Raw genomic sequence first — 555,145 nt, 5'->3', positions numbered from 1 at the left:
CAGAAAACAAACAAAACAAAACAAGAACATTGAATTAGTCTGGAGAAAAAAATGAAGCAGTGCTTTAAAATTCTGAAGAAAAATGATTTCCAATCTAAAATTCTATACCTAGGCATATTATCACTCTAATAAGAAGGGTAAAATAATGACACTTTTATTCAGGAACACTGAATGATGTGAAAAAGGAAGAAGCCAAGAAAGAGAAAGACACTGGATCCAGGAAACAGAAGATCTAACATATAAGCAAGGGGAAAAGAATTCCCAGGATTTTAGTGATGGGAAGTTTCAGGATGACAGCTGGGCAGTAGGCATAGTGAGTGACCAGTACAGTTAAGAGAATGAAGGCAGAGGGCTCCAAGAGGGATACTTCCAGGGAGAAAACTACTTCTAGATTATCTGATGTATTTTAATGTATTCAGGGGACTTCCCTGGTGGTCCAGTGGTTAACACTCTGTGCTTCCACTTCAGGGGGCATGGGTTCGATCCCTTGTCAGGGAATTAAGATCCCACAAGCCACACGGCCACAAATAAATAAATTAATGTATTCAGAAATGATTTTTAGTTCTATTGGATAGTTTGGAGTTGAATTAGTGATTTTGACTTGGGAAATAAGCAAACAAGTAACCAAAAGACCCTGAGGCAATTATCAATACCAGGAAGAACATAAAGTTGTTCAAGTATGAAATGTTATCATAGTATACACTATCACACAGCTGTGAATAATAGAAAGTAATCATAATAATATAAATAATAAACATTTATTTAAACAAAAATGCCAATGTAACTAATTTGGTAAATGGGAATGAGGAAGTATATGTGAGCAAATATATTTGAGGGAGATGACTTAAGAGAACTAAATCTTCATTTACCATAACAGCAAGTCAATAGGTAATAGCTAACATAAAAAAATAAAGAAATGGCAATGTAAGCACATAATTTATATAAATGGAGTTAAAACCAGAAGAAAGAGCCAAAAAAATTTAAAGAAATTGCTTAAGAGGAGTGGGAATTTGGGAATAAAGCTCAAAGGGGCAGACTTCTGCTATTGTCCACTGTAAACAAAGTTCTCTTTAATTTTTTTAAACAGATTCATGGGTTGGTCTCATAAAAATAAAAAATGAGAAGAAAAACAGGGGACTTCCCTGGTGGTACAGTGGTAAAGAATCCGCCTCACAATGTAGGGGATGCAGGTTCTATCCCTGGTCAGAGATCAAAGATCCCATATGCCGCGGGGCAGCTAAGCCCGTGTGCCACAACTACTGAGCTTGCATGTCTCAACGAGAGCCCACGTGCCTCAAACTACAAACCCCATGTGCCCTGGAGCCTGCGCACCACAACCAGAGAAGAGAAAAGCCTGCACGCCACAACTGGAGAGGAGCCTGAGCTCCACAATGAAGAGCTCTCGCACTGCAATGGAAGATCCCACATGCCTCAATGAAGATCCCATGTGCCACAACTAAGACCCAACGCAGACAAAAATAATAAATAAAAGAAAGAAAGAAAAGATAAACATATCACATAGGTCAGGGAACCCCAACCCCCAGGCCATGGACTGGTACCAGGCTGCAGCCTGTTAGGAACTGGGCCGCACAGCAGGAGGTGAGCGGCAGGTGAGCGAGGGAAGCTTCATCTGCCGCTCCCCATCACTCCCCATCGCTCGCATTACCACCTGAACCATCCCCTGCCCCCCCATCTCCCCCCCAGCCCATGCATGGAAAGATTGTCTTCCATGAAACCAGTCCCTGGTGCCAAGAAGGTTGGGGACTGCTGACATAGGTGGTCTGAGGAGCTGAATAATAGTCACATAGCAATATTTCTCTATCTCTTCTCCCCACCTCTGTTCCTTGTAAAGAGTTCTCGGAATCTATGTGGTATTTCACAAGTGTTCTGTGAATTTGTTCTCTTGGCTGCCTTGAAGTTTCTGTTCTTGCTGTCTTTTTTCAAAGGCCAACTAAAGGCCACACCCCTGCTGGCTGCTGACTCTTACTGATCTCTGTTCCCAGGCTGCCGATTCCCAGTGTCAAATTGTGGATGTTTGTGCCAGCAATACTTCTACTTGTCACTGCTGAAGCTGCTGGCTCCAAGGCTGTCAACATTTTACACCCTACTCACCCCACACACTTGTGTTTTCCTAAATGGGAGAAATTTCTCTCAATTTGCAAAATCAGGAATCAGTATTCTCTCTTGAGTATCTGCTTTTATCTCTTATGAATACTGTGGACATGCAACTGACTTTTCTTTTTGGGGGCTGGCTTCTAGGAAAGTTCTTAGCTAAATCTACTAGAGGGTGGAGAGGATCTTATGGTTTGTATGTTTGTTTATTACTTTTAAGTGACTTTTGGACTTTGTTTTAATCTTATGTTTTCACTTGTCTTTTATTCATTCATTCAATACTGTATTTATTTTGGTAAGGTGACTAATATCCTTTTTTTGGAAATGAGAATATATAAAAAATGGAATAAATAAGTGACAAAAATTTTTAGATTAAAAAAATTTCCTCATATTAAAATCTCTTTATCTTAGGAATCAGGACTGAATGCATGGTAGCGCTCTTGATTACTGTAGCTTTATAGCAAATCTTAAGATTGAATAGTGCATTTCCTTCAAATTCTTCTATTTCAACATTGGTTTCGTCATTTTAGTTCCTTTGTCTTTCCAATAAGTTTTAGAATTGGCTTGTCTATATTTATAAAAACTTCCGCTAGAATTTTTTAAATAACACCTTTACTGAGATATAATTCACACATTATAAAATTCAACCTTTTAAAGTGTACATTTCAGTGGCTTTTTATATAGTCACAGAATTGTGTAACCATCATCACTATCTAATTCCAGAATATTTTTATCACCTGAGAAAGAAAGCCCATACCCATTAGAAGTCACTCATTCAATCAGTTGAAGACCTTAGGAAAAAAAAGCTTGAGTCCCTGGAGGAAGAGAGAATTCTGCCTTGGACTCAAGCCTACAACATCAGCTCTTCTCTGAATGTCTAGCCTGCTGGCCAGTTTTGAACTTGCCAGGCCCCACAGTCCTGTGAGCCAGTTCCTACTCTGGAGAACCCTGACTAATACAGATTTTGAAATCATACAATATGTGCCTTTTCTGTCTGGCTTTTTCATTTAGCATAATATTTTCAAGGTTCATCCATGTTCTAGCATGAATCCATTCTTCGTTCCTTTTTATGGCTGAATAATATTCTATTGTATAGATATATCACATTTTGTTTATCCATTCACTAGTTGATGGGCATTTGGGTTGTTCCCACTTCTGTCGATTATGAATAATGATGCTGTGAACATTTGTGTACAAGTTTTTGTGGGGGTAGGTTTCAGTTCTCTTGGATTTCTCTTCAATATGTGGCCACACCATCTTACATTCCTCTCAGCATTGTATAAGTGTTCTAATTTCTCCACATCCTCGCCAAAAAGTGCCTCTCTTTTTTATTATTGCCATCAGAGGGGGTGTGAAGTGGTATCTCATTGTGATTTTTATTTGCATTTCCTTGATGGCTAGTGATGTTGAGAATTTTTCCTATTTATGTTTAGAGTCATCAGAGGACTGATTCATGCGTTCTGTCCATTTTATAGCTGCATTCAGTGGGAAAGATTGGAAATATGCTTACTTCATTTTACCTGAAAACAGAAACTTGTTAGTTTTCGATTCTTAGAACAAGAGTATCTTTACATTTTCTAATTATTATTGCTGGTGAATATAAATACAATTGATTTTTTGATGTTCACGTGATTTCCTGCAAACTTGCTAAACTCTCTTTAATTCTAGTGTTTTATCATCTACAGATAACGAAGTTTTGTTTCTGTCTTTCCAATCTTTATTTGTTTATTTATTTTACATGACTGTATTAGCTAAGAACTCCAGAACAAAAAGGTAAATTAGAAATGATGATATGACAACCCTATTTTCTTCCTGGCCAGCCCCCACCTTGAATCATCTTGTTAGCATAAACTACCTAGGGGCCCACCATGGGTCACCTTGTTAGCATAAATGTCAGGTGTAGTCCAAGGGACCCACCATGAATAACAGAGACACTTTTGCCACTTGGAAAATTCCAAGAGTGTAGAGGTTATCTCCCAGAGCTAGGACAAAGGCCAGACCTCTCTATGGAGGTCAAATTCTTTACTACACAGTGGTATGAGGATTAAATAAATAATTACATGTAAAGCTCTTAAAATATGACCTGGAACACAGTAAATTCTCAATAACTGTTAGTTACTACTATTACTATTGCTATTAATCCTTGCCTCTTTTATTTTTGGTCTTTGACTTCTAAGAGAGCCTTGTTACCTAACTTTTACTTTTGTCTATCCAACAGCCTTTGCTTTCCTAGTTTCCCTTCCTCTTACATCTCACATAAGGAGGACATTGCTTGACCGAGAGAGGGAAGGAAAGTGTAGAAATCAAGCTAATGTCTTTCTCCCTTCTCCCAACAATCCCTGCCTCTTCCATTCTAAACCAGCATCCTCCTTCCCTTCTTAACAGCTCTCTTTCCTTCACTCCTAAATTGGAAGATCTTGACACCGTGAACCCAAATTCTTGCATAACAATATGCTGGTACTGGTCCCCACTTTAAACAAGCTCCATCCTGTCTCCATAACTCCCAAGTATCTGCTTCATCTACCTGTTTAGACCCTCTAGGATCTGATTTTGCAATGAAAAGTTTAGAGATTATTACCAGTAGTCTCTCAACATCTTACCAATAAACAGAACACAGGAAACATTATTAACAAACTTAGCAAAATTTTCTTACTAAAGAATTCTCCTGCTAAAACTCAGGCATGCTAACTTATATATGAAGAGCAAAGCTTTAATGATGTAAGCTCATGTTAATTTTTTGAATAAACTGGTCTTACCCCTTGCCATTGCACCTGAGAAATGGTGTTTCCATATTTTTTTAACTTATGTTACTTAACAAAATGCCTTCATTAAAAAACTGAAGGTCCGGGGCTTCCCTGGTTGACGCAGTGGTTGAGAGTCCGCCTGCCGATGCAGGGGATGCGGGTTTGTGCCCCGGTCCGGGAAGATCCCACATGCCGCGGAGCAGCTGGGCCCGTGAACCATGGCCGCTGAGCCTGTGCGTCCGTCCGGAGCCTGTGCTCCGCAACGGGAGAGACCACAACAGTGAGAGGCCTGCATACTGCAAAAAGAAAAAAAAAAAAAAAAAAATGAAGGTCCTAGTAGAGAAATCCTGTGTGACACAAACCAGTTGCATGAGATTTACCTTATCGCTAGTTCACTTATCAAATGTTCTTTTCCAAGGGGCTGGAACTTCTAGTGCATAATTGGTTTTGGTTAAGAAAATCAGAATTCTGAATTAAAATGATTCCAAGTTGAAATAGAAAATAACTGTTTTTGGTTGTTTAAACAATCATTTCAAGGATTAAGTGACATTAGAGATCATTTAATCCAACTCCTGCCTTTTAAATATAAGGCAACTATCCAAGAATAAACAAAGTTCCATGCTGTGTTTTATGTTTTGAAGCTGTCAGAGCCTCTTAAAAAATTAACCACTGCAGGGGGGAGACAGCAGAGGATTTGCTTCTTCAAATGTTGGAAATCACACCATGATTTTCCTATTGTTTTGGGAACAACTACTTGGAAATATTTCAAGGAGTTCATTTTAAGTTCAATCACATCTAAAGTGATGGAATTTATTATAATTTATTAGTCACTGAATATCCATGTCCTCCCATGCATTTCCCAGCTCCCTTGTAGTTAAGTGGGTCTATGTGACTAGTTATGACAAATGAGATGTGAGTGGAAGTGACATGTGTCACTTCTGGGACAAAGTGTAGAGAAAAGAGCACTTGTTAGTTCTTGATGCCTCTCTCTTTTCCTGCCATTACAACAGTAGAAGCTAAATGTCGAGATGGTGTAACCAAAAGATGGGAATAGCCTGGATGTCAGGTGTGCTTAGAAGGGAGATGTCCAGAGGAGCCACGGTACTTGCAGCTAACTTCATGTAAGTGAAAAATAAACGTTAATGGGTTAAACCAACAAAAGTTTGGGATTATTTAATTCTGCAGCATAACTAATCTATCCTGGTTAACACATTAACAATACTATCTTACAGTAGCTATGTTTTAAACTTGCCATAATTATCTGAAACATAATTTATAATCTTTGACATTCATACAGATTTGAAACCTTAATATTTGTATGTATCTCTTATTTTTAAAAATGATGGCAAACGAATTCTTATTTTTTCATGTTGAATGAGAAGAGAGCACAATAGAAGTCTATATCACCTATGATTAATATAAAACATGGTCAAATTTAATATTATTTAACATCTTGATTAAATCTGAATAATTAGGTAACCAAACAAATTTTTATTTGGTTTATAAGGTTGCAATTTGCTATATATATCAGCACAGGCTAAGCCATTTTGGAGAACAGCACAAAAGTTCTTTTAGGACTACATGATATATTTTTCCTTTAATGTTTTCCTTTAATTTCCTTAAAGAGATGGACGGGTTAATTTTAATTTGTTTCCACAAAACTGAGAGCCAAAAGTTAGGTAATTTGCTCTAAGCCATACAAATGAATGGAGAAGGTAATACCAGAACCCAACTTTCATTGTTTCCAGTCAGTATATGCTTCCTCAGAAAGATACAGGATGGTAAGTAGGAAGAGATGAAAAAGTAGAGGGTACACTTCTACTTCCAGGAATGAGGAGTTAAGTAATTTAGACAAATCCTCCGTTGAAGACAGCTAGAATGCTGAACAAGATATAACATCATCTTTCTAGAAATAGCAAATTAACAAATAGTGAGAAATTCCTAGACTAAGGTCCTGGAGAAGAGGAAAATCCACAGAGATGTGCCTGGAAGTGGTGTCACTTTGTTCTGAGGATGTCTAGTAATACAGAACAGGGAGTTGAGAGACCTGACTGCCTTTGGGGCTAGGAAGACAAAAGTTGGAGTCCATGGCCCACCACAGTAAGGGCCCTGCACCTTGGGTTGAGACTAGAAGGATGGACACTAGAAATAAGGGTGAATTGTACTGCAGTCTGCTCTTGAGTCATCTGTGCAGCCCAGAAAATGTCAATCTGTGAAATTGGATTAGGGTAATCTTGGATTGTTTGTGCCTCCAACTGCCTGGCAGAAGCAATGAAAATTCTCTTTGGAGAAAGAGAACATCACTGCAGGCCTCAAATTATTTTTACAAATAATTAAAAATAAAATTGTCAGGACACAGTAAAAAAGAATCAGGTATACAAGATGAAAAATGCCATGAACAAGAAAAATAAAATATAACAGACTACTAAAACAGATCCTCAAGGATTCCAGATACAGATTGTAAAGCAGCTATGCTTATCAAAGTGAAGTAGATAAAAGGGAAGCTTGAATATTTTAGTAGAAAACTGTACAGAATTTTTAAAAAGTAACACATCAGAGTTGAAAAAGAACCAAATAGAATTTCTAATAGTAAAAAATAGAGTAACCTAAATGAAATCAGCGAATGCATTTAAGGACAAATTAGATACAGTTAAGAAAGAATTAGTGTACATGAAGACAAAAGAAACCACACAGAATGAAGCACAAAGAGAAAAAACAATGGAAGAAGAAAAGAGAGCAGAATGAAAATGTCTAACTTGTTTAATTGGAGTTTTAAAAGAAGTAAAAGACAATGGGACAGAAGCAACATTTAATGAGATAATGGCTGGGAATCTTTCAGCTCTAGACCTCAACCTACGAATTCAAGAAGCCTGGTGAATCACAAGAAGACTTGTAAAAGGAAAGCCACACATAGTCACATCATAGGGAAACCAAGAAAACCAAAGGCAAAGAGAAACTATTAAGAGCAGCTTAAGTTGCTGCTCTTAATAGCAGCACTGAAGCCAAAAGATTGAGTAATGATACCTTTAATGTGCTGAGCTAAAGAGCTGCCAACCCAGAATTTTATACCTAGTGAAAATATCCCTAAAATGCTGTGTGAAAATAACCTCAAGTCAGTAATTAAGTTTTCCCTTCTGGTACCTGCTGCAAGTACACACCTGTGTGTACTGCTCTTCTTATTCTTACTCACCTCCGACCTATAAGCTCTGTGCTCTTTGTAACTCTGCAAGGAGCTGTGAGAGAGGTGAGAACAGGAGTGAGGTAGGAAGGCAAGACGGGGAGTTAGAAAGTTCTTACTTGGCTAACATTTTTGTAAGATGGCTTCACATCCTCTAGGGCCAGTAAATGTTTGAAAACTGGCTCTCCCACAGGCAGTTTCCAGAATTCCTCATAAATATTGAGTTGTCCATATTTTTCTTACTGCTTTGTAAGTTTTTTATACATTCTGGATACAAGCCTCTTTTCAATAATATATGGTTCAAATATAATTCCCCATTCTGTGGCTTACCTTTCCATTCTCTTAATGGTGTCTTTTGGTAAGTAGAAGTTATTACTTTTAACAAAGCTTAATTTATCATTCTTTTCCTTCTGGTGAGTGGATATTTTCTTATTTGCAAAGAAGTTCCCCTTTGTCTCTTTTAATAGCAAGGCCAACCCTTTTTCCTCAGTAGCATAAAACCCAAATTTAACTGTGTGATGTTGAACAGAACTTGGTAGCCTAAGAACAGCCATTTCCCATTTCTTCCCTGCTTACAAAACAGAATTGGTGGGAGAAGAGATTAGGGGAAACGTGTACCCTAAAAACATAGGTTGTTTGGTCAAAGCACCCCACACCTGCCCCACTGAATCATAATTCTGGGACTGGAGTTTGGATGTGTGCAATTTTAAAAAGTTCCCCCAGATGTTTTGGTTGTATCTTAATAAAGATTACAAAGAAAAATAAAAACCCTCAAGTTTCAGGAATGTGATGGAAGGAAGGAGAGAATTTCATGCAGGGGTTGGAAAATAGACAGTCCAGGGAGGATAAAGATTAAGAAGGGCACAAACTTCCAGCTCTAAGATGAATAAGTTCTGAGGATCTAATGTACAGTGTGGTGACTATAATTAACGGTACAACTTGATTAATTGATTAACAACTTGAAAGTTGTTGAGAGTAGATCTTAAATGTTCTCACCACACACACAAAAAGATAATTATGTGAGGGAATGGTGGTGTTAACTAACCTTATTGTGGTAATCATTTTGCAATATATACATGTATTAAATCATCACGTTGTACACCTTAAATTTTCTTGTTATATGTCAATAGTATCTCAATATAAAGCTGGGGGAAAAAAATGCAAGGCATATGCAAAAACTGACAAGAAAGATATGGGCTACAAATATACCAATGGTACCAAGGAATTCAAATTTTAATTTTGTAGGCATTTATACAAGAATGAGGATTCTAAAAAATACATGGAGATTCTTTGCACGTTTGCAAAAATTATCTAATTTAAAAAAGATTAAGAAAAATGTGTTGGATTTAGTTTGAATCTTCACTCATTAGTAAACTAAGAACACTTTTAGTATAGAGGTGTGATATAGAATTTGGGTTACATGATGTTAAAGATAGGGAATAAGGAGTCAGAAAGCAAAGAATAGGTATATATTAAATATTTAAGCAGAGAAGATGGTAATAAAATGTTTTGCAGAGTCGTACACAAAACATTTTTCAGTTTTAAGATTTGAGATCCAGGGGAATTCCCTGGCGGTCTAGTGGTTAGGACCTGGGCCCTTTGGTTTGGGAACTAAGATTCTGCAGGATGTGTGACATGTGGCACAGCCAAAAAAAAAAAAGAAAAAAAAAAAAGGCTTGAGATCCAAGACCATTAAAATCCTTGAATCTTAGAGCTGAGAGGAACCTTAAAGGTCATCTAGTCGAATTCCGTTTGATACTTAAGTTTTCTTTACAAAGTCCTGTCATTCTGTCTATACTCAAGCTCTTTTGTCGGGGAGGTCTGCAGTATCTCCGCATGGCTTTGAGTGAGGGTTTTTCCTTGTCCACTTTCCTCCTCAAAGTTTACTGATTGTCATATTTGAAACAGGAGGACAGGTGTCAGCTGTGACGGAATGTCATCTCAGTAATTTATTTAATAGCTTTCCAAAGGAAATGATAAAAAAAAGGGTCTGGCTTGAATTTTATTTTCCAAGGGCGAACACTGGATCAAACTTAAATAAATAGGTCAGTGTAAGAAATAGTGGTTCGTCAAGAATGAAGTTTTGAAGGTCAGTCCTTTGTTTTATTTATTTATTTATTTAGTCCTTTGTTTTAGTCTTTGTGAGGAAAATTTAACTGTGTGGTATTTATTATGGCAATCCCGAGTCAGAAATTTGAGGAGGAGCCATATCATTTAGGAATGACTTTGGCTGAAAGAAACAGAATATCCGACTAAAACTGCTCAAAGCACATGACCCATAATATGCCACTTAAGAAAACGTGTGAAAGCAGGTGATGACTGGGGTGCTCAGCAGCTGGATGACGGTCGGGCACAAGGGCTGTTCCCTTGTCCTGCCCGTTCTGGCCACCAGATGGCGCAGCTGCTCTACACAGTGTATCCTCAGAGCGCCGAGTCCCAAGCAGGAAGGAAGGAGACAAGCAAAAGGGCTTTCTCTTTCTCTTAAGTCTCCCTAAGCAGGAAGAAACATTGAGGCTCCCAGCAAACGTCTTGGGCCTGAATTTGACCTCATGTCCATCGCTAGACTCACAAAAGGGAAGTGAGAGTGACATGATTTGCTTAGGCTCTGAAAATGGGCACATCATTGCCCAATCGAAATAGGGCTTTTATTTTATGCATGTAATTATTATTATTATTATTATTAAGCCAGAAAGAAGTGGGCAATAGCTGCTGGGTAGGCTACTAATAGCCTTGCCAGAGGAGCTCAGGAGAAATTATACACACTAAATCCACCTGGCCCTGTGCCAAGGCAGGATAATGCCTCTTCAGAAACTAGTAAAATGTTTTTCTTCCTCTGATAATTATTCATTCTCTTCAGTGACTTAGAAAAACTTTTTGGACTACATTTCTTGCCATTAAGTACTTGAAGAATATAGAAACGGACTGTAAAACTATTTTTAAAAGTCACTCTGCTTCTAACCCAAACTTCTTACTCTAGCTCTTAGCACTACACGAGTTGTACAAATCACCTCCAGTTTACATATTATAGAAGAGCCTTACATGGAAAAGAATAAATCATTTTCAAATTAGACATTCCATCTAGAACTGAGTAGCTGATTCCCAGCACTGTCTTTTATTTCTGACATGCTTTTACATGAGAGTAATCTTCTACTTGCAGTAATTCTCAGGATAAAATTTTCTTCTCAAAGCTCATTTTACGAAGTGTTTTTTGTTTTTTTTAGTTTTGAAGAATAAAGCAATTATTCTTGAGTCTTGAAATTGCACATCAAGTCCAGGAACATGAATTATTCTTTGTTTTTGAAATTGCATATCAAGTCCAGAAACACTGACTTTTTAATTTAAAATATTAATGTCAAGTGATGGCTGTAAACATCTCGTATTTTCACCCTCATTCTCTCGGTGTGCCTCTCTTTCTCGGTAGATCCTCATTCCTACTGGATTTCCATTGCACGCCAATTATCTAGGCTACTGCTGTTTACTGACAGCTGTTCTCTGCCCACCATGCAGCCACCCTTCTGCTGGTAACTGGACTCTCATTCCCACCTGTGGAAATCCCTGCCTCCCCAGTGTAGTTGCTTTGGCTGTGGCTTCACCCCTGGCTCAGGCACAGAGCTTGTGATCTAAATCAATCCAAATATTGCATTCCCCTGGCCAGACTGATTCAGAATCAATGAGAAGTAATGATACTTTTGCTGGGACTTCTGGGAGAGAGATTCATTCTCTGTCCTGCTAGATTTTTATGTTTAATGCAAGGCTCAGAGTTGCTGTAGCCATCTTGACATCTTAAGGGGGAACCCTGTGAGAACTGACCTGTGAAGAGAGAGAGAGCTGAGAGAGAGTGAGAGGCACCCTGGTGATACTTTTCAGCCTTCAATCCAAGACAGCAGCGTAGAAGCAAGCCCTATTCCTGGACTGTTCAGTTACATAATCAAGTAAGTTCCTGTTTTGTTTAAGCCAGTATTTGGATCAGATCTTTTCTCACTTGCTGTCAAAAGAGATCTAACCTGCTATCAAAAGCTATACAAATGTTCAGAATCTCTTATGACCAAGAAGTGTCCTCAGATACTGAACATGTCATAAAAATTAATATGGAAAATACTTGTTAGGGAATAAATGCACTTATAACTTGTTATGTCTAATATTTTTGCTGTCTTTTCTCCAAATAATAATGTTCACTCATCATACAATACAATATAGAAGAATTTGAATTAGTATTCTCCATTTTACATACTTAATATATTCTTTCTTTTTTTGTTGTTGTTTTCTATAAATTTATGTATTTGTTTAATTTTGGCTGCGTTAAGTCTTCTTTGCTTCATGCGGGCTTTCTCTAGTTGCGGTGAGCCGGGGATACTCTTCGTTGCAACGCGCAGGCTGCTCATTGCGGTGGCTTCTCTTGTTGCAGAGCACGGGCTCTAGAGTGCAGGCTCAGTAGTTGTGGCGCATGGGCTTAGTTGCTCTGTGGCATGTGGCATCTTCCCGGACCAGGGCTCGAGCCCGTGGTCCCAGCATTGGCAGGCAGATTCTTAACCACGGCGCCACGGGGGAAGTCCCTCATTCTCTTTAAAGGCAATATAGAATTTCTTGTGAGGCAACTGACATTAACTTTTTTCATTAAAAAAATTAAGGTATAACTTATGTACAGCAAATTTTACCCTTTTTAGTATACAGTTCTGCAAGTTTTGACTAACACATATCTTCCTTTGTCATTTTGATAGATACTGCCAAATAGCCCTTTTGAGAAAGTTGTGTAGATATGTGTACCTGCTTTTCTACAATCTTGTCAATTCAGATGTGTCATCAAACTTTTTGATCTTTATCCATCTGTAGGTGAAAGTGGTATTACATTATCATTTAAAATTTTATTTCTCTTATTATGATGAAGCTTTTCATTTGTATAAGATTCATTTAGATGTCCTTTCCTGGGAATGATCCAAACCTTTTCTTTTTCAGTCCATTTTTCTACTGTCGGTTGGTCTTCTTATTCATATCAAGTAAGCACTCTTGATATATTAAGAAATTAGTCCTTGTTTGGTATATAAGTTACAAAACTTTGGGGAACGATGTTCACAGAAACATCACATAAGAACTGCACCCCTCAACACACACACACACAACAAACACTTAAACCTTTGTCAACCACTGGGAGTGCACTGTATAAACAAAATTCTCCTCCAGGAGAACTAAACTTCCAAAATTAGGTTTTGGCTCAGGAGATTGTCATGCTTTGCAAAGGAATCAGAAATGTATTGTCTGGAAACAAAAATAAAATGCACGTGTCTGTGCAATTAACTGTATAGTCTTTGAACAATCTACAAGGATTAAGAGTAAATTTTTTAAAAAATATTTATTTATTTATTTGGCTGTGCCAAATAGTTGAGGCACTTGAGATCTTTGTTGCAGCACGCGTGCGGGATCTAGTTCCCTGACCAGGGATTGAACCCGGGCCCCTTGCATTGGGAGTGCGGAGGCTTAACCGCTGGACCACCAGGGAAGTCCCAAAAGTAAATGTTTTATTATCTATAATATAACTGACCTGGGTCTCTCTAATTAATATATGAGAATATCCATCAGTTAATTTCAAGCACATGGAAAAATATAAAGTCACTTCTGGGTGCTTCCTGCCTTATCTTTCCAAAACTATCACATCATACTAAAATGAAGAATACATTCACAGTTTCAGTGATCTAATCTCCAAACCGCACATGTAATATTCAGTAGAGATCTCTATATTTCAGGATGTAATGGAGAAGAGGTGGGATGTAAGAAAATTAAAAATTACTTTATTTTCACATGGCATGGAGAAATAAAATGTGTTATTTGGCCCCCAATACAGCAGAAGACAGCTTGTGAACTAAAAATGAGGGCACAGAAAACTTTACTTGATTTATTTGGATAAATAAATTTATAGAATGTTTAGGAGAGAACCTCCAGGAAGAGGGAGATGGAAATAGGGGGAGAAGAGTGACTCAATATGCCTTCTTACATATGGGACAATGGACATAAGGGTATAATGAAGTCATCCATTATGAGCTTGTACCAGGTGAGTACTGGTCACTGCCTTAGATTTTTTTTTTTTTTTTTTTTTTTAGAGCAGAGAAAGATTTATTGCAGGGCCATGCAAGGAGATGGGTGGCTCATGCCCCAAAATACCCTGAACTACCTGAAATGTTTCAGCAAAGAATTTTTTTTTAACATCTTTTTTAGAGTATAATTGCTTTACAATGGTGAGTTAGTTTCTGCTGTATAACAAAGTGAATCAGCTATACATACACATATATCCCCATGTCTCCTCCCTCTTGCGTCTCCCTCCCACCCTCCCTATCCCACCCCTCTAGGTGGTCACAAAGTACCGAGCTGATCTCTCTGTGCTATGCAGCTGCTTCCCACTAGCTATGTTTTACATTTGGTAGTGTATATATGTCCGTGCCACTCTCTCACTTCGTCCCAGCTTACCCTTCCCCCTCCCTGTGTCCTCAAGTCCATTCTCTATGTCTGCGTCTGTGTTTTTTTAGATTCCATATATATGTGTTACCATACGGTATTTGTTTTTCTCTTTCTGACTTACTTCACTCTGTATGACAGACTCTAGGTCCATCCACTGCCTTTGATTTTAATTTGCATATTGATATTAAACATTTTGTGTACTCTGTCATTATACATGACTTTTTCAAACATGGATAATTGGTAGAAGTCATACATATTGGCAGCCTTTTAATTCTTTCTCTTTCACACCAATCCTTTTGTGTAACCAGCTCACTGAACAAGCAGGACTTGTACTTTGTGACCATAGAAGCAACTTATTTTTATTTCCTACTCTCTTTTTAAAGCTCTCTGTGGGAGGGAAGCCCTTGCCTTCCCCTCTGGGTGGAGATTCCAGCACTTGCATCACATTCTGCTCACTTTCAGGTAATAAGAATCCTTATGGTGGCTTTAAGTCCCAAACACAACCTCAACCAAGTAATTAAAGCTTATCCCTTACTTCAGCTGCGGCCTGTTGCGGGTGAGAGTCTGTGATCCAGGAAAGGTGAGAGGGGGAAACAGCGTCTCTTGCTCACGTGCCTCTCCCCAGCTGGACACTGTCTGTGAGGAGCCAAGAGCAGGCATGGGAGCAAGGAGCGAAGTGAGCGGTAAGAAAGTGCCTTGCTTCCTGGTGGATGCTGGCTGGCTTCCCTTCTCCGGGCCTAGTGATGCCCACTCTCATGGGCAGTTTTCTATGTCCTTCATGCATTCTGCTCCTGGGCCTTCACTGACCCATCCTGTGACCTGAGAAGCGCCCTTTCTTTTTTTTTTTTTTTTTGCTGTACGCGGGCCTCTCACTGTTGTGGCCTCTCCCGTTGCGGAGCACAGGCTCCGGACGCGCAGGCTCAGCGGCCATGGCTCACAGGCCCAACCGCTCCGTGGCATGTGGGATCTTCCCGGACCAGGGCACGAACCCGTGTCCCCTGCATCGGCAGGCGGACTCTCAGCCACTGCGCCACCAGGGAAGCCCGTGCCCTTTCTTTTGATTGGTTGCATCTGCTCTCTTCTTGGCACCGCTCCTGCCAGTCTGCTTTCTACCTATGTCCCCTCACACCACAAAGCTGCCCTCGAGGGCAGGACCCACTGAAATGACGTCTGGACAGCAGGAGAGGTCCTGCTCATGCTGTGGGTGTGGGCAGCCCCTGTGTCACCTTTAGCTTTCTCAGTCACGGGCCCCTGTAAGCAACCCTACTTGGAGTGGGTCTCCAGGGCATCCTATGAAGCTCCCTTACCTTTGAGGGGAAGGTTTCAAAGCTCCCTTCAGAGGAACCCTCCTCCCAAAGTTCTTCCTCTCTCCTCTCTCAACACGGTAGGGCCTCAGTGTGGGTTCCTTGTCTAACCTGTTCTTGGCACCTGCTTTGAAGTTCCCACATGGCCTCACACCTCACTTTGGAATCTGAAATCTATCAAAACTAGGTGCATGAGTCAAACCTCCCATTTACACATCCTGTCATGTTGTTTTCTCTTTCTTCTGAAGGAAATTCCTTTTACTTGTAGAGTTATTGCTAGCAAAACTTTCTCCCTGCCAGAGGGCATCACTCAAATTGGTGAAATGGCCTTTATTATCTCATGTCCCTGGGAGGCCCCTCAGCTGTCTTTGTCTCTATTTAGGTCACCTGTTTTTGATTAGGCAACATATGCGCATGGTATAAAATTCAAAAGGCACAAAAGGGAGGAGCAAGAAAAGCAGGTTTCTCCTCAACCCTGATCACTTGGATTCCTTATCCCTCCCTCCAAAAGTAACAACTATTTTGAGATCTGGAGTATGTTTCCAGAAGTATCGATACAGGTACAAGTACATGTGTCTATGAAACCTTTTGCTTATAAAGGTAGCATGTAACACACTTTTCTGTACTCTGTTCTTTCCACTTAATATATATTGTAGATCATTACACACCAGCACATATAAAGCTATTTCTTTCCTTGTAATGTCTACATTAAATTTCAAGGGGTATAACTTAATTTGCTTCACCAGTTCCATAGTTATAAAGATTCAGATTTATCTTTGTTGACTGATTTAAATAACCCATTTACGTAATGGTTTGAGCATGGGCTCTGGAACCAGGCTGTCTGTATTTATGTTTCAGCTCAACCACTTACTTTCTGTGTGGCCCGAGGCATTCTACTTAACCTCTCTGTGCTTCAGTTGCTGCATCTCTAAAATGGGTGTAAAAATAATATTTACCTCTTAGAGTTGTGACGATTAAATGAGTGAATACATGTAAAGAGCTTATAACCATGCTTAGCACACTAAGCGCTTAATTAATATACGTTAGTGTTTATTCTTACTGGATAAAATTGCTCTGTGCCCTCCTGCTGTTCCTAAGCCTGGTTTCGATTTGTAGAGGGACAGAACTGTTGTTTCTCCCCTGTGGTGTTGCGGGGAGGGACTGATTCAGACATGCTATCTGGTACTTGCTGACCTCAGGGGTGCCTGGGTGCTCTTTGCTACTTTGTTCTCACAGATGAAGTCTGGGGTCTAGGACTTGTGGCCTGGTTCTCTCAGCCAGGTGAGGCCTTATGGTACTTCCTGGGCCATTCACCTTCCCTCCTGGCCCTAAAACCCATCTGAGGTCTGGCTGCTTCTCCAGTTTAGCCCAGTCCAGGCAGTTTGCTCTGTATTCTCTCAATTCAGAGCCATGGCTTTCGTACTTTGGTGATCCCCTCTGACAAGCTTCACTCTCAGCTTCTGTCAAGAGTCTTCAGTAAGTTTCTGGGCAGGAGCCTTCTTCTTTGTTTTTTGTGTTATGCTCTAATCTAATGAATGCACCTCTCCAAATTCTCCGTCGTCTCTTGGTTGGCTAAAGGTTGTCCTGTAGTACTTTCTTCCAGAAAGGAACAACAGTTCACCCTTGAACAACATGGGTTCAAATTGAGAGTTCACTCACACATGGATTTTTTTCAATAAATATGTTGGAAAATTTTTTGGAGATTTGTGACAAATGGTAAAAGCTCACAGATGAATTGTGGAGCCTAGAAATATCAAAAAACATTAAGAAAAAGTTAGGTATGTCATGAATGCATAAAGTATTATGTAGGTACTAGTCCATTTTATCACTTACTACCAAAAAAATAAACAAATCTATTATAAAAAGTTAAAATTTATCAAAACTTATGCAAATAAACACTGCGCCATTCGCAGCTGAGTGAAATGTAAACAAAAGTAAAGATCGGTATTAAGGCATAATTGCATACAACCAACTGTGGTACATACTGTACTGCTGTAGTAATTTCGTAGCCACCTCCTGTTGCTATCGTGCTGAGCTCACATAAAATGCCGGGTGACACATTTTCTCCGCATGAGCAGTTGGTGGCTCCAGTAAATTGCACGTCGTAGTAAAAAGTGATCTCCTGCGGGTCTCGCATATTTTTCTTCGTGTTTACTTCAATACTGCAACCTTGAATAACACATGGGAATCACACAAAGTGCCACTACCGATGCTGGAAGTGCTCCCAAGAAACAGAGAAAAGGCATGACGATACAAGAAAAAGTTAAATTGCTTGATATGTACCGTAGATGGAGGTCTGCAGCTGTGGTTGCAGCCATTTCAAGATAAATGAACCCAGCGTTAAGGGCCATTTAAACAAGAAAAGGAAACTCGTGAAGCCGCTGTTGCTGCAGCTACACCAGCAGGGGCGAAAACCTTGCACTTTTTTGCGAAATACCTTTTTACCTGGCCTTGAAGATGCAGTTTTATGTGGTGCACGATTGCTATAAGAAAGGCATACCTATAGACTCTAATATAATTCAAGGAAAAGCAAGGTCATGCTATGACAACTTAAAGCAAAAGGAAGGTGAAGCATCTAAAGCTGGAGAATTTAATGCCAGCAAAGGATGGTTTGATAATTTTAGAAAGAGGTTTGGCTTTCAAAACGTCAAGATAACAAGAGAAGCAGCTTCTGCTGACCAAGTGGCATCAGACAAGTTCCCAGACACCATTAAGAAAACCACCGATGAGAAAGGGTATCTGCCTGTACAGGTTTTTAATGCAGATGAAAGTTCCCTATTCTGGAAAAAAAAAAAAATGCCGTGAAGGGCATTTGTTAGTAAGGAAGAGAAGCAAGCACCAGGATTTAAGGCTGGAAGGGATAGGCTCACTCTGCTCTTCTGTGCAAATGCAGTCGGGTTTACAATCAGGACTGCCTGTATCTATAAATCTGCTAACCCCCAAGCCTTGAAGGGAAGCGATAAACACCAGCTGCCAATCTTTTGATTGTACAAGAAGGCCTGGACAATAAGAACCCTTTTTCTGGATTGGTTCCATCAAAGTCAGGAAGCACCTTTCCAGTAAGCCTTTTAAAGTTCTTTTGATATTGTACAATGTCCCTGGCCACCCAGAACCCCGTGAGTTCAACACCAAAGGTGAGCTGTTTGAGTGGTTTACTTGCCCCCAAACACAACGTCTCTAATTTAGCCTGTAGGTCGGGGATCATAAAGACCTTTAAGGCTCATTACACACAATACTCTTTGGAAAGGATCGTCAACCCTATGGAAGAGAACCCCAGTAGAGAGAACATCATGAATGTCTAGTAGGATTACACCATGAAGATGCCATCGTTGTTAGAGAAAAAGCTGTGAAAGCCATCAAGCCCCAAATAATAAATTCCTGCTGGAGAAAACTGTGTCCAGATGCCGTGTGTGACTTCACTGGATTTATGACAGAGCCAATCAACGGAGTCAAGAAAGAGATTGTGGATAGGGCAAAAAAGGTTGGGGGAGGGAGTGAAGGATTTCAGGACATAGATCTTGGAGAAATTTAAGATATAATAGACATCATACCGGACGAATTAACAGAAGATGACTTGATGGGTATGAGTTCTTTGGAACAAGTGCCAGACGATGAGGAAGAAGATGTAGAAGAAGCAGTGCCAGAAAACAAACGGACCTTAGACAATCTGGCAGAAGGATTTTGATTATTCAAGACTGGTTTTGACTTCTTTTATGACGTGGACCCTTCTATGATATGGGCACTGAAACTAAAGCAAATGCTGGAAGAATGACTGGTACCGTATAGAAACATTTTAAGAGAAATGAAGAAGGAATAAGTCAGGCAGAAATCATGATGTCTTTCTGTAAAGTTACACTGAATATGCCTGTCTCTCCTGCTGCCCCTTCCATCTTCTCCACCTCTTGCACCTCTGCCACCCCTGAGACAGCAAGTCCAACCCCTCCTCTTCCTCCTCTTCCTCAGGCTGCTCAACATGAAGATGGCAAGAATAAAGACGTTGGACTTCCCTGGTGGTGCAGTGGTTAAGAATCCGCCTGCCAATGCAGGGCACACGGGTTCAAGCCCTTGTCCGGGAAGATCCCACATGCCACGGAGCAACTAAGCCCGTGCACAACAACTACTGAGCCTGCACTCTAGAGCCTGCGAGCCACAACTACTGAGCCCTCGCGCCACAACTACTGAAGCCCATGCACCTAGAGCCCGTGCTCCGCAACAAGAGAAGCCACCACGATGAGAAGCCTGCGCACCACAACGAAGAGTAGCCCCCAATCACCACAACTAGAGAAAGCCCACATGCAGCAATGAAGAACACAGCCAAAATTAAATAAATAAATTAATTTTAAAAAAAGAAAAAAGAATGAAGACCTTTACGATGATCCACTTTCACTTAATGAATAGTAAACAGTCATCATGCTGTACCTTTAATAAACTTATCTGCTGTGTATGTATGTGAGTGTGTTTGTGTGAAAATCTAATACTTGTATGGCAAGAACTGTATGAGACATTTTTGTGTCATCATCATCATTATCATCACCTAAGTATTCATCGTGTAGAACATTGTGTGCAAGACTTGGATTGAAGTGGAGATTCTATCCCTACCTAGGCATAAGGTGAGTGATATTTAATATAAACTTAATAATGTGTTAGTTTTCTTACTGTTTTATAACTTTACCTTAAAAGAATTACGTTACAGTTTAGTGCGCCTCTCTTGTAATTGGAAGAACAGTATCAGCCGATCATCGTAGTGTTTTGTATCATGCAAAACAATATTGATGTAGGCACTGACAGACAATTCATCTTGTAAACATGATGTAAACTTACAGTATTGATAAATACAGTACAGTACTGTAGATATATGTTCTCTTTTTTTTTTTTTAAATCGGGGGATAGTTGCTTCACAATGTTGTGCTAGTTTCTGTTGTACAGCAAAGTGAATCAGCCATATGTATACGCATATCCCCTCCTTTCTGGATTTCCCTCCCATCAAGGTCACTGCAGAGCATCGAGTAGAGTTACCCATGCTATACAGAAGGCTCTTACTACTTATCTGTTCCATACATAGCAGTGTATACATGTCAGTCCCAATCTCCCAATTCATCCCACCTCCCTTCCCCCACTTGGGGTCCATACGTTTGTTCTCTATGTCAGTGTCTCTAGTTCTGCTTTGCAGATAGGCTCATCTGTACCATTTTTCTAGATTCCACATATATGCGTTAATATATGATATTTGTTTTTCTCTTTCTGACTTACTTCACTCTGTCTCTAGGTGCATCCACATCTCTACAAATGACCCAATTTCATTCCTTTTAATGGCTGAGTAATATTCCACTGTGTATATGTACCATATCTTCTTTACCTGTTCATCTTTCAGTGGACATTTAGGTTGCTTCCATGTCCTGGCTATTGTAAATAGTTTGTAATAAACATTGGGGTGCATGTGTCTTTTTGAATTATGGTTTTCTCAGGGTCTTCCTTATGTTTTTAGTAATAACATTTTCTTTTCTCTAACTTACTTTTTTGTAAGAATACAGCATATAATACATATAACATACAAAATATATGTTAAACAACTTTGTTATCAGTAAGGCTTCTGGTCAACAGTAGGCTATTTGTAGTTAAATTTGGGAGGATTTAAAAGTTATATGCAGATTTTTGACTGCACATGGGTCAGTGCCCCAAACCCCTGTGTTATTCAAGGGACAATTGTATATTCCCTGACTTTTGGCATGTTTGACAATATTTGTCTGTTGCGTTTATATTAAATATGCTGAGTATGAAAATCTTGGATCACACTCCTTTCTTTATAAGGATTGCCTCACTGTGTTCTGTTGTTGAATGTGACTATGGAGAAGTCTAAAGCTCATCTGAAACTTTTTCCCTTTATAGATTAGTTGATAATTTTGCATGAATGCTCAAAGTATTTTTTTTTCTTTATCATTAAAGACCAGTAACTTTATTGGTACATATTCTTTTGTTTGTTTGTTTTCGTTTTTTTTTTTTTTGCGGTACGCATGCCTCTCACTGTTGTGGCCTCTCCCATTATGGAGCACAGGCTCCAGGTGCGCAGGCTCAGCGGCCATGGCTCACGGGCCCAGCCGCTCCGCGGCATGTGTCATCTTCCCGGACCAGGGCACGAACCTGTGTCCCCTGCATCGGCAGGCGGACTCTCAACCACTGCGCCACCAGGGAAGCCCCCCTAGAGGTTATTTTTTCTTTAGTTCCTCGAGTTTATGGAGATTGGTTATGATTTTCACTGGCTTTGTGGCAAGATTTTTCTGCTGTTATTCTTTATCTGCTAGTCATTTTTCCCTCTTGATTTCCTTCTTTTTTCTTGTATTTTTGTAAAGCGCTGTGCTCTTCCCCTTTTGATTATTTCCCACCTTTAGTAAGGGCACTTTTTCCTGCAGGGCTGATACACTACCCATTTCCAAAGGACAACATCCATATTGTATTCTCTCCAGGGGGCGCCGTTCACACAGAATATGATATGAATAGTGTCTTCTGAGACACCTCTGCTGAGACGACCTATCTGCTGAAATTCTTGTGGCGAAGGGACCAGAGCAGAGTGCCAAACCTCTCCCCGAGCCCCCATGATATCAGCGGGGTTTGTATGTGTGCTTGTGTGAGCTGGTCTAGCTTTTCCTCCTCTTCAGAGAAGGTTAGCAACTGCAGGGCAGCTTATTACTGACAGCCATTCTTCTACCTGACATCACCATGGTGGGTCTGTTAACCTTCTTTCCTCACCTGCTGCCCCTGCCCTCTGTGGTCTCCAAAAGGATCAGAGGAAACTTCAACAGCTGACCTGCACCAATTCTTGTTCTAAGCAAGTATTGTTGGTTTTGCACCTCAGGAATCCACTTATGTTTGAGCTGAGTTCTGCCAGCTCTGCAATATGCAATTTCCCTGCCTGAATCTCCTTTCTCAGGTTGGATTATCACCATAGAAAACAGCCTTTCTTCATATATATTAAGGTTCATGGTGAAAGCGGCTTAGCCATTTCATCAAAGATGAAGTTGCTTATTCTCCTTACTGCTTTCAGGTGATTTAAAAAATTTTGCTGTCACAAACAGTGCTGCAATGTATATAATTCAGTTTGTATATATGCAAGTGTATCTGTAGAACAAAGCTCTAAGATTGGAATATGGGTTAAAAGGGTATGTGCATTTATCATTTGAACAATACCTAGAGGTTGTACCAATTCATACTCCCATCAGTAAGCATGCCCATTTCCCCAGATCGTTGTCAACACCATGGACTATCATACATTTTGGTCTATGCCATTCTAGGAGGTACAAAATGGAGTCTTAGTATATTTTGAAATAACATTTTCTCTTTTTGTATATCTAAGAATCACTTGTCTTAGTGTTACCTTTGTACTTCCTTTTCTACAAAATGTCTATCCATTTTATTAGCCCATTTGCCTATTGAGGGTTGGTCTTATTGATTTGGAACTCTTTATATTATATATATATTATATAATATATATATTATATTATATAATATAATATATATAATATATATAATATATATAATATATTATATTATATATTAAGGAAATAAGCCCTTTGTGATACGAGGTGCAAATATTCCCCCAGTTTGTCATTGGATTTTGCTTAGAGTAACTGTTGCTTTATTGATTTTTTTTTTTATTCACGAAGCTGCAGTTATGGATCTCTTCTGTGATGACTTATGGGGTTTTTACATCCTGAGAAATGATCTTCACTGTAATGTAAGGTGCGTCCTTTTGTGGTCACCACCCATGGTGAAACAGGGCTTAGAAACATGATGAAATAGGGTCAACATCATGCAGTATGGCTTAAAGATCAGATTTTATTGAAGAAACCTACACGCCAGGGGTCAGCAAGAAGAGATGAGGTGAGTAGTCCTCTATCTTCTCATCATCCTGTGGAGAGACATACCAGGGCCTGGGTAATCAGCTGGACACAGAGTAGGTTTGAGTTTCAGTGGAAGGATCCCTCATCCTCCCCCCAGTGCTCTTCCTTCCTACTGTGCTAGCATCTTGTTTGTGGGGCGGATAATGAGACTACCGGGCACAAAGAAGTCTAGATTTGGTATTTAGGATTATGACTATCCACAGGGATTATTTAGGAAAGCTAGCTGCCCCAAACTTGGAGACTTTGGGGCCAGCAGGAAGTTGTATAATAAACATTGAGAAGGATAATTATGCTGATATTTCCTAATCTTTTATAGCCAGGGGGGTCAAAAGATTTCATTTAAACTGATAAGTCAGATAAAGCAGTAGAACAGACTAAATAGCACAAAGGAAAACCCTAAGACTGATTCTAAAACTGGGCCGAGTTCTTGGTTTCAATGATAAAATCCATACTCACTAGTTTAGGCAGAAAGGGATTTATTAAGTAGCTCATCTAAGCATTGGAAAGGCTGGAAGAAACGGGCTTTAGGCTAACGTTGTAGTAACAACTCTTAGAACTACATTGCAGAACTAGCCTGGTGAGATAGCTGCTGCCACTTTTTGTCCTCAACCATACCCAGCAAGGCACTTCCTCGAAACCACGAGCTGCTGCCTCCAGCTGCAGAAATGTCCGCCCAAGCACAGAATGCTCTTCCCCCAGATAGCTGTGTGGTTCCCTCCCTCGGACAGCCCCCAGTTGGCTTCTACTCCTGGGTTTGAAGTTTGCGGATTAAATTTGGCCCCGGGCCCCGAGAGCCTTAATAATGGCCTTGGGCATGGAGACTCAGTATAAATCTGTTCGTGTCCTCAGCTTTCATCTTTCATTACCCATTGCTGCTCACATGCCCCAGGGATAAATCCCGGCTTCAGTACTCTTCTTCTTTTGAAGCAACTGGGTAGTTTCTTTCCCCAGGAACTAAGAGAACCATTTGCTGAAGGGAGAAGAGTGCCTTCCACCTAGTTGTGTACAGAGTAGACATGGATCAAGTGCAAATTCCATCTCAGAATCAAAAGGGAGATTTTAAGAGTATCTTGTGCTGGACTCTCTGTAATTGCCTTTAGGGAATTAATACATTTCAAGGCTAGTGTCCACAGTAAGCCTTTGAAATCATTTATTATTTAATAGATTCAAAATTTTTTTGACATGTGGGACAGGCTTTGGATACCAGTCAGGTCAAAAAGTGGGTCCCCAGTTCATTGGTGATGTCATTCCATTTCACACGGACTCGCTGGTGTGTTCTTTCTTTCCGAGTCTGCACACCACATTCATGCACTCTACGGGGAGATTATTTTTAGTCATCAAATTCCTTGACAAGCTGGTGATGAATTTCTGCTAGAAAAAAATTTTTTTGCATTAAAAATATCAAATCACAGCATGAATTTCATCTGGGAACCACATGTCTAGGAAAGTAATTATTTCAAACCCAAGGGCATAACCGACCACAGCTAAAATGGATCCAGTTTATGGCTCTGCCATACTTGCTCATGAAGCATCGTACTCCCAACAAAATCACAGTGCTCCACACTGCGTACTGGCCACTGGCCTTGTAACTTCCTTCTTTACTGACTTGGATATTTGAGACCTGAACTTCAAGGGAGTTTGTAGTCTCTGGAAATGGAGAACAGGGACCAGCTAAAATGATCAACTTTGAGGGATTCTGAGAGCATGACATGCATACGCAAGACAACAGTACTACAGAAAGTTCTCGAAAATCTGCTACCTGTATTAGGGTTGACTGTGGTTCTGAGAGGAAATTTGATTGTAAGTTCCTTCTAGGAAAGGAAGGAGTGTATCCCTAGCACATACCTGCTTGGTAGGTGCTTTGATGATGAACGGAAATAAAACCTTGACCTCATGAAGGAAAACAGCAGTGTCTCCTGTAGCTGCCATTCAATAAATAATCATTGAATGAGGGGCAATGAAGGGTAATTATACCCCTTAGGGAGTAATTCAGCTAAACTTTGCATCTGTGCTTGTGCACAACCAGTGGGTAAGGGCAAGCTTCCTCAGAAAGACATTTTCCCAGTGGAAAAAGACTTAGAACTGAATTAGAAGATTTGGATCTTAATCCTGAGACTTACTATCTATTTGACCTTGAGTACCTCACCATATGTCTCTGAGACTCACTGTGTTCTATATAAATCATTTATGAAAATATAATGGGCGTGTGGACTAGTGCATTCATTCGGGAGAACAATCTACCCTTACCATGAGAAGTTGGGTGAGAGTAATCCTTATGGCCCTGTAATCCCCCCGAGTGGCTCACCTCTGTGTATAAGGGCAGCTTTATGAGGATGTTCACTGCATATAGAGAGTGTGCAGCAACCTAGTATCCATCTCTAGGGGAATGGGTAAATAAAATATGAAGAATTTTTGTCACAAAATACTCTGCAGCAACTGGAAGTGATGAATTAGAGATACAGAGAGCAACATGGATAGATCTTTAAACATAGCCTTGAGTAAATGAATAAGACATAACAGTATCATAGAACGATTCCATGTTGGCTAATTAAAATCACATTCATGGAAAATAACCCATGTATTTATCAGAGATACATACCCATGGAGGACATATTTCAAACATGTCAGAAGGATACATATGGAGTAGGGATTGGGAAAAATAACAATATAAGAGAGGGGCCTTATCCAAAACCAATGATGAGAATGTGGCTTAATCATCTCCAGCCTAATTAGAAACATAGCAAAAAATGCCATTCTTTACCCCATAGTTGGAATTGTTCCACTCACCCTGCTTGCTATCATGGTGTCTCTTTTTTTTTTTAATTGTTCTTTAGGAGCCCATGGCTTTTCCTAAACTCTGTTCAGTGATATCATGGGTAATGCTTAGAGTTTAGGTATAGTTTGCAAATATCCTTTTGTTCCTTAGATTTTCCTAGTCAAATTAAGTATTAGATGTGAATATAAAGTAATGAGTTTTAAACTTGATCCAAATGAATGTTATTTCTTCCAAGTACTCATAGATTCCACCAGTTCTGCCAATGCTTGAAACATTTTTGGAACGTGTGTGTGTGTGTGTGTGTGTGTGTGTGTGTGTGCACGCATGCACAGTCATTTAAGGATCATCCGAACTTTATATTATTTAAAAGCCTGGCCTTAGTTATCTGGTCACTGTCCACCTCTCCAGCCTCATCTCCTTCCAGTCTCCCCACCTTGCCCACAGTGTTCCAGGGACATGTGCCTTCTCTTAGTCTCTGCTGCACGTGAAACTCATCCTTGCTTGGGGCTTTTGCAATAGCTGTTCCCCTTGTCTGAGATGCTTGTCCTTCTGATCTTCCTTTTCCGGGTGGGCTCCTTCTTGCCATTCAGGTCTTGCTTTAATATCATATCCTTATGGGCTTCCCTGGTGGCGCAGTGGTTGGGAGTCCGCCTGCCGAGGCAGGGGACACGGGTTCGTGTCCCGGTCCGGGAAGATCCCACATGCCGTGGAGCGGCTGGGCCCGTGAGCCGTGGCCGCTGAGCCTGCACGTCCGGAGCTTGTGCTCCGCAGTGGGAGAGGCCACAACAGTGAGAGGCCCGCGTACTACAAAAAAAAAAAAAAAAAAAATTAAAAAAAAAATCATATCCTTAGAGAAGCTCTTTCTGTCACCCAACTAAAGAGCCATCTAATGATGTGCTCTGCCACCACCCTGCTTTAATTCTTTCCATTGCCACAACTTGAATAAAAGTTGTGTATCCTCAGTACCTAGAAAGGTGCCTGCCACATAGTAGGTGCTCAAAGGATGTTTGCTGAATACGTTGAAGAGTATGATTAACTCAGATCTCTGTGCCTGAGGTCCAGAAAACAAGCAACATAAATATAAGGGGTTCGTATAGATTCTTTCTCCCTTGTTAATTTATTACAATTAATTGTTTATTCTTTTATTATGTCACTTCACACTTTACTTTGTACCACATATGTCTATTTATAAATGTATCTATTTCTCCTACTAAGTTGTGGGCTTCTGAAAAAAATGAACTGTGTTTCTAAAATTTATATCCCTTAGAGGACTTAGCACCAAATTTTGATATTCTGAGTACTAGATACATATTGCTATCAGATTGAACTGAATCTGAGTGGCGTGAACAAGTGTGCGTGTGTATATATGTGTGTTAAAGAGAGCGTGTGGGAGAGAACACAGTTGTATGGGCCTGTTTGGGTACTTTTTGTGCCAATGATTTTTAGACTGATTTTGAGTGTCTGCTTACATTTAGAAAGTGCGTATTTGGACAGAGGTCAAATTTCTGGACCATGTAGTCGTAATAGCCTAAATTCTGTAGGACAAAAAGCAAAATAGACAAATGGGCAAATGGAAGTAAGGTCATATACTTAAGGTGGCACATACCCATTTTACACAATACTCTACTCTTTTCTGTATAAAAACAATGACATTAGGGAGTTAAAGGGGGGTAAGACGACAAAACCCAGGGTTACCCCAATATTTAACTGGAGTGGGTGGAGCAGATAGATTGTGAGTGACTTGAGGACTGACCCTGTGTCCTGCAAATTTTTCTCTGCACTAGTTAGCACAGCGCATAATGCATAGGAAACGCTTAACAAAATTTGTTAAATGATGGATTAAATGAAAAGTGGATACATGAACAGTAATGAGATTGATTTTTTATATGACTCATAAATTGGCTCAGAGACCATTGGCTCAGGAGGAACTCAATTGAATAGTTCCAAAAATGTGGCATCGTTGACCTAAGTGTGAAGTCTCTCTAGAGTACATATTTATCTGTAGAAGTGGCATTACTCTCCATTGTCACCATCTTCCAGTCTCTCAGACTAGAAACGTTACAAGCTTATATGAGCCATCTACCTTACTTTTCTTCCACATCTAAGCAATCATTAATTCCTGCTAGATTTACCATTACCTTTTTGCCTAATTTCTAGACAACAGCCTCTTAATTGGGATCTGGCCACAAGTACCCTTCCCCTTTGCAATCAATCCTCTCTCAACTCACCGAAGTTATCCACCTGTATTTAGTATAATAAACAAGCTGGACTTGGGAGGACTTGAGCAAAAAGCAACTTTGTTCTATCTTATAACTGGCCCTTTAAAACTGCTCTCTCCAATCTTTCTTCCCTACCCAGGGGTATTGAAAAGTTCAGTCCAATCCAATATGAAAACTTCAACTTCTTATCCCAGTTAAAGTTCTCCCTTCCACTAGTGTGGGCCTCAACCAGACTTGCAAACATATGGTGAAGAGGCGGGGTTCACAGTCATTTCTTCTCTTTTTTCACCTCCTCTTGCACTAGCTGAGCCCAGGAGAGAAGAGGGATTAGAGAAAGAGGCATGGTCTTCAGTAGCTCTTGCAGTTGTAAGAACAGAGCCCTCTGTGAGTGGCAGATCTAACGGGTGTTTCTCTGGTGGGGTGATTTTGAGGATTCATTTAGAGACCCTTCTTCCCTGGGATATCCTACTATAGCATTGCCTAGACAATACCCACTTCAGGTAGGTTCTTAAAATTCCTCCCTTATCACCTGGATTCCAGCAGCCTCCCCCACCCCTGGCAGTGTCTCCGTTGTTGGAGTCGTCTAGAAGGGCCTTGTCGAGTCTATAGGATAACTCAAGTCCAGCTCTCTTCCACATATCCTCATGACACAGACTTCTATATTGTTTCTGTAGTGAAGCTTATTCCCTCTGGGACCCACTGGCTTTGCTCTGATGCCCCAGGTGCCACAGTCAGCCTTTTGCCAAAGACTTTTTTTCCAGTGGAATCACTCGGTCCCTTCTCTTAGCCTTCGCTTGCAAAGCCTGGAGGTGTGTGAAGATCTAAACGTGGTAGAGCCAGCTCTAGGCATCTCTTTGCAAGTCTTGCCTAGACAATCTTGTATCTCACTTAGGATGTCTATGAGTGGAGAGAGACATAAACCTACTGTTCTTAGCTTTGGAGCCTCAGCCAAAACCCTGAGAAAGGAAGAGCCCTATTTTAACATGCTGTTACATTCCTTTAGAAACATTAGATACCGTTTTGTTTTGTTTTAATTAACTGTTCTAAGCTTACAAGGCTTGATTTTAAAGTCCCAGAAAGACATTTTAGCAAGCTAAGTAATTCATCCCTGAAACCCCATTATTTTGCAAATGAGAAACTAAAGCACAGGAAAGTTGATTGATTTATGGACAATCACACAGATAGTCATGACTGACCAGGGCTTGAACCTAGATCTTCGGCCTCCAAATACTGTGCTCTTTCCACTACATTATCCTGTTTAACATGCTTCTCCTTAAAGAGGACCAGAGACATTTTCTCTTGAAATAAAGCTATCTATATGTGAAGGTCAAATGAAAATAATACATACTTTTAACAACTTTCAAAGTCTACAAACTGGATGCTGTGATTATGGAGGATTTTAATTTTTTTGGCTTACCTATATTTTCTAAATTTTCTATGATGATCATATATTTCTTTTACTATAAGGAAACAATACATACAAAATTATTCTTTTTAAGTATAGTTCTCTATTATAGGAAATAATTCTGTATAAATTAAAACAAAATTGCATCTATATACTTTTCGGTAAGTCTATTTGAGTAGAATAATAAGACCTGAGTTAGGGAATTCTCTGGCAGTCCAGTAGTTGAGACTTGGTGCTCTCACTGCCATGGGCCTGGGTTCAATCCCTGGTTGGGGAATTAAGATCCCAAAAGCTGTGTGGTGCGGCCAAAAGAAAAAAAAATAAAAAAGACCTGAGTTACAGTCCTGGAGCTACTTAACTACATGACCTTGAGTTAGTCATGTGACCTCTTGGGGAATCATTTCCTCAAATGTAATGTATGGAGCCTGGACTATATAAAATCTAAGATATTTTTCAATTCTGAAAATAAAAATTATTTCTTAAAAGCCTTATGAGGAGCAATTATGAACATTTATATGAAAAGTCTCAAAACATAAATCTCCATGTAAATTTATGGTAATAAAGGACCATGGTTTCTCATCCTTCTCTAAAATGGGCCTTCCAAGCGAATGACGTCAACCTTGTTAGTTTATCCAAGCAAGGCACCCTGCCCCTGTATTTACCCTGAAGGGCTCCGCTCGTCCTCAAGTCCCACCTCCTCCGTGAAGTCTCCCTGACTACTCTAGCCCTCCCTGCCACCCCTTCCAGTTCCTACAGACTCTGAGCCTGCACCACCCCGTCATTTGTTGCTCTTCTCTGTTGCACGCTGTGGTTCCTTGTGTGTTAGATTTTCTTCTCCAGCACGTTGCCTGCATTCAGCAGCTTCCTTTGTTGTCCCTGTTTCCCCCACTACTGCCCACAACAGGCTTGAGCACGCAGGGCCTCCTCCATGCACATTTGTTATTGAGAGGTGTCCCTTAGGAGGAAAACTATCTGAAAGGTCCAATTAGGGACTCAAGCGATGTGGGGTCCCTGGCTGTCTTTGGAACAGGGCGCCATCCTCAGCCAGTCTTGGTCTAGAAGCAAATGAAATTGATCCCTTTTCCTCCAACTCCCTTTGGGTCTTTCCCCTCTCCGGCTCTGGGCAAGGCTGACTCTGGGTTATTTTCTGCTGCTGTCACTTCCTGGAACTGGACCCACGGTTTGGACCTCTTCTGGAAAAGGGATCATGAGTCTCTCCTTACACTGCTGGCTCCAGGTGACCTTCCTTGGGCCAGGCCGAGGGAGTAGAGTTGTCCAGAGCTCTGAACTATCTGGCGTATGTTTTGGGCCTCTTGGCTGAGAAGGCCAAAACACTCATGGTGAGCTCTGCTGATTTTTACTGTCTCGCAGGACCTGGGGGAAAGGAGGTGGGGCCCCCTCTCTGCTGTCTCTAATTGGCCGTCTCTTTTACGTTCCTCTTCCACCCTTCGTGCCTCCTCTTCTCCCCTTTCTCCTTTCCCTAACCACTGCCCTCTGGCTGTCTTTCTAACTTTCTGCCTCACTTTACTTGCCTCTGTTATCTCCTCTTCTTTCCCACTGGGCCCAGCTCTTGCCCTCTCTATCTGTCAGCCTACCTTCCTGTTTCTGGTTATTTCCACTGTCTTCTCTGCCCACAGAGCAAAGAGGGGGAGACAAAGTGGTCACACTCGTGTGTGCCAGACTGGGAACTAGGGGATTTCGATACATTTTTCTCATTCTGAGAGCTAGACTTGTCATTTTAAGATGGGGAAACAGAATGATTGCATCAGCTGCACGTCAGAACCTGGTCAAGGGTCCCAACAGGAGTTGTCTTACAGCCTGTTGTGCTGCACCGGCCGGGAGGCAGTGGAGGCGCTGGTACTGGGGTGAGATGTCACAGGAGTGGTGGAAGTCCTCCGAAGTAGGCCACATATGCTCTGCTGTACAGTTCTGAGCTCTCTGATAAGCCCTTCCGAGCACAGTGCCTCAAGTCACACATCCAGAGTGAAATGTGGGTGTTCTAATCGCTGAAGAGAATACTTCATACTGCTCCTTCAGCACATAGCTGCCTCTCCCGCGCCAGGAACCGCAGGGAGCCTATTGCTTCCCATCCTGAACTGGTTCCAGAAGCGTTAGGTGATGCTCAGTACAATTTTCAGTTGTTATCATATGAGGCCCTTAGAGACGCTTCTCAGTTCTAGCAATTAGCCGCACCGGGGTCAACCAAGTGTTCTCAGCTCTAATTAACAGCTGTGTTGAATCTGGGACACATACGACTCCTTTGGGGATATGCTCTTCAAACAGAAACAAAACCGGAATATCAAGCTCTTTCCTCCTTATCAGAGGCTATGAAGTCTGAAAATTATTGCTGAGGGTATTCTTAATAAAAATTCCGGGAAGCTGAGTGGCTTCTGGGCTGAATTATGAATTTAAAGGTAAAAATATCATCTCGGCTGTACCATGAAATTATCCAGTGGGGCTCAGCAGGCTCCAGGGAGTGCGAGGGGGATTAGGTGCCTCCCAGATGCACGCCCAGAGCTCAGCTACACCCAGCAGGCTACATGATATCATTGCCACATGAATCAAAGGCTTGCTCTCTGGCTTCAGAAGGAAAAGGAAAAGGAACAGAATACTCTGTGTTGGGAGTCCTGCCCCAAGCGGGAACTATGCTGATGCCTGCTCAAGTTGTTCTCTGGGTTTGCTGGCTTCTTGCCCTGCCTGACAGCTGCAGGAGTTCTGTAAGAAATCTGAGGGAGAATTTCCTCTGCAGCCATGACTGAGACACCCAGGATCAAGAGCTTTGCAGACAGAAAAGACATTACCCTTCAAATATCCCGAGTCATCTATTAGGGTCAATAAGCAGCCGGCAAAAGAGGACAGCTGGCTGTCCAGCCCCGGATGGGGAAAACGTATTCCCCTGGGAACCAGCCAGTTGCATTTTTCTTTACTAACTGATGGCAAATGTACAGAGGCATTTAAAAATAAGTATATTTTAACACTAGAATGTTTCAAATGAATAGAAATGTACAGAACAATGCCGATTAACAAATACTAACTTTGTGCCATACTTACTACTTCACATATTTTTCTAAATAATTTACATATATGTTCGAATCTTCCCCCGCGTTCTCTGGCCTTACTCACCACTGGTGTCCGGAGGTTGATATGTATCTTCCTTTGTATCCACATCCAAGGGTATGTATTCTTACTACACATGGATGTATCCATAAGCAATAATGTCCTTCTCTCTGTTTTTGAAATGTATGTAAATGGTATCATTCTGTACCTCTCCTTTTGAAACATTTAAAAATGTCTCTCAACATGTTTCAGAATCATCCACATCAGTACATATAAATCTAGTTCATTCATTTTAATTTCAGAGAGAGATTTTATTATATGACTGTTTCAAAATGTGTGTATCCATTCCCTTATTGATAGACTTTAAGTAATTTAAAAAAATTTTAATCACAAACATGTCTGCAGTGAATAAGCTTGTACATGTCTCTTGGGGAACGTATGGGAGATAGTTTTCTTTAGGGCAGTGGTTCTCAAAGTTTTGCTCTCATAATTCTTTTACACTGTTAAAATTATTAAGAAACCCAAATAGCTTTTGTTTGTGTAGATATATCTATTGATGTGTATGGTGTTTAAAGTTAAAACTGAGAAATTAAAAAATATTTATTTAACAACAAATCCATTGTGTTTAACATAAGTAATGTGTTTTTAATGAAAAATAACTATATTTTACCAAAAAAGTTAGTGAGAAGGTCATTGTTTTGCATTTTGCAAATCTCTTTAATGCCTGGCTTGATGGAAATTATATCTCCTTCTGCATTCAGTCTGTTACAATATGTTGTCTTTGTTGAATTATATGAAGAAAAATAGGCCTCACATAGGTTGGACAAGGGAAGAGTATTTTAATAACCTTTAAAGATAACTTTGGATATTCTTCATCAAAGATACTAAATCAAAAGTCAATAAATAATAGTTTCATAAAGGTTGCAGTGTGGAATCTGAAATAGTGTCAATGAACTTCTCATACTCTGTTACACATAAAACCCATTGATCTTTCTTGGTCATTTGGAAAACATTGCTTCACTGAATTATATGTCTTACAAACATCGACAGATTTCATTATACAGTATCAAAAAAGCACATTTATTTATATTACCACTGACTTCATCATAGAAGTTTCTGAAAGCTGGGAAACTCTCAAGGTCATAGTAGTGGATGTAAGTTTTCCAAAATTCTAACTTTTTCTTGAAAGCTCAAAATTTATCATTGGCAACAGATGCAGTCAGTTTCTTCCCTTGAAGTGACAGGCCCACTTTGTTCATTTATGAGAAAATGCCTGCCAAAATCCCAAGTCTGAATAACCATAGTTTGTCAGTCTTTCTTTCAAGTAGAAATGGTGTTCCATGAAAAAAGCAGCTAGTTCAGCTCATAGCTCAAAAAAAGAATTAAAAAAAAAAAGCACAAGTGTTTTTCCATGAGAGGGAACCAACTACCCTCATGTACAGAAACATTTTATGCGTATTTTCCATTTCATTTCGCAGGATATTAATATTCAAAAGACATGTACTCCAGAGTTGAGCTTTATTTAAGAAAATTTATTAATTTTTACTGCTTCATCCGTAAAATTCATAAGTACAACTGGGTGATGTTGTTGGTGATGATGATGATGATGATGATGATGGTGGTGGTGATGATTTTATTTCAAGTGCCTGACAATAAAAAATACAACAACAACCAGAACAGTTTGGGACCACAGCCTTAATTTGTGCTAAATCACCAGCATTTTACCCACATTTGCTTTTGCATCATCCTTGCAAGCAACACCACATTGAAAAAGGCAAATGGTACCGAGTTTAGATCTAAGAGTGGAACCGCTGGGGTCTAGGATATACATGTATTCAATTCTACTGGATAGCATTGAATTGTTCTTCAGAGAAATTGTGCTCTCTTAGATATCTACCAGCAGTGTATGAGAGTTCCTATTTCTCCACAACCTTGCCAACATGGAACTTGTCTTTTAACTGTGGTTTTGGTGTCTTGGTACAGAGGTTTTAAACTCTGTTTTGAAGCATGCCCAGAGCATTTGTTCTTAACAAGGCCTGCCCTCAAGAGAAACTGTTTTACCAGAGCCTAACTGACTGGGGTTTTACCAGAGACCCACTAACCTGAAGGATGGGAAATACCTAACTCCAGCCCCTGCTAACCTTCCTGTCTCACTTAAGGGGGAAAAAGTAAAATAAAACCGAGAAGCACTGGTGAAGGTCACAGCCCAGGGGGCAAGGCTCACTAAAAATCTGGGACCTAATCATAGGCTATAGAATATTCCTATCTCCCTACCCTTGACCACCACATCAATAAGACCTTTGTATAATAACAGGAGAACACAGATGGAAGAATTGTGTGTCTCAGACGTTATTTAAGAAGAAGTCTCTAGAGAAACCTAAAGACAACAGGGCAGACAGAAACAGAGGAAATTTTAGCCTCTGACACCTAGAGTTACAGCAAATGGTAACCCCCAGCCAGATAAATATAAAACTGCACCCCAAAGGTCTATTTACCTCAGTTCCTTTTATTTGTATATCATGTCTGGCTTTCAACAAAAAATTACAAGGCATACTAAAAGACAAAAAAACACAGTCTGAAGAGACAGAGCAATCATCAGAACCAGACTCAGAGACAGCAGAGGTGTTGGAATTATCAGACCAGGAGTTTGAAACAGCTGTGATTAACATGCTATGATAGTTTTTTTCTTTGGTTCCAATTCTTTCACATTTTATTTGTTTCTTTCACAGGACCTCCAGGACGATGTTAAATAGAAGTGGTGATAATGGTCGTCCTTGTCTTTTTTTTCTGAATTAAAAAATGCTTCTAAATATTTCACTATTGACTATAACGTTTGCTTCAGGTTTTTGATAAATACTCTTTTTCAGGGTAGGAAGTCTCCTTCTATTTCTAGTTAGCTAAGCGTTTTGTGGTTTTTTAAAAAAATCATAAGTGGATGTTGAATTTTATTGAGTGCTTTTCCTGTATCCTCTGAGATGATCATGTGGTTTTCCTTCTTTAATTTATTAATGTGTTGAAATGAAATAATAGATTTTTTTTCTTATGGTAATTCATCATTGTATTTGTGTGATAAACCCAACTGGTCATAATCTTTTTAAAAACTACATTCCTGTGTTTGGATTGCTATTATTTTGTGTAGGAGTTTTTACATTTATGTTCATAACCAAGGTTGACCTATATTTTCCTTTCTTGTACAGTTATTGTCTGGTTTTGGTATCAAGGATACACTAGCCTCCTAAAATGAACTTTCCATTTTTCAGTTCATTTTCTGGAAATGAACTCTCCTGCAAAATAATATGAACCTCATGTATTCTTTGTGGTAGATTTAACTACTATTCCATTTCTTTCATAATTATAGAACTAGTAATATTTTCTATTCTTCTCAAGTTAAATTTAATAATTTATCTTAAAAATCCATGTCATTTGTTTTCAAATTTATTGGCACTAATTTGATTGGAGAATTTTATTATTGTAATTTTATCTTTATATCATTTCCAATATTGTTTATTTGTACCTTCTCTTTTTTTTTTTTTTTTTTTGCAGTACACGGGCCTCTCACTGTTGTGGCCTCTCCCGTTGTGGAGCACAGGCTCCTGACGCGCAGGCTCAGCGGCCATGGCTCACAGGCCCAGCCGCTCCGCGGCATGTGAGATCTTCCTGGGCCCGGGCACAAACCCGTGTCTCCTGCATCGGCAGGCGGACTCTCAACCACTGCGCCACCAGGGAAGCCCCTGTACTTTCTGTTTTTTCATTGATCAACCTTACCAGAAGTTTGTCTACCATATTTTATTAAATCTTAGATATTTTACTCCATTAGATATTTACTCCATTCATTTTCTAATATTAATTTTCATACTTCTTTTAAAAATATACCTATGAAGCAATAAATTTTCTTTTTGTGCTATTTGTACTACGAGTTTGATATGCAATGCTTTCATTGCCATTTATTTTCTATGTATTTCATATTCATAATTATACTTTGAAGACTAAATTAATAAAAGTGTTTAAAAATTTCCAAACATTAAATATATTTTTATTTATTTCTAACTTTATCATATTGTACTCAGAAAACATGGTCTATATATAAATTCTTTAGTGTTTGTGAAGACTTCCTTTGTGGTCCTATGCATAGTTAATATTTATAAATGTTTTCTATATAACTTTATAACTGATCTTAAAAAATTATGTATTCTATAATTGTTGGGTGTAGTGTCCTCTACATGCTCATTAGATTGAAGTTGTTAAGTCAGTTATAAAAATCATCTGTATCTTTAACTAAATTTGTGTTTGATCTTATTATTTCATGTGTGAGAAATGTTAAAAACCTCCCAGTGTTATAGATTTATCAGTTTTCTTCAGAATTTTGTCAAGCTCTGCTCTCTATATATTTTAAGGCTAAGATGTTAGGTCTGTATCATCCTCATGACCTAATAAATTCAACCATTCATTTACTGAGCACCTACTATGTGCTAGGCATTGTTAAAGACAGTGAAAAAACAGCATGGAACAAAACAGAGAATGATTCCTTTTATCATTGAGTAATGATACTCTTTATCACTAATAATTCTTTTGCTTTAACATTTACTCTGTATAATAATAATATTGGTGTGCCAGTTTTTAAAATATGCATAATTTCCTGGTATTTTATCATCCCTTTGTTTTCATCAGCATATGGCAGAACTTTGTTCTTTTTAAATCCAATTTGAGAATTGCTGACTTTTAATGGAGAGATAGAATCCCTCTTCTTTTGTTTTAATCACTAATATATTTGGTATTAATTTTAGCAAGTTATTTTATATTTTCTGTATACCCTGCTCTTTCTTTCTCTTTTTCTGTCATCTACTGTCTTGATTTTTTAAAGTCCTCTTCTTTCCTCTGTTGGTTGGGAAGTTATATAATTATATATCTACACTTTTAGAGACTTTTTTTTTTGGTTATTGTTAATATTTAACATGTACAGTTGTCTTAGCAATGTTTAAAGTTAACCAAGAGTTCTATCCTCTTCCCAAACAATGCATAGGCCTTAGAGTCTTTAAATTTGGTCACTCCACCTCCCATTGACATGTTATTCTTGAGTGGTATTTTATTTGTACTTTGTTTCTAACCCCAATCAGTCTTTAATGTTACCAATGTTGTTTTCACAAATGAATATTTGTATAGATTTAATCCACATGTTTACCAATTTACCTCTCTCTTTTTTTTTTTTTTTGCATCTCATTTCTTCGCTTTTGTTTCAACATCTTTCTTCTGATACTTCAGGAAGAAGTAACTATCATAGGTCTTCTGGTGATAGCCTGTGAGTAATAAACTTTCTGTTAGTCTGAAAATGTCTTAATGTTAGCCTTATTTTAAAAGATACTTTAGTTAAGTGTATAACTTTAAGTTAAATAATTATTTTCTTTTAGCTCTTTGAAGATATTAATCTAGTCTTTAAGATCCTATTGTTGATGATGAGAAGTCTGCTGTCAGTCTAATAGTTATTCTTCTGTGGTAATATGTCTTTTGCCTCTGGTTGCTTTTGAGACTTTCTCTTTATCTCTGGTATTCTGTAGATTCTTTCACCACCATTTGACTATGTGTGGATTTTTTTTTTTCCTTGCTTGGTCCTTCAATGTGATAACTTACATCTTTCTTTAAGTATGGAAAAATTCGATCTGTTTGCTCTGAGCATTGTCTCTCCCCCTATTTCCTTCTCCAGGGACTCCTATTAGAGGCATCATAGTATCTTCTCATTGTGTCTTCTCTCTCTTAGCTTCTGCCATGCATTTTCCATCTCTTTCATTTGTCTGTACTACATTCTGTGTGATTTATGAAAATCTATTTTCTAGGTAACAGATTCTTTCTCACCTATGTCTAATAAGCTGTTTAACATACCTTTTATGCTTTTTATTTCAGTGATAATAATTTTTACTTCTACAAGTTTTAAAAGAAAAATCTGCCAGATTTTCTTTTTTTTATTTTTAAAGATTTAATTTTATTTATTTTTGGCTGTGTTCAGTCTTCGTTGCTGTGCGCAGGCTTTCTCTAGTTGTGGCAAGTGGGGACTACTCTGCGTTGTGGTGCGCAGGCTTCTCCTTGCAGTGGCTTCTCTTGTTGTGGAGCAGTAGTTGTGGTGCATGGGCTTAGTTGCTCCGCGGCATGTGGGATCTTCCCAGACCAGGGATCAAACCTGTGTCCCCTGCATTGGCAGGTGGATTCTTACCCATTGCGCCACTGGGGAAGTCACGGGAAGTCCCCTGCCAGATTTTCTTCATTGTGGTTTCTTTCCTTTCTTGTATATCTTTAACTATTTGTTTAATTCAGATTTCACCAGTGTGTGTGTGTGTGTGTGTGTGCGTGTGCGTGTGTGTGTGTGTAGTTTTATGCAATCTTATCATATGTATAGCTTTGTGTAACAACCACCACAGTGAAGATACAGAATTGTTCATCACCCTGAGGTTCATGCTGCTCTTTAGAGCCATACCTACTTCCCTCACTCATCCACCCTGTTCTGAACCCCTGGCAACAACAAATCTGTTCTCTATAATTTCTATAATTTTGTTATTTCAAGATGCTGTATACATGGATTAATACAGTTTATAACCTTTGAGATTAGCTTGTTTCATTCAGCATAATTCCCTCATGATCCATCCAAGTTGTATGTGTGTTAATAGTTTACTCCTTTTTATTGCTCAGTAATATTCTATGGTATATACCATTGTTGTTTAACCATTCACTAGTTGAAGAATATCTGGGTTATTTCCAGTTTTAGGCTAATATGAATAAAGCTGTTATGAATATTTCTGTACAGGTTTTGTGCGAACATAGGTTTTTATTTCTCTGGAATAAATGCCCAAGGGTTCAATTGATGGGTCATATGTTAGCTGCATGTTTAGTTTAAAAAGAAATAGCCAAACTGTATTCCAGAGTGGCTATATCATTTAATATTCCTAGCACTGTATGAGTGATCCAGTTTCTTCACATCCTCCCCAGCATTCTAATAGGTGCCTAGTGATATCTCATTGTTGTTAGGCTTTGCATTTCCCTAGTGGCTAATGATGTTTAGCACTTTCTTGGTGCACGTGTCATCTGCATATCTTCTTTAGTGAAATGTCTGTTCATGTCTTTTGCCTATTTTCTAACTGGATTTTTTAAAATTAATTTTTATTGGAGTAGAGTTGCTTTACAATGTTGTGTTAGTTTCTGCTAATTGGATTTTTTTTTAACTGCTCAGTTTTGAGAGTTCCTATATATTCTAGATACAAGTCCTTCATTGGCTATGTGGTTTGCAAATATTTTCTGTAGCTTATCTTTTCATTCTCTTTATGGAGTCTATTGCAGAGCAGAAGTCCTACGTTTTGATGAGGTCCAATTTGTCCATTTTTCCTTTTAAGAATTATGTTTTTTGGTGTCAATTCCTTAATCATTTTAAACTTAAATATCTAGTCTCTTTCTGATTTGCTTTTATACCTGGTTGTTAGCACACAAATTCTACCCATTGTTGTGTGTATGAGCTCCACCTCATGCTGGTTCATTTCTTCATCTCTTTTGAATATTATGGGCTCATTCTGGGGGGGGGGAGGGATATAGAATGTTCATTTTTCCTCATCTTAGTGCCTCGACCTATGGGAGTCACTCTTATTTTGATGTTTTACATTTTCTCTTGCCAGGGTTTGAGAAATTTTGTGAGTCCTGGACCAGTTTGGGGATTTCTGTACCTTAGGGGTAGTAAATATATGGAGCCCATATTTTCATTTGGGTAGTCTAGAGTTTTATTCCCCCACTGGAGATTTAGTCCATCCAGTATTAGGTACAGAGCTTCTTTGCAACTTCTGTGGGCCATTTGGATAACGTTTTTCCTGTTCCTTTGTCATGGATTTAACAGACCATCTTGGCAAAGTCCCAGTTCCAGCACTCTGCCTTTTTCAAGTTGAGAGTCATGCATTTTTTCCCTGTATGGACGATCAATCCCAGTTTCCAGTCCTAAACCTTACACCCGGTTCCAGTATCCCACTTTTCCAGGTTACTACAGGGTAACTGGAGTTTACTGCTCTGATTTTTTAATTCACTTTTTGTTCTTGACCTCTGTGGTTTCCCTTTCTTTTTGTTCTTTCTATCTTGACTATGTAATTAGTTTTATATTATTTTATACAGCATTTTAATATACTTGTAGTAAGAGTTGGTCCACACTAGCTTAATATCCCATGTTGTCAGGACCAAGACCTTCCACATAACAATTTCAGTGTTGTATCTGTTAATCCCATACCCCTAATTTGTCCCTCCTCTCTTCCCTCTCCCCCTCAGTAACAATAAGTTTGTTTTCTGTATTTGTGAGTCTGTTTCTGTTTTGTATATACATTCATTTAAAAGTATTTTTTAGATTCCACATATAAGTGATATATATAGTATTTGTCTTTCTCTATCGGACTTATTTCACTAAGCATAATATTCTCTAGGTCTATCCACATTGCTGCAAATGGCAATTTTTTAAAAAAAGGAATTTCAATCTTGCAGAAAATTACACACAATTTGAGAGGTAGAGAATGAAAAATTAAGAATGTGAAAAAAATCCAAAGAAGAGATCAAATAAACACTGATATTAAAGTGACAAAATTTTGACAGGGAAACCTATTAATATTTCCCCACCCGCTAAGGTATAGTTTTGGGTGGAAATCATCGATTTTCAAAAACTTTTCTGATTGTTTCTTTCTCTGATCCCACTTCTACCCCCCCTTCCCTTTACTAGATTCATGTTTGATATTCCAGTGTATGCTGAATATAGAGAGTTCTAGACCATGTCCTGGGCTTTGTTTTCTGAATATTCCTCTTCATATCCTTTCATCCCCAGCCCTGAGTTGTAATTTTGGGTCTCATTCTACCTTGGCAACTGGTTTCTGATTACCCAGCTACTTCCCCTGCCTATCATATGACTGTGCTTTCCAGGCTTATCTTGACAATTGTAGTGCTAATTTCACACTCTTAGTCCCCAAATTGCTTGCTATTCTTGGTCCCCCAAAACGCCATGCCAAAAAGTTTGGTATGGTGGGAGAGGGGCAAATTTGGAATTTGTGATTAACAGATACAGACTATTATATATAAAATAGATAAACAACAAGGACCTACTGTATAGCACAGGAAACTATATTTAATATCGTGTAAAAGCCTATATTGGAAAAAAAATGTTGGTATAAAGTTAGTCTCTTTTGATAGATGGAAAGAAAAGGAGGTTCCATGTAAGGGAATATGAGGGAATTCCCACAACTACAGTGGAAGCAAGAAGGCCTTATGTTGTAAAGTAAAACCATTTCTTAATTCTCATATTTCATTTTTTTTTCAGGTCCACACACTTTTTTCTTTTTTTTCTTTGGCTCACGGGCCCAGCCGCTCCGCGGCACGTGGAATCTTCCCGAACCGGGGCACGAACCCGCGTCCCCTGCATCGGCAGGCAGACTCTCAACCACTGCGCCACCAGGGAAGCCCCACACACACATTTTTACTTCTCCATTTTGTGTAAGCAGTGGTGCTTCTGATTACAATCCTCCAAGGGATTCCTATTACACTTAGAACAAAATTTAAATTTCTTATAGTGGCCTACTATAAGGACGAACATGATTGGTTCTTGCCAACTCTCCAGTCTCAGCTCTGTATGTTCCTTTCAATATGTAGATTCAGATATTCTTTTACTTCTAGACATTTTTCTCAGATTATAATTTTAAATATTAAAAAAAAAATTTTTTTTATGCTTTGTGGACTCTCTATTGCCCACTTGTTGTATCTTCTATGCTTATCTCATGTATTTACCACTCTGAATCAACTTTAAATAAATGGCTGTCAATTCAACTCAAGCATGTACTTATTGCCTAGTATGCTAGTATGTACCTCAATCAGGAATACAAAAACCAAAATCAAGAAACGATCAAACATGTTGCGTTTTGCTTTTTATGAGCTGATTATATATGGAGGCGACTCACAGGGAGAAAATAGCTTGATAAGAAGCAAGAATGTCAATATACGATTAACTGCTAAAATAAGAGTAAAGATACTAGATGATAATAGGATTGAATTGTGTAGCCAATAATGAAAAGGCAGCTACTTGTAAAACCCAGCCTTAATAGGCTCTGAGGCAGAAATCTGTCTTTTCCATTCATTTATCAATGCTCACATTGATCTTTATTTTGACACTTATTGACATTATATTTATACTTCACATTTTCTCATCTTTATACTATTCTACAAGTTTTCCCCGAAAGATGTTTGATGCTTATTCCATGTTTCCTCATAATTGTGTAGAAACTTCTATTATTACACTAACTCCATGGGTTGTCAGTGGCCCAGAGCAGGGGCTCCGAAGTCAGGTAGAGCTTGGGTAGAATCTCAGCTCTGTCACATTAATTTTGTGACCTCAACCAAATTACCTAACCTATGACTTTATTTTCTTCATCTGTCAAATGGGGTTAAGAATAGATTGTTATAAATGCTAAATTGGATAATGCAAGTCAAGTGCTTAGTACAGCATCTGTCACATAGTAAATGTCAACTCATCTTTACAGGCACTTCTCTGTCTTCCCTACTGGACTATGGTCTCCAGGAAGACAAGGATCTAGGCTAAATCTGTTGAGCAAATTTGTAGCTCTGTGTAATAGTCCTTTTTCTTGACGGAAGGTCATATGCCATGTTGGTTCACTATCTTGAAGACTCTTTCATTAAAGAGAGCAGATCCCCAGATAGCCTATCTTGTGCTCAGGTGGTAGGGCATGCTTAGGGGTAAATAATCTAGTTATTGATATTTTTGCCTATCCCTATCTATGGTCTGGGAAACTCTATTGATCTGGGTTTTTCCAAAATTCTGGTGTCCATTAATTTTTCTGGTCACCTTCCCTATTGAAGCGGTGCCTGCACTTTTTCTGGGATGGCTAATCTTTATTTATTTATTTATTTATTTATTATTTTTTGGCTGTGCTGCGCGGCATGTGGCATCTTAGTTTCCCAACCAGGGATGGAACTCGCGCCGCCTGCAGTGGAAGCGTGGAGTCTTAACCACCGGACGGCCAGGGAAGTCCCATTTTTCTTTTAAATTCTCCTTTAAATCCTTCTTCCAGAGCACCCTGTATGCAGCTTAAGTTATTTTGCATTTGGCAACTCTGAGAAGTTAAAAAATGCAATTACAGAGCACATTCTCCTCTTTCCTCTAGTTACTCCAATGTTACATTTCCCATGAAGTTTATTAAGAGTTTAAAGGGGGAAAAACAACCGAGCCATCTTTCTTGACTTATTGCAGTAATTTAAATAGTCCCTTTAAAAGCAATGTGTGGATATATTTATATAAATATAGGTATAGTTATGGATAAACTGGAGATATACGTGGTTATATATATGGATGAAAAAGTCTGGAAGAATATATCTCAAAAAGTTAACAGTGATAATCATTGGGTGGTGATATTATCAGTGCTTATTTTTCCTTTATGCTTTTCAACATAAATCCTTACTGGGCTGGTTTATATTCTGCTCTCACTTTAGCTGTAACAATTCTCTCAGAGACTGCTAACTGTCTTCAAAATCCTTTTTCTCATTCTTCTTTAGTAATAGTATTTTTACCTGAGTACAAGGGTGCCCAGAATAAAGACTACATTTTACAGCCTCCCTTGAAACTAGATGTAGCCATGTGTCTAAATGAGACTAAATGAGATGTGATTAGGAATGTCACATGTGACTTGGTGAAAGGGTTCTTGAATGGAAGATGCATATTCTTCTTCCTTTCTTTTTCCTTCTTACTGACAGAGAAGCAGGTATAATGGCTAGAAGTTGAGTAGCCCTTTGGACCACGAAGGTAAAAGTCATACCCTAGGGATAGCAAACTAGAAAGTTGGAAGAAACCTGGATCCATGACAATTTTGTGGACCTTGTCATACCAGCTCAAGGCTTCTCATCTCTGGATGTTTTACATGAGAGCAACATGTATGTTTAAGCCATTGTTAATTTGGATTTTATGGTACAGTTAAATCCTGACATGGAATTAGTGTGTAATTCATATTTTCCTTTGCCTCAAAGGTGAAGAATTTATATGCTCTTCCCTGGACATATTTTCTGTAAGTAAACTGTTGGGCTTGGATTCTTATGCAGTTTTAAGATCGTTCAATCTCGTAAAGCTCTGGTTCATTGGAAACATTAGTACATGTTTACCAGGACACATGTATAAGAGTGTTCATGGCAGGATCCACTGATAATAGCAAAAATTTAGAAACCACTGATGAAAATTATTTAAAAAATTTGTGGCACAGTCCTGTCACTGAATATTATACAACAGTGAAAATGAGTTAACTATAACATTATTGATAAATATAGGGAACATAGTGTGGAGCCAAAGGAACAAGTCCCAGAAGACAACACGTAATACGACAAGTTCAAACATAGATAAACTAGCATATTGTTTAGGCCACACATGTGTGTAATAAAATGTAAAGAAAAGCAAGGGTATGATAAAAGCAAAATTTAAGAGAATGATTACTACTGAGAGGAAGGTTGGGGAATGGGATAGAGGAGGAACACATGGGTCAACATAAGTCATGGAGGCCTTTTAGCTCTTGGGTTGAGAGGTGGGTCCATGAGTCCTTTATTATATAATACATACAGTATAAATCAATTAAATGAGGTTTATGAAAGGACCAAAGGACTAATGATAATCCTGGATTTGTGACACACTATTAACATGAATCAGGACTCTGATAATCCAATTTTGTGTTTCTGAAGTTCATAAAATAATCATACCACTTGTGAAGCTGCCTATTAGGCAGGCCTGGCTTAATTTGTATAAACCAGGCAACAAGGATAGATGTGTTTCTATTTGTGTATCCAACTGTTTCCCTATCCAGGTTTTTAAAAATAAACTTTCAATTTTAGAATAGTTTTAGATTTACAGAAAAGTTGCGAAGATAGTACAGAGTTACTGTAAACCCTCCACTGACCACCGACCCTGTTTTCCCTGCTGTTAACGTCTTACATTAATGGTGCATTTGTTCCAATTAATGAACCAATGACGATACAGTATTATTTTTTATTAATTTTTAAAAATTAATTAATTAATTTATGGCTGCATCTGGTCTTCGTTGCTGCGCGCGGGCTTTCTCTAGTTGCAGCGAGCCAGCGGGGGCTACTCTTCGTTGCGGTGCATGGGCTTCTCATTACGGTGGCTTCTCTCGTTGCGGAGCACAGGCTCTAGGCATGCGGGCTAAAGTTGTGGCTCACGGGCTCTAGGGCTCAGGCTCAGTAGTTGTGGCGCACGGGCTTATTTGCTCCGCTGCATGTGGGATCTTCCCGGACCAGGGCTCAAACCCGTGTCCCCTGCATTGGCAGGCGGATTCTTAACCACTGCGCCACCAAGGAAGTCCCTTTTTTATTAATTTTTATTGGAGTATAGTTGCTTTACAAGGTTTTGTTAGTTTCTTGCTGTACGTCAAAATGAATCAGTCATACGTATACATATATCCACTCTTTTTTTTAGATTTCCTTCCCTGTTATTATTATTAACCCTAACCAGACTTTAAGCTTCCTGAGAGCAGGGCTTATGCATTTTAGCATTCCCCAGCATCTTGCCTCCAGTCAGTGTTCCACGTGTGTTGTATTGGTGAGGAAATTAAATGTACTAAATGACTAAATTGTCTGCAAAAAGAAGCTCCATATTTCATGATCAAATATAATTTGCTTTACGCAGCTAAAGCTGCTTTGAGATATAACCCTGAGCTAACTTGGGTTTAATGTTCTTAAAAGTCATTGTTTTTGAATTATTTACAAGCGTCCTCATTAGAATAAGCACAGGGAGCCAAGTGCTGAATTGGGTATTTTTTTTCTTCCCTGGGTTTCTTTTCTAAATCAGGTCATGGAAAATGGATGCTATTTCTTTAAATAATATAACCAAGCTGATCCCTGGATTACAATTAGGTTACGTAACTTGCTTATGAGCTGCTTTTCATTAAGACTTGCAGTGGGCAATGGGGCTTTACATTTCAGAGCAAAGCTGGGAGAACAATCCTGCTAAAAAGCCAGAATACATGCGGTGTCAGAGGCAGGAACTGCAATAACTTCGGCACGGGATTGAGTTCCGTGTAGGCGGCTCCTTTTCTCTTTAAATCCTTAAAACATCCTTTGTCCTACCAGACTCCGTGGTTCCAAACACATCCACAACAGAGTTGCCGAGGACCCACAGTAAGAGAGAAGATCAAGGTTGCTGGTCCCCAGCAGGCTGAGAAATGTAGCCCTCCAGGGAGGACATTATCAAGTTTCCGCAGAACCATGGCTCAGTTTCATTTCTTGCAGAACGCAAATTACTAGGAAACATTTAAAAAATGTGTCCAAGGGAGGTCAAAAATCCTAGTACCAGCCTCTAACCATATCTTTGCAAATAAGCATTTACAGTAAGTAAAGTAGAAGGTGTCAGATCAAGGAGAAAGCAAGAAACTTGGTGTCAAAGAAATCAAGTTGGAAGAGATTCCAGATGGGGGTTCATCAAAACATACAAACATCTGTTCTAAAAATGGAGATAAAGCCAACTTTCCCCAAAAGGAAGTTGTTCATTGCTGTTAAACAAGATTCTACAGGATGGGACCATTTTTGAGACTAACATCAAAACCAGTCACAGAAGATGAGAAATGTTGGAAATTGAAGTAAGCAAAGTTATCAGAGAATGGGACAAAGCACCCTTGGCAATAAATGAGCAGGGAAAAGTGCTGCTCTCCAGGGTGAACCAGAACAGCTCATGAAAAGAAAGGATAGCATAATGCCAAAATTCTACTAACTGCAAAATTCTCTTTTGAAATGGAATTACTGCATAGTGATTAAAATAGCAATCAGGAACAATTAAATGAACTTGGAGCCCTTCATGCCCTTGAAGAAACACCTGTCATATACTCTATGGGAAGAGTTAAAATGATAATTCTTTAAGCAGCTAAATTAAAGCTTGTTTCTTAACTTTTGATAAGTGTGATCTCTTACAAAATTCCCCAAGTCGAGGACATTTTATTACATAGCTATATAAAATAATAAAGAAAATTTTTTCTTTTAATCTACAGTTAGCTTTTAAAAATTACGGTTAACTTTCAACTACTAACAATATTATAGTTAACTTTTATAAGTTTTTTAACATAAAAATTAACTTTTTACTATCAGTTATACTACCAATGTAAATGTAAGTTATATGCTTGAATGCAAAGCAGTTAATTAATTCTAATGGTATTGCACATTAAGCTTGGCTTCAACACAGCCTAAAACTTGCCTAAGCCCTGTTGGTTGCTGGGGAGTCTTTGATTCTGTGTGTGTGTCTAATTTACTAATGAACTTGGTGTCATTTAGGGCTGAACCAAGCACATCTGAACGGGTCTGGCTGCTCCTGGGCAGCTGGGGAAGGGCACCCACAGTGTTCTGAGCAGAGTTGGAAGAACACCAGAGTTGAGCTGAGTCAGAGGCTCTCAAAGTGTGTGGTGAGTCAGAATCAATGCCCCCCTCGCTGCCCCAGCTGTAGCAAAAAAAAAAAAGAAAACAACAAAAAAAACTAGGGAGAGTTCTAAGAGGGAAGGTATTAAAGGACACACTACAAACCTCCTCCCTGAGACCCTTTGCATGCTGAATGTTGTGGGCCTTGCCCATTCCTAGGGAGGTTCAGCCCAGAGGCCACAGTCTAAGCAATGGCCAGAGGGAGAGCCAGCAAAGGTAACCGTAATCCTAACCCTAGCATGATGGACAGCGAGAAAGGGAACAGGCTGGCCAGCACACGCCACTGGGGTGTGATCACCAGCAGTGAATCTTGGGGAATCTGCAAATGGTCCTGGGAGTCACAGAGATACATCAGAGAAGGGACATGAGCTCTGCGTCCCAGATACTTGGGTTTAAGCTTAAATCCTTCCTCTGTCACTTATGTGTGTGGTATTGGGGCAAGCCACTCAAACACTCTGAGCCTTACTTCCCTTATCTGAAGGTAGTAATCATTACCTGGTTGGTTTGGTGGTGAAGAAAGTGTGTTGCATGTTGCTAAATAGGATTTCATGGTATTGCTTAGCTCAGTACTGGGGCCTAAAATAAAATATTAATGGAATGAATATCTAAGTGATACTACCACTAGACTATCCAGTTGAGGCTGTGCTTGGTCCCTGGTTGACATGTTTTCCAGGACATGATTTCTTTAGACCCCCTCCATATCCCCAAGAGAGCAGAAGCTATCTGTCTCCTAATCTGGGAATTGTGTATCTCCTGTGAGGAAAGATTATATAGAAAAACTACAAGTTTAAATATTTAAAGTTTCAAAAAGCTCTATCCAGTACTCTACAGATGTGCACAACCTTCTCAAAAATGGCTCTCCCAGCAAATATGCCACTGGCGAAGATTGATATCTTAAAAAAAATTTTTTTTATTGAAGTATAGATGATGTACAATATTATATAAGATACAGGTGTACAATATAGTGCTTCACAATTTTAAAAGGTTATACTCCATTTATAGTTATTATAAAATATTGGCTATATTCCCTGTGTTGTACAATAATCCTTGTAGCTTATTTTATACCTAACAGTTTGTACCTCTTAGTCCCCTACCCCTATCTTGCCCTTCTCCCCTTCCCTCTCCCCACTGGTAAGCACTAGTTTGTTCTCTATATCTGTGAGTCTGCTTGTTTTTTGTTATATTCACTAGTTTGTTGTATTTTTTAGATTCCACATATAAGTGATATCATACAGTGTTTGTCTTTCTCTGTCTGATTTACCTCACTTAGTATGATAATCTCTAGGTCCATCCATGTTGCTGCAAATGGCAAAATTTCATTCTTTTTATGGCTGAGTAGTATTCCATTATATATATATATCTCATATCTTCTTTACCCATTCATCTCTTGATGAACACTTATATTGCTTCCATATCTTTGCAATTGTAAATAATGCTGCTATGAACATTGGGGTGCATGTATCTTTTCAAATTAGTGTTTTTGGGTGTTTTGGATATATACCCTTGAGTGGAATTGCTGGGTCATATGGTAGTTCTATTTTTAGTTTTTTGAGGAACCTCCATACTGTTTTCCATAGTGGCTGCACCAATTTACATTCCTAACAACAGTGTAGGAGGGTTTCCTTTTCTCCATATCCTCGCCACCATTTGTTATTTGTGTTCTTTTTGATGATAGCCATTCTGCCAGGTGTGAGGTGATATCTCACTGTGGTTTTGATTTGCATTTCCCTGATGATTAGATGTTGAGCAGAAGATTGACATCTTAATGATGATGGAGCAGCCAGAGGCTTTCGAGTCTTACTTCAGTAACAGAGCTCATTTTGGAGAAATATCATTCAGCATTCTTTTGACCAAATTTTACTGAATGTTTCTCCTCTGCAAGGCTTTGTTTTAGGTCCACCCTACAGAAAGAATTACAGATAAGGCACAGAAGCCGTATCTAAAACCTACAATCTTATGGAAGGAAACGACTGCACAGATGACTAGTAAAAAGACAGGTTGTGGTAAGAAAAGCTGAAGACAGAGTTGTGAGACCATCTTGTTTATTTTTGTAATTCTCACAGGGCCTTTTGTTCTGCCGCACAAAAATAATGATAATAACAGTAATAACAATGATGATGATGATGATAATGTAATTGCAAGCGTCCTGAGTGCTTACTACATACCGGACACCACGCTAAGAGCCTCATTCATCCATACATTGCTTTGTTTAATTTTTACAACTCTGTTAGGTAACTTCTCTTATTAATCCAGATTACAAATGAAGGAATTAGGGCAAAGATCTTCTCTGGGAGATGCTGAAGACATTCATTTGCTCGTTCATCTGAATTTCAGCACCATATAAAGATTTGGGAAACAAAAATGGAATAAAAATTTCATTTCTAGACGCTACTAGAAAGTAGAGTTTGAAGGGGAAAGAAGAAGAAGACTGATATTAATTGAATATCGACTATGTGCCAAGCACCTTCAAATGCATGATTTCATTTAATGTTCATTTTACAGGTGAAGCAATGGAAGATTAGAGAGGTTACATAAGTTGAGCCCAAATATGCCTGACTCCACAGTCCACATTCCTTCCATTCTCTCAGTAGAGTTCTGGCTCTGCTACTTATACCTATAAATGTCACTTACGTTTTCTAAACCTTGGTGTTCTCAGTAGTAAAATGGGAATAAAATTGCTACCTGCCTAGTCCTTAGGACATTTTTTATTTTTTAATTTTTATTATTTTGGGGGTTTTTTTTGTCACTCCATGCGGCTCACGGGATCTTAGTTCCCCAACCAGGGATTGAACCCATGCCCCTGGAAGTGGAAGCACGGAGTCTTAACCACTGGACTGCCAGGGAAGTCCCACGCTTAGGATGTTTTGAGAAATCATGTGAAATAATTGGGCTGGTCTACAAAAATAAAGCAGGCATGGATCCAATAGCAAATAATCCAAATTCAAATCAAGGAGACATAAACATATCTATGATACAAAATGTTAGGAGTCAATATATCCATTTGATAAAAATGCTGGGAGCACTGAAAAGAGAGTTATTTCTGTTGCTTGGGTGAGCCATGGAAGAGTCCATCTAGAAGATGACATGGAGCTAAACCTTTAGAATGAGGAAGATTTCATTAAGTTTAGAAAAAAAAGCTGGTGTGGGGGGGGGAGTGGAGGGTGGGCATTTTAAGGAGAAGAAATGACAGGAAAGGCATGGAGGCATAAAAGAGCGTGAGTGTCCCAGACACAGAGTACCAGGTGCCTGGGATTGGCAGATGATGAGCCTGGGAATAATTGGACCAGACTGAGAAGGCCTTGAATGCCATGCTAAGGCCTTTGGACTTAATTCTGTAGACAACTGGGGCCACCGAGGGTAACTACCCAAAGAATCCATAATGACAAAGAGTCTGAACAGGGCCTTTTGCCATCCTGTTCTTGTGATGATCACAAAGTCCCATGTTCAGAACATCACAGTCTGTTGCCATGGAAATAGTAATGGGCCTCACTATGGGAATAAATTATCCTCATCATTATACCTTTCTTCCAAGGAACTCAAAGTGTTTGTTGTATGTGTTTTCTTTTCTTTCTTTCTTTCTTTTTTTTTAATAGAAGCACCAGATGGTGGTTAAGGGAAAGAAGAAAGCCTAAAGACTGTTGAATTAAAGGAGATTTCAAAGGAATGGAAGGAAAAACACAAGTAGAATTTTGAAAGGTTTAATCAAAACAGATGGCAGAATATCTCAGCCTGAGGGATGGGGAAAATTTTCTCAGAACCGATCTGAAGTGGAAGCTTCTTTACCCTTGCTTCCTGGGTCCCTGTCTGATGCCTCTCTGCAGGCTGACAGTTCAAGCTGGCTAATGAGGAAAGAGAGGTGTGTGTGTGTGTGTGTGTGTGTGTGTGTGTGTGTGTGTGTGTGTGTGTGTGTGTGTGTGTGTGTGTGTGTGATAATATATATGCCAGAGACAAGAATTAACATTGTTGAAATGCCTTTTTAAGTTACTGTAAGTACTGATTTGTTATTCATGTGATCTTTATTTTCAGACAAAAATTTTTTTTTAAATAACAAACAGAAAATTTTACTCTCTTCACGAAAGTGTGTCTGCTGTTTTTACTCTGGGGGTAGAAAAAGGAAACTATTACTTTGTGTATTTAATTTGTGCACACTTTCCTGTATCACCCTATTTTAATTATCTGTTTAATTCAGTCTTTGGACAGAATAGTCCTATGAGGTAGACGTTGCTCTTCTTTGTTACAGAGGAAGATGAGGCCCACGGAGACTGCACACATTACCCAGGTTACTTCTAAGTGGCAGAGCCCTGCTCTGAGCTCTGGTTAGCGTGGGCTCTTTCCAAAATTCCAAAAGAGTTCTGCCTTTGCCGCTCTAAAACCAAGAGAACCTGGGCGAGTTTCTTATCCTCTCTGGGCCTCAGTTTCCTCTACATAATAGGAAAATCAATGCCTACATCAGCATTCTTGCTTTAGAGGCATGGGCGTGGAGTGGAATGTGAATCTGAAGAATGATAAACACTATGTACATTTTCTGATATTCTGATAATCACTTGAGACCTCTGAGTCCCTGTCTTGCCACGCTGCCTGGGGTTCTTTTGAATGGACCAATCATGTTCTGAGGATTGAAATAGTTATTTTTTTAAAATGTAAGGTACAAAAAGCAGGGAAAAGTTAGGGCATTGGAATACCCATAGTGGTTCTATTTATACCACATGTATTTCATGAGTGTTTACTATGTGCCAGGCACTGTTGGTGGGGATACTAAAATGAACAAACAGACAGGATTTAGCTATCCTAGAGTGCCTAGAAAAAGAGCAGTCATGGGAAGATTTCTACCTGGAAGTTGCATGTGAAATGAGGTTCCAGCCATTATCCTTCACAAAAGACTATTTCCTAAATTTGTATGTTGTACCTTCTTCAAGCAGGTGAGGGAAGTTGTATTACTCTGAACCTGCCCTAACAGTGAGGTATCTGTCCCCACTCCCTAGTCATCCTTACTACGTACAATAATCTCAGTTGCCTGAATATTTCTGAGGCTTTTTAAAAAATATATTTATTTATTTGCCTGCACCAGGTCTTAATTGTGGCGCACAGGATCTGTTTAGCTGTGGCACGTGGGATCTTTAGTTGCAGCATGTGGGATTTTTTTTTTTTTTTTTAGTTGCAGCATGTGGGATCTAGTTCCCCGACCAGGGATAGAACACGGTCCCACCACACCGGGAGCGCAGAGTCCCAGCCTCTGAACCACCAGGGAAGTCCCTTCTGAGGTTTTGATATATAAATCACACATTAGAGGGATCAGGGCAGAAACGCTTGTGTTTGAATCCTTTATCATTCTGCCTTTTACGAACTGAACTACTGGTTGACAACCCAACTGACTGGTTGCATATTGTGGTTTTCCTGTGAGCAGGACGGGAAAGTGAGGAGGGCGAGGCAGCTGCAGTGTAACAAGGAAGGAGAAGCAGTTCACAGACCCCAGCCCAGGAGTGTGCCTGCTTCTTATCTTCAGGATGATCTTGTGAGTCCCTCCAACATGCCACAGCACAAAAGGGGAGATATTTTTCCATAAAAAGCTATACCTTTCGGTTTGAACATTTCTAACACACATTCTCTCTTGAAGTACTTTGTTTTCTCTGCTCGCCCACTCAGATCCACCTGATGCAGCTCTGTGCACAACCAAATTTTATTGAGGCTTAAGTAAATTTGGAAGGGATCTTACTCAAGGTCTTTGGACTTCTGGCTGGTGGGAAGATAAAAGAACCTTTCCTGAGTAGCAGGGCTCAGGCAGAGTCAGAGAACATATCCCAAACAGATTGTAAATACCAGGAGGTCTAGAGAAAATTTGGAAAGACCATAACCAAAGAGGGCTTGGAAAATCTGGAAAGGCAGCAGTGAGAAGCAACAGCTGGAAACAGAGAGGAGGAATCGCTCGGGGGGGATTCAGGAGACAGAGACCAGAGGGGTTTTGTGCATTTTCATGGCCATGCCAGATTCATTTTAAGGCAAAGATAGAAGAACCTAAGGAGATGACCATGACCTTGGAAAGAATTTTGGATTTTATTCCAAAATAAAGTCATTGGGGTGGATGTTAAGACTGAGGGAGAAAAAGGAATCAACTGATGGTGCCATTTATGGAGGTGAAGAATTTTAGATAAGGACCAGGGTCCTTGACCCTGGAAGCAAATCAACAGAATTTCATTGGCTTTTGTTAAGTTTGAGTTGTGTTTGGACGCAGGGGTCTGTACCTCAAAGGAGAGATCTGGGTTGGAGAAATGAATTTGGGAGTTGTCAACACAGATACTTAATGCCATACTTAAAAGAGGAGAAAACTGAAGCTGGGGGAGGTTAAGTAACTTGTCAAATATACCCATTCTGCCCCCAGTGAGTGGTGGAACCACCATCCAAAACAAGGCCTAAAATGGGTATAAAAACTAGTTATTGGTAATTTTGTTGTTGTTGTTGTTGTAGCTATTATTTCTTGCTGAGGTTAAGGGCTTGGCCGCATTACCTTTATGTAAAACCAGCTTAGCACTCTAAACAGCCCCATAAAAATCCTCTGTGATGATACGCCACTGCCCTGGGAAACCCCCAGGCTCTGCCTCCCACCTGTTGTTTTAAACTGCTTGCCTCGCGCTGGGATCTCAGTTGCTGTGCTTTTGCCCAGCACCTGGTTATTTCTGCCTCGTTGCCCAGATCCTTTGGCCTGACACTTCGGTGGGACTTTCTGTTTGGCATCCCAGCTTTGCCCAGGGATGCTATCTTTCCCTTGGCTCCCTGAGTTACAGCCTGTGGGCCAGTCTTGCCTCAGCTTTGAGCCTAGTCCTGGATCCCAGTTCCCTAAAGCAAATATGGTTCCCTAGGTACTTGCTTTTTTTTGCAGGAAGAGCGCTCAGACAATATCCTGGCTTTGTCCTTTAATATATATTCTTTCCATGGAAAGCATCCTGGATTTATTCTCCTTACTTTTTCTTATTCTATCTTATTTTTCCAGCCTTGGGCTAATGGAGTAAGAATTCTTTATTCCATTGTCTTGGATATTCTGAGCCTGCCTTCCTGCTTTTCTCTTCATTCCTCCATCATAGACTTTTATACATTTTTTTTTTAAACCTACTTTTACCTCCTTCTTCTTGCTTCCAAATGTCCTGGTTTTCATGAAGACCTTTCATCATTTCACTCCTGTGAAATTTCACTCCTCTTTCCCACATTATTCCTACCTTCAAAATTAAAAAAAAGTTTAAACCTCACTGTTATTTTTTGACATTGGCTGATTCTAGCTCTTGCTCAGAGGTTTCTTCTCGCAATTCACAAATATCGTTTGGGCAAGGACCAGGTATTTAATCAGACTTTCCCATCATTGCTAAATTCAGGGTGACCTACAGGTGGAAAATACCTAATGGCTCTTTATGTTCAATATTCATTCAGCTTGTCCAGTAGCCATGCTGACCAGGTAGTTAATATTTTAAAGATCACTCTGGCTAAAATACTACCGCTTCTAGAACAGAGGCACACTGAGAGTGACATCTGTTAACTTTAATCAGCCTGAGAACTCATTGATCCTAAATGTCAATTTATAAGGCTCTTGGTGGCCCACCGACCTCTACATTCTTTCCAGAAACAGTGTGATGAAATAAACTCAGCAAACATTCCAAACGGAAGGTTTATAGGTCTTCCTTGCTGGGGATTAATGTTGCTACACTTCTCAAGAGACAAGATTTCCCTGTGCCTTTGTCCAGTGATTCACAACAAGGGCACCCTTGACCCTTGGGGAAACACAAGAATCTCCAGGTGCAGGGGAGGGGTTTGTTTGAAAAAAATACATTCAACATTAGAATATACTTTTATATTTGAAAAATAAATAAGAACCCTTTTGTTTTCATTATGCAAACTGAAGAAAGTAAAGATGGACAAATGCAGGAAATAAAATAATCTCAACAGGGAGATCAGGGAGAGGAGAATGTTTTTCTAACTTTTTGTTGTTGCTGTGAACCACAACAAAATAAATACATTTTGTCTTAATTCAGTACACACGTGTGTGTGTGTGTGTGTGTGTGTGTGTGTGTGTGTGCGCGCAATTAAAACAAACAAAAACATTTTACACAGTGCTTACTCTTTTCTCTTTTCCCAACTGTTGGTCATGACAAACTAAATTGATTTTATGATCCAAAGTTTGAAAAACATTTCCTTCAGGTGATACTGTCAGAATCTCGGGAGGGGTAAGATTTTTAAGTTTATTACAAAAAGGCATTTTTAAAGAAGTTGCTTATGTCCTTGAGATTGCAGACTTACTTCTTTTGTCTTCTCTCCAAGGTCCCTGTTACTTTACTTTCTTTTATTCCGGTGTGCATAGACAACAAGTGAGAATATAAAACCAGTTTGCTGCAGAGTGTAGAACTCCTAGATTACATACTCTATGAAGTTGGTATATTGTAGGTACATGGTTTCATTATTTAAACTTAAACTTATCTAACACCTATCAAGATCCTGATTAATAAATTGATTATCAATAAACACATTAATTAATTAATTAATTTTATCTTGTGATTTTTTGGTTCTCTCCGATAATTTTTACCCCTCATTCTAAATGAAGGTCCAGTTCTTAGCTCACCTGGCTCATAGGGGAGCAAAGTCCCATTTTCCCTACATAGTTGAGGCCTCACCCTCTCATACAGGATGGGTCACATTCCACTCTGCCTCTTGAAATCCCAAGCAGTGATACTCTCCTGATCACCTCCTCCCCTTCCCCCATCATCATCTCCTGCAGCTGGTCTCTCTTGCTGGCCTTCCGCTTAGTCTACTTTTTAAGTTAGCCCTTTTATAAGAGTGACTTTCTAATCTTTTCTCCTATTTCCTGATCCCACATCTCCTGTACACCTTCCATCCTTCCTTCCCCAGAAAGCAAGGGCCCAGAGCCGGTATATCACCTACCTTGTCCATCAAATAATTGTGTATATTTTCTTGAATCCAATCTGATATTGTGATTTTTTTTTTTTCTGGGTGTAAACCAATAATATAGAGATATGGAGAGCTGACTGTATACCAAGGCCCGGGCTCATTAACTCCTTAATTCATTCCCCTACGTTGGCTGTTATCTGCTATCTCCACTTGGATATCATGCCAACATCTTAGCGTATTTAAAATTCAATTTATTGTATTCTGCCTCAAACTATATTCCTTTTCAACTTTTCTACTGACAACGATAAGAACGGTGATGGTGAACTGTGCTGCCTTCCACCTGTCCAGTACTACTGTATTTTCTCGCATATCATCTTATTTGTGCCTCCCCAAAACACTATGAAGTTGATAGATGCACTTTACAAATGAGGGAACTGAGCCAAGAGGGGGATCAGTGCCTTGTTCAAAGTGGCAGACAGGTCTTCCAACTCTCAGTTCTGTGCCTAAGCTCTCGGCACTACCTGGCACCTCCAGCTTATAACCACGTGGTGGTTTCTGTTCCTTTTCCTCTATCACAGTCCCACATCTAACCCATGACAACATTCCCCTGATTGCTCTTCTGCAGTGTCTCACACTTGCCATTATCAAAGCAGTTAAACAACTACCTCCTGGAAGCCCCCATCTGCTCATTCTTCAGTCACCACAGAAGAATGCTTTTCCATGCTTCTTTTCTTCTCTAATTCATCCAGAAGACATTCATTTGGAATATGATGTTTGTTTTGCGTATTTTTTCCCTTTCATGTTTTCTTCCCTCTGTTCCATGTGCATTTTGAGGTGTAATTCTGGCTTTCCTCTCAGGATTGAAATGAGGGTCTCAGGTACAACAGCTCTTAGGAGAGTAGCATCACACCCACACCCCATTTGAAGAGTAAATATCTGTGGATAACTGGAAAAATCATATGTGTAATATGTATATGTGTAAATATGTTGATCTCATAATATCACTGCCTTGTGGCCTACTTTAGCTTCCTATTTCCTATTTTGGAAAATTCAAAATAGGCTGTATATCCAAGACTGTCTGTTAACTGTGAATTTTCTGACCTTGTCCTAGATACCAAAGTAATGCAGCACTTAAACCACCTGTCCCAAAATTCAAGGGTGCGTGTGGCCAGGGGCTCCCTTCAGGGGATAGATAATGGATCTATTAAATGGATCATACTTCTGTGATGCCAGAAGCATCCCAAGAAAAGTAAAAGGAACCCAATTCTATTGTGTATCTTCTTGATGCCACCACCAAGTCTGGTATTTTATCCACTTTATCTCTTTGCATGCCAACGCCAACCCTGCAAAACAGGTAAAGAGCAGGTTGGGGGGGAAGTTCTGTCTTGGCTGCCTAACCTGGACTCAGAATTCTGACAGGTCTAGGAAGGTCCAAAAGCTGATGGGAAGGGACCTATTTGCTTGAGGAATCAAGGAGGTCCTGAGAAATAACTCATTCTAAGGAGAGCGGGCAAAATTTGGATGAAAGCGGGAAGGATACTGTGGGTGTTGTAAGCTGCTGGTCACTAACATTACCTGCTGACTCTGCTCTGGGAATTCCTGTCTTAGTCCTAGTGAGATTGTACAAAAAGCAGAAACAAACAAAGCCATTCACTTGAAAGATATTAAGGCAAGATATTATGACCTGAGATACCCTCGCTGGACAGCTCGTGTGGCAGAGTGCAGCCCACAGGGCTCTGGAGAATCTGTGGGAGCAGAAAGCACACCGTGACCTGGCAGCATGAAGACCCTGGGCACCTCAGCCTCAGCCTTGACCACTGGGCATCAGACTTCACCCCAGGTGCCAGAGCCAGAAAACAGGGAAATGGCAGACTTCATGGGCTGCTTGGATGACAATAGTGTTTAAAGAATACTTGTGAGACAATCACTGTCTCCATGTTACCTGCCTCCTTCCCCGCTCCCAGAGCTATTTAAGAGGAAATCAAAGAAGCCTATTTCACAAATACTGCTTTGGTTGGCATATTTTGTTTTGTTTTTTGTTTTGTTTTGTTTTTTGCGGTACGCGGGCCTCTCACTGCTGTGGCCTCTCCTGTTGCGGAACACAGGCTCCGGACGCGCAGGCTCAGCGGCCATGGCTCACGGGCCCAGCCGCTCCACGGCATGTGGGAGCTTCCCGGACCAGGGCACGAACCCGTGTCCCCTGCATCGGCAGGCGGACTCTCAACCACTGCGCCACCAGGGAAGCCCTGGTTGGCATATTTTTAGTCACTGTCCATTCCCACACCTGGCCTGAGAAGCAGATCACAAGCATATTTTCATCTCCATTGTATGGATGAGAAACTGAGGCTCAAGAAATTGAAGTAGCTTGTCTAAATTAATACAATTAGAAAGTGGCAGAGCTTGGGTTAGAATTTGGGTCTTCTAGATTTCAAAGCCCATGCTCTTTCCTTTATTATTTTATTATTTTATTCCACAAACGTTTTTGGAGTGCCTACAATATGTCAGGCACAGGAGGCAATGTGAAACATTCTGCCCAAATGAACCTCATACGCAGTGGCAGAGATTGCTAACTGTTCACCAAAATTCATGGTCTCTTCTTCTTCCTGGACTCATAGCTAGACTACATCTCCCAGCTTCCTCTGCAGTTAGATTTTCAGCCTGCTGAATGTGAGTGGAAATGATGAGTGACACTTCCAGGCCTGGCCCATAAAAACCTCTCTCACATGTTTGTCTCCGCTGAGTTGACTAGCGCCACCTTGGAAGCCACATGTGGAAGATGGCCGAGCTCCTTCCGCTGATGAGGAACATATGATTTGTTCTGTTACATGAACAAGACATCAATTTATATTGTGTTTGCGATATTATACATTTAGGAGTTTATTTTTTACAGCACTCTCTAGATCTTAATTAAAACATACTTCTACATGAGCACTGTTTACAATGGTTTTCTTTTTACCAAAAGAATGAAGGTAAACATTCTTCCTTTTTAAACTAAACTACTTTCTAAAGACGACTTTGAAAAGTCTCGTGGTGTTGGATGGAAAACAATCATCTGCTGGCCAGAAGGGGCTCCTGTTGGCTGAAAGGGTGACACCAGGGACTCACTCAAGAAAGCCTGCGTTGGCCCTGTGTTGCTCACAACTGAGGGGGCCATTCTCTCTAAATCTGGTTCTGTTTTACCCATCCTGCTGTGCAAAAAGACTTGATGCTACACTCTCCAACCTGGTCTCTCTCAAATATAATAAAGGCGATATCTTAACCTCCCTCTGCCACTCTTGTTTTACTTCTCAATTTATTCAGAACTCAGGTTGGGAAGAGGTTTGCTACTTATTGGGCTCCTTCAGAGATTTCTGGAGAAATCAGTAGTCAGTGATAATATCATGATGATTGTATAAATAAATCTTCACAGTTGAACCCAATGGAATACTGTGGTTATGTTTTGTTTCTAGTACAATTTTTGCCCTGGAGTTAATAAAAACCATGTTTTTTGTTTAAAGTTTTCTTAGTTTTCTATGAACCTACACTATGTTTTTTGCAACTACTACAATTTCTCTGTCAAAGATTTTTCAAACAGTATGCTAAAAGTGCTATCCATAAAAGTCAATAAATTGGAAAGCATTAAAATTAAGAACTTATGTTTATCAAATGACATGATTAAGAGAGTAAAAAAAAAAAAGTGACTCCCCTGGTGGCTCAGTGGTTAAGAATCTGCCTGCCAATGCAAGGGACACGGGTTTGAGCCCTGGTCCAGGAAGATCCCACATGCCGCGGAGCTACGAAGCCTGTGAGCCACAACTACTGAGCCCGAGAGCCGCAACTACTGCAGTCCGCGTGCCTAGAGCCCGTGCTCCACAACAAGAGAAGCCAACACGATGAGAAGCCCTCGTGCCACAACGAAGACTGGGCCCGCTAGCTGCAACTAGAGAAAGCCCGTGTGCAGCAAGGAAGACCCAACGCAGCCAAAAATAAACACATTTATATAAAAAAAAACCAGAGAGTAAAAAAAAAAGCACAGAATGGAAGATACTTGTAATCCATGTATCCAAAAGAGGAATTGTGTACAGAATATATAAAGAACCCAATGGATCAGTAAGAGAAAGACAACAGAATTTTTTAAAAGGAGCTAAAGATTTCAACAGGCACCTCACTAAAGAGGATTCCAAATGGCCTACAAACCCCGTGAAAAGATCAACTTCATTAGTCATCAGGGATGTATAAATGAACACCAGACGGAGGCCCTACACATCTACTAGAACGGTTAAAATTAAGAAGGCAAACAGGGCTTCCCTGGTGGCGCAGTGGTTGGGAGTCAGGCCCGCGTAATGCAAAAAAAAAAAAAAAAAAAAAAGAAGGCAAACAATCCATGTGATGCCAAGGATGTGGAGCAACTGGAACTTCTACACACGGCTGTTGGAAATGTAAATCTGTACAACCACTGTGGGTAACTGTTTGAACTACTTATTAAAGACAAACTTATACGTACTCTGTGAACTAGCAGTTCCCACTCCTTGATATATACCCAATAGAAATGAGTAGAGTACTCACAAAAGACGTGTATAAGAATGTTCATAGCAGTCCTAGTTGTAACAGTTAAAAACTGAAAACAAAAGTCCATAAACAGTAGAATGGACAAACAGTGATGTACTCATAAAATACGGTACAGCAAGGAGAATGAACAAACCATTACTATTTGTAACATGATGCATAAATCTCATAAAATGTAACATTGCATGAAAGAAAACCACACAAAAAAGCACATAATATATGATTCAATTTATATAAAGCTCAAAACCAGGCAAAACTCACCGATGGAGATGATAGAACTTAGTTTGGTGGTTACTTTTGTTGGGTGGAAGAAGGCTTGAATGAGGCTTTCTGGGATGCTGGTTATATTCTATTTCACAGTCTGGGTTCTAGTTGTTCATGAAAATTCTATGAGCTGAGCAATTATGATTTGTGCACTTTCCTGTCTGTATGTTATACTATACTGAAAAACTTTTAAATCTACCAGATCATGTAGACATACTGAAAATATATTGAAAATTCTAGGGCTTCCCTGGTGGCGCAGTGGTTGGGAGTCCGCCTGCCGATGCAGGGGACACGGGTTTGTGCCCCGTTCTGGGAGGATCCCACATGCTGCGGCGCGGCTAGGCCCGTGAGCCATGGCCGCTGAACCTGCGCGTCCGGAGCCTGTGCTCCACAACGGGAGAGGCCACAACAGTGAGAGGCCCGCGTACAGCAAAAAAAAAAAAGGGTTGAAAATTCTAGGAAACGAGAGCCTTCTGGATAGATAAGCTTCACAGTACACAAACTTGTCATTATCAGTAGGATTTGGTCTCTGGAATGACAAAGGTTAATTCAGATGTGTAGACTTCTCAGGGGTGAAAGGGCACTTAAGTAGCAAATTATTCAATCACCTGTCCACACCCTTTTGAGGGTGAATATTGAAGTGGAAGTATCCAGAGTGGACATCAGTTATTTTTTTCTGCCTAGAATTACTTCCTTGGGGGCTGCTACTGTCCAATATGTTCAATATGTGGTTTTGATGTGTTGTCAGTTACAACAATCTCTCATCTACCCCCAACATAGAGGTTGATGTTTGATCTTTGCTTGGCCAGTAACATTTTTTATCCCAGGAAGCTGAACTTCGAGTTGAGAAATACAGGCACAGAAGGGGGTAAAGCTATGTTCATATGTTGTCATAGGAAGAGAGTTCACAGTTCCTGATTCCCAGATCCTTGAAGCTGCTTTGGTTCTGGCCTCCTGACAACAAATCCAAAAGATCTTTTTATTCTCTGACCTGCCCTATATCCTCCCAATCAATTTTTGCCTCAGTAGCAAGAGTTTATTTTCATAAGTTTCAACCAAAGAATTGATACAGCATTGGAACCTGCAAGGTTTAGAAACTCAGTTCTATTAGTTCGTTCAGGAATTATTATGCTGCAAAGAAGTGATACACATTGACCAAACTCATAGGAATTTGATATATAAACAATGATATTAACTTATTACTTTATTCTAGGAGATATTCTTGGTCTAAAGACAAACGCAGTCATTTTGCAGAGGGCGTTCATTTCATATTTAGCATTTATTTACTAAGGACTGACTCTTTGGTCACTGTAGCCCATGTGCATTAGGCCTGCAATAAGTACCTGTTTATCTTAGTCTTCTAGGGCCTGCCATAACAAAATACCACAGACTGGGTGGCTCAAACAACAGAAATTTATTTTCTCACAGTTCTGGAGGCTGGAAGTCCAAGATCAAGGCATTGGCAGGTTTGATTTCTTCTGAGGCCTCTTTCCTTGGTTTGTAGATGCCCACCTTCTCATTGTGTCCTCACATGGTCTTTCAACTCTGTGCATGCACATCCCTGGTGTCTCTGTGTGTCCAAATTTCATCTTCTTACAAGGACATCAATCAGATTGGATTAGGACCCACACTTACAGCCTCATTTTAACTTAATCATCCCTTTGAAGGCTCTTTCTCCAAATACAGTTACATTCTGAGGTACTGGGGTTTAGGATTTCAACATATGACTTGGGGGTGGCCATAACCCTGTTGAACAGACCATAGCCCTGTTGAACGATTGGTTAATTATAATGCTGTGGAATAAGTTACACCTTCCATAGGAGGCTAAACAGTTGTGGCAATTGCCTGTGAGTTGTCGACTAATGCAATCTTGGATTTCCAAAGGCAGTCCACCAGGTATGCTTCCTTTGGTTTTACAGCACAAAAATACAATGTTAAGACACAAAGAAGAACTTAATTCCTTAAGCAATGAATAGAGTGTATCATCTCTGTATTTGGTTTTCCATCTTTTAAAACTAGAGGTGGAGTCTGTACATGACCTACGGGAAACTCAGGGGATTATAGTCTTATCTCTTGTACAATCATCAATGTGCAACTTCTTGAAATTTAGTTTTCAACCATTGGTCCTCTATGTTGTAAAATTTTCTTGGAGTCTTTTCTGTGGTTCATTCCTGTCAAGATCTTGGTCTGTTAGGTGCATGATTAGGGTGGGTGGCAGATGTGGGGGGTAACTGCAGGCTAGTGAAGGTAACTGGCAGATGGATTAGCTAAGGGCAGGCCTTGTGCAGGGATCAGGGTTTGCTGAAGTCTGGAGGACAAAGTTGAAGAAACAGTCAAGTTTTTCTCTACTGGATAGAGAAGACTCAGGCTAAGAACTTGTGGGGAAACTGTTGCTCTAAGAGCATGCAACACTCTCCCTTCTACCCAGTAGAATAGGCTTTTAAAAACAGCACTACTGGGCTTCCCTGGTGGCGCAGTGGTTGGGAGTCCACCTGCCGATGCAGGGGACACGGGTTCGTGCCCCGTTCCAGGAGGATCCCACATGCCGCGGAGCGGCTGGGCCTGTGAGCCGTGGCCGCTGAGCCTGCGCGTCCGGAGCCTGTGCTCCACGATGGGAGAGGCCATAACAGTGAGAGGCCCACGTACTGCAAAAAAAAAAAAAAATCACTACTGTTCTCTGAGCATCATCAAGATAAGCAACAGTCACATGTAGTCCTGATTGTCAGTGTGCACAGGTGCAGCTCCATGGGTTGCCAAGGGCTGGTCTGTTGGCTTCTGTGTCATATCAGTTGTTAAATACTTTCAATATCACCCCTGGGCATGTGTAAGTTTTCTATCTTTTTTGGTAAAATTTCTGTCAGGGGCACCAGCTAATCTTCTATTCAGTGTCATACAAAGATTTACATGATAAATTTCACTTGGCATTCAGAGCTCAGGATGATAAATAACTTTATGCTGTAGTGTACAGTTCCAATTAACATCAGCACTGAAGTCACCAGAACTGTCAGTTTCTCTATACGGCAGTGACTACTGACAATTTGTCTTGCTTTCCTGGATGTCATCCAGTACATTGCCCAAAGAGGCCAAAGCAGGTATCTGTGTTATATTTCAACCTCCTTCCTGCCTCTTTTTTTTTTTTTCTTTTTTTATTTGAATCTAAACTTTTGCTACTGAGTACACAGGTGCAGCATTGGGAGGTTCCTTTATTATTCATTCATTTGTTTATTCCTCCAACAAATATAGAGTTCCTACTCTATGTTAGGTACTGGACACGATGGTGAACAAAACCTGATATGGTCCTTGTCTTCATGGAGTTTATTTTATTCATTTACTTTTAAAATATTTATTTATTTATTTGGTTGTGCCAGGTCTTAGTTGTGGCAGGTGAGCTCTTTAGTTGCGGCTCGCCATCTCCTTAGCTGCAGCATGCAAACTCTTAGTTGCAACATGCGAACTCTTAGTTGCGGCATGCATGTGAGATCTAGTTCCCTGACCAGGGATGGAACCTGGGCTCCCTGCATTGGGAGCATGGAGTCTTATCCACTGCGCCACCAGGGAAGTCCCTTCATGGAGTTTAGAGTCAAATGGATAGTTTAATGGCAGGATAAATCAAGAAGTCATGTCTCCACTTATGGCTTTAATCTCATCCCTGTTCACTTCTGTTAAACGTTTCTTGGTCAGTTATTTTTCTTTTTTGCCACTTCAATCTCTTCTAATAAATGATCTTCCCCTCTGCCCACCAACGTGTCATATCTGCCTTCTACTGAAATGATAATCCTCTTGCGTTCATTAAAAAATTTTTTTTTTCTTTTTGGTTCACCGCACGGCTTGCGGGATCCTAGCTCCCCAGCCAGGGATCAAACCCGTGTCCCCTGCAGTGGAAAAGCGGAGTCCCAACCACAGGACTGCCAAGGAAGTCCCTCATTTAAGTTCTCGACTGCCATTTTCTCTTTCCATCAACAGACTTCACAAGTGAGTTAGTCTTGAGCTCCCAGTGCGCACTCACTTCTTTACCACTTGTAATCCTGCGTCCACGCCCACCTCTCTGGGTGACCAGGTGATTTTATTGCTCTCCGTGTGGCCTCTTTTTGGTCATCTGAGTGTTCTTCTTCCTTTTCATGCTCACAGCAAGCAGCAGGCAAGCAAGATCCTTTACATCTGTGAAACTTGTCCCAGAAAGCCTTCCCTCAGACTCATCCCAGCAAGAATGCCTCCTGCCGGAAGCAACTAACTAGCGGTTTGGACAAGTCACTTAGGTTCTCCAGGCCTCAGATGTCTTAGCTGTAATATGAGTAAGTGGTGCCAAGATCTCTTCCTGTCTTAGGAGTTTGGGGGTGTCGAAAATCAGATGAGGGAAGAGTCAAGGGAAAGAGTGCTCCCAGTGTCTCCTGACCCCAGGGACAACAGGAAAGTGAGGAGATAGCAAACTCTGACAGATCTTGGAGAAGGGGTAGTTGTGGGGGGGGGGCAAAGAGAGGCTGGAGGGCAGTGATGAGGCTGGGCAATGGGGACGAGCAGAGGGGCAAAACAAACTCTTTCCTGGAATCACAGCTATAGACACTCTTGGAACAAGAAGCTCTGTGCAGGCTCTGAGCTTGTGGACCTAGGATTGCTGAGTTTGAAGCATATCATGTTTGACACATGCTAGCTCCATGAATGGTGATATGTACACTTCCCTTCCCCAAAAGAAGATATACAGTATAAGCACCAACTATCGGGGTTAGCGGAACACATGAAACTTCCCTATTAGAAGGTGATGCCTTGAGGGCAGGAAGCCTCTCTTTTCAGTCTTTATAGCTTCTCAGACAGTGTAGTAAGTAGCACTCAGTTCGTTAAATTGAACTGAAGAATATTCTTAGATCTTATTCAGCTTGGTACTGGAGGGAAATTCTGAGAGAAATCCAGGGTGTTTAATACATTGGATTATTTTAGCACTGATGCTTGCACTTTTATATTCTTCTTATATGAAACCTCTCCTCGTTTATTTACTTGTTTATTCATTTGCTATCTGCTTCTCCCACAATGTAAGCTTTTGAGGACAGACACTGCTTCCCCAGCATCCTCAATACTTAGAATAATGCTCGACACATAGTGGGCTCTTAATAAATATTTACTGAATGATTGCATGAACGAATCTCTGCATGAAATCTCCACTTATGATTCTTGTCTTTAAAAACTTAGGGGCTGCCAGCTTGCCTTCAGGACTGAGGAAGTATAGCTAGCAATATCCCCTTCTCTGCTTTCTTAACCCTTTCCTCTGCACAAGTGGCAGAGTTTGGGCAGCCCTGAAAGACGGGAGGAAGAGAGAAATCTGGCCACCCCACCAAGCTGAAAGAGTGGGACTTTGTCACTAGGTTGCCACCCAGAAGATTCCACAGCTGCCTACTTGAATCTGCTGTGGTCTGCAGCTCAGTGGTGAGTGGGAGTGCAGGAAAGGTTTGGCCAGGGGATGGCCAGCCCCACATGAGTTATGGGGCCTCTGCAGCAAGAATCCCCTCAGTAGGCCTGACTGGGGAGTCTTCTTCAGGGCACTAATGGGTACCACCATGAGCTCTCACCCATGTATCAGCTGCCTTGGCAGAGGTCCTGGTCCCCAGCACCAGCAGCCGGTAGGCCCCATCTTCATGGGAAAATTCACAGTCATCATTGGTCCGCAGAGATACGAGAGAATGAATTGGTGTATCAATAGCTATTGGTTGTACCAGTGTTTAAAGAGCAGCAGTGTAGGTTTTCCTTCTGAAAGCCAAACTGAATGAAAAACAAGGGGTGTTGGTTTTATCCTGGATGTGGAGGGCCCTGCCCTCATTGAACTTGCAGTCTGTGGAATCTATAACCTAAAGACCTAATGATGGTGGAAAAGACTGACTCCTAGCAACCATTCCTGTTGCTCTCAGAAAGGCTGGCTGAATCACAAAGAGGGTGAAGTTCATCTTCGGTAGCCTCTGACTTCCCTCCCCAATACTTATCTATTCCAGTGCCCTTACCTCCCCAAAATGGGAAGAAAATCATCTGCTTCACTGAAATCATGAGCAGTCTAAGGCACATATAATTTGCTCTTCCTCCTGTATTTGAATTCTAAAAGAGGAGTGCTCAAACAAATAACAATTATGCCCTTTGATTTAACAACCTCTTTTGAGGACTTAGGTCCAAGGAAGGACTCCAAAAGTGAGAGAGAGGAGGAAAGACCCCAAATTTGGAATAATAGGGAATGGTGAAATCAATACAATTGAATACTATACAACCCTTAAAACCCAAGAAGTTTGAGGCATCTATAAGAAATAATGCTGAAAAACGAAACTAGCACCTAAAATAGTTTATGCACTGATTACATGTCTGACTACTGATTTGTAAGAATATGTGAATTTTTATTCACTGATAGTGTGTTGTATATCACTAATCTGTGTGTCTAGCTCAACACTTTGTTCGTAGTAGGCACTTAGTTAATGTTTATTGAATGAATGAAGGAACCAGAAGTAAGTTTAGAGAAGTGCTTGGAATTTATATCATCAGATTTCTTTTACTATAAAGCTACTTTATTATTATTTTTAAAATTTATTTATTTTTGGCTGTGTTGGGTCTTCGTTGCTGCACACGGGCTTTCTCTAGATGTGGCAAGCGGGAGCTACCCTTCGTTGCGGTGCACGGGCTTCTCACTGCAGTGGCTTCTCTTGTTGCAGAGCATGGGCTCTAGGCGAGCGGGCTTCAGTAGTTGTGGCATGCAGGTTCAGTAGCTGTGACTCACGGACTCTAGAATGTAGGCTCAGTAGTTGTGGCTCACGGGCTTAGTTGCTCTGCAGCAGGTGGGATCTTCCCAGACCAGGGCTCGAACTCGTGTCCCCTGTATTGGCAGGCGGATTCTTAAGAACTGTGGCACCAGGGAAGCCCAAAGCTACTTTAATGCGTGACAAAAGAGTTTCTAAAAGGAAGATCATCTTTTCAATTTTATGTATATGAAAGTAAAAGAAGGAAATACCAAAATATTAACAGTAGTGGAGTCTGAGTCGTGAACTACAGGTAATTTCTATCTTCATTTATCAACTTCTCTGTATGCTCTTGATTTTCTACAATAATAATAATCAGGGAGAAACAATTTGTTGAAAGAATCGTCCTGAAATAGCAAGTTACAAACCCAAAGGAATGAATCTCTGTTGTTGAAAATTGCAGGCACGCTGGTAGGCTTGGGGGTGAAAGTACATCTGGCATCTCTAGAAGCACACAACACAGGCCGCCACCAATCCAGTCCTCCTACGTATACAACTGAAATTGGCATTGAGACTTCAAAAGTAAGAAGCAGCGTTACAGCAAGTCTGACTGAAGTCTACATATGTGAGGGAGTCATACCTGTATTTTACATCATTAATGCTTGTCTGGGATATTGTCATCCCAGAACGGTGCAAAGAAAGCACCCATTGCAGTGTGCTTTTAGTAGTGAAAAATGATAAATAACCAAAATGTTCATCATAGAAAATATAATCCCCAAAATTCAGATGTAAAAACCAAAGATATTTTATGGTACCTTCATCTTTTTAGTTACAATTAGTATGCATGGATAATGCCCACCTTAAGAGAAACAGGACAGTTGTTGAGACTAAAAGGTATGAAGTGGTCATTCAGGAAAGGAACACTGTTTTTTAAACATGATCACACCTACATTTCCATTGGGTCTGGACACATTGGGGCTGCATATATCACTGGGGAATTTACTACTAAGCATGAAGCAAGATGGTGTTGCTAAGTAGTTAGCCCTGACAAATGAATTAACTGACGTAGGACCTAAGAATATTTTAGAAATTAACTGCTGTGTAATTTACAGGAATAAAGTTACAGTAACTAATCAACAAGACTTGGCAAAGAGATCAGAAATCCTGTTATTTGATAATAGAACACTATGACATAATTCGTTATTTATTTGACTTTAAAAAATCAATTGTAAAAAGTAAAATTGTCACTATTTGCAGATGACATGATTTCATAGCTAGAAAACCCTAAAGACTCCACCAAAAACCCTAAAGACTCCACCAAAAACCCTAAAGACTCCACCAAAAACTAATAAACAAATTCAGTATATTTGCAGGGTACAAAATCAATATACAAAAATTGGTTGCATTTCTGTACACTAACAATGAACTATCAGAAAGAGAAATTAAGAAAACAATCTCGTTTACAATTGCATCAGAAAGAATCAAATACCTAGGGATAAGTTAAGGAGGTGAAAGACCTGTACACTGAAAACTATGAGGCATTGATGAAAGATATTGAAAAAGACACAAATAAATAGAAAAATATTCCATTCTTATGGATTGGAAGAATTAATACTGTTAAAATGTCCATCCTACCCAAAGCAATCTACAGATTTCATGCAATCTCTATCAAAATTCCTATGGCATTTTTCACAAAAGCAGAACAAAGGATTGTAAAATTTGTATAGAACCACAAAAGACCTGCAACAGGCAAAGTAATCTTGAGAAAGAAGAACAAAGCTGGTAGCACCATGCTTCCTGATTTCAAACCATATTACAAAGCTATAGTAATCAAAAGAGTATGGTATTGGCATAAAAACAGACACATAGATCATTGGAAAAGAATAGAGAGCCCAGAAATAAACACATGCATATATGGCCAGTTCACTTATGGCAAAGTGGGCAAAAATATACAATGGGGAAAGGACAGTCTCTTCAATAAATGGTGTTGGGAAAACTGGACAGTAACATGTAAAAGAATGAAACTGGATCACTAACTTACACCATACGTAAAAATTAACTCAAAGTGGATTAAAGACTTGAATGTAAGACCTGAAACCTTAAAACTCCTAGAAGAGAACATAGCCAGTAAACTCCTTGGCATTGGTATTGGTGTTGATTTTTTGGATCTGACTCCAAAAGCAAATGCAACAAAGGCAAACATAAACACATGGGACTACATCAAAATAAAGATCTGCACAGCACAAGAAAGCATCAACAAATGAAAAGGCAACCTGCTTAATGGGAGAAAATATTTGCAAATCATATATCCAATAAGTGGTGAATATCCAAAATATATAAAGAACTCAGACAACTCAATAGCAAAAAACACAAACAAGCTAGAGGATCTGAATAGATACTTTTCCAAAGAAGACATGGAGATGTCCAACAGGCACATGAAAAGATGCTCAGCATCACTAATCATCAGGGAAATGCAAATCAAAACCACAATGAGATATCACCTCACACCTATTAGAATGGCTATCATCAAAAAGACAAGAAATAAGTGTTGGAGAAGATGTAGAGAAAAGGAAACCCTCATGTCCTGCTGGTGGGAATGTAAATTGGTGCAGCTACTATGGAAACAGTATGGGGGTTCCTCAAAAAATTAAAAATAGAACTACCATATGATCCAGCAATTCCATTTCTGAGTACTTAACTTGAAGAAAATGAAAACAGTAATTTGAAAAGATATAAGCACCCCTGTGTTCTTTGCAGCATTATTTGCAATAGCCAAGATATGGAAACAACCTAGGGAGTTCCCTGGTGGTCCAGTGGTTAGGACTCAGTGCTTTCACTGCTGTGGCCCTGGGTTCAATACCTGATCGGAGAATTAAGATCCCGCAAGCCATGGGGTGCGGCCAAAAATAAATAAATAAATAAATAAATAAATTTAAAAAAAGCCACCCAAGTGTCCATTGATGGATATCTGGGTAAAGAAGAAGTGGCATATATATATACACAATGAAATACTACTCAGTCATTAAAAAAATCTTGCCATTTGTTACAACATGGATAGACTTGAGGGTATCATGGTAAGTGAAACGTCAGACAGAAAAAGACAAATACTGTATGATTTCACTTATATGTGGAATCTAAAAAACAAAAAAAACAAAACAAAATCAAACTCACAGGTACAGAGAATAAATTGGTGGCTGCCAGAGGGGATGGGGGTTCAAGGGTGGGCAAAATGGGTGAAGGGGGTCAAGAGGTACAAAATTTCAGGTATAGTATAAATAAGTCATGGGGATGTAATGTACAGTGTGGTGAATATAGTCAATAATATTGTATTGCATATTTGAAAGTTGCTAAGAGAATAAATCTTAAAAGTTCTCATTAGAAGAAAAAAATATGTAACTTTATATGGTGATGGATGGTAGCTAGACTTATTGTGGTGATCATTTTGCAGTGTATACAAATATCAAATTATTATGTTGTACACCTGAAACTAATATAATGATACATGTCAATTATACCTCAATTTTAAAAAATCAACTTGCTGAGCAAAAAGTTTTGCCACCAAAACTGAAAGAAACTCCGAGAAACAATTCAAAAATCAGTATTATTTGGGGGCAAAAACCACTCAATTTGTTTAACAACAGCTAATTTAACAAATAATATTTTCAAAGTGTTAAAAAGAAAATTTTAAGATGCTCCAAATGAAACCCTATGTTTATGTAATATCGACTTCTATTGTACTTAATATCACACACTAGGAGATGGTAACTTTTCACAGAGTTTATATGCAATTTAAATAAAACAGCATTTATATAGGCTCAAAGTAAAGCATGGCTGTGTATAAAGGGGTCAAAATCCATCTGAACTGCAAGGTGGACCCAGGATACTATTGCTTTGGAAACAATAAAGTTAAGATAGATGCAGAATGTTTGTCCAGAAACCCCTTTATCTAAAACTCTACGCCTGGGTTTCAAATCAAGGCCGCATTTCTGTCAAAAAGGACTTAGATTCTCTAGGCAAGAGACAGATACATCATTCTTATTGATACAATTATGAACACCACAGTTTCTGATACTTATGATTGTGGAGAACAAGATTTCTCAGTGAGTAGGAGAGCAGAAGTCACTCGAAGAAGGTGGCTATTATGACATTTTACAGCTGCAGTATGTCCTTAGGGGACACTGCATCCTGTTAACTGTTCAGCTGGCTTTATCTGTGCCTATACTTCCAACTTGATGAATGGTCGGTCAGATTTTTACCTTCTTTGTTTGAGCTAATTTTCACTTTTTCACGGTCGATCCTAAGTAGTGAACTAAACGCTACTGAGTGCTTTGCATACATTATTTCATTCAATCTTTGCAATAACCCTTTGCTAGCATCCTATTTTACAGATGAGGACACTGAGGCTTGGAGGTGTTAAAGGGATTTGTTCAGGGTCACACCGCTAGTCAGTGGCAGAGCCATTTCAAACCCCAGTCTGCCTAACTCTAAACCTAGCTTTCTTAATGTCCATAATTCAAGCAAATGTAGAAATAAAAGTCTATTCAAAGGAAAATTGACAAAATCCTTTTTGTGGGGAAGTGGCAGGCTCATGCAAGGTAGATAGGACCATAGATTGGAACAATTTTTCTGGATGTCAATTTGGCAAATATATAGTAAAAAAAAAAAAAATTAAACATGTACCCTTTGAGCCAGTAATGAATCTTGTATGAATTTAATGTAAGAAAATAATTTTCAAACCCTGGACAGGGGCATGCATTAGAATCACAGCATTATTTATGAAAACAAACACACAAACAAGAAAATAAATACAATGTAAACATTTCCCAGTAAGGGATCGGTTAATTAAATGGCTAAAGAGACATACAAGGCAAGACTATTCAGCCACTTTAATGATGAAAATATATTGTATAGTAAAAGACACCAGATTATTTATGAGCATGTATAGTGTGTCTATTATGTAAAATAGAATACCATACTGTATTTATATGTGCAAATACACATAGTCAATATGTGGAAAGGTGCTCACTTTTTTTTTTTTTTTTTTTTTTTCCACTTTTTTTTTTTTTTTGGTGCTCACTTTTTTTTTTCTGGCTCAATAGAGTTTGTTTGTTTTACCTCTTTATACTTTTCTTTATTGTTTGGTTATTTTATGAATCAAAACAAAAAAACTATTTGAAATAAAGTGTCAATGTTAAATCAGTTCTTGTCTCAGCAAGTGGAGTGAGTTCATGTATACTAGCCAGATGCTTTATACAACTAGGAATCTATTATGCTTTGGAGAAAATTCAACAGGTATATGATAGATCCTGATCATGTAACTACCATGCTTCTGTTCCACCAAAGGATTAATATTAAAGTATGAGGTCAATAGGACCTGACTAAAACCAGACCTGTCTGGGCTATAAAAGTTAAATGTTGTCTTACATTTTCATTTAAAAAAATCTCTTCAAAACAGTTTTATTTAATTGAGGTCAGTCCTACTTGTTGACTGGCATTGTACTTTGGGAGTAAAGGAACTTTTGCTTAAATAGGTAAAGTAAATGGATTTCAAAGAGGCTGTGTGGGGTTCAGGAAGCAAATCTAACTGACAAATCTTTTGCCGCTGTATTAATGGCTCTGGGGGTAGGGGGTTGGTTGGAGTTAAGGAAGTGGGCCTGTTTAGGAAACTTAGATGGAGCCAGAGAGGTGTTGAAATGACAAGAGACCAACTGGGAAAGAGAAATGTGCGTTATGAGCACGTGAAAAGATGCTCAACATCACTAGTCATTAGGGAAATGCAAATCAAAGCTACCAGGGAATACCACCTTATACCCATTAGGATGGCTACTATAAAAAAACAGAAAACAACTAGAGTTGGCAAGGATGTGGTGAAATTGGAGCCCTTGTGCATTGTTGTGGGAATGTAACATGGTATAGCTGCTGTGGAAAATAGTATGGAGGTTCCTCAAAAAGTTAAACATAGAATTACCATATGACCCAGCAATTCCACTTCTGGGTATATACCCCAAAGAATTGAAAGCAGGGTCTCAAAGAGATCTCTGTACACATATGTTCATAGCAGCACTATTCACAATAGCTAAAATGTAGAAGCAACCCAAGTGTCCATTGACAGATGAGTGGATAAGCGAAATGTGGTACATACATATGATGGAATGTTATTCAGCTTTAAAAAAGGAAATTCTGCAATATGCTACAACATGGATGAACTTTGAGGACATTATGCTAAGTGAAATAAGCCAGTCACAAAAAGACAAATACTGTGTGATTCACTTATTTGAGGTACTTAAGAGTAATCAAAATCATAGAGACAAAATAGAATGGTGCTTGCCAGGGAGGGGAAGAATGGGGAGTTAGTGTTCAATAGGTAAAGATTTTCAGTTTTACAAGATGAGAAGAGTTATGGGGATGGATGGTGCTGATGGCTGCCCAACAGTATGAATGTATTTAATCCACTGAACTGCATATTTAATAATGGTTAAGGTGGTAAATTTTATCTGTATTTTAACACAATAAAAAAAGAAGAAAAAAGTGGGTTATAACTGTTTATAAGTGATTATAAACGTAGAGGAAAGAGAAGAAAGTCAAAGGACCTTACTTATGAAGGAGTCTCACCCTAGAAAAGTCCTTTCTTTAGTGTCCATGGATGGCAAGATAAATAATACCTTAAGTTCCACTCATCATCCAACAAAATCTCAGCACTGCCTGTCCTGAGGATGTTTAAAAGTTAATTAAGACACTGGGCTGCAGAGTGGGGTAGGGGTGGGGGCTGGGAGAGGGAGATGCAGGTGTTATTAACAGTTGAAGCCGTGGAAACAAAACCAAGTCAATCTAAGTGAGAAGAGAGGTGGGAAAAAAAATTAAACCTTGAGGATACCAATGTTACATGGTTCTGTGGAAAAGGAACAGCAAAGAAAAGTGCTAGGGAAGGGAAGTTCAGAAAACAGGCAAAGAGAGAAGAGAATGATGTAAAAGACAGGGGAGGGGAGGAGAGTTTCAAAAAGGAGGACTTGGGCTTCCCTGGTGGCGCAGTGGTTGAGAGTCCGCCTGCAAAGGCAGGGGACATGGGTTCGTGCCTGGTCCGGGAGGATCCCACATGCTGTGGAGCGGCTGGGCCCGTGAGCCATGGCCGCTGGGCCTGCGCGTCCGGAGCCTGTGTTCCGCAATGGGAGAGGCCACAACAGTGAGAGGCCCGATTACGGCAAAAAAAAAAAAAAAAAAGGAGGACTTCACAGTATGAAGCGCTGTAGGAAGGCCATCTAATGGGGTGGGGGTTTGAAGTATCTACTGGACCTGGCAATCAGCAGTGACCAGCGTGTAGCCCCGACAGGAGACAGCGTTACCTGCACACATGGTTATGTTTGTAGGCCTCTTCATACAGTCTGGACTGGACTAGACTGGGAGGTATGTTCTACAGAAGGGGATTAACCTGGCGATTGAGAGATACATAGCTCTGGGTATTTTCAGTGATTATTGGGGATGGGGACTCTGTAGGTGGCTAGATGTCCTGCTAAACTAGTTGAGGGCAAGAGCTAATGAAATGCACCTAGGGCTCCAGTAATAAGAATCAAATTAATGAATATGTAAAGAGGTTTGTTTGTTTGTTTGTTTTTATTTTTGGCTGCATTGAGTCCTCATTGTTCCGCACAGGCTTTCTCTAGTTGTGGTGAGCTGGGGCTACTCTTCGTTGTGGTGCGCCGTCTTCTCATTGTGGTGGCTTCTCTTGTTGCAGAGCACGGGCTCTAGGCGTGCGGGCTTCAGTAGCTGTGGCTCGCGGGCCCTAGAGCAGAGGCTCAGTAGTTGTGGTGCACAGGCTTGGTTGCTCCACAGCATGTGGGATCTTCCTGGACCAGGGCACGAACCCACGTCCCCTGCATTGGCAGGCAGATTCCTAACCACTGCACCACCGGGGAAGTCCCTGAATAAACGAATATATGATGAATGTGGGGTGTGGACTAAAGGTTGGTTTATGAGCAGTCCAGAATAGGATGATGAGCAGTCCCGAACCTTTTTGGCACCAGGGACCAGTTTCGTGGAAGACAATTTTTCCACAGACGGTGCGGGGGATGGTTCAGGGGGTAATGTGGGCGATGGGGAGCGGCAGATGAAGCTTCGCTCGCTTGCCCGCTGCTCACCTCCTGCTGTGCGGCCCAGTTCCTAACAGGCCTCGACCGGTACCGGTCCACAGCCCGGGGTTTGGGGACCCCTGATCTAGAGTATGGCAGTGAATGATGGCAGGATGGAGTACATGCCTCTGGAAGAAGTTGCTCACTGAATCAGAGAGGTGCCAGGGAGGTTGGTGTTTTCAAGGCAAGGTCAGGTTTCAGTTAGGAGGACTGTGAAGGGTTTAAAGATTTCTACAGGTTGCTCTCGAGTAGAAAACACTGAGAGACAACAACAGTAGGACAGGATTGAGGTAGGTGCAGACAGCTACCTGGGAATAAGAATGCAGGAAAGGACAGCTGTCTGCTTTACAAAGCACCTCCGCAGCCAGCGACCCATTCATCCTTCGGACAACCCGGGGAGAGAGATAGGTATTATATTGCCAGCCTTTGGAATGAGGGATGCTTTCCAGATAAGGTTCGGAAAGCCTGTTCAACCGCTGTTTGATTCCTCTAACGACAAGGAACACTCCACTTTTGGAAGTAGCACTGCCATTATAAAATTTAAAAACCGAGTAGAAAAGAAGAAAGGTGTGGGCCCCCTTGAGGGGAAAGCTCTGTCAATGACAAACATTTTGGGTAATTCATGGAACTGCAGAGCCAGACGCGTCAGTCAGATCTTTTCATCTGTAAAACGAAGGGGGCAGATGATCTTTCTTTTCCCTTATCTAATAGCCTGTGAAATCATCTAGGCAACCAACTCCCAATTTTACAGAATAAAAAAAGGGCTGCGGATGTGTCTTGCTCAAAGTAATACAAGAAATTAGCGGAGGGACAGGCCAGAACCCACTCCACCCGGGTCTACTGCGCCCCTCGCCGCTCCACACCTTCCCGGACAGATCAAGCCAGCGGGAGGCTGCAGGCCGGGCGGCCTAGCTGAAAGCACCCAGGGGTTCGAGGCGGCTTCCCGGCAGCAGTCATAGGAACGCCCCGAGGGGAGGGGAAGAGTTAGGGCCTCCTTTCCCACACTTCGTTAGGACGGGGGCCGGGGCGGGACCGCGGCAGCCCTCCCTCGGGCCTGCGGCCGGCAGAGGGCGCGGAGCGACTCCTCGTTTCGCTGCCCGGCGGGCGGGGAACTGGCTGCCCCCGGAGCGCCGTCGGAGTTCGCGGGCACCGGATCGCGGCGACCCGGCCGGCCGGAGGGCGCAGGGGCAGCGCAGAGGGCAGGACGGCGGGAAGTGGGCGGGGCGGCCGGGAGCCGGCGGGGCGGGGCGGGGCGGGGCGCGGAGGGGGCGGGGCCGCGAGCGGGGGGCGGTGGCGGCGGCGGCGGCGGCGGCGGCGGCGGTAGCCGAGGAGGAGGAGGAGGAGAACATGGCGGCCGCGGAGAGCGGCTGAAATGCCTGTTTTTCAGGCCAGGCGAGCGGGAATCTGAGGCGATTCTCTGAGCCTTCCCCTCAGACGGCTGAACCGCGGCCTCGAGCGCCTCGACTGCCCTGTTCCCTGCTGCTCCCTCGAGTGCAGCCTGCGCCCGGTCCGTTCTGCATCCCCCTGCGGGGGGACTCCTGCTCCGGAGGAGGGGGCCGGAGAGCCGCGGCGGCGGCGGGCTCCCAGCCCGAGCAGCGGCGGAGGCCGCGGCGGCGCCGCCACGGTCGCGGGCGAGCGCGGCGCCCGTCAGCGCGGCCCAGAGGCGGCGGCGGCAGGTGAGTGGCAGGCGGCGGGCGCCGAGCCTCCCGGTGGGTGCAGCTGTCACGAGCCGCGCGGCCGCCGAGGCCCTAGGGGGCGGGAGCAGCTGGTGCCCCTCCGCCCGCCGCTCTCCTTTCTCTCCGCTCCGTTCCCCCTCCCACTTTCCCCGACTTCTCCCTCGGCCTCGCGCGGCTGGAGGGGGCGGAGGTCGCAGCTGTCACGGGCACCAGCTGGGGGCTGCGCCGCGGATGGAAACTGCTGCAGCAGCGACTTCCCTGCCCCGTTTCCCAGTTGCCCTAGTTAAGAGCGGACGGGGCGAGCATCCGCGGAGGGTGCGCGAGGCTCGCGGCCGCCGGCCCGGCGTGGGGAGAGGCGCCCCGAGCCCGCGGGCGCTCCCCGCCGCCGAGAGGGGGAGCCGGAAGTCGGCGCGGGCGCCCCTCGGCCCCGGCGAGCGCGGTGACCTTGGCAAGCCCGGTAACCTCTCTGAGTCTCGCTTGCCGGGACTGCGAAATGGGGATGACCGTGGCGAGTCTTCTTGTAAGCGCAGCCTCCGACGGCGCTTCTGTTTACCCCCGCGCACTTGCTTTACCCTCTCCAGACGAGGCATTTCGGAGGCAGAAACGGGATGGATAAGTGAGATTTTCCTGTTATGTTTAGGGTTTGGTCCCCTTCGTCGGATTCTGCTGAAAGGATTTAGAAAGGGGAGCAAACATGTTGGCTGGAAGACTGAGAAGTGGGATGGGTTAATGGTCAGCGACAGAACTCGAGCCATTCCCTAGTCGCTTGGAAGAGAAATGGAGAAACCGGACACCAGGGTCCCTGCTCTTACTACCCAGCTGTGTTGTTTTTTGTTTTTTGTTTTTAAAGCAGTCACTCCCATAGACTAGACACTGCCTCGCTTGACGATGTTAGAGGGAGACGGAGGGTTTGACAATAAAGCCTGTATGTGTGACAAGGAGAGTCCGTGCCGCTGTGGCTGCAGTTTGGTGGGGAGGAAAACTTTAAGCTGGAGGATCTTTTAGCCTTTCAGGCTGGGCTCTCTTCGTTCACTGTAGGTGTTGAAGAGGCAGGTGTCCTTGTGGAGAAGGTGACATTCTTTTTCTTTTGAGACGGTGACTTTTTAATGCTGAGCATGATGGTGGTGAATGAAGGGTTCTGGAGTGAATTGCAGTCCCAGCACCTTCTGTTGATGCCAAGAGTAATCTCTGTGGCGACGATTTGTGAGGGCTGAGGCTTTCACTTCAGTGATTAAGAAATCTTCAAGTGTCTGTGTAAAACATTGCTGCGGTGAAGCTTAGATTATACTGTACAGCTGAAGGGATGGAGTTCAGGGGTTAAATTTGTTTGAGGTTTGTTTTCAGTTTTGGAATTGGTTGAAGGTTAGTCTCAAAAAAAAAAAAAAAAAAAAAAAAAGTTGGCCAAAGGGGCCTCTCAGCTTGTTTCACAGAAGCTGTGATGTAGTAGGAAGGGGGTCAGATTTCATGTTGAGAATAATATAAAAAGAGTGTTTGCTTGGGTCTTTTGGCTCTTGAACTAGAAATAGTTTTGGGTTAAAAGTAGCAGTGAGGTTTGATTCAGCTTAATAAATGGGCATTCCTTGAGCTATGTCATAAACAGATGCAACTGCAAGTGTTTCTTTTTTATCTCGTGTACTCTGTGGAAGGGTCTAATTTGGTTTTGTGAACTAGCGTTGGAAATGGTTTCCCTCTATTTCTTATTCAGATTTTATCCTTTGGGAACAATGGATCAAAAGGGGGGCCTGAATAGGGAATATATGGTTTGGAGAGAAAATGCAGGGATGCTGCTTATAAGAACAGGCATTTGGTTTGATTTTTGTAAACATTTTGCAGTGGTTATTTATTTCATCTATTTAACTCACAATGAAGTTTGAATTTTAAGGTGCAGAATTTGAATTTTACATAGTTTATAGTTGATCTTTTTCTCATTTCCTTCTGAGAAAATCTGTAGGATTGTGTCTTTTAAATTACTTTTTGTGTGGTTTAAGCCAAGGGAGTATTTTAGATCTGCATTTTTGGTAAGTGGTTTTATTGAAAAAAAGTGCTTGATGGAACTAATGGTGATTGTTCCACTTAAACTGGGATTATATAGACAATGCATTTTCCTGCCTCTTTCTGCCAACATTTGTTTTTCTTTCTCCTTCAATTCCAGGGTTTCATTTCTAGAAATCTGGGCTGGAAACAGAAGCAGCAGTTTGTATAATACCAAGAACTTGCTTATGCCAGGAAGCTGTAAGGGTAGCATGAAGTGGGTGTGGTATAAAGATACTGCCACTCTTTAAGACAATTTAACTGTTGAGGGAGTCCAGGGTCAAACTTTAATTTTTGTTGAATTTCCTGTTTTCTTTGTATGTGTTAATCTTTTGGTGGGCAGAGGATTGGGTTGCTATGGTGCTGACTGGTGTATATTGTGAAAGCACTGGCAAAATTTCATGCTTTTACTCTATACAGAAGGGTGCTAAACAAGCCTAAATAATTTAAAATGTTGTTCCCAGGATGGAATGTTCTCTGCATGTACTGTTGATCCTGCTAATCCAGTGATTGGTCTTCACCAGGACTAAATGTTGAGTAGGTGATGAGGGTGGTATAGAGGTGCTGAAAGGTGGAGTGGGGAAGAAAGGATATTGGACATTCTTTGAAAATCTTTTCTCTATTGGACTGTATATCAGAGTATGGTTTATAATTCTTTTTAAAGGACATCTCTGTCCTCATCGATTTCACATAACTTCTCTTACATACTACCTTTGTTCCTTAGTTAAGTTTGTCTTTATTGCCCTATCCCCCAAGGGCTCCACATTGTTTGAATATGTTGCATATTTTTGGGGTTGGTTGGTCTTAAACCATATGGCCTAAAATAGCTTTCATTTTAGGGCAAGTATGGGAGGTCAACACACACACACACCACCGAGTAGAATCTTCTTAAGTCATGGGGCGAGGAGATCCCCAGGATTCTCATTATTGTCTTGGCAGTGATTTTTACTTTCTGCCTGTGATAATCACAGGAATTCTCAGAGGGCCATCAGCTGCTTTCCTAGCATAGGTCCAGGAACATGTGGTGGGCTCCATTTTACATTACTTCCAAATATCAGGTGCAGAAGAGTGTGGGATTGGGTGAAGTGCATGTGTTTCAGGAGTTGAATGACAGAGCACTATATCCAGTTTTGGGCTGCAGAACCATACAAATTTCTCCCCACCTTGTACAACTTTCCTGTGAGTTGGACAGACTAGACTGTAGGAAAGGACTTCTTCATTGCTTCTCTCCCAGGTTAACCAGTAGCTTAGCTTTTGGTTATTGGTCACTAAGGATGGACCTTATGGTCTCTAACCTTTTTTCTTACCATTGGAGGTGAGGTCTAGTCATTTCAAGCCTTTCTGTCTCTCTTCTTTGTGTTTTACTTAGACTTTGCGCCTCTCTCTCAACATATGGGGTCAGAGGTCATAAAATGGCCTAATGGCAACTGTGTACCATTCTTGGTTGCTTAGTTTAAGGAGGAGATGCAGGTTTTTTCCTTTAGTTGAATTCCAGATGATGTTTTGTGGGTGCACAGTATTTGGATTAACATAAGTTATTATTTTATATTTCTGCAAGATACATGGTTGAATAAGAAGAATTATTACAAAACACTGACACCAACATTTAAGTCCGGTTCTAGAAATGCAAGTAGAATTGGTTGTTGAATCCATGCTTCCTCCCCCATTCCCCCATCTGCAACACAGTATTTTTGAGGCTCCTTGAAATGACAGGCTTTTAGAAAAGCTTAGTATAGTTATCATATTTTGAAGATAAATAGCTTATGCCAAAACAGAAGCTATAGTCACTGGAGGAGTTGTAGAAGACTTCACATTAATCAGTCTAGTCACCCTCATCTTAGATATATTTTGATCTAATCTCTCCCCACGGGTATGTTTCAGTGTGGAGGGTGGGAAGTTGGGCTTTACTGAGAAGTCCTGGACCTGATCACTGGGAACAGACAGATGAGATCCATAACAATAGGTGCAAGCACAGAAGTGAAATACACCTATTAACAGGGCCAGAAGTCTAATAACACTGGTTTATCCAATGCTTCCAGAGTGCTACTTCATTTTTGCCTTGTAATTTTGAGGCAGTTTTTAAGCTGCTTTTGAGAATGGATGTTTGACTTCAGACACGGGAATGGTGCCCTGGCTCTTTTACTTAGTGGATGTAACCTTGGGCTAGTTATTTAGCCACAGTAAACCTCAGGTTTTCGTGCTTAAAATTGGAATAATGTACTTAAACTCATATTGTTGTGACCTTTAAATTAACTTATTGTGTTAAATAACAAGATATGTCTAGCATAATGATTGGCAGGTAGTTAAGACTTTAATAATGTTTTCTACATTTCCATAACCTAAACACATCACTGCCTAATCCATCATCAGATTATCTGATTCTTTTCTTTGCAGTTTCTTGCATCTCCCCCTTTATTTCTGCCTCTACAGTCTGGTCCTCCTGTCATTTTGCACATGGAGTAACTAGCATCACATGAACTCTGTGGGCCTGAGTTTCTTTATCATTAGATGAGCATATTGGTCTGAATTCACATTTCTTCTTGTGCTGAAATTCTATGATTTGTAGGTTTATAGCTGTTTGCCTGCATGCATTTGCCTCTCTAATTCATCCTACATATAAATGTTGAAAAAATTCTTTGCTGAAATATTTTTTGATGTTATTGTTTTTAGTGGAGACTCTCTGGACAAATTTATCAAATGTAAATCATTTAAACTGTTCTTGTATTTCTCATTCCAGAAAATTTGCTGCAGATGGCGTATGCAGAAATGCTTTGTAAACTGTAAAGTGCTATACAAGTGAAGAAAGTATTATAATCACTTGTAGATATCTTGCTTCTTTGATTTTACATGTTTCGTTTCTTTATTTAAATTGTATTCCTTTTTCCTTTATCGCATGACCTTCAAGAACAGTCAAAGCTGGTATGTTCTCTAGAAAGCTTGATTTGTATCACACTTCTTTAGCATCGATTACCCAGTTTGTTCTTTTTTTTCATTTAAATTAAAAAAAATTTTATTGGAGTATAGTTGCTTTATACTGCTGTGTCAGTTTCTTCTGTACAACAAAGTGAATCAGCCATATGTATACATATATCCCCTCTTTTTTGGATTTCCTTCCCATTCAGGTCACCACAGAACACTGAATAGAGTTCCCTGTGCTATACAGTAGGTTCTCATTAGTTATCTATTTTATACATAGTAGTGTATATATGTCAATCCCAGTCTCCTAGTTCACCACCCCACCCCTTCCTCCTTGGTGTCCAACATTTATTCTTTACGTCTGTGTCTCTATTTCTGCTTGGCAAATAAGGTCATCTATACCATTTTTCTAGATTCCACATATATGCATTAATATATGATATTTGTTTTTCTCTTTCTGACTGCACTCTCTGACAGTCTCTTGGTCCATCCACGTCTCTGCAAATGACACAATTTTGTTCCTTTTTATGGCTGAGTAATATTCCATTGTATATATGTATCACATCTTTATTCATTCCTCTGTTGATGGACATTTAGGTTGCTTCCATGTCCTGGCTATTGTATATAGTGCTGCAGTGAACATTGGGGTACGTGTATCTTTTTGAATTATGGTTTTCTCTGGGTATATGCCCAGGAGTGGGATTGCTGGGTCATATGGTAGTTCTGTTTTTAGCTTCTTTGTTGTTTGTTTGTTTTTGCGGTACGCGGGCCTCTCACTGTTGTGCCTCTCCCGTTGCGGAGCACAGGCTCCGGACGCGCAGGCTCAGCGGCCATGGCTCACGGGCCCAGCCGCTCTGCGGCATGTGGGATCTTCCTGGACCGGGGCACAAACCCGCGTCCCCTGCATCGGCAGGCAGACTCTCAACCACTGCGCCACCAGGGAAGCCCCTGTTTTTAGCTTTTTAAGGATCAGTTTGTTCTGTATAATAAATTTTTCTTCCTTTCCTTCTTCTTCTTCTTTTTTTTTTTTTTGGAAGAGTTTCTCTTTTTAGTGTATGTTGAATTGGCTTTCCTAATTAGATTAGAAAATCCTTGAGATGGCATGAACCACAACATTTAGAGCAAAGGGCCCTTAATGGTGATTTGGAACAACCTTGTTAATATTATAGATGAGAAGACTAAGGCCAGACAAATATAGTAATTTTCATGGGTCACATAGTTAGTGTCTTTACTTGGGCAAGAACCCAGGTATTTGGCTCCCAGTCTTCTTTATGAGAGTTACTTCTTGTATTTGAAAGTTATTACAAAGAGATTTAAAATTTTAATAATTTTAGTAAGATTTTGAGTAATGTGTAAGCTAGTAGGAAAGGCATATTTTTGTTTTTCGGCCAAAAATTGTCAAATATTGTAATAAGGTATTAATCAGGAATTAATTAAGGCTGCTGTCTCAAAAAGTACAAAAGTGCCTGGAGAGAAACGTTGGCTTTTTTTGTATGGCCCTCATTCAGAGTCAGCAAATATTTATTGAGGACTGTCTCCGAGACACAGTGTACTCAGGTACTGTGCTTGCTCTATATGTTACATTTTATAAGCAAGGAAAGGCAGCTCAGGGAAGTTAAGTGGCTGGTATAAGATTGCACAGCTTGTAGGTATTAGGGATGACATTTGAGTCCAGATCTTCTGACCTGAAATCACGAGCATACCTCTAAATTGGCTTCTCTCCAAGGTGCTCCCCACACTTGGCCACACTGTAACCCTCTGTTACTTTCTGGACTCCTTTCTGTTGTCTACATGTGCAGTAGAGACTGCTGCCATCCCCATTGCTTTCTGATGATCCAGGAGCCGATGTACCAGTTACTTAATGAAAGTATCACTTTAAGATTTTTGTGCTGTTTCTGATCTCACCTTTGTACCTTAGTAATGTTGATTTTTTGGTGCTTCTGTCTAGGTAAGCTTATCTTTGAATGGTTGGTTTGGATTCTTAGCAATAAAATTCTGCCTCTCATGTTTTGTTAGTATTTAAATAGCTAAAGCTTAGGGTATTTTTTTCATTTGGAATAAATTGCTTGGTCATTCTCTGTGTTTCCACTTGTATTTTGAATGGTTGGTCTTATTCTTATAGCTTTAATATATTACATCTTACATTTTTAGTTTGCTTATATGGTTAAAACATTTACATGCTTTTATTATCAGGCATAGATTCGGTTGTTTAACAGTAGAAGATATTCTATTGTGAGAGTATGTTTGCATATACACAGATATCATGCCATATTTGACCAGATAGTTGAAGGATGAAATGTCCTTGCCTTTTGAAAGTACCTGTATGTGTAATACTGGCTTTACTTTGCCGAGTTTGTTTGGAGGAAACCAGGGAAAAGATATTTGTTCTACAAAGTCTAAGTCCTCCCTCCTTCCCCATTCCAGATGGTACAGGAAGTCTGTAATTGAATTTCTAAGTAGCCACTCAATCATTCATTCAAGACATAGTTATATGAGTACCTACTTTGTTCAAGGTGCTGTGTTGTTAAAAGATAGGGAAGTTAAATAAGATATAGATCCTGTCCGTAAGGAGATGATGACCCAAGAGAGGTGATAAGACGACACACAGATACCTATATTACTAATTAAATGTGATGAGTGCTGTGGGAGAGGTACTGAAATAGTACTTTGAGGAATCAGGAGAGTGAGCAATTATTTTCATTTGAAAGGGATAGGGGCAGGTTTCATGGTGGACTTCGTGGTGAACAGGAACATTGAAGGCAGGGGATGATTTCTGTGTGAGTGAGGGGGAGGAGAGCAGTATATTCAGGAAGATTAAATAGCAAAGATGAAAGGACAGAGACGCTTGGGGTTATTTCGGGAATCATAAAGGGGGAAAGTGCAAGCGGGAGGGTGGCACCAGCTGAAGTGGGAGAGGGAACCAGATGTTCTAGGTGCAGTTGTAAGACATTGAATGATTTTAATGGAGGGAGGTGGTCAGGAACGGTGACGTTTGTAGATCTGGATGAAAATGAGAAGTGCCAGTTTTCCAAATCTATGTGGATCTTTTTCTGGCGGGTTTTACACCCCAAATCTTATATTTTCATAGTTTTTGAAATGATTCCATATGTAAGGCTTACCACACTGGGAACTTACGCATTTTTATGTATATTTGAGAACATACTTTTTTTTTCTTGATAGAAGTTAGTACAAAATCTTTTTCACTGTCTTATGCTTTTAAAAATTAAAAAAAAATTTTTTTAAAGCAGTAGCTATTTCTTTAAACAGTGTGTTACCATTTGGAATTCTTAAGATGATGCAGTGGGCTTGTTTTTCAAGTGTAAAAATGTCATCTCCTTATGTAAATATGTGTCACTGTATAAGTTAGATTGGTCATACAAGGTGAAAGCCCCTGGCTCTCAATATATTTCATGATTTATTTTACCGATTTATTTATACCCTGCCATGTTCCAAAAAGGATTTAAGGCAGGATATGTCATGAAGAGTCTTGGACCTTGTTCCAGCCCTGTCTATTATTTGACTGAATTGCTAACCAACATTACACTGAGGGAACAGTGTTGAAGACAGCTGATGTCATAGAATGTACTGCAGTTGTGTCTTTTGCCAACTGGTAGTAATTCAGAGATGGGTACAATATAATTAGAGTACCTTTAAAGATAACTCCTTTGAACTTCCATAGCATGCCAGGGAAATTGGTTGGAAGGGACTCATGGAGAGCTTTGACCCTTGGGAGCCCAGGCACATTTAGAGCAGTGGTCTCTACAGTAGGGTTTACATAAAATTATCAGAGAAATATTAGAGGTGTGTTAGTTTCTTTACTTTCAGTCTGCTGTGATGTTTTATAGTTTATAGGAGCCTGGGTAATTGCAGTTTTAGATTTATTATTTTAAATAGTAGACTAAACATATATTGTATTACAGTAGGGAGTCACCAAGCAGATTTTTTATAAAATATTTCATACAGGTTAACTGGTCATCTTGAGGTAAAGGACTTAAGAATTGTCTAATTTAAAGATGACTTATTAATTTTTCTTTCACAAAAATACAAATGTCCAAAATTTGTTGACATTTTTCTCTGACAAGTGTCTGTGAGTAGTATACTACCTAGCAGATATTTATGAAAATAAACCCACTAAATCTGTCCCTTTGGGATGATGGTAAATTCTTAACAGTGACTCAAAAAGTACTACCTTTCAAAACAAAATAAAATTCAGTGTTTTGGAGAGAGGTTATTGAAAATGTATATTTGGGACTATTTCCATCATTATTGGATTTAATTGCTGAAAATGATGTTAAAACTTTAAGAATGTTTTTATATGTACACTTGAACTTGAAAACCAAATTTTCTAACCTGTATGAAGACCTTGTAAGAGACGCATTTTAGTGGTTTTGGGCCCATCTACTGAAAATATAAAAGAGGCAATACTATCTGATGAGTTAGTAAGAACAACTGATTGTCATCAGGAAATATGGAAATGCACTACCTGAATTTTAGCAAAAACTTTTACATAAATGGTGAAGAGGATTGAAAATTGAAATTCATGTTTTATTCAGTACAGCAAGTGATGCAGTTCTTCCCTTTGGTTATACTCATCTTTGTGAAGTATGTTTTTTGGCTATGATGACCATTAAAACCAAATAAAAGAGTTACTTATTATAAAAATGAACTGAATTTAGAGCTAGCATTTTAAGTTGCTGTATTACAAAATATGAAAGCAAAATTTAAAAATAATAGTGTTCATCACATTACTCTCACCAAAAATGGTGGTAGTATTAGAAACAATATTTATCAGGGAGAGCATAAAGCCGTGTCATCAATAGGTAAATTAAATGTTTAAAAATTGTTTATTTTATTATAATAAATGTCATTCTTTTACATATCCATTTTTGTGTATTCTTTATAAGGCACATAATTTATTGGTCTAGTGGGCAATGTATATAAATTATAAATAAATGTACATATATGGCTTCTTATTCAAAACCTTTTTAACTGTGGGGTATATGATAGAAATAGTTATCACTGTTTTATAAGAAGGATTTTTTTTTCTCTGTAATATATTTATTACTCTGGTCTTACAAATCAGAAAAGGAGAATAACACTTCTCCCTAAGACTCAAAAGAAGCTCCAGCACCAGCACCCAAAGCTGAAATTCTACTTAAACTGCTCCTTGAAAAATTACACACGAACAGTGAAACATTATCATGTGCTATGCTAGTATTAAGAATATATTCTAGGGCTTCCCTGGTGGCGCAGTGGTTCAGAGTCCGCCTGCTGATGCAGGGGACACGGGTTCGTGCCCCGGTCCAGGAAGATCCCACACGCCGCGGAGTGGCTAGGCCCGTGGGCCATGGCCGCTGAGCCTGCGCGTCCGGAGCCTGTGCTCCGCAACGGGAGAGGCCACAACAGTGAGAGGCCCGCGTACCGCAAAAGAAAAAAAAAAAAGAATGTATTCTAAATTATCCCGTTGCTATGTATTTTGTGCATTCGGTGATCTACCCAGTCATAATGTACTCACACATACGTGCTTTATCGTACATAATGCATACTGTGTATAATCATACATTATTTACCCCATGCACATAAGCACGTCCATTAAACTATTAATGTTGCATAATAGATAATTGGTTCACCGTACATACCATTCTTTACCACATAGATACCCATTGTGTAACATATACAATTAATATTACATAGAACACACTAATAATTGTACGTGCCCTATTAAGTCACATCATTTCCAGTCAACATGCTTGTTACAACAGATAATCAGTTCTTAATCACCAAGCTTAGGACGGGTTTTTAAGTAAGAACCCTTGGAGTTCATGGACTAAGAGTCTCTAGATAGGCTTTGTGGGGGGTGTCTGTGAACATTCTGAAATTATGTATATGCAAAATTCTATGAGTCTGTGCATTTCTCTGGAGAGAAATTCATAGGGTCCCAAAAGGGTCCATGACCTCCCCAGAGGTTAAGAACCTCTTTTTTTAAGGACTGGGACCTCAATAACTCCATTCATGCAGTCTTATTCTCTTGCCAAGTTTAATGGATATATCTGATCATTACTCAGGCCCACAGTATGACTGGATTTGCAGTCTGTTTTTACATTTTGCAATAGATGTGATCGCAATGCCTTTGGCCTTTACAGATGTTTGAGCTCCTATCTGTTTGTTGCACAATTACCTGGCCTTCGTCACTTGGCTGCTTTTATATATAATTTCCCACCTCTGTTCCCCCAAATCCCAGTGAAAAAGAGTGGATCTTTTGTATGAGTGTGGAGATGGAAATGAATATATGTATAGAAGAGCCCAGCATCAATTCAAGTATTGGGAGACCCTGCTGGGTAGGCTGGAATTCACAGTTCCTGTGGCTTTAACCTCTTTGTAGCATCTGAATCTCAGCTTTTTAGAGTCCTTAAGGTCTGATTTGACATATGCTGAAAACACTTTCCAAGTTCTGTCAGCTCTTTAGATCTATTCCTTTTCTCCTGTCATCATTCTATTGATACTTTAGGCCTGATATTTGCCATAGTATCCCAGGGAGGTCTCACTGTCCCCAGTGAGTTCCTTCTTCAGTGTGTCCTAAATTTTGTTTTGGAATGATCCTAATTTTGCTTTTCACTGTGTTACTTTGTTTAAACCCTTCAATGGCTCCTCATCATTGTCAAGATAAAGTTCCTTAGCCTGGCATTTAAAGCTTTCCAGTGTCTGGCACCAACTTGCTTTTCTGGTCTCATTTCCCACTAGTCTCCCCCAATAAACTGTTCAAAGTAAAATTGTCAGTTACTGTCCCTAACACATCCCTTGGGCTTCTCTGTTTGCACTCCTTTATAATTCCTTTCCTTGGAATGTTCTCCCTTATCCTAGTCTATACCTCTTGAAATTCTATTTATCCTTTAAAGCTCAGCTCATATTCCACCTTGCTTGTTAAGTGTTCAGACTATAAAATTAGAAAGTAATCCCTTCCTTCTTTGAACTCTTTTAATATTTATTTTCCTTATTATTAATTTGACACTTTATACTGCCTTTATACTCCATGGAATTTTTTTGTTTTCATGTGTCCTATCTCCCAAGTTAGGGTATGAGAATGGCAAAGGGGATCATGTTTATATTCTGTCCTCTGCAATGTCTTATGCATGTAGATATTAAAATGTTTGGCAAGTCATATTGATTAAATCATGATACTACTTATTAATGTACTTAGAGAAATAGGCCTTTTTTTAATGTGTGCCTGGAATACTCATACATAATATCTAGGGATCCTCTTTACTGGCTTCAGGGTATTTGGGAAATTGAATTGGAAACCAGATATTGCTTGGAGAGCATGTAGTCCTACAGCATAAGAAGTTGGCTGTTAAGGGCTATGTTCAAAAGTCTGGGGTAACCTGGTGACTCTTTGTTTTCCAGTGTAGCGCTCCACTTGCCATGGATAACAGAAAAGCTTGTGTTCGTTCGGCTCTCTCCTTAGCCATGCCGGAGACACAAATTCCTTATGTCTTGAGGAATACTACATTTCTGTTTAATTTTTCAACACATTCTTCTCAATAGAAAATAAAGATTTATTGAATAATTGTTGTTTGAATGGTTAGTATGGGGCACCGTGAAGTAGTTATACCTTAGGGTTTCTGCCTTTCAGGGAGATAATGATCCTTATAAGGAGTCTCATTTGCTTTCAATCATACATGAATTAAAAAATAATATAAAATATATCATAAGGGAGTATAGAACTAACTAGCTTACTTAGTTGCTAACTGAGATATGTGGAAACTCCTCTAGCACTTACTATTTTTAGCACTCACTTGAAATTTATTTATTATCATTTATATTTGTTTCTGTTTTGACATGTGTTCTTTCTCAGCAACCACATTGTACATTATAGAAAGTAGAGGCCATTTATTGTACTAGTTGTGTGCCAGTACCACAGTGCTTTTCATAGTTCTTTACCTGCAGTATACATATAAGTGTGTTACTGATGATGCCAGGAGCATGCTCTGGGTAGGCTTCCTGGAGGAAATGGAATTTCAGTTAGATTTCTAGGATTTGAAATGATGCTTATAGCATCATCTCATGGAATATGAAAAAAAGGGTTCTGTAGTTGAATAATAAAGTACATATGTTTGGTGCATTATCTGAACATGGAGCCTCCTTGGTTACTAGGCCTTTGGCCCTGAAGTGACCCATGTCACTTCCTCTTATAGCCCGTTGGCCAAAAGAAGTCACAGGGCACTACTTACGGAGCCAGGCATGTGGGCAAGAAATGAATATTCAATGAGCAGTAAATGTCTTTGCCTCACTATAGCAGAATTGGCTTTATTCAGAGAGATGAATACTAGAATTGGTAGGCCCTACTTGGAATCATTGAAGTAAAGAATTGTTTCTGTGTGTCAGTATAAATAGGGATTTTATTATTAAATTTATTTGTGAAAAGAACTTGTAGTGTTGACTGGTAGCTCTTGGGGTAATTAAAGGAGACATTTTTACTGTCTCTACTTTAGGTGTAGGTATTATAAATTGTTTTAGTTTAGATGGTTTGCTACCATCTTTAGAGTAGGTATTTGAAACAGGTAGAAAGAGATTCTTTGGCTTCAGTAAAACGGATCCAGAATATTTGTACATGTACTCTTAAGATTGATTGTAAGGTGAGAGAAGTGAGAGGGGGCATAAAGGGCTTTCAGATACTATTGAAGGCCATTTGCTCTCTGAGGATTTCATAAAATTTCTCTTTACAGTCCCTAGAGGTCTTTTCCCTCCCTCTTATCAACATATTGCTAATTAATTAAAATCTGTTTCCTCCATTTTTTTGTTTGTTTTTTAATACTTGGTTTGATAAGGACCGTTGGGTAGTGGTTAAAATGTTGGCCAAGTGTGGAGGACTAGGAAGCCCCCATCGTTATTTATACATGAGGCTTATTTTCCCCTCAATTTAATTCTAAACTGAACTATTTTTTTGTTGTTGTTGTTTGCGGTGCGGGGGCCTCTCACTGTTGTGGCCTCTCCCGTTGCGGAGCACAGGCTCCGGACGCGCAGGCTCAGCGGGCCCAGCTGCTCCGCGGCATGTGGGATCTTCCCGGACCGGGGCACGAACCTGTGTCCCCTGCATCGGCAGGCGGACTCTCAACCACTGCGCCACCAGGGAAGCCCTAAACTGAACTTTTTAGACCTTAGGCTTTCTTTCTGACGGCATTCTAATAATTATTTCCTTTTTAAATTAAAAAATAAATCATATATAATACATGACTATATTCAAATAATAAACTCCAAGAAATGGGAGTACGTAGAGTTAAAAGGTGAAAGTCTCTGTAGTGAATCATATGATAGCTGGTAATTTAGGCTGTATAGATTTAGGCTGTCTAGTATTTCCTTTACCTCCTTTTCAGGTTGCAGTATCCTACCCCTTGGCCAGGGGGTGAGCATGTGACCTAGGCTTGGTCTGTCATAATGTTCCATTCCTCTGGACACAGTGACTGCTGCAGGATGGCCATATGACTAAAGCAGGTTCAGACCCCTTCCTTGAGACTGAAAAACAGATATTGGATGAGGGACAGGCTCATTCCTTTGGAGTTGCTAAGCTGACATAGAGTGTGCCTGGCCAAATGAAGGAAGCCTATGTGCCATGGGAAAGAATGAGGCCAACATACAGACTGAAGCAGAGCTGACCAACTCTCTCTTACACACAGGCACACTTAAAAATGCACAGTCATACACGTTCTCACATGCTCGCATGTGTGAGCATGGGGAGTCATTGGAGCCTCTGGATCCACTTGAACCTTAAAGTAGATCCAGTTTATATTTCCCAGTTAAATGAGTTACTCAGTTGCCTGACTTGCTGGTGTGAGTTTGAATTGGATTTCTCTCACAACTGAAAGAGTCCTGATCATTTCAGACCTCTGTTGGCAGCTATCCCTCTCCTTCCCTCCCCACTACCCACGGGATCATACTTTTTGAATTGTTATAGGCTTTAAAAAACTTAATATCATGGGAATCTTTCTATGTCAGAACATGAAAACATGAAGGAGCTGTTTTATCTTTGCATAAAATGCTGCATAGCATTACATTAGATGTATATTCTATAGTTTTTTTTAACCATCTCTCTCTTAATAGACATTTAAAAACTAGTTTTTTGCTGTTGCAATCTATGTTTTGGTAAATGTCCCAGTTTGCACTTGTTTTTGCAGGTGTCTGAGAACACGCCTATGGAATTAATGGTTATGCCTATTTAAAAAATTGATGTCCTTTCAAAATGTTATTACAAAGGCTATATCACTTTATGCTTTCATCAAGAGTGTATGATAGTTGCTGCTTTCCCCTAACTTTATCAGCTTTGGATATTATCAGTCATTTCTATTTTGGGTCTATCTGATGGGTGAGACTGGTATAAAGCATTGTTGTAATTTGAAGTTCCCTGACTATTGATAAAGTTGATCATCTTATCAGATATTTATTGTATATTGGATTTTTTCCCCTAAGGCTCTCTTGTTCATACTTTTTTCATTTTCCTTTTGGGCCTCTTGTCTTTTTTGATTGCTTCCTAGCCATACTATACTTATGATGTAGTTTTTATACTAATTAGGGATGGTCTTGGTAAACAGCTGACCCTGTTACCTAGATATTTCAAAAAGAAAGATGTGAGATATCTACTAATCCAAAACTCACATCTTATTTATTTATTTACAGATATCCCTGAATATTTAATTGATTTATGCCTGATAACTTTGTATAGCTGCCTATATAACTTTGTTTAGCTAAGGGGTACATGTCTCAATTGGATAGTCTATGCGTACTTAATTGAGGTGATTTTATGGCTGAGCTAAAAGTTGAGAAACTCTCATTTGGAGAATTTTCCAGGTCCAAATCATTGTGATTACATAGAATTTTGGGACTCAATTAAGCATTTGTCCATTGGTGCTGGATCAGAACCACTTTGAGAGGAAAATTTTGGCCCTATAAGAAACTATTTTCTTGGCAAACCCCCGTGGAGAGGTGGGTTGGCTGCATACTTAGATATCTTTAGTGGTTAGGTTCCTTAATTTTCCTAAGAGCATATTAACCTAACTCTGTACTTGATTGACTATGAAAGTGTATAGTTTACCTGTAATTGGCAGTACAGAATAGCTTTACTCCAGCAAGTATGTATTCACTTACTTTGCAGCCCAATTCTTATCAGAAACCTCGTAGTCAGAAACAGGACTCTTTGAGAATTGCTTAAATAGTACACAGTCAATCCATTGCTTTAGAAACAATCAGTTTTTGATTGAATCAAGCCAGAATACCAGAGCTACATATATTGATTGCATTGTTTTAGACCGGGGTAGAGTTACTTTTACAGAATTGTTATTTGGTGTAATGCAATAAACCTTGATTGAGGGCATTTAAAACAGACAGTTTTATAAGATTTAGTACACCTCTTATTGTAGAATTCTTGTGAGGATATTATCTCCTTTATCTCAGTGCCCTTGTTGATGTTGTAACTACTGCTACTACTATGACTATTAGCTGGTGATCTGGAGTACAAAGACAACACAAAATGAGCTAAGAGTTGATGGACAAATACTGCTCTTAGCTGATGGCAAATGCTTTTGCCCAAAAGGGAGGCAACATTATGGAAGAGGAGTGATATAATGGTTAGGGTTCTGGAGTTAGAGTTCCTGGGCTTGAATCCTGGCACTGCTACTTCCTAGTTGTGTGTTATTTAACCTCTTGGTGCTTCAGTTTTCTCATCTATAAAATGGGGATAATAATTGTACCTACCTCTACAAGGTTGTTGTGAGAATTTTGTGACTTTAAACATATAAAATGCTTAGAACGTGCCTGGCCCAGGACACATGCAGTGAAAATGAGCAGCTGTTGTTCCCCTCCCCCTGCTTTTTTTTATTGTGGTAAGATGCACATAATATAAAATTTACCATCTGAACCATTTTTAAATGTATAGTTCAAGCTGCTATCATTTTTATCATCATCATCATCAGTATTGGAACCCATGTAAAAAGAATGTAAAAAAAATCATCATTTTTAATCATTATTATCATTATTAGAACCCATGTAAAAATGTGTAGTAAGTTTTTTTTCCCAGGTCTGGGTACCAGGAAAGCTGCACTTCCTTTGACCAGCCGGTTTGCTTGTATTACATAGTCATCGTGACTCTTATAACCTACGGTATTTCTCTCTTTGCAAGGTAGCTCAGTCAGCTGTGCAGCCCTTTCCTTGCAACTGTATAGGACCTTGTGGCACATAGTTTGTGTGATAAACTTACCTCTGACTTTATTTTCCTCCTTCGTTTTCTCTTTGCCCCATTCTTGTCATTTCTTTTTTGTTTGTTTGTTTTAAATAAAACTAAGTAGATTTTATTTATTTTTGATGTATTATTATTTTTTAACGGAGTTTTTTTTATTGGAGTATAATTGGTTTACAATGTTGCGTTAGTTTCTGCTGTACAAGGAAGTGAATCAGCTACGTGTATACATATATCCCCTCCCTCTTGGACCTCCCTCCCACCCCCTCTCCGTCCCACCCATCTAGGTCATCACAGAGCACCGACTTCTTTCTTTTTAATTCTAATGCATTCTGTGAGCTGTCTCAAATCTTTTTTAGAATAATATGGAAATAAACAAGTAATCTTCATTATAGCATGTGCCCATGTTGAAACGTCAGATGAATTTTCATTTAATTTACCTTAAGCTGGCTGCTTCTTGATGACAGGGAGGTGCTATAATTTTCATTAAGATATCTCAAATCGCATCACAGGATGGGTTACTTCTGGGAACGTTCCTGTTGACAGCTAATCCTGTTGATGGTGTGGGTTTTCTTTTAAGCTTCAATTACAAAAGTGTTCCTCCTGACTTTTCTTGTTTGTTTTTTCCCTTGACCTTTGCTTCAGCCTTCTCTTGTAGATTTGGGGGGTGGGATTGAGGGGGGAGGATCACGTTAAGAACTTGTAAACCTGTAGTCTTTAAAAGTACGCTTCAGAATAAGACTTTTGTCATAGGTGTAACATAGGAAGAGTAAAGGCTGTATGTGTTACTGTCTTTCTTTTAAAAATCAGAATGCCAGTTTATTGATGTACAAGGGAAAAAAGGAAATGTCCCAAAGCCTAAAATATTCCCATATATTCTGGTTATGTCACTAGCATATTCTCTCCCTCAAGCAGAGATGTGTAATGGGGCTGATGCTATTGCCTTGTTGGGGAGAGAATTAAAAAGAAGTTGTTTTGACATCAGGATTGATTGAAAAGTCTTTTAAGTATTTTTTTAACTTGTAGATTTCTTCTCCCCTCGCCCTCGGCCCCCCCCCCCCCCCCGCTTTTTTTTTTTTAATTTGTCTGTTGAAGAATCGATCATAAGGATCAAAAAGTGGGCAGTGGCCCAATTCCTGGAAATCCCCACCCCTTCCTAAAATAGCTGGAATTCTCCTCCCACTCGTTAGCCTATGAAATGACCCATGCCTATAAAAACTGACAACCCCATACCCTGGTGCCTTTCTCACCTTCTGAGATGGCCCATTCTCTGCCTGTGGAGTGTGTTTCTCCCAAGGCCTTTCTCACCTTCTGAAATGGCCCATACTCTGTCTGTGGAGTATGTTTCTCTATAAATAAATCCATTTCTTACCTATCACTTTGTCTCTCACTGAATTCTTTCTGTGATAAGAAACTGAGCTTCATTAAGTCCTGAAACCAGGTGTGTGACCTCAGTTGGAAGACTGCGAGTTTTGGCCAGGTTCAAGTCCTGGCCGCGTGGGTTCAAGTCCCAATCTGGGTTTAAGCTGGCTTTGAGTCCTGGCACGTGGGTTCAAGTCCCAATCTCAGGTGCACAGTTTCAGCTTGTCCTATAGAATTTCTTATAGTCTGGATTTCTGTTTAGTTTAACATGTTTCTCTACCCTCTTTGTATATCCTATAAATTGGTAATTTGATATAGAAGCTTGATTAAGGTTTAATTTGGGGAGGGGGAAAGATGACTTTATAGGTGGTATTATGAGACACACATAATGTCTAGTTGTCTTTTTGTGATGCTATCAGCTCTGAGTATTGCTATTAGCGTTCTATTCTTAAAATCCTAAAATGATCACCATGGTGTCTAGATGAGAATGGGGAAGCATTGCCTGGAAATGCTGGCATCTACTCTGTACAGATAGGACTCCTGGTGATCATTCGAGAATGATGCAGTGTTGTGTAGACTCGGAGACCAGTCTTGGCTTCCTTGTTTAGGAGCTGTTTGATCTTGCATAATTAACAACAATAACAGTAGCGGCAGCTATCATTCATTTATTGCTTATTTTACACCAGGTTCTGTGCTAAGTGCTTTATATATGTTGTGTAATCTGATCCTCATAACTACCCTGTAAGCCAGGTATCTTATTTTGCAGTTCACTTTGCTGAGAAGTAATGAAGCGGGGATTCAAGCCCTGAGTGACTCCAAGCTTGTACTCTTAATTGCTTTGTTCTTCCATATCTGTAAATTGGGGTATAAATATAGCTGCCTTATCTATCTTGTAGGGTTAATGAGATATTGTGTGTGAAAGTGTCTTGAAAAATATTATAGATGTTAAAATGAGAAGTGTGCTGGATGGACAGTACACAAAGAAAGGTGGATAATGGAGGTCTTTGCCTTTGGCTAAGTGACAGTGAGAAGTTTGGACGGAAAGAACCCTCTGGTAATTTTCTAACTTCTGTTTCCATTACTATGGCTGTTGACATGTGGGAGAGTTTCCTTCTCTTGTTAAAATTGACAGTGATAGAGGTTTTATGTGTGGTAAATGTCACATGTCAGAGATCACTTAAGAGTCTCTGGGTGAATAGTGATGTCTTGGTTTTACTCCAAGGGACATGTGTATAGGCTTTGTACAGATATTTTTAACTGAGAGAACAAGAGTATATAGTCACAGTTCTTTTTCTAAAAGGATAATATATTTATTGAAAGTGGGGGGGGCGTTAACTGAATTTGTGATGTCATATTTCTTTAGCTGGATAGTGGGTATGTTATGTATGTTAAAATTATTTCCCCCAAAATACCTTTTTTGTATGTCTAAAGTATTTTATAATTAATAAAACCAGTGAAGTGCAGAACAGTAATAATCGTATGTGTAACAGACCAAGAAAGAAATAGGTGTGAAGTTAGTACCTTTAGGTCTAACCTTCAGTAATTTGTTATCAATTATGATATTGGTCATGAGTACATGGAGAACTGTGTTGAGAAGAGATCTATGGCCATGCCCAGTTCCGTGGCAGAGGGTGTTGTGATTGATGACTGACGTCTGCCTGGGCCAGGCATGCAGAGTGTAAGCATATATACTTTGTTTTTGCTAAATGTTGGTAATGTGTTTACCAGAAATCCCCAGGCCTTGACCTGGACTCATTTTCTTGGTTCTGTGCGTCTTCCATTTCTTCTGTTACTTTGGAAATCATGTTGCCATACTATATTTATTATGGCAAAATATCTAGGATTTCATTGTGATAGTTCCAATAAAGGTTTCTCATTTATTATTATGTATTATTGTTTTTGACATGTAATTCACATACCATAAAGTCACCCGTTTAAAGTATACAATTCAGTGGCTTGTATATTTGCAAAATTACGTAATTATCATCGCTAGTACCAGACTATTTCACTCCCCACCACCCCCCAAAAAATACGATCGAATCATATACTATGTGACCTTTGGTGTATGGCTTCCTTCACTTTGCATAATGTTTTTAAGGTTCATTCATACTGTAGCATGTATCAATACTTCATTCTTGTTTTTTAAACGTGTTTATCTTTTCTTTATTATTTTTTATAAATTTATTTATTTAATTTACTTATTTTTGGCTGTGTTGGGTCTTCGTTGTGTGGGCGGGCTTTCTCTAGTTGCGGCGAGCGGGGGCTACTCTTTGATGCAGTGTGCAGGCTTCTCATTGTGGTGGCTTCTCATATTGCGGAGCACGGGCTCTAGGTGCACAGGCTTCAGTAGTTGTGGCATGCGGGCTCAGTAGTTGTGGCTCGCGGGCTCTAGAGCGCAGGCTCTGTAGTTGTGGCACACGGGCTTAGTTGCTCTGCGGCATGTGGGATCTTCCCGGACCAGGCATAGAGCCTGTGTCCCCTGCATTGGCAGGCGGATTCTTAACCACTGTGCCACCAGGGAAGTCCCTTAGTACTTCGTTCTTTTTTATGGCCAAATGTTCTGTTCTGTGGATGTAGCACATTTTGTTTATTCAGATGTTGATGAATATTTGAGTTATTTCCATTTTTTGACTAATATGAATAATGATTTTATTAACTTTTATGTACAGGTTTTTGGATGGACATATGTTTTCCTTTCCTTTGGTTATATACCAAGGAATGGAATTGCTGGGTCATATAGTAACTCTATGTTTAACCTTTAGGAACTACAAAACTGGTTTCCAAAGTGGCTGCATCATTTACATTCCTATCAGCAGTGTATGAGGGTTCTTATTTCTCCACATCCTTGCAAATACTTGTTATATGGCTTTTTGATTCACACTTACATCGTAGAAAGTGTGAAGTGACATCTCGTAATTTTGATTTGCATCTCCCTAAAGACTAAGATGTTGAGCATCTTTTTGTGTGCTTACTGGCCATTTGTACGTCTTTCTTAGAGAAATGTCTACTCACATCTTTTGCCCACTTTAAAATTTGGTTAGTTGTCTTTTTATTATTGAATTTTAAGATTTCTTCACATAGTAGTCCCCTTTATCATGGTTTTGCTTTCAGTGGTTTCATTTACCTTTGGTTAACTGTGGTCTGAAAATATTAAATGGAAAATTCCAGAAATAAACAACTTATAAGTTTTAAATTGCACACTGTTCAGAGTAGTGTGATGAAATCTCGTGCTGTCCCACTCTGTCCAGGACGTGAATCATCCCTTTGTCCAGAATATCCTGCCCGTTAGTCACTTAGTAGCCGTCTCAGTTATCAGATTGACTGGTATCGTAGTCCCTGTGTTTAACCCTTATTTTACTTAATAATGGCCCCAAAGTGCAAGAGTAGTGATGCTGGCAATTTGGACATGCAAAAGAAAAGCTGTAAAGTGCTTCCTTTAAGCAAAAACCTGGAAGTTCTTCACCTAATAAGGAAAGAAAAAAAAATCTTATGCCGAGGTTGTGAAGATCTACAGTAAGAACAAATCTTCTGTGAAATTGTGAAGAAGGCAAAAGAAATTCTTGCTAGTTTTGAGGTCACACCTCAAACTGCAAAAGTTACAGCCACAGTACATGATAAAAGCTTAGTTAAGGTAGAAAAGGCATTACATTTGTACAATAAGATATTTTGAGAGAGACCACATTCACATAACTTTTATTCTAGTATGTTGTTAAAATTGTTGTTATTTTATTATTAGTTATTATTGTTAATCTCTTACTGTGCCTAATTTATAAATTAAACTCTATCATAGGAATGTATGTATAGGAAAAAACATAGTATATATAAGGTTTGGTACTGTCTGCGGTTTCAGGCATCACTGGGGTCTTGGAACATATCCCCTTGAGATGAGGGGAACTACTATATTTTCTGGATACAAGTCCCATATCAGATAAATGATTTGCGAATATATTCTCCCATCATGTGGATTGTAGTTTCACTTTCTTGATGGTGTCCTTTGAGACACAAAAGTTTTTAATATTGATGAACTCCAATTTATCTTGTTTTTCTTTTTTGTGCTTTGGTGTCATAGCTAAGAAATCCTTGCCTAATCCAAGGTCATGAAAATTTATGCCTCTTTTCCCCTAAGAGTTTTATAGTTTTAGCACTTACATTTAGGTCTTTGATCCATTTTGAGTTAATTTTTCTATATGGTATAATGTAGGTCCCACTTTTTTTTTTGCAGTAGAGATAAAGCTCATTATCTTCTGTATATACACATCAGCAAGACCTTCTGGTTCACATCACTTTGGTAATGTTTTAATTAGTATATGATTTTCTGCCAGTTCATTAGTTTCACCTTTGACTCCCTGCTAATGAGTATTTTGTTGGTCTTTTTTTTTTTTTTTTTTTTTTTTACTAATTTTCATTGGAGTATGGTTGCTTTACAATTTTGTGTTTGTCTCCACTACACAACAGAATGATATCAGCCATACACATACAGATATCCCCTCCCTTTTGGACTTCCCTCCCATTTAGGTTACCACAGTGCATTAGGTAGAGTTCCCTGTGCTATGATTTTGTTGGTCTTAAATGGAGGGTTTTTGTGTTTTTTTTAAACCAAAGCCATATTATCCTTTGCACTTATCATAGAATGTAAGAATTAGGAAGAAGTTTATTGATCATATAGTCCAACCTCTTATCAGAGCAGAACCCTCAACGTCTGTGACAGAAGGGCTTTCAGTTTCCTTTTGGACACTTTTGGAGTTGGTTAGTTCACAAGTGTGTTGTACTATAGTGCAGTAGTTACATTAAGAAATCTTACTTAATCAAAAATAATTTTATAAATAAAAAGTGTTCCCCTTTTAACAAGAGTTACTAAGCTGCACGTCCCATTCCTTTGATACACCAGAGTTGTTATAAAAGTTGCTTTACAGGTACAGATTATGTGGGCTTTTCTCTGTGACTTATTGGCTCTGTGACCTTAGCCAAGTCGCCCAATTTCTTTGACCTGAATTTTTAAAATCTGCCAAATGGGAATAATGCCTCCATTTTGTAGTGTTATTGGGGATATAATTAGATTTGTGCATAAGGCTCTCACACTCCCAGATGGAAATAGGTCTTGTGAAAACAGTCTTCTGTTACAGGTGCTTCTTTGCTGGCTTTACTTACTCTTGGCCTGGTATTAACTGTTTGTTAAATAAAGTCCACCCGGTTCTCTTTATATCCTGAATTGATAAGAAATATTTCAAATATAAAGAATAGTAGAAAAATCTTTCTGTGTACTATACTTCCAGCTTATAACTTAACTGGATCTTAACATTTTCCTGTATTTGCTTCAGATTTTTTTTTAATAGAAGTAAAACACTGTGGAGTTGAACCCTTTATGTACTCTTTTCTTTCCCTCCCCGCCTTCGTTCCCCAGAGGTAAACACTATCTTGAATATATTTGTTTCCATAAATAATGTAATCATTTTGCATGTTTTTCAACTTTTGATACACACTGTGCTGCTAAACACTCTTACAGTATGTTTTTTCCCTCAACATCTTTCTGTTGCATGGCTACACTATAGCATATTTACCCTTTCTCCTTTGGTTGATTATTAAGTAGTTTTCAATTTTTTTTTTTATCATTAGACAATGCAACAGTGAACTTTCTTGAACGTGCTTCTTGTGAACGTGTGTGAGTTTCTACAGAGAGCATGTAGGGGTGTGTGTGTGTGTGTGTGTGTGTGCGTGTGTGCGTGTGCACGTGTGTGTGCTTGAATAGGATTGGAATCACTGGTTGATTAGTATATGGCTCTTCAACTTTGAAGAGTAATTTGACATTACTAAATAAAGTAATAATGTCTAAATTTAGACATTACTATTAATGTCTAATTAACAATTAGACATTACTGTTAAGAGTGTGAAAATTTTACTTTCCCCACATTTCCTCTACCAAGTTTCAGCATTATCTAAAATGGTTCTAGATGGTGAACCATCTAGATGGTTCTATATGGTGAGCAGTTACTGGGTTCAGCAATTTCTCTGGACAACTCTAGAAACACTTGGTATGTGCAAGGAAACATTTATACATACTGTCAAATGAACAGGCTCCTGGAACTGTGTGGCTCAGGATCTGTGACTAACTTATTCTTTTAAGGCCACCTGTAATTTGACCAGTTCCCTGGTGGTCCAGTGGTTGAAAATCTGCCTTCCAATGCATGGGACATGGGTTCGGATCCCTAGTCGGGGGACTAAGATCCCACATGCCACACCAAGTGGCAGCTAAGCCCGGGTGACGCCAACTACTGATCCCGTGTGCTCTGGAGCCCACGTGCCACAACCAGGAAGCCCGTGCACGACAACTAAGACCCGACGCAGCCATAAATAAATAAATAAATATAAAAAAGAAAAAGTCTAAAAAAAAAATAGCAGATTTTAATTTTTTAGCAATAACACAGTCACATAAGCATTGGTAATAGTCTTCATTACCTGTATTTTATTTGATTAATCTGCATGTGGGAGCAAGTAAGGTAAGCAAGATTCTAATCTCTGACAATTGTGACTTAAAATGAATAATATTAACAGATTAATAAAATTACTATAGGATACTAGATAATAAAATGTAGATATAAATATTTAAATTTTAATGGCTTAAGTTTTTTTTTTTTTTTTTTTTTTTTGCGGTATGTGGGCTTCTCACTGTTGTGGCCTCTCCCGTTGCGGAGCACAGGCTCCGGACGCGCAGGCTCAGGGGCCATGGCTCACGGTATGTGGGATCTTCCCGGACCGGGGCACGAAGCCGTGTCCCCTGCATCGGCAGGCGGACTCTCAACCACTGCGCCACCAGGGAAGCCCAGTGGCTTCAGATTTTGACATTGAAAGACATCTATAGTCATTTAATACAAAGTAACTATGATTAAGTATAGTAAAATGAGTCTCATATGAATCTGCAGAGTAGTTATATTAACTATCCACAGTTTAAAGGCAGAGATGGTATAAGTTCACTGGATTGAGTCAAGTGTGCAAGCCAGAAGTAAGAGTGCTTATCACATCTTGACCCTTGCTTGAACTCTGGGGATCAGAATAAATTATAGCTGTCAGATCTAATTTAGCATTGAGAAAGAGCTTATCTTTTATTTTTTAAAATTTAGTATTAAAAACATGTTTCGTGTGAAGATTCTAAATTATTGAAGGTGCATTTAGGAATAATTTATTTGCGGGACATTTATATTGGCATCCTTTTTAAAATTTATTACTCCTCTGGTATTTTGAGAGATTAGAGGTGATTCATGTTATATTACTTGGAGGAAGGCTGTCTTGGTTCCTTGATTGCTTGTTTTTGTCCCCTTATGTTAAGACAGGAAAATGGATTATTATGGAAAATAGGGGAAGTATTAAAAAGCAGAAGGGAGAAAAAAAAGCACAGAGCAAGTAAAATAAGCAACTAACCATATATAGTCCTGTCCCTAGACAAAAGCTATTAATATTTTGGTGAACTTTTGAAAGTTATGGTCTGGATTTATAATTTTATTCAGAATTTTGGGGTGTTTTTTCCAAAGCTAATAACTATTCTTTAAGTCATTGGATCAGGAGTTAAAAACAAAAAAACACACAAAAACAAATAGCACACAGAAACCTTCAGTGAATCTCCTTCTAGAAAGAAATTATTCTGTCATTGAGGAATAGCCATAGCAGCTCAGCCAACAGGTAATCAGTCACTCTCTGAGCTGTTTGAGTGTGACCTCCTGTGTGCCAGCTGCTTGGTGGTGAATAGGCGGAGGCTTGCTCTGCATGTTATAAAGGCACAAGTGACATGGATCCTGACCTATGAAATATATTTTTTACTCTTTATGATTATGAATAGGTTTTGCCTCTTTTTTTTAATTGAAGGGGAGGAAAGACAAAAGTTCATTAAGCTGTGAATACAAATAATTATGTCACTGTTGTTAACTGAGCCAAACTAATGGCTACCCTTGTGAAATGATAGTAATAATTATAATAGTAGAGATAGACGTAAAAAAAAAAAAAAAAAACTTGGCCTAACTCCCTCTAATTCTCAGTCTGGTGTCTGACCTTTTTCTCTCTTCTCCCACCTGTTAGTGTCATTTTTCTCCTTTTCTCTGTTACTCTCTTTGTTGTACCTATTTCTATAAAACTGCCTCTCTAACCTTTTTTCCCAATATACTCTCCTCTTTCTGTCCAGCTTTTTTCATTTTAAAATATATCTTTATATACCAGTGTTTTCTGTATGCACCCCTCCCCCCAACTACATATTCACACCATTTTGTTGGGACTACACAGTGTTTTAATATCTTTTGAATTTGAATGTTTAAGGGTAGCATGTATTCTGTTCAGTAACATATAGGCCACACTTCTTCCTATTGGCTTAAACTTGCCCCATTTACACGCTTTTGTTACTTTGGCTCTTGTAGGGATTTGAATTTGTACTTTTTATGCCATACTTTCTGTGACAGTCCAGGAATAGATCCATACATATGTGTTAAGTTGATTTTTAACAAAAGTACCAAAGCAATTCAGTGGCAAAAGGACAGTCTTTTAAACCAGTGGGGCTGGCACAATTGGATATCCACATGCAAAAAATTGGACTTTGATCCATACTTTGTATCACATTAAAAAAAAATTAACTCCCAATGGATCGTAGAACTAAATGTAAAACCTAAAACTTTAACACCTCTAGAAAAAGCATAGTATAAAACCTTTGTAACTGTGGGTTAGGTGAAAGTTTCTTAGATTCAACACATTCAAAAGGCATGATCTTGTAAAAGAAAAAACTGATAAATTGGGCTCATCAAAATTAAGAATTATTAAGAGCATGAAAAGACAGTCATCAGAGAAATGTAAATCCAAACCACAATGAGATACCACTTCACACCCACTGTGATGGTTAGAATTAAAAACATAATAACAAGTGTTGATGAGAATGTGGAAGAAATCAGAACTTTCACACAGTACTGGTGAGAATGTAGAATGGTGCAGCTACTTTGGAAAACACTCTGGCAGTTTCTTGGATATCCCTCTCAACTCCTTCAAGTCTTGTGCAAATCTTGTTCCCAATAAAGGGGGGGTCTACCTGTATCCTATTTAGTATCACAATTTTCCCCTTCCCCTCCTCTTCACTCACAATCCCCTTCTCTGCTCTCCCCCCCACCGTATGTATCACCTAACATACTATATCATTTACTTATTTCATTGTGATTATTGTTTGCCTCTCCCCACTGGAATGTAAATTCTGTGAGGGCAGGATAGAATGGTGCCTGGCTTAAAGTAGCCTCTCATTAAGTATTTGTTGAATGAATGGACAAAAGCTGGGACTGACTTCAAATCTCATGTTCCTAATCACTGTGATATACAGTCTTTCTAACATTTATTATTGAGTTTTAATAATGACTTCGTTTTTAAATTACGACACAGTAACTATATAATTTGATACTTCATCTAGTTGTGCTATAATTTATTAAACTATTTATTGTCATTTAGATTATTTCTGAAGGATGGAATCATTCATTCAGCAAACATTTAGCAGCCTTTAGTGTTAGGCTTTGTGTGCCAGCCTTATAAAGATGAAGAAAATATGGACCTTGTCCTCAGGGAATTCTTAGACTATAGTGGCAGTACGTATATCAACAATTATTATAATGGTATCTGATAAGGGCACACATTAGAGGCATTTTGAAGGTACCAAAAGAGTATACCAGATGTAGTACACAACTCTGTGGGAGCTATAAGTTGGGTTCTGATTTGGGGATGGTGCAGAAATGGAAGGAGGAAGGACACCTGAATAAGACGCAGTAATCAAAATGTACATGGAGGTATGGTTTTGGCCAGATATTAAAATAGATTGGAAGAGGGCTAAATATTGTCAAGGATGAAAAGGGTGAAGTAAAACCTTAATCATTAGGAGTATAATAATATTCTCTAGTAATTTATAATCTAACACATCATTGGAGTAAGATTCTTGCTTTTAAAGATCTGAAAGGGGTAATGCATTTACCTTGTATTTATCTTAAAATATGTAGTACTCATACTCTTAGAAGAGGGTAGGATTGCGTATTTAGAATTCCTTTAAACTACAAACAGTGGGTGTTATAGACTAATAGTTGTAGAAGTGAACACTTTTTGAGAGCTTATCATATACTAGGTACTGATGTAAACATTTTACATGTGTTAATTCAGGATAATATATTTTACTTTCAATTATATGTATGGTTAAGTCATGAGTATCTGTAGGTAGATTATCTGCGTTTGGATTATTCATCTATTCCAAAATATATCTTCATTGACTGTGTCCTTCTGTCTTCCCCTCAATATCCTTCTCCCAGTTGTTCTTACTGCATCTGACTAGCTTTTTTTTTTTTCCTGAATCATCATTTATACCTATTTTTTAGAAAGCTATTAAATAGATTGTTTTTGTCTTTCTACCATATTTGTTGATATTTGATGGGTCATAATGAGAGAATAGATGTCATGTAAGCCTGAGAAAAGTATATAGACTCATCTTCCTCAGTCTTAGAATTTTCCTCACTTCCTGTTTCTTAATATTTCATTTATTTGTTTAAGGTTTTTCTCCAATTACCATTTGATCATCTATACAAGTACCAATTGACACTATTTTCCTCAGTCCTACTTATTATCACATAGCCTCCCTTCTCCCTGTAAACCAGGGCTATAATTCTTAGAAACCATAGGCTTTTAAAGAATTTGAAGGCTCAGAACTAGAGGAAGGAGAAAAGTTATGAAACAGAATCCACTTATGGGAATTGATTTCAGACAAGGCTAATGATGGAAAATATCTTCACCCATATTGTCTGATGATTTTTTAATTTCACTATTATTTTGCCTGAAATTCTGTCTATTAAGCATTAATTTGGATAGACAAATACCTGCTTTTTAGATACTTTTGGTTAGGTTAAGAGTTTATAATGATTTTTATAAATTGTTATAGTCAGATTACCTCTCCACCCCTAGGTGTGATTAGAAGGGAGAAATGTGGGCTTCCCTGGTGGCGCAGTGGTTGGGAGTCCGCCTGACAGTGCAGGGGACGCGGGTTCGTGCCCCGGTCTGGGAGGATCCTGCGAGCCTGTGCTCTGCAACGGGAGAGGCCACAGCAGTGAGAGGCCCGCGTACCGCAAAAAAAATAGAAGGGAGAAATGTAATTTTGTACATTAGAGTGCTATGGTAAATTGGAGCAGCCAGAGTAGGGCTATAGTAGGATACTATGGTATGGGGGGATGTGTGGAGAATGCTGTGCAGAAAGGTGGAATTTACAGAAGACAAATTGTTTCATTAAAAAAATTACTAAGGTTGGCAGTTTAGGGAGTGACCCTTTTAGGGGAAAAAGGACTTTTTTTTCTTTAAGTCTATCTTATCTGATGATCTGCTCACCTACTCAGAACTCAGGTTGATTCTTCAGTGTAGTCTCATTTTCCACATTTGGGAGACTGGTATGAGAAAGATGAAAGCAAACAAAATGGGACTCTGATTAATGTTATAGTACAGCTTTGTAAAATAAGCTTTTGGGGACAAGCCTGTCAGTTGGACCATAATTCGTGACATTTATTTTATGGGAATATGCATATAAAATGTTAAGTGACTAACATGCAGTTAAAATCAAGGCTAAAATTTGTTGTAGAGAACAAAGACCTCATATGAAGGATAAAGATTAGGGAAACAGAATCTGAGGTTTGTAAGGGATCTTTGGCTTAAGTCTATCTCTCTTCTGCTTGATTATCTTTAGTAATAATGATCCTGAGGTTTACTTCTATATAATATCTACTTACTGGTCACAGCTCTACTCTTTGAAGTTGGATACAACAAATTGCTGTCCATTTTGGTACATCAACGGTTCAGATATTTGATGACTTCTTTGATGTCTCTATTTGATGATAGCTCTCTGTCTTCCCAGGTGCTTCTCTTTTCCAGAATAGTTTTGACAGCCTAATGGTTTCTTGTATACCATTATTTTCAGACTCTTGGAAATCCTAGGTGTTCTCTAAAGTAAAATCCTTTAAATCATAGTATTTAAAACCCCATACAATGGTTTAAGTGTGGTTCTAATCAGCTCAGATTAGAATGGGTCTATTTTAGCGGTGTGATTAAGATAGTTCAAGTTTCTAATTAGTTTTCTTTTTTTGTTTTTTGTTGTTTTTTTTTTTTTTTTTGCGGTACACGGGCCTCTCACTGCTGTGGCCTCTCCCGTTGCGGAGCACAGGCTCCGGACGCGCAGGCCCAGCGGCCATGGCTCACAGGCCCAGCCGCTCTGCGGCATGTGGGATCTTCCCAGACCGGGCCACGAACCTGTGTCCCCTGCATTGGCAGGCAGACTCTCAACCACTGCGCCACCAGGGAAGCCCTAGTTTTCTTTTTTTAATGACTGTATATCCCACTTTTTGTTCCCATTAACTACTTTGGTCATGTAACCCTGTAGATTTGTTTGTTTATTTATTTATTTATTTATTTTTATAATTGATTACTATGCCAGGTCTTCCTGTCTTCATTTTAACTGAGGAATAGAGGAGAGATTGGTATAGCAAATCAAGCCATGAACTCTAGGGGCAAAAAGATTTGGTTTTTGCCATTTATTAGTAAAGTGTCCTTGGATTAATTTGACTTTTTAAAAAAATATATAGTAAGATCACAACTAACTGCTGAACAGTCACTGACAGGAAGGCACTGGAACTCACCAAAAAAGATACCCCACATCCAAAGCAAAGGAGAAGCCACAATGAGATGGTAGTAGGGGCGCAATCACAATAAAATCATATGGCATAACCACTGGGTGGGTGACTCACAAACTGGAAAACAATTATACCACGGAAGTCCACCCACTGGAGTGAAGGTTCTGATCCCCATGTCAGGCTTCCCAACCTGGGGGTCTGGCAACGGGAGGAGGAATTCCCAGAGAAGCAGACTTTTGAAGGCTAGCGGGATTTGATTGCAGGACTTCGACAGGACTGGGGGAAACAGAGACTCCACTCTTGAAGGGCACACACAAAGTAGTGTGTGCATCAGGACCCAGGGGGAAGGAGCAGTGACCCCTTAGGAGACTGAACCAGACATACCTGTTAGTGGAGGGTCTCCTGCAGAGGCGGGGGCCGGCTGTGGCTCACTGCAGGGACAAGGACACTGGCAGCAGAAGTTCTGGGAAATACTCCTTGGCATGAGCCCTCCTGGAGTCTGCCATTAGCCCCACCAAAGAGCCTGCAGGCTCCAGTGATGGGTTGCCTCAGGCCAAATAACCAACAGGGAGGGAACTCAGCCCCACCCATCAGCAGACAAGTGGATTAAAGTTTTACTGAGTTCTGCGCACCAGGGCAACACCCAGCTCTACCCACCAGCAGTCCCTCCCATCAGGAAGCTTGCAGAAGCCTCTTAGATAGTCTAACCCACCAGAGGGCAGACAGCAGAAGCAAGAAGAACTACAGTTCTGTAGCCTGTGGAAGGAAAACCGCATTCACAGAAATATAGACAAAATGAAAAGGCAGAGGAATTTGTACCAGATGAAGGAACAATATAAAACTCCAGAAAAACAATTAAATGAAGTGGAGGTAGGCAACCTTCTAGAAAAAGAATTCAGAATGATGATAGTGAAGATGATCCAGGACCTCAGAAAAAAAAATGGAGGCAAAGATCGAGAAGATGCAAGAAATGTTTAACAATGACCTAGAAGAATTAAAGAACAAACACCTAGAAAAGTTAAAGGACAAACAAACAGAGATGAACATACAATAACTGAAATGAAAAATACATTAGAAGGAATCAATAGCAGCATAACTGAGGCAGAAGAACGGATAAGTGACCTGGAAGACAAAATAGTGGAATTCACTGCTGCAGAACAAAATAAAGAAAAAGGAATGAAAAGAAATGAAGACAGGCTAAGAGACCTCTGGGACAAGACTAAATGCACAAACATTCACATTATAGGGGTCCCAGAAGGAGAAGAGAGAGAGAAAGGTCCCGAGAAAATATTTGAAGAGATTATAGTCGAAAACTTCCCAAACATGGGAAAGGAAATAGCCCCCCGAGTCCAGGAAGCGCAGAGAGTCCCAGGCAGGCTAAACCCAAGGAGAAACACGCCAAGACGCATAGTAATCAAATTGACAAAAATTAAAGACAAAGAAAAAATATTAAAAGCAACAAGGGAAAAACGACAAATAACATACGAGGGAACTCGCATAAGGTTAACAGCTGATTTCTCAGCAGAAACTCTACAAGCCAGAAGGGAGTGCCATGATATATTTAAAGTGATGAAAGGGAAGAACCTACAAGTAAGATTACCCAGCAAGGATCTCATTCAAATTCGATGGAGAAATCAAAAGCTTTACAGACAAGCAAAAGCTAAGAGAATTCAGCACCACCAAACCAGCTCTACGACAAATGCTAAAGGAACTTCTCTAAGTGGGAAACACAGGAGAAGAAAACCACCTACAATATAACAAACCCAAAACAATTAAGAAAATGGTCATAGGAACATACATATCGATAATTACCTTAAATGTGAATGGATTAAATGCTCCAACCAAAAGACACAGGCTTGCTGAATGGATACAAAAACAAGACCAATATATATGCTGTCTACAAGAGCCCCACTTCAGACCTAGGGACACATACAGACTGAAAGTGAGGGGATGGAAAAAGATATTCCATGCAAATGGAAATCAAAAGGAAGCTGGAGTAGCAATACTCATATCAGATAAAATAGACTTTAAGATAAAGAACGTTACAAGAGACAAGGAAGGACACTACATAATGATCAAGGGATCAGTCCAAGAAGAAGATATGACAATTATATATGCACCCAACATAGGAGCACCTCAGTACATAAGGCAACTGCTAACAGCTATAAAAGAGGAAATTGACAGTAACACAATAATAGTGGGGGACTTTAATACCTCACTTACACCAATGGACAGATCATCCAGACAGGAAGTTAATAAGGAAACACAAGCTTTAAATGACACAATAGACCAGATAGATTTAATGATTTTACTTATAGGACATTCCATCCAAAAACAGCAGATTACACTTTCTTCTCAAGTGCACGTGGAACATTCTCCAGGATAGATCACATCTTGGGTCACAAATCAAGCCTCAGTAAATTTAAGAAAACTGAAATTATATCAAGCATCTATTCTAACCACAGTGCTGTGAGATTAGAAATAAATTACGGGGAAAAAAACGTAAAAAATACAAACACATGGAGGCTGAACAATACGTTACTAGATAACCAAGAGATCGCTGAAGAAATCAAAGAGGAAATCAAAAAGTGCCTAGAGACAAATGACAATGAAAACATGATGATCCAAAACCTATGGGATGCAGCAAAAGCAGTTCTAAGAGGGAAGTTTATAGCAATACAATCCTACCTCAAGAAACAAGAAACATCTCAAATAAACAATCTAACCCTACACCTAAAGGAACTAGAGAAAGAAGAACAAACAAAACCCAAAGTTAATAGAAGGAAAGAAATCCTAAAGATCAGAACAGAATAAATGAAATAGAAACAAAGAAAACAATAGCAAAGATCAATAAAACTAAAATGCTGGTTCTTTGAGAAGATAAACAAAATTGATAAACCTTTAGCCAGACTCATCAAGAAAAAGAGGAAGAGGACTCAAATCAATAAAATTAGAAATGAAGGGCTTCCTTGGTGGTGCAGTGGTTGAGAGTCCACCTGCTGATGCAAGGGACACGGGTTTGTGCCCTGGTCCGGGAAGATCCCACGTGCCGCGGAGTGGCTGGTCTCATGAGCCATGGTCACTGCACCTGCGCGTCCGGAGCCTGTGCTCCACAACGGGAGAGGCCACAACAGTGAGAGGCCCGCGTACTGCAAAAAAGAAAAAAAAAAATTAGAAATGAAAAAGAGAAGTTACAGCAGACACCACAGAAATACAAAGCACCATAAGAGACCACTACAAGCAACTCTATGTCAATAAAATGGACAACCTGGAAGAAATGGACAAATTCTTAGAAAGGTATAACCTTCCAAGACTGAACCAGGAAGAAATGGTAAATATGAACAGACCAATCACAAGTAATGAAGTTGAAACTGTGATTAAAAATCTTCCAAGAAACAAAAGTCCAGGACCAGGTGGCTTTGCAGGTGAATTCTATCAAACATTTAGAGGAGAGCTAACACCCATCCTTCTCAAACTCTACCAAAAAATTGCTGAGGAAGGAACACTCCCAAACTTATTCCACGAGGCCACCATCACCCTGATACCAAAACAAGACAAAGATAATACAAAAAAGAAAATTACAGACCAATATCTCTGATGAATATAAATGCAAAACTCCTCAACAAAATACGAGCAGATAGAATCCAACAACACATTAAAAGGATCATACACCATGATCAATTGAGATTTATCCCAGGGATGCAAGGATTCTTCAATATATGCAAATCAATCAGTGTTATGCACCATATTAACAAGTTGAAGAATAAAAACCATATGATCATCTCAATAGATGCGGGAAAAGCTTTTGACAGAAGTCAATACCCATTTATGATAAAAACTCTGCAGAAAGTGGGCATAGAGGGAACCTACCTCAACCTAATAAAGGCCATATATGACAAACCCACAGCAAACATCGTTCTCAATGGTGAAAAACTGAAAGCATTTCCTCTAAGATCAGGAACAAGACAAGGATGTCCACTCTCACCACTGTTATTCAACATAGTTTTGGAAATCCTAGCCACAGCAATCAGAGAAGAAAAAGAAATGAATCCAAACTGGAAAAGAAGAAGTAAAACTGTCACTATTTGCAGATGACATGATACTATACATAGAGAATCCTAAAGATGCCACCAGAAAATTACTAGAGCTAATCAATGAACTTGGTAAAATTGCAGGATACAAAATTAATGCACAGGAATCTCTTGCATTCCTATACACTAACAACAAAAGATCAGAAAGAGCAATTAAGGAAAACAATCCCATTCACCATTGCAACAAAAAGAATAAAATACCTAGGAATAAACCTACCTAAGGAGGTAAAAGACCTGTACTCAGAAAACTGTAAGACACCGATGAAAGAAATCAAAGATGACACGAAGAGATGGAGAGATATACCATGTTCTTGGATTGGTAGAATCAATATTGTGAAAATGACTATACTATCCAAAGCAGTCTACAGATTCAATGCAATCCCTATCAATTTACCAATGGCGTTTTTTACAGAACTAGAAAAAAAAATGTTAAAATTTGTATGGAGACACAAAAGACCCCAATAGCCAAAGCAATCTTGTGGGGAAAAAAACCTAGCTGGAGGAATCAGACTCCCTGACTTCAGACTATACTACAAAGCTACAGTCATCAAGACAATATGATACTGGCACAAAAACAGAAATATGGATCAATGGAAGAGGATAGAAAGCCCAGAGATAAACCCACACACCTGTGGTCAACTAATCTATGACAAAGGAGGCAAAGATATAGAATGGAGAAAAGACAGTCTCTTTGGTAAGTGGTGCTGGGAAAACTGGACAGCTACATGTAAAAGAATGAAATTAGAAAACTCTCTAATACCATACACAAAAATAAACTCAAAATGAATTAAAGACCCAAATGTAAGACTGGACACTATATATCTCTTAGAGAAAAACATAGGAAGAACACTCTTTGACATGAATCGCAGCAAGATCTTTTTTGAACCACCTCCTAGAGAAAGGCAAATAAAAACAAAAACAAATGGGACCTAATGAAACTTAAAAGCTTTTGCACAGCAAAGGAAACTATAAACAAGACGAAAAGACAGCTCTCAGAATGGGAGAAGATATTTGCAAATGAATCAACGGACAAAGGATTAATATCCAAAATATATAAACAGCTCATGTAGCTCAATATTAAAAAAACAACCCAATCCAGAAATGGGCAGAAGACCTAAATAGACAGTTCTCCACAGAAGACATACAGATGGCCAAGAGGCACCTGAAAAGCTGCTCAACATCACTAATTATTAGAGAAATGCAAATCAAAACTACAATGAGGTATCACCTCACACCAGTTAGAATGGGCGTCATCAGAAAATCTACAAACAACAAATGCTGGAGAGGGTGTGGAGAAAAGGGAACCTTCTTGCACTGTCGGTGGGAATGTAAGTTGATACAGCCACTATGGAGAACAGTATGGAGGTTCCTTAAAAAACTAAAAATAGAATTACCATATGACCCAGCAATCCCACTACTGGGTATATACCCAGAGAAAAGCATAATTCAAAAAGAGTTATGACAACAGTGTTCATTGCAGCACTGTTTACAATAGCCAGGTCATGGAAGCCCATCAACAGACGAATGGGTACAGAAGATGTGGTACATATATACAATGGAATATTAGTCAGCCATAAAAAGGAACGAAATTTGATCCTTTGTAGAAACGTGGATGGATCAGAGACTGTCATACAGAGTGAAGTAAGTCAGAAATAGAAAAACAAATGTTGTATATTAATGCATATATGTGGAATCTAGAAAAATGGTACAGATGAACCAATTTGCAAGGCAGAAATAATGACACAGATGTAGCGAACAAACATATGGGCACCAAGGGGGGAAGTGGGGGCGGGTGGTGGGATGAATTGGGAGATTGGGATTTACATATATACACTAATATGTATAAAATAGATAACTTATAAGAACCTGCTGTGTTAAAAAAATAAATTCCAGAAAAATATATAGTGACAATATTAATACCTCAGTAGGATTGTTATGAGGACTACATGAAATAATCTAGGGAAAGCACTTTAATATGCTTCATTCTAGTGATTTACTTACTCTTAATTTAAAAAAATGTTTTAAATAAATATTTAATAGATGCAAAAGAATATATTAAAAGATATGTAACTGATAAAGAATACTATACAGCAAGCACTCGTGTGCTTATCAGTCTAAAATTTATCTAGTTTGTTTTCAACCTAGTGTTCTACCCTTTAGATCATTTACCACTTTTAATTTTCATTTATTGCATTCCATAGCCTATTCAGTTTTGTGTTATCAGCAGATATGATGAACAAGTTTTTGAATTATTGGAGCAAGTCATTGAAAAAAAAGTTTAACAGGGCAGCTGGAGGCTGAGCGCTGAGGCAGGCCACCACAGCCCTGTTCATTGGTGGATACTGAGTGCTTGATCAGCACTTTCTGGGGCGGCAGTTTTACAGTCAGCTTCTTTTCTGCCTGGAAGTACATTTAACCACTTACTTTCTATGATTTTCTTTCTCTACAAAGATATTTGAGAGATCAATGTCAGATATATATTCTCTGTAGTACTAATTTCCTAATTTACCCACCTAATTTTTTTGATGGTTAAGCTGTGAAAACTGTGCTATTTTTTTGAAAAAAAACCCAGCCATATTTAGCATAATGATATAACAAACTCTTAGATATTTTAGCTAGTGGTAAAATATGTACATCCTTTGTTTTAGCATATTACAGATGTTTAAAAATTGGTTTTAAATTTATCATTTTTATTTTTTTTAGTTCTCAGTGTAATTTAACATGAACTAAGAAATTACTACTCAGAAATAGAATTTTATTTAATAGTTCGCACTAAAGATTACAAAGTTCATTAGAGTTGCAACCAAAGATTTCCAGTTTTAGAATTAACAATAGCTTATATCTTTGGTGCCACATTTCTAAGTCTTCTAGTGGTCAGCAGAATTATCTGAAGAAGTTTTGGACAAAAGATATTTAATATGGCTTTGATTTATACAAAAAATCAATGTGCTCACCATTAAGAGTTAGAGAAGGATCATTGTTTTAACAATTACATTCACCTTGCCATTTATTTATGGTATGAAATTGTAGTGAGAATCTTTATTGTGACTAACACAGTGGAATTTCTAGTTGATCAGGATATTTATTTTGGGAAATAAAGACTCATCTGATGAGCAGAAAACCTGTTTCTTATACTTTACTTTTGCAATAATATGGCCCTTGGTCTGTGTTTCAGATTTTTGGCTTTTGTCCATTTTGTCTCTCTGATGGCTTGTTGATTCTTTTTTCCTACTGAGGCCCATTATTTATTTGTTTTAATTAATTAATTAATTTATTTATTTTTGGCTGCGTTGGGTGTTCGTTGCTGCTCGTGGGCTTTCTTTTAGTTGTGGCGAGCAGAGACTACTCTTCGTTGCGGTGCGCGGGCTTCTCATTGTGGTGGCTTCTCTTGTTCCGGAGCACTGGCTGTAGGCACGTGGGCTTCAGTAGTTGTGGTGCATGGGCTCAGTAGTTGTGGCTTGCGGGGTCTAGAGCACAGGCTCAGTAGTTGTTGCTCACGGGCTTAGTTGCTCCGTGGCATGTGGGATCTTCTTGGACCAGGGCTTGAACCCGTGTCCCCGGCACTGGCAGGTGGATTCTTAACCACTGCGCCACCAGGGAAGCCCTGAGGCCCATTATTCTTAAGCTAGCTTTTGTTTTCACATAACTACTTCCCACTAGTTTATCATCTATATGCAGATTAAACATAACAACATGCAGTGGCATTCCAGTTACTCTGTCTCAAGATAAGTTACTTTGTACTTTGCTTTTACTTTGTTCAGTACTTCCTTTAAAATAGCAAAGTCCAGAGTCCACATGTGTTTAGACTTGGATATATAGGACCTTTGCAAATCTCTTCAGCGCTGGTAAGGAAAGGAGGGACTGAGAAATGTCTTGAGGTAGAAAAGTAAGGAAAAGAAAATATATTTATGAATATTTTAAATAGAGGATATCTTTTAAAAGGGGTTGATTGCTATGCAGCCAAAGTCCTGTAGGCATTTCTTATATATCAAATTTCTTTATACCCTCATCTCAGCAGTGTTCAAGCCTCATAATAAAAAATGATCTTACAGCTTCCTGAGTGTTATAGTGCAAGACTACTGAGAGTGGCCGTGATGGACTGCTCAGTTGAAAACTATCTTTGGTAACTTTTTGTTTCTAAAATAGGGGTGAAGGAGCAACCCACTATCAAAAACAAAACAAAACAAAACAAACTACTGACAAAAATCCCCTTTCCTTCCTTGTAAGCCCAGAAATATGCAGGTTTGGGAAATTTACCTTGCTTTCAATGTTGAGATGACTTTTTATGTTTTTTGTTTGTTATGGTGTCTAATAAAATTATAGAATGTAGCCACAAAAAGAGCAAGTCTTGTATCTGTGTTTGTTACTTGGTCACCTAATAAAATCAATATATCTGAATCATTTTGCTGCACACCAGAAACTAACACAACACTGTAAATCAGCTATACTTCAATTAAAAAAGAAAATCTACGGCCTGAATGAATCCTTTCCACCTTTCCTTCCCTAGCTTGAGCACTAGTAGCTGCCTGTAAGAGAAGTCTTATTCAAAGGCAAACCCTAGCCGAATGTTAATAGACTAAAATTTACGTGATAGTGCATGTTGGGAGAACTTTCATTTTCAAGCAGTATTGACCTGTTAAGATGGTATTACCCTAATCAAAGCCTTACATGATGTGAACAGTAATAGGATAAGCCAGTAAAATTGAATGAGCTTTGTAATGGGAATTATAAATTTATTTATTTATTTTTGGCTGCATTGGGTCTTTGTTGATGCGCGCGCGGGCTTTCTCTAGTTGCAGCAGTCGGGGGCTACTCTTCATTGTGATGCGCAGACTTCTCATTGCAGTGGCTTCTCTTGTTGCGGAGCATGGGCTCTAGGTGTACGGGCTTCAGTAGTTGTGGCACGTGGGCTCAGTAGTTGTGGCTCGCGGGCTCTAGATCGCAGGCTCAGTAGTTGTGGTGCACAGACTTAGTTGCTCCATGGCATGTGGGATCTTCCCAGACCAGGGATTGATCCCATGTCCCCAGAATGGGAAGGCGGATTCTTAACCACTGTGCCACCAGGAAAGTCCTTGTAGTGGGAATTAGAAGACTTGGGTTCTAATCCATGTTCTGTTAGAAGTTATGAGCTTGAGCAGATCACTTTACCTCTTTCAGAAGCAATTCTTTAATCTGTAACATGAGGGCTTGGATGTGATGCTTTCTTAAAACCTTTTCTGATTGAAAATGATTGCATAATTATTATACCTTCCTCACTACCTCTAAATGTCTTTGTACCCTTTTCTCCTTTCTTTTTCTTGGAGGAAAAGTTAAATGACTTTCCAAGACCCATTCATTTGATCATGAAACTGCCCTTTCCTAATTCCTCCAGTTTTGTTGTTGTTCATTCATTTATCCATCAAACATTTATTAGGCATGTTAAAGGTTTCAGGTTCTTTTAGATTCTGGCAAGAGAAAGATCTAGAAGATATAGATGCTGTCCTTAAGAAGGTCACAATCTAGTAGGGGAAGAAGAACATTCAATACAGTATAATAAAAAAGGGATGTAATATGGCAGGGTGATGGCACAAAGAGGAAGGGAATCTTTTTTTGGCTAGTCAAATAAGGGTTTACAGAGAAGGGGACCCCTGGCCAGAGTTTTAGAATTAGAAAAAGAAAAAAACACTTTTTTCTCCTCAATAAAGTATTTATTCTTTCTTTTTAAATTTTATTGGAGTAGAGTTGATTTACAATGTTGTATTAGTTTCAAGTGTACAGCAAAGTGATTCAGTTATACTTATACACATGTTCATTCTTCTTCAGATTCTTTTCTCATCTAGGTTATTACAGAATGCTGAGTAGAGTTCCCTGTGCTATGCAGTAGGTCCTTGTTGGTTATCTATCTTATATACAGTAGTGTGTATATGTTAATCCCAAGTTCCTGATTTATCCCTCCCTCCTCATTTCCCCTTTGGTAACCATAAGTTTGTTTTCTGTGTCTGTAAGTCTGTTTCTATTTTGTAAATAAGTTTCATTTTGTATCATTACTTCAAGTTTTCCTAACACCATTTATTGAAGAGACTGTCTTTTCTCCATTGTATATTCTTTTCTCCTTTGTTGTAGATTAATTGACTATATAAGCATGGGTCTATTTCTGTGTTCTCTATTGTGTTCCATTGATCTATTTGTCTGTTTTTGTGTCACCACCATACTGTTTTGATTACTCTCGCTTTGTAGTGTAGATTGAAATCAGGAAGCATGATACTTCCAGCTTTGTTCTTCTTTCTCAAGATTTTATTGGCTATTAGTGGTCTTTTGTGGCTCCATACAAATTATAGAATTATCTGTTCTATGTCTATGAAAAATGCCCTGGGTGTCTTAATAGGGATTGAACTGAATCTGTAGATTGCGTTGGGTAGTACGGGCATTTTAACAATAGTAATTCTTCCAGTACATGAACACAGGCTATCTTTCCATTTATTTGTGTCATTGTAAAAGTAGTAGATTCTTAATGTAAAAATATTAGGAATATAGATAAGCAAAAATCAGGAAAACAATCACTATTAATACCTTGATGTGCATCTCTTTTGAAGATGCGTTTTAAAGGATGCCTAGAAGACTAAAAAGAAGATGGGGGAGGGAGCATTAGAGACAAAAGGAATCATGAATGCAAAGGTATGAAGTTCTGTAAAAGCGTGTTTTGTATGACCAATCATAAATAGTTAGGTATAGCTGGACCACAAGGGGTATTGGATAGGGAAATGGGGAGATATAGGGAGTCATCAGTCATTTCATGGAGGACTTTGAATGTGATACTAAGGCATTTAGAGTCTATCTGTAGGAAGTCTGGAGCCAACAAAGCTTTTTAAGCTGGGAAAGGGACAGATTCATGATGTGATTTGCATTAAAAACAAAACGAAACTTACTCTGGCCAATTTCAAGAAATCAGACCGAATACTGACTACCTTTCTGCTTTCTTTCACCAAATCAATAGAAATAATAGAAAGATATATATGTAGCCACCTATAGAAATAAGAAGGAGAATTCTCTGTAAATCAGAAAGTGTGAAGAATTTTTGAAAATAGATAGGAGGTCCTATGGGTAATGCTCATATCCAAAGATAGGGGAAACTGGAAGCAGAACGGGTCCCAGAATAATCAGTAGGGTGATTCGCTAGCATTACTGTGCATGAGCAGTCAAGCAGCTCCAACCTCTGTACATTCTAACACCAATTTGGACCAAGCGAAAGGTCTGTTTCCATGTGAGAACTGCATGTAGCAACCTGGGTCTGTGAGATGAGGAAGCACCCAGGGTAATTGGTTATACTCACACTTAGAAGACCAGGCACTGAGGCCCCACACCTGGTGGCATGTTCTGCTGCTCCTCTACTCCTGTTGAAAGCAGTATGAAATGAGTATTGCTTTCTGAATGAGGTATACCAACAGAAGCCAGCAGAATGTAAGAGAATCACAAATAAAAAGAATCTCCAAATGTTTCAGGAAAGTTGACACCATGATACAGAATCAACAAACAGAAGAGCTTAATGTCAAGTAAAAAGTGACTAGAACGGAGTTCTAAAATTAGTGTAGCCAATAATTTTAGAGACATAGGGAATTTATTATATTCTTAACAAGTGGTTATAAAACAAGGGTAGGCATTTATTAGGAAGAGTCAATTAGATATCTGGGGAATGAAAAATATGGTTGTTGAAATGTAATAATCTTTTTGGTGCCGGTGGAGGATGGATTAGAACAGTGCATGGGGCTTCCCTGGTGGTGCAGTGGTTAAGAATCCTCCTGCCAGGGCAGGGGACATGGGTTCAAGCCCTGGTTGGGGAAGAAGATCCCACATGCCACGGAGCAACTAAGCCCATGCACCACAACTACTGAGCCTGCGCTCTAGAGCCTGCAAGCGACAACTGCTGAAGCCTGTGCACCCAGAGCCTGTACTCCACAACAAGAGAAGCCACTGCAATGAGAAGCCCGGGACCGCAACAAAGAATAACTAGAGAAAGCCTGCATGCAGCAACGAAGACCCAACACAGCCAAAAATAAATAAATAAAGAAGTAAAAAAAAAAAAAAAGAACAGTGCATGATTGGTAGCAGAGAGAACTGGCTCTTTCTGGTGATCCAGTGATATAATGAGATTTTTTTTTAATTTATTTATTTTTGGCTGCGTGTGGACTTTCTCTAGTTGCAGTGAGCGTGGGCTACTCTTTGTTGTGGTGCATGGGCTTCTTATTGCGGTGGCTTCTCTTGTTGCAGAGCATGGGCTCTCGGCGCGTGGGCTTCAGTAGTTGTGGCTCGCGGGCTCTAGAGCACAGGCTCATTAGTTGTGGTGCATGGGCTTAGTTGCTTCCAGGCATGTGGGATCTTCCCAGACCAGGGCTTGAACCCGTGTCCCCTGCATTGGCAGGTGGATTCTTAACCACTGTGCCACCAGGGAAGCCCTATAATGAGATCTTGAACTAAGATAGCAGCAGTAAGGATAGAGCTGAGGAAACAAATAACAAGAGATGTTTAAAATATAGAATTAATAAGGCGACTACTGGGTGTGGGAATGAAAGAGAAGCAGGAATCTAGAATATTTCTAGGTTTCTTGTTTGGTTGAGTGAAGAGGTAATATTGCCGGAAACTGTGGTAGCAAATTCAAGAGTAAAAGCAGTTTTGGGGGTTGGTGATGGAGGATTCTACTCTCTCCCTTGGACCTGTTGAAATTGAGGTGCTTGTAAGACAATCAGGTGGAGAAGTGTTGTCTGTTAGACTAACGGATATATGGATTTGGAACTTAAATGTTTTGGGCTTGAGCAAGATTTGGAAGTCATGTATAGGTGATAATGGTAGTAGATCTCATGCTCCTGGGTAAGATTGCTCAGGAAGAATACACAGAGTTTGAGACACAATGACCACTGCCATTTAAGAGGTATGTAGAAGTAGCGACAGCACAGGAAGGGAGGGAAGACTGGCTGGAAGAGTAAGAGGTGCACCAAAAGTAATGTCACGGAAACCAGAGAAGTAAGGGAGTGGTCAACAATGGCAGACTACCAAAGGGTTAATAAGGGCTAAGTAGTGATTTGGCAATTGAGATTTGACCCAAACAGGAGGCGCTTCAGTGGAGTGGTGGGGCTAAAACCAGACTGTAGTGGGTTAAGGAATAAATGGAAGGTAAGGTGGAAGAGGCCATGGACATAGATTTTGCAGACATAGGTTTGTAGAGGAGTAAGATCTGTGAGAACTGGAATATGGAGGTGGGATGCAGGATTGGAGAGGAGGTTGTTCTGCTTTAATGGAGAGTCCTGTTTTCTTCTCTAGCCTCCCTTCTTTAGTAGTTTCTTACCCCTTTCTTATAAACATTGTCAGGTGTTTTCTTTCATTCTCTTCTAACCTTTTACCTCATTCCATTTCACTCTTAAACTTTTCTCCCAACTCTACATTTCTATAGTACTTATTTTCTCTTTCCTTTGTCTGGAAGGATTCTTATGATGTCTTACATCCTTGTTCATCTATATATATGCTCTGTCTCCTTAGCTACTTGATACAAAAAGTCTTTCAGTGTCTTTTTGTGTCTTTAGGTTGACCACAGTGTCACACTGAAGATGCTCAGTTAAGAGTTCTTTGAAAGTCAGTTGCACAAATACCAGATGGAGACATCCCATTTTGGTGTAGTTTTAAAAAAAGTGTGCATTTTATGGGCAGAAGACCTAAATAGACATTTCTCCAAAGAAGATATACAGATTGCCAACAAACACATGAAAGAATGCTCAGCGTCATTAGTCATTAGAGAAATGTAAATCAAAACTACAATGAGGTATCACCTCACACCAGTCAGAATGGCCATCATCAAAAATCTAGAAACAATAAATGCTGGAGAGGGTGTGGAGAAAAGGGAACACTCTTGCACTGCTGGTGGGAATGTGAATTGGTACAGCCACTATGGAGAACAGTATGGAGGTTCCTTAAAAAACTACAAATAGAACTACCATATGACCCAGCAATCCCACTACTGGGCATATACCGTGAGAAAACCATAATTCAAAAAGAGTCATGTACCAAAATGTTCATTGCAGCTCTATTTACAATAGCCAGGAGGTGGAAGCAACCTATGTATCCATCATTGGATGAATGGATAAAGAAGATGTGGCACATATATACAATGGAATATTACTCAGCCATAAAAAGAAACGAAATTGAGTTATTTGTAGTGAGGTGGATGGACCTAGAGTCTGTCATACAGAGTGAAGTAAGTCAGAAAGAGAAAGACAAATACCATATGCTAACACATACATATGGAATCTAAGGGGAAAAAAAATGTCATGAAGAACCTAGGGGTAAGACAGGAATAAAGACACAGACCTATTAGAGCATGGGCTTGAGGATATGGGGAGGGGGAAGGGTAAGCTGTGACAAAGTGAGAGAGTGGCATGGACATATATACACTACCAAATGTAAAATAGATAGCTAGTAGGAAGCAACCGCATAGCACAGGGAGATCAGCTCGGTGCTTTGTGACCACCTAGAGGGGTGGGATAGGGAGGGTGGGAGGGAGGGAGATGCAAGAGGGAAGAGATATGGGAACATATGTATATGTATAACTGATTCACTTTGTTAGAAAGCAGAAACTAACACACCATTGTAAAGCAATTATACTCCAATAAAGATGTAAAAAAAAAACTGTGCATTTTAGATAGAAGTTTGATATGACTGATGGGAAAATTTGGGACGCCTTCAAATGCATTAATTGAAGCATTATATTCTGACTACAGGAAGAATTAATTATTCTACCCTAGTGAAAATACATGTAACAACTGTTGTTTGACTTTAATTCTGAATGTCATGATTAAGAGGAACAATTGGCAATCCAAGAACTTGTTCAGGAGAGGGAGGAAAATGGTGGAGTCCAGAGTGCTGTTTGTCAAACCAGTATCTATTCTCCCTTTCATTCTTAGTAACATATCTACACTATTGTGGGAAGATCACTAAGTCCAACTATAAAACATTATCTCTCAATAGCTGTAAACAGAAAACTTGGGTAGCACTTCTAGGAAAGCTCTTTAAAGGAGATAGACTCATCTGGGAAGCCTCAGAAGGAGCTCTTGTCCCTTCCTCCTTCTGCCTAGGACAGAGATTAAATTTCTGGAGTTGCAGCGATCATCTTTTGACTATGGATGACTTTGAGCATAGATGCCATGGGGTAAGGCCGGCAGAGTGAAAAGATAGAATGAGTGGGGCTCCTTGGTGACGCTGCAGCTGCCAATCTATCCTGACCTACCTCCAGATCTCTTATGTGAGAGAAAAATAAACCTCTCTTTTCTATAAACCACATGTATTTGTTCATGAGCAACTGAACCTTATCTCAGCTGACACAGAGGGCCAACCCACTGACTAGATTAAAGCTATTACTGAGGCTACTCTTAGCAGGTGGAGAAGAGGTTATGGACTCAGCTGGTTTTGGGTTTCCAGGGTTGACATAGGGGGACATTTTTGGAAAAAGGTTTTAACACTGATCTAAAGAATTCTTGAGAGAGCCTTTCTCAGTTTCTGATTCTGGACATAATTTGAATTTTCATAGCAGATGGCTCTCTGAGAAATAGTTATGGCACTGCATGAGATGTAAAAAATTCAAATTCTTAGACTGAGATTTGATTGTTGTGAACAAAGGGAATTCTGAGAACAGGAAAAAGTTTATGGAAAACAAAATCATTAATATTGAACTAAAATAATTCATAATAGTGAAAAGTAGATTGAATACTCCGGAAAATCACATTAGTGAATTAGAAGACTCCTTCAAATGATGTACCAGAATTACGGAAAGATAGAGCTGGAGATAATAGGCACGGTAGATAGATCCGGGAGATCTGGTATACATAAATTGGGTGTTCTAGTAGGAAAGAACAGAGATGATGTATATGTGATCAAGAAATTCTCAAAGAAAATACTGAAAATGTTGCTAAACTGAAGACTTGTACTTTTTATAGAACTCACCAAATAGCAAACAAGATGAGTGATTATACTAGTCACATTTCTGATGTTCAAGAATAGGAGAAAATTCTCCAAGCTTTTGGGGAGGAAAATCAAATTATTTTCAAAGGGAAGATAATCAGGTTGGAATCTAGTCTTCTATTTCATGAAAAATACTAGATGAGAGGATTCCAGACCTTTTATGGAATTTATAGACTAATAAAATGCTAATAGAAAATCTGAGTGATTAACAAATTATCAAACTTTGTTTTTTTTTTTAGCTAAACAAGGGTATAAAATATAAAATAAACAATTGAGTAGCTTTTGTTTTGAACAACACTGTCATCTTTTTTTTTCTTTTCCATTATGGTTTATTATAGGATATTGAATATAGTTCCCTGTGCTATACAGTAGGGCCTTGTCGTTTATCCATTCTATATATAATAGTTTGCATCTGCTAATCTCGAACTCCCAGTTCTTTTCTCCCCAAAACCCCTCCCTCTTGGCAACCACAAGTTTGTTCTCTATATCTGTGAGTCTGTTTCTGTTTCATATATAAGTTCATTTGTGTCATATTTTAGATTTCACATATAAGTGATATCATATGGTATTTGTCTGACTTACTTCACTTAGTATGATAATCTCTAGGTCTGTCCATAATGGCATTACTTCATTGTTTTTTGTGGCTGAGTAGTATTCCATTTTATGTATATACCACATCTTACTTATCCATTCATCTGTCGATGGACATTTAGGTTGTTTCCACGTCTTGGCTTGTAGATAGTGCTTCTATGAACATAGGGGGTGCATGTATCTTTTCTAATTATAGTGTTGTCCGGATATATGCCCAGGAGTGGGATTGTTGGATCATATGGCAACTCTATTTTTAGTGTTTTGAGGAACCTCCGTACTGTTTTCCCTAGTGGCTGCACCACTTTACATTCCCACCAACAACACTGTCATCTTTTTTGATTGTACTGAGGACTAGTGAAAATTTAATCACCAAATAGTATTGATTCCTGTTTTAGAGTTTGGTAGCTACTACAGTATCTACAGTGTTGTGAGGGAAAAGGATTTATCCTCAGTTTTATACCTTACCACACTGTCATTTACATAAAAAGGCAAAAGAGAGATTTCAAGACAGACATGGTTTCAGAAATTACACTAGCTTTGTACTTTTTCTGAAAAAAAAAAATGTCCAAGGAGATACTCTGTAGAATAAGATAATTAGTAAACTTGATTTAACAGATTGATATTAAACTTTGTACATACAGAAGATACTTCATTTTGATTACCTGTAATATAGTCATTACATCTAAGGTACAGAAATAACAAAAATAGAAATTCAAAAGTATTTATTTTAAGCATTTACTGTGTTCCTACTATGTATTAGGCAGAGAGCTAGGCTGAGGTTGCAGTGAAAAACAAGGTAATGTGATTTTTTTGCCCTGATGGAGCCTACAGCCTGGCAACCAATACAAGAAATAACTGGGTAGTTACAATGCAGTGCAGTGGATGCTCCAGTGGATAGACTACATGATAGAATGTCAGAATAGAGCAGGAGCACTTAACCCAGATTTGGGGGAGAGGCAGAGGTGGCTTTCTGAAGAAGGAACATCTGAGATAAGACAGGAGAAAGAAATTGAGAAGATTTCAGATTAGTTGATTGCAGAGAATACAAAGTGAGTGAAAGGAACAGATGACACCAGAGAGGTAACTAGGGACAGTATCACACAAAATCTTGAAAATAATATCGAAGCAGTTGGGCTTTATTTTGAGAGAAGTGGGGAACTATTAAAAGATTTTAATCATGAAAAAGTGATATGATCTGGTTTGTTTTTTAGATAGATCACTCAGTTTATGGTGTGGAAAATATCGAATTAGAGCCAGTAAAATTGAAGGTAGTAAGATCAGTTAGAGAGTTGTCTTATTTATTCATTTGTTCTAACAATAAATATTTCTAGGTTAGAGGTGATGTTGGGCTGGCTATGGTAGGGTCATGGGATGGAGAGAAGTAGAAGGACTTGAGAAAGATTTAGGCTTTCATGGTAGGCTTTGGTGGTTGGATATTAGGAACATGTAGAAGGAAGAAGACAGACATGATCCCTAAATCTCTGGCTTGTGCAATAGGTAGTTGATGATGGTGCCATTTATTAGAGGAACCGTGGAGGAGAAGACTAAGAAGGGGTGATGAGTTCAGTTGGAGGTGCCTATGGGACACCTAAGTTGAGATCCGGTAGATAGTTAGATAAATGGGTTTGAAGTTTAGGAGAGACATCTCGGCTGGAGATACTGATTTGGAAAGTATCAGCATTTGGAAGGTAACTAAAATCATGGATATGAAAGATCACCCTGGTAGAAGGTACAGAGAAGAGATTTAGGTGAAAGATCTTAGAACACACACATCTAAAATGAGGATTCTTCTAATAAGACTTTTAGAAGGAATGGCTAAAAAAGTAGGACAAAATTCAGGAGATACACCTAAAACTTACATAATGATTAAAAAAATTCAGGAGAGTGGGGCTAACAAATTTGAAACCATGGTACATGTATACTGGTATTAAATAAGTAAATGGACGGTGCATTGTGGGAGCCAGGTTTCTCACTTTTGGTGAGTGAGGTTACAGACAACCATGGCAAGGGGAAGGCTAGAACAAATCACATGGTACTAGATTAGAGTTAGAGAAATCAGGATGAATTCACGTTTAGGTTAATATAGATATGGATACAGAAACAATTATAGATATGTATGTATATATGGCCAAGTATACAGACATATATTTCCTAGCTCTACTAAAAGGGCCTAGAAGCAATGACACCCCAGTAGCATTATGCACACCTAGCATCAAGATCTTGATTTGATACCATTTTCCAATTTAAAAAAGTAAGCTTCTTGGAAAATAATTGATTCTAGGACTGGCACAGGGAATATGCAAGATGAACCTGGAACATTTTGTAGAGCTAGAAGGTAAGAAAATACTCAAAAGCCAAAAGGATGGGGCTTGGCAAAAGGATACAGGAGGCAACCTGAAAGAGCCATCAAATGATCAAAGCTGGATTAGTTTGAATAACAAAATAAATAACACAGTATTGGATTATAACCCTAAATGATTGAATAAGTAAGTGTCCCTCGCTTATTTATCCCATACAGAAGAGCTCCAGGTAATTTATGCAGACACTTCTCTCCCTCAAGGAGGTGGAACTTAACTCCCTAGGCTTTGAGTGTGTGCTGTTCTTAGTGACTGAAAGGGAATGGTTATTTATGCAGATGCTGTTTAAGGTTAAATAAGTTATAGACTAAGGCATTTTCATGGGTTATAGTATTAAAGAATATTTGTGATCTCAGTGGGAGCTGTTCTAGGGGAAAGGTAGATTTTTGGGCTATTAATGTGTATGACTCTAACCTTAACCTATCTTAGAGAGTATTCTGTATGTTCTTATTAGAAGATTTAATCACAAACTGACAGCTATTTAGTGTCTATCAAAAGCTCACTTAAAGTATCAGATATGAGAAGATAGTTTAATGAATATTTTAATTATGTATTCATCTAATTTCTTGTATTAGGTCTTCAGAGAACAAAAGTATCAAGATCATGTCACCTCAGTCTCCCCCAACATGAAAATGCCTGTACTGATTCTGCTTTAATGATATGCCGTCTGTCTATAAATAGATCTATAAGCAACATCATTTGAATGATGTGCATTTTCTAAAATTATGTTTGAAACTATAGTCCACTAGGTTCATTGTTCTTTTTTCAAGTACATACAGTTCAGATACAAAATTTACATGTTTTCTTCTTATCAGAGATGAAAACTTACAACTCTGGAAACATGGACCCAAATTTGACACTCATTGTTTATAATTTGCTGATATTATGAATTTGATAGTGTCTGTTTCAGTTGCCTATTGTCATTTAACAAATCACTCCCAAACTTAGTGGCTTAAAACAGCATTGATTTATTATTTTGGTCAGGGCTTTGGTCAGGGCTTGGCTAGGGGATTCTTCTGCTCTGTGTGGCATCAGCTGGGTGCATTCACTCAGCTGGTAGCTGGGCTGGAAGGAGGCTTCACTCACATGTCTGGCACTTTGGCGTGCCTCCAGGTGGCCTCTCACCAGCATGATAATTTCAGGGTATTCAGATTTCTTACATGGTCTCGCTTCCAAGAGGGAGAAAGGGGAAACTGTCAGTCCTCCTGGTCTGTGGAACTTCAGAATGTCACTTTTGGTCACTGTTGGTCAAAGCAAGTCACAAGGCCAGCCAAGACTCAAGGAACTGGGGTACAAACATCATATTCTCATGGGTGGAGTGATGTGTACAGAGAGAGGGAAGGACTTGATGGCAGCCATCTTTGGAGGCTATTATGTGGCCATACCAACTACCTACCACAGTATCTTTTTTTTTTTTTTTTGTGGTATGCATGCTTCTCACTGCTGTGGCCTCTCCCATTGCGGAGCACAGGCTCCGGACGCACAGGCCCAGCGGCCATGGCTCACGGGGCCCAGCAGCTCCGCAGCATGTGGGATCTTCCCGGACCGGGGCACGAACCCATGTTCCCTGCGTCGGCAGGCGGACTCTCAACCACTGCGCCACCAGGGAAGCCCCTACCACAGTATCTTAATTTTTTATTTTATTTACAAAGTTTTATTGTGATTAATCCTCTTTACCTTGCGTCTTAACTTGTAACCAATTCAAGTCCTCTTGGAAATTAGATTATACATATTAAATAAAAATTATTACCTTAATTTAGTAGAAAAAATTGGGGGTAATGAGGGACCATGCTAAGTCTCACTCTTGTCATTGTCACTCACTCTAAATTTATCTTGGCTTAACAAGTATCTTGGATTACTTAGAGCTGAAAATCTTAGTTTCTCTGATCTGGAAGGCTTACTGACACATGTTCATATATATTTTTTAAGCCCTGATAAACTTTGTGGAGCACAGTTCTAGCGAAGGGTACCATAATTTAAAATTCAGATACTGTTTGACTCAGAAAGTAATTCCACTTCATGAGTACACAGATATTCTTTAGAGCATTGTCAGTAATGGAAAAATACTGGAAACAACATATGAGTCTGTCAATGAGGAACTGGTTTAACAAATCATGATGCATTCATATGATAAAATATCATGAAATTGTTAAAAAAAAAGAGCAGGAGGGAATTCTATAAGGAATGATATGAAGTAAGTTCTAAAACACATTAAGTTAAAAAAAATCATGATGAGAAGCTGTATAGTATGCCATCACTTTCATTAAAAATACATATAGGGGCTTCCCTGGTGGCGCAGTGGTTGAGAGTCCGCCTGCCGATGCAGGGGACACGGGTTCGTGCCCCGGTCTGGGAGGATTCCATCTGCCACGGAGCGGCTGGGCCCGTGAGCCATGGCCGCTGAGCCTGCGCGTCCGGAGCCTGTGCTCCGCAACGGGAGAGGCCACAACAGTGAGAGGCCCGCGTACCGCAAAAAAACAAAAAACAAAAACCAAACATATAAATGCTTTTTAATGTATAGAATACGAATGAATACACAGGAATCAAGGGAAGGGAGCTGGATGACTAGGGGGGACTTTCTATTCACCATAGCCTGTTAGTACAATTTACTTTTTATACCAGGTACATGTATTAACTACTCTAAAACTTAGCTTAAAAAATGCTCTGACAGTTTTATTTTATTTGTTGGTTATCTTCTTGTGTAAGGCAGAATGTTGGGTGTTGCATTCAGACAGGAGCCTAAAGGCCAGTAGGAAAGATTAAACACATGTACATATCAGCAGGCTGCTTGTTAGAGTTGTCATTTTTGCATTGTCCAAATACTTTGCCCATTGTTTTTAGTGGACTGTTTATTTTCTTATTATTGTACTGAAGATTTCTTTTATATTCCGGAAACAAGTTATCAGATATTTGTCTTGCAGATATTTTCTCCAAGTTTGTGGCTTGTCTTTACATTTTCATAACACTGTCTGTGGAAGAACAGAAGTTTGAAATTCTAAGTGCAATATCTCAATTTTTTCTTTTATGGTCCATGCTTTTTGTGTCATATCTAAAAACTGCCTAACTCAGGTGTTGGCAAACTACAGCTGATTGAGCCCACTGCTTGTTTTTGTAAAATAAAGTTTTATTGGAACATAGCTATGCCTGTTTGTTTCCATGTTCTCTATAGCTGCTTTCATGTTACAGGACAGAGTTAAGTCTTTGCAGCAGAGATGATATAGCCCATAAAGCCTAAAATATTTACTGTCTGACCATTTACAGAAAAAGTTTGCCAACCTCTGGGCTAACCTAGCATCCCCAAAATTTTCTCCTGTGTTTTCCTTTAGAAATTTTATAGTTTTGTATTTTAAAATATTTAAGTCTATTAATTTTTTAAAAAATATTTATTTATTTGTTTATCTTGGCTGCGCCGGGTCTTAGCTGTGGCATGTGGGATCTTTTAGTTGCAGCATGCAGGATCTTTAGTTGTGGCATGCGGACTCTTAGTTGCGGCATGCATGTGGGATCTAGTTTCCCGACCAGGGATCAAACCGGGCCTACTGCATTGGGAGCTCGAAGTCTTACCCACTGGCCCACCAGGGAAGTCTCTAGGTCTATTAATTTTTATATAAGATGTGAGATGTGCGTTGAGGTTCTTTTTTTTCCCCTGTATGGATTGTCATTTGTTATAGCCCTAGTTGTTATAAAGACAGTTTTTTCCATTGAATTACCATGGTACTTTTGTTGAAAATCAAATCAATTGACCATAACAGATATATTTCTGGACTGTCTCTTCTGTTCCATTGATCTGTATGTTTATCCTTATATCAGAATTATAATGTCTTGATGACTATAGCTCTATAGAAAGTATTGAGGGACTTCCGTAGCAGTCCAGTGGTTAAGACTCTGTGCTCCCACTGCAGGGGGCCTGGATTCAATGCCTAGTTGGGGAACAAAGATCTCGCATAAAGCATGGCACGGCCAAAAACAGAAAAAAAATTGCAGGTCAAGAATAAAAAGATCTTTATTAAAAAAAAAAAAAAGGAAAGTACTGAAATCAGGTAGTATAAAATTTCCAGCGTTCTTTTTTTTAGAATTATTTTTAGCATCCTAGGTTCTGTGCATTTCCATATAAATTTTAGAATCAACTAACCAGTTTTTATTTAAAAAATCCTCGTAGGATTTTTTTCTTTTTATTTATTTATTTTTGGCTGCGTTGTATCTTTGTTGCTGCATGGGCTTTCTCTAGTTGTGGCTTTTTTGTGGTGCACAGGCTTCTCATTGCGGTGGTTTCTCTTGTTACGGAGCACGGGCTCTAGGTGCAGGGGCTTCAGTAGCTGTGGCTCGCTGGCTCTAGAGCACAGGCTCAGTAGTTGTGGTGCACGGGCTTAGTTGTTCCGCAGCATGTGGGGTCTTCCCGGACCAGGGCTCGAACCTGTGTCCCCTGCATTGGCAGGCGGATTCTTATCCACTGGGCCACCAGGGAAGTCCCGTCTGGTGGGATTTTAATTGTGATTTATGTTAAATCTATACACTAATTTGAGGAGAATTGATATATTAACATTGATTAATCTGATCTTTGAAAACAGTATACTTCCATTTATTGAGGTCTTTGATTTCTCACTTGGTGTTTTGTATTTTTGAGCACAGAATTTTCCATTTATTTTGCTATATTTATCCTGTATCTTTCTTTTTTGATGCTAATGTAATTGCTACTGTTTTGTTAATTTATTTCTAATTATTAATTGCTGCCATATAGAAATACAATTAAATTTTGTATGTTGACTTTGTATCCTTCAATTTTGCCAAATTCAAAGCAAATTTAGTTTCAGTAGTAGATTCTTTGGGATTTTCTATATAGACAGTCCTGTCACTTGTGGACAAAAGACAGTTTTGTTTCCTTTTTTTTTTCATCTCTAGGCTTTTATTTCATTTTCTTGCATTATTGTACTGACAGTACAGTGCATTGTTGAATAGGAGCGGTGAGAGCAGATGTTCTTGCCTTGTTCCTGATTTTAGAGGGAAAGCATTTAGTCTTTCATGATTATGTATGATATTAGCTTTAGATTTGTTGTATATTCATGTCTTAGGCTGAGGACGTTCCCTTCTGTTCCTAGTTTTCTGAGTTTTGAATCGTGAATGGTTGTGGGTTTTTCCAGAATTTTTTTTGCATCTGTGAAGATGATTGCTTATATTTTAGTCTATTGATATGTTGAATTATATTGATGGATTTCTTTTTTCATGATGAACTAATATTGCATTCCTGGGATAAATGCTATTTGGTCATGATATATATTCCTTTTTGTATATTGCTAGATTCATTTTTCTAATATTTGGTTAAGATATTTTGTGTCTATGTTCATGAAAGGATATTGGTCTGTAATTTATTTTCCTTACAGTTTTTTTTTTGTCTGACTTTTATATCAGAGTTATGCTGTCCTCATAAGATGAATTGTGAAGTGTTTTCTCTACATTTATTTCTGGAAAATTTATATATTATTGTTACGATTTCTTCCTTAGATGTTGGTAGAATTTACCAAGGAAGCCATTTGTCATGGAACTTTCTTCATGGGAAGATTTTAAATGATGAATTAAATTTTCTTAATATATTAAGAGCTATTGTTATTTAATTTCTTGAGTGAACTTGGTAGTTTGTATTCAAACTTCCAAGGACTTGGTACATTTTATCAAAGTTGTAGAATTTATTGCCATAAAGTAGCTCATAATATTCTCGTATTATCCTTTTAATATCTGTAAAATTTCTAGTGCTGTCCTCTTTTCATTCTTGGTATAGTTAATTTGTGACTTCCCTCTCTCTCTCTCTCTCTCTCTCTCTCTCTCTCTCTCTCTGGCCAGAAGTTTATTCAGCGCTATTGAAATTCTCAAAGAACTACATTTCAGTTTCATAAATTTTCTCTATTGCTTTTTTTAGTTTCATTTCTTCCTTCTAATTCCTTTGTGTTTAATTTGCTCTTCTTTTTCTACTTAAGGTGGAGGCTTAGATTATTGATGCAAGACTTTTGTTTTCTAATATAAACAGTTTATGTTTTATGCTGTAAGTTTTTCTAAAAACTGCTTTAGTGGTATCCCACAAATTTTGATATGTTCCACTTTACTTTTAATTCAATTAAAAGTGTTTTTTAATTTCTCTTTTTAATCTTTGGGTTATTTAGAATTGTGTTGTTTAATTTCCAACCTTTGATAATTCTTAATCTATCTTTCAGTTATTGATTCTAACTTAATTCTGTTTTGGTCAGAGAAAATGCATTATTTAACTTAAATTCTTTTAAATATTTTGAGCTTTGTTTTATGGCCCAGAATATGGTCTTTCTTGGTGAGTGTTCCATGTACCCTTGAAAATAATGCATTTTCTGTTCTTGTTGTGTAAAATGGTCTATAAATATCCAATTAGGTCAAGTCAGTTGATAGTATTTTCAGGTTTTCTATAGCTTAGTGATTTTCTGTTTTCTTGTTCTGTTGATTAATAACAGAGGAGTATTAATGTCTACAACTGTAATTGTGGATTTGTCTAATCTCCTTACAGTTTTGTCATGAATTGATCCTTTATCGTTAAGTAGTATCCCTCTTTATCACTGGTGATATTCCTTATTCTGAGGTCTGCTCTTTCAGATATGAATACAGCCATGCTGTCTTGCCTTTCCCTGCTTTTACTTTTAACCTGTGTCTTTGTATATAAAGTAAGTGTCTTGTGGATAGCATACGATTGGATTTTGTTTGTAAAATTTGATCTGATAATCTCTACCTTTTAATTGGGTGTTTAGATAATTTCTATTTAATATAATCATTGAAAGTTTGGATTTAAACCTACTATCTTGCTAGTTGTTTTCTATTTTTGAATCTTTTTTGTTTATTTTTTCTGCCTTCTATTGAATTAATCATTTTTCATAATTTCATTTTATCTAACTCTTGGCTTATTCTGTATATTTATACATACACACATATTTTTGCGGTTGCTCTAGGTCATGGTTTCTTAACCTTGGCACTGTTTGTATTTTTGGTTGGATAATTCTTTGTTGTTGGGTCATGGAGGGGATACCTGTGTCCATTGCAGGATTTTTAGCATCCCTGGTCTCTATCTACTAGATGACAGTAGCACCCTTTCCCCACCCCCAGCCGTGACGACCAAAAAAGTTTCTAGACTTTGCTACATGTCCCTGAGGGGGCAAAATTGCTCCTGGTTGAGAACCCCTACTCTACGGTTTATTTTATTTATTTTATTTTATTTATTTTATTTTTGTTTTTTGGCTGCGTTGGGTCTTCTTTTCCGCACACGGGCTTATCTCTCTCTGGTTGTGGTGAGCGGGGGCTACTCTTCATTGTGGTGTGCAGGTTTCTCATTGTGGTGGCTTCTCTTGTTGGGAGCATGGACTCTAGGCACGCGGGCTTCAGTAGTTGTGTCACACGGGCTCAGTAGTCATGGCTCGCAGGCTCTAGAGTGCAGGCTCAGTAGTTGTGGCACACGGGCTTAGTTGTTCCGCGGCATGTGGGATCTTCCTGGACCAGAGCTCAAACCTGTGTCTCCTGCATTGGCAGGCGGATTCTTAACCACTGCGCCACCAGGGAAGCCCCTACTCTATGGTTTAAAAGATATATCTTTAACTTATAATAGTTTTTTTCACATTTTTTAAAATCACATTTTTTCTTTAAATAATATTATACTACTTCATGTGTCATGTAATACCTTATATACAGCATAGTTCAACAACTATCTTCCATCTTTATACTATGTTGTCATAAATTTTATTTCTATGTATGTTATTAACACATTATCATTTTTTGCTTTAGTTCGTGTTTAACCTTCTAAAATCAATAAAATATGAAAAAATAGTCTTTTATTTTTACCTTCTCTTTCTAATGCTCTTCATTTCTTATTTGTAGATCCAAATTTTCACCTGGGAATTTTCACTGCTGCCTAAAGAACTTCTTTTAACATTTCTGGTGTCTGCAGGCAGTGAATTCTCTCATTTTATTTGTCAAAAAATTCCTTCTTTCTTCCTTCAGTTTTCAAAACTATTTTTGCTGGTTATAGAATTCTATGTTCAGCTCTTTTTTCTTTCAGTACCTGAAAGGTATTATATTCAATATTGTCTTTGGCTTGTATAATTTTCTGAAGGTAAGGAAATTTTAATCTTTGTTATTTGTATCTAGTCTTTCTTTTTTCTCTGTCTTAGAGATTTTTATCTTTGTTTTTCTACAGTTTGAGTATGATATACCCGTGTATGTTTGTTTGTGTGTGCGTGTTTTGGTATTTATCATGATTGGGGTTCTCTGGGATTTTTTGCTCTCTAGTTTGTTGTCTTAGATTCATTTGGGAAAATTCTTGGCCATTATCTTTTTATGTATTTCTTGTATCTTATTATTTTTGTTTTCTTCTCCTGGGGCTCCAATTAAATGGTTGTTATACATTTTGATATAGTTCCACAGCTCTTGGATGCCCTGAACTGTATTTTTCCTTCATTTTTTTAAAACTGTGGTTTCATTTTGTATTATTTCTATTGTCCTGTCTTTAAGTCCACTGAGTCTTTCCTAATCTGTGTCCAGGCTGCTGTTGAGGCTGCCAAAGAAATTTTTCTTCTCTAATGTAAACAAAATTTCTTTTGTTGTTTCTAGCTTTTCTATCTTACTTGTTTAAAGTTTCCATGTCACTGCTGAAAATTTCCATCTTTTTATGCATGTTATCCATCTTGTCTACTAGATCATCTAACAGTTATTTTAGAATGTTTGATAATTTCAGTTAATGAATCAGTCCTGATTCTGTTGATTACTTTATCTCTTGACAAAGGGTTATTTCTTCTTGCTTTTGTGGATGCTTCATAGTTTGTGATTTAATGCTCATCATCATGTACAGAAGAATAGGAGAGACTGAAGTGATCCTCTTCTCTCAGGCTGTGTTTGTCAGAGGTTGAGTCGATCTAATCTTGAAGTGAGGTGGGTTTGGATTTTGTGGCCATCATTACCTTCAGTGTACCACAGGCTTCACATTTCTCCATTTGGCTGCTGTTGCCTTGTGTTTAGAGTGTGGCATGTGGTACTACAGGATTCTTCTGTGATCCTGTATCACCCTCATCTTTCAACAGTCTTTGCACATCTGTTTGCAGAGGGATTTCATGTTACTGTTTTTCTCCCAGTGATAGATTATTGTTGCTTGTTACCCAGTGCTATGCTTGTGGGACAGGGCAAAGTTCTGTTTTGTTCTGGTGCAGACTCAATCCTGGTCAGGCCCTACATTCCTGGGTATCAGTGGTAGGACTTTCTTAGCTTTCCTGCTTTCTCTTCCCTGTGGTGGTCAAACACTCATACATTTGTGGTTGGTCTTGGGCAGAAATATCCTTTCCCTCCCTTGTAGTAGTACATCTCTGTTGGTATTGGTGCAGGATCCTTTGCCCAAGACTTTTTCCTCTCCCCCTCCCCTACAGTGGCAGAGGGGGTTTTTTTGCCTCTACCTTCTCATAGCATCAATGTGTCTTTCTTTGCCTGTGTCTGGGAGCTTAGGAGTGTTTTCTTCCCATCTGGGAGAGGCATTTTGCTTCTGTTCTCCTCTGAAGCAGTGGACTTTTGCCTGGACCCTGGGGTGAGAGGGTTTTCTGTCCTTCCCCCAGTGGCTCTAGGCTTTTGCTCTGTGTTGGGGACGGGTTGGGGAAGCAGGCAGAGCTTCAGGCCTGTACTCATCACCTTGTACACACTTGCTTCAGTGATGAAAGGCTTTCTCTGGTTTCCTGTCCTACCTCTAACCTTTCTTGTGAGAATCTGGTTGAGGCATGTAGAAGAACTTGCAACTGAGTGTAAACTCTCCTTGTGTCTGGGGTTCTCAACCATTCCTAACTGACATAGTAGTTCATACTTGGTCTTAAAGAATTTGTTAAAATCTTAACTGATTTTTTTTTCTTACATACGTGTATGGAGGCCACTTCTTCTGATGACCTGCCAAAGGTAAAACAGTTTGTGTGTACAGCCTCTCCCTGGAGGAATTTGTCCCTCTTTGGTATTTAAATTACTTGGTTGCCTTCTGACTTCAATTCTTTATTAGATTCAAGAGAAGTTTTGATTTTATAAATCTGGCTTTTTCTCACTAGGGTGGGAAAACATTCTTTTGTGGCTTTCTGCATTCTAGGTGGAAGTGGAACTACTTAGAGTTCTTGACAGGGTTTGCTATTTCAAACTGCTGCTTATTCGGATCCCTCTTGAATGTTTTCTCTTGCCTTCATTTGCCTCTTGAGCACTTTGTCATTTAGGATTGAACCCAAGGGACTACTTCCTCCATGAAGCTTTTCCTGATCCCACTAAGTAGAATAGAACATTTCTTGAATTGTACAACTGCTTTGCTTCTTGTACAGCTGTGTTTCATTTTTGCAGACCCGTTGAAACCTTCATTAAGGTTGAGCAGCTTTCAGAATTCGAGACCTCTCAACCTGAGAACTGTCCTTCTGCCTTCAAAGTTTATGGCTGTTATGGTTGATAGATTTTAGGTAGGATCATAAAGTAAACTTGAGATAAAGAAATATACAAGAGAACTTACATTTATTAATATAATAAAATTTGTGAAATCATACCACATAGTTTCCTGTGTACAGTTATTGCTCTTGAACTAAATTATTTTCAGAAATAAGACTGAAATTTGTAGAATCTAATTTCTTAGAACTGTGGGCTTGGTTACACAAGCTAGTATATATTCACACAATGAAATATCATGGAGTTTTAAAAAACAGTGATAAAACATATCCTAACATGGTAAATCTGCAGGATATAATGAGTGAAAAAAAATAAGGTGCAAAACTGAATATTTTGTGTAAGAAGGCAGGAAGAATAAGATTATATTTGCAGTTAAGTGTATTTGCATAAAGAATTACTAGAAGGATATACATACAAGAAACTAATAAAAGTGGTGACCTGTAGTAAGCAAGGACAATGTGAGCTGCAAGTGGATGATATACAAATGAGACTTCTCAAACATGTTATGTTCCTTTTTACATCATTTTGATTTTTGATTCATGTGAATGTAGTATATATTAAGAAAAGTTAAAGTTAATAAACATTATGTGAATCTTAAAAGATAACAGGAAGATTTGAAAAATACTTTAGAGCTGATGAAATATGTTGGCCTATGAAATAAAAATTGTGTGTGAGATACCTTTATTTTACGTAAATCAGATTTTACAGATGAAAAGGTAAATACAAAGCATGGAGAATTGCAAAGATCAAGGTTTTATGAATCTGGCTCTAGATGAATAAATATATAGAAAGGCTGGTTTTCTAGCATGATTAGAAAGGTTTGGGGTCTAGACCCAAGGTGGGTGATCCCTCAAAGCAGAAAGGAGCATTGTGTTTAGGCAGCAACTATAACAGAAACACAGAGTGCTGAGAGTGGACTGGGGAACAATTTCTTACTCATGAAACTACTGGGCATATCCTTGGAAACTGATAAAATGTATCTAACTATTGTCAGGAAGAACAGGAGATGAGAATACCAAAGAATATTCTTATTACAAATTAAAACATATAAAGAAACAATAATTACATTATGTAAATAGGTTATAGCCCAGAAATCAACCTTGTTGTAGACAAATGAAATGTATAAGAAGAAATTTATAAATCAAGGGGTGGTTTACTTAATTACTTAATGTTGTTAGGAAAACTGGCAATTTGGAATACAGGTCAGTTCAGAGTTAAATCTCTTTCCATACATCATTTGGAATGAAGTATTCAAATAATTTAGCCCACAGAAAAGTGAAAGTCAGAGTATTTATCTGTTATCAAGAAATTCCTAAGCAAAGAAATAATAAAAGAAGTGAAAAATGCACTGATGGATAAATCTGGCCACGTGAAAAGAGAAACTTTTGTATTGAAAGCCAGCGATAGACTGAGAAAATGTTAAAAGTAGATGAAAGACATAGTATTTTTACAATATAAGTGGTTAAGGAAAACATAAAACTCCTTTCCCATTCTACCCCAGGTGGGGCTGGAAGAGGGAGAGTTGCACACTTGGGAACAAAGGCAGTGTGCGTTACGGGAGAAGGATCTGATTAATGACATAGATAGCGTTCAGTGTCTAACTAAATTTGAAGACCTTAATATTATAGCAGGATCAGTCCACGTGGTTGTGTGTTTTTTCTCTAGCAGGTAATTGAATTGACCCAGGATTAGGAATTTGAGAGTGGAGAAGTGGAAGAAAGAAAATAACGTACTTGGTGGACTGATAGCTTGGTTGACAACCAAGATTTTGAGATTGGTGATAACACAGAACTGGAAAGATGAGTGTAGGTAGAGTGCATCTAAGGGATTGAGACTGGACCCCGGTTAGAAAAGATAGAGTGGAATATTGAACGACAAAGTCAAGAAGAGGGTAGGACAGCCAGATGGCATGACCATGAGGGAAAGGGTGGGACTGCTTGTGAGGTAGGGTCTGGAAATGTTACTGTGGACAAGGTTGATTCCTATGGCCTTAGTCTTCACTCTAGAGGGTTCTTTTCAAGAGCCAGATTTAGCCCAGTGGTTGAAAGTAGTGTTCAGTGATAAGGTTGAGGATGTAGAGGTCTTTTGTTTTACTATGTAAAAGGGGTTTCCAGAGGTCTCTGTGGAAAAGGTTGGAAGGAAAGGCGGCAGTTGGGGAACACATGCAGTGACTGAGACAGCAAAGAGAACACTGTGGGCATGAAGACAAGAGAAAAGGTAGTCACAATGGTTTATGTTTTGAATAAAGCCCAAGGGTGACAGGGATGGGAGCCACAGGTAGAAGTAACTAGCAAGATTCCTGAATTGACCTGTGGTGTAATGATCGTCTCTGGAGCCTGATCCACTGTGTCTTTGTAATCTAAAGGGAATATTAGTGGAAAACTTAACTCTGGGTGGTATAACCTAAAGCAGTTAGGCTTTAAATAACGAAAGCCAGTGGGGCTCACATTTCTTAAGCATTCTCTGATGTCTGCACAGTCCCACTGTTTGGAGTTAGCTTTGAGGTAGAATGGGAAGATACAGTACTACCATTAATTTAGGAAAGTCCACAATTTGTCACGTCCTACTGCCAAGGACCCAGGAATGAATGATAGCCATCATATTGGGTGCTTCTTTATCATAGAGGTATCTTCTGCTGGAAATCCTGTTTCCTCCTGCTGTTCCATTTTACCTGAAACTGGGTACTGAGGCCACTGCTGCTGGGGTGACTTCAGCAACTCTGATGAGTGAGTCAGTAGCTTAGGTCTCTTGCCTCCTTGAATTACCAATGCAAAGCCCAATTTACTGCATACCTCCTTTGGGGATCAGAACCTTTTTAAAGCTAGTAACTAATTACTGCTTATCAACTTTATATTTGTTTACTTACTTAACCTTTATTCTTTAATTTCAGTTTTTAAAATCTGTGGTAGGGACAAGAATGGGAATTAGAATTTCTTGAACAACGAAAGCATCTGTTATAAGAATCTTTGTATGCTTATAGGGAAACAATGATGTGTCACAGTATCTAAAATCTAATGTTTTCAGTAGAACAAATGTCTCTTTTCTCCTACTTTAGATCTAATGAGATGTAACTGGAACCGACTCTGATGATAAAAATCAAGGACCATCAGGCAAGATCAGGCAGTAAGAATTTTTGCTTCCAAATGAAGACACCGACATTTAGAACTTCTACTTATTCTAAGGTATTCGAGGTACAGTTTTACTTTAATTTGACTCCTTGGCAGTCATTTTATAATGCTGATTTCTATCTATATAGATTTCATAAGTTTAAAAGTTTTTATGTTAGAATGGTTAGCTTTTGGGGAAGAGGCCACCCCCCCCCCGACACACACGTTCCTCCAAATCTGAGAAGAGATTCAGATTTTAAAGGGAGGTCATCCTTATAATTAGGAAAGCATGTCAATTATAAGAAATAGAATGGACTTCCCTGGTGGCACAGTGGTTAAGAATCCACCTGCCAGTGCAGGGGACATGGGTTCGAGCCCTGGTCCAGGAAGATCCCACATGCCGCAGAGCAACTAAGCCCGTGAGCCACAACTACTGAGCCTGCATTTTAGAGCCCGCCAGCCACAGCTATGAGCCCACGTGCCACAGCTACTGAAGCCCACGTGCCTAGAGCCCATGCTCCGCAACAAGAGAAGCCACTGCAATGAGAAGCCCGCGCGCCACAACTAGAGAAAGCTGTGCACAGCAAGAACCAAAGCAGCCAAAACTAAATAAAGTAAATAAATTTATTAAAAAAAAAGAAGAAACACAAATGTAAGAAAATATATCAAAATGTTCATTAAAAATAAAGAAATACCCTGAGTGCAGATTAACAGTATAGAAGAACTGGAATAAATAAATGTCAATTTAGTAATTATTTTATTTATGTCATGACCCTCTGAGATGAGCAATTGAATTCAGCACTCTAACCAACTGTGCTTACATGATACAAGAGATCTTAGTGATTGTCCTTTAGTTTGATCTGGAAACCTCTCTTTCCTGTTTTCCTAAACTTACTGTTAAGAGTTTTCTATTCACCAAGAAATGTCACTTATACTCCCTGTAGACTGTTTCTATAGGACCTTGGGGATCTGACGGGTTAGTTTCACTTAGATCAGAAAAACCAGACGTGTAATTAAAGAGTCAAATGATACTTCCAAATCATTGGGTGGCTGTCCACTTTAAAGACTACATAAGACAATTGAAAACAATCAAAGGAAACATAGTATCAACAGAAAACATAGTGGTCTCTATTTTTCTAAAATACATATAAATTTCAAAGAGGGTACAGTTAGTTTGTTGTTTATTTAAAAACAAAATAATTTCGTGTTAATTGTATTTTTCCAAATAGGCAGAAAGTATGGAAAGATAATTATTTTTAGGGACAGTCAGAGTTGGTTGGTTCTCTGTATACATTATAGAGGTTTGTAAATTAATTTTGCTAGATTATAGAGAAGATGAAAATCTGAGAAAAATGTATCACTTATTACTTGGATTTTAAATTTCATTTTATTCTGTTTCGGAAGAAGAATATGTAAAACAGTAAATTCTAAAATATAAGAATCCATATTGAAAAACCTAAGACTGCTTCAGTTAAAATAAATGGATTACTTTCTAGAAGGCGGTGGTATAATTGAGCAGTTTTTGCCAAAGAAAAGTTACCTCGAGTCAAATAGCAGATGAAAAAGAGGTTGTTTTGATGAGAAGTTTTAAGACTTCTCTGGCAGCTAGCAGGTATATTGTACTTTTCAAAAATTTTTTGGTGTCAGTTTGAATCAAATGGTAATGATATTAAATACATAATTTGACTTATTACCAGAATCATTTTCCTTTTTAAAAAATTTGGATGTACTTTATTTTTTGGCTGTGTCAGGTCTTAGTTGCGGCACGCGGGATCTTTTGTTGCAGCGTGCAGGCTCTTAGTTGTGGTGCGTGGGCTCCAGAGCTCGTGGGCTCTGTAGTTGCGGCACACGGGCTCTCTAGTTGTGGCATGCAGGCTTAGTTGCCCCATGGCATGTGGGATCTTAGTTCCCTGGCATCCCCTGCAGTGCAAGACGGATTCTTAGCCACTAGACCACTAGGGAAGCCCCTCCCTTATTTTTTAAAGCTAGCTTTCCTGCTTACTTTCATTTAACAACATTAGTTGAATGTTCAGGCTTTGCGAAGAATAAGTCTAAATATGTGGAAGGATATAAATTATTCTATAACTTCATTATGAATGAAGTTGAAGACATCTTTCACTCAGAATGTTTACTCTGGGTCTAGGGAGGCTAAATACTCTCATCTGAAAACCATTTAAAAGCAATTTTGAGGACTTCCCTGGTAGCACAGTGGTTAAGAATCTGTCTGCCAATGCAGGGGACACGGGTTTGAGCCCTGGTGCAGGAAGATCCCACATGCCGCAGAGCAGCTAAGCCCTTGCACCACAACTACTGAAGTCCGCGCACCTAGAGCCCGTGCTCCGCAACAAGAGGAGCCACTGCAATGAGAAGCCCACGCACCACAAAGAGTAGCCCCCGCTTGCCGCAACTAGAGAAAGCTCATGCGCAGCAATGAAGACCCAGTGCAGCCAAAAATAAAATAATTAAAAAGAAAAAAAAGCAATTATGAAATGAGCACATAAAAATCATAGTTTAGTATTCCTTTCTAAGTAATATAGTTAAGTTCTGTATTCAGATGTCAACAAAAAGAGAGTAGGAAATTCTGATCAATTGAATTTGGTGACTAATTGGGTGTGGTTGTCACCCATCTATGGTTCTACTTGTGAAAGTGCCATATAACCAAATTAGGTTGCTTAAATCCTTAAATTAGGGATTTCTATTCATCAATTTCTTATATTGCCCCGCGCATTTGCAAACTAATATTTGTCATTTTCCCTTTCAAAAATGAAGTAAAAATTTCACAAACTTGTGCTCAGAAGTTTTATATAATACATTTTGACAATATTTTCTTTCCTTCTTTTTTTTTTTTTGCTGTACGCGGGCCTCTCACTGTTGTGGCCTCTCCCATTGTGGAGCACAGGCTCCAGACATTCAGCCTCGGCGGCCATGGCTCACGGGCCCAGCCGCTTCGCGGCACGTGGGATCTTCCCGGACCGGGGCACGAACCCGCGTCCCCTGCATCGGCAGGCGGACTCTCAACCACTGCGCCACCAGGGAAGCCCTCTTTTTTTTTTTTTGACAATATTTTCTTAAAATTTTTTTGAGAGGATTTTAAGATTTTGAGATAGTGGGATTTTGTTTTTTTGGGAAGGGGGATTAAAACAAAACAAAATTAGTACGAGTTACGGCCCTAGAACATTTGTAAGGTGATGTCTTGGATTATAGTTTACATTAAGTTAAAACAGTACCTTTTAAAAATATTTTGTTTGGACTCACAAAAACATTTGAAAACATTTCAACAAGGTATAATTGAGGGAATAGGTATTCCCTTGCCACCATGATTTTCTCTATGGTGTGATGGAAAGAGCACAAGCTTTGGCTCTTCTACTTTCATGCTACCCTGAGGAATTGAATTAATATTTGTCTTAGTTTCCTTTTCTTTAATAGTTACTTTTTAGACTTTTGATGAAAAATGAAAAAAGTGTATAAAATTATATAAAATGATGCTTTTCAGTGTTAGATTAATGCACATTATTGCTAAAGATAGAGAAGACCACACTACTGAAGTATCATTCACAGTTATCCTTCTTCTAGCAAAAAACAGGTCAACTCACACTACTACTGAGAAGCTTGTCAAACCAGTTTCAAACTTAACGACAAATATTATGCTTGGAGAGAAAGTAAAATGAGCTTTTGGCAAAAATCCCTTATCAAAGGCATACCATCTGGAAAAGCAATTACTGTCATGTGCATGCTAGCAGAATTTTTTGTTTTTCAGTTGGATGAAAGCACTGATGTGCTGAGGACATACCAGCACTTCATAGAGATGTGTTACTGTTTAATCACTGAGAAATCCACACTAACAGAAGAGTTTTTTTGTTGATATTTTGTTTTATTGTTGTTGTTGGTGGTGGTGGTGGTTGGTTAGTTTTTTAAAGCCATTGTTGTCTGGAAAAGTTGCATTGGCTCCTCTGATCAAAACCCAACAACTTTAGCTGTAGGAGAGGGTGCACTTGGTCTGTGAATAAAAGAAATTGCACCAAGATATAAATTTATATCCTGCTTTTTTCCAGAGGAAAAAGTTTGGCATTTAGTAATGTGATTTCTGGTTGTGATTTAATGTTGAAAAAAACCAGTAAAAATTGTGGATGTAAGCAATTTTTGGCCACTAACACCGTGTCTTTTTAGGATTTTGGGAAGAAATGGTCAGCAAATATAGGATCCTGCTTTTCCACAGCGATGTATGCTAGCTGTGTAGGGTGACAGGGCTTTACATGTTTGTTAATTTGCTTTTTAGTAAAATAAGAAGAATGTTTCTTTACCACTGATAATGCCATTTCTATGATTTCAAGGAGGCATAAACTTACATCTACTTTTTCAAATAGTCAGAACTTATAACTTCATATTCACAGTATCATGAGTTTCAATGTTAAGGATGAGGTATAAGAATTTTATAAAAGTCTGAATTATGATGCAAAATAATTCTTATCTAAGAGTTTGACCATTTCCCCACACTTGATGATTTTATTGGGTTATCAAAGAAAAAACAACCAGTGAATTTTTATTGTACATGTTTAAAAACCACATCTAAATTTTGAAATAGAACATGAAGAAATACTTTCCAGAGCCAAAATGCCGGCAGAGAATATATTAGGAATCTTGTTGCTCCAGTCTCTCAAATTGAAGCATTTAACATCCAGTTTTGAGTGGGATATGCTCTTTTTTGGACCTTGAATGGAATGCTGAAAGTAGACTTGAGAAGGAAATATTTCTATAATTTCTGGGTCCATGTTCAATCATAATATCCAGAATGTATTCAATATAACACAGTTGATTTATAATTAAGAATTAGGCATTTTTAGTTTAGTAGAAATAAAGAATAAGAAAGGAGCTAGTTGAAATGGAAAGCAGCTTATGGTTAAAGCTGGTTCCAGAGCTGGGGCCTTGAACATCTTGCAAGGAAGCTATCATAGGGGGTGGCAAAACAACGAAGGTGCTTAATTGAATGGGCTCTGTCTGGCCAAAGATGAGACAATTTGAGCATTAGTAAGTATAACTACAATATATAATCAATCACATCCAATATGTTTAAACTGATGAGTTCATGATGATACTTTAAAGAACTCATTCATTTTCTTTGGAGTATGCTAAGAAACCAACTATACCTGAATGTGACCAGTAGTTGAGGAGAGGAAGTTTCTTTTCTCAGGTGTATTCTAGTTAGTAGTATTCTATTTACAGTTAAGGGGTGATAAATAGAACATTACCATTTCATAATGAATTCCAGGACGTAAGCAAAGATCATCAGTGGCTGCTAACATCACAGGAGGAGGGACAGTCGGACATTAGGTTTCTCTTAATGAAAGTTCACGATCCTTTCTGTGAAGTATCGTTGCCAAAAAAATTGAATTTGAATCTAAATCTGATCAAGCCTGTAGCTCCAATTACCAATTTACAGGAAACATAGAAGACAGGGAAACAAGGGAAATGATACCATGGAGATGCAGTCAGCAGAATCTAGACTATGGGGAAGTCTTTGGGACACACAACTTGGTTTTTTTTAAAACAAATAAATTGTGAGGAACAAAACAAGAGAAAAGAAGGAAGAAAACTGAAATTAATAGCAATGTTTGGACTTTATTTGGGTCCAGATTTTAATAAATAAATATTTATAAAATAATCAGGGAAATTTGAACACTGGATATTTTATATTAAGAAATTATTGTTAATTTTTAGGTGTGATAGATAACAGCATGTAGTTATATTGAAGAAGAGTCATCTTTTAGAGATACATAGTGAAATGTTGATGGATGCAAGGATTTGTCTGGGATCTGCTTTATTATCAGGAATAGAGGGAAGGCTGTGGCTGGGGATGAATCAAGCTTGGCCATGAGTTGATCTTTGTTTAAGCTAGGCACTTGTGGTGTTGGAGGGTGGGGTGGTGGTGGTGTAATTCTTGATATTATTCTCTAAGCTTTTTTGAAAATTTCCATAAGAAAAAGGTCCAGAAATTTACATGTTCTCTTTCTTGGCTTATAAGAATACAATTGAACTATGTGTATTTAGCAACCTGCCGAATTTTTATTTCTAATAATTTCTTGAGTCTTTTGGGATATATATATACAAAACCATATTGTACACAAATGACAGTTGTACTATATAGTGCTTACTGTTTACCAGGCTCTACTTTAAGCACCTATGCGTATTAACCCATTAGGTCCTTGTAAGGAAGAGCTCCAGTGAAATAGACATTAACTTGCCCAACGTTGTGTAGCTGGTATGTGGCAGAGCTGGGATTTGAATCCAGGCATTCTAGCCCTAGAGTCTGTGCTTCTCTGTTTGTTTGTTTGTTTTTGCGGTAAGCGGGCCTCTCACTGCTGTGGCCTCTCCCGTTGTGGAGCACAGGCTCCGGACACGCAGGCCCAGCGGCCATGGCTCACGGGCCCAGCCGCTCTGCGGCATGTGGGGTCTTCCCGGACCAGGGCACGAACCCGTGTCCCCTGCATCGGCAGGCGGACTCTCAACCACTGAGCCACCAGGGAAGCCCGCTTCTGTGGTTTTTATATCTCCTTATAAGCTTTATTTTTAACCCCTTCACTCTAATCCTTGTACCCTTTATTTCTTTTGTTTGTTTTAGTGTACTGGCTAGAATTTAAACTTTTAAATACCAGTTTTCATTTGTAATTTTGATTTTGGAAGTTGTCTTAATATTTAGTGAATCCAGAGTCCAGTCAAATTTACTCCTTTATAAATACAAGGTACTCACCAAGAAACTAAGAATTGACTTAGTATGAAGCTAGAAGCCAAAGAATAAAGTGTATCGCTATTTAAAGTTGCCAAGACATGGAAGCAACCTACATTTCTATCTAGAGAGGAATGGATAAAGAAGGTGTGGTACATATATATACATTTGACTACCACTCAGCCATAAAAAAAGAATGAAATAATGCCATTTGCAGCAACAGGGATGCATCTAGAGATTATCACACTAAGTGAAGTAAGTCAGACAAAGACAAATATGATATCACTTATATGTGGAATCTAAAAAAAAAAACGATACAAATGAACTTATTTACAAAACAGAAATAGACTCACAGACATAGAAAACAATCTTACGGTTACCAAAGGGGAAAAGTGGGGTGGGGGATAAATTAGGAGTTTGGGATTAACAGATACACACTATTGTATATAAAATATATGTATTTTATATTCAGAATACATATTTTATATATATATATATATCTCTGAATCACTTTGCTGTACCCCTGAAACTAACACAACATTGTAAATCAATTATACTTCAATTAAAAAAAGTAGAATAAAGTGTATAGTAACAGCTTCTAGTTTTTTTTTTCAAAATTAGATTTATCTCCCGATCTGCAAGCAGCCTATTCCTGGTCCGTTTGACTTTGAGTTACTTGTTGATTCCATTGGTCCTATTTGCTGAATTTCTCTGTGACTCTTTGATCTTCTTCCCCCGACACCCCCACACCTGTCATACAATTACTTCTCATTTGACTTTACATGGGTTCCTGAGATAAAATCAGGGGAAGCACTTAGCACACTGTCCAGCACATAACATATATCTAGTAAATATGCCTTTTGGTTTAAGAGAAAGCTACTTCACAGTTTTGTTTTAAAAATTGTTCTTATTTCTTTAATTAATTTTTTAAATGGGGAGAGGCGAATATGGCGTAGTTACTTTAAGAAGCCCGAGGCCTGGGACGTGGGGGAAAAACTGATGATAATGTGCTGTGGTGGTTTAATGAGTATCTTTGTGTTCTCTGTAAGGCACTTGCTTATAATAGTCTCTCAGTTTGAGAAAGATTACCGAGAGAGTTGGATGCCAAAATAATACTTCTCTACTAGGGGGTGAGGTAGGAACAATTTAGGGGAAAATGTAACTTGTCCCAACTCCATGGGATATTTACATTTCTCTTTGGCCAGCAGCAAAATACATTATGATGTTGTAAGATAGCTAAGCTTCATGAAAGGAGGCATATACGCCTCAGTAAGGAGGACAATTTTTGGTTTCACCCTCAAGAGAAAGAGATTGTTCATAATTACAGATAACCTTTTCCTGAAGTTTGTGGAAGGTGACCATCTGAAAACTCGGTGTAGCTAGTTGAAAGCTGTGCTATTTTTCTGTCCTTCACTGCCTTGCTCCCTCCATCCCATGTGCTTGTTATTTTGTATAGCAATAAACTGAAACAACCTTTTAACATATCTTTAATGGTATTTTTGGAAATTATATGAAACTATTTGGAAACTGAAGGTTGTAGAGGCACAAGAATTTCTTCCATTTTCTAAATGACAGAATATAATTATTCAATATAATTATTGAATGGCACAGCTATTGAAATTGAATAACCAGTTACTTGACTGTTTTGCTTTTATGGACTAGTTTATTGGTAAGAAATAAAACATATTTTTTGAAGAATAAAATAAATGTGTGTGGTGGAAACTCACTCTTCTATCCGATCCTGAAAGCTTTGAGTGGAAAGATGAAATACTCTCCAAACTACACCTGGATGCTATGGAAACCAAAAGGTGATATGCAAGATTAAGCACAGTTGAGAGGTGCTCAGTTTAACATCTGTCATCAGTTAGTTGGTAAAGGCCTTGAACCATTTATTGTTCTGAAGATGATCTTAAATGAGGAGGCATAGCTAAAGTGGTCAATTACAGAGTATGGGATCAGTGAATTTAAGAGAAAAGAAAGCTGATAGGAGAAAACAAAAATGTAATAATGATAATAATAATAGCTAATATTTAGTGTTTACTATGCAGCAGGCAATGTGATAGATACTTAAATATATATTTTCAGATACTATCCCAGTAACCCTGTGAAGTGTAAACTGTTATTACATATATACGTATGCAAATAAAAAACTCTGCATAGCAAAATAAAACACCAAAAAAATTTTTTTTTGTAGGAGGAAAATGAATCTTAATAAGGTGTACTTTGAAATTAACTCACAGGAGAGCCAGGATTCCTCCATCTCTTCATCTTGGAGTGAAACCAAAAGCTTGAGTTCAGAAACTGATTTTTAATCAGAATTGAAAAGGAAAGCGAATTCTAGTTTAAACAAGCTGCAAAAGCGTGGATTTGGGAAAACCAGGGATTTAGGGATTTTGCTAGTTCAGTATAATTTTATGATATGATAGGGCTCCTGAAAAGTTATTGTAGTCACTAATTATTAGTTGGAGTGTAGTGTCTCATACAAGAAAAGTCATAGCTCTATCATGCTAGTCAAATCACATTTTACTGTTTTAAGGAGGGATGCCTTATTGGTTTTGAAATGGTGTTTGATATGGAGTGACTTTCAAGTATTTTTATCACTTTAACCTCCTATTTCAATTAAAAATGAACATGGAAATGAATTTAAATAGCTATTAATATTTTCGAGAATTTTTGGACATTGCTTAGAATTAGAAATTCCTTATATTATTAAAAAACACTCTGCCTATGACAGGTCTAGCAATGTAAACTAAAATTAGGTTAGGTGTAAGATTGAGAACGTCTGACCTTACTCTTCATATATGGATGCGTTTCCTGCTAGTAAAAATTGAAAGCCTGAAGTATAGTGTAAGACCTGTATTGCTTGTAACGTGGTTTATTTAGTTACTTATAAAGCTTCCATTTAAATTTCGGACTAAGTATACTTTTCCAGTTGACTGTGCAACATTAAAAAAAAAAAAATTAGGTTAAGCCAGGAGGAAAACGTCAGTAAACTCCAGAAAAGCTAAAACTAGACATGTCCAATCTCTCACTATAACAGAAGTTTAAAATGTGCTACTCCAACCACTTGGAAAAATCAAACAGAAAATGTTCTTAAATCATATTGAATCAACCAGGAGATCAAGTATACAATAACTGATTATATAGCAAACTAAATACAGACTTAGGCAAAGACTGATATTGACCTTAGAAAATTGATTTTTGAAAAAGAAATGTACTCAACCTCAGATTTTAGTAAAACAACAAATAAAACCAACAAAATTAGTGCCTGGGAGAAAGGGAGGATATAAATAAGATAAAAGCAGAAACAGATGAACTGAAAAACAAACTGTAGAATTAAAAAAAATCTAAGAGCTACTTCTTAAGGTTAAAAAACAAAGTAAATATCTGACTGATTTTATCAAGGAAAAGATAGAAAACCAAAGTAAGGAAGAATAAACAGGACATAAAAGCAGAAAAGAGATTTTTAGAATTATAAGAGAGTTCTATTTAGTAACCATAAGCCAATTTATTTGAAATCTCTCTGAAATGAATTAAATGCCCAAACTACTTTAAGAAGAAGAAAATCTGGGCAACCCAGAAAACTATGGAAGAAAAGTTCGAGTAATTTTCTCAAAAAATTGGTTCTGGGGCCAGATTGTTTTGCCAGTGAGTCTTTTCTAGCTTTCAAGGAATATATAATTCCTATGGTGAGAAATAGTTCTGGAGATTATAAAAAGATGGAAATATGCCCAATTAATGTTATGAATATCTTCACAATGGTTACTTCATGGGAGTGAGATTCTTTCAGGGGATTAGTTTTTTAGTTTCTACTGTAAGCACAGATTTTTTTTGAAATTAAGACAATTGAGAAAAAAAAAAAGCAAATCCAGAAGTTAAAACCTTAGACAAAGATGTCTTTTTTTTTTTTTTTTTTGCGGTACACGGGCTTCTTGCTGTTGTGGCCTCTCCCGTTGCAGAGCACAGGCTCCGGACGCGCAGGCTCAGCGGCCATGGCTCACGGGCCCAGCCGCTCCGCGGCATGTGGGATCTTCCCGGACCGGGGCACGAACCCGCGTGCCCTGCATCGGCAGGTGGACTCTCAACCACTGCGCCACCTGGGAAGCCCCAAAGATGTCTTTTATATCTATTAATATATTTACTAGTGTTACTAGTACTCCTCATTCCTTTGTGTAGATGCACATTTTGATCTGATATTCATGTAGATCCAAATTTTGATCTGATATTCTTTTCCTTCTGCCTAAAGAACATTTCTTTAAAAAGGTGTGCAGGGGCTTCCCTGGTGGCGCAGTGGTTGAGAGTCCGTCTGCCGATGCAGGGAACGCGGGTTCGTGCCCCGGTCCGGGAGGATATCACATGCCTTGGAGGGGCTGGGCCCGTGAGCCATGGCCGCTGAGCCTGCACGTCCGGAGCCTGTGCTCCGCAACGGGAGAGGCCACAGCAGTGAGAGGCCCGCGTACCGCAAAAAAAAAAAAAAAAAGGTGCATGCCTTATAATGGATTTTTCTCAGCCTTTGTCTAAAAACATTTCCATAGTCATTTGGAAGTATATTTTAACTGGATATAGAATTATTTATTTATTTATTTATGCTGAGTTGGGTCTTTGTTGCTGCACATGGGCTTTCTCTAGTTGCAGTGAGCGGGGGGCCACTCTTCATTGTGGTGCATGGGTTTCTCATTGCGGTGGCTTCTCTTGTTGCGGAGCAGGGGCTCCAGCAGTGCGGGCTGCAGTAGTTGTGGCTCTCGGGCTCTAGAGCGCAGGCTCAGCAGTTGTGGAGCACGGGCTTAGTTGCTCTGTGGCATGTGGGATCTTCCTGGAACAGGGCTTGAACCCGTGTCCCCTGCATTGGCAGGTGGATTCCTGTCCACTGCGCCACCAGGGAAACCCTGGATATAGAATTTTAAGTTGACTTTTTTTCTTCCAGTACTTAGCAGTGTCACTACACTGACTTCTCATTTGCATAGTTTCCAATGAGAAGTCTTTTTCTGTACATAATGAGTCTTTTTCCTTACCTCTGTCAGCTTTTAACATTTTTTCTTAATCAGTGGTTTTCAACAGTTTGATTATGATATTTCTAAGTGTGGTTTTCTTTGTTTATCTTTCCTGTATTCTGTTGAGCCTCTTTGTTCTGTGGGTTTATGGCTTGAAAAACATTTGCCTATTATTTCTCTACATATTTTTTTCTATCACCTTCTTCCCTCTAGCTTTTAGACCCCAATTACATGTATATTAGTTTGATGTATTGCTACAAATTATTGGTGTTCCCCTTCTTTTCCTTTCTCCCTCCCTCCCTCGTTCCTTCCTTCCTCCCTTTCTCCCTTTCTGTTTTTTCTTTTTGTGCTTCATTTTGGATATTTTCTATTGTGTGTTTTCAGATTAATTGTCCAATCTGCTATTAATCCCATCCAGTGTATTTTTCATTTCAGATCTTGTGTTTTTTATTTCTAGAAATTTCATTTGGGCTTGAAAAAAATCTTGCCCTTCTCACCTAAACATCGCCATGTCTTTCTCTGCCTTCTTGAGCATGTTGAGCATATATATAGTAGTTCTTTTAATAACTTTGTCCGCTTAGTTCTGTCTATCTGTTAGTTCTGTGTCTGTTTTTATTGATCTGTTAGTCTCTTGGTTGTAGGTCATATTTTCCTTTTAGTTTATATGCCTTGTAAATTTTCATTGGATGTCATTGTGAATTTTATGTTGCCGGGTGTTGGATTTTGTTGTATTCCTTTAAGTAATGTTGGTCTAAATTTGGCATGCAGTTAAACTTTTTGAAATCACTTTGATGTTTTTTTGCGATTCACTTTGTTTTGAGGAAGCTTTGGTAGGGTGGGTCCTGGGCATCCTTATTTCCTTGAGCTAATTTAGAGTTGCTACTTTTTGAGGACTTCACTTAATGTTTCATGTATTATTAAAACCGTGTAACTCAGACTGGGACTTGAACACATGCAGCAGGGATTTGAATGCATGCGGCCAGGACTTGAACCAGGCCAAAACTCTGTTTGGGACTCCAACCCACGGTCTTTTAATTAGAGTCACTCACCTGGTGTCTGGACTTACTGAGACTCAGGAAGAAGACTCAAGAAGAAGCCAGGAAATCATTTGGCTTGTTCTCAGTGTTTCAGGTGTTAGGCTTAACTGTAACTGAGGCAGAGGAGTCCCTAGTTGCCTATGGTCCAAACCCTTTGATAATAATAAACAGGCAATTTTGGTACATCCCTTCTCACTTTCATTCTCTGGAACCTACTGCAGTGGTAGGGTGGTTGATCAAGAATTATGGTATTCTGAATCTTGGTTAGGTACTACATAGTTTTAATAAGTTCTTAATACTCTTATTTTCAACTGAATTAAGACCTATTTTTACTTACTTTTTCTCAGCTGTTTCAATTTGCTATTACCTTTAATTTTATCAGGGTTTTTTTGGCTATGTTATTTGCTAGTAAGTTATCTATCTGGTTGTCATTTTTCACTGGGTTGTATTTACTTCATCATGTGTTTTTCTGCATCACAGTAACCTTTAGGATCTTGGAAGGGTTTGATCTTTATTCATTATTATCTTTAGTTTTGTTCCTGCTTCTCTGTTCTTGCTTTCCTTTACCCAGAAATGAATGAGCAAATAAGTGACTGAATAGACATAGACAAATATATTCACACATATATACACACAGTGCATTTTCTCAATTCTAAGACTATTAATTGTGATATATACTATTGATTGAATATACTTTAAAGAAAGAAGAAACATTAAATTTATTTTTCACATCCTTCTTAGAAATTAATTGACAGAAGCATACATTTATCCATACAGTTTCTATACCATCTTCTTTGGAATCATAATGCAAGAGTGTGTCTAATCCTTTTTCATACTGACATACTGATTTTCCTCACCTGTTGCTGCTTTTCTATACATTATGATTGTCAGTATAGTTTTGAGTCATATGGGAAATGTTTGGAATTTAACTGCTTTTCTTTGTTGGCTAAATTCATGGTTTCAGTTTTTCTATAAACTGTGAAATAAATAACTTCTTTTTTGAGTCAGCTGGAAACTTTTGACAGATATCCAGCCCTTGGGTAATAGTACTTTGTAAAATGTAAATTGGTCACACCAGTGTCTCCCAGCTCTGCTAATTCTGTGATCTATTTTGAGGGACTGGGTAATTTCTACTGCCTTTAATTGCTCTTGCTTGTCTCGCAACAGACAATTTTTGCATCACAATAGCTTTTTATTTCAGTGCTTTCTGAAAACATTTTCAAGCGACAGTTAGGCTTTCAGATTTAACTTAAAATTCAAAGGCTTGTGAGTTTATCTGTGCAGTAAATTCAGCTGTGGTGATATTTGGATAAACAGATACCTTCTATGGGAAGGTATTTCCCATAGGTTTACACATGGGCAAGCAGTTACATACATCACAACTTACTCTTTTGCTTAACTACTGGTACCTTTTTTGGACATTAATTCTGATACTTCTCCTAGTTTCAGAAACCTAAAAATATTATTTTAAGAAAAGCATTTTTAGAATTGAGAAAATATGATTTAGGAATTCAGTATACAATAGCAAGCATAAAGTCTATCAAGTGATAGAATTATTTCATTAATTTTTGAGGTGATCAGGTAGCAGTTAGAAAAATTAGTGTTGAACCTGTCTGTATGCAAATGTATGGTTAACTTTTTAAAAACTGGAAAACTAGTGAAACTATGCAAATAGTAACCCAAAATAAGAAGACTCAAAAATTGACTAAAAAATTAAGTACATCTATATGAAAAAACCAGCACAAAATTAAAAAGAAAAATAACAAAATGGAAAATATTTACAAATTTGACCTTAAATCCTATCTAAAATAACTATGAATATTTTAAAAATATTTACAACACTAAGATTCCAGTAAGTACATTGATAAAGTCGTGTCCATTAGGTCAAAATAGAGTTTACATAGAGTAAACAAATGTAAGGAAAAGAGTTCAACCTCCTGGGTAATTAACTGAAACAATAGTGAATAACCTTTTTGTACTTATTGAATAACTGTAATAAATTAGGGAATGAAGTACTCATGCATTGTTTTGGAATTGGTACAGCTGGCCTCCATAAGTACCTTTTTGTACTTATTGAATAACTGTAATAAAGTAGGGAATGAAGTACTCATGCATTGTTTTGGAATTGGTACAGCTGGCCTCCATGGTTTTCTGATGAGAAATTCCCCTGTAGGTAATGCATTGTTTTTCTCTGGCTGCTTACAGGATTTTTTTCTTTGTGTTTAGTTTGAGAAACTTTATTATAATGTGTGTATGTTTGGATTTCTTTGGGTTTAACCTGTTTGCAGTTTGCTCAGCTTCTTGAATTTGTTAGTTTATGATTTTCACCAAATTTGAAAAACTGTCATCCATTATTTCTTCAAATAAGTTTTCAGCCCACATTTTCTCTCCTCTTCTTCTGGGATTTTGATGATGTGAATGTTAGATCTTATGTAATTGTTCCACAGGTCCCTGAGGCTCCGTTATTTTTTTCAATCTATTCTTTTTCTTTTTCTCTTTTTCAGACTGGATGATTTCTATTGATCGATCTTTAAGTTCACTTTCTTTAAGATCGACTCTTTCTTCTGTTATCGACATTCTGCTGTTCAGACCATCCGTTGAATTTAATTTTGGCTATTGTATTTTTCAGTTCTAAAATTTCCATTGATCCTTCTCTATGTCTTCTGTTTCTTTGCTGTGACTTTCTGTTTTCCCATTTGTTTCAGTAGTGTTTGTAATTGCATTTTGGTTCATTTTACTGATAGCTGCTTTAAAATCCTCGTTAGATAATTCAGACATGTTTGTCATCTCAGTACTGGTGTCTGTTAATTGTCTTTTCTCATTTAAGTTGAGATCTTTTTGTATATTGCTTTATTTTTTCATGCATATAGTTATAAAAACAAGTTACGAGAATAAGAACAAAGAGGAAATAGAACTAATCTAGCTGTATAAACTCAATTTCTTTCTCTATAAAGTAGAAATAATAATATCTACTTCACAGATTTTTTATAAACACTACATGAGAACACATACATAAAATATCCATCTCAGTCCCTGGCATATAACAATGCTCAGAAAATACTAGTTAACTTTGCTTTTCTTTTTTCTGATTATAGTATTTTGAAATTATTACTGTCAACTACTTGGCATTTTAAGGGAAGAGGTTCTTTAAAAGAAGTCTTAACCTTCCTTTCCTAACTAGCTCTCTAAATTGTAATTACTTAATACAAAGATCAGCGTCTTCCACATTACTGTCTTAGCTTTTTTGTTGGGGGATGTACCTTTTTGTTGTTAAACCTAGATTAGTTTTCTCCTTGTCTAGGTCCTAGGTAATTCATCCACTTTCTTCTGTTCCTTAGAGACTCTTTTCTATCTCCAACACTTATCCAGGGCAGAAGTGGAGTGACGTATTGGCAGCTCCCCCTTACTTGCCAGCATGATAAGTACACTTTCCCTTTTTTGCTTTTAGGATTTTACAGCTAAGCTTTACGGGAAAGGTAGGAGTAAGAGGTAGAGAAGGGGTGCTGGTCATGACAGAAATAAACACAGAGGTGTGACAAAGCTTAGGAAATCCTAATAACTTCTTAAAGTCATTGGTAGTCTCTGACTCTTGCTGAGTTGGTAACTGGATGCCCTATTTCAGGGGTCCTCAACCTCTGGGCTGTGGACTGGTATCAGTCCACAGCCTGTTAGAAACGAGGCCGCACAGCAGGAGGTGAGTGGCAGGGTGGGTTAGTGAGGGAAGTTTCGTCTGCTGCTCCCCGTCACTCGCATTACCGCCTGAACCATCCCCCCCACCATCCGTGGAAAAATTGTCTTCCACGAAACCAGTACCTGGTGCCAAAAAGGTTGGGGACTGCTGCCCTATTGGACTGATGCATCTTGATTTTTTTCTGCTTTCTCCTGAAACCTCTCTGACTTTCATGATGCAGAGTTTTTCCTGAGAAAGTGACATTTAAGCTAAAATTCTGAAAGATGAGTTAGGAGTTACTAGGTGAGAGCGGAAGAATGTGCAGGAAGACAGAACCAGCATATCTGAAGTTCTTGAAGTAACGAAGGAGCATATTGGAGGTACTAAAAGAATGTCAGTACAGAAATAAAAATGGTGTGGTATCGGCAAAGGGATAGATGCATAGATCATTGGAACAGAGTAGACAGTCCAGAAATAGGATCCACAGAAATATCGTCAGTTGATGTTTTTTTTTAAAAGGGTAGAGTTAATATTTTATTGTCACTTATCAGATGGCAGTTAGGTGTATAGTGTTTATACTTGACCTTTCCTTTTTGTAAATAAAAAATTACAAGTTTTAGACAGCCAATGGCTGTTTACTGGTCATGTCTTCAGAAAACATGATGAGGTTAATTCATTAATGGTGGCTTCAAGGTTTTCCTTACTGGTGCCAGAAAATTCACCCACTTTCTGTTCCTTTTTAAAAAACTGGAAGGTTGCCATGCATTTGACTTCACACTCTGAAGCAACATCCTGACAGTCATCCACATCTACTTTGAGGAACACCACGTTGGAATACTTTTCAGAGAGAGAATGAAAGAAAGGCTTGATCATTTCGCAAGTCCCACACCATGTGGCTGAGAAGTCGACTAGTACTAGGAGTTTCTCTCCTGCATTGTTCAAGGCCTCCTGAAAAGCATACTTTCTCTTAATCTGCTTCACCATTTTGGCTGCTGGGGTCTGATGAGCGACCTCACGGTGGAAGCAATGAAAATGGATCCAAGGGGCTGGACAGAGCTTTGGCCAGTTGATTTTTGACAAAGTTGCAAAAGCAATTCAGGAGAGAAACAGTGACCTTTTTAGTAAATGGTGTTGGCTTTGCATTCATATGCAAAAAAGAATCTTGATTTATACTTCACACTTTATATAACAATTAATTCAAAATGCATCATAGATCTAAATGTAAACTGTGAAACTGTAAAGTTCTTGGAAGAAGGCATAAGGGAGAATATTTGTGACTTGAGGTTAGGCAAAGAATACTTAGATATGACACCAAAAGCATGATCCACTAAAGGAAAAAAATTGATAAATTGGACTTCATAGAAATTAAAAGCTTTTTGCTCTGTGGAAGACACTGTTAAGAAAATAAAAATACAAGCTACAAAGTGGGAGTAAATGTTTGACTATCACGTATCCAATAAAGGACTTATGTTAAGAATATATAAAGAACTCTCAAAACTCAAGAGTAAAGAAACAAATAGCTAAGTTTAAAAATGGGCAAAAGACATAGACATTCCGTCAAAGAGGATATAAGGTTGATAAATAAATACATGAAAAGATGTTCAAAATCATCATTTCTTTTAAAAATCATTTTCTTTTAAAATCAAAATCATTTCTTTTAAAAAAAGAAAATTTGGAATTTGCAGAAAAGTTGCAAAGGTAGTACAGGGTGAAATTTGTTAGTCTTTCCTTCTTTTTGATAGCGCTGACACTTTTGAATAGTACTGGTCTGGTATTTTGTAGAATATCCCTCAGTTGGGTTTGTCTGATGTTTTTCCGATGATTACACTTAGGCTATAGTGTTTTGGGAAGAATACTACAAGAGGTGAAGGACCCCTTTCTTTACATTATATCGCGGAGTACAGTATCAACGTTATTATCACTGGTGGCGTGGTGGTGTTAACCTTAATGATTTTTTTTTTACACTTTGGAAAACAGTTTGGTACTTTTTTATGGAGTTAAACATACAGTACCATATAACCCAGCAACCACCCTCTGGGTACTTACTCTAGAGGACAAAAACTTAATTTCACATAAAAATCTCTACACAAATGTTCATAGCAGTTCTATTCATAATCACCCCGAACTAGAAACAACCTGATGTTTTTCTGACGGGTAAATAGATAAATGATGGTACATCCGTACAGTAGATTACTATTCAGCAACAAAAAGGAATAAATTATTATTTTTAATTTATTTATTTTATTTATTTTTGGCTGCATTGGGTCTTAGTTGCTACACGCAGGTTTTCTCTAGTTGCAGTGAGGGGGGGCTCCTCTTCGTTGCAATGCGCGGGTTTCTCATTGTGGTGGCTTCTGTTGTTGCGGAGCACGGGCTCTAGGCATGCAGGCTTCAGTAGTTGTGGCATGCAGGCTCAGTAGTTGTGGCTCACGGGCTCTAGAGCGCAGGCTCAGTAGTTGTGGCGCACGGGCTTAGTTGCTCCGCGGCATGTGGGATCTTCTGGACCAGGGCTCGAACCCATGTCCCCTGCAGTGGCAGGTGGGTTCTTAACCACTGCGCCACCAGGGAAGCCCAGGAATAAATTACTGATTCTTGTGACAACTGGATGAAGTTTCTGTTGGGGTAATGGAACTTTCTGTATTGTGGTTGTGATGGTGGTTACATGACTCTATATGTATTGCTAAAACTCATAGAACTGTACATGCAAAAAAGTTTCTTTTATTGTATGATAGTTTACAAAATGTAATTCTTAAAAAGTGAAGCTAAAGTAAAAAGAAAAAAGAGTACATACCTGGAACACAGAGAACAATGGCAAAAATAGCAAAAATGGTACGACTGAAGAATGGAGAGTAACCACATCATTTAGTCCTTGTAGGACTTAATGGACTTTAAGCAGGGGAATGACCTGATCAAGACATTTTAAAAGAGAGGTTTATGAAGTCTCTTTGATCTTTAGTGTGGAGAATGCATTGATGGGAGATAGATTGAAGATCTAAGAGGAAGAATAGAAAATAAGACATTTCTTGCATCTTTCCCACAAATTTTGGTAAAACCCAATTCCTGAAGTCTATTTTTGGTATTAGGATCTTGTGATGATAAGAATAATTATAATTACAAGCACTCCTTTTGACTTTTTTAATACAACCTATATTTTTGTACATTATACTCTGCTTTTCATGTGAATAAATGAGACTCAGTTACCAACTAACATGATTTTGCCTAGTTGTGTCTATCCAATATTTTGGATTCAAAAGTGTTACCATCTTAAAAAAAATTACTTATGCAGTTCTTGGTATATTATTATATTTGCTCTTATTTTGTAAAAATGAGTAGAAGATTAAAGAAATTCAGCTGAGAATGATAAGTATGCTTATAAATTGAATATTAGTTAAGACCAAGATGAAAATTACAAATCTTTGGTTTCAGTCAGCGCTTATTGGATTAAAGAACATTAATCCAATATTGTGTGTGAAGTAAGAGAACAGATTTTTAAGAAAATGTGGGAACGTAATTATATTGTTGACAACAGGTTAGGTGAAATTAGGGACATACATGTTTTTGAAAAACTTAATAGTATCCCCCTTTTATCTTTTCACACATTTTAGTTTTCATACAAATTTTCGGGAGTAGAGTATATATAAATATAATGAATTTCCTGCAATGCTAGTGTTGCTATACGAAAATCTATTATGTCAAACTCATGAAATTGCCATTTTTTGAAGGCAAAAATGTTAGAATGTTGGCAGTTTTGTGTGGTTGAACCTAATATTTTTTTCCCAGATTGATTACATTCTTGTCTATAAGTTCTTGATTTAGAGAAGGGTATGTTTTATAGTTAATTTTCTAGGAGGTATATCTTGGTTCTGGTTCTGTACAAAAGACAAAAAAGATTCATTGATTCGCAAAGAGACAGCAAAAGTGTGAATTAATGTTCTTTTTTTAAACATAAGTTTTACCCACAGAAGTAATTCTCCTTTTTGAAAATGCTAAAAAGATTGGTGAAACTAAAGTCCATCTTGAGCATTTCTACAGTCCTGGTTCTTTCCTCTTCTCTCCGTGGTGTCTATTTGGTGTCTATCTTTTCAGATATTTTCAGTCCATTTATATTTATGTACTTACATATATACACTGATTTATATATGTAAGTATACATATATACACACATATTTGTAGGAAATATATAGTATTGTATGGATTATTTTTTGTAAGGGGTATATTTATATATTTTGGCAGTATGATTTTTTCACTCTCCAGCATGTTTAGATCTGTGTTTTGTTGTTGTTATTTTCAGTTTCTGCATTGTGTTTTGTACGATAGCTGTACCAGTTTTATTTGGGCCCTCAGGGTTTTTACTGCAGATTGTTTATAATTTTTTAAAACTACAAACAGTGGAGTCAGGAGTGTCCTGTATGTACTTTCTAATGCACCTGCATGATAGTTCCTTTAAGATAAAAAGAAGTGGAATTGCTGAACCGTATGGTATATGCACTTTAAATGTTTTATAGGGAAATTTTCAAGTAGACAAAATAGAAGAGTGAACTTCTACTCACCTTCAACAGTTATCATCCCATGATCAATCTTGTTTTATCTGTACTCTCACTTTATCCCTTCTCACATTTTTGAAACAAATTGAGATATCGTGTCATTTGATCTGCAAATATTTCATGTGTTTCTGGAAAATATAAGGTCTTTTTTTTTTTGGAGAAAAACACTATTATCACACTTGAAAATTAACAATAATTCTTTTTTTTAAATTTTTATTTATTTAATTATTTACTTACTGGCTGTGTTGGATCTTCTTTGCTGCATGTGGGCTTTCTCTAGTTGTAGAGAGTGGGGGCTACTCTTCGATGTGGTGTGCAGGCTTCTCATTGTGGTGGCATCGCTTGTTGTGGAGCAGGGGCTCTAGAGCGCAGGCTCAGTAGTTGTGGCGCACAGGCTTAGTTGCTCAGCAGCATGTGGGATCTTCCCAGACCAGGGCTTGAACCCGTGTCCCCTGCATTGGCAGGCGGATTCTTAACCACTGCGCCACCAGGGAAGCCCAACAATAATTCTTTAGTATCATTAAATATTCAGTCAGTGTTCAAATTTTAAACTGTTTTAATGTCAGAAACATTTTCTTCCATATTTTTTTACTTGTTTGAATTAGGATCCAGATGAGGTTTACAGTTTGATTGGTTGATACACCTTTAAAAAAAAGTCTTTCAAACTATTTTTCCTCTTTTTCTCCCTCCTTCTCTTTCTCCCATCCCTTCTCTCTCTCTTTCACTCCATCTCCCTGATTCCCCTTTCTTTCTCTGTCTACAGCTTCCTTTCTTCCTCCCTCCCTCCTTCCTCCCATCCTTCCCTCCCTTGTCTCTCTTTTTTAAATTTTGCAGTATTGATTGAAGAGACTGGGTGGTTTGCCCTGCACATTTTTTCCATACTCTAGCTCTTGCTTATTGCATCCCATGGCATTGTTTAACTTGTTTTTTGTTCTCTGCATTTTCTGTAAATTTTTAGTTAGGTATGGAGGCTTGATGTGATTCAGGTTTGATTTCTTTTTGTTAAGACTGTTTTATAGAAAGTGTTGTCATTTTCTATAAGGAGGCACATATATAGGGTGATGATACATGCAATTTTTTTTTAAGATTTTTTTTTGATGTGGACCATTTTTAAAGTCTTTATTGAATTTGTTACAATATTGCTTCTGTTTTATGTTTTGGATTTTTGGCCCCGAGGCATGTAGGATCTTAGCCCCCCAAACCAGGGATCAAACCTGCACCCCTTACACTGGAAGGCGAGGTCCCAACCACTAGACAGCCAGGGAAGTCCCGATACATGCAGTTTTGATTTGGAAGATATTGCCAGATTGTCTTCCAGAACTGTTGTTTCAGTCTATACCTTTATCATTAGGTTTTTGAGAGTATCATTTCATACACTTGTGAACTGTTACCGTCTAGCTTTCAAATTTTTTGGAAAATGTCTTCTTAGTCTTTAATATTTAATTCACTAATTACTAGTAAGGTTTTTTTTTCCTATTTTTTATTTTTTAGGGTTATTTGTATTTTTTCTAACGGGAATTGCCTATTCACAGTATGCTTTGTTTCTTATCCTGTTGGTTGTTGAACATTTTTCTTATTGATTTGTAGAATTTCTTTAGGTCTTTTGATTACTCATCCTTTTTTTCTTTTTTCCTGTTTTTATGATGCCAGATATTTTCTCTTAGGTTTTTACTAGTCTTTCATTTTGCTTATATTGTCCTTTGGTATACAGAAATTATACCAGTCAGGTCAATCAGTCTTTTCCTTTATGACTTATGTGTACTTTTTAGTTTATGTGAGAAAGGTTTCTTTGCCTAGAGGCATAAAAGTATTCACTTACATTTTTTTAATTATAAAGAACACGTAACATAAAAATTGCCATCTTAACCATTTTTAAGTGTACAATTGAGTAGTATTAAGTACATTCACCTCGTGCCGCTGATCTCCAGAACTTTTTCATCTTGCAAACTGCAACTTTATACCCATTAAATAACAATAACTTGAGATTAAGTTTTCATGTTTAGGTATTTTATCCTCTGACTTTTTTTTTCTTTTTCTTCCTTTTTTTTTACTTTTGATATCTGGTAGGATAAATAAAACTGGTTTGTTGTTTTCATAATTCTCTTTGTTATTTAAATATATATGTATATGCATATACATGTCTTTTCTCTACGTTATTAATATACTTCGTAAGAGGCATGAAAAATTCTGCTAGGATATTATCTGGATTTATATATTAATTTGAGGAAAATTATTTTTATTAGGTATATTGACTGTTTCTACATTCAAACTCGAAAGTTTTGTTCTTTTGGAAACTTAGTTTTCTACTAGAAGACCTTACTCATATTCCACAGAATTCTTTATTCCTAGGTAATTTTTATTTTTGTTTCTTCTGGGACGGAGTGATTCTGATTTTTAAAAAAAAATTGTAGTCCGTCTGTTCCCAGTTCTGATTTCCCCTTTCCCTCCTTTATTTTACTTTACATTTTCACAGCATTTGTCACCTTCTAGCAGATCTGATAATTTACCTATTTAGTATGTTTGTTGTTATTACCTATCTTTCTTACCTTCTCCCCAAATCTAGAATGTAATTTCTACAAGGACAGAGATCTGTCTTTATGAGTTTTATATTCCCTTTGAGTTTTATAAGGATAGGTATTCACGTTATATGTAAATAATGACTTTTGGGGAGTCTTTTCCTTTCTAGCATTAATATATTTTTTTCCTTAATTTATTGCATTGGGTAAGCCTTCCAGTACTGTGTTGAATAGTACATGTGATTTCGCACATTATTAACTTGTTCTTAACATACATGAGAATGCATCTGTTACTTTATTCATAGGTATAATGTTTACCATTGGTTTCTGATAGGTTTTAACAAAGTAGGGAAGTTCATTTTCTGTTCTTACCTTGCCAAGAGTTTTTATTTTTGAATTTTGAATTTTATCAATGGGAAAAGGCACATAAATAATCCCTCGGGGAGTTTTCTCTTTGTAGATGATACCACGAAGAGGCAGGAGAGTTGAACATACAGTGGTTGCTAAGAAACAGAAACTGAGGAGACCTTTTGGTCATCTTACAGGGGTGGAGAGACTGTTGGAGTTCAGGGTTACCAAGGCATCTAGAGCTTGAATGACCAAGATGGTGAAGAGAATGTTAGCATAGAGAATTGAACCAAAAGCCTGAACCATGTTTCCACCAGAATTTGTTGCAGGTTAGTAAACTGCACAAGCCAATAGGCAGAAAAGTTGAGCTGAAGGTGACTACTAAGAGGTTGAGAAGCTAAGCAGAATTTTCAGCAGTCTCATGGTACTAAAGAGAGGAGTTCTGATACATATCTGAGGCTTTCAGTTGAGATCTCTAAATAACTATATCCTAACAGTAAGGGTGAACCAGAGAAGGAGACCAGGTCTTTTTTTTTTTTTTTAATTGAAGTATAGTTGATGTATAATGTTACGTCACAGGTGTACAATATAGTGATTCATAATTTTTAAAGGTTATACTCCATTTATAGTTATTATAAAATATTGGCTATATTCCCTGTGTTGTACAATATATCATTGTAGCTTAGTTTATACATAATAGTTGTGCCTCTTAATTCCATACCCCTGTGTTGCCCCTCCCCTTTCCCTCTCCCCACTGGTAACCACTAATCTGTTCTCTATATGTGTGAGTCTGCTTCTTTTTTGTTATATTCACGAGTTTGTTTTATTTTTTAGATTCCATATATAAGTGTTATCATACAGTATTTGTCTTCCTGTGTCTGACTCATTTCACTTAACATAATACCCTCTAAGTTCATCCATGTTGCTGCAAATGGCAAAATTTCATTCTTGTTTATGGCTGAGTAGTATTCCATTGTGTGAGTGTGTGTGTGTGTGTGTGTGTGTGTGTGTGTGTGTGTGTGTACACATATACCACATCTTCTTTATTCATTTATCTCTTAATAGACACTGAGGTTGCTTCCATATCTTGGCTATTGTAAATAATGCTGCTATGAACATTGGGGTGCATGTTGATAAGTCTTAATATGATTGAAAATTGGCTTCAAATTAGCTTAATCTCTGATTGGATTAGCTCCTGTTGCCTACCAGAAACTAAAGAAAATCTTCTATTGAAAAAGATAATATCAGTCACAGCCTCTACAGTTTTTGTTATGCAATACCTGACATTCAATCTCCAGATTCCAGGCATGCCAAGAGTCATGAACAAGAGAAAAACAGATATAGAAACACATGATCAGATGTGGACTTCAGTGCCACTTCCTTCACCCCTCTTTTGTTTTAGACAAGAAATCTATCATTTGATTTGTTTTTCCCCTATAGTTAAAGCATCATTTCTCTCTCGCCGTTTTCATTACATTTTCTTTGTCTTCAGTTTTCAGAAGTTTAACTGTGAACTGTCTTGATATGGATTGCTTTGGGCTTATGCTGTGTAGGATTCACTTAGCTTCTGGAGTCTGTAAGTTTGTGTGTTTTGCCAAGCTTGAGAAGTTACAAGTTTTTGTTTCTTAGAGGACTTTTTCAGTCTTACTCTCTTTCTTCTCTCTTTTTGGGACTCAGATGACATGGAAGATAAATTTTTTTTTTTAAGATTTTAAAAAAATTATTATTTTTAAAAAAATAAATAAATTAATTTTTGGCTGCGTTGGGTCTTCATTGCTGCATGCGGGCTTTCTGTAGTTGTGGTGAGCAAGGGCTGTTCTTCGTTGCGGTGCACAGGCTTCTCATTGCGGTGGCTTCTCTTGTGGAGCACAGGCTTTAGGCGCGTGGGCTCTAGAGCGCAGGCTCAGTAGTTGTGGTGCATGGGCTTAGTTGCTCCACAGCATGTGGGATCTTCCCAGACCAGGGCTTGAACCTGCGTCCCCTGCCTTGGGAGGCGGATTCTTAACCACTGCACCGGGGAAGTCCTGGAAGGTAAGTCTTTTGTTGTAGTCCCACAGGACCCCAAGGCTTTGTTTATTTGTTTTCAGTTTTTTCTCTCTGTTGTTCAGATTGGGTAGTTTCTATTGTTCTGTCTTCCAGTTCAGTGATTCTTCCCTCTTTCCTCTCCATTCTACTGTAGTTCTCATCTGTTGAGTCTTTTGTTTCAGTTTTTATATTTTTTCAGTTCTGAAGTCTTTTCTTTTTGGTGTATTTTTTCTTTGTTGAGACTCCCTATCTTTTTGTTTATTTGTTTCAAGCATGTGCATAACTGCTCTTTGAGACATTTTTATAATGGCCACTTCAAACATTATGTCAGGAGGGGTGCCATCAGGGTTCTAAGCCAGGATCTACCTCTCAATAACTTTATGAATCCGGGCAACCTCTGGGGTTTTTATCTGTAATTTAATCTCTATGTACCTCACTTTTCACATGTGTAAAATGGGATTAATAACAGTAATTAGTGACAGTAACTGCTTCACAGAATTATGGTAAGGGTAGAGTTAATATGTATAATATATTTATAGCATTAGCTAAGCACATAATATATGTTCAGTAGATATTACTTAACACTAAAAAAAAAAAGTCTTCATCAGATAATCTTACCATCTTCCTCATCTTGGTATTGGCTTCTGTGGATTGTCTTTTTTCATTCAGTTTGACATATTTCTTGTTATGATGAGTGTTATGAGAGTTCTTGTTATGATGAGTGATTTTTATTTGATACCTGGACATTTTGGATATTATGTTCTGCGACTCAGGATCTTATTTACACATTCTGATGTAGTTGGCTTCTTCTGGCACTGCTCCAACATGGGAAAGAGGGGAGTGCTCTGTCACATTACTGCCCAGAGGGGATAGAAGTCCAAGTTCCTCACTCTGCCTCTGTTGACTCTCAAGTTGGTGGGAGATTCCTCATTACTGCTTGTCAGGGATGGGAGTTCTGGCCTCCACTGACTTTTCCTTGGCTGGGAAGGCAGGTGTGCCTCAGTGTACACCTGTACTGAGGGGGAGGGGAGGGCCTTTTTACTGTTGGGCAGTGGTGAAAGGCCTGACTCCACTAGGCCTCTTCTGACACCAGCCTACACCAGGAAGGGGGAAGTATACCTTCTTACTGCCAGGTGGACATCTAAGCTTTCCATGTGGTCTTCACTGACACCAAGCGGAAGGAGGTCTCATTGTCACCTGGTAGGGACCAACTCCCAAATGGCCTTCTCTGACACCCCTGTGGTGCGGAGTATGGGGTGCCTTGTCACAGTTTGGCAGAGGTGGAAGTCCAGGCTCTCCACTTGACCTTTGCTGGTGATGCTGGCGCCACAGTTCTGTTTTGTTTTGTTTTATAGTGTTTGTCTGGGTATAACAGCTTTTTGTCTAGATTATTTCTTTCCTGATCTTTTGGCTGGGAGAACAGGAATTTGTTTTGTTTGTTCGGTTTTTTGGAGGGTCTGGGCCTATTGGTATTTCTAGGTTGCCAGCTTCTTCAACTCCAAGTCTAGAATATATAGGGCACAGAAGAAAACCCATAGAACTCACCACCATGTTGTTTTCCTTAGATCTGGTGATTTCTACCTGATCTGCTTTCATTTCTCCACCTTTAGAGTCTTCTTTTTTTTTTTTTTCCCGGTACGCGGGCTTCTCACTGTTGTGGCCTCTCCCGTTGCGGAGCACAGGCTCCGGACGTGCAGGCTCAGCGGCCATGGCTGACGGGCCCAGCCGCTCCGTGCCATGTGGGATCCTCCCGGACTGGGGCACGAACCTGCGTCCCCCGCATCGGCAGGCGGACTCTCAACCACTGCGCCACCAGGGAAGCCCTAGAGTCTTCTTATGTTTGTTATATATGTTGTCCAGGACTTTTAGTTTTACTTAGTGAGAAGAATAGGGAAAAATATAGCTATTCCACCTTCCTGGAAGTGGAAGTCCTCAAGTACTTTAAATTCTTAATTATTTAGTTTTCATTTTAATTAATATTACCTTTTAGTCTGCTTGCCATATGCTTGACTGGGTAGAATTTTATCAGTGTGCCTCACTTATAGGGCTTTAAATTTTTTTTTAAATGAAAGTATGGCTCGCCATCTAGAAGTAGAAGTTTTAGAATTAATCTTTTAGTCTTAATTATTTTGGAGAAAGAGCAATAATTTTCTATATCCCATTTTATTAAAAATATATACATAAAACCTCTAGTTTTTGTTTGCTTCAAGAGAATGTCCCAAGGTAGCTTATGTATTAATTATGAATATCTTAATGAATTTAGAATACTACTTTAAATATATTAAATTTATTTACTGCCACCACCCTCACCCCCACCCCTACTCTCATTTTCTAGAGCGGATTGCATTAATTTCATGTGATTGATCCAAATAGCTATGACTGACTGTAATACTGTTTTCCTGATTTCAGGCTCTCTTTACAACTACGTCAGAGGTTGAATTAATATGCTAAGAAATCATTAAGTACTGTTCTGAGGGGTTTTGAAATAAATGGGGTAAGTTTAATATCCTCTTAAATACTACTTGGATTTTTATAGTGAGTTCCTGATTTCGGCCTGTATGTGCCAGACATGAAGCTGGACGCATCAAGCGGGGAGAATATCTTCACTTTGATTTTGCTGTTTGCTTGTAGTGCTTTTCAGTTTTCTTTTGGATCAGGAGCCCCTTGGAGGGTTTACTTAAAGCTGTAGTTACTTTTCACAAACATTCACAGACGTTCAGAGAGTTCGAGGACCTTCTGAAGTCCCCCAGAGTTCACAGGCCTTGGGTCAACCATCTCCTCTATAGCTTTTGAGACTTTTTTACGTGCTTTGTTGCTCTTTTAAATATCACAACGACCCTGAGAATTAGTGGCTTGTATTCATATTTAACAATGAAGAAACTGCTGCTCAAAGTGGTGTGTGATTTATCTGGTCATGTAGCTGTCAAACATGAGTCTAGAATTGAAGACTTTCCTAAATTGTGACAGTTTCTCAGGGGGGCATCAACATTTTCTAAGGTTCTTGATACTTAGTGTCAAAACAAATACTTTTACCCTTTTTATTTGCCTTTTAATTTTTTTTTTTTTTTTGCGGTATGCGGGCCTCTCACCGTTGTGGCCTCTCCCGTTGCGGAGCACAGGCTCCGGACGGGCAGGCTCAGCGGCAATGGCTCACGGGCCCAACCACTCCGTGGCATGTGGGATCTTCCCGGACCGGGGCACGAACCCGTGTCCCCGGCATCGGCAGGTGGACTCTCAACCACTGCGCCACCAGGGAAGCCCTTGCCTTTTAATTTTACATGTTTTCTTTCTTATGTATAGAAGTTTAGAAGATAAGTATGTATTCAGATTTCTTCTAATTTTTTCTCTTTTCTTTTTTCAGTGTAGAAAAATCCAAAGATTTGACACACTTAAGTGAATGCAGACACACACATATACTTAGACTTTTTTAAATTTTAAAAACATAATGGGAATCTAAAAGAAAAGAAAAGGAATGTCATTTAAGTTGCAATTATTTGACTTCTTTTTGTCATATGTTTATTGGCTGTTGGTCTTCTATCATTTAAAAATTTTTTTAACCATTTTTTAAATTGAAGTATAGTTAATTTACAGTGTTGTGTTAGCTTCAGGTGTACAGCAAAGTGACTCAGTTATATATATATATTCAGTTATATTCAGATGTGTATATATATATATATATATATATATATATATATACACTTTTCCAGATTCTTTTCCACTATAAGTTATTACAAGACATTGAGTATAGTTCCCTGTGCTATACAGTAGGTCCTTATCTATTTTCTATATAGTAGTATATATCTATTAATCCCAAACTTCTAGTTTACCCTCCCCCCCAACCTGCTATACCCTCTAGTAACCGTTTGTTTTGTATGTCTGAGTCTGTTTCTGTTTTGTAAATAAGTTCATTTATATCATTTTTTTAGATTCCACATATAAGTGATATCATATGGTATTTGTCTTTCTCTGTCTGACTTACTTCACTTAGTATGATCTCTAGGTTCATCCATGTTGCTGCAAATGGCATTATTTTGTTCTTTTTTTATGGCTGAGTAGTATTCCATTGTGTATATGTACCACATCTTCTTTTAGTATTCCATTGTATATATGTACCACATCTTCTTTATCCATTCCTCCATTGATGGGCATTTAGGTTTTCTTTCAGGTCTTGGCCATTGTAAACAGTGCTGCAGTGAACATTGGGGTGCATGTATCTTTTTGAATTAGAGTTTTGTCCAGGAGTGGGATTGCAGGATCATATGGTAACTCTATTTTTAGTTTTTTAAGGAACCCCCATACTGTTCTCTATAGTTGCTGCACCAGTTTACATTCCCACCAATAGTGTAGGAGGGTTCCCTTTTCTCCACACCCTCTCCAACATTTGTTATTTGTAGACTTTTTAATGTTTAATGGTGGCCATTCTGACTGGTGTGAGGTGATACCTCATTGTAGTTTTAATTTGCAGTTCTATAATAATTAGCAATATTGAGCTTCTTTTCATACACCTGTTGGCCATCTGCATAAATATTTTTTGTTTAATCTTTCAGAATTTTTATAATTATGTTATGTAGAAATCTAACTTTTTTCTCGTAAATTAGTTAATTCTTTCTGATAGCATTTATTGAATGTTTCTTTTCTTGCCCACTGTTTGAAGTCTACCTTTATCATATATAAGATTCCCATATATACGTGTATTTGTCTGTCTATATAATGTTCTTTTGATCTCTTTTTATGTTTATGCTTTTTTTTATGTTTATGCTATATATTTATACTCTTTTTTTTTACATAAATTTATTTTATTTATTTTTGGTTGCGTTGGGTCTTCGTTGCTGTGTGTGGGCTTTCTCTAGTTGCGGCGAGCGGGGGCTACTCTTTGTTGCGGTGCACGGGCTTCTCATTGCAGTGGCTTCTCTTGTTGCTGAGCATGGGCTCTAGGCACACGGTCTTCAGTAGTTGTGGCACGTGGGCTCTAGAGCACAGCCTCAGTAGTTGTGGCGCACGGGCTTAGTTGCTCCGCGGCCTGTGGGATCTTCGCAGATGAGGTCTCAGACCCGTGTCCCCTGCATTGGCAGGTGGATTCTTAACCACCGTGCCACCAGGGAAGCCCTGTCATACTCTTTTTTTTTTTTTGTGCGGTACGCGGGCCTCTCACTGCTGTGGCCTCTCCCGTTGCAGAGCACAGGCTCCGGACGCGCAGGCCCAGCGGCCATGGCTCACAGGCCCAGCCGCTCCGCGGCATGTGGGATCTTCCCAGACCGGGGCACGAACCCGTGTCCCCTGCATCGGCAGGCGGACTGTCAATCACTGCGCCACCAGGGAAGCCCCCCATACTCTTTTAATGTTATATTATTTAATGTAACTTTGAAATTTTCTCTCACTAGACTTTCAGAAATGTTTGTCTTGCTCTTTTTTTTGGTAGTAATTCTTACAGACTTACTTTAGAATATATTCATCAAGTTAAAACAATAAGGATATGAAGGATTTTGATTAGAATTGCATTGGGTTAAAGATTCATTTGGGGGAAAAAATGATACCTCTTTATTATCTATACTTATGCACCTTGTGGAATTCTCTCTGCCTCTGTACTCTTGGGGACTTTGCTTATGTTCTCTGGCTCCCAGGGGTCTTTTCCTGGCCTTCTCATTAGAAAGCTGAAGTTGCTTTCTCTCAGAGTCTTGGTGCTACCCCCTCCCCCCGCACCTCACTGTTGCACAGTTATACCCCACTGAGGCCCTCCTGGGTTGAAAGGTTAGGGGGAAAAAAAGGAGAAGTGAGGAGTTCCCCCACTCCAATACTCTTCATACAACGATGGCTCCTTTTTCTAGTTCCTTAGGAGGTTGGGGCCAGTTTTCTCTTAGGCTTTTAGGTTTCCTGCCTCAGTAGTATAGCTTTATAACTTGGACTGTCTTCAGAGTGGGTCAGAAGAGAAAGAAAAGAAAAGGAACTGGAAACCTCACCCCCAAACTTATACACTTTCCAGCTTGCAGATGACCCTTTTACTCCAGTGAGAAAGAGGGGCTTTCTCTTGGAGTTTTTGCTATGTGCCTCTGCTGCGTAATTCTGGGACTCTACCCACCCTCATGTTAAAGTGGTAAACAAAGAAAGGGTTTTCAAAATAGAGTAAACTCACTGCCCTATTGCTTATTCTTCAAGTTTTGACTTCCCTCCCCAATGTGCCTGCCATTGTTTATTTTTCAGAGTTCTCAGGTAGTTGCTTTTAGGATTCTCTCCAGAGTTTTTACTAGTTATGCAGATGGCCAACTAGTGGGAGAGATGTAATGGGCTTACCATCTTGGCTGTCACTGAAAGTCACGTTATTTCATTTTGAAAATTATTTTTATTTTCTAAAAATTCTTTTTTGTTGGTTGCTATATTTTATGAACAGAGTTTTTTTATTTTATGGATATATTGGCCTCTTTTTTTAAAAAATAAATTTATTTATTTTTGGCTGCGTTGGGTCTTCATTGCTGCACGTGGGCTTTCTCTAGTTGCAGTGATTGGGGGCTACTCTTCATTGCGGTGTGTGGGCTTCTCATTGCGGTGGCTTCTCTTGTTGCGGAGCACAGGCTCTAGACACGCGGGCTTCAGTAGTTGTGGCACGCGGGCTCAGTAGTTCTGGCTTGCAGGCTCTAGAGCGTAGGCTCGGTAGTTGTGGCGCATGGGCATAGTTGCTCTGCGGCATGTGGGATCTTCCCGGACCAGGGCTCGAACCCATGTCTCCTGCATTGGCAGGTGGATTCTTAACCACTGTGCCACCAGGGAAGCCCCTATATTGACCTCTTGAATCTCTCTGAAGATACAAATATAAGCTAAACATCTTATTTCTTTTTTTTTGCTTTACTCTCTCTTCTGTGGGTCATGGTGCCTGCGCTTTTTCACCTTAGTGCCTCTCTTAGTTTTCATTAAGTAGCTGGTGATTCTTGGCTTTTCTTCTTTATAGAATTTTTAAATGAATGTCTAAATCAGTGGTTGCCCAACTTGAATACATGTAACAATTCCTTGGGGACCCAGTTTAAATGCAGATTCCTAGCTTCACTCACAAAAAAATCTGATTCAGTATGTCTGGGGTGCACCAGTATGATTCAGTATGCACTTAAACAGTTTAAATGATTCTGATGCTGGTAACATCTTGGTAACTGGTGTAATTTGGTACAGGTCAGTGTTCGCCTTTACAAAGCATTGTCTTCCACTGAATATCATTGCTGACCACAGGACTCTGCCAGTTGGTTTCCTACTTGCTGTGGTAAATGGGATGTGGATTCCTCCCCACCCCACCCCTTTTCTTTGCATTTGCAAAGACCAGGCTAACAAGCTTGTCCCTGTCCCTCCTTCAACTTCTGCTATAGGGAAGGAATTTATCTGCAGGGAGAGTTCTGATTAGTTCTGAGTTATCTTCCCTCGATCACAGTCTATCAAGATTGTCCTTAACCTGCTATTATCTTCAACTCAAAGTTCACACTATAAGCCCTCTGACAGAGACTTTAAACCCACAGTAAGTGCTGTGGCCAGCATTTACTCTTTATCATCAGAGTTGTACTGGTCATCTTCGGTGATTTTTCACTCATTTGTTCTGTGGCCTGGCATGAGGTGTTTAAGAAGGAGAAGAGATAGACGCTCAGTCTGCCATCTTGAACTGGAAGTCCATCGTTACTCTTAAAGCGATGTTGATTTCTATTACGCCAAGAAGTTTTTCTTTTGAATACTCACATAAAATAAACATCATAAAATCTGTAGCAGGATCACAGCTTACTCATACTCACTTAGGTGTGCAAAGAAAATATAGCTTCTTTATTTTTCTATAAGTCATCTCTTCCTTTTGATGAACTCTGGGAACTGGGTAACTGGAGGAAGAGTACCAGTCTTACTCCAAGCTGGTAAACTAAGTCTTATGTAGTAATTTAAATTGATCTCTTTGGATATTTCAGTCTCTGTTTGGATACTAGTCATTCAAGTATCATCTCTTCTCTCATGCCTTCCCACAATGGAATCCAGACTTATGGGTGCTTGTGTGACCTTGTAATCATGGAAGGATACCAGAACCCTCAATCCATGTGCTATCTTCTCTGTTTCTCACTGGTCTCTCCTTTAAAGTAACTGGTCAGGCTATTCCCTGGAATTGTGACTACTGTGGTGCTTTTGTCCTTGGGTATTCTTCAGATATCTGAAGCTGAAGTTTACAACTGATGTTACTTGAGATCTGTTTTCTTGGTTCCCAGGATGTATTGCCATCTTCCCAGGTGTCACAGGTAACCTGATGTCTGGCTAGGGATTCCCATTGACTCGCTAGCCAGGTGGTCTCTTTTCCAGGCCTCTGCTATGGAGCTACTTTGCCCCTATGACAATGACCTCTTCTGGCAAACTCAACATCCAGCATCTTAAGTTACCTTTCCTGAACTACTTTACAGCACCCAGGAATTTCCCAGAGCCTTCCATGGCACAGGGGAGAAAAGGGAGACCCCAGAGCCGATCTCACACCTTCCTCAATCTGATTGTGCTTCTGTGCCTATGCTTTGATGTGGCTCTCTCCAGCTTGTGCTAGATGTGCATGAGGGGAGGTAAAAGTTTGGTTGGGGGGCAGGGCAGTTGGGGCCGTGCAGGATGTTACTGGAAGGCAGTGACTTCGCACTTTCTCAACAGGAAGCAGAGCAAAATCCATTCTAACTCCCAGATTTCCCCACTCCTTCAAACATTCCTTTCCTTTTGCAACCTCCAGCTGGAGAGGGTAATGGGAGTACTGGGCTGATCACTTGCTTCTCCTGTCTCTGTTCTACTTCTTTATCCCACAGTCCTTTGGCCAGAATCAGGAATTTGAGGCTTTAATTTACAGTCTCTAGGTTTTATCCTCCTTCTACCCTAGGTAGTAGGCATTATGTTCTAGCTGTCATGAGCAGAAGGGATATCTGCTCTACAAAGTGGAAGAAACTGTACTCTGAGTCTTTCAGGCTTGGTCAGAAAATATTAGTGTTAAAAAAATTTTCCTTCTTTGGGAAAACCAGACTTTTAAGACAATCTTGCTGCAAAATCTTTTCTTTAATTCAGAAGGTGAGCATTAAATATTTCTCTTTTATATTTAAACTTCTCCAAGGAAATGGATGCTACTCATAGAATAGTAGGGAAGTAAGTAGAAGGAAATGCAAATGGGAAAAGCATATCAACAACTGCTTTCATAATCATTAGGATATATCTACCCTCATTACTCTTCTTTTTCAAAATTTCCTTGTTTTTTCTTACAGATTTACTCTTATTTTTTTTACTTTTTATTTACTCTTTTACTCTTTTCTTATATGATTATGTTTCTAAAACACACTTTGGTTTTTATTTGACTTGTAATAAGCCTATAACTTTCAGATCACTTTTTATCTTTTTTTTTTTCCAACATCTTTATTGGAGTGTAATTTCTCTACAATGATACATTAGCTTCTGCTGTATAACAAAGTGAATCAGCCATACGTATACACATATCCCCATATTCCCTCCTTCTTGTGTCTCCTTCCCACCCTCCCAATCCCACCCCTCTAGGGGGACACAAAGCACCGAGCTGATCTCCCTGTGCTATGTGGCTGCTTCCCACCAGCCATCCATTCTGCATTTGGTAGTGTATATATGTCCATGCCACTCTCTCACCTCGTCCCAGCCTACACCTGCCCCTCCCCGTGTCCTCAAGTCCACTCTCCGTGTTTGCGTCTTTATTCCTGTCCTGCCCCTAGGTTCTTCAGAACCATTTTTTTTTTTTTTTTAGATTCCATATATATGTGTTAGCATATGGTTTTTTTTTTTAAACATCTTTATTGGAGTATAATTGCTTTACAATAGTGTGTTAGTTTCTGCTTTATAACAAAGTGAATCAGCTATACATATACATATATCCCCATATTGCCTCCCTCTTGCGTCTCCCTGCCACCCTCCCTATCCCACCCCTCCAGGTGGTCACAAAGCACCAAGCTGATCTTCCTGTGCTATGCGGCTGCTTCCCACTAACTATCTGTTTTACATTTGGTAGTATATATTAGTCCATGCCACTCTCTCACGTCGTCCCAGCTTACCCTTCCCTCTTCCCGTGTCCTCAAGTCCATTCTCTACATCTGCATCTGTATTCTGGTCCTGCCCCTAGGTTCTTCATAACCATTTTTTGTTTTTTTTTTTTTTTAGATTCCATATATACGTGTTAGCATATGGTATTTGTTTTTCTCTTTCTGACTTACTTTGTATGACAGACGCTAGGTACATCAACCTCACTCACTCAAACAAACTCAATTTTGTTTCTTTTATGGCTGAGTAATATTCCATTGTATATATGTGCCACATCTTCTTTATCCATTCATCTGTCGATGGACACTTACGTTGCTTCCATGTCCTGGCTATTGTAAATAGAGCAGCAATGAACACTGTGGTACATGACTCTTTGAATTATGGTTTTCTCAGGGTATATGCCCAGTAGTGGGATTGCTGGGTTGTATGGTAGTTCTATTTTTAGTTTTCTAAGGAACCTCCATACTGTTCTCCCTAGTGGCTGTATCAATTTACATTCCCACCAACAGTGCAAGAGGGTTCCCATTTCTCCACACCCTCTCCAGCATTTATTGTTTGTAGACTTTTTGATGATGGCCGTTCTGATTGGTGTGAGATGATAATTTCATTGTGGTTTTGATTTGCATTTCTCTAATGATTAGTGATGTTGAACATCCTTTCATGTGTTTGTTGGCAATCTGTATATCTTCTTTGGAGAAATGTCTATTTAGGCCTTCTGCCCATTTTTGGATTGGGTTGAGTTTTTTCTGATATTGAACTGCATGAGCTGCTTGTATATTTTGGAAATTAGTCCTTTGTCAGTTGCTTCATTTGCAAATATTTTCTCCCATTCTGAGGGTTGTCTTTTCGTCTTGTTTATGGTTTCCTTTGCTGTGCAAGAGCTTTTAAGTTCATTAGGTCCCATTTGTTTATTTTTGTTTTTATTTCCCTTTCTCTAGGAGATGGGCCAAAAAGGACCTTGCTGTGATTTATGTCAAAGAGTGTTCTGCCTATGTTTTCCTCTAAGAGTTTTATAGTTTCTGGCCTTACATTTAGGTCTTTAATCCATTTTGAGTTTATTTTTGTGTGTGGTGTTGTGGAGTGTTCTAATTTCATTCTTTTACATGGAGCTGTCCAGTTTTCCCAGCACCACTTACTGAAGAGGCTGTCTTTTCTTCATTGTATATTCTTGCCTCCTTTATCGAAGATAAGGTGACCATATGTGCATGGGTTTATCTCTGGGCTTTCTATCCTCTTCCATTGATCTATATTTCTGTTTTTGTGCTAGTACCATACTGTCTTGATTACTGTAGCTTTGTAGTATAGTTTTTCATTTTCAAGATGGCTTTGGCTATTCGGGGTCGTTTGTGTTTCAATACAAATTGTGAAATGTTTTGTTCTAGTTCTGTGAAAAATGCCATTGGAAATTTGATAGGGATTGCATTGAATCTGTTGTTTGCTTTGGGTAGTATAGTCATTTTCACAATATTGATTCTTCCAATCCGAGAACATGGTATATCTCTGCATCTGTTTGTATCATCTAAAATTTCTTTCATCAGTGTCTTATAGTTTTCTGCATACAGATCTTTTGTCTCCTTAGGCATGTTTATTCCTAGGTATTTTATTCTTTTTGTTGCAGTGGTAAATGGGAGTGTTTCCTTAATTTCTCTTTCTGATCTTTCGTTTTTAGTGTATAGGAATGAAGAGATTTCTGTGCATTAATTTTGTATCCTGCTACTTTATCAAATTCATTGATTCACTCTAGTAGTTTTCTGGTAGCATCTTTAGGATTCTCTATGTATAGTATCATGTCATCTGCAAACAGCAACAGTTTTACTTCTTCTTTTCCAATTTGGATTCCTTTTTTTTTCTTTTTTTGTCTCTGATTGCTGTGGCTAAAACTTCCAAAACTATGTTGAATAATAGTGGGCAGCATTGTCATGTTCCTGATCTTAGAGGAAATGCTTTCAGTTTTTCACCATTGAGAACGATGTTGGCTGTGGTTTTGTCATATATGGCCTTTATTACGTTGAGGTAAGTACCCTCTATGCCTAGATTCTGGAGGGTTTTTATCATAAATGGATGTTGAATTTTGTCAAAAGCTTTTTCTGCATCTATTGAGATGATCATATGGCTTTTCTCCTTCAATTTGTTAATATGTTTATAACATTGATTGATTTGCATGTATTGAAGAATCCTTGCATTCCTGGGATAAACCCCACTTGATCATGGTGTATGATCCTTTTAATGTGCTGTTGGATTCTGTTTGCTGGTATTTTTGTTGAGGATTTTTGCATCTGTGTTCATCAATGATTTTGACTGTAGTTTTCTTTTTTTTGTGACATCTTTGTCTGGTTTTGGTATCAGGGTGATGGTGGCCTCATAGAATGAGTTGGGGAGTGTTCCTCCCTCTTCTATGTTTTGGAAGAGTTTGAGAAGGTTAGGTATTAGCTCTTCTCTAAATGTTTGATAGATTTCGCCTGTGAAGCCATCTGGTCCTGGGCTTTTGTTTGTTGGAAGATTTTTAATCACAGTTTCAATTTCGGTGCTTGTGATTGGTCTGTTTATATCTTCTATTTCTTCCTGGTTCAGTCTTGGAAGGTTGTGCTTTTCTAAGAATTGGTCCATTTCTTCCTTGTTGTTCATTTTATTGGCATATAGCTGCTTGTAGTAATCTCTCATGATCCTTTGTATTTCTGCAGTGTCAGTTGTTACTTCTCCTTTTTCATTTCTAATTCTATTGATTTGAGTCTTCTCCCTTTTTTACTTGATGAGTCTGGCTAATGGTTTATTAATTTTGTTTATCTTCTCAAAGAACCAGGTTTTAGTTTTATTGACCTTTGTTATCGTTTCCCTCATTTCTTTTTCATTTATTTCTGATCTGATCTTTATGATTTCTTTCCTTCTGCTAACTTTGGGGGTTTTTTGTTCTTCTTTCTCTAATTGTCTTAGGTGTAAGGTTAGGTTGTTTATTTGAGATGTTTCTTGTTTCTTGAGGTAGGATTGTATTGCTATAAACTTCCCTCTTAGAACTGCTTTTGCTCCATCTCATAGGTTTTGGGTCATCGTGTTTTCATTGTCATTTGTTTCTAGGTATTTTTTGATTCCTCTTTGACTTCTTCAGTGATCTCTTGGTTGTTTAGTAACATTGTTTAGCCTCCATGTGTTTGTATTTTTTACAGATTTTTTTCCTGTAATTGATATCTAGTCTCATCGCATTGTGGTTGGAAAAGATAGTTGATATGATTTCAGTGTTCTTAAATTTACCAAGGCTCGATTTGTGACCCAAGATGCGATCTATCCTTGAGATTGTTTCATGAGCAGTTGAGAAGAAAGTGTATTCTGTTGTTTTTGGATGGAATGTCCTGTAAATATCAGTTAAGTCCATCTTGTTTAATGTATCATTTAAAGCTTCTGTGTCCTCATTTATTTTCATTTTGGATGATCTGTCCATTGCTGAAAGTGGGGTGTTAAAGTTCCCTACTATTATTGTGTTACTGTTGATTTCCCCTTTTATGGCTGTTAGCATTTGCTTTATGTATTGAGGTGCTCCAGTGTTGGGTGCATATATATTTACAATTGTTATATCTTCTTGGATTAATCCCTTGATCTTTATGTAGTGTCCTTCTTTGTCTCTTGTAATAGTCTTTATTTTAAAGTTTATTTTGTCTCATATGAGAATTGCTACTCCAGCTTTCTTTTGATTTCCACTTGCATGGAAATGGAATATCTTATTCCATCCCCTCACTTTCAGTCAGTATGTGTCCCTAGGTCTGAAGCGGGTCTGTTGTTGACAGCATATATAATGGGTCTTGTTGTTGTATCCATTCAGCCAGTCTGTGTCTTTTGGTTGGAGCATTTAATCCATTTACATTTAAGGTAATTATCAATATGTATGTTCCTATTACCATTTTCTTAATTGTTTGGGGTTTGTTTTTGTAGGTCTTCTCCTTCTCTTATGTTTCCTGCCTAGAGAACTTCCTTTAGCATTTGTTGTACACTTTGTATCTTAATAATTTCCCAAATAGGAAAATAGTCTGTGTCTCTATTTTCCATATCTTTAAAAAACATTTATCATAAATTGATACAGCCACTATGGAGAACAGTATGGAGGTTCCTTAAAAAACTAAAAATAGAACTACCATACGACCCAGCAATCCCAGTGCTGGGCATATACCCTGAGAAAGCCAGAATTCCAAACCAGTAATGTACCACAATGTTCATTGCAGCACTATTTACAATAGACAGGACATGAAGCAACTTAAGTGTCCATCGACAGATGAATGGATAAAAAAGATGTGGCACATAGATACAATGGAATATTACTCAGCCATAAAAGAAACGAAATTGAGTTATTTGTAGTGAGGTGGATGGACCTAGAGTTTGTCATACAGAGTGAAGTAAGTCAGAAGGAGGAAAACAAATACCATATGCTAACACATATATATGGAATCTAAAAAAAAAAAAAAAGTTCTGAAGAACCTCGTGGCAGGACAGGAATAAAGATGCAGACATGGAGAATGGACTTGAGGACACGGGGAGGGGAGGGGTGGGCTGGGACGAGGTGAGAGAGTAGCGTGGACACATATACACTACCAAATGTAAAATAGCTAGTGGGAAGCAGCTGCATAGCACAGGGAGATCAGCTCGGTACTTTGAGACCTCCTAGAGAGGTGGGATAGGGATGGTGGGAGGGAGATGCAAGAGAGAGGGGATATGGGGATATGTGTATACGTATGGCCGATTCACTTTGTTATACAGCAGAAGCTAACACACCATTGTAGAGCAATTATACTCCAATAAAGATGTTGGGGGAAAAATACAGTTATCAATAAGGTTTTGTAAAATTTCGAAACATGGCTTTAAAATATAGGGCCCCTATTCTTTTTTACATGATTTTTTTCCTTTTTGATTGTGTGTGTGTGTGTTTGTGTGTGTGTGTGTGTGTGTGTGTGTGTGTAAGAGAGCAAAATCCAGTTTGCAGCTCAGTTCCTTCTGCTTTGTGGCTTTTTCCTGTGTGTTCCCATTGTACTTTGTCTTTTCTAGAATTCCTCATATTTGTGTTTACGCAGGTGGATCAGGTCAAGGCCAGGCACTCAGGTATTGCTTGTCTTTTTTGCCTTAGTTCCTAACAGATTCCTGCTCATAATAGGCATGGGGGAATAAGCAATTTCTATACTTCTTCCCTGATTTATTTTTCTCCATAGTACTTACCATATTCTAACATACTATATTATTAACTTATTTGTTTTATTTATCATGTATCTCCTCCCACTAAATTATAAGTGCCACCATGGCAGGGATTTTAAACTATTTTGCTTACTATTATATTTCTAACACCTAGAAGAATACCTGGCACAAAGTTGACCAGTGATTATTGTGGAACGATTAATTAATGAATTGTTCAAATTTAGATAATTGCCTAAATTATACCATACGATCTGTAAAATATGATAGGTATAAATGCTGGAATGGAAAAAAATTTAAGTAATCATAAAACTGTAGAGTTTAGGGACTTCCCTGGTAGTGCAATGGTTAAGAATCCACCTGCCAATGCAGGGGACATGGGTTTGAGCCCTGGCCTGGGAAGATCCCACATGCCATGGAGCAACTAAGCCCATGCACCACAACTACTGAGCCTGCGCTCTAGAGCTCGTGTGCTACAACTACTGAAGCCCCCACACCTGGGGCCCGTGCTCTGCAACAACAGAAGCCACTGCTATGAGAAGTCCGCGCACGGCAATGAAGAGCAGCCCCTGCTTGCCGCAACTAAAGAAAGCCGGCGCGCAGCAACGAAGACCCAACACAGCCATAAATAAATAGATAGATAGATAGATAAAGTAAATTTATATTAAAAAAATAATAAAACTGTAGAGTTTAAAAGCCAGGAAGACCTTAGTAACATGTAATTCTGTTCCATTTTGGGAAATGACCAAGAGGTGAAATGACATGATTTAAGCATGAAGTCAGTTAATTGTAGAGATAGAACAAGAATTTAGAACTCAGGTAAAATTTAATAATTAATAGTGGTGTTAGGATATGTGGGAGGCAAGATGTGTGATTGTGGGTAAGAAAAAGAACAGGATCTGGAATCAAGTAGATATAGGTAAGTGACCAGCCTCCCCTCCCATGCATCAGTTTCCTCCTCTGCAAATCAGGAATAATTCTACCTTTCTTATACATTGTTCTGGGACATGTATGAGACAAAGCATATTAACTTAAGAATGTACCCTGCCAGGCATTTAATGAAGGCTCAGTAAAGGTGGCTCCCATTATTCCTATTTGGAATATTTTGCTTGATATCCCAGTAAATACCATTTAGGTTTTTTTCCCTCGTAGCATGTTAACAGAATTTGCAATTGTGTATTTAATGTCTGTTCTCCATTAGATTGTAAGCTCCATACAGGCATGAGTTGTGTCTCTTTTCCTTATTGTGCTGTATCCAATGTCTTATACAGTGCCGGAAACATGATAGGCCCTGTGTAAGTATGAATTATTTAATTAACTTGAGAAGGTTGCTAAGGAGTTTGAAAAGAGGAACATTTGATGAAAACCTTTATGACTAACAAAGGTTGAGAAGAATTAGGTGGGCAGCTTTATGTTAAAACCATAGGTACCTTCTTAGGATCAGAATCATATACTTCTACGGAACCTTGTGCTTTTAATTTGTTTTTCCCAAGTAAACTGCTCTGCTGGAAAGCAAATTGACAGACTTCCTGGCAAGAATATTCGTTAAGTTTATAAGATACTGTTCATTGCAAATGACTAAATTAGCTTTTGGTGACCACTCTTGGATAAGATAAAATGATCCATTGAGGTACTAGACCTGTGGGGCTGAGAGATCAAGCACCTCGATAACAGTCTTGAGGCCCTTGCCCAGCCATCAGCCTATCTATCTCTTGTTACTTTACCTAGTTTCATTTGATGAAAATCAAGAAAATTGTTTTTCTCCTCAAATTGCTATTCCCTCCTACTTTTTCTGTACTGTTTTGAAGCAGTAACCATAGTTACTAGTAGAAGCTCCTTGGAGCTTTAAAAACATCACAGCTGGAGGTAGAGTGATCTAGATAAAAGCATAAGAAAAAAAGCTTACTGTCGTTTTTTTTTTTCCTCCTGTTGGAACTGAGTTCTTTCATTAGGAAGCACTTAGCATAAAGTGGAATGTTCTTTATTCCCACTAGAGTAGACAATATTTTCATTTAAATTAACAGTAGGTTAGCACCTGGCTCCTTTTTAGAGTCAGGAAAGGGAGGTAATGCTACTGCTCACCTGTCCTCCACCTGAATCTACCCTCTCTCTATCCTCTTCTTTCTCTTCTCTATTTCTTTACACCTTCCCGGGGCCAACAGTGAGTAATACTGACATTTGGGGCCCAGATGGATAAGGTTGGAAGTTGCACCTTTGGATTAATGTGGCTTGGAGCGGGGGAGGCAGGGAGGAATGAAGGAGCACTAAAATCTTGACACAGTGTACCAGGAACATATTTGCCAGGACCAAGAAGAATCAAGGGCCATCTCTTGTCAGAGGGCCAGAATGAGTGATTTCTAGAAGTAAGTTTGGGATGGCACTGTTGAGAAGAGAAAGGAAAAGTATATTTATTAAGCATCTAGTATGTATTGAATACCTGCATTGGTACATTCTACTGTATCACGTTCTCTTTTATTCTAGGCTGTGAAAGTACTCTGAAAATTTTAAAATACCTGGTTTATACCATCTTGTTTCTTGGTGTGATCTATACTGGGATTGGCAAACTACAGCCTATGGGCCAAATCCTGCCCACAGTCTGGTTTTTTGTAAATAAAGTTTTATTAGACCATAGCCACCATGCTCATTCATTTATGTATAGTCTGTGACTGCTTTTGCACTTTGAAGGCAGAATTGAGTAGTTGCTACGGAGACTGGATAGCCTGTAAAACCTGAAATATTTACTGTCTGGCTCTTTACAGAAAAGTTTGCCAATCCCTGATATAGATGGACTGGATCAGTTCATCTTGGACCAGGTATGGGAATGGTTATATTTGGAGTAAAGCATACTCTTAGGTTGTACTCCTTGTGGATATTAGAATAGTGGCATCATGAAAGGAGGGTGCTGGGGATTTGGATAAAAGTGGTAGGCTTTCTGGGCCTTTTTCAGTCATAAGTCCAAACCTAAATTGTGAAAGGAAACTTTAAATGTAAACTTTGTATTTTTTCCACATTTCTTTGCCATTTTCTAATCCTACATACATAACTGTGACTGTAGTCTCAAATGGACTTAACTCTAATTCTGTTACTCATTCATAGACTTCCATAAATGTAGACTTAACGTATTTTAATTGGAAATGACCTTGGAAATCATCTGCTCCAATATCCTTATTTTACTAATAGCAAAAACTGAGATCCTAAGAAGTTGTCCTATACCTGATGTCACAAAAGCAGGTTAGTGGCGAATCCTGCTGTCAGGCATAGAGGCATTTACTTATGAAGTCTACCCTGTAAGGTCTCGCCCAGTATGTCTGCAGCTCTGAGTAGGACTTCTTAGAAATCTAAAGAAACAACTGAAGAGGAGAGAAGCATTAAATCTAGATTCTAATTTAACTCTGCTACTGATTATCTTTGTGATTTTTAGTAAGTGTACCATTCTTTGATAAACAGAGGTGAGAATCTAGAAGATAAATTAAGCGCATAAGGATGACTGTAGACTAAATTCCAGATATTTGCTTCATTTCCTGGTAAATGTGCAGTTATTCAAGTAAACACAGTGGTATATTCACAATCCCCGAGTAATCTGTAAGTGAAACACTGGAGAATCCAGAATCCGTGTTGCTTTAAGTGGGGTATATAAATGTGTGTAAATGTTTTTCTTTTGTGAATTGTACAAACTGTAATTTATAATAAAAAGATCCAATTTATGACTTCATGAGCTAATGAGAAAGACTTCCTTAAGAAAATTAAATTAAAATTAAATATTGTTTAACTAAAAATACAAAAAAGGAATACACGAGAAATTGTGGACATTTTACTTTTATATTCCTGATTAGGGGTATTGCCATCACAATTGGAGCAGAGTCATTATTTTCCTTAAATTTAGTACTGCAAAGGCCTCTCCCTTTATTGCATCAGGAAATAATCATAGAATCTCTTCTTGCTAGTTCCCCAGGGACCCATTTTAGACAAGAGGAATCCTAACGGCAGCCTGTACAAAAAAATCTACACATTGGAACCTCTATTGTGAGAGCAGATATTAGTATCCGTTTGGCTTATTCTGTAGATGATTTGTAAAACCTTAACACCAGTATTAGTTGCATGTATTTAATTAATCTCTACAGAATTGTATAGTTGTTTCTTCTTTCCCTCTGTGATAAGTCAGGCCCCTCTACTTTCTTTGCTTTTACATTGGAAAACTTAACATTTTTTTTCTTAGCAATATAAAATAATGAGCAAATTTATGTTGTAGCTTAATAGTCTTAACTCATCTTAATTATAAATTAAGATGCGATGAGACTGTGTTCAACTCTTAAAATACATGATTGCTATTTAATCTTTCAGAAATTTAAGCCATTTTAGCAAGTAAATATTTTGTATTTAGCTTATATTTTTATTGAAGGCCTATATCCAAATGGATTGTCCAAAAAAAGAATATCAAAAGGAACACGTTTGTTTAAATGAGGAATTCTAAGTAAATATTTTTATTACAGTTGGTTCATTAGAATTGAGATTGACATACAATCATAATGGTTTCGGGTATCACTTATCTGGAACTCTGATTTACCAGCATAGTTTAATTATCTAAGCTAGTAGTTTTCAGTTCTTCAAAACCATGTTTCTCTTTGGTAGTCATAAAAGTAATCAATTCCTCTTTACTATTATTTGAAATTTAAAATAAATTTAATTTGTTTTGGGCTTCCCTGGTGGCACAGTGGTTGGGAGGCCGCCTGCCGGTGCAGGGGACATGGGTTCGTGCCCCGGTCCGGGAGGATCCCACATGCCGCCGAGCGGCTGGGCCCGTGAGCCATGGCCGCTGAGCCTGTGCATCTGGAGCCTGTGCTCTGCAACGGGAGAGGCCACAACGGTGAGAGGCCCGCGTACCGCAAAAAAAAAAAAAAAAAAAAAAAAAAAAAATTAATTTGTTTTAAAAAAATCAAAAGATTTAGGTACAAAGTACTGCTTTGTTTTCAAACTCATTAACATGTCCCCAATTTATTGAATTCTGTTTAAACTTACAGAAATTTCTGAGTTCCATGGACCACTTCAGAGGGTCATTAAACTTTCCTGGCACTATATACAAAATTTTGTACACGTGAAAATTCTTTTGAGGTGAAGTGTCTAGCTTTTATTGAAGTCTCAAAGCTGTCCATCACCCAAACAAGGTTCAAAACCCTTTTTATAAGGCTTCTGAAGCTTCTTGCCTTCTGAAGGGATAATGAAGGTAAATCTGCTTTGCTTTCTAAAGAATCTTGAGTGACCAACCTCCATTTTTCACAGGTGAGGAAACTGAAGCTCCTAGAAGTTAAATGACTTACACAAGAATATTGTATGAATAGTTTAATCCTTGTCAAATTAACAGGGGTCCCTCTGGGGCTCTTGTGGCATCTTGATTTCTTAGGGCCTTTTTAGCCTTAAGGCTTCTGCACAGAGATTGTTGAGCTTTCAGCTGGGCAGCAAGGTATTTGAATACAAAGCTTTTATGGGTGTGATAGAGATCTCTCCTAATTTGTTCCAATTATTTCATGAAATACTAGTGTGATACTAGTTATATAGTTTCTTAGAGGAAATCTGTATGGAGGGCCCCTAAAGCATCAAAGGAAAATCTCTAAGTCTTCATAAAAAAACTATACCTTTGGCAATGTCCATATTGAAGTAGAATTTAGGAGCAAGGTCATGAGACTTCAGACTACAGAAATTTCAGGCCTGTGAACCTTTCGTTAATTCATTTAACAGATGTTTATTGTGTGCCTACTATAGGGATACAGGTTTTACTAGTTGATAAAGAATACTTGTGGTAAAATATGAGATTGTGTTCATTTAGTAATATCACCAGTTTAATTAATGTTGGAAGATGTTTTTCTAATTAACCCAAAGGAAAAAAAATCATACAATAATATAGACAGCAACTTTTATATAATAGTCATTAGTATGCTAATCTGATAGAGTTATGAAACATTATAAATTCTCAGACTACTGGGAATTAAGGAGATCGCCTTATTTAAATACAAGACCAAAGCAAAAAAAGAAAAAAAAAAAGATTTTGTTTCATTTACCATTTTTCACTATCTAAGATTTAACTATTTTTCTTTTTGTAAAAACAGGTACAAAGTTTATTATTAGACACATAGCACAATAACAAGTGGGAGAACACGCAGAGAAACAGTTTAGTGAAGATAGAAGCAAGGCAGAGATGCACACCGGGAGAGGAAGGGTGTGGACGTCCTCCCTAAAGAGGAGGAGCGCAGTAAAGAGGTGGTTAAGTCATTTATATAGGGCAGTTCTTCCGGGTCTTTGTTTACCTTTGGCCAATTATCTGGTTTCTTTTTCTGCACCTGACGTGCCCTAGGACCCTTCCCAACACATGTGAGCAACTTTTTTCCAAGATGGATTACAGCCCAGAGGCCTTAGCATGGCTTTAGCATCACACATTATGGGGTGGTGCCCCCTCCTTTTTGACCCCTAAGGTGCAATGTTTCCCTTGCCCCAAGGATAGGAAATGTATGACCTCTTGATCTTTTAACAGGGTTTAGTCCCACTCTGTCCCTGCCATAAAAATGTCCAATGTCTGGTTATTTACCCTATTTCTGTTGCCGGTTTTTATATCGAGGTGCAGATCTCGAAATACAGACAGGAGTTGGTTCATAAATATGTAGTCCTGGAGCCCGTTTGTCTCTTGTTTCAGGAAGTGTAAACAAGGGGCTGGTAATGAATGTCCGGCCTGGAGCCCATCTTCTTCTCACCCCAGGAAGTGTGAACAGGAGGCCAGTTGTAAATGTCTAGCCTGGAGCCCATCTATCTCCTTCCTCAAATCCCCCCTGAGAGATGTGAATCCCAATAAATCTTTATTGGGAGGATGAAGGGTGAAGGTCTGTCTTCTCCAGCTTCCTCATGTTGGCATGGGGCTCGTAGGCCCTACCTAGTTGGGGTCAGAGAGCTCTCGTCCTGTCTCATTAAGGGGCCCATGGTGACTTCTCTTGTTATTCTGAGGAGTAGCTAGAATCTGTGCATCACCGTCATCTTGAAGGGAAACTATTGTAATCTGGAAGAGACAAACTTAACAAGTAGATTAAAAAGGCAAGGGCCAAAGATCAGTAAAAGAAATATTGAAACCAGGGGCTCAAGCAGGGGTAAGAACCAGGTTACATTTGATAGCGTTACTTTAACTGTACTCCAGATAGTGTTAGCACTTGGGTTACCCTGTCCAAAGGAATGAAGCCATTGAGCATGGTCATATAACTTTTTGACGTCTTTTTCTACTAACCCAGTGTTATTGATGTAGGTATAACAGACCTAGTTAGAAGTAGTTGGAGGAGTGACAACCTGAATGTTAATAGAGAAAATAGATCTCATTTCTTTTCAGGAGATAAAGCCTGAAACCCAGTCTGGACCTGGCACTTTGGGGTGACTTGTAGCCAGGTAGCCAGTTGTCTAGTTTCATCTAAGTAGGTTTTAACTTTTAATGTGGTATTAACACATAGATAACAGGTACTATTGGTCTGAAATTTTTCTCCTTAATAGTCAAAGCAGACATTACCATTAATGATGTTAGTGTTTTTCTAGGTATGAGAAGATGTAAGAATTTGGACTCATAAAATCTTTTTCTGAAAATATCTAACTATCTGAAGGCCTGTCCTGCCAGTTTTTCCCAGAGCACAGAGTGCCTCATTTCTGATCTCCACCCTGAGCTCCTTTCAGGGGGTGTTGAAGGTCAGCAGCTGCAGTGGCCATGATTAGTCCTTGTAGAGGTAGATGGCAAGTGTCAGTTTCCAGTCAGCAGGGCCCCTTCATGGTCATAAGTTTAACCATGGTTGGGGGGGCATTTCATGGCCATTTTATCCCATGGTGCGAGGAATGCTCACTCTCAGGTCTGGCGAAGATTTCGTTGACAGGCCACTCAATGTGCTGTTACTGGACTAGCTCTGTTAACAGTAGCCAAAAATCTCTGGACCACTTGTCTTACTAATCCCTTATGTCCAGGTGAATATTCCCTCTTGTTGCTGCTTCTCATATCTAGAGTTACACTATTACAGTCATTGATTTCATATGGAACTATATATCATTATTTGACCAGAGGCTCAGTCACACATGTGGTAATGTAATAAACAACAATTTTGTAAAACAGGCAATATAGAAAACAGTATAGCCAGCAGTATTAGTAAGGTCATAAGTACGAACTTAAGTCAAGAACTTCCATTAGTTGTAGCCCAGTATATACCCAGGTTATCTGACTTAGTCTGTTCTGTTCCAGCCCTTGATCTTTCAGGGAAATTGTATATTGGCATTGTTCATAAGGCATTTCACCCAATTTTCTAGTGTAACTAGACTGATTATCCTTAGTATGATTTAATTGTTCCCAGCATAGAGGAGCTGATAAAGCTGCTGGGAACCTAAGAGTTTCCAATCTCAGGAGGGAGCAGATAGAAAGATGAATGTTTTAATTTTACCCACAGGTGTAAATTACCAAACTGTTGTAAACCATAAGTAGCTTGAGGAGAAGAGCTTCTTTACATCTTGAACTCCCGGGTTTCGGCACCATCTGATCTCGGAGAGGCAGCAGTGAGTGGTGGCGTGAAGTGAGATCTTAATTCCCTGCCGAGGAATTGAACCTGGGTAGCCTGGATGAAAACTAGGAATCCTAATCACCACACCCCCTGGCTTTTGCCCCCCAGTGAAAAATGCATTTTTCATGGAGGCAAAACTGTAAAAACAGGTACAAAGTTTATTATTAGAGACACAGCACAACAACAAGTGGGAGAGCACACAGAGAAACAGTTTGCTTAGTGAAGATAGAAGCAAGGCAGAGATGCACACCGGGAGAGGAAGGGTGTGGGCGTCCTCCCTAATGAGGAGGAGCCTATTATTCTTAAGTTAGTGGGGTTTTTTTAATGTTTAATTTCAGTGGTCATATCTTACATTGTGAACATAGTTCACAAAAATTTTTATATTACTTGGTAATGTAAGGTAGCATAGTTGCAAGTGTAAAAGGTACAGCAAATTCATTGGAAGTATCCTTAAATGAACTTAAATTTCAATCGCTTTTCATATATACTTAAGATGCTTTCAAAATAAGGATTTAATATACATTTCAAAGAACTAAAGACTAATCCCACTTTACAATATTCATTTTACATAGTATGCTTGAGATTTATGAACTGTGAGATTCTATGTGTGTCTTTCCAATTCCAGTTAATCAGATTGGCTTTTCAAACTGGAACAAGATTCTTCAACATTCTAAATCTTACTCTCTTAAGATTCCTTAGCCAGTTCAGTTCCTTTTTTTTTTTCCCCATAAATTTATTTATTTATTTTTGGCTGTGTCGGGTCTTCGTTTCTGTGCGAGGGCTTTCTCTAGTTGCTGCGAGCGGGGGCCACTCTTCATCGCGGTGCACGGGCCTCTCACTATTGCGGCCTCTCTTGTTGCGGAGCACAGGCTCCAGACGCGCAGGCTCAGTAGTTGTGGCTCACGGGCCCAGTTGCTCCGCGGCATGTGGGATCTTCCCAGACCAGGGCTCGAACCTGTGTCCCCTGCATTGGCAGGCAGATTCTCAACCACTGCGCCACCAGGGAAAAGCCCCTCAGTTCTTACAAAGTAATCACTTCAGAGGAATATAAATGTAGTATTTGTATCGTGTTTGTTTTCACATTCTGTTCTTTTTAAATGGTTTTACTATATTTCTATATGTTTATGGTATGTAATTGATTTCCAAGGGTGATTATATGATGAACAATATTTTAGTTAATAGGCAGTTAAGATTCAGTTGATGCAGAAGCTTTAGTTATGTATGTGTCCCTTCCCTGTGCTCCCATGAGTAGTGTATCCTGAGCTCAGAACCTCATGATGTTTATTGCATTTTTTTTTTTTTTTTTTTGGCGGTACGTGGGCCTCTCACTGTTGTGGCCTCTCCCGTTGCGGAGCACAGGCTCCAGATGCGCAGGCTCAGTGGCCATGGCTCACGGGCCCAGCCGCTCCGCGGCATGTGGGATCCTCCCAGACCGGGGCACGAACCCGTGTCCCCTGCATCGGCAGGCGGACTCTCAACCACTGCACCACCAGGGAAGCCCACCACTATATATTTTTACATGAATAAATTGATTGAGGGACATGAGGGACCTGGCTTTGTGTCCCCTATAGTCACCAAACAAGACTTTAAACTCTGGGGCACTGTATTAGTCAGGGTTCTCCAAAGAAACAGAATCCATAGGATGTGTGTGTGTGTGTGTGTGTGTGTGTGTATTAGAAGAGAGAGATTGATTGATTGATTGATTGATTTTAAGGAGTTGGCTCATGCACTTATGGTGGGTGGCAGGTCTGAAATTTGCAGAGCAGGCTGGCAGGCTGGAGACCTGGAGAAGAGTTGATGTTGTAGCTCAAGTCTAAAGGCAGTTTCCAGAGAGAATTACCTCTTCCTTGAAGGACTTCAGTTATTTTTCTCTCAAGGCCTTCAACTGATTGGATGAGGCCTACCCACATTATGGAGGATAATTTGCTTTATTCAAAGTCTACTGATTTAAATGTTAATATCATCAAAAACCCCCAAACAAACCAACCCTTTACAGCAACATCCAGACTGGTGTTTGACCATATATCTGGGCACTGTGGCTTAGCCAAGTTGACACGTAAAATTAACCATCATAGGTACCAAGTAAGTAATTAATTCCAGTGGGGGAAAAAAGATTCCATAGTATTTTCATAAATGAAATTAGCTATGAAAAAAATTGAAATTAGTATAAGGAATATTAACAAGTTAAAATTAAAAAGAAACATGCATGGCTATGGCCAGGAATATATTTGTATAATATAATTTTTATATTTAAGTGCAGTATAGGAAAACAAAGCATATGAACAAGTATTACAAAATATATAATAGAAAATTTTCAGGAAACAGTGATCAGAATGGGATTAAAGGCAAGTATTCCTAAAGAACATGAATTTCGATCAAATTTTGAAGGAAGTGTACAGCTATTCATATCTATGGAGTTGGGGCATAATCCCAAAAGTAAAATACCAAAACCTTATGAGAGGCTTGGAGAAGGAAAGACAGGGAAAAACTGAAGGGGGGCCTTGAATATATATTTTATATTTGTTTAGCTAGGCAATTAAAAAAAAAAACTTCTGAGAGTTAATTAGGAGGGAAGTAATTAAATAAAACATTTCTTAAAGATACTGTTCTGCATGTATTAATGGACTACAGTGGTTTCTAAGCCTAAGCACGGGATGTCAGAACCTGGACAAAGATTTATAAATAGAAAGAGAATCCAGATCTCTTAGAGATTGATCAAGGAATTGACAGAACTTTGTGATTTAATGTTGGAGACAAATATGAGAGAGATATACTAATTTTGTCTAAATTGGAAGTCTGGTGCCATAAGAATGATGTTGTTAATTTTGACAGTGATGTGGAAATATAGAAAATGAGCAGGTAGAATATGGTGAATGTTACACACATATGACTCAAGGGATGTTCAATACGGTAAAAGTTACTACATCACTGTACTATAATCTAATATTCTACTCTGAGGCATAAAGTATAGTACCTTCTTATTAAGGAATTTTATTCTACTTGGTGAAACCAGCATACTTTTATTATAAACTTTATAGTGTGAAATTTAATATTTGAAGATATCAGACATGAAATTACTGGTAAATCATCTCTTAGTATCTACTGTGACAAAGACAATGAAAACTGTAGAAGTTCAAAGTGAGAGGGTATTTAAGGGTATTCCTATTTTCTGGGAAGGATTTATGGCAGATATCAGATTTAAGCTCCTATAGATAGGATTTGAAATGTTTTACATAATGGGGCTAATGGGGGCAAGCAGAAAGCCCCACATGTTGGATGCTTAGCTATGGCTAAAATGTACTATGTGTTTTAAAATAAAACTTTGTTAATTTGGATATCTTATACACAACCCTTTAATCTGCTTATTATATATAATCATTTTTATATGACCTGCGACTGTAACATCAGTCAGTTGTATAATTTACCTTTTTTTCTTTCACTCGCCATTCTCTTTAGTTTATGTCTCAAAAATCCATGAAAATATTGGTCACTTCTTGAGGGTAGCATTGAGATTATCTGTTATTTCCCTTTGGTCATTGTTTATTTTGTCATCACACTGTGATGTGTGATGATGTGTGATGTGTGCCCTTGTTTTCATTACTTTGCTTTGTCCATAGTCCTAAGAGTGGCATTAATTGGGATGTTTCTTGGTCCAGAGCCAAGTATTCCTACTGTTGTCATTGCGCTTGAGCCTACCTTCTCTTGCTTTCTTTCCAGATAGGAGCTTCTTTGAATGGTGGTATTTCGTCCTGTGCCTGCTTCTCAAGCCCCATTCTAATTTCTCTTCTCCAAACCTTATTGCCTCTTACTGTTATCACTGCCGTGGTAAATTTCTTCTTTGGATTGCATTTATAGCAGTTTTTATGATATGCATAGAATTTGAATTACTGAAATAAAACTGTATTTTCTGTACCTCAGTTAATATTGGGTACCTCAGTTTTCATCAAGTCAGATAATTTTCTTAACAAGTTGTCAATGTTTTCAGGATTTCAGTACAAGTTATCATCTTGCAATACAAAAATGATATCTGGTATTGTTAAGGTTTGTCACAAGGTTACCGGAGATGGAATATTTAAAATATCATGCAATATACATGGAAAACTTTCCATAATTCTAGCTTCTATATTTTAAAAAATAATACTGTTTATTTATAATCAGTCAATGAAGGTGCACTTTAAACAATACTGGGAGAAAAGGATTTAACAGCTCCTGAACATCCTAATACCACTTCTTTCCCTGACCATTTTATTAATTGGAATTCCTCTGGAGATCATTCTGTGGAAAACAACTCCTCCCTCCTCCCACCTTTACCCAAGAGGTCAGAATACAAGTATTCCTTCCTTTGCATGTACTTTAATCTTGCTTAGAGTTATTATGTCTTCCCCCCTTAATTGTTCATTGTTACTACTTCTGTAGTTTCAAAAAATACCCACTATAATTAAAATTCAGGAAGAGCATTGAGACTTCAATGGAGCTGTCAGTTGTTATATTAATTACAATTTACTGAATGGCCATATGATTGGGGAAGAATAGGAACAAGTAATTTGATGGTTAACTGGTACAATTTTTTTTTTTTACAATTTTTAAATAAACTCTAAATTCTTTACTACATTTATGTGATAACTAGTAGTTTCTTGAATAGTAGTTCTCTAGGTAAGCAAGACAATGTATTTTGGTTAATAAGGAAATAAGAAGGGTTATTTGAAAATATTTAGGTTATTCTCCATAAAATACTGTTCTGTAATCTCCTTAGTCCATTTAATAAAAATTTATTGCCCTCCATTAGAAAGTAGATATAAAAATATTGTTTAGTATGTTAATATGAACCAAGCAGTAGTATGTATACCAGCCTAAGAAATGGAATTTTACCAATACAATGGAAACTCCCAGTGTAAACCTATCTCAACACATCCCTCTTTCTGTCTCCTTCTAAATGTAAACACTATACTGAATTTTGTGAGTGTTATTTTTTTAATTTAAAAATATAAGTTTTACATATATATCTATGCCTAAGTAATATAGCCTATTAATTTATTTTTGAACTTTACAAAAAATGGTGTATTGTATGTATTCTTCTTAAGATCTACGTTTAAGTTAAGATTCATTTACATTGCTCTGTAAGACATTTATTTTCATGGCTAGATATGAATATGTGATGAATTATTTTATCATTAATTGACACGTTTGTTTTTTCTATTATGAACAGTACTTCAATGAGTATTCTTACAGATGTCTTGTGGTGTACATGCACAGAAGCATCCCTACCTAGGAGCAGAATTGCTGGGTCACAGAGTATATGCACATTCAGGGTTTTTTTTGGGTTTTTTTGTGTTTTTTTTTGCGGTACGCAGGCCTCTCACGGTTCCGGCCTCTCCCGTTGAGGAGCGCAGGCTCCGGACGCGCAGGCTCAGCGGCCATGGCTCTCGGAGCCCAGCCGCTTCGCGGCATGTGGGATCCTCCCGGACCGGGGCACGAACTTGTGTCCCCTGCATCAGCAGGCAGACTCCCAACCACTGCGCCACCAGGGAAGCCTGCACATTCAGTTTAAATGCTAAATTATTTTTCAGTTTGGCTTGTGACACAGGGTGGCTAGATGTACACTAAAAATTTCCTCTTCTTCCTGGGCAGAGTTAGGTTGTATTTTCCACCTCCCCTGCATTAGGAATGTACACTTAAATGATTTCCAGTCTGTAGAACGTGAGTAGAAGTGGAAGCGCGGAGTCCTAACCACTGGACCGCCAGGGAAATCCCTCCTTTTCATTTTTAATAATTAACATGTATCTTTTTCTTTCTTGATCTCAAGAGGAGAATTTTATTACTCATTTTAAAGAACTAACTTATGGTTTTATCATTCTCTTTATTGTGCTTTTTTCCATTTCATTAATTTATGCTTTAATATTTCTTCCTTTTCACCTTTTTTCTTTAGATGGGGTGGTTATTTTTTTAGTTAGACATTTAGCTCATTAATTTTCAGTCATTCTTCTTTCCTAATAAAAGCATTTATGAGAATACATTCTCTGAGTATAGCTTTCACAACATTTTATAGTTTTGAAATGTAGTATTTCTTTATTGTTGCATTCTTAGTTTAAAATTTTTTGTTATTTCTTGAGTTGTGAGTTATTTAAGACATAATTTTAAATTTTCAAGTGTATGGCAGCTTTATGTTTCTTTTTGACTTTTATTTCTTTGCATTGTGATCAGAGAATGTAGTCTGATAGTGATCGTTCCATTCTTTCTTCCATGTCTCTTAACCTCTCTTTTGTATTTTTCATTTCTCCGTGACTTTGTAGATGATTTTGTCATTTCTGTCTTACAGTTTACTGACTCCATTCAGTATGTTTTAGTTGTTATTTAACATTGTGATTTTACTTATAATGTTTTTCAGTTCTAGCAGTTCTATTTGTCTCTCTTTCAGATTTACCTGTTCATTTTTTATATTCTCTTGAATCTTACTGATGTTTACAATTCACTCTTTTCTTTCGCTTATGTATTAAGCATATTTAATGTTCTATATTTGATATTTCTAATACCTGAAATTTTGCAGGATATTTCTGCAACCAATTTTGTTGTTTATTTTTGCTGACTTTTTTTATAGTGCCTTGTTTACTTGTGTGTTTTGTGATTTTGTTTCTGAATTATGAACTCATTTTGTATTGGAACCCTGTGTAATTATGGAAATTCTTTTCAGGTTGAGTTCAGGGTACATTCCTCTAGAGAGGATTTTTATTTCCTTCTACTGTGTGCTTGGAGATGGGGGTCTGTGAACCTGGATTTTAACTTAAAATTCGCACTCTTGGTTTTAAAGAATGTCCACATAGTATAGATGAATTCAGGCATCAAATTCTCATGTATTTGCTAAAGTTGAGGTAAATTTTCCTTGATGTTTGCCTTTAAGGTGTTTTTAAGGTGTTTGAATTCATTCTTTTCCTGGGTTATTATTTATCTTGGGCCCTGACTTTGTCTGTTGGTCTCTGATCTAACTTCAGGAGGCCTGAGCCTTTTTCCTTGGTTCCATGCATTCCTAGGTTACCAGGATCCACATATGCCCCCTGGAGTATCTGGCAGCTTCACTGCTTGCTTTTCTGTTTGTTCTCTTGATTTGTTTTTATTCTCGACATTAGTGATTTCCTATTGCATTCTTTATGGTATATCCAACATTGAAAAGGATAATTTTTATATTTTATTGAATAATTTTAAATGCTATGTACCAAAAATGTTTTAAGATCTGTAGTTTTTAGTTTATTTCAGGGAAAGGAAATCCTCTTAGAGAATTTTCAAAAGCATGGTTTCTAGAGCCCAACCCAGACCCACAGACCAGAAACTCCAGGATACAGGGCCTGTGGGTATTTTTAAAAGCTTCTTAGATGATTCTGATGCACTGCAAGGTTTGAGAATCACTGACATAGAAAAAGTTGACAATTTAATTGTGTAAACTTAAATAATTAAATATTGATAGCTAATGTTTATTGAAGATAAGGTAACATACATAGTAGAATGCAATAATCCTAGCTGTAAGTATTATTATTAATTAATTAATTAATTTGTTTGTTTTTTGGCTGCGTTGGGTCTTCGGTGTTGTGCGCAGGCTTTCTCTAGTTGTGGCTAGCGGGGGCTACTCTTCGTTGAGGTGCGCAGGCTTCTCATTGTGGCTTCTCTTGTTGCGGAGCACAGGCTCTAGGCTCACGGGCTTCAGCAGCTGTGGCACGCAGGCTCAGTAGTTGTGGCTCAGGGGCTCTAGAGTGCAGGCTCAGTAGTTGTGGCACATGGGCTTAGTTGCTGTGTAGCATGTGGGATCTTCCCGGACCAGGGCTCGAGCCCGTGTCCCCCGCATTGGCAGGAGGATTCTTAACCACTGTGTCACCAGGGAAGCCCTATAAGTATTATTATTATGTGCTAGGCTCCATTCTAAATCTTTCACACATGTTGTCATTTATTCCTCACAGCAACACTATAGCTACTACTACTATCCTCATATTATAAATGAGTAAATTGAAGCACAGAGAATGTAGCACAATTGATATTTGAATTCAGATAGTCAGTCTAATTCCAGAGCATGTAAGCTTAACCCATCATCTTTATAGTCTTCCAGCTACTTCACAAACATTTTATTGATTCCCAGAGGGCATCTAACATTACAGAATATAGCAGGAAAAATACATTTGAATCATTACATATTCATGTTGATTCAGCATAGGTACTGGGGAAGGAGGATAGTATAGTAGAAATAGCTTCAACTGGTAGTGAGATAGACAGGCATGGGTCTTTCCTCATCTGCTTGCTGTGTAGCTATAAGAAAGTAATTTATCTTTTCTGAGCTCTTATTTTCTCATGGTAAAGGAGAATAATTATTTTTACTTCATAGAGATTTTGAAGAAATAAAATTAAGTAACATATTGCTTGACATACAGTATATGGTCAGTATCAGATTCAAGGTATCCCCTAAGAAAATTATGTTGACTCCCATACAGAATATTGTAGTAAGCTTTAGTCTGGGAGCAGTTGATGGTGCTGGTGAGGGCAATGCTGACTGTCTGTATTGAGAGTATACTTGATGCCAAGCACTGCCCTAGGCTCTGGAAGCCGTGAGTAAGACATAGCCTTCCTGCTCTCAAGGAGCTTATAGTCCACTTGGGGTGGGGGCGGATCCAGACAGATACACAGGCAAATACTTTGCTAGATGCTGTTATGGGGGAAGCATAGGGTTCTGTGGGAGCATATAGGTGGGTTACTCAGTCAAACCATAGCGGATGGAGAATGGCTTCCCAAAGGGAGGCAGATAATGATGTGAAGGATTAGACTAGTAAGTCTAGATAGAGGGCAAAGAGACGGCTGGTAGAAATTTGTCATTGCTACAAAGGTGTCCCATTCATTAATGAAATAGGTGTCCTCAACATTAGTGAAGATTTCAGGGATACCAGGAAAGTATGCTTTTGTCAGGTCAGTGTTGAAATATTAAGAGCCTACTTTTAGGTTTAGGTGTTACTAAAACAGTTTTTAAAAAGTAAAATAAGAAGGGCTCTATTTATATATAATAATGAAATTTCTATCAAATAGCACTTTCTGAGGTCTTGTATTCACATGGCCTACATACTTGTTATTCAACATTATTGTCACATTAGGTTATACTTACGGGGATGAGAGAGGGAAAGGCACAAAGAAACAGTGAACTTCAGAGGATGGAAATGATGATTTGTGAGTTGGGGTGAATACCGCTACCACTATGTGCTGTTTATACATTTCCCTTTCTCTCATCATCCTTACTCACATGTGATGAAAAATTATTTGTTTGAATGGCTCATTGACAGTTCAATTTTAATTTGGTGTAGTACACTGCTCTGGTGGTTTGATATTGATCAACAAAATTGTATATATAGGAGATAAGATTTCTTTCCATCTTTTTCTAGTGCCCCTTCCCAATAAAACAACCTACTAAAAATATGGAAGGGAAAGATCACTCCTATTGGCAAAACTGGGGTAAGAAAATGAGAATGAATAAAGAATTCCTTGGAAGGGAAGGAATATGGGTCTAGAAGAAAGAAGAGGGTGTTGAAATAGGCTATTGTAATGGATAAAATGATATCAAAAATTAAAGGAATAATGAATGAGCTTGGTCTTTAAAAACACCTCCAAGGCAAGCACATTCTGGCAGCCTGAAGAATGTGACTTGATGTAAGAATAGACTTTGATCTCCTACAGCTCATCTTGTACATCCATATGAGGACTGTGGTTTTTGCAAGAGCCGTCCCTGACTTGAGCTGGGTCAAGTGGAGCAATTGATGTGGGTATTTGGAAACATTGGAAACCAGTTGTTGGGGTTAAAGCTGTTAGTCCCTGAGGGGTAAGCAGAGGGTAGAAAGAAAAAGGTAAAAAATGAAATCATGTTTGTGAAAGTAAATTCTGAAAAAGATACTTAGGAAAGTTTATAAAATGAGGTTGAAACTATGAACATGTTTGCTGTGATAATAAATCTTAGATACTAGGACTGGCCAAAAACTTGAAGAGAGAAAAACAGTTTTAGGCGCCCCCCTCCCTGCTACCGCCACCCCCCGAAAAAAACCCTACCAAAAAACAAACAAACAAAAATCCTTTATAATTCTGTCCCACAAACCTATGTAGAAATCTGCACTGTTTGGACCTTTATGGCATGAAGTTGGGGGAGGGTGGTAGATACCTTGAGCATAAAAATCATGTAGGTTCAGTGATTGTGGTGGTGTTGGGATATGTTGAATTCTTGGTGTCTTTGTGGGGAAGTATTTGTGCCTCACTGGGTTTATTTTAGCAAGGACTCTTAACTACCTTTGGGTACTTTTCTAAGAGTTTGTTGTGTTTTAAAGGGATTGTGATTGTTTTGTCAGGTTCAAAATAATTCTCGAAACTGGACATTATGGTCTCTCTACTCTCAACTTCTGGTTTTCCTCTTACCTTTATTCATTTTTTTCTCTCTCTGTCTCTCTTTTTTTTTGTTGTTGTTACTTGATCTTCCAGCTTTAACTGCCCCCTCCTTAAGTATGGGAGTGTTTCCATAGTAATCCGTTCTCCTCTCTTCACACTTTTCCTTGATCATCTCATCTATTACATTATCATCAACATGTCCATGATTCGAAAAACCTTTATATCCCACTACTTTGGAGGTCAGCTGGATAAGATCTGCTTGGATGTCATATTCATAATTAATGTGTACATTAACTGAATAACTGAATTCATTAGCTTCTCCCTCAGACATCTCATCTCCTGTAAACTCAGTCTTGGCTGAGTGGCTTTAATATACATCCAAACTCCCATGATAGGTCACTTGGTGTTTGTAGAACTTCTTTAGAGAATGTAATCCTGAATGTAAATAAAGTTTTAGCCAGAAAGATGCCTCATCATAGCATTGTTTTTAATAGCAAAAAAATTGGCACTAATCTAAAGTCCTGCACCACTGCCCTGCTTAAAAACTGACACACACACACACACATACACACAGAGGAATATTTTACAGGCAATGTAGAAAAATATTTAATAGCATGAGAAGTTATATATATAAATTTAGTGGAAAAAGATGCTCTTCATATGTACACTGATACCATAATCATTAAAACTATAAAAAGAACTGTGTGTCTATATTTGTAGAAGAATATGTATACAAAGGTTTGAATTAATTCTAGATGGAACAGTTTTTGGTGATTTTTATTTTATTCTTTTCATCTACTTGTATTTTCTAGACTTGTACAGTAAACATGAATTACTTTCATAATTCACACATGGAGACAATTTGGACTCTATTTTTCACCTCCAACTCTTGTTGATTTAGTCCAGTGTCTCATTCAACCCAGCTGTTGCTGCATGAGTTCAACTGCTCATTGTATCAGAATTAGACTATCATAGCAACCCCCTTGATTCCCTTGCTCAGCTGCCAGAGCTATCTTCCTAAAAATCTTAACTGGTCAGGTTCTTCCCTTGCTTAACCTTTCCAGTTTAGGTAGCTAAATGTTAAATCTCCAAAACCATCAGGAGTAGAGTAAATTTTGAATGTTTTCCCTTGTTACAGCTGACTCTGTATTTAGCCAACTCAGGATGTAATATAACGTTTTCTCTTAACCCTAACCAAGTCACCTTTGACCAGAGAGCAGATAATCATGCCAGATTGGGGTTGGAGGAAGGGAGAAAGTGGGAGGGAAAATATGAATTGAACTCAGGTGTTTGCAAATCTTTGCTCTTTGCTTGTCCCTTCTGTTCTACCTCTGCAACCTGTCATATTTTGCCCTTGCTGGGTGGGGTTTTTGTTTGTTTGTTTTCTATTCAAAGGACAGTGTATTGGTTTCCTTGAGTATTTAGTCAGTAAGAACAAATAGCCAAATAATGAAAATCCACCAGTTTTAGTGCCAATTATTATATTAGCCGATCCTATTAGGAGTATTTATTGAAGCATGTCATGCTAATAGTCCCTGAGTGTAATTATACTTGCAGATTTTTCTTGCTTTCAGGGAGTCTCTAACATGTTCCAGATGGTTAAATAGGAAAGAGTAGACATTTTGTACTGTCTTTTCAATTATGATTAGGAATTTGATGTTACTTACTCCTTATGTTAATGTTATTGCTTTTGTTAGATCTAAACATGAGAGGAATTTAAACAAAAAAAATTTTTTTTAAACTCTTCTACTATGGTCAACAATTAACAGGAGTTTTCATAGATTCTTTTCCTCTGTTAAATTGTTTAATTAATTTAAGCATCATTAAAATGAGATAATTGCATCATAAGTAGTAATTCATTTATGAATATAGTCCTTAATTTATTCTTGGAAAGTATTCACTTGGGTTTGTTTCAGACTTAAAATTACATGGTGAACTTTCTTGAAACTTTACATGAGACTGAAATAGAATAATTTTCCAAACTGTTGAAGGTTCTTTGACCTTTTCCACAACCTAATATGACCCTAGATTCAAAATCAGTGGGATATTTACTTTAAATTTTTCCAGTAGTAGTAGTGATGACTTTCCTTCATGTATTCATATTCTCTTGTCTGCCATTAACGGACCATCCAGCTTCTCTCATTTGCAAGGCAGTTTACCAAAGATAGGCTTATAGCCTTTGAAATCAGAACAGAAAAGTTAATAGAGCATAGGGATCCAGACCCATAATCCTTGGCTTCATTATGACCTTATGTTAACCAATTTGCTAACTGGTTAGTTGACGTGAAGAAATATGTTGTTTTTCAATAAGAGATAGAATACTCTGTCATTCACTTTAACAGCCTGTATATTTTCATAATGTAATTGTTGAGGGAGGACAAATGGTTCTTCCATAGACTGCCATTCTCTGTCCTTGGAGCGTACTTCAAGAGTTCTTGCAAACTAGAAAACAAGTAAAAAACATAAAAATAGAATACCAACATTATTTTTTTAGTGATGAATGAAAGCATACTATTCCTAAAGATTTTGTTGGGATGAAGGGAGTAGCTTACATTCTATATCATCCAGGAAGACTTACTTCCTGTCAATTGCCTTTAAATATCTTTGTTCATTCTCACACTTTCCTGTTTCTCATTAAGCTACTGCATCTCTACCTCTTCTTGACCTTCTTTCCCCCAAACAACTTGCCACCTCAGCCTCTTCAGACTCCTCAGTGCTTTTCCTTCATGCCTGCTCTACAAATTCTTTATAGTTTTTCCAGGTAAAATTCTTATCCTTCTATAAAATTCTTTAAATTCCTTCCCAGCAAGATCAAAGTTAGCCTAAACCAAGACTCAGAAAAGCATATCTTTGAGGAGATGCAGTTCATCTTGCAATAATAAACTGGCATTAAATTGGGATTTCCATTTTCATGACTGTTGCCAAACTTTGTTATTTGGTTTGTTTAGCATGTGCAGCAAATGTTGTGATCAAGTTATTATTAACTATTCAATATTGTGAGTCTATCTGAGAATAAGAAAAATAATATGGACAAATTTAATTCATATTTTTGTGTGTTTTAAAGTATTATATATATTCATTTGTCTCATGTATAAAAATTTGATTTTATACAAAAATATGTTAAGATGGGATTAATTTTTAAAAGAATGATTCAGGGCTTCCCTGGTGGCGCAGTGGTTGAGAGTCTGCCTGCTGATGCAGGGGACACAGGTTCGTGTCTCGGTCCAGGAGGATCCCACATGCCACGGAGCGGCTGGGCCCGTGAGCCATGGTCGCTGAGCCTGCGTGTCCGGAGCCTGTGCTCCGCAACGGGAGAGGCCACAACAGTGAGAGGCCACGTACTGCAAAAAAAAAAATAAAGAATGATTCATACTAGGATTCCATTGAATGAAATATTTCAGTTTTACATATAAAGAATGAAGTTTGATTTATAAAATTTAGTATATGCAAGACCTTTCCAGGCATCAATATGAGTTACATGTATGTGATGAAATTCAGGCTAATTAGGGAAAATACCTCTCTGGGTTAATGGTAAGAGATGATAACAAGATATTTGAAAAGCAGTACTGCTATGGATTCTATCATACTATTACTGTGGCTTCTATGATAGTACCTGATACTATCTTTGATCTAGTTAATAACGAAACTAGAATTTTTTCTTACCCCTTCTTTGCAGTATCACAGCCTCTATCTCTTTCACCCACTCCACTTTTATCATGATGTGGAAAGAGCTGTTACTGTGATTCCCATAATCTTGGAGGCAGAGAGAATTTACTTATCCACCTGACCGCTTTCCTGGACTTTGATGCTTGAAACACTCCTGTCTTCTTCAAATATTTAGAAATGGTACTTCAGTCCTCATCTTCCCTAAGGTTTCCTTTGTCCCCTTAATATACATCTGGTGGATTTAAGATCTCTTTGGGGACTTCCCTGGTGGCGCAGTGGTTAAGAATCCGCCTGCCGATGCAGGGGACATGGGTTCGAGCCCTGGTCCGGGAAGATCCCACATGCCGTGGAGCAACTAAGCCTGTGCACCACAACTACTGAGCCTGAGCTCTAGAGCCACGAACCACAGCTACTGAAGCTCACACGCCCTAGAGCCCTTGCGTTGCAACTACTGAGCCCACGTGCCGCAACTTCTGAAACCTGCACGCTCCAGGGCCCATGCTCCGCAACAAGAGAAGCCACCGCAATGAGAAGCCCGCACACCGCCACGAAGAGCAGTCCCCGCTCGCCGCAACTAGAGAAAGCCCGCGTGCAGCAATGAAGACCCAACGGAGCCAAAAAATAAATTAAATTTAAGAACAAAGAGAAAAAGATCTCTGTTTTTTTCTTTTCCCTTTGAACACTTTAACCACAGCACCTCAGTGTTTAACTGAACACAGGTACTGTCTATAGATTCAAATTTCATTTTGTGTGTGTATGTGTGTGTGTTCCGGCAGCTTTCTAAGCAGAGCTCATGAATTTGCATTCTCTATAGGTCCAGTTTGTTACTGGTTTCTATATTCCTGTGTCCTAGGAGGCTGTGTTAGGAATTAGTACATACGTTTATCTCATTTCCCCAAACCTAATGTATGACCTTACTCTGTTAGCTGGCTCAAGTTCTGTTCATGGCACGATAGGTGCATGGTAGTACTAGTGATAACTCTATTCCCCATGTGTTCTGACTCATTAACTGCGTGAGAGGCAAATGCTCAGCCACTCCAAGGAAGTCAGGCTGAATCAGTCTGGCAAAATGGATGTCGAATGTGGAAGAGGGAGAACCATAGAGCAGTTCGACCTTTTAGTGCACATTGTCCCCCACCTGCCAGGTACATAGACAGTCATTATACTAGAATTTGACATAAATAACAATTAATTTTCTTCCCTTCTGGGGAGGACGGAGCAAAGGTAAATGCAATGTTAAAGTTCTTGATTCTTCTATGCCAGGGTTTTTCAGTCTTAGCACTATTGTCATTTTGGGTCAGATAATTTTTTTTTTTGCGGTACGCGGGCCTCTCACTGTTGTGGCCTCTCCCGTTGCAATGCGCAGGCTCAGCGGCCATGGCTCACGGGCTTAGTTGCTCTGCGGCATGTGGGATCCTCCCGGACCAGGGCACGAGGCCGTGTCCCCTGCATCGGTAGGCAGACTCTCAACCACTGCGCCACCAGGGAAGCCCTGGTCAGATAATTTTTGTTGTGGGCGCTGTCCTGTGCATTTTAGAAGGTTCAGCAGCATCTCTGGCCTCTACCCACTAGATTCTAGTAGCACTTCCCACCCCAAATTGTGACAACCAAAAATATCTCCAAACATTGCTAAATGTTCCCTGGAAGATACTGTAGGTCCCAGCTGAGACCTGTTGTCCTGCACTTAATGCACTTTTGATTATATGATGAGGACAAGTTCTTAGAAGATTGCTTTCTATGTGCAATTTGATTATTTTGGCAACTCTAGAAAGCTGGTACCAATTTACATTCCTGACAATGGTGTGGGATATTGCGTATTTCCTTAGACCCTCAGCAGTGCTGTATTTTGTCAGTCTTTTTAATCTTTTACCTATCTGATAGATGAGAAATTACTTTGCCTTAATTTTAATTCAAACAATTAATTAGGTTGGATATTCTTTTCATTTTTATTGTCCAGTTGAAGATCATCTTATATGCATTGTTTATTTTTGTTCTTTGCCCTTCTTTGGGGGATGTTAACTTGGTCATTTGTGGGATTATGAGATTGTTTTCACTGTTAGGAATTTTTCACAGTTTCATGGTTAAAAATTATCACTTAAAAAAATTATCACTTTTTCTTTATAGCTTCCAGCTTAAATTTATAACTAGCTTTATGTTCATGTCTTTCCTAGTAGATTGAATTTATTGAGATGTCATATATAAGATACTCAATATACTTTTAGACTAAATTTAATGTAGAGGAGCATTGGTACTTCTCCAAGGAAAGAGTGAAATGTATACGTGCATGCAAGTGTTAGTGTGTGCATGAATGTGTGTATATATGTTTGTGCATGTTTACATGGGCACCTAAGAAAAGAAGGCTAAAACACTGAGCTGTAGGTATGTCTGCATTTGCCAGACATTGGAAGGATATTGAGAAGTTGATGGCAGGCAATATAGTTTCTTGGAATGCACCTGAAAGCTCAAAGAGAATATTGCTCTTAGAACTGGCAGAAGGTTCACTGTAAATATCCCTAGCCATACTCTAGAAGGTCAGACAAGAGATAAGGGTAGGGAGGGTTAAAAGGAGTTAGAGATGACAGTTCAGAACAGTGATATAGTAAGGGTGTAGCTTAAACTTCATAGTGGAGTCTAAGTAACATAGAATTTGGGAGATGTAGGTGTAGGTTGGTGGGAGAGCCCAGCTTATATGGATTATCAGTTAAACTTTCTTACTTTTTCCATTTTTATCGGGGAATTTCTGTTCCTCAGTGTTCCTAGATATCATCTTATTTTCCTTTTCTAGGCTCTGGATCTTTTTCTTTGAAAGGATCTTTGCCGCCTTCCTTAAGAGCAAAGAAAGAGATAAGAAGTATACGTCCAGAGCAAAAATTCACAAAATATGGTCTGTGGACTCTTGGGGCCCTGCTTGGGCTGCCATAACAGAATACCATAGACTTCATGGCTTAAACATGCACTTGAAAAGAAGATGTATTCTGCAGTTTTGGGGCATAGTGTTGTAAAAATGTCAGTTAGGTCCAGGTGGTTGATAGTACTGTTCAAATTTCTAAGTCTTTATTGATTTTTTTTTTTCAGAGGGGTCTGCTTCTATCAGTTGATGAGAGGGGGGTGTTAAACTCTCCAACTCTAATGTGTGTTTGTTTTTCTCCATTTAATTCAGTCATTTTTTTGCCTCTTTTATCTTCAAGCTCTGTCATTAGAGGCTATGATAGATAATAGGAGACCTTGAATGCTAGGTAACAAGAGTGCAAATTCTTTATGGAAACTGTGGAAAAGCCCTCTTGAGTGGTGACTAGGGGTGTGACATTGTGAACATGGAGCTGTGGAGAATTGTTTAGCAGGATGCGCTGTGTAGGCAGACCAGGAGTAGAGGTTAGATATGCTGGTAAATTGCCTCAGACTTGGATTGCTAACAGTATGGAGTATAATGATGTTATTAATGGATTGAATATAAGAAATGCAAGAAGGAGAGGTGGGTTAAACAGTCCTAAGAAACTAAGTAACTGGCAAAATACTAGTATGGTTGCGAATGATAGCAGTGTACTTAGTAGTGACTTTGAGGGATAGTGATGAGCAATTTCTTTTTGGCCCATTAATTTGGGGTGTTGCCTGGATATACAAATATAGACATCATATAGGTAATAATGAGAAGCTCAAGATTAGAGAAAGAGGATAAGAGGTTCTTTCTGCTCCGTTTTTATTATACACATACTACGAAATCATTCATTTCTGAAATAATTTTGGGATTAAGTTTTTCTTATTTGTGGCCTCAGCTCGGATGTTACCCTCACATATAAACTCTCCTTACTCACTCAGTCTAAAGTAGCTCCCCTAGTAACTCTCTCCCTCAAGTTATCCAGTTTTATTTACTGATCTTTTCCTCCCATTTGAATGTGAGCTTTGAAGAGTAGGAACTTCATCGCTGTTGTTCAGTGCTGTACCCCAGCAGCTGGTACAGTGCTTACCACATATTGGGCTCTTAAATATTTGAGGATGGAATGACTCTTGTCTGTTACAAAAGAAATGATGTGTACTGAGTAAAAGAAATAAAAAGAAATGTTTTACTATTTGGTTTTAAGAATACCTTGCGAATGTTTATTACCAGTTTTTTTAAGTCATAAGGCTAGGCCTTTGGTTATTATCCACTCCCCACCCCAAGATATGTCATGTTACTAATGGAAAGTTCTAATTAAATGTAACCATAGATTTGCATACCTCATTACATGATTATAACTTTGTATTCCAAAAAATGGAATTTATTAAAACCTCTAAGCACATATCCTGGTCACGTCTCTATTTTAAAAGATAATATGTAATTTAGAAAGATCATAAAAAAGAAAGAGAAATAATCTAGATAGAAATAGTTTTATCAATTAACTTTAGTGAGTATCTATCCTTGGCTACCCTTGAGAGGTACGAAGAGGTAGTAAAACCATCTTTGTCAATTGACAGTGTGGAGGGGTAGATAGTGCACATAGAACACTGTGTAATGCAAACATTCATCTGGTAACATATGTACCAATTTTAACTGTTACTAAAAATGATCAAACCTTTGCTTTGTTTTAGGCCTTAGTAAAATGCTATTTTCTAACACATATAAATCACGTATTGGGAATTAAAATCTGATCTGAGCACCTTGCTATAATGTTTTAGACATTTAAAATAGCTTAGTTTTGGAAATTCCCTGGCGGTCCAGTGGTTAGGATTCTGGGCTTTCACTGCCAGGGGCTGGGTTTGATCCCTGGACGGGGAAAGATCCTGCAAGCCGCATGGTGCACCAAAAAAAAAAAAAAACCAAAAAACACTACAGTAGCTTAGTTTTGATAGTCGTCGACAATTGCCTTCCAATTTAGTAGAGTTGCTCTTTAGGAAAGAACTAAACTCTTGTAGTTAAGGTGTTAAGTTTCATTTTTAGCTCTTTGAGTGTGGACTGTCTCCAACACGCTGGTGTTTTCTCTTGCCTTGTGGCAAAAACAGAGAGGTAAATTATATTGCAGAATGCAGCCACAGAAATAGGCGTTCCCCGATTAGTAGAGACTAATCTAGTAGTTTTACTACTTTCAGCATTCTTTCTTCCCTGTGTTCTCACCTCCAAACCTTTGCCTAATCCCTTATATTAATAATCTAGTATACCTCTCCCCGAGCCTCTGATACTCCTCTTGGATTTGTTTAGAAAGACTTGTAATGTCCTTTGACCAGTTTAATGATCCTCATTCTAAGTTTTTAACTGCACTACCATTCTTGAATTAGAACAGGTTCATTAATTCCACAAATTAACCTTTTAAAAGGTTAATATTTGTATACCTACTGTGTATACCTACTGTGTGCCCGTTAAAAAATATACACCTGGCATCTTACAGTATAGTGAGGGAGACTGGTGGTAAACACAATCACACAAACGAATATGTAAATAAAAACAGTGAAAAATGCTAAGAAGAAAAAGTAGAAAGTGCTATGAAAGTGTCATGGAGGGCTGATTTTGATTATGGGCTAAGAGAAGTAGAATTTTAGTTAAAGCTTGAACAATGAATAGGAACTGAGCAGGTGAAGAAGGTAGGAGGGATTATCCACAGCAGAGAATAGTAGTGAAGGCCTTGGAGTGGGGAAAAAAGATTGGGGAATAGAGAGGAACTGAGGATGGATCAGTGTGGCTAAAGTGCAGTGTGCTGTGAGGAGAGGTGGCTATGTCATGAGTTTTGGATTTTGTTATATGTGAGATAAAACTTCATGGAAGGAGTGTAAGCAGGAATAGGGTAGCGGATTTGTATGTCTGTGGATTGATGATTTATTTTTGAAATAGACTAGATGGGGCTTGGTGATTAACATATTATAGGTTGTGAGAGTGGAAAAGATTTCAAGGGTGACATCTGAGTTTCTGGTAGCAGCAGTTGGGTGGGTGTGAGGTGCCTTTTTTTTTTTTTTTTTTTTTTTTGGTGTGGGGGATAGGGAAGAGTCAAGGAAAAGGAAAACGGAGTTTAGTTTGTAACTCCTTAATAAATAGGCAGATGCTTGCAGGAATGGAGCTTAGAGTAGAGCATTAAAAATAATAGGAGCATTCTTTTGAGAATAGCTTGTCTCCAAAATAGATGTGTTTATACTATATCCAGAATTATTAGTATTAAAATCCACTAGTCTAGGCTTTTCAGTGTTTATCTCTTTAATGTAAATGTAAAAGTAGACGTACGAGTCATTAATATTTTAGATTCAGTAGTTGATATGCAGGCAGTTAAACACACAGTTTTGGTTTTAAGGTTATAATCTGCCTTTTTTTTTTTAGAGGAGAGCAAGAAATAGAAATTAAGATACAACAAAGTATTCAGGAATTGGCTTCTTACTGTACTTTAAAAAAATGATTTTTTTAATCTTTAAAACTTAGAATGTAAGTATTAGTATCTCCGTAGAAGCAGAATGAGAGTTAAAAACAAAAGCCATATGAAGGTACATACAATTCCCTGAATATGTATTACTGAAACGAATAATTAAAGAAATGCATGATACCTTAGTCTGGCAAAAACTAAGGGAAAATATGATGGCTGCCATCATTTATTAGAAAGGGAGCTGCTGAGTTGAACAGATATTAAACTTGGTTGGCTATGGTCTATTTATTAATCAAACACTTCACAGTGTTTACCATGTGCCACACTGTCCTAAATAACTTAAGTATATTAAACGTTTAGTCTCCTAACAACTCTTGAGTAGGTACAAGTATTATCCTGCATTTTGTAGTTGAGGAAACTGATGCATGGAGAGGTTAAGGTCAGAAAGTTGGTAATGGAGTTGGGCTCTGCAGTCCATACTTTAAACTATAATGCATTACTACCTGGGTTGTAAGAAGGGAATGTGGTTGGCTTTAGGCAGATGAGGATAGCTAAAGCTCAGTTCATTTATTTCACAAGTGTGAGGTTTTACTGTATCAATACACTAGAGTTTACTAATCCCTGCTATTAATGATGGGCATCTAGGTTGTTCCTGTTTTTTGCTCTTAGACACATTGCTAACATGAACAGTTTTCTTCATATCTCTTGTTGCATATGTGCATGAAGAATTTCCTTGGGGTCACGGTTCTCTTTAGTGCTGCTTCACGGTAGAATTCTTGCCACTTACCAAGATCTGTTTCCCAGCTAGTGTCCCTTTGGAACTCTTGCTCTTACCATAGAGCAACATTTTTCATATCTTTCCAACATAATACAATTTTATCTTCAAACAACACCCATGAATTTACCCAGATTTTTAAGACACCCCAAAAATTGTGTGCAGAGATAAGTATTTTTCTGGAGAGAGATTGCAAGGTTTTCATAAAAGCATTTTGTAATCCTAAGAACAATGAAGTCAGCCTTCTAAAAATTAAAGATTAACAAGGAAAATTAAGTAAATATTGTCATTCTATTAAAAAAAAGTTCTGTCTTTAAAGTCTTCATTTTCTTCTAGACCTCTTCATAGATAGTGTTAATAAGAAAAAGCAACTACATACTATAGAGAAGTCAAATAAATACATGTTTTTAATTTTTTTAACACTAGTAAGGATGGCTTGATTTCAAATTTTATTTAGATCATTTTTGTCTTTGATTTGGAGAGTCTGACTCTTGTGTCATCACTAATAGGAAAGTAAGTAGCATCATTTTTTTCTTCATTCTTTCAAAAATCTTTCAGTCTCCCAAGGAAAAAAGACTTATTTCTTCATACAATTTTTTAAGTGCCTTTTTCTTTCTTAAAGTTTATTTGGGGTAGAATTCATAAGAAAACAGATGTTACTATAGAATCTTAAGTCCATTTAACCAAAATAATTTATAATTGCCACTAATGTTAATGGTTTATTTATGACAATCTACTATAGGATGACTTGACAGCAGAGCTAAACTAAGCTATTAATCCCAGCACACTGGGCGTTTTGGCTAACGTTATCCCTTTCTCTCCTCATCAAAAAGTATATCATAAAGAAGGAAAGTTAAAGTAACTTTATAATAAAGATAACCTTCAATCTGCGCTAATTTTATTAAAGTAATTAATCTATAAACGTTGTAATTTTAACTGTTATTAGTAACAAGTTCCTTTCATCACACTTTACAGTTAATGTATGTGGGAGAGAAAATCTACTGCCCTTAGAGGTTTGAGAGTTTCTTTTATTTCCTTACAGAAAAGAGAGCATTAGACCACAGCTTCTTTTGACACTCAGCAACTGTTACCTTATGAGATAATGGAAGATGGATTGTTTTTTCCTGCTTTCCCAAAGTCACAGTCCGTGATATCAGCTACCAATAGGTGTATGGAGAAGTGTTCCATTGGTCTAAAGCTGACTCTTTTTCTGAACTTTCCTGATTAACTGTTGCATAGGACTTGCTGCCTATCGTTAATTCTGTTTCTGGCAGATAATTCTTGATATTATTGAGTAATTTCAATTGCTAATTGGTTCTTGAGGATGTCAGGATGGTGGATTTTAAAATTCTCAAAAAGATTAAGGCATTAATAACATACTTGAAACAAAACCTTAAAAAGATTACAAAATAACAGGAAGATTAAAAATAAATAAAATATTAAAAATAGTATCATAGTATTTGATTCCAAAGAAATTAATAGGTTGAGCACACATTTAATATTGTTCCCACCCCAAACCATAGTTTAGTTGAACAACAACCAAAATAAGGTCAACAAGGGTTGTTGTTGTTTTTAGTCATAAATCAAGAGATGTAGGGAAATGGGAGAAAATACAGCAAAATTTTCGAGGCTGGAAAACAGCTAGAATAGTGAACAATCTTATTAAACCTAAGAAAACTATGTTTTAAGTGGAGAAAGCTAAGGACCAATTGAATTTGTACTGGTGACTCTTCAAAGGGCCCAGGCAGTGGTAGTATTGTGTACTTCTGGAAGTGGAGGCGAAGAAGGGAAGGGGATTAAAATAAGGAGGATTATTTAAAAGCTAAGAAACAGATGCCTGGGTCTCGTCTATTCTTTGCCACTGTACTACTGCACTGCTCCCATCTTGACAGATGGGAGCCTTGAAGTTTATTTTCTAGCTTAAAACAGAGGACTAGTGAACACCAGGCACACTGAAGGGGGAGGGGGATTAGATGAGCATTGGCATTTTGAATGCTGAGAACTCTTGCTCTCATCTCCATTACTGGCTTCCCAAACTGAGTCCTTTATCCTCCAGGCAGGAAACAGGAAGAATCTTCTGTGAAGAATCTGACCATCCCAAGAAGAAAAACCTAAAGTCAAAAAGGAACTGTACTCTAGTTGGTAAAATTGTTTCTTACAGGGGTACAGGTTAACAATTCTGAAACTACTTTATATGTATACAGGTATTGAACTAATAAGTAAATAAGTGGTAGATAATGGGAACCAGGTTTCTCATATCAGTATTTGTGCCCTAACAGAGGGCCTGGCCAGATTGCCGTATAGTGAACGTCACAGTCAGTAGCCCCATGTACATGATTAGAGCTTTCAGTAAACTTTTTATATCCAAACAACTAAATAAATACCATCAGGCATCTAAGGAAAGCATCTACTGTGACTAGCAGGAATGAAAATAAACAAATAGAAAATACAAACAACTTGGAGAAAATAGACTATGCAGCCGAGAAAATTTTATGTATATGCACACATACATATATGTACACATCCAGCTGTATATAGATGTACATACATGCATATACCATATATACACATACATACATATCATATGTGTGTGTATAAAACAGCTGCAGAAAGTTGGGATGCTACATCTGTAAAGCAGAAATAGGGTATTTTAGAAAGAACATTCGGAGAATGAAGAATTCTTATAAATTAAGAATATATAGCAGAAAAAAAAACTCAATAGAGGTTTGGGTAATGAGTTGAGGAAAATTTTTTAGAAAGTAAAGCAAAGAGGCAAAGAAATGATAAACAGATTATAAAAGAAAATAAAAAGAAGGGTCCAGGAGGGTCAACTTCCTATTATTAGGAGTTCCAAAGAGAGAACAGAATAAATGAAGGGAAAGAAAAGAATAAATAGTATAATCCAAGAAAATTTCCCAGAACTGAGACAAAGTACCTATTGAGTACCCAGTATAATGGATGAAAAGAGACTAACACCAGTTGAAATAATAGGATATCCAAATAGCCAGCTGTGATGCTCAGTCTCTATAATATTCAGGGAAATGCAAATTGAAATGAGATCCCATTTTCATCTGTTAGACTGGTTAAAAAATAAAGTCTGACAATATCAAGTGTTGGAAAGAATATGGGTGCAAATGGTTCTCTTACACACTGCTAGTGGGAATGTGAAACAATCATTTGGGCAATCAATTTGACAAATGGTGAGTAGAGCAGAAGATATGCAAATACTACAACTCAGAAATTCCACTTCTGGATATTACCATTAGAAATTCTTGCACATGTGCATATGAAAATATGAAAGAGAAGCCATGTACAAGAACACTCATTGAGGCATTATTTATAATAATGAAAATTTAGACAACTTAAATACATGAATGACTGGGCTGAGATGTGGTATATTCACATGTACATATGAATGAAACACACACACACCTCAGCAGGGATAGAGCTCCAAAACAATATAATGCATGAAATCAGCAAAATGCAGAATATGTACAGTTTAAACATGTATATTTTAAAGCATAAAACATCAGTGTACATTGTTTATGGATGGATATAAAAAAATTGACCAGAGGATATATACTAAATTCATGATGATGGTTATCTCTTTCAAAAGGCGTCAGAGTGAAAAGAGTGGGCTTTGTGTGAGTGTGGGGCCTTTTGATTTTTGGTAATACTTCATTTCTTTAAAAAGAAAATAAATATATCAAAAATGTTTACTGTTACACTTATTGGTAGTAGATCCATAGATACTCCTTTGTTCTGTTTCTCTATATATTTTAAAATTCTGACCCTGTACCTCTGCCTAACTCCAAAATAACAAAGGAGGAATGTTTGATAGATTTCCTTTATTACTCTTTCTATGTGTTAAGTGCTATAGGTACTCTTCTTTCACCTTGCTTCCTCGTCTGGTTCTTAAATCAGATTGAATATAAGAGGTTAATAAACTGAATAATTTAATAAATTAAATTAAAGGAATTGAGGTGCTGCATTAGCCAGCATTTGTGCCAGAACTGGAAGCAGATAATGAAGACAGAAAGGCCTTACCCATGAGGAGAGAATTGGAACAAGTAATGGGAAGCCTCCAGGCATGAGGATCTCCTAGGAGTTTGTACCATCCATATCAGGTCTCCTGCTTTGGGTTCCTGGAGGTGAGGGGGTGTGAGAAAAGACTTAAAATACTGAGCTCTGGATAGCACAGATAATACATAATAAATACTAGGAGTTATATTTTAAGAATAGTGAGCTTACTGATCTCATAATGCCAAACATCAGATCATCAGCACTGCTCTCTTTTTCTCCCTATTTCTTCGTATTCCTCCTGTCTTCTTTGGTTCTCTGTGTATCACCTGTCTCTTGATTTCCATATTTTTTTTTTAATTAAAAAATTTTTTTTTTTTTTTGCGGTACGCGGGCCTCTCACTGTTGTGGCCTCTCCCGCTGCGGAGCAGAGGTTCCGGGCGTGCAGGCTCAGCGGCCATGGCTCACGGGCATGGCTCACGGGCCCAGCCGCTCTGCAGCATGTGGGATCTTCCCAGACCGGGGCACAAACCCATGTCCCCTGTATTGGCAGGCAGACTCTCAACCACTGCACCACCAGGGAAGCCCCATATTTTTCACTTCTCATTGTCTACATATCTTTTTGGACTACGGATTTATCTTGTGCTTTTCTGTCTTCATGCAGTCCCTGAGTGACTATTTTCAGCCTCCCCCTCAGCATCATTCCTGTATTCCCGTTTGGCCTTGAATCATCAGGACCCCCTAAATCATTAGCAGGATCCATCTGGCTTCAGTTACTGCCTGACTTTGAAAAAGTACCTGTAAAAACTCTTAGGTTTTATAGAAGAGAGTGGCATTATTTCACAAAGATTATACCTGTAGCCTTAACTACACAAATGATTTTTGAGTAGTGCTCTTCCTTGAAAGTCAGAAAATGACAGAACCTGGGTTTGTGGTTGACTAAATGAACAATGCCATCTTTGCCATAGTCAGTTACTACTTACCAATTCTTAAGCAAATTTACCTAGGAACAAATTCAAAGATACAGTGCTTCACAGATGAAAGAACACAAAGTATTAATTAGGAGGTATCTTATCACCCAAGAAATGTCTTGGGGACTTAAGTTGATTACAAATGCAAATAAACTAGATATTATACAGTGAGAACAACCCAACTAAATATAATGTAAGTTGGGCTAACCTAACTATAAATTCCTTTCTTTAATAGTTTAAACTATGTCATTATGAAGAACTAGTCCAAGTTTTTTTGAGTTTTTGAATTGTGGGTTTAAATCAAGGAAAAAGGGAAAGAAAATCTTGAAAATACAAAAAGCACTCTGTTTAATTTAGAGGGACTATAATAGGTAAGCACTTTTGGATCCAGGTCATAGGATCATCCAATTTTCTAACATTAGATAGACATGCCACTTTAATGCGGAATTCAGCATTGGGGGGAATCATGATGTAGAGAAAACGTAGTCTTTATTTAAAAAGGAAAAGCCTAAAACAAGCATCAGAAAACCCACATTATAAATATATTATAAAATAAAATAAAAAAGATTTATATTCATTGATTGTAAAATGCACTAGATATGTAAAAAGTAAACCACTAATTTTATTTTTGAGTATTATATGAATTAATTTGGGGGAGAATTTACATCTTAACGCTATTGAGTCTCAGTGAACCCATGAAAATATTCAGTCACTCTTTTTTTTAGTCTTTTGTAATTTCAGAAATGTTTTATAATTTTAAGTGTATAGGTCTTACCTATATTTTGTTAAATTAATTCCTAAGTATTTTATGTTTTTTGATGCTATTATAAATTGTTTTGCACTTCCAGTTGTTTACTGTGGTTATATAGAAACACAATTGATTTTTGTATACTCACCTTGTGTCTTACAGCTTTGTCAAATCCCTTATTCTAGTAATCATTTTTCAGATTCCTTAGATTTATGTACCGACATTTTTTAATTGAATAAAGACAATTTTAGTTCTTCCTTTCTAAGCTTCCTTCTATTTGTTTTTCTTGACTTATTGCACTGATTAGGACCTCCAGTACGTCTATTACAATAATGAAGAGAAGTGGTTAGAGTGAACATTCTTGCCTTGTTCCCAATATTAGGAGAACTCCCAATATTTCACCGTTGTACTGAATACTAGCTGTAGGTTTTTCATGGATCCTCCTTATCAGATTGAAGGAGTTACCTTTAATTTTTAGCTTGCTGAGAATTTTATCATGAATGGGTGCTGAATTTTGTCAGATGTTTTTCTGTACCTATTGAGATATTTATATGCTTTTTATTCTGTTAATGGCATATCATCCTTATATATTGCTGGATTTAATTTGCTATTTTGTGTCTACATTCATGAAACTGATTTTCTTTTCTAGTAATATCTTTGGCAAGTTTGGTATTAGGGTTTTGCTGGCCTAGTAAAACAATTGGGGTGTATCTGCCTTTTATTTTCTGGAAAGTGTGCACAATTATTATTATTACTTCTTTAAATGTTTCATAGAACCCACCAGTGAAGCCATCTAGGCCTGGAGTATTGTTTTGTTTTAATTACAAATTAATTTCTTTAGTAGATAACATTCTGTTCATTTTTGTGGTTTTAATAATTTATATTTTTCAAGGAATTTTTCACTTCATTGCAGTTACTGAATTGATTTGCATTATGTGGTTTAGAACATTATATTTGTAGGACATGAAGTGATAGCTGTCCATTTCTGACATTGGTACTTTGTGTTGTCTTTCATTTTTCTTGATCATTCTTGCTCAAGTATTAATAATTTTTTTATCTTTTCAAAAAGTCAACTTTTGATTTTAATTTTTTTCAGCTGTCCAGTCTTCATATTGGGTATTGTTTTGACTTCAAGTTCACCGACTTGTTTTTGTGCCATCTCAAATCTTCTATTAAGCTTGTCCAGTGAATTTTAAAATTTCCATGTTGAACTAGTTCTTGAATTTTCATTTACTTCTATTTTATAGTATCCATTTGCTACAAGTATTTCTCATCTGTTCACTTATTATTATAACATCCTGATCATACTCATAATAACTGCTTTAACATCATTATCAGTTAATTTCAACTAATCATCTTATGGTTTCTATTGACCCCCCCCTTTTTTTTCCTGATCTTGAGTTACAATTTCTAGCTTCTTTGCATGTTTAGTAATTTTTTATTGTATACTGGGTATTGTAGATAATATTGTGGATTATCTTTTTCTGAAGAGTATTGATTTTTGTTCTAGTAGACAACTAAATTACTGGCTGGTAAATATACACTTACTGTACAATCCAGTTGCATTTATGGGTGTCTGTTTATTTACTTATTTATTTGGTTGCATCGGGTCTTAGTTGTGGCACATAGGCTTTCTAGTTGTGGCACTCGGGCTCCAGAGCGCGCAGGCTCAGTAGTTGCGGTGCAACTTGTAGTTGCCCCGCAGCATGTGGGATCTTAGTTCCCTGACTAAGGATCAAATCCGTGTTCCCTGAATAAGAAGGGGGGTTCTTTACCACTGGACCACCAGGGAAGTCCCCATTTCTGGGTGTTTATCCTAGAGACGTGAAAATTCATATTCACACAGAAACCTGTACACAAATATTTATAGCAGCTTTATTCATAATAACCCCAAATTGAAAACAACCCAAACGTACTTCAACAGGGAATGGTGAAAAAGAAACTATGGTACCTTCAAACCATGGAGCAATAAAAAGCAACAAACTATTTGTATATGCAACATGTTGGATGGATCTCAAGGGCATTAGACTGAGTGAAAAAAGCCGGTACAAAATGTTTCCATACTATTCGATTCAATCTTTGTAATATTCTCAAAGTGACAAAATTATAAAAATAGAGGGCAGATAAGTAGTTGCTAGGAGTTAAGAAAAAGGGAGTGAGGAGTGTATGATTATAAACAGCAAAAGGGAATCTCATTTGTGGTATGGTTATATAGGGGTATTTGGATCAACCAAGGATTTGAGGAAAATCTGCATACAGAATTAAGGTCCCCCACCCCCTTACTGTACTGCCCTTCCTACCATGATTTTCTCCTCCTATTATCTAGCATTCTGTCAGCTCTGAACTACATTCTCTAATGCCTCAAGCCAGTGAGACAGTGGTTTTCTCCCTTAGGTCTAGCCTCCCAGTAGTACTTAAGGGGTATACTGGGAAGAGTTCTCTTAAGGGAAAGTCTTATAAGTATAGATCTTATTCAGTATGATTCCTTTCTTGCAGTGATCAAATTCCCTATGTTTCTGCCTGCTTTTAGTCACTTTTCAGTGTCTTTGAGTAATTTTTATTTTGTCCAGAGTTAATCATCGTTATCTGTGGGCAAGTTAGTCCAATACAAGATAGTTCATCTTTACTGGAACCAGAGCTCAATGAATTTTATTTTTAGGTATTAGGAATATATTTTGTAAACTTTTTCAATAAAAATTTTGAAAGTTAAGTATCATAGTAACTTTAATACATAGAAGTATTACAGAAATGAAAGAAGGAATTAAGTGCAAACTGAAAACATTAAAAATCAGAATGTATAGGTAAAAAGAAAGATAAACATACAAATGCAGCCAGAAAAAAATTTTAAAAGACATATAAATGGACCTGTCAGGAGATTAAGGGCAGAATGCAATTATGTATTACTCAAGCAGCAGTCTTAAATAAGAATATATATTCAGGTACCAGAAGGACTTCAGTTGTAAAATCAGATCTTCATCCATTGTCTTTTGGAAGTGTTTTTCCATTTGGCCTGAAAAATTGTATTTTCTTTTTTTTAACCGAGCATTTCTGACCTTTATTATTTCTTAGAGAATAAAATGACAGTCTAACCTCCCTTCTGCTTTTATTTTTTTCTTCTCCTTTGTTTTAGTTGTTTGCATAATTGGCCTTAGAAGAGGTAAGAGTGAAGAGACTCGAGCCATCTCTGGAAAATACCTTTCCCCCATTCCATTGGAAGCTACCCTCTGGAGCACCAGATTTGACCATATATGTTCTGAGGACTCACTATGAACAAAGAAGTCTCCCAGGTAGGAATTGTAGCTCTGTTTTTAAAGAGCTTTGTTTCTGCAAAAGTATGGTGTGAAAATGATTACTTGGTGACTCTTATTTTTTATGGAAATATGTCTTTGATCTGAGAAGCTTCAAGGTTATTCTAAAATATGTGCTGACATTCCTAAATGAAAATGTTAGAAAAGTTATAGATGATACTTTGTAAACCACTGTAATGCACATTGAAATTAATACTGGTTCAGATCAGTATCTTACTATGAAACCCTCAAGTCCTTACTGAATTAAAAATGGCAGCACACACTACTATATATAAAATAGATAACTAATAAGAACCTGCTGTATTGCACAGAGAACTCTACTCGATACTCTGTAATGGCCTATATGGGAAAAGAATCTAAAAAAAAAAAAAAAGAATGTATATATGTACATGTATAACTGATTGCTGTACACCTAAAACTAACACAACATTGTAAATCAACTATATTCCAATATAAAAATTTTTTTAAATGGCAGGGGAAAAACTATACTGAACCATCCCCAGATTTGGTCTATACATTTTTTTTTTAACATCTTTATTGCAGTATAATTGCTTTACGATGGTGTGTTAGTTTCTGCTTTATAACAGAGTGATTCAACTGTACATATACATATATCCCCATATCTCCATTTCTATTATAATCCAGTCATTAAATCTATTTACATCTAGCGTCCATTCTGTACATTTGAGCAGTTTTAAATTGTTGTTTTCTAAGAGTTTGTGAGCTAACTGAAGGAATAGAACTAGTGTATCCATGAATATGACAATGGTCATAGCAACCTATAGTGAGAAAAATAAACATGTACCAAGCCGAGACTAGAAAGTTGAAGAGTAATCAGAAACTGGTAAACCAAGTAAGGGGAAGACTTCCAGCAGGAAGTTTTAATTGAATTATAACATATATAAATAAAAATCATAAATTTTAAGGGTATAACTCTTTTAATTTTATTTTTGGCTGCGTTGGGTCTTCGTTGCTGCGTGCAGGCTTTCTCTAGTTGCAGGGAGCGGGGACTACTCTTTGTTATGGTGCACGTGCTTCTCATCGCGGTGGCTTCTCTTGTTGTGGAGCACTGGCTCTAGGTGTGTGGGCTTCAGTAGTTGTGGCACAAGGGCTCAATAGTTGTGGCTCGCATGCTCTAGAGTGCAGGCTCAGTAGTTGTGGCACATGGGCTTAGTTGCTCCACGGCATGTGGGATCTTCCCGGACCAGGGCTCGAACCCGTGTCCCCTGTATTAGCAGGCAGATTCTTAACCACTGTGCCACCAGGGAAGCCCTAAGGGTATATCTCTTGAGTTATCATGTACTGAATGTATTTGTGTAAATGCCATCCAGGTTAAGAAGTAGAACAATATCAGTATCCCAGTAAACCCCCCTCATCTCTGACTCATTGCACACCCACCCACTTTTAAAAAAAAATAAATTTATATATTTATTTATTTTTAGCTGTGTTGGGTCTTCGTTGCTGCGCCCAGGCTTTCTCTACTTGCAGCAAGTGGGGGCTACTCTTCGTTGCAGAGCACGGGCTTTAGAATATATATGCAGGCTTCAGTAGCTGTGGCACGTGGGCCCAGTAGCTGTGGCTTGCAGGCTCTAGAGTGCAGGCTTAGTAGTTGTGGCACACGGGCTTAGTTGCTCCACAGCATGTGGGATCTTCCCGGACCAGGGCTCGAACCCCTGTGCCCTGCATTGGCAGGCGGATTCTTAACCACTGAGCTACCAGGGAAGCCCACCCACCCACTTTTAAAGGAGGAGACAGTTGTCACCCTGGAGTGATCGCTGTCAATTTGGAGGGTGGGGTTTAGCAATCATAGAAGTTAAAGGCAATTAAATTTGGTTGGCTGACAACCAATGCCTGTGTTTGGAATAAATAATGAATTTGGGAGACGGAGGCAAGACTATGAATTGGCAGAGAACTTTAAAGCAAGGACTGGTGGTGCAGCATGATTTGAGAAGATACTCATTTGATCCTACTACCTCTCTCTTTAAAACCTCATTGGTTTCCGGAACGAACATGTTCCAGATTTATGGCTTTTATTAACTGGTGATACATTGTATTTATTAACTGAAATTTTCTGTTGTTTGAAATCAGACTGTTGATTCTCAATAAGGAGAGAGAAGTTAATAAGCATTCTGATTATTAAGAAAAAAGTTTTGCAGAGTAGGATATATTATAATTAAGAGAAATTTTAGTCATGTAGGAGAGTCCTCTCTTTAAGAGTTTTTAGACAGAAATGTTCATACCTCGACTTTATGAAAGAGAAAGGGAGAGAAAATAGAATAATCTAGTGATTGAACTCTGGGCTGGGTGTCTTTTTCTTTAACTCATTGTTCAGTGAGTGACTGTGAGAAAGTCATGTTTTCTTCATGTCACAATGAAAGTTTTTATCTTTTATATTTCTCCTTAACATTTATTCAAACCGACTTTAAACATACCAAATAGCTGCAAGATTTGTAGATTGCACACCTATGTGCCCATTGCCCAGTTTCACCAGTTGTAAACATTTTGTTACATTTGCTTTCTCTCTCTCTGTATGTATTTACTACTACTTCTCCTGCCCCTCCCCCTCCATCACCACTATGATGATGATGAATCACAGTTGAGAGTAAGTCGTAGACATTTATGATCTTTTACTCCTAATGTCTCCTACTTAACCACAATATAATAATCAAATTCAGGAAACTTAACATTTTCATTATTATTATCTAATATATGGTCTATATTACAGTTTAGTCAGTTGTCTAATCCAGAATCATACATTGCATAATTGTCACATCTCTTTGGTTCCTTTAACCTGGAATAGTTTACACCTTTTCTTTGTCTTCCATGATATTGACATTTTGAAAAAGTATAGGCCAGCTGTTTTGTACAGTGGCACTCATTTTGAGCTTGTCTGTCTCCATCTATGTTCCTTTCTAAAGAGACTATGATATGGGACTTTGGAGATTCATGGTTTTGTTACTGAGAATCTTATCCGGTAGAATGAAGCCCATGAAGATTTTTTTCAGGAGAAAGTCTGTTAAAACAATTTTATGTATGTGTGCATATGTATACATATAATCTTAGAATCCAAGATTTATAAACTTTTGGACAAATTAAAGTCAGAACTTTAGATTTTGAAGGAATAGTACATTTACATTTTAAGGTGAATCACATCTTATAAGAAATAATTGGTTTTATTTGTAATGACCATAGAAGATAAGTCAGGATTAGGTATATGATTAATTTTATTTATTGCTATGTGATGTTTGGATGAAGAGTTAGAAAGATTCTCTGTTCATGTGTTTGAGAACTTTGTAAATAACCACCCAGTATTTTTAGATGTGGTATAACTTAATGTCAACTTTTCTGAAGACTTTCCTAATGAAGAAGCATTAGGTAAAAGCAAAATTTAGAATCTGTTGTTGACTTTTCTACTCATCAGTATGTAAGGTTAGGTTATATAGGTTAGTTATATAAGTTAAAACATAGCCAGATTCTGGAACCAAATTACCTAAGAATTGGTAATTTGATTTCTACCTCTGCTACTTATGATGTTGGGCAGATTAAGTAACCTCTCTGTGCCTTGGTTTCCTCATCTCTAAAATGGATTATAATACTACATACCTCATATCTTATGAGTACATGAATTAGTAAGGTTTATAAGTAAATACTATGTTAGATGCTTAGAATGGCACATAGTAAATCCTATAAAAGTGTTAGTCATCATCATTGTTGTCACCATCAGCCCATAGGTTCTCTATTAGTAAGATAAAACCATTGAACTCAGTCAGTGATTCTGTAAAGTGGAGATAATAATAATACACACTTCATAGGGCAGTTGTGAGGAATCAATGAGTTCATATATGTGAGATACATAAACACACAATATATATTATTACATTGTCATATCCTTTAATTGAATACATATTAATGGGCCTACGTTTTTCTGTGAACCTTTTTATTATTTTGTTCCTCTCAAATTCTTTTTTACTACTAACTTTATACTGTAAAAGTGGAAATAGGCAGGACAGGCATTTTGTATGTGCTAAGTAGTCTATAGTCAAAAAGTTGAGAAGCACTGTATGAGATGACAATTGTTAGGGTCCCTCTTCTGAAATTTTATAAGTCTGAGTCTCCAGTTTAAAATTTATAAGCATGATTTTCATAGTTATTATTTTATTGAGAACACTGGAAAGTGAAATTTAAGTTTCACTTGTTTAGAGTTAGTCTTTAGTTGGGTATTACACTGGAAGGGGTATAGCTAGATAAATTAGTATTTTATTGAGGAGATACTGATGCTGTTTAACCAGCTATTCACCTGAGATGCTTGGGAATTTTTTTTTTTTTTTTCATTTTTTCAATGGGTATCAATAAAGTTTTTACCAAATATAAATGAATCAAGTAAGATGACTTAGGTTTAAAGCTGGGCTTTTAAAAATGCATCTCCTTTCTATAAATGTGAGCAATGAAGATTGTAGCTAGAGTTGTATTGTGATTTAATTTATGTCCCTTCCCCTCCTGCTGGGGAGATGATCCTGAAATTAACTGAAGGTTTAACTTGACTCGATCATTTGCTAATGCCCTCAAAACACAACTCCATTATTTTGGCAGATTATTCTGACCCATGCAGCTCTATTATTTTGGTATTACTGCCACCTTATAACTTTAGAAATCAAATTTCAATATGATTTTTTTTTCTTTTGTTGGTTTATATATGTACATTTAACTCTGTATTTTAAAGTGAGTTTCTGAAATGTTCGAGAGAAATTGAACCACTTCTGATCAGGGGCTTAATTCTTTATTTTAGATATTGGAGTAATTTTATATAGTAAATGTGGTTATTTGGTTTTGGATAATCATCTGTGGATTATCTATGTCTAATGTTGATCTTCAGTCTCGTCTGGCCCCCGCTTTAGCTGTTTCTCTGCTCATTAGTATCTGAATCTGTGAAAGAGGGTGAAGTTCGTGGAAAAAGACAGAGATTGACATTTTTGTCACTTAATTTTTGTCTCTATGACCATCATTTTCTTTTTTTAAGGCTGTTACCTTTTTGCTAGATTACTATAAACTCTTCTCTGTGAACATGCAAGTAAATATCAAATACTTATTTTGTTGTTTATAGTTAAAGATAGCTATAGTCAGGAAGACTGATTTTAATCTTTTTTTTAATACCAACATATTTTTCACGTTAGAACAATGTAGAACTGATTTTTGGAAGACATGTACAGTATATCTACAATTACCCAATGTCATTTTAAAATAACTGGAATCATCTAGCTTTGTAGATTTATAAGGAAATGTTGAGGATATTTTTGCCAAACTGTTTTAATACAATAGCTGCCATAAACATGTTTCATATGCTGACTGTTTTTCCTAAATAGGAGTATTTTAACAAGGCCAATGCATATATGTGTATTTCTTACCTTAAAAAATTAAATTTTAAATAAAGTCAATATGAGGAATTTAAACTTGGGGGTTTAAAACTTATTTGGTTTTCTTCTTCTTCCTATATATTTGCTAATAGAAAAGAAAGAATACTTTTTAACCTTTTTTCCAAATTATTCTTTCCATTTAGAAAAAAATAATGCAGAAAAAGGAAGCATTGTCTCTTGATCTGTAGAATAAACTTTTAGTAGTAAACATAAATTTATTAAATACATTGTTTCAAATATTATATACTTTTAGAAGCTAAGTTGCCAAGTCCTTGATAATGTCTTTATTATTAGTGTAATAAATTTAAAAGAGTTTGCACAGGATTTTCTTTTACAAAAAGCACTTTTAAAAAATCTCATATTTTATAGAATCAATGAAATAAGATAAAATGACGTCTGTTTTTAAGAACTCATTGCTTTCAATCTGTTTCTTTGCCTTTGCTTTTTATTCCTGGCCATAACAGTTAAGATATGGGCATGTTTATTGTAGAGGCTTATGTGGCAGGGACTCTTCTCTGGGCCAGGGATAACCATGATCTGAGTTTTGGTTCCTGCTTTGTGGGTTCAGAGAGAATTTTTGTTTCCAGATGTTTAAGGAAATCCTTGTTCAGTCATTAGCTTTAAAATATCTGTTTTTTGGGCTTCCCTGGTGGTGCAGTGGTTAAGAATCCACCTGCCAATGCAGGGGACATGGGTTCGAGCCCTGGTCTGGGAAGATTTCACATGCTGCGGAGCAACTAAGCCCATGCGACACAACTGCTGAGCCCGTGTGCCACAACTACTGGGGCCCACACGCCTAGAGCCCGTGCTCCGCAACAAGATAAGCCACCACAGTGAAGAGCCCATGCACCACAATGAAGAGTAGTCCCCGCTCACCGCAACTAGAGAAAGCCCACGCGCAGCAATGAAGACCCAGCGCAGCCAAAAATAAATAAAAGATAATAAAATAAAATATTTTAAAAAATAAAATAAATAAAATAAAATATGTTTTTTAACAAAAAAATTGGAGGCATACAAAGAAACCAAAAAAGTATGGCCCATACACAGGAAAGATAGCAGTCAGTAGAAACTGTCTTAAGAAGCCCAGATGTTGTACTTACTAAACAAAGAAGAAATAGTAGATAAGTTGGATTTCATCAAAATTAAGAACTCTTGTTCATCAGAAGTTACTATAAAGAAAGTGAAAAGATAATCCACAGAATGGGAGAAAATATTTGCAAATCATATATCTGATAAGGATCTAGACATGAATATAAAGAACTCTTATGACTTACCAATAAAAAACAGAAAATACCAATTTTTGGATGTGGAAAAATTGGAACACTTGTACATTTGATGGTGAGAATTTAAGATGGTACAGCCACTGTGGAAGACAGTTTGGCAATTCCTCAAAAATTTAGAGAGTTACAATATGACCTAGTAGTTTCGTACCCAAGAGAATTGAAAACAGGTTCACACAAAAATTTGCACATAAATGTTCATAGCAGCATTGTTGTTAAATAGCCCCAGTAATGGGAAACCTAAGTGGCCATCATTTGATGAATACATAAACAAAATGTGGTATATCCAAACAATGGGAAATTATTTAACCATAAAAAGGGCAATAGAAATCCGAAAGTCCCCATCCTTTCTTATCACATGAGAAAGAATTCAACTGTCACTGAAGTGAAAAGACAAAATTGAAACTTTTTTTTAGAGAACCCTAGGTGTCGGACTGCAGTCTGAGAAACATCCTTTATGGCAGTTACCCAGTGCAGGAGCTCTTTATTTGTCACGATTTTTCCTGTGTGATATTATCAACTTGGGGAGGTTTAACTCTCAGAGTGTCCCTCTCATGTCTGTGCTTCTCTGTGCTAATTGCTTGCTAGCATTTTCAAGTATATTATTAGAGTTGTTTATTAACTAATTGTTACTTATTTTTCAAATGATGCAGTCCTCAGCTAAATCTGGGAGGTGAGTGACAAATTTCTTATGTAGAAATCTATAATTCAACTGAAATATAAAGCACTGACCTATTTCTTCAGCCCAACCTATTTGGTTTAGTCTGGTCCATTTGAACAGAGGTAGATGTGGTTTCTAGTTCCAAAAACTGCTCTCTAGAGAGTGCATGAGATTGTGTATAACTTAGCAACTCTTTTTAAATCAACAGCATACTTTTACTTAGAAACCTAACCTCTTTTTTTTAAAGGTGATATGTAAATTGGCTTCCTGAAACCAACATTTCTTTTCTTAATGAACCTTGTTTAAGTTCCCTTACTGCCAAATATAAAGCCATTCCACAAATAGAATAGCTGTAAAAGTTTTCACTCATCAGAGGTTTTGCATTCCACTATCTGTTTATTGTGTTTTGTAAATAGAAAGCAGGTAATACCAGAATCATATCATCAGCAAATTGTTGGTGACTTTCTCATAGCTTCTTACTATTGGCTCTTATTTTGGTAAGCCAGATATTGAATTGCTGTTGAATTGTTGTCTGATGTCTCCTCAACCCCAGAATTTCAGATAAATTTAGCAGATGTCAGTCTCCAGCCAGTAGTCTGACTTAGCATAGTCTGGGGAATCTCATTTGAAATCCAGATTTATTTGTTGCTCAAAATTATCCAAACTGTGAGATTGTATTGCTTATGTTTACAGTTGTGTAAATGCAACATATTTTTGTGTCTCTATCGTACTGTGAAATATAGTAGGAGGTTTCTCCAAAATAGATCTTAACCTTTTCAGAATTAGAAGAGATGTTCTCAAATTTCTAGACCAAGAAGGTGGTTGTTTTTTTTTTTTTTTCCATTGAAAACAGGAGAACAAGGATTTCAAGAAAGCTCAATTTCTCAATTATAGAAAAGAATTCCAAAACATTATGAAAGATTCCAGAAAATATTTAATTATAAAAAATCTTAAATATTATTTAAAAAATTTAAATGTCATATTAGTAAAATAACTTAATCACTTAATTTATCACCTATTTTAGCTTCTGTATCTTTTAGACATTATGTTACATATTGGATATACAATGAGGAGATCTAGTAACTGTTTTTGAGTTCACAATCTAGAAGAGGAGACAAATAAGAGAATTATAATTTTATAGCGTATTATCATAAGAAATATATGCCCAGCAGTATTTTGAGAGCCAATAGAATTCAGATGGGTAAATTCTTAGATAGGTATAACCTAATGTCTTAGGAGGCAGGGAAGACTGGCAGCTAAGTAAAGCTGAGCATTAAGTAGGAGTTAGTTAACACTTCTTTTGGATTTTAGCGAACTCTAAAGTCTTATCTTTCATTTTCTTTCCTGTTCATCATTTTCTTCTCTCTTTTATTTCTACTTTTGTTGAAAAATTTAGCATTGATGCTTCTTTATTATTATGAATTTATCACATAATTTCATTTTTTGTTTTAATAAACTTTGAAATATATTTATATTTTATTTCTAAGTAAAAACAAAATTAAGTGGCATCTTTACTTCTGTGGTATCTGGTTAATCTCGTTTATGTTTCTATGACTCTCCATAGGAGAAGAAAGTAGCAGTCTTACTCATTATAGTAATATATCACTTAGCTGATTTTTCTAGTTCTGTATTTGAGAATGGATGCTAACAAAGCCATTGTCGGGTCTTTCAACATCTTTTTTGTTGTGGTGGCAAGTCTGGCATATTGACCTTTGCATTGAGGCTGTCCACCTTAAATTGTAATTATTTTCCTTGTCATATAGAGCCTTCCTCTCCCCCTGACAAGAGGTTTAATAAATGTTTTTCTATGATGACATTAATCCATAGTGCAGTTCATCTCATTTATGTGTCAGTAATAGAAGTCTGGAACTTAAAAACCCATCATGTTTTATACGTGTTGAATTTGAGGTGACGTGGGATATCCAAATGGAAATGTCCATTTGGCAGCTGGAAACTTATTTAGATGCCAAATTACTGAGATCAGAAAGATTGTGCTTATCGTTCATGGAGGAAGCCTTAGAATGAAAATCAGACCTTGTCATTCTTCTGTTCTTAATCCTCCAGTGATTGGCTAATTCACTCAGAGTAAAGCTAAAGTGTATGGCCCTTCCTCTGCCAGGAGCACTCTTCTTCCAGATGTCATTCTCTCTCCCTCACCTCCTTCAAGTCTTTGCTCATGTCTCACCTTGTCAGTGAGGCCCTTCCTAACTACTTTACTTAAAATTGCTGCCCCTCTCCTTCCACAAAACTAAGCCTCTGTTTTTGCCTTGTTTTCCTCCATAATACTTATCACCTTCTAATATACTCTATACTTTACTTTTTAATTTTGCTTCTCTCTCCCTCACAATAGAATGAAACTCTATGAGGACAGTGATTTTTTAATGTTTCATGCACAGTTGTACTCCCACTACCTAGAACAGAAGCTGGCATATAGTAGGAGCTCAATAAATACTTTTTGCTGAGTTTACTTGGCCTACCCACATTGAGATCAATTTAAAGTTTCTGACTCATGTTTACCTTTGCTGCGAAGATGGGATAGTATCAAGGATTTTATTTTTAAAGTCTTTCCTTAGTGTTGAAACTAAAATTAACATATATAATCTATATGTGTATATAGGGACTTATGTAGTATATAATATATATAGTCTGTTTATATATTGTTTATATAGGTTGGGCTAAACTTGATTGGACAAACATTTAATCACTCATTCACCAAATTCTATAATGGACACACAATAGATGGGAACTGATGCAAACTTTGTATATTATGTTGAATGTTATCCTTTGGGCAGTGAGGATTTAGGGAAGGATTTTAAGCAAGAGATTGACATGATCAAACATGTTTTTGATAGCCTACTTTGGTGGCTCAGGGAGACCACCATAAAAACTATGATGTTTTTAATAGTTCAGCAACAGGTGAGAGGAGATTATAAGAAAGGGGTGGATTTTGGAAATATTTAGGAAATAAAAATGGACACATCTTACTGTTTGCTTGCATGTGGGGTATGAGAGAAAAGGGTAGAATGACTCCAGTGTACCAACTGAGAGAAAAAAAATTGCATGAGGAGGAGATGTTAAGTTCATTTGGAAAGATGAATTTGAAGTGCCTATGTGACCTCTGCATAGAGTTATCTGGCAAGGAGCGGGGTTATGTGTCTGAGACCCAGGAGATCTGGCTAGAGATGGAGATTCAGGGTAATTGGTTTAGAGATTTTTTTTCTTTGAAACCATGTTGAGTGAGTGATATCACTGCAGAATAATGTATAGTATGAGGGGAAAGGAGGCGTAGGACATTAGAACCATGAGGAAATCTAGCCCCGAAGAACTGGGCAAAAAGTACTGAGAATCAGGAAAGTAGAAAACCACACTAATTCTACTAATCTCTCAGGCTGTGGCTTAAACATCACTTCTTCAGAGAAGCCTCAGTTGATCGCCCAATTAAAATTAGGTCTCCTCTATTGTTTTTCTCTATGAACCCTACTCTTTTCCTTTATGATTTTATCACTATAAGAAAATTACATATTAATTTTGTGTTTTATTTGTTTATGTCTCCCACTCCGTGAGGGCAGGGACCTCTATTTTGCGGCCCGTGATTTTGCTCAGCTCCTATCACAGTGCCTGAGACATGATAGATGCTTGATTTATTTGTTAAGTAAATGAAGGAAGCATAGGATCACAGAAGTCAATGGATGACAATATTTTCAGAAGGAAACAGTTCAGATGCTGCTTCAAGCAGTCCAATAAAATAATAGTAATAAGTTAGCACTTATTGAGCATTAATGAGTGAAGGAATGAAAAGTGTCCATTGTATTTATCAATGAGGAAGTACGGGATGAGTTATCCACTGAGTGAACACTACTCCCCTCATGGAGCTCTTAGTCTAAAGGGGAGATAATAACAATAACCAACATTCTCTAGGAACCTACAGTGCACTCTTTACATGACTGTTCATTCAGTCCTCACAACAAATCTAAAGGTAGGTAAGTATAGTTATTATCCTTATGTTACAGATGAAGGAATAGGAGATTTAAGGAGATTAAGCACTTTGCCCAGGAACAGGCAGGTAATGATTAAGCAGGGCCTTTCTGACCCTAACGCCCATGCTTTTAACCACCATGCTGCAGTAGGGGAATCAAGCTGATTCCTTATCAGGGAAGTGATATCTTGAAAATGCCATTTGAGCAGGAGTGGTTTTGCTGCTGTTTATAGGACACATTAGAAGTGAGAGTGACTGGAATTGAGAAACAAGGTAGAAGGATCTTGCAGGAATGTAGAATGAGGTATTTGCTTCCAAATAAGGATCATAACTGTATCTGAGAATGAAGAAGGAGGGGACACTGTAAGATCTCCTGTTAATGAAGAATTGACAGGACGTGGATTCTGATACAAAATGAGGAGCAAAAGAGAAGAGTAAAAAATAATTGCGATCCTAGGAGTTGGAAATTTTCATGACCTGCACGTCTAATATGGAGAAATTAGAAATGTGCTTTTTTGGTTACATGGAATAATAAAGTCATGATTAGAGTTCTAGGTATTATTTTTATATTGAAAATGGGATATGACAATCTTTGGTACTGAGAAAGAGCTGGAGACAGAGGAAGTTTTAGGACTAGAGAAAAAGGATCTATTTCAACATATTAATTAAAGTCATGTGAGAAATTCTTATGGATCTCAACTTTACAAGCATGGCTGCTAACATGCAGCACTGTATTTATTTAATCATTTTAGAATTTAAGGAAAAGTTAAAGGTTTTTCCCATTTAACAAGAATTTCCTCTCCTTTTACAAGGGTAGATGGAATGGAAGAGAATGAGAGGTGTGTTGTTTGACATTAGTAAAATCTAAGTGATGGTGATGAGTCTAAGGCCAGAGATAAGCTTCCAAGTTTCGTTAGAGATTCTGCAGAGAATAGGGGTTGATAGGGATAGATCAGGAGGGATCTTTAAGCACAGCCACTGACTGGCACAACATGTAAGAGAGAGACCTGGCTGGCATGCTACGGGAAATGACTTTGTGTTCTCTGGCATCTATAACAAGATCCTAACGTAGACTAAACATTTGATCTTTGTCGCCTGACTGCATAAGCAAAAGGTTAGGAGTATGGAATTCAAAGTTGGTAAGTACAATACAAAATCCAAATCTAGTTCATCGCTTTAATTTTAATCATATATGTATTATTTCTTCTCCTATCAACATAAAATCCCAAACCTTATGAGTAAAAGTTGTTTTAAGTCCTTTTCAAAATAATCTGAAATAAATAAATATAAAAAAGAATCTGTCTGACTCTCAGTTACACAGTTTTTACATTTACGTATGAAGTGGGTTTTTCTCTTTTAAAAAATTTCATTGTCTATTTAATTATTCTAACAATATTTTCATCCTAATTGATCTCTATGATTTTATGAAGGATGACTAATTTTATTTTACAGGTATAGAAAAGAAAGTGTAGAAACACTAAATAGCTGATGATTCCTGTGCTTTTATATAAATGTGGATGCTTTTATGATGGCTGTAATTATTCATTGAGAAACCACAGTATTTAGATATATTCTAACACAAGGGAGCTTCCTATTCCCATAGAGTTGGAAAGTTCATTAGGGTAGATTTCTTATTGTTTTCCTTCCTTTTTAGGTGTGAAGTTTTTCAACATGAGTGGCCTTGGGGACAGTTCATCTGACCCTGCTAACCCAGACTCACATAAGAGGAAAGGATCGCCATGTGACACACTGGCATCAAGGTAGGAACACTCTTTTTCTTAGTCTGTTTCTGGCAGAGCTGCTTTATCATTTTAAGTCACTTCAGAGCTTTTGCTTCATCTACTCCAAGTTTACCAGCCTTCTCTGAGTCCCTCATACTTACCATGTTCTCTTCCTTCCCCAGGGCCTTTACACATGCTGCTCCCTCATCCAGCTTGCTCCCTCTAGATTTCCTGTAGTCAACACCTATGCATTCTCCAAATACCAGTTTAGTCATTACTTTCTTTTTTTTAAAATTTATTTATTTTGGGCTGCATTGGGTCTTTATTGCTGCATGCAGGCTCTGTCTAGTTGTAGTGAGTGGGGGCTACTCTTTGTTGAGGTGCGCAGGCTTCTCATTGTGGTGGCTTCCCTTGTTGCAGAGCATGGGCTCTAGGTGCACAGGCTTCAGTAGTTGTAGCACGCGGGCTCAGTAGTTGTGGCTCACCGGCTCTAGAGCGCAGGCTCAGTAGATGTGGCTCACGGGCTTAGTTGCTCCGTGGCATGTGGGATCTTCCCGGACCGGGGCTCGAGCCCTTGTCCCCTGCATTGGCAGGGGATTCTTAACCACTGTGCCACCAGGGAAGCCCTAGTCATTACTTTCTTAAAAGGAGCCTTCTCTTCCTTCCATTAACTATTAGGTCAAATCTCCCCTATTTGTATCTATTTCATATGTATTTTTATAGCTATAATCTGTAATTTCAGGTTTTTATTAGTTTGTGTGCTTATTTCATGAGTTCCCTGGCTTCTCTACTACAGGCTAAGCTGCCGTTTGGTAAGAACTTTGTCCTTACTCACCATTTTATCCCTAGTTCCTAGCACAATGTGTAACTTATATATAGTAAGGACACAGAAAATATTTGTCAAATGAATAAATGAATCCATTGTACATCTTTAACTGCTATTTCAATATATTATGATATTAGTGGAACAAAGAAAAAAATTATTGATATCAGGACTTTAAAGAATGAATATTTGTGGAATTAAATATTTGTGTGTTAATAAGGAATGTGGTCATCAAATAGGCAAAAGAGAATTATTGCTAAGGAGACTCTAATAAATGCCAGATAGAGAAGGAACCTCAATCAGATCAAAACAGCAGCTTTCCTACCTGAGAGAAGAGTCGGGATTTTATTCCATTCACCTTCAAGGATCTGGAGCAAGGTTTCTCAGCCTCCACACTGTTGACATTGTGGGCAAGATAATACTGTGCTGTGGGAAGCTATCCTGTATATTGTAGGATGTTTGGTAGGATCCCTGGCTTCTACACACTAGATGCCAAATAGCATCTTTATATCAGTTATGATAACCAAAATGTCCTACCAGTTGTGATAACCAAAAATGGCTCCAGACATTGTCAAATATCCCTGGGGACAGGGAAAGCAATATGGCCCCCAGCTGATAATCATTGATGTAGCGCATAAAACGGCAGAAGACTCTTCTGTCATTGGATTACATGCTTTTTCTCATGGGGGGACAAAGAAAGAATTTTTACAGGAGAGTGCCAGGGCTTCAGGTTGGGGAAAGAAAAGTGACTACTTCTCTTAATCAGTTCAGAAAACTGTTACTGAGCGATGATAACCTAAGTACTCATAATCATAGCTAAGTGTCCAGAAGCTAGGAGGAATGCTGATATCAAGATGCAATTCAGTTTGTGTTGTCAGAGTTAATGTTCTTGTCTATTTCTATATATGTCAGTCCTTCTTAATTTAAGAATAAATAGATAAAACTATTGTATTTTACTTTAAATTTTTATTTGGGGAAAATTTTTTAACCTATAAAAGAATAGAGACTAGGAAACGATGTATACCCACCACATATAAACCACGTATTTGCAGTTTTGTTTAAATAAAAGTAGTAAGATGATTAATGACAAAATTGATTTGTCTCTAATTCTTTCAATCTGTTTTTAATGATTATGCATATATAAGTATCTGTGAACAATAGAGAATGTTTATTAAATTTATATATTACATAATACTATGTGTATTTTTCTACAGTATACTTTTCAGCATGGATCTTTAGACATAAAGATAACTAGATTTATTCAGTTCTGTTAACTTTTGATAAATATTGTATTACACGAATATACCGTATTTGAGAAATCTGTTTCCCTACAGATAGACATTCCCTATGGGTAAACAGCCATTTTGTTACAAATTTTCATTCTTGCAGCCAGCACTACAGTGAACATGAACATCCTCGTACACACCTCCTGTTTTATACGTAAGAGTTTCTTTAGGATCTGTGTACATTTTTATGTTAACTGGGTAATTATCACATTGTTCTTTAAATGATAAGCATTGAGAGTTCCTTTTTTCTTGTCTCCGCACTTCAACGTTTTGCCAATCTGATGGGTGTGGGCTTATAATTTTAAGTACATTATAAGAATCAAGACTTTATCAGATTTCTAATTATAATTTATTTGAACTCTGGTGTAGTATGCCTGCTTAATTTACAACAAACTTATTTGAAAATTCAAAGTTTCTATTTTAAGGAATTATTATTTGGAACATCCAATAATTTCAAATGCAACTAGTATATGTACTGTCTGCTTCTTTTTGATATCTAGTATTCATTTGAAATATTCAATGTATATACGTCACTGAGGGAATACGTCTGTGATGGCAGTCATTCTCTTTATGCTTTTTAGCTAGAATTGTTTTCTGCACCTTGGTATTTTGTAATATTTGTTTTTTAGATACAATTTTAAATTGTTTTCTAAATCTGGTTTTATATTCTGGATAAAAACAGGAATCTCTGTAAATATATAAATATTAAATACATGATCAGAGAAGGAAATATGGTGGTAGAAAGTACAGTAACTGGATTTCCTTTGTGTAACAGCACTGAAAAGAGGCGCAGGGAGCAAGAAAATAAATATTTAGAAGAGCTAGCCGAGTTATTGTCTGCCAACATCAGTGACATTGACAGCTTGAGTGTAAAACCAGACAAATGCAAGATATTGAAGAAGACAGTCGATCAGATACAGCTAATGAAGAGAATGGAACAAGGTAAAAAAATGAACAAAAAAACCCCTGTGACTGTGTGCTTTGTTATTAAGACATTTACAATATGTGATTTTATTTTTTTTCATTAAGAAATTGCATTCAATTTTGTAATCTTATTAAAGGAACATCTTTGTTTAGATGCTATTTATTTTAGAATGTGAATCTGAGACCCTTCTTTTACAACAAAGTGGCTTATTAAGTTATCTTGAGAACTGGTTGCCTTGAAAGGTTATGAGACCCAGTATCATAGGGGATTAAGTCAGGAGATACAAGTTGTGGTATCAGACCTGAGGCTCTGGCATAGGGTTGAAAGACAGCAACTCAGAGGTAGGAAAGTCCCTCCATCTGAGTTATAAGTTTGTCTCTGCCTGGGCTCTGGGTGGGGGAAACAGCCTTCTCTGAGAAAACCCTGATTTATTTTTATGGTTCATATTTATACTATTCATATTTACTGGGGACCCAACACCACACAACTCCTGGGTTGCCTACCAGAAACAAAGGCAAAGCACTTTGAAGGAACATAACCACACCTCGCCCTGTCAGGTTCCCAAAGAAAAAGTGCTTCTGAGGGAGATTTTGTGCTATAAACTTATATAACATAGGAGGAAATAATCCACAGTGAGTAAGAACACAAATGACAAACAGAAGGAATAGACCCCAAAGAACTTCAGATTAATAGCAGCAATGTAAAAAGACTATGAACAAATAGTATGTTTTAAATGGTTGAGGTGATAGGCTTTTAAGATTTTAGGAGTAGATAGTCTAGTGACAACTGATTTAGCAGACAGGAAAAACTGGTATTGTAGGTCTGCAGAGGGGATAGCCAACAAGAGGCTGTATGGTACCTTCCTTACTCAATCTGGAAACTCTGACAGCCTGGCTCATACTCCCTCAGCTGAAAATGGGAGGATTCCTCTGGGGCAATTGAGCAGTCCAAAGGGAAAGACACACAGACACTGACAGTTGGAATTGATCCCCCAAGTGAAAAAATCAGCTCCTTGCTCTGTCCCCACACTTCACACATCTGCCAGTCAGGATTTTAGTACCTCACTCTTTAATATGAATAAAAATCCAGATATTTGAAGAAAGTCTTTTTATAAAAGAGAATAAATCAAGCAAAGGAACAGAATAAAGGGAACTCAGAGGAGGCAGAGACAATGCAGGGAGCAAAAGAAAATGTAAAGCCATCAAACAGTCCCTCAGAGACAAAAAGGAGGATATTTCATCTATGAAACAAGAATAAGATGCTATAAAACGAAACATTGGAACTTAAAATCAGGATAGCTGAAAAAAACTTTACCGTATTACCTTATCTTCTCATACTCTCTGCCCCAAGCATTCCAGGAACACTATGCCTCAGGTATTTGCACTTGCTGTTCTCTCTGGAATTCTCTTCCCTGGATATACACAAGGCTCACTCCTGCATCCCTTTTATGTGTTGGTTCAAATATTTTTTCTCAATGAACTTGTCCCTCACTAACCTATCTAATACACACACATACACACACACACACACACACACACACACACACACACACACACACACACACACCTCTCTACATCTTCCTTGATTTATTTTCCCCACAGTATTTTTTACATCTAACATATTACACATTTTATTTGTTTATTGCCTGCCTACCCCCACTAGAGCTTCATGAGGGCAAGGATTTTTCTTTGTTCACCATTGTATCCTTAATACCTGTAGCAGTTCCTGGGTACATAGTAGACTTTCAATGAATATTTGTTGAATAAAAAGATATAGCGTTGAAAGATAATTTGAAGAAATCCCATAGAAAGTAAAATAAAAAAGACAAGCAAAGGAAAACAAGAGAAAGATAGAAATGTATAGGATTAGTTCAGGAGGTATAACACATCATTAGTCCCAGAAAAAAAAAAAAAAACCAGACCAAAATTATAAGAAATAATGCAAAGAAACAAAAACCAAAAAGTTCTCAGAATTAGGGGATATGGGTTTCCAGATGGAAAGCACACATGTAGTGCACAGCACAATGAATAAAAAAGAAAGAAAAAAACCTCACACCAATGCACAATTTCTAGACACCAGAAAGAAAAAACAAGAGAGAGGAAAAAACAGACACATACTAGATTACTTTCAGGAGGGTGTGGATTTCCAAATAGGAACACTGAAAATGAGTATCCTGGACCTAGAATTCTGTGTTCATCCAAATGAAATATGAGTGCAAAATAAAGACATTTTCAGACATCTGAAGCCTCAAGAATGTTATCTCCTGTGTACTTTTTTCCAGAAATATCTATCAAGACCAAGGTAGTAAACCAAGAAAGAAAGGCATAGGATCTTAGCCCAGGGAAACCATGGAATCTTAACAAAAGAAAGGTAGAAGGAGACCCAGGGTTACAGTTGAGCAGCAGAGTAAAGAAGTAGCCAGTCCTAACTGGAGCAGGTGGATAGAGAACTCTAGGAGGAATATTTCTATGGGGAAAAAAATGGAACACATAGAGTATATGATGACTGACCAAATTGAGAGGAATTTTTTAGTCTGGAGGAGAGTTTAGAGATGAATCAAACTTCACAGAAAAACTAAAACATGAAATATGAGAATTGTAAATTATAGCACATACCTTGACTCATTTGTGGACTATATTTATATGGCCATAGTAACATAGATACTAAATACTGACTGCTCTAAAAATTATTGTAACTCTACTGGGAGTATGGGAAGAGGGGATATGTATGTGTGTCTAGATGGTTGATGTAAGTAAGTTAAATTCTTACCTTTTATGATGGCATGTTAATAGATTATGTCTAACATGGGCACAGTCAGGATATAGCAAATAAGCATGTTGTTGAGAAATACGGAATGTATTAGTTAGGATACAGACAAGGCTACTGTAGCAAGAGACCCAAAATACAGTGGCTTTAACAAGGTAGTCTAGGCATGTGTCAGAGGCTCAGATTCCTTCCATCTGTTTTCCTGTGCCATTCCTAGGGTATTGCCCTTACCCATGTGGTCAAACATGGCTCACCTGTACGTGTTCCTGATGACAGGAAAGGGAAAGAAGAAAACAGGAAGGCATGCTTCTGTCCCTTTAAGGGCAAGACTCTGTCCTTGCATGTCTCATCTGTTCACATGCCTTAGGCCAGTCATATAGCCACTCCTGCCTTGGGTTTTGCCTAAAATTTTGTTTGTTGTGCTTATCATGCATAGTTACTTAATGTACTTGGACTTGATGGTTTATGTATTTTGGAACTGTTTAAGAAACAAAACCTGTCTTAATGTTAGAAACACATGAAATGATGAAGGAAGTACATCTTAGAACTAAATGAGAAACTCCTATACCATAATAATTAAAAAATAAATAACCCAGTTAATTAATGGGCAAAGGCTCTGGGTAGACATTTCTCTAAAGAAAATACACAAATGACCAATAAACGCATGAAAAACATACTCAATATTATTAGCCATCAGAAAAATACAAATCAAAACCACAATGAGAGACCACTTTACACTTGCTAGGGTGGCTACAGTCAAAAAGACAGACAGTAACAAGTGTTAGTAAGGATGGGAGAAACTGAAACCCTCATACAGTGCTGGTGAGAGTGTAAAATTCTGCATCCACTTTGGAAAACAGCCCAGTAGTTTCTCAGAATATTAAAGATAAAGTTATCATGTGGCCCAGCAAGTCCACTTGCAGGTATATACCCAAGAGAAATGAAAACTTGTACACAAATGTTCATAACAGCATTATTCATAAATAGCCAATAAGTGGAAGCAAACAGTATATCAGCTGATCAATGGGTAAATAAAATGAGGTATACCTATACACTGGAATATTATTTAGCAATAAAAAATAGTGAAGTACTGATAAATGCTTCAACATAGATGAATCTTCAAAACATTACACTAAGCAAAAGAAGCCAGTCACAAAGGACCACATATTATATAATTCCATTTATATAAAATGTCAAAAATAGGCACATCTATAGAGACAGAAAGTAGATTGGTGGTTGCCTTGGGCTTGGGAGTGTTGGGAAAATGAGGAATGACTGCTAAAGGGAATGGGGTTTCTTTTGGGGTTGATGAAATTGTTCTAAAATTTATTGTGATGGTGGCTGCACAACTCTGTGAATACACTAAAAACCACTGAATTGTATGTTTTAAATCCATGAATGGTATGCTGTGTGAATTGTAGCTCAGTAAAGCTATTATTATAAACACTATATGAGATAACATTTTACACCCATTAGGTTCGCAAAAATTAAAAGCTGTGATGATATCAAGTGTCAGCATACAGAAAAACAATAACCCTTGTATGTTACTGGTGGTACATAGAGAGTAATTTGTCAAACTTAGTAATGTTGAAAATACACAGACCCTGTGATCCAGCAATTTCACTTCTAATATTTACCCTAAAGAAACTGTCACAAATGTGCAAAAGAGGAAATACTGAAAATAGTTATTACAGCATTGTAAGAAGTCAAAAGGTCTACCAATAGGGGACTAGGAAATCAACTGTGGGTTATTCATATACTATACAGCAGTTCAAATGAGCGTATGAAATTTATATGTATCAGTATAGTTAAATCTCAAACATAATGCTGAGTGGAAAAAGTTGAAAAAGTCTATATATTTTTATGTAAACATTAAAACACAAAACAATAATATATTTGTAAAAATCATGCATATGTAGTTGAAGTATAAAAACATGCTTAGAAATGTTTATGCTGACCTCAGAACACTGGTTACTTCTGAAAACGGACAGAGGAGGAATAGTGGTAGAGCTGTAGCTCTATTTGTAGCATTTTATTTATTTAAAAAGGAAAGACCTGAAGCAAATAATGTTAACATCTGTGAAAAATGAATGGTGGCTGTGTGACTGTATGCTATGCCACTTTCTGTATTTTTTGGAATATTTGAAATATTTCATATTTTAAAGTGAAAAAAATGAATCTCTATATTCAGTAATACTGTATTTGCTTTTTGGTGAGCTAATTAGTCTGACAGATTGGAAACTTTTATATAAGTATGCTGCTGCTTTAAGATGATGGATGGACTTTTCAACATCACCACACAAAAGAATTCTAAATCATTTAACAGTTGCAGTTTTATCAATCAGATCATCATGACATGAAGGTGAAAAGTTAGCTATTTCACGCAGGCTCACAGAATCGTACCTTCACTCTCTCTTAAGTGGCAATTGATCAAATCAGGAAAGGAGAAAGATGGAGGAAATAATTATTCTTTTACAATTTACTTATTTCTTTAAAATATTTGGTGTAGACTTTTTTTTAAAAGGCTGTATATTTTTACACCATTTTTTCCATTTGTTGGAACACTGGATTTGGTAGGTCAGAATTCAAATCCTCCTGCTGCCATTTATTAGTTATATCATTTGGGACACATTATTTAACCTTTGTGAACCTCAATTTCGTCATCCACAAAATGAGTATAATTAAGATTAAATGTGAAAGTACCTACGTAATGAATAAATATTTTTTGAATCTGAAATTAGGTAAATTCATGTCTTAATAAACTTGCCATTATGGAAATGAGCTCTTTTTGGATGTGTGACTTTTTGCTGCTTTGTTACAGAGAAATCAACAACTGATGATGAAGTACAGAAGTCAGACATCTCGTCGAGTAGTCAAGGAGTGATCGAAAAGGAATCCTTGGGACCTCTTCTTTTGGAGGTAGCTGTTCTCATTGACTCAGAAAGTGATCAGAATCTTTTTTCGAGCCAATTTGGTTTTTTTCTTTATCTTCTTTTAGGTTTTAACATCCAATTAATAAATTATAAAACAAAATAAAGTGTTAAGGAACTTTTAATAATTATTTTATTTTAGAAACTATATTGACCATTGTTACTATTTCAAAATTAAATGTGAATAATGAACATGAGAAATTTTCATAAAGATGCTACCAGAAAACTACTAGAGCTAATCGATAAATTTGGTAAAGTAGCAGGATACAAAATTAATGCAAAGAAATCTCTTGCATTCCTATAAACTAATCATGAAAAATCTGAAAGAGAAATTAAGGAAACACTCCCATTTACCGTGCAACAAAATGAATAAAATACCTAGGAATGAACCTACCTAAGGAGACAAAAGACCTGTATGCAGAAAACTATAAGATACTGATGAAAGAAATTTTAGATAATACAAACAGATGGAGAGATATACCATGTTCTTGGATTGGGAGATTCAACATTGTGAAAATGACTGTACTACCCAAAGCAATCTACAGATTCAGTGCAATCCCTATCAAACTACCAATGACATTTTTCACAGAACTAGAACAAAAAATTTTACGATTTGTATGGAAGCACAAAAGACCCCGAATAGCCAAAGCAATCTTTAGAAAGAAAAACAGAGCTGGAGGAATCAGGCTCCCACACTTCAGACTATACTACAAAGCTACAGTAATCAAGACAGTAGGGTACTGGCACAAGAACAGAAATATATATCAATGGAACAGGATAGGAAGCCCAGAGATAAACCCACGCACATATGGTCACCTTACCTTTGATAAAGGAGGCAAGAATATACAGTGGAGAAAAGACAGCCTCTTCAATAAGTGGTGCTGGGAAAACTGGACAGCTCCATGTAAAAGAATGAAATTAGAAAACTCCCTAATACCATACACAAAAATAAACTCAAAATGGATTAAAGACCTAAATGTAAGGCCAGACACTATAAAACTCTTAGAGGAAAACATAGGCAGAACACTCTTTGACATATATTGCAGCAAGATCTCTTTTGACCCACCTGCTACAGAAAGGGAAATAAAAACAAAAATAAACAAATGGGACCTAATGAAACTTAAAAGCTTTTGCACAGCAAAAGAAAACATAAACAAGATGAAAAGACAGCCCTCAGAATGGGAGAGAATATTTGCAAATGAAGCAACTGACAAAGGATTAATTTCCAAAATTTACAAGTAGCTCATGCAGTTCAATATCAAAAAAACAAACAACCCCATCCAAAAATGGGCAGAAGACCTAAATAGACATTTCTCAAAAGAAGATATACAGATTGTCAACAAACACATGCAGGGATGCTCAACATCACTAATATTAGAGAAATGCAAATCAAAACTACAATGAGGTATCACCTCACACCAGTCAGAATGGCCATCATCAAAAAGTCTACAAACAGTAAATGCTGGAGAGGGTGTGGAGAAAAGGGAACCCTCTTGCACTGTTGGTGGGAATGTAAATTGATACAGCCACTGTGAAGAACAGTATGGAGTTTCCTTAAAAAACTACAAATAGAACTACCATACAACCCAGCAATCCCACTACTGGGCATATACCCTGAGAAAACCAGAATTCAGAAAGAGTCATGTACCACACTGTTCATTGCAGCTCTATTTACAATAGCCAGGACATGGAAGCAACCTAAGTGTCCATTGACAGATGAATGGATAAAGAAGATGTGGCACATATGTACAGTGGAATATTAGTCATAAAACGAAACGAAATTGAGTTATTTGTAGTGAGGTGGATGGACCTAGCGTCTGTCATACAGAGTGAAGTAAGTCAGAAAGAGAAAAACAAATACCGTATGCTAACACATATATATGGAATCTAAAAAAAAAAAAATTTTTCTGAAGAACCTAGGGGCAGGACAGGACTAAAGACTCAGACATGGAGAATGGACTTGAGGAAACGGGGATGGGGAAGGATAAGCTGTGACAAAGTGAGAGAGTGGCATGGACATATGTACACTACCAAATGTAAAATAGATAGCTAGTGGGAAGCAGCTGCATAGCACAGGGAGATCAGCTTGGTGCTCTGTGACCACCTAGATAGGGAGGATGGGAGGGAGATGCAAGATGGGGGAGATATGGGGATATATGTATATATGTAGCTGATTCACTTTGTTATAAAGCAGAAACTAGCACACCATTGTAAAGCAATTATACTCCAATAAAGATGTTAAAAAAGAAAAAGAAATTTTGATAAAGGCATTCTAATGGTTGGATGGAAAACTGAAGAGAACTGTCTGGCTTTGCTACTTCTTAATTATAGTTAGGACTAGTTGGGAAAAATAAAACTTTTAGAACTATTTAGCTAGCTAGTGCTAATTTCTACTGTAGAATTTCACTTTTGAGTAAGGGATGCCTCAGTTTATTACAGTAGGTGTTTTCCTGACCAAAATTTTAAAACTATTTATGTAGACATTATAAGAGAACTTTTTAAAATGAAGAATTTTTAATCTTGAATTACTTTGTAATTACTGTGTAATTTCACCCCTTTTTTCCTATCTAATCTTTCCTCCCTCTGTTCTCAAAACAGATATTTTGTTTCCGAGCAGGCTCATCACCTTAAGTACTCCTTTTTCATACATGAATGTTTAAAAACACATATATGTGTGTATATATACACACTCATTCCCCACAAATTAGACTTTTCCACCTCTAGGCCTAATTTTATTTTTTTATATATGTATGTTTATTATGTATGTGCATATACTTAAATATAAATATGTGTATTTAAATCATACACATATTTAAAAATAAATATCTATAAAATTAAATAAATTCTCCTTTCCTGTCCTACCTCAAGGCCCTTCTTTCTGGTGAAGTCTTCCTAACACTCAAACTTGTATAGGTCTCTTGATTTTCTAACTCCTTTATACATTTTTTCCTATTACCCTAACTATTCTTCTGTTTTTGTATGAACCATAATTCCCTCTACCGACACCGCTAATGTGAGAACATTCTCAAAATTTAGTGCTTGGTTTTTTTAGCCCAAGTAATATCATTTGCTTCATCTTTTATCTCTTTAGAGATGACTCTCAAATATGTACTTCTTGCTTTAACCTCTTTCCGAACGCTATTCCTGTACTTTTAACAGGCTGCTAAATATTTTTGACTCTCCTGTTAGCAAGTTCCCCCTCAAAACCTAAATTTCTTTTTCCCCTCCAAGTTATACAAGCGCTTTGTTACTTTAGGCTGTTGGTTTTAATGATTTTTATTAGGGGAATGAGCACATATTTTATAGTGTTGTAAATATAAAAAAACATTGGCCATTGAAGCTGGATAGAAACTACTCTTTGGGTGAGTGTATAACATATAACTGGGAGAGGGGAAAGCCACCACATGTGATGGACTCTGATGTGTTTATTCTTTTCACAACCCCTTAAATAGATTGCATGACACATGACTGCCTTTTGGAAATAGTGTTATAATAAGTATAGTAAAAATGTTAATGGTAGAATCTGTGTGGTGGATATACAGGTGTTCACTACAAAATTATTTCAACTTTGCTATATTTTAAATTTTTTAATATAAGCCATTAGAGGAAAATAAGTTAAAGAAAGAAAAGTACTTTAGGCTCATTTCCCGCTATCCCATCTCTTCCCCGGCCTTGGTTCCTGTCCGCATCCCACTACTTCCCATCCTAGGATGAGACCTGACCCATCCTAGGATGAGACCTGACCCATCCTAGCACTTATTGCTTATCTCCTCTACTCTGCAGGATATCAGTAGACTAGTCTCTTCATATCTTCTAGTTTTTCTGTTGAGGTTCTGTCTGCGTTCTCGGTGTCCCTAAGTTTAAAACTGGCCTAAGAACTTTATATCTCCTGTCAATTCATTAAATATTTATGAAATGTATTTTCTGCATATAATGCCATTTGAGATGAAAAAGTATAAGGTATAGAGGTCCTTGAGATTTGTGGAGTTCCTGTAGAGAAGTGGTAGTCATTTAAATCCCAGTTTTACCACAGGTTCTTCAGAAACCACAGAGATCAATAAGGAGAGCAAATAGATTATCCACAAACTGAAAACAGCACAACTGGAGCCAGAGAATACTACTACTGCTTTAATTTACATAGACATTTGTTATTTCTGTGTAAGAAAAATCTATAACACTTTAAAATGAACAGAAAACGACAGGAAAACATCCATTCAAAACTGCTATAAGAAGAAAGCATTTTTTTTAGATGATGAAATTATTACCCTGAAAACCACTATGAATCAAAGGAAAACTGTAACACAACATTATACATGAATTACATGTCATTAGGCAAGCATTTTCAAATATGAAAAAACACATCAAATTAGAAGTTCCAAAAACTCAGAATAGAAATGTATTTAGGTTCTTGACTTCAAGGAGCTAATAATATTTTTATTTATGAGCTATACAGATGTGAAACTGAGACTGTAAAATAGAATTACATTTATAGACTTCCAAGTTACCTTTATCGACAACCTTTCCTCACCCTTCTTCTGTATCTCCCAATCCTGCCTCATTGCCTTAAACTTTACGGAATCTAATCCAGGGCGGCTAAGAGAAGAAGTGGTAGAAAAGCCACCACGAGATTGTTCATTGACTTATCCAGGCTGCAGTCTAGAGCTGCACTGTTCAGTAAGATAGTTACACATGGCTATTCAAAGTTAAATACAATGAAAAATTCAGACATTTTTGCTGAATGTCTGGTGAGAAAAATTCTCACCAGCCACGTTTAAAATGCTCCATACCCACATGTGGTTAGTAGCTACTGTATCGGACAACACAGAAGAACATTTCCATCATTGCAGAAAGTTCTGTTTGTCATCAGTCTAGAGGGACCTGCTCAGGTAGAAGATCTGCACATCTAGAAGGTGACCAAATAGCCATGATATTGTGAGAAATTCTCACCATACAATTTTCAATATATTGCCCCCCTCCTTTTTCTTAAACATAAAAAGGTAGCACGAGTTAAGAATAAAGGTATTGGAGGTAATTTCCTACACTTAAAGAGAGAGTGGTGGGACTTCCTTGGCAGTCCAGTGGTTGAGACACTGCACTTCCAGTGCACGGGGCGCAGGTTTGATCCCTGGTCAGGGAACTAAGATCCCACATGCCGTACGGTGTGGCCCAAAAAAAACAAAAAACAAAAGAGAGAGTGGTATTAGAATTTATAGGCTTTTTTTTTTTTTAAAGCTCCTCATTCTCCAGTGTTCTTTGCTGTCTAAGTTCCTCTACCTCCTGTCCAGAGCTCTGCATTATCTGACTCTTAACGCTGCTTATTTCCTATCGCTCCACAAGAAAATTCTGCGTTAGTCACAGAAGTCTCCCTATACCTCGCATGTGCGTTCAGGCCTCCTAAACTTGTATTATACCATTCCTTACATTGCTTTGTGGCTCTTTGACACTGTTGACCACCCACTTCCGTCTTCCTTAAAACTCCTCATGAGCCTCTTTTATAAAACTATCTCCTTGCCTCTCTGGCTGCTCTTTAGCCTTTTTCTCAGATTTCTCTTTCTTTACCTGCCTTTTAAATGTTAGCATCCCCCAAGGTTCTGGCCTTGGCTCTTTTCCTTTTGTTTTTTTATTCTGTGCACATTTCCTGGACAGTTTTATCAACATCTATGTCTCTGTCTATATGATGTGTTCGTGTGTGTGTGTGTGTGTGTGTGTATGTAAAATACCAATTAGGGTTTTCTGATTTGAAGCAACAGACACCAATTATGACTAAGTTAAGCAAATGTGAATTTATTGGGATGCTATTTGGATACCACAGAACTGTGCTTAGAAATAAGGTGAAACCAAGGCATCTTATGGAGGCTAGAAAGCAGAAACTGTACGAATGGTCTCTTCAAAAGACCCATCTGGACAGTGCCCAGCTGCCGGAATGCATGTGTTCCAGCCATGTTCATTCTTTTTGTAATTCTCAAGGCTCACATTTAGGGAGGAAGTTTCCCAATGGCCTGATTAAGAATCCCACGAGACTTTATTAAATGGAGAAGTAACTCCTCAAAGGAAATCACATATTCTGTGGAAGGGGAAAAGATGATTGTAGTTAAAAACAAACAAAAACTAAATGATACTGTATGTACCTGTAAGTCAAAAATGTCTGTCTTTGGCCCATATCTCTTTTCACAGCTTCCCTTTCATCATATCCTGCTGCCTTTTGAACACCTCTACCAGAAAGTTCCTCAGTCATTTCAAATATAACATTTCTAAAACTAAATTTATAATCGATCCCTTTATCTCCTGTTTGAAAAAAGAAGAAAAGTCAAAAAATTAAGAACTAGATTTTTTTTTTCCCCATCGAATTCCCTTTGTTAGGGAAAGGCACTCATCTACCAGAACCCTAAAGTCATTAGTGAAGGATCACCCAAGCGCTTGTTCCCACAGCTGTTAGAGATCACCACATCTGTTTCTTCTGCCTCTTCTGTCACTTGCACTGCCATTGCCTTGATCCGGGCTCGCGCTTGAACTGGAGCATCACAGTGGCGTCGCAGTTTGTCTGCTTGCTTCCAGTCCACATGCCACACCCACTGCCAGAAGGGTCTTTGTTAAAGCAGATCATGTCAGTCTCCTGCTTAAAAACATTGCCTTCAAGATGATCCCCATGGCCATTTTTTCTTTCTTTCTTTTTTTTTTTTTTGGCTTTTCCTTGAAGCTTTTTCAAAAAAACTTTTTATTGTTAAATATAACACAAATATGACAAGTAAGTACAAGGTGATTTCTTCTTTCTTTTTTTAAACCTCTGAGCTGTTTCCTCTGTTTTGAATGTTCTTTCCACCCCTTGCCCACCCGAGTTACTGCTGTGTCCTTCAAGCCTCAGCTGAGGTGTCATGTGGCCTCCTCCCAGGAAACCTTCCCGACAACAGTCAACCCTTTGCCCGTTTGGGTGCTTCACTCTGTGCCTAACCTTTATGAATTCCTCCATTGTACTATAATGTGACTACACGTACTTGTTTTTTTCCCGTCAGAGGCTATAAAATTGTTGAGAATATGTGCTTTATTCCCAGAACTTTGTCCAGTGACTGACACTTAGGTGTTACTTAGTGAAGCTTGTGTAGTCATTTAAAGCGAGGGCCCTGTGAGAAGCCCTGGCCAGTGTGAACCCTGCATTGAGACCCAAAGTGGTCCTCTTCAAAGACTGATATCCTGGGCAGAGAGAAAAACCCCTCCAACTGATGATGCTGTACAGAATGGAGTGGCATTTGCTATCATCTCCTGTGTATAGCTCAGTGTCAGCCCAGCTGTCAGGACTTGGAGAAACAGGAAGATTCCTTCCTAGGAGCACACTTGGAAGTTAATTATATGCACAACATATGAGGGAAACTTGTAGGATAAGAACAAGTATTAGCAGGTTATATTAATCAGACAAACTTTTAGAAATTAAAGATGTTTAAAGATATTCATAGGAATAGTCTCAAAGGATTCCTTGAAATGTTACCAATCTCTTGGGGGTGGGATTTTGGCAGATCTTATACTATCTACTTAATTTTCATACATAAAAAAGTTTAAGTTATATTTCATTTATAATTTAAAAAAATACGCATTTCTAGCACAGGACAGGCTGTCTGTATCTCAGGAGAAGGTCAGCAGGACCTCTCTGCAACTGTGGGGCAGCCTCTGTTAACCTGTTTTCCAAGCCAACCTTTTCTGGAGAAGCTCAAAAGAAATATGATGCCCCAGACTTCTCAGAGGAAACGATGAGTCCATGTAACCGAGGCCAAACAGAGACCTGGTGAAAGTTCTGTACTCCCTGTAAGGCTGACCAGCTGCATATTCCAGAGGCCAGCTACTAGAATAACTTCCCAGCTTGGCACTGAGGTCAGGTGCAGTCAATGGGAGAACTTGGAGAAGTCCCAGAAAGTCTGGAAACAGGAGACTGCAGGGACTCCAGGCCTACTGCAAAGGAAGTTTAAATCCTTTGGATTTCACAAATGCCTTAAAAATAATTGCACCGAGTAGTCCAGGTGAATCCCTGGGCCTTGCTGGTGCTCAAGGTCTGTACCACCAGCCCTGTGCCCACTGCTGGACAGTCTTCAGATTGGGCAGAGATGATCCCAGGAGTGGGTCTCAACCTCTCCCAGCCCCTCGGCAGACAGTGGATAACTTCCAGACATAGTCAGAGACAGACATGGAGAGTGAAAAAAGCAAGGGAGGGCTTTCCTGGTGGCACAGTGGTTAAGAATCCACCTGCCAATGCAGGGGACACGGGTTCGAGCCCTGGTCTGGGAAGATCCCACATGCCGTGGAGCAACTAAGCCTGTGCACCACAACTACTGAGCCTGCACTCTAGAGCCCGCGAGTCACAACTACTGAAATCCACATGCCTAGAGCCCGTGCTCCGCAACAAGAGAAGCCACTGCAATGAGACGTCCGTGCACTACAACGAAGAGTAGCCCCCCGCTCACTGCAACTAGAGAAAGCCTGCGCGCAGCAATGAAGACCCAAGGCAGCCAAAAATAAATAAAATAAAGTAAATAAATTTATATTAAACAAAGCAAGGGAAACTGTGGCTTTGAAGATAGACAGTGTCACTAGGGAGGCAGAGAGCAAGGAGCTAAAAAGGACACACTGAAAACTAGATGGAAAATAGAAGAAGGTAGTGCTTTAGAAGCTGGATGGTGTGGCCCTTGGAAGTGGTTCACCATGAAATGGCCAAGTTTTTTTACTTGCCTGTGTTTTGATATCAATCCTGTTTCTTGCTCTGAACTATGATACTTTGTTATACCCAAACTGTTCTTTATTAAACTCTTTTAAGAGACCAAAAAGAAAAAAGAAAGTTGAATTGTATTTACACTGATTCAATTAATAGCTAAGAACATTTTAAAGAATTTTTAGATCTTCTTTTTAAAAAATATGTCTGTATTTCAATTATCCCTATTTTAATATAAACTGCCAGACAAATATATATACATATAGATAGATAGATAGATCACCTTTTATGAAATTTATAGCTAATCTGACTTTAAGAAAACAATTAGATATGAGGGTGCTTTCCTGTGCTCATCTAAATCCAAAATAGTTTAGCAAAGGGTTTATCTAGTGTTGAGGTTTTTAGATTATTAATCACATCCCTCTCCTCTTTGCATTATGAACTAAATGAAAAATAGTCAACAGCAGTCAGGTGGAATAAAAATAGTTTTATTTCTTTTTGTTCTTGTTAAAGAAAGTGTTAGCAGTTATTTTTAATGAGAACAATGCTGTACTTCATATTTTTTAAAATCTTGGTTGAATGCTTTGGGACGTAGTGATTTGAAGATGTAGTTTCAAGTTCAGTTTATTTTAATATTTGGCTTAAATTATCAGCTGTAAAAAACACCTCACAAAAATGAGGTAGATACAAATGGAAAAATATATCATTGGATGAGTTTACTAAGTCACGATACTCATTTTGAAATCCTATCTACCAATTATGTAAAGGTTTTTCTTCAAATTTCAAATTTTTTTTTTTTCTTGGCCACGCTGTGCAGCTTGCAGGATCTTAGTTCCCTGACCAGGGATTGAACCCCTGCCCCGCAGTGAAAGCGCCAAGTCCTAACCACTGGACCTCCAGGGAATTCCTTAAATTCCATCTTTTTTGATCTCAAATAGTGATTCTCCAAATTAATCAAAAGGAGTTGCATTTTCCTTTTTTAAAACACGGGTTTTTAAAGCCCATCGAAACTCTTATTGGAAGAATTTTGCACAGGGAAAAGGTTTTGTTTCTAAATGTTTTACACTGAGAAGATAATTTTTATAAGTGTACATCATTTTCAGCAACAAAATTATAACTGTGGTAACATTTCAAAACATCCATTTTCACGTGCTGTCTCTGTAGCATAAGTGTCTTTTTGAAAGCAGTTTATTTTTTATTCATTGTTAAAATTTCATCTTTACCCTGAAGGAACAAAATTAGGTGTGTTTATTATTTGGAAAATACCTGCTTAGTAGGATATTATCATTAGCACCCAGCATCATAGAAAAGGTCAGCAAACTTGGGACACTTAACCTTTTTCAAAAACAAAAATGAGTAGCCCATCAACATTGCTGGATGGCTTAAGTCTTTTGCCACCAGTAACCAGCAAACCCCTGTATGATACAAAGGGTGGTTACATCTTGTTACAAAATTCTATAAATGTTCTACTTTTTAAAGGTCTTGATTTTATTGCTTTTATACATTCTATAGCAAGTAAACTGTAATATGTTGTGATAAACAGAAAGATTATAAATAAGGTACTGCTGTCAACCTCTGCATTCTGGATCTTCTCTCAGATTCCGTGGTTTGTGATATGTGACTAGACTGAGTGAGGCACCAGGGTGTTGCTATGTTAATTAAGCTTAATTTCTTCCTTGTGTTTTAGATTATGCTATAAATAGAGATTCCGACTTCTTTTCCCTGCACCCCTGTGGATCTTATGTCCCCTTGGGGCATGTACATCTTCTTTTGGAGGTCTCTGGCTCCATCGCAGTGCAGAGAAGGCCTTCTGTGATTTGGCTCCTGTCCACCTCTCCAGACTCACTGCCTGCCTGTGCCTTGTGCTCCAGCAGCTCCAAATGGCTTTTTTGTTCCATTATGTGCCATGTTCTCTCCTCTGCCTAGAATGTTCTTGCCTCATTCCTCCTCCCCTCTTCCACTATGCCTTTTATAACTCAGATCAGGGTCTGTAAGGAGCCTTTCTTTGCCCCCCACCTCGACCCCAAATAAGTATCCTTCTTTGTGCTCACAGAGTAGTCTGTGTATGGCTCTGATACTGCATTTCTCACTGGTATTTTATTATGCTTATGTCTCTCTCCCCACTGCAAGTTCCTTGAGGGTAGACACCAGGTCTTAACCTACAGTTTAGAGGTGTTTATGACTGACTGAATGGGTCAGTCATTTACTTCACATTTGCTGCCATAAAATTTCTTTCCAAGGAAGACATTTGACATATTCATTGATGCCTACTTGAAACATGAGTGTACAGTCTGTTTAAAAATCCTGTTCCCTCCACAGAGAACATGCAATGTTAAATCTTCTATTCAGTCCCCCGTTTTTTAAGTTGGCGTATATTTCCAATCTCTTTTTCAGTAGAGAAATGTGTATGTGTATTTTTCTTCTCTCTTTTAACCCCATAACCTCTTAATCGTTTTTTTGGCTTTGCAGGCTTTGGATGGATTTTTCTTTGTTGTGAACTGTGAAGGGAGAATTGTATTTGTGTCAGAAAATGTGACCAGCTACTTGGGTTACAATCAGGAGGAATTAATGAATACCAGTGTCTACAGCATACTGCATGTGGGTGATCACGCGGAATTTGTGAAGAATCTGCTACCAAAATCGTTAGGTAAAAGGAATGTGTTTTTTCAAAGAATGTGAACTCTCTATAGCTTCCCTTCACATAATATATATAATTATTATTATTGTATTTATAATATATAGTATTATACTAATATATATAATATACTAAAAATATTTTAAAATTTAATTTCAGCCTGAGATTAAATATGAAGGAGGAGTGTCATCAAATAGCTGATAGAGAGCATTCCTTTTATCCTCTTCCTCTAGATTATGCCACAATTATGTGACAGTGTTAGGAGGCAGAGCAGTTAGTTGCCTTGCCACAAAAAGCTTCTGCTTGGAATTCCCTTTGTTTTCAATTTTAATTATGTACAAGGAAGAGACAAATGTATATAGTGTATCCTACCACCTTGCTCAAAGAAAAGAAAAAGAAGGAGGGAGGAAGGGAAGGAGAGAGGAAAGAGGGTAAGGAGGGAGGAAGGAATACCCTTCATATTACATACGTATTAAAATTAACATTTTTGGATGTGAGTGGTTTCAACTCAGTAGTTCTAAGTATGGTTGGATGGGTTGTTCACTGCTATAGGAGCCTAGCTGAGAGTATGGATGGGGCCTGATTTCCAGCTTGTGTTCTATGAACTAAGCCACGTGCCTAGTCTTTAGCCTGTATGTGCTCCAAAAGTTGGCGGAGAGTCCTGGCTAGAAATCCTATGTAACTAAACGAAACATGCAAATAAAATGTTATCCATAGCTCTTAATTTTCTATGTTGTTCACTCAATGAAGTGGAAGCCTGTTTCTTCTTTGAAAAGAGTAGTATGTGTTTATAGTAACTGGAAGCCTGAAACAATTGTTCCTCTTAAAATCGCTAGTTTGATACTTGAGTTACCAAGGGGTCTTAATGTGTTATAGAATTTTAGAGTGTAAGTGACTTTAGAGATAATACAAGTGGATTCCTTTATTTTAAAGACAAGGCAAAGATTAAGCCATTAACCCAAAACTCACAGCTAGTTCAAAGATGAACCAAGACTCCTTACTCCAGTATAGGTTTGTTTCCATGATTTCCTCTAACAGTTATAGAGTGATGAGATAGTAAAAAGGAAGGAGGTTCAACGGCGAGGCTATGGTAAGAAATCTGTTGGGAATGGGGAGAGAATAGCTGAAAAACCCCTCTGACTGCCACCATGGTTTGAATATAACATTGTAACTGGGAAATGGTGACGTGCCACACAGTGATTCTCACTTGAAATGTATAGTTATCTTCTCTATAACTGAATTCACTTTTCTTATACTGAATCAGGTAACATTTCTGTTTTAACAGTCATTTTTATGTAATGATTACCCACCATATTCAAGGCATTGTAGCATGCAGACTGTGCAAATAAAATAAAGAGCAAGAAAAAATGATTTAAGAAACCAAGACTGGTCTCTGTATATTCTAAATATTTTTTTTGAGTCACATTTGAAAAACTTTGACTCCTCCAACCAAAAGGGTGCACACACACACAAGCCATCCTTAAGCATCCATGCCTACCAGGTTAAAACCCTTGCCTAACAACAGACCTGTGATTTTCAATCATTTTTTTCATTGCCAGGGTATAGCAGGAAACAAGTGGGAAAGCTCATTAATTAACTGCTGTAAAATTCTGAGCAAAAGAGCAATAAGCTATTAACTTTTTAAAGCTATTAATTTTTAATTTTGTCTTTATCTGTTTATAAAAGCTGTTAGTGAATTAAGGTATTTGTAAGACCTTATCTTTGAGGGAGGAAATCCTATACAATTTCTTGCAAATTTTACATTTTTCTAATTGGTAAACATTTAGCTTTGCTAAGGAAGATTAAGTATCCTATTCCCTCAGGATAATGTTGGATCTGAGGAAGTCTGTCTTTTAATCTGAGTAGCTAATTAAGCAGATGAGTAAAGGTATGTCTTTTGTATCTTCACAGTTTGTACTTTTTCACCTTTTTCACAGGCATATAATCAATTTTTTTTTCACAGTGAATGGAGTTCCTTGGCCACAAGAGGCAACACGACGAAATAGCCATACCTTTAACTGCAGGATGCTAATTCACCCTCCAGATGAGCCAGGCACCGAGAACCAGGAAGCTTGCCAGCGGTATGAAGTAATGCAGTGTTTCACTGTGTCACAGCCAAAATCAATTCAAGAGGATGGAGAAGGTAAAAACAAAGGGTGATTTTAAGGTGTTTGACTGCTTTTTCCATGGTTTTAGGAACAGAGAGGAAATTGATTATAAACTGCCTTCTTCAGATAGTATTTTTGGTTATTATATTATATAGCATAGTAGCTATTCAATTTGCTCTGTATTTCTTAATACTTAAGAAAAAAAATTGCTAACATCTAGAATTACCCATTTAAAATGCCCCCAAATCCTCAGTTTTAAGCTGACATTCCCACTAAAATGTCAAATTCAAACCAACTTGCTGCCTAGAAATAAGAGCTGTAACTCACTGCTGCCAGTTGGAAATGTACCAAATGCAGCAGGCTGTTGAACAGCTCTGATTTTTAGAAAGTTTCAAGCTTAGAGTGTATGGAACACTGGAGAATAGAGTTAGTATTTTTGAGGCCATACAAGGTAATTTATAAGGAGAAAGCTTCTGAACAGATGAAAACACAGCTGAAGCTCTAATATGAACAGGGTATGAACATGGTATTAGTTAAATTTGTTACAGTGGATGACTTTTCCATGCAAGCTTAAACTGAGCTAAGTTAAGAACACCACAAATTGGAAATTGGAGTAAGGACTAGGGAAGGTAGCAGCCGAGAAGTCAGATGCAAAAAGGCCGTGTATGTAGTGGGTCTCACCAGGGAATGGGCGCCACAATCAACTGGGCACTTCTTACAAAATACACATGCAAGCCTGTCTTATATGACTGAAATTCTTATTTAGTTGTGTGATATTGCGTGTAACCTCTTAAAAAAATTTGGAAATGGGACTTGCAAAAAAAATTACAGATCCTAAAAACATAGAAGTCCTCTGTCAAAGGCAAAATAATGCTTCTTCAGAAACAGTTAAATGTTTTTTTCATATGATAAATTATTATCTGCACAGTGGTTATAGGAATGATCTTTGTAGCCATTAATGAATATAGGAAACAGACTAAAAAACTGTATTTTATAAACCACTATGTTGCTTAAATGTAGCCAAAACTACTTCTTCAAGTTGTTATCATCCAAGTACTTGAGATGCATCAGTCTCCGCTAGTTTATGTAAGAACATTCAATGGGAAGGGATAATTTATTCTAACTAGATCTCTATCTGGAGCTGCCAGTTTTTAGTTGCGAGCAATTTTATTTCTAATATTATACTATTAGAACAGAGTGACTCCAATATTGTGTCAGATCATATAACATGTACTGTTTTTATAAAAACCATTAATGGCAGGTGGTAGATGTGAACCGCTTGCTACCCTCTTTCCTTCAATTTCCCCTTCTTGTTTTGGGCAGATTTCCAGTCATGTTTGATTTGTATTGCACGGAGATTACCTCGGCCTCCAGCTATTACGGGTGTAGAATCCTTTATGACCAAGCAAGATACTACAGGTACTAGCTGCAAAGTTCAGAATGTTCTCTCAGTATTAATGATGTGACTATGCCCTTAAAACTAACTGTGTCCCTCTGTTCTCTGCTGTTCAGCTTCTGTTCACTAGTCCTGTACAGAAAACATTTCCAATGTGGTCTTGATTCTGTGCATTTTAGATACTGTCATCATTGTTATGGGAGGGTGCTGGGGAGAACATTATTTTGTAATTATGCACATGTTTATATTCTGATTATAAATTATTTTTCATAATCTATGGAAAGAAATTTGGCAATGTAGATATTAATGTATTTATTTATAAACAGATACAAAGGAGTGGTTTTAATATTGTGCATAAATGTATCTGGCTATTTCTTTTTTCCTTTATTCTCTGTCTTTAAATTTATTCAGCACATACTGATTGAATTCCTAGAAGTGCCTGTCACTACGTGTGATTGCTCAGGGTATACCTGATTGAGCAAAAAGCAATGATATAATTACAGATTTGTACTTTTTTGATGGAAAAGGTGTGAAATGGTATAAGGGAAGCTAATAGGGAGGTCCTATTTTAAAATTAGCTGGTTAACAGAAGGCCTGTCGAGCTGATATCGCGCCCCTAGGCCCCAAAGGACGAGGCTGTGCCAGCTGTGCAAAGTGTGGGTGTTGGAAGGGCGCGTTGGGCATGGGGCATGGTGCAGAATTGGTGCTCCTGACTGAGGAGACAGAGCTGCAAAAAGCCCTAAGACAGAGGAGTATGTTAGAACTGGAAGAAGGGCAGTAGAGCCACAAAGTGAGTAATAGTGAGCATACCTGAAAATAAGCCCTTCTTTTTAAAGGCCTACTTCAGATTTGATTTTCAGCAAAAACAAGTTGTTACTGTTCTTTATAATTTATAAAGTATTTCTCATATACTGTTTAATCTTTTTTGATAATTTTTAAAATTTCTTAAATTTTAAAAAATTTTTGGCTGCACCATGTGGCATACAGGATCTTAGTTCCCTGACCAGGGATCAAACCCGTGCCCACCCCTGCAGTGGAAGTGCAGAGCCTTAACCTCTGGACCACCAGGGAATTCCCCTATATTGTTTAATCTTATCTTCACTTTGTCATGTTAGGTTTTCATACTTTCACATCAATCAGAATTGTATATGTATTACTTACCACTCTAGTCTTAAAATAAAGATAGATACTACAGATAGATTTTTTAGCAGACCAAAATTTAAAAAATCATTTCTACTGAATTTTATTCTTTGTGAAAGTTTAGTTTTAATGTCCTTTTTCACTTTACCATTATTTACAAGATCCTGTTACAATATTTATTAATTTTTTAGTCCCAGAAGTCTAATATTCCTGTGTTGTGTGCTTTATTCTTGTGTTCTTAAAGATAAACTCCCAACTGCTCTTACTAAAGAGTAGGTTAGGGATAAATTAGGGCAGAAAATATTGGTTTGGCTAAAAAGTTTGTTCAGGTTTTCCGTTACATCTTACAGAAAAACCCGAACGCACTTTTTGGCCAACCCAATAGAATATAACAAAGAGAATGTCTAGGAGCTTGATATCTAAGGGTAGTAATGATCAGTTTACTACCCTTACAGCATCTGTTACAGTAATGATCAATTACTACCCTTACAGCAACAATTACAGCATCTAAGGGTAGTAATGATCAATTCCCATACCTTTATTCATTCACTTTTTGAGTCTACCATGTACACGTTCCTTTCCACTTGCCACCGATGAACAACACTGGAAAAATTTAATAAGCCCTTACTGAAAATCCAAAATATTATTGCATGAAGGAAAAATAGGGTCTATTAAAAAATATAGCTGGTCTTTTGTGTCAGTAAAACCAAACAAGGGTTTGAGAGATAGCAGAATAAAAGCCTGTTGAAAAAGGGTGATGGTTAGGCCACAGAATAAATGTGGGAGACAAGGGAGGCCTAAAAATTATGAGGATAATTTAGGAACAGTATATTTCAGCTTTTCCTCATATTGCATTTCTATAAATTGAATCCTAAATTAGATTGTTTTAAAGAAGACTGTATTTTTCCATAGGAACAATGTTATAACTGGTAGTTTTGTTTCTGACCAAGGACCCAGCATTAAAATCTTAGATATACTTGATTTTAGAATAAATTTATAAAAATTAAAAAATTAAGCTCTGGATCATAAAGTAATTATAAATCTAGAGGGAACCTCAGAGATTACAGAATCTAGCCTGTCCATTTTACAAATGAGGGAATGGTGACTTTTCTAAAACCAGGCAGCTAATTGCTGAGGGCAGACATCTTTAGGCCCTAATATAGAACTCTTTATATTGCATTGCCTTCCACCGACGCACTATTTAAAGGGCATCACTGTACTGCACACACTTCTTACACGGAAGATACCAGAGAAAATATAAAGAAAATAGAAAGATGCCAGAAAAATATGAAGTATTCTTTTATTTTTAACATCTTTATTAGAGTATAATTGCTTTACAATGGTGTGTTAGTTTCTGCTTTATAACAAAGTGAATCAGTTATATATATGTCCCCATATCTCTTCCCTCTTGCATCTCCCTTCCTCCCACCCTCCCTACGCGACCCCTCTAGGTGGTCACAAAACACGGAGCTGATCTCCCGCTGCTTCTCCCGCTGCTATGCGGCTGCTTCCCTGAAGTATTCTTAAAATGTAAAATTAGCATCATATCATAGAGTTGATTTAGATAAAAAATAATAAACAAGCTATAATAAGTATTAGATATTTAATTCCTTAAGTTTTAGTAGTGCTTTCAACTCTACATGGAGTGGTTCATGTCCCTTAAAAAAAAGAAGTTTTCTACCAGGAAATGTTGAACAGTGGTTTATTTGTTTGGTTGGTTGGTTAAACTTTCCTCTAGCAAGGAGAAGTATTCTAAATCAACCTATTTATGATTCTCTCCTAAGATACTCATTGCATTACTGATCATTTGTTACCATTACTGATAATTTAATCACTTTCTTACCTCCAGTCCCACAATTACAGATGTCCTTGCTGTCATGTGGGTTAATACTGACCTTGAACACATAAACACAACCATACATTGCCTCGCTTTAGTCACTGCATATGAGGAGTATTATTGCATTTGAAGATTATATAACAGTGGATTCTCTGCTATAACGAACTCTTAGTCTCTTATATGATGAGACAAAGATTGAATGATTAAAACTCTTAGAAAATCCGAAATTATCTGTAGTTTCAATCACAGTGTTCATCAGGTTTTCCCCAAACTGTTCTAAAATAACAAAAATTCCCTCATTTAAGTTTTAATTTATTTTCTTTCTACATTTATGCCAAGACTTGGGTGACAACCTGATCAGACATACTTGGTTATACTAGATTCAAGACCCTATGTTAAAGAGGTCTAATAAATACTTTATTTCTGAACAAACCAAGAGAAATATATAAAGAAAGGATTAGTTAAAATGAAGAGGCACAAACAGTACAATAGATTTGAGTTGATTGTGTGAAAAAAGGGAAGATGAGGAAAAGACAACCAGGTGTTCACAGAAGAGGAAACTTGAGTGGTGAATAAACATGAAAAATATTCAACCTCATTAATCAGGGAAATACGAAGTTAGACCATAACCATTTTTCAGCTACTAATTGTAAAAAATAAAGAAGCCCAACAGTACCAGGTGATGGAATGGATGTTGGATTAACAGTAACTCTTACATAAGTTTCTGGAAAACAGTTCAATATTATAAATTTGAACATTCACATAACCTGTGACTCAACAGTTCTATTCCTACATATGTACTCTAGAGAAACTGTTACACACATGCACTATGGAAAATGTGAAAGATATTCATAGCAGTATTGATTGTAATGACAAAAAACTGGGAACAATCTAGATAGACAGGAGAATATAAAGACAGAGGGATGTGACAAGTGAGGAGTACACACATAATTGAATAATATTGATGATATTGGTAATGTTCAAGTTTTGAAGTTGGATGGGGCTTTGTAAGTTTTCATCTTATTAATCTAATTCTTAATTTATATATATATACACACACACACACATATATATATATATCTTACCAATATTACTTTGTGTGAATATAAGATTGCATTAAAAATAAAACATCTGAATAATCACAAACTGGATTAATTGGCTCCTGATTAAGAAATAATTTGCCTGAATTCTTCCATAGTCATTTAGGAAACTTGTTCAAATGTGATAACAATGTCAAATCACCACTAAATTTTATAAAGCGTATGTTCTGTTTGCAGAATGCCTAGCAGATCTTAATGTTCTCACTTATCTTTTTCTGATTATCCTTTTTTTGCCTTCAGTCTTTATTCTTAAATGCAATATTGTCTATAGCCCAAGAGGAGGTAGGAAAGGAAAGCATTCCTTACTTTCTCATATTCTCTTCACTTAATTATTGGAAATTAATTTAAACCAAAATAATATATTTCATCTCTGCCTCCCATCCCCAATAAGTGATCCAGTCATTAGTATATGTAGAGAGCAGGATCCAAAGAGCAAGCCAGAGGAGTTTGACCTACATTAGTCTCTGCAGCTTCAGGTCTTTATGATATGACTTTACTACTTGATTGGTATTGAATTTTAAGATATAATATAACGCACTCCAAGGCAAAGACAATTTTGTAATATCATGTCACTGATATATTCCGTTACCATATGTTATAAAAATTAATAGTGCTTTTGTCCATTAAACATTTGAGAGGTGGCAGAATATTTTTTAGATGCAGTTGTTAGTTTTGAAACACGAATGACTTGTATCAGGAGGCTATCATAAATGTAAACTTTCATTCTTTGTATAGGTAAAATCATCTCTATTGATACTAGTTCCCTGAGAGCTGCTGGCAGAACTGGCTGGGAAGATTTAGTGAGGAAGTGCATTTATGCTTTTTTCCAACCTCAAGGCAGAGAGCCATCTTATGCCAGACAACTATTTCAAGAAGGTAAGATTTTTCTCTCTCAGCTATTTTCATTAACCTTGCTCTTTATTAATATTGAATAATTTATATAGAATTTATGGCTTGATAAGTATTTTTTCCAAATTACAGTTTTTGCAATAATCAGTTTTAGGAAGGAAGAAGTGGGTAAGCAAAGTAATTCATGAGTGGATCCTGAATTTCGGGATGCACATTTTAAAAAACAAGATATCATGTGGTGGTCACTCACTCATTCATTCATTCATGCATTCAGCAGACACGTATCAAGTTCCTCACATACATAGAACACTATGTAAGGTGCCAGGGATTCAGTGATGACAAAGCAGGGTTTTGCCCTCCAGGAGGTCAAAATCTGTTAGGAGGATATATGACAGTTTTAAAGATCAGTGTGGCCTGGGCTATAAAAGAGGTATAACAAAAGAAGAAAAAAATTAATTCTGACTTGGAGAATCAGGGATGGCTTTAGAGAGGAAGTGATATTTTTGTCTGGCTTTTGACGATCACTCCCAGCAGAACGGGCATGTCAGAGGGCTTCTAGATAATACAGATCTATATCATGCATGTTTACTTCATGACTGTTACAGTACCTGACTCAGGTTGAAGTTTCAAGTTAAAAATATGTCATATGAAATTATTAATTAATAATTGAATAACTGCTGTGTCATAGTAAGTACTATGGGAATATGAAACAAGTATATTCCCTGCCCTTAAGGAACTTAACAGTATTATAGGAAAGATAGGGAAAATTAACTGAGAGTGAAGGCCAGAAAGTTTGTAAAGATTCAGAGATAAGGGGTTTTGATATATTTTAAAATATTGTCATGTAATTATGGTAGCCTAATACATCTTTCCCATTGTAATTTGTTCTGTAATCTCTAAGTAAATAGTTTGTCCGGAAAGAGACTCTTTGTATGGCTATTCCTGAAAAACAATTTTTAAAATATTTTTCATTATTCCATCACCTTTCTTAATTTTAACATTTTCCCGTTAGGTTTCTTAAGTTTACAGATGATTTTCCATTCATTCCATTTTAGGTCAGCTGCTTCCTAATGGTATGTGAAGGAAGCAGCTTGACTTTTTTTTTTTCAGGAAGCCATCTGTATGAATCTCACTGGTCTGTTTACTTCTGGGACAGCTTCCTACAGACTAATGGTTCTTCAGTTGGCCTCTTACTAGACTGTTACCATCCCCAAAGATGGTATTTCAGTGGATATGACCAAGAAGTTCCCCAGGCAATCTTGAAGTGCAGTCAGGTTTGGAAACCATTACAGAAAGCAGTTAATGCCATCCGCTGGTTGCAAACTTTGTGACTCCCTCTACCAGCAATAGCACTTGACTTTTGCATAAGTGGGAAACTCAGAGCACTGTCTTCACTCATTGCCTAAAATGCTGCAGTATATGATACTCTTCTCTTTGATTTTTGCCTTAACTTTATAAGTTGAACCTTCCAAGGCTTTCCTTAAAAGACTTTCAGTTTTATTTGCCTATAATTTATATACATTTTGGCCAAGGCAAAGCAGGTCTAGATTATTGTCTCATTGTCCAAATGCCTAGGCTGCCCATAGATGTGATTGAGCCGTGGTTTAAAGTATGTGTTTCTAAACCATTGGAACTCTCTATAAAATAGATGGATTAAAGTATAATAAGTAAGTAACATATCATTAACATATGAAGTAAAACAATTTAGAGAGAAATGTAAAGAAATATAATTCAACACCTCTTCTCCATTACTCGTCTTAATGTCCTTTTCTTGTACTTTTCTTAGAAAAAAAAAAAAATTCCTCAATAGAAATAACTTTTTTCTCAGAATTAAATTGCCCAGAATTCACATGACTGATTCTAGTGTTTTGGAGATTCTGGACAACCTGGTAAACAGCGTTCATGAATCAAGCACATCTTTTTCTTATATGTTATATTCAGCAGTCAAGTTATATTCAGCATCAAGTTTGAGAACCACTGGTCTATCAAGAATGGAGAGAGATGTAAATAGCATTTGCAGTTTCCTTGCTGCCTCTGCACTTAGGGACAGTGTAAAAGAATGAAACAAATTATGCCACTATATCCTCGATTTTGTGTAAAACTTTTAAAATGTAAAACCTCTACAGTAATTGATATTTAGGCAAGAAAATTTGTCCTCCGTCTTTTTTCCTGCCTTTAACTTACCTTTTGAAGGCAGCAGCTGGTATAAAATCCTCATATGCATTAAAAATTTAAGTTCTTACTTTTTAAGAAATATTACCTAAATATGTGGCTTGCTCAGTGTTTAATTGCAAGTTTTCATTCTTCGACTTTGAAAACGAGATTAAATGTTAGTATTTGTGTGAAAAAAAAAAGATTTAAGTTCTTAGCTTAGTTTTTCAGCTGCTTTTGACAGACAGCTCACGGACTGCTTTTAAAGGGTGTTGACCATTTTATTTTCCAGAATCAAATTTGAAAACATTTCAGCCAAAGAATATTGTGGGAGCATTCAGGATGAACTAGATTAAAGCAGTTGTTCTCCATTGAGACTGGGGGGAAAATGGGTATCAGGACCACCTGAGGAATTTTTTAAACTGGGAGGAAGTTCATAAAGGTATATAGTTTAGAAAAGCTTCCTAAGTTCTGTTCAATTCAGAATCATTCTTTTAGAGAATAGTCTAGGTTAAATGCTTCCCTAAGGTCCCTGATAAGATTCATTTGGGGCAGTTGTTAAACCAGATTTCTGGACTCCACCCACACTACTGAACCAGAGTCTATAGTCTAAGATGTTTTATTACAGAAAAGTTTGGAAAACATAAACATAGGTTCCACAAGATATTAATAGCTATAACTAGGAAATGATGTTTCATGCTGAATTAAATATGGGAAATATTTCAGTCTCCACTTTCGGGGATTCATAAGACATATTTAAGGTATTTAAGTTTCTGGGAAGTTCTACAATAAAGGTTCATGTTTGACTTTGTTACCTAGACTTATTTTTCCTCAGAATACTTTTTCCTGTAGCACATCTATTAGCACTTAAGGAGAGTACTAGTCGTGGGAAATGTTGGGCTAGATAGCCTAGAAAAGTTTTATGAAAGTTTTATTTACCTATTATCAATAATGTAATGTCATTTGGATCGTTTCTTCTTTTTGAAAGATGTCCATGATACATTGTTACATTAAAAAGTAGGCTAAAAAAAAAAAAAAAAAAGTAGGCTAAGAGGGGCTTCCCTGGTGGCGCAGTGGTTGGGGGTCTGCCTGCCAATGCAGGGGACGCGGGTTCCTGCCCCGGTCCGGGAGGATCCCGCATGCCGCGGAGCGGCTGGGCCCGTGGGCCATGGCCGCTGGGCCTGCGCGTCCAGAGCCTGTGCTCCGCGGCGGGGTGGGGGGGTGGGGCCACGGCAATGAGAGGCCCGCGTACCGCAAAAAAAAAAAAAAAAAGTAGGCTAAGAAAGCATGGCATATATAGTAAGATCTCATTCTTGTATATCTATTTATCCAATATTAGAAGGCTAACAAAATGGTAACAGTGGTTATCTCTGAGTGATGGGATTATACAACTTTATCTTTACTTACTCTTTGTTCATTTCTCTGTTAACTTTATAATCACAAAATAAAGTTATTTTCATTAAAAAAATCATGAGACAGTTGGAAGGAGTTTGTAGTATCAATAAGTTTGGAAGTATTGCTATAAAACGTAAGTTCCCATATGAATGATTAACCAGAATGTCCATGTTCTGTATAACAGAGTTAACTGAAAATCTTTTTTTTGTCTAACTTTATTAAAAATATTTAAAATATGAGTTTATTTTCCTTTTTGAGAAATTTCGGTATACTGAATAGAGTTTACACATTTGGTGACTGAAAATCTTAGAGCATCTAGGGGTAATTTTTTTTTCTTAGTAACAATTTTTAAATTGCATTTTTTCTGCATATATCTAGGGAAATATCAAAAAGAAAGAGAAATCTCTTACAGCATTGATCTGTAGTACCCTGCCATACATTTTAAACCTGCCCAGTTGGTTAACATCAGTAAGGCATGCTTGTTGAGGTTATCTCAGCACCAAATTAGGTGGAGTCAAAAACCCAAATAGCTCTACTTCTATAGCTGCTGTGACCAGAGAAAACAGTTTCCTTTGCTCTGTTTCCTGGCTTTGTTGAGGCCTACTCTGGGGGGACAAAAGCAAAAACGATTGCCATGTTAAAGGTTCTTTGAAGAGTTTCTGGGGTGGCAGTAATACCACATCAATAACATCCCTCCTCACTAAGTGTTCTAAAAATTTTAGAAATGGACACAGGAGTCAGAGAGATCAAAACCTGGGCAAACTAAATCAGGAAACAAAACCTGGTAAAACTAAATCAGAAAACAAGGTCAGGACCTGTGATCAAATGAAATTCCAAATAGTTTTGTTCAGGCACAGATCTTTCTTATGGGGAAAATTTGGTGTGTAGAACAGACGTTTAACCAACCAGTTCTGTAAAGAATTATGGCTTCCATACTCATGTCTTAATTCAGAATATTAGATTGTTGTGTAGGGTTGAAGCTATTAGTATAAATGGTATCTTGGGATTGGCTGACTGTGAGTATGACTCAGGACGTAGGTACTTTGGAAGCTGCTAATTTGTAGTTTGTGTTTTCTTTGGTATTTATTCAGGAAATATTCATTCAGTACCTGCTATGTACCAGGTTCCATGCTAGATGTTATCTCACAATAAGCTGGCTCCATTTTAGTGACAATGGGCAAAGGTTAATTTGCATTATTAAGTCCTAAACTTGTAAATGACAAAGTCAGAGTTCAAACCTAAATCTGATTCCTAGGCTTTTATGCTTTTCATTGACCTGTGCTGCCTTCCTTGTGCTGAGTCTTATTCCACACCTTATTATCGAAAATAAATAATCTAACTTCAAAACTTAAAGTGTAATAGTTTCCTGTATTAAGTTAGAAGGGATTCCCCAATTTTGGAATTTTCACTAGTTTAGATGTAGTCCTCCAAGTTAAGGAAGCATAATTACTAAAGGACTATTGATGGTTCTATAATCCACAGTATCTTAATATTCCCATGTTAGCCTGAGTTTCTAGTTCTTTCTCACTTTAAAAGCATTGTGCAATTTCAATGGAGAGTGGAAAATAAGAATGGGACACAGTACTAGCCCTTACGTTTATTCTACCTGAAGAAGAAAAATAAGTGTATAAAAGGTTTTCTACCTCCTGTTCAAAGAGATATAGAAGAAATGTTTATGAAACAATGAAAAATAAGATTGGAAAGCAAAATGAAATCAGATTGTATGGAGCTGTACTGTCCAATAAGGTAGCCACTAGCCACATGCAGCTATTGAGTACTTGAAATGTGGCTAGTGAGACTAAGGCACTGAATTTTAAATTTCTTTTAATTTTAAATTTAATTTACCCCGTCAATTTGCCACATTATGGAAGTGGCTGATGACTCCCATATTGGACCGTCAGCTCAGCGGTGAAGAGCCAGAGAACGCTTTCCAGCAGAATGATCCTAAAGCGCAATAAAGTGTGATGAAAAAATAGACAAAATGGCATCAGCAAAATAACGTGACATATCTTCTGTGTCTTATCTGGCCATTTATATATCTGTAGCTTTCTCAATATCCCAGGTTAATAATTATCTTAAAGTGCCACTTTTTTGTTGTAGTTGTGTTTTCTAAAATATATTATCAGAAGATATTAACAGTTGGGAATTGTTAATATATTTTTAAGGTTTTGTCAGAGCAAACATTTAACTTATATCCTTACACAGAAATTATCGGTTTTCAGTAAAGACTTTTTCATCATTTATTATTTCACTAGATACTAAATTTCTCCATGTGTTGTATTTGGTAAATGTGCCAGTGATTTGGCTGAAATTGCCAGGTGGGTAAGGAATCCTTGAAATTAACTTTATATCCTGGTTTTGGTACTTCGGGAGATTTATGTATGGCATAGATTTACAGCAGATTATGCCCTCTTCAGTTTATATGGTATACCCATGGCAATAAAGTAGAGCCTGCCTTCTCTTCACTTAAAGTAATATGTAGCTTCAAAAATTATTTATCAGTTGGTCATTTTGTCTTTCTCATATGTCTTTAAAGTGTGACTGAAGCCCTTTCTGAAATGTCTTTGAAAAATAGGACTAACATTTATTACAGGCTACATTATAATAGTCATTTGTGGTAGTAACCCTTGTATTTCAGTGGATATGATTCTTAACCTTGGTATAGCTGAGTCTACCTATTAAATCTTTCTCAAAAAAGAATTCTATTGTATTACTGAAACATCAGTGACATTTTCTTACTTAGTAGTCTGGTAGAGCCTTTACATATTTCATAAATATTTACCAGTAGAGTTAGAATTTTATCTGTTGTTAATAAAGCTTTAGGACAAAAGTAAACCGTGTTGTTTATACAGTGATTTGACTGCTTTAACCTAGTTTTTATTTTATATTAGTAATCAGTGGCTTTATCTTAATTTGCTTACTAAACTAAATTCAAACATCAAAAATAATATATATGACTATAGTAATTTGACAAGTGGGGACCTTATCAATTCACATTCCTGAGTGAAAAATTAAATTTGAATTTCAGTTAAAGAGCTCTGCAAACTAATCAAAACTCAGAGGATGAATTTTATAGTATATTAATGACATCTCAATAAAGCTGTTTCTAAAAATCAGCCAACCAAAGGTTGGGGGAGAGCTTGTTAGAGATAATACTGAGAATGAGAGGGGAGAAAATTACTTCTTGGTATTTTAAATGAACACTTAATAAATTTAAGGAGCTGCCCCATTATAGGGAAAGATTAAGGTTGATTTTTGTGTGGTTTGTGGCTTCTTCATAATTGTAATTTCTGTGAGGAGGCACCCGTTCAAGTAGGACTAAATTAAAACTTGTCATCAGATTGTATATTTCACCCAGAATCATTTTTCCCCCTCAGATATCTGCTTTATCTGACTGTATTTAGAGTCTGAGCAGGCAGCAGTTAGAAGGGCATTTAAATGAAGTTCTAGGTAGAAATAAGGCTTGGTAACTCTCCTTTGCCCAAAGTATAAGTGTCAGAATTTTAACTAGGTTTCTCTTTTGTTTGAAACAGTGATGACTCGTGGCACTGCCTCCAGCCCATCCTATAGATTCATATTGAATGATGGGACAATGCTTAGCGCCCACACCAAGTGTAAACTTTGCTACCCTCAAAGTCCAGACATGCAACCTTTCATCATGGGAATTCATATCATCGACAGGTACTACTTATTTGGAGAGCTTCATATGAAATAAGTCAGTTCACATATCTCTTCTTAGAGAAAAAAGTTTTATATTCTTGATGGCGAGAAAACAAATTTTAAATTAGGCATTAAACTAGCATGATGAGTATATAGTTAGTATATCCATACTGAGTTTTATAGTTCTGTCGCCTAACAATAGCTTTGTTGTTTAAAAAGGGAGACAGGAAAGGTGTGGCTGAATATATGCTTAAGGGGTAAAAACCAAAAACGTGGCTAAGAATTTCCAACTTTCCATATGTGAACTTATGGTCATAAAAGATTTGAGTTTATTAGTATTGTTATTTTTTAATTTTAAAAGTGCTTTATTTTCATTAGGGCAAAACTCAGTGGCTCCTGAGTTCAAGTTGATAGCTTATCAAACTACAAATTATTAAACTATCCACTTGAGATTTTTTGAATGTCATTGCCTCTAATTTGTTCTCCTCTCAAAATATGTTTTGCACTATTATATATGGTAAATTCATGAAACCATTCTCTTATCCTATGAATTATTCAAAATCCTACATTTACAACTATTTAAAATTTAGCATTAAACAAAAGCAAAGACATTTTCCCTCACTTCATCTTTCTCTCATCTGATATATTTGCTTATGGGAACATGGTAATACCAGTCACAAATCTGTTGTCGTAATTATGGATTTGAGTAAAGAACTTGATGAAAATCTGAATTCAGTATTCTGCATTTTCTAATTTTAGTTTAATTTATGCTTGTGAGTGGAATTAGCACAGTTCTTTTTTTCATATTGTGATTTCTCTTTCAGAACATCTGCTATGTCTGCATGTCACCCTTTTTAATTTTTACATCAGTGACACAGTATTTTCCTTACCCAGTCTTCCTCTTTGGAGTTGAAATACTTAAAAGCTGTAACAAGGGAGTCATAAATAAATACCATAAATAAATACCAGAGAGGTGTGGAAAGTTTCTCTTTTAACTAAAAGTCTTATGTAGTGTTAATTATTTATATGAAATTTTGAAAAGTTTAAAAGTGCATATATTGGATTTTTTTCCAAGGCCAAGAAAGGTTTCTCTCCCATTTAACTGAAACCATTATCATATTTACAGGGTCTTAAGCACTATTGCCTATTAAGTGATGCTAATATTTCACAGTAGTACTAACAGTCCACTGCTTTTCTTAGTTTAAAGTGATACAGAAGCTTTTTACTTGATAGTTTGCTACATTAGTGAGATTAATGGTCTTGTTTTATAATATGCATCATAAAAATATTATAATGGAAAACAGTGAAGATCTTTGAATGTCTTTTCCTCCTCTAGGGAACACAGTGGTCTTTCTCCTCAAGATGACACTAATCCTGGAATGTCAATTCCCCGGGTAAACCCTTCCGTCAATCCTAGTATCTCTCCAGCTCACGGCGCGGCCCGTTCAGCTACATTGCCACCATCCAACAACAACGTGGTATCCACCAGAGTAAACCGCCAACAGAGCTCAGACCTTCATAGCAGCAGTCATAGTAATTCTAGCAACAGCCAAGGGAGTTTTGGATGCTCACCTGGAAATCAGATTGTAGCCAGTGTTGCCTTAAACCAGGGACAGGCCAGTTCCCAGAGCACTAATCCGTCTTTAAACCTCAATAATTCTCCTATGGAAGGTACAGGAATATCCCTTGCACAGTTCATGTCTCCAAGGAGACAAGTTAGTTCTGGATTGGCAACAAGGCCCAGGATGCCAAACAATTCATTTCCTCCTAATATTCCGACATTAAGCTCCCCCGTTAGCATGACAAGTACTGCCTGTAATAATAGTAACCGATCTTATTCAAACATCCCAGTAACACCTTTACAGAGTATGAATGAAGGACCCAATAACTCTGTTGGCTTCTCTGCCAGTTCTCCAGTCCTCAGGCAGATGAGCTCACAGAATTCACCTAACAGATTAAATATACAGCCAGCAAAAGCTGAATCCAAAGATAATAAAGAGATCGCATCCATTTTAAATGAAATGATTCAGTCTGACAACAGCTCTAATGATGGCAAACCTCTGGATTCTGGGCTTCTGCATAACAGTGACAGACTCTCAGATGGAGACAATAAATACTCTCAAACCAGTCACAAACTAGTGCAGCTTTTGACAACAACTGCAGAGCAGCAGTTACGGCATGCTGATATAGACACAAGTTGCAAAGAGGTACTGTCCTGCACAGGCACTCCCAGCTCTGCCTCTGCTAGCTCTTCAAGTGGTTCTTGCCCTTCCTCTCATAGCTCACTGACAGAGCGGCACAAAATCCTACACCGGCTCTTACAGGAGGGTAGCCCCTCGGATATCACAACTTTGTCTGTGGAGCCTGATAAAAAGGACAGTGCATCTACTTCTGTGGCAGTGACTGGACAGGTACAAGGGAACTCCAGCATAAAGCTGGAACTGGATGCTTCAAAGAAAAAAGAATCAAAAGACCATCAGCTCCTACGCTACCTTTTAGATAAAGATGAGAAAGATTTAAGATCCACTCCAAACCTGAGCCTGGATGATGTAAAGGTGAAGGTGGAAAAGAAAGAACAGATGGATCCTTGTAACACAAATCCAGCCCCAATGACCAAACCTGCTCCTGAGGAAATTAAACTGGAGTCACAGAGCCAGGTAGGTAATTCCTTGCTTCACAGAATGAACATTCCTAGTTATTTTTTTCTTTTCATTTATTTTATTCCATCCATAGACCATATTTGGATTCAGGCTATGTTTTGCCTATCCCTTGGGCATGTGTTAAAAGGTTAGTTTCAATGGTTGAGAAATTACGGGATGCCCTGAAAAGTTCTCTTTGGAACCTTGGAGGGCGACAATATTAATGTGGCATTCTAAGAAAGTAGATGTTTCTTTCTTTCTATAAAATTAGAGTTCACATCTTTGGAGGTTTAAAAAAATACCTTCCCTGCCCCCTCCTCCCATCTTCCCACCTATTAAATCCAACTCTTTCAGAATAGAACCTAGAAACCTGTATTTTAAAGACACTCCCCAGAGAACTCTGATATGTAACTACATTTGGGAACCTCTGATGTAAATGAAATGAGAGAGAAATGCGGGGAGGTGGACAAAGCTGCCTAGTCTGGCTTGCTTTGCTATTTAATTTCCTTTGAAGCATTTTTAAAAGTCTGTTTCCTTCTCATCTGATTCTAACTGCCCTCAGTCCACAACCCCCATCAGAATAGGGACTTTGAGTATTCTGGGTAGTAGGGTATATAACATGCCCTGAAACAGAAGTAAATACAAATAAACCTTTGCATAAATTGTTATGGATCAGGAACCTCTGTGTTTAGGCTGGGGTAGAGCGTGGAGTGAAAAGTAATAGGCAACTTCATTTATTGAGTAATTGCTGTGGACTCTGAAGGAATTTAAGAAAAACAGAAAATGTGGTTCCTCCCTGCTAGGAGCTTACACATTATTTAGACAGAATATAGACATACATGAAATAGCTGAAAATGTATTCACAAAGCAGTTTATTAATAAGACTCTTCATTGTGAAACAAGATTCACACTTAGTACGTATAGGTCCTACAGTTTCTTGAGTCAGCTTTATTTTGTGCCCTCATCTCACAGAAGTCTCTCTCTTCCCTCAGGCATACTGCATTCTAGGCACATGGAAGCCCTTGCCATTCCTGAGATAAGCCATGTCTCTTCTAAGCATCTTCTGCCTTGCTCTCCTTTCTATGTCTGCTGAACTTCTACTCATCCTTCACAAACAATTCAGACATCATTTCTGTAAAGCCTTCCCCAGTAGCCTTAGTTAAACATTCCCTTCCTCTCCACTCTCATAGTGCTCTGTATTGTCTCTCTTTACTATAACACTATTTGGGTTATTTCTTTACGTGTGTGCTCTTTGAGAAGGCTGTCTCTTGGTACAACTAAACTAGTGCTGTGTTTCTCAGCTGAAAAACAGCTTTAAATAATAACTATGTTAAAACTCTCATGCTTTAAAATTAACTTTAAAAGTAACAGCTTTATAAGAAAATACCATTGTGTACAATCTTGGCACATCTGTTTTAGTGCACATGTACATGTATTTCTGCTGAGTTTATACCTGGGAGTGGAATTGCAAGATCGTAAAATATGTATGTGTTCATCTTTAGTAGATAATGCCAGTTTTCCTAGTGTGTGAGAATTCCTTTTAGTTGTTCCATATCCTTGTTAATACTTGCTGTTGTCAGTCTTTTAAATTTTAGCTGTTCTGGGGTCTGTGTAGTGATATTTCATAGTTTTAATTTGCCTTTCCCTGGTAAACATTTATTGGTCATTTGGATTTCTTCTTTTGTAAATAGCCTGTTCAGGTGTTTTGCCCATTTTCCCAATATGTTATATTTTTCCTATTGACCTGTAAGAGTTCTTTATGCATTTTGGGTGAGTCCTTTATTGTTTATATATTTGCGGATATCTTCTCTATGTTGTGCCTTGCCTTTTCTTTCTCTTAATGGTGCTTTTTGTTGGAGTGAAGTTCTTCATTTTAACATAGTCCAATTTGTCAGTTTTTTCCTTTATTGTTAGTACTTTTTGCATGTGCCACAAAAGACATGTTCAAAAATAGTCATAGTAGTTTAACTTGTATTAGCCAAAACCCAGAAAAACTCCCAAATCCATTACAGTAGAGTTGATAAATATATTGTAGCATATTCATACAATGAGATACTATTCAGCAACGAAAACAAAGTGATCTATTGCTACTTGCGACAAGGTGTCTAAACTTCAGAAATGTAACGTTAAGTGAAAGAAGCCACACTTTAAAAAAAAAAATACATGTAATTCTGTTACACAATCTAGAAAGAAATTTTTGTTGAAGTAAATAATGAAACCCAAACAAGTAGACATTTTATGTTGATGAATTATCTTAAGGTAACCATAGTGGAATAATACTGTGAAATAAAGGTCAGTTTTCTCCTGTGCATAGCCACAGACAGATGTAGGAACTCCCTACCTATGCTAGAAGATATGTTTCTTATTCTAGTAAGTACTTAAGTGGGAAGTGACCTTTCTGGGATCTTTCAAGCTAATATTTATTAAAAACTTTCCCAAACTTTTAAAAATTATTTTAAAAAACAGTGTATGTTTTGCACCATCATAAAGTAAGCCATTTTATAAAATTTTGAAAAATATGACAGAAGATAATCACCCATGGTGCTATCGTCGTAACACAGTACTCTCGATATTTCTTTCCAGTTCAGTCTTTTTCCAGTGCATACATTTTATACAGAGATATAGTAGATAAGCACTATGTGTATGTTATCTTATATCCTGTAGTATATTAATATCATAAGCGTCCACATTTTGTTCCAGTGTTAGGTCCTGTTATTTCAGTGAGACCCCAATCTTTCTAATTCTTCTTTCTTCATTCTCTCATAGTCACACTCAATTCATATAGTTTAAAGGAACAACTTGTTTTCTACATTGTTTCAGGTGAAAGTGTAGAATATATTTCCTCTAACTTTGGTTTCCATTCTTAGTTTACAGCTGACCTTGACCAGTTTGATCAGTTACTACCCACGCTGGAGAAGGCAGCACAGTTGCCAGGCTTATGTGAGACAGAGAGGATGGATGGTGCAGTCACCACTGTAGCCATCAAATCGGAGATCCTGCCAGCTGCACTTCAGACCACCACTGCCAGACCCACTTCCAGGCTGAATAGTATGTGTTGGGGACAGAACTTCATTTTAAATGTTTAATGATAATATGGATTAGTGCTTTGTCTCTCATCATTATTGCACAGACCTTTTGTTGGTTGAGAGTGAAATATCTTTTCATTAGTGCCACTATTAGTAATACACAGTTACTTTCAGACATATGAACTTCACTCATCATGTCTATTTTAAGTTACAGTATAACCTCTACTTTTTTGTAATTGATGTTAAGGTGAGCAGTTAATGTTAAGGAGAGCAATTTTGTGTTCTTACCCAAAGCATTCCACAGTAGGACTTTCAGAAATATAATATTGGATCAGATTATGTTTCCCAAAGTGTATTCCTTGAACACTAGTCCTATGAAAAAAAGGATTTTGTGCTAACATACACTGGGCAAATGCTACGTGACATATACACCATTCCTCTATTAAAATTCCATAGTGCATATTAAAGGTTTTAGGAAGTCCTGTGTTAGATGAACTAGTTTATGTATTTTAAAAATTGTTTTGCTTTATGTTTGTGCCAGTTTATTGTTTTTTAATTTAAAACAAAATTTTATACAATTTTTAAAGTTTACACTCCATTTACAATTATTACAGAATATTGACTATATTCCCCATGTTGTACAATACATCCTTTTAGCCTTACAAGTTAAATTTAAAGATTTCTTTAATCCAGCATTTTCCAAACTTTTCTTAATTATGGAATTCCTTTTCTCAAGTAATACATGTTACCCCACAGAATGAGTTTTTCATGGGCCACTGTTTAGGAGACATTTATGTTGAAATAGGTCATGACTCCTCTAGCCCATGGTAGCATTCTCCTACTTAAGAGACACTTTGAATAGTATACTTCCAATTCATGAAGATAGTTTTCACCCATCAAATTTTGAAGTTGAAAAAAATAGTGGTGATAATTCCATTGTGTGACCTTGAAAGTAAAGGAAACTAACCAGCTCACTTTCAAAATTTGCCTGTCCCTCTTCTAATGGGACCAGATGTGGGCCTTGTTTATTTCAGTCTGACTACAGCTTTTAGCTGGCATGACACAATTCCCAAAAGCTTACCAAGATTCCAGACATCTGGAAAGAAAAATCTCAAGTCATCTCTGACATTTTTGGAAACAGTTTTTCAGCTGACCAGAACACTAGATGAGAGCAGGAGCCTAGGTTCAAGTCTCATATTTCCCGTTTATTAATGGTAATACCTTAAGCACATGAATTTTCTGAGTATCATTCTCTTTATCTGCAAAATAAGAATTAGATGAAACAACTTCAGAAGTCTTCTAATTGAAATAGAGATTCCAGACTCTGGGATATCCGGCACAGTTGGGAAGCAATGAGGTGTAAGGCTAAGAGTAGATAAAGTGAAAGTCTGCATATTGATTGGTTTCATCCTTGTCCTTCCCCTTCCAATGTGGGAGACTGGAGGGGTTATCTCAGGAGATACCAAATGGCCAGAAAGAAGATGTCTGGATATTGGTATGTATGGGGAAATCCCTAAAATGCAAAGGTCATGCTACCATCTAAGCATCCAACAGTGAAGGCTACCAGCAGACACAAGCCTCACACTGAGCCTAAGCAGTCAGTGTTTTAGAACACTGTGTCTGTTTAGAATAGACACAGCCAAAGATAATCAGGACTTTGAAGGAAGTCTGTAACTTGAAAGAGAGCAAACAAAACAAGATCGATCTTAACTTTTTCTTCCCTGCTTTCTATACGTCTTTTGGTCTTTTTGTTCTTTCTGACAGCTTTTCCCAGCTTTATTTTCTGATATTTCTCTTGCAATTAAAAAATTTTGGATATCTAATTTCCAAAAATTCTTTCTTGCTTTTTGTCCCTTTTTTTCTTCCCATGTTATTCATGGATGAAATATCTTTTCAAAAATTTTTTAATCCATACACTCATTGTATACTTCCTTGGCATACTCTTTTTTTATTTGTTTGACAGGTCCTAGAAGATATACTTCAGCGAACAGGGAGAAAACCAAAAAAGAAAAACAGGGTCCAGGGGAAACAGAGGAACTGAAGGGAAGTCCAGGAATGATCAGCAAGATTAGAGAACAAGCAGTGTTGATTGGAGCAGGGGGCCTGAGTCCTCTGGAAAGGTGGCCTCCAAGGGAGAAATTAAATTTATCTCTTTGAGTTTATAGGAAATATTAATGATAGATTTATGTCAAAAATGTTGAAGCATCCAAAAAATTCTCCTAGAAAAGCAGGAAAATGAAAAAAAATAATTGTTAACTCCAGCGAAAAGAAATCATGATATAAGAAAGGATGTTTGAACATAGTACATGACATGACTTAGCAGTGAGTAATATTTGTGTAGTCGTAAGAATCTAAATATTAACTTTTTATTTTATAAAGAACTGTGATCTCTGTTAGGGAATTGAGGGCACAGGAGGTAATAAGAGAGGTGATGTGAGAGAACTAAAACCCCATCTATCATGATGGGGAGTCAGAAATCTAAAATGGAGATATTTTAGAAATAATTAGGCAAATGCTAAAGAAAACAGCTACACAAGTTGTGGATGGTTGCCTCTGTTGAAAGGGAAATAGTTAAAGGATCAGAAGGGGCAAGACAGGAAACTGCTTTTATTCATTAATAGGCCTTTTGGTCCTGACTTTTAAATTTATGTATATGTGTTAATTTGATGAAAATTAAAGTTAATAAAAATAGAAGGGGGACTTACCTGGTGGTGCAGTGGTTAAGAATCCACCTGCCAGTGCAGGGGACATAGGTCAAGCCCTGGTCTGGGAAGATCCCACATGCCACAGAGCTACTAAGCTCATGCTCCACAACTACTGAGCCTGTGCTCTCGAGCCCACGAGCCACAACTACTGAGCCTGTGTGCCACAACTACTGAAGCCTGTGCACCTAGAGCCTGTGCTCCACAACACGAGAGCCACCACAGTGAGAAGCCTGCACACCTCTAGGAAGAGTAGTCCCTGTTCGCTGCAACTAGAGAAGGTCGTGTGCAGCAAGACCCAATGCAGCCAAAAATAAATAAATAAATTAATTAATTAAAAAAAAAAAGGTGTCTTCTAGCTCTACAAGTCTGTGAAAGTAGAGTGTTTTTCATTCATAATCTGTCTTGAGGCAAATAGCTCTTTTTTCTTTCTTGAGATTTCCTCCCCTGAATACAGCTCCATGTATAAAAGTTTGTAAATAGGCCAGAATCTGTTAAACCCTGTGCTGTAGTATTGCTGAAGGCCAGAAGCATAGAGGGGAAGAAATTGAGGTAAATGAGGGGAGGGTGATAGCTGCAGACAGTGTTTACAAAGTTTCCATACCGACAAGAAAAAAGGTTTCAAGAGGCATAAGGCTAAGGAAACAAGTTGGGCAGGAGAAAGAAAAAGATAACAAAAGACTAGAGAAGAAAAAAGAAAGAAAAAAAGATGAGGACAAAAATATGATAGCTTATAAAGGGAAGAGAACTGCCTCTGATTCTCTGCCCCCTCTAGCATCTACACCGCCCACCACTACCTTTCGCTAGAGCCAGAGTCCATTATCCAGTAGCTGATTCCATGTCTTGACCTTGTGCCCAAAGGTCTCACATAGGACAGTTTAATTATCATAGTATTTCACCACCTGAGATATACCTATTAGAACTTCTGGATCTATCTGCCATGTCACTTATCTTTTCTGTCATACTTTGCACTGTATTCTGAGAGAGTCTGGGCCAGATTTTCTGGATCAAAACTGAATCTTCAACTATATCCATTCTGCTCTTCAGTCAATCTATTGAGTTCTTACAATTGTGGCGATCACGTTTTTAGAAATTTTTTTCATAGAAGTCTATTACCATTTATGTATATGATAGACTTTTAAATCTATGTGATGATAAATTTAGCATATTACTTTAGGGCTCATCTATTTTCTGTAACAACCCTTTTTCCTTCAAAGTTTCTTTCTCTCTTTGTCAAATTTGCTATCTTTCTTTTCTGCTGTTGACTTTTCTTGAATGTTTGGTAAATCAGGGCTGTCTGTCCATATATACTGAAAAAGACCTAGAATGAAACATCTTGGTAGCTAGAGTGTTTCTTTAGCTAAAGTGAGAGGCCTTTTGCTCTGGCAGTGAATGTAGGTTCTGATTATAGAGGCCCTGATTCTTAGTTGTCGTTGTGAAGGAGTGGGGGTTGGTGATGGGGAAATCCCTCGTGGCAGCCCTCACACCCACTTTGGGAGATTCCCTGGGCAGAACTCCCACACTGAGTCATGTACTCACCACTTTAATCCCATGGGCAGACGCCAGAGTCAGCTGCATTCAGAGCAGTGCCTGGTGGCAGCTGTTCAGTTGTCCTTTAATTATCCCAGCAATCACCCATGGCCTGTTCCTTTACACGCTCGAATGACCACTGAACCTGGAGTTGTTCTAGTGTTCTTCTGAGAAAAACCCCCTTTTTGGAAAATCTCCTCTTTGTCCTGATGTAAGGTTTTTAGTTTAGGTCAATTTCACCATCAGTTTTATCTTTCCATCTGTTTTATCTTTCAGAAATTCTTCATTGTTCTAGTCAGCTGCCATGCTGCTTCTTTTGCCTCTCCTTCAGCTGTAGATTTGTTTTCCCCTTTTACTTTTGTTTCAGTGATAATTTTACACATCAAATAAAATATAGATGATATATTTCACACTGAACCAGAAATTTTCCTTAGGTCTATTTACATATGAGGAAACTAAGGTCATAAGTTCCAGAGAAAGAAAAGAAAACACACAAACAAAAACTTGCCCAAAGTTATCCAGTTAGTATATGCAGAACCAGGATTTAAATTTCAGTCTGCCTGGTTTCAAAACACATTGTGTATATGCACACACACAACCATACTGTGTGACCAAGTGATTTAAATAATTTTGTTAGAAATGTACTACAAGAGCACATCAAGAGACACCTTAGGACGATGTTGATCAACATATACAGAATGTGCTTTCTTGGCAGTACCTTCAGAACCTCTACTATGTCCTTTTTACCATCTTTAAATTTCTATCCCTTGAGGGTGGATTTGACTTTTGAAGTTTTGTGAAGTTATTTGGAGCCAAATTTGTTGATCTGAAAAGAATAATACTTTTTAAAACATCAGAACCAAAATTAGATGTAGTTATAAGGAGAAGTATTTTCTTGAAGGACTTGTATACTGGTTAAGACAGTTCTAGAAGAACTTCAAAAATATTTGAACATTGGCAACATCACTGAAGTAAGGAATGACCTACTGAGGTGCTTGTTTTTATGTTCTATGAACATATTCTGAGATGATAATTTTTAAAATCTTATTAATCTGTAGTACATTAATAGTGTTCATAACTAAAAATAATTGTTTCACATAAAACATTTTCAGTACTTCAAAACTCCATTTTTAGTTCCCTGTTTCTGAGGTTGTGTTTAGTGTGTTGTGGCTATCGGTAGGCATCTTTTGCCAGTACAAAACTAAAATGAATAATCTTATGTAGAGATAGTTGACCACATTTGAGAGTATATCTGAAATATAAATTCTGAACAGAATTGCTGGGTCAAAGGGTAGACAGATTTTGCCAAATGGCCTTTCTTATGCCAGTTTACACTCTAACTGATAATGTTCCTCTTTCCACACGTCCTTTCTAATAAGATGAATTATGCATTTTCTCATCTTTGCCAATTTGATGTGTTTTTTTAAGTATCTCAATGTAGTTTTAATCTGTATTTTTTTTATTGTGAATTAGGTTGATCAATTTTCAGTGATTTCATGTGACCTGTTTATATTCTCTGACCATATATCTATTGGGCTATTCAGTTTTCATCTTATTGATTTATAGTTCTTTTTGTATAGTAGAGAAATTAGTCAAATAAAACATTGTAACTGCTGTGAGTAGTTAACAGCCAAATGCAACACAAAACTGAACCAGAAATCTCTTTACCAACAGCTGAAGAAAATTAACTGTGAACATCACAATCACTAGATGCTGAATCAACTCTTAGTGGAGTAAAGTGTGCAAAAGCCACTCTCTTGATTAGACAATGCTTTCTACTTTGTGTGCAGAAGTTTTTAAATTTTTTAATAATATAAGCTCTTTTAAGCTGGAATCGCTGTGGCTCACAGGGATATAAAGTTTTCTTTTAACCATGTTTAAAATGGAGAAAATATGATGTTGAGCCCTTTGCTCAGATGATTAAAAAAAAGCAAAACCATTAATAGCTTGATCAGGAATCGCTAAGAGCTTGTTTCCTACCCCTGCTTCAGCTGCCTCTCTCCAACAGAGACTAGTAAATGCAGTAATGCGTCCCTTTAAAAATTACTATGCCTGTCTTGTGTAACATATATACATACTTACTCATGTTTGCAATAGAGACACAAACAAGACCAAAAATAGTAGGTTTATTCCCTGGACAAAGAGAGATAAAGTGTGTATTTTGTAAAACATTGCAGCAAATCCTCGAGTTCTTTTTACGTAAGTAAGTTTCTAAAGGAAGTCCTAAAAGGTTGAAGTGACTTTTAGAATAAAAACCAACTTCTTTTAAGCATACAGCCTATGCAAACAAAACTTTTAATTGAATCAGTGATTGATTTCTTTGGATTTTCCCCCCCTTTTCACCAAATTTAGCACGTGAATCTTTATTTTGAAAATATTTTATCCAACTTGTTTTCTTAACCTTTTTTCCCATCAAGACTACTAAAATGAGATACTGTGTCCTATTACTGAGTCAAATAAACTATCCTGTAATACTAAGTATTGATGGTAGACAGCCATGTAAGTTTTCTTTGACTCTTAAATATAATTATTTTGTTTAGGTTAGATTTCTAAAATGGAATAAGATTGAAAAATTAATGTGTGCAGCAGAGCAATGAGACAGCTTTAGATAATCTTTGACCAACTTCCTGACTGAAGTAATGAGAGGAATTAAGGGATTACTTTCCTATCACCATTTATTGTTGTTGTTTGGTGTTTTTTGTTTGCTTTGTTTTTTGCTTTTTTTCCCCCAGAATCCTTTTAGAATTTGATTTCTCTATCATTTGTCATGATAAAGAAGAAAGTTTAATTGCAGGCTATAATTCTTTGCATGTAGAAGTGAATGTGCTTTTATATGGACTCCTATGTTTCATTCATACTAAATATTGAGTATATTTCACATAAAAGTGAGCCTAACATGTTTTGTGTGGTTAATAATGATCAGTATCCAGCATTAAATAAATTTGGGGAGCATCCTTAAATCTACTTATTCTCCATTCATTAGAATGAAGAATTCTACCTAATTCTGTTTTTTCTTAAGCCACCAAGGCTTTCTTAGTTTTTGTTTTTAGTTTGCTAGGGCTGCCATAATAATAAAATACCACAGACCAGTGGTATTTTATTGCCAGAAATTTATTTTCTCACAATCTGAAGGCTTGAAGTCCAAGGTTAGGGGGTTAGCAGGTTTGGTGTCTTCTGAGGCCTCTCTCACTAGCTTGCAGATGGCTTCCTTCTTACTATGTCCTCATGGCTGTCCCTCTGTCTGTGTTGTCTGTGTCCTAACCACCTCTTCTTTTAAGAACACCAGTCATATTAAATTAGAGCCCACCCTAACGACTCTATTTTAACTTAGTCACTTCACTCAAAGCCCTGTCCCCAAATACAGTCATATTCTGAAGTACTAGAGGTTAAGGCTTCAACATATGAATTTTGTTCTCTTTAGAGATTACAAATAACCATGAGAAACACTAAAAGAAAATAAAGTAATCCTTAATCTCACAACCTAAAATCTACCAAGGATATATAGCCTACGAGCATTTTTTCTATTAATATATATGAAATAGCTTATAAAAACAGAATCATCCTGAACATAATGTCTTAGATTATACTTTTTTTATTTTTCATTTATCAGCATGTTGTAAATATCTATACCATAATTCATTAATCAATCAGCAAATTTCTGGTATTTAGGTTATTTACAGTTCTTTCCTACTATAAATAGTACAGAAATAAACCTTTCAAAACCATTGCCCACACAAAAACGTTCTAAAGTGCACAAACTATTTTCTTCTATTACAAGACATAATTCAACCCCTTTTTTCATTCATCATTATAGACATCAATTAATTATACTGTTATTGTACAGCTATATTCTCAGTTAACAACTGTAGAGTTTTGTCCCCAGACTGCAGTGCCCTTTAGTTTCTGTTCCTGCCTTTTATAGAACATATTTTATCTTTTACTTGCGGCTCTCACTTTATGACAGTAACACTGCCCCTACTTATAGCATATTCTAATATGGTGTAGACTGAATAAGCAGTCAACCAAATTGTTATGATTGTCTTTAAAATAAATAATTTCAGACAAAGTCCTAAGTGATTCTCTTATGGTAATATATAAAAACTTTTAACATCGGACTTCCTTTGATTCAGAGACCTTTTCTCACTTTCTCATTTACTTATTATGTGGTCACATTCTAGATAATTTAAGTTTCTGGATAAGTGACTTTTGTATCACTGAGGTAGTATTTTATAGGGGAAATCTCACTCTACCGTACAATATATTACTTCTTAAAAATATTATCATCTTATCTTCCATTGTAATATGTCCTGACTTCTTACCTTTTCTTCTTTAACCAGGATTACCTGAGCTGGAATTGGAAGCAATTGATAACCAGTTTGGACAACCAGGAAGTGGTGATCAGGTTCCATGGACAAATAATACAGTGACAGCTGTAAATCAGAATAAGCCAGAGGAGTGAGTAATACATTTTGTATATTATGAAGTGTCAGATACCAACTTCTACAGCAAAGAACTACTTTTCCCAAACTAGATTCCAGTCTGTATTGGTATTTTGTGAGATATTAATAGAAGTGAAGGTTTAATGAAAAGAAAAGGATGGAGGAGGACACCGAATCAAACATTTATTTACTGCATGACTGCAAGGCTAGTGTACATTGTAATTATCAGGAGGCTGATATAGTATGCAGCTGTTGTTTTATTTTTCATCTCTTACTTTTCTTTGATTGATTACCATAAAATTCCTGGGACCTGTGGATGAATTGGCCTCAGCGCAACAACTATGTTGCTCTTTATTTTGTCCAGCTTTTCTCTTTATTTGGAGCAAGAGTGGATAAGAAGGGAAGGTACTTTCCACCTCTACTCAGTGTCCCATCTTAATTGGAATTTAATTTCTTAATCCACACAGGTAGCCCCATTCCAACACATAGAGTGTATCTCATATATAGCAACCAAAGGATGAGTAGGTAATATTGAGTGTGGAGCCTTAACTGTGAACTGTAGTCCCATTTACCTTCCCAAAAGAAGAATCCTTATAATTATATTATTATACAAGTAGTATTAGTACTAGTATTATCTTCTATGTATTTCTAAGTTTTATGCATCAGTTGGTATCAGTTTGGATTAGACTACATGTAATCAACAATTTATTGCTTAACACTGAGCATGTTTCATTTTTCTAGTTTGATTTCCTTTGTAAATGATAATCATGTCATGTTGTCAATATAATTTGATCATCCTTGAAAGTTAAGTAATATAATATGTACTGTTTTGATTATGGTTCAATTATCAATAATTAATGGCACCCATAGAATAAATAGTATAAATCTTGATATAGACTAAATGATTTTTTTCTGAGTTTTTGGTTGATTTTTATTTTTTACTTCTGTTAAAAATTATTTTCTCTTAACTATGTTTGGTTAATTTTTCAGGCTATTTCTGTAAGCTAACATGAAGAATATGGAAACAAAATTCATTGATTGACAAAATAATGAAAAATATATTCAAGCTACATACCAAACATTCATAAATTTCTGCCCATTAAGTATAGAAATTTTCATTGCATAAGAATTGGTTAAAAAAGCATTTCAACAGAGAATTTCCTAGAACTACATTTGCATATATGTGTGTGTGTGTGTGTGTGTGTGTGTGTGTATTTGCATTCCTAAGGTTGAGTACTTACTTGCTATATCAGTCTTAAACTTTCTTATCTTTTGATTCTGCAGCCAGTGCATTAGTTCACAGTTAGATGAGCTTCTCTGTCCACCAACAACAGTCGAAGGAAGAAATGATGAGAAGGCTCTTCTTGAACAGCTGGTATCCTTCCTCAGTGGCAAAGATGAAACTGAGCTAGCTGAACTAGACAGAGCTCTGGGAATTGACAAACTTGTTCAGGTATTTACTAAAGTTGACATTATTTAAATGATGGAGCCCTGAAAGCTAGAAAATTATTTTTAAGCAAGACTTTTCCATATTACCCTCACTGTGTTTTAGCTGTTTTATAATTTACCCTTGTGAAAGTTATCAAAATATATAATAGTTAAATAATGGGCTTTTTAAACAAAAATATCATAATAATTAGAATTAGAGAGTTTTAGCCTTTTACTATGGAACATAATCTTACAAGCTCCCCCTAGAATAAAATCCATATTTTATAACATCATTTCTTATTTTAGGACTTAATTTGTCCTCCATTCATGCTACACTTCAACCTATATGTTCCATGACATTCCAACTTCCGGGTTAGCGTTTTTGAGACTTTGTAGTTAAAAGATCACTTTAGTGCATCATAACCAGTATATATATTTTTTAACATCTTTATTAGAGTATAATTGCTTTACAATGGTGTGTCAGTTTCTGCTTTATAACAAAGTGAATCAGTTATACATATACAAATGACCCCATATTTCTTCCCTCTTGCATTTCCCTCCCTTCCACCCTCCCTATCCCACCCTTCTAGGTGGTCACAAAGCACTGAGCTGATCTCCCTGTGCTATGCGGCTGCTTCCCACTAGCTATCTATTTTACGTTTGGTAGTGTATATATGTCCATACCACTCTCTCACTTTGTCCCACGTTACCCGACTCCCTCCCCGTATCCTCAAGTCCATTCTCTAGTAGGTCTGCATCATTATTCCTGTCTTGCCCATAGGGTCTTCTGACCATTTTCTTTTTTTTTTTTAGATTCCATATATATGTGTTAGCATATGGTATTTGTTTTTCTCTTTCTGACTTACTTCACTCTCTAGGTCCATCCACCTCACTACAAATAACTCAGTTTCACTCCCTTTTATGGCTGAGTAATATTCCATTGTATATATGTGCCACATCTTCTTTATCCATTCATCTGTTGATGGACACTTAGGTTGCTTCCATGTCCTGGCTATTGTAAATAGAGCTGCAATGAACATTGTGGTACATGACTCTTTTTGAATTCTGGTTTTCTCAGGGTATATGCCCAGTAGTGGGATTGCTGGGTCGTATGGTAGTTCCATTTTTAGTTTTTTAAGGAACTTCCATACTGTTCTCCATAGTGGCTGTATCAGTTTACATTCCCACCAACAGTGCAAGAGGGTTCCCTTCTTTCTCCACACCCTCTCCAGCATTTATTGTTTGTAGATTTTTTGATGATGGCCATTCTGACCGGTGTGAGATAATCTCATTGTAGTTTTGATTTGCATTTCTCTAATGATTAATGATGTTGAGCATTCTTTCATGTGTTTGTTGGCAATCTGTATATCTTCTTTGGAGAAATGTCTGTTTAGGTTTTCTGCCCATTTTTGGATTGGGTTGTTTGGTTTTTTGTTATTGAGCTGCATGAGCTGCTTATAAATTTTGGAGATTAATCCTTTGTCAGTTGCTTCATTTGCAAATATTTTTTCCCATTCTGAGGGTTGTCTTTTCGTCTTGTTTATGGTTTCCTTTGCTGTGCAAGAGCTTTTAAGTTTCATTAGGTCCCATTTGTTTATTTTTGTTTTTATTTCCATTTCTCTAGGAGGTGGGTCAAAAGGATCTTGCTGTGATTTATGTCAAAGAGTGTTCTGCCTATGTTTTCCTCTAAGAGTTTGATGCTGTCTGGCCTTACATTTAGGTCTTTAATCCGTTTTGAGTTTATTTTTGTGTATGGTATTAGGGAGTGTTCTAATTTCATTCTTTTACATGGAGCTGTCCAGTTTTCCCAGCACCACTTATTGAAGAGGCTGTCTTTTCTCCACTGTATATTCTTGCCTCCTTTATCAAAGATAAGGTGACCATATGTGCATGGGTTTATCTCTGGGCTTTCTGTCCTGTTCCATTCATTTATATTTCTGTTTTTATGCCAGTACCCTACTGTCTTGATTACTGTAGCTTTGTAGTATAGTCTGATGTCAGGGAGCCTAATTCCTCCAGCTCCGTTTTTCTTTGTCAGGATTGCTTTGGCTGTTCAGGGTCTTTTGTGTTGCCATACAAATTGTGAAAATTTTTGCTCTAGTTCTGTGAAAAATGCCAGTGGTAGCTTGATAGGGATTGCATTGAATCTGTAGATTGCTTTGAGTAGTAGAGTCATTTTCACAATGTTGATTCTTCCAATCCAAGAACACAGTATATCTCTCCATCTATTTGTATCATCTTTAATTTCTTTCATCAGTGTCTTATAATTTTCTGCATACAGGTCTTTTGTCTCCTTAGGTAGGTTTATTCCTAGATATTTTATTCTTTTTGTTGCAGTGGTAAGTGGGAGTGTTTTCTTAATTTCACTTTCAGAGTTTTCATCATTAGTGTATAGGAATGCAAGAGATTTCTGTGCATTAATTTTGTATCCTGCTGCTTTACCAAATTCATTGATTAGCTCTAGTAGTTTTCTGGTAGCATCTTTAGGATTCTTTATGCATAGTATCATGTCATCTGCAAACAGTGACAGCTTTACTTCTTCTTTTCCAATTTGGATTTCTTTTATTTCTTTTTCTTCTCTGATTGCTGTGGCTAAAACTTCCAAAACTATGTTGAATAATAGTGGTGAGAGTGGGCAACCTTGTCTTGTTCCTGATTTTAGAGGATATGGTTTCAGTTTTTCACCATTGAGGACAATGTTGGCTGTGGGTTTGTCATATATGGCCTTTATTATGTTGAGGAAAGTTCCCTCTATGCCTACTTTCTGCAGGGTTTTTATCATAAATGGGTGTTGAATTTTGTCGAAAGCTTTTTCTGCATCGATTGAGATGATCATGTGGTTTTTCTCCTTCAATTTGTTAATATGGTATATCACGTTGATTGATTTGCATATATTGAGGAATCCTTACATTCCTGGGATAAACCCTGCTTGATCATAATGTATGATCCTTTTAATGTGCTGTTGGATTCTGTTTGCTAGTATTTTGTTGAGGATTTTTGCATCTATGTTCATCAGTGATATTGGCCTGTAGTTTTCTTTCTTTGTGACATCTTTGTCTGGTTTTGGTATCAGAGTGATGGTGGCCTCGTAGAATGAGTTTGGGAGTATTCCTCCCTCTACTGTATTTTGGAAGAATTTGAAAAGGATAGGTGTTAGCTCTTCTCTAAATGTTTGATAGAATTTGCCTGTGCAGCCATCTTGTCCTGGGCTTTTGTTTGTTGGAAAATTTTTTTTTTTTTTTTTTTTGCATTACGCGGGCCTCTCACCGCTGTGGCCTCTACCGCTGCGGCCTCTACCGCTTCAGAGCACAGGCTCCGGACGCGCAGGCTCAGCGGCCATGGCTTATGGGCCCAGCCGCTTCACGGCATGCAGGATCCTCCCAGACCAGGGCACGAACCCGCGTCCCCAGCATCAGCAGGTGGACCCCCAACCACTGCGCCACCATGGAAGCCCCCTGTTGGAAGATTTTTAATTACAGTTTCAATTTCAGTGCTTGTAATTGGTCTGTTTATATTTTCTATTTCTTCCTGGTTCAGTCTCGGAAGGTTGTGCATTTCTAAGAATTTGTCCATTCCTTCCAGGTTGTCCATTTTATTGGCATATAGCTGCTTGTAGTAATCTCTCATGATCCTTTGTATTTCTGCAGTGTCAGTTGTTACTTCTCCTTTTTCATTTCTAATTCTATTTATTTGAGTCTTCTCCCTTTTTTTCTTGATACGTCTGGCTAATGATTTATCAATTTTGTTTATCTTCTCAAACAACCAGCTTTTAGTTTTATTGATCTTTGCCATCGTTTCCTTCATTTATTTCTGATCTGATCTTTATGATTTCTTTCCTTCGGCTAACTTTGGGGATTTTTTGTTCTTTTGTCTCTAATTGCTTGAGGTGTAAGGTTAGGTTGTTTATTTGAGATGTTTCTTGTTTCTTAAGGTAGCCTTGTATAGCTATAAACTTCCCTCTTAGAACTGCTTTTGCTGCATCCCATAGGTTTTGGGTCATTGTGTTTTCATTGTCATTTGTTTCTAGGTATTTTTTGATTTCCTTTTTGATTTCTTCAGTGATCTCTTGGTTATTAAGTAGTGTGTTGTTTAACCTCCCTGTGTTTGTATTTCTTACAGGTTTTTTCCTGTAATTGATATCTAGTCTCATAGCGTTGTGGTCGGAAAAGATACTTGATACGATCTCAATTTTCTTAAATTTACCAAGGGTTGATTTGTGACCCAAGATATGATCTATCCTGGAGAATGTTCCATGAGTACTTGAGAAGAATGTGTATTTTGTTGTTTTTGGATGGAATGTCCTATAAATATTAATTAAGTCCATCTTGTTTAATGTATCATTTAAAGCTTGTGCTTCCTTATTTATTTTCATTTTGGATGATCTGTTCATTGGTGAAAGTGAGGTGGTAAAGTCCCCTACTATGATTGTGTTACTGTCGATTTCCCCTTTTATGGCTGTTAGTATTTGCCTTATGTATTGAGGTACTCCTATGTTGGGTGAATAAATGTTTATAATTGTTATATCTTCTTCTTGGATTGATCCCTTGATCATTATGTAGTGTCCTTCTTTGTCTCGTGTAATAGTCTTTGTTTTAAAGTCGATTTTGTCTGATATGAGAATTGCTACTCCAGCTTTCTTTTGATTTCCATTTGCATGGAATATCTTTTTCCATCCCCTCACTTTCAGCCTTTATGTGAAGTGGGTCTCTTGCATACAGCATATATACGGGTCTTGCTTTTGTACCCATTCAACCAGTCTATGTCTTTTGGTTGGAGCATTTAATCCATTTATATTTAAGGTAATTATTGATATGTATGTTCCTATTACCATTTTCTTAATTGTTTTGGGTTTATTATTGTAGGTCTTTTCCTTCTCTTTTGTTTCCTGCCTAGAGAAGTTCCTTTAGCATTTGTTGTAAAGCTGGTTTGGTGGTGCTGAATTCTCTTAGCTTTTGCTTGTCTGTAAAGCTTTTAATTTCTCCGTCAAATCTGAATGAGATGCTTGCTGGGTAGAGTAATCTTGGTTGTAGGTTTTTCTCTTTCATCACTTTAAATACGTCCTGCCACTCCCTTCTGGCTTGCAGAGTTTCTGCTGAAATATCAGCTGTTAACCTTTTGGGGATTCCCTTATGTGTTACATGTTGTTTTTCCCTTGCTGCTTTTAATATTTGTTCTTTGTATTTAATTTTTGATAGTTTGATTATTATGTGTCTTGGTGTGTTTCTCCTTGGATTTATCCTGTATGGGACTCTCTGTGCTTCCTGGACTGGATTAACTATTTCCTTTCTCATGTTAGGGAACTTTTCACCTATAATCTCTTCAAATATTTTCTCAGTCCCTTTCTTTTTCTCTTCTTCTTCTGGGACCCCTATAATTTGAATGTTGGTGCGTTTAATGTTGTCCCAGAGGTCTCTGAGACTGTCCTCAATTCTTTTCATTCTTTTTTCCTTATTCTGCTCTGCAGTAGTTATTTCCACCATTTTATCTTCCAAGTCACTTATCTGTTCTTCTGCCTCAGTTATTCTGCTATTGATCCCTTCTAGAGAATTTTTAATTTCATTTATTGTGTTTTCATCTCTGTTTGTTTGCTTTTTAGTTCTTCTAGGTCCTTGTTAAACGTTTCTTGTATTTTCTCCATTCTATTTCCAAGATTTTGGATCATCTTTACTATCATTATTCTGAATTATTTTTCAGGTAGACTGCCTATTTCCTCTTCATTTGTTAGGTCTGGTGGGTTTTTGCCTTGCTTCTTCATCTGCTGTGTTTCTCTGTCTTCTCATTTTGCTTAACTTACTGTGTTTGGGTTCTCCTTTTCGCAGCCTGCAGGTTCGTAGTTTCCATTGTTTTTGGTGTCTGTCCCCAGTGGCTAAGGTTGGTTCAGTGGGTTGTGTAGGCTTCCTGATGGAGGGGACAAGTGCCTGTGTTCTGGTGGATGAGGCTGGATCTTGTCTTTCTGGTGGGCAGGTCCACGTCTGGTGGTGTGTTTTGGGGTGTCTGTGGCCTTATTATGATTTTAGGCAGCCTCGATGCTAATGGATGGGGTTGTGTTCCTGTGTTGCTAGTTGTTTGGCATAGGATGTCCAGCACTGTAGCTTGCTGGTCGTTGAGTGGAGCTGGGTCTTAGCGTTGAGAGGGAGATCTCTGGGAGATTTTCGCCGTTTGATATTATATGGAGCTGGGAGGTCTCTGGTGGACCAGTGTCCTGAACTTGGCTCTCCCACCTCAGTGGCACAGCCCTGACGCCTGGCTGGAGCACCAAGAGCCTGTCCTCCACACAGCTCGGAATGAAAGAGAGAAAAGAAAGAAAGAAGAAGATAAAATTAAAATTATTGAAATTAAAAATAATTAAGAAAAAAATATTTTTAAGTAATTAAAAAAAAAGGACAGACAGAACTCTAGGACAAATGGTAAAAGCAAAGCTATACAGACAAAATCACACAAAGAAGCATACACATACACACTCACAAAAAGAGATAAAGGAAAAATATATATATATCGTTGCTCCGAAAGTCCACCGCCTCAACTTTGGGATGATTCGTTGTCTATTCAGGTATTCCACAGATGCAGGGTACATCAAGTTGATTGTGGAGATTTAATCCGCTGCCTGTGAGGCTGCTGGGAGAGATTTCCCTTTCTCTTCTTTTTTCGCCCAGCTCCCGGAGTTCAGCTTTGGATTTGGACCCGCCTCCGCGTGTAGGTCGCCTGAGGGTGTCTCTTCTTCGCTCAGACAGGACGGGGTTAAAGGAACAGCTAATTCGGGGGCTCTGGCTCACTCAGGCTGGGGGGAGGGAGGGGCACGGACTGCGGGGCTAGCCTGCGATGGCAGAGGCTGGCGTGACTTTGCACCAGCCTGAGGTACGCCGTGTGTTCTCCTGGGGAAGTTGTCCCTGGATCACAGGACCCTGGCAGTGGCGGGCTGCACAAGCTCCCGGGAAGGGAGGTGTGGAGAGTGACCTGTGCTCGCACACAGGCTTCTTGGTGGCCACAGCAGCAGCCTTAGCGTCTCCTGCCCGTTTCTGGTCTCCACACTCATAGCCGCGGCTCGCACCTCTCTCTGGAGCTCCATTAAGCGGCGCTTTTAATCCCCTCTCCTCACGCACCAGGAAACAGAGGCAAGAAAAAGTCTCTTGTCTCTTCTGCAGCTCCAGCCTTTCTCCAGGACTCCCTCCCTTCTAGCTGTGGCGCATTAGTCCCTTAAGGCTGTGTTCACGCAGCCAACCCCAGTCCTTTCCCTGCGATCCGACTGAAGCCCGAGCCTCAGCTCCCAGCCCCCGCCCACCCCGGCGGGTGAGCAGACAAGCCTCTCGGGCTGGTGAGTGCTGGTCGGCACCGATCCTCTGTGCGGGAATCTCTCCGCTTTGCCTTCCGCACCCCTGTTACTGTGTTCTCCTCCGCGGCACCGAAGCTCCCCCTCTCCGCCACCCGCAGTCTCCGCCCGCGAAGGGCCTTCCTAGTGTGTGGAAACCTTTCCTCCTTCACAGCTCCCTCCCACTGGTGCAGGTCCCGTCCCTATTCTTTGTCTCTGTTTTTTCTTTTTTCTTTTGCCCTACCCAGGTACGTGGGGAGTTTCTTGCCTTTTGGGAGGTCTGAGGTCTTCTGCGTTCAGTAGGTGTTCTGTAGGAGTTATTCCACATGTAGATGTATTTCTGATGTATTTGTGGGGAGGAAGGTGATCTCTGCGTCTTACTCCTCCGCCATCTTAAAGCTCCTCCTTCTCTCATAAAGAAGGCTCAGAAATTCTTGGGTGGGTCCAAGGGGGGCAGAAGGTGGCTGTGGGGTCAGCTGGTGGCCACAATTATCACATGGCTCCCTCTGATAGGTCTGCAACGCGATGTGGAATAGTGAATAAAAGGGTCAGTTCATCCTCAGGGTTCCTGTGATTCACTCTAGAGGCCGCCATCAGTATTTTTTTAATGGAGTAGAACAATGTAGAATACAGAGTATCAGAATGCAGAAAAAGGGGAAGTTATGTTTCATGAAACTCTGTTTTCAGTTACACACACACACACACACACACACACAATAGGTCACAATTTACATTGCATTTCTTACAATGAGTAATAGTCAAAAAGTTTAACTATTGCATTCTGTTAGGTCAGCTATGAATTTTTTTTCAAATGAGATAAAAGCATGAATTCTGTATTTGAGATAGAAAAATTAATCCCTCCTTTAGGAATCTACTTCTCATGGTAACCCATTAAATGTAACATTTGTTGATTCTTAGACTTTGCAGTGAGGTTCTTTTTAAACCGTTTAGCTTTATTTCATTGATGTAAGGCCCTTATTTTAACTATATTTTCATCTCTTTACTGAGATTTTAAACATCTCCGTTAATCTATTACTCCATTTCAGAAGTAACTTTTATAAGTGATTCCTTTAAGTAGCAAACTTCTGGAGAGCTTCATGAATTCAGCATGAATATATTATTATGAAACTTTCTAGAGATAACATGCTCTCAGATCCAAAATCATATAGAGAAGCATGTCATTTATTGCCAGCAATTTATTTGTAAAATGTTCTGGCTTATTTTCCAACAGGGAGGTGGATTAGATGTATTATCAGAGAGATTTCCACCACAACAAGCAACACCACCGTTGATGATGGAAGAAAGACCCAACCTTTATTCCCAGCCTTATTCTTCTCCTTCGCCTACTGCCAATCTCTCTGGCCCTTTCCAAGGCATGGTCAGGCAGAAACCTTCACTGGGGACTATGCCTGTTCAAGTAACACCTCCTCGAGGTGCTTTTTCACCTGGCATGGGCATGCAGACCAGGCAGACTCTAAACAGACCTCCAGCAGCACCCAACCAACTTAGACTTCAACTTCAACAGCGATTACAAGGACAACAGCAGGTGAGTACTCTTGTTCAGCTGGTGATCCTTTTTAAAGGTATGTGCTAACTCTCTCTCTCTGTAATAAGACAGCCCAATTGCTACAATAAAGGTGTCAAGTCTGCGCCCAGAACCTTTATGACTCAAAGTCATCCTTGGTCTGTTATGATAAGAATAAGGGACATTCATTCAATTACAGACTTCTAGCTCATAACAAAGTACTTTGACACCAACAGTTTGAAAGGAATTTACTTTTGTTTCTTGAAATAAATATTTAGGATGAACATCATATAATTATTAAATTAATAAAATTGAAACATTGATTAATTTCTAAAGTAGAGCATCAAGAGATACTGTTTATCAGACTCACAGACTTAGAGAATGAACTTACGGTTACCAGGGGGAAGGGCGGCGGGAAGGGATAGTTAGGGAGTTCGGGATTGACATGTACACACTGCTATATTTAAAATGGATAACCAACAAGGACCTACTGCTGTATAGCACAGGAACTCTGCTCAATGTTATGTGGCAGCCTGGAGGGGAGGGGAGTTTGGGGGAGAATGGATACATGTATATGTATGGCTGAGTCGCTTTGCTGTGCACCTGAAACTTTCACAACATTGTTAATCGGCTATACTCCAATATAAAATAAAAAATTTAAAAAAGAGAGAGAGATTGTTTATAATTGAACACAAAATGAAGTTTATGTTGTTTGTAGTTAGAGTGATTAAAGCCTAATGATGTCATAATACTAGGAGAACAGAGGAAGGGATAGTTTGGGGGTCCTGGGAGTTGTGGATGAGTTAAGTATTTTCTCTCATGACAAATAATGAGTAGGTATAATGATATAAATATTTAAGATTGTATAAGCAGCAGTTACAGGGATAATCATCAAGAACCCAAAACCCAAACTGTTAAAAGTATTGTTTCTGGGAGGCAGGACCGGGACTGTAGATTGTTGCTTCTTGTTATTAATCTTTTGTATTTTTTTAACCATATGTCTATATTGCTTTGAATTTTTAAAAAAACATTTAAAGAAATTCCCTGGAGCCTTACTAATAGACAAAGGAAGAGGAAGAAGGAGCTAAATTATATTAGACAGGCAGCATAATAAGATGGCTGTAAGAGTTAGCTCTAGTTTCAAGTCCTAGTTTTAACCTTATCTGAGGTGGGTTGATAGTCAATTTATTGAGCCTTTTAAAGCCTCTGATTCCTCATCTGTAAAAAGAATCTAATAAATAATTCCTTTACCTCATAGGTGTTGTGTAGATTAAATGAGATAATAGATGTAGAGCATAGATGTAAAGCTCTTAGCACAGTGCCTGGCATGTAGTCCCACTTAGTAAATACTAGCTATTATTATAAAATTATATTCAGTAAATATAACAAATAATATAAAATGTGCTTCCATTCCACTTAAAAGGAGGAAGGTGATGAAAGGGAGAAAGAGAGAGTTGACATAGGATGAAAAATTGTTTTTTGGGTTTTTTTTGCGTTACGCGGGCCTCTCACTGTTGTGGCCTCTCCTGTTGCGGAGCACAGGCTCCGGACGCGCAGGCTCAGCGGCCATGGCTCACAGGCCCAGCTGCTCCGCGGCATGTGGGATCTTCCCGGACTGGGACACGAACCTGTGTCCCCTGCATTGGCAGGCGGACTCTCAACCCCTGCGCCACCAGGGAAGCCCAAAAATATTTTTAATGGTAGACTAAGGAATAATTTTTAAATGCTGGAGTGGAATAAAGGACACAAAGAGGAATTAAGGGAAGAGAAAGAAGAAAACAGAAACAAAGGAAACAGTAATACGTTCTGAGTATTATTTAAGATAAACTACTTCTTGTTATAACTTGTCATTCATTATTAGATAGCACAATAAGAAATACTTAATAGTTCCCCTGTATTGAATTTTTCACAAAATATATTTAGGGGGACTATACTAGTTACTGAGATGAATACAAAGAATAAAAGATATGGGCAATTTTCAGAACATACAATCAGCTTGGGGTATTCAAAACATAGTGTACAGTCAGCCCTCTGTATCTGCAGGTTCCACATCTGCAGATTAAACCAACTGTGGCTCAGAAAGAGTATTTTTTTTAAATCCCAGAAAGCAAACGTTTCTGGCAATGAAAACTGCCTGATAAAAGAATAAGCTTCCTTAAAGAACTCTTTGTTTTGGCAAGAATGTATGTGGTGGCTGAATCAGGGTTCTCAACCTCATCACTATGAGCATTGGGGGACTGGTACATTGAAGGATGTTTAGCAACATCCCTGGCCTCTACCCACCAGATACTAGTAGCAACCCCTCCCCAAGCTGTGGTAACTAAAAATGTCGTCATATATTGCCAACTCTTTCTTATGGGGCAGAAGTCACCCCTGGTTGAGAACCTCTTGGCCAGATAATCATCTTTCAGGTTTACTGTAGAAGGGCTTCTTGCTAAGGCACTGGAAAAAAATCCATTCAGGCAGATAAAGTGACAGCAAGCCTGAATTGTGTATGTGTGCACATGTGTGCATTTTACGCATATAGGCTGGGTTTGTGCTCTTCCACTGGCCTCAAGCACCACATCTCCTTTAGTAACACAAGCCTGGCAATGTGACCTTTAAAGGCTTTTGAATTTGTGTAACCAGCTCTAATCTAAGGATTACCAGCTTCTCTCTTCCCACTCCCTAACCCCCAAAGGTTAAGGTTTTGGAGGAGATAAAGGGTATGGTGATCCTTTTAGGAAGACTTCCTTGGAAGAAGTAGAATTTGACCTGCTTACTGGAAAATGGGTAGCATTTTAGTCATCAGAAAGAAGAAGCAGCTTAGAGTGAGACTGTTGCACACAGCATTAGTTAGGTTGTACACACAGTCAAGGGGAGGGGAAGATAAACTGAGTTTTTCCAAGGGCAGGAATAATTTTTCTTTAACAGAAAGTCCTTGTAGATTGCTACTTTTAGAATAATTCCTTCTACTTCTAAAAGTAACCTATTTATTTTCTAAGGTTTTGATTTATTTTCTAAGGTTCTTTTCTCACTTGTACTACTTCTCAAGCATTTTTCCTCTGTCCCCACCCATTTCATTTTCATGTTATCTCACAATTCAAAGAATATATAAAGCTGTAAATTTGGAATCCCAACTCCCACACTTCTGGCAATTTTACTTCTCTTCATCGCTAAGTATTAATGTATTTTCACCTATCCTCATTGCCTTCTCTTCTGTTTTTAGACTTGCTGTTCTTTCTGCCTTGAGTTAACTCTGCCATCCTCTTTGCCACCTGGCATTCTCACCTTTCAAGGTTCCATTGAGCTCACTCATGCTCTTGGTCCCTGCCTTCAGGTCCTAGGCTAAGTTAGTTGCTCCCCCAGTGCTGCTCTACATATCTCTATATATGCAGTATAGCGCTTGTGTGTTGCACTTCTGTATTGGCCTCTGCCACTGAACAGAGAGTTCCCAGAAAATAGAAATTTGCTCACTTTTGTAGCCTGAAAACTTTATATACTATCTTGCATATACTGAGTTTTTTGATAAATCTTTGTAAAACTTATGGTTCATTTAAACTTATGTGCAAGGTCTGTTGAGTTTAAGAAGTATGTAGATTTTCATACTTAAGAGCCTTTTAGAACCATAATATTGCTTATCTTTATTTTTGACGTGATTCTGAGTGTTTTATCCTATTCCACAGTGCCTGAAAGTTGTAATTTTAATATTTATATTATATTGGGCTTTTCCCTCCAAATCAATTTGTTTTCTGATCTAATGGGAGTCAAAAAATGAATGAAACTAGAGTTGAGAATTGAGCTTTTTGGAGATAGCTGTTTGCAGCTCTTTGGATTCTCTTATAAAATTTTCATAGGCTTTCTAGTTTGCAAATAGTGTATTAAAATATATTAAATGTATTAAATATGAATATAATAAAATACATTGATATGTCCGTGTATTTTATAAATAATTTATATATTATTAAGTACCGTATAAACACAAAACAGTATGATATTATTACTGTTATCTCTCTGAGAAGTTTATTCATATCAAATCATTGAGTAAGAAATCCTTTAAGCAATAGGTTGTTTATCAGGAGATATCACTTCTAAGGATGCTTGTTTTGTTATTTGATAAAGTTAAGGCATGCCAATGACCTGGAATCCTAAGCCTGATGTAGATATTATCTTTCAAACTAATGTTCCATAGAAGATTGTTCTAGGAGATAATAATAAATGTTAATGGCTATATGTAAGAAAGAAAGGTTCATGATAAATAAATTGCATAGTTTATCCCCTTCTTGGGAGCTCTGCACTGTGCTTTGGCCAATTAAAGGCTCATAGAATTAATACAGTAAAGAAATCTGTTTCACCTTGTGTAACCCATTATTTCCAATGCTTAATACAGCACAGCATGCTATTTTCCTGGCACATCTATTAATATCCTGCAGAACAATGTTCTTTAGAACACCAATTTGGGAAATGCTGGTCTAAAGTAATTACTTCTTCTAGTTAAATAAATAGTCCATTTTCTCAGACCATTTGTTTCTTGTATACTTCTCTCCAGCTAATGAAATTACGTCGGATTTTCCCCAAATATGTACCCATCAGACAGGTACCCTCCAAGTCAGAAGTACCTCAGCTTTTCCATTCATCTTCCAGACCTTTATAGAATGTTCCCTATTGTATATTTACTTTTTTACTCACAACAGTTTAAGATCTAGGGCCAATGTTTCTTTTCTCTCCATTATTGCATGTGTCTGAAATAACTAAGTTTTTTTTAAAAATTCTTATTGGGGTGTACTTGCTTTACAATGTTGTGTTAGTTTCTACCGTACAGCAAAGTGAATCAGCTATACGTATACATATATCTCCTCTTTTCTGGATTTCCTTGCCATCTAGGTCACCACAGAGCATTGAGTAGAGTTCCCTGTACTGTACAGTAGGTTCTCTTCAGTTATCTGTTTTATACATAGTATCAGTAGTGTATATATGTCAATCCCAATCTCCCAATTCCTCCCACCCCCACCCCCACGTCCCCCTTGGTATCCATACGTGTGTTCTCTAGTCTGTGTCTCTATTTCTGCCGTGTAAATAAGATCATCTATACCAGTTTTTTCAGATTCCACATATTATGCGTTAATATACGATATTTGTTTATCTCTTTCTGACTTACTTCACTCTGTCTGACAGTCTCTAGGTCCATCCACGTCTCTACAAATTACCCAATTTCGTTCCATTTTATGGCTGAGTAATATTCCATTGTATATATGTACCACATCTTCTTTATCCATTCATCTGTCAATGGACATTTAGATTGCTTTCATGTCCTGGCTGTTGTAAATAGTGCTGCAGTGAACATTGGGGTGCATGTGTCTTTTTGAATTATGGTTTTCTCTAGGTATATGCCCAGTAGTGGAATTGCTGGGTCATGTGGTAGTTCTATTTTTAGTTTTTTAAGGACCTTCCATACTGTTCTCCATAGTGGCTGTATCAGTTTACATTCCCACCAACAGCACAAGAGGGTTCCCTTTTCTCCACACCCTCTCCAGCATTTGTTGTTTGTAGATTTTGAGATGATGGCCATTCTGACCAGTGTGAGGTGATATCTCAAGGTAGTTTTGATTTGCATTTCTCTAATAATTAGTGATGTTGAGCATCTTTTCATGTGTTTGTTGGCCATCTGTATGCCTTCTTTGGAGAAATGTCTATTTAGGTCTTCTGCCCATTTTTTGATTGGGTTGTTTGTTTTTCTGATACTGAGCTGCATGAGCTGTTTATATATTTTGGAGAGTAATCCTTTGTCAGTTGCTTTGTTTGCAAATATTTTCTCCCATTCTGAGGGTTGTTTTATCATCTTGTTTATGGTTTCCTTTACTGTGCAAAAGCTTTTAAGTTTAATTAGGTCCTATTTGTTTATTTTTCTTTTTATTTCCATTACTCTAGGACGTGGGTCAAAAAAGATCTTGCTGCAATTTATGTCAAAGAGTGTTCTTCCTATGTTTTCCTCTAAGAGTCTTATAGTGTCTGGCCTTACATTTAGGCCTTTAATCCATTTTGAGTTTATTTTTGTGTATGGTGTTGGGGACTGTTGTAATTTCATTCTTTTACATGTAGCTGTCCAGTTCTCCTAGCACCACTTATTTTTTTTTTAATAAATGTATCTATTTATTTATTATTTTTGGCTGCATTGGGTCTTCGTTGCTGCGCGGGCTTTCTCTAGTTGCAGCGAGCGGGGGCTACTCTTCATTGTGGTGCACGGGCTTCTCGCTGTGGTGGCTTCTCGTTGCGGAGCACAGCCTCTAGACACGTGGGCTTCAGTAGTTGTGGCTCGTGGGCTCTAGAGCACAGGCTCGGTAGTTGTGGCGCACGGGCTTAGGTGCTCCGTGGCATGTGGCATCTTCCTGGACCAGGGCTCGAACCCGTGTCCCCTGCGTTGGCAGGCAGATTCTTAACCACTGCGCCACCAGGGAAGCCCTCCCAGCACCACTTATTGAACAGCCTATCTTTTCTCCATTGTATATTCTGGCCTCCTTTCTCATAGATTAGGTGACCACAGGTGTGTGGGTTTATCTCTGGGCTTTCTATCCTGTTCCATTGATCTATATTTCTGTTTTTGTGCCAGTACCATACTGTCTTGATTACTGTAGCCCTGTAGTATAGTCTGAAGTCAGGGAGGATGATTCCTCCAGCTTCATTTTTTTTTTTCTCAACATTGCTCTTGCTGTTCGAGGTGTTTTCTGTTTCCATACAAATTGTAACCTTTTTTTGCTCTAGTTCTGTGAAAAATGCCACTGATAATTTGAAAAGGATTGCATTGAATCTGTAGATTGCTTTGGGTAGTATAGTCATTTTCACAATGTTAATTCTTCCAGTCCAAGAACATGGTGTGTCTCTCCATCTGTTAGTGTTGTCTTTGATTTCTTTCATCAGTGTTTTATAGTTTTCTGAGTACAGGTCTTTTGCCTCCTTAGGTAGGTTTATTCCTAGATATTTTATTCTTTTTGTTGCAGTGGTGAATGAGATTGTTTCCTTAATTTCTCTTTCTGATCTTTCATTGTTAGTGTACAGGAATGCAAGGGATTTCTGTGTATTAACTTTGTATCCTGTGACTTTACTAAATTCCTTGATGAGCTCTAATAGTTTTCTGGTGGCATCTTTAGGATTTTCTTAGTATAGTATCATGTCATCTGCAAACAATGACAGTTTTACCTCTTCTTGGCAAATTTGGATTCGTTTTATTTCTTTTTCTTCTCTGATTGCTGTGGCTAGGACTTCCAAAACTATGTTGAATAATAGTGGTGAGAGTGGGCACCCTTGTCTTGTTCCTGATTTTAGAGGAAATGCTTTCAGTTTTTCACCATTGAGAATAATGTTTGCTGTGGATTTGTCATATATGGCCTTTATTATGTTGAGGTAGTTTCCCTCTATGCTCACTTTCTGGAGAGTGTTTTTTATCATAAATGGGTGTTGAATTTTGTCAAAAGCTTTTTCTGCATCAATTGAGATGATCATATGGTTTTTGTTCTTCAATTTGTTAATATGGTGTATCACATTTATTGATTTGCATATATTGAAGAGTCTTTGCATCCCTGATATAAATCCCACTTGATTATGATGTATGATCCTTTCAACGTGTTGCTGGGTTCAGTTTGCTAGTATTTTAAGGATTTTTGTATTTATATTCATCAGTGATATTGGCCTGTAATTTTCATTTTTTTGTGAGATCCTTGTCTGGTTTTCGTATAAGGGTGATGGTGGCCTTGTAGAATGAATTTGGGAGTGTTCCGCCCTCTGCAAGTTTTTGGAAAAGTTTGAGAAGGATAGGTGTTAGCTCTTCTCTAAATATTTGATAGAATTCTCCTGTGAAGCTTTCTGGTCCTGAACTTTTGTTTGTTTGAAGATTTTTTTTTTTTTTTTGCGTTACGCGGACCTCTCACTGCTGTGGCCTCTCCCGTTGCGGAGCACAGGCTCTGGACACGCAGGCTCAGCAGCCATGGCTCACGGGCCCAGCCGCTCCGCGGCATGTGGGATCCTCCCGGACCGGGACACGAACCAGTGTCCCCTGCATCTGCAGGTGGACTCTCAACCACTGTGCCACCAGGGAAGCCCTGTTTGAAGATTTTTAATCACAGTTTCAATTTCAGTGCTTGTGATTGGTCTGTTCCTATTTTCTATTTCTTCCTGGTTCAGTCTTGGAAGGTTGTACCTTTCTAAGAATTTGTCCATTTCTTCCAGGTTGTCCATTTTATTGGCATATAGTTGCTTGTAGTAGTCTCTTAGGATCCTTTGTATTTCTGCGGTGTCAGTTGAAGCTTCTCCTTTTTCAATTCTAATTTTATTGATTTGAGTCCTCTCCCTTTTTTTTTTGATGGGTCTTACTAAAGGTTTATCAATTTTGTTTATCTTCTCAAAGAACCAACTCTTTGTTTTATTGATTTTTGCTATTGTTTTTTTTGTTTCTCTTTCATTTATTTCTGCTCTGATCTTTATGATTTCTTTCCTTCTAGTAACTTTGGGTTTTGTTTGTTCTTTTTGTAGTTGCTTTAGGTGTAAGATTAGGTTGTTTATATGAGATTTTTCCTGTTTCTTGATGTAGGATTGTGTTGCTATAAACTTCCCTCTTAGAACTGCTCTTGCTGCCACCCATAGGTTTTGGGTCATCGTGTTTTCATTGTCATTTGTTTCTAGGTATTTTTTGATTTCCTTTTTGATTTCTTCAGTGATCTCTTGGTTACGTAGTAGCACATTGTTTAGCCTCCCTGTGTTTGTGATTTTTACAGTTCTTTTTCCTGTAATTGATTTCTAACCTCATAGCATTGTGGTCAGAAATGATGGTTGATACAATTTCAGTTTTCTTAAATTTACCAAGGCTTGATTTGTGACCCAAGATGTGATCTCTCCTGGAGAATGTCCTGTGTGCACTTGAGAACAAAGTGTATTCTGCTGCTTTCAGATGGAATTTCCTATAAATATCAATTAAGTCTGTCTGGTCTCATGTGTTATTTAAGACTTGTGTTTCCTTATTAATTTTCTGTCTGGATGATCTATCCATTGGAGTGAGTGCTAAAGTCCCCCACTATTACTGTGTTACTGCTCAATTCCCCTTTTATGGCTGTTAGCATTTGCCTTATGTATTGAGGTGCTCCTGTGTTGAGTGCATAAATATTTACAATTATTATATCTTCTTCTTGGTTTGATCCCTTGATCGTCATGTGGTGTCCTTCCTTCTCTCTTGTGACAGTCTTTATTTGAAAGTCTATTTTTTCTGACATGAGTATTGCTACTCTAGCTTTCTTTTGATTTCCATTTGCGTGGAATATTTTTCCATCCCCTCACTTTCCGTCTGTATGTGTCCCTAGGTCTGAAGTAGTTCTCTTGTAGACAACGTATATACAGGTCCTGTTTTTGTATCCATTCAGCCAGTCTGTCTTTTGGTTGGAGCATTAATCCATTTACATTTAAGGTAATTATCGATATGTGTGTTCCTATTATCATTTTCTCAATTGTTTTGGGTTTGTTTTTTTTTGTTTTTGTGGTATGTGGACCTCTCACTGTTGTGGCCTCTCCCGTTGCGGAGCACAGGCTCCGGATGCGCAGGCTCAGCGGCCATGGCTTACGGGCCCAGCCGCTCCACAGCATGCGGGATCTTCCTGGACTGGGGCACGAACCCTTGTCCCCTGCATTGGCAGGTGGACTCTCAACCACTGCGCCACCAGGGAAGCCCCTTGGGTTTGTTTTTGTAGGTCTTTTTCTTCTCTTGTCTTTCCTGCCTAGAGAAGTTCCTTTAGCATTTGTTGCAGAGCTGGTCTGGTGATGCTGAATTCTGTTAGCTTTTGCTTGTCTGTAGAGCTTTTGATTTCTCCATCAAATCTGAATGAGAGCCTTAATGGGTAGAGTAATTTTGGTTGTAGGTTTCTCCCTATCACTTTAAATATATCCTGCCACTCCCTTCTGGCCTGCAGAGTTTCTGCTGAAAGATCAGCTGATAACCTTATGGGGATTCCCTTGTATGTTATTTATTGCTTTTCCCTGCTGCTTTTAATATTTTTTCTTTGTATCTAATTTTTTGTTAATTTGGTTAATATGTGTCTCAGCATGTTTCTCCTTGGGTTTATCCTGTATGGGAGGCTCTGTGCTTCCTGGAATTAACTATTTCCTTTCCCATGTTAGGAAAGTTTTCGACTATAATCTTTTCAAATATTTTCTCACACGCTTTCTCTTTTTCTTCTTCTTCTAGGACCCCTATAATTTGAATATTGGTGCATTTAATGTTGTGCCGGAGGTCTCTGAGACTGTCCTCAATTCTTCATTCTTTTTTCTTTATTCTGTTCCTCAGCAGTTATTTCCACCATTCTGTCTTCCAGCTCACTTATCAGTTCTTCTTCATCAGTTATTCTGCTGTTGATTCCTTCTAGTATATTTTTAACTTCAGTTATTGTGTTGTTCATCACTGTTTGTTCTTTAGTTCTTCTAGGTCCTTGTTAAACATTTCTCGTATTTCCTCCATTCTATTTCTGAGATTTTGGATCATCTTTACTATCATTACTCTGGATTCTTTTTCAGGTTTATTGCCTATTTCCTCTTTATTTATTTGGTCTTGTGGGTTTTTACCTTGCTCCTTTGTCTGCAACATATTTCTCTGTCTTCTCATTTTGTCTGGCTTACTCTGTTTGAGGTCTCCTTTCCGCAGGCTGCAGGGTTGTAGTTCTTTTTGCTTCTGGTGTCTGCCTCCAGTGGGTGAGGTTGGTCCAGTTGCTTGTGTAGGCTTCCTGGTGGGAGGGACTCGTGCCTGTGTTCTGGTGGTGGAGCTGGATCTTGTCCCTCTGATGGGCAGGGCCACGTCAGGTGGTGTGTTTTGGGATGTCTGTGGGCTTAGTACAACTTGAGGCAGCCCGTCTGCTGATGGGTGGGTTTGTGTTCCCGTCTTGCTTGTTGTTTGGCTTGGGGCGTTCAGCACTGAAGCCTGCAAGCAGTTGGTGGAGCTGGGTCTTGGAGTTGAGATGGAGACCTCCAGGAGAGCTCTCGCCAATTAATATTTCCTGGGCAAGCAAACAGCAACAAAAACAATTAAAAACAAACAAACAAACAAAACCCCAAACAAATGGTAAAAGCAAAACCAAACAAAAACAAAGAAAACATACACACATAAAAAATAAGAAACAAAAACAGAGAAGAAAAAACGAGAACAACCAAACAAAAGAACCTCAAAATGAAATCAAACAATTAAAAACAAAATCAACAAAAACAAAAAATAGAAAAACAAAAGAAAAGCAGAATGGGAACTGAAGGAAAAAGCAAAGAAAACAAAACAAACACACAAAAATGATTTTTAAAAAATGATTTAAAAAAGATAAGAACAAATAGAACAAAGGAAAAAAGATAAAAAGAAAATAGAACAAAGGAAAGAAACAAAGAAAAAGAACAACAAAAAGTAACATAGAAATAGAAATACAAAACAATTAAAAATATAAAAAAATTTTTTAAAGCTAAATAAAAATAAGAACAAATAATAATAGAAAAACAGGAACAAAACAAAACATTAAGAAAATAGTAATAATTATATTTTCCTGGTCTCAGCTATCAGTGTCATTGCCCCCACTGTGAGTCACAGCCAACCTTCACCTCCCCGGGAAGCCCTCCAAAGCCTCTAGGTAGGTCTCTGGTCCCTCTGTGGACACTGCGGGGCAGCTAAGACCCTGACCTGGCCCAGCTTCCACGTGTACTATCCCCAAAGTCCACAGCTGCTAGAACTAGGCCAGTTTCAGTTGTGGGAACACTCATGTCCATTCAGATATTCCATTGATGCAGGGTTTACCAAGCTGAAGGCAGGGATTTAATCTGTGGTTTGTGTAGCTGCACGGAAAGATTTTTGTTCCTCTTCCTTAGTCGATCTGCCTCTGGGGCTTAGCTGTGGTTTTAGCCTCACCTCTGCATTTTGGCCACCCACAGGAGTCTGCCCCCGAGGCTGCCGTGGAGCACTTGGGTCTGCCCTGGTGAGGACAGGGCATAGAGGTGGCACGACTGCCTGGGTCATGGGGGTCCTGGCAGTGATAGGGGTGTGGCAAAGCCAGTGGCTACAGGCACGAGAGATCTGGCCCCGGTGGGAGGCTTTCCTAGCACCTGGCGGCTGGTGCAAGAAGGTCAGCCCTGGTGGGGGCTTTTTTTAGCACCTGGAACGGCAGGGGCCCAGCACATGGGGAGAGAGAGGCTGCAGTGGCAGCTCCACCCCCTGTGCGTCACGCAACAGAGGTGCCTTGCTTCCATGGCAGTCTGGGTTTCCTCCACAAGCATTCCTCGTTGTGGATTTCCTCCCTCCTGTCCCCTTAGGCTATCTTCTCACAGCCAACAGCAGTCCTCCCTGCAGGTTTGCTCTCCAGTCCCCATGTTCCAGCTCTCAGCGCCCATGTGCACCGGCAGACACACGTCCCAGTCTGGGGTGTGGAGGGCTGTGGTGCAGACCATCTGTGTAGGTCTGTCCTGTCTGCCACAGACCGGCCATTTCACCCTCCTCCAACAGCCTCAGATGCTCCCCTTCTGTCCCAACTGATTTCCCCATTGGTGAGGGGGCTTCCCTGGATGCAGGAACCTCTTTTCTGCTTCAGCTCCCCGCCAGGGGCGCAGATCCCGTCCCACTTCCTCTCCTCTTCTTTTTCCCTTCTTTCTTTCATCCTGCCCAGTTATGCAGGGATCTTTTCTGTCCTTTCCGGTGTCCAAGGTCTTCTACTAGTGTTCATCTGGTGTTCTGTGAGAATTGTTCCATGTATTCTTGATGCATTTGTGGAAGGAGATGAACTCCGTGTCCTCCTATTCCTCCACCATCTTGGTGAATCTGAAATAACTAAGTATTAACATGTTTTAAAAAGCATGATAAACATGTTTATGTGTATATATATATGTATAAACACTGCAGAACACAATATGGCAGAGCATTTAAAAGTAGAATACATACACATATAATATATTTATGCATGTAGGTATATATGCATTTATACATATGTATGTACGTATATATATATGTATGTTGTGTGTATGTATTCTACTGTTTTTTTAATTAATTTATTCTTTTATTCTTGGCTGCGTTGGGTCTTTGCTGCTGTGCGCGGGCTTTCTCTAATTACGGCGAGTGGGAGCTACTCTTCGTTGCATTGCATGGGCTTCTCAGTGCAGTGGCTTCTCTTATTGTGGAGCACGGGCTCTAGGTGCACAGGCTTCAGTAGTTGTGGCACGCGGGCTCAGTAGTTGTGGCTCGCAGGCTCTAGAGCACAGCCTCAGTAGTTGTGGTGCACGGGTTTAGTTGCTCCGTGGCATATGGGATCTTCCCGGTCCAGGGCTCGAACCCGTGTCCCCTGCATTGGCAGGCAGATTCTTAACCACTGTGCCACCAGGGAAGTCCTGTATTCTACTTTTAAATGCTCTGCCCTGTTTAGAGTTCGGTAGGCAGAAAATATTTGATAAATGTTAGGAATTGCCAACCTTTTGGCAAATAAACATGGGAAGTAATCTTACTAAACCTGCAATACTAGCACCTCTTAATAATCAATACAAAGTTTGTGTTACTCTAAAAGGGCCATGCTATATGTTTATATGTAGAAATATATCTCATTGTTTCCATTTTTCTCTAGTTGATCCACCAAAATCGGCAAGCCATCTTGAACCAGTTTGCAGCAAACGCTCCTGTTGGCATCAGTATGAGATCAGGCATGCAGCAGCAAATTACACCTCAGGTAACGTGAGAAAACCAGGCATTGTTAGTACTTCTCTAACCCATAACCCAAACTGTATTTCTTAAAGTGTTGACTTGAGTGTCTTTGAAATGGTCTGTGAACTGATCTTTTAATGATGTTTGTACTGTAGCTTTCTTCTAGAATGAATTTATAATCAACTTGTGATACCCCTTACTGATATTTGATGTAAAGCTGAGGGTTCTTTGTTTCATTTTGTTGTTATTATTGTCATTGCTATTAGATATCAGGTGACTAAGTAGAAAACTCTTATTGCTGTCCTGATTAGTACCAGTATTAAGAAGCCTCGGATATGAAACTGTGTGTATGGTACCTGAAACCTGATCAAAACCCAGTCACACATTGCTTAGTTATCTTAACTACCTTGCGTTCTCCACTTAGTCTGAGCGTCAGCATTTTGGTTTTTATTTGTTTTAATGATCCTTGTGTAAGAACCCAGAGCCATTGGAACTAAACATAAAAAGAACAGTGTAGGCTTCTAAGTGTTATCTAGTGCTTCCTCCCTATTTAACTTCTGCATGTACTTTAATATTTTTGCTTCAACCACTTTTTTTTTTTTTTTGGCTGCACCACGCAGCTTGTGGGATCTTAGTTCCCTGACCAGGGATTGAACCCGGGCCCACGGCAGTGAAAGCGCCAAGTCCTAACCACTGGACCACCAGGGATTTCCCTCAACCACTTTTTTTATGGTTTCCCAACAAATTACACAAAAATTTGGGGGATGAGGTATTTTAGAGAGGATTCGAACAAAACACTTCTCCATAAAATGAACCTAGAAGGATTGGGAGCAAATACTAACCAAAAGGATAAATATTGATAGAAACTGCTGTTTAGCAGCAGGTGTTGACATCTTCATGGATCCAGACTTGGGTTTCTCTGTCTTAAAAATCTCAGTGGTTAGCTCATGCAAGGGTAATTAGGTTATAAGGAAACAAGACCCCACTGTTGGAATTCACATAAAGACAGATTCTATCAGGAAGTCATTATGTCACAGTTTCTTCCAGAGTAGACTTCATCTGGTTGGCAATTTTCATTTTTATGGAGCTGTATGCTTTAATCAGCTCCTCAACCTGAACGGACATTTTCTGATGAAGGCTTTATTGACATGCCATGTTGCTTTGCAAGTTAGACCAGAAAGTGACTTCAACCTAATTTTACCACTTCTTTCATCATTCATAATATTATAACTATTAAAACACTTACTCTAATGCCTGGAGCAGTCTTACACTGCAACAATAATATAAGATACCTGGGTTCATTTATTTCTGCTTATTATTTTGTTTCTAATTAATTATTTGCTTTTTAAGTGACGATTTGGCATTGGATCCCAGATTTCTGATTCTTCCTTTTTTAATGGTATTTGTAGATTTTTCTAATTGTGAAGATAATGCACATTCATTATAGATAATTTGGAAAATACAGAAAATTAAAATCACCTGTTATCACATTTCATTTAAGTAAAGTGGAATAAATGATCTCTAAGAGAAAAGGGAAAACTAAGTTTCACCATACTAGAAACACAGTGAATTTTTTGGAAATGAAAAAGAAAATGTCCCCTAACAACCTAATGCCAGATAAGATAGAAGTCATCAGGCACATTTTATTTCTCTTCTTTATGGTTTTCATGTTTCTCTTAATAGTTTTCATGGCCTATATTATAATACTAATCAATATATGCTTTCTTAGACTTCTATCAGTCCTGTGTGACTTTAATCTGTAAAATGTACTTATTTTCTCTCCTGTAGCTATTACTTAAGAGGTTTTCTTCCTTTTCTGTTTTAGTTTCCCTTGTACACTGATCATTGCTACATATTCTGTTGCTCCAAGCTACTAGTCTTAATCCTGTAAGCTGTCTAAGATAGGTGGTAATCATAATAATATTAGTAAGTGAGGATTTTTTTCTCTCTTTTTTAGCCACCCCTGAATGCCCAAATGTTGGCACAGCGCCAGCGGGAGCTGTATAGTCAACAGCACCGACAGAGGCAGCTAATACAGCAGCAAAGAGCCATGCTTATGAGGCAACAGAGCTTTGGGAACAACCTCCCTCCCTCATCTGGACTGCCAGTTCAAATGGGGAACCCCCGTCTTCCTCAGGGTGCTCCGCAGCAATTCCCCTACCCACCAAACTATGGTACAAATCCAGGAACCCCACCTGCTTCTACCAGCCCATTTTCACAACTGGCAGCAAATCCTGAGGCAACCTTGGCCAACCGCAACAGCATGGTGAACAGAGGCATGACAGGAAACATGGGAGGCCAGTTTGGCACTGGAATCAGTCCTCAGATGCAGCAGAATGTCTTCCAGTACCCAGGATCAGGTATGAGGATTACACCTTTATGTTGCTTTTATAAGTACAGTTGGCCCTCAGCATCCACAGGTTCCATACCTGTGGATTCAACAACCCCAAATCGAAAATATCCACCCCCCCCAAAAAAAAAAATTCCAGAAAGTTCCTAAAAGCAAATTTGGATTGGCTGCACTCTGGGAACTATTTACATAGCATTTACATTGTATTAGGTTTTACAAGTAATCTAGAGATGATTTAGTATATGGGAGGATGTGCATAGGTTCTGTTTCTCCATTTTATATAAGGGACTTGAGCATCCATGGATTTTGGTATCCATGAGGGTCCTGGAACCAATTCCCTATGGATACCAAGGGACGACTATACCACATACAGGCTTAGGTCTCTCTTTTCACATGTGTTTCAGTTCACTGACATTGAGGCAATTTGCTGAAGAAGAAAGATGCTGAGGGAGTTCCCTGGTGGCCTAGTGGTTAGGATTCCGGGCTTTCACTGCCCTGGCCTGGGCAGAACTGAGATCATGCAAGCCGCGGGGCACGGCCAAAAGACAGAAAAGACGTTGGTGTTGGAGTCAGGAGATCCAGGCTCTAGGTTCAGCTCTTGCCACTAAATGGTTGAGTGGTTTGAGGCTTGTCTCTTACATAAAGCTAAGATGATTAAATTAGAGGATCCATAAGGACCTGACACGAAAATTTTTAACGTTTTGTCTGCAAAGCATATTCTTACTTTCTCTCATGGATCCCTATAAGAATCTTATGAGAGTCCATGTCAGACAATGGGTGTAAGTACATTAACTCAAAATTTGCATACAAATTTTTAAAATTATCTTGGAAAGTTTTTTTGATAGATTACATAAGGATAATCAGTCTTCACAGATTATCTCAGACTTCTCATTGGTGTCACCACCCTTAGCTGCTTAGGTTGTAAGCTATTCCTCTGAAATATCAGGCAGCTTTCTGGCTTTCAAAAGCTTTGTTCTTTTTTAATCTTTCATTTGCAGTGTCTCTGTCCTACTCCCTTTGTCCTAGGTAATGATATCTTTTTAAAATTTTTCTTCTATCACTTGGAGATTCTAATAGGTAGTGGCAATAAAACACATTTGATTAATCCACCAGGTTTAATTAAACTTTGATGCAAAATTAATGGCAAATTCCTGGGAGAAAAATTGAAATAAATCCCTTCATTTTATAAATGAAAGAAAAAGTAAATTTTAAACCTGCTTAAAAATGAATTTCAATGAGAAAGCTGCTGTTTGACCTGAATAAAATGTTGAAGTTATATAGAGATTTTTTTACACGGCAGTATGCTTATCAACTTTGACAGCCAAATCAATTTAGACTTTTCATTCTGGTGGCAACAAGTGCTGAAATCCTTTGACTATTAAATTAAGTATCTAGGGAGACATGTGTCAGAGAGTACCAGAATTCTCTAAGACGTTTTAATCAAAATTATACCACATCAGTTTCTTTGTCCTCAAGACAATGAAGTCATCTTTGGCTGGTTTAGATCACTTACACTGTATGTGTGGGCAAGAAAAGTATTATAAATCCATATTTTAATTATAAGATTGTCTGAACAGGAGTGGCCTTCAAAAGAGTTGTATTTTCATGTGCCTTGTGATTTGTGTATGCAAAGATTTTGACAAGGTTCCTTCAGTGTATTCCAGCCTACAGAAGTACTTCCTCCAACATGAGAAGACTTACATAGTTGTTTCCCCATTGCTCTTCCAAAACGGCAACTTAGCCAAAACAGCAAACTGATTCTTAGTAGCATTTATGATACTGATTGCAGAGCCTTAAATCACAAGATTTATGTCATTCATTGGGGAAAAAAATAACCACAAATAAGCCAAACATTAGTAAATCCCCCAATAAATTCTCTTATTAAAAAAAAATAAGATAAAAACGGTACGTCTCAAAAAACTAAAAATACAACTACCATGTGACCCAGCAGTTCTACTACTGGGTATATAGCTGAAAAAAACAAAAACACTAATTTGAAAAGATACATGCACCCCAGTGTTCATCGCAGCATTATTTACAATAGCCAAGATATGGAAGCAACCGAAGTGTCCATTAACAGATGAATGGGTAAAGAAGCTGTGGTATATATATATATACAATGGAATACTACTCAGCCATAAAATAAATGATGATATTTTGCCATTTGTAACAACATGGATGGACTTGGAAGATATTTTGCTAAGAGGGAAGAAACTGATGATTACCAGTGGGGAGGGACAAGTTAGGGGTAAGGGATTAAGAGGCACAAACTACTATGTATAAAATAAATAAGCTACAAGGATATCTTGTGCAATACAGGGAATTTAGCCAATATTTTATAATGATTATAAATGGAATACAGCCTTTAAAAATTGTGAATCCTGTGTCGTACACCTGAAACTTATATAGTATTGTACATCAACTATACTTCAATTAAAAATTATTAACTAATTTAAAAAAAAACAAACAGTACTTCTGTCAATTTTCAGTCATACTGCTTAACGCTTCATCTCTGGAAAGCCAAGAAAGGATGACTTCTATCTTCTCCTGTTTCTTGACTAAGCCTCCTGGAAAGGCAGTACTCCAAAACCCCATCTCCTATGAAGTTAACAAGATTTCCTTCAGGGTTGTGGGTCTAGTCTTTAATCTCTTGCAAGCCATATAGATAGAATACAGTGATCGAGATAATGAGTGGGTAGAGCTTCCTTCTTCTCCAGACAGTACAACCAGATATGTTACTACCCATTGTAATTGCTCTATCTGGTACCCGGATTTTTCTTCCAGTCCAACTTTTTTTTTTTTTTGTGGTACGTGGGCCTCTCACCACTGTGGCCTCTCCCGTTGCGGAGCACAGCCTCCAGACGCGCAGGCCCAGCGGCCATGGCTTACGGGCCCAGCTGCTCCACGGCATGTAGGATCCTTCCAGACCGGGGCACGAACCTGCGTCCCCCGCATTGTCAGGCAGACTCTCAACCACTGCGCCACCAGGGAAGCCCCCAGTCCAACTTTTGATTGACAAAAAGTGCTTTTCACAAAATAAGATTTTTTTTATAGAGTATCTGTACTACAAACAAACCCCAGAAGCTAGGCACAGTGGAGAGAGTAGTAGTTTTATCCAGTTGCAGTTTGAAATGAAATGGCAGAGCTTTCAGGTCTTCCATGAAAAAACAAAAACACAGGGGGAAAATTGTTTGTTTTTCTGGAGAGCATAAGAACATTTAAAGGTTCAGTAGTTTAAATTTCTTCCATTGCTCTAAGTTATAAACTTGCACTATCATGATCAGCAACCTGGTAGAAAGCTGCAAGATCAGCTTGTGTGTTGGTACAAATTCAAGTTCTGGAGAAATTCCAACCTTTTCAAATCAAGCCTTCTCCAAGAAACAAAAAGCACCACATGTTTTTATAAATAAAGTTTTATTGGGACTCATCCATGCTCATTAGTTTACATATAGTCTATAGCTGGCTTCACACAGTAGAGTTAAGTAGTTCTTACAGAAATGTTATGGCCTGCAAAACTGAAAATATTTACTATCTGGCCCTTTGCAGAAAAAGTTGGCTGATCCCTGTGTTAATTAATGATAGTAAAACCAAAGGATGAATAAAGTAGCTTTGCTTTAGTCCTTTGTTTTGGCATCTTTCAACTTAAAATAGACCCAAAGTAAACGAAGGAACATGTAGGTCATAATAATGACAGCGTATGCTTTCTTTTATTTCTGAAAACAGAAAATTATTGTAGTAGACTATCATGCCATGATGATGAGTGCACAAGAACAGAATAAGACATTTAAAATTTATTTTATACTATGGTAATATTCAAACAAAATATGAGAGAAATTTAAAAAGAAATTTTTTGTACCTATTTCATGAATTCCTTGGAGCCAATCCAGAGCTCCCTCTTCTGTGAACTACAGAAAACATGCTACTCTACTCACTTCTCCTGAGTGATGTCATCTACTCCTGTGGCTTCAATGACTTCTTCATGCTTATGACTTTCTTCTCTATATCTAAACCAGATCTCTCAGCTCATGTGAGAGACATACCTGAATTTTCTGCCAGCACCCAAACTTGTCCAGAGCTAGGCTCATCAACTCCATTTCCCCTTCCCTCCATGCCTCAATGTGCCAGTTTAACAAACCTCTCAAGTTCCAAGAAAGAATATATACCTTGCTCTCTTTTACTTCTAGGCTTTTGTGTTTTCTGTATCCTTTGTCTAAAATGTCCTTCCCTCATCTGTCTCATTCCTGTTCCTCCCTCCCCTCAGAGATATCTCCTCTGGGAAGCCCTCCCTGACACTCCCAACCATAAGTACTCACCACTCTGTCTTTTTTTTTTCTTAAAGTATGATGAGTTTTTTTAAAATTTTTATTTATTTATTGGCTGTGTTGGGTCTTCGTTGCTGCACATGGGCTTTCTCTAGTTGCAGCAAGCAGGGCCTACTCTTCGTTGTGGTGCGCGGGCTTCTCATTGCGGTGGCTTCTCTTGCGGAGCATGGCCTCTAGGCACGCAAGCTTCAGTAGTTGTGGCTCGCGGGCTCTAGAGCGCAGGCTCAGTAGTTGTGGCGCACGGCTTAGTTGCTCCGCAGCATGTGGGATCTTTCCAGACCAGGGATCGGACCTGTGTCCCCTGCATTGGCAGGCGGATTCTTAACCACTGCACCACCAGGGAAGCCCCACCCTCTCTTAGAGCCACGTGTTCATCAGCTGCCTTTCTTTTTTTTTTTTTTTTTTTTTTTTTTAGCGGTACAGAGCACAGGCTCCAGACGCACAGGCTCAGCGGCCATGGCTCATGGGCCCAGCCACTCCGCGGCATGTGGGATCTTCCCGGACCGGGGCACGAACTCGTGTCCCCTGCATCAGCAGGCGGACTCTCAACCACTGCACCACCAGGGAAGCCCTGCCTTTCTTTTTAAACAGCAAGTTCCTTGAGAGAGCCAAGTGTGACCTTTTAAATCTTTGTTTCTCAAGTGCTCAGCACAGTGGTCTGGTGGGGAGAGTAGATGCTCAGTGAATCTTTTAATGGAAAAATGAATCCTAATTCTAGTTGCTGCTGCCAGTGAAATTTATGTGGTGAAATTTATGGTCCAGCAGGGAGACTTAACATAATCAAATATAGAACTGTAGAACTTTTAAACTAGAAGGAAGAAGACTGTCTGGTCCAAGGAATCCAAGGTCCAGTGCAGTGGCAGAACTGGGGCCAGAACTCTACCCCTCCAAATTCATTATTCACAGACTGGTTCTTTCTACTAAAACTAGGTCATCTGATAAGGAAAACATGGGCAGTTAGAATGTGAAATGAGGCCAGAAAAAAATGTCAGAAAGCATGCTGGGACTTCCCTGGTGGCACAGTGGATAGGAGTCCACCTGCCAATGCAGGGGACACGGGTTCGATCCCTGGTCCGGGAAGATCCCACATGCTGTGGAGCAACTAAACCCGTGCGCCACAACTACTGAGCCTGCACTGTAGAGCCCACAAGCCACAACTGCTGAGCCCACGAGCCACAACTACTGAGCCTGCATGCTACAACTACTGAAGCCCACGCACCTAGAGCCTGTGCTCCACAACAGGAAAAGCCACCACAATGAGAAGCCCGCGCACCGCAACAAAGAGTAGCCCCCACTCGCTGCAACTAGAGAAAGCCCGCGTGCGGCAATGAAGATCCAACGCAGCCAAAAATAAATTTATTTTAAAAAAAAAAGCATGCTGATGTACTTGAAGTCTTATTTATTAACTTTGACCCCACAGAATAATAGCCAGAATGTGATAAGTATATTCCCCCCTCACGTATATATTTTTCCTGAAAGAAATTATTTTATCATAAATAAGATTAAAAATGCATTAGGAACAGATAAGTATTTTTTAAAGATCATAACCAAAATAGTTAAAAGTTAAAATGTAGAATTAATGCAAAGACAGCCAATATAAAAATGAAGATGATGGGGGGAACCCACCCTCTAGAGTCATAAATGAAAAAAATAACTTCTCCATATATTCTAAGTCAAAATTATTTACCAGAGATTAAATTACATATGGAGGAAGCAGCAAGGAGAAAAATATGTAGCTTTTTTTTTAATATAAATTTATTTATTTTATTTTTGGCTGTGCTGGGTCTTCAGTTGCTGTGTGCCAGCTTTCTCTAGTTGCAGTGAGCGGGGGCTACTCTTTGTTGTGGTGCACGGGCTTCTCATTGTGGTGGCTTCTCTTGTTGCGGAGCACAGGCTCTAAGCATGTGGGCTTCAGTAGTTGCAGCACCCAGGCTCAGTAGGCTCAGTAGTTGTGGCTTGTGGGCCCTAGAGCACAGGCTCAGTAGTTGTGGCGCACGGGCTTAGTTGCTCCGCGGCATGCGGGATCTTCCTGGACCAGGGCTCGAACCTGTGTCCCCTGCATTGACTGGCAGATTCTTAACCACTGCGCCACCAGGTAAGTCACTGTAGCTTTATTTATATAAATTTTACCAAGAAAACAAGTAGCTAAATGTTTAGTGAAAGAAAAAAATATAGAAAGTCTACAGTTGGCTCAACTTTCACAGAAAATTTAAAATATTTTTAAAACTGTAGCCTATAAAAAACAAAACTGAATACTTTAACTACATATCTGGCTAGTTTAACCAAACAGAAAAAAGAGAAAAATCATTGTATTAATAATAACAGAACACAAAATATACAGGAATCTACAGTTATGTTTACAAGGAGACATTAAGGGCATAGAGACATACTTATGATATAATGATAAGAGAAAGAAGCAAGCCACAAAGTTATGCAATATTTCATAGAGGAAGATTTGAAGGAATTATACTAAATTATGGGTAATCACATTATGATATTCTTTTTTTCTGTACATTTATAACTTTCTTTACCTCAACAGTATTTAACTGTGAAATGTATTTTGTCAGGAAAAAAATAAAAAATACAAAGTGTTAGCATAACAGAAAACGTAAAAAGAAGCCCATTTTTACTCTTTTAAATTTTTATGGACTTCCACTTTTGGTCAAGATGGAATAACAGGGACGAGATTTATTCTTCCATTTGAAACAAACAAAAAATTGAACAATAGTTGTAGAAATTGTCCAGACTGTGGTGCAGGAAGGGGGAATCCAACAGGAGCGTGTAGTTTCCTATAGTTGAGGCAATGGCACTTAAGAGTCTGGGAAAGCCAAGGCAGGTAGAGGTTTTAGGGCACAGAACCAGAGAGAAGAGAGCCACACAGAGAGAGAACCATGGGGATGTATAGAGGGTCCTGCTCAGGTCTTCATTTGAGAACTGATCAGTGTGTGTGTGTACACAAACCAAGGCCAAGGAAAACCACCTGAAAAGAACTGAGGGAACATCTTCAGAGTTTACACAGGGCCAGTTCCTCTTCCCACCAGCCAGAATAGAAAACCTCAAAATTCACGGTGTCAAGTAGAATACTCAGAAATGTTTGTGCCTAGGTAGCAGGGCAAAAGAAGCACCAGGCTAAACCCTGCTCTTGTCTCTTTAGGCACAAGACCCAAAAGAATTAAAACTGTTACCATGTAACCTATCCATGACCCAGACAAAGGTCAAAAATTTAAATTTAAAGGAATTTTCAAAATCTAGCACCTAACAACGTAAAATTCACAAGCCCTGGAATCTGAATTTTTTTTAATTACCAGACATGCAAAGATAAAGGAAAATAAAACCAATAACAAGAAGAAAAATCAGTCATCAAAATCAACCCAGAGGGCTTCCCTGGTGGCGCAGTGGTTGAGAGTCTGCCTGCCAATGCAGGGGACACAGGTTTGTGCCCCGGTCCGGGAAGATCCCACATGCCGCGGAGCAGCTGGGCCCGTGAGCCATGGCCACTGAGCCTGCGTGTCCAGAGCCTGTGCCCCGCAACAGAAGAGGCCACAACAGTGAGAGGCCCGCGTACCGCAAAAAAAAAAAAAAAAAAAAAAAAAATCAACCCAGAAATTTCACAGGTGTTAGAATTAAAACAGTTAAAAATTATACATTTATTCTGTATGTTCAAGAAGCTAGAGGAAAGCTTGAACATGTTAACTAAAAGTATGAAAGATATAAATAAAACCAAAATGAAACTTCTGGAGATAAAAACTACAGTGTCTGAGATGAAAAATACACTGGATGGGATAAGCAGCAGATTAGACATTATAAAAGAAAAAGTTAGTGAACTTGAAGGTATAACAATGGAAACTATACAAAATGAAATCAGAGAGAATACTGAAAATGTAGTAATTTACTCCAAATTGATCTTGTAATTACACAATCCGTATCTAAATATCAACATGCTTTTGGGAGAAATTGACAAGCTTCTCCTACAATTTATATGGAAATGCAAAGGACCTAGAGTAGCCGAGACAATTTTGCAAATTAAGAATAAAGTTTGGGGACTTCCCTGGTGGCGCAGTGGTTAAGAATCCTCCTGCCAATGCAGGGGACATGGGTTTGATCCCTGGTCCGGGAAGATCCCACATGCCACGGAGCAGCTAAGCCTGTGCACCACAACTACTGAGCCTGCCCTCTAGAGCCCACAAGCCACAACTACTGAAGCCCGTGCACCTAGAGCCCGTGCTCCGCAACAGGAGAAGCCCATGCACCGCAACAGAGTAGTCCCCACTCGCCACAACTAGAGAAAGCCTGAGCACAGCTACGCAGACCCAACACAGCCAAAAGTAAAAATAAATGAATAAATTTATATTAAAAAAAAAGAATAAAGTTGGTTGACTACCAGTTTCAAAAATTATCATAAAGTTACAACAATCAAGACAGTATAGTATTAGTACAAGTATAGACATACATATCACTGCAACAGAATAAAAAGTCCAGATATAAACCCTTACTTTTATGGTCAGTTGATTTTCAACACAGTTATATCAATGGTTACTAATAAGCACTATCCTGAATAGAAAGGAACAAACTACTGATAAATGCTACTTCAGCGTAATGTTTCACTCAACATTATGCTGAGAGAAAGGCACCAGACACAAAAGACCTCACATGATTACATTTATATGAAGTTTCCAATAAAAGGCAAATCTGTGGGGACAGAAAGCAGATCAATGGTTGCCTGAAGCTAGAGGTGGGCGTGGGAATTGACTGCAAACAAACACAAAGGAATTTGAGATATGATGAAAATGTCTAAACTGGATTGTGGTGCTGGTTGCACAACTATAAATTTACTAAAAATCATTGACTTGTGCAGTTCAGTGGGTGAATTTGATGCTATATAGAGTACGTATCAGTAAAGCTTAAAAAAAGAGGCAGGGAAGGGAAGCAGTGCCCATAAAGACAACTGAGGAGGAGCAGCCGACAATACTTTCATTTCATGAGTGGGTTTTTCTTACCTTTTTCCCTCTTCAACTTATTTTTTTAAGCTTTTTAAAATTATTTTTATTGATGCATACTTGACATAACATTATATTAGTTTCAGGTGTATAACATGATGATTTGATATTTTGTATATATTATAAAACGATCACCACAGTAAGTCCGATTACCATCTACTACTGTACATAGTTACAATTTTTTTTTTCTCATGATGAGAACTTTCAAGATCCACTCTCCTAGCTACTTTCAAATATGCAGTACGGTATTATTAACTATAGTCACTGTGCTATACATTACGTCCCCGTGACTTATTTTTTTCTTCCCATTCTACTGAGATATAAGTGACATACAGCACTGTATGAGTTTAAGGTATACAGCATAATGATTTGACTTACTTCATACATCATGAAATGTTTATCACAAGTTTAGTGAACATCTGTCATCGTGTATCCTTTTCAACTTATTTTTATTACACAAGCAATCTGTCATGTGTGCTCATATTTTTTTTTTACACTTAAAAATTCATGTAGTCAGGGCTTCCCTGGTGGCACAGTGGTTGAGAGTCCGCCTGCCAATGCAGGGGACACAGATCCGTGCCCCGGTCCAGGAAGATCCCACATGCCGCGGAGCGGCTGGGCCCGTGAGCCATGGCCGCTGAGCCTGCGCGTCCGGAGCCTGTGCTCCGCAACGGGAGAGGCCACAGCAGTGAGAGGCCCGCGTACCACAAAAAAAAAAAAAAAAAAATTCATATAGTCAGAAAAGAACAGAAAAGAAAATCATACATAATCATGGTACCCAAATCAATATCTTGGTGAATGGAAACGTTCTTCCAAATCTCTTTTATATGTTTATTTGTCTGTTTATACTGAAATTTCCTGTTTTGTTTTTAAGGAACTGAAATTTTTCCTACTCTGTTGAATAGGCTGTTTCTAACTATATTATGACAGATCCTTCTGGGTTTTTTTTTCTTTTATGGGGTTAATAAATATATAGTATATTCACGTAAATTAATTTGTGTCAATTTGTAGGAATGGTTCCCCAAGGTGAGGCCAACTTTTCTCCATCTCTAAGCCCTGGGAGCTCCATGGTGCCGATGCCAATCCCTCCTCCTCAGAGCTCTCTGCTCCAGCAGACTCCACCCACTTCTGGCTACCAGTCACCAGACATGAAGGCCTGGCAGCAAGGAGCAATGGGAAACAACAAGTAAGGGGGCATTTTTATATATGAGCATCCCTGATACTCTGCAGCACATAAGAACAAATATGCCTTCACAATCCAAATAGAAGATTATTAGCTACTATCCATTTGCAAATTCAAGGAACTGAATTTTATGTTATCAGCAAATAGCGATTTTTAAGTCCTTTAAGTTTCAAGTCAATTTTAAGGCAAATTTGTGTGTTTACAGTATAGAAAAGTACTGTAAACCTTTTCATCCCACTCCCAGCACACCTGAGGAATATGATCGACTCCTATGAGTAACAGAGCTTCGCTGGGACAGATTTAGGGATGAGTACTTCTTAAAAAATCATTCTTTATAAAAACACTTAAAAATCTTAAAAATCTAAAGCAAGAATGGCAAAATGTTAGAATTCAATAGAGCTGAATAGTGGGCACACGGTTTCACTCTTCTCAGTATGTTTGAAGGATTTCATAGCAACAGCAAAGGTTTTTAAGTCTTCTAAGGTCATTCTACCTTACCTAGCTTTTTGAATCTCTGGATTTTCAGTGGCCTTGTTTTACCCATTTTACTGAAAATTATCTTACTAAAGTCATTTTTCCCCCCAAATCGTGGCTGCTGAACTTTTCACACATCACTTGAGTTTTATAAAGGTTTTAATTTGGTTGTGTCTTGATTCTAATGACAAGGAAGCCATTTGATCTGACAACATAATAAGTAAGGTAGTTAAAGTTGAAAACTTAAGACCATATTCTCTTAAAGTTCATTGAAAGGTAAGAGAGGAAATCTTCCTGTTAGAGAACTGTGTAGCTCTCAGTGAGGACTGATGTAAACTAGGTAGAAATGGAACAGTCTGTGTGATGTGCAAGAACTTAGTCTTCTGCTGTGTTCTAATCCCAGCTTCCTATACTCACTTTAGATTCCATGGTCTATCTTTATAATTACTCCCTTACAGGCACTCTCAGCTCCCTTGCCCACCTCTCCCTCTGTTGCACTTATGCCTAGCAAAATGCTCCCTAATGAAATCCAACTAAACTCTCGCTCCATACCTACACCTAAGCATCTGAATGTGCCCTGAGGAAAAAAAAAACACAGTCATGCTGACAGATCTGCTCCCCTTCACAGTTAAATCCCTTCCTCTCCTTCCATTTCGTATTGAATCTGTCAGGCTTTCATCCCTACCTTTCCACCACAAGTATTCTTATCAAGGTCCTCAATGTCCTTTACAATGCCAAATGCAATGAGCATTGATAGCACTTGACATATTTGAGCATGTACTCTTTCTTGGAGCTCTGTGTTCGTTTGGTTTCTGGAACAACTTTCTCTCCTGAGAAAGGTGACTCTCTTCCTAACCCTCAGTCTCCTCTGCTGGATCTTCCTCATCTCCCTGACCTCCATTTTAGGGCCTCAGAGCTCATTCTAGGACCTCTTCCCCATATCTGCTTGCTCCCTTAGTTATATCATTCAGTCTTACTATATAAATGCCTGTCCCTATGCTTATGACTCCTAAATTTAAGTCTCTAGCCCAGACTTCTCCCCTGAACACCATACCGTATATACCACAGCCGAATCGACATCTCTACTTAGAAGTCTAATAGGCATCTCAAACATAACATGACAAAAACGAAAGTGATATTCTTCCCCAAACCTGCTCGTCTCATACTTTTTTCACATCTCAATAAACAACTCTATTCTTCCAGTTATTCAGAAGACAACCTTTTCTCTTTCTCTCACATCCCACATCAAACATCCATCAGCAAATCACATCAGCTTCTTAGCAGCTCTCACTCCTTACTGTCCCACTTGTACACTTTAGCGCAAGCCAGCATCATCCTTTTCCTAGACCACTGCAGTGGCCTCCTGTCTTCCTGCTTCCACCCTTGCTCCACTACAGTTTAGTCTCCACATGGTAGCCAGAGTGATGCTTTTAAAAGGTGAGGCAAGATATCAGCCCTTTACTCAGAACACTCCAACTTATTCAAAATACAATATAGGGCCTCTGATGCCCTACATAATCTTGCTCCAGGATACCTCTCTGACCTCATCTGCTATTCTCATCACTCATTCTGCCGTACTGGCTTCTGTTTATTCCTCTGTTCCTCAGATGTGCCAAGTACATTGCAAACTCAGGGCCTTTGCATTTTTAAATCCCTCTGCTGGAATGTTCTTCTCTCAGTAGCCACATGGATTTCTCTCTCATACCTCAAGTCTCTTCTTAAAAAATGTCACTTTATTAGACATAGATATTGAATGTCACCATATTAAACTTCCCTGACCATCATTTCTAAACAGCATTTCCCACCTCTTAGTCCCTCCTTTCCCTTCTTTATTTCTCTTTATCATGCTTAACAGCTGACATACTGTGTGTTAGTCTATTTACGGTCTGTCTCCTCCAACTAGAATATAAGCCTCAGAAGAGCAAGGACTTTTTGTTTACTTGTATATGTCCATCCTTTAGAACAAGTAAGCACTTAATATACATCTGTTGAACAAATGAGTGTAGAGATTCCCTATTCCTACCTAACTCATTTTTTGGATGCAGATTCAAATATGGACTTGAGTTTTTGTTGCACTTTCTATAAACTTTTGACTTTCCCGAATCATTTGAGAAAGAAAATAGTTATCACCAACTCTTCAAACATTCACACTTGCTTATTTGGTTCATGTATAAAAGTTTATTAGTCAACACAGGCAATATATAGTTTGTGATCACTCACTGTCTCTTTTGCACAGTGCAAGATACCACAAGGAACTGGGGAAAACAGCCCCTGTTGTCAACTTACCTAGAGTGTAGTTAATGACAGGAGTAGGTCAGAGAGAAGTAAAACATGAAACAAAGACTCATTAAGCAGAATGATGTAATAGAGCTCAGAGACAGTGTAATGTGATTCTTTTTCATTATCTCTTTGGTAGCAAGAGAAATAAAGGGTTAAACAAACTTATTTGTCCAGGAACTGGACAGTGTTACTGTGTAACTCTAGTCACAAAGGAGAATCCCAGGGCTTATTAGCATTTTAAAGGCAGAGGTCTAACCTCTGTGGTTTAACCCTTTGTTTCTGAGACTTATTTGACCAGAAACTCCTCCTTGCTTGTTAATACCTGTAATATCTATGGAACCTACTTTAGGCCAAAGTTGTCATCTTTCCCTTTTCCCCCCATGATTTAAGGGCTACCAAATACCTGGTGCTAGCGTAAGGAAACTGTGATAACTGCCATGAGGCAAATCAGGAAAGCAGGTGAGGGAGGGGTCCAGGAAAGTGTGAGGAAGGGGGCCTTCATGCATTGGGCCTAAGGTGCCAGTGAACCCCACAGTCCATTCCAGGACCTGGAACAGTGATTGATGCTGCAGAAGGGCTTGATCTTCTTCCCATGAGGGAAGAAACTAAAATGGAGCTATTGGCAGGAGTAGTTTGAAAGAACTTAGGCTAATATACAGTCCCAAATATAATTTGAAAAGAAATTAAATCCTAAACTTTTTTCACTAAGTATGACATCATTGCAGTCCTTGAAGCTGCTGCATGCATTAACTTACATAGCCCTGCGCCTTCACAGTGGTGATTTATGTATCAGTTGCAAATGAGCACTGTCTAAGGCAGAAATGTTCTCATTAGAAAATGGGCAGTAGACTAATGGTTTTTTCCCTCATCTTTAGCTGTGGGGACACTGTCTGACAAGCATACACACTGTACAGACATTAATGGTCCACAGATGCATTATTGACCATTTCCTAGGCATATAATTTTCTTTGAGCATTTGTGTTTTATAATTACTTGGGGAAAATTTGCTACTTTTCTTCAGACATGATGAATAGGCTGTTTCTCAGCCTGTTAATTTCAGTATGATTACCTTAATTTACCAGAAGCTGTAAACGTTAGTACATCCTGCTTACCTCCCAAGAGCAAGCAAGGAATAGATAAGCCATTGATGGGATAAATAATTTTTGAAATCAAATTCTTCAGAATAAACATTAAAATAGGTGGAATTTTACCAGCAGCTTATTGTTTAAAAATTGATAGATAATCACAAAACATTTGGTGTTTTTTTTGGAACTTACCAAAGACATAGTTCATATTATTTTCCTTTAGATGTGTATATCTGTATCACTTAGAATCTGGGGGGTTCAGATATAAAGTTTCAAATTGTATTTACTTGGAGTTTATTCCATACTATTCTATCTGCTAATAGAAACTGGTTTAACATTTGAGATCCTTGGTGTAACCACAGTCCAGACCTTGGTGGTGAAGAAGGAAGTCTAAAACAAGCCTCTGAAAACCATAACTGGCATTGCATTTTGCTTCCTAGAAAAGACATGAAGCTATCTTCAGGCCTGAGAAAACCTTTGAAGTCTTCAAAAATATTACATTTTCCAAATAAAAATATCTGGTATATACTTCTTGGTTTCCTCTTAGTTTATAGCATATTGAAAATGGCCAGAAGCTGAATCCTTGAGAAGTGACAGCAAGCGGTAGGACACTGAATAAAGGCTCTCGAATTTTAATGTGCGTAAGTAGTTAGAAATGCAGCTTTCCATACCCACCCCCAGAAAATATGATTTACTAGGGCTGGGGTAAGGCCTGAGAGTCTCAATTTTCAATGAATACCAGGGAATTCTCTTGCAGATGGTCTCTGGACTACACTTCAAAAAACATTGGTATACATACAGTAAAATCTATCAACAAAAGCAACCTCATCAGTTGACAGCACTGAGTAATAACCCATGTCCACAATTAATTCATTCATCAGATATTTACTGAGTGCCTGCTGCTGTATGTCATTTATTAGTAGAGACAAGGAATAAATGGAACAAAATATCATCACTTCCCCCAGGTGTTAAATCTAAGAGAATATACAAGCAATCACAATATAAGAATGCTACCTTTGAATCATTCATTCCTTTGTTAATTTATTCAATGAACATTTATTGAAGACTAATATATATGCCAGGTACTTTGCTTAAATAGGATATTCTCTGTTTAAGAAGATAAAATAGTGTAATAAATATTAGAATGATTTTGATGTTTAAGTGGGTAAACCAGTTATCTGGAAGATTTACTTCTGTGGAAAACTTCCTTTCTTAGTTATTTGAATAATTGAAGTTTAACAACTCTGATACTAAGCCAGATAATTATGACTTAAAATGAGGTCTTTTTAGTTATTAAACCCCTTGAGCAGAGTTCAAAGTGCATCTGAATGATACTTAGTTCTTATATATTATAATAAGATAAAATCTTACACATAACTTAGGAATATAAAATATTTTCTTTGGAATTCCATCTGATAATTTAGAAAAAGAGTCCACACACATTATCCCCATGTTCATGATCAGTGGATGTAATTGAGATTGTTTTTGAGTTAACAGTGTGTTCAGTCAAGCTGTCCAGAACCAGCCCACGCCTGCACAGCCAGGAGTGTACAACAATATGAGCATCACCGTGTCCATGGCAGGTGGAAACACAAATGTTCAGAACATGAACCCAATGATGGGCCAGATGCAGATGAGCTCTTTGCAGATGCCAGGCATGAATACTGTGTGCCCTGAGCAGGTAAGTGGCACAACTGGCACACTTGCTACACACACACATAGTGCTCTATATCACACCACACTGCAATTCATTATTCCAAGGAAATCAGGAATGTTCAGTTACCTGTCAAAAATAACCACACTTCTTTTTCTTTCCCACTATCTTTTGCTAATTACTATTTATTAAGATATACAATGGAAATTTTGACAGACCTTGTAAGATTTTAGTCTCACGAGATTTTAGTGTTTTAGATTTATTATAAAATGATACATATAATACATTGACTTGGAACTTACCCCTTTATATTTTGAACACATTTTCTTCATTTCTCCCTTTCAGTTCAACAAACTCAGTACTTACTATATACAAAGATAGCTCTGTGGGCAATAATATTAACAAGTTGGGGAGGCACAACCTGAACAAAGGATTAATTGAATAATAGGACAGAACAGCTGTGTAAGAGATGGACCCCATAGGACTGTGCATATATTTCTGTCAGATTAGGGGTATATACAGTTAACCACAGAGGGTTTAAAAGAAAAAGGGTCTGATTAGGAAAGTCTTCATGGGAAATTTGCCTAAAGGAAGAGATAGAAAAGAATATTCAATACTGGTTAGCACAGCATGACCTAGACAGGAATAGATGTTGAAAAGCCTAATGAATGTTAAGGGGATGTTTATATTATATTTAGAGCAGAATTTAATTGGTAAGCTTTTTACGGGGTGTTGCAGGCCATCGAAATGTTTAGTTTATCTTGGATCCTCCTAAAGATTTTTAAGGAAAGAATGACTAAATTCAAAGTGATATTTAAAAAAATCTTTGGGTACTCCCTGTAGTTACTATTCTGTCATCAACCACAAAGTAGACTATAGTGACTCAGCTATGACCATATAGCCATAATTTATAGCAAGTCTTAAAAAACATGTAAACACTGATTACCTTTTCTATAGAATTCCTTTTTGATATGAATTTTAAAAAAAGTCCCCATTCACCAGGTATTAGCCTAATGAAGTTAGCAGGGAAAAAAATCAACAACTTAGGGACTTCCCTGGTGGCACAGTGGTTAAGAATCCACCTGCCAACGCAAGGGACACGGGTTCAAGCCCTGGTCTGGGAAGATCCCACATACCACAGAGCAACTAAGCCCATGCACCACAACTACTGAGCCTGTGTTCTGGAGCCCGTGTGCCTAGAGCCTGTGCTCCACAACAAGAGAAGCCACTGCAATGAGAAGCCTGTGCACCGCAACAAAGAGTAGCCCCCACTCGCCACAACTAGAGAAAGCCCACACACAGCAACAAAAACCCAACGCAGCCAAAAATAAAATTACTTAATTAATTAAAAAAAAATAGAACTTCATTTTAAAAAAAACTCAATGACTTAGTGATATATTTTAGCAAAATAAAAGAACTAAATAGGATTGTTTCTTGTCCTTGTTGTTATCTTGTCGTATTTCAATTAGTAGAATTATTCACTATCTCTAGTATATTAAGACAATAATAAAAAATAAAATGAATTAGGTAAAAAGAATATTACATTTAAAATGTATTTCTTATATAGTTGGGTCTTGCTTTTTTATTCAGTTTGACAATCTCTGCCTTTTAATTGGAGTGGCTAGCCCATTTACATTTAATGTGATTATTGATATTGCTATTGAAGGTTGAAATCTCTCATCTTATTTGTTTTCTCTTTGTCCCATCTTGCCTTTTTTGGTTTAATTGAATATTTTAATTCATTTTATCTCCTTTGTTGGTTTATTAGCTATAAATAACTCTTGTTTTACTGGTGCTTTAGAGTTTATAGTATACATCTTTGTTGCCATCTACCTTCAAATGCTATTATATCACCTCATATAAATATAAAAATCTCACAATGGTTTATTTCTATTTCTCCCCTCCTGTGCTATTGTTGTACATACATATCATATCTACATATGCTAATACCCCACAATATGTTGTTAGTACTTTTTTACTTTACTTTTTTTACTTTAAACAGTCAATAATATTTTTTAAAGTTTAAATAAGTAGTTTTTATATTTCACACATAGTTATTTCCAGTGTTCTTCATTCCTTGGTGTAGATCCAAATTTCCATCTAGTATCATTCTCCTTCTTCCTGAAGGTCTTCATTTTTTATAGTGCACGTCTGCTAGTGATGAATTCTTTCAGCTTTTGTATGTCTGAAAAAGTTTTTGTTTCACCATCATCTTTGAAAGTTCTTTTCCCTGAATTCTAGGTTGGTAGTTTTAGCTTTCAGTACTTTAAAGACATTGCTCCACTGTATTTCTGATGAGATATCTGCTGTCTGTGGCTGCTTCTAAGATTACTCTCTTTATCACTGGTTTTAGGCAGTTTGATTATGATATACCTTAGTGTGATTTTCTTCATGGTTCTTGTGCCTGGGGTTCAGTCAGCCTCTTGATTCACAGGTGTATAATTTGCATCAAATTTGGAAAAGTATTGGGCATTATTTCTTCAGATATTTTTTTCTGTCACCAACTCCCTCCTCTTCTTCAGAGACTCTAATTACACATATCGTAGGCCATTTGAGTTATCCTACAGTTCACTGATTTTCTGGGTTTGGAGTTTTTTAAGGGGGTATGAGGTCAGTCATTTTTTTCTCTGTGTGTTTCATTTTGGATAGTTTTTATTGCTATAGCCTCAGATTCACAGTTCTTTTCTTTTGCAATATCTGATAGTTTTATCTAGTATATTTTCATCTCTAGAAATTCACTTTGGACCCTTTTTATATCTTTCCTATCTCTAACATGTTCAATCTTTCCTCTTTTTGAATATGTGGAATATGGTTATTATAATAGCTGTCTTAATATTCTTGCTTGTCACTTCTAGCATCTGCATCATTTTAGGATTGGCTTCAATTAATTGATTTTTCACTTAATTATGGATCATATTTTTCTGTTACTTTGTTTTTTTATTTTATTTTTAAAAAATTTTATTGAAGCATCATTGATTCCAATGTTGTGTTAATTTCTGCTTTTCAGCAAAGTGATTCAGTTATACTTGTATATACATTCTTTTTTAATATTCTTTTCCATTATGGTTTATCACAGGATGTTTAATATAGTTCCCTGTGCTGTACAGTAGGACCTTATTGTTTATCCATCCTATGTATAATAGTTTGCATCTGCTAATCCCAAACTCCCAATCCTTCCTGACCCTACCCCCTCACCCCCATGGCAACCACAAGTCTGTTGTCTATGTCTGTGAGTCTGTTTTTGTTTCGCAGATATGTTCATTTGTGTCGTATTTTAGATTCCACATATAAGTGATATCATATGGTACTTGTCTTTCTCTTTCTGACTGACTTCGCTTAGTATGATAATCTCTAAGTCCATCCACGTTGCTGCAAATGGCATTATTTCATTCTTTTTAATGGCTGAGTAATATTCCATTGTGTATATATACCACATCTTCTTTATCCATTTATCTGTTGATGGACATTTAGGTTGTTTCCATGTCTTGGCTATTGTAAATAGTGGTGCTGTGAACATAGGGGTGCATGTATCTTTACAAATTATAGTTTTGTCTGGGTATATGCCCAAGAGTGGGATTGCTGGTTATGGCAACGCTAATTTTAGTTTTTCGAGGAACCTCCATACTGTCTCCATAGTGGCTGCACCAATTTACATTCCCACCAGCAGTGTAAGAGGGTTCCCTTTTCTCCACACCTTCTCCAGCATGTATTGTTTGTAGACTTTTTAATGATGGCCATTCTGGACGGTGTGAAGTGATACCTCATTGTAAGTCATAGTTTTGGTTTGCATTTTTCTAATAATTAGCGATGATGAGCATCTTTTCATGTGCCTGTTGGCCATCTGTATGTCTTCTTTGGAGAAATGTCTATTTAGGTCTTCTGCCCATTTTTCGATTGGGTTGTTTGTTTCTTTGTTGTTGAATTGTATAAGCTATTTGTATATTTTGGAAATTCATCCCTAGTCAGTCACATCTTTTGCAAATATTTTCTCCCAGTCCGTAGGTTGTCTTTTCATTTTGTTTTTGGTTTCCTTTGCTGTGCAAAAGCTTATAAGTTTGACTAGTTCACATTGGTTTATTTTTGCTTTTATTTCTATTGCCTTGGGAGACTGACCTAAGAAAACATTAGTACGATTTATGTCAGAGTCTGCTACTTTGCATACCTGGTAATTTTTTATTGGATCCCAGACATGTGAATTTTACCTTGTTTATGTTCCTATAAATATTGAGATTTGTTTTGGGAAATGCTTAAATTACTTGGAAATAAACAGTTTGATTTTTTTCAGGTCTTGCTTTTTTGTTTAGTGGGACCAGAGCAGTATTTAGTATAGGGCTAATTTTACCCTACTACTAAAGCAAAACCATTCTAGTACGCTACCTGAATTATGATGTTTTCCACTCTGGCTGGTGGGATCAGGACCTGTTCCCAGCTCTGTGTGATCTTTGGGAATTATTCCATGTAAATCTTTTCAGGTGAATCTTTGCTTTGGGTAGTTCTGTAACATCCATTAGCTAGTTGATCAATACTAAGCTGCTACTCTCTGTGTTGTTCTCTCCTGATATTCTGCCCTGTGAATTCTAGCTCTATACTCTCAATTCAGGGAGACTGCCAGGTGCTGTCTGGTTCCCTGTCCTCATGCTGCAGCCTGGAAATTCTCTCTAGGCAGTAGGCTGGGGTAGTGGTAGAACTCACCTCAATTGTTTCCCAACCCTTAGGGGCAACTTTCCCCTTCATTGCCTTTGTCCAAGGTCTTGAGTGTGTTCATTTCATATATTTTGTCCAAATTTTTAGTTGATTCAGGCAGAGGATAAATCTAATCCCTGTTACTGAATCTTGACTGGAAGTGGAAGTCTTTTGCTAATTAACTTTCACGAGTGTTGAATTAACTTTTTATTGAAGTATCATCTGTAAGGATATACAGAAAAGTATACGACTAGATGAATTTTCGCAAACTGAACACATCTTTTTAACTATCACCTAGATCGAGAAACAGAACATTACCAGCCGCACCCCAAAGGTTCTCCCCACACTCCCTTGCATGTCTGTCTACTTCTACAAAGGGAACCACTGTCCTGACTTCTAACAGCACAGTAAATTTCTAAGCTTGTTATTTCTGCTCTCCTCCTATTACTTTTCTGTCAGTGAGATTGTTTTTCATTGAGGAATTTGGTCTGCAACGTAAACAACTAGTTTGTAATTTGGTCTTGTACTTATCTTTAATAGATAAATGATCCAGCACTGAGACACACAGGCCTCTACTGCAACCAGCTCTCATCCACTGACCTTCTCAAAACAGAAGCAGATGGAACCCAGGTCAGTAAGAAAACTCTAAGCCCAGAGCTGTCAAGTTTTCTCTAGATACACAGGAATCTCTGTGTAGCATCGCGGTTAAGAGCCTGACCTTGAGAGTCAGACCTGGTTGTGAGTCCTGGCTCTGCTCTTCTTAGCTGTGTCATCCTGGGCATGTTAGGGAACTTTCCTGAGCTGCCGTATAACCAACAGAACTGATGAGATACCTGCTTAGAGGATTATGAGAAGGTTAAATGAGATAAGCTTTCAGAAAGGTTAATCCAATGTTTAGACAGGATAAGCGATCACAAATGGTGACCACTAATTGCTATTTGTAAATAAACACAGTGCTAAAACTCATGTGTAATCAGAATACCTCAAAAGAGTTCAATAAATTCAGACAAAACAGAATGCGTACTGTGTACTCTGCCTCCTTTTAGAAGTTTGTTTGAAAACAATACAAATAACAAGGGTGGCCACTTTCCTATATCAGCATAAATTAAGATATTTTTTAAAAAACACAGGCCTTATGCAAAGGTGGAGATACAAAGAAACGTGAGACATGTTTGCTCTTTAGGTGAACTGTGGGGAGAAGTGAGGAAAGGAAGCTTCATTTGTGGAATGCTTATGATTTGCCAGGCATTGTGTTAGGCACTATCTGCTTTATCTCATGTAAACATCACTGTAACCCTATGAAGGAGTTAGTTTTCCTTTTTTTCCACAGATGAAGAAACAGAACCTGAGGTGATTTAACTACATATACAATTCACAAACTAGAAAGTGGCAGAGCTGAGGTTCAAACCCAGGTCTTTCTAACACCAAAGTTCATGCTTTTTCTGCCATACCACTTAGGGTCTGTCGAAAGATAAAACATACAGACAAATGCACGTAAATTATTACATAACCAAAGAAGGCAAACTCAAATTTATTACAAGTAACAAGAGCCATAAGCATTAAAAGAAAGGAGAAATTCCTGAGGTTGTCAGAGAGCATTTATGTAGGAGATAGGAGTGAACTGGGCCTTGAAGGAGGCAAGTGAAGGAGAAAGGTACTGTGGTTTTTGGAGGCTGAGGAAGGGGGTGAGCTTGGAAGTCCAGGAGATTGGAAGTTAGAGGGCACAGAGACAGGGAAACAGTAATATCAGCATAGTCCGGGGAAGCCAAATCCACTGAGCATAAAGGGTTTGTAATAAGAATTCACAGGAATTAAAATTGGTAAAGTAGATTGGATCAAATTTCCAGGGGCCTTGAATACTAAACTCTAAGGAATTTGGATTCAGTCCTACAAAGGAAGCATCATCCCTGAAGGGGAACAGTGAGAAGAGTGCTAGTTTAAGCTTCATCTTGAGGGGGGAAGAGGGAAAAGGAAGAGCACTGGACAGCCAGCTCAGAAAGAGGAAAGCCAGTTAGGAAACTATGTGCATAGTTGGGGCATCGGGAAATAGGATCTGAGTCCTGTGATGGTGAAGAGAGGATTTTGTGCTGAGGGAAATGAAGTCTTTATTCACTAGAAGTTTTTAAAAGTCTCCTACTTACAGAGACATATACTTATGACAAAACAACTAAGTTTTAAAGTTCCTGAGTCCTGGGATAGTACGTGAATTGAAGTAAAAACTATGTTGGAAAATCTTAAGAGGTTGGGACTCAGCTCTCACATCACTCTTCTCATTGGGCAAAGCATAAGTTTTGTTTTCGTGTTGCTTTGCCTGTCTGTGAAGGTATAGCAATATCAGAAGTCCTCTGAGGTCTGGTCTAAGTCACCATGTTTTAAGTAATAATTCAAAAAGGCTGAGATGTGTACTTTTTGGAGTTTGGTATCTTTTTAATAAAGCATTCTTTTTAAAGCAGCAGAATTTTCTCTCCAGTTTGTTTTATCATGCCTTTATCAAAAATTTTTTAAGTGTTTGGGGGCACAAACACCTTATGCTCTGCCCCAGTATTTCATATGTTGAAACATATAAACATGAAATTTTATGTTAATTTTTTAAAAAATCAGTCATTGCCTAAATGCACTATAGTTTGTGCTCACGTTAAGTTTCAGTGGCAGAATCTTCTTTCTGTGGTAGCCCATCATGAAATCTCTATTTGCTCTAATGTTTTTGTATTTGCCAGACAAAAGCGGGAGAGTGAGTTGGATAGAAATATAGAAACAGATGTACAGAAAAGGAGACGGAAAAGAACAAGGAGAGAAGGAGTAGGGGAGGATAGAGGGCTAGCTGCACTTGGAGAGCTGGGATGGGGAAGAGGAGAGAACAGGAAAAGAACACAGAGAATAGAGAAGGCGGAAGAAGGCTGGTAGGGGAATTGTTGACAGAGAGAGAGAAGAAGGCCAGGGTTGGAGCTCTAGAAGCAAAAGAGTAGGAATGAGAAGTTATAGAGAACAAAGGTGGGTGGAGGGCACAGAGGCAGCTGGGGAGTAGACTCAGAGCTGGTGTATGTTATGTACCTGAGGAAGAGCCCAAAAGAAGAAGAAAACAAATGGGAGCCAATGGGGACAAGAAGCAAAATTTGGGAAACTGGGGGAAAGAGGAGGATGAGAGAGAGGGTGAGGACAGAAACAATACGAATCTAAATAAAGGTTTAATTCATCAGACACTAAAAAAGCTCAGCTCAAGAACTATCTGCCTTATCCGACAGAGTAGAGTGGAGGTGTAGGTGCATCGTGAGGAAAAAACATCAGGGGTTAGACTGATGGAGAAATTGGATGGTCGGAACATTTGACAATTGGCCAATTAAGGTTGATGGAAAACAACTTTTGTTCAATTAAGATAGAAAAGTTTTCAGAAACACTGAGTGTAATTGACATGAATTTAGTGATGAACAAAAAAATCTATCACTAATCTAAAATACTTCATGAACCTATTTAAACATGAGGCACAAGTTTGCCAAATGCTGAGACACTTAGATAGATGCACTTGGATACCTTAGAAAGCATCTCCATTCTTGGTCTGGAACATTCACAAGTGTGATATTGGCCTAATCAGTTCTACAGATGACTTTTTAATAAGGCTGATTGTTGAAGACTAACTTCTGGCTTTGTTTTCCTGATAGAAAATGTTAAAACTGTGTAACCTTAGACTTTTTAAAGGAATACATATATTATTACTGAAAGTAGTTAAAGGGAAAATTCACACTGTTCTCAGCTAGTAGTTTACTGTTATTTTTAGCTCATGTGTTTAAATGGATTGTCTATCAGGAAAAATAAGTTAAATATAAAATTTTTATTTGTTCTAATATTTTGCTGTAATTCTAGAGGCAATATGTAAAGGAGCTATGTAATAGTATATTTAGATACTACACAAATCTTCTGGACATTAATTTTAGTGATACTGATGTCCTATTTACTGAGCTGTGGTGGTTTTTATTTTGCTAATACTGGGTTAAAGCCCTTAATTTTCTAACATCATAACGATTTTTTTATCCTATTAAAGTCATCCATAGAATGCTTTTATAACCAGTTTTCCAAATAATATACCTATTTTTTAAACCCACCACTGGATACCCAGACTGAAACTGGGCTTTTCCCAATCTTGGCAATATTAGCAATGATGCTCATTTTCAGTATTGATGGCAACCCTGTAGGAGGCTTGACCATTCCAATTTTGATTTTATTTTTAAAGTGTGAACTTTCCAGAACCCTGAGCAAAATGAGTGCAGCGATTTTCTTTTTGTAGGACAAGAAGACAGAAGAGTTCTTCTCTGTGGTGACTACAGACTAGAGGAATGCTCTAGTGAGTTTCCACTTCAAGTAGTACCCACTCATAAGCCGGGGGGGCAGACCCTTCTGTCTAAACACATCTTTTATTTGTGTTCCAGCAGGTGCAACAGGTTCAGGTGTTTGCTGACGTCCAGTGTACAGTGAATCTGGTAGGCGGGGACCCTTACCTGAACCAGCCTGGTCCACTGGGAACTCAAAAACCCACGGCAGGACCACAGACCCCCCAGGCCCAGCAGAAGAGCCTCCTTCAGCAGCTACTGACTGAATAACCACTTTTAAAGGAATGTGAAATTTAAATAATAGACATACAGAGATATACAAATATATTATATATTTTTCTGAGATTTTTGATATCTCAATCTGCAGCCATTCTTCAGGTCGTAGCATTTGGAGCAAAAAAAAAAAAAAAAAAAGAAAAAAAGTTCACTTTCGTTGGGAGATTGAGAGATGTTTTTGTTTCTTTCTTTGTAAAGGCCTTGGATATTGAAAAAATAACAAGGCAGAACAGTTGGACAATCTCTCTCTTGAGCCAAATTTAATTATTCTTATTTTTGTAATCAGTCATTGGCTTCTTATCTGGATGAAGGCTTTTGGAGGAGAACCAAAATGACAAGTTCCAAGGGGAAGATGAAGCTCCGCCTCCGCTGGCTCAGTCCTGACCCTGCCAAGGAAGAAGGGCCCAGTGGGGCTTTGCCTGTGCCCATCCACCAAAGGCTGTCACAATGTCTCTAAATCAGCAGCCCTCCCCTTCCCAACCAGGCAGCTTGTGTGTACAATCAGCTTCTTCTAGCAACTCTATATCTGTTGGCTTCAAGAGAATATTTTGCCTCCACATATGTACCCCTTCTCCTTTTTTTAAAGATGGATTTAAACCAAGATGCCTCCAGGAATGAGGACGAAATGAGTATATTCACAGAAGAATCCAAAAAATACAGTTTGGGGGAAAATGCAATAATTTTTGATGAGATGGGTGAAGGACAAGAAGCGAGTTATGTCAATTATTGTAGATACAATTTTCTGATTAAATCTGGACAAAAGGCAGCCTGTTCTTTCTGCTTTTATTGTATTAACAGCTGAGGTAGCTAAAGTTATTTAAAATAAAATTAAATTTATGATCCAGTAGCTTATTTTTCCCTTTAAATCTCACTGTAAATATATTTGATTTCTTGTAGAAATTGATTTCCTTCTGTTTAATTTTATGGTTTTATTATCCTACTCTTGAGTTTTCTAAATTTCTGTGTGTGAAATATAACACTGATTGAATTGCAGTTACATTTGGCTAGTAATATTTCATTATTTTAATAACTGTGACGCCATGTATGGATTTACTTTGGGTTTTACATCAAAATGCCACTGCCAGAAAGAGCTGTTCCAGATGAGCTAGAGCATACTGCCCTAGAGTGTCCCTGGGATCATCTAACTTGAGAGCAGTGCAAGGAATTATCACCAGAAGTGCACAGGCTACTTGTACAGAGAAAAATTAATACTCAAAGAAAATCTTCTTCTTTTTTTTTTTTTTTTAGATTGACTTTGGGAATTTGAATTTTCATCAGTGCAAATATAAATCTCTCTATTCCTGCTCTGAGGCTAATTGATACCATATTTTCCCTTTGTGTCTTGTCACTCTGCCACGTCTTGTCTCATCCTGGCCTCTGAGTCAAGGACCCAGTGAACTGACTTTCTAGTTCTAGAAGTGCCACTGAAAGGCCAGGAAAGCTTGAGAAAGGTATTCTGGAAGAAGCAAAGGTAGAGCCCCATCACTCGCCTTTACTGCACCCCTGGGCCTGTGAACGATGACAACATCTGACATTGTGCACCAGCTACCTCTGCTTCCATGGCAGAGAAAAGGCCATAAGAACTAACAATGGAAGAGGAGCACGGACTCAGACATCAAGGAAGAAGCCATTTTCCCAGGTCCTCCTTTCTGCATCTCACCACCCCTAGTTACAAGTAACTCCATTGAACAGCATCTATTCAGAACCTGTACCGAATAAAAAGATTGATGGAAGGGCTCAAGTGGGTAGCAACTATTGAAACAGAAACAGGACACTCAGTTACAAACATTCTCTCTTTTAGTTTTTCAGAAAAATGCATCCCTGATTTAATTCATTCCCAGCTTGAAAGCCCAGCCATATTATGCTAGTCCCTCCCAAACTGTTCTAGGAGGTCATTTCTGTTTTGTTTGTGATATTTAGACGTGCAGACTTCAGGAAGTTCACCTTTAACTTCAGCATTCCAGATGAAGTTTCCTGACTCAGTACTTTTGCATAAGGAACTTAAAAAAAAAAAAAAAAGTGGTAAGGAAAATTGGAGATGCTAATATCCTCCCCCATCCCAACTGCACCTTAAAGTATGCATGTCACCTTCAAGGTTTTATAATTGCACTGTTTGTTTTATGTATGTACAGATTAAAATTATTGCTACATTTGAGGAAAATAAAATTGCTTGCTTCTATGTAATTCCTGTCATTCCACAGGAAATTCACTTTTCCAGCTACTGAATAGATGGGTTGCCTCTTCTTTTACAGGGAAGAAATGAAACCTACATCCTGCAGGAATTGTCAAAACCCAAAATGACTAACTATAATTAAAGGATAATAAAAGAAAGGATCCCTGAAGCTAAAGCTCCTCGAAGTCACCCTAATAAGAACCAGCCCAGTGAAATTTGAGAAGGTCCCAGTGAAGTTGAGATAGTAGGCTGTGAGGAAATGCTAACTCTGGCCACTTGTCTGATGATTAAACACTCTGGTCCTACTGTTTCTTGACCTAGGAGATCTGGTCCAGGCAGCACTTCTTAGCCACAGGATAACATCTCTCCCACAATCATTGGTTTTTACACACTAACATTTATTATTATTATGCAGATGTTGAGTCTTACTTGAGGAGGCTCTTTCTTGACAATGCATTTTATGAAAATTAGGCCCTGTTTCTTGTTTGTGTGTTTTTTTTTTTTTTAGGCAACTAGGTTCACCAACACTTGGCCAAGTAGGGCCGGCCAGGGTAAGGAGGGTGAGCAAATGTGATTCTAGAGGGAGGGGAGGGAGTTTATCGCACACACATTCCTACGCATAACTACACACAGATTTGGTAGCTGTTGTCTCAAATTATACTTTTGGGAGAACAGAACCTTTTTTCCAAAAGTCAGGATAAGGTAAAAAAAGATACTTAGGTGAGGCTGAACATTGATTTAAATTTATCCTAAGGTAGGGGTGTGAAGGCCATTAGAAAAACAAATAGTAATAAGTGAGGAAAAAGTGAGGTTGATATAGAACTTCATCTTCTTTATGGTTTTGCCTAGAGTAGTTTCCATACTTAGAAACTGTCTCCTGGGCCCTAAGAATCAAAGAAAAAGAAAGGACAGTTGTCTGTTTACAAAGGAAGTTGTGCTTATTTCCTTGTTGACATTAACTGCTCTTCCCAGAAGAGCTGCTCCACTTGAATAAAGTGAATAATTCAGAGCAAGCTCGATCCTTGACCATTCCTGTACCTCTGAAGAAGATCTTGATGATTTAATTAGGCCCATAAATTTTTTTTATTGGAGAAAACTGCCAAAGGAAGCATTCCTCCATACAGAACCTTTTCTGCCAGCACTAAATTAGTTTTCTTTTTATACTTTATATTCATTGCCACAAGAGCTCTTAACAAGATTGAAGAAACGCAAAGCTCTGGCCTCACTCAACACATTTTATTGTCTTTATCCAAGGCACTAAGGATGTGGAAGGATCCAGACAGATGTGAACCCTGCCCTCCCAGAGCTTATATTTACATGGGGGTACTTACATAGTTATAATCACAATTGGATTAAATGATATAAAGGAGAATTAGAAGTTGCTTTGTGAGTGAGACCTTGTCTGGAGAGTGAAAGGTTTCCTTGAGGAAGAAATGGCATTTGAAGTGAGGTTTGCAGGATGGGGAGGAAGTAGCTCAGTGAAGAGCAGGCTGAGAATTCTGAGGACTGGCATGTGTGAAGGAGGGCCCGGAGGCAAGAAGGAGCCCCAGAGAGCTGCTCTTCTAAACTATTAACCAGTGTTCTGAGTTCTCAAACATGTTATTAGAATTATGTTACCTGGTGGGCTGCAAAGTAATTTAAATCAGCTTTTGGCTCCAGGAGGGACATGAACGGGCTTTGGGATCCTCACTTGGAAATTGTGCCAGCCTGTAGCTAAGGTCTCTTCCATAACTAGCCCTAACCAGCCAGAAGTGCAGGCTTTTATAGCTTTGACATAATCTGTTGGAGCTAATGAGAATAATTTTAAAAATTCAGGGAAAATCAATTTGCACTGTAACATTTCTAAGGTGCTTTTAGGTACATTATCTCATTTAATCCCCTGCAGTCCTTCGAGAGAGTTGTAAAGAGAAAGGTCAGGACACAAACACTGTCTTTCAGTAGAATTGGGACTGGAACCAGCTCTTCTAATTCCAAATTCTGGATTAACTATCCTGGACTATATGATTTAGGATGCATTTGGAGTCTGCAGACTTTAATCTCATTGTGTGACCTTAGGCAATGCTTTTTTACAGGAAATAACTTTTAAAAGCAGGCTTTGAAAAGAGGCCTGAGAACTCACAGGCTGAGAAGAGAGCACCTGGCCCCTTCTCTGGAGGCAGTCAGAGAGCCTGACCTTTGGAAGCCTAAAAGAGGGTGAGCTTTGGCATGAAGTCAGCAGGTGTCCCGATACAGTTTTGGGAGAGGCATTCTGTCCCTGCATATCTTAACAGAAAATGAAGGAGGGGCTCCATGAAACTGCAGTGTCATCCCCTTAGCTTAAAAGAACTTTGGAAAATATGGGTTCCTTGTGGGGCAGGTATAAAACGACTGGCAGAGGACCCCTTTTGTGAGGTAAAAAATTTGGTTTCTTGGAGCGGATCATGGAAGCATTCACTTTTCTCTAACTCTTGATCCTTTTGCAGACAACGAATCTTTCTTTTATGCTGGAGTTTAGCTCTGGTCTAATCATTTGTGCTTATCTCAGAACTTTGGTAGTTTGTGCAACCAGCAGAACTAAGCAGTGTCTAGAGGTATTTGTAGCAAACCCAAGACATTGGCTTGAGAAAAGAAGAATTAAAATGTTAAAAGGAATAATTTCTATTTCATCAGGTTTTCCTCCCGCTCCAATGCCCAGAGGTCCTAAGGTACAGAATAAAACAAAAAACTTTAGACCAAGTTTTCAGTACTTATGACATTTTTGATGAGCTGTTGCAGTACAGACACTGTGATAGGAAGTGTGGGAAGTACAGAGACACTTGCCTGAAGCTGCCTCCTTCCTAATAATGGAGATTATTACAATCAGTTAAATACTTTCCAGGCAATATGCTAGACTAATACTCTTGTGCTAATAATTTCTTAGTTTGTACAGCACATTCACATACAGTATGTCATTTGATCTTCAAAATCCTATGAAGCAATTAGAATAGGTCATAGTGCCGTCTTACAGATGGTGAAACTGAAGCTCAGATGAATGGTCAGGTGGCTGGTAAGTGCCAGACCCAAGAGTCTATCCTTGGGTTTTGTGATGAAGCCTGCCGTTGTTTCCACTGCCCAATTCAACTATTAAAGATAAAAGCACCCTTAGACAGTGACACATAGAGACTAGGAATCCTGATGAGTTAAGAGTTTTTCTCTAGAATTCAATTTCCTTAAAAGCTTATAGGGGTTTCCATTTTGAAAATAAAACCTGGGCACTAATTTTGAATGTGTTAAAGTACTGATTTTTTTTTTTTTTTTTGTATTTTAAACTTGTGTGAGGGTAATAGTTCTCAAGCAAGTCCCTGACTCTCGCTGAACAATTTCATCTTTTCCCTTGAACCCAGTACTGCTTACATTTATATGCATCTAAAGTCTACTCTTCTAGCCAAGATCTCTCTTCAAGATCCAGTCTCTAATTTCCAACTGGTGAACATTACCACGTGGATGGCTCCCACCCCACACTCAGCACCTCAAACTTAAGCCCCAAACCAAACAACTTATCTCCCCACAAACAGCTTCTTTGTCCCTTACCTGAATTAGTTGTACCATCATTCCGTTAGTGGTCCTTTTCAACAACTGCCTCCTACTCAAATTACCGAATTGCAAAAAGTTGTCTTTTGTAATGCCTCGGAGCTGTCTTCTCTTTTCTAAGCCTATTGATCAGAGATCGAATTCCAGACTCTTTATGGTGGGGGTGATTATAGTAACTACCTTCATGCCTTTTACATTCATCCATCACACCGTCATCAGAGAAGTCTCTCTAAACACAACCTTCAAAATCTGTTGGTGACTAATTCTTGCCAATTGTTGACCTGAAATCTACCAGCCTTTTAAGCTTCATGGCCCTCTACACCCTCTCTAAACAAATGATCCTGCCACACTGATCTGGTCTTTATTCTTGGATTCACCGTTTGTGTTCCCACTTCCATTGCCACATTCATTCTCTTCCCCCCAACCCGTAATGCTCCTCCTTTCTCCTCACTACTCATCCTTCATGGCTTCAATTTATTTTTTTGAATTTTTGAATTTTATTTTTTTATACAGCAGGTTCTTATTAGTTATCCATTTTATACGTATTAGTGTCTACATGTCAATCCCGGTCTCCCAATTCATCCCACCACCACCACCCCCACCGCCACTTTCCCACTTTGGTGTCTATACGTTTGTTCTCTACATCTGTGTCTCTATTTTCTGCTCATGGCTTCAGTTTAGATGCCCTTTCCAAGAAGCCCTCCCTGGACCCCACACTTAGATTAGTCCCCTCTTCTGTACTGGCTTGTGCAGTGTCGGGGCCTCCATTTGGCACTTGGCTATATGTACGTGTTTCTCTCCACCAGATTGTAAGCTTCTTAAAGAAGAGGTTCACATCTCTCTCTCTTCCCCCTCTCAGTGCCTTCCACATAGTAGGCTCTCAACTGCTGATTGAAGAAATAGATGCAGAAGCAGTATTTTAAATAAGGGAAACGAGCTGATAGATCAGGTGCTGAGTTGTCTTCCTAGAGTCTGGATTGTTAAGCTAATGGAAGGTTGCAAAGTATCCAAGAGTTCAAGACAAGATCATGATTCTATCATGATGACTGTTTCTTTTTTTAATGAAATGTGAGCCTCTACATATTTGGAGAATTTACAGAACATTAGCAGTTATCTTTATTACTTCCATTTTTTTAAGGACCGTGTCTAAAAACAATTAATGCACATATAAGTTACTCAAAAGTAGTACTTCATTATTTACATGCTCAAGCTTTATATTTATCGATGATACATGCTGCTGTTAAACCCTTTACTTTCCTCAGAAATTACTTCCCCACTGAAGATCAGCTGATTGGATTGACTACACTTAATGAGAAAATAGAAAAAGACAGATCAGGAGAGACAGTCCCTTCTGGTTTTCCTTCCCAGAGTGAGTATATAGAATGTCCTACTAATCTTTCACCTACAATATAATGCCACTGAGAAGTGATTAATGATGAAATTGAACAAGAATAAGATGGCTTTTTGTGAAATTTCTAATTGGCCTTTAAAACCAGTGCCTCTGGAAACTGAGTGACTTAACTTGGTACGTAGACAGATGGGAAAGGTCAATGAGCAGGAAGACCTTCCTCTAACAGAACAAATGTCCTACTTGGAATTTTCCTCATACCTGAAGAGCCAGCCCTGCTCAGTTCTGCCTTGTTTTTTTCAAATCTAAAGTAATTTATCATACACCTGCCTGTACTAAATTTTAGGCTGCATATTTCCTATTCATTGTCCTTTTTAACTTGCAAACTTTTATAAAATAGGTATTAATTTTTTAAAATTAGCTTTTCTTTTTAACATTCTTCTGATGTTAGCAATTGTGTTTTAAATGATAATTACTTAGTAAGCTAGACTTTAAAGTTCAACAAAAACCAACTGGGAAAAAGGCTCTACATAGAAAATGCTCTGTTTAAAGACTCGTGCACGTCTAAGCCTCGGCTTTAAAATTTCATCCTATCTTCTCTTGAAAACTTTTTTAAAGCTTTTTAAGAACATTTTCACGTGTATGTGAAAGTAGCAAGATTAGTATAAGGGACTAGTTCTAGGTTTTCAAATCAGCCTTTGATATGTAATTTTTATAACCCCAGATAAAGAGGTGGCTTCAGTCACTCTTTCCACGTCAAAAAGTAAGTTGTAGTTAGTCTTGGGAATCTTTAGACTTAAGGGTTTGTCTTTTAAAACATTGCACAATAGCTACTTTAAAGAATGAATATTTTTAATGTAATAGTAATAACAACATATATATTTTCAGTCAACAGTTATTCATTTAATACCTAGTATTTCCCAGGCACTATTCCAGGCACTGGGGCTACATCCATGAAGAAAATGAAAATCCTTGCCCTCATGGAGCTTGCATTCTAATGAAGCTTGACTGACAAATGAACAAAATATGTGGTGTGCCAGAAGATTAGTGCTATGAAGAAAAATTAAGTAGGGAAGGAGGGATAGAGAACACTACTGGAGGAGAGTGGTTGCAGTTTAAAACAGGAAAGTCAGGTCTTCAGAGAAGGGGACATTTGAGTGAAAATATGGAGAAAGAGCTTTCTAGGCGGAGGTGCAAAAGTCTTGAGGCTGGAGCAGAGTGAATGCAGAGACTTGTAGGAGATGAGGTCAAAGAGGTAATGAGGGCCAGGATGGTGTAGGGCCCTATAGACCAATGTAAGAACTTTGGCTTTTACTCTGAGATGGCGAGCCATTGGAGGATTTTAAGCAGGGGAGTGACCTGATCTCACTTGGGTTTTGGAAGGATCACTCGGGATTTTGTGTTGCACATAGTTGTGGAAAAGGCAAATGCAGAAGCAGGTAGACCTGTAGGAGCCTATTGTAATAGTACAGCTGCGAGAAGATGAGTCGGACCAGAATTGTAGCAGTGGAAATTGTGAGAAGTGGTGAGGTTCTGGGTGTATTTTGAAAGTAGAGACAACAGTATTTGCTGACATATCAGATGTGGAGTGAGAGAAGAATCAAAAACAACTCCAAGGTTCTTGGCCTGAGCAAACTGGAAGGAAGGAATTTCCATTAACAGAGATGGGGAAAAGAGGCAGGTTTAATTTATTTTCTGTCATGATAAGTTTGAGATTCCTGTTAGACATCCAAGAGGAGGAGATGTCAAATCTATTGGATACAGAGGCGGCTGAAATTTAGGGAGTAGTTGGGGCTAAAGATACAAATTTGGAAGTCATCAGTATATAAATTGGCTTTTAAAGCTAGGAGACTGAAAGGTAACTGGAACCCAGGTCTCTTAACTAGGCCATCTCCCTCATATTAAATAATCATGCCAAAGTAGGGTTTATTCCAGGAACAAAGATGGTTCAGTATTTGAAGTCTTACACTGCAAATCACCACAGTAACAATGGAGAAAACCCATATGATCATCTCAGTAAATGAAAAAAAAAACACACATATGAATTTTTTAGATTTAGCAAAGCAGTGGCAGAAGGGAGCTTCCTTAATCTGATACAAAGAATTTGCTGAAACTTTCAACAAATTAACATACCTAACAGTGAAGATTTAAAAGCATTCCCATTGCAGTCAATAATAGCAAGTCAGGGATACCTATGAACACGGCTAGTATTCTACTACAGGTCCTAGCCAGTGCAAGGACCTGAACTGACCTCTCCATAATGCAATAAAATGAGAAAAAAACATTGAGTATAATGATTACATTGAAAGAGACTAAATTGTCTGTGGTGGTGATAGATATATAGTGCTTTTGTAGGGTATTGTTTAAATTGATCCTTAAATTTGAATTGATTAATTCCTCTTAGGAATTATTCACAGATAAGGAAACTGAAGCAAAATTGCATAGCCATAAGTAGCAGAGTTCAGCCTTAATCTCAAGTCTTCTGGGACTGTCCTCTGCCTTGCTCTTTCTGTTTATACCATAAGGAAGTAACACCATATTGCTTACGGCTCAGTTTTCATTTTGTAACCACATCATCAGTCTTGTACCATTATTTCACACAGCTTCCTTACTGATGTCCCAGCTTTCCTCCCCATTCCCAGCAAATACATCTTGTACCTGTTGCCAGAACAGTCTTCCTCTTGGATCATTAGTACTTATTCAGAATTCCTTACATCCAATGCTGAGGAGGAGGTGGAATGCCTTATCCCCACTTCTTCCTTTACAGAGTGAGTTTAATAAACATAATCCTATGGAGTCAGTTGTTCCACTCCTTGTTCTTCTTCATGCAGTTTGAATGAATAGCCTAGTTGGTGGCTGATTGCTTTTGGTCCATGTTTCTCGTTTGGGTGGAACTAATCAAAGCTTGATAGATTGAATGTGGGGGATTTATTCTCTCTCTCTCTCTCTTCTCCACGTGACCAGTAGGAAGGAGCAACTTTCGTGAGTCTCAGGACAGGAAATTAGCAAGCCCATTCAGGCTATCACACAAAGCTCTATCATCTAAGCTATGGATAATAAAAGTGATATTTTGCTTTGTCACCTGCTTTTTATCTTATTTCTCAAAAGCCTAGGTTCAGGGCTTCCCTGGTGGTGCAGTGGTTGAGAGTCCGCCTGCCGATGCAGGGGACACGGGTTCGTGCCCCGGTCCGGGAAGATCCCACATGCCGCGGAGCGGCTGGGCCCGTGAGCCATGGCCGCTGAGCCTGTGCATCCGGAGCCTGTGCTCCGCAACGGAAGAGGCCACAACAGTGAGAGGCCCGCGTACCACAAAAAAAATAAAAAATAAAAAAACCTAGGTTCAGAACTTGGGTGCCACTTTTTTGGCCCTTGCAAAGCCCCCAAAGCTAAAACTTAGGCCAGCTTTTAAGACCTACCATATCTAGATCTCAAAGTAGAGGAGAAGCTGGGGCTGTGCTAACTTGCCCTCAGAGGACAGCTAAAACTTGTGAGGTCATAGTAGCCGAGGGCAGTGGTTCGTGGTTCTCAGCCATTTTTCCACACTGACACCTTCTCGTCAGTAACAGTGGTTCACCACTGCCATTATTCTCAACCAGGAAGCAGTGCACACCCGTAGGATGGCATCTCAGAACCTGTGGGGAAGATACGTTCATTAAACAACAATAAAATGAGACTTTAACATGGCCCCCTAGGGGAGCCCTGTGCGTTCTGCCAGCCCCATGAGAAGCAACGACCTAGGTGCTGATCCTCGGCTTTACAAGCTCAGAAGCTCAATTTTGTCAGCTCATCCACTTATAATTGGTCCCTAGAGTATTGAGTCACACAGCTCATAGTCACAGGAGACTGATTTATAATCCAGAATGTCAATTAACCAATATATAATGGAAGATACAGCTTCCCAGCGCTTGAACTCCTCGTGACCCCTTTTCAAACCACTCTCTAACTAGTATCTAGATGGCTGAAAATCAGAGGAGTAACCAGCTATGAGAGGTTAAGAGAAAACTGACTGACAAAAGGCCTGATTCTCAATCCCAGTCCTGCCACTGACTTTGATCTTGGGCAAGTCAAAGCCTTTCTGAATCAGTAACCTTGAGACAAGACTGCCTGCATCACAAAACTGTCAGGATTGATTAACACATATGGAAGCACTTTGTTCATAATAAAAGATTTTTTCACATGTAAGAAACTTAGCAAAGCATAGGAGACTCTTTTTCAAGGATTTGTCACCTATTCTAGGTCTTGCAGCACAGACTTTGCTCCATTGGAGGATCCGTTTTTTGTAAATTTGGTATACAAGGCCAGATACAGTGTACTTAGTGCCAGATTCTTCCTCTCCATCTTGACTCCTTCCTGTAAGCACATCATACACTATCCTAATGTGTTGATTGTAAATCACACACATTTATCGTACACTTTTTAGGTTGCCTGCCTCCTGGGACCAGGCTGCTTCTAGATAACACCAAGAGTTTCCGATTCAGTAGGTCTGGGGTAGGGCCTGAGAATTTATATTTCTAATAAGTACCCAAGTGATGCTGATCTAGGGACTATGCTTTGAGAACAGCTGATCTAGTTCAGATGATAATGAGCTTAGCTGATTCTAATAAGAAAATCTGCCACTTCCCTGCTACTGTCTTGTTCTCACTTGGGTCAGCACATGAGTGCCTGTCCTTTCCTCACTTGGGTAGAAATTTATGCTATTTGTGCTCCCTGCTTTGGGATTTACCAGAGCGTTATTTCCCAGGTGTGTAGACACTCATCTCTCTCTGGCTTTCTCACTGTCTTACTGCAGAATTTGAATTTTAAAAAATACGTTAAAAAAAAATACAGTGTCATTTGGAAACGTTTTCCTAATTGTCTTGAATGGAAGTAGCAGGGAGTGGATGGCATCACTCCCTAGCAGAAAAGGAATTAGACTGGCTTACATGACTCATGGCTTTCCCTTAAGGAAAGCTCCTTAAGGGCCATGTCTTATATTTTTATGCTCAGGTTGTAGCACCAAGTGCCCCGGCATTGTTCCAAGGGATTTGTACATACTGACACATCTAATCCACATAGCACTCCTGTAAATCCCTGTTGTACAGATGAAGGTCCTGGGGCTCAGGGAACTCGAGTGAAGTGACTTGCCCAAGTTCACACAGCTGAAATATGTGAGAGCCAGGATTTGGACTCAGGCTGTTTGCTACCAGGGTCTGAACTTTAACCACTATGTTATGCCATGTAATACCGTGCTCAGTAAGTTTGTTCAGTGTTATGAAAGGCTATGTGCTTCCCGCTTCGTAGAAGAAAATTAAGTCAACAGGTATTTCTTCCACTATAAACTCATGTATATTCATACCTTTTCCCCACTTCTTTTCTTCTAGTCTCAGAAAAGGTTTCTCTCTCTCTCTCTATTCAAGGCCTGTCCTTCCTTATGCCCTTGACCCTACCACTTCTCATTTTTTCCTGAACTTCTTTTATCAGTTATTCCATTTAGTAACTTCAGTCTCTCTTCTCCTTCTCCTCCTTCTCACCTATTAACTTGCTCAAGCGTCTAAGTAAATTCCCCTTTGGGACCCAGCATTCACCTTTCCAGCCCCCACTGTCCTCTCTCCTCCCATTCAAGCTTCTTAAAATAGTCCCCACCTCTTACCTCCCCTCCCATTCTTGTCGGTAGGTTCCAATCTGATTCCCACCTCATATACTATTTAAACTGCTTTCACCAAGTTAATCAACATATTCCCAATTGCTAAATGTTTTCATTTCTTATTTAGTGAAATTCTGTGCTGCCCTTGATTGCTCTCTCCCCCTTGAGACTCTGTTCACTTGGGTTCCTGGGGTTGGTTCTGCCCTCAGCACTCTACCAATTCTCCCTGGGAGACCCTATCAACTCTCCTAGTTTCAAGTGACCATCTCTTATAAAGGAAAATCTTCCTATCTAGTAGCTTGGCAGTCTTGGTATCTAGAGGGTGGGGGGAAGTGTACCCATTTTACCTTGTACATTTCTCTCTGTATTAATATCTATATATCTGTCTTCTCACTAGATTCTTCATTACCTGAGGGCAAAAACTTTTATTCACCTTTGTATCCTCAGCTCTTAGTACAGCCTGCCACAGTAGACATGCAACAGATATCTGTTGAACAAATGACCCTTTATAAACTTTGCTTCACAGATGTCCAAACAATTTCAGTAGATATCTCCAAATGTTTATAGAAATATTTTAAGCACTCAACAGTGTTATAATAGATGTTCAGAGAAGGGAGCTATCATTTTTGGCTGCGTAAGACTTTGTGACAGTGATAGCACTTGAGCCACAAAGTTTCAGTCCAGAGGCAGGAAAGGGAGGGGGAGAGTACTAACATTCGACTCCCAGGCCAGAGACTAGAGGGCAGCAACTGGAGTCTTCATTGATACATCAAGTTTGGATCAGGGAATAGAAGATTCACCTAAAAAGGTAGGAAATATAAACGTGGAGGGCCTGAGGGCTAAGCTAAGGAATCTTGACTTTATTCCTGGGCAAGTTGGAGCCTATACTGAAAAGGGTGCTCAGTGATCCTATCAATATATGAACCTGGTGGCAGAACGCTTGCTGCCTTGTAACCAGGATACGCTAGGTGAGCAGACCAGTGGGACACTCGTGAGCGAAATGAGAGCCTGATTCAGGGTGGTGGCACTGGAAACTATAAGAAAATAGATGTAGCACTTCACATATTTTATTAAATCAAATAAATTTTAACATCTTTGAAATGAAATTACATGTCTCAGCTTAATTGGTAGCATTTCTTCTTTCTTAACAACACGTAAAATAATGGTATATCTCAAAGTTGATGGTGTCCAAGATTCAATGATTACAATACCTGGATGTGAGTAAGAAATAGGGAATTCAAAGGAAAAGTTTTAAACCTGGGTAACTGGAAGAACTCTATTATTCCTAACAAAAAAGTAAGGGTATTTCCTTGATCCCTATATAGGAGTCTAACCAAATCTTCTATTTGAGCAATGACCCATAGATGATAATGCTACTCACCTACTTTCCCCATCTGAACTTATAAATAATTAAAAATACTTATTAATGGCAACTTTAATATGAACATGTTTTGACCCTCAGGAAACTAACTGTCATAATTTAAAGGGAAGGGAATTGCCACTGAAAGGAGTACAACGGTGCTTAGGGATGGACGGCATGCAGTTTCTGGATCCAGCTGATACTCAAACATATCAAAGCAATTGATAACTTCAGTCATTTGAACAATCGGAACTTCTTCAAATACTGGTTCACTTCTTCCTTGGGGTAGGGACGGAGTGCAATGCAAGTGGGGATGTTCTCTGGCTGCTCCACCCACAGCTTGTGGTCAATGTTCTTCTGTTGCAGCGTCTCTGCCAGCAACTTTAAGGTGGTCTCATCTGGGGCCTACAAGGAGCAGAACACAGACTGAAAAGCCCATTTAGTAAGTGACAAAAGGCAAAGGAAAAAAAAAAAAGTATGGAGGGGGGCTCCTCTTAACTGAAACTGGAGGAACAGCTCTACCGAAGAAGGAACTGTAGAGCATGTCTCTAGAAACAACAGCTTCATTGCTCCATTTGCCGTTCACTCTCTGAAGGGGTGGGAGTGGGGGTGGGAATGCATTGTCAGTAATTATGCTCTACACATTTTCTAGTTCTGGTGCCTAAACAGCATCCCTAATCCCTCAGCCAGCTCTGACTTTAAGAGCTGACTACTGGAAGGATTTCTAAAATCACATCACCTCCACCTCCCTCCTACTTCCACCCTAGTCCACACAAACCTAGAAGGATTTTCTTTCCGCCAGGATAGTTCCCAGTTTTTAACTCAAGCGTAGGCAAACTATTCTCTAGTGTCCTTCTGAAACTGTTTCTCATCATCTTTATCACCCATGCTGAATCCCATTACAGGAAATAGCATAGCTATCACTCAGAAAATAAAGATACTTAGTGTGTTATGTTGCATAAGGTATATTTTTTTGCCTATGAAGGCAGAAGGCACTAAGATAACTAGAGGTTTGTCTTAATCAAATTAGAGGATGCTGGGATTGCCACTCTTAATCTGCTGAGTCCTTTGGGCATGCTGAAGAAGAATGCATTGACTTCCCCTCCCTCCTCCTTCAGCACCAGGAGCAGCACAGTACAAGTTAGAGTGAGTCCAAACCCTTGCTCTACCACTTACTGATTTGTGTGCTCTTTGATAAGTTATGTGACTTAGCTGAACCTTTGTGTCCCTGTTGTAAAAGGGGATGATAATGCTTCCTAGTAGTAGTGAGATTCAATGAAATCAGGCTCAGATCTGTGCCTGACACAAAGCACCCAGTGAATGGAGTTAATCTTGGCACTGTCTTATATTTTATTGGTCTTTATGGCTACAGCACCACCTTTATTTAATCAGTGGTGACTCCTACGGCCCTTTCTTGAGTCATAGCTAACAACAGAATCATGAGATGTCTTTTAAATTCAGAGGAGTCACTTAATCTCTGTGGGCTTCAGATATCTCATCTGAGAAAAGGGGTAAATATTTTATCTGCCTGAAAGCAAGGGAGTGGGGGATGTCTGAACTACATGATTTCTTGAAGCCTTCCTATAAAATCCTATAAAAGGAATCTAAAGGAAAAAGCTATCTGTTTCTTTTCTGCCTACTTATAGATTCTCAAGACATTTTCCTACAGGTTACAGTTTAATGTTTCATTACCCAACAGCAATTTTTCTCTTGAAAAATGATCTGCTTTTGCCAGCTGGCCAGGAAGGAATTACCCAACCCCTCCACCCCAGGTTTATTTATTAAAATAAATAAATTTTATGAGAAGAAAATTGCTTTAAAATGAAAGCAATATTTTTTTCATTATAAAATATGTGCTTAATGTAGGAAACTAAAAAAAAAATAGAGAAGCATTACAAAATAACCAAAATTCCACTACCCACTCACTACTTAATATTTGGATATATTTTCTTAGTTCTTACTTTCAAAATCTGGATCACTTTGTATGTAGAATATATAGTTCAATTAGAATCGCATCATGAGCACTCTTCCATGCCAGGTAAATATGCTCCAAAAACATGATTTATGCTAGTTTCGTAATAATCCATTATAAGGGCATAAGTTTAGACAATTCATCGTACTGGAAATTTAGTGATTTCCACTTTTTTTACTATTATAAAATGCTCCTATCCTTGTACAACGCTCTTTGGGTGCATCTTGCTATTTTCTTAGGATACATTTCTAGAGGCAGAATTGACAGAAGGTAAGGGTAAGATCTGTTTGGCTATCTGTAAAAAGAACCTTACGTCTGATGCTAGGTTCAAATTATACTAGGGTTCACATTTATTTTCAAATAATTTGGCGTCAGAACCAGGTAAATGCTCCAGTTTGACTTCACTTGCAATAAGGAACCCCGCGTCCTTACCCTTCTGGATCGGTTTTGCGAAGAGGGTTAAGGACGGTACTTTTCTGCGCAGCCATTAAAAGGCCGGCGCAGTGCACAGGTAGAAAGGCGGGTGTCGCTCCACCAGCCTCCGCCCTCACAGGCATCTGTTTAAGAGGGACGCAGGTAAGACCGAAGGGGTGCGGGAAGCATTTATAACGGGCCCGATGTCCACTCGTCACACCGTCAGGCCCCGCCCAGTCAAGGTAAGGCTCCCTGGGCAATAGCTCAAGCCCCAGGAACCTTACCAAAACTTGTAAGTCAAACACCCCTCCCCACTAATGCCACACCCACTCCATGAAGTTAGGCCCTCCAACTCAAGACCACACCCTCTTCCGGTCTCGATATCCTCAGGGCCCCTCCCCCTCCGCCCGCGCCTCACCTCGAGGACCACCTTGCGCATGCGCCCCAGCTCCCGGAGGTAAGCGGCCGTGTGCGGGTGGTCCCGGTGAATGTGCAAGGCCGCGGTGGCTGCGTGACAAGCCTGTGCTACCAATGCGCCCGCTGGCCAGGAAAACGGCGCGTGTGATAGATCCTTTCGTAACACCAGGTACTGTACCAGGATCTGCGGCTCTGCGCCAGCGGCCGCCATCTTCCCGCACAACTTAAAGGCCAGGCCTATCCTCCGATGCATGCCGGGATCAGGGAGGGGCCCTGAGTGCTGCCATGTTTTTGTACGTTGGGAGTGCAAAGCACGCTGGGACCGGTTGGCTTGGATTTGAAGGCAAGCGGGAACAGCCAGAGGAGAGGAAGTAAGGGAAAGTAAGACCCAGTGGCGGTCGGGACCGTGATAGGGTGGAAGGCTGAGCGGCATTCTTACAGCTCCTTCCGTGTGCAAGGAAGCCCGGAGGAACCAGAGGCGCGGCGCCTTAGGAGCGCGCAGGGGCGGGGAGGTAGACGTGGACACCGCCGACTCGGACCCGGGGAGCGGACCGGGCGGGTCAGGGAAGGGGAGTCCTAGCGACGACACTTGGGGTGTCCGGGGCGCACGGGTGCGTACCAGCGTTGCGTGTGCCTGCCCTCTAGGTTTGTCTGAATATGAATCGATTCTTGACATTTTGTCTCCAAGGACAGCCCTATTACTGGTGCTTGGACAGCTTTCTAGCAAGGCTCTTGGAAATCTGAGGAGGAGATGGAGCTGGCGAATACTCTAAGTCAAGACGGCGAGTCCAGAGGAGGTATTCAAAGGGTCGCCTTTCCCCCCCTTACTCCTGCTGCCCAAACAACGCGCAGGTTGAAAGCCCTTCCCTCCTTTAACCGATGTGTGACCTGTCCTGTTTGGGAGCAGGATGGTGAAAGGAACTAACATTGAAGACTTAAAGGGACAGGCAGCTAAGATCATTGGAGCAGGAAAAATTACTTCACATATTCTAGGCTCTTATCCCTTTCTAGACCAATAGGTTGCATTCCTAGTAGGCTAAGCGTTCATATTCAGAGCTACAGTTCTAGCCAATGAGCTTTCTTTACTCTTCCCAGGATTTGGGGGGAGCCATTTATGCATTACTCCCGTGGAAGAGGCAGTGACTGGTATTGGTCAGACCTGGGTTGGAGTCCTGGCTCTGCCATTATAAATACTGTGGCCTTGGGCAAGTTATTTTACTTTTCTCTGCCTCAGTGTTTTCATCTGGAAAATGGAGAGGAATAATAGCATTGTGGTGGTGGCTGTGGAAATTAGATAATTCTTTTAATGCTTTTCAAGTGAAGCATTTAGCACATGCCTAATGCATAGGAAATATTAAATAAATGCTTTAATTCTTTGCATGCTTTGCAAGTAAAGGATCTAGCACAAGTGTCTCTTTTTTTAATAAATTTATTTTATTTCGTTTTGGCTGTGTTGGGTTTTCGTTGCTGCACGCGGGCTTTCTCTAGTTACAGTGCGCGGGCTTCTCATTGCGGTGGCTTGTTGTGGAGCACGGGCTCTAGGCGCGTGGGCTCAGTAGTTGTGGCGCACGGGCTTAGTTGCTTCGCGGCATGTGGGATCTTACCGGACCAGGGCTTGAACCTGTGTCCCCTGCATTGGCAGGCGGGTTCTTAACCACTGTGCCACCAAGGAAGCCCCACAGGTGTCTTAATATGTAGGAAATGTTCACAGATGCTTCACTGCTAGAGTTGATTAGCATTATGAAACTGTGACCTTTACTATATTGGTCTTTAGTTAGTCTCTTAGGATCTGAGATTGCCTCTGAATTTCTATCTGTTGGTGAGCTTGTTTTCCTGTCTGATACCCAGTAATATTGGTGGACGGTTCCTTTCAGTGTGTGCCTTTATAGTCCTATGCTCCTAATACTTTTCAGAGTACTTATTCAAGCCTCTGTGGATGTCTAAATCCAGTTATGCATTAGCACTTTGGGAAAACATGCGTAAAACCAAGAAAAACAATTCTGCATTAAAAAAAACAATTTCTGAGAGAGTCTGAATTTGGTGACCCTGTTTTCCTCTGGGTCACTATTATCATAGATAACTGAGATAAGCCATTTTCAGATGATGCCCTTTTTGAACAGTGTCTTGGTCAGGGACTGCTTGTAGGTCAGTGTTCGGCCTAAGAGGTTGCTGATCACTGACTTCTGTTGTCAGCTCCTCCTGTTTTATAAATTGTTGGCAACGTCTCCAGTTTAGCTGACCACAGAGTTCTGGATAAAGGGTCACCCTCTGTTCTTCCCTGAAGTGCTTCCCGTTCCTGGGGTTAGAAATCCTTAGCTTCTTGTGAAACTCCCTTTTTACTTCCCTCAGGTGTTTTAGCTCACTTGGAAAGACTAGAGACTCAAGTGAGCAGATCCCGTAAAAAAATGGAAGAGCCACAGAGTGCACAGGCAGAGGAAAGTGCTCTTGGAACCAGGATTCATGAACTGAGACGTCTGCGAGATAAGCTGAGGGCTGAAGTGAAACAACATCAAGCTAGTGTGAGTAGAAGGGTGATCGACGTTGGCAGGCTTTCCTAGAGTGTAAAAAACAAACGTGATCTGGGAATTAGCAAATTTGTGTAATACGTTTTACCTGTGGTCTTACTGGATGGATTTCAGTCCTTGATCCCTCAAGTGATCAAATCTGTAGAGTCGGCTAATGTCAATACCCGCTAACAGCTGGCAGGCATTACTGATGGGCCAGGCGAATTCTTCATAATAATCTCTTAAACCTGCCCTCATAGACATGAGCCTGTTACCTTAATCTCAGCCAGACTTGAGTCATTGGTACTTTTGTCATTAGCACCATCTTTCTATAACCCAACCTGAAACCTCACAGTAAACTTTGACTTTTCCCTCTTTTCAGCTTTCTCTCTAGCCCAGGTTCAGTTAGTAAAACCTGTCAAATTCTTCTTTAGATTGTCTTTGTGCCCCTCCCCCACCCCCTGCTGTAGAGCACGTATTATCCACATGGGTCCTAAATATTTACCAGGTGATTTAGATGGCGGGATTATTGCAGCAGTCTGCTAGTTTGTTTTCTTCTGGTATTTATACTTCTCTGATAAATTCCGCACAGCCAAGAAAATCTTCATAAAACACTACATTTTTCATTAAATTACAAGTTTCCTTGCTCAAAGTGTCAGTAATTATTCATTCCTCCTGGGTTAAGGTCAGCCTTCTTTTTCTTGTCTTCCCTCCCTCTCTTCCTTTTCCCCCTTTCCTCCATTCTCTTCCTCCCCCCTTCCTTTTTTATTAAAGTAAAAATATATATATATATATGTATACACATACACACATATGTGTATATATGTTGTGCACAAATCTGAAGATCCTTTTACAGAACGAACACACCCTGGTAAGTACCACACAGATCAAAGTGTAGACTACTACCAGCACCCCAGAAGTCTCCCTCTTAAATCCTCCTAGTCATTTCCCTCAAGGTAACTGCTATTCTGGTTTCTGTTACTATACATTGGTTTTACTTGTTATGGAGCTTTACATAAATTTAAAAAGTATAAACTCTTATGTCGGGCTGCTTTTGCTGAATGCTATCTCTGTGAGGTTCATCCATATTGGTGCATGCTGTGGTCACTCTTTTATATTGCTATATAATTATTCCGTTGAAGAAATATCCCACAATTGTTTTACTTATTGTACTTATTGGTGACATTTGAGTTATTTGGATTGTTTCACTTTGGGGCTATTAAGAATAATGCTGCTGTGAACATTGTTGTTCCTGTCTTTTGATATAAAAATATATACTTTTCTGTTGAATTGCTGGGTCACAGGGTATGCAGATTATCTTTAGTAAATACTGTCGAACAGTATTTGAAAGTTATTGTACCAATTTTACATTCCCAGCAACAGTGTATAAGGTTTCCATTGTTCTGCATCTTTACTGATACTTGGTGTTGTCAGTTTTAGAAATTTTTCATTCTAGAGTGTGGGAGTAAATCATTGTGGATTAATTCGCGTTCGCCTATATAACTGATGGTTTTAAGTACCTCTTTGGACACTTGAAAATCTTCTCTTGTGAACTTCTTAAGACTTTTGCAGAATTTTTATTGGGCTGTATATCTCTTATTAAATTGTAGAATTCTTTACACATTTTGGATATGAGTTATTTTTTGTGTATCTGTATTCCAGATCTTTTTTTTTTTTTTTTTTTTTTTGCGGTACGCGGGCCTCTCACTGTTGTGGCCTCTCCCGTTGCGGAGCACAGGCTCCAGACGCGCAGGCTCAGCAGCCATGGCTCACGGGCCCAGCCGCTCCGCGGCATGTGGGATCTTCCCGGACTGGGGCACGAACCCGTGTCCCCTGCATCAGCAGGCGGACTCTCAACCACTGCGCCACCAGGGAAGCCCCAGATCTTCTTTTAAAGACTGGCTTGCCTTTTCACTCTCTAACAATGTGATGAGAAGAAAGTCTGCATTTTAATGAAGTTTGATTGAGGAATCTAACTTTATGCTTACCGTTCTTGTTTCCTTTTAATCTTTGCCTAACTTTAAGAACATGAAGATATTCTGTGTTATTTTCTAAAAGCTTTATTTTACTTTTTATTTTCAGAATTACAGTCCCTCTGAAATTGATTTTTGTGTATGGTGTGAAATAGAGGTCATACTTCTTTTTTTTTTTCCATATGGATATCCAGTTCATCCAGTACTACTTCTTGAAGACCACTCTTTTCCCACTGTATTGCAGTGGGTCTTTGGGTCCACTGTGGGCCCGCTTCTGAGTTCTGTTCTGTGCCATTGGTCTGTTTGTCTTTGTGCTAATACCAGAGGTTTATTATTGAAAGTTTTGATACCTATAGTTTAGGTCTTCCTCAGAATTATCTTGGCTATTGTTGGCCCCTCGAATTTCGCATAAATTTGGGAATCGGCTGTCAATTTCCAAAAAGAAACCTCCTGTGGCTTTGATTGGAATTGCACTGAATCTATATATTGATTTGGAGAGGACTGAAATCTTTATAGTATTGTGTCTTCCAGTCAGTGTACATGGCGTATCTTCTAGCTTCTTGGGATGAACACTTATTGTTTTATAAGTCTTCTTTTCTCCTGTATGTGTTTAAGGTTATAAATTTCCCTCTAAGCATAGAATCTTAGTCCATATGGGCCACAATAACAAAAGTGCCATAAACTGGATGACTTATAAGCAACAAATATTTATTTTTTACAGTTTTAGATGCTGGGAAGTCCAGGATCATGGCACCAGCAAATTCAGTGTCTGAGGACTTAACTACCTCTTTGATCGTGGTCTTACTGTAACCTCACATGCCGGAAGAGGCATGCTAGCTCTTTGGCATCTCTTTTATAAGGGCACTAATCCCATTCATGAGGGCTCCCCCATCATGACCTAATCACCTCCCAAGGGCCCCACCTCCAAATACCATCACATTGGGCTTTAGGTTAGGTTTCTGAAGTTTGAGGGACACAAACATTCAGTTCATAGCACATGGCTTTAGCTATATCCCACAAGTTTTGGTATATCATGTTTTCATTATTTCAATTCAAAATATTTTTGATTTCCATTGTAATATCTTCTTTTTCCCATAGGTTTGTTTTAGAAATATATTGCTTAATTTCCAAAAATTGGGGGATTTGTTAGTAATTTTTTTAGTTACTGATTTATAGCTTAATTCCATTGTGATCAAAGAACATGACCCAGCATGTTTTGATAAATGTTTTGATAAATGTTCCATGTGCATTAAATGTGGGTTTTGCATTTTGGGGTACTGTATTCTCTCTATCAAATAGACCAAATATGTTCATCATGATGTTCAGATATTTTATATCCTCACTAATTTACTTGTCAACTTGTTTTATCAGTTACTGGGATAAATGTGTTGAAATCTCCTGCTGTAATTGTGGATTTGTACATTTTTTTCCCTTTCATTCCATTTTGCTGTATAGTAGGTCCAAACAAATTTAGGATTGTTATATCTTCCTGGTTGACTTAACTTTTATCATTATGAAATGTTCCCTTTTCTTTTAAACTTCTTAAAGTCAACTTTGTCAAATATTAGTATCACTACAACAGCTCTTGTTCTTGTAAGTATCAATAGCATATAGTTAGACATTTTTAATCCAGCCTGGCAGTCTTTGTCTTTTAATTAAAGTATTTAGTCCATGAACTTTTAATATGATTACTAACATATCTGGATCTCAGTCTACCATGTTATTATTTATGATCTTATTTGTTCTTTGTTTCTTTTTTGTCCTTTCTTTCCACCTTTTGGATTGATCTTTTATTATTTCACTTCTCTAATTATACATGCTTTTAGCATTCTTTTTGTGGTTATCCTCCACAAAACATGCTTTTTTTTCTTACTAGAATATACTTTAGATTAGTACTTGTACCACTTTCTGGATAATTACAGAACCTTCTAACATCTTTTCTCTCCCACACATGCAGCCTTTCATGTTATTATTGTCATGTTAATTCTACATATACTTAAAACTGTATGAAACACTTTTGTATAGTCACTATGCCTTTAGAGTTATATATATATATTTACCTTTTTCAGTGCTCTTTATTACTTGCTGCATTTCCAGATTTTCATCTGGGATTATTTTCCTTCAGTGTAAGTAGTTCCTTTTGGTACTACTTGCAGTGTAAATTTGCTGGAAATAAATTCTCTATTTTTGTTTGTCTGAAAATGCCGTATTTCACTATATTTTTCATGTTTAAAGGTATTTTTGCTCAGTATAGAATTATAGATTGAAATTTATTTTCTTTTATACTTTAAATACATTTTTCCATTGTCTTCTAGTTCCATAGTTTCTGTCAGATGTTAGTCTTATTGTTTGCATATAGTGTGTCTTTTGCCCTTTGGCTGCTTCATGGTTCTGTCTTTGGGTTTTAGCAGTTTTATATCATAATGTGGCTAGGATTGGTTTTCTTTCTTCATCCAGCTTGGTGTTTGTAGCACTTCTTAAATTAATTACTTGCTGTTTTTCATTTATTTGGAAAATTTGGCCAGCATCTTTCAAATAATGCATCTGCCTCATTCTTTCCTGTATTTCTGGGGCTCCCAAGTATGGAGTTTTTGTTTTGTTTTTACTGTGACCTATGCCTTATATCTTTAATCTAGATAAGAAAATATACCTATTTTCTACTTTTTCTATGTGTCCAGTCAGCTTTTAAACCTGTTGAATTCCTGATTTTGGTTATTGTATTTTTTGGATTTAGGATTTTCATCTGACTTTAATAGATTCCAGCCCCTTGGTGTGAGTTCTTCATCTTTTAATCTATTTTAATGACTATGCCTAATAACTCAAATAGCTGAATCCCTTTGGATCTGCTTCTGTTGTCTTCTTTTTTCTCCTGGTTTTCAGAGGTCTGTTCCTCTTCCCTGATATGCTTCTTTTTTTTTTTTTTCAGTGATGGGTATCGTATGAAAAAATATAGGGATTCTGAACTATGTCCTCTTCCTCCAGAAAGAATTTCATTTTTTTTCTGACAGGCAGATAGCATATGGGCATATCACTTTAATCGTTGAAGTAATCTGTTTCTGGTTTGCCCTTACTCCTAGGGTGTAGTCCTTTGGTGGGGGGCGGGGGGACCTCACTTGAAAGCTTGGGTGTGTTGGGAACAGATCTGTCAAGATCCCCCTTCTTTGGCAGGCCCTGATCTCCAGAATCTCTGCTTAGCTTTTTAACTTTCAGGAGCTTCTTTCTGTTTTGGTTTCTAAGTACCCAGCCACACATAGGCAGTTTAGGATTTGGCAAGTGCCTGGAGGGCAAGTTGTATGCAGAATGTTGGGTTCCCTTTTCTATAGTTTGACCCACAGGAAGGCTGCTCTGGTAACCTTGATCTCCAGTTTTTGTTTCCCTGGCATGGTGAGACTGCTACAGAATTTAGCCTGCAGCTTTCTATTTGGCCTGTATGCCTTGTGATTAAAATCAGCAAATGCTCTGAGGGGGAAAACCTCAGGAAATCCCAGCTCACTTCAGAGCATTTATCCTTAGTCTTCAATCTGGCTATTTTGGTGATTCTCCAGTGCCTTCGGGCCATTTTCTGTTTGTTTACTTGCATGATTGCTTATTCCTCTTTGGTATTTGATCCAGCTTGTGTAGTGGTCTCAGAGGGAGAGTCAGTCCAATACCTCCTACTGGGCCGTATCTCCCAGCGTGTGGCTTAGAGTCAGTATTTCTCATCCTGGCACTTGAAAACCTGCACAGTCTGACCCAAACCAACTTTCCCAGCCTTGCCTCTTCGCAGGTGTTTTTGCTTCCTAGACTTTCCTGGCATCCTTTTCTTTCTTCTCTCACAGTACTCTCCATGCCAACCAAGTTCATTGTTGTCCAGGCCAGCACAATTTCTACTTCTGATTCCTAGCACTAACCCACAAGATTCTTCCTCTGCTGTGAATTCATAGCACCAGGTGGCTGGCCACTGTAGCATTTCTTGATCGATTTATATAATAAAAAAATATTGTGCATTTAAATTTTTTCCAGGTAGGTGAGGGCATGGGATTTCTATTATGCCCCTTTGTACCCAGTTTGATCTGCTACATATCTCGCAGGTTAAAGCATCTACTACCAATGTAGAACCCGACCAAACATTAGAGATTACTGAGCAAGAAAGTTTGAAGAGAAAATGGGAAAACGTGAAAGCCATTCTGCAGGCATATCGTTTTACAGGTATAGTTTTTTTCTGACCTGTTTCAGTCTGGGTCTCTTGTCTCTAGTGAGTTAGTTTGCAAGATGTATTATAAGTCCTGGACTTACTTCATGAACATTGACTTTTGCCCCCTTCAACATACACACACAAAGCTGGCATGCTCTTCATAGGCAACTTGCCCTACAGGACTGGCCCCTTTGTGCAGCAGCAGGTTGACTGGTGGCTGGCTTAGACTGTTCATTTTTAGCAATTTGACGTGTGCTAGATGGTGTGCTACAACTTCCTTTACTGCTGGCTTGCTTTATGCCACTGGTCAAATAGTTTGAACCCCTCAAGTCTCTGTTTCACCATTAAAATGAGGATTTATTTACCTATTATCTGTATCATAAGAGGATTGTGGGAAGACGTGGGGACTACCATAAATTATTTGACACTCAGGAAAAAAGAAGCATAGGTAAATTGAAAAGTTCAAAATCTCTTCCTCAGTAATTTAATATTTAGGATGCTCTTTCTTTCCCACCATTCTTCTGTGGTTTTATCAACTCAAAGTGAGCTAGAGTCAGTGAGAAGAAAGAGTCTGTTGTCATTCATTCAACGAGCATTTGAGCCCATGATGTATGTAACTAGGCAGTGCTGAGGGGACTGGGATGCACAGGTGAATAGGATACTGCCTCTGCCTGACATCTCTTAAGGTATCGTCTTATTTGTCTCAGGGATCAGTGGGAAACTGACCAGCCGAGGAGTCTGTGTCTGCATCAGCACTGCTTTTGAGGGGAATCTGCTGGATTCCTATTTTGTGGACCTTGTCATGCGGAAACCACTTCAGATACATCACCATTCGATTCCAGTCTTCATTCCTCTGGAGGAGATATCTGCAAAATACTTACAGACTAATATTCAGCACTTCCTGTTCACGCTCTGCGAGTACCTGAATGCTTACTCTGGGAGGAAGTACCAGGCAGATCGACTTCAGGTATCTGCGATCTTATAAAGCATTTTGTGAGCCCAGATGAGCTTAAAAGGAGAAAAAGGGACATGTTCTTTTTTTGTACTTTCAAATGTTTCATAACTCTGAGCCGGAAGTTTGACCACTGTCCTTCTAATGCTTGTTTCTTATTAATATACAAGCTATTTTCCACCTTCTCTTCTGTTGAAACTCTGGATGATGTTGAAGCATGGATACCAGTTAAGGGATTATTCACTCATGAATGGTGATTCTCAAGCTTTTGAACTTGACCCTTCCTTCGCCTCACAAAGTGGTAGGGTACAGTTGCTATACTTTTAATTCAACAGGAATTTATAGAGTACCTACTATGTGCCGGGTGTCTTGCTGAACCTTGGGTATAGGTGCACAGCAGAATAATGGTTTCTTGAAATACCACAGAGGAATACTCTCCATCTTTGCCTAAGCTCTGGCTTACCTTCTATTTAGGGTTGCAGTTGAGCTTAGGGTTGAGGTAAAAAGGGAAAAAAAAGGTAGGAAATGAATGCAAATAGGGAATAAGTGACTCTTAAAATAAGTGACTCTTATACCTCTTTATTCATTTGGAATGACTCTGAAGCTCCTGGTTGTCAGATAAACTTAAACTGATATGTAGCCTGGTTGTCAGATAAACAAATTGGTACGTGAATGTAGACATGAAGCATCTCAGCCATACATATGTCAATGCAGCTCTTGGCAGAAATAGTATCTCCCCTGTATCCCCAGCCCCTGGCCATTTACTTAGACTCTAGGCTGCTACCAGTTCTTAATTATCTTATAAATCTCTGTCATTTGTCCTTTTTTCAGGCCTTTCTCTGTCCTTCATTTATTTCTGAGATTTAATTAATAGGCCCTGTTTTTGGTAGACATGTTTGAAGCGGCATAACCTATCACTGCCTTTGGAGTTGTAATTGTCATATACTTTGTGTCTCTTTTGATCCTCACCCCCATTAGAGTGACTTTGAAGCCTTTCTGGCTGGGCCTTTGCAGAGAAACTCACTGTGCAACTTGCTGTCATTTACTTACAAAGCGGAGCCGGAAGGCCAGTCCTTTCCATTTTGTGCTAGACTGCTATATAAGGACCTCACGACAACTCTTCCAACTGATGTCACTGTTACTTACCAAGGTAAGAGGAAGGATACCTCCAGGAAGAAATTATAATATGCCTGGGTTACTCAGATTGATTGAAACAGGGCGAAATAGACTACATCAGTTGGGCCTCTTGAGACACTTTCTTCTGTTTATGTACTATGAACAGAAAAATATGAAGACAGATACCAAGAATATCTTCCTTGTTTCTACCAAATTTTCTTCTCCTCTTTGTAAGTAGTAAACACAATTATCCTAGTTTTCCTTTCTCCTTTGCTCCATCCAACTCTGCTAGAGTTCTTTCCGCTTATGATTTGTTTTCATTGGAGACCCCTCTTAGACAGCTAATGAGGCTGTGTCATAGGGTCACTGTGGTGGAGAGAGCCAAGACTCGTTTCACTGTGAAACCAAGTAGACATGACAAGTCAGCATATACTTAGCTCTCCAGAGACTTCTCTAAATGAGAATTTTTCAGGGATGGCTGAGACATTTGCTATGACTTTGTTTTCGTTAAGTGTACCATAGTACATGGGCGATAATGAGAAAAAGGATAAAATGTTTTTACGAGGCAGAAATTTTGAAGCTGCCACAGGTTTCACATCATAGGCTTTTGATTTCTCTGGGCAGAGTTTCTGGTCTCAAAATTTCATTGGACCAGTAAGGGGCAAGCCTCTCTCAGCTCCAGACCAAATTAAAAAAAAAGTTAGACGTGTCCAGAATATTAGTGATCCAAGTTCTGATTCCTACAGTTGCACTAAATGAGATTGATAGGTTCTATCTTTTTCTAGGGACGGATGCATTATCCACCACACAGGAAGAACAGCGAGCAGCCCATGAAAATCTGTTTTTTACAAAGCCCCTACATCAAGTGTTTACTTCATTTGCAAGAAAAGGAGACAAGCTGGATATGAGCCTGGTCTCCTAGAATATTATTTTCATTGGGAACACATCAGAAGTGAGTAAACTAGTACTGACCACAGTTGCAAGCAAGGTCCTGGGAACTGAAAACTGTTGTAAAGGCTCAGACTCCTTGCCTGGGGACCGTCCTTGCAATGAGAACAGACACCCACCTCACCAGCATGGTTAGGGACAAGTTTGAGTCTGTAGACCCTGGCATTTTCAGACAGTTCTCCATGATTGCCTGGTCACTTGTTACAATGCTCAAGAGTATCTCTTCTCTTGAGATATTGATTTGATCATACATTTTAGCTAAAAATCAGAGTGGTCTGTGGGGGTAATAGAGGGTATTTTGTGAAAAAGGGAGTATGTACCATACAATTAAAGAGTATTTCTAGCTTTTATGATACCTTCAAGTAATTTTGCCTTACTTTCCTTATCTGTGACTTTTGAAAAGAAAGTTCTTAGAACACTCTAGGTTCATGATATGACATGAATCATATAGTTAAGAAGGGAAGTGTGTTTAATCTTTTGTTTGGAATGGAATATTCTAGGTCACTGCTTTACAAAGAATATGGCATGAGAAAGTACTATGGATAAAATAATGAGGGTTCCATGTATCTAATGTCGTTTCCTAGAACATGTTAGTAGAGCACAGAATGTATTAATAAGCTCAGCGGTAAAAAAGCATGATCAGAAGTCTCATAATTTGATCACTGCAGAGGGAAGCGGATCCCCCTCCTTTGTCTCTTCCCTCTCCTGCAAGCTGCAGGCCCTGGCTGTACATGTATTTTCCTCATCTCCTGGTCCAGTTAGGGTGCCACTTCTTGTAACCATGGCCTCTGCTCTGCTGGTGCTTTTTGTTCCTTGGCTTGGGAGTATACGCAGGGCTAGTGCTCTGATGTAAAAACCTGTCATCGCGCTATTTTAATTCCTGTCCCGTTTCCCGCCCCGCCCCACTCCCCCAGTCACAAATAGGAGTCATTACCACCCGTACTGCCCAAGGCCAAGACCTGATGGCCACGCAGCAACCTGCAGGTGTGGCAGCCCCAGCTAACTCTGGGAGGAGCACAGGGGAATGGTCAAGCCAGCTTGGACCACCATTTAGAAAGAAGCAGCTTAAGAAGAGAGCAAGGTCCTAGTTTAAGCTCTTGCCTTCCAGGCACATGGTGAGGACCAGTGTGGGAGGCAGCAAAGCACTTCTCAGGTGAGGGCTGGTAACAGAATTTTCCCAATGATCATATTCAAGCTGAATAAAGCTTTTAATAAAACAGTCTTGTTCTTTATCAATACCTGTAAATTCGCTTTTAAAGCAGTAGCAAACGCGACTGTAGCAAGAGCTCAAAAGGCAAGGCAATATCGGAAAGTTTTTTAACAGAAAGTTAAAAATATAAATGTAGAAGATCTGTTTATATATTTTTCTTTCAGAAATAAAGTCCCTTTCCCTCCCTCCCTCCCACCAGGTAAAAGGAAATATTGCACTTTCTGCTCTCATGACTAAGGTGACTGACTGGTTCCAGAAGAACCTTTCAAGATTATCAGGACGAGGCCCATTTCACGTAACTCGGACCACAGAGGCAAGCAGGTCTTCAGAGTGAATGCTTCCAAGTTCTAGCTGGGGACAGAGCAGCTGCCAGCCCTGTCGTAAACAGAGCTGCCCCACCTGTGCTCCCAGCCGGGCCCAAAGGCAGCAGCCTTGTTCTGCCTCTGGTACATTCCTGCTCACAGTGGCCACGGCCTCTCTGGGGGAGGAGGGCTGGTCGAGACCAGGGCTCTGGAAGGATCACTCCAATACTGTGCCCAAGAGCCCTGCTCTCTGGGGAAGCTACAGGCACTACAGGCACACCAAGGAATAGTATGGCCGCCCTCAGAGCTCACACATCCGTAAACAGATGAAGGCTTGAGATTTTTAAACCTAACGTCTACGTGAGTGTGCACCTCAACAGCTTGGGAATGCTGGGACTTGGTCACTTGTCCTTTCCCAAGGCCTGCCTTCGATTCCAGAAAATACCCTCTCCCTCCCGTGTGGACTCTCTGGGGGCTCGAGGCCATTCAGGAGTTGTCTACTACCTGGTGGGGCAGTGTAACCGAGGAGCCATTAGGGAACGTGGCTGGCTTCTCTCGCCCCTTCAAGAAGAAGGTTAGCAGCTCCCCCTTCCCTTTCACAAAGATGGGCCCTCTCCTCACAAAGCGGAAGCCGTACTCTCGAAGGATGACTTGAGTTTCTTCCACCACCTGTAGAGGGAGAACCGAGAGCGTCGGCTTAGAGAGTGAACCTGGGCCGAGGGGCCCGGTGCTACCCACGCAGGATCCCCATCCACAGGCTCCCAGCGCTCTTCTGCCCCTTCCAGCCTGTGTACCGGTTGCGGGGGTGGGGTTTGCCTGGCCCACCCCTCTGTAACCTTCGTGCTCCCTCTCCTAGGAGGTCAGCCACAGGTCGCCTTGCTTGGCAAGGCTGCTTTTCTGTCCCCTTTGCCCTTCTTGTGGAGCTTTCCTGCCAGAGCCAGTGATACAGATCAGGGTGGTTTTGGGGGGGAGCTGTTGGAGGCCCAAGGGTCACTGGGAACCAAGAGGCAGGACATGCTTTTTTTTTTGCAGTATGCGGGCCTCTCACTGCTGTGGCCTCTCCCGTTGCGGAGCACAGGCTCCGGACACGCAGGCTCAGCGGCCATGGCTCACGGGCCCAGCCGCTCCGCGGCATGTGGGATCTTCCCGGACCGGGGCACGAACCCGTGTCCCCTGCCTCGGCAGTCGGACTCTCAACCACTGCGCCACCAGGGAAGCCGGAGCAGGGCATTCTTTTATCCAGAACTTAAACCTGCATTTTGTAAATGGGTTTGAAGTATTTTCTCCGTTTTACTGAAGCATGTCGTCCCAGTGTGGCCCTTGATCTCAGCATTGCCAACTTAACGTTCTGGGCCAACAGAAAGGAGGCAGTAGTGCCCTGCAAAACATGCATTATTCCGATTCCACTCCCTGGGATCTGAGCACACGGTCGGCTCTGTTGCTGTACGTACCTGAATGTTGCCCATGACCCCTGTGGACTCCATCCTGCTGGCTACGTTGACTGTATTGCCCCAGATGTCATAGTGTGGTTTCCGGGCTCCGATGACGCCAGCCAGTACCCCTCCTTTGTTCATGCCTGAGGTAGAGGCACAGAATTCAGCACAGCCCCATCTCAGAAGCCACCAACTCTTCTCACGGAATTTGCCACCTGGCTCCAACCACAAAGCTCCTAGTTATGTAACATACTCCTCGTCAAGCCTAAGCTACCGGAGGACAGAAGTCACGTGTCCTTCTCACCCTCCTCGCTCTGTGCTCAGTAAATGTCAGCCACCCCAATATACTAACTCATTTAGGACAGAAGTTGCCAGTTTCTCTCTTGGCACACCTGGTACTTCAAGTCTCCTGTGACCTTGCCCAGGATCGAGACCCCCTTCCCAGTAGTGGGTGGCAGGTGACATGAATCCTAACAGGCTGGACTGAGGTGAACAAGGCCCTCAGGCACAGAAGATTCCCTGGAAAGGTAGACAAACTCAAGTCCCAGCCGGATTCAGAACGAAGGCCATCATCGTCAATAGCGTGGGACAGGGATGGCTGACCATTTCATCACACTTTCAGTTCTATCATCAACCTAAAGACCCGTAAGGTCCCTTCCAGCTCGGTGAGTATGAACCTCCCCAGCCCAAACGCCTCAGGTGTTTCTAAGCCCCGTCCTCCCCGATTTGCCGAGCCCCCTGCACCAGGGGGAGCACGGCAGGAGTGGGCGAGCCAACAGGCCTTACCGATGCGCAACATGAAGTTATTGAAGGACTGGTTGTTGATGTTGGTGAGCGTGTCTTTCATGGCGAGCGCGAAGTCGGCCAGATCCGCCAGGTGCTGCCAGCGCTCCTTGTCTGACCTCTCCTGCACAAGAAAGCAACCGTGAGCGCCAGGGCCCGCCGGGCGCCTTCCTTCCCTTCACCTGCTAGTTACAGGCCTTGTTCTGCACTTCCTCCCACAGGGGAGCCAGGGACCTCTTTAGCTCTGACTTGTCACTGTGACAGCTCACCTGGGTCCCTCTGGGTCCAGGGCAAGGATGGGCAGAGGTGGTGGGGAAGGCAAATCCTTCCCAGCCCAGCTGCTGTCTGCCATGCGTCTGGCAGGGTCGTGTCACCACCCTATCTGAACCTGGCCTTTGAATTTTGTATCGTTGTCCTCATTTGTCTCTTCAAGTAATTGTAAGCACTTGAGGGTGATGACCATTCTAGATGTGTTTCTTTAACCTCATCCATAAAGTGGATATGGCAGTAGGACTTACACTGTACAGCACAGTTGTGAAATAAACTAGGGTAATGTTTTAAGAACAGCCCTTGGGACCAGGGTCCCCACAGTTCATTTCCTCTCCCTCTGGCGCTAAGCACAGCTGGCCTCACAGGGCTGAGCCAACAGGAGAATAATCTGTCAGCCAGTGAGCGTTAACGACTTCCCTCTCCTAACAAAACCATTTCCCCAGCCCGGACATCTTCACTGTTACATAACTGTGTAGATAGTTCCTGCTCCCCGGTTCTTATGAAAGTATAGAGCATTAAGAGGGCATGGCCACAGGCACATGAAAAGATGCTCAACATTGCTAATTATTAGAGAAATGCAAATCAAAACTACAATGAGGTACCACCTCACACCAGTCAGAATGGCCATCATTAAAAAGTCTACAAATAACAAATGCTGGAGAGGGTGTGGAGAAAAGGGAACCCTCCTACACTGTTGGTAGGAATGGAAATTGGTGCAGCCACTATGGAGGGTCCTCAAAAAACTAAAAATAGAGTTGCTATATGATCCTCCAGTCCTATTCCTAGGCATATATCTGGAGAAAATTTTAATTTGAAAAGATACATGTACCCCAATGTTCACTGTAGCGCTATTCACAATAGCCAAGACATGGAAACAACCTAAATGTCCATCAGCAGATCAATGGATAAAGAAGATGTGGTACATATATACAATGGAATATTACTCAGCTATAAAAGAATGAAATAATGCCATTTGCAGCAACATGAATGTTGGACCTAGAGATTACCATGCTAAGTGAAGTAAGTCAGGAAGACAAATACCGTATGGTATCACTTACATGTGGGATCTATATGATACAAATGAACTTATCTATGAAACAGAAACAGACTCATGGATGTAGAGAACAGACTTGTGGTTGCCAAGGAGGTCGGGGGTGGGGGAGGGAGGGACTGGGAGTTTGGGGTTAGCAGATACCAACTATTATATAGAGAATGGTTAAACAAGGTCCTACTGTAGAGCACAGAGAACTATATTCAATATCCTGTAATAAACCATAATGGAAAAGAATATGAAAAAGAATGTATGTATATGTGTATAACTGAATCATTTTGCTGTACAGTACAAATTAACATTGTAAATAAACTATACTTCAGTAAAATAAATTTTAAAAAAAAAAGAGGATATGGCCACAGTTACCTAAACCATCTCACGCCCGGCCTAAGCTGTGGAACAGCTGTGGGGGGCCATGTGTGTTCCCCTCTCTCTGCTTATTAAACTCGTAAACCTGGTTTTATATTTGCACCGCGTTGGTTGTTGGGTGTGTGTCTGTGACCCCTTCGCACAACAGTACTTAATGGCAGCTACTTTTATTATGACATCGTTTCCCACGTGCTACGTGTGAGCTGCCTCTCTCTTGCCCCATCTCCTCTAGACATTGAGCTGGTTAGCTACCTTGTTGGAGCTGGTAAAGCCATTGGTGTTGACATCTGGGGTGACTCCTGAAGCTGCCATGTAGGTGCTGCCAATGGTTTTGATCTTGGTGATGACCCGAAACTTGGGATTGTCCAGGAGCTGAGGCCAGTAGTAAGGAAGACAGAACTGTCAGCAGTCGACGGAGATGAATGAGCCACAACTAAATGACAGATTTGCCTGTTTACAACAAGCCCAGGAGACATCTAAGATGTTTTCCTGTAACAGCTTCATCCAGCCGACACCTGCCACATGATCCTGGGCCAATGTCCCGATATTCTGAGCCTCAGTTTCTACCACCTTAACCCTGGGATGCAGGTGCCAGTCTCCTAGGGCGGGAGCATCTATGTAAAAGCATTTCCCCTGGTATACAAGTTACCTGATAAATGTCTACTGAACCTGAATCTGAGGGTAGGAGGAATCAGAGGGGCCTCGGGATCTTGTTTTGGCCAGACTTGTAGGTGATCTCCCAGGCTCTCACCTGGGACCCAATATCTCCAGATGGCTCTGTTATGCGGAGGGGCTTTTATGGGGAAACGCAGCCAGAGTAACTCTAACTTCCCTCTGACTTCTGCAGCCTTTCCTGGGCTGCAATCTGGAAGGGCTGGCTCTGTGGCAGGAGGAGGGGGGCGCAGGATGGTCACTTACAGAGTCAAAATCTGAGATGATCTCATTGAGGAAGCGCAGACACTCAATGCCACCGTTATTGATGCTCTCCTCTGTGTAGAAGTCAGCAAAGTTGGGCAGGGAGGCAAACATGACTCCAATCTCGTCATAAGACTGACTGTACAGCTCCTAAAAAGAGGCGGGGCCAAAGTGCTCAAAAAAGTCTAAGTGAATAATGTGCTATAGAAATGAATCTGTCTTCCATATGGATCCATGACATGTGCACTCAGCTTCTTGGACACACACGTCTCCCAGACTATCCCAACTTTGAATTATTAGAAAGTAGCTCATCACAACAATTAATAACTAAAAAAGAGCTTCACTAGTCCCTGCAACAGCTCCAGCTCTGAGAAGAGGGTGGGGTGGAGCTGGGAAGTGAGGCATGAGAACCAGTCTGAGATGATCACGGTCGGCAGAAAGGTGGGCTCCACCAAGGCCTTGGCTTCTGAAATGGGCCTCCCAGAGGTGTGTGGCCCATGGAAGCAATGTCTATGGCAGTGCCCTTTACCAAAAGCCTGTGAAATTCTTCTTTTGCTTCTAGTATTGTGCTGGGTAGGTCCAGCCCTACCTGGGCCCCCAGGCCATGTCATAAGAAGACAGAAAGCCAGAAGATGACACACAGGCTCGTGGCTCCAGCACAGGGCCACCCCTCACCTCGTCTCTCTTCTTGGACCCCAGGAAATGGCGTGCCACGTGCTCAGGCAACATGTTAGTGACCAAGGCCTCGTTCCAGCGTCTCATTTCATAGACACGTTCCTTCTGGTCGTGGACCTCAATCTTCCATAAGAACAGTGTCCGTGCCAGCTTCTCCACCTATGGACACAGACATAGGTAAGGTGTGAGCTCTAAGCTGGCCATCTGAGGGAATTCCCTCCTGGCCCAGTGGTTAGGACTCGGTGCTTTCACTGCCGTGTCCCGGGTTCAATCCCTGGTTGGGGAACTAAGATCCCACAAGCTGTTCAGCACAGCCAAAAAAAAAAGAAAGAAAGAAAGAGAAAGCTGGCCATTTGATAGGAAGACGAAAAATGTGAACTTATTTCCAACATGGGAAGACTGAAAGGAAAACGGCTAATGGCAAGGGAAATGAGACCCAGAAAGATTCCCTCATCAAAAAGGCCACCCTACAGGTGCAGTGAGGGTCCCAGCCCCTTTGGTTACAGGAAGATGTGAGAGGTATTCTGGACGTGTGGGGCGTCCTGGGACATAATTTTAGCTACAGGTCTGCCCTGTGGGTGGTGGCAGCAGTGGGATCTCCTAGCCCAGGGAGGAGGAGTCCCCATTTCCAGCAGGCTCCATTCGGTCAAGAAGTGGCTGGGGGTGGCTGTAGTTCCCCGACAAGCCACTGGGTGGCATCTGAGCTAACAGGGAAGTGAGTCCCTCACGAGGGTACTTCCTTCCCTCTCTTCCTCTTTTTCCTTTTAACCAAACAAAAACTTCATCAGCTTCTTTCCCTTTATTTTCCGGCTCCGTAGTCAGTGTGTTAGTGACCCCCAGAGCCTGGGTGAGTGGAGATCCATGAGCCGCTGGCCTAGGGAATAGAGATTTTATCCAGGCTTTTGTGCCCCTCCCCCAGGCTTCCTTCAGTTTCCCGCAGGAGGTCAGAAGGAAGAGGTAAGAACTGTTGCTCCTGTACTACTGAGGAAGAAACCAGAAACTGGCAGAGGTGGTGGCCTGACCAGGGTCACATGCCATGTGGGGTAAGGGAACCAGCATTCCCCAGGAGCTTGGTTTCCTAGGTCCTGGGGCTGCTTCTCCAGAGGCCCCAGCAGGTCTGCGCAGAAGAGGAGGGTGTGCAGGCACTCACGTGGCGGGAGAAGTAGTAGAAGCTGAGCATCATGACGAAGATCATCACCGTCATCGAGCACTTGGATGGCACCAGGGGCAGCCTGTGGGACCGAGGACAGTTCAGCTGAAGGGCACCGTGCTGCCCGCTGACAAGGGAGCCTTATTCCCTCTAATCTGGCTGTGCTGTTTCCTGTCACCCAGAAACTTTTCTCAGCAGCTTAAGCACCTTCGCGTCAAGTCCGGATGCCCACCGGGCAGTAAAGCTTTCTGAAATCATTGGGTTTTTGTCTTAACAGCCAACCAACTCCTGGCTCCTCCCGGCTGCACTTGGAATCCACATCAGGCCTTCGGGGATGCTCCCCAGATGTTGAATAAACACTGCATCACCTGACTGATCACAGAAGTAGCTGCAACCATCTAGGAATCTGGAGACGGGAGAGACTGACTAACATCTCGGTGATGGGATGAGGGCACAGTGCCACCATGCTTTTGTGTAACTGTCACCCATATTTTTGTGTGGAGCTGTACATCATTTCCATTACTGTACAGTATTCTATTATATGACTCTACCACGATTTACGTATCTGTTCATTGTTGATGTCATTTGGGTCGTTCTCATTTGTTTTGGATGTTTGTAGGTGTGTGTGGCTATTATAAACAATGCAACTGTGGACATCCTTGTTCATGTATCCTGGGACATATATACGTGCATTCGTTTCTCTGAGGTGTACACGTAGCTGTGGAATTGCTGGGTCATAGGTCTACTTTCAACTGTACTAATTAACTCCAAATTGTTTTCTAAAATGGTTGTACCAGTTTATACTCCCACCAGGAATGTATGCATTACCGTTATTATACAGGATGTGATCAGACTTCTTAATTTTCGCCAAACTGATAGGGGTGTGATGGTCTTTCACAGTGGTCTTAATTTGCATGACCTCGGTTACCTGAATGCCTTTCATTTATTACTGCCCAGTTAGATTTCTTCTTTTGCGAAATGCTCTTCAAGTCTTCTACCCACCTTCTGTAGGTCATCTTTTTTTTTTTTTAAACTTACTTAAAAGTCTAGTCAAGTCACTGAATCATACAATTCTAAAACTTTAGAGCTAGAAGGGACCTTGAAGAACTTCTAGTCTGATATCCTCTTCAAGAGATGAAAACTGAGACTCAGGAAAAGTGGCCTGCCTGAGGCCCCACAGAGAATCACTGCGGCAGGGTTCAAAATCCAGGTCTTCTAGTTTGAATGCAACAGTGTTCCTTCCTGCTCCTGTTTCTGCCGTCTGTCCTGCCAGCCGGTAAACGCAGCTGTCCTCTACCTGGCTGCTCTCCTTTCACCTCAGCCCAGCCTGCTCTCTGTCCCAGCCTCTAAACCACACTGCTCGCCACACCTCGCTCTCTTTGACCCAGGAGAGGCCAGCGTGGCCAGATGAGCACTAAAGTCTGCTGCAGGCTCCCTACAGAAACACACACTCACTTCTCCGGCCTGACTATCCCACGTCACGTGCCTCTGGAAGGATGAGACCATGGGGCTTTGGCCTGTTGTATTCCCTGCCTCTAGAAGAAAGGGGCCAAAAACACAGACCAGGACGGGAAAGCGGTCACCCTTACCTGTCAGTGCCATTGAGCCCAGGGCTGGAAAGTACCTGCATCTTCTCTAAGGCCACCATCGGAAAGCTGTTGGGACAGATAATAGCACACTCAGGCCCCATCGGGTACAAGAGACTGGTGCCCAGCCAAACACTGAGGTGACCCAGGTCTTCAACTCCTCAAGAAGGGGAAGGATGTGTCCTGGGATCACAGCCAACCAGTGGCCCGTCTGTGAGAAACCACAAACCCTGATTCCCATACAAGCCGTGGATGAGCCCTAGAGACAGACGGCCAGCTCAGTGCAGACCCATGACCTTGAAACGGGGCCTGGGGGGTGGGAGGAAGGAGACTATGCAGATCCCCAAACAGGCTTCATCTTACTCGTGTTCCTGGAAGCGTCTGCGGTCGTATTCATCAAAGATGGGGCGCCAGGCGTAGATGTTGATGACGGCCACAGCCCCTGCGATGAGCAGCATGAGCGTCAGCTTGACCATGTGGCTGACCTGCACCAGCATGATGGTGGCGATCAGGGACAGCACAGCGACGTAGTTGTAATACTTGGGGTTCTCCACGCAGCCGTCCTCTATCTGCACCCTTGAGGTGCCGTTGGTGGGTCCCATGTAGTACTGGAGACAGCTAAGCTGGAGGCCAGGACCGTAGGCGAGAGCACGGGGTGCAAGGGGACAGCAGACACTGGTCAGAGAAGGCGGGGCTGTGGCAGCTGCCACTTCCCACGGCTCCCTCAGAAACACCGAGAAAGAAGAAAAATTGACCAGGGCACAGTAATACAAAAGGCAGTTAATTCCTGCTAAGAGCTTTACCATCATCTCCTCTGAGGGTCATGAAAATTCTCTGAGTATTTTAGTGCTGCCACCATCAGAGGGAAAATTCAGAGAGGCCGCCCTTGCCCAAAGTGATGCAATTAGCAAGCAGCAAACCCAGAACCAGGAGTCCGCTCGTTAGGTTTCAAACCCAACGTGCACTTGCCCACAGCACTCTGTTGCTTCCGGAGGGGCCGTGAGCCAGCCAGGCTGCCCCTCAGAGCTTCACTGCGACGGCAGCCAGTCTCCACTCAAGCCCTTCATTTCTGGAGTCTGGTCGCCGGTCCCACGGCTGGGCAGACGTGGTCAATGGAAAGTGCATCCACAAACCGAATCGAACCTACTTTTCTTCACGTTCACCCACTGGCGCTTGTCTGGCTTTGGGGAGGCTCTCAGCGTGTGAGTCTAGCACGTGCAAAGTTTCACACCTCCCTGGTTTTTCTCCCCTCCACAGGACTTCCAGATGTCCTGCCAGTGTCCGTGACCCTGTCCAACAGTGGCCCCCAGACCTCGGCACCAGGCTCCGGGGGGTGTCCTGACATGCAAGGGGCCCAGGCCTTTTCTTCCCTGCTCTGTGGCCACCAGCAACCCCTGGGCGTGTCAGGTTCTGGAGCTCCTAACTCCATTCCTGCTGGACTTCGGATCAATCGGCCCTAGGGCTTCTCACGTACACTGCTACCAGAATAAGTCTCCATGCTGACTTTCCTCCCATGCTTCAATTGTTAAAAATAAAGCAAATAATATAACATTATATTTGCAAAAAGCAGGACTCTAAGAGACTGTATCTAGTACAGTACTACCAACACTGGAGGGAGCTGGGAGGCCTGACCAGAGAGCACCAGTGACAGCTCCAAGTGCCCAGTGCTCAGTGAACTGGCTGGTGGCTTCCCACTGCCATCCCTTCTCCCCAAGCCTCTGCTGCCCCCTCACGGGACCCGCGTGAACTGAGGACAACAGAGCAGAGGATTTCGTCTACCGCTAGCCATCTGGGCTCAGTGAAACTGCCGTCCCAGTGACCCACCTCTGCAAGGTGTGGCCTTGTTCAAATGGATGAAGGCCAAACAGGAGCGCTCCTCTGGTGGAGCCGGTTTACCTCCCTCGTCCTGATGGATGCCTGATGCTAGCCACACTGTAGGGAATACTTAAGATACACAGAAAGCTTAGGAGTATTGGGGCCCCTGAACAGTGAGACATGGAGAGAGAAAACACAGGACGGGGATTTAGAACTGCTTCAATTCTCCACTCTGTTACTTACTGGCTGTGTGACCTAAAACAAGTGATTTAACCTCTCTGAGCATCATTTTTTTCACATGAAACTACAGATGATACCGACCTCTCGGGATTGTTACAGAGATTAAATGAGACAACATATGTAAACCACCCAGACGGGAGCTGGTGCCTGGCGCTGGGCTCCTGGACCCGGGGAGAGTGAGGAACTGGGGAAGACAAGGCAGCCTCAGAGGCATCCCGGGGAGAAGACCCCACCGTTTGGCCAGGATGATCATTTAGGAACCTAAGTGCCACTCCAAAGCTGTGTCTACTGGGGGTGGGGAAATGGGCTGGCAACTGCTCACGCAGGCTAATCCAGAGAGTGGGCGTCCCTTCAACAGCACAGCAGGGGCTCACCATGTCCACGACGTTTGCCATGACCAGAATGAAGATGGCCAGCATGGCCCAGGTGTTCCTGGCCCAGCGCGTCCGGTCGATCCAAGTTGAGAAGGCCACGATCTTCTTAGGAAAGGCCTAGAAGGATGGAATTTCCAGGCCCTTGTGTCCTGACGGCCTTCCTCCCTGTAAACACGACTGCTAACCACTCTGCTTGCTCCCATACTTCCCAGGAACCTGGAGAGTAGTGCCGCGTGTGTGCGTCAACCAAAACCTGGCCGCGGCAGAACCGAGAAGGCGCGCGGATCCCGGCTCTGTCTGCCCGTCCTCCTGGATGTGCAGGTGACACACCACGGCTGCCAGATATCGGAGCCCTTCCCAGGGCTGCGCGGCAACCGGCCTGAGCCTGTGGGCCGCACCACCAGCAGCAGTCCACTCACTGTCGCTGGGCGGCAAAGCCACGCTGGGGGAGAATTTTCAGGGCCGGCCGTCTTTGCCTGGCTACGTACTCCTGCTTTCCCTGGGTCAGGGTTACCTAAATCCCCCAAGTTACTCACAAGCCACCTGCCAAATTCATGTTCCTAAAATGCTGCTTTTCCCTTTTTTTTCTGATCAAAACCTCTGCCTGACACCCAGTGCTTATAGGAGAAAGTCTCAATCCCTGTGTGTGGCTTTCAGGGTCTTTCACAACTGGAGCCATTCCACCTTCTAGCTGGGCCTCCACTCCTTTTCTACACAGGTTCCCATTTACGTAGACTCTGGCTCGCTCCGGGGCCTGGCCCAAAGTGGGTGCAGAGCCGATAATGAAGACGTGTGTAATGAACGGATGGATGAGTGCCTGAGCCAGCCCAACGGAAGTCCTCCACTTGTCAGGATCTGACAGGACACAGCTCCATCAATACGCACTTTCACGGGGAGCGATGCTCACTTCCAGACAGCTCTGAGCCAAAAGGAAAAGTGCTTCTTACCCGAGGAAAGATGGCAGCCAGCGAGCAGACGGTCAGGGTCAGGAGCAGGACCTCGCCAACCACAAAGGTCACATAGTTTGTCATCAGCCTGTGAGAGAGAGAAAACAATCCAGGAGAGGGCCAGAGGGAGTAGTGGGCTGGGTCAGGGGCCAGGACAGTAAAGGAAGGGAGACAGAGGGCAGGCCCCCTAAGCAAGGCACAAGCCTGTACCCGAGAAGTTCCACGTCATACCAGGGAGTTGCTGCCGACTGTGTGCAGGGCCTGGGGACACGGGACCCTCCCCAGCTGTAACTGTTCTGTGGGACATTTCTTAAAGAAGGACAGACTCACAGATGCCCTGGGCAGAGCCCAGTAACACCTGGGAAGGGATTCTTAGGAACAAGCATTCTGCCGTGTCGCAATGATGAAAGGGGAGAGCACAGAACAGAGCCGCTCGCTGCCGAGGGCTGCTGAGGGTTTCAGCGTTCACCGCTGTATCCCTAGACCTTTGCCCCAGGCACAAAGCAGACAGCAAATATTTGTGAAGTGAATGAAGGAATTTGGTCCTCACAATAGTTCTGAGTTAGCGAGGGCAGGTTTTATTATCTTCAGATCATCATCATCGTCATCTTTCACTTTACAGATGAGTAAACTGATACTCCAGGAACCCTTAGTGATGCGCCCAAGGTCATAGAAGAAATAAGTGAGCGAGCCGAGTCCAGAACCTGGGACCACGTGACAAGTCCAAGGCTCTTTAAGTTCCCCAAACTGTGATCAGAAGAGGGCTCCACACCCCCTCCTTTCTGGTGGGGAATCCCTGAGCTGGAGGGAGCTGCTGATCGGCCACGGGGAGGAAGGGAGGGAGGGAGGGGGCAGCCATCCTTCAGCTGGGCTTCAGCAGACGGAGCAAGGATTCCAGAACACCCTGCCTTGCCCCAGAGGACCTGCTGCTGTGAGAGAGACCAGTCTGCACCCAGAGCCTGAAATCTGTCTTTTATAACATGAGCCAAGAAAGGGAGCCGATGAGCCGTGGTGACCGAGATTGAGGAGCGTCCCCGTCCTGTCTCCTTGTCCCAGAGCCACTCAGACCCACCCAGCCAAGGTCTCCATCCCCCCGGACCCTTCTTCCCTCAGCCTTCTCAACCCTGGTGTGACCCCCCACTTTGACGCGAGTGCTATTCTAGGACCCAGGAGCAGAGAGAAGGAAGGGGGTCCAGGGTGCAGTCCCAGCATTCCCAGGGGCTGCTCCGGGGGATGGGGAGCAAGGAACAGAGCCTGCGCCCCTGCGTCAGGCTCCAGCTGAGGCCCACACCCCGCAGGCCTCTGGCCTAGGAAGCTCGTCACCTTCCACCCTCCCCTGGCTGTCAGGGCCTGCCCTGCCCCTCCCTCACCAGGGGTCGATGAGAATCTCAACCAGGGCGGTGCAGAGCAGGACGACACAGGAACAGCTGAAGGCGGCCCCACTCTGCTTCTCCTTCTCCACCGAGTAGCGGGTTTCCATCTCGCGGTCCATGAACCGCATGGACAGGAAGAAGGTGTTTCTCTTCTTCACTCTGCAGTGCAAACAAGCCCTATGAGATGCAAACATCACATCTGTCTCTGCCCGCCAGGAAGGGGCCGTATTTACGATGACTGACTTCCTGGACCCCACGCTGGGGCCAGACAAGGCACGTGCCAAGGGCAAGGGGCCAGCTGCCTGAGGGGCCACTTACACCTGGGCGGACTCCCGCTCCAGCAGGGCCTCGTTGAGCAGCTGGTTGAGCTCGTGCTCATCCTCGGAGGCGTCCACCACGCGATCGGCCAGGTCCTGAAGCCGCAGCCTCCGGCGAGGGTTGGGGAACGAGGGGTTGTCAGCCTGCAAGGCAGTGTGGCAGAGTTGGGGGGCAGGCGGGATGGAGTGGGGAGAAGTTGACGAAAGACAGGGTGGTGTTGGGGGGAAGGGGAACTAAAGGGATCACACGAGCACCAGCCCCTTGAGTCTCAAGATCATTTCTCGGGAAAAGTCTTCCCTGTGCTGTCACGTGGCTCCGTGCTGCAGTCCTTCCTGGTTTCCCTGGGACTCCAGGTCCCAGGCCCTGGGGCCCCTAACAGAAGCTCTGCAGTGATCGCCCACTAACGGCGGCGTGGGGAGCAGCCACCGGGCGCCCAAGTGGGAGACCTGGAATTTGAGGCTGCTGCTGGGTCAGCGGGGTCCTGGCACCTCCTGCTACGAGGATGGGGGTGTCACACAGCCACACCCTTCGGCATCCTTGGGGATGTAGAAGACCCCCCACCCTACGCTTAAGGGCGCTCTTAAAGGAGCTCAGACCTGGCTCATTTGGGGGAGGAAGACCTGAGGGGGAAAGCTACGGAGAGAAAATAACATCCTTATTGCTAGTGGGGTGTAGGACTAGGGTACTCCCTACCATTTTCATTCCTGGTCAAGAAGGAAAAGCCTCCGCTCCAAACACATGAATCCAGACTATGGTCACACAGCCATCGGCCCAAATAACAACTGGGAACGGGCTAGCGCTGTCTGCACGGGTCTAAGCGTGTGTCTGGAAGCCGGAATCCAGATACCCTGGGCTTAAGCTCAGGCGTGCTGCTGGTTGAGTCTGACCCCGTATAATCCATGTCCCCCCAGCCCCAATTTTCTTCTCTGTAACATGCTGTGGACGTTCCGTTCCAGTACCAGGAAGCTCTGTCCCTGAAGCGTGTCGGGAGCAGTGCGACACTGGCTAATTGTGAGGAAAGAAAACCTCCGGCCGCTAAGCCTCTGCGTCCTTCTTGTTAGTGAGTTACACTGAGTCTGTATTAACACTTTCCATCAAGAAACTCACAACAGGGAAAAGCTACTGAGTGCTGTGGTGCTCATGGAAAACCCAGTTTATCTTCAGCTCTCTACCCTTGTCTTCCAGCACGTGATCTACAGGCACGGGGCAGTTCTGTCTCCCCTGCAGCGAGACCAGCGGTGTGGCCGACCAGCTCACGGCAGCCTCCGCGAGGCCGAGACCCGTCTCAGCACTGGCCTCTGTCCGTGGATAGACTCAGGAAGCTCTTTAGTAGTGGATGGATCCTGGACGCTCTCCCAAGGTGCACCCCATCCTCAGGGGGCCATCCTGTTCATTCCTTTGGAAACCCCTCATCCGTGCACAGGACTTGTGGGGTTTGGACCTAGCCAGAGAGGTGAGCCCAGCCCTCTAGTGTCACTTCTGAAACAGCCCTGGATCCTAGAGAAATTTCCGTGGGGGTCCTCACTGCCCTCAGATCTCTAGGATTCTGGGACACGGGAGCCAGACAAGGCCTCGGAAGTGAGCACCTCTTCTGACCTCAGCCACCTCCACCCCATGTAACTGACGAGGAGACAGTGAGGTCAGGGGGCGGGGCGGTGACCAGCCCAAGGTTACACAGCCACCGAAGACAGAGGCCAGGCTAGGGGCCAGGCCATCCCGGGCCTCGCCCCGCACGTACCTGGGCATCTGGCTCCTCGGACGTGGAGCCGCTGGTGTGGATGCTCCCGTTGGGCTCCTTGGTCTCAATGAGGGCAGGGGAGCCGGGCTTTGAGGAAGGTGGCGCTCCGTTCAGCAGAGCCTGCAGCAGAAGGGAGTGGTCGTCAGGAGCCCCCAGGCACTGCCAGATGCCCACCCAGCGTGGGGTTGGGCTGCTCTCAGTCTGGAATCTTCCCACCAGAGTTCAGAGACCTTGTAACCTTGGAAATCTCACTATTCAGTTCCTTCTCTAGACCATCAATTTTAAAACGCTGTAATTTTCTAGTATCCATTTCTAGTATTACAACTTTTCTAAGCAGAGAAAGACCCTATTGTTCCAACTCCTATTTTTAAAACAGTAACTCAGTGACACAGTGATTCACAGAGATCTTTTCTGGGGTCGAGCCCTGTCAAATGCCTTCCAAAAGTCTGAATAAATTCCATAAACCAATTTCCCCAATGATCATTTAATTTACTCTGTCAAGGAAAAATACTGCTCTATACAGGAAAACAGCTCATTCATTCATTTACCAAGTATTTACTGGGTACCTACTGTGTGACAGGAACTGTTGTAACTCCTGGGGACACAGAATGTTCTAACCTCAGAGCCCACCTTCTAGTGAGGACGGCCGGACATCAGCGAAGTAAAGCAGTAAATGATTACAGAAGGTCAGAGAGCAGTGATCTGGAGAGGTGTAGGCAAGAGACACAGGGATTGCTGGGGAGTGACGGTAAGGGGAGTGGGGGAGGTGTCACCATGAAGATGACATTTCCATGAAGACCCGGAGCACATCACGCGGCTCTCAAGGACGGGTTCCAGCAGGCGGAAGCCCGGAGCGGGCTGGAGGCCCGGAGTGTCCGAGCAGCAGCCAGGAGGGCGGCGCTGCCCAAGCCCAGTGAGTGAAAGGGGCGGGGCGGTGAGGACCTGCTGGATGGGGTTCCTGACCTCAGGGGACTTTGGCTCTTCCTCTGAGATGGGGACTGAAGGAGGGTGTGGAGCGGGCAGTGCGGGGTGGGTGGGGGGTATGTGTGTGTGACATGATTTCACCTAACACCCCAGCAGGATCACTCTGGCTGCTGTGTGGAGACGTGGAGGGGGGGCAGAGCAGGGCGACAGACTGGGAGACCACTGCGCTGACCCAGGCATGAGATGGCTCGGACGAGACGGCGGTTGCCAGGGTGTGAGGAGAGTGGGGCGAGAGCTATAGCTTGCAGGGAGGGGCTCATGGATTGTAGAGGGGGGTCAGGATGTCTCCAAAGGTTTGGGGCTGAGCAGTGAAAAGAACAGAGTTGCCACTGATTGAGACGGGGAAGACTGAGGAAGAGCGGGTTTTAGGGTAGAGAGATCAGGAGCTCAGCTTTGGACTGTTATATACAGATGGAGATGCACACGTGGCTGCAATGTGCAGGGATGCCGGTTGGGGCTGAGATCTCAATTTGGGAGTTGTCGGAGATGGCATTTAAAACAACTGAATGAGGGCTTCCCTGGTGGTGCAGTGGCTGAGAGTCCGCCTGCGGATGCAGGGCACACGGGTTCGTGCCCCGGTCCGGGAAGATCCCACATGCCGCGGAGCGGCTGGGCCCGTGAGCCATGGCCGCTGAGCCTGCACGTCCGGAGCCTGTGTTCCACAGTGGGAGAGGCCACAACAGTGAGAGGCCCGCGTACCGCAAAAAAATAAAACAAACAAACAAAAAACAACTGAATGAGACTAACAGCAAGGTCAGTATAGATGGGAGGTGTCTTTTTAACACTTTGGAAAGGATCCACTGTGACAATTCCCCTCACACTCTCCTCCTTATCACTTTGTTCAGCTAAACCCCGGGGAGAGGCTTCTGCAGATGGAATGGTATTTGCTCCTATGAGGCCCAGGGAAGCCGCCGTCACCACTTTCCCTACTGCTTCCCGTTATCACTCACACATCATTCACGCGTTTATCTCTGCGCTTGACTACTTCTGACTGACTGCTGAGCAGGTTTGGTGACTTTTGCTGACATGGCCTTCTCGGAGCACATCTTGAGTTGGAGACATCTTAAACAATTACTGAGCTAATCACAGGGGCTTATGATAATGGCGTTAAGTTGTTCACTTAACGCACACTGGGGGCTGACAGTTGCTGCAGCGCCTTGTAGGGAAGACGGCTGGTATAATCTACAGCAGCTCAACTTCTAAGTTCCCCGAGACAGATGCGTCACAGTGCTGGGCACGACGCGGATGCTTGATGCACAGCTGATGAGCACAGTAGGACAGAAGGTTCAGCTCTCCAACAAACAAAAAGCGTCTACAAACCAGAGGCGGAAAAAGCCCTCAAAGGTTAGATGTGAATATGCAATTCACAGAAGAAAATCACCAGACTGACAACCATGTTACAAGTGTCCAGTCTTACTAATAACTAAAGAAACGCGATTAAAACAATAAGATACCGTGGGTTCATCTTTCAACTGAACGAAGAAAAAAAGTGAGGAAAGAGCCAGCACAGGCAGAGGGAGGGTGGCAGGAGGTAAGTAGCAGGCACATGGGTTAAACTTTCAATGTACAGAACCTTTAACCCAGCTTTTCCACTTTGCGACATCTACGTTTTTTAGGTAGGGGCACTAAGAAGCAGTTAAAAGTCAACTTTACTACACACTGAAAACCTGGATTGCCCCAAAACGTCAGGAAAATTAGTTTTGAAGGGAACAGCGCCCAGGTTTCCATGAGAAATGGGTCCCCTCGTTTGTCTGATGGAGCATTTGCGAAGAAGTCTAACTCCCGTTCACTGGAAGCTGTCGCCTGTGCCCCCGTCCTGTGTGGCAGCACCCAGGCCACGGGGCTCAACGGCCCACAGCCCGGACCCCACTCCTACTCACCCAGAGCCTCTGTGCCAGTATTTTAAGCTACACGCCCACGAACTCCACTTTTCTCTAATTGGAAAACTGAATAATGACTCCTGCACACCAGCTTCGTAAAGACACTGCTGCCAGGGCCCCATGCGTAACCCTCCCGGGGGTGTCAGGTGCCAAGAACAACCCCTGAGTCAAATGACGCACCACGCAAGGGTTGATTAAACAAAATGAGAAAATGCAAGATCAGAACGAACAGGAATGCGTGTGGTTGTCACAAAGATACGTTTGACTGCTGCCCTATGACTTCAAGGTGGTCACCAGTACAACCAATTTGGGGGTAATTTTTTAAAGGAACAGCATTTTTAAATGTACTAAAAACGTTTTTTGCCAGAAATGGTAAATGTTCTGTCACTTCACAAAGGTAGCTGATTTCTCAAATTGCTGTCAATCACCATCTTGTAGAATAGCTTAGAAGATGCACTGTTCATTTGTTCCAGTGAACATACTGAAGTTGTGCGTGTAGCACTCTTTTTTTAAAGAATAAATTTATTTATTTATTTTTGGCTGCGTTGGGTCTTCGTTGCTCCACACAGGCTTTCTCTAGTTGTGGTGAGCAGGGGCTACTCTTCGTTGCAGCACGCGGGCTTCTCATTGTAGCGGCTTCTCTTGTTGCAGAGCGCGGGCTCTAGGTGTGCGGACTTCAGTAGTTGTGGCCCGCGGGCTCAGTAGTTGTGGCTCACAGGCTTAGTTGCTCCGCGGTGTATGGGATCTTCCCGGACCAGGGCTCGAACCCATGTCCCCTGCACTGGCAGGCGGATTCTTAACCACTGCGCCACCAGGGAAGTCCCCTAGCACTCTTAAAATATGAAGACTCAATAATTTTGTGACAAGGTCAAGTCTCATTTCATGGGGCTCCACTTTCCGCCGTGACATTTCCTAATTTTCTGCAGGACAGTTTCCTACTTTTCTGAGTTCTTTAGAGCATTTACTGTAGCTCAGACCTCACACTGGGCACGAAATATTTACCTCGTACTACCCTTTTCTCCAACACTCAGCAGCCAGCGGGACCTCTCACAGTCCTGCCAACTCTTCTACAATCTCACCTCCAATCCCTGCCTTTCCCTCCCCGCCGGCCCAAGGGGTGGGTGGAGGACTCACCGAGCCGCTGAGGCCATTTTGGGCAGCTGTCCTCTTCACCTCTGGCTTGGACGCAATGATGAGGTAGGTTTCGATGCCCTTCTCATCCAGGTAATCACAGCGGCTGCCCCCATCGCCTGGCTCCACGTCGAACTCGCCTTTCAGGCAGTCCATGGTGCTCTGGGAGATGTGCACACGCCTGGGTTCCGGCGAGAGGGGCCCTGAGCACAGGCCCCGTGGCAGCCCCCGCCCTACCCCCGGGGACAGAGGCGGAGTGGTGACGGGCAAGTCCTGGCGCTAAGTGGCTGGGTAGGCAGCCCGGCACCTCCCCTTCTCTGAGCCTCAGCTTCAATCCACGAGACAGTTTGTCCTCAGGCTGCTGAGGGTATCAAATGAGATGAGGGATTTGAAGTCTGCTCTGAACACTAAGGTCAGAAGGCCTGGTTATCATCCAGCTGGTGTGATTCTCCGCTGCAACACCTGCTGTCAGGGGGTAATAGCCCGTTTCTGGGGAGTCACCACTAGGGAGAGAACTGTCACTGCCTCCGAGAGAAGCCCCCTGACCCAGGCGGGGAAGGTTTCACCGCCTCCTTGGCCCACCCTGAGGGTGGAGCCTGCCCCACCTGACTGGCCGAGTCTGTAAGGAACTCAGGAAAGATGTGCAGGTGCCTTGGAGCCTGTTAGGAGACTCTCGCTGTAACAGTGCCCTTCGGAGTGACCTGTGCATTGAAGGAGCTCCAGCCCTGACCTCAGAGCCCCGAGGCCCCACAGAGGGTAAAGGGGGCAGGAGGACAGATTCCTGCAGAGCCCGGGCAGGAAAGGCCCAGGAGGCAGGCGCTGGAAGAACAACACTGCTCCTGGGCGCGAAGGGCTGCTTCCTCGAGGCCCCTTGTCCCTCGTCTGGGCCACAACCCTGAGATGGATGGGGCGGTCCCCTCCCCTGGCCCCGGGGAGGAGCGCGCGCTCACCCGGGGATGCCGCCGGCCTCCATCTTGTTGGCCACGGTGACGTCGGTGGACCACACGTCGTACTGCCAGCGCTTCTGGCCCAGGACACCCCCCAGCACGGTGCCTGTGTGCACCCCGACTCGCATGTCCACCCCAGTCTTCGTCTTCTCCCGTACATACCTGCCAGGTACACACAGAAAGGAGGAGGGGTCAGGCCTGCCCACAGCCAGGTGGCCAGCCCCCTCCCCAGGCCCCCAGTGGGAGGAATTCTGCACAGCCTTCCTCCCCTCCAGGCTACAGGGCCTACAGGCTGCCCCCATTGCTTTCTGCCCACATCTGAGTCACCCACAGCTGGGGCTACAGCAGGCAGTGGCCAAGGCCAGACTCAGCAACCACAGGCCAGTGTGACTCGGGGTGGGGATGGAGGGGCAGGAAACAACAGAGACCCTCTGCCCCTGAGGGACCTCCAGCTGTCCTCTTCCAGCCATCCGTTTACTCATGTGTGCAGCTGACCTGCACTGAGCGCCTACTGTGTGCCAGGCCCTGCACTACGTGCTGTGTGTGCAGAGGGGAAGAGCTCCTTGCTTGAGATCTACAGGAGGAGACAAACACGAATTTCAGCACTTTGCCCAACAGTGATGGGAGTAGAGGTAAGAGTCTCTAAATCCTGAACTACGGCCCCAGGGGAAAGGCAGCATCTGCTTCTTTCCAGCCAATCCTAGAGGGGGCTTTACCCTGGAAGACAGTAAAAATGCAAAACCACCCCCTTGGAGACGGTGGTGAAGCACACGCCCAATTCCTGGACTCTGCAAGGGGCTTGCGGGGGCTGATACCACCCAGGGCCCGCCAGAGGCCTTGAGTCCACGGCAGGGAGCAACACCCCCCCCCCCCAGGGACCTCCAAGCCCACAGGCGCAGTGACAGCAGTGGGGAAGAGCCAGGGAGGCGGAGTTCACCACCCTACAGGCTCACAGTGGTGCAGGCAGGAGCCTTGGCCGGAGCTCAGAAGCCAGGGTTCCAGTCCCATCTCTGCTGCCCAAACATCTCGTGACCTCAGCAGTCACTTCACTGCTGTACTCGGGCTTCCTGATCCAAGAGATGGGCATGGAGATCTCTGAGCCTATCTGTCCTGGGGGGTCATGATGAGAAAACACGGAGAGAAGAGATGGGGGGGGACACTTGGGAGGAAAAGAAAGCAAATGGAAGGTGGCAGAATTTCATGACGACCGCACCTTTCAGCAGAAAAAACTAGCGTGGACTAAAGCTAGAAAAGGATCCCTTGGAGGCTGCAGTTTCCCTCAGCGGTGAGGAAGGTAAGCCTAGCCCGACTTCCCAGAGCCTGGGACTGACCATGCCGCACCCGCCTCACCCCCTGACGAGCCCGGCTCGGGGGCCTCGGGACGCACAGGGCCCACCGAGACAGAGCAGCGCGGCAGGCGTGCTGGTGCCGGAGCCGGGACCCACGCTCCCCCCACTTACGAGATGGCCTCCACCATGGCGAGCCCCATGAGGATGGAGCAGACGGCGTGGTCCTCCCGGTAGTCAGGCAGCCCACAGATGCAGTAGTAACAGTCGCCCAGAATCTTAATCCGCAGCTGGTGGTATTTCTGAAAGGGCAGGTCCTGAGTCCCTCCTCGGCAAGGGGGGGTGAGGGGCAAAGAAAGCAGAGGACGGAGGGGTGGGTGGAAGTCCCGGGAGCCGGAGGAGGAGGGGAAGGCGCCCCCCACCCCTCCCCGGAGGGCTGGGCGAGGGTCAGGTACTTACGGCCGCCAGCTTGTCAAAGCGGGCGAAGAGCTCGTTGAGGAGCTTCACGAGCTCTTGGGCGCTGCAGGCTGAAGACAGCTGGGTGAAGCCCACGATGTCGGCAAAGAGGATGCTGCGGAGGAGGAGGCAGGCCCCGGTGGTGAGGACCCAGGCAGCGTGCCGGGCTCCACGCTGCCCACCGCCAGCTCCCGCTCCAGCCCTCAGGCGGCCAGGTCCCTGCTCGAGCCCCGAAGTGGTGAGACCCTGGCACGTGCCGGGCGCACTCAGGGCTCCGGCGTTTAGCTTATCTCGCGGGTGGCGTCTGTACAATGACGGGCCTGGACCACGGGACCCGTCTCGGCCCCAACACCTGGCAGCAAGGCAGCCCCTGCGGGGGCTGAGGCTCACACTGTGGGGTGGCCGTGTTTCCAGGGCCCGGGAAGACTCTCGAACCCCGCGGTGCTCCGCCGACCCCCCAAAGCCCCCGTCCTGTGCTCGGAGCCCAGGCCTGCAGCCGGCGCACCTGACATTCTCGTGGCGGTACATGTACATGGTGTTGAACTGCTGCTGGTCCTTCTGGCTCTCGTCCTTCTTCATGTCCTTCAGCATCTCGTCTGCCACGTGCTTGGGCAGGATGGAAAGCATAAGGTTCTCCTGTGGGGGAGGAGAGACTGAGTGGGGAGGGCAGGGGCAGGCGCGGACACTCTGGGAAGAAACGCCCTTATCCTGGTGACAGGCGTCAGCCAGGAGCCAGGTGACCCTCCGCAGAGACCTTGCGGTGCACACTCCTCACTGGGAAGCAGCCGGAGGCCCAGGACAGGCCGCCTCCTGCCCTGAGCAGACTCAGCACCGTGACCTGAGCACCTTCGGAGCGCGGACAGAGCTCAGAAACCCGTGAAGAACCCCAGGCCTCTGTGCCTCCAAGGCACCCCCAATACCACAGGAAGGGTGACAGTGCCTACGTGTGCCCTTGAGGGCAGGGCTTCTGTGTGGCCCACCCCACGGTGCACAGGGCCATCACTCGAGAATCCAGATTCAATGTGACTGGAGACCTACGACGTGCCAGGTACCACGCCAGGTGCCAGGCTACAAAGACGAGTGAGTCCAGGAAGTGCCTTGGAGGGCCCCGTGCAGGGACGCCCTGCAGGCAGATGCTTGGTGGCTCAGAAGCCGCGGGTCAGACCCAGCAGCAGAACAGGAGAGAGGAGACAAGTGACGGCGGGGGTGCTGGAGGGTGGGTCAGAGGAGGGGGAAACGCAGGCAGCGGCAACTTGTCGGGAAGGAACCGCCCTGTGCCCCCGGGAGGGGAGGGAGGTGACGGTGGTGCCCGCTGGAGGACGGTGGGAGAGGCTGAGGGAGAACCTCAGGTGCAGGTCTGCAGGATGGAAACGGCAAGGGAGCAAGAGAACCGCGCTAATGGCGGGGAGGCGACTAAACCGAGGCCCGCGGGATGAGGCAGCGGGAAGTGAGGTCAGCCTGGGAGAAGTGTGGGTGCAGAAGGAGGCAGAGGGGGCTGGGGGAACAAGAGATGTGGCTGGAGGTCGCAGCCTTGGACCCCGGGGTGGAGCAGTTCCGGGTGACCAGGCCCGTGCTGCAGGGTCAGCCGCTGAAAGGGGAGGAGGGGACGGGTGGGGCACACGGATCCGGGGGTGCTATGTCCAGTGACCTAGGGCCGGGAGCTACCTGGGGCAGGAGGGGTGGCCAGAAAACTAAGACCCGTGTCCTCAGCACCTGGGGTCTGACCAGGGCTCAGGGGCCACAGTGAAACTCAGGCTGCAGGTCCCAGGCCTCGGCAGTGATGCCAGCCCAGCGGTACAGGAGCGGGGACACACCTCCGCCACGGGCCTGGACTCCTGCCCTTTGTTGTGTTCAGTGGGCCCTGAGGCCAGAAAACGCAGCTCTACCTGCCTTTCAGACACACCTGCTCTGGGGTAGGAGCCTGAGGTGTAGAGGTCGACTCCTCTCCTCTGGTGGGCGCGGCCAAGAGGCCCCCAAGAGTCTGGCGTCGTCCCCACTGAGCCAGAGGACTGGGGCCTCAGCTCCCCTGGAGAAGACGGCTCAGCTGTAGGCGCGGCCCCTCCCTCCTCCTCCTAGGAAGGTCTGCAGGCCAGAAGCCCCCACCTGCTCGCCATCACACAGGGAGGTAGGTCCCTGTGCCCTATCTCTGTTCTCACAGGGAGAACCAATCCTCTTTCCTGCGGTGAATACCACCGTAACAAGGCGGCCCCCTCTGCTCAGCATGCCTGACGCTGGCTCTAGCCTGAAGCACAGACAGTGGTTATTCCTGCTACCCTCCCATTTCCACAGCAATGTCTCTTCCACTGTTAAGAACCTCGCGGGTGGCACCATTACAGCTCAGGAATGAGAAGCCAAAATGACCCCAGTGCGCCCTGCCTGGCTCCACCCGAGCCCAGGAAGCAGCAACCGAGCCTCCCGGGGCCCTGCAGCCCAAGCAGAGCAGGTGGCAAAGCCGCTGCCCTGGCAAAGCTCTCAGCTTGGGAAGAAGATGAGCCTCCGGGAGGATTTTCAAGAAAAGCCAGAGACACGAGGCCCTGCCTGCTCTCGAGGGCGGCCTGTGGAGAGAGCTGCTGGGGTCCTGAGCGGGAGAAGGAGACGGGGCTGAGGGGCAGCAGTGAGGGCTGGGGCAGGAATCTCAGGGGTCCCAGCCCACCCCACGTGCGGCCCTGCCCGTGCCAGGCTGGCAGGGACAGGGTCTGACCGCCTGGCTCAGACCCGAGCCCTGCCACTCGCCACGCGATACCAGGCCATCATTAAACTTCCCCGTGCCCTGGTGTCCTCGCCCGTAAAACAGGAGGGCTGAGCGACTCATTACCATAAAGCACTTAAAACGGTGTCCACGCATGGCAAGTGTTCCATATACTTTAGCTGTTCTCGTGTCACTTGATGTGAAGTGTCACTGAGGCACTGAGACAGAAGGTGTCTCAGAAAGACAAAGTCTAAACTTCCCCTGAGGCTTCCAAGCTGGCCATAGATTTATCGATGAAGAGCTCCAGAGGGACGTCAAGGTCAGCAGGAAACGTTTTGGTCCCTCGGCCAGGCCCTGGTCCAGACAGGATGATAAGGGGACACCAAGAGGGATCCTGCCTTCCATGCGCATCTCAGCCTTTCTCCCCTCAACGTGCATGCGGGATACATGCCAACGCAGGGAAGAGGCAGACACGTGAGGGGCGTGGGCAGGGCCTGCCAGGCTGGGAAGAGCAGAGGGGGGCCACGGGACGCCGAGGAGCAGGAAAGTCACAGCGGGGCGGGGCCTGTCTCAGCAGCCACCCCCGACACAGGCAGGCCTTTCCCACGCCCCCCTCAGGCTCTTCCACAGAACTCTGTCCTCCCAGAAAAGCCATTCGGCTCCCTGGGAACCTTGGGGACATCAGAATGCAATCCAACCCTGTGAGGTGCCCGTGGCCCAATTTCCCTGGAAACAAGATGGGCCTCCCCGGAGGCAACCCGCACTGCCCTATCCTAGCACGGCCTGGGCTCCAGTACTGTCAACAAGGGCAGGATAAAGGCAGCAGCGGAAGCACAAAGCAGGGCAGCCCTGACACCCAGAACCCAGGTGCCTTGGAGGTCCACAGAGCGCGGAGGCCATGAGCTTATCTCTGGGGGTGCCACGTGGGGGATTTTCACTTTTTGCATCACGTGATTCTGTAACTTTTTGCAGGAGAAGAGATGAGTTCTGGGACTTCCCTGGTAGGCCAGTAGTTAAGACTCCGCACTCCCAATGCAGGGGGCCCGACTGATTCCTGGTCAGGGAACTAGATCCCGCATGCATGCCACAACTAAGGAGCCCGGGTGCCGCAACTAAGAAGCTGGCGAGCCGCAACTAAAAAGCCTGCATGCCGTAACTAAGACCTGGCACAGGCAAATAAATAAATGTTTTTTTTAAAAAAAGAGAGAATAGACGAGTTCTGAAAGCAGATAACCCTTAAATGTCAAATTTTCAAATAACAAGAAAGCAGCTGTGGTTGTAAAGGAAGGCTACCAATTGACCTGTGTGGTGTACGGCAACCCTATGGTCAACCTCAAAAGGTCAGCAGGCAGAGTCCACCTTAAGTCACTCTGATAAGACGAGTCTTAAATAAGAAGTAGGCATACACAGAAAAAAGAACAATTTGTCAGATGAGAAAAAAATGCAACAGGCAGCTGCCACAGGACTGGACCGGAAAGAACATTCTAGTAGGTGGAGGGCAGGGGCAAGAAAGTGGCCGAGTGGGCAGCGAAGGAGGGGCCGGGCCCACGTCGCAACCCCAGGACCTTGGTGACAGCCAGGCTCTGCTCCCCTCCCCCGCCACCTTCCACTTCTGAACTTCACACCCATGGATGGCTCCCCACCCGCGTGCTTCTCCACGGCACCGAGGCCTCCTCCCCGTGACACCCACCTGCCTTCCTGGCCCCAGCTCCCCCGATTTCCTCGGTGCTCCCTCCTGGGTAGACAAGCAGGACTATTTGCTTTTCCCTGCTCTGGCGTCACTCTCTCTGGAACGGCCCCTCCTCACCCACCTGCCACCTCTCCAGAGCCCCCGGCCCCTGCCCAGGTGTGCTCCTCCCCTTCCTTACCTACACCCACTTCATACCAGTGTCTCTACTGATGCTGACCTTGTTTGCCCTTACATTTCAGAGATCCTCAACTCATTCCTGGATCCTGGCCTCTTTTAAGAGTGTATGATGCTAATGATGGATCTTCTAGAAAAATCCTCACACACACACAGAGGATCCTTAACATCCATCCTCAGAGTTGGGCTGAAGACCCCAACCTCCCTCATCCATGTCCTTGAAGAAGGAAGGAGGCTGGGATCCAAGTGCACTTGCCTGGCAGGTCCCACAGAGGGCACAGGGGTGGACAGGACAGGAGCCACCCAGGGCATCCTCGGGGCCCAGAGCTGGGGGATGTGTCTTGGTCTCCCCAGCAGACAGGCAGAGCCTGCTCTCACTAACATAGCAGTTGCTATATGTTTTGGGAGTCATAAGAATGTTCTAAGCCTCTGACCCATTAATGACTCCTCTGGGAATTTATCCAACAGAAATAATCCAGAAGAAGTAAGAAGATTTATGTGTAAGAACTTTAATGCAGCATCACTTACACTTGTGGAGAAAACTATAAGCAGCCCAAAAGCCCAGAAAATGGCTAATTCGACTGTGACACGTCCTCTGGATGGAAGATTATGCAACCTTAAAAATGATATTGGTGAAAACTGTTACAAGAAAATGATGAGAGAGAAAAGCAAGACATGAAATTGTATTCTGTGAAGGTGACGCCGGATGCACACGCATCGAAATAATGGCAGAAGGACATACGCAAGAGAGAAAAGGGTAACAATGTGAGAGATGGAATTAACAGAAAACTTTACATGCTTTTCAAAATTGCTATATGGTTGTTATACTGCTGCTGCTTCTTTTTTAAAGTATGTTTTAAACTGGAAATAAACACAAAACTTCCTGTTGCCTCCAGCTGTGACCCTGACCCCAGCTTGTCTGTAACTACCAGCTTTCTTAGAAATGGACCGTCCCTGCAAGGCCACTGAGCTGCCTCCAGACTCCCACATCTGCTTGGCTCTAACCTGAGAAAGGAGGCTGACGGTCAGGTGCGAAGCAAGCAGGAGACCAAAGCCCCCGGTGAAACGGGAAGGAGGCAGCGGCCCTCTCTTAGGGAGCCACGCGACAGAACCGGCGCCCTGGGCTGGCTTCTTTCTGCAGTTCTCAGAAGCACAGAAGTCGCCAGGCACGTGGACACTAACGACCAGTATCAAGACCGTCCCTCTTCTTCCCTAAAACGTTCTCACCTACCCAGTATGTTCACGAACACGTCATACTGCCTCCATCTTGCAGGCGCCCAAATCGAGGTGTGGAGGGGTTAGGTAGATTGTCCCGGTTCCTCGGCCGTAGGGGCAGACCCGGAACGTGGACCCAGGGCTCCCTGACCGATGGAACTGGTGGGTTTTTCTCCACCAGAAGACGTACTTTTCACACTCTAACTCTCTCACCTGCACCGGACGTTGTTCTGCTATGAATGTGAAGAAACAGAAGTGCCCAAATCTTATCTAGTGAAGACCTGACAACACGGCTCCCCTGGGGCTGAGCCCCGGTCCCTGTGCTGTTGTGTGGGACAGCGGGTCCTCTGTGGGTGCCTCAGCGTGCTGGCCCAGGCCCACCAGACCACAGCGGGGCACCGGGGAGAGCAGGCCAGGCCAGGGCAGCTGCTGGGACTCTTCCTGATGCTCAGCAGAGAAGGAGGGGGAGGGTGCTGCTGGGGCGGACGCAGGGGAGGCCTGGGCTCAGTGCTGGTCAGGCCAGGAGACTGCCCTGAGCCCACCCCCCTTTCCCCACAGGGCGAGGGGAGGAGGAGAAGGGGGCCGATGCTGAGAGCTCTGGACGTGACCAACCGTGAGGGCCCTGAGATGCTGGGTCACCCCAAAGCTGCAAGAGAAGCCAACTGCGGCAGCTCCAGAGGGGCTCACCTAGATGGGGGTGCCACCAGGTCTCCCCTACGGTCCAGTGAGCTGCCACTGGACTGACCGCAAAGGGCCCAGAGGTGCGTGGTTCCTGTGCGAACCTCGGCATCACTCGACGCTGCTACTGGAGGAGCAGAAACTTCTGATGAGTCCCTGGACGTCTAGGTGCTGGGAGGTCCCCTGGTACAGCTGAGCCCATCCCACGGGACCAAGGCCTCATGACCCGAAGTCTGGCCTGCAGAGGGGAAGGAAGTCTCAGCATCACCTGGGGCTCACCCAGCAAGGCCCAAGGATCCTCAGGTGACTGGTGACCACACTGAAGTTTGGAAGCACCATTTTATGAGCATTTGAGAAGGATCTGAAGGAAAGGAAAGCAAGGGGAAAGGCACAGTCATGGTCCTGTAGTGGAGAGGAGCTGATCGGTACACCCAGAGAGAGACCCTGCTGCCGAGGTCACTGCTGGAGACCCCCACCTCCAAGGCCATGTCCGAGCAGCAGGCAAAAACCTCAACCGGGACATGTGGATTAGAAAGAAGCAGAATAGGGACTTCCCTGCTGGTCCAGTGGTAAAGAATCTTCCTTCCAAGGCAGGGGATGCGGGTTCGATCCCTGGTCAGGGAACTAAGATCCCACATGCTACGGGGGGACTAAGCCCACGTGCCACAACTACTGAGCTCACGCACCTCAATGAGAGAGCCTGCGTGCCGCAAACTACAGAGCCCACGCGCTCTGGACCCCATGCACCACAACTAGAGAGAGAAAACCCACATGCCACAACTAGAGAGAAGCCCGTGCACCACAAAAGATCCCACATGCCTCAGTGAAGACCCTGCATGCCTCAACTAAGACCTGACACAGCCAAAAAATAAAAATAAATAAAATAAAATATTAAAAAGAAGGAAGATACTAAAAAAAAAAAAAGGGAAGAAAGAAGCAGAACACTTGAAACCCAGAGGATAGGACAGCAGTGTGATTCATGTCAAGGTGGAAATGGCAACACACCTCCAGAAACTTGGACTCATACGGTCAAAGATGCAGAGGTCCAACACTCACCCAGGCTCCTCCAGGAAAGCCAAATCCCACTGATGACCACAGTCCCAGAGAACTGGGAGTAAAGAGGAGGATGTGATCAAAGTTTATCAGGAACTAATACAGCGGGCAGGGGGAGGATGCTCAATAATTTGGATAATCTTTTCATTTAGTTTTTCTTCTCCCTTAACCCTTTTTTATTTTTTAAATTAGTTGTTTTGTAATATTTTCAAAACTGAATTGGAACTGTCACCCCCCCACACCTCTTTAAAACTCCTGGTATTTTGAATTCTAACGCTCAGCATTCATTATCGTGTGAATTCTTGTGATCAACTCCAGGCCCCTTCCTGTCATCTCTCCTTTATAAACATGATGTGAGCACAGAGGGCACTTTTTTCAGGACTCTGTCTTTTCAGGCTTGTGGTGCCCTGAAGTTCTGGCATGTGCTTGCTTCACTCTTGGACCATGACTTTAAGGGACACAGTGGAAGTTTGCCAGAAAACTGGACTGTGGGAAAATGACATTTCCTTACCTTGAAGCTACTTTTAAAATCTGATGGTCTGGACCGAAAGAAGGAATGGAAGTTGGAGGCTGAAGAGACAGACGTGGAGATAATAATGACTAACTCCAAAGCAGACTTTGCTGAAGAGACAAAGCATTGTAAAGATTTAAAAATCTTGTCAGAAGGAAGGGGAGTAGCTTTGGGGGGCAGAGCAAAAAAATCACTGAGCTGGGGTCGGGCCGCTAAGGCCCCTGCGACCTGGGGCATACACTTTGCCCCTTCGGCCTTGGTTGCTCATGTGTAAAATGGGTTCTCTCTTAAGGATCTCTTTCTTTGTTCAAAGTGGACATTTTTCCAGGAGAAACACTTGAGAAGATACAGACCACGTATCTATAAAATGTGTGGATGGCATGTCACTAGGACAACTGGTTAATATGGACTTTACCCCAGAGCAATCTGGTAAAATGTAGAGGGTCAACTTCAAAAGGGGTAAATGTAATAACCGCTACTTGAGTCCCCAAAACCAACTGCCAGACGACAGGACGGGGGCGGGACACAGTGTATCAACCCTGGGGGAAAAGTCTGGCCATTTGAGATGCTATTAGATTTTAAATGAATTCACAGCATAAAATGATGCCTACACAAGCCCCTTGGCCCTCAATAGAAGTTAAGGTCCCGAAAGAGGAGGCGGTGGAGCTTCTGGGTCCTCCCCACAACAAAGAAACAGATCTCCTGGGCCTTGGTCAGCGAGTGACCCTGTGGTGAGGGAGCCGGAATCCGGTCACCTGAGGGTGGGTGGGAATCAGCCCAGAGAAGAGGGGGATCCGCCGCCCCATGGAGAATTAAAGTCTGAGGAATGCTGTTGTGCAGAAAAGGGATGAGTTTGCTCTGAAGGCCCCAGGAGGGAAGACTGCGGGGAACAGACTGCTGCTTCCCGCGGAGGGAGAATTCTCTAAAAGTCAAAACAGTGCAAACAAAGAATGTGCTGCCCCAGAGGTGGCGACCTCTCGTCCCCAGACACCGCGTGAGAAGGCGGCAGGAGGGGGCAACCACGGATGGAACCACCAGCAGAGGACAGGGACTCAGGGGCTCGGGGGCTGACACACGGCTCCACACAGAGAAAGAAGGAGGGGTGAAGGGCCTCATGCAGCCTCTCGCCAGCCCTCAAGGCTCATCCTAAAAACACACGGCAACGGAAGGCAAGGCCCTGGCCCTCTGGGAAAAGAATCAGACACGGTCCAGAAAGAGGCAGGAAGTTTCTAGTAGGCTTCACGGGTAGAGCAGAAAACTACCCAGATCCTGGGGAGAAGGACCCAGGCCTGCCCCAGGCAGGTGAGCAGACTGGGTGGGGCAAGGGATCCTGGTCCCTGGGAGAAGAGACCACAGTGCCCCGGGGCAGGACGCTCGGCCTCCTGGGCTGGGGTCTCCTCATATGAAAACGGTTACATGCCGAGCTGCTCAGGTGAGCCGTGAGCCCGGCCGGGGCACTGTCAGCATGGTCTCGGCCAGGCTCTGGGAAGGGACGGATCAAGCACGCCAGGCCTCGCCTTCCTGCTGCCCCAGGACTGAGACAGAGGAGGAGGCCAGCACCACTCCGAGGGGCCCCGAGTTGTTACAGCTGATGCTCTGATGAGGCATATTCAGGAGTTAATTACAGCAGGGTGGCCGCCAGGGATCTGGATAAACGAGCTTGGCTGATGAGAAGCTAAGTTTCTACAACATCCTTGTGAAAGGGGCAGAGGGAGGAAGACAGATTTAAGTGGAGAGACCTACAGTGCCCAGGTGGCCGGTACGTGTGCATGTGCGTCTGTGAGTGTGTGTGTCCAGCGTCTGTACAAAGTAAGCCCGTTAAGTCCGCCTGTCTATTTAAAGAATGTGTGTGTCCTACGGGGTACACACACACACACATACACATACATGTCACCACAACAGGCTGTGAGCAGACCCACAGCTGTCTGCAAACGTGTCTGTTCTGGTCCTGATCTGTCCACGTTCTTGGAGTTTGCAGGCCACTTAGAAGCCAAAAGGTCACTGGACCCCTCCAGGTGCCCATCCTGGCCTGAGCACCTGAGCAGAGGCGGCAGCAGGAGGAAGGGAACGCAGGGTAGGACCTGGCCTTTAGCCCAGGGAGGTCAGGGCCCAAACAACTCCTCTCTCCCTGATGAGAGGACGCAGGACCGCATCACGTGAAATCTGGATGCCCCAGTGCTGCCGCTTCTATGGGAGCAGACAGCCGCCCTGTAGAGCAGGGGCCCACACGTGCTGCCCCATCTAAAAGACATGGTCATGACCTCGGTCACTCAAAGTCATCAAAGAACAATCACTGGTCATCTAGGCAAGTCCCCAAGCTACATGCTGTGAAGCTCAGAGGCAAACAGTACTTCCAAGAGCCTGGATGAGCAGGGCAGTCAAGTCACTTGCCGACTGGCTGGTCTCCCAGGACAGGAGTGCTTTGCTGTCTTCTGCCAGAGGCCATGAGAGTTCAGAGGAGGGAGAGGCCGTGTAATTCAAAGACCCGCCTATCTTTAAACAAGACCTCCATTGCAAAACAGGCTCCACGCCAGCAGCCCAGAGTCTCCCAGGTAGACGGGCTCCAAGGCGGAAGCAGGACCACATTCAATCTCAGTGTTGGGAGAACAGCCCGGAAACCACACAGACCCAGGGTCAGCCCAGAACCCTTACCCTGCTAGAGTGGGAGAGGGGATGCTGAGCCAGTGCAGCTGCTGGTCATCTGCCTGGCTCCTGCGCAGACCCCAGAGATGGGCCACCGTGGGCCAATGTGACCACTATCTCAGGAGACTGCCCTTTGGGCCCAAAGACAGCCCACACATGTGGCATCTGGAGCCCTCACCAAGAGAGGCACAAAGAGGGCGCTCCTTAGAGGTCTGATGAGCTAATGAGCTGTCAACCAGGAGACGTGGCCCAAGAGGCAAGCCAGCACCCTCTAGAACAGCACTTTCTGCAGTCACGGAGATGCTCTGTAATTTGTGCTCTCCAATACGGTAGCCACGACCCAGCCACATGGAGCTACTGAGCACATGAAATGTGGCCAGTGCAATGGAGGAACTGACTTTTTTTTTAGTATTTATTTACTTAGCTGCACCAGGTCTTTGTTTCGGCACATAGGATCTTTAGCTGCGGCGTGCAGGATCTTTAGTTGCGGCATGCAGGATCTAGGTCCCTGTCCAGGGATCAAACCTGGGACCCCTACATTGGGAGTGTAGAGTCTTAACCACTGGACCACCAGGGAAGTCCTGAGGAACTGACTTTTAATTTTAAAATTTTAACTAATTTTAATTTAAATAGTCACAAATGGCTATGCAGCTCTAGAACACTACCGCAGCAATTAAGTCCAACTCGGAGGAACAGAGAGCAGCTGCCTGGAGCACTGTGTTGAGAAGGATGCCGAGGTCACGTCTGTGATCAGTGGAAAAGATTGCTACTATGTCTGCCATGGAAGCACACATCACCTGCTTCCGTCTTGGACCCGAAGCAGCAGCTCACCTGCAGGCTAAAATCCTTAAAGCCATCATTGACTTCCCATTCTCTCATCTCTCGTTCTACCCAGCAGTAAGTCCTGTTGGCTCTGCCTTCAACATACCCAGAATCCTCTGTCCTCATCACCTCCATCCTGGTCTGGGCCATTATCCTCTCTCACCAAAATTACTGCAATGCTTCTAACTGGTCTCCCTGCTTCCACTGCTATCTCTTCTCCACCATAAGCCAGACTGATCCATTTAAAACCTACAACCCTCCAATGTCTCCCATTTCCCTCAAGGGAAAAGCCAAGGTCCTAATGAGGCCCTGTAGAATCTGGCCCCCATCTCCTCTCTGCCTCACCTCCTACCTCTCATCCCCTCACTTCTGCTCCATCTGCACTGACCACCTTGACATCCTATGAACATACCACAGGGCCTTTGCACTTACTGCTCATTTCTCTGATCACTGCATGGCTCACACCCTCACTGCCTTCAGGTCTCTGCTCCAATCTCATCTTATCAGAAAGCCTTCTCTGGCCACACGATATTAAACAGCAACCTCCCTTCACTTCTGGCAGGCTCTATGCTCCTTCCCCTGCTTTGTTTTTCTCTACTGCCTGTCCTACTTCCTAACATAGCATTTGTTTAATGATTGTCTCCCCCACTAGAATCTGTTCTGTTCACAACTGTATCCCTAGTGTTTAGAAGCGTGCCTCAAATATTTGTGGGATGAATCCTCTCTTTTAGACAGTCTGACAATCCTATTCTGTTCCCATTTCACGGGCAAAGAAATGGGGGCTCAAAGGGCATAAGTAATTGGCTCAAGGTCATGGTGCAAGTAAGTGGCCTGGCTCGGATGTGAATGCAAGCTTCACTCTGCACCCTGTGTTGTCAGACATTTCCATTTCTCAAGGCAGTCAGAAATACAAGTTTTTATATAGAATGTCCAAATTTTTAAGTATTAGAAATTTCTGAAGCTCTGGGCAGATCAAACAAAACAGAAACTGACAGGCCAGATGTAGTCTGGGGACTACTCACCTAATTCTCCTCAAGTAGATCTCCCAAATAGAGGCCCTCATTGGGAGGGAGGATCAACTCCCCTTCTGGGTTTTGTCGTGATGATTAAATGAGATAATTCAGTAAAAACTCAGCTCAAGACTGGGCAGAAGTAATTGTTAAAAACAAAACAAACAAACAAAAAACGACTCCTATTACTAAACAAAACTTCATCTTTACAGCCAGATAAAGGTGGGGACGCACCACAACCCAGACCAGACTGGACCCCGACCGTAGACTCTACAACTGTGTGGAGAGAAGAACACTGCTGGAGGACGTCTCTGGGCCCAGGACCCTCCAGAGCCCCGCAGGGAGCCAGCGCAGAGGCCACAGCCCAGACGCGGGGCCATGCACTAGCAGTGCCACCAGCGCCCAGTCCCCCGACCCAGCAAATGTCCCCCCACCGGCAGGGGCCCTCCATGGCCTTAGAACAGCCTGTCCTCTGTGGGCTCGTCATGTGCATCACCTAACATGGGCTTGTTCTGCTACATCCTGGAATGTTAGAATGAAGAACATTCTGTGAAATCCAGGAGGTCAGAGCTGGAACCGACAGAAACACTCATGCCTACTTCACCATGGGAAATTCACCTTCTGGCTTTTCTCAAACCAAGAGGCCTCCGAGGCTAAACTTAAAACTAAAAAATACTCGTGAGCGGTTCTGTGAAGCAGTTAAGACAGCAAGCATCTTTGGAGGCTGCTGTCAGGGGGTTTCCTCCATGGCTCCCGTCAAGTAAACGATGGGTTTGCCCCGCCTCCATCAGCTGCGAGACATGCGGTGACACAGGAGGCAGGTCCCCAGCCCCAGCCCCACCGTTGCCAGGACGACAGCTGGCGCTTTGAGGGCTGACACTAGAAAGCCAGCCCCAGGCTAGGAGGCAGCCCCCTCATCTCTCTGTCTCTCCCTGTCACTCTGACTCCCCTCTCCCCACCAACGGAGGCTGAGGTCACTCTGCACCTTATCCTCACAGCTAAAGGTCTTGAAGGGAACAGTGAGGCAGGCTTGGCCAGAGGTCAGAGACCTTCAGAAAGACCAGAAACTGAGCTTTTGAAAGGGCAGCAGTCCCAGTCCCAAGCTTCTCTTACCAGAGAAGTCTGAGTCTCGCGATAAAGGGGTGACCTGCTCAAGGGCAGAAGGTCACCCACCCAGGGAAACACTCCTGCACAAAGAAGAAACACCACCCCTAGTCCAAGGTGCTCTGGGCCTTGGGCTGGAGTAGCAGGAGAGGCAGAAGCGACTGCTCTGTCTGCGTCCCCCCAGAGGTGAGGGCCCCCAGCGCTCACCCACACCGAGTTCCCCAGGGCACCATGGAAGAAGGTGATCTGACCCCTGGCCCTAGGTGGGTACGGGTGGCCGTGGATGGTTTTCTGGCCTAGAACCCCGCACAGGCAGCCTTGGGCTCTCCCCTCCGATGCCGGCTGCAGCTTCCTCCCCCAGGAGGGTGGGGACCAAGGGCAGCTCTCCTTCCCCAGGTGAGGACCAGGTTGGTTTCCTAACTGAACATGATCTGAAGGAAGTGCAAGCCTGCCGTGTGCCCCTCATCCCTCCATCCTCCCCCACACCCTCCTCCACCACCTCCCACTCCCTGGGAAGCAATTCCGAGTATGTGCTTCGGAAAGGCTCAGAAGTCTAGAGTTTGTACCTGGCGACGGGTGTGCACTGGGTGGATTTCCCCGGTGCCTGTAGCTGTCAGGTGGCAGTCGGGGTGCTTAGCAACCCCCAAGGTCCCCAACTAAACCCTCGTGTTATGGTCACATGGGAATAAAGAAAAACAACTCCAGCTCCCTCCTCTGGGCCTCCTGCTCGATCCTAACAGGCCCGTGGAGCCAAGGAGAAGCTGGAGACAGGCCTGAAGTCCACCGGACCACCCTGCGGTCAACGCCACTGGACGGCCTAAAGCACCAGATATGCGCTGGGCAATGCAACGAGAGCCCTCGCCTGCCAGGGCCACACTCACAGAGCCTCAGCTCCATGAGGTCCCATCCCTCCTGGCAGAGGAGACAAGCTGAGCACCTGCCAGGGACGAGGCCGGCGGCCCACCCACCGGGCATCACCCGCCGTCAGCAGGAGGCTGCTCATCTTAGCAAAGGAGAGCCCAACCTCCCACGTGACAGCAACAAGGAGGACAGAACCAGAGGATCGGGGTGGGCTCCTGATGCCAGAGAGGAGAGTGACGGCTGGAGGCCACACACAGTGCCTCCTCCCAAAGCAGTTTAGAAGACAAGATAAACACTCACCAGCAAAAGAGAGTGAGATACGGACCCTGAGAACTAAATTCTGAAAGGAGGTCTCCCCTGCAAATTGGGAACTTTTAAAAAAGGCATTTAAACAAATGTGAGTACATAGGTGGCCAAACCAGCTTCTGTTTCCTCTCCCACTAGAACTTTCTGCAGCCCCTTCCAAAACGTTTTCACATCTATCATCTCATTTTTATTCTCACGAGGGGCTTTCGCAGGAGGAAAGTGAAATGGGAGTGTGCAACCTCTCCAGTGGCCTGCACTCAGCTCCAGAGACACATCAGCTGACATTCCTGGGATGTAAAATCAACCCAGAGCCCACACTACTCTCCACGTCAGCCCCGACACCTGGGGAGGGAGCAAGCTCTGTCCCGACTGGAACCATGGACAAGGATGCACCGGCCCCAGCCGGCTCCCATCCTGCCTCGTGGCTCCTCCTTGACCAGCGTCCCCTGGGCTGGGGCCATTGCCATGTACTAAATTGTACAATATGGTTAATGTTATGTTATATGTTGTTCACCTCAACAAAAAGGAAAAAAAATCCAGCAAACCTGAAAGTCTTTTCTCGTCGAGAACCCAATTTAACACACTTTTTTAAAAATTATTTTTAAATGTAACCCCTGGATTATGGGAGGTTTTATTCTACTTCTCTGTATCTTCAAAATGTATCCAACAACAATAGTATGATGGTAGACAGTTCACTGCCTACTCTTTAGCACTGTCGGGCATAAGACTTGAGTATCTGGTTCTGAACTGCTCCATCTGAGAATAAGATGTTACTTTTATAATCAGGGTTAACACTCTTCCAAACACAGAAGAAGGAAAAAAGACTTGAAGGAATATGCCTCTATCAGTATTTTTTCTTTATACTTGTCTATTTTGATCAAATGTCATACAACATATACTGAAAAAGAAAAGAAACTCTTCCAAACCTGTGTTTACCTGGCTGTGACTTGAGCCAAATAAGGAAACAGCAGGCAACAGCCCACAGGATGTTACCACTGCCTTGGGGCCTGTTCCCTGCAGCTGGGGTTTTCAAATAGGCATCCCTGGGGGGAGCTGCAGGGTTCCAAAAGCAAAGAAGTCTTTTCTAGATAAACAAGGAAAACTTAAGTGCCTAAGTCCACCCTCATTCATTCCTGGGAAGAGTGTAAATTGTTTGAACCTCTATGAGACAATTTGGTAATATTTATCAACATGAAAAATGCACGTGCCTGGTTCCTCAAAAAGTTCAATACAGAGCCACCATATGACCCAGCAATTCCACTTGGGTTTATACCCCAAAGACTTGGAAAGCTGGGACTCAAACAGATACTTGTACACCAATAGTGCATGGCAGCATCAGTCACAAGAGCTAGAAGGTGGAGCCCATCAACAAATGAATGGATAAACATGGTACATACATACAAGGGCACATTATTCAACCTTAAAAAGGAATGAATTCTGATACACACTACAACATGGATGACCCTTGAAGACATGATTCTACGTGAAATAAACCAGTCACAAAAGGACAAATATTGTAGGATTCTACTTATAGGAGGTACCTAGGACAGTCAAATTCATAAAGAAGAGTAGAATAGTGGTTGTCAGGGGCTGGGGGAGCGGAGGCCGAGGAGTTAATATTTAATGTGTATAGAGTTTCTGTTTGGGATGATGAAAAGGCTCTGAAAACGAACAGTGGTGATGGCAGCGCAATGTTGTGAATGTACTTAATGTCACTGAACTCATACACTTCAAAATGATTAAAATGGTAAATGTTATCTTCTGTATATTTTACCACAGTAAATATGCATATATACACATACACACACATGTATATACATATATATAATTTTTAAAATGCACATGCCCTTTGATCCAGCAATTCCACTTCTAGGTTTTGAGTTTTCAGATATATTTGTACACGTATAATATGGTGTCCCTATAAAGATGTCTATTACAGCAATGTTTGCAGTAGCAAAAAATTGGAAATAACCTAAATGTCTACCTACAGGAGCCCTTTTAAATAAATGATGTTACCTCTATACAGTGGAATACAGTACCGTCACAAAAAGCATGAGGCAATTGCAATATGGACTTAGAACCCTCTCTAAGGGATTAGGTGAATAGATGGAGTGCAGAGGAGTGAACATACTACCATTTGTGTGTGAAAAGTCTGTACAGGCACAGCTCAGAGATACTGCGGGTTCAGTTCCAGAACACTGCAATAAACCTAACATCGAGATAAAGCGAATACTGCAATAAAGCAAATACGTGAACTTTTTTGGTTTCCCAGTGCATATAAAAGTTATGTTCGCACTATTCTGTAGTCTATTAAGTGTGCAATAGCATATCAAAAAAAAAACAATGCATGTATCTTAATTTTAAAAAAGACTTCATTGCTAAAAATCGTTAACAATCACCTAATCCTTCAGCGAGCCGTGATCTTTTTGCTGGCAGAGGGTCTTGCCTTGATGTTGATGCTGCTGACTGATCAGTGGTAGCTGCTGAAGGTGGCGGTAGCTGTGGCAATGTCGTCTTAGAACTAGACGGCAACGAAGTCTGCAGCGTCAACGGACGCTTCCTTTCACAAATGGTTTCTCTGTAGCATGTAATGCTGTTTGATGGCATCTTACCAACAGTAAAACTTCTTTCAGAACTGGAGTCAATCCTCTCAAACCCTGCCGCTGTCTTATCACTGAATTTAGGTAATATTCTAAATTCTTTGATGTCATTTCAACAACCTTCACAGCATCTTTACCAGGAGTAGAATCTACCTCAAGAAACCATCCTCTCTGCTCATTCGTAAGAAGCAACACTTTATCCATTAGTTTCATCAGCAATTCAGTCACATCTTCAGCCTTCACTTCTTTTTTAAAAAAATAAATTGATTTATTTTGTTTATTTATTTTTGGCTGCATTGGGTCTTCGTTGCTGTGCACGGGCTTTCTCTAGTGCAGCGAGCGGGGGCTGCTCTTTGTTGCGGTGCACGGTCTTCTCACTGTGGTGGCTTCTCTTGTTGCGGTGTGTGGTCTCATTGTGGTGGCTTCTTTTGTTGCGGAACACGGGCTCTAGGCACGTGGGCTTCAGTAGTTGTGGCACACGGGCTCAGCAGTTGTGGCTCACGGGCTCTAGAACACAGGCTCAGTAGTTGTGGCACAGGGGCTTAGTTGCTCTGCGGCATGTGGGATCTTCCCAGACCAGGGCTCAAACCTGTGTCCCCTGCATTGGCAGGTGGATTCTTAACCACTGTGCCACCAGGGAAGTCCCAGCCTCCACTTCTAATTCTAGTTCTCTTGCTATTTCCACCACGTCTGCAGTTACTTCCTCCACTGAAGTCTTGAACCCCTCAGTCATTCACAAAGGTTAGAATCAGCTTCTTCCAATCTCCTGTTAATATTGATACTTCCACCTCTTCACATGAATCACGAATGTTCTTAATGGCATCTAGAATAAAGAATCCTTTCCGGAAGGTTCTCAATTTACTTTGTCCAGATCTATCAGAGGAATCACTCTCTATGGCAGCTATAGCCTTACAAAATGTATTTCTTAAATAATGAGACCTGCAAGTTGAAATTACTCCTTGATCCATGGGCCGCAGAATGAATGTTATGTTGGCAGGCATGAAAACAACAGTAATCTCCTTGTCCACCTCCATCAGAGTTCTTGGGTGACCAGGTGCATTGTCACTGTGCAGTAATATTTTGAAAGGAATCTTTTTTTCTGAGCATTAGGTCTCAACAGGTCTTAGCATAATTCTTAAGGGCCCTAGGATTTTCAGAACGGTAAATAAGCATTGGTTTCAATTTCAAGTCACCAGCTGCATTAGCCCCCAATAAGAAAGTCAGCTCATTCTTTGAAGCTTTGGAGCCAGACATTGACTTTTCCTCTCTAGCTATGAAAGTCCTAGATGACATCTTCTTCTAATAGAAGGCTGTTTCATCTACATTGAAAACCCACTGTTTAGTGTAGCCACCTTCATTAATGATCTTACCTAGATCTTCTGGATAACTTGCTACAGCTTCTACACCAGCACTTGCTGCTTCATCTTGCATTTTCATGTTATGGAGACGGCTTCTTCCTTAGAACTCAGACCTCAGGAACCAACCTCTGCTAGCTTCAGTCTTTTCTTCTGCAGCTTCCTCACCTCTCTCAGCCTTCACAGAACTGAAGAGAGTTAGGGCCTTGCTCTGGATTAGGCTTTGGCTTAAGGGAATGTTGCGGCTGGTTTCTTCTTCTATCCAGACCACTAAAACTTTCTCCATATCAGCGATAAGACTCTCTTGCTTTCTCATCATTCTTGTGTTTACTTAAGTAGCACTTTTAATTTCCTTCAAGAACATTTCCATGGGCTTCCCTGGTGGCGCAGTGGTTGAGAGTCCGCCTGCTGATGCAGGGGTCACGGGTTCATGCCCCGGTCCGGGAAGATCCCACATGCCGCGGAGCGGCTGGGCCCGTGAGCCATGGCCGCTGAGCCTGCGCGTCCGGAGCCTGTGCTCCACAACGGGAGAGACCACAACAGTGAGAGGCCCGCGTACCGCAAAAAAAAAAAAAAAAAAAAAAGAACTTTTCCTTTGTGTTTACAACTTGGCTAACTGGTGCAAGAGGTCTGGCTTCTGGCCTATCTTGGCTTTCTACATGCCTTCCTCACTAAAGCTAATTATTTCCAGCTTTTGATTTAAAGTGAGAAATATGTGACTCTTCCTTTCACTTGAACACTTAGAGGTCACTGTAGGGTTATTAATTGGCCTGATTTCAATATTGTTGTATCTCAGAAAATAGGGCACCCGAGGAGAGGGAGAGAGATGGGGGAATGACCGGTCAGTGGAGCAGTCAGAACACACATATTTATTAAGTTTGCCGTATCATAGGGGCGCAGTTCGTGGTCCCCCAAAACAATTACAATAGTAATATCAAAGATCACTGATCACAGATCACCACAACAAATATAATAATAATGAAAAAGTTTGAAATACTGTGAGAATTACCAAAATGTGACCCAGACACATGAAATGAGCAAATGCTGTTGGAAAAAGTGGTGCTGATAGACTTGCTTGATTCAGGGTGGCCACAAACTTTCTTTTCCTTTTCTTCTTTTTTTTTTTTTGGCCACACCATGGTTTGTGGGATCTTAGTTCCCAAACCAGCGATTGAACCTGGGACCTCGGCAGTGAAAGCACAGAGTCCTAACCACTGGACTGCCAGGGAACTGCCGCCACAAACTTTCAATTTGTTAAAAAAATTCAATATCTGCACAGTACAATCAAAAAGTGAAGTGCAATAAAGCAAGGGGTGCCTATATACAATGACTTGGAAACAGAATAGCTCTGAAAGGATACACAACAGAGATGACAGTGGTTGTCTGAGGGATGGGAAAGTAGATGATATACAGAGGGAAACTTACTTTCCATGGTACAATTTTTTTCATACCTTTGTAATTTTATAATATGTACACTTCTGGCTACTCTGAAATAAACTTTAAAATATTTTAAGTAATGTCCAACTCTTGCTTCTTATAGAGGAGTTTATATCAGACCAACCCTTTAGCCAAGGATAAAAGCCGGATAAAACACAAAAGAACAGCTATCTAAAGGCAATAGGAAACAACCAACACAGCTAGGACTTCAGGACACAAGCTCTCTGAGGGAAGGGAGACACATTTAAGTGAGCCCAACACACTCTGCCACTTTTTCCCTTGAGACCAGGGTTGAGAGTCTGAACAGACAGCAATGGCTAGAGCTTCCGAGGGGCTGGAGAAACAATAACTGGTGAACAAGGATTCCAACGCAGAGTAGAGGGGTGAGATCCTGGACAGAAGAGAACCATGGAAAAGTAAGCCTGACTTTCTCTACAACTACCCCCCTTGAGGCATTTGCCAATCCCTAAGCCGTATGGGGCAAGAGACCGAAAATCCAAGCAGAAAGTGACAGAAAAGAGGCTAAAAATCAAAGGATAGTTTTGGCAGTCTCTTAATGTTGAGGAATTCAGGGTCCCTCAAGAGGAGGACACCCTTTCAGTCAAGACCCCTGAAGGGGTATTTCCTAAGAGTAGGCACAGAACAGAAACAGACCAGCTCACTGAACCCAGCTTTAAATCTTCTCACCCCCACATGGGATCAATCTGAGCTAACCCTACTATAACCATCTGCTGCGAGAAAAGTAATCCTGTCTGGAGAGACACAACATCATTTAGGGTTGCTATTATTTTCCATATGCAATATCCAGTGTTAATTAAAAGTCCAGGATGCCGTAAGACAGGACCAAAAGTCAAGAGAGAAAAGCAGACCCATCAGTATTCTGATACCATGGTGGTCAAAGACTTTAAAATAAATGTTTAATATGGTTCTAAAAATAGATGACAAAATGGGGAACTTAACCAGAGAATTCAAATCTATTTTTTAAAATCAAATGGAAAATTTTTTAAAATGGAAATTCTAGAACTGAAAAAAGTACAATACGGAAGTTAAGGATTCAAGAGATGAGCTCAACCACTGAGTTGACAAAGCAGAAGAGAGGATTAGTAAACTGAAAGTTAGGTCAGTAAAAATATTCAGTCTGAAGCACAGAAAGAAAAAAAGGAAGATCCAGACATTTATGGAACATGGTAGAAATGTCTAATAAAGATATCTAGAGTCATAGAAGCAAAGGACAGAATGACAGAGAAGCTACAAAAAGATACTGGCTAAAAATTTTCATCAAGCCATCAATGCAAGAAGCTCTTTGAGAACAAAACAGGGTAACTTCAAAAGAAAACTCCTAGGCAAAACTAAAACCAAAGACAAAAAAAAAAACCAGTAAAAGCAACCAGAGGAAAATAATACGCATTAGTTTAAAAGGAGCAACAGTATTATGGTACAACATGGGAAATATAGCCAATATTTTATAATAACTATAAATGGAGTATAACCTTTAAAAATTGTGAACCACTATATTGTACATCTGTAACTTACATAATATTATACAGCAACTATACTTCAAAAAATAAATAACAAAAGGAGCAACACTATGTCCTACAGCTGGAAGCCTGAGGATAATAGAAAGACACCTTCAAAGGGCAGAAAGTAAAAATCCAGAAACCTTCAATTCTATATCTGATAAAAAATGACTTTCAAAATTGAAATAAAAATAAACACACTTTGGGCTTCCCCGGTGGTGCAGTGGTTGAGAGTCTGCCTGCCGATGCAGGGGACACGGGTTCGTGCCCCGGTCCAGGAGGATCCCACATGCCGCGGAGCGGCTGGGCCCGTGAGCCATGGCCGCTGGGCCTGTGCGTCCGGAGCCTGTGCTCCGCAACGGGAGAGGCCACAGCAGTGAGAGGCCCGCGTACCGCAAAAAAAAAAAAAAGGAAAAAAAACCCAAAAAAAACCCCACACTTCTAGCAATTAAAAATGGAGAGAATTTAGTGCCAACAGACCGACTTGAAAAGCAATATTAAAAGGAATTCCTCAAGAAGATGGAAGCACAGCAATGAAGAAGAAATGGAGTGTAACTGAGAGGGTAAAATATGGGCAAACGTAGGTAATGAATATTAACTGCAGAAGACTATAACTTTATGAGACTGTTTTGTGGGGCTTAAAACATATGTTGAATTACATTACATTACAATTGAATTACATAAAATACATTACAATTGAATCACAATGTTGTACATGTGAAGCTAACAAAATATTGTAAATCATCTATACCTCAATTTTTTTAAAAACCTGAAATAAATAAATAATAAAATAAAATATATTACAGTGGCCAGAAAGTATTGGGGAGGGGAATTAGTGTTGTGAGGTCTTTGCACTGTGACCAAAGACGCAAAAAATACTTTGGGGTAGATGCAAATGAATCCTAATTGACATTTATTGACCTTATTTCATTTTTGAAAGACATTTTGATACATTTTGTAGAATATACATTATTCTTTTTTTTTTTTTTTTTTTTTTGTGGTACGCAGGCCTCTCACCGTTGTGGCCTCTCTCATTGCGGAGCACAGGCTCCGGACGTGCAGGCTCAGCGGCCATGGCTCATGGGCCCAGCCGCTCCGCGGCATGTGGGATCTTCCCGGACCGGGGCACGAACCCGTGTCCCCTGCATCGGCAGGCGGACTCTCAACCACTGCACCACCAGGGAAGCCCCAATATACATTATTCTTAACTGCATCAAAACCAATCACATACTAGGTCAAAAATCAAGTTTCAACAAATTTCAAAGGGCTAAAATCGTGCAGAGCATATTCTTTGACCGCAGTCAAATGAAACTAAAAATCAATAATAAAAAGATAACTTTTAAACAGTCCCCAGATATTTGGAAATTAATGTACTCCTAAATAGCTCATGGATCAAAGGCATCTCAATGGATTTAGAAAATATAAATTTTAGAATTTAGAAAACGGAACTAAATGACAACAGGGATATGACATATCAAAACTTGCGGGATAAAGCTAAAGCACTGTAATGAGGAAAATCTATAGCATACGTACATGTTTTAGAAAAGAAATGCTGGAAATTAGCTATATCAGTTCCATTTCGAGAAGGGAAAAAACACTAAATTAATCCCAAAGAGAGGAAATACAAAGTTAGAAGCATAAATTAATGAATTATAGAAATGCAAAAGAACCAAAAAGGTGTTTCACTGAAAAGGCTAAAACATTAATAAACCTTAGTAGGACAAGTTAAGAAAACATTTAAAAACAGAAGGCACAAATTACCAATATCAGTAATGAAAAAAGAACTCAAATCCCATACACAATGACACATAAAAAGAAAATATAATGAACATTATGTCAAAAATATGAAAACTTAGATGAAATGGACAACTTCTTGAAAAAACAATAACTTTCCAAAATTCATGCAAAAAGAAATTGTAGAACGTTCTATCTTTAGATGAAACAACCTTCTCATAAAGAAAACTCCAGACCCAATAAGGCTCCACTAGTGAATTCTTCTAAACATTAAAGGAATAACCTAAATCTTCCTTAAACTTTTCCAGGGATTAGAAAGAGGGAACATTTCTCCAATTAATAAGTCTGGCATAACCATGATACCCAAACCCGTCAAGGACATGGAAAGAAAGTTAAAATGGCAAGCAGCTCTCATGTCCACAGTCACAAAAGCACACAGGGGTGGTTCTCTCAGCCAGACCCCAGGCTCCCCGCACTGATCCTGCCCAAAGGGGCATTAGAAAGTGGGCCTTGTGGCCTCTGTACCTCAGCCTGACCATCACTGTTTCCAGCTTTACTGGTTACAAAGCACCTCTGTGTTTCCCATCTGACCCTCAGCAAGATGAGTATCAACATCTCTACTTTGGAGTATCAATACCCCCACTTCACAGATGAGGGAAGTGAGGCTCTATGGGGTGGATAACTTGTCTAAATCATCCACCCAGAGACTAACAGATTCAGGGTGAGACTCACACCAGGAGGCCCCCACCAAGCACTGCTGAACGTAATTGAAGATGTCCTGGATTATACATTACGAGACAGACAAGATGAACACAGATGGGTATGCTGAAAACTGCACAGACTATATAAAAAAGAACTCCCCAGTCTAGCTCAGTGGTGACACACGCATTTTTTTTTAATGTAGAGAACCCAGAGGGCTGCCTCCACATTACGAGAGATCAAATGCAAACAAGAACCAAGACAGTATAAAAAGCAGAAATTAAAGAATGCCTTTGAAGGAACTCAATAAAGCCAGTAAAGCTTTACTAAGGATTCTTTAAATATGTTCAAGCCGCAGTAGCTCCTCAGTAACCACAGGATACAGGGCCGAGGAGAAGGGGGCGAATATGACGGGCCCTTTGTCACAATGGAGGTAGGAAGGTTCCCCTTCTAAAGCCCGTCTTCTGAAAGAGATGAGTCCGAGGCCCAGCTCAGGAGCTTCTAGATCTCATTGGTAAACAGAGAAAGAAAGAACCTCCCAGGACAGACAAAGCTAGGACACATCAGCTAAGTGACTCAGTGTGTGCCTTCAAATAGCACTGTCTAGAGAACATGAGGCCCACCAGTGGGGCCCCCCGAAACTAAGGCCCCACCCACCTGGGTGGCAGGGTCTATGAAAACGGCAATTTCAGTGAACCCACTGAACCCAGAGCAAAAAGCACCACCTGAACACAAAATGACATGGTTCCCAGAGCAGAGAAATCATATGTTTTCAACCTATTGAGTTTGTTTGTTCAGGGCAAGTCAACCTATGGATAACAGGAAACTGGTGGATGTAATTTCCGAAATCCTTCAAAAAGCATGTGAGATGAACCCAGACCAAAAACTATTTAAGACTGAGTCACACGAGAGCGGGGAGTCTCTGCAGTGGATCAGGCTGGAGTAAAGCCAGTAACAAAAGAGAGGGGACAGCAGGCAGGCAGTTCTCTTGATGGAAAAATGTAAACAGCGGGCTCCCCAGGGGCTGGGCTCAGTTTTAGGTCTTCACAAATGACTTAGCGGGAGAAGGCAGTGGGGAGATTTCCCTGAGCCTGTGGGAGGAGGGGTGAGGGGCTGATAGACTTCACACACAAGGGCCCCCGAGGCCAGGGGATGGGTCGCCCACCCCTACCCCACCGCAGGGAGAGGAGCCCTGAGAACAAAGTAGGTAAGCGATCTGCCCGGGGGGGTGTGGCAGAGGGAGCGGGGAGAGGAATAACACAGAGTGATGCCTCCAGAGAAAAAGAATTCACATGGAGCCCTGGGGTACCCACAGCAACTGGGTTCACGCCCTTCCGACAGGCCCCAAACCCAGGCTCCAGGCCGGCACTGCCCCAAGGCCACCCCCAAAGAGCCTCACCTGCTGCTGGCTCTGCTCCTCCAGGTTCATCTTCACCTCCAGCGACTGGCGGGCCTCCAGGAAGGCCTTGCGGTGCTTGCGGTCCGCCATGTAGTAGGACATGATGCCCACAACGATGGCGCACAGGTAGAGGAAGACATTGGCCAGAATCTGTATCCAGAGGAGGAAGAGAGGAAAGGACAATGGTCAAGGCATGTCTGCAGGAGAAGGATGGAGGAGGCGGGCAGGTGGTGACCAAAATCCAACTGCAAGTTGCCCACTGTCCAGGGAGGTCCCCAGCAAAGCTTCTGACCTCGAGGGGGTATTCAGATCCCTGAAGTAGACCCTGCCCCATCACCATGGATGAGTGAGGGGACTGCTGTTCTCCCTTCCACCTTTTCATGGTAGGGAAGCTGGCCAATCCTGCCCACCTGTGCAGCCTGAGCAGTCCTTCTGCTACTCATCTATTCACTCACTCACTTGTTCAACCACCACTTATTGCACCCTTACTTCATAGGCGCATTTAGGTACAGTGCTGATTAGCTGGGGAGGAAAGTGAACCAAGCCCAGATCTACTGGCCAGGGGTGTAGAATCCTAACAGCTGCAGATCATATGGAAGGTCACAGGAGACCAGAAGAGGTCCCGGGCTGATTTAGTTGTCACGATGCCACCTAACACGTGTGCCGCAGGCTACAGGCTTCTGGGATTCACATGCATCCTCTGAGCCAACGCCACCTGCCAGCAGGTGAGAGGGTGGCCAGTACCAACATCCAGGTCTCATGAAGAACTGAAGCTCCAGGAAGGGGAAGAGGCAGGTGGGATCTGACGTCTGTCCGGTGAGCTCAGTGCATTGGCACCAAGGGCTTCTTTGGGCATCGAGAACCTGCTCCCCCACCCCTGGCACCCTGCAGGCTGGCCTAGGTGTCCTTGGTCCCCAGCCCGCTCCCACAGGCCGCCAGAGGTAACCTCAGCTATGGACCTGACATTCAAACCCCACCTGACTTCCTGGTGCTGTCTGCTGCCGGCTCCGATCCTTGACCTGACTGGGCCCCATCTGGGGCTGGACCAGGTTCTAATTCCTCCCACTTCTCCAAGACCACTGACCATGAAGCTTCTCCAACAAGGCCCGTTTCCAGGTCTGGTGCCTCCCACTCCCCTGAGGCTGCCCCACGCTCCCTGCCTTGATTCCCTGAGGTCCTGCCAGAGGTGGACAGACCCCTCCTCCCGAGGGTGTGGTTTCCGGAGCAGAAGTTGGAAGTTGAGAGGCAGGAAGGGAGACAGAAGTTCTTAGTTTCTGACCCTAGGGGAAGAAAAGATTGGCCCAGCGGAACATAATAAATTCTGGGGTAGGTGAAAAATGCAGGGAAGTCAATTTTAGATGTTGAAACAGGACAGTTTAATAGACAATAAGGCAAGTTAATTCTAACATTAATTTCCTGGGTACTCTTGGTTATGCTGTATCCCTCTGACTGTTTTTATGTTTCATTGTGGCTTTTGGTCGAAACTAACCAGGAGGACCTACCACCCCCCGCAGAAGCTTCCTGAAGAGTCTGTACTTGGGCACCAGTCTAAGCCCAGGGGGCACTCAACAAAGGCCCGCTGAGCAATGAATTGATTAGTAGGTGAGGTGTGTCTTGGTGCGGGTCATCCAATCACTGGGTGAAGATTTCACGAGCTTCTTAGATGGCTGGTTCTAGCAACTAACAACCAGCTGTGTTCTTGGGCCTGGGCAGCCTGATCGCCTACACCGCCTGCGGGGCAAGCAGGGCATTTCAAAGTCCTGTAGGACGGCTCCTGCACCTTCTTCTGGACCGTGACCACCCATTCCCTTCGGAGTGGTCAGTAATACTGAGTATGCTCTCAGGCCACTTCCTAAACATCTGATGATCGGAAAAGCTGCCAATTTATCATTCACGTTCAGCAAGTCAAAGCAAATCACACAGATCGCTGGGTCTCAAAGCCAGTCTAGCCTGAGGTCTAGGAACCTCCACCTCCTGTGGGGTCCTTAGAAACCTGCGCAACTCCAAGTTCATGGTGCAGGAAGCTGTTCAAGGTCAGGCGCACCTCGTGCGTCCTCACCAAGCAGTGGCACTCCACTGAAGCCCACGTGGGGTCCAGACACAGCAGCCACCGGGCCAAGGGTCTCCGGGCTGATGGGGCTTGGGGTCCTAGAGGGTGAGGGAGGAGCCACACGTCTGGACCCCACACCTGCCAGTGTCAGCAACTGAACCAGGGGCTCCAGACAAGGCAGGCTGACCTGGGGCCACAGGCCTGTCTCTGCCCTGGCCACAACCAGCCTGGGCTGTCACACGGCTGGGGACAGAGCTCCTCACTCAGGGGTCTTCCTGACCGCCTCACGAGGATGCATGAGGCGGGCTCTGTAAAATGTACAGTGCTGAGCTGCTGTCGTTCCCCACAGGGCATCCACCTAAGAAAACCAAACCTGCAGACAGGCTGTCAGAGAGCAACTCTAGTGGAAAAGTTTCAAACCAAAGATTATAATACAAAAAATAAGAGGACTCAGGGACTCCCCTGGTGGCACAGTGGTTAAGAATCCACCTGCCAACGCAGGGGACACGGGTTTGAGCCCTGGTCCGGGAAGATCCCACATGCCACGGAGCAAATAAGCCCGTGCGCCACAACTACTGAGCCTGCGCTCTAGAGCCCGCGAGCCAGAACTACTGAGCCCACGCACCTAGAGCCCATGCTCCACAAGAGAAGCCACCGCAATGAGAAGCCCGTGCACCGCAACCAAGAGTAGCCCCCACTCACCACAACTAGAGAAAGCTCGCGCGCAGCAACGAAGACCCAACGCAGCCAAAAATAAATAAATAAAAATAAATTAATTAACTTAAAAAAAAGAGGATTCAGGTTGGGTTCACGCCTGGGGAATGTCTAGGCAGGACAGCATTCCTTTCATTGAAGTGCACATTTTAAAATAAAATCTACTTTTGCACTCACTTGTAGGTACAGATGATCTAGAAAGTAAATTTAAGAGGAGCGCTGGACTCCGGTACTGCCTCTCGCTAGCCGGGTGGCTGCCAGGTCACATAACCTCCCTGAGCTCACTTCATCATCTATGAGCGAGGGAGGGACTGACTCATCTGGAAGACTCCTCGGTCCTGACACTGGTCCTCATCAGACCTCACTTCTGAGGGCAAAGGTTGGGATTGGAGATGAACCTGGTCCCGAGAGGCCAGGGGAAGGAGAGCAGGTCAGTTCCAAGTCGGCCAGAACGCCACGCTGCCTCCCGGGCCCTGGGCATCCCCGGACCCAGAGGCCTCATCCCCTTCCTGACCTGCACTCTCGGCTGCAGGGATGCGGAGGGAAACGGCCACATCTGGACCATGCGCTGCAGAGTCAGGTGGGTCCTGCAGGTGCCATCCAGGCCAGGGAACTCCCTCCTGCCTTCCAGTGAGCACAGCTGTTTCCAGACAATTCTCCCGACAGTCCCAGGCCTTGGGTCTCCTGGAGCTCCCCCAATTCTCTAAACTTGCCTCAGCTGAAGAAAGGGCCCTCAGGGCGCTGCTGCTCTGGTCCACCCGACCTGTCTCCAGGGCTACGAGGCCCAGAAGGAGTGCGGCAACCCCCCGGTGCCAGGCACGGGGGCGGGGGGGCGAGAGGCTCAGCCTCCAAGTCCAGGGCACAAATCCACTAAGGCAAGGAGACCTCCAGCCGAGGAAGCAGGGGTTCGCTCTGGGGAGGAGGGTTGGGGACGGAGCAGGAGCTGCACTGCAACACGGTCCCCTGGGGTGATGGGGGCCCAGAGGTGCACAGGTGACCGGCGGGGCGGGGGAGGGTGTGGACAGCAGTCCCCGTGTGCAGCCAGGGCCGGGAGCCCCTGATCCTGGCCTGTTTCCTCGCCCGTAACATCCTCTCACATCACAACCTTACGTTCTAGACACGGTCACACACTTCACCCACCTCATCTCGTTTAATCTTCACAAGGCAAGTGACATTATTCCAATTTTACAGGAGAAGGAATTGAGATTAAGCAAGGGCTCAAAACTAGAGGATAAAGTTTCTTCCTGCACTCATCTCATTATTTTCTGGTGCAAAACCCCACCCTACAAGCACCCCTCAGTTAACTTACATATTTATAACCCCACCTTTCCCCAGAAAGGCTATTAGATATTTTCTAAAACTAAAATTAATATTTCCACCAAAATACCAGCCCTAAAGCACTTATTGTGAGCTGCTTGCATTTTTAATCTGAAACAAAGTAGTACATCTACAGATTTCCACAGCTTCCATACACATGGGTGGTCATTAGCTCTAGGCTCAGAAATCCCTAAATTATGCCTGTAAGTGTGTCTCACTTAGCAAAAGGGATGTGCTCTTCCTAACACGCTTGGAAAAAATGAGTTGTGCTCCTTCGGCAGTGAGCCCCGAACAACGCCAGCGCCGAGGAATCGACGGTGACCAGGACGCCACCGCGGAGCCCGGGAGCCCAGCGCTGCCGGAGCAGGTCAGGTCAGGCCACGAGGATGGGTAAGCGGGGCAGCTGTCACCTCTCTAACACATCTGTTAGTACGGCCTCTTGCTACAGTTTAAGAGCTGCAGACCCAGGAAAACCTCTGGCCACCAGGAAGGGTTGAACCCTAGAGAGAATCCGAAATGTGTCTCTCACGTGACTATGACAAACGGGCTCCTCCCAGCTGAGCCTTGACCTCTGCAGGCCTGGGATGAATCTTCTGGTGCTCCCACCCCGGTGGGAGGGGCGAAGGGCTTCCTTGTCAGAACTCGTCTCTTCTCCCTCCAGGACTGCCTTCCCAGCACCCACTGCTGCGCGAATACCCTGCAACCCTCAACGCTCCAGCCACAGCCGACCCACCTGGCAGCCCCTCTTCCTGCTCAGCCTCCCATCTCCCTTCCCCACTTCTCCATCCTCCTCACACACGTCTGCCCCCTCTCTAACACCCGGGGCACCTGCTAAGGCAGGCCCTGCTGTCCTCCTCACCCCTGTGTCCCCAGAGCCCAGCCCAGGCCTCATCCAGCACCCGGTGCTCAGGAACCCAGAGCTGCTGGGCTGGACGGACCAGGTAACGGAACCACGTCACAGACTCACCCCTCACCTGACCCCTTCAGCCTCTGGCCAGCAGACAAGAAGCCAGCATAAAGTCCACCTCTGGCCCCCACCACCTCCCCGGGACCCGCCTTCTAATTAATACCCCATCTGCTGCACCCCACCCTAAGAGCAGAGAGGAATGGGGCTCGGTCACTCCCCCAGGACGGAGCAGACCCCCAGGACAGCAGGTGGGGGACAGTCCAGGAGATATCCAGAGTATAAGGCAGAGCGTACAAAGCAGTGAGAGAAGGGTGGGGATGGGTGGCGGGGTCTCATTCATTCAGGAAGAGGTTAGATGGCTTCACACATGCGCCAGAGAGAGATGGGGTCTTGGAAACATGACGACGGGGCTCTGATACCACGGTCAGTGAACAAGCGTGGTCCGAAGGCTTCTGCCCTCTCTAGTCATCCAAACAACGTATTTGGAGAGTTTCAGCTCCACTTTCCAGTTCTGAAAGTGAGCAGGAGCCCCGATGCGCAGACCCTCACTCCTGCCTCTTCCCAGTGGTCCGGGGCCAGCGACGGCCGTCCACACTAGACGGGCAATGCCCGCCACATCTCCAAGACTGAGAAGCCCTGCTCTGGGGTGCCGTCGAGGTTAGCTCTTCGCGTCCCAGTGGGCTCCTTTAGACTGGGCAGCAGTCTTATTTCAAACAAATTGTTCTTTTTTTCTTTTAAACACAAGGTTTTAAAAATAATGAATAAAATGAATGCTTCTCCCAAGTGGGTAAACATTCAGCTTCATCTAACCCAGGGCAGCTGGATAATGTGTTTACAATACACCCCAGCTCAGAAATGCAACCGTGAGAAAATTCCTTTACAAGATCCTTCCTCTTGGAATCTGATGAGTCACAATGTCCCACACAGTTTCTAACAGCCCACAGGGACAGGGACTGCTCTTAGTGGGGCTTTAAAATGGAAGTCAGCCCATCAGAGGCAGGCTGGTGGCTCAAATGCCTAGGCTGACCTCTCCCTATAAACTCATTCCGGCCTGCAGATTCCAGAACATTCCCAAACAGGGGAGAAGAGACCGAGGGAGAGACAGCAGCTCTGGGGTGTCAGTGTCCATGTCAGCTGCCCTCGGAGACCTTGTGATGCTCTGCTGCTGGGGGGAGGCCCCTGTTCATTATAGCTAACCTAGATGTTTTCCAAAAAAACTCTCCAAGGAGCTGCAGGGCAGGAAGGAGCGGGGAGAAGGCACCTCTGAAGGCAACCAGCCTCCCCAACCTAAGGAAGACTGGCCGGAGCGTGCGGTGGCAGCCACACAGTGCCCGTGGGGTCCCCACCTGTGGAGCCATGCTCCCTGCATACACTTGCAAGGGCCCAGTAGTGGGTGAACACATGGCAAAGAGGTTGGGCCACGCCATCACAGAGACCTCCCACACCACCAGCAGGCTGTGTGACCTGGAGCAAGTCACTTAACCTCTCTGAGACTTGGCTTCCTCATCCTCACCGTAACCCTGACGGCTGTTCCACTAAGATTAAAAGAGATTCTAGGCAACACCACCTAACAGAGGGCTTGGCGTAAAATATGTTCTAAATGACTTTTTTTTTTACTTTTCTTCCAGAAAGGAGAAAGAAAATTGGGACCTAATAATAATACTTTAATGAAGTTTTACAAGAGACTTCACATTCATTATCTTATTTGTTTGTCACAACAGCAAAGTTTTCTTATTCTCATTTTGTAGAAGAGACTTGAAGCCCAGAGAAATTAGGTTATGAGCCCACAGTCTCCCAGCAATGCTGAAACTGGAACCCAGATCTCCTTCCTCTTTTCTTCCCCCTACAAACACAGAATTTAAATTTCAAGACATTAAAAAAGCTCTGTCCCAGCCCAGAGGACTGAATGTCAGAAGCCAGCCTGACCAGGCACGTGTGGCCTGGGGGCAGATCCGCCGCTGCTTTCTTGGCCAGCAAGCACACCACCCAAACACGAGTCCAGGGCCCCCTTCCCTATGTTACTGTCTCCTTAGCTGTGTTGTGATGAGGGTCGGCAGAGGCTGGGCGAAGTCCTAGGTGCTGGAGGTCTCCAGGGAGCACAGAACCCAGTGAAGACCTGGAGCATCTCTGTGGGTCGGGGGGGTCCGTAGACAGTGGGGTGACGCTCCCGTGCTGCCCCAGAGCAAGCTCCAGCATCTCTCTGCCAAGAGGCGACTGGGGTCTCCAGTAAATACAACCCTGCTTGACACAATGCAAGGTTCAAGCCTTGGGGCACTGTGACATGCCCTTCCAAACCAGACATTTGTCAGGTTTCCACCACGTGCCTCAAAAGGACTTCCAGAAGCTTCCTACTTGTTTAATAGCTGGGACATGCCTCTGCTAAGAGATATGCAATGTTCACCCTCTTCCAAAACAAAGATGACTTCCAGATAGGCATCCACCCATCTCGACATGTGACACAAGGTCCCTCATGACCTGCTCGGTGGCCAGACAGCTTCCCAGGTTGTGTACTGCACACCCCTAGGGGCACCACTCCAGACTCAGACACGATGGCTCCCCCAGAGACGTGGAACAGGGAAGCCCTGACCATTGGGCCCCAGTGTCACTCTTATGTCTTATATCTGCCCACCAGGCTCCCTTCACTCCAGCCACACTGGGCACCTCTCCAATCCTCTAACAAGATGTGCTATTTCAGGGCTCTACAGCTCTAACCAGAACATCCTGCCCCTGCTGCCCACACACCCCCGCCCTGGCCAATGGAGGGCTACACATTGCAAGGATGCCTTGATTTAACCAGGTCAAGCACAAGCACACACCACACACCTGGCCCTTAGTCATCCCTCAGGAACTGTTAGTTGTTGTTACTATTTCAAGATTATCTCCAACACCCCTCCCTGATTCCCCAAACGGAACCATCCAACCAACCATCTGTCCATCCATCTATTCATTCACAGATTTCCTGAATGCCCACCCTGTGCCAGGTTGGTACTTGGTATTTAGCAGTGAATGAGGCAGAAAAAGTCGCCGCTATCATGGAGCTGATGATCTGGTAACAACAGACAAATAAGAAATAAGTGATTCAACAATCAGAGTACCAAAATTCAGCAGACAATAAAAATGATAAAGTGACTGGGCGGCTGCTTCAGACGGAGTGAGGGAGACTGCTGGCCCATTTCTTCACTCCCCTGTAAAGTCCTGTTCAGCTTTGCCACAGCCTCAGGGAGAGCGATGTGCTCCTCCCTCCTGCTGACTCGGACTGTGCGATTGGCTTTGGCCAAATGGATGTCAGTGCGTATGACATAAGCAGATTTTTGAAATACACTTGCTTTCCCCTTTGTGCTTTTGCTGTCACCATGAGAACAACATGCACCAGAAGTTCAAAGGTCCAGCAGAATGAGAGGCTCGTGGAGCAGAACTAAACTCAAGCTGCAGCTTGTAGCCAAACCCAGCTGAGCCCAGCCTAGATCAGCCACACCCCAGCCAACCCACACACGTGTGAGCAAGAAATATGTGGTTGTGAGCCACTGAGCTCTGAGTTGTTTGTTACAAAGCATTAGGTGAAAACAGCTGACTATGGTTAGGTGGTTAGGACTGGTCTCCCTGAAGCAGTGTCACTTAAACTAGAATATGAATAACAAAAAAGTCCCAGTCACGGGAAAAATCAGGAGAAAGAGCCTTCTGGATGGAGAATATACCGGTGCAAAGGCCCTCTTTCCCATGAGACGCTCACCCACCTCCTGATGCATCTGCATATGTCGCCCCGACAAGGAGGCAAGGAGCACCTGAGGTCAGGGTGTGTCTTTTACATTTGCAGCCGCAGGGCCTGGCACAGCTACTGGCACAGAGCAAAAGTCAGCTGCACGAATGACTATAGTAGAAAGAAGCTGAAAGAACAGTCCATTCTCCACGGAGGTGTCCCCTTTAATGAGAGAGCTAAAATCCAGCTACAGAAAGGCTGAGCAGCAGTTCTTAACTGGGGTGGGGGGCGATCTGGGCCCCCTGAGGAACATTTGGCAGTGTGTCTGGGGACATTTTTGATTGTCACGACTGAGGGGGAGGATGCTCCTGGCATCTACTGGGTGGAGGCCAGGGATGCTGCTGAACACCCTACAGTGCACAGGGCAGTCCCCACAATGAGGAGTTGTCCGGCCCCAAATGTCAATAGATCTGAGGTCGAGAAACCCTGGCCCAGGCAATGCCTTCTTCCTTTTTGATTCCTGAGTCTTCACTTGAAACTTTCTCAAGCTTTTGGATTAAGGAACTCTGAGGACAAAGACGGCACAAGAAGATTTATTTTTATATCAGTCATAGACCTCGTGGGCTAAGAGGAAAACACTACTGATACTTGTTGGACATAAGGACACAGTAGCTCGATAAATGCACCCACGATGGAAGGCAGGCCCAAATCACAGGGGTAGAGACGACTAAGACCAGTGAAGACCACCTGGTCTGTCCCCCTGGAGGGGCAGCTGCAGGAATGAACATCTCACAGTTGGCATTTGATACTGACCAAGGAATTATTCGCTTGAAGTCTGTGGACCAGGTTAGGGGGAGTCAGTGGACCCCTAAAATTAGGGGCAAAGCGTTTCACCCTTTTCTGGGGAGCAAAGTCCATTGCTTTCACCAGATTCTCCAAAAGGTCTGTTAGCCCAGATGATTAAGAACCACAAAACGAATCAAAAGCTCCCCATTTCCTCTTGCAGCTTCTTGGCAGAAACAGAAAACATCAGGTCACAGCCCTTTGTGTCTTTTCTTACACATGTGACCCTATTAGTCACCTCGGTCTTTTTCTGCAGGCCAAATAACTCCCCTTCTACTTAAAGGAATCTATTTTTAAAATGTTTAATCACATTTGGCTTCAGATTTTTTTTTTTTAACTCCTGAGTTCTCGCTGAGTGGTGGACCCCATGTTGGGTCCTGGAAAGTAAAAAAGAACCTCAAGAGCTCAAATCTACTAGGGGTAAAGAAGCTACAGGAGGGACTTCCCTGGTGGTCCAGCGGTTACGCCTCCGTGCTCCCAATGCAGGGCGCCCAGGTTTGACCCCTGGTCAGGGAACTAGATCCCGCATGCTGCAACTAAGAACCCACACGCCACAACTAAAGATCCTGCAGGCTGCAATGAAGATCCCACGTGCGGCAGGCAGCTAAGACCCGGCCCAGCCAAATAATCAACCAACCCACCAGTATAAAAAAAAGAAGCTACAGGAAAGGGAGGAAGCATAGATTGATTCTGAGGTAGAGGAGGACAGGTCGGCAAAGGTGTTATTTTCTACTGTACAGCAGTTATTCAGTTATACATATATACACTCTTTTTTATATTCTTTTCCATTATAGTTTATCATAGGATATTGAATATAGTTCCCTGTGCTATACAGTAGGCCCCATGAGGGAGTAAAACAGGCTGGACACACTCAATTGTGGGTTTTCACAAATATTGACAACACGGAGCTTTCACATACATATTAATATATGGATGCTGGATGGTAAAAGCAATTTAGACCAATTTCTCACTGAGGACCACTGTTAAATAAAGGAAAGGTGAGCAGTAATAAACTATACGCTTATGCGAGTTACCAGAACAACGAAAGGGTTCCACACTGCCTGCTCTGGTCTTCTCGCCTCTAAGTAATCCTACTTGCATTTAGTGCAGAGATCCTGACTTTGCGGAATTGTCTTTGAGTGAACTTGAGAACAAAGGTACCAGCCCAGGGGAACATGTAATCTGGAGACAGAAGAAGAGTTCTAGAATCCCAGCAGTATGATCATCACACAAACTTCGCAAAATGAGAAAGGGATCCCCAATTTCACAAGCACACTGAAGCCCCTGCAAATATGGAACAGAGCAAACTCGGGATTCCGAGGACTTCGTACCTCTCAATTCAAGATGACTCATATCTTGAGAGTAAAACTTTTTGCAGACTCTCAGCTGCAGAAACCAGCGTCACAGCTTTCTCCTTGGGGATTCAACTGCCTCTCTTCTCTCCCTGAGTGCTTCTGAGGGATTACTCAGCATCCCTCATCCCTGTAGCCTCTCAGAGCCGGCCTGGAGACATCTGGGATGTGGTTTCTTGGTCACTGGTTGTGACTTGACCCTTCAGTGCTTATTCCTTAGTTGCTATTTCTCTAGTTTCTGATCCAGGTGTGTTGGCATCCAAAGGAAAAATGATTAAGACTCAGGAATCTAAATGTCACACTCCCCCAGGTGATTCTCTTTTATTCATTGTTCTAGGGGGTGTAGTAAACAGCAAAACAAAGCCAAGATCCTCCAACCTTCCTGGTTCTTTAAACCAAACTATAAACACATGCGATCACTTTACGTTATCTCCCTATGCCTATCGCCTCTTTTTCTTCCGTTTTTTCTCTTTCCTTTTCTAACAATCTTCTGATCGTTGGCGCACCCTCACCCAGAGTTACTGCACTTCCTTACCGTCTTTCCCTATCTGACCATCATCTCTTCCATACGTTCAAAGCCACATCCACTGAGATGTTTTCCATCTGTTCACCCTGTTTCATGTGTCCTACAGTTAATTCAGTTCCCTGGTTTTCAATTCAGATCTTAAGTCATTTTCCAAGTTTCCTTCTGACTGTCCCAACCCTGTCTCCCACTGCCCCCCATCTCCCTGCTCTTGGTAGAGTTAGTACACACTCGCATCAGACACTCCACAGCCCGGTCCTCTCCATGCACTGTCTTGGTCACATGACAAACAAAAACTTTCAAATTCCACAATCCGAGCCTCAAGCCCTGGCAAACTATCACCACTCCTAAATCTCTTCAGCCTCAAGTGTCTTGAATTAGCTCCACCTGAGTGGGCGCCCCTCCCCCTCCCTCAGGGGCTCCCAGCCCTGCACCACCTGAGAATCACCTGGGGGCCATGCCCGGGCAGCATCCCTGAAACCTGAGGCCCAGACATGGCACCGTTAAAAACCTCCCAGGTGACTATATATGTGTAGCCCATGGTCAGTGGGAACACCCAAGTCTGTCACTGTCTCCCCAACCATCCCCGAGCTGAAGGTCCCATTTCTGCCTGCCAAGGGTTGGGACCAGAGCTCACCCGACTGTGCACCTCAGATAATTAGCACCCAGGCTTGCGTATGTCTGAAGTAACCCTCTGTTGACTGACTGTTCTCCCTGTCGCTGGTGCTCCTTTCTGCACCTCCAGTGGGTCATTCGTTCCATCTGGTCTTTCTGGGTCTTCCTCATCGACCTCCTCTTGCCATCACCTGGCCCAAACCCTCACCTCCCACAAGGCTGGGCACAGACTCATTTCCCTTGCCCCTCTCTGGTCCTGTTAACCCACCCCCTGGTATCAGGTTAATTTTCCAAACTTAGCTTTTTGCAAGTTCCACCACCTGCTCAAAACACCTCAAGAGCTGACAATTTTCCGAAAAGTAAAGTTCAAAATCCTCATTCTGGCATTCGAGGTCCTACACACTCTGGCCCCTGTGACCTTTTCTAAATATCGCCCACAGTCCCCTGATGTAAACCATCTGCTTTAGCCAAGGTGATGTCCCCAGCGTTGTCACCCAGCAGGCACTCCTGACCTCAGCATATGTTGCAGCCCACACTCCGAGGGCCCTCAAACTTTTCCACTGAAGTACGTGGAGAGGAAGCTTCACCTCTTCCCTTGCTGGGGCACGTGGATTTTACATTCTATTCCATAAAAATCCATGCTTGTAATTACTATTTTTTTTTTTTTTTGGTCACGCCGTGTGGCATGTGGGATCTCAGTTCCCCGACCAGGGATAAAACCCGCACACCCGTCAGTGGAAGCTCGGAGTCCTAACCACTGGACTGCCAAGGAAGTCCCTGTATTACTATTTTTAAACGTCTTAAAATGTTTGCCTTTGAGTAAAACACATGTGTCTGTCTGTCATATTACACGCTCTGCTAGGGTGGGGACAAGATCTGTTCCAATCACCACTGTGTAGCCAGCACTGGACAAACACCTGGCACATAGGAGGTGCCCAGTGACTACTGGGTGAAGGAATGAATAGTGGGGGAAGGAGGGAGAGGATGAAGGAAGAGAGGGAGAAAAGGAAAAAGGTGAGGAGAGAAGGGCAGAGGGAGGGCAGATGTTAACACCGATGCCACAGTTATCCTGAGGCCTCAAGTACACCATAGTCGTAGACAAGCACACCCGTGTATCCTCCAACGTGAGAAGCACCCCACCTGAACTGGCCCCCGACTGTATCCCCCATCACCTTCAGCCCTTCCCTCAAGATCTAGCTAAACCCTGCCTGCTCCGCAAAGCCTTCCCGGATGGCCCCGCCCCTGAGCTATCACACTCTCCTCGTGTTTCTCCTCTAGTTTCTTAACAAGGAAATAAGTGCAAGGTAAGTCATTAAGAGAAAAAAAAAAAAGTTTAAATACACAGCCACACTCTGCTCTCATTCTCAGAGTAGAAATGAAACAGGGCAGGAGCAGAAACAACAAAACATCAACAGTGGTTACCGTGTAAGGGAGGGAGATTTAGGACGATTTCTCTTTTCTTCTTTTTGCCTCATCTTTCTACAGCTAATCTCTCTGTAGAGGCAAGAAAGACAAGGGGCACCATCTGAAGTTTCTACTGTTCCATCCACTCGCTTGGAACACCCTGACTGTCAGCAGACCTGGCGACCCTTAACATCTTTTTTTTTTTTTTAATTTATTTATTTTGGCTGTGTTGGGTCTTCGTTGCTATGCACAGGCTTTTTCTAGTTGTGGCGAGCGGGGGCTACTCTTTGTTGTGGTGCGCGGGCTTCTCATTGCGGTGGCTTCTCTTGTTGCGGATCACGGGCTCTAGGCGGGCGGGCTTCAGTAGCTGTGGCTCGCGGGCTCTAGATCGCAGGCTCAGTAGTTGTGGCGCACGGGCTTAGTTGCTCCGCGGCATGTGGGATCTTCCCGGACCAGGGCTCGAACCCGTGTCCCCTGCGTTGGCAGGCAGATTCTTAACCACTGCGCCACCAGGGAAGCCCCCGGGGACCCTTAGAAACAGAGACTCCTCTTCACGGAAACTCCCTCCTTGCACTCAGAGGCCCTCAGTAAACACCCCGTGGTGGGGAGCCCCACCCCAGAGCCGCTGAGAACCTCCCCTGGGCACCTGTTTCTACGGGACACACCTCGCCTCCTGCCAGACTTCTCAAAGGGCCAGCTGCGAAGATAAACCTTCCGACAGCCTTCAAACAAGATCCGGGCGCAGCACCCGAGGGCCTCGCCCCCCGCCCTCCCGCTCTGCTCGGTGAAGGGCGGGGATTTGGAACCACCAGGAGTGAAGGGAGACGCCCCCGCCCAGAGCTGCCCAGCCAATCGTCTGTCACTCATCGTTCAGTGCCAACACGTGCAAAGGAGGCCCCCTCTCGTAAACTGGAGCTGGTTATCCCCACAGAATCACCATCTCCTCTCACTAATGAGCCTTCCCTGGGGAAAGGCAGGGGCAAGGTGGCTGCAGTCAGTCGCGATGGTTCCACACAGAGTAATCGCTGCTGGCATAGAGGGCCTCTCGCCATCGCCCTCGAGGTCCCTTACAAACAACGCACACAGCTCACTTGGTCTAAGTTCTTTGGACCTGGTTTTCTTCCTCTTCCCTCAAATGCTTTGTCCACCCGTGAGTGCTACCCCCGTCCTTTCCCTCAGAGACCGGCCACCCAGCTGGCAGGGATTTTCTCACCCTGGGAACACACATAACCCAGGTTTCCAAAAGAGCTCTAAAACCATCCCCTGGCTTCCGGAGAAGTTCCCGACTTTAAAAATATTTCCCTTTGGTTTTTGCCTAATTTCCCCACTAATCGGCCTTACACTTTTTTTTTTTTTTTTTTTTTTTTTTGCGTTGCATGGGCCTCTCACTGTTGTGGCCTCTCCTGTTGTGGAGCACAGGCTCCGGACGCGCAGGCTCAGCAGCCATGGCTCACGGGCCCAGCCACCCCGTGCCATGTGGGATCTTCCCGGACCGGGGCACGAACCCGTGTCCCCTGCATCGGCAGGCGGACTCTCAACCACTGCGCAACCAGGGAAGCCCGGCCTTACACTTTTGACACATAAGAGACCAGATCTTCTCCCCACCTGAGTGGAGGACTGAGGCCCATATCAGCATCACCAGTGGCCTGCCCACAAGGGCATCCGAGTCTCTCCCAGCTCACGGCCGGCACCACACTTCCTGTGGCATCCTTCCTCTATGGGCCCCCGAGAACCATCTGTCCCTACCCTTCCCAATTAACACACACACACACACACACACACACACACACACACACACACACGCCATCTCTCAGTAAGGTAAACACTCAGGGACAGTAAAACACAGCAGTTAGAAACTGGGCTTGAATTCCAACTCTACCACCACTGGCTGTGGCCTTGGAAGATGTAACCACTGCTCTAAGCTTGCTCCCTCCTCTATGAAATGAGAATAACATGATTCCTACCTCAGGGTGGGTTTGAGAATTTGTGAAGACGATGATGTAACGCCCCTGGCACAGTACTGTGCTGGGCACACAGCAAGTCTTAATAAGTGTTGGCTATTATGATTAGGTGTATGATAAATTCCCAGAATCACCACAAAACTTTGTTCCCAATTCTCCAGCTCTCTTCATCTCCTTTAATACGTCTTCTCAACACCTGGGAAGGCGGTAAGTACCAACGGCTCCCAAACCTGTTCTAAGGTTCTACCCTCAGACATTCTGCTTTAGTATATTTGGTGGAGGGCCAGGAATCTGCATTCTGAAAAGCGCTCCTCCCCCACCCAGGAGATTCCAACGCCACCAGTCCTGTAACCTGATTGCTGCATTTTACTATTTAAATATGATTCTGTGTCCCTTGGCGCTGTCCTGTAAAGTTCATCCTGATATGAACTCCCATTGTCCCTCCCTATGGCTCTCAACAGCTTTCCTGCTGCCACGGCCCTCCCCCATTGCCCGTCAGCTCTCCCCGAGTCCACTGCGTGCCGGCCGGGCTGCAAGGCTGCTGATGCAGCTCCATCCCAGGACCCTGCTCCCAGCTGAAGGGCTCAGTCCCTCTCCTGTCCCTCTGCCCAATCCCTATTGGGAAGCCCCTTGTGGCAATGCCAGCAGCTGCGAGAGCCAACTGCCCAGACCATACTTATCAAGTACTTTCCTAGCCCACAGTGCTCTGCCTGCTGTGTGGGGACACCAGTAAACCTTGAGCCATTCGTCAGCAAGTCCTCCTCCAGCCCCTACCCGGGAGGCAGAGTGACACCATGCAATGAACAACAGCTCTGGAGCCAGACAAGTTCCTAATTATCATTCCTTAGCAAGTCCCCTAAATCAGGGGCCCTGGTATATTGCAAAAGTTACCAAAATGGGACACAGAGACATAAAGTGAGCAAACGCTGCCAGGAAAATGGTGCCAATAGACTTGCTTAACGTAGAGTTGCCACAAACCTTCAGTCTGTAAAACACACAATGTCTGAGAACTGCAATAAAGCAAAGTACAATGAAATGAGGTATGCCTGTATGCATCTTCAACTTAATATAGTCTACTTCAAATATTATTACTTTACATATAGTATAACGGTATATTTTCATTTCTTGCCTGTCTTTTGTTCTATTGTTGTCATACATTATTCTTCTATGTTATAAACTCCACAGTACCTCATTTATATTTCTGCTTTAGTCTTTTAAAAAGAGATTAAAAATGAGAAAAAATAACTTTCATTTTCCCACAGATTTACTATTTAGAGGCCTATTCATTCTTCTGTGCAGTCCAAATTTCTATTTAGTATCATTTTTCTTCTGCTTGAAAAATTTTCATTAATACTTTTTGTGGTGCAGGTCAGCTGGTGATGAATTCTCTCCACTTTAATTTGTCTACAAAAAAGGCTTCACTTCACTTTCATTTTTTGAAGGACATTGGGTATAGAATTATAGATTGACCTATTTTTCAGTTCTATTGTCTTCTGCCCTGAATAATTTCTGGCTAGACATCTACAATCATTCTTATCTCTGTTCCTCTATGTAATGTGTCTTTTTTTTTCTTTCTTTCTGGTTGTTTTTATGAGTTCCTCCTTAACTACTAGTATTAAGCAACTTGATTATGATGTGCCTTGGTAGGATTCTCTTTATTTTTACTCTTTAGATTTATCTGAGTTATTTTGAGCTTCTTGAACTGTGGGTTTATAGTTTTCATCAAATTTGGAAATTTTTTCACTATTAGAAAAATGCTTTTTCTGTCTTCTCTCTGTTCTTCTTCTGGGACTCTGCTGCTCGCACTGCCTACAGAATGTAGTCAAAGCAATCTCAAATCGCTTTCTAGGTCATCCACTTGAGATCCCAAACTGCCTTCCAGCCTTCTCTTTTACTATCTCATACACCCAATTCTGCAGTCAAAAGTTCTCTGTGTGTGTGTGTGTGTGTGTGTGTGTGTGTGTGTGTGTGTGTGTGTATGCATCCTCACACCACTGCCCACCAGCAACTGTCTCTGCCCCTTACCAATCCAGGGCTCAAAATCTAATTTCCCCTTCATGGCACACCTCAGTACTGCCTCCTCCGTGAGAACTTTCCCAAGCAAGACAGAATGATGCCTTTTCTCTGTACTCTCACAGGTCTTGTCTGTCACAGTGGCTCCTTGAGAGCTTGCGGACATCCTGTCAAGTCATTTTGGGATGAGTCCCACCCTCAGACCCAAAAGAAAGAAAGCTATTGGACCCTGTGATGGGAGTAAGAGCGATGTTCTGTCAAAATGCGCCTATGCGAGACTTTGCTGAGGAAGAAGTTGAGCACACAGTATTTTAGGAAAGAGTGAGTCAGGCAGCATCTCTCCTTTTTCCAAAGGGAAAAATGAGACACACAGCAGATTAAGTCAATTATACTGAGCCAGAGGAAACATCCTCCAAGGATCTTCACTCTCAGACCAGTCTCTCAATGTAGCTCTCAAGAGCTGGAAAAAAAACATTCCAGCTTCCGACGTCCTTATAAAACCAGGGGGGCAGGAGTAGGCAATCATGATCCAGGAAGCTACTCAGCTCTTGGATCCAGGTCTCTGGGGAGAGATCCCTGGCCTGGTAAGGTGTGGGAGGCCCCAAGAAAGCAAACAGAATTCCCAAAATTAGAAGAACAAAAGCAAAATGGACCACGCAACCAAGAGCAGCTCACCAGCAGAAGACAAGAAGCCTGAGGCCATCCCAGTTTTACACTGGAAAGTCTTTCAATGGCCCAGAACGCCACACCATCCCTTCAAACACGCCCACACCAGGTGACCTGCGCTCCTTCCATCTCCACCTCTCATTCTCCCCACACAACCACATGCTCAACAGCCTCCTACCTGAACAACTTCCTCCTACCACCCCAATGGCCCCTCACTCACTCCTTTCACTCCATTACCCCAATGTCACCTGCCTGCAATGCCCACCTACCCCTCCCAGCCACCCGCCTTGGACGCTCCCGTCTCCACCTAAGTTCCCGAAGCAGAGCCACTCTGGCTACTTAGGAACAGACTCTCCATCTCCTGCCTGCTTCCTGCTCCTGTCACGGGGTCCCTGCCCCAGCGCACAGTGGGGCACAGTGGAGCACAGAGTGCCCTCTTTGAGGGGTCAGAAGAGTACTGGCCTAGGGGCCAGGAGACCAAGGCTACAGACAGAGGCACTGAGACTGTCTGTGGGGCCTCAAGCAAGTCACTTCCCCTCTGGGCCTCAGCATCCCCTCTGGAAACGCTCAGTAATATCTCCGAGGCCACCCCTCCTGGCATAAGCAGTATGGGCAGCAGGGGCAGAAAGCAGCAGGAACGAGATCCTCTTAGGTGCAAACCCCAAGCCCTCCAGATCTGTAAATACCACTCAAGCACAATGCAGTTTGGCACCTCCCAACAGGGATACAGTCTGGGGTTTTACACAGTGACAGATAAGCATATCATCATAGTAACACCTGCATCTGAATGGGGCTCTGTGGTTTACAAAGCGCTTCCACTCATCTTCTCATTACAACCTTGGCCACAACCCTGGAGGAGCGAGTGCGTATCACCAGCACGGCAAGATCATGAAGTGAGCACTAGTCTAGGAGCTTTATTAGCTCGTTGAGAGATTTAGTAACGAAGGCCCAGAGAGGACTAAGCAAGGTGACCAAGATCTCAGAGCTGGAAGAGGCAGATCCAGCCGCTGGAGCCCAGCACCCGGCCTGGCGGCTGGCTCGTGCTCACGGGGCTCCCACCCCCTATTCTCCTCACTTACCGAGGAGGAAACCAAGCTCAGCAACATCAAATGGTTTTCCTGAGACCTGCGCCCACAGGGGCAGAGTTTGAGCTCCACTCCTGTTCACTGAAGAGTTGGTGATAAAACAGGCAAAGTCACAAACACAAAGGATGTCAGCACTCGGTGGGTACGTGGATACGACGACGCTTCCTCTCAGCTAGAGGAGCGGCTGCAGGTGCACGCGAGGGGCCACCAGAGTGGACCCCATGTGGGGGCCCCTGGCTGAAGGAGGGAAGGGCTTCAGTTCATGGGGACACGTCACCACCTCGAGGGGGACACCAGCTACCGGAGAGGAATGTGTGGACGTTAGCGCTGACAGGTTTGCTTCGCTGATCTGCCGAAACTTACATACACAACCTCTCAATCCTAAATGTACACATATCACATAACAATGCAAATTCACAGAATGCTCTCTGGAAGTATACCCACCACACACTTGGCAACGGCTGCCTAGGGTGGGGGGGGCGGCAGAGGAAAGGGGGGCTTCTACTTTTATGCTTCGTACTTCTGCCTCGGTTGAATTATTTCTTACAATAAGCACAACACATGATATAGAAGAAAAATCAATCGTCACATCTATCGATCTGTAAAAAGGGACCCAATGTTATGTTAACAGTAGGTATCCTTGAAAGATAATATCATGGGTAATATTTTCCCGTACTACTTAGTATTTCCCAGGCTTTCCACAATGAGCACATCTATTACTTTTATATTAAACAGAACCATATGAAGTGAAATTGCCATTGTTTGCACGTTGAAAGTGGTTGGATATTGGCCATTTCATGCGGTTCAGCTTACTAAAAATTCATGCATCAACATTCAACAACTATTTATGGAGGGACTGCTCTGCGCCAGGTCCATATCCAGATGATTCTTTTTTATTTTTTTTTAAAGAAAGTAAATAAACCAGGACTTCCCTAGTGGCACAGTAATTAAGAATCCGCCTTCAAAAAAAAAAAAAAAAAGAATCATCCTGCCAATGCAAGGGACACGGGTTCGAGCCCTGGTCCAGGAAGATCCCACATGCCGCGGAGCAAATAAGCCCGTGCACTGCAACTACTGAGCCTGGGTTCTAGAGCCAGCAAGCCACAACTACTGAACCTGCATGCCACAACTACAGAAGCCCACGCACCTAGAGCCCGTGTTCCGCAACAAGAGAAGCCACCACAATGAGAAGCCTGTGCACCGCAACAAAGAGTAGCCCTGGCTCACCGCAACTAGAGAAAGCCCGTGCGCAGCAGTGAAGACCCAATGCAGCCAAAAATAAATATTTATTTTTTAAAAAAATGTAAATAAACCAAGCTGGGCCTCCCTTGTAGGCAGGACCCGAGGTTACTGTCTCTGTATCCCCAGGAACTTGTGTAAACATGTGTCCAGATCATACGTGTTTGGCTGAGTGAAAAGATAAATTTGTAGACAGAAGGACAATAGATGTCCATCAACAGGCACACACATGCAATTATACATCCTAAGTAATCAACAACAAACACAGTATCCCTGTAGGAAAAGAAGAGGGCAGACAAAGAAGAGGACGGGTCAGATTCTGGGTAACCTGATAATCGTGCTGATGTTTATTGCTCCGGCAGGGCGACAGGAACAGAGAAGCAGTGGGAAAGGGAGAGGTATAGGGGGCGTGCAGGCTGCAGAGGGACACGGCCGTGGTCAGAGGGCAGCCCAGGGAGGCAAACATACCTCCAGCCCCGAGCAGCAGTTCCAGCGGAACGGTCCCTGGGAACAAACAGTTCCTCAGCCGCCCCAATCCCTTAAACAGTACACCCTGCCAGGCCGGGAACATTCCGTCAGTCTCTGGAGAGCTGTCCTGCCATCTAAGCAGCAGTGGGCTCCTCTATATTAACTTCAATTTTCACGTGGACTATAATTCTTTTATTAAGACCTGATGCCTAAATTTTCCAGGAGTGGAGACCACCCTCCCCACCAAACCTCAAATTACAGCTGTAGAATTTTACCTCTAGCATTTGTGTCCTGCGACAAGGCAAGATGGGCAGGGTTCTTAGAGCAGGCAGGGGGAAATGCGTGTAAAACGGAAGAAGGTGGACTTCCCTGGTGGCGCAGTGGTTGAGAGTCTGCCTGCCGATGCAGTGGACGCGGGTTCGTGCCCCAGTCCGGGAGGATCCCACATGCCACAGAGCGGCTGGGCCCGTGAGCCAAGGCCGCTGAGCCTGCACATCCGGAGCCTGTGCTCCGCAACGGGAGAGGCCACAGCAGTAAGAGGTCCGCGTACCGCAAAAAAAAAAAAAAAAAAAAAAAAAAAAAGGGGGGGGAGAAGGCACCCCAAGCACCACGTTTCAGTTTGCAGCCAAAGAGAAGTGCTAGCATGATGTAAGGTCCGGAAATGTCACCTGAGGACTTCTTGAAAAAGTTCAATGGGTTAGGCTGAAGAGGAGACAGAGAGAGAACAAGATGGCTGAACTCAAATATTAGGAGGGCTGCTGGGTAGAGAGCAAGAGGCAGACGTGTACACTTCCTCTGGATAAACTAGAACCAGGACCAGATGCTAAGAGGGGGCAGGATGGGGCTCCAGTAGGAGGGCCAGGAGCAAAGCTTATCCACCCCCTGTAAAACCTGCTGACCTTACACGCACAGCTGGCAGGATCCTCTCCAAAACTTTCCTGCACATCTGCTCCGACTTCTGGAGTGTCTCCCAAAAGTCAGTTGTGTTTAGTCCCAAACCTGCTTATGTCAGTTGTTTTTTGGTATTACATTTACATAACTTACTGAAGAACCTAAACAGATAAAATATGAGTATGAAAGACAGTTGTTATTTCTAAGAAAAGTAAAGTGAACATTTTGGAAGTTCCTGAATAAATGTAAGTAGCTAATAGAAACTGCTGCTGAATTAGACGTGGGCAAAACTGCAAAAATTTAGCCCCCCCAAAAAAAGTCATAAAAATCTAGGATTCTGTACCTAGATTATTTCCAAGTGACTTTTAATCCTCCCTCCACTTTAAGGAAACTAGAAATTACAGAGGACACATCTTAGCTACAAAAGGCCTCAAGGAACACCAACAAGAGCACCCAGATGCAAAGGAAAGATTTTTCCTTTCCACAAAAGCAGCTAAATGTTTTCAACTGAAATAAGCTATTTTAAATGCATATAAATGTATATATTTATGTGCAATTTTTTGTGATTGCTGGATTCTACTGACTTTTAAAAATCTACTTTGTTGAGTTATAGTTTGCATACAATAAAGAGCACCCGTGTAAAATGTGTATTTTGGGAATTCCCTGGCGGTCCAGTGGTTAGGACTCTGCACTTCCACCGCAGGGGGCCGGGCTTCAATCCCTGGTTGGGGAACTGAGATCCCCCAAGCCACGTGGCACGGCCTAATAATAATAGTAGATAATAAAATGTATATTTTGATGAGTGTTGACAAATTCACACAGCTGTGTGACTACATCCACAATCACCACAGGGAATGCTTCCTTCACCTCAGAATGTTCTTTGTGCCCCATCCAAACCCCCCCTCGCCCCACAGTGTCGAAGGCATCATGGCTCTTACACACACAATGTGTCAAGGTCATCCAATGACCACCGGTGCTTACCACCATCTAGCTTTGTTTTTACTCCCTTTTTTCCCACATACAGTAAAATTCACTCTCTCTGGTGTATCATTATGTGTTCTGACACACAGCTGTGTGACCACTATCACAATAATTTAACTTTTTGCATTAACTGACCAACCACCTCTCTCAATCTCATCAGATTAGAGGACTTGCACTGCATTTGGACCTAGAAGGCTTGGGCTTGACACCAACCACACTGCATCTTCACTCTATCCTGGGCACTTTATTACCCCTGTAAATTGAACTGTGAGCTCCACGATCTTTTCTACCGCTAAATCCAGTGATAAGTGTCATGAGGTGTGCATGAAAACGAACAAAATGAGGCCACCCAGGAGCAACGGGGACACCCCACAGCCCTGTGTCCCCTTTATTCGCAATAAAGGGAACAAGCTCCACACAGCTCAAGCATTCAACCTAATGGAAGAGCAGGTTTGACACTCCTCCAGTCCAAATCATTCCAGAGACTTCCTTCCCTGTCTCCCCCACCTGCCACTAAATTTTTTTTTAAACATCTTTACTGGAGTATAATTGCTTTACAACATTGTGTTAGTCTCTGCTGTACAATAAAGTGAATCAGCTATATGTATACATATATCCCCATATCCCCTCCCTTTTGCGTCTCCCTTCCACTCTCCCCGTCCCACCCCTCTACGTGGTCACAAAGCACCGAGCTCATCTCCCTGTGCTATGCGGCTGCTTCCCACTAGCTATCTGTTTTACATTTGGTAGTGTATATATGTCCATGCCACTCTCTCACCTCGTCCCAGCTTACCCTTCCCCCTCCCCGTGTCCTCAAGTCCATTCTCTACGTCTCCTGCTACTAATCTTAACTGATTCCTCCAAAAAGAAGGAATAAAGGAAGAAGATATTAAGTGAAAAGCCACGGCTGTGATGCAAACCAACAACCCTGCATCAAAAGTACAGAATTCTTTGTCCTCACAGGGAACTTCAACTGAAAAGCATGCGTCTCGTTTCTAAGACAACAACAAGAAAAATGGTGGCCCAGCAAAAAAATTGATAAATAAATAATGGGGTGATGAGTGTCTGATGACCCAATCCAGGTGCCCTGCAGACATCCAGAGCATGGAGCTGCTCTTCCCTCCCCTGGGGTTGGCCCCAGCTTTTTAAACATTCCTCTCCATCAGAGCCACTAATACTAATGACAGCGACAGCCAAAGCAACAAGCATTTTTCTAGCGCCAGCTGTGTATCCGGGCCTGCACCAACCAAAAGGACATGTTTTCATCGCTAGTGTGTGTTTCATCCCTACACTAACCCAGCGAAGGAGGTGTTATTAGGCCACTTCACAGAGCAGAAACTAGACTTAGACTGAATAATGTACACAGGATCCCCCAGCTGGTAAGTGGGGGGAGCCAGGAAGTAAACCAAGTCAATGACTATGAAGCCAGGGCTCTCAAATTCCCGAAGCAGAAAAGCCCACCCACGGGTCAGGCTTCTGAGGCCCCTGGGTTAGTTTAAAATGTAGAGGTCAGTTGGTCTGAGACAGGACACTGAAGGGACAGGACATGGTGGTTCCCTAAAGTAACCACCTACATTGGGCCCTTTACTGAAATAAAGAGGCAGTGTCCCAGATCTGTCCCCAGAGATGGGCAATATAATATTCACAACTGCAACCCCAATTTAGGGAAGGGGGATTAATGTGTCTTCCAGAGTGCTCAATACTGCACGATGAAAGATAAACTGTAATCATGTGTAGGAGTTTAGAAAACAGAGTGCTGACAGGTGAGAAACTGTGGCACTTTTCTGGCAATCTGGGGGAAGCTGTGTCTAGCTGACAGCGTCGCCCAGTGCTGGGAAACGAGCCCGGGGGCGGCAGGGGGCAGCTCCCAGCCCCAGCCTGGGAAGATGACCGCCCCCCAGCACCAGGCAATGCCCTTTGCTCAGATCCCCCTCCAGGAAATTAGTGATGTGGTTTCTTAGGAATTTGCAGTAAATCTGTGCCAAGTAAAAGAGTATTCCCCTTCCTGGGAGGGTGGGAAGGGCCACCTACCACCAGCAGGTCGGTGACTAAGCCTTGGGCTTATGGGTCAGTCTCTTAAGAATGAGACCCAGGGGGATCAATGCCCCAGGGCCTGGTCCCCTTGGGTGAAAAACTCAGCCTTCCAGGTGCAGCCGAGGAGCCCACCTAGGGCCGACTCTGGCCTGGAAAGGTGGCTGCCCAGCCTGACGCTGCCAGCTCTGACTCAGCTGGCCCCACGTTACATTTCATGGGGACCAGCCCTAAAATGACGCGGAACACAACCCACAACCACGGAAATCCCGCCAGGGTTCCAATCCAGTCTGCTTACGCTGGGATTTTGAATGGGGGTAAAGCGTGAGGTGGGATTTCTTCTGAAACGTGTCATTTTCTTTTCTGTTTACAACAAAGAAAGTGCTCTTGAAGAGAGGAACGGGAAAGGGGAAGACAAGGTTTCATTACTAATCAAAGCAAATTTCTTCAGAACCACAAAGAGGAATTTTGCTGGGAGAAACAGCTGAAAACGTGATCAGAGGAAGGAAGGAGCATTAGATATAAAATCACCAGGAGGGGACAGGAGAGAGGCCATGGGCCTGCTAGTATTACATACAAATAATAATAAGTAAATGAAATATAGATGATAAATACATAAAATTAATAAATTAAGAGTAACCAAATGCCCTACAGAAAAGGAACAGTTGAGTTAATTATGGTACATTTAGCCAACATCATATTATGCAGCCATTAAAAATGATGATTGCAAGGCTTCCCTGGTGGCGCAGTGGTTCAGAGTCCGCCTGCCAATGCAGGGGACACGGGTTCGTGCCCCAGTCCAGGAAGATCCCACATGCCGCGGAGCAGCTGGGCCCGTGGGCCATGGCCGCTGAGCCTGCGCGTCTGGAGCCTGTGCTCCGCAACAGGAGAGGCCACAACAGTGAGAGGCCCGCGTACCGCAAAAAAAAAAAAAAAAAAAAAAAAAAAGAAGTGGCAAAGGAGTACTGATTAGCACTCTTGAAGAGTTATATAAGTCTTGCTTTAAAAACATCATTCTCTAATCACTTAGGTTAGTACCAGAACATTTCCCTAGCCTGGATCTAACCAAAAATTTATCAAACTGTCAACCAGAGTTGATGAGGAAGGAAGTAAAGATAAAAGCAAAGCAGGAAGGTATTTATTCAACAAACATTTATAGAGTGACAGTCAGGACCAAGGCACTGCAAGGGGCTGCAGAGGGCCTGTACTATTGGTCTTACTCTCCTTGAGGCAAACAACAACCTGCTAGGAAGACAAATTCGACATGTTTCTGAAGGATGCACACTGGCAAATTCCCACCTCCTGGGAAAGGAATACCAACGCCAGAGCCAGGCTGCCCATCTAGCTGACATGTGGACAGAAAGGTCCGGCACTGGTGCTGGGGTCGTGACTAGTGCAGCACCCTGGACAGAGAGGGTATGCGTGCTGGAAAAGTTAAGAAAAAAATTCTTCTTCTGAAGGTAAGGTAAGGCAAAGCCCGTGCAGGTGAACCACGAGCCATCATCTTTTCATGTGCAATGCAGTTTCTAACTTTCTGAAAAATCTTAGAAATGATGTATTGGCTCTCATAGAGAACCAATACCTTCAAAAAGTTATATACAGTCATCTCTCAGTATCTGGAGAAGACTGGTTCTAGGGGCCTCCGTGGATAACAATGGCATATATAAAATGGCATCGTACAACGAAGACAGTCGGCCCTCCGTATCTGCAGGTTTCACATTCACAGATACAGAGGGCTGACTGTACAGCCAACTATACAGCGGACCACATTTCTCACTTCTGAGGCATCCTGTGGTACCCCACCCAGACTCATGGCTCTCTTCATCTCTTCTCCCCAACATCCACCACGTGCCACCTGGTTTAGGAAACAGCCTCAGAAGACGGCTGCCCTCCATTCTTTCCTTCCCTGTATGTACATATCACCCTCATGTCAAGGTGTAGAATCCATTTCCCCTTATCTTGCACCTGGGTTACCCCTGTGATGTGCTTTGACCAATAGTGATGGGTCTAGCCTTTAAAACCTCTGAGAGCTACCACTGTCTCCCAGACACCACCATGCTCCACCATGCTGTGAGGAAGCCCAAGCTAACCCACTTGGAGGGGTCACTGGAGAAGCTCGACGGCTTTAGACATGTGAGTAAGGCCTTCTTAGAGCTTGCCAACAGAGCTGTCAGCTGAATGCCGGCAATGAATGAAACAGTCCAGGCAGCCAAGTGAGTGACCTCGGCCAGTGCCACGTGAGGCAGAGAAGCATCCAGCTCAGCACGGTCAACCCAGAGAATCATGAGATAAACTGTTATTGTTTTAAGCCAAGAACAGTTGTTATTGCTTTAAATTTTGAGGTTATATGTTATATAACCACGGATAACTGAAACAGGGTAAATGAAGGAATACATGTGCAGTAACGCCACTGAGAAACGGGCCAACCCACATTAGTGAACTTCCTAGAGAGCCCAAATGTAATCCTTATTTGTCCAAATGTGTTCTTATCCATTTCTGACAAAAACGTTTTTAGAATGCAGTATTAGACCTCACTTTATACTGACTGTAATTTAATATTCTCTTGAAGTGGGCGTCATGATTACAGATATTGGTGACTACAATGTCCTGTAATGTAACAATGCCTCCTAAAGGGGCATAAGGAATGTCGGCTGCAACACGGAACCCCCAGACAGCTCTGCTCCTTGATCAGTGGCAATACTTCTGCCCCTAGAAACACCTCCTCAACCCCCATGTTGTTCCTTCTTATGGTTGTGGGTGGAGAAACTAAAGACCCAATCCTGTTGGAACTGTATCTCAACAGACTCTTAGGGAAGATCTTTTATGACTGCAGAAGAGAAGGAACTCTGGAATCCCACTGACCTAGATTCGAACCCTGCTCCTCTACCTTCTAGCTATGTGGCTCTGGACAAGCCATTTCACTCATCACACATTTCAGTTTCCCCCTCTGTAAAAAGGAAATACTTTCTACCTCTTGCTGGAAAATACTTGACTGAAATACAGCAAGAGTTCAGTAAACTGAGTACCTTGTCCATCCCCATGTTCGCTGGGTTTCCACCTAGGGGTTATCTCTGAGCTCACACGTCTGAGTGTCGGTCAGGACTGTACCCGCGGTAAAGCAGATCATCACGAGTACATATGTTCATGAGGGGACAGCTGGGCGTTGGCTGAAGGTTTATTCAGGGTTGAAGCACACTACTGGGATTCACTGCACATTGACGAAGAAATTGCAGAATAACCTGGAGTCCTAGCAATTCTGCCTCTTGGAGATTTCACCAGACCTTGGCATGGAGACTGGTGCCTGGACCTGGCCCCACTGACGCGGCCCTCTCCGGAAAAACCCGGCTGATGACAAAGTGTTGATTTAAAATAATAAACACGAGGACTCCAATGTGCATGGCAAAATGTCAGTGAAATCACGTGGGTGAAAGGTGGGACCTAAAATGCATTTGCACGATGATGCCAGACTGGGAACACCCTGTTTACACACAGAAAAGGATCAGAAAAGGCCCCAGAGAAATGTGACCAGGGGAAGCACTGAGGGGGGAACTTCCTGCAAAGTTGTTCACATGTTCAATAATTGACTATTCTTCCCCCATGTGCAGCTGGATTCGATGGCCTCCTGGTCCCCTTCTGTGCATTTCCTTATTATCCCGGTTCCTACATGATACCCATCTGCACGCTTTTTGTAGAGGATGAGCCATCTGTGGGACAGGGGCAGAGCCCAGGGCCAAAGGACCAAGAACCGGGTTGGCTTTGCCCCCTCCCAGCCTGTGTCCTGCACACACGCCTCAGCTGCTCAGAGCCCCAGGCTGCTGCCTCCCCGCCCAGCTCCCGTTCCTGCTTCCCCCACTCACTTCTCATACACTCCTGGCCACGTTCCCAACAGGAACATTCTGTCACAGGCTTCTCCCTGCCCTTGCAACCAATTCCCAGGGTGAAACAGAGGGGCGCTTCCTATGATATTTTAGGTCCTCCCACCTCTTGGCACTGTTCTTCAACACTGCTTATAGCAAAGGCATCTGGGGGCAGCCACAGATGCAGGAAGGAGGCCCAGATGCCAGCTTCCAGAGAAAAAGAGGCTTTCAGGGAAGCCCCCTGCCCTCACACCCACCATCTCACTCACCAGTGATCCCTCCCCAGTTACCCAGCCCCTCTGTCTTCTCTTGTCCTCCTGAGCCTCAGTTTCCTCATCTGTAAAATGGAGCCAGTAACACCCAGGAGTGATTGAGACGATGTGTATGAACTTTAGCTCTGGCCTACAGACAGGGCACCTGAAGCATCAGCTTCCTCACACCCTCCCCACTGAAGCCCCCCGGAGCCGAATGTTCATTCACTGGGCGAACGATTTGCTCTGTGATTTGTAGGTGTGAAAGGAATCACACATCCGCTGCTCTATCATGTTCTCATTTGTGAATAAAGGTCTTAACAGGCTAGTAACTCCAAGAGAGAGTTTTGCCCCTAAATAGCCTTTCTGCTGTGAAATAAAGCCATAAAATATTTTTCAGGGGTACCTCGCCCCTAGCTTGCCACAGTCTCATTCCTTTAAGGACCCCGTCAGAAGCTAACAGGTGTCTGTGGGCACATGTGAGGGTCTTGGGAGCAGCCATGGGCTGCAGGAATGTTCCCTACCTCGGCTGCATTTTCTCCCCACTCCCATCTCCCCCTTCATCCTCCCCCATCAGCAGCTGCCTGGTCCTGCCCTCCACCCCCTCCTGCTTCATCAGCTCACCCCTTGGGCAGCGCAGGGTGAGTAAAAGGCAAGCTGGGCCAGGAGCCAGGCAGGGGGAGGGATGTGGGAAAGGCCTGCCGGCCGCAGCTTGCTCCTCTCTCCCTCCAACCCCACGCCGCGCTCTCCTCCACCACAGCCTCCGACGACATGATCTGACGCCCTTCAGTCCCAGACCCCAAAGGCTGCGAGGCCATACCTGTTGCTCAGTTAGAGCCACCCATTCACTGATAAACGAAGCCCCAGCATCGCCCCATCCCACAGCCCCGGACTCCACCTGCTGTTCAGTGGGAACCCTGACCTGCCTACCTCCCAAGAGAAGAACCCAGGCAGCGCAGGCTGTGTGGCTTGTCTCTGACGCTTCAGGCTACCCTGAGGCCCCTGTGTCCTTCTGTCTTTCTCCCACAGAGCCACATATGGGTTTGAGGGGATGAAGGGTGCAGAGGAAGAAGACTTGGGCACTGGAAAGGTTCCTTCGGTGCTGCCGGTGACAGCAGCACTTACCAACCCCCAGAAATCCAGTGTCTGCTTCCAACTGGGAAACTGGGTTCATCCCCCCACCAGCCCAGAAGGGGGTGGAGCCAACAGGTGGACGGGAGAAGAGAAAGAAAAAGGGAGTCTATGGGCAGAAGAAAGCAAAGCAAGGAGGTGCCGGGGGCTGGGGCTACTCTGATTGTGGGGGGAGGGGGGGTCTGGTTGCCGGTTCTCATATCCCTGTCCTCCAGCCCCTGCCCGCTCCTATCCCTGATGGTGCCCCATGCCGGGAGGTAACAGGGGACCAGGGGAGCTGCAGGCAGGGGAGCGAGCTTCATTCCATGGCCGGGGGGGGGGGGGGGGGGGGGGGGGGGGGGGGTCTGTGTCTAGGTGCTCTCTCCATGACAACACGGGGCCACAGGGGGCTCAGAGTTCCACCGTATTCTGAGAGACCAAATGCAGGGACACTGTGACTTAAGACTTTGGTGAGTGGGCCTGGGAACCCAGGCACCTTTTAAAAAGTCACATGATGGGACCTCCCTGATGGTCCAGTGGGTAAGACTCCATGCTCCCAATTCAGGGGGCCTAAGTTTGATCCCTGGTGGGGGAACTAGATCCCACATGCATGCTGCAACTAACGATCCTGCATGCTGCAACTAAGACCTGGTGCAGCCTAAAGAAATATTTTTTAAAATTGTTAAAAATAAAAAAAAATATATATATATATAAAAAGTCACATTAGTCCCAAACAAGTGACTCAGAAACTTCTGGAACACAGCCCACTGAAAGCTGGGGCCTCCTGCATTCTATCTCGGGCTCCCAAATGGACCTTGGGAGTCACCTCTCCCTCCCCATCTAGTCCCAAAGCTGCACCCAAGGCACTGCCTCCATGTCAAGGTCATGCTCTCCTGGGATGCTAATATTGCTATTCTTGATTTACTTATTTTTCTATCTTTTTTTTCTGTTTCCTAATCTTTTGGAGTTTTTCTTAGCAGCGCCCAAAGGACACCAGCAATCAAGGGTTCAGCCTCTTGGGCTCCAGTGGGGAGAATTTCTGATTTGCTCCCTTCATGGGCAACAAAGCACATGGGAAATTCATGTGGTCCAGGGGCCCTGGCAGAGAGGAAAGGGCTAGAAGTGACTGTTCAGTAAAAGGAAAGGGTTCAGAGTTTGATCCCAGGCCCCAGAGGCTGCCATGCCCACCTATCTGCCCCCAAGCTGTGCTTGTCACCGATTCCTGATAGGAATGCCTCTCGCGCCATTCTTGCCCAGACAGCTTCCAACAGGGCCCTCAGCTGGCAGGAGCACAACCTTAGGTTCAACAACCCGGAAGTCATGAGGGGAATGGCAGGCTGTCACCCTTTACGCACAGGGCATTGGGAGAAAAAGGGACCTTTCTGTGTACCTGCACCAATCTGTGTGCACCAGCCCAGGGCTGGGCCCCTGCAGCATCAACACACAAAGCTTCTGTGAGAGAGGACACTGTGTGAGCCAGAATGGGAAAACAGGAAGAATATTGGTCCAAGAACTAGGAAAAATTTAAAACAGAAGAAAAACCTGTGTTTCAATCTGACTAAGCGGGAGGCAATGGGACGGCCCCACAGGTTTCTTGCATCAACCACCAACAGCACTGTTGCGCCCCTGGACACTCAGCCCCCAATCACAGGAGACTAATGGCTTTGGCCAAGATGGCGGTAGCAGTGTGACGTAGTAGCAAGAGCACTGAAATGGGAATCTAGAAATGGACATTCCAGCCGCTGACTGCCACAACTAGCTGTGTGGCCTCAGAGAGGTCACTCTCCATCTCTGGGCTCATATATAAAATAAGCAGGTAGTGGGTAGGACGCACAGCTGTGGAATTCATTGACTCTAAGCCCTGTGGAGCCCCTGCCCCCAGATAGGTTACCAGATAATAAGTGCAGAAGGCCAGGAATCACACCTCCCGATCTCTGTAGCCCCTCAGAACCTACTCAGGGTCTTGGCACCCAGTGAGACCACAAGACTATCTATTAGTTAAGCTGAGGCCAAAATTTCGCCCCTTCCACAGGAAGGCATCCTCTGGAACCAGCAGACACCCCCTCACTGTGGCCGGCGACCCTGGCCCCGTTTGCATCCCCATGACATGCCTTCTGTGGGGAGACCACCACTCCCTACATCATCTGACTGCTCGGGCACCCTGAGCTCCCAGCAGAAGTGGGATTTACGACAAACACAGTCCTTCACGTCTCCTTATCTGAGGTTACCCACAACCTTTGATCTTAATAACAACCACTTGAGGCAGGCCAACTCTGTCCCCATTTGACAGAGGGGCACTGAGTCCACACACTCAGTCTCTCGCCAAAACCAGTCAATGACAAGCTAGAGACCAGAAGCCAAGGGTGCCCTCTTTCCCCACAAGAGGTCTTCCCAGCAGAGCTCAACGACAAACACAAGGCTGCCTCGCTCAAGACCAGGCCCAGGCGGGCCTTCCTGCCACCCACGCGGGCTGGGCACACGTGACAGAGTGGCCAATGTTCAGAAATCCTCCAACCCCTAAGGCCAACCACAGACAAGCTCTGTTGCAAAGCCAGGGGTTGAGGGAGAGCTGGTCCTTCCTGCACAGGCAGATGAGAACCCTAGACCACGACCCCTGCCCCCCGACATTCTGACTCAAGGGCAAAGAAAACAATGCCACCCCCATCTCCAAAATGGGTACCACCTCAGCTGAGAGCTGCTGGGAAGAGAAGCCGCTGGGTGGGACAAAAGGTGGGACTCACCTCCCTCAGCAACTGCATCCCCTTCAGCCCGTCCCGCTGCTGCTGGGCCACGGTGACCCCCAAGACGAGCGTGTGCACGACGCAGGAGACCACAGAGATGATGACGATGGGGCTGAGGCTGAGGGGCAGCGTGATGAAGAAGGAGAAGACGAAGAAGGCCTGCCAGCCCACCGTGTCGCTGGCTGCGTGGGCGCGGGAGAAGTTCAGGCCCAGGTAGGAGAAGACCTGGGCTGTTATCAGCAGCCACAGCACGTAGGGCACCACTTTCCGGGTGACCCGGTTGGGCAGCAGCCCCTTTTTGCAGAGCACAAACAGGAGGATGTCCAACACCAGCCCGACCCCGGCCACAGCCAGGGGAGCCAGCTTGTCACTGGAGAAGACCACCGCGCACATGACCACCACGTAGCAGTCGAAGAGGGCCGCGAATACCACCAGCACCAGCAGCGTCTCGTGGCGCTGCCTTTTGAAGTAGGTCTGGTACAGGTTCTCCAAGGACTCCGGCACGAAGGTCAGCCGCATGAAGCGAGGCAGGCACAGGCAGGATCCCGAGTTCCGGACAGAGATCTCATGGGTCCGGCCCACCCTGCGGTCAGGGTCAGAGGGCAGGCTGACGGAGTACTCGGCTGAGTACTCGGCCGAGTACTCAGGATCGGAGAAGCCCTGGGTCCTCGGCATCCTGGCTGGTGTCTGCTTCTACTGGCTCTGGAGAAGCGGACGGCGAACAGAGGAAGGACTCTGGAATGGGCCACCTACCAGGGCTCTTGGGGACCTGGGGCAGGCTGACGGCCGGCCCCCTCGGGCAGGAACACAGAGCTGGCTTCCCTGGCACAGGCAGCACTGACCATCTGGAACTTAAAAGGACATCACTGAGTAGAAGCCCCTCTTCCTTCCTACCTGTGCTTTCTCCACAACCCACCCCAGCTGTCCTCAAAGAATCCTTGCTCCAAGGGGCTCCAGAACCAGGGCCATTCTCCCGCCTCCCCCATGCTCACTCCACCACCCGACCACACACACTTAGTCCTGTCCGCCCAAACACTCCCGTCTCCTGTCTCTGCCTACGGACGGGCCTGGCCACCTCTCCATCCGTTGCACCCTTGGTCATCTCGTCTCTCTCAGTCCCTGACTTCCTCACATAAATCTCCTCCAGGCCCAAGCCTTAGAAGGTCTAGATAAAACATGCTAGAAAAAAACCCAGAGCCATCCTGGGGGTTCCCGAATCTTCCTCTGTTTACTTCCTTTCCCATCCAGCCCCTCGGCCACTCAGGCTCCCCACCTCGGGGCACTGTTTGCCCTCCGGAAGGCTGGCCCTGCCCCTCCGTTTACCTGTGCAGAAACTCGGGAGCCGCGTGGTCCGGGCTGGTCCCCTCGCGGGCTGCGAGGTCGAGTCACGCGTGCAGCGGGAGGGGACAGGAGGGCTCAGCGCGCCCGGGGGCTGCTTCCCACGGAGCCGCGCCGCCCCGCCAGAGCCACGGTCCCCGGCCGGGGCGCGACTCTCCCGCCGTCAGGCCGGGAATCCGGCCGGGAGAGGCGCAGGACTGCCCCTCAGCATCCACAGGCGCCCGGCCGCAGGAGGAAGGAGGAGGAGGCGGCGGCGACGGAGGCTGGAAAATTCGGGGGCGCCCGCCCCTAGGGCTGCGGCTCGCGGGGCCGGCATGCGCGGCCGGCCCCCTCCCTCTGGCCCCTCAGTGGTCGCGACGGCGCGGCTACGGGCGCACCCGGGGCCCTCCGCGGCGGGAGCGAGGGCCGAAGCCGGGGAAGCCCGCCAGCATCCTCTGGCCCGCCCGCGCGCCGAGCGGAGCTAGCCGAGTCGGGGCGCTGCGCGCTGCACAGCGAGTCCCCGCGCGGCGCTGGCGTCTCCGGGGCCACGCGCGCTTCAGGCCCCGGGAGGCGGGCGGCGCCCCTCTCTCCCCGCAGTCGCCGCCCTCTCGGCGAGCGCGTCCGTAGTGGGGGGGGGGGGGGGGGGCGGGGGTGAGGCGCCCGGCTCCAGACCTGGCCCGGCGCGGGGAAGGAGAAGCGTGAGGAGGAGCGCGGGGGCGAGTTGCAGGGCCCCTGGCGGCCCCAAGCTCCGACACCGGGCGGCGAGCTGGCGGCGACGGCTGCGTGGAAGCTCGGAGTGGGCGGTGGCAGGAAGGATGGGTTAATCAGCGCCTTTCCCCCCGCAGGCCCATCTCAGAAGATAAAAGCCCGGGACGTGCCCTCCCGCAGGTGAGGCGCGCTAGGGGCATCCCGGGCGCCCCCTCCTCTGCCGCAGCTTCCTTCCGGGCTCGGAGAGGCGGGGGCTGAGGTTTGCGGACGGCTCCCCCCGCCGGTGCGCCTGGCCTGTGTCCCCGCCCACCCTGGCAGCTTTCCGCAGAAGGGCCCGCAGCTGAGCCTGGTTCTTGAAGGAAGGGGGTAGGAGTGGCCCAGGAGGCACGTGGAATTGGGAGAGAATGCTTCAAAAAGATCTCTTGTGCACATTCCACCTGTTTGAGGCGTTTTTGAATTTACAAACTCTGTTAAAAACTCAAATGCTCCTTTGAATGGTTAAGTCGTTCAGTCTCTTACACGTTAGTATAAATTACTTTCCTTGGATTTGACAGAATATCTTGCCAAGCTCAACCACGGGCTTTAGGAATTTAGATAAAGGGAGAGGAGGGAGATAGGTTGTTTTGGAGCAAAAGTAACAATGTGGGGGAAAGAGTTGCTGAGGACAGCCAGCAGCATGAGAGGATGGGCTCCCTGGGGAGAGGAGGAGATGTAGGTAAGAGAAGGGAGAAACTCAGCCATCCAGGCCCTGGATGAAGATGCCTCCTGGACCTCTTGAGATCATCCTTAAGGGCCCTTTCCAGAACCTCAGGTGTCAACTCACAAACCTCAGGGAATAGATTCATCAGCGAATTGATCCTATCACAGCTGTTTCTGTCCGACCCTCATACTGATTCAGAAAAGCTGCCAGCCTCAGCCCAAACTTGTCGGGGCTTTGCTTCCAAACGTGAGGAATACAACATCAGATTTAGGAGGACGGTAATTTCAGTAAAGCAGCATTTCTCCCCATTGTTTCGGTTTGTTTGGAATCCAAACATTTATTTTGAATTGTTCTACAGTGTTAAAGGAGGCATGATTTTTATGTTTAACAAAGGGACATGTGTTAATAAAGGGGAAAAAAAGCTGCTAAATACTGTTTGGGCCTGCTTGGGCACAAGCGACACCCACATTGTGTCTTCTGTGAGTCCCTCCCCTTTTCCTGGCACACATGCCAACCCTTGGGGTTCTGGGGGGCTCCCCGCTCGGCAAGGCCACGCCCAGCTCCTGGGCCCTGTGGGTTTTCCGCTGGGCCTTCTGCCACCACCTATGCCCCAGCCTCTCCCCGCCACACATCCCGTGAAGGAAGAGCGTTCCACACAGATACCCCTGGTAAAAACCCCGATCTCCTGCCCCTCCTGCCCTGACTGCTGAACTCACTGCTCCACTCCCTGCCCTTCCACAGTCCTCCTCTCTTGGCCGTGGGCACCTGTTCAGCAGACCTGTGCTGGGAGCACACAGGATGCCCAGCCGGGCCAGGCATCAGGAAAGACCAGAGAAAACACCCCACCCCTGCCCTCAGGATGCTTGCCAGCTCTGCCGGGGCACCACGTCCACAAAGAAAGACCCTCAGTTGAGCACAGGTGACCTGAAGCAGGGCCTTTCAGGACCACAGGGGAGCATCTGGTTGGCTGGAGCCTCTGCAAAGGCTCAGCAGCAGGACAGTACCCACAGCACACTCCCGTCCCTGCTCTGCATTCTGGGTTATGCGCACAGCCCTTCCCTATGGATGTGGGAAGCCCAGCAGGGCAGCTGCAGCCCCTCTCTGGGCCTCCCTGGAAGCCAGGGGCAACCGAGTGGATATTCCAGAGCAAGAGAGGTGATTGGGGAAAACGCAACTAGTCAGAGACAGGCAGTGGGGCCACAAGTCTCATCCGTCTCCCTCACAGCTGTTTCTCCAGGACATGGCACCTAGTAGATACTCAAAGCAACCGTTGAATGAATGGATGGTTTCCTTAGGAAGAAGTGGCACTTTATAAGTGTCCCTGAGCAGACCAACAGGACTTATTCATTGATGCTGAACATGTCCTGGTCCAGGAGAAATTAAAAATAACCACACTCAAGTGAAAATGGAGGGAGGTGCCTTCAGTTTCTAAGCTATATATTTTGCACTGTCACCTGGAAAGCTGTCATGCATTGCTTTTGCAATCAAAAGGTACAGTAAATCTATCTTTAAAACACATACCAACACACACATGCACACAACCACACAACTGAAGGCCATGAATGGCTCTGTGAGTGACTTGCCTGTGGCACGTGTCCTAAAGTGAAGACAGAATCACGGGCTTGGGGAGAAGCTTGGAGGGTACCCCAACCCTAGCCCAGGATCCCCTCGGACAGGATACCTCTTTGCAGAAGGCACCTTTTGTTCGTATGGTTTGAGATTAGAGATGGATTGCTGAGAATTAATTATTATTGGATAAACAAGAGTGGTTTGGCCCCCTGGGGAAATGTGGTGGCTCCTGAATTCAGCAAACGAGATCAGAGCAGGACCCTGGTGTCCTGGGGAAGAAGAAGCGGGAGGAGAGACAGTTACCAGCTCCCCTGGTGCTGGGCCCTGGGAGAGCCCTGACTGGGGCCTTCCCTGAAAGCAAAGCCTGCATGCAGGTGGTTTAACTGCGAGAGTGACTGCTGGGGAAAGAAGTCAGGAAAGCCGGTAAATACAGGGGGCTGTGCCGGTGCGGTCACTGCCGTGGGCAGTGGGGCTTGATCCCTCTGGGACCCTCTGAGGGGCCTCGCAGAAGGCACCTCAGCCTGTTTGGCTGGGTGGCTGGAAGTGGGGAGTATTTATCCAGCTGCTTCCCTCCCACGTTGGTTAAGGGTCACGGGTTGGTGGGTTTCCTCTTGAGCACTTCCAGGTGCCTACAAGCCTCAGGGAGGCTGAGCGGTGGGCACCTGGGCAGGAAACAGGACACTCGTGCAGTGAGGCAAGGTGCCTGCAGGGTATACCCGCAGCAGTTGAGGAGTAGATGGAGGGGCCACAAGGATGACCCGTACAGCGTCCAGACCTTCATCAACTCCTGCCAGCTCAGAGGTTTGCAGCCTTCACCCGGGAGACAGGAGCCCTCAGTCATCAGCAAGCACAGCCTCGGACCCTGGCCTTGATGCTGAGGGGGACCTCAGACAAACGATTCCACCTCCCCAATTCTCAGCGTCCTTGTGGTGGGGTGACACAGACTGACCCTAGGAACAGGGGCTAATGGGCATCAGAATGGTTGGCAAGTCTCCACAGAACAAGTCAACTGGGTGTTACCGTCCAGCTCCTGGCCAGACGGCCCAGCTGCTCTGGCACTGCTGCTCCAGCGGGACCTGCTCAAGGCATGGCTGGGCGCCATCGCCCTTGGGCTGTCCCTGTGGTTACACCCGGGTCCCTCTCTTGACTCCACTGCAGTTTTCCTCTCTGACAGCATCGGCCCGAGTGCCACTTCTTTGTCTCTTTCCTTCTCTGTGTCTCTTGGTGCTTCTGCCTCCACGTCAGTCTCCCTGGCTCTGCCCCTGCCTCTGGGTCACTCCTTGGACCACTGTGGATGTGTACAAGTGTGTATTTGTGAGTGTATGCATACGTGTTTTGTGTTAGTGTGTGACCGTGAGAGTTACATGTGAGCGAGCATGTGTGATGAGTGTGATGGGTGAGCGTGAGCACGTGTGCACGCTCCTGGCAGAGCTGCACTGCCCCACCCTAGCAGGTGGGCTCTGGCCTCACCCCCTCCTCCCCCATCGGACAGCCCCGGTGCCCTGCTCCCTTCCTCGGGCCTGTCCTCTGGCCTGTGGGCGGGCAGGGGGAAGTGGAGCCCAAACAGTGAAGACCACATCCACTTTCCTGGGCTGGGGTGTTTCTGGGTCTGTCCCATCCTGGGTGTGAGCATCTCCTCAGGAGCCAGACCAGCTCTCCTGGTCCCTCCAGCCCAGCATTTGAAACAGGGTAGCTACTACGTAACCTGCGGTTGAAATAACTTCAATTTAACACTAACCATTCATCCCCCTTCACTCACTGATCCGTGCTTCCCAAAGGGCGGTGATCTTGCCTCCTGTGGGATCCTGCCTTCAGGCGTGGGGGCTGTGTGCTCTCCTGTAGCTCTATGACAGAGGTACTACTAACGTTCCCATTTTACAGGTGAGGAACAAGAGTTGACTTGCTCCTGAGCCCACATCTAGGAAGGGGCGAGTGAGGGCTGCAATCCAGGTGCTCCAGACGGCGCACGAGTGCGGCTCCAGCAGGAATCCTCAGGAAGCTTGCACCAGGCAGGACACTGATCTCAGACTCGGTGCCTAATATATGGCCAGGGGCAGCCTGCAGAATCATGGCTCCCTGGATGTCAGAGCTGAAAGAGACTCGAAACAGCATTCTGCTCCAGCCTGGATGGGGAAGTTGAGGCCCAGACAGGTTAAATTGGGGGCGAGTAAGACACATGCCCATGGAGTGTGAAGCAACGTGCGAATGCTGAGTAATCCCGAGGCCTCTACGGAAATGTCACGTTTCCAAAAGCACTTGCGCCCGGGCTCCTCCGAGAAGAGGCACCATTGAAATATGTGCTAACAACCTCTCCCGGCATCTGGGGATTAGATGGAGCAGAAAAAGATTTTGAACAAGAGGTGGCTAGACAAGGCCCAAGCCGGCAGGAGATGGAGGCCTCCATCTCCAGGGTGCCTCTCCCTCCCTCTGGTCCCAATACCCAGAAAAGCTGAGTCCTGGGGTGGGGGGGAGGGTGGTCAGCAGGCTGGGGGCTTAGAGAAGGGCTGGCTCAACGCCCTGTTTGCAGATGTTAAAACCTAAACCATCCCAGCAGCTGTTTCCCTGCCCAGCACCCCATCTCAGGACTTGGTAAGCATCCTTGACCCTGCTCTTCCTCTCCCCTCCCCCCACCCATTCTCTACACCCCAACCAGGGCAATCGATTGGTCCAAATCCAAATCTGATCTTGTCCCCATCTTCTTTAAAAATCTTGTCACCGGCTGTCCCTGCCGAGGATAAGAAGACTGTCCACCTCTGCACGTGCCAGGGGATCAAATATGATACTACTTGGAAGGTGCTCAGAGGGCGCTTTCCTTTGAAGTTGTCCTCAAGGAACATTGGTCATTTGGGCCTGGAGATCTGTAGTGGGTTGGATGGTTCCCCCCACCTTCCCCCCTCCCCAGAAGATATGTACACCTCCAATTCCCTGGAACCTACGAATGTGACCTTATTTGCAAAAAGTGTCTTTGCAAATGTAATCAAGAGATGAGACCACCCTGGATTACCCAGGCGGCCCTAAATCTAATGACAAGCACCCTTAGGAGAGACACACAGAGGAGAAGACAGGCACAGAGGAGGAGGTGCTGTGAAGATGCAGGCAGAGGTTGGAGGGATGTGGCCACAAGCCCAGGAACACCTGGAGCCTCCAGAGGCTGGAAGAGGTGAGGAGGGATTCTCCCCTACGGCCTCCAGGAGTGCGGCCCTGCCGACCGACCACCTTGATTTTGGACTTCCGGCCCCCAGAACTGGGAGAGAATAAATTTCTGTTGTTTTATGCCATCCAGGCTGTGGTAATTTGTTTTGACAGCCACAGGAAACTAAGACAGGATCCACATTTCCATACCTGTACTTAACACTTGCTACGATTTATTGTAATTTTACATGACTGTCACCCCAATCACTAGACTTTGAACCCAGGGTCAAAGCCTTTATTCACCTTCGTACCAGGAATGCCAGCCTCCCAATAAACCTTGTTGAATTTTAAAAAGTCAGTCGGAAAAAAATAAAAAATAATAAAAAAAAAAATCAGTCGGACCCTCTTCTCCAAGTAGGGGACACATGCCCCCCTGATACTCCGAGACAGGCCAGGAAGTGGCATTTCATTGGAACAAATGACATGTCCTAACCAGCTATGTTCTTTCAGAGGGCTGATTTGGGATAAAAGGTGATTCAGAAAAGGATGAGATCATCAAGGGAAAACTGACAAGAAGGCACGAAATAATAACTACCAGAAGACAGTGGTCCAGATTTAAGTAACACTCTCTAGGATTCATTCCACAAAGTTCTCAGGCCCCACGCAAAAGATGTCGGGCTGACTTACACTCAAATTAGACACGCGCAGGTTTGTGGTTAAGCATATCCATGTGTTTCTGCAGATAGTGATTTTTATAACTATTAAATAACTCATGCTGGCATTGTTTTCCCTCTTGCATTCTTTAAAAAGATGCTGTTTACTGCTCAAGGGGTGACGGAAATAAACCAGCTACTCGCTTTGCCATCCCTCTTCCAATTTTGCTGTGCCACATGGGGGATGTCAGGCACCTTTCTGAAAGTGTTATATTCAGTGGGATAGGTGCTAAGCTTTTTCAAAACCAGACAAGAACTTGGTCCTTTTTTTAAAAAAAAAAATTATAGCTTTTATTTTAAAATTTTCTTTTTTCACTCTATTAAAACTCATTTCAGTGAAATGAATTCAGGGTGGGTTTAAGCAATTCTCTCACCCTTCCTCCCCTCCTTGATGCCTCTGGCCTGCCAAGTGGGAAGCAAGTGATGGCTCTGGTCAGAGCTGAGCGAGGACCCAGAACCCCTCGTGTAAGGCTCTCTGGTCGAGACGGCTCTAACCCTTCCATTCATGAATAGCCCCGCACTAGCTGCCAGCTTTGCGATCTGTTTGGACAGGAAAACGTATAACTGTGCTCTGCTATTTTTAGCAGCTGCTAGCGTTGAGTCAGTCTTTCTGCTGGCTTGCAGCCCTCTGCTCTTTCTCGTGCTGTCAGACACTTGCTCACATCTCCGGGCAGTGAGCTCCCATGTCCCTTGCCCGCACCCCTCTCTTTATCACTTGCTTAGGGCAGGGCAGATTTTTAGGGGTCTGTATTTCTGTGCTTCTCTTAATAAAAGCCACCCCACAAGTCATTTACATTAATCTGGATGGAGCTGGAGACTTTCCATCTTGTTCACAATTTTGCATTAATGTAGCTAAGTGGGAATTCTTTTTAAGTCAAGTCTAAGTTCAAATATGCCTTTAAACAAACAAACAAAAATTACATTTAAATAGCTTTAGAGAGAATAATATAAAGGAGGATTTAACTGTTAGCTATAAATTGATACTCATTGTTCATTGTTGTTTTTTTTTTTAATCCCAGAGTCTAGGAGAGTGCCTGGCGTTGAAAAGGCACTTAATAAGTGCTTGATGGAGGAAGGAATGCTTAGGAAAAAATGGATAAATTCTAAGGTGTTACAAGCTCAGTACTTAATCCCTCTCAAGGGTAAAACTTATAATTTAACACACAGAACTTTTAATAAATTGCAAATGGTGGAGTTCTCAGGTATCTCTCCTGGGATGTGGTCAGAGATGTTTTTGGGCAGTTGGGTTGTATTATAATTGTTGGGATGATTTCTGTCCTAAGTAACCCCAAACTTAACTCACAATGGCTTAACAGTAGAGAAAATGTATCACTTCTATGACAAGTCTTTGGATAGAAGAGGTCTAAGGTTAGTTATTCAGTAGCTCAAAACCATCTTTAAGGTGCATGTCACTTCCCGTCTTCTGCCCTGCCATCCTTAGGGTATCAGTTTTGCCATCACAGCCTAACTCTTCCCATGTTTGCAAGATGGCACCACAATCTAGCATCATATGCAGATACATTAATCCACAGAAGAAGAGAAACAGTTTCCTCCCACGCCTCTCTTTTTGGGAGTATGAAAGTGTTTCCTGGAAGCTCCCTAGAAGAATGTCCATGATGTCTTTTTGGCTAGAGCAGGGTCATGTGCCCACTGCCAAACCAGTCACTAGCAATAGAACTGGTACCACCATAAACGGCTTCAATCACTCATTATTTACCCTGAGCCACACAGTGGAGGGATAGACACCTGGACAACATTAGGACTCTGCCAACAAGGAAGAAGGGGGGAATGGCCAGTACTGACTCTGGTGGGCCTCAAGGGCCAGACCTGATTCCCAGCAAAGCCAACTCTCTTATCATTTTTCCAAGGAACTTCTATAAACCTGGGAAATACTTAAATTTCACCGAAGAAATTATGCCAAGCTTTGATTGGTTAATGAGCAACATATTTGGGCGCGAAGGGCATCCACGCTTTTCCTATTTTCTTACTCTCCACTAGACCCCTTTTAATCAACATTCAGTTGTGTTCTGTGACTTTTTTCATAATCAGTTGGGAAACATGTGGTTTCAGTTTAGCAATTCATTCATTTATCAAACATTTACTATGCTTTTATTAGGCACCAAGGACACAAAGGTAGAAAAGATAAGGTCTTCGTCCGCCAAGAAGTAATACATTGGAGAGCCCCCGTCCTGCTGAGGAGAAAATCTATGAAATGTGCCTGGGCAGCAGAGGTGAGTCTAGAGAAATTTCAGAGGAAGAGGCATTTGAGTTGGATATAAAAGTTCAGTAAGAGTTTGCCAGGCAAAGAGGAGAGAAGAGCGAGGGCATGTGCCTTAGTCAGACTGCTATGACAAAATACCACAGCCTGGGGGGCTTAAACAACAGACATTTATTTCTCACAGTTCTGGAGGCTAGACGTCCAAGATCAAGGTACTGGCAGATCCATTTCTTGGTGAGGGCTCTCTTCCTGGCTTGCAGACAGCCACCTTCTTGCTGTGACTTCACATGGTGGAGAAGAAGCTCTGGTGTCTCTTCCTCTCCTTATAAGGACACTAATCCCATCATGGGGCCTCCACTCTCATGACTTCATGTAAACCTAATTACCTCCAAATACCCCCGAATCCAAATACTATCACACTGGGGGTTAAGGCTTTAATGCATTTGGAGGGGACACAAACATTCAGTCTATAACAGCGTGTCTGGTCGAGGGGGGCAGCAAGTACAAAAGCACAAGGCTATGAACAGCAGACTGTGTTCACAGAACACCAAGAAGTTCACTGAGCCTAGAGCAGGGAGGGCAGGGGCAGCAAGGAGATGGAAGCGTCGAGACAGAGGACGGGAGGAGGCTGGGTTATGCCAGGCCAAGGCAGTGTGGTGCTACAGCAAAGAGCGGAGGTGCTGAAGTCAGGCCCCAGTCTGAACCCAGGTTCCCCTCTTATAATAGATCAATGTTTGTTTTGGTTTCCTGGGGCTGCCATAACACATTTCTACAAACTGGGTGGTTTAAAACAGCAGAAATACATGTTTTCACAGTTCTGAAGGCCACAAGTCCAAATGAAGGTGTTGTCAAGGCTGGAGGCTCTGAGGGAGAATCCATTCTCTGCCCCTCTCCTAGCTTCTGGTAGCTGCCAGCAACTATTGGCATTCCTTGGCTTGGGTCTTTATAGCTCCAATCTCTGCCTCTGTCTTCACATAGCCTCCTTTTCTCTGGTGTCTCATTTTTTCCCCCTTCTTTTCTAAGGGCTTGTCATTGGGTTTAGGGTCCATCCTCACCTAGGATGAGCTCATCTCAAGATCCTTACCACAATTATATCTGCAAAGACTCTATTCCAAATAAGGTCACATTCTGAGGTTCTGGGTGGACATATCTTTTGGGGACCATAAGGCAACACTACAGTGTTGTAATATTAAACAGTTTACTTAACCTCCTTGAGCACATTTCCTTATCCATACTATGGGGATAGAATATTTATCCTGAGGGATCATTTTAGAGTCAAATAAAATGCTTTTAAGTTGCTGAGGAAGTACTTGGTCTATAGTAAGTGCTCGAGAAGTGCCAGGAACTTGGATTTTATCCTATAGGCAACAGAAGGCTTGAAAAGTCAGTGTCTGAGCAGGGTGGGGGAAAGGGTGTTACTTCCCAAATTTTTCCTCTTTTCAAAGGCACAGGGGAGCCGGGCTGGGCCCCCGATAATGTTGGACTCAGTCAGAGGCTTCCAAGGCAAGAACACTGCAGAGTTACATCTGTCCCTGAAAGGCAGTGGTGGAGACAGTGAGAGTTTCAGGGTGAAATGGACACATGAAGATGGTGGGGGGTGGAAGCTGCCAAGTGCCGCCAAGCCTGTGTGAGCTGTACATCTACCTGAAAACCCAGAGTTACTTAAACAGAGTCCCTCTCTGTCGTCCTGGAGATACTAAGGCTGCCCCAGCAGTAGAGGCATAGCCAAGGGCTGGGAGAAGTAAGGGAAATGAGTGAAATGAGAGAAGCCTGTAGACTTGCAGAAATGCTAGAGATGGGAGCAGAGGGACCTTTAAGAGACTCATTGATAAGGCAACAGAAGCCTGGAGAAGTCAGATGGTTGCCCAGGGTCACTGAGCTTTGATTGACAGACCCAGACTTTGAACCCACAATGTTCTCACTACGTGACGTGTTCTTTCCTACCACTCTGGTCAACTTAAGCAGGAAAGATTTAGTGGAAGGATGTCAGGGGACAATAAACTCTATGTTCTTTTAGAGCAGCCTGTCCTATATGAGTGGTTCTCAAACATTATAGTGCATCAGAATCCTCCTGTGGGCTTGTCCCAATACAGACTTCTGTGCCCCCAAGAATCTGGTACATAAGTCTGGGATGGGGCTCAAGAATTATCGGCATTTCTAACAAGCTCCCAGGTGATGCCCACACTGCTGGTCCCAGATCCCACTTTAAGAACCATTGTCCTACACATTTCCTCAGTTCCTGAAGCACCCATTATGCTTTGCAAATATCAAGTGCTCAATTCGTCCTTGCTTCAATGAATCACATGCTTTGGATTTAAAATACTATCAAAGACTTAATACCCACTGATGATGCTGACTGGAAGCTGCTAGTGAGTTACATCAGGTCCTCCTACCTAGTAATTTACATCATGATATAAATGAGTTTGATTTCAACCAAACCCATCCCACTAAATACATTTCACAGAACCCCAAGCCCTGCTGTATTAAAATTCCCTGGCAATATGGTGGGTATGCACTCTAGGAAAGGAGTAAAAAGCTTTGGGGCATTGGATTAATTTCATCTGGTCTATAGGGAAAATCACAGGAAGTGAGTCACCTTTATGCCTCTAATGGAGAGAGGTTTTAAAAGTCTTTAACAGTGATACAGCAATCAGAGAAGAAAAAGAAATAAAAGGAATACAAATTGGAAAGGAAGAAATAAAACTGTCACTGTTTGCAGACGACATGATACTATACACAGATAATCCTAAAGATGCCACCAGAAAACTACTAGAGCTAATCAGTGAATTTGGTAAAGTTGCAGGATACCAAATTAATGCACAGAAATCTCTTGCATTCCTAAACACTAACAACGAAAGATCAGAAAGAGAAATTAAGGAAACAATCCCATTCACCATTGCAACAAAAAGAATAAAATACCTAGGAATAAACCTACCCAAGTAGGTAAAAGACCTGTACTCAGTAAACTAAAAGACATTGATGAAAGAAATCAAAGATGACACAAACAGATGGAGAGATATATAATGTTCTTGGATTGGAAGAACCAATATTGTGAAAATGACTATACTGCCCAAAGCAATCTACAGATTCAATGCAATCCCTATCAAATTACCAATGGCATTTTTTACAGAAATAGAACAAAAAATCTTAAAATTTGTATGGAGACAAAAAAGACCCTGAATGGACAATGCAATCTTGAGGGAAAAAAATGGAGCTGGAGGAATCAGACTCCCTGACTTCAGACTATACTACAAAGCTACAGTAATCAAGACAGTATGGTACTGGCAAAAAAAACAGAAATATAGATCAATGGAACGGGATAGAAAGCCTAGAGACAAACCCATGTACCTATGGTCAACTAATCTATGACAAAGGAGGCAAGGATATACAATGGAGAAAAGACAGTCTCTTCAATAAGTGCTGCTGGGAAAACTGGACAGCTACATGTAAAAGAATGAAATTAGAAGATTCCCTAACACCATATACAAAAATAAACTCAAAATGGATTAAAGACCTAAATATAAAACCAGACACTATAAAACTCTTAGAGGAAATCACAGGAAGAACACTCTTTGACATAAATCACAGCAAGATCTTTTTTGACCCACCTCCTAGAGTAATGGAAATTAAAAAAATAAACAAATGGGACTTAATGAAACTTAAAAGCTTTTGCACAACAAATTATAAACAAGACGAAAAGACAACCCTCAGAATGAGAGAAAATATTTGCAAACGAATCAACAGACAAAGGATTAATCTCCAAAATATACAAACAGCTCATGCAGCTCAATATTAATAAAACAAACAACACAATCAAAAAATGGGCAGGGGCTTCCCTGGTGGCACAGTGGTTAAGAGTCCGCCTGCCGATGCAGGGGACACAGGTTTGTGCCCCGGTCCGGGAAGATCCCACATGCCGCGGAACGGCTGGGCCCGTGAGCCATGGCCACTGGGCCTGCGCGTCTGGAGCCTGTGCTCCGCAACGGGAGAGGCCACAACAGTGAGAGGCCCGTGTACCACAAAAAAAAAAAAAAATGGGCAGAAGACCTAAACAGACACTTCTCCAAAGAAGACATACAGATGGCCAAGAGGCACATGAAAAGCTGCTCAACATCACTAATTATCAGAGAAATGTAAATCAAAACTACAATGAGGTATCACCTCACACCAGTTAGAATGGACAGCATCAGAAAACCTACAAACAACAAACGCTGGAGAGGGTGTGGAGAAAAGGGAACCCTCTTTCACTGTTGGTGGGAATGTAAATTGATACAGTCACTATGGAGAACAGTATGGAGATTCCTTAAAAAACTAAAAATAGAATTACCATATAACTCAGCAATCCCACTACTGGGCATATACCCAGAGAAAACCATAATTCAAAAAGACACATGCACCCCAATGTTCATTGCAGCACTATTTACAATAGCCAGGTCAAGAAGCAACCTAACTTCCATTCATCAACAGATGAATGGATAAAGAAGATGTGGTACATATATACAATGGAATATTACTCAGCCATAAAAAGGAATGAAATTGGGTCATTTGTAGAGACATGGATGGATCTGGAGACTGTCATACAGAGTGAAGTAAGTCAGAAAGAGAAAAACAAATATCATATATTAACGTATTTATGTGGAATCTAGAAAAATGGTACAGATGAACCAGTCTGCAAGGCAGAAATAGACACACAGATGTAGAGAATAAACGTATGGACACCAAGGGGGGAAAGCAGGGGGTGGGGGATGGTGGTGGGATGAATTGGGAAATTGGGATTGACATAGATACACTAATATGGATAAAATAGATAACTAATAAGAACCTGCTGTATAAGAAAAAGTAAATAAAACTGAAACAGGATAAAAGAAAGTCTTTAATGGTGATATTGTTAAAGATTGTAATCAGTCAACAGAATTAATGAGTGCCTCCTGCAAGTCACTGCGACAAGTGCTATGAGAGATGAGGCTGAGACCCAAGCCCTGCCCCAAAGGGTTAACTGTCTGGTTGAGGGGATGAGATAAAAGGAAAGGATCTTGAGGGGTGGGAGGAGAGCTTATATATTGGAGGATGCATAAAAGCCCTGCCCACTCCCATGCTTTCCTGGGGTAAACCCAGAGCCAAGCTGGAGTTCGCTGTATCACGGCTCATGAAAGCTTATTGGTGCATCTCTTCCCAACTTGGAATCAACCATGAAGAGTATTTATACCATGAAAATTGGGCAAAAGCCACAAATCAGGGCTTCCTCGGCCCCCTCCTGGAGGGCCAGTTTACCAGCACACCAGGAACTCCTAGGGCATGATAAAGAAGTTCAAGGTGGCTTCCAAGGTGTAATCTGGGAGGCTGCAATTTACCAGGGAAGCTTGGCATAGAGTGGCGATGGCTGAAAGAGGGGCCCTTGGGCCTCACTGCTGGGCTGAGGGAAAGTGGCCTGTGTTACAGACTGCCCAGGTGGGCAGGGCGTAGAGGTGCTAAGAGGACCAGGGAGTAGAAGAGGCTGAGGGCCTGGACAACTAGGAGGATGAGTGCTTGGACCTTGTGTCTGGAAGCCATGGCGGGACATGACAACAGCAGCAGATGGCAGATCAACTGGAGCCAGTGAGGCCACTGGGGTGAAAGATGGCAAGAGTACCAAACATATGAGAGGTAAGGTACCCTCGCCCCAACTCTGGATCTCCCCTAGGAACAGGAGGGTAGTGGAAGTATGAGGGGGAGGTGGGGACCTTGCATTTACCGTGTTTTAATCTTGAACTGATCATGGTTAAAACCAGAAGTGACTAACCTACCTTAAAAGGCAAATTTTAAGTTTTCCTGTCCTTGGTGAAAAATGTGAGCTTGGGAGCCAAGACAGCTTCCGTTTTACAAGAATAAAGATTATCTTTGAACATCTGAGTCTTGTTGACTTATTACTAAAAATTTCAGACCTGTGACATCATTTGCCTTTGTAAAATGAGATGCCATATCACAATTTCAAGTAGTAAGAATTTAAGGTTTTCTTTATTAAAAGAAATGAGAGGGTTCAACAATGCCTATTATTGCTAAGTTTAGGAAAAACTTAATTCACTAACGTTTTTCTAAATTGTTTTTTCTTTTTCTTTCTCTTCTTTTTTTGGGGGTATGAGTTGCACTAGAATTATATGCGAGAGGTCTGGGGGTCTAGTATTTATTGCCTTTGTAAAATTCCATAAAATAATGATCTTTAGAAAGGACCATAGGTGTTATCTAACCAACAGCCTCATCTAATAATGGAGGAACCAAACCTCAAGAAGGGGCCCCTGGCCCAAGGCTACTCTATTAATTAATAGATAAGCCTCTGTCTCAGGACTTCTCACTTCAATTCTACTGCTTCTATGTTATCTGAGAGAGTGTGTTTGCGGATATGTACCTACATTAAGTGAATCTGAAATTCCAGCCAGAGAGCGCTGATTGCTATGTTAGCTTTTCAAAAAACTTTTGAGTGACTAAAAGTTTTTTTTCCATTTTAGTCTCAAGTTTCTACTAATGTAAAGAAGTAAGGTTTAATTATAGCCCAGAGCGCCCCTACTATAGAGTCCCCACACAAGCTTCAGAGTGAGTCTCCCTCTCTTTTTTAATCTGGTGCTATATTTAGTTTTTGGTTTCACATAACATTTTACATGATTAAAGTAGTTGACATTCACCGGGAAAACTCAAATAATACAGACAACCATAAGGCAGAAAGTCAAACCATCCTGACCCCATCCCCTAAAACCCACTCCCCGGACAATCACTCTTTACAGTTTGGTAAATATAAAGCAACTTTTCTTCCTGCAGTGCTGGCGATGCTAATACAAAATGCCACACTGAGCTTTGGGGCGGAGGGAGGGAGGGAGACAGCCCTCTACTAGCTTCTTCAGTTCTAACTATGACAAAAGAATAAGTTAGGGATGTGAAAATCACCCAGAAACAAAATCCTTAGGCTGACAAATGCTGTAAAGGGATCCTTCCGTTCCTGCCCACCAGTTATATCTTAGACTCTCAGGGTGGATGTCCCTTAAGACACAATTCTCAAGTGGTTCTGGAGGCATCATCGGCTTCTGCAAGAGTTAGTGCAAAATTTCACTTAAAAAAACCTCTTAATAAAAATATCCAGATGTATTATATTCCATATTTTAATTCACTGTTAACTTAAGTTGTCATGTTAACTCCCTCTTGGCTTGGGCACACCTCAGAAAGAAGTTTCTTTCATTCCTAAGCACATATATAGGATTTGAACTTGGGCCATGAAAGAGGAAAATTGTACCTTTGTGGTCTTTTTAAAAATGCAGGCCTATCATCAAAAAATCTACAAACAATAAATGCTGGAGAGGGTGTGGAGAAAAGGGAACCCTCTTGCACTGTTGGTGGGAATGTGAATTGATACAGCCACTATGGAGAACTGTATGGAGGTTCCTTAAAAAACTAAAAACAGAACTACCATACAACCTAGCAATCCCACTACTGGGCATATACCCTGAGAGTATATAATAATTCAAAAAGAGTCATGTACCACAATGTTCACTGCAGCTCAATTTACAATAGCCAGGACACGGAAGCAACCTTAGCGTCCACTGACAGATGAATGGATAAAGAAGATGTGGCACATATTTACAATGGAATATTACTCAGCCATAAAAGGAAACGAAATTGAGTTATTTGTAGTGAGGTGGATAGACCTAGAGTCCGTCATACAGAGTGAAGTAAGTCAGAAAGAGAAAAATAAATATTGTTATGCTAACACACGTATGTGGAATGAAAAAAAAAAAGTTCTGAAGAACCTAGGGGCAAGACGGGAATAAAGACACAGACCCACTAGAGAATGGACTTGAGGATATGGGGAGGGGGAAGGGTGAGCTGTGACAAAGCGAGAGAGTGGCATGGACATATATACACTACCAAATGTAAAATATATAGCTAGTGGGAAGCAGCCGCGTAGCACAGGGAGATCAGCTGGGTGCTTTGTGACCACCTAGAGGGGTGGGATATGGAGGGTGGGAGGGAGGGAGATGCAAGAGGGAAGAGATATGGGGACATATGTATACATATAACTAATTCACTTTGTTATAAAGCAGAAACTAACACACCGTTGTAAAGCAATTATACTCCAATAAAGATGTTAAAAAAAAAAAAAGAAAAAAATCCAAGCTCCACTGCTCACTAACTGTCTGAATGTAGGCAATCTCCCCCCTCAAAAAAAAAAATGCAGGCCTATTCACAGGGAACTATATTCAATATCTTATAGTAACCTATAATGGAAAAGAATCTGAAAAAGAACATATATATATATATATATATATATATATATACACACACACACATATATAACTGAATCACTTTGCTGTATACCTGAAACTAACACAACATTGTAAATTAACTATATTTTCAATATTTAATATTTAATTAAAATATTTAATACTAATGTTTAATATTTTAATTTTTGATATTCAATATTTTAATTTTTAAATTTAATATTTAATAAATTAACCATTAATTTAATAATTAATAATAATTTATTAAATGATTGCTATTATTAAATATTTAATAAGTTAAATATTAAAATTTTAATATTTAATATTTTCAATATTTAAAAAAGTTAATTAAAAAACCCTGCTAGTTCATAAAAACAACACACATAGATAATATTGCAGCATTTTTTGTAGTGACAAAAAGCTGGAAACAAAGCCTGTGTCTGAATAAGTTATGGCAAAACAACACCATTACTATTACTATTATTCAGCCACTAAAGAGACTGAATTAAATCTAAACCAATTGACTTAAGATTTTTATGAGGTACTGTTGAATGAGAAGAGAAAGATGCAGAAAAGTGTACATAATATGATCCCACTTTTGTAAAGCCAAAAAAAAAAGTCAACCCCCACCCCCCCAAAAAAGGAGCCCTATTTATATCCATGTAAGTAACATGGTACAAGCAGGAACAACACTATTTATGAGTGTGAAGCAAAGTATTTAAAAATTTGGAACTTTAGGCTGACAGTGTACACTGAGAGACTGGGTTCTGAAGTTGGGCAAGCTTGGGTTTGAATAGCTTTTTATTTGGCCTTGAGCAGGTCACTTAACCTCTCTGACCCTCAGTTTTCTCATCTGTAAAATGGGGATGATGTTATTAAAGACATTCATGTTCTTAAAAGTCCTTTGAATGTTTCTGTCACTGGGAACTTCTCTTTGGCTATCTTTCTAAAATTATCTAATAATTTTTGATATCTAATATCTTTCTAATAATCCTTTTTTGGACCCCAGCTTCCTGTCCCATCTCATCAAGTCTTTCTTCCTTTTCTTTTAGGCAGCCCCAACCCCTAGAAGTCTTGTTCATTTCTTATGAAGAGCAGCTCGGCTCCGTGCCTCACCACGCAAAGCCATAGTACTTTCCCTTATACCTAAAATTTCACTAGGATGCTTCATTAAACACAGTTCCTGTCCAGCACTGCCAGCAGTACAGAGGGCCTGGCAGAAGCTCTTAACTTTCCTTGAACCTGATTACTTTCTTGGGCAAGGCACTCTCCTCACCAGCATCTGTGAGCATGAGGGAATAGTGTGGGGATTTACCACCTTCTGATATAAATACTGACGTCTCCCCTAGGAGACAGAACTGCCTGGTAGGTTGCTTTTATATGGCGTGATGTTAAAAGCTTGAACTTTTATAAATTTATCCTAATAAAATGTTGCTCTTAAATAAAAGTCTCATATCGGAGTTCACTAGAAATATAGGGTTCTGTCGATAAAAAGCACTTGACAACAACTGACTTGGGGTTTTTCTATTTTCTCCCTGCTAGTCAGATCCGAGATAGTTTCTTTTGTTTTCTTTATCTTTCCTTTTGAACAACTTGATGTCTTTCCTCTCTTTAGTATTTATTTTATTAACCTTTTTGTTTTCTCTCATGTTCTGAAACCAGCAGAATGTTCACATCCTGATATCTGAGGCATGTGGCACCTCAATTTCTCTCAGTCATAGCAGACTCTTAATTTCTCTTCCCTAGAACAAATGCTCTCATGGACTGCATCTGCTGATTTTATAATTATCACTAACAACTAACTGTTCTGGATGCATGGAGAAATAATTTTCCTAAAGTCAACTGATCACAATTTTAACCGGGTGATATCAGAGGTATACACTATTTACTTAATTAAGACAACAACTGAGATTCTAGATACTTTCCCCTCCAAATGAACACAACCTTATGAACTGCTGTGGAAGGATATATTACTATTTTAATTATTAATATAAAACGTATATAAAGAAACTCCTTAAGTCTAGTACTATTTCCTCCAGGCCAACAGGAAAAACAACTTTGTATAATGATAATGGTTAAGTTCTCAAGAAAAAAATTAATATAGCATTTTAACAACCTACATGATCTTTAGTATGTAGTAGCAATCAGAGTATTAATTGCAAAACTGCATATCTTGAAGAGCAGTCAGAAAATGCAAATCTGCCTCTTCAGAAATAAACCTACAGGAAAAAATAAACTTCTTCAAAACTTCACAAATGAAAAACAACAATGACAAGAATGTAAGCTCCACAGGGCAGGGACTTTTGTTGGTTCTGTGCTCTGTTACATCCCCAGTGCCTAGAACAGAGCCTGGCACATAGTAGGTACTCAATAAATGCATGGTGAATGAATATTTTTACAACGAAGTTTGATTAGAAATTTAAGATATTATGGGACTTACCTGCTGGTGCAGGGGTTAGGAATCCACCTGCCAATGCAGGGGACACGGGTTTGAGCCCTGGTCCAGGAAGATCCCACATGCCGTGGAGCAGCTAAGCCCGTGCGCCACAACTACTAAGCCTGCACTCTACAGCCCGCGAGCCACAACTACTGAGCCCTCATGCCACAACTACCAAGCCCACATGCCACAACTACTGAAGCCCGCGTGCCTAGAGCGCATGCTCTGCAACAAAAGAAGCCACTGCAATGAAGAGTAGCCCCGCTCGCCGCAACTAGAGAAAGCCCACGTGCAGCAATGAAGACCCAACGTAGTCAAAAATAAATTAATTAATTAATTAACTAATTTTTTAAAAAAAAAGAAATTTAAGATATTAGAAGTGCCCCTGATAGACAATGGGTCAAATGGAAACAAAAAAGCTAGATAAAATTGTGCATCTTAAATTGATTCTGAAACAAAATGAATAAACCTAATTTTTCTTCTCAGTTTACAATTGGTTATTATTGGTTTAAAACATAGTCCAAGGGCCTCCCTGGTGGCACAGTGGTGGAGAATCCGCCTGCCAACGCAGGGGACACAGGTTCAATCCCTGGTCTGGGAAGATCCCACATGCTGCGGAGCAACTAAGCCCGTGTGCCACAACTACTGAGCCTGTGCTCTAGAGCCCGTGAGCCACAACTACTGAGCCCATGTGCCGCAACTACTGAAGCCCGTGCTCCACCACGAGAGAAGCCACCTCAATGAGAAGCCCGCGCACCGTAACGAAGAGTAGCCCCCGCTCGCCGCAACTAGAGAAAGCCCACGCGCAGCAACGAAGACCCAACACAGCCAAAAATAAATAAATTAAAAAAAAAAAAAAAACATAGCCCAAGACTTTAGTTGAAAACACCAAGTACTTGGATATATTTTAATATATAACATGTCATAATATACTTATCAAGTACTGTACCAGTCTACAGACCATAGCTTTCTCATCCCTGCTCATGATCCTTAATGTCTATTATTTTCTAATATTCTTTTAGTTGCAAGTAACAGAAAACAAACTCCAGGAAACTTAAGCAGAAAAGAGAAGAGTGGAGATTTATTAGAAGGATTCTGGGGTGGCTGATGGGCTTGAAGAACAACCAGTTCAGGGGATCTCAGGGGACTAGAAGGAAAGTCTTAGCCATCAGGACTCTGACTCTTTCTGAATGTCTGTTTCATTCTCTCAAATTTTTTCTATGAGGTTGGAATCAAGGTTGCCAGCATCAGCAGGACTCCTCCTATCTTCCTCTCCTGAGAAGAAGTTTGTTTTCCTAGATCCAATTAGAAAGATCCCAGGGAGGGATGCCAATTGGTTCAGCTTGGGTGACATTCCCATCTCTTGGGCCAATCTCTGTGACCAGGGAGGAGGGCGGGTCATAGGAGGATGTGGCAGCTCCCCTTTAGAACACGTTAGCAGTATGGAGAGGGTAGAGCAGTTCCCCAAAAGAGTGGTGGGCATTCTCAGGTGATAACGAATGTCATTCATAATGAAAATTAAAGCTCTTGTTTGAAGTTTTCAGAGATAGACCGCCTTCTGTGGGTTGGCCCTACAAGGCTTTCACTTTCAAATTTGGGTTCACAATAGTCTGTTACTTAAGGATTCTTGTTGTCCAGGGACTCGTTAGCTGAATTATTAAGTTATTCAGCCAAGATCTGCATTATTAAAATGAGATAACAATAGTTTCATTTGAATTAAAAAGGCACACATAATATTAGTATCTTTCTTTAAGAGATCAAAACACTTTCATCACAATTTAATTAAGGTTAGCCTGAGGGACCAGTGAATAAAATTTCCTCCACTTTACCCACTGTCAACTAAAGCAAGTTGTCTTATCTATGATCTCAGTTGGTAAGGAACTGGATTGGCTTCTAGACTAGCATGTTCTACATTAAGGACCAGTATCTCAACAAATAAGTGCAGCCCACAGACCGGTGTTTGGCATTTGCCTTTACTTTATAAAAATACACAACTTAAATACATATGACACTCTCTATACAAGACATAAACAGCTGTTAGATTTAACATTTTCCGTTAGTTCAACAGAAAGCAAGTATGTCAATTACTTCGCAAGAGCAAAGGGTTTCTTTAGAGACTGTGCATTCCCGGCCCAAGGGCAGACCACCCTGCAGGCCACTGAGGCAGGAAGCTCACCCAAACTGTACAACTTTCCAGCGAGTCATTTCACCAACATGGCCTTTATTGCACGGCTTCCTATTGCACTGCTTGTCAGACATAATCTAACTTACCCACACCACAAGTTGAAGCTTTCGTCTTCTCTGGAAATGCTTAATGGAAAAACGAACGTATAAACAGTATTAACTGTCTCTTACAATTGTGCTAAGTACCAATCATGAGAAATATGAATCCCTCTTCACTTTGCAAAACTTGCAATGGAAGGTGGTTAGCTGTATTTCATGGCTAAATTCCTCTGCAAAAGTTTTACAAAAACGCTGGCAGACTCAGAGTGAGCTACATGGAGTGTGGTGGAGAGGGAGTGACATCCCAGGGCCCACTGAAATTGCTTATAGGACAGGCACTGTTCCTGTCAAAGTCAATGTGCGCACGGCCCTACCCTTTCGAACTTGAGACCGAAATACCTCCCTCCCCCTCGAGATTCTGTCATTGTTCTATGAGGAACAGCTACCTCATTACTGATTCAGAGCTTACAGGGGCTGCCCACTTACTCTGGCTTTCTTCCAGAAATTTAGCTGCCTTATCTGTGGCTCATTTAGTGAACAGTGAATTATGTACTAGTTTATCTGTATAAAGAAATATTTACCAGTTGAGAATTCATTGCAAAAAAAAACTATACTAGAGTGAGTTTCCTGAGGTAAATGTGAGCCTTAAAGATGAGAGTGCCATCTACGGAGTTATAGCAATTTCTCTTGGGTAGCACCACAATACCCCCAAGTCTGGACTTCACTGGGCACACATTTATGTGAAGAAATAAAATGACAATGCTGAAGTAAAAGAAATGTTGACAGTTGAGAATATCAATTCAAAAGGAGGCAGGAAAGAGGAACAGAGGAACAAAAGGAGGGTATATTTTAAAGTTCTTAGGTAGGTTGGACAATTAATTTCAAAAGCCTGCAGGTATTTCTAACAAGTTTTATAAGTGTTCATTTTTGGTGACTCAGATGCAGAAGAAATGCCTTTTCTTGAATAATAGCTGTTCAAACTTTTTATTCTTTTTCGAAAAACATGACTTTCTATAAAAATTTTTCTAGCCATTGAAATTATTCTGCTAGTTATTACTCTCACTGATGTATTATTGTGCAATCCTAACTGGCTGAAGAATTTTAATAAGGTTGAACTACAAAGTACATATTTGCACCAAGAATTTAAATTAATGCACAGAGGTCTGTAAAATTTTGTATGAAGTTACTTTTCATTGCAGATCAGGCTTCATTACTTCTTGATATTCTACTCAAGGATTATGGAAATCAGAAAAATTCTAGGACCCTGAAGCTTAACTTTCTTTTACATAAATGAAGTCGTACATGGCCATCCTTAACATTAATAATCAAGGTGCTGGGAACTGAGTCTCAAGACCTACGAATCAAGATCAGGCTAAATTTCAACAAGTCACTCATTATATAAGGATATGAATGGAAGCACTAAAGAACTCTCTCTGCTATAACTGCTCATCTGCACCATGTAGTTGAATAAGGCGACCAATCTAGTGTTTAATAACAGTGATGAAAACTGGCACCAGGTTTTACCCAGGGCCACATACTCAGTGACCTGTCATGTCAATTTGGGCTGACACCACCATGCACAGTCCCTCATAAACATGACCCTCCTAAGTCCTGCTGTAAGAACAGATCTATGTTTAATTACTTTAGGCATGATGAAGGCCTTAAGCAAGATTTAGGCCCTGAAGAACTTTGGGCTGGAGTTCTACAGGCCCAGAGCTAAACCCCACAAGAAATCATACTCGTATCTCAACTTATAGGGAAAAAAAAGCATTCAATATCACCGAGATGAAAATTCATACTAGAAAACAATGCTCTGGTTTCCTGACGACCAGCTCAGTGCAGCGCAAGGGCAGCCACACGAAGCAAAGCTGCTCTGGAGCAGGGAAGAGCCCAGAAGGCTGCAGTGGGCTTGAATTAAACGGGAGCGGCTTTTCTTCTCCGGGGTAAGGTGAATGCTCCTTGGCGACCAATAGGAATAGCTGTTTAAAATTCACAGACAGTAGTGTTTTATATACTTTAAAGCCCCTATTAGTGCAGTCTGGTCACAGCTAAAAATCTGAGTAACATGAGAGTGATGGTGTGACGAGCCAAGCAGTGGCACTGGCTCTGTAAGCTATGGAAGAAAGGCTGGTCCTCACACTTGACCTTCATCCATCCCTTGGATACTGAGGAAGATACTACAGCAGGAGAATGTATTTCTCTATGTGAAATTAATTTTCATAATCTGTAGCTTAAAAATATTACTAATCAGAAATTTGTAACCCAAGCAAAAGTAACAGAGGTTCTTCTCACACAGGCCTTAAGATCTCTCTGTCCACCACCCGAAGGATCCACACTTGTCTCTGGTCAGCCAGGCCCAGGTGAAGGCTGCACAGGAGGATGGAGGAGTCAAGAGCCGGAAGGCACGGATTCAAGAAAAGAGAAATGGCGGCAGATGTGGACAGGAAGAGAAGAGGGAAGAGAGAGGGAACTAACACTGATGAGGAAGTGAAGAGGAGACCCGGCACCCCTGCCTTTCCCACCTGCTGTGATGCAGAACGTAATGTAGAAACAAAGAAGGCACAAGCCTCATATGGAGGCTCTCCTAGGGCATCAAACATGCCCGAGCCAGGCCAGCCGTGCCCTCTAGGCATGTGTGCTCAATCTAGTGTGACCTGCAGGCACTACTGTCTTGGAGTCTGACTCCTGATTCCTAGGCGATGATGCTCCCTAGAGCTACCAGCACCCACTTCCACGGCCAGGGAGAGGCCTCAGATTCAGGGGCAGGACTAGCAGCAGCCAGTGTACCAGAACTTGCGGCCGCCGTCACTGTCTTTGCTCTCTTAGGACTGGCTGGTCTCTCCCCCTGGTGGCTGGAGAAGGGGAACAGAGTGAACGTCACAAAAGGGCTGCTCAGTTCAGAACTGTATCACCTCGTTTCACTTCCAAAGGGCTGCCAAGAGTTCATTAACTATAGATTGATGCTTAAAATACTACCTAAGAAACTCACTGTAAAAGGGGCAACTTGCTTGTGAGGTCACCACACTTTCAGGGATTCTGCTATGTCTGCTTCCATTTTTGTTTTCTTCTCTGATGATGAATTTTTTTAAAAAGAAAAGGTGAAAGGATCCTCCTATCCTCCTTCCAGAAACCTCATGGGCTTTCCTGAGCAAACTGCCTAAGGGATGCTACACTGACAGAGCTAACAAACTCATGAGAAAAAATTCTTACATCATTCAGAAGTAGGAAATAAATGGTAGTGTATAAGTGGTGCTTGGTTCTCTTCACTTCATCTCTGCAAAATGTCTATGGCATGGTAACAGGCACCCGAATTACTGATTTACAAATGACAGCACATGAGTGAAAAGAGCTGTAAGATTTTGTGGAGGAAAAACCCATGTTGGCTACTTTACCTCTAGGGAAAGTCTGTTTGGACTCGAGGCCCACACTTGTCTTTTTTTTTCTACTTTCTATTTGATGTTTTTCAGGAGGGCTGTTCGGGCATTCACAACGGCTTTGAAGGCATCTTCACTACCAGGTGCTACACACTTGTCAGGGTGAAGCAGCACAGCAAGTTTCCGATATGCTTTATTGACTTCATCTCTACGAGGAAAAGCAAAGCTCTATGTCAGTATCGAGGTCAGCCCCCACCCTCCACCCACTGCATTTTAGCTGTTTGGATATCATAACATCTCTTACAGTAAGCATATCCCAAATAAATGTTACCCTTTCTCAAAGGCAGGACTAAAGGACTAGGAAACAAACAATGCACAAATAATATGTAACATTCAAGTAGAAAAATATACAATGCAAAGTGAGTACACAAACAAACATGATCAGATGAAAACAGTACTCGGCACTTCACAGGCACTCGGCATTTGCCGACGGAAGCAATGAGGACAGGGGCCATCAGGGCAGGCCCCCTGGAGGAGGGTTCTGGAAGAAGGTTGGGTTCAGGGATTGACACAGTGGTGGGGAATACAGAGCAGCAGGGAGAGAACTGGCAGAGGCCAGGAAGGGAGCCGGAGCCTGCATGCAGTTCCAGGAGGAAACTGCACTGGGAAGTAACAAGAAACAAAGTTGGCCAGGGAGCAGGGGTCAGTAAGTGAAGGGCCTTGAAGGCAAAACAACAAAAAAGTTGGATTTTTAACAGTAGGTGTTTCATGACAAAATGGTGCTGGGAAAGCTGTTTTTGGAAGTTAGGAGACAGGTAGGAGGTTGTTACAATAACCCAAGCATGAATACAAGGGTTTAGATTAAGGTGTTTGTGGAAGCCAACAAGGGAAGGCAAAAGAGATAACAGAAACAAAGTCCTGTGAACAGATGATGAGATGATGATAGAAGCAGATGATGAGCTGGGTATAGGGGTGGAGAAGACATGAGAAAAAGGGCTGAAATGAGTTCCAGGGTCATGGGGACTCTAAGGCCTCGGGGAGGATGGTGGCACCGCTGACCAAGAAAGAGCCACTGGAAAGGGGTACCTGAGAGTGTGAGCTCCCTGAGACCAAAGAAGAAACAAGAGAGAATGTACCGTTATCTAGAGAGGAAAGGAGCAGTACGATCAGTGTTTCACCAAAGACCAGGAAGCCCCAGGAGAGACCGCTAAGGAGCAGGGACTGCTGCGGGTGGGGGCTGGAGACCACCGGGCCCTGCAATTCTCCCCGCTCTTCATATCCTCAGGTGTCAGGCCTCTCAGAGGCTTTCAAGTGCCCAGCCACTCCCCTGGTCAGAGTCTGGCTCTGTCTCTACCAGATGGTTTTATTTCCCACTTCCCTTTTGAATTCCTTTTGTAATTCAAGGTTCTTGTTAACTTACAAGCCTGGATTTGGTGCTTCCCCAAATCTCCTTTATTCTTTATCAGAAGGACTTCTAGTCTGGCTCGTCAAATCAGGGAGATGGTCTTTGATATCTTGGATGTGATATCTGATCATGTTTGTTTGTTTGTTTGTATACTCACTTTGCATTGTATATTTTTCTACTTGAACGTTACATATTATATGTGATATCTTACATGTCAGCTTGGGGAGACTGAGGTCATAGGGCTATGTTAACAGCTGTCCATGTCGTAGGCATATGTTCTAAGGCTTTTTCTGCTTTCTGATCTTAGGGGAGTCCTTCTGAATGTTCTTGTTTTACCTTGCATGTAGCTTTTCTACATAGATAATTTCGATATTAGCTAATAAGAATCACATTCTTCCTAAAAGACTCTCTGTCCTTGAGGCAGTAACAGCATCCTCTCTCTTTCCCATGAGTGAGTCTTGGGTTGGGCCCCTCTAGCCACTCTGTTGCCCGAGGAAACATGTCCATATGGGGTTAGTGGTTAGGCCTGATACCTTTCAAGAATTCTGGATAGCAGGAGAAACTTTCAAGGAAAATTTTAGAGAAACAAGACTGAGACAGGTGTGTAAAAAATATATTAATTCTACTGAAGATTTTTCTTAAAATTCAAGAATAGTAAACATAGCACTGAACAAACATTAAAACTCTCTATAACTTAAAAAAATGTTTTTAGGGAATTCCCTGGCAGTCTAGTGGTTAAGACTCCATGCTTCCATTGCAGGGGGCACAGGTTCGATCCCTGGCCGGGGAACTAAGATCCCGCATGCCGCACGGCATGGCCAAAAAATAAAATAAAGGTGTATTTAAAAGATAAAATAAAATAAGTGTTTTTAGGTTTTGCCCAAACGTGCTCATGCCATACAAATTAGTTTGATAGACCCAGAGGAACAAAGGTAAGAAAAGAACATGTTATATTGGTTAAGGATATGGAAATTATGGAGGTCCTGTACATTTTGGGAGATTCCAGTTAACCACAATGAATAAGTAAGAAACCAAAAGTTTCTTTTTTCCTAATGATTATTGTTCTAAGTTAATTAGTAAGTAATAGTTTCTTAGTTATAGAGCCAATATCCCTTGGAGATGAAATGGAAGAATTTAGGATGTGACTATGGAAGTCTAAAAAGACATTTAAAAGCCACCAATTAATTTTGTGCTCTGAGGTCATCTGAATTCCTTCAGGTGTTTAACAGCTCCTCAGTAATGCCTGGCAAGTCCAGGGAGACCAATAACTGTCTCCCTTTTCCCCTCCCCTCTTTCCTTCTGGACTCAAAGATATGCTATGAGACCAAAATGGAGGAGATACTTAATGCTGTTGACGCTGACAAGGCGATCTCAAGAGCTACTTTTTCTTTTGTGGGAATCAAGGTGAAAAAGTAGAAAGGGGAGGAAAGCTATAGTGCAAAATAACAAGGTCTGAGAACTCTAATAATACGTATAGTAACAGTATTATTATAGCATTAAAAGTTATATAACAATTGAAAGTTGTTAAGAGAGTAGATTCCAAGAGTTCTAATCACAAGGAAAAAACATTTTTTTTGGTATCGATATGAGATGGCAGATGTTAATTAAACTTACTGTGGTCATCATTTCACAATATATGTAAGTCAAATCATTATGCTGTACACCTTAAACTCATACAGTACTGTATATCATTTATATTTCAATAAAACTGGGGGGAAAAGTTATATAATCATGCTGGATAATGATTTATTCTTTCACAAAGAGTAGTGATTGTATTTCCTTTTCTCCCAAATAATTATTTTGTTTTTTGTTTTTTGTTTTTTTACACAGCCCTCTCCCGTTGCGGAGCACAGGCTCCGGACGTGCAGGCTCAGCGGCCATGGCTCACGGGCCTAGCCGCTCCGTGGCATATGGGATCTTCCCGGGCCGGGGCACGAACCCGTGTCCCCTGCATCAGCAGGCGGACTCTCAACCACTGCGCCAGCAGGGAAGCCCGCAAATAATTATTTTGGATAAAATAAAATAATTTAATATCAACACACACAGACGAGGAACTAGCAGGATTTTTGACAGAGATAGAAAGAAACAGAGACAGGCAGACACACAGTGCTCAGGGTCAAGAACCAATTCTACCACTAACTCCTGAGGTCCTTGACTCTGTTTTTAGTCTCACTGAGTCCCAGTTTTCCCACCTATGAAAAGAAATATTTGGACAGGTTGATTGCTAACATTCTTTCCTTCTCTAAAATTCTATGATTTAAGAATTCTCTTTTTTTTTTCTTTTGAGGTTACATTAGCTTCAAGGCTCTTAGTCAACAAAAGCAGAGCATATAATTTCAGAAGGTACTTATATAATATACAAACCACATAGTTCCCACATTAAGCAGTTGTGCCCTCTGTTTTCTCCCTTTGGTATTCACTTAATTCAGTGAAGGAGCATTATTAAGTAATCTAAGATATTTCCACACATCTTCATATTTCTAGCCAATTACAAAAAGATATCGCACTATAATTCCGATGATTGAGTCTTTTTCTATAACAGAAGGCAGCACTAATATCTGAGAGCACTGCTTACCTTGAGGCCCCAGGTTTGACTCCCAACATGTCCCAACTATCTTTACTATTTCGAATTCTGCGAATGCTGTCTGCTTGTTCTTTGGTGAAACTAGCACTGCTATTTGTGATAGGACGTTTCCCGCCGTTTTCACATAAATCAACTATGGATACATAAAAGGTCTGCAAAAAGAAAACACATCCCAGAGGAGAACTGATTTTGAGAAAATAGGAATTCCTTCTAACCATCAACTTAAAGAATTTTAATATATTCCAGTAACTTAAAATTCACAATAAAGCAAATGTACTTTGGAAGATTTTTTTCTTTCATACTATACATACATATATGTGTGTGTGTATATATATATATATCTATATATATATATATTTAAGCACACAGTAAGGATAAGGAATAAAATTTCAATGGCTTATAATCCTACTCTCAGATAACCACACTTGAAATTAAAAACTAGTACATGAATATTGTTAGAAAAATTCAAATAGTAGGAAAAAGTGTAAAATGAAAACTGTCTCCCTACTCCTCAAGTTCCTCTCCTTGAGGTAACCATTGTTAATATATTATTTCAGTATCCTTCCAGAATAATTTTCTATCAGTACCCAGTCCATACACACATCCAAACTCTAAGCATTTACATAAAAGAGAGCAGATTAAACACACTGCTTAGCACCTTGCACTTTTTTTTCACATAATAATACATCTTGGAACCTTTCTCTAGCTGCATATAGACACTTTCTTCCTTCTTTCGTCTAGGTTTTTTCTTTTACATCTTTATTGGAGTATAACTGCTTTACAATGTTGTGTTAGTCTCTGCTGTATAATAAAGTGAATCGGCTATATGTATACATATATCCCCATATCCCCTCCCTCTTGCGTCTCCCTTCCACTCTCCCTGTCCCACTCCTATAGATGGTCACCAAGCACCGAGCTGGTATCCCTGTGCTATGCGGCTGCCTCCCACTAGCTATCTATTTTACATTTGGTAGTGTATATATGTCAGTGCCACTCTCTCACCTCGTCCCAGCTTACCCTCCCCTCCCCAATTCCTCCTTTTAGATGACAGTTCAGTATTCTACTGTGTGACTTACCATAATTTATTTAACCAACTCCCTATTCTTGGACAGGTCAATTGTTTCTAGGTTTTTTCACAAACAGTGCTTTAGTGAATATTTTTTTATGTGTATATATCTCTGCACACTTGTGGGAATACTGCTTTTGGATAAATTCCTAAAAGAATAACTACTGAATAAAAGTGTACGTGCATTTTACTTTTTGATTTTGACAACTTTCATACAAAAAGGCTATACCAGTTTATACTCCCATCACTGTGTATGGGAGTGCCTATTTCCCCACACCCTTGTCAACATTGGGCATTATCATACATCTTCACTTTTGCCAAGCTGATGTGTATCTCACAGTTTTTATTTCATTTCTTTAATTATAAGCGAAATTGAGTATCTTTTCATTTGCTTATCAGTCTTTTCTTGTTCTGTAAACTGTTCATATTCTTTTCCTATTTTTATAATGTTTTTCAAAGTGAAAACTATTTTTGATCCTGCTCATATTTCATGCTCTATGCACTATTATTGTTGTTGAATAACTTCACTCAAAAGACTAATTTAATACACTATGGCTGCTTTTAAATTGACTTATCTCCTCATCCCTCCATTTCTTTTTTAATCTCTTCCTCTTTTTTTTCCAGATATTTCTATAGTGCCTATTATCATCTAAAACTTTTATCCTTCTCTTTGACTCCTCTTTCTTATCTCCAGTATTAGCTAATCAATTTGGCAACCTAAACAAGAAGCCTTGACATGTGAAAAGGGGTGTCAAAGGAAAGGTCGTTAGATACCAAGACAAGAGAAGTGTTAACTTAGTTTTAGTCTATCTTAATACTGCTCTGTGTTAACAGTGTAAGATAAAACCAAGTTCCTTCCTGACATAAAGTGTCTATTAAATATATAGGAAACAAAGAAAGTATTGATTAAATTGAACCAGCAGGAATGCACTACTTCTAAGTACTCACAGAATAGTTTATTATACTCTGTTACCCTTTTTTTTTAAAGACTATCCATTAGTTCTACCCAAGATTAATCTAAAAAAATAAAAGCAACCTAAAAGGGATCATAGTTCACAAATGTTTGCTTGGGTTACGTATCAATAAGGTTTTCTTCTAGTCTGTAAGTTAACCTAAAATATAAACACTCACAGATTTCTGAGGGCACAAGCATTTACTCATAACACGTAATGTTATAGAAGGCTAGCTGTGGTGATACAGAGAATGCTAGAACTGAAGTCAAAAGTCTGTTCAAATTCCTTGTCTGAGTGCCAGCCATGTTGGAGTACTGGGTACTGGACTGAACCTCCTGCCATAAACTACTATAAAAGTGAACAAATATATGAGGTAACTCTTTTCAGGTAGTGGACAACAGCAAGTGCAAGACTGCTCCTTGGTCTTCTACCTGGAGTCCATTTCCTGACCCTGTCACAGAAAGCCAGAGTCTGAGCAGACACAAAGTCCCATTGAGCTAAGGAGGTAGAGGTGAGAGCTTGAGGATGCTGAAGTGGCTAGAATCTGTGGAGCAGGGCCTTGGATAGGAGGGAATTGTGCAGGGTTGGGCCCCAGAAGTCCACGTGAGGGCTCCCTACTAGTTTGTAGCTGAGGGCTAGGCTATTAATACATAGGATGAGATCACCTGAGGCTTATCAGATAATAGCTACTAAGGGGTTGAGAACAGAACTGGCTAGTGGTGGGAACTGACTACTAAGGGGAAGAGCCATCCTGGGGACACCAGAATTTGGCCTTGTCAGAGGAGAGAGACTGCCTTAACATCTCATTAATACCCCTAGCATCTAGCTGAGACACCACAGAAAGGCTTTGCCTTAGGAGTTAGATTCATTCTAACAAAACCTAAAACCAAGAATGACAAGATCTGCAAGGGGGACAGAATTTGCAGGCTGAGTCCTGCCAAATTAGAAGGGCTTGGGAAACACTTTGGGTTTCCTTCAGATCCTTGCTATTAAAGCAAAAAGTCAAACCTGCACAAGTTCAATGTAATCTGCCAATAACTGAACTGCCTGCTGAAACAAAACCAACATTCTTCTGAGGCAAATAAACAAATGTAGAGTCTCTATAATGTATTGTCTACAATGTCTGGTGTTAAATCAAAAATCACTACTCATACAAAGAAACAACAATGTGATCCACAGTCAAGAAAAAAGCAGTCCATAGAAACTGAACCCAAGATGGCTCAGATATTGGACAAAGACTGTAAAGCTGCTATTATCACTATTGCAAAGAGATAAAGAAAAATATGTTCAAAATGAGTAAATAGAGAATCTCAGCAAAGAACTGGAACTACACAAAAGAACCAAATGCAAATTCTACAACTGAAAAGTAGTGAATTGAAAACTTCACTTGGTAGATTTAACAGCAGATTGAAATCAGATCAATAGAGACTATGCAATCTGAAAAACAGAGGAAAATGGAAGAAAAATAAACAGTCTCAAGGACTATGGGAAAAAACAAAATGGTCTAATATATACGTAATTGGAGTCCCAGAAGGAAAAGAGAGTGAAAATAGGGCCAAAAAAAATTGGAAGAAATAACGGTTTAAAAAAAAACTTCCCATATTTGATGAAAAACACCTGCTTACCAATCCAAGAAAATCAACAAACCCCAAGTAGGATAAATATAGAGAACCACACCTAGGCACATAGCACAACTGCTGAAAATCAAAGATAAACTCTTGAAAGTAGCTGGAGGAAAAAAAGGACACATTATATATAAAGGAATAAGAGTAAGAACAGGTGCTAACATCTCATGGGACACAACAGAGGCCAGAAGAGAATGAACCAGTGTCTTCAAAGCGCTGAAAGAAAGTTAATCTCTAACAGTTATTTACACCTCTTGGACAAATCACTACTACTCTTTGATGTCCTCATATCTGAAATGAGAATGATACCTGCCACACATTGTTAAGAGTCTCATATGAGTGAAGCATGTAAACTTCTCCAGAAGTTTAATTGGTTAATTTAATTTAAATGGTTAAGTATCATGATTGCATACATATAGGTACAAACTATGTACCTATATAGTCTATGTATTCAAAAGAATAGAAAAGTGGCAAACCAATATCAATCTTATCTGGTCTTGAAATAGACGCTACTGATGCCCAATTCAGCCTGTCAGCCAAGGATAAAACCTGTCTTCTAGTAGAAGGGGTGACATCTTGTTAGAAGGAAATTCAGCACAAAAGATTAAATAAAATCCCACTTGATAATTAAGAACAACTCTTTATAGTATAGCTACATTATTTGAAATGCTAAAAATTCCCAAAATATCAGATATATTCATAAGAAAAAATGCATTATTCATGCCACCACTTACTTTCGAATGTATCTATAATTAAGAGTTGACTGAACTTCCCTGGTGGCATAGTGGTTAGGAATCTGCCTGCCAGCCTTTCTCACCTTCTGAGATGGCCCACACTCTATCTATGAAGTGTGTTTCTCCCAAGGCCACTCTCACCTTCTGAGATGGCCCACACTCTGTCTGTGGAGAGTGCTTCTCTCTAAATAAATCTACTTTAGGACTTCCCTGGTGGCGCAGTGGTTAAGAATATGCCTGCCAATGCAGGGGACGTGGGTTCGATCCCTAGTGCGGGAATATCCCACATGCTGCGGAGCAACTAAGCCTGTGCGCCACAACTACTGAGCCTGCACTCTAGAACCTGCGAGCCACAACTACTGAAGCCCGCACGCCCTAGAGCCCGCGAGCCGCAACTACTGAGCCCACGTGCAGCAACTACTGAAGCCCATGTGCTCTAGGGCCCGCGTGCCACAACTACTGACCCTGTGTGCTGCAACTACTGAAGCCTGCACACATAGAGCCCATGCTCTGCAACAAGAGCAGCCACCACAATGAGAAGCCTGCGCACCGCAACGAAGAGTAACCCCCACTTGCTACAACTAGAGAAAGCCTGCGCACAGCAATGAAGGCCCAACGCAGTCCAAAAATAAATAAATAAATAAATAAATAAAATCCACTTCTTACCTAAAAAAAAAAAGAATCTGCCTGCCAATGCAGGGGACATGGGTTTGAGCCCTGGTCCGGGAAGATTCCACATGCCATGAAGCAACTAAGCCCCTGCGCCACTACTGAGCCTGCGCTCTAGAGCCCACAAGCCACAACTACTGAAGCCCGCATGCCTAGAGCCCGTGCTCCACAAGAGAAGCTACCGCAATAAGAAGCCCAAGCACCTCAAAGAGTAGTCCCCACTCACCACAACTACAGAAAGCCCGCACGTAGCAACAAAGACCCAAAGCAGCCAAAAATTAATTCCTTTTTTTAAAAAGAAAAAAAATCTTTTTTAAAAAAGGAGTTGACTATAATTTGTTGTTTAGGTAGTCTCCCCCCTTAAAATTATTCTAGATTATTAAATTCTAAAAAATGACCATTTATTCAGGTTGCCATGTTAGTCCATCCTTCTATTGCCTACGTGATCGGTGAGACCGAACTTTTACGTATGACAGGCTGGATTCTGCAATGATAGTCTCCTGGTCTCTAACTGTACCCCCATGGGCTACGATATAGGATTATATTAGCTATGGCAAGGCAATTTTGCCAAAGTAATGCCTTCATCTGATTATGCATACAAATGTAACCAAAGGTGGTTTTAAAGAAAATCTTTGTCCCATTTAAGTAAGTATATAGTAAGTGTTGTTAAACTTGATGATCATCAGGATCACCTATAGAGATTTTTCAAAATACAGGTTCCTCGGCTCCATCAAAACATTAAGCTTCTGGTAGGTCTGGAGCCCAGCAATTTGTATTTTGAAGAATTTCCCCAGGTAATTCTGATGAGCAGCCAGATCTGGTCTAAAACAGACAGCAGACAAATATCACACATACACACACACTCATTCTCTCCCTCTCTCTCCCATTCTTTCTTTCTTACTAGCTTCGGAAAAGAAAGCTTATTCTAATGAGAAATTCCTATTACTATTTTGCTTCTCATAATTTACACTAAAATTTGGTATGGTCAGCCTTGACACAAACTCTAAAACAATAAAATGCCAGGTTACCTGGAACATCTCACTGATCCCTTCTCCAGTTTGAGCCGAGGTTTCGAAGTACAGGAACCCTTTGCTTTCAGCCCAAAGACGTCCTTCACTTTCATCAACACAGCGGTGCTTAGCACAGTCGATCTGAAATTAAAAGTTGGGGGCAGGGGGAGAGAAGATTCCAACCTTGTCCCACTAGCATAGGCCCAGTAGGTCTCTGTCAATCCTTTGCTGAGGCAAAAACTCTTCTTAAGTGAACCCCAGCACTAGCATATAAAATTATCAGGAACAAAAAAGATTAAAAAATTACTTATATTGAATGTGGACTGATTTTCTGTGGCGAAACCACAAGTGCCTGATACCAGCATTCTCCTTTGAGAACACTGCTGCTGCTCACCTCTGTGAAAGCTGGTTTCATCACATCTGCCACGCCTGAGGGCCATGGTCTGCCCTTCACACCTTTCCACAGTCCACATTTCACCTAATTGCTTCCCCTCCTCCAGTCAGGTCAGAGTGTTATTATTAGGCTCCACCTCTCCTGCTCAGTCACCAATATCCTCCCCAAGTATGGCACCAGTGAAAAAAAATGGATAAAAATCCTGATATGCCAGGCTTTATTTTTTAACTGTTTTTGTTTTAGGGACCTTTGTTTTGAAAAGCTGTTGATTCCTGTATTACAGATTGCAGAATTTTTTTCTTTTTATTTATTCCCCAAAACTCAGCCACACTCTTCCCATAATGAACCTAGAAAGTTAAGCACACCGTTTCCAAAGCAGTTACCTTGTTGGCACACACTGCAAATACAATATTTTCCATGTTTCCATGAGGTCCAAGATCTTGCTTCATTTCTGCCAGCCATGCATCAAGGGCATCAAAGGAATCTTTCTGCCCAACATCATAGACCAGTATCACACCCTGTGTGTCCTTGTAAAACTCATTACGAACCTTTACATAAAAGAACAGGTGCACAAAATGTAGGTATTATGATTTTATAAAAGTATATCTCACAGTCACTGACTTAGCAAAGTGTGTTCTTTTGTGTATTCATAGTGTTTTCTAATTGTTACTACTGGCCTTTGGAGGGCTTTTTATAAAATCAAAGTAAAATAATAATAATTTTAAAAGTCTCTTAGTATAGAAGGACTTGTGATGGAACTGACGGCCTCCTGCCCCACCCCTCCTCACCTCCAGTTCCACTCCCCAGAGGCGATCAATCTTTCATTGTTGTTAGTAGGCCTTTAGAAGAACGCAAATTATATAGCATTCTTCTTAAGGAGAACTAGGAAGGTGAATGAATAATTTAAAAGAACTTAAGGCAAAAAATGACACAAGTATCAGCAGTAGGTACAGCCATTTATATATCACATCCCAAAGCTGGCTTCCCCCAGGATGCTAGGCAGAACCTCCCTATGACTCTTGGGTCTCTATAGCAACTCTAGAACTCCAAACTCTGAGTGTCTGTGTGATGCAGTGGAAAAGAGCATGGGCTCTGGAGTCAGATCTGGGTTTACACTTACTTACTAGTTGTGTGATCTTGGGCAAGTCACATAACCTCTCTGCATCTCAGTTTCCTCATCTGTAAAATGGGGATAACACTACTTACTTCACAGGGTTATTATGAGGATTAAATGAGATAATGAAGGTAGAGCACCTAAATAGTGCCTGGAAAACAATGTGTATCAGTACCTTCTCCTTTCCTTCCTTGCATTCATTCTGACTGTCCTCCTTTGATGTTCTTATTAAAAATGGCAACTGAGGACTTCCCTGGTGGTGCAGTGGTTAAGAAGCCGCCTGCCAATGCAGGGGACATGGGTTCGAGCCCTGGTCCGGGAAGATCCCACATGCCGTGGAGCAACTAAGCCCGTGTGCCACAACTACTGAGCCTGTGTTTCTACAGCCCACATGCCACAACTGAAGCGCGCGTGCCCTGAGCCTGTGCTCCACAACAAGAGAAGCCACCACAATGAGAAGCCCATGCACTGCAACGAAGAGTAGCCCCCGCTCGCCGCAACTAGAGAAAGCCCGCGCACAGCAACGAAGACCCAACGCAGCCAAAAATAAATAAACAAATAAATAAATAAATGTTCCTTTTAAAAAAAAAAGGCAACTGACCTCTGGGGCATATCTTCAATTCTGGGAAGAGGCAACATGAAGTACAGGGCGCAATAAAGTGGTAGAGGCGCTAACGTGACAGGTTAGGCAGATAAGGAACAACACTGACAGACTGGGGTTTTCAGGCCAAAATTCCAGTAAGAATCCTGACAGAGGCCATGTATTATATGTTCTTTTCAGAAAATTCCAGTAAGTACTCAGACTCATGCTGGATATGTAGTAAGAATGAAGACATCTCTCACACATCTGGCATGAAGTGTCTATAGGTTTCTGAGCATAGAGAGACACCTGGACCAAGAATGTAAGTGCCTCTTAATTTATATAAACATAGAAAGCTATCCCCTAAAATCAAAACCAACAAAATTGGAACGAATTTAATGTGATGAAGACCAGGAAGGTGTCTTCTACCCTCAGTACTCATGGCCGTTAGCCCTCCTGCAGGAGTTAAATAGAGTTTTCCCTTCTGTCTAGAAACTCCTGCTGCCTGGGCTCCCACACACCACATTCTCCTGGTTCTTAACTGATCTCTCTCCCACCGACTCCTCTTCTCTCCATTGCTCCCACTCCAGTCTGCCTCCACAATTCCAAACCCTGTCCTGGGCCCTCGTCCCTTCTTTGTTATCCTTCCTCCCAACTCAGCAAAATCAACCACTTGCGCGGTTTCAACTGTGAGAACCTCCAAGCTGAGTCCTTTCATCAGCTTCTAGACCCACATTTCCAATGAGCTCTAGACTTCCAGCTGAATGTCCTGTTGGAAACTCAGATTCCATCTGCACAACAGGAAACCCTCCAATTCATTCCTTCCTAAACTTTTCCTTCTCTTGAACTTCTAATGAAAGCAGCACACCCTTGCTGAACCACTCAGGTTGAAAGCCTGGTGTTAGCCTCTGCTGCTCTTCTGTTCCTTTGCCCAGCAGATTCAAACAGTTCTGTAGAAGCCGCCTCTGCCATGCTTCTTGCACTGTCACTTCCTTTCCATTTTCATTGCCAACATTATCTCTTGACTGCACAACTGCAAGAGTCTTCTAAGCAATCTCCCTAGCAACGTTATATATTGTGCATATGTATCTTTTTAAAGCCCCGGCTCAAAAATTCTTTATTGTTTCCCTACTGCCCACCCTCCAAAGTTCAAACTCTTTTAATTGATATTAACAGTGTCTGATCAGTCCTCCACCAACTTCCCAGCTTGATCCCCCTCCTGTTCCCTGTACTTCAAACTGGATAATCTCTCATTCCCCAAACCTGTCCTACACCTTCCTAACTCCACCTGGAAATGGATACCTCTTCATCTTTCATTTTCTAAGATCTAGCTATAATGCTGTATCTTTCATGTAGCTTCTTCTTCCCCCTTTCTCACCATCTAATCCCCTCCACCTGCAAAACAGAATACAATCTCTACGTCCCCTGGAATACCACAGCATTCCGTACTTCTAATAGCACTCATGTCACTTCCTGTCTAGTTTCATAGTTAGTAGCATATCCAGCTGTCTTCCCCACTAGACTGTAAGCGACGTGAAGGAACATATCTTTGTGTCACCCCCTGGGCCTAGCAGGTATAAGTATTTGTATAATCAAATGGCTGAATGTGCTATAGTAGAGAACAAAAGTAGAGGCCAAAAGGGAAAAGAATTCCAAAATCAGATCATGCTGTTCAGAGGGAGATTTGTGTGTAAAAAGAGAATTAAATGAGCTCAATGGATTTCTCTTTCAAGGGACTCAAGTTCAAATCTGGGTTCGGCAACTAGCTGTCATCTTGAGTAAGTGACTTTATTACCTCAAGCCTTAGTTTCTGTAAAATGGAAAGGTCAAAGTTGATGCCTCAGTGGTCCCTAGAGTTCCATGATTCTTACCTCCCCAAACAGCTTTCTACTGTAGTCCTGGCAGACTTGCCGCATCCGAAGTTTAATTAAATAGGATGCTAAGGGAACTGGAATTATTTAATTTTAAAGCAGAGATGGCAAACTTTCTAGCTTGTAGGTTAGAGAGAGTTGTTAGTTTAATATCACTCAGGCCTCAGAAAGTTTTAATAGACGCACTAACTCATCCCAATAAACCCCAGAATTCAGCTGTGTGCACCAGTGGAAGCAAGACTCGTGGTAAAATACAGGCCATCATTCTCTTGGGAGTCCCCTCTCTGACAATTTCCTCCGAGATTGCTATCTGACACACTAAGCAGACTGTCTTTTCTCAGCAGGCCCTTTGGGTAAAACTGTCAAACGGACTGGTGACAATGGAAGCTTCAATGGAGGACAGACGCTAAGGATTTGAGGAAGCCAGGGACCTTGAGAATCACTGTGGATGCCTCACTAGGTGTGTGCTGGGCACAGGTGTACTCTGGTCAGTTTAGGGCTTAGAAAGAAGATGATGGCTTTGGTCTCGTCAAATAGGAGGGTTTGAGCTACAGACAGCAAATACTTGACCAAAAAGGAGAGATCAAGGCTATTTTGGAGAAAAGGTACTTCAGAAGTGGTGATTTCAAGGTGCTTCTATTAATTATACTTCTGTTTTTGTGAGCTGCTAAAAAATAGCTATTGCAATTTTGGGTTGCATTAATAAGAGTCTAGTGTCTAATGATAGAAGTAACAGAACGCTCAGTCTTTTTCACTAGTTAGACAATATCTGGAATGTTGTGTTCAGTTCTCAGCTCCCTATCAGCTACCTAGAGGTTATCCACACAGGATGCTGATTGGTCTAGCTGTGGCAGGAATAAAAAATGTTTTACCTGGAAAGGTGCAGATTAACAAATATTAGGAAGGTTCTCTTGTAGAAGCACAGACTCAGGCTATGTTGCCTCAAAAACAAGGCCAGAATCAGTAGCAAATTCAAAGGAAGGCAGCCTTCATAACAGAGAAGTTGTTAATGTAGAGTTTTTAACTCTGTAAAAGATTAACTCATGAAGTAGTGAGACCCTATCATTAGACATACTCATTCTCCAAACTTAACAGTCTGCACCACTCAAAACTGTCCTGTGTATTATACTGTCCCTGGATTCCCACCAACCTACATAACTCTTACTTCTCCATCAAGACTCAGTTTAAATGTTGCTTCCTTCAACAGGATTTCCTGACCTTCCAGACAAGCTAGGTGTGGGTATTAAATGCTCCCAAGCATTCTGTCCTTTGTTTACTATGTGTCTTCTCTGACATAATTATGTGTCATGAAAACTGGGGCTGTGTATTTTCAGTGTGCAGCATAGAAACTGGCATACTGTTATCTGGTGAATGAATGATGGCCATCAATCAGGGATGCTACAGAAAGAAATCCTACAATGACAGAAGTCTGGACCACATAATTCTCAGGCATCTTCTAACTTTCCACTTACATGACTTTGGTGTAATCTAAGGTTTATGTTAGCATTTCTGGTAGTTAGAATCTATGTCAAACTTTGGTCACCTAGAGCCTCCATTCCTTTTTCACTGACAATATTCTACACTTGTAAAATTGATTTAATCCCCTGTAAGGCTTCACATTTGAAAGGAATTCATTTAACCTAAATATTTGGGTATATTCACAAGATGGAAGATTATATAGCCATTAAAAGTGACGTTTCCTGTGGGAAGATGGAGTACATGTGCTTTTCCCTATGCCTTCCGCTAAGTACAAGTAAAAATCCAGGATGCTATATATATAAAACATACAGAGACTTCCCTGGCGGTCCAGTGGTTAAGACTCCACACTTCCACTGCAGGGAGCACAGGTTCAATCCCTGCTCGGGGAACTAAGATCCCGCATGCCACATGGCACGGCCAAAAGAAACCAAAGAAAAAACCCCAAAAAACAAAAGAAACAAAAAGAAGATTCTGGAAGGTGGGAAGAAGAAGGCAGACAAGCTGGGTACCTCAGGACCTGAGGAATGACACAGCAGTGAGTTCCCTGGGTTTTCTTTTGCCTCATGTATCCAAACCTTAGAGCAGAAGTACAACCTGGAAATGCCAATGGGTACAGACCAATAAAAAGCCTAACAAAAGCCTGCTCTCTTTAGTGAAGGATCAGGAAAAATGATAACCACTCTTCTTCAGCCTGACACCTCAGAAAAGCTCTGTCTCACCACTCCCACCCACTTAAGCAAAGGCTGAGTGGAAATTTTAGAAAAATAAATTACTGAAAAATAGAATGAATGAAATAAAAAGCCTAGTATTACAGTTGGGCTGAAGAGCAGAATGGAGGAGACAGTGGAAAGAATCAGTGAAATGGAAGGCAAAACAATAATGACCTAATCTGAACAACGGAGAGAAAATAAACTAAAATAAGGAAAGAAAAGAAAAAGAAAAAAAGAAAAAAAACAGAGCCTCACGGACCTGTGAGACTATAATAAGATCAGAGTCCTGGAAGGAGAGGAGAAACATGGTGGGGCTGAAAAGTACTTAGAGAAATAATGGATGAAAACTTCCCAAATTTGGCAGGAGGCATAAACCTACAGATTCAAGCTGAGAAAACCCCAAACAGGAAAAACTCAAAGAAATCCATGCCAAAAGACATAATTAAACCTGTAAAAATTAAAGACAAAGGAAAAATATCATGAAAGCGGTCAGAGAAAAAAATGACACCTCTCTGAACCTAAATAAGTTAACCTTCCCAATAAATATCCCATTCCTCAGAAACCCCACTTCTTCCCTGAGAGTGGTGAAATTACAGGGGATTAAGAGGCTCAGTGAGTACAAGAGGTGGCCTCAAAACCGCAAATGATAAGGAAATCTAAGTAGAGAAGAGGAATATTATCATAAGAGGAGAAATGATTCTCATATAACATGAAATAACTTTGCATGGTGCTCAAGAGAAATTAGAGAAAACAGCAAAGTAGGAAGTTTTCTGTGATATGTACTATTTTCCCATGAGATACAATGTTTAAAAAACTGCTCTTTCTTAAATGCAGAGTTGAAACAATTTTACGGCAGGAATTTCTAAGTTTAAGATGAAATGGACCTGATCTCATATAAAAAAGTATTGACAATGTTAAAAAAAAAAATGGGGGAAAAAAACATTTCAAATGACAGCAGATTTTTCATCAGAAACCATGAGGCCAGAGGAAAGAAGCACACTATTTTTCAAGTGTTGAAAAAAAAGAAAAATTGTAGCCGAGAAAATTGTAACAGAGCAAGACACTATGGGGACTTTTCAGGACAGACCCCTCCCCCATATCCTCTGCTGTACCTCCTCTCTGAAGTACCTAGATAATAGTATCTGATGCACACTTCCTGAGTTGTTTTACAGATGCTAAAACCACCAATGGAAGAAATTAATTACTTGATGATCATGAGCACAAAGGCCCCCAGACCTACTGGTGCCGAAGGATTGATAATGTTAATTCCTATTATTCTGCCCTGTTATCCCACCATCAACCAATCAGAGAATTGTGCACAAGCTGATCACATACCCTGTGCGGGGGGGTTGGAGGGGGGCGCCCTTGCTTTTAAAAATGCTTTGCTGAAATCCTTCGGGGAGTTCAGCGTTTCTTTTTCCAGCATTAGCTGTCCGGGACTACCTGCTTGGCACCCTGCAATAACTGCTGTACTTTCCTTCACCACAACCTATTGTCAGTAGAATTGGATTTACTGCACACAGGCGAGTGGACCCAAGTTTGGTTTGGTAACAATATCAAACCAGAATCCCATAACCTGCAAAAAAAAAATTCTCCAGGGCCAAAGGATAAATCAAAACATTCTTAATCAAGGAAAACTAAGAGAATCTGTTGCCAGCAGACCTACACTAAAAGAATGGCTAAAGGAGTCCTCCACACAGAAAGGAAATGATAAAAGAAGGAACCCTGGAACATAACAAAGGATGAAAGAACAGAGTAAGTAAAAATACAGGTGAATTCAATATGCTTTCCTTCTCTCTTAAGTTCTCTAAATTATGTTTGACAGTTAAGCAAAAATTAAACACTGTTGTGCTTCTAATATACTTAGAGAAAATATTTAAGACAATTATATTATAAATGGGAGAGGATAAAAGGGCGTAAAAGAAGGAAAAGTTTCTACACTCCACTCAAACTGTTAAAGTAACACCACCAGTAGCCTGTGATAACTTATATAATAACTAGAGTATCCACTAATAAAGCTATGCAGAAAGATTTACTCAAAAACACTATAGAGGGGCTTCCCTGGTAGCACAGTGGTTAAGAATCCACCTGCCAATGCAGGGAACATGGGTTCAATGCCTGGTCCAGGAAGATCCCACATGCCGTGGAGCAGCTAACCCACGAGCCGCAACTACTGAAGCCCATGTGCCTAGAGCCCGTGCTCCACAACAAGAGAAGCCACCGCAATGAGAAGTCCACACACCGCAACGAAGAGTAGCCCCCACTCGCCACAACTAGAGAAAGCCTGCGCGCGGCAACAAAGACCCAATGCAGCCAAAAATAAAATAAAATAAATAAATTTATTTAAAAAACACTTGACAAATCAAAATGGAATTCAAAAAATGTTCAAGTAACCCACAGGAAGGCAGGAAAAAGAAAACAGAAATGAAAAATGGAAAACAAGGGCTTCCCTGGTGGCACAGTGGTTAAGAATCCACCTGCCAATGCAGGGGACAGGTTTGAGCCCTGGTCCGGGAAGATCCCACATGCCACAGAGCAACTAAGCCTGTGCACCACAACTACTGAGCCTGCGCTCTAGAGCTCACAAGCCACAACTACTGAGCCCACGTGCCACAACAACTGAAGCCCGCGTGTCTAGAGCCCGTGTTCCACAACAGGAGAAGCCACCACAATGAGAAGCCCATGCACCGCAACGAAGAGTAGCCCCCGCTCATCACAACTAGAGAAAGCCCGCGGGCAGCAACAAAGACCCAAAGCAGCCAAAAATAAATAAATAAATTCATTTTTTAAAAAAATGGAAAACAAACAAACAAAAATAATAAACTTAAACGCTCACATATCAATAACTACATAAGAGTAGGTGATCTAAGGACAGAAATTGGCATAATACATTAAAAAACATGATTGAACTATGTATTGTCTTATCATTTCAAATATAATGATATAAGCAGGCTGAAAGTGCAAGGATAGAAAAAGATGTATCATGCAAATATTAATCAAAGGAAAGCAGAAATGTCTATATTAATATCAGATAAAACAGACATTAGAAAGAAAATTACCAGAGACACAGGGGGGACAGGATATAATAATAAAATTATATAATGAAGGCATAGCAATCCTAAATGTATATGCACCAAACAAGAGAGCTGCAAAATATGTGAAGCAAAAATCAATAGAACTAAAAGGAGAAACAGACAAATCCACAATTAATGTTGGAAACTTCAAAACCCCTCTTTTAGCAACTGACAGAACTAAACAGAAAATCAGCAAGGATATAAAAGTACTCAACAACACCACTGACCAACAGGCTCTAATAAGTATTTATAGAACACTTTATCCAACAGTAGCAGAATATACATTCTTTTCAAGCACCCATGTAACATATACCAAGATAGACCACGTCCTGGGCCATGAAAAAGAAACCTCAACAAATTTTTAAAAACTGAAATCATATAGTGTGTTCTCTGATCACAATGAAATCAAACTAGAAATCAATAACAGAAAGATAACAGGAAAATTTCTAACACTTGGAAACTAAGCAACACACTTCTAAATAATCCACAGGCCAAACAGAAAATCTCAAGGGAAATTTTTAAAAAAAGCTGAATGAATGAGATGAAAATGAAAATACAACATATCAAAATTTGTGGGATACAGCTACGTAGTACTGAGAGGGGAATTTATAATACTAAATGCATACATTAGAAAAGAAGGTCTCAAATCCATAATCTAAGCTCCCACCTCAAGAACCTAGAACAAGAAGAGTAGAATAAACCCAAAGCAAGCAGAAGGGAGGAAATAAATGAAAAACCCAAGGAAGGAAAAACAAAAGATAAAGGCCATGAGATTGATTTTGAGACTACTTAGGACTGATAAGCAGATGAAAGTAAACCAAGTGAGGCTGCTTTCGCTTCTTCTGGGGAGAGAGCACACATGACTGAGGAGTGCACTGGAAAATCGCTCTAGAACACTGCTACAAAGGGTTCATTTCTGAATTCCTAAGTTCCTGTACCTATGTAATTATCTTTTCACATTCTGGGCTAAGGCACAAAGTAAAAAGCAACAGTCCTTTGAAGGTTAAAATATCTTATCTAAGTGTTTGAAACATTAGCAACAAAATTTCCTACCACTATTTAAGGGGACAGCACAGAAGACCAACAGATATCCATTAAGGTAAAGCTCCGAAGGGAAGCCACAAACACCAGCTAAATTTACCTATTTTTACACATGACTTGAATACTGGTTGTTCGGTAATTCGGGATCTTTCCTTCAACCCACTGACAATACTGGATATAGGTTTTCTCAAAAAGTCTTTCTTACCTCGTAGAAGAAGGGATGTCCAGCCATATCGAAGATGTTAACTTTGATTTCTCTGTCTCTGACTTGTACCCTGAAATGTTCAAATGCAAACAATCCCAAAGAAGGTCGTGGCTTCTGTATTCATGTTAATATCATTTATGTCGCTTATGAATTTCAAAAGGTTATGTGTATGAAATTTAAAAGAGGTACTTTCTTAGTGCCTCTTCTTGATTCCAGATAATCTTTACAACAGGAGCCACAACCTGGCAGGTGGCTCCTGTTTTAAGAACCCTGAACTCACTTGGAATAAACACCCTCATTTAGCCTCACCTTACCTCGACACTTCAGTCCACACCCCGTAACAAACAAATAGTAGCTACTACTGTGGTGCTAAAAAAAAAATGGGTTAGGGACAGTAGGAGCAAGATGAAGGAAAACAAAATGTTTTACTTCACTTAGTAAGACATCGTAATTACTACTGGTTATGCTTGGTTACCATGCAGTACAATAAATAGTATAAAATAAACAGTATAAAGATGTATATTATTAATGTTGATTGTTTAATTTTCCTATGCCCTTCATCTGAGCAAGAACAATAGTCAATTTGTTTTCAGAAATTTTGAAATACAGAAGAGAACAAAAAGGGAAGTAACAACCATTCATGTTAGAATTAACTACTGTTAACATCACAGTATACTTGCTTCCAGTCCTTTTATTTTTTTAAAGAAAAATCACTATTACTGTTTCTATAGCAAAGGCGGCTGGTTGGGGATGGCTGACGGAGTAACGGGGCAGGCCGCGGGACCCTCGAAGGATTGTGCGTGACTGCAGGCAGCCTCCTTTGGGAGGCCGTTTCCATTCTTTTTTCACCTCGGTCCCCACCCCAGGACTCTGGGCCTCGTTTTCTTATCTGGAAAGAAGGGTGTGGAGTCGTCTCCCCGCCCACACTCAGTGGTGTTAGGGCAAACCGACGGCAAGCTCCCCAGCAAAGGTGCTGACCTGGCATGTGGTCCCTGTGGCTCCTGTGTGGCCCCATTTCTGCCCTCTGGAGCAGCAGAGCCCACGCACCAGATGTTACAGAACCTCCCTATCTTGGCTGCCCATCTCTGCAAATATGTGACCAGACTAGAATGGTCAACCCCAGGAGAGGCTGGACACAGAAGGCACTGCCCTGCCTTTGAGAAACCTGGAACAACTGGGGGAGACACAGCTGTGTAGGTAAAGAATACCTGGATGGCAGAGGAGACAAGATTCTGTAGATAAACCCCACACTCACATCTGCACCCAACCAGGAGAGCAGAGGAGTGACTGGTCTCCACCATGGGGCCAAGGGCTGCCACCTTCCCTCCTCCTCCTTCTTTAGGACAGCTTTACTTTAGTATAATTGATGTACAGTAAGCTGCGCATGTTTAAAGTATATAATTTGATGAGTTTGACATATGTCTGCGCCTGTGAAGCCATCACCACAGTCAAGACAATGAACATATCACTCATTTCCTTGGGCCCCTTTGAAACCCCTCCTTCCTGCCCTTCCTGCCCTACTTAGCCAACCACTGATCTGCTATCAGTCACTATTAGGTCAGTTTACTTTTTCTAGAATTGGATATATGTGGAATCATACCATGTGTTCACTTTTTTGTCTACCTTCGTTTACTCAACATTATTATTTTAGGGTTTATCTATGTTGCTGCATATATGAATAGCTTGTTCCTTTTGTTGCTGAGTAGTATTCCATCATATGAATATGCCACAGTTTGTTTATCCATTAATCTGTTGATGGACAGTTGAGTTGTTTCTAACTTGGCGCTACTAGAAATATAGCTTCTATGAATGTTCACATACAAAAAAAAATTAAAATCACTATTGGAAAATGAATGAATGAAACTTCATAAATAATTCAAACACTAAAGAAAAGTAGAAAGATGAAAGTTTAAAAGTTATCCCAAATCCTACCACCCAGAAGAAAAACCTTCATTAATATAGATGAACATTACTATAGACTTCTTTGTGTACATAGATAAGACTGATAGACATAAATATTTTTATAAAATTGGGATTATATTAATTTAAAAGCGTAAAATTTACATTTCACTGAATTTAACAAAAGAAAAAAAAAGAAACTGATGTAAACTGGGAGGAATTATTGAGCTTTAAATATAAATGCTCTTTACTACAGAAACAGTATTTCCTAAAAACATTCCTGTAAGGTTAAAAATGGAGATTATTAGCAATAAATTAACAGATTAAAGTTATGTTTTTTTAAGTAGCATGTTTCAGTTTAGACAGCATTGATAAGAGTCCCTCCCATGGACTACAAGGACAGCAGCACCTGCTCCCACTGTTTCTATGCTACCTCCTGGCTTATTTATGATTATTGTTCCCTGTCCAAGTTTATAATATCCTCTATTACTTTTTTTTCACTTTTTTTTCTACTTTCTTTTCTGAAACCATAATTCCTACAGTTGTTTTATATTACTTGTATATTTCAATCAAACTAACTACTAATCATCATGATTTCTTCATTCCTGAATTCTCTGCCATATTTCATCAATTCTAAGATGCAAATTTGTTTTCATTTTAACATCTGTGAAATCAGGATCCATCTTACAAAAGACAGTGTGAGAACAGCAAAACAAAACAACAACAGAGTTTGAGAGCATCTGCATTAGATCTCGTGTAACAATTTATATTAGAAAGTTTTGCCAGATAGCAGCTGAGAAGGGATGGAACTGAAGTTTATAAAATCAGGAAGTAACACAAATGTGTTCACAAATTGCAACTCAAAAGAGGTCAATTTAATTCAGAAGTCTGACAGAGGAAATTACCTTAAGAAAAATGGTAATTCATTACCTCAAGCCAGTGCTTGCTTTCCTAAATTGTGGCCTGAAGACCACCTGCATCATTATATGGAAATATGGGGAGGGTGTTTAAAATGTAGTCCTGTGCCCCACCTCAGATCCCGTGAATCAAAATCTTAGTGGGTGGGTCTTAGGAATATTCATTTTCACAAACTCTACAACTAATTCTTAAGTATACTGAAATCTGAAGGATGGAGTGGGAATCTATTTTTGTTTTGTTTTGTTTTTTAACATTTTTATTGGAATATAATTGCTTTACAATGGTGTGTTAGTTTCTGCTTTATAACAAAGTGAATCAGCTATACATATACGAATCTATTGTTTTGACTGCCCAAAAGAGTACCCTCCTTCTCCCAACTGTGGTTTAAATGGGTTCTTCCATCTTCTTTTTTGATGCCACTCTGCTGGCCACAGCTAACTGAGCTGGGGAAAGGCACCTATCTCCACCTGGACAATCAAAACCTTACCTGGTATTTTTTAAATTTGTGATTAGTTTTGGTAAACTTGAGAGCTACCAGCAGCTGCGGAGAAGGAGCCAAAAGGTAGAGAGAGATACGTCATGAAAGGACCAGGTTATATTCTCTCCCTGGTTCCAGCTATCTCTGAGACCCAGCTACATCCTTATAATTGGATTATGTGAATTGATTTTTTTTTTGGCTTGAGTTGGGTTTCTGTCAATCATATTCTCCTCCTCACCATAAGACAAAAAATAAAAATAAAAAATCAACCAGAAACAATACAGTCAGCCTTACGGAAGGCTCTGTATCCATGGATTCGACTAAACTTGGATCAAAAATATTCAGAAAAAAATTCCAGAAAGTTCTAAAAAGCAAAACTTGAATTTGCCACAAGGTGGCAACTATATATTTACATAGCATTAACACTGTATTTAAAACTATTTATTGATATATTGTATTAGGTATTATAGAGATGATTTAAAGTATTGAGAGGATGTGCATAGGTTACATGCAAATACTACACTATTTTATATAAGGGACTTGAACATCTGCAGATTTTGGTATCCACAGGGGATCCTGGAACCAACATCCCTTGGATATTGAGAGATGACTGTAGTCTGTTGAATAAACCACAGTTCTAGGGCATAACATGATAACTCTTATTTCTTAAATGAATAAATTAGCTACTTAACATGGATTCAAAACAAAACTGCCTTGAATAGGATATCCTACCATATAACTGATGAAATCCTGTGCCCTGAAGTATAGATACACCCTACCACTTTAGTCTACCTTCTTGAATGTTGCCCTCATATTCTAATGTTGCAAACTTCCTCTTCAGATGTATCTATCTTACCTAACAATAATTATTTATTGAGTATCGACTATGTATAAGCACTGTAACAGGCACTTGGAGATAATTTATACTAATAGCCCCTTCTTAATGGAGCTTTAAATCTAGCAGGAGACATTAAACATATACAAACGATAACACAAGACAATTTATGCTAAGACCCATGAATAGCAGAGAATTTTAATATTTCTGTCATTTTCAACTAAAATGAGTCCTGACTGATAAAGGAGCTGTTCAGAAAGCTGTTCAGTTACACTTTATACCTTGAGGAGATTGACAGGCGGAGAGATGAGGGGAAAGGACATTTCAGGTGGACAGAATGAATGATGGCACTGAGATAGGAAAGTATGATGGCACAAATTCAGCATGGGTGGAGAGCAAAGTGTGTAAAAGAATGAGATAAGAGAGAAGGGAAGGGGCAGGTTGGGGTCTGAACAGTGAGCACCTGAAATTCCACCTTTGGGGATGTGCTGTCTACCCCAATTCTACTTTCCCCCAGTGTAATTTCCTGTTAATGTGACCCTATCTCCCCAAGCTCAACCCACCCTTGATTCATCTCCAAAAAAATCCCCATTTATACCTAATTTTACTCTTCCCAGATCATTTTTGCTGGATTCTAATAGGATGTAAAGATCATAAAAGGAAGTTCTCTGATAGAAAATTTTCCACATAATATTTAGGCTTTTGGGAAAGAATATTTCAAAATTCTCTAAAAATATACCTGCTAACGAGACCTGCTTATATAGAAACATGCTTCCTGAAAAGCTACATCTGCCAGGCAGGCTTCGTGCAGACTTGCTCATCACCAGACCCTACACCCCACACGAAGCCTGGCAAACAGAAGGTACTCCATGATGAACAAATGATGTGATTACTACTATCTGTAAAGGTCTCATTCTTATGTGTCCCAGTTTATCTTCAGACTCTCCATTTCAAGACAGATCAGTTTAGAAGGGTTCTGAATTTCTATGTAATTTGCAAGCCCAAGGAAAGAATATATGTACTCACTTTGTGACTCCATAGTCAATTCCAATTGTTGCAAGGTATTTAGACACAAATCTTTTCTCACAGTATCGCTTTATAATACAGCTCTAAAAAGGTAAAAATACATGCTTTTAGTAAAGACACTCTGAGAACGTATACAAAATAAGCACATTTCTTCATTATGGTTTCTTCATTCACCACGAGACACAAAGCTTTTTCAAAAGCCAAAACTATAAAATAACTGAAACAAATACTAAAGGTGAAGATTTTAAAGAAAAATTATTTTAAAATTCTTCCCTTAATACCAAATATGGGTATGTTTTCAGTTTAGTGTTCAATCCTTGTTCTCTTTTCTTTTTTTTTTAATAAATTATTATTATTTATTTATTTATTTTTGGCTGCGTTGGGTCTTCGTTGCTGCGCGTGGGCTTTCTCTAGTTGCAGCGAGTAGGGGCTACTCTTCTTGTGGTGCGCGGTTTTCTCCTTGCGGTGGCTTCTCTTGTTGTGGAGCACGGGCTCTAGGCACGTGGGCTTCAGTAGTTGTGGCACATGGGCTCAGTAGTTGTGGCTCCCCAGCTCTAGAGCGCAGGCTCAGCAGTTGTAGCGCACGGGCTTAGCTGCTCAGCGGCATGTGGGATCTTCCCAGACCAGGGATTGAATCCATGTCCCCTGCATTGGCAGGCGGATTCTTAATCACTGAGCCACCAGAGAAGTCCTTCTCTTTTCTTCTGAAGACCTCTTCTGCTCGTATATTTTTAATAATAATACCAAAATATGTGTCTATCTTGACCTCCCTCCCCAGACCAGATCCACATCTCCAAATATCTACCAGACTAATTTCTACTTAGATGCCCCACTCACTGTTCCACAAACTCAAAATGCCCAAAAATGAACTAATCTTATACATAAACAGCGAATCCTGCTCACATCCTAGTTCTGTTCATAATATCACCATTTTCCCAATTACAGGGTATTAAATTATTAAAGTCACGTTTGATTCTGAGTCTTTCTAAATCTTCTTTTGAATGTTTCTTCCATCTTTCTCCTCACTCCAATTCCCACTGGTACCATTCTGGTTTAAGTCTTCATCATCTACTTCTGTACAACTGCAACTACAGGAAATTCTTTATTGGTCTTTATGTCCCCTTTCCCTCCCAACTTCAATCAGCACTGCATACCACTAATGTTATTTCACTTCCCTAACTCAAAAATCTTCAGTGGCTTCTCACTGCCAAGAGTTCAGCATCCAAATTCCTTTGTCCGTTATTCAAGATCCTCCATAATCTGGCCCTAATCTGTTTTTTCTGTCTAAACCCTTCAAATATAAACCCTCCATTTCTGCAAAACTCCCGGGCCTGACTTTTGTCATTACTTTTCTCTCTACTTGGAAAGAGCTTTCTCCCTTCTTTCCAAATCTTACTTATCCTTTAAGGTCCAGTGCAAACTCTGAGCTTCCAGGTTATAAGAGATCTTGCCTACATCTGAATTTCTCTAACACTTTTTATATACTATATGTGTATATAGTACATATACTATATATGTATATAAATGTATATATACATATATAATGTATTAGTTATCAGTTATTCACTGCCTTGTTATCTTTTCACATGTGCATATTTATCTTACTTCTTCAGCTAGACAGTAAACTACTTGAGGGCAAGCACCAGTATTTTACTTCTTTATATCTTATAACTTTATATCTGAGCAATTAGCTCAATGCCAATGAAAAACTGAATTAAAATGACTTGTACATTAATGGCAATCCTTAGCACTCATGAAACATAATTTACTTGAAGTGCTGGTCATGAAGCTTATTCTGCTCAAACACTTTCCTGATGAACCTCAATCTATATTAAATAGGACAGTTGCTTTAAAAAGTACTTAATAAGCTCATTGTGAACTGAAGGAAAAACTTCTTTGGAGTGAGTACTGCTAAGAGGCTATACTTTTAAAAAACACTTTATAGGTTGAAAGCACTTCTCAAATGTTTTCTCTCACAATATCCTAGAAAAATAAATACAGCCTTTTTCTAAATTATTCATGAGATTAAGGGATCTGGAAGTCCTTTAATTCCAGTACACTATTTAAACACTAGCCCTAAGTATTTAAAGAGATACACATTTAATTAATGGTATGAATAACCACTCCCTATAACCAAAGAGACAGGGTTCCTGGACCTTAGGATCTTATAAACTAAGTTAAATAACATAAATATAGAGAGACTTTTTTGCTTTCTCTATTTTCTTAAATAGATTTTTAGGTACTTTTTTAATGCAGTTCCAATTAAAATCTTAACCAATTAAAATCTTAAGTTTTGAAAAAAAATCTTAAGGTTTGAATCTTTTTTTGCCTAATAGAATTACCCTAAAATTCATATGAAAGAACAGTTATCCGAGAAGAACTAATCCAAGTATGAAAAACAGGAAAGGGGCAGGGCAGTAGAAAGAGGTGGGAATTTGTATTGACAAATATTAAAATATAGTCTGAAACTGAGAGAGTATTATACTGGCATAAGAATAGACAAGTAGGTCAGTAGAACAGAACAGAGAGCTCAGAAATAGATCCCATTATATATAAAAATTTAAAAAGTGACAAAGGTGATATTTAAAGTCAATGGGGAAAAAAAAATCTATTTAGTAAAATGTTACTGGCACAATTGCATATCCATCAGGAAAAAATTTAAGTTGGGCCCTGAACTTCCCTATATACAAAAATAAATTACAGATAAATTTATGATTTAAGCATTTAAAAATAAAACAATAAAAATTTCAGAAGAAAATGTGCAATATATGTACAACCTTAGGGAAACCTTTTCAACCAAGAAAGAAAACCCAGAAACCATAAAAGACAGGCATAATCTGTATGTGTATGGCTGATTCATTTTGTTGTGCAGTGGAGGCTAACACAACATTGTAAAGCAACCATACTCCAATAAAGAAAAAAAAAAAAAAAAGACAGGCATAGCCAAAGCAATCTTGAAAAAAGAACAAAGCTGGAGGTATCATACCCCTTGATTTCAAGCTATACTACAAAATGACAGTAATCAAAACAGTAGGTTATTGACACAAAAACAGACACATAGATCAATGGAACAGAATAGAGAGCCCAGAAACAAACCCACACTTACATGGTCAATTAATCAATGACAAAGAGGGCAGAATATATAATGGTAAAAGACACCCCCTTCAATAAATGGTGTTGGGAAGACTGGACAGCTATATGTAAAAGAATCAACTGGACTACTTTCTCACACCATATACAAAAATAAAGTCAAATGGATTAAAGACTTAAATCTAAGTCCTGAAACCATAAAACTCCTAGAAGAAAACATAGGTAGTACACTCTTAGACATCAGTCTTAGCAAAATTTTTTTTGGATCTGTCTCCTCAGGCAAGAGAGACAAAAGTAAAAATAAACAAATGGGACTACATCAAACTAAAAAGCTTTTGCACAGCAAAGGAAACTATCAACAAAATGAAAAGGTAGCCTACTGACTGAGAGAATATTCTTGCAAACGATATATCTGATAAGGGGTTAATATTCAAAATATAGAAAGAACTCAGACAACTCAACATCAAAAAAATGAAATAGCCCAATTAAAAAATGGGCAAAGGATCTGAATAGACATTTTTCCAAAGAAGACATACAGATGGTCAACAGGCACATGAAAAAGATGCTCAGTACCACTAATCATGAGGGAAATGCAAATCAAAACCACAATGAGATATCACCTTTTATACCTGTCAGAATGTCTATCATCAAAAAGACAATAAATGACAAGTGTTAGAGAAGATGTGAAAAAAAAAGGAACCCTCGTGCAATGCTGGTGGGATTGTAAATTGGTGCAGCCACATGGAAAACAGTACGGTGGTTCCTAAAAAAAATAAAATAGAACTACCATATGATCCAGCAATTTCACTTGTGGGTATATACCTGAAGAAAACAAAAACACCAATTCGAAAAAATATATGCACCCCAATATTCACTGCAGCATTATTTACAATAGTCAAGATATGGAAGCAACCTAAGTGTCCATCCGTAGACGAATGGATAAAGAAGATGTGACATATAAAAATGGAATATTACTCAGCTATTTTAAAAAAATGAAATCTTACCACTTGTGAAAACATGAATGAATTCTAGAGGGAATTATGCTAAGTGAAATAAGTCAAAGAAAGACAACTAGCATATGATCTCACTTATATGTAGAATCTAAGAAACAAAGGAAACAAAACAGAAACAGACTCAGATACAGAGAACAAATGGGTGGTTGCCAGAGGGTACGGGGGATGGGGAAGTGAAATAGATGAATGGGATTATCAGGTACAAACCTCCACTTACAAAACGTAAGCTACTAGGATGTGTTATACAGCATAAGGAATATAGTCAATAATATTGTAATAACTTTGTATGGGGACAGCTGGTTACTAGACTTGTGGTGATCATTTCATAACGTATGCAAATGTCAAATCACTATGTAGTACACCTGGAGCTAACATAATATTATACGTCAACTATATTTCAATTTTAAAAAGATAGGCATAATTGAGTATATACAAATAATAATAAAATCAATTGTATGGTAAAATATAAAAGTTTTAAAAGACAACATACTGGGGCAAATATCTGTAACTCATATGACTGGCAAAAAGTTAATAACTCTAACGTCCCCCAACCAGAAAAACTGGTAAGAAAGACACATTATCCAACAGAAAAATAGGCAGGGACTATAAATTGAGCAATCCACAGAAAAGCAAATCCAAATATTCAATAAGCATTTGAAAAGATGCTCAGCTTCATCTGTGGTCAGTGAAATGCAAATTAAAGTAACAATGAAATTACTTCTCACTAACCAGATCAGTAGCAATCAAAAGAATGACAATACTGTGTTGGCAGGGAGTTAGGCGGAAATGTACCAGCATATCACTGGTAGAAACACACCTTTTTGAAGAGCAATTGGCAATTGCTACTAAAATTTTAAAATGTGCTATTCAACTCAGCAGTTCTACCCCTGGGAATCTAGTCCAGGTATTTAAGGATATATATACCTATAGAAGTGTATTATAGCAAGATTGTTTGTAGTAGAGAAAAAGGGAAACAAGTGAATTCTCATCAGTAGAGGGGATACGCGCATGTCACGGACTATTATGCAACCATGAAAAAGAGTGATTGGAGCTATGTCAGATAATTGGAGGAATCACCACAATCTACTGTTAAGAGAGAAAAAGCAGGGCTTCCTTGGTGGTGCAGTGGTTGAGAATCCCCCTGCCAATGCAGGGGACACAGGTTTGATCCCTGGTCTGGGAAGATCTCACATGCCGCGGAGCACCTAAGCCTGTGCACCACAACTACTGAGCCTGTGCTCTAGAGCCCGTGAGCCACAACTACTGAGCCCACATGCCACAACTACTGAAGCCCATGTGCCTAGAGCCTGCACTCCACAATAAGAGAAGCCACCACAATGAGAAGCCCGCGCACTGCAACGAAGAGTAGCCCCCGCTCGCTGCAACTAGAGACAGCCTGTGCGCAGCAATGAAGACCCAACACAGCCAAAAAATAAATAAAATAAATAAATAAATAAATCCTGGATGTCATTTAAAAAAAAAGAGAGAGAGAGAAAAAGCAAACTCCAGAGAAGTATATATAATACTGTACGATGTGGGTACTTTTGACTGCAAGTAAGGGAAACCAATTCAACTGACTTAAGAGGAAAATATTTACTATAACTGGAAATCTAGAATTAGGGCAGTCTTCAGAGTTGGTTGATATGAAGAGTCAATGGTAAGAACATCAGGATCAGATCCTAGAGGACACTGAGAACTGGGCTGGGATTCTGGGGTAAATTGATGCCAATGCAGAAAGCTGAATTGGATATAAACAAAGACCACAGAGAAATTCCCCCATTGAGGGAGTTAAGCCCTTGGGAACCTCCTTTTTCTTATTGCATCTCCAGAACCTCTAAAACAATGCTGAATAATAAAAGAAAATAGTATGTATCCTTTTCTGCATCTAATTTTAAAGGAAATGGACTTACCATTTGGTATGTTTGCTGTTGGTTAACAATAACTATAGTTTTAATAATAATAATAAAAAATATTGTTTTTCATATTTAAGTAGCTTCATTTTATTCTGATTTTGCTTAAAGTGTTTATTAGGTTGATTATATCATTTTTTTTTTACAGTACAGAAAATACTTTCTCTAGTAATCAGTTCATATAACAAATTATGTTGATTAACTTCTTGATGTTTAACCAAGTTTGCACTCTGTGGGATAAACCCTACTTGCTAATAGTGAAATTGTTTTGATATGTTGCTGAATTCTATTTGTGGATATTTAGGAATTATGCATCTGTATGTATATGTGAAAATGGTATATACTTTTCTTTTTTGATACTATATCAAGTTTTGCTATTTAAGTTATCATGACTTTACATAAATAAATTGGAGTGCTGTTCATCTTTTTCTTTGCCTTGGAATAACTTAACTGAAATTATGCGTTATTTAGAGCTTAAATAAAGCTTGTTCATGAAGCCATCTGATCCTGATACCTTTTTGGATAGTAAGTCTTTTAATTGCTTTTCCAACTTCTCCTTAAGTGACTGGTCATTTGTGTTTTCTACTTTTTGAGTCAATTTTGGTAATTATATTTAGCTAAGAAATCCTCCATTTCCTCTACATTTTGAAATGTGCTCCCACAGAACTGAATGTAGTAGTCTCTAGTCTTTCTTTCAGTTTCTGCCAGTATGTGATTATGTCTCCTTTTCAGTATTAATCTTGTAATTTTTTGCTTTCTCTATTTTTCTTAAATAAAATTTTAGGCATTTTTCTTTTTCATTAATCTTTCCAGGGAATTCTCTCTTTCTCTTGGTGAATTTTGTGTCCTTTTTCTTCTGTCTTAAGTTCCTTAACTTTTTAAAATTCCACACCATAATATACCATAATATTCATACTTTTAAGGCGTACAATTCGGCGGTTCTAGGCATATTCACAAAGTTGTACAACTATTATGTTCCTTTCTAGGCATATTCACAAAGTTGTACAACTATTATGTTCCTTTAGTTTTTAATCTCCCTTTTTTAGAAATGAGTAAGATAATGCATTTTCCCTTCACTACAGCTTTAAATTTGCCCTGAAGATTTTGGCATGCATTCTCTCCTTTCATTGCTTTCTAGTTATTTTGTCATTTGCTTTGATTTGCCCTTTGATGCAAGGATTATTTACTAGGGCATGCCTTAATTTTTAACTTGAAATTATTTATCTGTATATCTTCCTATATTTTCCAAATTCTTTAAAATGAGTATGTATTACTTTTATAACTAAGGCAAAATTCTTAAATTACATTTAAATCTTTTATCTGTGAAAAATTTATCTTTGAGAAAGGCATTCAATAGGAATCCACTCCACCCCCAAATAGTAGAAAGTTGTTGTAAAAGTGCTTATTAAATGGTCCCTACTTTCCCAGTTTAACTATATTTGTTGTAAACTGAATTTCCTTATATGTTTGGGTTCATTTCTGGACTCCATTCTGTTCCACTGATGTCCCTATATTTCCTCTCCAGTATCAATAGGAAAAGACTGTAACTTTAAAATATGTTTTAATATCTGGTAGTGTTAGTCTCCTCTCATTTCTTTTCCATAATTTTCTTGCTGATTCTCACATTTAATTTTTCATAAGGACTTTAGTACCTTTTACTATGTTCTGAAGGAAAAAAAAGTATTGCTGTTTTAACTGGAACTGAATCACATTTGTAGATTATTTTAAAGAACCGGCATCTCTAAAATATTGAGTGATCCTAATTAAGAAGAAAGTATATCTTTGCATCTATCTAAGTAATTTTGTGTCCCTTTGTAGAAATGTTTTTCATATAGGTCCTAGGTGCTCCCTTCATAAGTTTAAACCTAGGCCCTTTATTTTGGTTGTTATTGTAAATTAAAATAGTTTTTCAGGGCTTCCCTGGTGGCGCAGTGGTTGGGAGTCTGCCTGCCGATGCAGGGGACACGGGTTCGTGCCCTGGTCCAGGAAGATCCCACGTGCCACAGAGTGGCTGGGCCCATGAGCCATGGCCGCTGAGCCTGCGCGTCCGCAGCCTGTGCTCCGCAACGGGAGAGGCCACAGCAGTGAGAGGCCTGCGTACCGCAAAAACAAACAAACAGAGAAGCACAGACTCTAGGGCTAGAATGCCTGGATTCAAATCCCAGCTCTGCCACATACCAGCTACACAACGAGAGGCCACAACAGCGAGACCCACATACCGCAAAAAAAAAAAAGTTTTTCAATTATATAGTCCAAACAATTATAGTTTGATATAGTAAAGCTGTAAAGTTTTGTATATTAATTTTGTCTTTTCTAATAGCGTTTCAGTTAATTCTCTTTGGGTTTCCAGATAAACAATCATATCATTAACAAATACTGATAATTTTGCTTTCTCCTTTCCAGCATTTTGTATGTTATTTCTTTCCCTTGTCTAATTGCATGGGCTAATAAATCTAGAACCATATTACATAAATGTGGTGACACACTGGGCATTTTAAGCTATTTCTAACATTGCACCATTAAGCATAGTAAAATTTTAAAAGTGAGCATACTCACTTAGCCAGCTTAGTACATAACCTTCTAGAGGTTTTATTCTTTTCTTTTCAATGCCTGGCACATAATTGACATTCAATAATTGTAGACTTTCAGCTATGTTAATACCCACATACACATAGATACATAAACAGTACAACATAATACTAAATGAAAAGAGAAGACACTAATAAACATTTACTGAGCATCAACTATGTGCAGGACACTGGCATAAACACTCCCATTAACAGCTTTTTGGCATGTAGATCCTACTGGGAGTTGATTTTGACAGCAAATAATGATGGAAAGAGAGCACTGCAATGAATGTGAGCACCCAGGTTCTAATCCTGTCTCAGTCACTGATTTGATGACCTCGGAAGGTTCTTAACCAACAGCTTCCATTTACCCTGAAGGAGAGACAATTTCGGTGAGGAAGAGGCAGTCTTAGAATTCATGTGGGGAAAGACCTCCATTCACCTCTCGCCCTCCCTCCCCCCATACTATGGGAGAGCTTAGAGCTGACAGCCAGTAGAAGCAGCACAGAAAAAGGCAGTGGAACTAAGACTTCTTTGAGATAATGGATGTGGTGACACTACCAGAAATAAAAACAAAACAAACGAACAAAACAAAATAATGCAGGTTCCTTGACATCCATTGCACGTACCCTGTGAAACACCTTCAACATCAGTTATGCTCTCTTACAAATGAAATGTAGATTCTGGTCTCCACGTCTGCGGAGTAAATTTTACAAATCCCCATCCTCACACACGGCCCAGTAAGTTCCCTTCGGCTCCCCAGCTCTGCTGGGGGTAACTAAACTTTTTTTCTCCACCTCTGAGTCCTGGACGGGTCACCTAGAACGCAAATATGGTATCCAGGCAAAACGATCTGACATAAGGACCCAGGCCTCCTTACTCTCTTTGGGATACATTCAAGGGTTAGAAGACACTAGAAAACCTTCTTAGGTGTTGGAAGTGGGCAACCCAAAGGTCAAAAAGGATAGGAGAGTTTTCCCCGCCGAGCCGCAGCCCCCAGGACACCCAGGCCTGCTCAGGGGCGGGGAGGAGGCTGGGTCCCAAGCTGTTGAGTGGCCGCCTTCCCAGCCAATCGCCACGTCGCTCCGCCGCGCTGTGGTCCCGCCCCTCCCAGCGCGGTACTCACTTTTCCCACTTCAGCGTTGCCCATGGAGATGACTTTGATACGCAGGGATTTGCCAGACTCCTTCCGCTTCGGTATGTTGGCCTCCATTGCTCTGGCTCTCTCGGGGCCACCGCCTTGGTCTCTCCTTGCTCCCCACGCTGGCCCGTCCCTCAGGCTTCCTCGACCAATGGCGGAACTGCTACTCTCGTCACCACCCCGGCTCCGCGGCTTGCCATCCCTGCCTCTGTCTGGCAGCGGGCGCGGGCAGCTGGTGGTTTAGGGAACAGGGTGAGGGAGGAGAGAGTCTCGCGATGCTAGAAAGGGGCAGCGTGACGTCATCGCCAGGCTCCGGAGGCTGTTCTCTGGGGTCGCGGGATTTAGTCCGGGCTGCGTCCCTCGGCAGGAAGGTGGCTTCGGCAGGTTGCTGAGATTACTGTGCCGGGAGGGCACTCCCTTGTGTTCAGGGGGCGACAGGACATAGACATTTGTTAGGTTCGCAGCAGAGTGGTAGAAATTTATTGGCTATTCAGGGCAGATCCTCGGACTGGAAGTAGCTGGAATTATGGGTTAGTTCAAGGGCCAGTGGCGCTAAATATTCGAAGTAGACCACGGTCCGTTTTGGGGTACTTTTTGTGTATGCTTCAGTACCCATGGGCCGATCCACTGACCCCTCTTCCAATATGATGTTTCCCTTCGGGCTTCCTGAGAGGACTTTCTCCTGAGAACTGGAACCAGGGAAGTGGGGAAGTCGGGCTTTGGTTCTGGAAGAGGACCATAAGGCAAGATCTGAATCTTGTACCTATCATTAAAAAAAAAAGGTGGTCCATTTGGAGTCAAGACAGGTTTTAGTTTAGTCCTTGATCTTATATTACGTAGTTCTCATCTGCAGGCGGAAAGCTCAGACTAGACGTTTCTTACACTCTTTTAGTTCTATCAAGGTGTGTGTGGTTGTAGCTGTGTGCTTTGTTTACCTCCTTTCCCTGCTACTCATGTAAATTTAACCCCATCTTCTGTTCTCACCTTTCCTTTAGCTGATAATATAACAGTAGAATAATAATGAATTCTAAGATAACCACTCTATTCTGATTGCAAGCGATGAGAAGAAAAGCATCTGCTAGAATAGAAATCAGTCTGAGAGGAACTGTAGTTTTTTGAGTCAATATCTGTAGTTACAGAAGATAAATAGAACTTGACAAATGATTATTTAGTACCCTGAAAAAGAATGGCTGCCAATTTCCCGGTAAATTACGAGGGCAAAGGCAACATTGCTTCTGTTCTCACATAGCTTTAAGCATCATTAATACATTGCAGGAAGATAGTGACTAGAGGTTCCAAATTTTGTAACAGTTATTTTAAATTAGATTTTCAAGCATTTTAATTTAATTTTAAAACAGTAAATGCTTTGTAAGAAAATAGCTTATTTCGGATTGTTTTCATAATCAACAATATAACTTAGTTCAATGAAGCTTCTAAAATTCTTTACAAATATGAAATATAAGTCCTAGTTAGCATTTTGATAGTTTAAAGCTTAAAAGAATTGGATTTATACTGATTTTCCAGATGTTAATCTCTCAGTATGATTTGATAAATCAATAAACGTCTGTTTCTTTGATAGTTCAGCTCTGACCCAGTAATAGAACTGGTACTGTAGAAGAGTAATTGCAAAATGTCAGATCTTCAACTATTAAAGACTGGGTAGGTATAATACTATTGAGCATAAGAGCAGTAAAATGTGCTGAAAATTAAAATTTATTACCGTTTTTTCATACTGATGTTTTCAAGGTTTGAATATGTACAGCCATATTGTTTACTAGGTGTGTTAAGTTAGTTTGAAATTGAAAAAGCTAGAAAGTTAGTTAGCTTTCTCTCCCAGCCTAAGGTAAAAAGAAGAAAGAGAAGCATGAATTAGCTGTGTTTGGAGCTGGAAGATATGGTATGGGGGTTAGGAATGTGAGCTCTGGAGTCAGCCCTATCATACATTAAGTTGGCATGACATGGGCATGGAATGGTGGAAAGGGTTACAGGAGATAATGTACATGAAATACATGGTAATCCCCAATAAACAACAGCCATGTGCTTTCATTTGCTTGTGTTTTTTTATTTTATGTATTAAGAAAGATTCTACATATGTATTATTTAAAATAAATTATGAAATATGTTGGACATACTTAAAGATATTAAGAATAATGTGATGAATATCTGTGTATCCACCACTTAACCTTAACAAATAAAACATCAGCAATATTGTGTGTATTCTTCCCCAAATGTACATCCCTCTTCCCCCTCTACAAAGCATCACAACTATTTGAGTTGGTGCTTTTAATTTCCACCCATTTAAAAGTTGTTTTACTACATACATATATACACCTCGAAATATAGTATTTCATCTTTTAGAAATCTTTATTTTGAAATAATTTCAAAAATTTCAAGAATAGTAGGGGGAAATAAAACCTTGTATACCACTTATCCAGATTCATTGTTAATATTTTGCTCATTTACTATATCAGTTGTGCTCACTATCTATGTATACACAAATATACACACATTTTTTTCTAAGTCATTTGAGAGTAATTTGCAGACATCTGTTTTTATTCATAAATACTCCAATGTTCATTTCCTAAGAACAAGGACATTCTCTTACATAGCAACAGTATATTTATCAAAATGAGGAATGTAACATTGATACAACACTATTATCTAATCCTGTGGTTCTCAAACTGTGCACTGGGTGCCCCACAGCACCACAGTGAATTCATAGGGGATATCTGCGATATCTTAATTCTAAATTCTCAAGGCAAGAAAAACTATGCAAAACTACTCACTCGAGGTTATGTACAATTTTAACAATAGATGGCGCCATATTCCCTGGATATGTCGTATATTTGGGAAGCTGGGTTTTCTGGTGTTTGTGATAAAAAGTACAGCGCAAAAATCAATGTAGAGCAGGAAATAAGTGTGGTCGTGGCCAATCTGATTCCAAGGTTTGAGAAGTTGTGCAGTGCACAGTAGCTGCATAAATCCCATTAGTAAGTAATTGTGGTTATTTAAGAATGAAATAAAAATATTTTTCTTTCAATTTATCTGTATTAGTTTTGCAAATGGCAACTAAATTTTTAGGGCATAAATATTTAATAAGTTGTTTGGAACTAGATTTTTTTTTTTTGGCTGAGGAACCCCATGAAAAAATTATCGAGACACTAAGGGCACCTTGAACCAAGAACATTTGGGAATCTGATCTAACTCACAATCCTTATTCAAATTTCACCATTTATTCTAATAGTATTCTCTGTAGCTATGTTCTTTACCCCTGGTCTGGAGCCTAGTCCAGCATCATTTAGTTGTCATAAACATCTTATGTCCTTTTTTATCTGAAGTTATTTTTAGGATACCCCTCAATTTGTATGTAATCTAACATTACTGATTAGATTCAGTTATGTTTAGTGGAAATACCACAGGAACGACATTGTGTCCTCTTAAGGACATCATATCAGAAGATTGGTAATGTCAATATATTCCACTTATTAATGATATAAACTTTAGTTAGTTGGTTAAGGTGTAAGGTAGTGTTCACTAGGTAATTCACAGTAAACTGACTTTTTTCCTTTGCAGTAAGTAATTTGTAAGGGGATACTTTGAGATTATATAACTATCCTTTCTTCATTGAACTTTCACCCACAGATTTTTGTGATGATTCATGGCTGAAGAGATATTACTATGATGGGTGCAAAATGATAATTTTCTAACTCCACCTTTTGGCTTATATTTATTAGTTGGTAGTCTACCATAAGGGAGAGCTTTCCTTTCTCATTCATTCATTTATTAATGTTTATCAGGATGGACTCATTTATTCTTATTTTACTTCATGAATATTCTGCTATTATTATTATTTATTTTAATGCTCAAGTTGGCTCTTATATTTTTTTGATATGTTGCCACCATTTTTTTTAGCACTTCCTTGCTTTCTGGCACAATAATGAGCTCTGGTTCCCTAGGTTCTTTTAGTGGAGAATGGTATTTAGAAACCAAGATCTGGGTGCTACACGTGCTTATTGATACTAGGGTGTCTTTGCTTTGGGCCCTTTCAGTTGACTGAACCAAAAAAAAGAAAATACATATACATACATACATGCATCTATGCATAATATGTGGGTAATAAATCCATATACTAAGTTATAGTTCATACTGATATCCCCAATCCATTTTAGCACAGCAGGATTTGTTCTAGTCCTCCCCCTTTCAATATTTATTACTCCCTTCTTCAACAATAGGAAACCTGGCTCTCATCTTCAATATATTTACTCATTTTCTCAATCCTACAATGCAGAGGAAGTAGTTTCAGAATTGCTAACCCATACCATGTCAAAAACCAGAAACACTTTGAGAAACAGTTCAATATTTGCTTATTGCTACTTTTGTCTTAAACTGACAAATATAGTTTGTCATATACTTTCATATAGTCTAAGTATTATGTTCAAAAGTTACTTGGGTTAATCCTTTGTTCTCCTCTTTGGTGTCATTATGATTTTCATTTGAAATACAATTAAGGGACTTACCTGGTGGTCCAGTGGTTAAGACTCCCAGCTTCCACTGCAGGGGGCACAGGTTTGATCCCTAGTGGGGGAACTAAGATCCCGCATGCTGTGCAGTATGGCCAAAAAAAAAAAAATTACAATTAAGTTCACTTGTTAATGTTTGTACTTTATTTTAGTTTTTTCCCCTTCATTACTTTTGACTTTATTAAGTTTTTTGAGTATGTAAAACATTAACATAGTTTCAAAAGTAGAATGATACAAATTGGTATACTTGCATAAGTATCACTTTCACCCTTTACCCCAATTCTCTTCACTGCTTCTCACCTACCTCCTGTGGGCAACCAATCATATTAGACTCTAGTTTATTCCTTCTTGTGTTTCTTTTTATAGAAAATAATCAGTTAAATATATATTTTCTTATTTCTCCTTATTTATTGCACAAAAGGTAACTCTGTGTGCGTATGTGTGTGTTCCTTTGAACTTTGCTTTTTTCACTTAACAATATATCCTGGAAAGCACTCCAGATTAGCTCACAAAAGTCATACTCATTTGTTTTTTACAGCTACATAGTACAGTACTCCGTTGTGTGGATATGCCATGGTTTTTTCAATCAAATATATTTATGAGCATTTATGTATTTTCATATTGTTGTCAGTGTGTCTTCAGGGTAAATTTCTTAAAAAGTGGAATTACTGGGTCAAAGGTAAATGCATGTTTACTTTTGTTATACATTGCCAAATTCTGTAAGGTAAAATTTTGAGAATTTTTGTATCAGTGTTCTTAAGTAATATCGGAACTAAGTAATATTTGTTAATACAACAATAAATTAAGTAGTTTTGTGAGAACTTTACCTGGTTTAAATATTAATGTTATACTTTCTTCATAAAAAAAATTTGGAAGTTTTGTTTCATTTTCTATTCTCTGGAATAATTTGTGACAAATGTATGCCTTTGCAATAGTAGAGAGAATAATGCAATCAGTGCTCTATGTACTCATTTCCCAGCTTCAGCAACAGCAACATGTGGCCAATCCTATTTCATCTATACCCACCTCCTTCCCCAGAGTATTTTGAGGCAAACATGTATAGCAACACTTATCTTTGTATGTATCTTTAGACAGCAAAGCTCTTAATTACAAACATGCCCACAATACCAGGGCACACCATGAAAAGCAGAATTCCGGGATGGCCTCCAAGATTCATGGCTACTAGTGTCCATATGTCTTCTCCCAGTTCATTAATTAAACACTAATCTGAATGTTGCCATAAAGGGATTTTGCAGATATAATCAAGGTCCCAAATCAATTGTTTTTAAGATAGGGAGATTATCCTCCCTGGGCCAGACCTAGGATTCCTAAGGTAAGTTCTTAAATGGGACAGGACTTTTTCTGGCAAGAGATATTCAGAGTGTGAGAGAGATTCAACGTGAGGGAGGTTCTCCATTGCTGGCTTTGAAGATGGAAGGGGCCACATAGCAAGGACCTTGGTGGACTCTCAGAGCTGAGAGCAACTCCCAGCCAACAGCTAGCAAGACAATGGACACCTCAATCCTACAACCTCAAGAAAATGAATTCTGCCAAAAGCCTGCATAAGACTGGCAGGAACTCCTGAGCTGCAGATGAGAACACAGCTAACTGATACCTTGATTGCAGCCTTGTGAGATTTCTGATCCAGAGAACCATCTACCCTGTGCCGGGACTTCTGACCTACAGAACTGTGAGATATTAAATGTCTGTTGTTTGAAGCTGTTGTTATACTGCAACAGAAAACTAATATACACACTGAATAGTTTTTATCTACAGATTCAGTTTCTTGAGAAGCTCTCTTTCCAGTTTGGCAGTGAAAGTCCCTGCAGATGAAGTCTTCCACTGCTAACTATAAACTGAAAAAAAAAATGCAGAACAACTACCTGGGAATTCTGAAGAGTAATAATAATCAGGCAGATGATGGAGGGGAGTAAAAAGCTTGGAGAAGCAACTGGCGTAGGATGAGTTTCTCCTGAGCAATACAAGGACCTTGGAAGATACTGACTCTGATTAGCCCTTTCTGTCTTACATATTAGTGTACAGGATTTTAGTTCTGAGCAAGAACTACAGCCTATCAAAGGACGTGAATATTATGCTGCCATATAGCCATCTACACACTCATCCTATTATCATCCCAAGGACTGAATGGGTGAAACAATATCTTCCATCTGATATGGTTTTTTTCTTTATAAAATTTACCATTTTTATAAAATTTACCATTTTAATCATTTTTAAGTGTACTGTTCAGTACATTCACATTGTTGTGCAGCCATTACTGCCATCCATCTCCAGATCTTTTCATCTTCCCAAACTGAAATTCTGTACCCATTAAACATTGATTTCCCCTCTTCCCTCCCCCTAGCTCCTGGCAACCACTATTCTACTTCTGTCTCTATGAATTTGACTACTCTCAGCACCTAATATGAGTGGAATCACACAGTATTTGTCCTTTTGTGACTGACTTATTTCACTTAGCATGGTGTCTTCAAGGTTCCCATATGATATTCTTATAATGGGACCGCCATTCCTCTCCTTGAGAGGTGTTGTCCGGGACAGGTCTATGTCTTCTCTCACTTGAATCTGGGTGGCCTTATGACTGTGTGTAAGTGATGTTATGACACTTTCAAAGCTAGATAATAAAAAGTGTGATTTCCTTCTAGTTCTCTTGGAACGCTCACTTTTGAAATTCTAACTATGCAGAAGTCCCAGCAGTTCGTGGAGAGGCCCACACAGAGAGGAACTGAGGCCCCCGACCCCCATCTACAGCCACAGCTGAGCTCCCATATGACACCTGACACCAATTTGCCAGCCGTGGGATTGAGCCGTCCTGAAAGTGCCAAACCAACGAAACAGGGATGCCAACAAGAAGCGGAATGTGGCAACAAGGAGTTTGTGGCAAGTGATAATCAGTGATACAGATACAGCTAGAAAACTGCCATTTACCCTCCCAAGGAATCTGAACTCAAAGCAAAGTGCAGATTCCTTGGAAGACATCCTGGGGTACCAGGTGAATTACTAGAGTGAAAGAGCTCCAATGCCATCGTCCTCCCATTCTTTGAATGCCAAGTTCATTTGAAGCTCATGGACTTTGTACTTAGTTTCCCTCTGCCTAGCATGCTCTTCCCCGGATCTCCAGGTGCTCCAGCCCTACTGGTCTGGTTACCAGGGAGTAGAGATTTTGGCACAAACAAGTGTTTCCATTTGCATAGCCTGTTGCAGTGAATGGCATCCAATAGCCTGATAACAAGTTTAAGAAAGAAAAAAGGGAAGGGAAGAAGGAAAAGGGAAGGGAATGACAAGAAATAGGACGAAAGAAAGAAGGAAATCCCTAGTGCTATGCCATACGATTCTGCTTTTTACCCAGCTGTCTTTAACAGTTCAGGTAAAGATACCAGGGATGTTGGAAAAAGTTGTGGAGAACCGTTAAAATGTAGGAACTATGCTGATGAAGATGGACGACAGAGAGAAGGTGTGAAGTGATCAGTCTGCTACCGACTAGTCATGCCTATTAGCAGCTTAATGCAACTTTAACATTTTGCAGTTAAAGTCCATCAAAATTACTTATGTTCACATTTCTATGGGGTTGAATCACTTTGTCAAAGGGTACGTATGTGTTCAGCTTTGGTAGGTGCTACCAAACAGTTTTCCAAAGTGGCTTTATCGATTTACACTCCCATCAGCAGGAGATGAGCATTTCCGTTGTTCCAAATTCTCGTTGGCCCTCAACTTGGTCAGTCTTTTTCATTCTAGCCTCCTTTTATAGGCCTGTAGTGGTATCTAATGGTCGTTTTAATTTGCCTGTGCCTGATGACTGATGAGGTTCGGTGCCTTTTCATATGTTTATATGTTTCATATGTTTACTTCCTCTTTTTTTTTTTTTTTTTGCGGTACACGGGCCTCTCACTGTTGTGGCCTCTCCCGTTGCAGAGCACAGGCTCCAGACGCGCAGGCTCAGTGGTCATGGCTCACGGGCCCAGCCACTCTGCGGCATGTGGGATCTTCCCGGACCGGGGCACGAACCCGTGTCCCCTGCATCGGCAGGCGGACTCTCAACCACTGCGCCACCAGGGAAGACCTGTTTACTTCCTCTTACATGAAGTACTTGTTCAATTATCTCATACAATGTTTTATTGAGTTGTTTATTTTTTCTTATTGATTTGTAAGAATTCTTTATATGTTCTAGATATATATCTTTTATCGGGTATATATTCTTTGCATAGGAATATTTATAGCAGTACTATTAGTCAAAAACTGGAAACAACGCTTTTGTCCCGCAGTGGAAGAATGGATAAATAAATTGTGGTATATTCTTACGATGGAATACTATATTTTGCTATACAATACTACACAATTGCTATGACTTTCTTAAATATAATGTTGAATTAAAGAAGCGAGACACAGAAGAGTATGCACTGGATGATTCCAATTACACAAAGTTCAAAAACAGATAAAATTAATCAGTGGTGTTAAGAGTCAGGATTCTGTTACCTTTGGGCTTAGTGAGTGAAAAGGGGTGTAAAGAGGGTATCTGGGTGCTGGTCACGTTCTATATCTTGATCTGGGTATGGTTACAAAAGTGTGTTCATGTTGTGAAAATTCACTGAGCAGCACACTAATGATTTGTGCACTTTTCAGTAGTATGTTACACCTCAGTACAAAAAGTTCACAAAAACAATTCCTACCTAATTTTCACAAGGGCTTAAGAGCTAAGCAAGCAGCCATGGCCTGATGTTTTTCTCTGCTCAGAGTTTCTTGTGCTGTTCCTGTGATGGATCTTGGTGTCTATGGAAACCAGACAGAGACCGTGTGGTGGGGAAGCAGCACATGAGACAAAGGAACAGACACTCGGCAGGCGTCTTCTCCCCCCTGTATTTTCAGATCCCACTCAAGCCACAGCCGTTCCCTGCTAAGGCCACTGTCTGCTTGTGACAACTGTGACCACTGCTTGTCATAACTTCCTGGGAATCCATCACATAACTAGGTCCAGCTCACCCTCCCCATGACTAGTTTCTGTTCTACTCAACCCAGAAGGAAAGTTGGGCTAGCAGGGAATTGAAATAGAAAAGGCCTTCTCTGGATGGGCACATAACACCTCACTAGCTTTAAGCTTTACGTGGTAACCTCAGCTCTAAAGTGGAACCTTACTGAGGGCACAGCCTAAAAAGGCCTTCGAGTAGTGAGAGTGAATGTTCCAGAGTCTGTGCACTAATGCAAAAGCACTTTACCTAGAGCAGAGTTCTTCAGATCCTTGCTCAGAACTTATAAATTCTTGTTTTAAGCATCATCATATCACCTTATTATCTGATTTTCCAGGTCTACAAAAAGATAGATTAAAAGTGGTTGGGCAGGTCTTCCCTGTTGGTCTAGTGGTCAAGACTCTGCACTTCCACTGCAGGGGGCACAGGTTAGATCCCTGGTTGGGGAACTAAGATCCCGCATGCCGCGGGATGGGTGAAAAAGTGGATGGGTGAAATTTGCCCCTAAGGGTGCACATATGTCTGGCTTTGCTAAGTTTGAGACTAATTATGGATACATCTAGATACAAATGTGTGCGTGCAAGTGCATGTGTGGAAATCTATGTGTATACCAATGTGTTGTTTCTGTGAACGTGCGTGAGAGAGCGTATGTAGCTTTGCATCCTGTGCATCTGTCAGTTGGTGTGTGTGTTTCAGGTGTATGATATGTGAGGACATTCATGCATGAGTTTGTCATTGCGTGTGTTTATATGTGTACATGTGATCAGATGTAAACTATGTAAATGAGAATTTACACCTATGGGAATCTGTATAAGAGAACATTTGTGGGGCTGCATAAAAGTTTTTATCTTTGATCTAAACTGTAAATTTGTATAATGGATTTATGCAGGGATAGTCCTAGGCAAAGTTTTCAAGTCATATGTTTGGACCATATGGAATTGCCATTTTTGTGGATTAAAAATGGTTAAATATTCAGTGATTTTTGTATGATTGAACCTAATGTGTGTATGCATGTACATGTGTATGTATACATACATAAATTCAACCTAGCATACCCTCTGTACCACGTTAGTATTATTATCAGAGCCAAGAAGGAAATGACATCATGGGTGTGAGAACTGGGAAGAAATTTAACACAGATCTTGAAGGAAGGATAAGATATAGAAGGAATGATGCCTAACGCAACAGAATGTTGCAATAGGGGAATAATGAGAAATGACACAAAGTCCTTTACTCTGGGAAGCCTCCTCCACCACCTGTTTTTTACCCACGCACCCCAAGTTTGCCTCTGCCATAGGTTTCTACACTACCTGTGGACTTCCTCTATGATAACGTTTGTCACGCTGAACTGTAATTGTTGTTTTAAGTGGCTCTCTTCCCCACTAGACAGCAAGTTTGCGGAAGGCAAGAACTGTGTCTCTGTAGTTCACTTATTTCCTAGCTCTAAAGCTTGGTATAGAATGGAAATTCAATTAGTATTTGTTGAAGAATTGGATGACTAAAAGCAAGATAGAGACTCTGATAAAGCTGTGCACGTGTAACTTTTGTTCTGTGCAGCTGATAGACATTTTGGAGAAGGGATTAACATGCACAGAATACCATTTTAGAAATATTAATTTAGGGGGCTTCCCTGGTGGCGCAGTGGTTGAGAGTCCGCCTGCCGATGCAGGGGACACAGGTTCATGCCCTGGTCTGGGAAGATCCCATATGCCCCAGAGCGGCTGGGCCCGTGAGCCATGGCCGCTGAGCCTGCGCGTCCGGAGCCTGTGGTCCACAACGAGAGAGGCCACAACAGTGAGAGGCCCGTGTACCGCAAAAAAAAAAAAAAAAAAAAGAAGAAATATTAATTTAAGAATAGTATAAAAAATAAAAGTAGCTGTGGTGAGCAATCAGAAGTCCAGTAGTCACCCAGGTGTAATAAAAAAAAACCTAAACTATAGCGTCGATGGGAATGGACAGTAAGGGAGAGATGAAAGAAGGCCAGAAGAAGACTCTCGGCTATTGCTAGGTGTGAGGGAAACAGAGAAAGAGCAGGAAGGGGTGACCTCAAGTTTTAGAGCCTGAGTCACTGATAGAAATAAGGAGGCCTAAGGGTAAACAGTGTAAGCATTGGTGAGCTCTGTTTTGAACATGCTGAAAATTTTGGATTTGTTGGATATAAATTGAGGGTGACAAAAGAACATTCTAGTAAAGACCAACAGGCAGTTAAATATGTGACAAGAGGCCAGGCAGGAGGCCCAGGGGGTAGCTATTCAGTCAGTCCCTCAACACATATTCACTCAGTACTTAACTATGTGCCAGTCAGTGGTCCAGGCCCTGGGCACAGAGCAGTGAGTAAAACCAAATTTCTACCAACTTTGAGAATTCTGCCTGCAGGTATTGGAAGCTATTCTTTTACTTATTTAAATATACTAAGCTTAATTATAATCTGTATCGAAGAGTTCTGTATCTGAAGTCTTTGCTGGTCTGTTTCTACCGCCTGTTGTTTCTGCTGAACCTTGCTCATGTCTTGTTTCCTTCCATGCTTGGTATCTTTGACTTTGGGTTGAAAAATTATTTGTAGGATTTTGTTAAAAGGAAATTTCCTGAGTATTTTTTTAAAATTAAAGTTTAAACATGTCAGTTCTCCTTAGATTAATCTATAGAATCAGTGCCATTACAAATACAATCCCAAAAGGAACCTGACAAGGTGATTCTAAATTTTATGTGGCTGAACAAAGTTGGGGAGACCTGCCCTATCAAACGGCAAGAATTATATTAGACCCTCTAAGATGAAATATGGGGGACTTCCCTGGTGGCACAGTGGTTAAGAATCCTCCTGCCAATGTAGGGGACACGGGTTCAATCCCTGGTCCAGGAAGATCCCATATGCCACAGAGCAACTAAGCCCATGCGCCACAACTACTGAGCTTTAGAGCCTGCGAGCCACAACTACTGAACCTACGCACCGCAACTACTGAGCCCACGCGCCACAGATACTGAAGCCCGTGAACCTAGAGCCTGTGCTCTGCAACAAGAGAAGCCAACACAATGAGAAGCCCACTCACTGCAATGAAGAGTATCCCCCGCTCGCCACAAGTAGAGAAAGCCTGCGTGAAGCAATGAAGACCCAAACGCAGCCAAAAAAATAAATAAATTTTTTTAAAAGATGAAATATAAACTTATCATCTACATATTCAGATCGTCCATAATCATTCTCTACCTTGTCTGTCCTACTTCATTGGCCCCTGCTCCTCAGCATGAAGTGTTTGTTCCAGTCTGTTTGATCTTCTCCTCATCTTCTAAATTTAGGCTATTGCCTCCCCTCTCTTTGCTCTTTCTGTTTTTCTTGCTTTTAATTCACAAATTCCACCTTTCTACCAACCCTGGCCAGCCGTCCTCAAATAGTACCTCCAAAATCTTCTTTTTTGCTCTTATCCAGCCCATATAAATTTCTTTCTTCTAAACGCTCATGTTCCTTATTGTTTCTGTCATTTACTTCTCTATTTTATCATACATAGCAAAAGAGAGGAGAGAAGGGAGAAGGGAAGCTCGAAATGGGTATTCAGAATTGGCCATATGTCGGCCTGCAATACCTCATCAGGAGGTAGCCAGTCTCCTTGAGCATGTATCCAAGATCTGACAGAAAGCCTGCCAAGCGTCATTAAACTCTCACCAGCTGATTTGTGTGGGAAATGTTGTACAGCCTGATAAAACCTTACAGGATGAACTGGCAACCCTGACACTGTTGCTGGTACACCAGAGCTGTTTTCACCTCTCTTCATCTGGTTACAGGTTTGATCATGAAAACAAAAACTAAAAGATCAATAACAACCTATTTGTCCATCGGGGAGGGTTTGGGTTCTATTATGGTACAACCACAGGCAGCTAGTGAAAAGAATGAGGCAGCTCTGTATCAGTGATAGACAGGAAAAGAGAAAGATAAGGAAAAAGCAAGGTGCAGACCAATGTCACCACCCACAATGAGTGAGTTTCTTATTTGTTTGGTTTAAGAGATATGGGGATATATGTATATGTATAGCTGATTCACTTTGTTATAAAGCAGAAACTAACACACCATTGTAAAGCAATTATACTCCAATAAAGATGTTAAAAAAAAAAAAAAAGAATGTGCATTCTCGTGGTTTTGAACATGCAGAGAGACTGGTAATTGTGGGTCCCTGAGGAGAGGGATGAGAGTTGGGAGATAAGAGTGGGGGACTTTCCACTGAATACCTTTCACTGAATACTTTTTTTACCTTTTGTATTTTGTACCATGCATAGCTATTAACTATTCAAAAAGTAAGTGTTTAAGAGAAAATAATAAGGAGCATCAATATTAGAAACAAACAGCAAATTAAAGAGCGCCAAAGAACAGAATTTGGATTTTTATTTTATTTTATTTTTTTGCTGCATCTTATGAGGCCAAAAGGAATGCTAGCAAGGGACAGCATACTCCTCATTAAGATGAAAATGAATGTGTTTCAGGGCAGACCTTCTAACCCAACCAAAAAAGATTTTCAACTAAATGTGAAGCAGAGGAAGCACAGAGCCAAGCTATACAGCTGCAAAATTAAATACCTCTGAAAAGATCCTGGCATCAGAATTACAAAAGGAAGAGAATAGATTGCTTAGCACTGGCTGTTTGGTTCCAGAAAGAGAACAAAATTAATAATCACACTAAACTGAGGAAGCCAAACACCCGCTCCCCACTCTGTGTAATTGCAAACCAGGCACTAATTTTTAACCTGCTTTCTGCTGGAAGGGGAGAGGAGGTCTGTGACAGTTGAAAGCTTCTGCCCAGCTCCACTGTGGAGACCAGATCCAGGGATCCACACCTGCTGTGGTACTTGCTATCAAGCAGGCTTTGGAAATGCTGCTTCAGGCGAATGGCTGCCAGAAATCCAAGAAATTTATAGAAAGGGCAAAGGTCAAGGATCTGAGAAAAGTACTTGAGTCATGGTCAACACATGCCGACTCACTGAAAAGGAGTGAAAAGCCTTGGAGGCAGAGAAATGCCACCAACCAAGTGACAACTTCCAGAGTCCCCTCCTGAGAAGGTGTTCATGGAGATCAAAAAAGAAACAGTGTTGGGGACTTCCCTGGTGGCTCAGTGGTTAAGAATCCACCTGCCAATGCAGGGGACACGGGTTCGAGCCCTGGTCCGGGATGATCTCACATGCCACGGAGCAACTAAGCCTGTGCGCCACAACTACTGAAGCCCACGCGCCTAGAGCCTGTGCTCTGCAACAAGAGAAGCCACCACAATGCGAAGCCCACACACCTCAAGGAAGAGTAGCCCCTGCTCGCCGCAACTAGAGAAAGCCCCGCGCACAGCAACGCAGACCCAGCGCAGCCAAAAATAAATAAATTTGTAAAAAAGAAAAACACTGTTACTTTGGTGTGAAGCTTCTTTACTCTCTAAAGAAAGTACAGCAGAAGGGATGGATAATTCGGGGGATTAAAATGTCAAATTCACCATGGAGCAACTGGAATTCTCATACATTGTTGGTGGGAGTTTGGGAAAATCTTACAGTTTTTCATAAATCTAAGTACACATATACCCTGGGACCCAGCAATTCTACTCCCAGGAAATTGTCCAAGGAAACTGAGATTATGTGTCCACAAAAAGTTTGTACAAGAATGTCCCTAGCAACATCATTAAAAATAGCCAAAAATTGGAAACAGCCCAGGTTCCATCAGTAGGAGAATAGATGAACAAATTATGATATATTCAGTTAACAATACTACTCAACAATAAAAAGGGACAAATTACTCATACATGCAACAGTGTGGATGATTCAAAATATTTTGTCCTGTGAAAGAAGCCATACATACAAGTAAATACTGTATGATTTCATTTGTATGTCATACTAAAAAGGAGAAAACTAATTTATGGTGGAAAAAAATTAGAATAGTGATTGACTCTGTGGGGAAGGGATGGGCATTGACAGGGAAGGGGCGGGCATGAGGGAATTTTCTGGGATGATGTAATGTTAATATTTTGAAAGAAGTTTTAATACATAGATGTCTGTGTTTGTCAAAACTGAGCAAAGGTACAGTTAAGATCTGTGCCTTTCACTGTATGTAAATTTTACCTCATAAGAAAAGAAAACCTGTGAACAAATATTGAACTTTAGTTAATGATATGAATTCTGAAATACTTAAGGGGATGTGTACTGATGTAGGCAATTTAATTTGAAGTGCATCAGAACAATCTAGGTGGATTGATGGATGGATAGATGGACAGGTATGTGATAAGAAAAGAAAAGTGTTAATGGTAGAGTCTATATAAGTGCTCGTTATAAAGTTCTTTCAACTTTTTTTGTATACTTGAAACTTTTTATTATAAAAGTTGGAAAAAAATAAAATCCAAATCTGCAAACTTTAAGTGAGAAATATGAAATAAAAGAATGCATGGGGGGCGGTGCTTCCCTGGTGGCACAGTGGTTGAGAGTCCGCCTGCCGATGCAGGGGACGTGGGTTCGTGCCCTGGTCCGGGAGGACCCCGCATGCCACGGAGCGGCTGGGTCCATGAGCCATGGCCGCTGAGCCTGTGCGTCCGGAGCCTGTGCTCCGCAACGGGAGAGGCCACGACAGTGGGAGGCCCGCGTACCGCAAAAAAAAAAAAAAAAAAAAAAAAAAAAAAAAAAGAATGCATGGGGACTTCCCTGGCGGTCCAGTGGTTAAAACTCTCTGCTTCCAAGCTGGGGGCGTGGGTTTGATCCCTTGTTGGGGAACTAAGATCCCACATGCCGCACGGTGCAGGGAAATAAATAAATAAAATAAATTAAAAAAAAAAAGAAGAATGCATGGAAGACAACTATTTTTTTTAAATGTCAAATTCATAACCAGCAAGAGAAGGAAATAGGTCTACTGATGATGTGTTCATGCTAAAGTGGACTACTCACAGGGGTCAATTGAACAAGGTCTGAAGGATCAGGGGCACTTGAATCAAGATGATGTAAGAATGATTGTGAACTAAAAATATGTAGTAAAAACGTATCACAACCGCAAGGGTCCTATTGAATTCTCATAACTGGTGAATTATTCAGGGCTGGATAAGAGAAGAAGAAACCAGGATGGCTCTTAGAAAATGAGAACAGATGGAGGAGTTACGGTCTGGAGCAGCAAAGGAAGTGGTATAGCAGGGCCTCTGCCCCTTGAGCCAGATCTCTGGCCAGTGAGTCTCAGTGCATGGAGGTCAGTGGTCCTCCAACCCCAGTCAAGGAGCTCTGCAAGCCGTCTGGGCTCAGATTGAAGACTTCACAGCCTGATCTGCTTGCAGTGTGGTACAATGTGTCACAAGCTGTATCACTGTGAATACTTGGTCACCCATCCCTTGGCATTTTTAGACCCTAATTTATTGCCCATGTTTGGGACTTGGGCAGATGGAGGATGGTCCCATATTTGTTTGAGTTTTGGCAAAGAGGAACAGCTAGTGGGAACCTGCAGTCTTGCAATTTTTACCCAGTGAATATATTCTCTCTTGCATATTACAGTGCAACTTCTAGAGAAATTCCCCATTCCTCAAGCCTAAGGATTTCAAGCAGAAACTGTGAATAATTAAGAATCTGACAGCAGCTCTAGAGGCCTTCATTAAGAATTGCACTCCCCCAGCAGGGGATAGGAGTGTAAATATAAAAGAAGGAAGGATGGTCTAAGTTGATGTGTATCACTCTTTTTGGAGAGTCACAAATGTTTAATTAGGGAGAGAGAAAAGGAGTTGAGAGTGGGGAAAGAGAGACATGAACATCAAAAGGAATGAAGGAGAAGGAGATTTATATGACATCTGGTAAGTTATGGATAGGTCTTTATTAATAGTCTTTGAAGGATGCAAAAAGAGATTGCAATTTCTTTTAAATACTTTTTGTTGCTGGACTCTTGATTTGACTGTGACACCTGCAGAGATGGAGGAGCATGAGCTCAGGCTGACCTCTGGGTGACACCAGGCTCCACCCTTCTTAGAAGCAGTGGGGAGTATATGTAACAGACAGTATTCTATCGTTTACAAATACTTATTGTGGAATGAGTGAATGAATTAATGAAAAATTGCAGATAGCAAAGAGGAGAGATGCAATCTAAGAGGAACAGGCAGTGAACTGAAGGAGAGGTGAGGTTATTACATGGCAGTAGAGCAATAAATGAGCAAATGAGGGTCATTATTCTTGGAGGATGAGAAACTAGAAGAGGATTGAAATAGAAAATAGAAGCAATTGTGTGGCTTAGAAAAGCTAAGTCCAGAAGTAAGGAACTGGACATGGCTTTATTCAGCGGCCAGAGAGAATATTACCAAGATTCTTGCTGAAGGCATAGTTCCACGTTGGACAAACAGAGCCTTTAATTCATTCAGTCAGCAAACATTTATTAGATACTTATTTGACAGGAATTGTCCTAGGTCCTGGACATTAATTATAAACAAGGCACAGCCCTGACTCTGTGAATCTTACATTCTAATGCAGGGTTCAGCAAACTATAGCCCAAGGGCCAAATCCGGCCTGTTTTTGTAAACGAAGTTTCCTAGGAACACAGCCACACCCATTTGTCTACATATTGTCTATGGCTTTTTTTTTAAATAGTTTTATTGAGATATAATTCATATAAGATTCACCACTTTAAAGTTTATAATTCAGTGGTTTTTATATTCAGAGTTGTGCAAGCAGCACCATTATCTAATTTTAAAACATTTTCATTACACTCAGAAGAAACCCCATACTCATTATCACTCCCCATCCTCCCCTCTCACCCAGAGCCTGGAAACCACTAATCTACTTTCTGCCTCTATTTGATTTGCCCATTCTGCACATTTCAAATGAAATCATACATTGTACAGGCTTTTTTACCTGGCTTTTTCTTCACTTAGCATATATTTGTACTTCTTTACATAGATCTACGGCAGCTTTTATGCTATATTGGCTGAGTTACATAGTTGCAACAGAGTCTATATGACCAGCAAAGTCTAAAATATTTACTAATGTTTATTAAATACTATCAAAAAGTTTGTGACTCATGGTCTAAGGGAAAAATAAAAGACATCTTAGAGTCTTAGAGTTGGAGTGTATGTCAGCAAGTTAATATCTCATTTAATTCTGGAATCTCTTTATTAGCATCCCTGCTGGAAGTTTTACTCAGCTGAAAGGACATCTGATTGACGTTTGACTTGCCTTGCCAACAGTTTATCAAGAAATACTGAGAGAGAACTGATTCCTAATATAGAAGTGGTGAGAAAATAGAGGGAAATGGTGGGGATCGGGGGAATAGACCAGTATCCTAGATTTTAGAAAACCAGATACAAAGAAAAGAAAATCTGATCCAATAGTTAAAAATTCAAAAAGGGCTCAGGGAAAATAAGTGGAAGGACATCCGTGCTCATGGATTGGAAGACTTAATGTTAAGATGTCAATACTACCCAAACTACAGATTCAATGCAATCCATATGACATTCTTTACAGGAGTAGGAAAATCTATACTAAAATTCATATGGAATCTCAAGGAACCCTGAACAGCCAAAACAACCTTGAAAAAGTCTCCCTGGGAGGTGTTTGGAAACCTGTGGGTGCATTTTGGTTGCCATGATGATTGAGGAGCCCCAGTGGCTTGGATGGCCAGAGATGCTGGACATCCCACAGTGTGTGGACAGTCCACACATGGAGGGCTGTACCGTCTCCCACACAATCCTCCAACACCTGCCAGAAATTCACACAGGAAAAAAACCCTTCTATACTTATCGAAGCACAGCTGTGAACTCCATTTTACACATAAACACTCACAAAACATTTATGTGGTTTTACCATATACCGAATTTTCCACAAATGCAACTGCTAGTTAGATTGAGAGAAGATTGCATTTTGTTTTGTTGGCAACTTTACCAAAAGTTGCTCAAAGTTTCAGAAAATCATATCATTGATGGCAACGTTGCTTGTGGTATTTGAGTCAACACACCTGCATCAGCCTGTGTTTGTGTCTGTTTGATTTGTGGTAATTTTATGGATATGTAGAAATATATTTGTTTAATCTTTCTTTCTAAATATTAAATACAAAGATGAAAGGTCAACAGTATTCAGATGAATATCATCTTACTTTTCTTAAATGCAAACTTATTCATTACAAGTAGGCACAAGCATCTGCCTGCTTTACTATATCTTCTAGTTTAGCTGTGCCTGAGTATTTATGTATTAAAATACAGTTTGTTTTATTATACATTACTTTTCTTTATTGCTTTTTAAAATCACAGGTATACGTCAATTTTAGGAAATTATGTGATTATGTAGATTATGTTGTTTATGAATTTCATTTCGGTATGTTTCAAATATTTGTAATAAAAAGCTAACGTTAGGTCTTACAGGATTGAAACAACTGCCTTAGAATATTAAATGAACTTTTAAATATAGCTGTAGAACTATAGTCTACACACACACACACACACACACACACACACACACACAGACATCAATATGTCCATATATACTGCACACACAAAGAAAATCCCCTCTTATAGCTTGTTGTTATAAGCAATCAGATATACGTCAAATGATATAACCCAGGACATAACAACTTCCTGTGGAAAAACTGAACCTAACTTGTCTCTAAATATCCTTCCTGGCCAGACTTCTATTCTTGGAATGGAACCAAACTAAAACCGTTTTGATGTATATTATTACTTTTCTAACTTAAAAAGAAGCATGGGGCTTCCCTGGTGGCACAGTGGTTGAGAATCTGCCTACCGATGCTGGGGATGCGCGTTCGTGCCCCGGTCTGGGAAGATCCCACATGCCGCAGAGCGGCTGGGTCCGTGAGCCATGACCGCTGAGCCTGTGCGTCTGGAGCCTGTGCTCCGCAACGGGAGAGGCCACAACAGTGGGAGACCCGCGTACCGCAAAAAAAAAAAAAAAAAAAAAGAAGAAGCATGATTCTTGTCCTTAAGATTTCACAGTCTACCTAACACCGAATTTGCATAAGCAGTATACATTATATTGTATTGCAAGTTACAGTAGTTACAAATACAGTAACACCCTTTAATAACTTTACTTTCCTCTTCCCTCCAAAGTGACATCAAACTGGACTACTACGCCGTTGTGTGAAGGTATTTCACGTCATCATGTTGTACTTCAACAACTGCAGAAGCCATGGGGGGAGAGCACCTTTATAGATTCAAAGTTCAGAGGCCTTTGTTCCTTTGCTTTTTTCTCCTCCCCCCCCCCCGCCCCCTGTCTGTGTTTTCCTCCGTGTCCCTCTCCTCCCTCCCACTCTTTCTTCGATGTGCTGTCCCTCCACCCTTTGAGTCACAGGCTGCATCCCATCTTGAAGGCGTGATCATTAGCCAGGGATGCAGGCCCAGCCTTCCTTGGTTTTCCCTGGCGGCGGAGAGCTGTGTGCAGGCAGCGCTGGCTCTCTGCGGGCATCTGGGGAGACTGCAGGGCCGGCTCTGCACAGCCCAGTTCCTCCCGGAGTTGTGGCAACAGGAGAACTGGTGCTGGAAGCGGACAGCGGCTGTGCAGGGGATGCAGGAGGGGCTGGGCTGCCTGGAGACTCCAACCTGCCAGCCCGGAGAAACCTCTGAAAGTGACCCACAGCCCAGATATTAAACTAATTATTAGGCCTGTGATATCACCAAGCCCCACGCCAAGCGCCAGGAGGAGGGAAAGGCCACCCCCAGCTGTGCCTGGGCCTTTAACCTTCCCTCTCTCTGCTCAATGCCTCAGTTCTCACCCCTCCTCCTACACCCTCTGGGGATCAGTGCTCCTGGTACTTGATAATAGTTGCTATGAGGTAACACTCTGGAATCCCCAGGTACCTGAATTACATAAATCAGGGGACTCAGAGGAAGGAAACGTGCTCTCAGTATCCAGTCCTGTAGGCAACTAGGAAGCTTAGTCTTTTTTCCTTCCTTTCCCTAAGTTCACCAAGCTGCACTTTTGAAACTTATGGTTAGCACCCTTGCGTGTCTTCTTCAACTTAGAGATCAGGGCAGAACTGGGACCCCTGCTTTGGTTGCATGAAGGGGGACACAAATGCTGAGAATGTCTGGAAGGGTGTGGCTTCCTGCCTGACAGAGATGTACCTCCTGGGGCACCAGGGGAACTATGGAAACAGGTTAGAAGAGAGAAATTCTGCTCTTCCCCATATCTCTTCATTGTTCTGAGCCAGGTTTCTGCCTCTTCCTTAGGGAGGGAATTTGGTAGCATGGGTCAGAAAAATGAAAGTCCACGTTTCCAAGCTACTTAAGGTTTCATCTCTACATAATTTCTCAAACATCAATAAAGAACTAAATGGGGGTGAAATTCATATTCTCCATCTCAGTTTACCTGCTAACCAAATATGGAATGTCATGGCGTCAGATCTTGCATATATGTCAGGATTTTGTCAACTTAAAGAGCAAGAGGGAAGGGAAGTGTTTACTCATGTGCCAGGAAGTCTAGAACATGACTCTTCACTGTCATATGATCCAGCAACCCCACTCCTGGTAATATATCTGGAGAGAACCATACTTCGAAAAGATACATGCACCCCAATGTTCATTGCAGCACTATTTACAATAGCCATGACATGGAAGCCACTTAAACGTCCATTGACAGATGAATGGATAAAGAAGATGTGGTATATTTATACAATGGAATATTACTCAGCCATAAAAAACAATGAAATAATGCCATTTGCAGCAACATGGATGGACCTAGAGATTAGCATACTAAGTGAAGTAAGCCAAACAGAGAAAGACAAATATCATATGATATCACTTATATGTGGAATCTAAAAAAATGATACAAATGAACTTATATACAAAAGAGAAACAGATCCACAAACATAGAAAACAAACTTATGGTTACCAAAGGGGAAAGGGAGGGAAAGGGATAAATTAGGAGTTTGGAATTAACATACACACACTACTATATATAAAATAGATAACCAACAAGGACCTACCGTATAGCACAGGAACTATTTACTCAATATTTTGTAATAACCTATATGGGAAAAGAATCTGAAAAAAAATAAATATATATCTATATATAACTGAATCACTTTGCTGCTATACACCTGAAACTAACATAAGATTGTAAATCAAATATACTTCAATAAAAATAAATTTAAAAAAAGTAACAGCTAGGGCAGAGTTGAAAATTGCCAAATTTGAATTTTAAAAAAGGTATGGGGCTTCCCTGGTGGCACAGTGGTTAAGAACCCACCTGCCAATGCAGGGGACACGGGTTTGATCCCTGGTCCGGGAAGATCCCATGTGTTGTGGAGCAACTAAGCCTGTGCACCACAACTACTGAGCCTGTGCTCTAGAGCCCACGAGCCACAACTACTGAGCCCATGTGCCACAACTACTGAAGCCCACGTGCCTAGAGCCCATGCTCTGCAGCAAGAGAAGCCACTGCAATGAGAAGCCCACACACTGCAACCAAGAGTAGCCCCCGCTCACCGCAGCTAGAGAAAGCCTGCACACAGCAATGAAGACCCAACACAGCCAAAAATAAATAAAATAAATAAATTTAAAAAGGTATGTTGGGTAAAAATAGCGATAGAAATACTGTCCAATGGAACACTATACAGCAATGAAAATGAAAAATCACTATGTGCAACACTATGGATTAAAAAATACATAAGACATGACTCTTCAGATGTGACTGGGTTTAGGAGTTTAAATAATGTCACTAGTTCTAACTCCCTATTGTTGGCTTGTTTGCCCTTGTGGCGGCTTCATTCTCATGTAGCCTCTTCACCTTGTGACAAAGGTGGACCTTGACAGCAATGGCTACTATATGGTTTTCCTTGCTTGTCTTTCCCACTAGCTCCTTCAGAAGTCCCAGGATGACTCTAATAGGTCTGGCTTGGGCCAAGCATCCTTACTTGAACCAACCATTGCAGCCAGGAGGATGAAGTAAGTCCTCTAATGTCTAGCTCACATTATGAGCCCACTATGTGTGGGAAGACCAGGCAAGGAATTGGCCCTCCTGTTAGATAGAGAAGGAGCAATTCTCCAAAGGAAAACATAAAATGGGCAGATAAAAAGTAATACAGCCATACCTGCTTGAAAGCTAATTCAAATTAACAAGCAATAGGGTGAAAGATGCGAGCAAAACAAAGATTGATAAGACATGCTTGTCCTTAAAAGAGCATATAATCTAGTTGTTCTGGAAGCTGGTCACATTCTCTAAGAATCTGAGGCAACATGAGTTACTTCATTGGAAAATATTTTCTGAGTGCTTACTTAACACCAGACATCATGATAGATTCTTGTCATCCAGAGATGAAAGGCAAACCTCTTCCCACAAAGAGCTTCAATCAGGTGGGAAAGACAAGCAAACAAGCAAACATTTTCAATGCGGGGCCACACGTGTGATGATAGACGTGTGCACAAGTGTCACGAGAGCACCCCCGCCAATGGCACCTGTTCAACTTTAGGCTCAGAGGGGCTGAGGCATGAGCCAGAGCCGGAAAAGCAAGTGGGGGGCGGGGAGGTCCGATGAGGTTGGAGGGCGGGGAAGGGTCTCGCAGGCTGAGGGACTAGGGGGTGCAGAGGTCCAGGGGTGTGAAGTAGGGTGCTATGGTTGGAGAAGTGAGTGGAGTACATGAGGGAGTGCAGAGGCAGGTGAACCCAAAGAGGTAGGCAGGAGCCAGATCACAGATTTGAGCTGATCCCTGAAGGATTTTAAACAGGGCGTGGATGTGTCCAGATTCGCAATTAGGTATGCTGCTTCTGGCAGCAGACGGAGTGGAGTGAGCCAGACTGGAGGCAGGAAAAGTAGTCAGAAGACGGCCGTGGGAGAGCACATGAGACGCAGTGAAGACTTCTGCTTGACAGAGAATGCCAGCTAATAAAAAAGGACAATTAACAAAAGCACTATTTTGCAACCCCAGTTCAGGCAAGGATTCTGATTATCAACAGATGCTAAGATATTCATATGGTCTCAGAATCTCTCCACTGATTATTAACTACAAAGAGGAAACTGTACCCTTGCAATAGAAAGACCTGGTGGCTGCCGCCTTAACCTAGAGGTCAAATTTAACACAGTGGGACAGTCTGATGTTATGTGCCTTCTGATGTGATGCATTAAGAAACACATAACACCTCCTATATAGTATTCTTTTTAAAGATGTTTAGGGAATTCCCTGGTGGTCCAGTGGTTAGGACTCTGCACTTTCACTGCCGAAGGCCCAGGTTTGATCCCTGGTCAGGGAACTAAGATTTCACAAGCTCCATGGTGCAGCCAAAAAAATAAAAAGATGTTTAATCCGAATCTAATCATAAGGAAACAATCATGCAAATCCAGAATGTGGGAAATTAGCTAAGAAAACCGGCTGGAACTCTTCAAAAATTCAGTGTCGTGAAAAACATAAATAAAAATAAAATGTGAGGGGACTGGTCTAAATCAAAAGAGATTAAAGAGACTCAACAGCCTCATATATATGTAACACTTGATGAGATCAATGACCAAAAATTTGAAACAGCTATAAAAGATATTTGGGGGACAACTGGAGAAATTTGAGTATGAACTAAATATTAGTTTTTGGTTTTTTTTTTTTGCATTACGCGGGCCTCTCACTGTTGTGGCCTCTCCCGTTGCGGAGCATAGGCTCCAGACACGCAGGCTCAGCGGCCATGGCTCACGGGCCCAGCCACTCCGCGGCACGTGGGATCTTCCCGGACCAGGGCACGAACCCGCGTCCCCTGCATCGGCCGGCGGACTCTCAACCACTGCGCCACCAGGGAAGCCCTAGATATTAGTTTTTTTAGGTGTGATAATGATATCATAGCTATGTCAGAGAATGTCTTATTCTTAAGTGATGCTGGAAAATTGAGGAGTGAAGTGTTTTGCTGTCTTCAACCTACTTTCGAATGGTTCCAGAAAATATGTAATATATATATGTGTACATATATGATATACATGGATGCTTTTACATATATATGATATATATATGGCATGTATGGAGTGAAAAAATACTGATCAAAATCCAACCCATCACTTGAGGATACGGGGAGGGGGAAGGGTAAGCTGTGACAATGAGGTGGATAGACCTAGAGTCTGTCATACAGAGTGAAGTAAGTCAGAAAGAGAAAGACAAGTACTGTATGCTAACACATATATATGGAATTTAAGGAAAAAAATGTCATGAAGAACCTAGGCGTAAGACAGGAATAAAGACACAGACCTACTAGAGAATGGACTTGAGGATATGGGGAGGGGGAAGTGTAAGCTGTGACAAAGCGAGAGAGAGGCACGGACATATATACACTACCAAACGTAAGGTAGATAGCTAGTGGGAAGCAGCCGCATAGCACAGGGAGATCAGCTCGGTGCTTTGTGACTGCCTGGAGGGGTGGAATAGGGAGGGTGGGAGGGAGGGAGACGCAAGAGGGAAGAGATATGGGAACATATGTATATGTATAACTGATTCACTTTGTTATAAAGCAGAAACTAACACACCATGTAAAGCAATTATACTCCAATAAAGATGTAAAAAACAAACAAACAAAAACAGCTTGCTAAGCACACTGATATTAGATATTACTGGGCACCAAGAGAGTACAGAGGAGGAATACCTAACTCAACTGTAGATTGGTGAATTAGAGAGGACTTCCTGGAGGAGGCAAATGCCAGAGTCATAAGATAAGTAGGAGTAAGCCAGATTGGAGGGTGGGATGGTGGGGAGTGTGATGGAGACAAGCAGCAGCCAGGCGGAGGAGGAGAGGTGCGTTTATAAGAAGTTCATTATTGCTGGAGTGGAAGTGGAAAGCCAGCGACACTGAATGCTGACGCTTGAGAGCAGACGGAGGGCTAAACCAGAGATTCCTAGCTTGGCTGCTCATTGGAATCACCTGGGGACCTTTAACAAGCTATTGATGCCTGAGTCCCGATTTAAATGGCCTGTGGTGGGGCCTGGGTGTGGGGATTTTTTTTTTTTTTTTTGCGGTACACGGGCCTCTCACTGCTGTGGCCTCTCCCGTTGCGGAGCTCTGGACGCGCAGGCTCAGCGGCCGTGGCTCACGGGCCCAGCCGCCCCGCGGCATGTGGGATCTTCCCAGAACGGGGCATGAGCCCGTGTCCCCTGCATCGGCAGGCGGACTCTCAACCACTGCGCCACCAGGGAAGCCCGGGGTGTGGGGATTTTTAAGAGCTCCTCAGGTGATTCTGATATGAAGCCAAGGTGGAGAAAAAGTCATGAAACTGAGTTAAGACTTGTTTCTGAGGGAAGCTTGGCAGGAGTTGGGGGATGATGAGATGCGTGGTCAGGTGGAAGGTCAGTTTGACTTCCAAGTTTGTATCTTGGTGACAGGGCGGAATCATGGTGCCACCAGCTACAGTAAAGAATCGGAGTTGGGGGAAGATGAGTTTAGTTTTGACTGCACAGTACCTGTGGGACATCCAGATAGAATTGTCCAGCAGGTAGTGAGATATAATTAAGATATACAGCATCAGATATACATCAGCTGGTGGCATGAATGCCTATTGATAGTTTCTGAGCCAGTGAAAGTAAATGAGATGATTCAGGGAGAAAATAAGACCTTTGAGGGTATTTGTTGTGTATAGTGTGTGTGTGTTGTAAGAGAGAGAGAGAAAGGAAAGAGAGGGATGTGCCAAAATGTTACCAATTTTCTGTTTAGGAGAAGGTTACATGAGAGTTCTTGCACTATTCTTTCACATTTATTTGTAGACTTACACACTATGAGAATGAAAAGAAGGAGGAGAAACAGGAAAAGGAGACAAGCTAATGAGAGCTTGACCCAAGACCCAAGCAGTAGGTTTGGGGATGAAGGTTGGAGCCATGAGAATTACAGAAATATTGGGAATCTGTCCCAGTCACCTGGAGCGACGTTAGGGAAGCAGGCCCGTCAGGATTTCCACTCCTGGTCAAAGATTATGTGATGTCCTTTCATCATGCGAACAGCGGCAACAATCACAGCGACAGCACTTCAACTCACCACCCCGGGAAGCAGAGAGCCATGGAATGGCTTTGAGGGAATGAGTTTAGCTCTTCTGAGGCTCTTTTCTGACAATGAGGAGATTGGAGCAGATGTCCTCCGAGGTCCTGTTTAACCTTCTCCAAATGCATAGTCACGGTTACGCTTCCTTACTGACGCTCCTCGGAGCCATCTGACCTAAGCATTAAAGGTTTTGTCACATGTGCCATGTCATTCTCTCAGTCCTGATTTATTTCTCCAGCCCTTTCCGGCCATCCTCTTTTGAGAGCCTGTCCCTGACCAGACGTGGTCCTCATTGAACTCCGCTCGGTAAGTGGAGCTCTAATAGCTGCCGGCCCCTGACCCGGCCGCCCCTCATGGCAGGGCTTCTTCCCAGACTCTTGGATATTGCTTTCTATTAACAACTCTTCTGATTTTCTCTCTGTGCTAAAGCTAGCACACACTTATGATAGAAAAGTGGAAACTTTGGGAAATTATATAGAAGAAAATTTAAATTACTCACAATTCCACCATTTCCCAGATAGCCACTATTAAAATTTTTTCCGAATGCATGAGTGTGTATGTGTGTTACATAGCTGATCTCTTATCATCTACATAGTTTTGTATTCTGATTTCTTAACTTAATAACATATCTTGAGCACTCTCACGGAGGAGTGGGACAGATCGCCGTTCTGTAATTCTTTTGCAGTTTCACAAGCATCAGATGTCATTTAAGAAGCTCATTTTTCATAACTCTCAAAATAATGAAACATTATGTTTTGAGAAATGTAATGTTAAAATTCAATGTTTAAATATATTTCTTTATCATTATATGATAATGATATAATTATCTCCTTATATAATTAAAAGATTCACTGTTTTCATATAAAGTGTTTTCCAAATGATTTGGCAACTCTGCCCATTTCTTCTGGTTCTGATGTAAGCCTGACCTGTTACATCATCACTGGTACTGGGGAAACACCAAGCTAGGGAAAGGACAAGAGAAAGAAATAGATTTAGAATTTCTCAGTTTATGGTACCATATCATTAATGGCAGATCTGAGACAGGCTGGGACCTGGAACCTGGGACCCTTTGCTGCAGTGCTTGCACCTGGACAAACATCTCCTCAAGCAACAGAATACAAAGAAACTATAAGGGACTAAAAATAACTGTGTACATACACACTTCGGGCAAATTATGGATACCAAGATACACAAAGACCAAAAACCCAACTGCCACTTCTGAGGTATCGGGAGCAAAAGCAGGGTACCGCACAAGATCCCTGCACACAGCACCGCCGAGGGGGTGGGCAGACCACCTAAGCCACTCCTCTGGCCCGACCCATGGGTCCGCCCCTGCCCTTAGTCAATTTAAAGGATCAGCTCACCCTCCCATCCCCCCATCCCCACCCAGAGAGCGAGCAAGGGCACCTGTTACTTGTTTTCGTTCCCTCCTGCTGCAGCACAAGTCCCAATAAAGCCTTGCCTGAATTTCTCATCTGGCCTCTTATCAAATTCTATTGATTAAGGAGTCCAAGAACCCTGGTCGGTAACAGATCCATAGAACCAGTTCTGGGTGGTGTTGGTGCAATTTGTAGGGTGTGTGTGTGTGTGTGTGTGGTGAGTGGGTAGCAGGAGAGAGCCAAGCGGGAGGAGTAAGGCAATGAATTAAATATGATAGGTGTGGAGGCACACACGGTAACTATGGCGATTCCATCTCTTCCTTTCTTACTAATGCCAAATAATAAGGTCTAATTTTAATGTACTGTGTACATGTGTGTATGTGTGTATATGACAGTGGGGGTGGGGGAGACGTGAGGAGGGTTGCATTCTAGAATCTTAAAAAAAAAAAAAACCCAACAGAATGACTCACAAGCATTTCCTAATGTCATAAGTTAATTAAATTAAAACATCCTAACAGTTGACACATGGATATTCTTCAATGTCTCCAAGGAAGTACCCGAACCATTCACCAATTCAAGCATCTAATATTTTCATCCAAGAAGTTCAAACCACTTAATTCATCCTTATGGTCTCCCTGGGAATCAAGGAGAAAAAAGAAATTGCTCTCCACCCCCTCTTTTATATATGTCTGTATACACTTTCTGTCATGCACTTATCTTTATAGAAAAGGAAACCCCATAAGCCAAGTACACCTCTCTGAAACCATTTCTAACCCTCATTAGAAGGTGCACATTCACTTGGAATTGTTGCCTACATACTCCTTGTCTTCCTGCATTTTTTCCAAATATACACATGTTGATGACCATCGCACTTACTATTTTTAATGACTATATAATATTCCATTTATTGACATGCCATCGTTTATTCAACCATATCTTTATTGTGAGAGATTTAGGAGCTGTTTCTAAATTATTTTGAGCATCATAAGTAATACAGTGAATGCATCACCGTGCAAATGTTTTTTCCTTTGGGATTCTTGAATCTGATGCTGGCTTTTATTATTTCACTTTTACTATACTATAAACATATAATAGAATCTCTAAGTTGTTTGATTGATATTTACCTAATTTCTATCAATAATTTAGAATTAGATAGTTTAATTTCTATCGATGGTTTCTATCTATTTTCCTGTGTATAAGTCTATTCTTATCCTTTCCTACTCTGGTCAATTGCCAGGTAGAAGCTGATCAGCCATATACATTTTTATTAGATCCAGATTTTTTAGGAATGTAAACTTCTACGAGTTATATTTGTCATGAATCATTTTCACATTCCGTGGTCTTCCTTTTTTAAACTTTGTTCAGTTACATTATTTCATATGATGTATTTTTAGATGTTAAGAAGGGATTGTAGAAGAATTTACTCACGGACTCTTTCCCAATGATTTCTATTGCCCTTGGAAAACTCCATATCACCCTGGCAAGTCCTAACAACTGAATCCTCTGATATTAGGAAAAAAGCATTGGGTCAAGGTTGAAGTGGGCCCTGGGACATCCCAGGAACATGGCCTCCTCCATGGGGAACGTGGCTAAGAGCTGGACTGTCAGTCTCCAGTGTTATTGCTACTAGCACTCTGCTTTCCCACTTCCTTCTTTGTTCCAAAATAGTCATCGTGATGTCTCAGAACTAAATCTCTGGCTGTCCCTTAAACCATGTGGCTAGGGACCAGCACTGGTTATTCCCAGAGCTGCCGGTGGGTCACATGGAGAAAGGAGGAAGGACAGCGTGTTTCCGTGACTCAGGCATGCTTGCTCCTGGCCACAGCGATGACACATTTGTCTCCTTTCCCATATCCTGAGCCTAAACCAGGCGTCACGCATTTCCCTGGCTTCAGCGTAGAGGTGTGAGACAGATCCTGGCTCCAAACAGAAGGTTATCTTTATGGTCATTTGAGTGTGTGTGTGTGTGTGTGTGTGTGTGTTGCCTGTCTCTCTGTATTCTCTGTTGTGTGTTGTGCTTGTGTAGCAGCCCCTTGTACACAGTCCTTGTTGGAATATGGAGCAATGGTGTTTGGAAAAATGCTTTGTCCCAGCAGCAGTGGGGAGGGAGGGTGTTCAAACGCTGAACCTCATTCACAGACCCAGTCATCCTGCTCAGCTCTGCTCAGTCTGAATGAAGTAGGTTATCGCTAGTGGAACTGAGCTCTAATTCTGCTGAGGTGTCAATAACACGACCTGGGATGAGAACTCGTTATGATGCTGAAAAGGCTGGAAGGTACAGGTGGGCTCGAGAATGGGAGGGAAGGGGGGAAGAGTATGGGAATTACTGCGTTTCAAAAAAGGGATACTCTAAAGCTTTAAGATAAAAGAATAAATGTTTTTTAAAAAACTAAAAAGGAAAATGCTGGGCTTCCCTGGTGGCGCAGTGGTTGACAGTCCGCCTGCCAATGCAGGGGACACGGGTTCGTGCCCCGGTCCGGGAAGATCCCACATGCCGCGGAGCGGCTGGGCCCGTGAGCCATGGCCGCTGAGCCTGTGCGTCCAGAGCCTGTGCTCCGCAACGAGAGGCCACAACAGTGAGAGGCCCGCGTACCGCAAAAAAAATAAATAAATAAAAAGGAAAATGCTAAGAGCTCTGAAACTCATATTACCAGTCTGAATTAGAGGGGTGCCAAAACCAGTGTTGAGGAGATGGTGAGAGAAAGCTGTTCACACATAAGCAGAGCGAGAAATTTCAAGAACAAGACACAGAAGGACAAGACTTGGGTCAAACACTGTGTAGAGAAAGAGTTCAGGAGGGTGGGTAAAGGGGGCGGGCAGGACACGGCTGTTACTGGCAGGACTGACCCTAGACAAAGAGGTGCACCCAGCCATTCTGCAGCCTAGCTCCCCGCCAAGAGCTCTCTAAATACAGTGCCACCAGTATCATTATCTGTTTAATATTTTTAATTGACTTTCTTTTTAAAACTCAAGCATCTAGTTTCATATTAAACAATCCTGTCTGGGAAATCACAGGTTTGATATGCTAGTTATATATTTTTCTAATACATATTAAAAAAACACACACACACAAAAAAAAAAAAAACACACACTTAGTAAAGGGATGTATATATCTGCGAAGCACCTGAAGTAATAAGTATTGATTGATGGTATGCACACCATTCTTTGGAAAATCCATTCTCTATTCACCGCACAGCCCATGACATAACCATCATCATTTCTTACTGGGATTAAATGAACAGCTCCCCTTTCCTGGTAAACTCTTTCTGTCTACATCCCTTTCTCTGGGGAAAGTGTTGACCGACTCTTCAAGTTTCAACGTGGCCTTCACTTCCCGAGGAAATTCACCCCCACCCCCACCTGCTACCCCACTAGACTGGGGAAGATTTCCCTATCATATGATTCCATAGTTCCCCCTCTTTTTTTATTCACCAACTATATTTGCTACTATCACTTATTCTGTTATTCAGCCCTTCATTGGAGGTAAATTCTGCCAGGGTAAAGAAACGATAGCCTTTTTCTTTCTTTTTCTTTTCTTTTTTTTTCTGGTTTTTTTTTTTTTTTCTTTTTTTGCCACACCATGGCTTGCAGGATCTTAGTTCCCTGACCAGGGATTGAACCCAGGCCCCAGCAGTGAAAGCACCAAGTCCTAACCACTGGACCGCCAGGGAATTCCCATGATAGCCTTTTTCATCATTCTGTTATCAGGGCCTACCACATTGTCAAGTACACTGTAGCACTCAATAAATAGTTGAATGAATCAATTCTACTGTATAGCACCTGTGGGCAATTCTCCCTTTTATCAAAATCTTTTCTCAGCTGACTTTCAATTTGTAAAATATTTAGATATTTAGATTTAGATATAAAAGAACTATAAAAGTCAAGTGCATAACTGGTCTGTTTGTACAGGCCAGCTAACCAGTGAGATATTTCTCTGCAGAGGATCTGCTCAGAGTTCCTCAAATCACACATGTATGGTGGAGTCATATGTTTTGCTTTAAAATAGAGAAGCAGTGAGTGGGGTGGTTGACAGCTATCTCTGGGCTTGGACTACTGGGTTTCAGTCCCACTTTCTAGCTGGGTAAACTTGAGCAAGTTATCTAATTTCCCATGGCTCAATCTTCCCATCTGTAAAATAGGCATAAAGTTATACCTACTTCCTAGCTCTCTAAATGTTTTCAGTATGGTAGCTGGTACATAGTGAGCACTCAGTAAGTTATTATTATACCTTCCAGATGCCTTCTTTGCACTCCAATTTGTTAATATCTCTTCTAAAGTGTAACCAGTCAAAATTAAACCCCAAACTCTATTTAGTCTGACCAGGCAAAAGGTGCAAGGCGCCAACACCACCAAAGATCTAGACATTTTACTTATTTTAATACATTCTAAGACTACACTGTTTTTGTTTTTTAGCAGCCATATCATACTGTTAAGTTATATTGACCTTGCATTTAATAAAACCTTCAGACCTTTTTGTGTGAATTTCTGTCCAAATAGCACTTAACCTTCCTGTCTCTAGGCAGTTGATTTTTTTTTTAAAACAGATACAGAACTTTTAAATTGTTCCTATTAGTTTTAATTTTGTTGGTTTGGACCCAGTGTTTTAGCTCATACAGATCATTTTGAAGTTTGATGACATTCTATTATCATATTTGTCATCATTCTTAGATCTACGTCATCTGTAAGTTTGTTAAATAAGTCTTTTATTTATTTATTTAATTTTTGGCTGCGTTGGGTCTTCGTTGCTGCGCGCAGGCTTTTCTCTAGTTGCGGAGAGCAGAGGCTACCCTTCGTTGCGTTGCACGGGCTTCTCATTGTGGTGGCTTCTCTTGTTGCGGAGCAGGGGCTATAGGTGTGTGGGCTTCAGCAGTTGTGGCATGCGGGCTCAGCAGTCGTGGCATGCGGGCTCAGCAGTCGTGGCCCACGGGCTTCAGAGTGCAGGCTCAGCAGCTGTGGCGCACGGACCCAGTTGCTCCACGGCATGCAGGATCCTCCCGGACCAGGGCTCGAACCCATGTCCCCTGCATTGGCAGGCGGACTCTCAACCACTGCGCCACCAGGGAAGCCCTTAATGTTATATTTGAATCATCTATAAAATTGGTGACCAGAAAAAGACCAAGGGCAAAATCAATATAACTTTAGGAAAGTCTCTGTAAATCAGCATCAATGGACCAGCAGCATTCTTCATGTGTAATCCATTCAGGGTACAAGTTTCCACCTGGTCTATAATCATTCTATAAAGAAGACAAAAATTACCACTTCTTAATAAATATGTCTGCAGGACTTCCCTGGCGGTCCAGTGGTTAAGACTCCGGGCTTCCACTGCAGGGGCCGCAGCTTCCCCTGGTTGGGGAACTAAGATCCTGCATGCCACTCAGCATGGCCAAAAAATAGGAAAAAAAAAAAAAGAAGTCTGCGAAAATGGGGCTCTAAGGATGTTTGCTGAGGTACTGTTTGTAAAAGCAAAAAATAGAAAAAAAAAACCCTTAATGTCCAATGAGTCATTAATTAACTAATACATTTTTGTACAAACTTTCGATGAATTATTCTTTGTCATTGCAAAATAAAAAAACAGAATTCTGCAGATTCATGGTTTCCAAGCTTATTTTTAGCCATAGATATTGTAGAAATTTGGTGGGGTTTTCCCTCTAGTTTTTATTCACTCTTCTAATAATATCACTCTGACTTTCTTCGGGGAAAATTTCCCTTTCTCACTGGGTACTTTTAGTGAAACTATCTAATAAGGTATCTTTTGCTTCCCTAGCCAGAGGGTGTATACCTGGCCCAACCTAGGACAGTTGGGCTGGTTCTGTCTTCTAGCACATAAAGGACCAAAGAAAAGTTGGAACTGATGCATCACAGCAGTCATGCCCTGATCCAAATGGCTATTAATTCCTGCTGCCAGGAGCCCAGAGCTCCCCTGGCTCCTGCCCTTTCTGATTCTGATTTTTCACCTATGCTTTTTATTTGGTGAACTACCCATAACTTTCTAATGAATTGCATTTTTCTTAAGTTATCCAGTTTTAGTTTCGGTTGCTTACAATCAGAAATTCTAACTCTAGAACCCTTAAAAAATTTAAAGACATTTTAAAAATCCCAATACGTAAAACAAAATAAAACAAGAGTGCTCTTGCATATGGGAGGTTTACCCAGTTGGCTACCCCTTGCCTGTACAACAAACTGATAAGGCTCTAAGTGTAAAATGTCATCTTTCATAGACATAAAATCTTCTCTCTTTGTTGATATAAAAAACAACAAAGAGCCCCATTTTCGCAGACTTTTTTTTTTTTCCTATTTTTTGGCCATGCTGAGTGGCATGCAGGATCTGTCTCTATATCCTACAAGTTCTTTTCGCTGTTTATTTGTTTTGTGTTTTGTTCTCTTTCATGTTAGATGCTTTTCTTAAAGGTCTGATTGGCTGATAGTTTATATTTAAAAGCAACTCACTAAAATGATTATCAGAAATGTAGATGGTCAGGGTTTGTACCTGTTTTCAACTCTACCCTTTACATCTGAGGTTCTTAGTGCCTTTGATTCCTGAGCCTTTCTGGGCTTCTGCTGCCTAAATTGTCTTTCATTGGCATCTTCTGTAGGCACCTGCTTTCAGCTTATTTTTCTCTGCCAAATCAGTTACCACTCGTCAATTTATTTTTCATCTTCCAAACATTTGTTGTCATTATTAATCCTTTTATCTCCTCTCCTAATTTCTTTATCCTTATGAATTTTTATCTTTCTTGTTCCCTTAGTGTAATTTTAGTGTTTTTCAGTGGAAAGGAAGCAGAGGTAATAGTTGGGGGTTATTAAACTAGAAAACTACCTTTTCTATAATTACCATGTTTTATTCTTACACTAAAAGCAAATAAAGATATTTTTAACTCTAAAGTTAACAGTTTTTATAACAATCTCATGTTGTCCACCAATGGCCTGCAAATCTATCAATTGATTCAAAAAGGAAAAAAAAGATGGGTACTATGATTTGTCCTTAACAAGTTCATACTGGCTCCAGCTGTTCACTTAATTACTTTTTAGGTGTTCACAGCAAGCAACTCTGTTTAATCAGGGGATTCTATTAATTGTCAATATTCACCACCAAGCTGGTAATTAGCAGAACCTACTCTTTCCTTTCATACAAGGTCAACCCAGTTTCAAGTCCTCTCTAGTTTCTCATGAATTTTTAAAGTTTATTGATAGCTGCTTTGCAATCCGTTTTCCAAGTCTTCTTAGCATCTTAGGAAGAAATTTGTCTAGACATGGGGGGTTTTGGTAATTAATTTTAAATAAATTAAAAAATTTTAAACGTATTAAAATAATTAACTTTATTAAATTACTTTGCCTACCTTAGGCTTTAATTCTCTCTTTGCAATGTTTGTTCTAAATCCTTTCCATTTAAGGACTACAGTAGACTTTTCCTGGGGGGAAAGGAGTGGGACCACCTAGCATCTAAACATCCTTCTTATCTGAGGGAATCCAAAAGATGTGGGAGACAGAGCTCCACCTCCCACTGTGGAAACCAAAGGGGACGGCTCTCCTTGTTCTCCACCAAAGGTATTAGCATGTGATCTAGGCTCAGTGAGCCAGATGCTACTGCGCAGGATTTTTAATATTGAATGAGGAATGTGAAGACACAGAAGGTGAGAGGTTTTATTTGTTGTCGTTTCGATGGTAGAAGAGTTTAGAGTACAGATGTGGGGAGGGGGCATCCTTTGTGACACCAAGAGTGACAGCAGCCAGCAGTGGTGGTGCCAGTGATGGTGGCCTTATTCTGGTGGCATGATCTTGATCGTATTTGCATGCCCAATCTCTCTTGGTTCCTGGCTGGGTTTTGATCTTCGCCTTCCCGTTGACTCTGTGATCCTATACCATTCCAAGGAATTTCTTTTCTAAGTTAGCCGGAGTTAGTTTATGTTATCTGGACCAAGATCTTTGAGTAGTACAGAGAAATTGGTGCTGGGAGGTGGTTGCAGGCAACAGAACCTTGGGGAAATGGATGAGACAGGGAACCTGCTAGCTGGTTACTTAATACCAAGAGCAGAAAATATTCTGTTAGTCTAGAGGGATGATATGTCGTGACATAAAATGGTAGGAAAAATTAAAAGATAAATAAAGTCTCTGATTGCTGCTCATTAGAAGCAACTATTTGCTCCTGCCAAACCAGGAGAGTCAAAAAGAATTAAAGGACTACAGGATGGTGTCACTTCTTCTGTTGCATCTAGTTTGCTTAAACAAAAATAAATGGCAAGCTCAAATCCTTAAATTTTCAGATCATAATACAAATTGTAACGTTTTCTAAGACTGTACAAAAAAGAAACTCATTTCTTACAGCTGCATGACCGAGATAACTGAAAGCCAGACTCCATGAGTTGTCAGATTACAAAGTCCACTGAATTTACAGCCTCACCAGGTCTCTTACGTGAAAGTTAGGGCATTGATCAGGAAAGTGCTGTACCTCAAGAACTACAGTGGGGATATATGTGAATATCTGAAGAACTTGGGGAACCCTGTACCCCTAAACCTCACTGAGCCTCCATCATCAGCCATATCTAATGAGGTTATTATTGCTTTCCATGAAGATCCACCGAAGGGAGTCACCTTACTGAAGGAAGCCAATTATCCTGTGTTCTACTCCCTTCACTCCTCATTATCTCCAAACATTTGACTAAAATTAGGTACCAGCACACCCAAGGGGCCAATTACAAGGTATAAACTGGGATTAGGGATCAGCACACACACATACACAGATGCACACACCAAGATTTGCTAATTTACATGAAAATGGGGGAAACACACATGAGGATGGATTTTTCTGAGGAGGAAAAAACAAAACTTAGATTCAGGCTGAATTTATCGACAAGGGTGCATTTGCTAGAAATTTGAATTTAACATCTTGGCTTGAGTAGTTGGAAGTGTTTCTAAGTATTTTCTTCGTGGGTTGCCTAAAACCTAGTCACAATAGAGAATGCTAAACAAAGCTGAGGTACAATGTGGTATAACGTTGAGGAAGAAATTCAAAGACATTGGAAGATAGAAATATTGGAGGGCATTTATCATGTCTTCTTTCTATGTCTCTAAGGAGGCCCAGAAAAAGCTCATGAAAGAAACCTTTGAGAGTGCTTTAGTGGCTACTCTAAGTAGGCCAGGAATGCCTGTGATATGCTACAGATGAAAAGCTCCTCCCCCTCTTATTTCGATCACAGTGGACAGATCCTGGCTCAGCAGAGGCTATATGGGCACTTAATTGCCACCTGGGGCAGCAAGGTCAGCATGAAGTTTCAGACCTTCACTTTTTTTTTTTTTATCATGAGTCCTCAGTACCAAAATAAATAATTAGCCACTGGGATCCCATTTGATTTAAAATATATTTTTAAAAATAAATAATTTAAAAATTATTATTTTGAATAAATAATTCAAAAATTTCAAAACCAAACTCCAATCAAAAACATTCGATTCAAGTCAATACAATAGAGTGACAGCCCCACATCCAATTACTAGATCCAAGATTCCATGAATAAAGGGAAAGCCTGGGTACTTTTGAGGAACAACACTGCAGCCACCACAAGTAAAACAGTTTATATTTCCTCTACCCTTTCCCAAAGGGAATTGTGGCCATTTACCGAGGTAACTTGAGGGGAAGTAAAAGGATCATTTATGGGTTATTGGACATTGACTTTGAGCTAACGTTAATTCTTCAGAACACTTAATACTGCTATTGCCCACTGGTTGGAGTGGGGCTTATGGGAGCCAGCTCGTAAGTGGAATTTTGACCAGAATCTACTTCACAGTGGGCCCTAGAATCCCAGAGAAATCCCACAGTTATTTCCTCAGTTCTTGAGTTTCGAGTTGGACTAAACAGTCTCAGAGATTGGCATAATCATAGAAATGGATTCCTCACCTGTGGAATAAGGCTTATTAGGTAAACAGGGCCATGTCGAAGTACCTGCAATCCCTCCTACTAAACAAACAAACCAAAAAACAGTCAAAAGCAATACTACCTCCCCAAGGAAGTCATTAATACAGTTGCCACCATAATAGTCTTGTTAGCTGCACGGTACAGAGTTCTATCATATTTCCATTAACTCTTTAGTTGAGATAGTGAAGAATCTGGCTGGATCCTGAGAATAACATGGGTCCTCAGTACCCCTGGTTTATTATAAACTTAACTAGGTGATGCCTCCGATTGTATCTGCTGTTCCAGTTGGGGTCTCCTACTAGATCAAAACAATGTGGACTTTGGTACCCAGAAGACTGCAGCTTATCCCTAATGTTCTAATGTTTTTTTATCCCAGTAATTAGAAAACACCAGAGAAAAAGGTTGCTTTCACCTGGTGGAGAAACACACCATTTTCCTCAGCACTATGTCATCTCTCTGTTTCTGTACTACAATTTAAATGCATAAGACACTGATTGTCTTTCTATCCCATTGGACATCATGCTACAGTAAAATATGGATGACATCATGATGATCAGATATGGAGACCCAGAAGTATCAGGTACCCTAGGTACCTTGGTAAAAACAAACAAAAACAACAACAACAACAACAAAAAAAAAAAAAACATGAAAGAAAGAGGGAGGCAGGAAAATTCTAAGAAAGTACAGGGGTCTGTTGCCTCAGGGATTTCTAGAGGTTCAGTGGTCTAAGTCATGTCAGGAGAGTTCATACAAAATGAAGAACACTTTGTAACCCCTGGTACTCTCATCACAAAGAAAGAAGCCCAGTGCTTACTGGGCCTTCTTGGACTTTCCAGGTAATATATTTCACATTTTGGTGTGCTTCTCCAAACTGTTTACCAAGTGACTTAAAAGACTTCCAAGTTTTGAGTAAGGCCCAAAGAAAGAAAATTTTCTCTAGGCTGCAGCATATGTGGCCTTAATGACCCAGTGGATTCAAAGGGTGCTTGAGTTATCAATGGCAGATTGAGTTGCTAAATGGAGCTTGTGGCAAGCCTAATTAAGAGAATCACTGTGGAGACCCCTATGGTTTTCCATCAATCTACGACCTCTTCAGCAAGCAACTGTTGTCTTTGTAAGAGATACTTCTCAGCCTGCTTCTGAAAAAGCAGTGAATGTCAACTGTGGAGCACCTGGTGACAATGCTATCTTGAGCTGTCCATCATGAACTTGGTATCATCTGAGCCACAATGCCATAAGGTTGGGTGTGGTTAGCAGCACACTAGAAAGCAATGTGTATGAGAAAATGTCCAAGCAGGTCCTGAAAGCACAATAAATTATTTGAGAAGTTTGCTCACACTTCCAGTATGCCAATTTCTGCTGCCTTGCTGCCCCTTCCTCAACTCCATGATCTCATATGGAGTTAGTTCCCTACTAGCCAAATCTAGTAGCAACCCCACTCAGATTAGTCCCAAAGGACAGTGGAGATGAAATATACTCCCAGTAGGCGGAACTTCACACAGCATATCTCTATCCAAAAGAAGAGATAACCTGAAGTAAGAATTTACAATGAGTCATGGGCAGTGTCTGGTGTTTGGGCTTTATGGTTAGGAACTTGGAACGAGACTGAAGGAGAATTTTGAGGAAGAAGTATTTGGACTGACATCTTGGTCAGAAATAGCACTGAAGTCATTTGGGGAAGAAGAATGTGGAAAAACCTAATGGAATGGACCCAATTAATCAGGTGAACAGATTACTCACTCTGAGAATATCATTCAGGTTCCTTCCCAAGCTACCCCAATGCCTGCTCAGTGGGATCAAACAAAGTGGCCAAGGTGGTAGGGATGGAAGCTGTACATTAACCTGACTACAGGGAAATTTCCCCTACCAAGTCCATTTTCACTTGTGCTTCCTTCCCTGGTATACTAAATACTTTAATTTATCTACTTCAGGTAAATTCTCTCTAATTTCCTCTTCCTGTCTTGTCTACTATTTTATATAGCATATGCTGGTATTATTTAAAATAATCATTTAATTTATACGACGCAAATATTGAGACAAGTCATGATGAAATAGAGGAACAATGGATATCACTCTGAGACGCTACACTTGGAGCTGAATTCAGTAACTGACAGGCTAGGACTTTCTCCTCTTGGGAAGGATATAGTATATTTTTAATTGTAGGAGGAATTGTTGCATTATATTAAGTAGGAATGCTTTTATGCTGGAAATTTGGGAAGGAAGATATATGTGGATGTTTGGCTCCCCAGGATCCAATCCTTTCAAGCGTACATGAAACATTCTCCAGGATAGATCATATATTGGGCCACAAAGAAGTTTTATATATATATATATATATATATATATATATATATATATATATATATATATATATATATATATATCACATTTTCTTTATCCATTCATCCTTTGATGAACACTTAGGTTGTTTCCATATCTTGGCTATTGTGAATAATGCTGCAACAAACATGGGAGTGGAGATATCTCTTCAAAATACTGATTTCATTTACTTCAGCTATACATTCAGAAGTGGAATTGCTGGGTTGTATGGTAATTCTATTTTTTTATTTTTTACACAACTTCCATGCTGCTTTCTATGCTGGCTGTACCAATTTACATTCCCACCAACGGTGTACAATAGTTCTTTTTTTCTCCACACTCTGACCGACTTCTGTTATCGCTTGCCTTTTTGATAATAGCCATCCTAACAGACATGAAGTGATATCTCACTGTGGTTTTGGTTTGCATTTCCCTGATGATTAGTGATGTTGAGTACGTTTTTAGATACCTGTTGACCATTTGTATGTCTTCTTTGGAAAAACGTATATTCAGATCCTTTGCCCATTTTTCTTTTTTTTTTTTTTTTTGGCCGCACCATGTGGTTTGCGGGAGCTTAGTTCTCCGACCAAGGATCTAACCCGAGCCCCCTGCAGTGGCAGTGTGGAGTCCTGACCACTGGACTACCAGGGAATTCCTTTGCCCATTTTAAAATCAGGTTAGTTGTTATTATTATTATTTGCTATTAAGTTGTATGAGTTTCTCATATATTTTAGATATTAACCCCTTATCAGATATATGGTTTGTAAATATTTTCTCCTATTCCATAGGTTTCCTTTTCATTTTGTTGATTGTTTCCTGCTATACAGAAGCTTTTTAGGTTGATGTAGTCCTATTTGTTTTTTTTGCTTTTGCTACCTGTACTTTTGGTGTCATATCCAAAAAATTATCTCCAAGACCAATGTGCAGGAGATTTTTTCACTATATTTTCTTCTAAGTTTTACAGTTTCAAGCCTTATGTTTAAATCTTTAATCCATTTTGAATTAATTTTGTGTATGATGTAAAATAAGTGTCTAACTTCATTCTTTTGCATGAGGATATGTAGTTTTCCCAGCACCATTTGTTGAAGTGACTTTTCTTTCTTCATTGAATGGTCTTGGCATGCTTGTTGAAAATCATTTGATCATACATGCGAGGGTCCATTTCTGGTCTCTCCATTTTATTCCATTTGTCTATATGTCTTTCTTTATGCCAGTACCACACTGTTTTGATTGCTATCACTTTGTAATATAACTTGAAATCAGGAAGTGTGACGTTTTCAATTTGTTCTTCTTTCTCAAAATTGCTTTGACTATTCAGAGTCTTTTCTGGTTCAATATGAATTTTAGGGTTGTTTTTTTCTATTTATGAGAAAAACGCCATTGGAATTTCAGTAGGGATTGCATTAAATCTGAAGATCATTTTGGAAACTATGGGCATCTTAACAATATTAAATCTTCCAATCCATGAACATGGATGTCTTTCTATTTATTTGTATTTTCTTTAATTTTTTAAAGCAGCATTTTGCAGCTTTCAGAGTCTAAGTCCTAGAACTATTTTTATCTCTTTTCTGACATGTCATATTTCTGTCTTGACTTACCTTCTCTCCTAGAGTGTCAGTTTTCTGAATGGCAAGGACATTCTTAGTTGTCTCTCCTCACTGTGTCTAACAGAGTCTCTTGCATGTAGCAGGCTCTCGATAAATGCATGTTCTGTAAATTAGAACACAAATGAGTCCTAACCTAACAGACATCAGATATTAACAGGTTCAAAATCAAATTGACTTTTTGGGTATGTGCATGTTGGCCTATAGATGTCTGAGCTTCTCCATTATTTTCACCTGAGAATTGCTGAGCATCCTCTCATGAGACTGAAGTGATCTGTCATCCCTGAGCCAGAAAAGAGAAAACTGGGCTAGAGATTTAGAAGCTGATAATTGGGACTGATTATCAAAGAGGAGTCCTGCAGCCGGGCAGAGTCCAGGGAGGGGGAAACGGGCCAGGGATTCCTAACTGCAGGGCTGCCAAAAGCTGAGCCGATGAGTGTAAGTCAGCATCCTTTGGGGGAGAAGGAGGGGTGATTTCAGGGTCCAACGTCAATCTGAGGCAGTGAATAAACAAGGCCAGGGAGACTGGGTTTGGCTCAGGCAGGCCAGCGTAACTTCCTCGGAGAGCTGGCATCTGGCCCCAGTGAGGTCCTCGGGCTCTTCCTCCTCCACCGGCTCCACTTTCAGCTCTTAGAGCTCAGCATCTCATATGTCTTTCTGGTTTTTTCCCCAGTAGCCAGGTTTGCAACTTTCTGGAGCTGTTTTTCTTCCTCTCCTCCAATTTCATTTAAACCTTTCTTTAACCAGGTTGGCCAGCCCCTGGGCAAGCCTGTTCCTTCAAGGTTCCATCACACCTTGTTTGCTGCAGGTCTCCTCAGCTATGGCTAGGAAAGCCAGATTTGACCTTCTGAGATCATCTACCTGACCAGCTCTCCACTTCCCGTGTTTTCTAAGTCACGTCTATCAACAAATAAAAATGACACCATGGGCTTTCAAGTCCTTCAGAGCGTGGGTGGGCTTGGGTCCCGTGGGGGCAAGTATCACACTTGGAGATGGGAGGTAATCAGTGGGGAGCAGGTACCTCTTGACAGCCTGGAGCAAGGAGAGAGTGAAAGGACAGAGGAGTCAGGGTTAAGGGCATGATAATGCCTGAGTTTTTTACCGGAAACATGGATTTGATCTTCAAGTAAAAGAGAAGCCTCTTTTCCAGGGACCGTAGGGAACAGCAGTAAATGAAGGCAGCCTGACCCTTCTCTGCAGAGTGAACACAGGGTACACAAAAGGCAGTGAAAATGATGGTGGCTGGAGATCTGCCTTAGTACATTTAAACCTCGACTTGTCAATAATCAGTATCCCAAACTTCCCTCACTCACTGGTGAAATCTGGTTTAGAGGAGGTAAAATCTGTCTGCAGCAGCCTTCTCCACCCCAGGCACTCAGGCCCTGCTCTCACAGCAGCAGGCAGCTTGGTGCCCCTGAGACTCTCCCTGCAGCCCGAGGCAGCTCTCAGGGACCTGGCCAAGAGCGCGTCCTCCTGACCTGGCTCCTGAGCTGTTTTGTGGGTTGTGGAGATGACTTCTTCAGCCCTTGGATACCCATCTGCTCCTATACTTGGGTATCGTTTTTAGAGGCTGTTCTTTCTCTGCGGCTTCTGAGAAGTAGGTCAAGGTACCGGCTTTAAGGGAGAAGTGCCAGGGGTTCAAGTCACCAGTCCGGGAGTCAGGAATCCCGAGTTCTGTTTCGGGCTTCACAGCTAATCGGCTACCTGACAATCTCAGGGGCCCATTCTCCCCTCGGCTCCCTCAGCCCTTCACTGGGTCGCTGTGATATTTTCCCCTGAAGCTGTATTCCCCAGGGCCGTCACTTTCTTCCCTCTTCCCTCCCTCTGGAAAAGGCCCTTTAAAGCTGTTGGCCGCTCAAGGCTGGTACCCACAATAAGAGCTGCTGCAGTTGTGTGGCTGTTGGGGAGATTAGAGGCTTTTGAGCAGACAAAGTCAATCCCCTGGGGGCCATGGGAGGCAGGAGCATCAGGAAGCCAGACTCCTGGGCTAAAGGACAGGCCTGGAGGTGTGGAACCTCGGATGCAAGTGAGGGTCCTGGGTTTTATGTGATGACTGTAGATTGCCTCTTTCTTCTAAGCTGCCTTTCTCTGTAACTCAGGGCAATCCAGCCTCTAGTTCAAAAGGAAACTGTGGGAATTGTGGTGCTTGCTCACGGCAGAGGGGATCCTTTGAGCTGTCTCAACAAAGGACATTGTTCAGAGTGACTGTGGTAACCAGGGCAAGTTTGGTCAAAGAATAATCACCTTTTCTAAGGCATAGCTCCTCCGCCTGACCCAACTAGTCCCAGGAGGCCCTCGGGCTCTGAAGGCAGGTGAGGCCACAGGGGGGCCACCAATGATGGTCTAGGAATGGGGTGGAAATTAGAGCACCTGCTTTGGTCTGTTTAGCCCGAGACTCTCTCCAATCTCTACCCTCCAAACCCAAGTAATGAGGGAGTGAAATACGGGTGAGAAAGGAGTAAATGCAGGTAAATCAAGGGAAGGGGGCACGGTGCTTTAGACCATCTTAGAAGTTGTTGGGGAAAAAAAACTTCATTTAAAGTGCAGTTGCCTTTCTTTTTTTTTCCTGGCCGTGTGCAGAACTTCCCCGACCAAGGATCAAACCTGTGCCCCCTGCATTGGCAGCACGGAGTCTTAACCACTGGACCACCAGGGAAGTCCAAAGTGCAGTGGTTATGTGACTCTCAGTGTGGACTGTAAGGCATCACAGCGTGGTGGAAAGAAAGTGTGTCTTGGGCAAGAGTTTCTTGGGCTTGAGCTCCTGCTCATTTACTAGAATTCCAATTCCTATGGTGGAGGGCCATAGAAGAAGCAGAGTAGAGCTTCACGAAGGAAAACACTAAACTGCATCCACAGTACGGCCCAAGCTGTAAAAATTATGATTAAATTAGGACAGGGTCTCAGTTTCCCAGCTGTAAAACAGGAATAATAGTATGGATTTTGCAAGGTCGCCCAGAGCATTACATCAGATAACCTGTGTAGAGCGCCTGGCACAGAACCTGTGGCTCACACAATAAATGTTATTTCTTCTCCACTTTCCTTACTGTCACGTTCATCCCATGTTTTGGATTTCCACAGCTAGAGTAAGAACCTAGTTAGGGTAGGAATCCCAATTCTGACTTTCCCTCCTTTCCACAGTTCACCCAAAGAGTTGATATCTGTTTGGCATCTTTTCATGGGCACACTCTTCTGGATATTGGGGCCCTTGGGTTCTGCACTTTTGTTTTAAACCGTGAGCTGGAGTATTGTGTTCCAGCTTCCTTGTACGTAACACCACTACCCTAGATTTCCACAGCACCATTTCCTGTACATATTTTATCTAAACATCTTGACTACCCCTCAGAGAAGCTGAGTATGGGCCGGATTCCTCCACCACTGAACATATAGACCCAGAGGGGCCTGAGTGCTCGGGCCAAAGCACCCATGGCAAAGGGTGCAGGTTGGCCAGAGTGACCCCATCCCTGTGCCCTTAGGGGCCACATACCAACGGGATCTAACTGGGAATACAGGTTGGGGTGAGGGTGAGGACCACTCCAGGCCTGGTTCAG

The 555,145-nt window shown here is 40.9% G+C and overlaps 5 protein-coding genes and 1 pseudogene across 14 annotated transcripts; 2 read left to right on the top strand and 4 right to left on the bottom strand.

The window, feature by feature from the left end:
* Positions 1-78,428: 78,428 nt before the first annotated feature.
* NCOA1 (nuclear receptor coactivator 1) lies at positions 78,429-339,191 on the top strand. Of its 9 annotated transcripts, none has more exons than XM_060027001.1 (23): positions 78,429-78,794; positions 142,508-142,634; positions 170,821-170,905; positions 222,187-222,343; positions 235,347-235,452; positions 238,298-238,464; positions 244,035-244,132; positions 255,305-255,482; positions 257,434-257,613; positions 258,902-258,997; positions 263,787-263,927; positions 270,980-271,127; positions 272,443-273,763; positions 276,613-276,793; positions 285,341-285,458; positions 286,727-286,895; positions 295,408-295,722; positions 309,288-309,389; positions 311,322-311,724; positions 322,045-322,219; positions 327,553-327,736; positions 332,933-333,022; positions 336,814-339,191. In XM_060027001.1, exons 5-23 carry the CDS (start codon positions 235,364-235,366, stop codon positions 336,982-336,984), a joined length of 4,326 nt encoding a protein of 1,441 aa, XP_059882984.1. In that variant the 5' UTR covers positions 78,429-78,794; positions 142,508-142,634; positions 170,821-170,905; positions 222,187-222,343; positions 235,347-235,363; the 3' UTR covers positions 336,985-339,191. The 9 variants fall into 9 exon arrangements, with proteins under 9 accessions (XP_059882984.1, XP_059882986.1, XP_059882989.1 ...); XM_060027003.1 differs by having other exon boundaries at positions 142,508-142,643; XM_060027006.1 differs by lacking the exon at positions 170,821-170,905 and adding an exon at positions 336,672-336,728 and having other exon boundaries at positions 336,814-336,941.
* Positions 157,894-162,283, bottom strand: LOC132435077 (thioredoxin pseudogene; annotated as a pseudogene).
* Positions 339,192-350,734: 11,543 nt separating the features above from the next.
* On the bottom strand, positions 350,735-354,102 carry PTRHD1 (peptidyl-tRNA hydrolase domain containing 1). The gene is made up of 2 exons (XM_060027617.1): positions 353,848-354,102; positions 350,735-351,448 (listed from the first exon to the last, which is right to left on the bottom strand). The coding sequence occupies exons 1-2, from the start codon at positions 354,097-354,099 to the stop codon at positions 351,278-351,280; spliced, it is 423 nt and encodes a 140-aa protein (XP_059883600.1). The 5' UTR covers positions 354,100-354,102; the 3' UTR covers positions 350,735-351,277.
* A 60-nt stretch (positions 354,103-354,162) lies between these two features.
* CENPO (centromere protein O) lies at positions 354,163-367,029 on the top strand. Of its 2 annotated transcripts, none has more exons than XM_060026997.1 (8): positions 354,163-354,217; positions 354,535-354,643; positions 356,196-356,365; positions 362,394-362,511; positions 363,205-363,464; positions 364,428-364,599; positions 365,351-365,517; positions 366,923-367,029. In XM_060026997.1, exons 2-7 carry the CDS (start codon positions 354,598-354,600, stop codon positions 365,485-365,487), a joined length of 903 nt encoding a protein of 300 aa, XP_059882980.1. In that variant the 5' UTR covers positions 354,163-354,217; positions 354,535-354,597; the 3' UTR covers positions 365,488-365,517; positions 366,923-367,029. The 2 variants fall into 2 exon arrangements, with proteins under 2 accessions (XP_059882980.1, XP_059882979.1); XM_060026996.1 differs by having other exon boundaries at positions 354,173-354,227.
* A 33-nt stretch (positions 367,030-367,062) lies between these two features.
* ADCY3 (adenylate cyclase 3) lies at positions 367,063-447,634 on the bottom strand. The gene is made up of 21 exons (XM_060026995.1): positions 446,960-447,634; positions 414,244-414,393; positions 389,252-389,382; positions 388,750-388,861; positions 388,465-388,592; positions 387,008-387,166; positions 386,061-386,238; positions 382,063-382,182; positions 380,325-380,467; positions 380,004-380,165; positions 378,634-378,721; positions 377,687-377,803; positions 375,621-375,880; positions 375,261-375,326; positions 373,672-373,753; positions 372,522-372,680; positions 371,850-371,996; positions 371,184-371,303; positions 369,245-369,365; positions 368,477-368,601; positions 367,063-367,694 (listed from the first exon to the last, which is right to left on the bottom strand). Exons 1-21 carry the CDS (start codon positions 447,632-447,634, stop codon positions 367,512-367,514), a joined length of 3,426 nt encoding a protein of 1,141 aa, XP_059882978.1. The 3' UTR covers positions 367,063-367,511.
* A 25,886-nt stretch (positions 447,635-473,520) lies between these two features.
* Positions 473,521-509,180, bottom strand: DNAJC27 (DnaJ heat shock protein family (Hsp40) member C27). Its single transcript, XM_060027616.1, has 7 exons — positions 508,970-509,180; positions 499,264-499,346; positions 494,108-494,177; positions 484,417-484,581; positions 483,658-483,780; positions 477,574-477,734; positions 473,521-473,801 (listed from the first exon to the last, which is right to left on the bottom strand). Exons 1-7 carry the CDS (start codon positions 509,054-509,056, stop codon positions 473,669-473,671), a joined length of 822 nt encoding a protein of 273 aa, XP_059883599.1. The 5' UTR covers positions 509,057-509,180; the 3' UTR covers positions 473,521-473,668.
* Between the last annotated feature and the right edge of the window lie 45,965 nt (positions 509,181-555,145).

This window comes from Delphinus delphis, chromosome 12, assembly GCF_949987515.2.
Source record: "Delphinus delphis chromosome 12, mDelDel1.2, whole genome shotgun sequence".
NCBI classification, from domain to species: Eukaryota; Metazoa; Chordata; class Mammalia; order Artiodactyla; family Delphinidae; genus Delphinus; species Delphinus delphis.
Note: the sequence above shows the minus strand (reverse complement) of the source record. Positions and strands in the feature narration are given on the sequence as shown.

Excerpts from the sequence above, each read along its gene's own strand:
- NCOA1 (XM_060026999.1), top strand. The coding sequence starts at position 235,364 with ATGAGTGGCCTTGGGGACAGTTCATCTGACCCTGCTAACCCAGACTCA. Across the intron at positions 257,614-258,901 it reads AATTCAAGAGGATGGAGAAG|ATTTCCAGTCATGTTTGATT; the intron begins GTAAAAACAAAG and ends TGTTTTGGGCAG. Across the intron at positions 295,723-309,287 it reads GATTACAAGGACAACAGCAG|TTGATCCACCAAAATCGGCA; the intron begins GTGAGTACTCTT and ends ATTTTTCTCTAG.
- PTRHD1 (XM_060027617.1), bottom strand. The coding sequence starts at position 354,099 with ATGCATCGGAGGATAGGCCTGGCCTTTAAGTTGTGCGGGAAGATGGCG. Across the intron at positions 351,449-353,847 it reads TGCGCAAGGTGGTCCTCGAG|GCCCCAGATGAGACCACCTT; the intron begins GTGAGGCGCGGG and ends TGCTCCTTGTAG.
- CENPO (XM_060026997.1), top strand. The coding sequence starts at position 354,598 with ATGGAGCTGGCGAATACTCTAAGTCAAGACGGCGAGTCCAGAGGAG. Across the intron at positions 354,644-356,195 it reads AGACGGCGAGTCCAGAGGAG|GTGTTTTAGCTCACTTGGAA; the intron begins GTATTCAAAGGG and ends TACTTCCCTCAG. Across the intron at positions 364,600-365,350 it reads TGTCACTGTTACTTACCAAG|GGACGGATGCATTATCCACC; the intron begins GTAAGAGGAAGG and ends ATCTTTTTCTAG.
- ADCY3 (XM_060026995.1), bottom strand. The coding sequence starts at position 447,634 with ATGCCGAGGACCCAGGGCTTCTCCGATCCTGAGTACTCGGCCGAGTAC. Across the intron at positions 371,997-372,521 it reads GGTCCAAGAAGAGAGACGAG|GAGCTGTACAGTCAGTCTTA; the intron begins GTGAGGGGTGGC and ends GCCTCTTTTTAG. Across the intron at positions 367,695-368,476 it reads GGGTCATGGGCAACATTCAG|GTGGTGGAAGAAACTCAAGT; the intron begins GTACGTACAGCA and ends CTCCCTCTACAG.
- DNAJC27 (XM_060027616.1), bottom strand. The coding sequence starts at position 509,056 with ATGGAGGCCAACATACCGAAGCGGAAGGAGTCTGGCAAATCCCTGCGT. Across the intron at positions 484,582-494,107 it reads GACATCCCTTCTTCTACGAG|GTTCGTAATGAGTTTTACAA; the intron begins GTAAGAAAGACT and ends TTTTATGTAAAG. Across the intron at positions 477,735-483,657 it reads GGATCAGTGAGATGTTCCAG|ACCTTTTATGTATCCATAGT; the intron begins GTAACCTGGCAT and ends TTCTTTTTGCAG.